The 576,716-nt window shown below is 39.6% G+C and overlaps 6 protein-coding genes, 5 non-coding genes and 3 pseudogenes across 21 annotated transcripts in view; 8 read left to right on the forward strand and 6 right to left on the reverse strand.

Moving 5' to 3' along the window:
• Positions 1 to 18,359: 18,359 nt before the first annotated feature.
• On the forward strand, positions 18,360 to 74,814 carry ABHD3 (abhydrolase domain containing 3, phospholipase). The gene is made up of 9 exons (XM_065932479.1): positions 18,360 to 18,643; positions 19,127 to 19,290; positions 20,464 to 20,646; positions 39,233 to 39,278; positions 64,475 to 64,587; positions 68,334 to 68,507; positions 70,978 to 71,026; positions 71,106 to 71,271; positions 73,950 to 74,814. The coding sequence occupies exons 1-9, from the start codon at positions 18,482 to 18,484 to the stop codon at positions 74,126 to 74,128; spliced, it is 1,236 nt and encodes a 411-aa protein (XP_065788551.1). The 5' UTR covers positions 18,360 to 18,481; the 3' UTR covers positions 74,129 to 74,814.
• LOC136167983 (U6 spliceosomal RNA) lies at positions 68,635 to 68,741 on the reverse strand. The gene has a single exon (XR_010663152.1). It is a non-coding gene; the product is annotated as a U6 spliceosomal RNA (small nuclear RNA).
• A 13,491-nt stretch (positions 74,815 to 88,305) lies between the features above and the next one.
• SNRPD1 (small nuclear ribonucleoprotein D1 polypeptide) lies at positions 88,306 to 99,415 on the reverse strand. Of its 2 annotated transcripts, none has more exons than XM_065932489.1 (5): positions 99,279 to 99,415; positions 92,596 to 92,672; positions 90,894 to 91,085; positions 88,648 to 88,752; positions 88,306 to 88,477 (listed from the first exon to the last, which is right to left on the reverse strand). In XM_065932489.1, the coding sequence occupies exons 2-4, from the start codon at positions 92,663 to 92,665 to the stop codon at positions 88,676 to 88,678; spliced, it is 339 nt and encodes a 112-aa protein (XP_065788561.1). In that variant the 5' UTR covers positions 92,666 to 92,672; positions 99,279 to 99,415; the 3' UTR covers positions 88,306 to 88,477; positions 88,648 to 88,675. The 2 variants fall into 2 exon arrangements, with proteins under 2 accessions (XP_065788561.1, XP_065788560.1); XM_065932488.1 differs by lacking the exon at positions 99,279 to 99,415 and adding an exon at positions 95,963 to 96,120.
• Positions 99,416 to 99,569: 154 nt separating this feature from the next.
• ESCO1 (establishment of sister chromatid cohesion N-acetyltransferase 1) lies at positions 99,570 to 140,769 on the forward strand. Of its 2 annotated transcripts, XM_065932486.1 has the most exons (12): positions 99,570 to 99,793; positions 107,321 to 107,422; positions 108,929 to 109,031; positions 109,468 to 111,565; positions 114,864 to 114,978; positions 116,477 to 116,537; positions 117,466 to 117,580; positions 123,758 to 123,889; positions 132,283 to 132,372; positions 134,189 to 134,332; positions 137,372 to 137,559; positions 138,794 to 140,769. In XM_065932486.1, exons 4-12 carry the CDS (start codon positions 110,033 to 110,035, stop codon positions 138,939 to 138,941), a joined length of 2,526 nt encoding a protein of 841 aa, XP_065788558.1. In that variant the 5' UTR covers positions 99,570 to 99,793; positions 107,321 to 107,422; positions 108,929 to 109,031; positions 109,468 to 110,032; the 3' UTR covers positions 138,942 to 140,769. The 2 variants fall into 2 exon arrangements, 1 of the variants encoding a protein (XP_065788558.1); XR_010662888.1 differs by lacking the exons at positions 134,189 to 134,332; positions 137,372 to 137,559; positions 138,794 to 140,769 and adding an exon at positions 131,606 to 131,727 and having other exon boundaries at positions 99,677 to 99,793; positions 132,283 to 132,367.
• Positions 140,770 to 143,614: 2,845 nt separating this feature from the next.
• On the reverse strand, positions 143,615 to 389,823 carry GREB1L (GREB1 like retinoic acid receptor coactivator). 8 transcript variants are annotated; one of them, XR_010662886.1, is made up of 35 exons: positions 389,727 to 389,823; positions 263,503 to 263,610; positions 253,090 to 253,249; positions 252,682 to 252,879; positions 241,087 to 241,263; positions 233,801 to 233,977; positions 231,828 to 231,950; positions 214,853 to 214,975; positions 211,345 to 211,461; positions 210,641 to 210,760; positions 209,482 to 209,619; positions 207,740 to 207,925; positions 203,056 to 203,382; positions 201,787 to 201,915; positions 201,105 to 201,239; positions 198,264 to 198,461; positions 181,491 to 181,671; positions 180,094 to 180,286; positions 176,289 to 176,422; positions 171,942 to 172,281; positions 167,787 to 167,902; positions 166,459 to 166,703; positions 163,130 to 163,701; positions 162,798 to 162,900; positions 160,133 to 160,288; positions 159,524 to 159,663; positions 157,117 to 157,278; positions 156,783 to 156,990; positions 152,189 to 152,354; positions 150,817 to 151,044; positions 149,749 to 149,890; positions 148,165 to 148,365; positions 147,729 to 147,867; positions 145,222 to 146,510; positions 143,615 to 145,189 (listed from the first exon to the last, which is right to left on the reverse strand). XR_010662886.1 is itself a non-coding variant. In XM_065932483.1 (34 exons), exons 3-34 carry the CDS (start codon positions 253,244 to 253,246, stop codon positions 146,347 to 146,349), a joined length of 5,892 nt encoding a protein of 1,963 aa, XP_065788555.1. In that variant the 5' UTR covers positions 253,247 to 253,249; positions 263,503 to 263,610; positions 389,727 to 389,823; the 3' UTR covers positions 143,615 to 146,346. The 8 variants fall into 8 exon arrangements, 6 of the variants coding, with proteins under 6 accessions (XP_065788555.1, XP_065788552.1, XP_065788554.1 ...); XM_065932483.1 differs by having other exon boundaries at positions 143,615 to 146,510; positions 156,783 to 156,987; XM_065932480.1 differs by having other exon boundaries at positions 143,615 to 146,510.
• LOC136168056 (U6 spliceosomal RNA) lies at positions 219,196 to 219,298 on the forward strand. The gene has a single exon (XR_010663217.1). It is a non-coding gene; the product is annotated as a U6 spliceosomal RNA (small nuclear RNA).
• On the forward strand, positions 225,065 to 225,237 carry LOC136168152 (U2 spliceosomal RNA; annotated as a pseudogene).
• Positions 344,181 to 344,748, forward strand: LOC136167644 (large ribosomal subunit protein uL22-like; annotated as a pseudogene).
• A 71,703-nt stretch (positions 389,824 to 461,526) lies between the features above and the next one.
• LOC136167393 (proteolipid protein 2 pseudogene) lies at positions 461,527 to 461,919 on the forward strand (annotated as a pseudogene).
• Positions 461,920 to 478,385: 16,466 nt separating this feature from the next.
• ROCK1 (Rho associated coiled-coil containing protein kinase 1) overlaps positions 478,386 to 576,716 on the forward strand; it is a 118,802-nt gene continuing 20,471 nt past the window's right edge. The window contains exons 1-21 of one of the 2 annotated variants that reach the window (XM_065932490.1): positions 478,386 to 478,614; positions 510,295 to 510,376; positions 531,115 to 531,215; positions 531,737 to 531,874; positions 534,863 to 535,038; positions 535,839 to 535,923; positions 537,212 to 537,356; positions 537,677 to 537,815; positions 541,015 to 541,106; positions 548,871 to 549,030; positions 551,138 to 551,198; positions 554,656 to 554,744; positions 557,107 to 557,155; positions 563,599 to 563,734; positions 565,152 to 565,243; positions 565,338 to 565,584; positions 569,460 to 569,566; positions 571,013 to 571,163; positions 573,141 to 573,301; positions 574,262 to 574,446; positions 575,990 to 576,059. In XM_065932490.1, the coding sequence (XP_065788562.1) occupies positions 478,522 to 478,614; positions 510,295 to 510,376; positions 531,115 to 531,215; positions 531,737 to 531,874; positions 534,863 to 535,038; positions 535,839 to 535,923; positions 537,212 to 537,356; positions 537,677 to 537,815; positions 541,015 to 541,106; positions 548,871 to 549,030; positions 551,138 to 551,198; positions 554,656 to 554,744; positions 557,107 to 557,155; positions 563,599 to 563,734; positions 565,152 to 565,243; positions 565,338 to 565,584; positions 569,460 to 569,566; positions 571,013 to 571,163; positions 573,141 to 573,301; positions 574,262 to 574,446; positions 575,990 to 576,059 (2,559 nt within the window). In that variant the 5' untranslated portion in view covers positions 478,386 to 478,521. Of the gene's footprint in view, positions 478,615 to 510,294; positions 510,377 to 531,114; positions 531,216 to 531,736; positions 531,875 to 534,862; positions 535,039 to 535,838; positions 535,924 to 537,211; positions 537,357 to 537,676; positions 537,816 to 541,014; positions 541,107 to 548,870; positions 549,031 to 551,137; positions 551,199 to 554,655; positions 554,745 to 557,106; positions 557,156 to 563,598; positions 563,735 to 565,151; positions 565,244 to 565,337; positions 565,585 to 569,459; positions 569,567 to 571,012; positions 571,164 to 573,140; positions 573,302 to 574,261; positions 574,447 to 575,989; positions 576,060 to 576,716 lie in introns of those variants that run through there. The other variant, XM_065932491.1, reaches the window with a different exon arrangement.
• Positions 492,905 to 492,976, reverse strand: TRNAE-UUC (transfer RNA glutamic acid (anticodon UUC)). Its single transcript has one exon. It is a non-coding gene; the product is annotated as a tRNA-Glu (tRNA).
• LOC136167645 (NADH dehydrogenase [ubiquinone] 1 alpha subcomplex subunit 1) lies at positions 508,194 to 508,552 on the reverse strand. Its single transcript, XM_065935147.1, has one exon. The coding sequence runs from the start codon at positions 508,541 to 508,543 to the stop codon at positions 508,331 to 508,333; it is 213 nt and encodes a 70-aa protein (XP_065791219.1). The 5' UTR covers positions 508,544 to 508,552; the 3' UTR covers positions 508,194 to 508,330.
• Positions 524,923 to 525,026, forward strand: LOC136168024 (U6 spliceosomal RNA). The gene has a single exon (XR_010663190.1). It is a non-coding gene; the product is annotated as a U6 spliceosomal RNA (small nuclear RNA).
• On the reverse strand, positions 551,376 to 551,448 carry TRNAG-ACC (transfer RNA glycine (anticodon ACC)). The gene has a single exon. It is a non-coding gene; the product is annotated as a tRNA-Gly (tRNA).

Consider the following 576,716-nt stretch of genomic DNA (forward strand, 5'->3'; position numbering starts at 1 on the left):
ACACAGGTGTAGAAATGGGAATCAAAACAGTTTTTCCGGGGTGGTTATTTAATAGTGTAAAAATGAATAAAGCCATGTTGACACCTTGGTTCCTGAGTCTATTGAGTATGGGAGCACCATATATTGGTCACATGTTCAAATCATATACCTCGGTTTGTGTTCTATGGTCAAGCATTTCATTTCAACTACAACTCAGGAGAAAGCAGAAGCTATTTCTCAAAAGGAAAAATATTTATCAACAGAAGAGGACTTAATTTTGAACTAAAACCTCAGAGTTTTGGGATTCTACCATTAACATTTGACAGAGGATCCATGTTGGATGACCGTCTGTGATGGACATGTGACAACACAGGCTTTGCTGGCTCATATGGCCCACGTGACAGAGAAGCTCGCCCTGCAGCGTTTTCTCTTGTTTTAGGAACTACTCAAGACTGGCTTATACAAAGCAATATAAATGTGATATATCTTGTCTAAAAGACAAAAAGGCTCAAGTGTTTCTCCCTCTTTTTTAGCAGCTAAAACTACAATTTGCCTTATATTTTAGACAGGATATTCTGATGTGCCCCAGTCTACTAGACTCCTGGCAACTTCAGTAAAGTGATAAGATGTAAATTTTCCTAGAGATTATCTGCTATCCACTGGTAAGCATGTGTCTTACTAAGGCATCTAGGGTTCTTATCACTTCTGGCCCTCCAAATCAAGTTAATGTAATGACATTTTTGGAGTGGACCAGCACGGTATTCTCTGTAAGGTGGTGAGACAATCAAGGTCTCTGTAAACTAGATTATGACAGAGAGCAGTAGACTTTACATAGCCCTGAAGAAAGACATGAAAGTGCTGCAGCTGCTCCTGCTGGATATGAGCAATGTGTTTGCAATGACGCTTGTCAAATGGTACCGAGAAAAAGAACTCTTTGTAAATCAGCAATAGATGGAGTTACACAGTGGTGTGCTCCACTAGAGACCACATCTAAAACAGTAGCTACAGATCAGTCACTACCTGGTTAATTTTATAATAATACACAAGAGGCACCTTCCTTTGCAGGCTAAAGAACAACTTCAATAGGGGTGACAGAAATCACTGTCTCCGCCTTTTTTAAGTCTGACGGTGGCACTAATCTCTGCATTTCCCCTAGGGATGTGATTTGCTTTGAGTTTATTGTTTTGACAAGGAAGGGCAGTTACAGGACTTCTGTTTGGACTTTCTTACTGTTATGTTGCACTCCATAGATCAGGCGGCCAATATGCATATTATTCCAGTCGCCAAGCCTGTCTGTTCCAACTATGTACTCAGGAACTAGGGAACGAACTATTGGTGGTTCGCTGACATATTTGTACAATGCACTCTACACAAGAGTGGATTAACCATGTGACATCCATAAACTACCGCTCTGATCAGTGGGTCCCGGTGTCCTCTTAGGTGCCCATGAGGATGGGCTTACTCATAGCCAGTATGTAGGAGTTCGTTAAAGAGAATTTTCCCTTTCCTAGTGCCCACTTGATTGGGAAAATGGCTGCTGGTTTTGGGAGGGGGAGTAGGGGAGAAAACAGTGGGGAGAATTATAAGATAAAATTTTGGCTGTTCCAGGGCTTTCTCAGGAAAATCCAACTTCCCCTTTATTCAAGAACCTGCAAAATGGCATATATATGCACACTGGATGCAAGGCTGTGGCTTTTCACTGTGATGACTCATATCTGTGACTAGCAGAGCTAAAGACTCTCTGATTGTCTAGATCTAGAAGTACTTAAGTGAGATGCCCAATCTATGCCCACAGAAGGGATTCTGGGCCCTCAGTGATGTGGTGTGATGAGTTAACCAACCCTTCCTTGCTTTTCTGCTTACAGGTTTCTTTTTCTATGAAGACATAAATATCTTTTTTGTTTAAGTTGCTTTTGGAACTTGAAGCTGAAAGCAACCCTAACTAATTCAAGCTCTTGACTCATAATTAGATATGATACTTTAAAATGTTATTCTCTAGTGACTTTCATTCTCTTCCTTCCTAAAATTATTTTTAAACAATCAAAACAATGTTATATTAGTTGGGATCTTTTCATCTCAAAAGACAGAAAATGCAACTCGAATTGGCTTAACCAAAAGAGGAAATCCCTTAGATCATATTACTGGGGGAAAAAAAACCCACAAAAGTTCTAGACTAATATGTGTTTTAACTTAGGAAGTCAAACTACACCTTCAGAATTCAGCTTTTTCTCCATCTCTCATTTTCTTTCTTCAGTTTTTCTCCAGCTCTCATTTTCTCTCTCTCCTTTTCTTGGCTTCCTCTGTAGTCAAAGTGGCCTCAAGCTCCTGTCTCCATTCATCCTTGCTGCTAGAAGTTCAGGCAGAAAAGAGGTTCCCCACGCCCTCCCAACAGTCTCAGCAAAAGTCTCCTTGTGGGACAATGACTCTATCCTTGAATCAAACACTGAGGTCATGATCCATCTGGGTGTCATGTCACTCGTAAGTTAGATGTGGTGTCAGCCCTACCCAAAGCAATAAAAGCAAGGACACCAGTGCCAAAGAAAAATGGAATAAATGCTCAAGAGAAAAAAGTGTTTTGGAAAATGAATACTAATGACTTTGTTGGAACGTATCATGCCAGTGCTTAAGCTGAAATTGTTTGAATTCTGAAACAGATTTAGAGGAAATCATCTGACATTTTAGATAGAACCAGCCTTTTGAATAGAAACAATGTGATAGTTTGAAATGAGCCCTGAACTCAAGGCACTGATTCAACCTTAACACTGAGGCTGCCTGCTCTGTGAGCTTCAGTGAATCACCTAACTTCTCTGATTCAGTTACTTCACATGTAAGACAAAGGGGTTAATCATCTTTGTACATAATAGTGCTTTTGATTCTTTCTTAAAAATACATCCCAACATGCTTAGGTTTGAGAAGCACCAAAGGTTAGTGTCTGAGGAGTCAGCTCAAGCATTTCTGTGACCAAACTTGTCGGAAATGCATACATATTAGGGACCATAATCCTTTCTTTAAATGCTTGATGTATTTATTTACCTTTTGCAGCGCTGTTTTCATTGCTGCATGCAGGCTTTCGGTAGTTGCGGTGAGTGGGCTCAGTACCACACTTGTGGTGCACAGGCTTATTTGTTCCACAATATGTGGGATCTTCCCGGATCAGGGATTGAACTCATGTCCCCTGCACCGGCAGGTGGGTTCTCAACCACTGGACCACCAGGGAAGTTCCAGGGAGCCAAAATCTTTGACCTGTGTGTCAGGCTGGGTTGAAGGCACTCTACTTGTGAGTCCCTACACTCACAAGTAGGGACAATATCAGCCCCCACACATCTGTTGCCAGCCAGAATCTGTCTTTGGGGGGGCATCCGACATGGTCCAGAAGTTAGGAATCTGCCTTGCGATGCATAGGACACAGGTTTGACCCCTGATCCTGGAAGATCCCACATGCCTTGGAGTAACTAAGTCTGTGAGCAACAGCAAAGACCCAGTGCGGCCAAAAATAATTTTAAAAAAAAGACACAAAGAGTCTGTCTTTGGGAGCTGAAGCACACTTGCATCATTCCCACGTCCCCTCCAATCCCAGCCAACAAATACCACTTCTTTTCCTTTGTGCTCCCAAATTAGGTTCCCCAACCGTGAGAACCTGAGTAAAGTAACAAGACTCTTGTGAAATCTTAAGATGTGTTTTGTTTTGTTTTTTTTCTCAGAAAGATGAGCGAGCAATCCTTACCTTCCTGTTGGCTTGGGAACATATAAATTCCAGCAATTCTTTGTGTTCCCATGAACCTTTGAGTCCTCTCAAGCATTCCATCACAGAAAAAGTTGCCAATGGACAGTGAGTCCAATTGTAATTCCAAGCGCTAAACTGTACAAACTTTGTCTTATCTGTTACTTCTCTACCTCCATGATCTGCTACACTTACACTATTTCACTGGAAATTCTAATAGGAAGATGAAAATTCTAGAGGTCGGTGATGGTGATGGTTGAATAACAATCCAAATGAAGTTAATGCCACTAACGTGTATAGTTAAAAATGGTTAGAAAGAAAAAAGAATGGTTAAAATGATAAATTTTATGCTATGTGTATTTTGACACAATAAAAAGAATTATAAATTAATAAACAGGAATTATAATATGATCCAGCAATTCCATGTGTGCGTGCTAAGTTACTTCAGTTGTGTCCGACTCTTTGCAACCCAATGGACTCTAGCCTGCCAGGCACCTCTGTCCATGGTATTCTCTAGGCAAGAATACTGGAGTGGGTTGCCATGCCTTTCTCCAGGGGATCTTCCTGACCCAGGGATCAAATCCACATCTCCCAACTCTCCTGCATTGGCAGGCAGGTTCTTTACCACTAATGCCAGCTGGGAAGTCGCCTAGCTATTCCACCTCTAGGTATATACCCAAAGAAATTGAAAGCCTTCACTCAAACAGATATTTGTATGACAATGTAATTTACAATATCCAAAAGGTGGAAACACTCCAGGTGTTCATCAACAGGTGAATGGACAAACAAGATGTGATATATACATACAATGGACTATTATTTAGCTGTAAAAACAAGTGATGTTCTGATGCTATAACATGGATGAACCTTGAAGGTATTATAATGAGTAAAGTATGCCAGACAGAAAAGGATAAATATTGCATGATCCCATTTATATGAGGCACCTATAATATTCAAGTTAATAGAGATAGCAAGTAGATTAGAAGTCACCAGAGAGGTTGGTGGAAAAGCATTGAGGAGTTACTGCTCAGTGGTTACAGAGTTTCTACTCGGGGCAATGAAAACATTTGGGAAATAGAAGCGGTGATGATTTCATAGCAAATGAAATGTGCTTGATTACATGAAAATTAATTACATGAAAATGTAATTAATGTCACTGAATTTTACACTTAAAAATGGTTAATGTGATGAGTTTGCTTTATGTATACTATATTGATAACAAAACAGCATATGTATTTACTATGTCAATTTATAATTTTTTCAAATTTATGATGTAATATACTAAAAACTATTGAGTTATACACTCTAAATTGGTGAATTGTATGGTATATGAACTATACTTCAATAAAACTGTTTTTGGCTCTCTAGGTAGCTCAGTGGTAAAAAATCTGCCTGTCAGTGCAGGAGACTTGAGTTCAGTCCCTGGGTTGGGAAGATCCCCAAGAGAAGGAAATGGCAACCCACTCCAGTATTCTTGCTTGGGAAGTCTCATGGACGGAGGAGCCTGGTGGGCTACAGTCCATGGGGTTGCTGTAGGAGATAGATGGGCTCCAGGTTAGACCAACTGGCTTCCTGTTTACATTTCATGGAGCATGAATAAGTGGGTTTCACAGTGGATACTTAACGACTGTTAAAATTTTCTGAGGCAAGAGATGGGTAGGGTAGAGTTAAGGCATTTTTGATCAGCCTCCTTTTTGCCCTCTGAAATGGAAGTAACAACAGAAACAGCATGAATAGCCAGCGTTTGTCTCTTGTAAACACCTTAAGGTAATAGTTGTGGCAATAGTCAAGCAAACAGTCATGGCAAAGTCAAAGAGGGGCAGAACTCTGAGTAAAGGACTAAGGGATCTCCACTCCCCCCTTTTTGGGACAAGGGAGACACTACACATCCTCAGATGTGTAGACTTTTTGGGTCAAAAGTCAAGGAAGAATGCCAGGCCTTAATTGTCTTGCTCCTCCCAGAAGCCTTCACTTCGAGATCCATTTTTTGCTGAAGGATGCAAGCACATCCAGGGGAGTGTCCCAGGGGAGGTGGGGTGGAAAAAGAAACCAGATAAGTGGCCTGAAGGAAGACAAAGACCTGGAAGATCTGCCCTGTATAAATGACTTAACCGCCTCTTCACTGCACTCCCCCTCACTGAGAGGGGACCCTTTTTTTCCATTTGTGCATCTCTGCCTTGCTTCAGCCTTAACTAAAACTGTTTCTCCACGTGGTCTCTCGTCTCTAATCATAAACTTTGTACCTGCATTTACAGTTTCTGCCTCTGTGATAAATGCAACCGTCAGGGAAAAATAGCTTCTAGCCTCTAACCCTTGCTTGTCTGGAGGCTAGGATCCCTGGTTCTTATTCAGGCCTCCCAGGTTCAGTTCCCAGTCAGGGAATTAAGATCTCACTTCATACCATGGCTCACTACTACCTCACTGAGATCAGGGTTACAAAGAGTCAGAGATGACTTGGCAACTAAACAACAACAACAAAGCTGTTTTTAAAAACAAGACAGAGGTTGGCTGAGTGGAGAAAACAAGTACAAACATAATCCAACTATAAGCTAAGGGATTCATTTTAGTATCAAAGATACAAATAAGTGGAAAATGAAAGGATGGAAAAATATATTCCATGTATATTAGTTCTCTGTGACAAATTACCATAACCTGGGTTGCTGAAAACATTGGAAATTGATTCTCTTGTAGTGCTGGAGCCCAGGAGTAAAGGCACCAGCCAGGTTAGTTCCTTCCAGGTGCTGATGGAGAATCCATCCCATGCCTCTCTCGTAGCTGCTGGTAGCTCCTAGTATCATTGGAATACCATGGCTTGTACAGAAATCACATCCATCTGTGCCTCCACATTGCCTTTTTCTCTATGTGTCTCTCACATTCCCTTCCCTTTCTCTTACAGGAACTTCTATCATTGGATTTAAGGCCCACCCTAAGATCAAAATGATCCTGTCTCAAGACCCTTAACCCAACTGCAGCAAAGACACTATTTCCAGCTAAGGTCATGAACACAAGTATCAGGACTGAGATAGATCTTTTTGTCATCACCGTTGAACCCACTACAACATATAAATAGTGACCAAAAGAGAGCATAATAGCTAGACGAATGACTGACAAAAGCAAAACTTTAGAGAATGTCCTGGCAGTCCAGTAGTTAGGACTCTTTACTGTCACTGCTGAAGGCCTGGGTTCAAGCCCTAGTTGGGGAACTAACATCCCACATGCTGCACAGTATAGCAAAATAAATAAAAACAAAAACTTTGAGTAAAAAAATATTTAAAAAACAAAGACATTTTATATTGCTGAGGAGGTCAGTCTTTCAAGAAGATATAACAATTATAAATACTGTTGTTGTTTAGTTGCTAAGTTGTGTCCGACTCTGTGACCCCATAGACTGTAGCCCGCCAGGCTCCTCTGTCCATGGGATTTCCCAGGCAAGAATATTGGAGTTGCCATTTCCTTCTCCAGGGAATCTTCCCTGGCCCAGGGATTAAACCCAAGTCTCTTGCATTGGCAGGCAGATTGTATACCACTGAGCCAGCAGGGAAGCCCTATAAACATATATTCATCTATACAAACTAAATATATCAACCTAAAATGTGGCAGAATTGAAGGGATAAACAGTTCTACAATAATCAAAGACTCCAATATGCTATGTCAGTAATGGATGGAACAACCTCACAGAAGATCAATAAGGATATATTCAACACTATAAGCCAAATGGACCTAACAGACATCTATAGAATACACTACCCAACAACAAGAGTGCATATTCTTCTCAACTAAACGTGAAAGATTCTCCCGGATAGGTCTACATTAAGCCACAAAACAATCTTGATAAATTTAAAAGATTGAAAATCATACACAGTATCCTATATGACCATGGAATGAATGGAATGAAACTAATAGCAGAAGGAAACTTGGAAATTTTGCAAATGTGTGGAAATGGATCACACTCTTAAACCTGTGAGTCAAAGAAGAAATCCAAAGAGTAGAAAATAAGATAAATGAAAATGTGTCAGAACTCATGGGGATACAGCACAAGCAGTGCTCAGAGACAAATTTATAGCTGAAAATGCTCACATTAAAAAAGAAGAAAGATCCCAAATCAGTGGCTTCCCTGGTGGCTCAGTCAGGAGAGAATCCACCTGCAATGCAGGAGACCACCGCAACACAGGAAACCTGGTTTGATCCCTTGGTCTGGAAGATCTGAAGAAGGAAATGGCAGCCCACTCCAGTATCCTTGCCTGGAAAATCACCTGGACAGAGACCGGTGGGCTAGAGTCCATGGGGTCACAAGAGCCTGACACTACTTAGCGACTAAACCATAACCACAACAATACCCCAATTAACTAAAAGAAAAGAGCAAGTTATACCCAAAGCTAGCAGAAGGAAGATAATTAAGATTAGAGCAGAGATAAGTGAAATAAAGAATAGAAAAACAAAAGAACCAATAAAATCAAAAGTTAATTCTTTGAAAAAAAAAAAGGAACAAACATTTAGCTAGACTAAGAAAAACAAAGAAGATGTAAATTAACTAAAATCAAATTGAAAGTGGGGACCTAACAGAGGCAAAAAGTATTATTGAAATATACTATGATCAACTATGGGCTTCCCTGGTGGCTCAACTGGTGAAGAATCCACCTGCAATTTGGGGAACCTGGGTTGGATGCTTGGGTTGGGAAGATCCCCTGGAGAAGGGAACGGCTACCCACTCCAGTATTCTGGCCTGGAGAATTCCATGGACTGTATAGTCCATGGGGTCTCAAAGAGTAGGATACGACTCAGTGACTTTCACTTTCATGACCAACTATATGCTAACAAATTAGATAACTAAACAAAATGGACAAACTTCTAGGAAAACACATACTACCAAAACTGACTCAAGAAGAGAAAAATTGGGGGGAGTTCCTGGTGTTCTAATAGAATTTAGCACTTTCACTGCCGTGGCTAGGGTTCACTCCCTGGTTGGGTAATTGAGATCCCACAAGCTGCCTGGAGCAGCCAAAAAAAAGGAAGAAGAAACAGAAAAATATGAACTGACTTATAAGAAGTAAAAATTGAATCAGAAATCAAAAACTTTCTCCCCAAAAGAGCCTAGGGCCGGAAGGCTTCACTGGTCAACTCTACCAAACATTCAAAGAATTAACACCAAACACCTCTCAAACTCCTACAAAAAATAAAAAAGGAAGAAGCATTTCCTAACTTACTCTGTGACCCCAGTTTTACCCTGATACTAAAACCAGCACAACAAAGGGCAAGTGAAAACCAATATCCCTTATGAATATGGATGAAAAAAATCTTCAACAAAATAGTAACAAGCCTAACCCGGCAGCGTGCTAAGAGGAGTACACATCATGAACAAGTGGAATTTGTCCCAGAAGACAAGAATACACTTGTTAAACCACCACAAGGGTAGTTTAATGTAAGAAAACTATAGCACATTACCAGAATGAAGGGGGGGGGGGAGGGGGAAGCACATGATCATCTCATTTAATGCTGCAAAAGCATTTGAAAATATCCAGCACCTTTTCATGATGAAAACCTTCAACAAACTAGGAGTAGAAGGGAATTTTCTCACCATGATAAACGTCACTTATGAAAAACTCACTGCTAACATTCTACTCAAAGGTCAAGGCTGTACTTTTATCTGAGGCTTTAAGTCCTCCTCCAAGTTCACAAGGTTATTCAGAGAATTCCTTTTCTTGCCTTTTTAGAACTCATGGAGACTTGATTCTTAAAGGCCAGCAGAGGGACTTTCCTGGTGGTCCAGTGGCTGAGAATCCATGCTCCCGGTACAGGGGTCTGGGTTCCTTCCCTGGTCTGGGAACTAGATCTCACATGCCTTGACTAAGAGTTTGCATGTCACAACTAAGACCTGAAATGGCCAAATAAATAAAAAAAAATTTTTTAAAGGCCAGCAGAGATTTCTGACCCTCTTTTAAAAGGCTCATCTGGTTTACTCTCGTTGTTCAGTCACTCAGTTGTGTAGGACTCTTTGCGACCCCGTGGACTGCAGCATGCCAGGCTTTCCTGTCCTTCACCATGTCCTAGAGCTTGCTCAAACTCATGTCCATCCAACCAGGATAATCTCCTCTTCAATTAACTCAAAGTCAACTGATTACAGACCTTGATTACATCTGCAAATTCACTTCACCTTTGCCATAGAATGCAACATAATCACAGAAATGACGTGCTATCATATTCACATGGGAAGGGAGTTATACAAGTCTGTGCACAGGCATACGTCATTTTATTGCACTTTGCTTTATTGAAACTTGCAGATTCTGAGTTCTTACACATTGAAGTTTTGTGGCAACCCTGCTTGTCAGGTGATGGTTAACTGTTTTCTTAGCAATAAAGTATTTTTCAGTTAAAGTATGTACATTATTTTCTTTAGACATAATGCTATCATTGCACAATTAATAGACGACAGTATGGTGTAAACATAGCTTTCATATGCACTAGGAAATCAAAAAGTTTGTATGACTTGCTTTATTGTGATATTTGTTTTACTGCAGTGATCTAGAACCAAATGCAGTATCTCCAAGGTAAACTTGAACATATGGGGAGGAATCTTGAGAAGAGGACATCCTAGAATTCTGGATACCATAGGTTATGATCTTTGATGAAGTAGGAAAAAAATCATTACCTTCACTTGTGTTTGGCTATCATCGTCCCCCTCCTAAGCCCTCAAAGACTATCAATCATACACATGTGAATGTGTATACAGGTAAGTTTGGAGATTTCAACTAAGAAGGTGAAAATATACTGTTCTCTTTTCCATTTTTCAAATTTGACTTAAATGAGTTGCCTTGCTTAAGGACTGATTTTAGCACATCGTTGCAGTGTTTCTCATGACCACTCCACACTTGCCTACTATGGGTACATTAACTTGTAAACAAGCTATTTGGGAATTAACAGGGCAGGGTGTTTTCACGGATGTCAAGGTGGCCAAAAATATTTCTCTTTCCAACCACATGTGACCAGAAAGCTGCATCTTTGCATGGAGGGTAATTATATTGATGTTCTATTAAGATGATTTTGATTTCAACCATTTCTCTTGGAGTCCATACGATAATTTCTCTTTCTTTCTCTTTCTATCTGTCTGTTAGTCATTCTATCTTACACAGAGTGTGTCTTTGGCCTCCCCCTGGGGAAGGAGGAAGAAGAAGCATCAACTTTCTGTTCCTCCAGTTGGGTTAGAGCCTGAAAATTAATCTACTCCATAGGAAGGTATTCTCAAATGACTCTAGTTACCTTGGAGGAAGCAGGCTAATTCATCTCCCTATTGTGGATACTACTTGGCTGCCATATTCTGAATCTAATAAACACAAATTAACCTTGAGGAAGCTTTAATCATCACAGTGATAAATCTAAACAGTACAGGCTGGGCTGTGGACCAGAGACTCATCTGCCTCCTTGACCACTTCCTAAGCTTTCAAAAAGTGCGACTTGCTTCTTGCCTAGACCTCCACAGGGGGTCCCACATGTCTGTTCCTCCTCTCCAACACTTTTTGCCTGTTACTTAGCCCTTCCTTATTTTAGCTCCTTTTCTCATCCTCAAGTCTCCTGCTTCAGTTCCTAGGGGACAGCGCATCTCCCAAAGAAATCGATCACTTGGAAGTCAGATTGTTAGTGCTTAGGTTGGACTTTGTTAGTTTTAGGGATTGTTAGTGCTAAAGTTAGGGCTGCAATCAGTGCGATAAAAATTAAAACTGAGGAATTTAGGGCCACAATGGTTTATTAATAAATAATTTGGCAACCATCTGCAATTTTTAATAACAATTGGTATACCAATTGATATATTTTTTTAATTGAATGTAACCTAAAATTTTGTGTTTCATTAAATGTGTGTCTCATGACTTGCAGTTCTCAAATTCTCTGTCAGTGTAAACCATTCTGTCCTCTGAGTTCTGTGGCTGAAATGCCATATAACTGAGGAGGTTAAGGATTTATGTTGTTTCCGATTATAGGTAGAATTTTTGCTTTAACCAAAAATTAAAGGGAAAAAAAAAAAACCCAAACCAGAGACATTGCTAAGAGGTTTGAAGTCACTCAGTCGTGTCCCACTCTCTGTGACCCCATAGACTAAATATATAGCCCACCGGGTTCCTCCGGCCATGGGATTCTCCAGGCAAGAATACTGGAATGGGGTTGCCATGTCCTCCTCCAGGAGATCTTCCCGACCCAGGGATCAAACCTCGGTTTCCGTATTGTGGGTAGACGCTTTACCCTCTGAGCCACCAGGGAAGCCCCGAGGTTTAAGTTCTCCTAAAACCATCAGGGAGTCCACATAAAAGAGTTATATTCTGAATTCACCTTTATCTTAATGTAAATACAGAGGGATAGACACAGAAACAACTGTATCTATCTATCTACCTACCTAGCTATAACCTACCTACCTACCTATCTATCTATAACCATAAACAAGGACCCAGATCTTGGTTTCTAAATACTGTTCCTTAATGAGTATAAGGAGCTTATTAAGTATAAGGAATTTGTATAAATTTGTGAAGATGCTTTCCTATTTAAAACTTGTCTTCATTTATGTCTTAGAATGTGTTAGCCTATCTTACTTTTAGCTTTATATCTTTTCCTGTGAGTTACTCCTTTACAATTAGCTTCAAATTTAAATATATGTATATATATATGTATGTATACATACGTACATACCTATGTACATAGTATAACTTTTTTAATGTTTATAAAAGAAAATGTTCAAGGCTTTCCTGGTGGCTCAGTAGTAAAGAATCTGCCTGCTAAGGCAGGAGACACAAGTTCAACCCCTGGTTGGTGAAGATACCACATGCCCCAGGTCAACTAAGCCAGTGGGCCAGAGCTACTGAGTCTGTGCTCTATAGCCCGGGAGCTCCAGCTACTAAAGCCTGCATGCCCTAGGGCTGGTGCTCTGCAACAAGAGAAGCCACAGCAATAAGAAGCCTGCCCACTTCAACTAGAGAGTAGCCCCCACTTGCCATAGCTAGAGAAAAGCCACCCAAGCAATGAAGACCCAGCACAGCCAAAAAAAACTTAAAAAAAAAAAACTTTTTAAAAAGTAAATATTCATTGTGACAATTTTTTTTTCATTGTGACAATTTTAAAAAGAGAAGTATAAAGAAAAAAAAATCTTTCAGTGGGTTTCTTAGTTTTGACTATTGATTGAAGTAGCTGAAATCTTTATTTTAAACATTTCTACAATAAATAATGAGCCACTGATATTTATTCATCTTTGAATGATTTTTTAAGACCATTTTATATTCTCTACTTGTGTTCTATTGCTACATAACAAATTACTACAAAATGAGCAGCTTAAAATAGTATGTTTATTTTCTAACAGTTTCCTTGGTCCAAGGGTCCAAGCACAACTTTGCTGAACCCTCTGCTGGGAGCTCTCACAAGGCTGCCATAAAGATGTTGGACAGCTGTGTTTTCATTTGGAGGCTGAACTGGAGGAGAATCTGCTTTCAAGCTTACTCAGGGTGTTGGTGGAACTCCTTACCCTGGAGGTGTAGCTGGTTGTCAACTAGAGGCTACCCATAAACCCTAGAGACCATCACTAGTTCCCTGTCATGTGGCTCTCTCTATGGGCAGTTTATAGGGCTTCCTCAAGGTCATCAGGAGAGCTTTTAGCTCCAGTATGCTAAGCTAGATGCTTCCCTGGTAGCTCAGCCGCTAAAGAATCCGCCTGCAATGCAGGAGACCCCGGTTGGATTCCTGGGTCAGGAAGATCCCTTGGAGAAGAGATAGGCCACCCACTCCAGTACTCTTGGGTTTCCCTGGTGGCTCAGGCAGGAAGGAATCCGCCTGCAATGTGGGAAACCTGGATTCAATCCCTGGGTTGGGAAGATCCCCTGAAGGACGGCATGGCAACCCACCCTAGTATCCTTGCCTGGAGAATCCCTATGGACAGAGGAGCCTGATGGGCTACAGTCCATGGGGTCACAAAGAGTTGGACATGACTGAGCGACTAAGCACAGCCCAGTATGCTAAACTCAGTTCAGTTCAGTCGCTCAGTCGTGTCCGACTCTTTACAACCCCATGGACTGCAGCCCACCAGGCCTCCCTGTCTATTACCAACTCCCGGAGTTTACTCAAACTCATGTCCATCGAGTCGGTGATGCCATCCAGCCATCTCATCCTCTGTCATCCCCTTCTCCTCCTGTCCCCAATCCCTCCCAGCATCAGGGTCTTTCCCAATGAGTCAACTCTTCTCATGAGGTGGCCAAAGTATTGGAGTTTCAGCTTCAGCATCAGTCCTTCCAATGAACACCCAGGACTGATCTCCTTTAGGATGGACTGGTTGGATCTCCTTGCAGTCCAAGGGACTCTCAAGAGTCTTCTCCAACACCACAGTTCAAAAGCATCAATTCTTCAGTGCTCAGCTTTCTTTATAGTCCAACTCTCACATCCATATGTGACTACTGGAAAAACCATAGCCTTGACTAGACGGAACTTTGTTGGCAAAGTAATGTCTTTACTTTTTAATATGCTATCTAGGTTGGTCATAACGTTCCTTCCAAGAAGTAAGCGTCTTTTAATTTCATGGCTGCAGTCACCATCTGCAGTGATTTTGGAACCCCCAAAATTAAAGTTTGCCACTGTTTCCACTGTTTCTCCATCTATTTGCCATGAAGTGACAGGACTGGATTTCATGATCTTTGTTTTCTGCATGTTGAGTTTTAAGCCAACTTTTTCATTCTCTTCTTTCACTTTCATCAAGAGGCTCTTTAGTTCTTCTTCACTTTCTGCCATAAGGGTGGTGTCATCTGCATGTCTGAGGTTATTGATATTTCTCCTGGCAATCTTGATTCCAGCTTGTGCTTCCTCCAGCCCAGCGTTTCTCATGATGTACTTTGCATATAAATTAAATAAGCAGGGTGACAATAAACAGCCTTGATGTACTCCTTTTCCTATTTGGAACCAGTCTGTTGTTCCAAGTCCAGTTCTAACTGTTGCTTCCTGACCTGCATACAGATTTCTCAAGAGGCAGGTCAGGTGGTCTGGTATTCCCATCTCTTTCAGAATTTTCCACAGTTTATTGTGATCCACACAGCCAAAGGCTTTGGCATAGTCAATAAAGCAGAAATAGATGTTTTTCTGGAAATCTCTTGCTTTTTTGATGATCCAGCGGATGTTGGCAATTTGATCTCTGGTTCCTCTGCCTTTTCTAAAACCAGCTTGAACATCTGGAAGTTTATGGTTCACGTATTGTTGAAGCCTGGCTTGGAGAATTTTGAGCATTACTTTGCTAGCATGTGAAATGAGTGCAATTGTGCAGTAGTTTGAGCATTCTTTGGCATTGCTTTTCTTAGGGAATGCTAAGCTAGAATCATATAATGTAATCACAGGAGTGGTGACATTGCATCACTTTTTTCCTATTCTATCAGATAGAAGTCAGTCACAGGTTGTATCTGTGCTCAAGGACAAAGGACTATACAAAGGCACGGGCACCAGGAGGAAGAGATCACTGGGATTGTGTTGGGGTCTGAGCTCTCATTTCCTCATCTAAATTGGAAAAGAAAGAAAGAAAGTGAAGTCTCTCAGTCGTGTCCGACTCTTTGCGACCCCATGGACTGTAGCCTACCAGGTTCCTCTGTCCATGGGATTTTCCAGGCAAGAATATTGGAGTGGGTTGCCATTTCCTTCTCCAGATCTAAATTGGAAGTTATAGGGAATTTCCTGGCAGTCCAGTGGTTAGGACTCCACATGTTCATTGCTGAGGGTCTGGGTTCAATCCACGGTCAGGGAACTAAGATACCACACACTGGGTGGTGGAGCCACAGAGAAAAAAAAAAGGAAGAAATGGTTCTTTTTTTGTAATTGGAGTATAGTTGCTTTACAATGTTGTGTTAGTCTCAGCAAAGTGCATCAGCTATCAATCAGTCAGTCAGTTCAGTCGCTCAGTCATGTCCAACTCTTTGCGATCCCATGAATCGCAGCACGCCAGGCCTCCCTGTCCATCACCAACTCCCGGAGTTTACTCAAACTCATGTCCATCGAGCCGGTGATGCCATCCAGCCATCTCATCCTCTGTCGTCCCCTTCTCCTCCTGCCCCCAATCCCTCCCAGTATCAGGGTCTTTTCCAATGAGTCAACTCTTCGCATGAGGTGGCCAAAGTATTGGAGTTTCAGCTTCAGCATCAGTCCTTCCAATGAACACCCAGGACTGATCTCCTTTAGGATGGACTTATTGGATCTCCTTGCAGTCCAAGGGACTCTCAAGAGTCTTCTCCAACACCATAGTTCTCTATACATATTCATATATCCCATCTTTTGGGGGTTTCCTTCCCATTTAAGTCACCTATACTACACAGTATAGGCACAGAGTTCCCTATACTACACAGTAGGTTTTCATTGTGTGTGTTAGTTGCCATCTCATCCAACCATTTCATCCTTTGTTGCCCCCTTCTCCTTTTGCCTTCAATCTTTCCCAGTATCAGGGTCTTTTCCGATGAGTGGGCTCTTCGATTCAGGTGGCCAAAGTATCGGAGTTTCAGTTTCAGCTTCAGCATCAGTCCTTCCAATGAATATTCAGGATTGATTTCCTTTAGGACTGAATGGTTTGATCTCCTTGCTGTCCAAGGGACTCTCAAAAGTCTTCGTGCTCGTATGTCTATCACCGTCTCCCAACTCATCCCCCTACCTCCCCTCCCCTCTTGGTGTACATACATTTGGTCTCTAGCTCTTTGTCTCTATTTCTGCTTGGAAGTAATGGCTCTTTTCTTAAAGAAGATTCTGAATGTGCTTCTTACAGGAAATGTTGCAGGGAGGAAGCCAATTCTGACTCCACGTTGGAACTTTCTTTGACTTGCTTTTCATTGCTTTTGTTTTATAACGATACAGAGTGGTTTGCCTCAGAGAATCCTGCCCCTCTGTCTGACTGTCAAACTGAAGTGCCTTTGTTCAGAACCCTGTTCACCAGTGGATGACAGGAAAGAAGAAATTAACACATCTCCCGCCTGAGGCTTGCCATTTAGGAGATATTTGCAAGATTAATGGCCTTTTTTACTTTACTTCCTCACCTCCCCTTATCTCTAATATGTAAAAGAACCTGGCATCCAGACTCCAATAAAATGGTTCTTTGGGGGCACTAGCCTGCCATCTTGTTGGTCGCCCGACACTCCAATTAAAGTCTCCTCCTTGCCTCAAGACCTCCTCCCTTGGATTCATTGGCCTATTGTGCGGGGAGCAGAGAGCGAGCCTGGACTTAGTGACAGAAAGAAACTTGGGCCTCTTCCATTTCAACCATTTTATTTTAGAGACAAGACATTGGAGGCTCTGAAAGAGTAAATGATCTAAGCTTGGTGGATGAGTTCAGAATTGCTTACTTGCAGGTAAGCACCTTTTCTGCACACTGGGATACCAATGAAGAATTTTATATTTTTCACTTTAAACTTAAGCAAAATGAAATATACATGTATCTATTGGTGGGGCAGGGTAGAAAGCAGGAACAGGCATTGCAAAGAATGCAGCAAGTAAATTGTCAAGTATGGCCTTTGAGTTTCTGGGTGTATTCAAGCACAAGAGTCAGTAACTGAAAGAGAATTACTTACATTCAGGTGGAGGCCAACACATACATTATTTCAGTTAGTCACCTTAATAACTCTATAAGGCAAAAATTACTGTTCTACAGACTGAAAAACGATAACAATTATTCTGAGTAATGGCAACCATCAAGTTGCAACGACCAAACCACAGCCAAACAACATAAACTGCTCATTCTTGCCCAATCCATTTCCCTATCACTTATTTATACCATTAATTTACAATTCTGTGAACTCTGTCATAGTCTACACAGCCCTTGCCCTTTTCCCTTTGCACTCTTGGTAGCTTCTGGTGGAAGGAGCTCATAACAACGGATTGTTAAATCTTCTAATCCCTTTAGATGCATGTGAGCAGCTCCTGGCTTTAGTCATGTTGCCATAAATAAGCCTAGCAGGGGCTACTTCATAAATGGTTTCTCCTCTGTACATTAGGTAACTCTCAATTTCCATGTGTCTATAAGTTGAAAACGTTAAAGAACCACAAATAAGCTTTTAAAAATGTTGAATCCCAGTTCCTACTCTTGATCTCATTTATTTTCAGGAACCACTTCTCATTTAAGGCATACTCAGCTACTTAAAGGATTCAGGGAGATTTAAAGTCACTACGAGTGCCCTCACCGTTGACTGTTTGTAGACTATTTTTTCTCTTCTGCTAGTTTTCAGGAGATAACAGCTTCCTCGGGGGATGTAGGATTTTTTTTTTCACTACGTAGGGCATTCTCCCAACATGCTTGAACTTCCCAAATCTTGTAACTCCAGGGTATCCTTCCCCGGCACCCTGAACCTGCTGGTTCATCATATACAGGGTTAACCAAGACCCTGCCGGAATCGGTCAAGGTCATCGGGGCGGGTGCCAGTCCGCGAGGACCTGAAGGCGCTCTTCCAGGCCCATGTCCAGCTTCGCTCTGCCGCCCCCACCCCTACTCTGGGGGTTCGCTCCGGCTGACGGCGACTTGGTCCTGAGACGCCTCCTCCGCCCTCGCGGTGGCCCTGCTTGGCACCGCGCCTCTGGAAGCTTCCTGAGTTGCAGGCGGTGGGGGCGGCCCGGGGGAAACCGGGGCGGAGCCGGCGGCGGCCGGGGGGCCGGGCTACGCCTCCGTGGGCTGATCGACCGCGCCCGGAAGCCGCGCTCAGCCCGGCTGCAGCCGCTCGGGCGGAAGGTCCGAGGCAGCCCCGCCCCCGCTGTCGCCGGCTAGCCGGCCTCTCGCCCCAAGACCCGCGCGCCCGCGGTTCCCGCGCCATGCAGCGCCTAGCCATGGACTTGCGGATGCTCTCCCGGGAGCTCTCGCACTACCTGGAGCATCAAGTCCGGGTGGGTTTCTTCGGTTCAGGCGTGGGCTTCTCCCTGATCCTGGGCTTCAGCGTCGCTTACGCCTGCTACTACCTGAGCAGCATTGCCAAGGTGAGCCGGGGGATGCCACGGGCGCCTTGGCGCAGGGCCGCGGGCAGCTTTGCCGGGAGTGACAACAGCAGGCGAAGCCGGAGGTGCCGCTGGCAAGTCAAGGGCGAGTGGCCGGGGCCGTCCGAGGGGGCCCTTTCCCCGGCATCTGCTGGATGCCCTCCGGGAGCGCGGGACCCTGCTGACCTCGGCGCAGGTGGCGCTGCCAGGTCACCTTTCGCTAACCCGGCGGAGCTGCCCCCGAGATGCTCTCTTAACATTTTTCAGGGTGACTCCCGGGCGTCAACTCTCGCCTTTCCCTAAAGGGATTTAATAAACCGCTCTTAGATTCGTTGTGTTTGAAGAACTTGCATCAGGCTTCCAAGAAGGATATTAATCAGACTGGTCTCGTGCGCTGGGGGACTAGTCTGCGCTTGTTACTGGTTTACGGTTGGCAGAAACTTTGCTCTATTCTGGGCCCTTCGCTGATACTGGCTCTCTCCACAGAAGCCCCAGTTAGTGACGGGGGGTGAGAGTTTCAGCCGCTTCCTTCAGGACCACTGTCCCGTGGTGACAGAAACCTACTACCCGACCGTCTGGTGCTGGGAGAGTCGAGGACAGACGCTGCTGAGACCTTTCATCACTTCCAAGCCCCTGGTGCAGTACAGGAAGTATGTAAATTTCCTTTTTTCAGTCATTTCTTCAAAGTCACAGTGTTTTGCATACTTTCAATATTTGGTTCATAGAACCTCTGGCTTAGGAAGTATATAGAAGAGCAAGGAGGGATGAAGGTGGAAGGTATGTGTGCCACACTCGCGCAACTGCAGGAAGATATTCACGTGTCACCTTTCATCACTGTGCGGGGGAGGTGCTCCGGTGTAAACGGCTTGTTTCTAAGATGAGAGGTGCTTGGGACTTACTCTTTTCCCAATCTGCCCTGCATCTGGCTCTGAGAACCTAGTTTCTTTGATGATGTACGTTGAGCTCGTCGTGGGGGTGAGATGGATGCCAGTTAATTTGGACTTTCTGTGATGGACCCCAGTAAAGTGCTTATCATATTGATAAGCAAATGGATTTCGATGCTAATGTCATTAGGGTGTTAAAAGATGTGGTCCAGAATATATTAGTAACCAGGAGATTTAAATGGTGCCTATTATTAATTTTCCTGAGTCATTTATTCCTTTCTGGAATTTCTTTTATTGCCTGGAACTTGCACTATTTATTTGGGAAAATTCTTCAAAGTTGTAGATACTGTGTGAGAAGTACTTTGAAACCTTTAAGAAGCCAATTTTGTAATATGCACTATGAGGAGACTGCATTATAGAGTGAAGACAACAAGAGCAGTGACCAGTTCAACAGTTTACTTATTCATCATTTCCCTGTTGAATTATTTGGGTGACCTCAATCAAATAGGGGCTAAATGCTGGGTATTTCAGAGTAATGAGGAAATGATTAAAATAAGTATGTGAAGTAGTTTGAAGTTCATTTTTGTATACTACCTTTTACTGATCTTGCTGAAAATACTTATTGTACTAATTTTGTGACATCCATGCAATGGAAGAAAGTGACGTGTGTGTTAGTGGATGCATAAAAAAGTTATTGTAAGATGACTAAATAATGTCAGGTATATATACAGAATTAAGAACTAACATTAAGACATGACTTGCGGGACTTCCATGGTTGTCCAGTGTTTAAGACTCTGCCCTTCCAATGCAGGGGTTCTGGGTTTGATCGATCCCTGGTCAGGGAACTAAGATCCCACATGCCACGTGGTGTGGCCAAAAAAAAAAAAACCCATGACTTGGAACACTAAAGGAGCATATCTTTTGTATTATTTCTTTCAGTGAACTTATTAAAACTGCAGATGGAGGACAAATTTCCCTGGACTGGTTTGATAATGATAACAGTAAGCGTTATATGGATGCCAGCACCCGACCTACTGTCTTATTGTTGCCTGGCCTCACTGGAACAAGCAAGGAATCGTATATCCTTCATATGATCCACCTCAGTGAAGAACTAGGATACAGGTACCCATGAATGATTTCTTTTATTTTTCACTTAATTCATTTTAAATGAGGCTTCACTGTGTCTACATGTTTGTTTCTGAAATACTTGTTATTTCTTCCATGGATTAAGTAATCCCCTAAATTATTATTTTTCCCTGCTTCTTCCTTTCCCTCTTTGTTCAGGAAAATGCATAATTGAATCATTTCACAGAAAATAGCACTTCGTCACTGAGTAACGGATTTTGGCCAAACAAATGAATGAAATTAGAATCACCTAGGAATTATAGGACCTAGGCCTGAGAAGCAGTAGGTCACAGTGAAGGGACTGCTAGGAGAACAGCGATTACAAACCCCTGAGAGGCCACACAGGGGCCCTCATGTCAGACTTCATATTTGAACCCTGGATCCACTAGTCTTCTCTCATCAGATCAGATCCAAGTGTACAGAATATTCAGAGTCAGCTTGTAGGTCATCCTTATCTTTCCAAAGGTGATCTGTGCCTTTTCTGTCCACCTGAGTTTGCAGGTGCACAAGACCAGGGCCCAGTTAACGATGGTGCAGCATTTTTAAGTAATTATTATTCAACTCAGTCACCAGATACTTTTTAATTTTTCTGAGCAACTTAGCAACTTTTAAGTTTCCGGTTGAGCTCTAAAATTTTAAAGCAGAGTCATGTGAAAGGTACTGCTGTTTTGAGCCTTAGTCTTTTTTTGCCAATGATACTTATGGTTGTGGAACACTGTGAGTTGCAGTTAAAGAAGAGTTGTTATCTTTTCTTAAGCTTAGAAGACTTGTTTGTGTAAAAAACTGATGTTGACTTTATATTAATAAAAACATTTTGATATAAAGAAGAAAATGCAAGAAAAAAAGAGAGAAGAAAATACCATAATAGCTGATTCAATTTTAATAAGTTGACTCTGACTTTTTTTTTATAGATAAAGTTGATTTTGTTCATGAGGTGACAGTCTCTTGGAAGTTTTAAGATGGTGTTCCAGAATTATGATTCCAATTAAATTTGCACTCAGAAATAGCAGGAATTTTATTATTATCCCATGTTTAAGCACCATCTAGTTAGTTCTGAGGCTTGATTCCAATTTTCTTGCTGAAACAGTCATGCTGAAAAAATACAGATCATAAAACCTTTTGTACATATTTAAATTTCTGATTCTATACTTTGCCTGAACTGTCACCCAAGATTTAGAAAGTGCTTTTAAAAATAGTGACTTTTAAAAAACGGTTTACATCAAAAAAATCTTAAAAAACTGGAATTAGAACTGCCATATGACCCAGCAATCCCACTTCTGGGCATACACACTGAGGAAACCAGATCTGAAAGAGACACGTGCACCCCAATGTTCATCGCAGCACTGTTTATAATAGCCAGGACATGGAAGCAACCTAGATGCCCATCAGCAGACGAATGGATAAGGAAGCTGTGGTACATAAACACCATGGAATATTACTCAGCCATAAAAAGAATTCATTTGAATCAGTTCTAATGAGATGGATGAAACTGGAGCCCATTATACAGAGTGAAGTAAGCCAGAAAGATAAAGACCAATACAGTATACTAACACATATATATGGAATTTAGAAAGATGGTAATGATAACCCTATATGCAAAGCAGAAAAAGAGACGCAGATGTACAGAACAGACTTTTGGACTCTGTGGGAGAAGGCGAGGGTGAGATATTTTGAGAGAACAGCATCGAAACATGTATATTATCTATAGTGAAACAGATCACCAGCCCAGGCTGGATGCATGAGACAAGTGCTCGGGCCTGGTGCACTGGGAAGACCCAGAGGAATCGAGTGGAGAGGGAGGTGGGAGGTGGGATTGGGATGGGAATACGTGTAAATCCATGGATGATTCATGTCAATGTATGACAAAAACCACTACAATATTGTAAAGTAATTAGCCTCCAACTAATAAAAATAAATGAAAAAAAATTAAAAAAAAAAAACAGTTTACATCAAAAAATCTTTGAAGAAAAAAAATGGGGAGGGGACTTCCCTGGCACTCTAGTGGTTAAGACTTTGCCTTCCAGTGCAGGGAGTGGGGTCTGATCCCTAGTTGTGATGCTAAGATTCGACATGCCTCTTGGTCAAAAAACCAAAACATAAAAAGAAGTAATATTGTAACAAATTCAATAAAGACATTTAAAAAATGGTCCACATCAAAAAAAAATCTTTAAAAAATAAAAACAATGTAATTGTAGGGAGATGGGGAGGAAGAGGGATGGACTGGGAGTTTGGGGTTAATAGATACAAACTATTACATTTAGACTGGATAAACAACAAGGTCCTACCATATAGCACAGGGAACTATATCTCGTCTCCTAAGGTAAACCATAGTGGAAAAGAATATGAGAATGTATACATGTATGTGTAACTGTACACATAAATAAACAAAACACAATGTAGTGAAAACTCAAAGACTGAATCTCATCAGCTGTAGAGTTGCCAGTAGGTGTGGCTTTTTCCATCACTTGTAAAAATTTCCAAATTTTATTACCATGGCTATCATTACACTGTGCTTCAAAGCTGTGAATGTGAAAAAGTGAAGTTGCTCAGTCGAGTCTGACTCTTTGCGACCCCATGGACTGTCCTACCAGGCTCCTCCGTCGATGGGATTTTCCAGGCAAGAGTACTGGAGTGGGCTGCCATTTCCTTCTCCAGGGGATCTTCCCAACCCAGGGATCAAACCCGGGTCTCCTGCGCTGCAGACAGATGCTTTAGGAAGGTTCTAGTTTCCCTAAGGGCTAAAATCTCTTCTACTGATTTAGTAATTTATTGAGAATGTACAATAAGGAAGGCTTTACACTGTGAGGGGAAACAAAGGGTTATGGCCAATTGCCCTTATGATAAGGAGCTTAGAGAGGGACAGGCTAGACCAGTTCACTGTTGGCTGCTTGAAGACACAGCTTATTTGGGTTTCAGGAACTCTAATGCTGAGTCACACTGGGTTAAAGGTAGCAGAATGTATGAGTAAACAATGACCAGTAAACTTTTCAATAGCCTTTGGGCCTAACCTAATTTGTTTTTAAGTGCAAGGAATCTCTGACACTAGGTTGAGAGGGCTAGCTTTTGTTGTATAACAAATTATCCCCAAACATAGTAGCTAAAAGCAGCAGCATTTCTGCTCACAATTCTGTGGGTCAACAGTTTGAGCTGAGCTCAGCTGGTTGGTTCTTCTGGCCTTGGCTGGAATGATTCATGCATTTGTGGTCTGCCGCCAGGGAAACTCTGGACTTGGGAGTCATCTGCAGCGATGACTCATGTCAGCTCCACATGATCTTTCACCCTCCATCAGGCTCACCAGTGTTCACTGGGTGGCAGAGGGTCCCAAGAGTCCAAAAGTCAGATCTCCCTGGCGGTCCAGTGGTTAAGAATCTGCATGCCAATGCAGGGGACATGGGTTTGAAGAAGATCCCACGTGCTGTGGGGCAACTAAGCCTGTGCACCACAGCTGCTGCGCCCTGCTCTAGAGCCTGTGCTCTGCATCAAGAGAAGCCACAGTAATGAAAAGCCTGCAAACCCACAATGAAGAGTAGCCCCCACTCGCCACAACTAGAGAAAACCCATGCACAGCAATGAAGACCCAGCACAGCCAAAATAAATAAATTAATTAATTTAAAAAAAAATTTTTTAAAAGAATCTAAAGTGACAACTTCAAGTCTTCTTCAGGCCCATTCCTGGTGGTGGCTCAGACAGTGAAGAATCTGCCTGCAGTGCAGGAGACCCAGGTTCAATCCCTGAATCAGAAAGATCCCCTGCAGAAGGGAATGGTAACCCACTGCAGTATTCTTCTCTGGAGAATTCTATAGACAGAGGAGCCTGGCGGGCTGTAGTTCATGGGGTGACAAAGAGTCAGACAGGACTGAGCAACCAACACTGCAGTTTAAGCACTCTCATAATATTGTTTCTGCCAGATTGTAGTCAAAACAAGTCATGTGGTCAGCCTAAGTCAGCAGGTAGGAATTTAGACTCCACCTCCTATTAAGTATGTTTGCAATCTATTGGAGACAGTGAGGTGGTTTCAGTGCCACTGACATTAAAAAAAAAAAGAAAAAAAAAGGATCCTGTTCTTTGGTACAAGTCTAGACTGAGTCCTTAGGCTGCAAAACAGATCTAAGTCACTGATGACTTAGATGAAGACTGGGATGAAGCAGATAAGAGAGCTTAGGGAAAGGTGTGTAACGTGGGGGAAAGTGCATGTGCTTTAAAGCCAGGTCTGGGTTCAAATGTTGGAACTGCCACTTGCTGAGGGACCTTGGGCAACTAATTTTTAGCTTCCCCAATATATCTTCTCACTTACTACAGAGCTGAAATGAACTAGAGTGTATCAGGTGGTTTCATGCCTTGAACAAAGCAGGTCTGTAGATATGTTTGTCTTCCTTCCTGAGCTTTTTATTCCCTGAGAACAGTACAACAGTTTTTTTAATAGTTTAAAGATCAAGTACAAGTAAACCTGCTTCTTGGGAAACATCTAGCTTCCTCACAGGAATGCTTGTACATTATGATAATGTTTCCCATACAGTAGAGTTGCATGAGCACCCCAATATCAGGAGGGTGCATGTGCCTTCAAGCCTCAGTTACTATCTTATGTAAAGTTCAAGTTCATTGGGAGGGTTGTGCATTCTGTCAGGTCACCGGGGAATCACTGATGCTTCACTGGTGAGATATGATTTAGAGGCAACCTAACTCCTTTCATGTGGACAACTGAAACCTAAAAATTTACTGTTACTCTTAAGTAGATGTCTTTTCCTGTACCTAAAAACTAACAAAGAGGCAGAGCCTTTCTGTTAAAGTTCACTAATTCAAAATTAATAATGAAAGGAAACTAAGCTGAGGGTCATTTAAGGTAATCGTGAGCAAGGGAGGGCAAAGGTAAATGAAGCTGAATGGGGTTGGCTTGCCTTCACTGGCAGAGTGCACCATGTACTCCCTGAATTAACTTGTCTCTGGGAGAAGAGAATTTGCTGAGTCAGACAACTCCAGTCATTCTTCCAAATTGTATCAATCAGAAAAGTTCATGTCCCAGAGAGCAAATAAGGTAAGAAGACCAGGAGGCCAAGAGTGTATTTAGAGAGAAGCCCTCTCAGAAACCAGAGTACTGAAGAAAAAATTATTCCCTGTAATAAGTTATACCCATATAATTGATAAAGTAGCTGGAAATCTCATTCATTTCTCCAAGATTTCTTTTTTAAAAAATTCTATTCAATAACACAGCCTAAGAGGTATTATTTTGCATACAAGGATAATATCCTGTTTTCTTAAATCTTTTTCCCATTCTCTGAAGAAGTTCCAACACTTCCCCAGTGACTCAGTGGTAAACAATCTGCCTGCCAATGCAGGAGACATAGGACACTCAGGTTCGATCCCTGGGTTGGGAAGAGCCCCAGGAGGAGAAAGGGCAACCTACTCCAGTATTCTTGCTGGGAAAATCCCATGGACAGAGGAGCCTGGTGAGCTATAGTCCACGGGGCCTCAAAGAGTCAGACACTATTGAAACAAACAGTATACTGTATACTACTTCAAGTAAGGTCAGAGAGAAAAATGGTAACTCTAAGAGCATCTTAATCATCTTCTGTTGAGACCGTTCATCTGTTTTATGCCACCCCCAACTAATATTTAAAAAGAGTGACCCATCCAGAATTGTGTAATAATAAGTTCATTGACATCTAGGTCAGTTATGAAGTATTTTGGCGCAATCAAGTACAGTATCAGAACCTCTGTTCCCAAAGAGCATAAGCACAGTCTAGTGGAACTGGCAGAGAAAATTCAGAAATAAGGAAGAAATTCATTAGAGAGGACCAGGATTGGCTCCAAGTGTCAGAATACTCAAAATACCAGTGACTTAAACAAGATACAGGTTTATTTCTCTCTCATGTGAAAATCTAAGAAGGTGAACTGAGATTCTGTAGCATCAGAAGAGCAAGTTTTGGAACTTTCCCAGTGGTCCAGTGGCTAAAACTCTTTGCTCCCAAGCAGGGGGCCCAGGTTCAATCCCTGGCCAGGGAACTAGATCCCATATGCTGCAACTAAGACCTGGCTCAGTCGAATAAATAAATACTTTATATAAATAAATAAATACTTTTTGAAAAAACGTCAGTTTCTTTTATCATGTTGCTTCATAACTTATGGCTGCTTCAGCTCCAGCTGTCACACCTACATTCCAACCCCAAGAAGAAGAAAAAAGGGAGACTAGAGAAGGCACCATCTTTTTTTTAAGGATGCTTTGCAACGCATGTGCTTGTCAGTTTTGTTTTCCTCACATGGGTCTGCTCTTTCTTAGCTGGAAAGGATGTTTGAGAGTAAAGTCTTTATTTGGGGCAGCTATGTACCCAGAGGAAACTGGGGGACTCTGTTACTGAGGAAGAAGGACAGGGTGGATATTGAGAGATCCCTGACAGCCTCCAGCACTGACTGATCAAGCGTTGCAAGTGCCAGGATTCTGTACTCCCAGGAAGCAAGCGAGACATTTCATAGAGGGAAGAAATAGGTCAGCATGGTTGGATGCAACTGAAAGGGCCAGGAGAATGAGGGTAGATAAAGCACAATTTGAGAAGATGTAATACGGCAGGAGGAAGGAAGCCCAGCTGCTGGGCAAAAAGGTCTCAGGAGACAAGAGCGAGTCACACATTTGTTTGTTTTTTTGGCTGAACGGCTTCCAGGAGCCTAGTTCCCTGACCAGGGATTGAACGTGGGTCCTCTGCAATGGAAGTGTGGAGTCCTAACCCGTGGACTGCCTGGAATTCCTGGGTCACACAGTTAAATTTTGACAGAGAAACGAGAGAAACAGCAGAAGAGGACAAAAGGATCAAGTGAGGAATTAGTCAAGATTGCAGACATATGTTTCAAAAAATTCGCTTCTTGCCACACTTAAAAAACACTCACAGGGACTTTCCTGGTATCTTAGTGGTAAAGAATCCTCCTGCCAATGCAGGAGACCCGAGTTCGATCCCTGACCCAGGAAGATCCCACATGCTGTGGAACAACTAAGCCCTTGCACTGCAGGTACTGAAGCTGGTGTGCCCTAGAGCCTGTGTTTGACAACAGGAGAAACCACAGCAATGAGAAGCCCCCACAGTGCAAATAGAGAGTAGCCCCAGCTCACTGCTTCCATGGTGGTGAAGAATCTGACTGAAATGCAGGCGACCTGAGTTCAAAAGCCTGGATCTGGAAGATCCCCTGGAGAAGGTAATGGCTACCCACTCCAATATTCTTGCCTGGAGAATGCCACGGATAGAGGAGAGTGGCGGACCACAGTCCATGGGGTTGCAAAGAGTCGGACACGACTGAGCACCTAACACCCCTAACACACACAAGCTGCTCACTGCAACTTGCGAAAAGTCTGCCCCCGCAGCAAGGAAGACCCAGCACAGTCAAAAAGAAAGAAATTTTTAAAAAAAAATTTTTTAAAGAACATTAAAAATACAGAAAGCACTGATTTTCTTCTGTGGTTTGACAGGACTGACATCTCCTGTCCTTCATGGTAGAGCCCACTATTGGGAGCAAGGATGTCAGTGTCCATCGTTTATCTTTCTGAGATATTTGAAGTGGACGATGATTTATTTTTTAAATTTTAAGATGTTTAATAGATGTATGAAGTGGACAAAGGAGTAAAGGTCAAGTGGATCAAATGCTTCAGCAAATGTCTTTTCAACATGAAGGTAATGCAGAAATACAATTTCAGTGTCAACCTTTGACCATTAATAACTCTTTTACCTATCGGAAAGAGGAAAATTAGAGATATTTGTTTCCTAGTTTAAAACTTGCCATTATTGTAACTCTTAGAGCTATAAATGTTTCAGGAAGAATAAATACACATCACATACAGAGAGCTCAGAATTTCTTGATAACACCACATAGTTGCTAATATAGATACATCAACCTAGTATTTATGTTATCTCCTTTTATCACTTTTTGAATTTTTTCTGTCTTTTTAATTTTCTCTATTAGCTACTGTAGATTGTTTTAGCCTAAGAGCTACTCCTTTATTCTCCTTTCCCTTAAAGTGGGAGATGATTTTAAAGAGGTTAAAATTTGACTAATTGTAAATGGTCCTTCTCTTTCCAGTTTGAAGTTTGGGCTTGCACATTTTTTTATGTAGAGGAAGTAGCACCAGTGGAGGTAGATGGTTAGCTTTTCCTGAAGCATTATGAGCACAGTGGAGGGCTCTCCAAAGACTCTTCTTGAGGGAGGAAGGAAGAGGAGAATGAACTATTGAAAATCAGGCACAAAAACTAAAGGATGAGCTTTGATTACTAGTCAAAGCTGTGGTTTTCCCAGTAGTCATGTACGAATGTGAGAATTGGACCGTAAAGAAGGCTGAATGCCAAAGAATTGATGCTTTTGAACTGTGATGCTGGCGAAGACTCTTGAGAGTCCCTTGGACTGCAAAGGAATCAAACCAGTGAATCTTAAAGGGAATCAACCCTGAATATTCATTGGAAGGAGTGCTGCTAAAGCTGAAGTTCTGGTACTTTGGTTTCCTGCTGCAGAGAACCAACTCATTGGAAAATACCCTGATACTGGGAAGGATTTCGGGCAGGAGAAGAGAGTGACAGAGGATGAGATGGTTGGATGGCATCACCAACTCAATGAACGTGAGTTTGCGCAAACTCATGGTTTTGAGCTTTTGAGTTTTGAGCAAACTCAAGGAGATGGTGAAAGACAGGGAAGCCTGGCATGCTGCAGTCCATGGGATCGTAAGAGTTGGACACAGCTTAGTGACTGAACAATAATCTAAAAGCAGTATCTTAGATAAGACATCATTTTAAATTAACATCAGAATGTTTTTTTTTTATCAGAAAGTATGTTTATGATCTATTGTTAAAATAATTTCATTTTTGAAGTTTTGAGAATGAGTCAGTTAACTTGATTTTTCATGAGACTGGCTAGATGAGATAATGCTAAATGTTAGAAAGCACTGAATGAGGTACTTAGCTTATTTAGTTGCATTTCTGGGAAAGGATATGGTGGATGCCAACAAGTAATCCTGTTCTCTAGGGAACTCGCTGTTAGATGTTCCACTATAAAATGATACCTTAATTAACAAACTTTCAAGGACAAAGCTCTTTTTATCAGAGCTGACATGCCCTCAAAGGGTACTCTGTGTTCAGAGCACCCATCTTTTTGGAAAAAGAGACTTTAATGTTACTAGGCTAGATAGCATGGGGCAGCATAGTGAGCTGGTTAAGTGGATCACCAAGTCAAATCTGCCTGCATTCAAATTCCAGCTTTGTCACATACTACCCATGTTTCCATGACGAATTATTTAGTTAATCTGTGCCTCAATTTTCTCATCTGTAAAGACCACCTATACTTCATAGGGTTATAAGGATTACGTGTAATGTGTATGAAGAACCTTGGCCCATGATGAACATTTGTTAAAGCATTAAGCTAGGAAAGTTAAAGGAGTGAATCAGGCCGTGGTCTGGCTTAGAAAAGGCCCTCGGACTTCCCTGGCGATCTAGTGGTTAAGATTCTGCGCTTCCAGTGCAAAGGGTATGGGTTCCATCCCTGGTCAGGGAATTGAGTTCCCACATGCCTCACATTCTTTTAGTCTGGCCAAGGAGCATCATTCTTTTAGTCTGTTCAGTTGGAAATGAGGTACTTACTGCCTTGGCCCTATTACCAGCCGCAAAACCATCCTAGGAGAGCCCAGAGACAGCAGTGTGCCTGGCCAGGCAGTGGGAGGAACAAGGAGAAGGAAGGTGAGATCTGGCTTAGGTGGAGCAGCCGTTGGAATCTACATCTTAGAACACAGACATGTCTATGACTCGGTTTGGGGAGATAAAGTTGCCAGCAGTGAGTTGTGACGTAGAGTAATTCCTGTTAGTTCATTATTATTATTTTTTTATTAAGTTATTATTATTAATGTAGAACTCTTTTGTTCTTAAAAATAGGATTTTCTGTAGGTTAGTTCAACTGGGTCTTAAGTTAACAGGAATACCAAAGAGACCCAGCTAGAATTCAAATGAGTAAGATAAAATATGAGAACATCAGAAAACAACTGAGTAAATGTTGGGGAAAAGGGGAGCACTAATGGGGAAAAAAGATTCCAATAAGACATTTTCAGAATTTGTTGAAAGAGAACTCTTGACGCTAATGGTATAATAAGGTTTTCAGCTTCCTCACATCAAAGATAACTGACGTTTTCCCCTTGCGGCCCTGGTTTTAAAATATTTAGCCTAATAAATTGCATTTAGCTAAATGTTAACTTGTTGGTCTTTTTTTGTTTTAAATTCACAAGGGCACTTAGAGCTTGTGATCAGCAAGAAATAATTAGAATTGCTATTTTTGTTTACTGTAATTAAATTAAGCTTTGTTGAGTGTCTGCCACATAATAGGTGCTATACACAAGTTATTTTATTTAATATGAACTCAATTGTAAGATATATATTACTAACCCCATTTTACCAACCAAAAACAGAACTATGGTGTTAGTAATTTCACCAAAATTAAACAGTGTGACAGGGTTAAGTTCCCACTGTGCAGCCTCACTGCAGAAAAATATATAAATTCAGTTCAGTTCAGTTCAGTCACTCAGTCGTGTCTGACTCTTTGTGACCCCATGGACTGCAACTCTCCAGGTTTCCTTGTCCATCACCAGCTGACTTCTGTTAGGCTCTTTGAAATCTTGGTCATTTTTGAAAACTCTCCTTTACTACATTTTCACATGGATGTCTCAGGCTCCCAACAATTAGCTCCTCAAGTCCCATGATTTTTGCTTATAGAGATAATGTAGACCTGTAATATCATAGGATTCAATTTTATCAGGAAACTGAAGACACGACAGGCAAATAAGTCATGTTTCCTACTCAGAGAATAGATTTTATAGGGAAAGAGTTGAAACAAGAGAGTGAGAGAATGAGGCTCATGATTTATGAATTAACTTTCATTGTTCTCCATTACCATGTGATAATCAGCAGCTGGGCATTAAAACGGTCAGTAATATAGTCTTGTTAATTATGTGTTTGATTTCTGATGCTTCATATTCTAGAAGAAAGTATATGAATTATATTTGTCTGTCTTGATGTCTTTCTGATCTTAGTGAGGCTGGAAATATTCAGGTATTATCATTTTTTAATAAGAATGTATTATGCTGTTGGATGTAATGTTATACAAATGTAAATTGGGTTAAGATAGTTGATTAGGTTATGCAAATGTGAATTAGGCTAAGATAGTTGTTAGTGTTATTCATATACTTTATATCTTTACTAGTTTTTTTATCTAGCTGATGTGAGGATCTTAAAATCAACTATGATTATGGATTTTCTATTTCCCCATTTAATTCTATCAATTTTTATGTCATGTATTTGGAACCTCTGTTATCAGTCACATGTACATTTATGATTATTAATCTTCCTATGAATGAACTCTTACATCATTATGATATGTTCTTCTTTGTCTCTGGATGTAACATCTATCTGGTATTACTGTATCCACTCTGTCCTACTTAGGCTTATCATTTATGTGAGATATCTCTTTTTATATGTTAACTTTCAAAGTATCTGTGTTTATTTGCAGGGCACTGCTTGTAGATAGCATATAGCTGGGTCTTAAAGGTTTTTATCCAGTCTGACAACATCTGTCTTTTAATTAGAGCTTTTAAGTCCAATCACATTTAATGTCTTTATCAATATGGTAGATATAGATTTTACTGTTTTACTGTTTTATGATTTTTTATTCCCTCCTTCCCCTGTCACTTTTCTCTCTCTTTTTGAGTCTATGAATTGTGTCTTTTTAAATCAAATTTGTAAAAATTTTGGCCATTATTTCTTTAGATATTTTTTCTCTCCTATTCTCTCCTCTCCTTCTGGATCCAAAATTACAGGTATGTTAGATCTTTTCATAATGTGCCCAAATCAATGAACTTTTATTCATTTTTTCCCAATCTCTTTTTTCCCTCTCTCATCTTGAGATTGGAACTGCAATTTGTAAATCCAGTGAATATTTTTTATTCCAGTATTGTGTTTTTTTAACCTAGTTTTTCCATTTTTGATAGGTTTTATTGTTCTGCTGATATTTCCTTTAAAAGAAAATTCATTACAAGCTAATTTTCATCTATGTCTTTGAGGATAGTTTAAATCCACACCTATTAATTCTAACACCTTGGACTGTCTCAACTTCAGTTACGTTGATTATCTTGTCTCTTGAGGTGGGCCACATTTTTCTGTTTCTTCAGAGTATAGTTATTGTGGATTTTGTTCTGAATAGCTTCAATGATCCATTGTAGAGACTCTGGATTCTGTTATGTATTTCTAAAGAGTTTTCTAATGACTGAGTTTTGTTTTTCAGACAGATAATTTGAGTAAATTCAAACTTAAAACTCTGTCCCATCTGCAGTAGACAGCAGCTGAAATCTCTGTATAGGTTTTCATCCTTAACTGGGCTGCCTGGGATCCATGTCACAGAAAACTCAGTCAGAGCTTTGCAGTCAGTGTTTTTATGCAGAATTTAGGCCCCTGTCTCTGTATCTTTCTCTTTTCTGAGATTTCCCCCCTCATCTTCTCTTATAGTTGCAGCAAATTCTGTTTTCTGATTTTCAAGCCCACGAGGCTGAACTTTTTTTTTTTTGAGACTGAACATTTTTATTTGACCTTTATCTATTACTGGATAATACCAGCTGGTGCCTCCCCTCAGGCAAAAAGCTGTGAAAAGGAGACTTACCCAATGCCATTTTTTTCCTTCCAAGTGTCAAGTCCCATTTAGTTTCTGCCTGCCTTGGTTGTTCTCCATTGCCTTTATAATTTATCAAGCATTTAATTATTATTCTATGGAAGGACTGACCTTGCAGGGTCTACCATGACATTTCTGGAAACAGAACTTCCTTGTCATCTTTCCTTAACCTGGCAGTCTGCACCCTAAGCCTATTTTGATCCTAACTTATTGTTTTTTAAATTTTCTTTAGTTTCTATCATTAGCCTAGTATATAGTCATGTTTCAGCTAACACGATCTATTTTCTCATCCCTTAGAAACGTTTATACAGTCCTGGTGTATATACATGGTGGCTCAGATGGTTAAGAATCTGCCTGTGATGCAGGAGGCTTGGTCTTCCCGATCCCTAGGTCAGGAAGATCCCCTGGAGAAGGGAATGGCAACCCACTCCAGTAATCTTGCCTGGACAATACCATGGACAGAGGAGCCTGGAGGGCTACAGTCCTTGGGCTCACGAAGAGTTGGACACGACTGAGCAACTAACCCTTTCACTTTTTCTTCTTGAGGCCAGGAACCTTATATCTTTATTTCTTTTTCTCCTACAAGCACTAACTGAATCTTTAATTCAGTAATTAGTCTGTTCAATAAATTTTTGAATGAACGAGTCATTCCAATATTAATATTCACGTAAAATGCCTAGAAGATGATCTAGCACACTGATAAATACTATCTGTTGTTATTACCTAAAATGAAAATGGTGAGCTCTGAATATTCTTCTCACTCCAGCCTTTGCTGGTTATTCTTTTCATTCATAGACTCAAAGAGTCGTGGAATCTTAGAACTGAAAAATAAAGTTATATGATAAAAATTCCTTTGTTCTTGTGAATCACTGGGCTTGAGCAGATTCAAGGCTATCTGACCCATTTCATTGTAATAGTGGTTCTCAACCAAGTGGTTCTCAGTAGCCCCCCTACAAAGAGGCACTTGATCCAAAATGCCCATGGTGCCTAACGTTGTGAAATCCTGCCTTGCGGGTAGCTCTCTGCCTTAGTTAACCTTCATTAAGAGCTTTCCTAGTTACTGTGGTCTGTTGTCATAGAAAATTCTCAATCCCAGATTTTATTTTTTAGTGTCTCCTCTTTATTTGTATTTTACCTATTTTAAGAAGAAAATTTAAATAGTTAAAATGCATAGAATTTCCCTCATATACACACCCTTTAAAATTACTTGGGGGGGAACTTCTCTGGTGGTCCAGTGGCTAAGACTTCATACTCCCAATGCAGGGGGCTCTGTTCGAACCCTGGTCAGGGAACTTGATCCCAGATGCCACATCTAAGAGTTTGAATGGATCCTGCATGTCACAACTAAGACCTGGTGCAGTCAAATAAATAAAACTTAAAAAATAAATAGATAAATAGTTTGGGAGAACTTGTGAAAATAATTTAGATAGAGTAGTTATAAAGTTAACAGGGGCCTATCAAATGTCTTAGGAAGAGTAGTTGTTTTTCAACCAGTCCTTTTCATTTTGCTAAAGTGTCCCCGAACGATGGTGAAGGCAGAAAAGGGCTTAAATGAGAGCAGCTAACTGATTGTCACCAATTGGATGGGAGAAGGGAGCCGTGTGGAAGCCTTCAGGCTTCCTGCCTCCAAAACTGCTCTGTCTTATCCTCCTGTATCTCTCCACCTCATTCCCAAGGCTAGAGGTAGATACAGTGATGAACGCATATCTTAATCCATAGAAGTACATACAGATGACTGAACAGGGTCAAGAACAAAGGCCTGTGGAGGGGTCAGTACACTTTCTCCTCTAGTGAGAGGTATTGGAGCTGTGAGCCACTGTTCAGAGTTGCCTAAAAGAAAGTGCAGACATCTCTGTCTGCAGTTTGGAAGAAAATCCCAGGTGCATAGGCTGCTCTTACCTGAGTGTGCAGATCATCACTTTCTTTCCCCTCACTAGCTCTGTCCCCTTCTCTCAGGGGACAGTCACATGATGATATCTTACCCTGGAATCCAATTTTTATCCTGAAGTCGTGTTTACATGCTGAAAGTGGTTCTTTTCTGAATGATGGAAAGCTTCAAGGTCATAATTAAATTTAGCCCCAATTCCTGTGTTATTTAGGTGCTTATGCAATAAATACAAGTGGCTGTCTTGCCATTCTTTTTTAGCAAAGACTAACTGACCATGCAGCATTTTAACTTTCCTGTGGGTTTTTGTAGTATATTTAAAATCTTTCTCTGAATAGTCAATAAAATATAATATTTCTAGCCTTTTCTCAAATCAGAGTTTTGTGATTTTAAAACATATGTCTTCTTTAAGTTCAGTTCAGTTGAGTTTAGTTCAGTCGCTCAGTCCTGTCTGACTCTTTGCAACCCCATGGACAGCAGCACTCTAGGCTTCCCTGTCCATTACCAACTCCCAGAGTTGACTCAAACTCATGTCCATTGAGTCAGTGATGCCATCCAACCTTCTCATCCTCTGTCGTCCCCTTCTCCTCCCACCTTTAATCTTTCCCAGCATCAGAGTCTTTTCAAATGAGTCAGTTCTACGTATCATATGGCCAAAGAATTGGAGTTTCAAATTCAGCATCAGCCCTTCCAATGAATATTCAGGACTAATTTCCTTTAGGATGAACTGGTTGGATCTCTTTGCTATCCAAAGGACTCTCAAGAGTCTTTTCCAACACCACATTCAAAAGCATCACTTCTTTAGCACTCAGCTTTCTTTATAGTCCAATTCTCATATCCATACATGACTACTGGAAAAACCATAGCTTTGATGGACCTTTGTTGGCAAAGTAATATTTCTGCTTTTTAATATGCTATCTAGGTTGGTCATAACTTTCCTTCCAAGGATCAAGCATCTCTTAATTTCATGGCTACAGTCACCATCTGCAATGATTTTGAAGTCCCCCAAAATAAAGTCTGTCACTGTTTCCATTGTTTCCCCATCTATTTGCCATGATGTGATGACACCAGATGCCATGATCTTTGTTTTCTGAATGTTGAGCTTTAAGCCAACTTTTTCACACTCCTCTTTCACTTTCATCAAGAGACTCTTTAGTTCTTCACTTTCTGCCATAAGGGTGGTGTCATCTGCATATTTGAGGTTATTGATATTTCTCCCAGCAATCTTGATTTGTACTTCATCCAGTCCAGCATTTCACACGGTGTACTCTGCGTATAAGTTAAATAAACAGGGTGACAGTATACAGCCTTGACCTACTTCTTTCCCTATTTGCAACCAGTCTCTTGTTGCATGTCCAGTTCTAACTGTTGCTTCCTGACCTGCATACAGATTATCAAGAGGCAGATCAGGTAGTCTGCTATTCCCATCTCTTTCAGAATTTTCCACAGTTTGTTGTGATCCAAACAATCAAAGGCTTTGGCAGAGTCAATAAAGCAGAAGTAGATGTTTTTCTGAAACTCTCTTGCTTTTTTGATGATCCAGTGGATGTTGGTAATTTGATTTCTGGTTCCTCTGCGTTTTCTAAATCCAGCTTCAACATCTGGAAGTTCATGGTTCACACACTGTTGAAGCCTGACTTCAAGAATTTTGAGCATTACTTTGCTAGCATGTGAGATGAGTGCAATTGTGTGATAGTTTGAGCATTCTTTGGCATTGCCTTTCTTCGGAATTGGAATGAAAACTGACCTTTTCTAGTCCTTTGGCCACTGGTAAGTTTTCCAAATTTGCTGGCATATTGAATGCAGCACTTTCACAGCATCATCTTTTAGGATTTGAAATAGCTCAGTTCCATCACCTCCACTAGCTCTGTTCATAGTGATGCTTCCTAAGGCCCACTTAACTTCGCATTCCAGGATGTCTGACTCTAGGTGAGTGATCACACCATCGTGATTATCTGGGTCGTGAAGATCTTTTTTGTATAGTTCTGTGTATTCTTGCCACCTCTTCTTAATAACTTCTGCTTGTGTTAGGTTCATACCATTTCTGTCCTTTATTGTGCCCATCTTTGCATGAAATGTTCCCTTGATAGCTCTAATTTTCTTGACGCGATCTCTAGTCTTTCCCATTCTATTGTTTTCCTCTATTTCTTTGCATTGATCACTGAGGAAAGCTTTCTTACCTCTACTTCTTATTCTTTGTAACAGTGCATTCAAATGGGTATATCTGTCCTTTTCTTCTTTGCCTTTTGCTTCTCTTCTTTCATAGTTGTTTGTAAGGCCTCCTCAGACAACCATTTTGTCTTTTTGCATTTCTTTTCCTTGGGGGTGGTCTTAATCACTGCTTCCTGTACAATGTCACGAACCTACGTCCATAGTTCTTCAGGCACTCTGTCTATCAGATCGAATCCCTTGAATCTATTGGTCACTTCCTCCGTATAGTCGTAAGGGATTTGATTTAGGTCATATCTGAATGATCTAGTGGTTTTCCCTACTTTCTTCAACTGAAGTCTGAATTTGGCAGTAAGGAGTTCATGATCTGAGCCACAGTCGGCTTCTGGTCCTGCTTTTGCTGACTGTATAGAGCTTCTCCATCTTTGGCTACAAAGAATATAATCAATCTGATTTCGGTATTGACCATCTGGTGATGTCCATGTGTAGAGTCTTCTCTTGTGTTGTTGGAGGAGGGTGTTTGCTATGACCAGTGGATTTTCTTGGCAAAACTGTTAGTAGGGCCTTTTCTTTCAGTAGGGCATAATAAAGCTGTCTATATGACCTTTCAGATGCGAGAAAGAATTCCTTTGCAAAAACATCCTGAAGTAAAATCTAAACCCCCTGAGTCCTTCCAAGTCATGAATATGTATTAGTGAATATTCAATTCATTGGTGCTAGAACCCATATGGTGATCAACAGTGCCTTGAAAGAAGGCAATTAGAGTACATACAAAATTGCTCTATATATTCTTAATTATAGGCTTTTTGTATTTATTTCTTCTGTGTTAAATACATCATGAAAACAAAGATAGTAAATGCTTTAAATACGCAAAAGGGATGTGAGGTTAAATTAGAACCTTAAATAATCTTGATTGATTAGTTAAGTCGATAGACAAAAAGAAAATGAATTTTAATTGACATAAATATAGATTCAGTAAGCCAAAGAGAACCCGTGCAGACACAAGTCAGGATTTTGTTTGAGGATGGCAAAAATACATATTTGGGGTTATGGTTGATGGAAAGTTTTGTCAGTGCAGAATGACTGTGTAAAGGTAGCGTGGTGCTGCAACTACCATTGCTGCTAATTAGCTAATGGTCTTTGTGTAGTTACTGTGAGCCAGTGGTACTCTGGAGCCCTTCACTTATGACCACTCACCCAGGACAGGCAAACAGGATTGTAGGACACAGAGCTATTCTTTCCTCCCCTAGGTCAGCCAAACACCAAGCAGCAGCATAGTGGGGACCCAGCCATCCAGCTCAGGTCCCATGTCCCTCGCAGTTCTACCTGCCGTGATGTTTTCACCGCAGGTAAAATTCCAGTCTCTCTATTTGCTGAGCTTTGAGGGGACAAGAGCTATTTCTCAGGATAGGAATAGATGCTCATTCCCTGGTGGGTCAGATGGTAAAGAATCTGCCTTCAATGCAGGAGACATGAGTTCACTCCCTGGGTCAGGAAGATCCCCTGCAGGAGGAATTGGCAACCCACTTCAGTATTCTTGCCTGGAGAATCCCATGGACAGAGGAGCCTGGCAGGGTACAGTCCATGTGGTCTACATAGGAAGAAGTCATAAAGATTCTGGTTTGGGTAGGAAAATTTAATACCATTTTGATATATAGTTTTCTAGTTTGAATCCATATGTTGACTTTAGAGAACTAGAAATGTATTTTAGTGCATTTAACGACGTTATCAAGCATCCTTGTTTCTTTGGAACAGATTTCTAAGAACCTTTTAGTGCTCTAATACAGGCCCAAGAAGAGGATTTTAATATTATATTGTTAAGATCATGCATAAAAATAACAAAATTATTTTCTTGGTTTTTAGATATGTGGTTTTTAACAACAGAGGAGTGGCGGGAGAGAATCTCTTGGTAAGTAAATGTAAGTTAATGACAGCAGCTTAATTTTTAAGGAAATCGTTTCCAGCTTTATAACAAAAAGATACTCTTTTTGATTTAAGATAACTTATTATATCAATAATACAAGTTCATTGTGGAAAAATACGGGTAAGGGGAGAGAAAGGAAACTTGTAAAACCCATAATTATACAACCAGGGGAATCCTCTTAGTCTGTGTTCATCCAGATCTTATATTTAAATTTTAAAATGTTACATATTTCTATTTTTAAAATAAGGCTTTATTTTGTAACTTAACTTTTATGCTTACTGTAGGTTAGCATCAGCAAATATTTATCAGCATCATTTTTAATGAAAAACATATTTTCTTTAAAAATTAACTAGTGCCAAAAAAATTAACGAATAGAGTAATACTTGATTTACTTAAGAAATTTATTGTTATTGTGAAACAGATTGACTGCATGTTATATGCTTATTTGCCTGCCAAAGTTTACATAGAGGAGATATTATTTTAAATCAGTTTCTTTTTCCCCTTTTCTAATCCCCAAGCTTTTGCTAGGATAGAATTTCTTGCTCCTCTTGGAAAATCATCACTATCTAGTGTTTTACCTGTGAGTTGGAATGAGAACTATTACACTCACTGAAATTTTCTTGAAGCTTTTCAACTGTTAGTCCCTCACCACTTCAACAGGTCAAAGGCAATTCTATCAGAATAGAAAGAACCATTTTTTTTTTAATCTTTGATAGAGAATGATATTAAGACTATAAATAATTAAGTCATGCTGGAAATAAAAATTTATGATCGTGTCACTATGTTGGTACATTATGAGAGTGTGGGGGGAGAAAAGAGCTCTTGCACTTTGCTTGATAAATCCTGGAGGGCATCAAGATCAACCTGATTGTGAAAGCTAAAGTTATAAAGTGTTTACGGTCTTACTCTAGTTCCTTGTGAAGGGGAAGATTCTGCTTTCCTTATTTGGTCCAGCCCTGTAGGCATCTCATAGGTAAGTTTGTAGGTACTCTAAAAGGAAAGATTTGAACCTGTCACTGGCTCTGGACCAAGCCAGACATTTCTGAGCAGCTCCTGTCTGCTGCGTGTCCTTCCAAATGCTTCCAGGACACAAAGCTGGGAAAGGCATGGCCTTAGGCTCTCAAGAAAATAACGCGCTGAAAAGTAAAGGCCGTTTGGTCCCATAAAATGAGAACAAAGGATCTGTTTGTTCAGCAAAGCTGTGTTGTATGCCTATTAAATCAGGTACCTGTACAAGTCCACAGTGAGGAGTACACACATTATTACACACAGCCCTAACACTTTCTTAGGAAACTTGAGTTGCAAGAGATATATAAAAACATATCCAGTACGGTGCTAATTGTGACCACAAAAAGGTGTATTAAGGCTACAGAGATTAGAGGGAAGGAGTAACTAAGTCCCAGGGAAGGAGGGAGAACACGACAGTGGTGGTGGGTTTGAGCTGCATCTTAAAGGTTATGGTGTTGAACCAGCAGAGGGGAGAGAGAAGCTTTCTCAGCATAAAGAACGAGATGTTAAAGAGAGCAGATAGCAAGTCCTTATTTGTGGAGGGGTAGCGATGGTGATCATTTTCTCTAATGTTTATTGAGTCCTTAGAATATATCAGTTATGTCTTTTCCTATTGATGTTCAGCAATAGAGACAAGCCTGTGATTTAGGTGAGCATAGCCACCATGATCCCCATTTTCCAGATGAAGAAAATGAGGCACAAGTAGGCTCAGCATGTTCCCTCACCAAGAAATTCAGAGCCCGGATTCAGACCAGGTAGGCTGACTGTGTGCTTACGTTCTTTACATTTGTTCTGTACTCCTTCTTATTGCTCAAGGAGTGCTAGGAATTCTCCCAGAAAGGGAGGGCGAGATTTTGAAGAGTCATGTGTAAAACCCCAAGGAACCTAGTGTTAAACAATTGACTCCTTCTAAAGTTTCTTTTATGGATGTATAATTGACATATAAAATAACTTAGTCATGTTTTAGAAAGAAAACCACAGCAGAAAAGTGACAGAGGGGAAGGAGGCTTGGAGGCTTGGCAATTACTAAAGATCTATCCAGAGTGTGAAGGGCTTCCCTGGTGGCTCAGTGGTAAAGAATCCGCCTGCCAGTGCAGGAGATGCAGGTTTGATCCTTGGGTCGGGAAGATCCCCTGGAGAAAGAAATGGTAACCCATTCCAGTATTCTTGTCTGGGAAATCTCATGAACAGAGGAGCCTGGTGGGCTGTAGTCCATAGGGTCGCAAAAGAGTTGGACACCAAACGAGAAATGTCAAGAACATAAGCACACAGTCAGCCTACCTGGTCTGAGCAACCAAACAGCAACAATCCAGAGTGTGAATGTAGAGGTAGGGGAAGAGAACAGAAATGAGTGGTTTTTCTGGGGCAGAAAGAAAAGTATTCATTGTATTGTGGGAAGTGGAGAGAAGGGAGTCAACGTCAGCATGTCTAGTTTTGCTGAATTGTAAAAGGCTAATATGGTGAAGGGTAATATTTGCTGAAATAGGAAATGTAGGAGAATTTACAAGGTTTTGGTGTTATCAAAATAACAAGTTCAGTTTTAGATGTTGGGGTGCTTTGATGTCATCCAGGTGGAAATTTCTCGTAAACACTCAGATGTACTAGACTGGTTATCAGAAGAGACATATAGGCTGGAGAAAGGCACCATGGATTATGGGTATACAGTGGAACCAGGAGGTCAGGAGTGGATGAGATTGCTTAGGAACCATTGGTCTAGCAAAGGATAGACTCTTAGAACACGACAAACAGGAAGGAAGAGAGAAAAAGATGAAGAGGAGGAAGCTTGGGAAGACTTCTGCTCTGAGCATTTACATTTAATTGGAAATTTACTTTGAAAGAGGGCAGCAACCCAGTAACGTTGAGCCATAAATTTGCATCTGCATGCTCAGTCATGTTCGACTCTGCCTGCCAGGTTCCTCTGTCCCTGGGATTTTCCTGGCAAGAATACTGGAGTGGGTTGCCATTTCCTCCAGGGGATCTGCCCAACCCAGGGATCAAACCTGAGTCTCCTGCATTGCAGACAGATTCTTTAGCTCTGAGCCACTGGGAAAGCCCCATAAACTTGCATAGATTTTTTTAAAAAAAATCTCCACAAGAATACTTCAGGAGATTTTACAAAGGGATACTAATTAGATAATTTTTTTTTAACTTTTAAAGAACTCACTGAGTTCTAAGCAGGAGAATAAGAGAAGCTTGGTCTCTGGTGTCTTTTACAGTGCTTTGGTTGAATTCTGATGAACTGATACCCCCAGCAAATATCTATATCCTAAAGGCTAACTCAATCTAACTTTAAAAAGAATAGGATATCAAATGACTTAAATCTAATGACTAAGATCATGGCATCTGGTCCCATCCCTTCATGGCAAATAGAAAGGGAAAAAGTGGAAGCAGTGACAGGCTTTATTTTTTGGGTTCCAAAATCACTGTGGATGGTGACTGCAACCATGAAATTAAAAGATGCTTCCTCCTTGGAAGAAAAGCTATAACAAGGCTAGACAGTGTATTAAAAAGCAGAGACATCACTTTGCCGATGAAGTTCATATAGTCAAAGCTATGGTTTTTCCAGTAGTCGTGTATGGATGTGAGAGTTGGACCATAAAGAAGGCTGAGCACTGAAGAATTGATGCTTTCGAACTGTGATGCTGAAGAAGACTCTTGAGAGTCCCTTGGACAGCAAGGAGATCAAACCAGTCAGTCCTAAAGGAAATCAACCCTGAATTGAAAAGATTGATGCTGAAACTGAAGCTCTAATACTTTGACCACCTGATGAGAAGAACCAACTTATTGGAAAATACCCTGATGCTGGGACAAATTGAGGGCAAGAGGAGAAGGGGGCAACAAAGGATGAGATGATTGGATGGCATCACTGGCTCACTGGACGTGAGTTTGAGCAAATTCTGAGAGATAGTGAAGGACAGGGAAGCCTGGCATGCTACAGTCCATGGGATCAAAAGGAGTAGGACATGACAGTGATTGAACAACAAAAAATGAAATATAATTTAATATATATTTGTACCCAAATGGATCACAAAAATGCACTGCCAATATTGATTGTTAGAGCTGGTTTTAATATTGAGAGCTCTTGAGAGCCTTTCTTCTTTCTGCCTTAGAGCTACAAACAATGACTGTTTCATACTAGAGGAATTCTATCAGTATTTATACTTCCCCTGTTCCAGAAAGGACTGAATATAGCCCAGACCCATAGTAAGTAAGACTTTAAGGGTAGTCATAATAAAGAACAAGAGATGAATCAGCAAAGATCAAACAGGGAGAGGAACTGACTAGAACTGAAATTAATCTAAGAGAGCTAGCGAAGGTGACATGGAATTTAGGGTAAGCCGTTCTCTTAGGGGTGGAAGAAAAGCAAGAGGAAAAGATTTGCTGAAATAAGTTGGTGATATAGAATTTATTTAGAATTTATAGGGGTGGTTATGGCCCCTGCAAAGCAGAATAAGAAAGTAGAAATCTTCCAGCACCATATTGTCCTTATTTCTAATTAGTTTTTGCAGGATTGAGAGAAAGCCAGAAGCCTTGCTTGTTGGGAAATGAGAAGCCTGCACTTTGCCCTCTCTGGGCCTCTGAGCTGTGGAAGACAGAGAATTCCAGTCTTAGTAGACTAATCCTCAGATATCCCTGCAGTCACCCTCAAGGTGGACGGTGCTTTTTCTTGGTTTTCTGCAGGTTGGTTTTCAAGGTCAGGAATCCAGGAAGCCAAGTTATACACGAACTTCCTCATCTCAGTGATTACTTTGGGATCTGTCAAGTTTCCTGCTTAGTTTAGGAATGATGATTTACAAAGAACTCAGTGAAACCTGATTTGTTTAAGGTTACATTCCCTCTCCTTTGATTTACAGGGTTATGCAGGTTTCTATGTCCCTATCCCTGCAGGCACCCTCAAGGTGGACGGTGCCTTTTCTTGGTTTTCTGCAGGTTGGTTTTCAAGGTCAGGAAGCCAAGTTATACACGAACTTCCTCATCTCAGTGATTACTTTGGGAACTGTCAAGTTTCCTGCTTAGTTTAGGAATGATGATTTACAAAGAACTCGGTGAAACCTGATTTGTTTAAGGTTACACTCCCTCTCCTTTGATTTACAGGGTTATGCAGGTTTCTATGTCCCTAAACCCAACCAGAAAACCCTCTCAGCCACTTTGGAACATATTCTGGCAGTTTCTCAAAAACTTAAAAATTGAGTTGCTGTATGATCCAGCAGTGCTGCTCCTAGGTACATATACAGGAAATGAAAATAGTTATTCATACAATAACTTGTACATGCATATTTATAGCAGCGTTATTCATAATAACCAGGCTTCCCAGGTGTCATTAGTAGAAAGAATCCGTCTGCCAACACAGGAGATGCAAGAGATGAGGGTTTGATCCATGAGTCGGGAAAATCTCCTGGAGGAGGAAATGGCAACCTACTCAGTATTCTTGCCTGGAGAATTCCATGGAGAGAGGCGCCTGGTGGGCGCATGGGATCGCAAAGAGTCGGACAAGACTAAGCACACACACACATTCATTATAACCAAAAGATGGAAGGAAACAGATGTCCATCAACAGACAAATGGATAAATAAAATGTGGTACAGCTAGGTCATGGATTACTATTCACCTTTAAAAAATGAATAAAGTGCTGATACCTGCCACAATATGAAAGAGACTTGAGAACCTTATGCTAAGTGAAAGAAGCCAATAAAAGATCACATACTATATGATTTCATTTCTACCAAATATTCCAAATAGACAAATCTGTAGAGATGGAAAGTAGATTAGTGGCTGCCTTGGGTTGAGGAAGGCGGAGTGACTGCTAATGATGGAGGGTTTCTTTGGGAAGTGATGAAAATGTTCTAAAATTGTGATGATAGTTGTACAATTCTAAATATACTTAAAAAAAAAAGCACACATCTTAAATGGGTGAATTGTATGGTAAGTGAACCATGACTCATAAAGTTCTGAAAAAGAAAAGCCTTAGGACTTTCCTGGTGGTCCCGCGGTTAAGACTCTTTTCCTATTGCAGGGAGCCTGGGTTCCATTCCCTGGTCAGGGAACTAGATCCTAAGTGCTGCAATTAAGACCTGACATGGCCAAATATAAATAAATATTTTTAAAAAAAGAAAGAAAGAAAGAAAAGCCTCCTTCAAGTATTTTCCAGTTCAAGTTAGAGCTGGTTCAGTGGGTTCGGGGGAGGGTCAACAGTGGAGCAGAAGCCAGAAAATACTTTGAAATACTTTGAGTGAAAGTTGTTCAGTCATGTCTGACTCTTTGCGACTTCATGGACTGCAACCCGCCAGGCTCCTCTGTCCATGGGGATTTTCAGGCAAGAATACTGGAGTGGGTTCCCATGCCCTCCTCCAGAGGATCTTCCCAACCCAGGTCTCCTGGGTTGCAGGTGGATTCTTTACCATCTGAGTCACCAGGGAAGCCCAGAAAATGCTTTAAAACCACGCTACTCCAAATGTGGTCTCTGGGCCAATTTCCAGTTTTCAAACTATCTGACACCATCGCTGACAGGATGAGAGAGTGTGAGCCAACTTCAGCTCCAAGCACACTGCTGAGGTGAGCTGATTGTTTTTTCTTTCTCATAAAACACTCTCCTGGTGAGAGAAGATTTACATTCTAACATCAGCCCCTTATCTCACCCTGGCCTGGCACTTTAAGTAGCTCTGCTTCAGGGATCCTCTAATCCAAAAAAAAAAAACAAAAAACACCAACAACCCTCATTTAATGGATGAGGACACCTCTGGAGAAGTGGGCTGACAGGCCTGAGGTTGTAAAGCTGATTAATGGTCTTAGGGCAGGAACTCCGACTGTCCAGTGTCTTTACATTTCAGCTCTGGCTTTTGGTCAAGTCAGGCTGAAAAGCTGGGGGTTGAGATAAAGGTTTTCAAAGAGAGGGATCTTGCCTCAATCTCCGATGCTTTGGGTGGTTAATTAAGGACTTAGATCTAGAGAAATCTGCTCTCATTCCCTGCTGAGCTTTTCCACCTTGGAAGTTAATGGGGTAGGGAGGGATTTAGGAAATTCACAAGGGATAAAGGACTTGCTGGTCTGAGGGAGCAGGAGCATACAGCGCAGGGCTGGCCAGGGCTCAGTTCAGACCTCAGAGTCTCACCTTCGGGCACCGCCTTTGCCATACCCAGCCATTGTGTGCCACCGAGTTTGCTCTTTCCTAAATGCTTCCCCAGATAGCCTCTCCAGCTACCTATCACAACAACCCCGGAAGGTCATCAGTCACGCGTGGATATGGCTGTGTTGAATCCTTTAGAATTTCCTTCTAGTACTGATAGGTGCAGTTCAGTAACATCTTGTAATATCTCAGTATTACCTATGTTATGAGGTGATATCACTCACTAATATCAACTCTTGGTGGGTGTGCAAAAGATTGTACACTTCTCTACATTTAAACAATTTTCAGTAAAATATCTAGAGGGAAGTTGTATAACAGGGAGCTCAACCTGCTGCTCTGTGACAATCTGTTCAGTCTTTTTTTGTTGTTTTTTTTTTAATATTAGTTGGAGGCTAATTACTTTACAATACTGTAGTGGTTTTTGCCATACATTGACATGAATCAGCCATGGATTTACATGTGTTCCCCATCCTGAACCCCCCACTCCCACCTCCCTCCCCATCCCATCCCTCTGGGTCTTCCCAGTGCACCAGCCCTGAGCACTTGTCTCATGCATCAAACCTGGACCGGTGATCTGTTTCACAGTTGATAATATACATGTTTCAGTGCTATTCTCTCAGATCATCCCACCCTCACCTTCTCCCACAGAGTCCAAAAGTCTGTTCTGTACATCTGTGTCTCTTTTTCTGTCTTGCATATAGGGTTATCGTTACCATCTTTCTAAATTCCATATGTATGCGTTAGTATACTGTATTGGTGTTTTTCTTTATGGCTTACTTCACTCTGTATAATGGGCTCCAGTTTCATCCACCTCATTAGAACGGATTCAAATGTGTTCTTTTTAATGGCTGAGTAATATTCCATGGTGTATATGTACCACAGCTTCCTTATCCATTCGTCTGCTGATGGGCATCTAGGTTGCTTCCATGCCCTGGCTATTATAAACAGTGCTGCGATGAACATTGGGGTGCACGTGTCTCTTTCAGATCTGGTTTCCTCGGTGTGTATGCCCAGGAGTGGGATTGCTGTTCTTCAGTCTCTTAAGTAGTGCCCTACTCTTTGTGACCCCATGGACTGCAGCATGCCATGGACTGCAGGACTGTGACAATCTAGAGGGGTGGGAAATCCTATGGACAGAGGAACCCGACGTGCTGCAGTCCATGGGGCTGCAAAGAGTCAGATACGACTTAGCTACTGAACAACAACTAAGAGGAGTGGGATGTGGGGGTGGGATGGGAGGAAGGTTCAAGAGGGAGGGGATATATGTATACTCATGGCCGATTCATATTGTTGTATGGCAGAAACCAACACAACACTGTAAAGCAATTATCATCCAATTAAAAATAAGTTTAAAAAAGAATTTTAGGAATGGTATATCTTTAAGGAGTAACAATGATAATTTTAGGAGTAACAATGATGTGATAACCCACTACCATTTATTGAAGGCTTCATCTGTGCCAAGTGTTCCTTTATGCCGTGAGTGTTAGTCAGTCGTGTCTGACTCTTTGTGACCCCACGGACTGTGGCCGGCCAGGGTCCCCTGTCCACGGGATTCTCCAGGCAAGAATACTGGAGTGGGTTGCCATTTCCTCCTTCAGGGGTTCTTTCTGATAGAACCCGGATCTCTTGTATTACAGGCGAATTCTTGGCCATCTGAGCTGCCAGGGGTTTTGCTGTGAGCAGTACTTCGTGCGCTGCAGGCGATCCCTGTAGAACTAGACGTTCCTCTTCCCCTAGGTAGGCTTTGTCATTCCTGTCACTGCCGCCTCCTCCTCTCTTGGCTCGGCTCTCACCCTGGTTCTTTATTCCCTTTAAGCAGTTGGTTCTCAGCCCTGGCTGCACAGCAGGATCCTCTGGAGACCTTTGAAAAACCTCTGATCCCTGAATGCCATCCTCCAAAGATTCTGATTCATTTGACCTGAGGTGGAGTCCCTGGGTCTGGTCTACGGCCATACCACCCTAAATGCGTCCAATCTCGTCTGATCTCGGAAGCTAAGCAGGCTTGGGCCTGGTTAGTACTTGGATGGGAGTCCTCGGGTCTGTTTTTGTCCTGATGCCCTCTTTCTTGTCTGTAGGCTGGGCTGAAAATCGTGGTGAGGTGGTGGGGAGTCCCAGGTTTCTTAGGATCCTGATCTGAGAAGTCCTGTCTGGGTGGCTGGCCTGCCTAAGCCACTAACAAACTGTGCTCATTTATCGGAGTCGCTTTGCAGCATGACTGCATAAGCTTGTGCGATAGCCATCCAGAATGTTAGCAGGAACACGGCATACAGGCTATCTTGACCTCAGAGGTGGCCAGGATATTTCCTGGGGCCCTTTGTTTTGTGGTTGGTTGTTTTAAATAATTAACGAATTCTCAGGCACATTTAGCTACCTGGTCATTTTGTATGTCTGTCCATGGAGGTGAAATGATTATTCATTACAGAGGTGGTTTTGCTTAGAGATGCACATACATTTGTTTTTTCTGATTCCTTATTTAACAAACTCAGCTTCCAGAAATAGGGTCAGTTTTCCTTAGAATGATTTGGGCAGCTCACTAAGTACTGGACTGGGAGTGGGTTGAGTGAAAACAAAGCAACACAACAACAAAAACGTGGAGAGCAGTTAAAAAGTGTCAACTCAAAAAGATGTACAACTTCAGAGTTGTGAGTTAAGTTTTATTTGGGGCAAAATGAGGACTGCAGCCTGGAAAGCTGCATCTCTGAGAGACCGCTCCAAAGCGGCTTAGTGGGGGAAAGTCAATATATAAGGTTTTGGTGAAGGGGGAGTTTAATACAATGAAGCACTCATTTTACAAAAGGTTTTTTGTTAGTCATGAGGATCTGATATCACCATGAAGGGATTTACTGCTTCTCTAGATATGAGGAGATGCAAGGATTGAGATCATAAAATCTGTTTCTAAAAACATCCAACTATCTAAAGTCCTGTCCCACCAGATTCCCTGGAGCCCAGAGAGCCTCACTCCACTCTGAACTCCCTCAGGGGTTGTTGAAGGTCAACAGCTTTAGCAACATGGGGTTCAGTCTCCATAGAGGCAGTTGGCAAATGCTTTTGTTGTTCAGTCGGTGGCAATGCTGTTGGTAAGTGCCAATTTGTAGTTGACAGAAGCATAGTTAGCCCTATTATAAATGGATTATCCCTTTGGGGGTAGCCTACATCCACGCAAGTTTTCACAGAGTTTATTTAAGCATCATCTTATCAAATATTTAAGTACAGACCTTTAAATACTAGTAAGAAGAAGACTGTAAAATGAAATATTTTAAGCTCTTGATGTTTATCAAGACATTAGAGTAAATGTGAAATGTAAGTGATTTTTAAAAAGATATTTGTGTACCTTTTCCAGTTTTATTTTTTTCTGGACAGAAAACTGAAATCTTTTTATGAGCTGGCCTGGTTCAGTGTAGGATAGGCAGCAGGCATTGAGAGAAAGGTCCTGGGTTATGGCTTTTTCTGCAGATTAGCAAATTAATCTGCTCCCAGAATAGCTAGGGAGAGTCAGGCTATCCGATTAACAGGGTGAATTTTAATTTTTTCTATACTCCCCACATTTTTAAAATGAAATTTGCATTTTATAAAACAAATGACTTCTAAATCAGGACAAGAAAATTCTCTTTCGGGATAAGGAGAAATCACTGTGTCTATTTTTTTGGAAGTTATGGGTAAATTAGATATCATTCATAGATAAATATAAAATATATGCTTTATTTTTTTCTGATCTATTATGTGTAAATAATTTAGGATTAATTTTACTACATTTTTCTCAACAAAGCTTTTTTTAAAAACTAACTTCTGACAGTCATGTACCCACTGCTTTATTTAAAATGGATAACTAACGAAATCCGATTGTATGGCATATGGAACTCTGCTCAGTGTTGTGTGCCGGCATGGATGGGAGGGGTTTGAAGGAGAATGGGTACTGTTTACATATGACTGAGTCCCTTCCCGGTTCACCTGAGACCATCACAACATTGTTAATCAGCTATATCCAATATGAAATGTTTTGGTGTTTAAAAGAGAAAAAGAAAATTAACTCTAATAGCCATTTAAGAAATTACTATTGTTTCTCTACTATTAAGTTTCAATACTATTCATATTGAACCATATGAATAAAATCTTGGTTTGTAATTATCATCAAATTATTCTAACTTGTAAAAATACTTATGTCCAATGTCTGCTTGAAGGTTATCTCTCCTTTAGATTTTTTTGTATTTTTTAAGAATACCTTTCTCATCCTCTTTTTACTACAAAAGGAGATCATCACTCAATTGAATCCTACCAGGTCATTCTTCCTTCCTTTAGTGATTAGATATGGCTTACTTTACCTCTGTTCTGGAAGCATGAAATAAGACAATGATTACTGCAATATGATAGTCGCTAGTGATAATATTAATAGTAGCCCCTAGCAACTGGGGCTTGCCTGGTGGCTCAGATGGTAAAGAGTCTGCCTGTAATGCAGGAGACCTGGGTTCAATCCCTGGGTTGGGAAGAAGAGGATTAACTAACATGTTTTATCTAAAAAGATGTTAATATCATTTATTAACACATATATGTGGAACCTAGAAAGATGGTACTGATGAACCTGTTTGCAGGGCAGTGAAGGAGACAGAGACGTAAAGAGCTGACTTGTAGACATAGCAGAGAAAGGAGAAGGTGAGGCAGATGGAGAGAGTAGCACTGAAACATATACATCATCATATGTAAAATAGATAGCCTGCATAAATTTGCTGCATGAAGCTTGGAGCTCAAATCTGATGCTCTGTGACAACCTAAGGGTTGGTATGGGGTGGGAGGTGGGAGGGAGGTTCAAAAGGGAGGGGACATGTGTATATTCATGTTGATGCATGGCAGAAACCAACACAATAATGTAAAGTAATCATCCTCCAGTTAAATTAATTTAAAAGATGCTATAGTTATATCTTCAAATCTGAAGAAAATTTCTGCCAGATCTACCAATTTGATGTATTACCCCCCCCATAAATGTCTTCATTGTGTGTCTGAGATGAATTCTTTCTTTAGTGGGACTGAAGTCCTATGAAGAAAGCATATGATGTGTCCTGTTGGAGCCCTGTCAAGTAGCGAGAGGTTGTGTGATACACAGTTTTGCATATCTGAAGTTACCACGTCATCTCACTTTCCATCCTGTGTGTTTCCATGTAATCTAACAAGTGTTTAATGACTGTCCGAGATGGAGAGGAGCAAGATACTAAGAGAGAGAGCCTCACATATATTGTAAGGGCTGGGAGCAGGCTGTTCGGGACAAGTCGGGATAGAATTGGGAAAGGCTGTGAGTTCCTAAGTCTGACCTTTAGTCTGGTGTTTATTGAATCAGTTCAAGGCATGATTTCAACAGGCAGAGCTGACTGTGCAGGCCATGTGGCAGAAGTTTACACAGGTGACAAGGGTATTGGGAGACTTAGTGGACAAGAGATGGGCAGGGTCCATGGACCAGAATCCATACAGATGGAGGAATAGTGACACAGGACTGGAAAGGTGACTGGGCATATTATGAAGGGCCTTAACAGGGAACTTTGTATTTAATTCAGTCAGCAATGGAAAGCTAATGGAGTGTTTTAATCAGAAACTCTGTCCTGATTAGAGCTGGAAATGTTATCTAGGAAGATTAATCTCGCAGTGAGTGGGATGTATGATTATGGATGGTTATTAGCAAAGGCTGGGAGTTAACCACATCAGAGGGTATCACCTCATGATCCAAGTGAAAGGTACAAAGGCCTGGGAGCTGAGAAGGCTGGTGCCACACCCCTCCCACGACTTTTTCCTCTTGACACGTACCATTCCCATCTAGCCTACCTGATGGCTTCCACTGCAGGCACTCACATCTCCAATGGGGGCGGTGGAGAGGGCCTCCTCTAGCCTCAGAAGGCTGCTGAATCTGTACTGAGGACAGACTGGATGCCAGGGGGTTAATCTCCAAGATGCCTTCCACCAATGGTGAAATTAACTGTGCGTGCTTAGTCGCTAAATTGTGTCCACCTCTTTGCGACCCCATGGACTGTAGCCTGCCAGGCTCCTCTGCCCATGAGATTTCCCAGGCAAGAATACTGGAATGGGTTGCCATTTCCTCCTCCATGAAACTAACTGGTGGATCAATAACCCTTGCCACTCGGTTGAGATAACTTTGAGCTTTGTTCAACAGTCTCCCAAAGTGCCCCAATGGGATTGAGTCCCAGTCATGCACAGCCACAAACTGCTGGCTGACATTCTTGATTGCTTCCTACCTTTCCTGACTCACTCACCACTCCCCTGCTCCCACTTGCTGCTATACTTTCAAATGAACCACTCATCTTTGTCCCAGGGGCCTTCTGAGAGAATCTAGCATACCAGGTCTTTACTCGAGTAGAAAGAAGGACTTGCCTGTGTGTCCTGCAAAGATTCTGGAGAGGAAGAAGCTATAGGACTTGGAAGTGTATGGACTGTGGGTTAAGGGAAATGAAGAAAGCAATGTCACCTACAGTTTTAACTAAGAAAATGCAGACGTCATTCATAGGAAAACAGGAAGTTAGGGGAAGCATTAGGGATTTTCATGAAGAGATAAAAGGGTTTGCTCTGGGGCATTTTGAGTTTGAAGTACAGACAGGACTTTACTTCTAGAACTTTGGAATTTGCATCTGGAGCTCAGGAAGAAGGAAGAGCCTGGAGATTCAGGTTTAGTTGCAGCCGAAGGCAACAGGAGAAGGGGCAGCAGAGGATGAGATGGTTAGATAGCTTCACCGACTCAATGCACATGAGTTTGAACAAACTCCAGGAGATAGTGAAAGACAGGGAAGCCTGGCATGCTGCAGTCCATGGGGTCGGAAAGAGCTGGACACTACTGAGTGACTGAACAGCAAGAGGTAGTTGATGAAGCTGTGAAGGTAAACAGGACCTCCAGGAACTGGGTGTAGACCAGAGAATGAGCAGATGCAGGCCTATGACAGAACTTCCAGAACTGAATTCTCCCTTTTGGGGTGGTAGGAAGAATGACAGGAACTGGCAGGAAATGGAAAGCCAGCAGCCAGAGGAGGAAGGGACACAGTCATCACGGGAGCCTAGGGAAGGGCTGGCACCAGGCAGATGATGCCAGAAAGGCTCTGGGTGTGCTGAGTTTCAAACTGCTGGGAGCTTTGATCTGTTAGGGGAGTGTAATTTCCTCGGTTTTGTCTCATCACAACAAAAATTTGAAGTGATGGACATTAAAACCATTGGCACATCACAGCTCTCAGATAGTGTTACAGCACAGTTTTATTTAGATAAAGGAAAATACATCCTTGAGGCGTGAGGGCATGCATACCCAAAAGATGCGCAGAGAGGAGAGAGAGAGAGAGAGAGAGAGAGAGAGCATGCATGCATGGGAGAGAGACCCCCGGCCCTTTGGCTCCTCTTTTTATATGTTTTTCCCTCCCCTTGGGCCTGCCCTATGTAACTGGACTAGCCTGGAGTGCTGTTTGTTCTACCTGAGGTCCTCACTCCAGTTCTTGGACCTTTCTTTGTTCTATTTTCACGGGCTTTTCCCTTCCTTGTCTTTTAGCCACCACCATTCTGAACTCCTTTTTTTCTATTCTAACTACCTAACATTCCCCCCTCAAGAGATGGGAGACCCAATTCTTTGGGAATAGGGGCATCGAGGTCTTTCTGGCTACTTCCTGCTGAACTGGGATGGCGAGGGGCATTGGACCTCCCCCTTTTTCTAGTCTCAGGCCTCGAAGTCCTTATAGTGGTGTCCATCTAAGGGTCAGTGATATTTTCTGTGGTCAGCAGTAGTTTTATATATCCTTGTTGAACTGGCACTGCATGTTGTAGCTTGTTGACCTGTGCAGAGACAAAATGGGTTAGACAATTGATAATACATGGAACAATCATAAGCAGCATCAATATGGCATAACAAGGACTAGTAGGGCATTAGTCAACTCCAAATTCCCATTGCCAGGATGGCTCAAGTCCCTTCTTATTCAGGGATCAGAAGATCTATCTCTTGTCTGTTTTGGAGTATAACCCCTGCCAAGCTGTTGGCTCTTTAGAGCTGTCCTGAGAAATCTTATCCCCAGAAACTAGATTTTGAGGGTGTTCGTTAGAATGGCACTCATTTGTAGTTCTGAATAGGTATCTGAGATTTCCCAGGGACTCACAGGTGTATTGAGTGTCCTCTTCTGTTTTCTTCCATGGCTTGACTCGTGAGTAGTGAATCCAGGAGTCATGTCCTGGTACTTTGACTGCTGTAGGGGTAGAAAGTATTACAAGGTAGGGACCCTTCCATGTGGGTTGGAGTTGAGCCTTTGGGGACCCATCTTTCCAGACTTTAATTAAGACTTGAGTCCCTGGAGCATATAGTGGTGACTCCTTAGAATTTTTTGGGTCCTGGTTCACACCCCACAAGTGTATATCCTGTTGGAATTGACCAATGGCCATGGAAGACTGGAGAGTCTGAACTTCAGGATCTAGGAAGAGGTCATTGACATAAACAAAAGGTCTCCCATATAGCATCTCATAAGGACTAAGACCAACCTGTTCCTTAGGGAGAGTACAGGTGTGGAGGAGAGCTATTGGTATGGAAGCTCCCTTCCATCCCAGGGAGGTTTTCTGGGTTATCTGTTTTATCGCTGATTTTATGAATTGGTTGGCTCTTTCTACTTTTCCTGAAGACTGAGGCCTCCAGGCACAATGGAGATAATAAGTAATGCTCAATGCTTTAGAGACCCCTTGGGTAACCTTAGAAGTAAATGATGTCCCATTGTCAGTTTGTAATGACCTGGGCAGACCAAATCTCAGAATGATTTCATGGAGCAAATTTTTTACCACCTTCCTCAGTCCTCTCAGTCTGGGTGGGAAAGCCTTCAATCCATCCTATGAATGTATCTATCATGACTAGTAGGTATTTATACCCTTGAGAAACTGGCATCTGTGTGAAATTTGTCTGCCAGTCCTCTCCTGGGTAGGTCCCACATCGTTGGATGGTCTGGGCCAGCTGTGGTCTTTGAGCTCCTTGGGTGTTGTTTAATTGGCAAGTGGGATAAGAGGAGACCACTTGCCTTATAGTCATATAGTTGGACTACCTTCAAGTCTAAGGATTTGATCACCATATTTGATTGGGGACCCTCGGGTGGTCAAGTGGCCTCTTTCTTTCCAAATAGCAGCATGTGCATGTAGCACCAGAAAGGGATACTTGGAGTCAGTATAAATGGCTATTCTTTTTCCTTTTCCCGGCTCTAAAGCTGAAGTCAGGGCTATGAGCTCAGCTAATTGCGTTGAAGTACCTGGTAGCAAAGGTTTAGCCTCTGTGGTCTCAAAATTGGAGACTACTGCATATCCGGCTCTTCTTTTTCCATCCAAGACAAAGCTGCTTCCATCAGTGTACCAGATTTCCTCAGGATTGGTCAGAGAATATTCTGACAATCCCTCTCAGGGTTTTGTCCATTGGTCCAAGGTTTCTAGGCAAGAGTGAAAAGGGAGAGAAGCCCTCGGGGGTAGGCAGGAGGGTGGCTGGGTTAAGAACCTCACAAGGGGATATAGTGAGGCCTGGATTTTCCATCAGCACTACTTGATATCTGAGGATTCTTTGATCAGACATCCATAAATGGCCTCTCCCATTTAGGAGTTGTTTCACTTGGCAGATGGTAAAAATAGTTTGCCCTCAAAAGAGAGTTTTAAAGCATCTTCTATCAGGACTGCAATAGCTGCAAGGATTCAAAGGCAGGGAGAGATTTCTTCCCAATAAGGGAGGAGGACAGTCAGGGACCACTAGAAACTGGTGGGAAAATATCTGTTCATCCCAGCAACAAAGTGCTCAGGTGAATCTTTTTGTAACTGTTTTTTCTGTAGCTCCCCAAATGGTACAGGTTTGGGAGGAGAAGGCTCCAGAGTAGGAGGTCAGGACAGAGTAGGTAGCCCCTATGTCAACCAAGAAACTCTCAGTCCTACTTGCCACATCCAGTTGCACCCTCTGCTCCAGCCCCGTGATGGTTATCTGTGACAGACGGGCTGGTTGGAGCAGGCCACGTCAGTCCTGTTGAACCATCCTGAGGGAAGGCTTGGCACTTGACCTTGAGGCTCTTGGGTCCCGAGGGCAGAGTGCTGCCCAATGTCCCAGTTGATAGCATTTATAGCACGCTGTTTTAAGAGACTTGTCATGGTTGGGACACTCTTTGGCCCAGTGCCCCGTCTGTCTACAGATTAGGCATTTGCCTCGTGCCTTGTCCTTCAAGGACTCGGGGTTTGCCATAGGGTTTCCCTGGAAGGCAGCCAGCATGTGGGCATGCCTTGCTCTTTCCTTTTCTCCCTCTCTTGGGCCTTAGCCTGCTTCTCCTGTTCTCTGTTATAAAAGGTATTGGTGGCTGTCTGGACCAGCTCATCTAAAGAGGCAGCAGAGTCCTGCTGCTGTAGCTGTTATAACTTTATTCTGATATCTGATGCACATTGGGACAGGAATTTGTCCTTTAAAATCACCTGTCCCTCGTAAGAGTCTAAGTCCAGATTGGTAAACTTTTGGAGGGCCTCTTTTAGCCTTTCCAGAAAGGCAGTGGGGTTCTTGTTGGGGTCGTGAGTTATTGCTGAGAATGGGCACAGTCCTACAAGTAATAGGCTTCCTTCTATTTCCATGGGTGGACTTCCTTACGGGTGAGTCTTTCTGAAGCTTATCCTACCCAGTACTGTTGCAACCTGAGAGCCAGGCGTCCCTGGGTCAGGGTGCAGATCCCCAGGCAAACTGAGGCATGACAGCCTCCTGGAGATTGAACCCCTGGGCAAGGTTGAGGCAGGTTGGCCTCCTGAGAATTGGGTCCCTGGGCAGGTTGAGGCATGAAGACCTCCAGGGACCCCTGAACTGGCAGATCCCCAAGCAGGTTGAGGCGTGACAACCTTTTGAGATCCAGATCCCTGGGCAGGTCAAGGCAGGTTGACCTCCTGGGACCCCCAGGCTGGAGTTGGGCATCCCCAAGGTCTCCAGTGTGACCAGTGCTGGATAAGATTAAAGGGTTGTAGTTTTAATTCATTGCCAGTTTGTTCACCACAGATGGGAATAGGTATCATGATGTAAAGCAATCCAAGCCTGTGCCCTGAGACTGGGAACCTGGTGAAGCAGTCATAAGCCTTATCCTCTTACTGCTCTAAGGGATTGTAAGTCACTGATTTCCTCCACCAACCCCCCCCCCCCCCCAGTCCTCCATAAGAGCAGGTTAGAGTGTCTCCAATGGTAAACATTTCATTGTCATAGACCCACTTTAGGTAATAACAGAAGTAATGACAAAGGAGTGGGTTATCTGGCCCTGTTTGGGGCATTAAAGTATTTTAATAATAGGCTGGGCGGAGCGATGTTGCCTACAAGGGGGCAGGGTCCTGGTTGTAGGAGTTAATAATTGGCTTAAGAACAAATTGGTAAGAGGAAACAGACCAGATGTTCCATAAAAGTGGAGTGGAGATTTGATCCGGAGGTATGTTTGTAACTTTAGGAGAAGGGTGGTAAGGGTTTGGGCCCAAACGGCTTGCAGGGCTAACTCCCAAAGTGGCAAACATCATCCTGGGAAGCCCAACTGCCTTTGAAGGGATGCCAACTGATGGACGTCTAGCAGGCATTGTGTGCCTGTCGCCTGCCCTAGCGGGTTCACTGAGAGATGGTGATATTACACATGTCATAGGAAACATGGAAGATGAAGAGCTGGAAGATGGGAGATGGAAGATGAATATCTAGAGGGATTGGATATTATACAGTATTTCCCTCCCAAGGGTCAGCTATCTTCTCCAGAAGATTGTAGAGGCAACATTGTGGGCCTGGACAGGGCTCTGGAAAAGAGTATGAAACAGCAGGGAAGGGGTCCGGGCACAACTTTTGAAAGAATGACATAGCACAAGGGCATAACATCAGTCAGTCAGTCAGTCAGTTGCTCAGTCATGTCCAACTCTTTGTGACCCCATGAATCGCAGCACGCTAGGCCTCCTTGTCCATCACAAACTCCTGGAGTTTACTCAAACTCATGCCCATCGAGTCGGTGATGCCATCCAGCCATCTCATCCTCTGTCGCCCCCTTCTCCTCCTGCCCCCAATCCCTCCCAGCATCAGGGTCTTTTCCAAAGAGTCAACTCTTCACATGAGGTGGCCAAAGTATTGGAGTTTCAGCTTCAACATCAGTCCTTCCAATGAACACCCAGGACTGATCTCTTTTAGGATGGACTGGTTGGATCTCCTTGCAGTCCAAGGGACTCTCAAGAGTCTTCTCCAACACCACAGTTCAAAAGCATCAATTCTTCGGCACTCAGCTTTCTTCACAGTCCAACTCTCACATCCATACATGACTACTGGAAAAACCATAGCCTTGACTAGACGAACCTTTGTTGGCAAAGTAATGTCTCTGCTTTTTAATATGCCATCTAGGTTGGTCATAACTTTCCTTCCAAGGAGTAAGCGTCTTTTAATTTCATGGCTGCAATCACCATCTGCAGTGATTCTGGAGCCCCCAAAAATAAAGTCTGACACTGTTTCCACTGTTCCCTATCTATTTCCCATGAAGTGATGGGACCGGATGCCATGATCTTAGTTTTCTGAATGTTGAGCTTTAAGCCAACTTTTTCACTCTCCTCTTTCACTTTCATCAAGAGGCTCTTTAGTTCCTCTTCACTTTCTGCCATAAGGGTGGTGTCATCTGCATATCTGAGGTTATTGATATTTCTCCCGGCAATCTTGATTCCAGCCTCTGCTTCTTCCAGCCCACCGTTTCTCGTAATGTACTCTGCATATAAATTAAATAAGCAGGGTTACAATATACAGCCTTGATGTACTCCTTTTCTTATTTGGAACCAGTCTGTTGTTCCATGCCCAGTTCTAACTGTTGCTTCCTGATCTGCATATAGGTTTCTCAAGAGGCAGGTCTGGTATTCCCATCTCTTTCAGAATTTTTCACAGTTTATTGTGATTCACACAGTGAAAGGCTTTGGTGTAGTCAGTAAAGTAGAAATAGATGTTTTTCTGGAACTCTTGCTTTTTCAATGATCCAGCGGATGTTGGCAATTTGATCTCTGGTTCCTCTGCCTTTTCTAAAACCAGCTTGAACGTCTGGAAGTTCACGGTTCACGTATTTCTGAAGCCTGGCTTGGAGAATTTTGAGCATTACTTTACTGGCTTGTGAGACGAGTGCAATTGTGCGGTAGTTTGAGCATTCTTTGGGATTTCCTTTCTTTGGGATTGGAATGAAAACTGACCTTTTCCAGTCCTGTGGCCACTGCTGAGTTTTCCAAATGTGCTGGCATATTGAGTGCAGCACTTTCACAGCATCATCTTTTAGAAATTGAAATAGCTCAACTGGAATTCTATCACCTCCACTAGTTTTGTTTGTAGTGAGGCTTTCTAAGGCCCACTTGACTTCACATTCCAGGATGTCTAGCTCTAGGTGAGTGATCACACCATCGTGATTTTCTGGGTCATGAAGATCACTTTTGTACAGTTCTTCTGTGTATTCTTGCCACCTCTTCTTAATATCTTCTGCTTCTGTTAGGTCCATATCATTTCTGTCCTTTAACGAACCCATCTTTGCATGAAATGTTCCCTTGGTATCTCTCATTTTCTTGAAGAGATCTCTAGTCTTTCCCATTCTGTTGTTTTCCTCTATTTCTTTGCATTGATCACTGAGGAAGGCTTTCTTATCTCTCCTGGCTATTCTTTGGAACTCTGCCTTCAAATGGGAATGTCTTTCCTTTTCTCCTTTGCTTTTCGCTTCTCTTCTTTTCACAGCTATTTGTAAGGCCTCCTCAGACAACCATTTTGCCTTTTTGCATTTCTTCCATGGGGATGGTCGTAATCCCTATCTCCTGTACAATGTCACAAACACGTCCATAGTTCATCAGATACTCTGTCTATCAGATCTAGTCCCTTAAATCTATTTCTCACTTCCACTGTATAGTCATAAGGGATTTGATTTAGGTCATACCTGAATGGTCTAGTGGTTTTCCCTACTTTCTTTAGTTTAAGTCTGAATTTGGCAATAAGGAGTTCATGATCTGAGCCACAGTCAGCTCCTGGTCTTGTTTTTGCTGACTGTATAGAGCTTCTCCATCTTTGGCTGCAAAGAATGTAATCAGTCTGATTTCGGTGTTGACCATCTGGTGATGTCCATGTGCATAACATAACATAAACAGATTAAAATCAGTTGGGTCCAAGATGACAAGTCAAATTCAAGTAAACCTTAATCCCCAATCTGTAAGCTAAATGACACACCCAGAGGTGGCAGGACAGCAGCTCCAAGGCACTGTCAAAAGACAGAAGAGTGGATGGTTCCCCAATGGTTGGAGTGATCCTCCCACTCATTAGCATATGAATTCACCCAGTTTGCAGATCCTCGCCAGACTGAATTCCATGGTGGAAGCACTTGCTGTCTGCAATGGCCCACACTCTTTAGAGTGTACTTCTCTGTGAATCCTAACAAATCCACCTCTTACCTATTGCTGTGTCTCTCACTGAATTTTTGCAATGAGACATCAGAGCCTGATTTTCAATAGGTCCTGAAGCCAGGCATCATGGGTTTCGGCCAGGTTCCAGTCCCAGGAGAGAGGAGCTGAGAAATGGGAGGAAAAAGCAGTGGAAAAAACATGCCAAGGAATCCCCTTCATAGCCTGCCAGAAAATCTGCTGAATACCTGACCTGTGCTCAGTTTTCATTGGCTTGATCCTTGGCACAAAGAAGATTAAGGACAGAAGAACCCCCAACAGCTTGGGTAACAGCTCCTGGGGCTCAGCAGAGAGTGGAGCCTTTGGGACATACTGAGAATTAGCCTCTCCAGAGTCCCTCAATTACGCCCACTGCCGCTCGCCTGCTTGCGGGGGGTTTCGAGGAAACAAGAAATGAGAGATTGTAAAGGAATTAAGATTTCCTTAGGCATATGTCCCTCCCGCCACAGGAACGAGGCCCTCCTACCTTAACTGGAGGTCTTCTGGAATCTGAGACTGAGCCATGTGAGCTTTCTGCTGAGTTCGTTTTTCGCTCTTCCGGTTTCCAGCACGCTGGGCTTCTTGTCACTTCCCCTGTGCTGCGTTTTCTTCGCGTTCTGCTTCTACTGTGGGAGCTTTTGCCAAGTTGGGCTCCTGCTTTGCTTGGCCTCCTCCTTGCGGGGCCGTGCCGAGGTTGTTTCAGCCAGGTTAAATCCGAGTCACGGCACCATAGATGTTAGGGGAATGTGTGATTTCCTCGGTTCTGTCTCGTCACAACAAAAATTTGAAGTGACGGACATTAAAGCCCTCGGCGCGTCACAGCTCTTGGACAGTGTTGCAGCTCAGTTTTATTTGGAAAATAAAGGAAAATACATCCTCGAGGTGTGAAGGCATGCCGACCCAAAATACGTGAAGAGAAGAGAGAGCGCACGTGCACAGGAGAGAGAGAGAGAGAGAGAGCGAGCATATGCTCATGGGAGAGAGATCCCTGGCCCTTTGTTTCTTCTTCTTATGTTTTTTCCTCCCCCTGGGCTTGCCCTATGTAAATTGGGCTAGCCAGCAGTTCTATTTGTTCTACCTGAGGTCCTCACTCCGGTCTTTCGACCTTCTTTTGTTTTATTTTCTCAGGCTTTTCCCTTCCTTGTCTTTTAGCCACCACCGTTCTGGACTCCTTTTTCCTATTCTAACTACCTAATATTTCCACACCAGCGTTATTGGTTTCCAACTCAGTGTAATCCATTGGGAGGAAAACATTAAGGGAAAAAGAAACTCCTATCTCTGAGGGTCCCAGAGATCAAATTTATTATTAAATATCTTATGGAATCCTAGTGCTTTATGAGAACTAGTTTACTTACTACAAACATAAACCCTGAGCTTTGCTACTTTGTGACTTTTGGCAAATTTCCCAAGCTTACCAAGCTTTGGTTTTCCCACTTGTAAATAAGGAAGCAGCTGCTATCCACAGGCATTCTTGGCACTAAGATCCTAATAATTTTCCCTAGGCCATTTTTATCATACCCTAGCTCCGTGTGTGCTTTCCTGGTGGCTCAGTGGTAAAGAATCCACCTGCAGTGCAGGAGATGTGGATTCGATCCCTGGGTCAGGGAGATCCTCTGAAGAGGGAAATGGCGACTTATTCTGGTATTCTTGCCTGGAGAATTCCATGGACAGAGGAGTTTGGTAGGCTACAGATCATGGGGTTGCAAAGAGTCAGGCATGACTTAGAGATTAAACCACCACCACCAACTCTGTGTGTATGTTCATGTATCTGTGTGTGCAAGTGTATATACACACTTATACACTTACTTCACTTGAAGCCTGCATAACAAGAATATGTGTTGGTAACTGTTTATATTAAATAATACAGAAATTTTAAAGCTATGCAGTGTGAATAAACACAAATACAGTGAAAATGCTAAAGAAGGATATTTTTTTCACCTGAATTCTTTTGACAAATTCTGCAGTTACTATGAATAAGCATGGTAGTAGACATTGGTCTGTTTAGATTTTACATTGAATTTGTGCCCCTCAAATGCATTTAATCACAAAGTATTTTTGGAAGTATCTCAGCTTCATCATGTGTTAGCTGTTCATGAGTTTATAGGAATTATTTAACCTCTCTAAACTCAATTTTCTATTAATAACTCAGTTTCCTAGATATAATAGGATCTTCCTTGGGGTTTTGTGGGCACAAATTTAATTATTCAATGAATGTTAGCCATTGTAAATACTGTCAGGTTAACATTTATCTTTTGGAGAGTTTTATATTTGCAGATCTCAAAAAGATGGTAGTAGGCAATAGGAGTGTTTTAACCTTGAGTTTAGTTGGAGGAATTAGTGAAAATTGCAGTTTTCTCAGGCTACACATTAGTGATTGAATGGTGGGTGACACATAACCTTCCAGTCATATTTTATTGGAATGTTACTATCCGGTTTGTACAGATAACTGGTTTCAGCATTTTTTATTAGGGCAGTTACCAGATTTATCTCTTTGTTGTTAAATTTCTAGTTATTTTATCTCATGCATACTTTATTCATACACACACTCACACATATATTGTACACACAGGATTGCCCTCTGCTCCCAGATCTCAAATAAAGAAAGCATCTGTGAAGCTTTTCTGCTGGAAACAGAGGCCTTATTGATGGGGTTCACATGAAAATCATTTGTTTTAATGCATTATGTATTGAGGCATAATCAGCTTTACATATTTTAACATTTTAAGTGTCTGTTTTCAGTGTAGCGCAGCTGGGGTTATATGGAAGTATTATCGAAAAAGAAAATATCTAATGCATGTTGCTTGATCTAGAGTGAAGGCATTGTTAAAAAAAAAATCACACTCCTTCACTGGTAGACAGCACTCAGGTTATACCCGAGCAGAAAGGAGTTCCGTTTTAGATTTTTTTGTGGATTATTGAAAACCTTGTTTTTGCTTGATTGTGTTTTTTGTTTGTTTGTTTGTTTTTTAATAATAATTACTTTGGGGCTTTCCTAGTGGCTCAGTGGTAAAGAGTATGCCTGCCAGTGCGGGAGACAAGGATTTGATCCATGGTGCAGGAAGATTCCACATGCCATGGAACAGCTAACTGCGCCCCCCCCACCGCTGTCGTATGCTGCAGCTACTGAAGCCTGCACACACCTAGAGCCTAGCCACAACTAGAAAAAAGTCTACGCTGCAATGAAGACCCAACACAGCCAAAAATAAAAATAAATAAATAAAATTATATATTAAAAAAAACAATTGCTTTAGCTTTGTCAGGCCTAAGTTGTTGGTTTCCTATAAAAAAGTGTCATTCTCCACTTTTTCTTCCTAAATTGACTCCATTCTTTAGTTAGAGACACATTTGAATAGAGTACTGCATATCTATCTAATTTAAGGTATTTATATTGGTCTTGTCCCATTTCCCTCCAGGCTTCCGTCTGTGATCAGAGTCTTTTGTTAGTGCCAATTCGGGTAGTACTGACTCTAAATGGCATACATTTGAACTGCAAGACAGAAATTGAAAATTATCCTGACTCATATAGTATGTGCAAACAAAGGTCATTTTCTCCTAGTTATGACTTTTTGCTCTTTTTTACATTTCTGTGTTATACAAATGATTCCCCTCCCAATTTTAATTTTTGTGTTTTACCTGTCGTTGCTTGCAGACACCAAGGACTTACTGTTGTTCAAACACTGAAGACTTGGAGACAGTCATTCACCACGTCCACAGTCTCTACCCTTCTGCTCCATTTCTGGCAGCAGGAGTATCAATGGGAGGGTAAGATTTTTCCTTTCTAAAATGTCCTCGAGGGAAGTGGTCCTAGTGCCTGCCTCTTTCAGATGACCATAAGCTACATGGACATTTAAAAGTAAATGTTTGTGTTTCTCATATTCCATCACATGTGGTTGGATGAAATGTTAGTCGCTCAGTCGAGTCTGACTCTCTGCGACCCCATGGACTGTATGTAGCCCACTAGACTCCTCTGTCCATGGTATTCTCCAGGCAACAATACTGGAGTGGGTTGCCATTCCCTTCTCTTGGGGGATCTTCCCAACCCAGAGATCAAACCTGGGTCACCCTCATTGCAGGTAGATTCTTTACCATCTGAGCCACCAAAGAAGCCTAGCCTCATTTGTGCTAATTTTGTGTGTGTGTGTTTGTGTTTTTTTTGTTGTTGTTGTTGTAGTAATAGTGAGCTTTAATAAAAACAAAATTTTTATTTTCTGGCATTTTGCTGTGCTTCAAGGACCTAAACCATTGTCCAAAATCAGCAAACACATGGAAACAGAAAATATTTTTTCTTAATTTTGTAGTCAATTTATCTGTCAATTTTTAAAAGGTCTTAGGAGCGTGCTTACTTGAAAATGAACAGCTTTACAAATGATAGGCACTGAAAGATTGGCTCTAACCATAGTTTTTTAGATTCTGATAAACATAAAACTAAGAAGGAAAGAATACGTTTCTTACATTAGCATGGAAGGTCGGACTTGACCTACTAAAAGGGAAGAAATCTGAATCAGTGCAGAAAATCCAAACAAAAATCTGTGAATTGTGCTTAAAGGAAAGTATTTCACTTTTTCCTTTGCCCCATAATGAGAATCTTAAAGGACAGGGTGGCAGCTGAACTTTCTTCCCTTAATCATATAAATTCTTGAATTTTTAAAAAGCCAGACTTTATGTAAACAGGCCCTGATTCTTTATTCAGAGGCTCCTGGGAAATGCCTATTCTTGTCGAGTTGAAGTCTCATTGCCTGAAGGCAGGCAGAACTTGACCATTAGCCTTTGCAGCTGGTTGAATATTAATGTCTTGTAAATTGTTGAAAGGGAAGTCCCCTTTCTAGTTGCCTAGCACTGTGACATGTTCCCAAGTGGGTTTACCACTCTGGGGTGTGGTTTACAGCTTGACACATTTTTTTTCCTTTTGGAGATGCAGCAGACAAAAGCATCTAAGACCCTTATGCCCAGACTGGGTAATCCCCACGCCTGTTATGCCTGGGGCCAAGCAGCGGTTTGAGCCAGAACTGTCTCACCAAGGAATCCACACTGCTCGAGACTTGGTCACATTCCAGTCTCCTAATGGGTTCCTAGACTAGCTTTAAAAATGTACAGAAATTTCCAAGTATATATAAGAATAGAAAGAGTATAATGATTCCTCATATATATTCATCACTGCAGCTTCAGTGACTGTCAACTCAAGGATAATTTACCCTCCATTCTCTCGACTCTGATTACATTAAGATAATTTTTAGACATCATTTATAGAGATTTCTGTGTCTCTGACAGGTACAGTCTCTTAAGAAACAATAACAACCCACCACAGTATATTATTATACCTGAACAAAGCTAACAGTAATTCCTAAATGTCATCGAATGTTCAATGTCAGTATTTCATTTCACTGACAATCTGTTGGCTGGTTTTTACAGTTTGAGGCATGAGCCAGATAAAGTCCACATATGGACAGATTATGTCTCTTAAATCTCTTAATCTGTGAGTTCTTTATTTTTTTTTCTATCTGCCTTTTTTTTTTCTTGGTGAAAAAATGGAGTCTTTTTCTTATCAAAGTGACACGACCTTTTTATGGGGTAATAACTTGACGTTATTTACTCCTGAGTAATAACCAAGAAATGTCCCACCTACTCGGTCACAGTTATTCCTGGTGTCTCCTGCTCCTGTGAGGTTCATTTCCAGCGCTTTCAATTTGCTCCTTATTCCGGCCTCACAGAAACCTCTGACTGCCAGCCAAAGAATTGGGCCACCACAACTAGACCCTGGAATGACCCCACTGCAGGAGAGAAGCATTATCCCTTAGCTAGCTTAGGAGCCATGTACTATAAAAAAGGGAATGTAGTCATTATGAACAGTTGTTCTCAAAAGAGAAATCTCCAGCCTGAGGTCTCTGCCCTGGATCAGGAAATCACTGAAGGAGATTCTGACATGATGGAAATGCTGAAGCTCTTGGTTTTTGGCATCTGTCCAGCCTGCAGGTCACTCAGCTATAGCTGGGATGAATTTCAAAACACAGCGTGGAGCCATTTGTGTCTTTCTGCTGTAACATTTCCAATAAACCTCATCCAACAACAGCAAAAATACCCCCGAAAAACAGCAAACCCTGAAATCTCCATTTTTGATCTAGTATCTTATCTCATTCACTCTGTAAGCCATCTGGGTTGGAAAAAAAGAATGAGAGAGAATTTTTACTCATTTCAGAACCTGGGCAACTGGAGAAATAAAGGATGGAAAACAGGAGAAACAGAATTTATACTATTATCCTTTCTCTTAGTTGTCAATGTCAAACTTGGATTTCTGGTGTCCTGTGTTAAATTCCATTCTTGTCCCTTTTACCAAAGTAAAACTAGAGTAGAATCAGGAAAAATGAGAACAAAATGAAAAGAGGAAAATATGTGAAAGGAGATAAGGACAAACAGCAGGAGGGAGTAGGAAAAGAAAACAAGTGACCTTAGGGGTTGATTGTGCTGCCACAATTCAGGCAGTCTAACTCTGGACAAGGAGCCCATGGGATTCTCCAGGCAAGAATTACTGGAGTGGGTTGCCAAGCCCTCCTTCAGGGGATCTTCCTGAACCAGGGATCAAACCTGCAGCTCTTATGTCTCCTGCATTGGCAGACCAGTTCTTTATCATTAGTACCCCCTGGGAAGCCCAGGGAGCAAGGATGCATAGACAATTGGAACCGGCACCCAGACCAATTACTCCAAATCTCCAGGTGAGACCCAGAAATCAGTTGTTAAAACTCCTTAGGTGATTTCAGTATGCCAACACATTTAAAAACCACTCCTTGTGATCTCTCCCCTGTGCCAAGCATTGGCAAACCACAACCCAGAGGCCAAATCTGACTGACTGTTTTTGTGCAAGAGCTGAGAATGGTTATTATATTTTTCAATGGTTGGAAAAGAAGAATTATTTCATGACATGTGAAAAGAATATGAAACTCAAATTTCCATGTCCATATATAATATTTTATTGAAACACAGCCATGTCCATTCCTTCACACATGTCCATGGCTGTTTTAAAATACAGTCACAGGGTTAAGTATTGATGGTTGTGACTGAGATTTTAGGGCCACCAGAACCCGTTTGCTTTGTTGCCCTTTATAGAAAAAGCTTGCCTGAAACACCCCTCCCATAATAAGTTAAATACTCAGCTAGGGTGTGGGGGGCCAGGGAATTGCAAATTTTTAATAAACCCCAATATAATTTTCCAAAAAGAAAACTACTCTTACGATGGGTTTTCCCGATGTTTTGCCTCAAAGAAAGATACACATTTAACTAACAACTGTATGCTTTGTCCCGTTCTCAAATTCCCAATCCATATTTATCCATTCTCAAGATAAATATGTGAACAGAAGGAAAGAAGGAAGATATTTTCATGGTTTTCCAAGATAAAGGGGTTAGACAACACTGGTTTCTATGTTTATTCTCTGTAGTTAAAAAGTCCACAATTAGAAATAGGACGTCTTGTGATATAGAACAAATTCACCACTGTGTTTTGTTTTTCCTCATTTTAGAATGCTGCTTTTAAATTATTTGGGCAAAATTGGACCAAAAACTCCTTTGAAGGCAGCTGCAACTTTTTCAGTTGGTTGGAATACCTTTGCTTGCACGGAGTCACTGGAGAAACCACTGAACTGGCTGCTTTTTAATTATTATTTGACAACTTGCCTCCAGTCTTTCGTGAATAAGTAAGTCATTTTATTTATTTTTATTTTTTTTTTCAGAAAATAAAGACTTTATGAACATGTATGGGTCTAAATTATCCCTTATAAATGTTTGTACTCATTCTGCAAGAAATCAGGTGGTTCACTTCTGAAAAATATGGAACACTTCACGAATTTGCGTGTCATCCTTGCGCAGGGGCCATGCTAATCTTCTCTGTATCATTCCAATTTTAGTATATGTGTTGCCGAAGCGAGCACTAAGTAAGTCATTTTAAACACCTAATGTCACCAAATTTTTTGGAGTACGTGCCACAGTAAAATGTTTTAAAGGACAACACTGCTAATGTGTATATATATTTGTTATATGCACTATTATGTTATATACTGTAACAAAATAATCCTTCTATTGTCAATATGTACAAAAATAAAAAGATTTTATGTATAAGCTAAAAATATAGATAAGAGCTCTGATGTTTTCTTTCTGTACCATGAGGTAGCTTGTACAACCTCTAGGCTCTGTGCCCCATTTTGAAGATCATCATTTCATCACTGTTCTAAGTTATTCTAAAAGAATAAAAACATTAGTATTGAATGTGTTGAATAACTATGGGCTATTTCCCTGGATTTTCTACTTGTCGCTAATCTTATTAGTACCTAATTCTCCCCTGGGTAGTAACTAATGTGTTAAGTGTTTTCAGAGCTGAATACTATGTTTTTTAAAGCTTGTGTTATGAACATAGTATGTTTTAGAGATTTAGGAGCATGCCCATAAAATATGGATATTCTCAGCCCCCACATTTCTTAACATTACCAAAATAGTATCTGTGAATTAAGTTTTTTCCGAAATTGTTTAGGTATCTTCTAACAGTTAAACAGTATGATAACAAAGAACATGGGATGTTTCTGTTTATTTTTTTATGACTATTACTATTCATTTTAAAGTGAATTGACAACTTTAAATAAAAAGTAAATTTGCACATAACTTAATTGAAAACCATTGTTATCCTGAAAGTTGACATGAGACGTCATCAACTTTTTGGGGAGTTCCCAGGCAGTCTAGTGGTTAGGATTCTGGGCTTTTACTGCTGTGGCCCAGGTTCAATCCCTCGTCAGGGAACTGATATCCTGCATGTCTAGTGGCACAGCCCAATTTTTTTTTTTAAATGAAAGAACAGCATACATACCTTAATTAAAAATTACTTTATTTAAAAAAAACTTAACCTATTCATTGTTTTTAATTAAAAAATTTTTTAAAGAACAACCTCTTTGTTACATCACGGATGTTGACTATAAAATATTGCTAGGAATACTACAGAATTATATTTTTATTCATGGTCACTGAAATGGAGGACAGTAGCAAGAAAAGTGAAGAGAAATATTTGGATTAAAATATGGGTTATACAAGAAAAATGACCAACATTTAAAAACAGGTACACAAAAATATAAATCCTAATTTTCAGTACACCAATTTAAAAGAGGACAATAAATCTTCAGTTGATTTACCCAACTGAAAGCTTCTGGCTTCAGTGGGGGCCTTTTTGGCCAAATTGGCTTCATGGCATCAGTGTGTAGGTACAGTTTGTTATGAAACAACACTTTTGTTTACTATTGCACAACTGGTCGCTTCTTCCATAATTAAGAAAAAAGTACCTTTAAAAAAATGTCTTCAGGTGCTTCAGATGCTGTATGGTATCACTTATGTACGGAATCTAAAAAATACAACAAACTAGTGAGTAAAACAAAAAAGAAGCAGACTCCCAGAGAGAGAACAAACCAGTGGAGAGAGGGGTGGAGGGAGGGGCAATACAGGGGTAGCAGACTTTTAAAAAGATGCAGGAGACACAGGAGACGCAGGTTCAATCCCTGGGCCCAGAAGATCCCCTGGAGGAGGAAATGGCAATCCACTCCAGTATTTTTTCCTCAAAAAATCTCATAGGCAGAGGAGCCTGCTGGCTACAGTCCAAAGGGTTACAAAGAGTTGGGACACAACTGAGTACACACAGTATTATATATAATGAAATCATATGTATGAAACTTTTCAAAATGGTAAGGCACTATAGAATTTAAAGACTCATTCAATAAAAGAAATAATCTTTAAACAGTCTTCAGAAAAAATACCAATATATTCCTGTTATGTCTGATTAAGTAAATATTAATATTTTGTTGTTGTTTATTGTTATTTAGTTGCTAAGCCATGTCTAATTCTTTGCAACCCTCTGGACTATAACCCACCAGACTCTGTCCATGGACTTCCCAGGCGAGAATACTGGAGTGGGTTGCTGTGCCCTCCTCCAGGGGATCTTCCTGACCCAGGGATCAGACCCATATCTCCTGCAATGGCAGGCAGATTCTTTACCACTGAGCCACCAGGGAAGGTCAATAAATATTTTATTGAGTAACAACTTTATGTTCTGTGCTAAGTTATTTATTATTAGGTGTGTTTAAGATGGGAATGACCTTAATTTTTTTATTTTTGAATTTTTTTTTTTTCCAGGCACCGGCATATGTTTGTAAAACAAATTGACATGGATCATGTCATGAAGGTAGGAGAGAAACTTTATGTAATACTTTTATTTCCTCTTTTGAGTCCAAGAACATATATAGTTGGTTTCTGTTTTTCAGGCTAAATCCATAAGAGAATTTGATAAGCGATTCACTTCTGTCATGTTTGGCTACCGGACAATTGATGACTATTACACCGATGCCAGTCCAAATCGTAGACTGAAGTCAGTAGGGATTCCAGTGTTGTGTCTGAATTCTGTGGATGATGTTTTTTCACCCAGTCATGGTAAATTAACATCTTTGTATACATTTTGACATGAATCAACTGTTTAAAAATAATGTTCTTTGTGGGAAGATACAGTAATAAGAAACAAAATGTCACTCATATACTGTTTTACACTGTGATAAACAAAAAAAAATAGCTTGATACTCATAATTTAGTATCTAAATGTTTCAGATCACAACATTTTCATATATTCTTCTCTAGTCTACTGTGAGAGCTTCAGAACAAATTATGGCTCTCAGTATTTTGCTTGTATTCATTCTTACAACCTTTCTTTCTTATCAAATACCTGGTCTTTGGACAGGCTATGTTTCAGTATCTTTACCTCAAGAGTACATTGACATTGTTTGCCTTTTCTTCCTGAGGTTCTTATACAGAAAGCTTTGGAACATTTCTTCCCTTTTAAACCTAGAAGAGAGCTTGAGACTTTATTAGTAAGATGTTCTTGGATAACTCAATGAATGTAGCACAATCAGACAATAAAGTCATATTCGAAGGGAAAGAGTCTGTTTTCCCCCTGGATACTGTATAGAAGAAAATTATGCCCAAGTTAACTTCCTCACTCTCTTAATTCAAGATATACAGAATTTTGTAACAAAGATATACGTGCCTGTGTTCATACATTAAAGCAATGCATGATGCCTAGCAATAATCACATCTATCTTAAGGATAAATAGATTTGACCTCTAATTTTTTTCTAATGAAATTTCACAAAGCTTTTTATAAAACTTTTTCTCCTTATTTCTCCCCTAAATACTTTAAAAACATTTTCCCCAATACTTTATTAAAATAAACTATTCTGAGTACAAACACAGCACACATGTATTGCCAAAATTTCATAAAATCCCCAGTTTTTTTAAAATGTCACTTTACCATCTCTCTAGGGGATATCATTGTGTGATTTATGATTAAATCACAAGTGGTTTTAGATGGCTGGAACTCTTGGTCTTTGACCAGAAATCAGAAAATTAAACTGTGACCTTTTTTTTTTGGCCATGTTGTGCAGCCTTATGGGAATTTAGGTCCCCAAACAGCAATTGAAACTGGGCGCGTGGCAGTAAGCACGTGGAGTCCTAACCACTGGACTACCAGGAAATTCCCTAAATTGTGAACTTTAATATATCAGTTGAATAACATGGAGATGGTTTAGTCTATTTTCATTGGATTAAAGAAGTCTAGTATTTCTCCATCTGTTTTTATATTTCACAGGTCCTTCTTCCACCAACAAAAATTTCCCAGCATTTAACTTGTTTTGACCTTCTTGGTTGAAGTTTAGACTCATTATTTCTTATTCTTTCCCAAGCCACACTGAAAATAGTGGACAATTGTCTGCATTCTGAGAACACAGACAGCCAACATCTTTCACATGACTCCCATGGCCCAGCCTTTTGTTCTTCTGACATGACTGTAACTATCAGTGTGTTAGAAATTCCTGAGTGTATCCAGAATGTGAAAGTGGGGCTCTTAATAATTCCATCAGAGACGAATGAAGCACTTTAAATCTAAGCCCTTAATGTAAGATGAAAAAGGAAAACCAAAAATAGCATCAAGTCATTTCATCTGTGCCTCCCCTTAAGTGCTCACATCTGATCCCAAGATAGATGTTCTGTTTTAGGTGTAGCTGGATGGATAAGGATCTGAGTTCAGGACCCATTTAGGACAAGGACTTGGCTTCCTAGGCCTTGATTTAGGGTCTCTAGGTTTATTCTTCAAAGAATATAGTGAAAGGTCGGTTTAGAGCATCACCTGAACAGGCAGTTGAGGTCCTGCGGCAGCCCTTTCTTGAACTGGTCTCAGTTGTCCTCCAGTAAAATTACCTTCTGTTCCACTGAACTTCCCTGGTGGCTCAGACGGTAAAATCATCTGCCTGCAATGCAGGAGACCCTGGGTCGGGAATATCCCCTGGAGAAGGAAATGGCAACCCACTCCAGTATTCTTGTCTGGAAAATCCCATGGACGGAGAAGCCTGGTAGGCTACAGTCCGTGGGGTCGCAAAGAGTCGGACATGACTGAGTGACTTGACTTTCACTTTCCATTGAAGGGTGTGGAGTAGGGAGAGCTTAACAATAAATAAAAATTCAGAGAAGAAAAAATATAATCACCAGTGTTTTACCACCCAAAGATAAACACTGTTACCACTGGGGAGTATTTTATGCCATTGTTTTTTTGCTATCTATATGTTTTTATAAATCGTATCTATAATTTTGGATTCTTAACAGAGCCACCAATTGGCCTCAGGAATCTAAATTCATGTAAAGTTAACCAAAGTCATACATAGTGAATTTGAACAAACATAAGATTTGTTTGTTTTTTTCCCTTGGTGTAACGCCTAAGTGGGAATCTTACAATGGAAGTATTCACAATTTCTTGAATTCTTTAATTTCTCAAAAGAAGACTAGGCCTGTACTTTTGTTATAACCAACCGATCGATTCTTCCAAAAATGATCCAGTACATGAACGTGAACATGAACTGTTAGAAGAACATGGGTGGTTGATATTAATGACTTACTTGATTAGTCATACTCATTATGAGTATTTATTTAATGGTATTTTGGTTTAAAATGATTAGAAATGATAAAGGTGCACACTTTTCCTAACAACAACTGTTAACATATATTTTTCTCTCTCCTTCCCTTCTCTTATCCACCCTCCCGCCCGACCACCCCCCATTTTTCATCAAGCTATTCCAATAGAAACTGCAAAGCAAAACCCTAATGTTGCTTTGGTCCTTACTTCTTATGGAGGCCACATTGGTTTTCTGGAGGGAATCTGGCCAAGGCAGTCCACCTACATGGACCGAGTCTTCAAGCAGTTTGTGCAGGCCATGATTGAACACGGACATGAACTCTCAAGCATGTAGTTCTTCAGATGCCGTTTGTCTGAACTACCGTATATAAGGGCAGCTCGGCTTAGTGCACAACTCTTGACTACTATATATAAAGCAAATAAGCCAGCAGGTGGTGAAGAGGTCCAGAATGACATGCAAAAACTACTTTTTTTGAGAAACAAACAACTTTGTCGCAAGAAATAAAATATAGATTTAGATGGTAACTTACGTAGATTTTATTTTTACTATGCCTTACCAAGTATGACCTTAAATAAAGTAGTACAAACATGGAATTGCACTTAACCAAAACTATGGTGTATGTAAAAAGATTTTAATTCCTCAGGGTTTTAATTTAGGCTAGTATTTTTTTAGATTACTTATTTTAGGTGATTTATCATACTTTAATAATTGTAATAGGACTTTGATTATTTGAATGTAAGTTATAAGTTGGCACATTCCTAAGGGTATTTATACCTAATGATGGTAACATGAAAACTTAAATAAGATAAAATACAATGTGCTAAATCTTTTATGTATCTTAACTTTGAAAGGCAAATACAAAAATGTTAGACTGACTTTACATGCTCTTTTACTCTGATAATATTAAATTAAGGCTGACTTATGTTTTATAATGATTGTAGTTCACATGATTATTTTTTAAATAGTATATATGCATACATATATATCATATGAAATAAATTCTACCATTTTAAATTGTTTATTTGTGAGTTTTTATCCAAAGAAAAGTAATCCCTAGAAAGTAATTTATGATCATTTCATAAGTGTGTTAGTAACAAATATTAAAACTGTTTCATTTCACTGATTCCAGAATATTGGGCTCCCATCATTAGTTCCAATTAGAAGTACTTTCAGCTACAGGAAACCCATCTGACACTGATTTGGGAATAATAATATTTAATTATCTTGCATCACAAGAAGTCTCCAGGTAAGCAAGGCAGGGCTGATACAGATGTTCATCAGTGTCATCAAAAAAACAGGCTCTTTCTGATGCCACATCCCTGGCAGTCAGGATAGCTAGTTATCTCCTAGACACAAGATATAAAATGAACTCTAAAATTCATATGTAGGCAAATGACTGCGATACACTCAAGCTACCAGACCTTAATGTTGGGCTTGCCAGGTGGCACTAGTGGTAACGAACCTGCCTGCCAATGCAGGAGACGTAAGAGACACAGATTCAATCCCTGGGTTGGGAAGTTCTCCTGGAGGAGGGCATGGCAAGCCACTCCATTCTTCTTGCCTGGAGAACCCTATGGACAGAGGCGCCTGGCAGGCAATAGTCCATGGGGTTGCAAAGAGTTGGACGTGACTGAAGCGACTTAGCATGCAGACACAAGATGGCAGCTCACACATCACATTTGTATTCTGAGAAGGAAAAGGCCAGACACATTAAATTACAAGAGAGGCCATGTTGAGGAATCTATCCTATAGAAAAGCCAGCACAGGTTTGTAAAGATACAGACTTGCTGCAGCTTTGGACATTCAGGATAACCTATTTCACAAGGGAATGGACAAATTAAGACATCCACATGGTCAGTATCGGTTCCGTCCCTCAGTCGTGTCCGACTCTTTGAGACCCCGTGAACAGCAGCACGCCAGGCCTCCCTATCCATCACCAACTCCCAGAGTCCTGGAAAACCTATGATGCCATCCAACCATTTCATCCTCTATCGTCCCCTTCTCCTCCTGCCCTCAATTCCTCCCAGCATCAGGGTCTTTTCCAATGAGTCAGCTCTTCGCAACAGGTGGCCAAAATATTGGAGCTTCGGCTTCAGCATCTGTCCTTCCAATGAATATTCAGGACTGATTTCCTTTAGGATCCACATGGCAGAGCCATCAAAAAATATGAGGTGGCCCTATATGTAATAATCTATAAAGATATTTCTGATAGGTTATTTGTGGCCAGTCCAATATAAACAAAAATAAAATATAGCTCTACATGCATGTGATAGTGTGTGTGTTTTTGTAATCATAAAGACATGAGCATTTTTAAGTGCTGGTGTGGAGGGTAACATTCTCCCCAGTTTCTCCACACTCTAATATGCTCTGAGAAAGAAAGGCTATAATTTATTTCTACACGCCAAGCACTTAGCATATTGCCTGGAACAGAGCAGGTCAACAATAGTTGAATAACAGAGGTTTGTATAAGAATGAAAATACTACCTTGTAAGCCAGATCTCTGATTTGAAAAGTTAATTTGAAGTATACCCTGGAATTTTTTCTAGCCGTCTCCTCAGTTTCAGTTGGTTGTTATCATCACTAAACATTTATTCAAAGCCTCACAGAGAATTGTTTTAGAAATGGGGATACACCAAAAGTCTACAAGCAATAAATGCTGGAGAGGGTGTGGAGAAAAGGGAACCCTCTTACACTGCTGGTAGGAATGCAAACTAATACAGCCATTATGGAAAACAGTGTGGAGATTTCTTAAAAAACTGGAAATAGAACTGCCATATGACCCAGCAATCCCACTTCTGGGCATACACACTGAGGAAACCAGATCTGAAAGAGACACGTGCACCCCAATGTTCATCGCAGCACTGTTTATAATAGCCAGGACATGGAAGCAACCTAGATGCCCATCAGCAGATGAATGGATGAGGAAGCTGTGGTACATATACACCATGGAATATTACTCAGCCGTTAAAAAGAATTCATTTGAATCAGTTCTAATGAGATGGATGAAACTGGAGCCCATTATACAGAGTGAAGTAAGCCAGAAAGATAAAGAACATTACAGTATACTAACACATATATACGGAATTTAGAAAGATGGTAACGATAACCCTATATGCAAAACAGAAAAAGAGACACAGAAGTACAGAACAGACTTTTGAACTCTGTGGGAGAAGGTGAGGGTGGGATGTTTCGAAAGAACAGCGTGTATATTATCTATGGTGAAACAGATCACCAGCCCAGGTGGGATGCATGAGACAAGTGCTCGGGCCTGGTGCACTGGGAGGACCCTGAGGAGTCGGGTGGAGAGGGAGGTGGGAGGGGGGATCGGGATGGGGAATACGTGTAACTATATGGCTGATTCACATCAATGTATGACAAAACCCACTGAAATGTTGTGAAGTAATTAGCCTCCAACTAAAAAAAAAAAAAAAAAAAAAGAAATGGGGATACAGAGGATACACTGACTTTCTTTTTCTTTCATTTTTGACAATGTCCTACACTACACATTTTATTACATATTGAACCCAGTGCTAACACATATATTTTGTTACAGATCCTCCCCAGCTGGTCCCCAAAAAGGCACCTTCTGCCTGGTGTCTTTTGAGTCAGTAGATCAAGACCAAGTGTGGTTCAGTTTGCTGCCAATGAAAAGTTTTAGTCTTTGATTAGAGAGCCAAAAGATGCAGGTCCTGGCCCTGACGGAAGGGTACATTTTACATACAGATCAGGTTGCAAAAAAAAGGGGGTTTTTGCCAACCTCATTCCAAATCAGAACATCTATTAAAGCAGTGCCTGTTTCCCCTGAAGACTTCAGTGCCAAAATGGCAATAAAAAATCTCACTGTTGCTCTGAACCTAAGAAAGTGCTGGTCATGAGGTAAGCACCCAGCTTCTTGGAACTTAATTTGGAGTCAGTGAGGCCAAGCTGCAAGGTCAGGTGATAAAGAATACTTAGGAAACATGCTATTTTAATTCCAGTTCCCACTTAAAAGACAGTCTTTCAGTCCTAACCTTTTCTATAAACAGGCCAACATATACAATAGAAGCTGGTGTTTCTTGTCCTAAAATATGTTATATAATCTTGTCCTAATGCTATATTGTTGATATCAATATTGATACCTAAAGAGGTAAAAATTATTGTATATTTGATTTTATTCTTTTAAATTTTATTTCTAAATATTAACATATTTAGAATATATAATATTTATATGTATTCTTTCTTGAATATATATTCAAGGCCTTGTGATAAAAAAGTTTTTGCATTTGTCATATGCATTATCAAGCTGTGAGTTATTCAACCGTGGTGTTTATCTCTATTCTAAAATTAAGAGAAGCTTCTTCCAGTTCTATCCTCCAACCACTTAAATGTGGGAACTACTTTGAAAAATGTAAATGGTAAGAATTTGACAAGACCAATTTACCTCACTGAGTATCTCTTTTAAATAAAGACAGTAATTTGGACCAAGTAAGAAAGACTTCACTGTCAGTTAAGACGATGACTCACTATTAACTTATTACAGGACAACTGTTTATTTGTGCCCTCTATAGAGGGTTGTCTTCCCTCGGAGTTCAGATGCTGGTACCCAAATTTTGCAAGCAGTACAATGATCATATCTACACCATCTGTACTTTCAGCTTATTGTTAATTATATTATTAAGCATTCAGTACCAGCCGCATATGAATAGACAGGCTGTCAGTATATTAACAGAGCAGAATGATCACAAAAGAGCATTACTCTCTTTTAAACTGTCAACTTACTAACTGGTCTCTGCAAGTTTTAAATATCTTATCTACTTTACTCTACCTATGGGCGGACAGCTTCAGATTTTTTTCCCCCTATTTTTCCAGCCTCAAAATGGAACATGCATAGTGCTTAATTCCTGGACTCTGATGGTGGTTTTTTTCCTTCTAATGCCATACAGAAGCGATGGCCTTTGAAGCCTCTAGGTTTTCTTACTAGAATTAAAGGGACTCTGAAAAATATGATGAACAATAAACTATCATATGCTTTCATGATATATATTCTAGAATATATGAATAGATATTATAGATAAGATATATAAATATCAACATACAAAGTAAAAATGCCTAATATTCTCTATATTTACCTAGAGCTCTTTACAATCATTAATCATCAGTTCAGTTCAGTTCAGTTTCTCAGTCGTGTCCGACTCATTGCGATCCCATGAATTGCAGCACGCCAGGCCTCCCTGTCCATCACAAACTCCCGGAGTTTACTCAAACTCATGCCCATTGAGTCGGTGATGCCATCCAGCCATCTCATCCTCTGTCGCCCCCTTCTCCTCCTGCCCCCAATCCCTCCCAGCATCAAGGTCTTTTCCAGTGAGTCAACTCTTCGCATGAGGTGGCCAAAGTATTGGAGTTTCAGCTTCAACATCAGTCCTTCCAATGAACACCCAGGACTGATTTCCTTTAGGATGGACTGGTTGGATTTCCTTGCAGTCCAAGGGACTTTCAAGAGTCTTCTCCAACACCACAGTTCAAAAGCATCAATTTATCGGTGCTCAGCTTTCTTCACAGTCCAACTCTCACATCCATACATGACCACTGAAAAAACTATAGCCTTGACTAGACGGACCTTTGTTGGCAAAGTAATGTCTCTGCTTTTCAATATGCCATCTAGGTTGGTCATAACTTTCCTTCCAAGAAGTAAGCATCTTTTAATTTCATGGCTGCAATCACCATCTGCAGTGATTCTGGAGACCAAAAAAATAAAGTCTGACCCTGCTTCTACTGTTTCCCCATCTATTTCCCATGAAGTGATGGGACCAGATGCCATGATCTTAGTTTTCTGAATGTTGAGTTTTAAGCCAACTTTTTCACTCTCCTCTTTCACTTTCATCAAGAAGCTTTTTAGTTCCTCTTCACTTTCTGTGATAAGGGTGGTGTCATCTGCATATCTGAGGTTATTGATATTTCTCCCGGCAATCTTGATTCCAGTTTGTGCTTCCTCCAGCCCAACGTTTCTCATGATGTACTCTGCATATAAGTTAAATAAGCAGGGTGACAATATACAGCCTTGACGTACTCCTTTTTCTATTTGGAACCTATTTGGAATCATTAACCATAGTTCCTACTATTTTTAAGATCATTTCTTGGGAAAGAAGTTTGGGCTTGAATTCAGAGCACTTGAGGTTGATTCTTGGCTCTGCTATTAATTTACTATTTGACCTGAAGGAAATCATTTGTGCTATCCAGACTTTGATTTCATCTAGAAAATGCAGATGGTTAAAAAACAATGTAGATGGAAATATCAATGTTACAGTTATTATGAGGATTAAATATTAATAACACGTGAAAATACTTTATGAACTGTGACAGTGCTATATATAAAGTACCATGTTGCTATGAAAAGGTGTTCACTATTATAAACCAAATCAAAACCAAATGACATTTTATTACTTATATAGCTTTCTCTATCTAAAACGCATTGGGTTTAGGGTAGGGGAAAAAGTACATGTCGATCTGTGTGGTGATGTTAACTTTGATCCCTTGGCTGAGGTGGTGTCAGTCGGGATTCACCAGAGAAGTTACTAATTTTTCCTTTGTAATTGACTCAGGAGAGGGGTAGGGAGGGGAGGAGGGCCTATTTAGAGACTATGCAAATGCCCTGTTGGTTTAAATTTCTTTCTCCTCATTGGTGGATCTTATCTTGCCTGTAGCAAGGAACTGTTGTGTTCTGATGGTCTTTTTCTATTTCTCACTTTCCTTCTGTGTTTATAACTGAAATTCTTATGAAAGAAAATGCCGTCACTTTTCTCCCCCACCGGCCCCATTTCTCTGTTTAGGTGTTCACATCAGTATAGATTCATGAGTATTTTTCTTTGGCTTGTAATTAAACACCAATACCATCCTTATTTTATTGTTCAAGTTGTTTCAGTTTGGGCATTCTGGATGGCTTCTATGTCCCTTCAATATGCCTTTTTTTTTTTTAAAGTGGGTTGGCACCACCATCTTTTATTTTCTCCACTCCAGTCCTGGAATCAATACAGTTTTTCAAGGAGTCCTGATTTCTTTTATTAAAGACTGGCATTTAAAAACCAAGATATTGGAACTTTCCTTAGCGGTTAAGACTTTGCCTTCCAGTGCAAGGGTTGTGGGTTTGATCCCTGGCCAGTGAGCTAAGATCCCACATGCCTCAAACTGCCCCACCGCCAAAAAAAAAAAAAAAACCCAAAACATAAAACAGAAACAATATTGTAACAAATTCAATAAAGACTTTTTAAATGGTCCACACCAAAAAAAGAAAAAGCTTAAATAAAAAATAAAAATCAAGATCTGGACATAGATATGCTCATTGCCACATTGCTTGTAAGCCCTTTTCAATGGAGGTAGGAAAAAATTATATGTAAATATAATGCATGCACATGTCTATATTTATCATCTATAAGTAAAGGAGTCCATCCATACTGACACCTCTGACTCCAATTCAGCAACAGAATGAATTACCATTTCTTATTTGTAATTTCTTTCTCTAAGTTAGAAACTTGGCTCTGATGGTCTACAATATATTTACTTATTTACTGAACAATATAAATAAAAGTAGATAAAGTCGTTTCAGAATTTCTAACCTACACTCCTGTGAGAAATTTTACTTAACTTCACTCAGTGTGGTTATGTGACTCACTTGTAATACACTTAGATTCATTTGTCATTATCTGTATTCCATCCTTCTTACCACATCCTAATGGATTTATAAAAATTTATGTAAAGTTTACTCTTTGTGTTGAACAAGTCCATGAGTTTGAACAAATGCACAGATTTGTATGTCCACTACCACAGTTCCCTATTCAAACTTACTATCGCCTGCCTAATTCCCCCATGATACTCATAGAAACCCACTCTCTCCATCCTCATAGACTCTGCCAACCATCAACCAGCTAATATCAATTAGCTGTGCTTTCTGAGGACCAAAGAAAGGAATTTATAGTGACTATTTTTTTTTTTTTTTGCCACGACACATGGCTTGTAGGATCTTAATTTCTTGACCAGGTTCAAGGCAGTGAAATGCCAAGTCCTAATCACTGGGCCTTCAGTGAATTACCTAAGATTTTCCCCTTTCAATCACTGAGTCATACTGTTTAAGAAGCTGTGAAAAACATAGCAAGGAAAAAGAATACCATCCATGAAAAATTGAGAAAAAATTAAACTTGAAGCAGGTGAACTTCAAACCCCCAGTTTATAGGAAGTCCAGTGGTCAAAGAAACATGTTAAGAGACCAAATGGGGTGCAATCAGTAAAATGAAAAAGTCAGGAAACTTTACAAATTGCATGGAAAAAACAAAAATGGGGTAAGAAAACGTATCAACTGCAAAAATATCATTTATAAAACTTAATTATTTTTTGCCACACCATGTAGCTTGTGGGACCTTAGAAACTTGACCAGAGTTTGAACCTGTGTCTTTGGCAGTCAAAGTGTGGAGTACAACCCTAACAATGATCCTGTGGTTATATTTTTAAAAACTGCCCTTACTTTTCAGGAATACACACTGAAACATTTATAGATGAAATAGCTCTACTTCAAAATAATCCAGTGGGTCATGGCAGGGGGTGAGGGTGGGGAGATGGGTGGCAGTATAGATGAAACAAGTTTGACCATAGCTGACAACCGTTGAAGATGGGTAGTGACTATATGGGGGCTCAGTGTACTAGTCTATTCTGCATATGTTTGAAAGGTTAAACAGAATGAAAGTGGAATATAATTCCACTACCAAACCACCTCAAAATCCTGCTGAAAGTAGTCAATACAGCAATACACTGCAAACTATTCATCAATTAGAACCTTCCCGGTTTTTACAGGTGCCTCATTCCTGAAAGCAATGGAGGATACACTGTGACAACCAACTTGCCCGGCTATAAATTCATAGGCTCTTTGTCACATATGTAGACTGGCCAAATTCCATTTTAAACTTCTAATATGTGTAGAATTGTTACCTTTACAATTCATCCTGTCCTCACCAAGTCAACTGAACAAAGCAGGAGTAACATTGTAGCACAGGGCTAAGTGGCCTCTTTCATTAGAAACTGTATCCCAACGGAATGGCATTTGCAACAGATAATACAAAAAGCAAGTTACTATAGTTTGTTCTAAAGGGGTATTTTTTCCTTGCAGAACAGTAAGTTCAGGGGAAGACAGTTGCTGGCACTGATTAAACACCTTAAGAACGTGAAGGTCTAGGTCTTTACTTCTCTTGGACTTTTCCTCATTGTATAAAATAGCTGCCTTAGCTGCAGTTATCCAGGGAAGGTGGTGGAAGGGATATAGAATAAAAGACTCAAGACAGATGATTCTGTTTTTTTATCTGAAAAGAATGGTTTTTCTAAAGTCCCTGTGAGAGATCTCTATTTACGTGTCATTAATCAAAACTAGGCCAAATGGATCCTGATAAGCCCAAATTGAGTGAGAAAATAGTTTTTAGAGCTCGACTCATTTCTATTCCCCTGAAAACTGGGCTCTTGTAAGAACAGAGCGTGAATATTGAGTTGGTGACTAACCATGTATGCTACCAAACCGATTTAACTTGAGGTCTTCAAAATTTCAGATTTTTTAAATTTCAAAGATGACCATACCCCATCTTTGGGTTTTGAATAAAACTGAGAAGATGGGTAGGTTCAGATTACCTACTTTATTAGTGGTTAAGAGAGATTAAAGAACATAACTTGGGTTGGAAGATAAAATTAATGCTTTTCTTCGCCCGAAGCACACTTAGAACAAGCTTATGGGAATAAAGAGCACTCTTACTCAGTTCATGGATCACAAATAGAAGAGGAAGTCATAGGGTGGAGGAACTCTTGGAAGATGCCTCTAAGGGATGTCAACAGAACAGTCTTCCTTGGGGAGGTAAACAAAATGGCCAGGTCTCTTCTACCCTCAATATCTGATGAAAGTGTTTGTTGCTCAGTCCTGTCTGACCTTTTATGACCCCATGGACTATAGCCCACCAGGCTCCTCTGTCTATGGGATTTCCCAGTCAAGAATACTGGAGTGGATTGCCATTTCCTTCTCCAGGGGATCTTCCCAACCCATTCCCCCCCAAAGCAGGAAGATCAAACTCCTGCAGTGATTACTACCTGAGCCACGGAGGAATCCCAATGGCCAATATTTTATGGACTCAAGCAGGAACATGGAGAGAGGAAGAGATACCCTACCCCTCCCTCTATGAGAGATAATCTTTAGGTTTTCACTTGCAGGGATACTCCCTGAGAGTTATTTTATGAGAACACTGAGTAAAGGCTGGCAGCCTATTATAAAAATATGATTAGGAAATTTAAGCACATTATTTCTTACTGAGAGATAAATCTGAAGTAAATCACAGTATAATATCCTGGTTTAAATAAACCTGCTTCTCATTGAAGCACAGAATGTTCTAAGCAGAGTATTTGGTTTTTCTAAGTTGGGTGCCAACATGAACATCAACACATGGACTGTATCAATGTTACCCAAAGAAGTATAAATATACACAGAAGATAACTCCAAAAGGGAAGACTACAGCTTAATGAATGCGAGAAACTGGATTAGAGGTGAAGCTGACTAGCAGTAAGGCGTAAATACAAAAGTGAGAAGATTAAGACAGATGTAAAGCCCTGTTCTCATGGGGTTGATTTTATGCTCAAATTGACTGGGTTATACGTGCATGGGTATTTGCCTGAACATCACTTCTGGGTGTGTCTGTGAAGATGTTTCGGATGACAGTAGCATTTGAGTTGGGGGACTAAGTAATAAGTAAGGCAGATTGCCCTGTCTAGTTCAGGTGGGCACCATCCAATCTGTCGAGGGTCTGAACAGAAGAAAAAGAAAGACAAGAGCTTGCTCTGTGAACTGGACTGATTGATATGAACTGATCTTCCGCCCTCAGACTGGAACTTCCAACCATCAGCTCCCTCAGTTCTCAGGACTTGGGACTGCCACCGCTGATTCTTAGGCTTCGGGCTTAGATGGGAACTTTCTTGGGTCTCCAGCTTGCAGAAGGCTGATCATTTCTGGTTTTCTCAGTCTTTATAATTGTGTGAGCCAATTCATTATAATACATCTCTTTGTATATGTAAATATCTTTGAGTGGTTCCGTTTCTTTAGGGAACATTAATACAGCTTCCCAAGAAAGAGGAGTGCTTTCCTTTCACCTATAAATGCATTAAGATTCATATAAGCCAAATCCCTCAGGTGATGTTTGCTATTTCCAGCAAGGAAAAACAAAAAGCAATTCTCATAAGCTTTATTTGCGTACAGTTAAGGGGAAAATACCCAATAAAAACAAATGTGGAAAAAACCAAACAAAACAAATGTGAGACCCCAGCTCAAATCTTAAAACTGCAGAATGAAATGCACATTCAGATTGTGCAAGCTGTAGATCAGTCTGTGATGCAGAGGCTCTTATTGGGCAAAAGCAGCAGCCAAGGGAACATTAACCTGCCCACGGGTCCAGACACAAAACCGAGGCCCCCGTCTTGGAACTTGTCACTTGCCTTTGAATATTTTATTCTGGCTTCTTTGTTGTTGTTTAGTCACCAAGTTGTGTCTGACTCTTTTGCGACCCCATGGACTGTACGGAGCCCGTCAGGCTCCTCTGTCCATGGAATTTCCCAGTCAAGAATGCTGAAGAAGGTTGCTATTTCCTTCTCTAGGGATTGAACCTGGGTCTCCTGCACTGCAGACAGATTCTATACTGAGCCACCAGGGAAGCCCTTTGTAAACTAAATCTCGTATTATATACTAATCTTACTCAAAATATAGGCAATACACAGAACTTTAAAACTTTTACTTAGGGGAAAGACTGATTCAGATAAATGGAACACTACCATGGTCCTGCACAGAAAATTTTTTAAAAATGCAAAATTTCTCTTCCTTCTCAAAAGTACACCTCTTATTTTGTGAATCCACAAGAATTTTCACATTAAATAGAGACCAATATTAGACATATTCTTTTAATTGGCATGTCTCTAGAAATGACTGTGGTTGAAGATAGAAAATTCTACCTCAACATGATAAGCAAAGTCCATTTTAGGTTTTTAGGAATGACAATTGTGTTATTAAATGTTATTCTGATATTATGGAAGACCATGTGAATTTTGACTACTAAACAGATTATTACATTTCAAAATACTAAACCATCCTTGCTTAACCAATCTAGTTGTAGTGAAACAAAACATGCTGTGAAATATAATTTCTCTATTAGCTCACTTACAGTTTTCTACCTAAACTCTAAACAAACCCCCAAATTTCACAAAATCTTAAGCTTTAAAAGATATCAAACTGGGAATTCCCCAGGTGTCCAGTGGTTAGTGCTCTGTGCTTTCACTGTTGACGGCTTGGGTTTGATCCCTGGTTGGGGAATTAAGAACTCACATGCCTGGTGAAGCCTGCCCTTGAAAACCAAAGGGAGTAGGACAATGAGGAAAGTTCTGAGGTCCAACTGGCCAACTTTGCTTGAACCCAATTACTTCAAACATCTGGAGATGAAACCATCTGTTGTCCCCTGGGGAGCCCAGCCAGTCAGAAACTGTAGTTACCCAACCAATGAGAGGCCTCTTCCTGCAAAAGACTCTGCTTATTATTGCTCCTCCCAAGGCCTCCCTGCCTCCTTCCCTCATGCCCTATAAAAAAACCAAGGCCCACCCACTTCCTGGTTCTCTGGATTTGCCTGTGGTCTGCCAGTTTGCACTGTCAAATTGCAATTCTTCTGGCTATTCTCAAAGTCACTTGTGCTGATAAAATAACTGGCTATTATTAAAGTTGACAAATTCAATCCAGTACCCACTCGGTTTAGCCTTACATTTAATCTGTGTTCCCAGACTGGTTTCACACTACAAACTTTGAAACATTAAAATTCACAAAATAAGACACAGTTAAGGGACTTCTCAGGCGGTCCAGTGGTTAGGACCCCACACGTCCCCGGCGGAGGGCACCGTTTTGACTCCCTGGTCGGGAAACTAAGACCCTGCGTGTCATGTGGCTCAGCCAAAAAAACTAACAAAAAGGCACAGTTAAAACATTTTTTTTGTTATTGGCATTTGAAAAGAGCTTCCACAGCTTTTAAAACAGACAAGATAATACAAAGTAATATCAGAGTATTCACAAGTTGCAATTGTATATATGCTTCCCTTTCGGCCTGTTAGTACCATGAGGTCTGGAGTCATCTTGTGTTTATTCACAACTTGTGCTTTACTGTTTGTCCCCTTCAACTCTCCCCACCTTGAGGAACACTGGGTCCCTTTGCCTTGTGCTTGCATTCAACTAACAGGAACAAAAACAGAGGATGGAAAAGAATGAGCACACATACACACATGCCACACACAAATGCTCTTGCTATCTCAATTTACCTAACCTCCCAGAAGGCCTAAACCTCCTTGTTTGGCAACAATCTTTGCAGAATCTCTCCTTCTTGTTAAATAAACAAACCCACATACATGATTAAATTAAATACAGAATCTAGTTCTCTCCAACCCTCAGTCAGGATTTCGTCTTAGTATGAAAACAGACAGCAGTAAACTAGCTTTATAAGAAACTCTGTACTGAGAGGTACGTTCTTTAGGGTTTCCCTGATGGCTCAGTGGTAAAGAACCTGCCTGCCAATGCAAAAGACATGGGTTTGATCCCTGTGTTGGAAAAATAGCCTAGAGAAGGAAATGGCAACCCAGTCCAGTATTCTTGTTGGGAAATCCCATGGAGAGAGAAGCCTGGTGGACTACAATCCACAGGGCTGGCACAGGAGTCACACAGCGACTAAAACATTTTTCTCTAAATCTAATCTATTAAAACAATTCAATAAATCCTTATTAATGACCGGAAAGAGTCCAGTTATGCTGGCAAATAAGTCAGTTGCCTTTTTTTCATTCTTAAAGAACTACTTGTAAAAGTATTTGGTATAGGAGCCAATGATAGGTACATTACACATTTACAAGTTTCAACACTGCTCATAACAGATATCTAGTGAACACTGTTTACACTTTCAACACAGAGAATGTAAAATAGAGACTTCCCTGATGGTCCAGTGGTTAAGACTCTGTGCTTCAAATGCAATGGACATGGGTTTGATCCCTGGTTGGGGAACTAGGATCCCACACATTGTCTGGCAACCCCCCCCCCAAAAAACCCCCATTAACAATGACGACAAATCAACGACTCCCGAATTAGAAGATGAGCATCACCTTTTACGATGGACCAAAACTCAGGAAAAGGAGAATCAATTTTAGACCTCATTCCACAGGACCTCAGTTTCTGAAGTATCAAAAAGGACTTATTTCACTTGTAGGAAGGTTCCACGGAATGGAATCAAGGTAAAACAATAAAACACGCCAGTGCATGTGAAATAAAAAGGTATATATTCTATATACATTCATAAAAGAAATATTTTAGTTCAAAAAATTAGAAGCCTGACCTGAGACTGAATGACTGTGGGACCACCTAGCAGTAACGCTTGGTCTTACTGTGCTGACATCAAATATATACACATGAACTTTAAAACCTTAATATCATACAGTCACCAGACAAATGTGTTACATCTGTGTTTATTAAAAACTGCTACAAACAAAGCCTGTACAAAAAACTTGAACATCCGCCCCTGTGAAACAGTAAGCTCCAGGAACATTATCGCTTAGGACTTCAAATTCCTCTGCCTTGGCCTCATAGTCTTCCTCTGTCATGGATTAGTCTTCCTTCCCCACCTGCCATAAACAAAACCAGGACAAAAAATTCCTGTAATTCTTATCATTCTGAAACAGTAATCGTGAAAGACATTATCACTTAGGACTCCCTCTTTCTCTGCCTTGGCCACGTCCTCTTCCTTGGCTGCCATAAATGAAACTTGTACCAAAAAATATACCGTAATACTTACTACTTTGAAATAGTAGTCTTGAGAGACATTATCGCCTAGGACCCCCTCTTCCTCTGCCTCGGCCTCGGCCACGTCCTCTTCCTCGGCCTCGGCCTCTTCCTGCAACTGAGGGAAGAGAAAAACAAGGTAAAGTAAATTCTCTTCTAAGCTGATGTGACCTGGCCACCACCAACAGCACCGACAGTAAAGAAAACTTTGACTCAGCTTCTCTCAAATGTAACCTCAGAGTCACCTCTTCCGATACTTTATCATACAGAACTGCTGGCCTAATACCTTAATATTTGTTTCATTTGACTTTATTTATTGAGAAATTCATCAAGGTTTAAAATATTTTTTTTTCTATCATGCTGCAAATTCACCACAAAATGAAACACAAATGATCTGAACTTCACATAAGATGAAAGAGATTTCGTACTAAAGGAACAGAACACAAACACTATGTGCCAGTTTTGTTCCTGAAGAGCATCCAAGTAAGTTAATTCATGTCAAGAAAGTTTAAGATACACTGCATCAAACGACAACCTCGTGATTTTTCCAAATCTTAAATCATCTGATCCAATCATAATCTAGTAGTTTAATTCAGTAACAATATCCCTGTTAACCTAGTCATCCTAGCTCTAAACTTCCTATTTTCAGGTATCTATGAGTATTTTTAAAACCCTGACATTTCTACTCATCATTCTGAGTCTTATCATTCAGAGCAATAGAGTCAATCTACCACGTCTCTTTAAGCAAGGCAGATTAACCACACTTATCTCCAATTTGCTTTGAGGTACTATTTATGATAGAAAAGGAAGAAAAATGGCAAATATCCATGGAGGGAGGGCACAGAAAAAACACAGTAGTTTAAAAATTTCAACAAATTCCTAAGTCAGAAAACAAACTGAGAACAACAAATGTTTAGTAAAGGAAGAATAATCTCAAAAAGACCTAGGACCTTGGAAGCCAGGGGTAAGATGAGGCAGGAGGCTGAAAACATAGGGGGAAAGGCGGACAACCCTTACGTGGAGCAGTAGGCTGGCTAGTCCTCTTCCCATCCTGCAAAGATAATGCTTATTTCCCTGACGGGTAGGTAGGAAAGAAAAGATAAAATTAACCTAAGACCTTGAAGCAAAAAGGGTTTGGATTTGAAAACAGTTGAAAAGTGGACGGCAGCAAAAGTCATAGCGCCAGAGAGAAGAGAGGGATCAAGTCAGTGTTTTTCGAGCTATGTGGTACAACCTGAACTTTTTTTTTTTAACTGAAAGAGAAGAGGACAGGAAACTTATGGGCATCTGCATGTATTAAACTGTTCTAACAAAGACTAAAACAGTTCTTTGTGAAACTTTGAATGAAGAGGTCATGATGCAAAAAGTGTATTTCTTAGTGTGTGTGGAAGGAAAAGTCTCAAATCACTGTGGTTAAGTTCAGTACCAGTCCCTTTCTCCTGTCCTGCTCCTATGATGCTGGTTGCCAGACACATCTCCCATCTGACGAGAATCTGTTTCTGAGGAAACCAGCTCCAGAAAAGATCTCCAGATCCTAAAATTTCGGGTCACCTTGGTGGAGAAGCAAATTTACTTTGAATCCACCAGCTAAGGAGTCCAGCCTCCCTTCCCAGAAATTCTTTTCAGGGTCCTTCTGAAACAATGGATGGCCAAAGTGCAAGATACTACATACAGTAAAGCCTTCAACATAAAGAGCATATTAAGAGATTAAATACGAAGAGAAACCAGAGAAAACAACACCAAGTTCAGAATAAAAGACAGAGAGAAAAGTAAGAGAAAAGACTCAGAAGAGTCAGTCAGAAAACTCAATTATTAAGAATTCCAAGAAGAAAGACCAGAATAAGCAAAAGAGAAGAAATTTATCAAAGGTACACAAGTAAATTTCTTAGCTCTAAAACACAAGAATATCCATACTGAAAGGGTCTGCCAAGTACCCAGAACACTGAAATGGACAAAAGGCTAAGTCATTAAGACATTTCAGAATAGCAGGAATAAAGGGTTCATCCCCAAATGTTCCAAAGTGTGCAGGGAATGGGGGACCGCGCCGTGCGCAAAGGACCAGCAGTTAAGAACAAGCAGCACTGGTCTTCTGCACAGCAATACCAGGAACCTAAGAAACACCAGGGGTACTCACCGCAAGTACAGGCAATGAAAAGAACCAACCAACCTGTGTTGTTTGCAGATATAAACATATTTTGAAAAGTGGATTAGGGTATAAATATACCATACACAAAAACGTTTATAATCCTTCAAACTTACCAGCTTCCCTTTTCTTAGACTTCACCTTCGGTTCCACATCCACGAGTAGGGTGTCCAGAGGTAAGCTGTCTGGCAGAATGAAATACCGGATGTTATTTCCTCGGATACTCAGTGTCTCCAGCTGTACCGGCTCTCTGTTCTTCAGGGTCATTTTCACTGCTTTAAGATGCGTATTCATACTGACATCTACACCTGGAGGGAAAAAAGAGGGCAATTATTAGCATAAAAAGCAAGGCAACCAATTTATCTATCAGGCCACAGTGGGTACCATATCAGATTTATGAGCTCTATGTTCCAGGAACGGTACGCTAAGGCATTTTAGTTTACTCTTCAATGCCCCTCTGGTGAATGGTATGATTATCCCTATTGGGAGAGCTGAAGTATATAGCCAGGATATAAAAAACACAACAGTGGTTGTCAGTGGGGGGAGAGAACTGGATTTTTTACTAGATTTTGCTCCCCCAATTTACTAAAATTTATTAAGTGCCTACTATCTGTGAGGCAAATCTTTCATTGTACTACTTTTGTCTTCCATCATTGTACCTTGAATTTGTAAAACCCAGGAAGAACACTAGGCCTCCTCCACAACATGCAGCACAAAGCCCAGAAGTGAAAGTGAAAGTCGCTCAGGCCCGTCAGACCCTGAAACTCCACGGACTATAGAGTTCATGGAATTCTCCAGCTCAGAGCACTGGAGTAGGCAGCCTTTCCCTTCTCCAGGGTGTATTCCCTACCCAGGGGTCAAATGCAGATTCTTTACCAGCTGAGCCGCAAGGGAAGCCCAAGAATCCTGGAGCGGGTAGCCTATCCCTTCTCCAGCAGATCTTCCCAACCCAGGAATCGAACCAGGGTCTCCTGCACTGCTAGCGGATACTTTATCAACTGAGCTAGAGCAGACTAAATCATTGTTTAAAATCACAGAATTTTAACAGCGAAATTATACTTACTTAGATACAATCAGTCTGTATCAAAACCTTATACTACATGGATCTCCTCTCACAGCAATTGGTGTTGCAAAGTTCTAGCAAACCCACAAAAATCACCAGTTATGTAAATATTTCAGAGAGCAGAATGGGGCCATCTGCTAAGATAGCATTTTCTTTCATCAATTCTTTTAAAAATCTGCCCTTTGGTAGGGGTGGGGGGTGTAACATCTATTGTTAGTGATGAATCATAGTGGCTTTAAATATAAAACTACATATCATACATCTTACATCACTAAAGCAAAGAGACATCTAAGAAAAATAGACAAAGAAAATACTCAAAACTGTTATGTTTAGGTAAAATTATGATTCCTTATCACCCCCTCCCCATTTCCCATATATGTTTTACCCAAGATAATCAGATATGGAAACCCTGTCCTCTATCTTCAAAGACTCTACCATTGAACAGGGGACACAAAATTCTAATAAAAGTAATATGTGTTTTAGAAGATGTAACACTCTAGGGGGCACATACAGGCAAAAGTGGAAAAGGCATAAATCAAGAAAACAGTGGTTACATGTAGAATAACCTGAATCCAGTCTGGTCTTAGCACAAGAGCTTAAGGCGAGACATATGTAAGAAGGTGCATGCAATACTCCAGACAAAAGGAATGAAATCTGTACTATGTAAAACGTTACTAACCAGATAAAGAATCCTGGCCTGCAGGTCAAAGAGACAGGGGGAAAAAAGTGTTATAAACTCAATCCAACCTCCATACCTGTGATTGTTCCATGGACCTGTGTTCCATTCTTTAATTCAATGGTTACAGTTTCGTGACTCAATTTCATCAAAAATCTATAAAGACATTAAGAATAAACAGTAAGTTTTTACTTTTACTACTCCAAAAACATGTTTATGAAATCAAAGTGAAATTTCTAGATGTAGAAAATGTGCTCTGGATGCTGTCTGCACCCATTCCCCTTAACAGTGTGCATTATAATTTCCCTAGTTGTTTAGAAAGCTGCCTCAATAACCTTTACTGAATAGCCATCCATTCTTCATTTCATCTATTCTGTTCTCTAACTTATCATGAAACATTGCCGAGGAAGTTGAAGAGTTCACAAATTCACAACCACATCTAGGAAAGTGAACAATAATCCTACAATATGCTCTAACATGCAACTCATATTCAAAATTTCTGGTCTATAGTATAGTATGTACTCTGTATACCCTACCACAGCATCAATCACAACTGCAGGATTCCCTATGTCCCCACACCTAGTCTATTTGAGTGGGAGGATCAGGAGCTTTATCTCTAATCCTGGATTGTAACAAGCACTAAGAGTTGGTCAAAATGTTTCCATGATTAAAGGTAAGTTAGCCTTAAAAATGCAACTTTTTAAGTGACAATCAAAAAAACGGAAACTACTTAATCTTCTATAAAAGCAAGTCTCAAACGGACTCTCATATAAAGAAAAACCCATGTGCTAAATCCCTTCCCTTTCCATATTTGCTGTCAAGGAAAAAAGTCTCTCTTAATGAACTGAATCCAAATACATTTTATCCAACCCAAGGATATTTCTTTGATAAATAATATGTGCCATTCTATATTACCTGGCACTCCCTGTGCTTAGTAATGAGTATTAAAAGTGAGCAAGACTAAGCCTCCAAGGAGTTCAAACTCTAGAGGAAGAAGGGACACATAAAATATTTTTTTAAAGTAACTACATAAATTTAAAGCACAATGGAGATACGTACAGGTTTTTATCATGAATATACTGTAGTATGAGTAAGAAGTAATCAGATCTTAGTGGACTTCTAGTAAGAAGTCTGAAAGGTTGGTAATATACGCAGCAAGAGAGATACAAGCAAAGATATAGTAAGAAACAGCACGATATACACAGAAACCACAGGTATTACTGCTGGAATATTAAGTCTAAGAAAATGAGTAGAGAAGAGTTTCCTTTCAGGGAATGCCCACGCTCTGTTAAAGAATTCTCCTACAAGAATAACTGAAGGGTTTTCATCAGTGGAGTGGAGCATCACATTAGATGACAAAGTAGGTGTCTTCTAGAGAGCAATATAGAGATTAAAGTTTACACAGCTGAGAAACAGAAACAACAAATCAACCAATGAAACAGAAGAGAGACCAGAAGTTCATTAGCCAGACAGGGGTGTGGATTTCACAGGTGTATACGTTTTTCAAAATTGGGAAATGCATGCTAAATTTCATTGTATGAGACATTTATCTTTCAAGAAGTGAGGTTAAAAAAAAGTGGGTGGGAAAAAAGGAAGTCTGAACAGCTTAGTGGTGTGACAGGCGTGGCAGGGGGGGTTTAAGGAGGGCAGGAGAAATAAACACTACCATTCAAGCCAGGAACCAAACAAATTAAAATTTTTTGATAAATCCTTCACTATCTGAATTCCTTCTGCTTACTGAAATTCAGATACTCAGATAATACTTAAATATTCAGGTAGAATGGGATCCTTCAGTATACCAATGAAATGGCATCCAAACACACACTATTAAATTTAAAAAAATCAAAGAGAACAGAATAGTGAAAGATACTTATTAGGTACTTAAATCTGCCAAAACCTGGCAATTTTGTCAGATAATTAGGATCATGAAGAGGAATAAGTCATGGATGACTCCCAGGTTTGTGACCAGGGTGACAGTAAAATAATAATAGTGTCACCAACTGAGATACTGAAAGAAGTCAACCAAATCTGCAAACCACTCAAGACAACCAACCATTTTTCCTGGGGCAAAATACATTCTTCAGGTATTAGAAATTTTGTTTCTATAGTCTAAGACATGGAATAGGATTCAGTACATCCATTAAAATTTATAGGAATATTCTGTCACAACACGGACTATCTTTAAATGAGACAAATTGATTTCAAAAAGTATTACATAAAACTTAACTGTAGATTCAGGTTGGCAGCTATTGACCACACACCAGTTATATCTCAATATAACTGGAAGGAAAACAATATACAAAAAGTAGACCTTAAAAGCTCTCTCTAAAATGCCACCCTGAATATAACAATGAGCATTTTATATGTTATTTCAAATGTACTAGAAACTATCTACTTGTCTGCCTTCACCACAAAACATAAAACTTCAACAAGGTAGGGACTCTGCCTTGAAAAAAAAAAATAAAAAGAAAATAATCCATTATGAACGTACAGTGTAACAGGTGGCCAAAAACTAGTCGACGCTGACAATCCTTGACTGGACAGACAGGAAACTAGTTAATTTAGTTCATAACTGCCTGCTAAGACATAAACTTAGTTATCAGAAACCTCTGTTTCTATGTTCCACCTCTCAGTCTCAAGCAAAACCACCAAACCCAATCTATTTGCAGGGAGTACAGAATGAACTACTTCAATCAACAAGCACGTCTTCAGTATGCAAAACTAACCGGCCAAATTTAAACACTGATACAAACCAGAAGAAATCTCCAGTATCTGTGTAATTAGTCAAAAAATACAGCAAAGAGATTCTGTCCCATGTTGGGAGATTCTTCCTAAATCAAAAGCTTATTCCACAGGGAAATAAATGCAGACTGTATAACGTAAAATCTAGGGAGTAACAAGAGGGGAAAAAACACACCGGGGGGGGGGGGGGGAACACATCAAGAAAACTTACGAAATCAAAACAGTCCATCCCTGACTTGAAACATTTCGGAATTGGGTTTTATTACTTCTTGATAAACCTCTGCAGCTTCTAAGTACTCTTTTGCCGGCTCTGCATGCTGAGACAAGGCAGAAAAGTAACCCAGACGAGAGCACAAGTTCGACGCCAATCAAAGTCTACCGACTTTCACCGAGAGTTAAGAGCTTGGGAGCCTGGCGCTGCATCTCTAAGGCCTCTATGACTCTAGGTGGGAACACCCGGTACGGCCTTTATTTCCACCTCTAGGAAGACAGGCAGGACCCCGCCACGAGGCAGTCTGAAGCCCAGGCCCGAGCGCCTGCAGCGGCGCGGGCCAGACCCGGCGGGAGCGGCGGGTGCCGGAGGCCGTTGGCAGGCCGCGCACGCACGCGGCTTTCGCGCCTCCTGCATCGGGAGCAGCCCGGCCTCCCGCTCCGGGCCCAAATGGGCCCCTCCCAGCCCCCACTCAGCTCGGTCACCTCCTCACCTCACGAGCTTCATCCTAGCGGCGCCGTCACCCTTTCGACCCGATAGTACACAAAATCCGACCACCGACAGCCGTGGTCGGGCGTATGAATGGCCGGAAACACTTACTCTCGGGGCTCCGACGTAGAGACCGCGCCGAGCGCAGGGACGCACGGCGGAAACGCCGCGGCCGCGCTTGGGCTACTCTCCCTTCCGGCTGCGGGAAGCGCCACTGCGGCCCCTGGCGGTTGGGGGTGTGCCTAGCAACTGCTGAGGGTGTTTAGGGCGGGTTTAGGAAGAGACTTTCTGTGTGAAGATTTGAGGAGATTACATCCCCTTAATCGGCAGGGCAGGGCTCCGTGTAGTATGCAGCACCAGATGTACTCGTTAATGAAAGTTAGTTCTGGGAGAAATCCAGAGGATTATGCTAATTCTGCTCCAACAGCAGGAACCTCAACATTGTGTGCCTGAAGAAAATCACACAATTTAACTGATTATTTTTACTTTAAATTATGGTCACAAACCTCAAAAGGTGCCCAGAGATCTAGAGATCGTGTTATGCTTCTCTAATGGATACTTTCTCCTTTAGTCCAGGTGATCTCCAAAACTAGGGCTTTAATTTGTATCGCCAACTTGGACTTTATCCCTGGTCATCAGAATTCTTGAATATTGTGAGGTATTGCTCATCAAACATCAATGTCGTTTGGAGGAAATATTAGAATGAAATTCTGATTCTGTCAGCATGGGGTCTGAAATCCTGCACTTCTAACAAGCCTTCAGTTGATGAAGATGCCCCTAGTCCATGGATCTCAATTTGAGTAGCAAGACTGTAATGGACTTATGCGTGCTACCTTCTCAACATCTATCCCCCTGTCTTCCCAACAGCTCCTAATAATCTCCTGGCGATCCAATGTGGACCAAATGGCCATCATTTTTATTTTCTAGCTTGAAATTTTTAAAGAATTTTTACTCTCTCATAGTATAAAACCATCAAGAGTCCTGAAATAAAGTCAGCAAGAATGGAGCAGCAAAGAAAAAGCTTTTATTTGCTGCTAGCTGGAGGGTCAGTCTGAAAATGAGACTCCTCTGTCTTCTTGGAGTTAGCTGAGGTTTTGTATATTACAAGTATTTAGATTAGCCATGGGAAAGAAAAGAATAAGGAAATGAGAATGCAACCAGCAGGGCAATCCAGCTGTTCCATTGTCAATTTTTAGAGGCAGATGTCTTAATGATAAGGGCTTCCCTGGTGGCTCAGTGGTAAAGAATTCATCTGCCAGTGCAGGAGGCTCTGGTTCTATCCCTGGGTCGGGAAGATACCCTGGAGAAGGAAATGGCAACCCACTCCAATATTCTTGCCTGGGAAACCCCATGAACAGAAGAGCTTGGCAGGCTACAGTCTTTTGGATGCAAGAGTCAGACATGACTTGGCAACTAAACATTCAGTTCAGTCAGTCAGTTCAGTCACTCAGTCATGTCCGACTCTTTGCGACCCCATGAATCCCAGCATGCCAGGCCTCCCTGTCCATCACCAACTCCCGGAGTTTACTCAAACTCATGTCCATCAAGTCGGTGATGTCATCCAGTCATCTCATCCTCTGTCGTCCCCTTCTCCTCCTGCCCCCAATCCCTCCCAGCATCAGGGTCTTTTCCGGTGAGTCAACTCTTCGCATGAGGTGGCCAAAGTATTGGAGTTTCAGCTTCAGCATCAGTCCTTCCAATGAACACCCAGGACTGATCTCCTTTAAAATGGACTGGTTGGATCTCCTTGCAGTCCAAGGGACTCTCAAGAGTCTTCTCCAACACCACGGTTCAAAAGCATCAATTAGCAGCATGCAAACCCCCACCAAATTCACTTATGCAAATCTTCACCAGCACTAACTGTCACGAGTCTTTTTATGGACAATGTGATAGGGGTAAAATTAGACTAGCAGGCTACAGTCCATGGGGTTGCAAAAGAGGTGGTCACAATTTAGCAACTAAATAACAATGAATTCCTTATGTATCAAAAATAAACACACATGATTGTATACGGTATAACCTTTGTAAAGATTCCCATGTTCCTGACTGTGGTCAATACAAATACAGTGAATAGAGAACTCAGAAGCAGAGGCTCTGGAAATTCCCTGATGGTTCAGTGGTTAAGGAGCTCCATGCTCCTAATGCAAGGCTCAGAGAACTAGACCTCCCAGGCAGCAGCAAAAAGATCTCACATGCTGCAACTAAGACCCAGTGTGGCCAAATAAATATCTTTTTTAAAAAACAAAGGCCTCTTTTGGGGGAATGGAAACATAAATATGGTTTATGTAGGTGTGTATGTCAGAATTTGAGTTATTACAAATAAAATGGTTTACACACAAAATTCCACCAATTGTCTTGACAATCTATAAAGGTGAAGGTAAATGTATTAATAAGTCAGATATTTTATCAGTAGTAGATAACCAGCTTTAATCAGGTTGGCAGTCTACTCCCTGGATTAGGGGCACAGACCCTCTGCTAAGTGGAAAATCCATGCCTAATTTACAGTTGCCCATAGATATCCTGGATCCTACAACCTCCCAACAATCAATTGATGATGACTGTTTAGTATTTACTACTGAAAAAAAAAAATCCCATATAAATGGGTGTGTTTAAACTTGTGTTGATCAAGGGACAAATGAATGTCTCAAGGATTAAGGATGTGGGGGTGAGGGGTGGCAGACAGGTTTTTGCCAATTATCACAAGATATGGTGATGTGGCCAATGGCCTCACCCACCAAGACCTCTCGTTTTGGTTTTTAAACCATAGCACCTCTCCAGACTAAACTGACAGGCAGCTCTATAAAGTTTTATGGAAGATGATGAAAAAAAATCAGGCTTCACCAACTTAAGAGGGTATTTTGGGATGAACTTGGCTTCAAAAGAGGAGGGCAGTAAGAAACATAGGGAGAATGCACTTATGATCACCTCTTTAGATTCTCAAAGGCAAGAGGACTCATTTACCCATGCTCACAGTCCTACAAATAAGCAAAGAGAAGCACAGAGGGCGTGTTCAAAAGCAGTGTAGAATCAAGAATCCTAGGATCCGGGATTCAATCTTTGGAGGCTTCTAAGAGCCAAAGCTTTATCTCAACACACGCCGTGACTAAATTTGGTGAAACTTCCAATTTCTTTTCGACTCTTGTGCTCTGATGCCCAAGGAGGAAAGTGTGCAAGGAGACGCTGAAGCCCTGCATTTTGGGGAGATGCTGGAGTGCAATGCCGGGAAGGAGGGAGAACGGATCAATCGCCTCCCCTTTTCTGTACATTGGCCCGTGTGGAAGATGAGAGGTATCTGAACTGGAAGTCGCCGAGAGCAGTACCTGCAACCAACAGAAGAACCGCTGGCGACGGATCTTCAAGACAAACCTCCACCGCTGGGGGCGTGGGTGGCTTTATTCCGAGACGACAGGGGGAAAAGAAGGGAAGCGGCCGCCGCTCCGTGACAAGGCGCCCACCCGTGGAGGCGCGCACGCGAGGCGTCCCACCGCGCCTGCGCTGCGACCGGACGCGGGCTCGCCTCTCCAGACGCCCCGCCGTCCCGGCCGGGGTGAAAAACGGCGTGACACGCAGCGAGCGTGGCGGCCATCTTCAGCCTCTGGGCACGTCAACGGAGCGGGTTCGGGCAGAAGAGCGGTGCGCAAGCGCGCCCGAGACGGTCCCAGGTAACTCCCATCTGACGGGCGAGGCGTCGCCGTCGTCGCCGGAAGTTTGGCGTTTCTGTGCCGCGGGAGAGGAGGCGGCAGCGGCAGCGGCAGAAGCAGCTGAGTGTCTGCCGATACCCGGATGTGAGACTGTCTGCTGGCTCGCGTCGGACCCTCGGCCGGGAGCGAGGAAGGTAGGCGAGCGTCCCGCCCGCCCCGCCGCCTCTGTCGTCCTCGTCTCCCTGCTGCCAGCCCCTCCAGAGAGCCGAACGCCTCTCCCCTTTCCCGTCCCACCCTCTGGTCGCGTCGCCTCGCACGCCTTTCCTCCTCCTCGGGTCCCGGCTCCGGGCGCCCCCGGGAGGGAGTGGGCGGTTCCGGTACGCGGTCGCCTGAGGCAGGCAACCAACCTGCGCTGCTCGGCTGCCCGGCCGCCGCATCACCTGCCGCGGCCCGCTGGGCGGTCGGAGGTATTGAGGGGCCGTGGCCAGGGTCTCGCCGGGGCTTCTGGAGCCCCGTGCCGGCGTGCAGCCATTGCGGCGGCCGGGGCGGTGTCGGCCCGCAGGTAGCCGGGCCTCGTTCCCGTCTTCTCCCCCGAAGCCGCTGCTCCAGCCCCGGCGGAGCTGCGGTCCTGCGGCTCGCTCTGCGGCCCGCCGCCCACCCGCTGACCCGGCGTGAACCCCGAGGCCTCTGCAGTCTGCGGCTGGGCTGTGGGGATCCCGGCTTCACGATCCTTAGCCTGGGAGGGGAGCGGTGGCCCGGGTCCAAGGTCAGAGAGGGTTTCTGGTTGGACCCGAGGATCTGGGCGCAGGCCGGGCTGCTCTGGAGTAGAAATTGGGTTTGTTGAGGGCCATCGCGAAGTTTGTAGAGATAGATGCGAGCAGAAGGGAGTTGAGTCCTCGATTTTGATCCCTGTTCATGAGATTATTTTACAACGAAGGTTTGTTTTCCTCGGGCAGCATGGGAGAGAGAGCAAGGCCAAAAACTGGAGAAGACTCCCTCTCCCACACCCTCAAGCTTCCCCTCCCCCATCCCCAAATGTTTTGTTATTGAAAACCCACCTCATACTGTAGGGCTTCTCTGGTGGCTCAGATGCTAAAGAATCTGCCTGCAGTGCAGGAGACCCAGGTTCGATACCCGGGTTGGGAAGATCCCCCGGAGAAGGGCATGGCAACCCACTCCAGTATTCTTGCCTGAAGAATCCCATGGACAGAGGAACCTGGCGGGGTAGAGCCCATGGGGTCGCAGGGTCGGACACGACTGAGTGAGGAACACACGCACTGTGTTTTCCAGGAGACGGGGCGGGGGAGGAGGAAGGAGTAAGCTTTGAGGTTTGACAAGTACTGTGAACCTTGTTTTCCGGTAGCCTTTGGATGACTGAAAAGGGATTCTTTCAGCAGAAAGTAATTGCAGCACAGAGTATTTAGATAGTGTTGTCAAACGCCGTTTCAGTAAATAGCCTTTGCAGAAACCAACAAAAGAATGCTACTTAGCAGAACAGTAGGGTGTGGGTGTGCTTTGCTTTCTTACCTTCTCAACATTTTTTTAAAAGCTGGGTAAAGCACGAGTTCAGTTTAAAACATTTTGAATGCTGTGAATTACGCTATATTCAGCGACTTCTGATCAGGTCTTTAGTATCTGCTGTACGCCCGGCACCAGCGGCAGTGGAACTGTTTTTAATTTGAAAAACAAAAAACCCATGGACAGAGGAGCCTGGCGGGCTGTGTCCATGGCGTTGCAAAGAGTTGGACACGACTGAGCGACTAACACCACTAAAAAATCTAACCGTGGAATTAGATCTGAGAGTAGGATGAAAAGTGCTTAATTTGGAAGCTGCAAATTCAGGCCTAGAGCATGTACGGAAGTGAGAAAGCTGTAACACAGATACTTCCCCTTTTTAGGCAGAATGCAGTATATGCCCCTAGGTCAGATGTGTGACTTTGAAAGTACCCGTCTTAGAAGAAAACTTGCCCTACTTTATGCACATCTGCCCATCTTACTATTTCTTGGGTAAAGAAAATTCGTTGATTAGTATTATGATTTTGTAGTGAAAAAGTAATTGTTTTAACATCAGCTCCAAGCAAGATTTTGTGTTAGCCCTTTAAATCAATATATTATGCTTCCAGAAGAACTGGGAAAAGGCCCTAATTAATGAATGTCATTAACCCCTTTTGCTGGGTGACCCTTTTTAGCTTGGTCATTCATTACAGCACAAAGCTGACTGTAATTATTCTAATAATGAAGGAGACTGGCATTGCACAATGGATTTTTTTAATAGTTAAATGTTTCTCATGAGTTTTGTTACCTGGTTTATATTACACTTTGAGTAATTTGAATAGCCTCAACCGAAGGTGATCAGAAGTTGAGACGTGGTTAGAAACTAACACCAGTGAGATTTTAAGTATACATCATGTGCTTAAGGACTCTTTTACACCCCTCTCCCCAAGCCCAGACTTTAATGTTTTTCTGTGCATCCTTTTTTCTTGGCACAGTAAAAGTTCTTTGGCTTGCTTCCCACCTAAGTTCTGTATATCAACTACTGTGGTTACTTTTGACAAATAACATCATTCTGTTGACCTGACCGCCCTGTCTTCTTTTTTGAGAAAGCTACATCTTATGCTTAGGTGCATTATAGTACACCCGAAGAAATCAAGATTTATGTCATCTGCTCTCTTCAGCTTACTCTAAAGATTTATGCTGTGTATGTGAAATTCACAAGAGATAAAGCTCAGTATATAAATTAAAATGGGGTTTAAGATGTTACTTTTTAAATTTTTATTTTATCGGCCACATCCTGACCAGGGATTGAACTCTGGTCCTGGCTTTGAAAAGGTGGAATCCTAACTTCTGGACTGCCAAGGAATTCTCTTAAGTGTTACTTTAATTATAATGGTCTCGAGCTTTTTGATCAGGATCCCTTTACATTCTTAAAATTATACAGAACTTCAAATAGCTTTTGTTGTGTCTGTTATATCTATTGGCAGTTACTATATTTGAAATTAAATACATTTAATATATATAGTCTATAATAAATAGCTAATAAATAATTACAGGTTAATACAAATAACTTTTTAGAAATTTATTATTTTATTCTCCCATACATGTTGTATATGAGAACCTTAAGCATAGTATCTTTTTTTTCAAACTTTAAACTTTTTGTTTTGTTTTGGGGTACAGCCAATTAACAGTGTTGTGGTAGTTTCAGGTTAACAGTTAAGGGACTCAGCCATACATATACAGGTATCATTCTCTCCCAAACTACCTCCCATAAATAACTTTTAAAATGCAAAACTACTATTCCCCATACCCTCCCCCCCAAAAAAAAATTAGGGAAAGAATGGCAACTGTTTTACATTTTTGTAAATCTCCTTATTGTTTGACCTAATAGAAGACAGCTGGATTCTCCTATCAGCTTCTGCATTCAGTCTTTATGTTGTTTTGTTTGAAGCGTATATTCAGCTGCACAGGGATGTGATGGGAGGAGTAATTGAATAACATTTTGAATTAATTGTGATGCTCTTCTTTGACTTTACAATAAAACTCAACAAGTGGTAATTTCTTAACAGTTAGTTGTGGTGTGGAGTCTGAAACTATACCTATATCCTTTTCATACACTGTTCCTTTAATTTCATCAGTCTGTTTGCAGTTTGAATTGATCTTTTACTGGTATATGATTGTAATCTCATGAGCCCTTGAAAGGGTCTCTGGAATCTGCAGAATCCCTGTACCACACTTTGAGAACTACTGCTTTAAGGTAAATAATTTAATAGTTTAGAATTAATGTAATTACTGAAGCTGAAAGGGATAATGGTAATATGGAAAGAGTTGACAAGTAGTTAAGTGAAATGAGGCATAATTAAGATAGACATTTTCTTTTTCATGCTTTCTTTTCATAAAAAATGTTACATCAGTATATTAATTATTACAGCTAATTATTATTATAACTAATGCTTAATAACTGCTTACAGTTCTAGGAACTTTCTAAGGACTTGGTATTAGGAAATGAAATGTTACTGTTGTCATTGTTGCTGTCATATTAATTTTTTTTTTTGGCTTTGTATTCTTGATGTGGGTAGATGGTAGTATAATAGATTGTGGAGAATGGCAATAGTGGAATGACTTGACTGACAGCTGAATTTAAGCTACCTTTAAGACATCAGGATGTATATGTTCAGTATGTTGTTGGATATCTGAGTAGCACTAGGGATGGAAATTGTGTTGGGCCTATTCATTTGTATGTTAGTGGTCTACAGGTGGTAATCAAAAGTATGAGTATAAATGAGATTAGTTAATATGTGTCTTTTGTGGTAAGAGACCAGACCTTGGGGAATACTAATTTGTAAGAGACTGGTGGAAGAAGAGAATTTAAAAAATTAAATTGTCCATGTCTGTCTGAAGAATTTTAACTAATGATGTGAGAATAACGTTGTTTTACTGAATATCTATTATAAATCTAGTGTAATAAAGGGATTTTTGTCTTTGAATGTTTGGAAAAATTTATTAGGGACAGTACGTTTCTGTTGCATTCTCTGTTAATGGCTTATTGTTGCTTCGGTTGTAACATTTTATGTTTTGGCTAGTGGTAATTCATTTAATTTTATGTTAAGGAAACATGCTTTTTTAATTTCTAAGTATTTATTGGGCATTTTAGAACATGAGAAACACTTGGATTACCCTAAATAGGGGATAATGAATGGATTGGCAGGATATACAGGGAAATAAGGAAGAAAAGAGTGTATTTGTAGAGCAGATCTTGTGGAAGGAGAAAACAGGAATCACCAACACTACGCCTTACAGAAATCAGAAGTTAGTTCAGGACTCAGAAGGTTGCTGAGAAAAGGTGCAGCTCTGGCATTTGACTTACTTACAAGGTAAGCCAAATGTTCATCCAGGGGTGATTTTTGCCTTCCAGGGGACATTCAGTATTGTCTGAGAATATGAATATATTTGATTGTAAGAACTGAGGGCAAAGTGCCACTGGTATCTAGTAGGTATAGACCAGGGATGCTGCTGCTAAAATATCCTCCATGCCCACACCCGCATACTCCCTGTCAAAGATTTTTATTTGCTCCAAAATATTAGTGGCAAGATTGGAAACCTTGCATCATAGTGACTGTATCGGCTGCTTTGGGGTCAGGAATCTGCTGGGGAGCATAGGGACAGGAGGTTCAGAATATAACTATTTATGAACTCCCTAAATGCCCCACCTTTGTTTTTTAAAGCAGGTACTTGCAGACATGGTGAATTTTCAGAGGAGGTTATGAACTTGACAAGCCACTAGTCTTAAACATAGAGTTTCCACATCGCCCAGCAGTTACATTCTTAGGTATATACCCAAGAAACTTGAAAACACATGTTCACATGATAACTCATTCAGAATTACTCATAGCATTGCTCATGATAGCCAAAAGGTAGAAACATCCCATTAAACAACTTATCTCCTGATGGATAGGTAAATAAAATGTGATATATTTATACAGTGAAATAGTATCTGCCCATAAAGAACAAGGTATTATAGATACATGCTGCAACCCTACTGAATGGAGAAGGAAATGGCAACCCACTCCAGTGTTCTTGCCTGGGAAATCCCGTGGACAGAGGAGCCTGATGGGCTACAGTCCATGGGGTCATAAAAGAGTCTGACAAGGCTTAGCAACTAAACAACTCTACTTGAACCCTGAAAACGTTAATGTTAAGTGAGAGAAGCCATCCACAAAAGGCCACGTGTATTGATGGTTTCATTTCTATAAAACAACCAGAATAGTGAAATCTATATCCATGGAAAGTGGATTTGTAACTGTCAGGGACTGGAATGGGGTTGGGGTGGTGAAAAGATTCTGGACTTAGTGACAATTATTGTACAACTTTGAACATACTAAAATCCACGAAATTGTATAATTAGGTGAATTTTGTAGTTCATCTCAAATTATATAACAGTTAAAAAATTTTTTTTAATTCCTGATCACACTGCTTATGGGATCTTAGTTCCCTGACCAGGGATTGAACCTGGGCCCTTGGCAGTGAGAGCTTGGAGTCTTAATTACTGGACTGGCAGAGAATTCCCAATTGTAAAATGATTTTTAAAATATCACTTTAAACTTAAAATATATTGGGTGATATCTAAATGTTTTAATGATTAAAATTTGAATATATTTTATTATAATGTACAATTCAGAAATCGGATGTTCTCTTAAATTCTCAGGTACTTTCTGACATGTGTCTTGTAAATTATCTGTCTATATAAGTGTTGTGGATTTTCTGAAGTGATCATTTTATGTTAAGTTTGATGATTGTTTTTTGGCCCCAATGTTGATTTTATTAGAATTCTATTAATAAACTAGCTTTGGCTTGTGGAGGGATCTTGCCAATTTGTTAACAGGTGAGAGAATGCACTTTTACAAGATTTTATTTAATAGAAAGGGATGTTATTAAGATATATAATGCTAGGTTAATAATGATTTAACATATAGGGCAAACTAAAGTGAACTAATCCTTAGCATACCTTGAACAGGTGAGTGACAAATACTGTAGATTTGTGTATCCATTAACCTCTTGGTTCTCTTAGGGCCCAACTCCCAGATGTTAAAATATTTAGAAATTGGGAGGAAAAGGTGTAACTCATAATTTTTAAAATTAAAATTTTTGTTGCTTAAGTAATAGAGGACATTAAATGAGTTTTTTCAAGTTATTGTACCTCAGAGGTTTGTGTCCGTGTGTGTGCGTGCAGAGTTGCTCAATCATGTCCAGCTCTTTGCCACCCCATGGACTGTAGCCTGCCAGGCTCCTCTGTCCATGGTATTTTTCAGGCAAGAATACTGGAGTGGGTTGCCATTTCCTCCTCGAGGGCATCCTGACCCAAGGATCAAACCTGTGTCTCTCTGCGTTTCTTGTATTGGCAGGCAGATTCTTTAGCACTGTGCCACCTGGGAAGATAAACCTCTGAGGCTTAATCTTGGGTAAATCTGGGGCCTCCCAGAAAATTTAACTATAATATGTATTAGTAAGTCATTATTGTATGAGAAACTCCCCCACAACTCAGGGGTTTAAAACGTGTAAGCAGTTGTTGATTACACATCTATAAGCTGCGGTGGGTTAGGTGATTCCCATTGAAGTGTCTTGAGTTCCTCTTTGCTGTGGGTGTGGGTGGGCGTGGTGCCTCATTAGGGGTTTGGCTCTGGTTTACTGTTTGTGTTTCTTCTGGAGCCTAAGCTGAAGAGGCAGCATCTACCTGCTGAAACTCTTCTCCTGGTAATGGCAGAGTTAGCAAGAGGGCAAGACCAATTGCACAAAGACATTTTAGATCTCTTGTATCTTTTCTGCTAACATCCCGTTGGCTAAGTCATCAGATGACAAAGCTGTAGGGGCAGGGAAGTATGCTCTGTCCACTCTGAGGCCACAGTAAGACATATGGTCAAGCTGAGCCTCTGATGGGAAGGAAAATAATATACTCCTTCCATGGAGGTGGGATTTGGGTTGGAAGGTAGTGATTATTTTAAGAGAAAAACCAGATTTATTATATGGTATAAGAAAACGAGATGTGATCATATTGAATTGCAAGATTTTTTTACATCAAGTGAAAAATTATCACTAAGCCATTGTTAGTCTAGCTTAGTCCAAGTTGTTCTAATAGTTAACAGACAGTTAATAGATGATACTGTTTTTGTATTCTCATGTTTTTTAATGGATTGTTTAACTTTAGCTATATAGAATTCTTTTTTTTTAAGATTAACAGCCAAACACATGGAAGTTATTAGAAGCATCATTCATTAGAAGCATCATCTATCAACTTGAAGAAAAAAATTATATGTAATTTTCATTTCAATAAGGTAAGTAGCTTATATTGTTATAATTTAGTGCCTTCAAAGATAATTGGTCAGTATGCCAAATACACTTAAATACATTCAAAGAAATGTAACTTTTTTGGACAAGATTATATGTTCACATAATAAAATGGAGTATATAGTGAAAAGTACGCTGTTTCTTCCCCACACTTCTTGCACTTGGTCCCACAGTTCTCTTTCCTAGAAGTCTTCACTGTTACTAGTTTCTTGGACTTCCTTCCAGCCTATTGTGTGCACAGGCAAGCAGACGTTTCTATACCTTTCCTTCTTCCCACTGTCTTCCTTTTTTCTTTTTCTGACAATGGGAAGTCTGCCCTGTTATGCACCTTGCTTTATTTGGGTTAACAGTGTTTCTCGGTTGTAGGTCCATATCAGTTACTTACAGTTCTATTTTTTGGGCAGACTTATTAAAGCATAATGTATGTATAATAAACGGCAGCCTTTTAAAGTGTACAGTTTGGTGGATTTTGGACAGATTTGTACATTCTTGGAACTACCATCAAAATCGTGATAGAGATCATTTCCGTTACCTCCAAAAGTCTTATCTCTCCCTCTACTCCTACCCCAGGCTGTGACTCATCTATTTTCTGTTGGTGTAGATAAGTTTGCCTTTTCTAGAATTTCATAAAAGTAAAATACTTTATGTACTCTTTGTGTCTAGCCCTTTTCATTCAACATCATGATTGTGAAGTTCATTCATGTGGTTCCAAGCAGTTTGTTCCTTTTGATTGCTGAGTGTTCTGTTGTATTGAACCACCATATTTATCCCCATTCACCCGGGTAATAATTGGGATGGCTGTGTGGGGATCTTTCCCCTTTTGTGAGTCCCATTTTCTCCCCATCTCGTGGTACTGCCCATTTCTGCTTCTTGAGGGATTCTCTGGTTTAAGTAGAGTTGCTTCTCACTTGACTTGCCTCAATTTCCAGTTTAGGATCAGGTTTCTTTGAGTTTGGAGGTTATTTGTCCTTCTTTGTAGCTTCTGTACTTTTAATTTTTATCATCTACACTTTTGTTCTTTATTCTTTGGATTTATGGTTTTGTCTTGCTTCATTTTAATCTATTGCTTTTTTTTTAAGTATTACATGAGAATAGACATAAATGTTGTGTATTTAAATCTGTCTTTTTAGCTGTGTGTCACTATTTTTCTATGAATATAATTATTTACATGCACTATTTTTCCTCAGAGTAGGATTTTGCTTTACTAGCTTAACCACTATATATATGTCTGTATTATGATTTTTTTTTGTATTACGAAGTTTTTCTAAAGTGTAAAATTGAAATAGAAAAGCTAACTTCATTGGATGCATGTGCCATAGTTTACTTCAGATTAGACATACTATACTTAAGTGTTATGTGTAAGTGGAGCTCTGAAAACTAATGTTAGGACAGGGTAAAATTATGGAGTATAGATTAATATATCAATTAATAGATGAGATGTAAATAATTCCATCTTTGTACTTTATAAACATTTTTCAATATTTTACTTTTAGGTGCTGTATAATGTGTTAAAAGGAAATTATAAGGAATGATTTTGTCAAATTCTTATGAGTTATGGTGGCTGAAAGATCAAATGTTTCTTGTGGGAAAGGAAATGTAAGTAACCTCAAGGAGTAGATTGATTTTCAGCTATTCTCTGTTTATTTAAGACAGGTTTTTGATTTATAAGACTATACTTAGGATACTTTTTTTCTGTTAACCTTAAGTATGCTGCCCCTTCAGCTTGGCCCCAGAAGAAACACAAACAGTAAAATGGAGCCAGACCCCTAATGAGGCACTGTGCTACCCACACCCACAGCAAAGCCGAACCCAAGTCACCTTAACATCAATCACCTAACCCACGGCAGCTTACAGATGTGTAATCAAGAACAATTGCTTATACAGTTTTAAAGTGTATTCTAAGTATTCACACTAAGTAATTAAAAGAGAGAAGTAACATTTTTTGTAAGTTGTGGTCATTTCTTTGTAGTGTTAGCATTGCCAAATTTCTTGGGTTGTACAAAATTTAATGTTTGTTTTTTTATTTTTCCAGAAATGGCAGCACAAAAGGAAGTCTGTATTAATAGAGTATTTTATTAAACGGAAGTGGTTAAATAAGAACTTTAAATCAACAGACTCTGCAAACAAGGAAAGAAACGTGTTAGCTGTAAGACATGTTTCTAATGAATCAAAGTCCAATAACTGTAGACTTCAGAAGAAAAAAATTTTCAAAAACTTTGTCAAAACAGACAGGTCAGTGATAAATAACTTCTCCAGTCATAGGGCTAGGCCTGAAAACGAATTTAATTGAAACATTAACAAAACAGATCAAACTTGAATTAAAATTTTTGTCATAAAAAGTTCTGAAAATATCAGCTTAGATTTAAGTATTCCTCAAATATCTATTGCCTTGTCCAAAGTAAAGCAAATATCATTCAGCCTTCATGCCATAAGGATGACAGAAATCTTAGCAGACTAGTACTTTTGTTGAAAATGTGTGTCAGTATCAGTTGATTTTTTTAGACCTGCTCAGTAATAATACTAGACATTCAGCATTTATTATTTACTAGGACACAAAAATTTTGAAAATACTCAGAAAAGGAGAACCTTACTCAGGAATGATGTCCATTCAGGAGAAATCAAAAGAAAATTCCTCCAGTGTTATTAAAAAGAATGAAGATAAGAATTTAGAAACACAAGTTCAAGGTTCTCAAAAGAATCTAGCAAAAAAATCAGATCCAAAGGAAGCTATAAAATCACTGGTTAAATCTTCCAATGAAAGTAAAGTAAATCAGCCTGAATTAGGAACATGCATGAGCACAAGGTCAGCATCCAGTGATCAAAAAGCTAGTAAATCTATTAATAAAACTATGGTGACCGTAAAGGGAAATTCACAACAAGAATCTACAAAACAGAAGAAAATATCTCAGAAAAAATCAGTCCACGAAACCCCTAAATCAAATGAACAGCTGAACCGGAGATCACAAAGACTACAACAGTTAACAGAGGTTTCAACAAGATCTCTGCGTAGTAGAGAAATTCAGAGTCAGACTCAAGCAGTTAAACAGAGTTTGCCACCAACAAAAAAAGAGCACTGTAGCAATACTCAGAGTAAATCTAATAAAGCTAAAACAAATCAGAAACATGTGAAAAGAAAAGTATTGGAAATAAAGTCTGATTCTAAAGAGGAAGAAAATTCTGTTACTAATGAAGTGATCAATTCCCCCAAAGGAAAAAAGCGCAAAGTGGAGCATCAGACGGCTTACACTTCTGGTTCGCAGTGCACAAAAGGGTCTGAAAAGTGTCTGCAGAATACCAGGAAAGAAGAAACAAAGTCTTCTTCTGAGATAAAAAGATCCAAAGTGGCTACTTCAGTGGTCTCTAAAAAGAAGGAGATGAAGAAGTCAGTTCCCACACAAGTGAATACTAGTGCAAAATCCCAAAAAAGTCCACAGCCATCAGTGCCTGAACAAACTGTAGACAATGGGCTGGAGCACGCAGGAACAAGCAAACGGGGGAGCATTCTCCAGCTCTGTGAAGAGATTGCTGGTGAAATTGAGTCAGATACTGTAGAGGTAAAAAAGGAGTCTTCACAAATAGAAAACATAAAGGAGGAGAAGCCTACAGAAATAAAACCGGAAGAGACAGAGACTGAAAGACAAACAGTTCATCAGAAGGAAGCGAATCAGGACGTTCAGTGTAATCGTTTCTTCCCCAGTAGAAAAACAAAGCCTGTGAGATGTATACTAAATGGAATAAACAACTCAACTAAAAAGAACTCCAACTGGACTAAAATTAAACTCTCAAAATTTAACTCTGTGCAGCAAAACAAATTAGACTCTCAATTTTCCCCTAAATTGGGCTTATTACGAACCAGTTTTTCACTACCCGCGTTAGAAACACATCAGCAAGTGACTCAAAGTACATTTTTAGGGTCAAAACCATATGGTGATAAAAATAAAGCTTGCCAGCAGGAAGAAATGAAAGAAGTTAATTCTGAAGATGTTAAACCTAATGATATTGCAGTTGAAATGAATAAAATCCCCAAAAAGACTCCTGAAAATTGTCATTTGGGTAATCAGATAAAACCACCTTCTGACCAACCATTGGATAAGCAGAAGAGAGATTCTTTTGAATCAACACCGGATAAGGTAATCTATTTTCATTATGTACCTGGAGGTGTCTGAGTATTTTCTGATAAGAATTAAGTGTTTATAACATACTTTAGCTTAAGAATTAAGTTGTGAAAGTTGGAAGAGTCATTTGGTAAGGAATTAGCGAGAGTTTCATTAACCCAGTCTTGTAGTGAGTGATAGAACTTACTGACTCCTTTAGATGGCTCATATTTACATGAATGCTTGTCGTTGTTTCCTTATTTTCACCCTTCATTTTTATTTTATGTGAAGCACAAACCTGTCCAACTCTAGCTTTTCATTTTCATTTAACACACTGGTTTGTTTCTTTTTTCTATTAATTATAACTGAAGAAATTTTAGTGAGTGACTAAAATGTGGAGCTTGAAATCGGGCTCAGTTCTGATCAAGTTGTTAAAATAACTTCATCTGGCACAAGTCAACTTTTCACCACCTGATAAAACTTGAATGTTTCTAGCAGAGATGCCTTTTGCTTTGACTTGTGCAGCCATTTTGAACAGTTAGCAAATAAAATGCCTGAGGGATATAAAAATAATTCAGTTCTCAGGCCAAGAATAAAATTGTAGTGGGCAAAAATTTTGTAAATGGGAAAGTAAATTGAAAAACAGAATCTAAATAGCTGGAAGAGGAGGGAGGAGCCAAGATGGCGGAGGAGTAGGACGGGGAGACCACTTTCTCTCCTAAAAATTCATCAAAAGAATAACTGAACGCAGAGCAAACTTCACAAAACAACTTCTGATCGCTAGCTGAGGTCATCAGGCCCCCAGAAAAGCAGCCCATTGTCTTTGAAAGGAGATAGGACAAAATATAAATAGCTGGAAGAAACTTGATTACCTAAGAAGTAGTTTTGAAACTTTATAAAAGCAGCTGAACCATTTCTTTCCAAATTAAGATGTAGTTAAAATATCAATATATAAAATCAATAGGCAGAACTTCAGCACTCTATAATACTGATTTTTAAAACTCCGCCAATTTTGTTTCAGTTATTTAATTTTATAGTGAGAAAACTGAGAGCAGTAGAAGAATGGGGGTTAGGCCATGTGTTTGGTGATACAAATAGATTTGAATTCAGGTGTCCCGATTTTCAGTCCTTAATTCTTTCTACAGTGACATACCCTGGGTATAAGAAGATCATTTGAGAAAAAAAATCATGAATAGAGGAAAAACAGTCACTTTAAAGTTTTACAAGTGATTTAAAGTTCTCTTTTGAGACATTTATGTCTAGAAGCAAATTTGAGTGAGTGAGGAGTCAGGGTTTGTGTCAGAAGCCCCCCAAATAGATTGTTGTTTATTCTCATTGATACATGGGTATTTTAATAGTTGTAAAAATATATATATACCACACTTTATTTATGGTTTCCTCTGTGAAAGTCCTTTTACGTTTCCAACTTTTTCACTGATACCAACAATGTGATTACTATCATAAGAGTCGTTAGATGTGGTGGTGAACGTATCATTTCAAGACATACTGAGTGCCTGCTGCATTCGAGACACCGTGCTAATAAGGCTATATAAGATGGTCTCTGTCCTGCCTTTAATGAACTTACATTGTACTAGTCACTTAGAGATTTCTCTTCTTCCGATAAATACTGTTTCGTGAAGCCATCATAATAGCTTTTGTTTAATGAACACTGCTTCTTTATTCGGCAAAGGAGAGCTTCATATAATTGTCACCACATTCTACAGCATGAGTTCTATTACTATCCACGTATTACAGGTGAGGAGAGTGAGGCTTAGAAATTTAAGTGAAGCTTAGAGATCTGTGTAACATGTAAGTGATGGAGCCAGGCTTTAAACTGAGATTGACTGGCTTCAGAATCTAGCTGGATTTATACTTGGGGAAGTAGAAGAGTGTAAAAAAGCAAACCTTACTCTATTTGAAAACTTTTTCTGTAGCTGTCTGTAATTTTTCTTCGTTTTATTACATGGTGTCAGTCTCAAAAGTGCTGAAAAATTATGATGGTTGGTAAGGCTAAGCATCTGTCTGATAGGCCTTCTGAATTCTTCAGGCCGAATTTAAAGTATTTGGATTTTATGAATTTTAAAGCTCAATTATTTTATGATTTTTTTTAAACTAGTATTTCTAGCTTCCTAATGGAGATTGATTACTAACGTCATTATTTTTATTGTTTTTAATTTTTCTGCCTTTTAATGACAAAAATGTTCATATTTCAAAAATGTAATGTTCAAGAATAATGTTATGTGTTCTTTGTAACAGTTACAATACAGATAGATACAAACACACACACAAAAGTTATCTGTTCACCACCACATTTCCATTCCTCTGAGATAGCTAATGTTTGAGTTTGCACTATTTTCCTTTGTTAGTTACTGAGTATCTACTTTGACAGAGTTTTGATTGAGGAGTTCTTAGAAATACAAGGATAAATATAATAAGTTTTTGCTCTTGAGTATTAGGAGATTAAAAAATATATATTTGAAACTATATACTTAAGTATATATATACAGAAATATACCTACATATATACATATGCATGTATACTTAAGAGTATATAGGAGATTAATTAAAAAAATAAATAATTCAAAATAGAAAGTGATAAGAGCATGAAAAATGGATGAGGTAATTGGGAAATTTGGGGAAGGGGAATGGGAAATTTGGGGAAAAAGAATGGAAAACTTGGAGATTTCATGGAAGGGGTTAATATTTAATGACTTGAGTTTATACAGGGGTAGGGTGTTGTAGATTAGCACTGTTCAGTAGAGATACAGTGTAGGCCACATAAGTTGTTCAAAAATTTCTGCTAGCCACATTTTAAAAAATTGGTAAAGTTAATATATTTTACTTGTCATGTAGAAATAATGGTTCAATGTGTCATGAGTTTTAAAAATTGAGGTGTTTTACTTTTTTTTTTTTTTTTGGTACTAATACCTCAAAATCTGGTAGGTGATTTACATCTGCAGTAAATCGCAGGTCAGTCATATCACATTTTAAGTGCCCAACAGTGAGCTGTGGCAGTGGCTATTGTAATGGACAGTGAGACGTAGGTAGATGAAACCCAGAAAAAGCATAGAGCCGGCAGATATGGAGTGTATCTGTGGGAGAGGTAAAGTTTTCAGTCTAGCATGAAGGGGAATAATATGAGTTGATGCTGAGATGGAGGGTAGCTTGTAGGGAGATCATAAAGAGACGTTTTTAAGGCATATCTTGTGTGAATTACTCCATATACGCTCTTAAATTTTCTTAGTATAGCGCTAAAATTCACTGAAAATATTGTAGTAAGACCCAAAAGTTGATACAAAAGTGAATATTAACATTTTGAATTATATGTGCTTAGAATTGCAGCCTATGTTTGGAATCTAAGCTTGAAAACAATCCAGTGGAAAATGCCACTACTGTCTCAACTCTGCTCAGTCAAGCAAAAATCGATACAGGAGAGAATAAATTTCCAGGTAATACTTTGAAAGTATTGTTTAGATTTCACAGTGGTCAGAGATTTTTTTTGTCAGTATAACAGAAGACTATATCCACTATCAAATAAACCTGTTAAATCCTTCTTTTAACCATTGCTTATGTTTTTCAAATGTTTGATGATAACTATTCTTTGAAGGGGGAGAATTGCGTCTGTTGATTGGGTTGTGTACAATACTTAAAGTGATTGTCTGACTCCCTACCAAAACTACTTTGCTTTTAAATCTTTTATTTTGTTTGTGAACTTACTTTCTGGAGAAGTGTTATTTAATGAATTGCTTAAATTAATGATTGCAGTTTATTTCTCAAGTATAAATGACTAGTTTACCAAGTTCTTATCTTTAACCCTTAATTACTCAGTTTTCCATCTTAGTAATTGTATCTTTGAATTAAATCAGTTCTTACATTCTGTTCACTTTTACCATAAAAAACTTTATTTTTGTAACCGAATGAATATTTTGAGGGTAATTCCCTGGCAGTCTAGTGGTTAGGACTCAGCGCTTTTTCTGCAGCGGCACGAGTTCCATCCCTCATTGGGGAATTAAGATCCCACAAGCTGAATGGCGAGGCCAAAAAAATTGGGTGATATGTTCTTTGAACTCTTGAATAGGGATTTGTTCACCTATATCAGATGAAGCACCAGGAGATACAGAAGAACAATTACTAAATATTGAGTTCATATAATTGATTCACTTAGGAATGCTTAGTTGCTAAACTGTGTTTGACTCCTGTGACCCCATGGACTGTAACCCACCAGGCTCCTTGTCCATGGAATTTCCCTGACCCACCAGGGGAAAGGAGTGGGGAAAGGGGAAGTATAATATGAATACCAGAAATGCATTTATTCGTTAGAAAATTGTTATTGCGTTATTTGATTAGTAATATGATTAAAGGACTTCCCTGGTGGCTCAGAGGTAAAGAATCTGCCTGCAGTGCAGGAGACTTGGATTTGATCCCTGGAGAAGGAAATAGCAACCCACTCCAGTAGTCTTGCCTGGGAAATCCTGTGACAAAGGGGCCTGGTGGGCAACAATCCATGGAGACAAAAGAGTCAGACACTATTTAGCACTTGAACCACCACCAATGTGATTAAAACTCCAGAGACTACAGGTTTTTTTAAGCTAATGTTTTCCTTTATTTCTGTTTAGAGACTGAGTAATTAATTATGAAAGCATTATTATGAATAATTATGAAAGCATTTAAACAATTTCCTTTATTGTTCAGTGCTAGTAATTATTGCTGAAACTAGAGACACACTGTTAATCTACCATTAGATCTCTCTGCAGCTCTGTAGAGCTTTTTTGCCTCTTCTCTGAAGAGAAATTCCTAGAAAGGTGACTCTAATTTTATCAAATGGTATTTATTAAATATAGACCATTTAGTGCACTGGGGTTGTTTTTCTTTATGATAATTTTTAACTGTTAGGTGGAAGGCTAGTACAAAGCTTAGTACATAACCCATCTTTTTATTAAATCACAGGTTCAATTCCCCAACAGCACAGTATATTCTGTAATCAGACATCTAAGACAAGTGATAACAGGTAAGGTATTAGTTTAATTCAAGTATAAATATGAGAACTTCAGGATTTTATACTTGTACGTTTTGAGTTTGGGGAATTTTTTCCCTTGAAAGGTTACATTAGTAATCATGAGTTTTTCACACAGATGTGATAGAAATTCTGTTTTTAGTGTACTTTTTTTTCCTGTGTCTACACATAGTGTTTTGCAGCTTTTAGTTTTTTCTCAATGTGTTATAGAAGATAGAAAAGATGTTTTCTACCTTCCTTCCTCATTCTTTTAAATTCTGTATTAGATTTCATTGTGCACATTTTCCATTGTTTATTAACAGTTCTCTATTGAAACCTTGATTGTTTCTAGTTTATTTCTATCAGAAAAAAAGTCCTGCAATAAACACTTACCTTTGTCCACTTAAGTACGCGGCTCTATCTAGGATAAATTCATAGTTATAGGATTTAACCTGCCTTGCCAAATTTTCCTTGCAAAGTGGTTGCGTCTTATACTCCCAGCAACAATATATGACGATGCTCCTTTTGCCCAAAAAGCCTCATGATGTTTATTGGCAACATGTAAAGGTATTTCAGTAGATTAAAAGCTTTTTTGTTCTGTCTTTACTTTCAAAATAAATTAGTATGACTATTTGCTTTACTGATTACTGAAAACAATATTTAGGACAAACTGTAGTGACTCAAATTGCTGAAACTATGAAACTTAAAACTTATTCATACTATAGTAGGTACTACATTTTTTTGTTCTTATGTTGCAAATGAGTTGTTTCTTTGGGTTTCCTTTTGGTTTTTAAAAGGTTATTTCCCTGCCCCCGCACCCCTTGGAATTTTATTTGTCATAGTGTTGTATAGAAAAGCCCAAGTATTTTTCTGCCTATGATTTGAAATGATATGGATCTATAACATTTAATAGTTGTCTGGTTGGTTGGTTGTTTTTTAAAAGGGAGATACCACCAAATCATTCTTGGCCCAAGTGTAATTCCCATTTGGAGATAACAATTCCAAAAGACTTGAAACTAAAAGAAGCAGAGAAAACTGATGAAAAACAGTTGATCATAGTAAGTATACAACTTGATCTTTTAGCTAAAATGTTGCTACACCATCTTATTTATACACATTGTCAAGGAATAAATTCATTTTTTTCCCCTACAGAGCCTTTTTGTCACTGTAATTCTTCATTATGGAAATATTCTTGGTATTATGACAGCCACTCTCTCAGTGATTCCATCCTGTAACAATAAAAATTCAAGTTTCCTTCTAGTTTTATTTACAACAGATTGATACTTTATTTCACATATTTTCTTAAATGTGTCATTTGATCACTGCCTTCTTTTAGTAGTTGGTTTAAATTTTAAAATAACATGGAGCTTAATATATACAGATGATTTTAAATATGTGTATTTTAGTATATGTTGTAATTGTAAAACTACATTTTACAGGAAGATAAACCAGTAGTTAATTTGAAATAGAAAATAAGTGCAATTTGGTGGCAAGGTAGAAAACAGAGGGAGATTGTTTGATGAAAAATTGAATTTGAATGAGTGAGCACAATATAAAAAAATGAAGAAACTCAAAATAATAGGAACATTTAATGTAGTTCAAGTTGACACAAGTAATCAGATTTTTTTGGTACTGGATAATTGGTTCTAGCTTTAATCAGTTCAGTTCAGTTCAGCCGCTCAGCCCTGTCAGACTCTTTGCGACCCCATGAATCGCAGTACGCAAGGCCTCCCTGTCCATCACAAACTCCCGGAGTTTACTCAAACTCAATGTCCATCGAGTCAATGATGCCACCCAGTCATCTCATCGTCTGTTGTCCCCTTCTGCTCCTGCCCCCAATCCCTCCCAGCATCAGGGTCTTTTCCAATGAGTCATCTCTTTGCATGAGGTGGCCAAAGTATTGGAGTTTCAGCTTCAGCATCAGTCCTTCCAAATGTTAGGTAGTTAGAATAGGGAAAAGGAGTCCAAAATGGCGGTGGCTAAAAGACCTGGAAGGGAAGAGCCCGCGAAAATAGAGCAAAGGAAGGTCCGAGGACCAGAGTGAGAACCTCGGGTAAAACAACACTCCTGGCTGGCCCAATTTACATAAGACAGGCCCAGGGACAGAGAAACTTATAAAAAGAGGAGCCAAAACCCTCTTCGATCACTCTCTATCCCGCGCGATGGGGTGATCTTCTCTTCGCGTCTTTGGATCGATGTGCCCTCATGCCTCGAAGATGGATTTTCCTGCTATTATCTAAATAAATAGAGCTTTAACACTGAGCTGTAACACTGATTTATTTAAGAGCTATAACACGGTCTGTCCTCCAAGAGCTGTGACCCGCTGAGGGAGCTTCAATGTCCGTCATTCCAAGTTTTTGTTGTGACGAGACAAAGAACCGAGGAGCATACACTCGCGTGACACATGAACACCCAGGAATGATCTCCTTTAGGATGGACTGGTTGGATCTCCTTGCAGTCCAAGGGACTCTCAAGAGTCTTCTCCAACACCACAGTTCAAAAGCATCAATTTTTCGGTGCTCAGCTTTCTTCACAGTCCAGCTCTCACATCCATACATGACTACTGGAAAAACCATAGCCTTGACTAGACGGACCTTTGTTGGCAAAGTAATGTCTCTGCTTTTTAATATGCTATCTAGGTTGGTCATAACTTTCCTTCCAAGGAGTAATCGTCTTTTAATTTCATGGCTGCAATCACCATCTGCAGTGATTTTGGAGCCCCCCCAAAATAAAGTCTGACACTGTTTCCACTGTTTCCCCATCTATTTCCCATGAAGTGATGGGACCAGATGCCATGACCTTAGTTTCCTGAATGTTGAGCTTTAAGCCAACTTTTTCACTCTCTTTCACTTTCGACAAGAGGGCTTTTTAGTTCCTCTTCACTTTCTGCCATAAGGGTGGTATCATCTGCATATCTGAGGTTATTGATATTTCTCCCGGCAATCTTAATTCCAGCTTGTGCTTCTTCCAGCCCAGCGTTTCTCGTAATGTACTCTGCATATAAATTAAATAAGCAGGGTGACAATATACAGCCTTGACGTACTCCTTTTCCTATTTGGAACCAGTCTGTTGTTCCATGTCCAGTTCTAACTGTTGCTTCCTGACCTGCATATAGGTTTCTCAAGAGGCAAGTCAGGTGGTCTGGTATTCCTATCTATTTCAGAATTATCCACAGTTTATTGTGATCCACAGTGAAAGGCTTTGGCGTAGTCAATAAAGCAGAAATAGATGTTTTTCTGGAACTCTCTTGCTTTTTTGATGATCCAGGGGATGTTGGCAGTTTGATCTCTGGTTCCTCTGCTTTTTCTAAAACCAGCTTGAACATCTGGAAGTTCACATATTGCTGAAGCCTGGCTTAGAGAATTTTGAGTATTACTTGAGTAGCCTGTGAAATGAGTGCAATTGTGTGGTAGTTTCAACATTCTTTAGCATTGCCTTTCTTTGGGATTGGAATGAAAACTGACCTTTTCCAGTCCTGTGGCCACTGCTGAGTTTTCCAAATGTGCTGGTGTATTGAGTGCAGCACTTTCACAGCAGCATCTTTCAGGATTTGAAATAACTCAACTGGAATTCCATCACCTCCACTAGCTTTGTTTGTAGTGATGCTTTCTAAGGCCCACTTGACTTCACATTCCAGAATGTCTGGCTCTAGGTGAGTGATCACACCATTGCGATTTTCTGGGTCATGAAGATCTTTTTTGTACAGTTCTTCTGTGTATTCTTGCCATCTCTTAATATCTTCTGCTTCTGTTAGATCCATATCATTTCTGTACTTTATCGAACCCATCTTTGCATGAAATGTTCCCTTGGTATCTCTCATTTTCTTGAAGAGATCTCTAGTCTTTCCCATTCTGTTGTTTTCCTCTATTTCTTTGCATTGATCACTGAGGAAGGCTTTCTTGTCTCTCCTTGCTATTCTTTGGCACTCTGCATTCAAATGGAAATATCTTTCCTTTTCTTCTTTGCTTTTCGCTTCTCTTCTTTTCACAGCTATTTGTAAGGCCTCCTCAGACAACCATTTTGCCTTTTTGCATTTCTTTTCCCTGGGGATGGTCTTGATCCCTGTCTCCTGTACAACGTCACATCCATAGTTCATCAGGCCCTCTGTCTATCAGATCTAGTCCCTGAAATCTATTTCTCATTTCCACTGTATAGTCATAAGGGATTTGATTTAGGTCATACCTGAATGGTCTAGTGGTCTTCCCTAGTTTCCTCAGTTTAAGTCTGATTTTGGCAATAAGGAGTTCATGATCTGAGCCACAGTCAGCTCCCGGTCTTGTTTTTGCTGACTGCAAAGAATATAATCAGTCTGATTTCGGTGTTGACCATCTGGTGATGTCCATGTGTAGAGTCTTCTCTTGTGTTGTGGGAAGAGGGTGTTTGCTATGACCAGTGTGTTCTCTTGGCAGAACTCTATTAGCCTTTGCCCTGCTTCATTCTGTACTCCCAAGGCCAAATTTGCCTGTTATTCCAGGTGTTTCTTGACTTCCTACTTTTGCATCCCAGTCCCCTATAATGAAAAGGACATTGTTTCTGGGTGTTAGTTCTAAAAGGTCTTGTAGGTCTTCATAGAACCATTCAACTTCAGCCTTTTCAGCATTACTGGTTGGCGCATAGGCTTGGATTACCGTGATATTGAATGGTTTGCCTTGGAAACAAACATCATTCTTTCATTTTTGAGACTGCATCCAAGTACTGCATTTCGGACTCTCTTGTTGGCCATGATGGCTCCTCCATTTCTTCTAAGGGATTCCTGCCCACAGTAGTAGATATAATGGTCATCTGAGTTAAAATTCACCCATTCCAGTCCATTTTAGTTCCCTGATTCCTAGCATGTTGACATTTACTCTTGCCATCTCTTGTTTGACCACTTCCAATTTGCCTTGATTCATGGATCTAACATTCCAGGTTCCTATGCAATATTGCTCTTTACAGCATCGGACCTTGCTTCTATCACCAGTCACATCCACAACTGGGTGTTGTTTTTGCTTTGGCTCCATCCCTTCATTCTTTCTGGAGTTATTTCTCTGCTGATCTCCAGTAGCATAGCTTTAATATTAGGAAATCATTTTGTAAGAATTGTCTAGAAATCTTTTTGAGAAAGATTAGTGAGGGAAAAAGTTGTTTCATCACATTTAATACTGTTTCTGTAGTCAAATCGGTATGATAATGAAACAAGATTAGACAAGTAGAATCTAAAGCTGCACCATCTAGTGTTGTAGCCACATATGACTTGAGCACCTGAAATGTCACTCACCAGAACTGAGGTATGCTCCAAGTGTAAACACACATGCTGTGTTTCAAAGATGAGTACAAGAAAGCATGTAAAGTATCTCACTAAGTTTTACAAATATTTAATGTATGTTGAAATTATAACATTTGGTATATGTCTTGTTAAATAAAATATATTATTAATTTTATTGGTTTGCTTCTGCACTCTTTAATGTGGCTAATAGTAAATTTAAAATTACCTTTGTGGATCACATTTCTGTTGGATAGTGCTTGTCAAGAGTTGATGGTAATGATGATGTTAATGATCACGATAGCAGCTAATATTTTTCAATGCATTGTTCCATTTCCTCCACTTATAGTAACTAAGTTAAGCCTTAGAAAAAAGTATGAGATAGGTACGACTATTATTTTCCATTTACCAGTGAGTAAAAGAAACCGAGGTAGACACTTAGTCATTACTAAGAAAACTGCCTGCTTGAAGAGGTTGTTTGTACATCTGTGTTTATTACTCACGATAGCCAAAAGGTGGAAGCAACTAGAGAGTCCACCAGTGGATGGATGGCTGAACACGGTGTGGTGTGTATGTAGATGGTGGAATATTATTCAGTCTTAAAAAGGAAGGGAATTTTGACACATACTATAATATGATTGAACCTTGAGGACATTATCTAAGTGAAATGTCAGTCACAAAATGACTAATACTACATGATTCTACTTATGAAAGGTGCCTAAAAGAATCAAATTCATAGAGATAGAAAGCAGAATGATGGTTTCCAGGAGCTGGGGAAGAAGGAGGATTGGGGAACTGTTTAGTGGATATAGAGTTTAAGGGGTTTTTGTTTTGTTTTGTTTTTTTCACTACTCACGGCATGCGGGATCTTAGTTCCCTGACCAGGGATCAAACCTGTGACCCTAGAGGTGGAGGTATGGAGTCTTAACCAGTGGACCACCAGGGAAGTCCCTAGAGTTTCAGTTTTGCAAAATAAAAGTAATTCTGTGGATTGGTTGCACGACAGTGTGAGTGTACTTAATACTACTGAAATGTACACTTAAAAATGGTTAACATGAAAAAAAAAATGGTTAACATGGTAAATACAATGTTTTCTATCTTAACCATAATTCAAGCAATTTTTTTTAACTCCCTGAATTTTCAGGTAATATTTTGTCAATAGTTTCAGTCTTTTAGAATGAGCTTCCCTTTAGTTTTATATGAAATCTTTCATTTACCATTTGATTTCATTTTGGTCTGTGGCCCTAGCTATAAGGCACTAGGATATAGTTATCTTAGAGTCTGTTTTTTTTTTTTTCCAGTAATTAGTTGAAATTTCCCAGTTTCAGAGCAGCAAGAATAAAGGAATTGTGCTTTTAAGATTAATGTTAAAGTTAGATCATATTGCTGTAATTTGTCTTTTTAAATGAGGATAAGTATAGAAAACCTTTTGTAACCAGTTACTATGCTACAGCGCAAGTATGAATTACTGGAGTATAGGTGATCTTTCATACTTACTTGATATAAAGAAAATAGAGAATGTTTAATTTTACCTTTGCTCAAGAGTTTCTGGTGACATCAAAATACTCTTTTTAATATAACTAGAATAAAACTATTAAAGAGAAAAGAAGACATTATAAAAAAAGTCTATGAAGCATTTCTTCTAAACTTCAGTGGTGTAATTATCACAGATACAAAATACATACTAGTTCTCATTTATAAGTATTTGCCATTTGAGGCTTTAGAACTAAGAGTGTAGTGTTAAAGATACTTTCTCAGTTCTTTTCAGTTGTTATTAAATGGTGTGGAGTGAATGATTACTAAAATGGCAAACAATTCTTAATAAAATTACACACAGATTTCGAAAGTTAGCATCTTCATTTCTGTCATCAACATGGAATGTTGTTTTAAACACTTCTCATTCTATGTTCACCTTATAACTTTAGAGACTGATATTCTCGAATTATTCTTTTGTGGGGGGAAAAAAACCCTTCTGTTTGTTTTTTATAAATAGGATGCAGGACAAAAAAGATTTGGAGCAGTTTCCTGTAATGTTTGTGGCATGCTTTACACAGCTTCAAATCCAGAGGATGAAACACAGCATCTGCTCTTCCACAATCAATTTATAAGTGCTGTAAAATACGTGGTAAGTAGAATTCATGACTTCTAAAATGCAGAATCAGATCATTAGAGATGAATTGTCAGATTCAAGTCATTGAAAAAATTTGGTCTTTAGAAAATAGCACCATATACACAGCCCCTGTAGTATATATACAGGCTTATTTTAAAACAAAACCAAACATAAAACCCAGCAAATTCGTTCTGGCTGGTGTATGATGTGGGATTTTTAAAATTTTAAATTTAACTTAATTTTCAAATTGTTATATTTTTAAAGTGTTATTGTACCTCTTCTAACAAGTGATGCTCTTCAACTTGAGTATTTTTTTAAATTTCCTTTGATTTTAATTGTTAACTATTGATAAGTCTTTTTAGTGTTCAGAATAGCTTGACACAGCTTTTTTGGTGGAATTGATGGTGGTATATATTATACCAAATAGATTGTGTGGGGATTTCCTTTACCTTCTCTTTGCTAACATAATAGTTTTTCTTATTAAAGTTAAAGAACAATTCCTGATGGTTAAAACCTCAGACTTTGTAGTATACTTAAAAAAAAAAAAATCCCACAAAGTAAATATGTTTTAGTATATATATTTTAATGTATGTGCAGTTGAGGCATAATGGGTATTATTTATATTTGTTTTTGGAAGTAGCAAAATTTTAAATAATTTTGAACCATTTCAGATATCTTGTGAAAATAGTAATTTAATGTAATTGCTGTTTACCCATATCTGAAATGGAATTTATTTTATACATGTTACCTTCTACTGTACACTCACATTAATAAGACCTCCAGGATATCTGAACTGAGATCACCAATTCATTTCATATAGGCACTAGATTTTAAAGATTTTTATTGGCTTCAGTTAAATTTGTATCCTTATCTTTGGTTGCAGAATTCATATTTGTGGTTTTATTTATTCAATTACTTCTTCCCAAGATAGGTGGGGTTTTCCTTTTTTAGTTTCCTGCTGTGGTAATCCTTTGTATTCCCTATTTCATCTGCTTTTCCCCCCACACACCCTTTTCCCACTTAACTAAATAAAATATAAGGTATGTGGATATAGAATATCTGTAGCTAGATATTTATTTGACATTTGAAATTTGTCCTTTTCCAGTTTGACTCTGTTAATATCCTTACAACTTGAAAAGAAAAATAGGCCTATCAAGTAGCTAAATTATGGAATACTTCTGGGGCAGAAATATTTATTTTACAGCCATCAATCTGGTAGAATTATATTCTGCTCAAGTTACATTGTTTGATTCTTGCAGCCAGTTTCCAAAAATTATAAAGAAATTTGGTTTAAAAGACTTAATTCTTTATTTTAAGAGAAGTTCTTAATTTCTGAGACCAACTGTAAGGAAATCAACCAGGAGATAATGTACTCTGCTCTTACACAACACCAAAGGAAATTATGGAACAAGGTGGAGGCATCACTTCTTAACAAATCCTGGCTCTTGCAAGTCCATAAAGCAGCAGAACAACTTAAGGAAGACTGATTCCTGCCCCAGACCTCTCCCCCAGCCCTCTTCTTGATGGGACAGAGCTACAGGTTATTTTATTTACTTTTGAAATAAACTCAAGAGAAGGAATTGAGTTTAGCAGTTGGCCATCCTTTGCTAACATCAAAGTTAACGTTCTTACTTTTTGTTTTTTCAAACATAGATATACATAGACTGTAAGGTAGAAACTACTCCAGAACTTTGTAGCATTCTTTTCTAGTGTGTGGAGAGGATAAAAAGCACACCCACATTAAAGATGCTCTGCTGTGATCACAGCTTTGGATTCTGGGTCATCACTTAGTGAATCTTCCATTGGGCACCGAGTGTTGTGCTTTTGCATTAAGTACTCGTAAGTGTTTGATGAAACACTAAATTTTTTAAATGCCAGTTTATCTGTCGTGTCTGTTTCTTGGAGAGAAGCACATAGAACTAAGAAGTCATTTTGTGCTGTGGCTTTTGTTTATATTTTTAATTCTAGATGGGCAGTGTTCAGGGATTGGGAATAAAGTTCTGTACTGCTTAATAGAGAATTAATTCTGTACTGCTTAAAATAGAATAAGTTAGAATAATTTTACTTTTTATTTTAATCAAACACTGCCTACAACATAAGCAGCTTTTCTTTTTTAATTTAAATTAATTATTTATTTTACTTTACAACATTGTATTGGTTTTGCCATACATTGGCTTGAATCCGCCATGGGTGTACATGTGTTCCTCATCACGAAACCCCCTCCCAACTCCCTCCCCATCCCATCCCTCTGGGTCATCCCAGAGCATTTTTTCTTCACAGTAGAAATTTTTTCTTATAATTATTTCATTATGATAATCTATGACAGGTAAAAATGTCTGAAGTCTTCTTTTCAGAAGATTAAAATAATACATAAGTTATGTAGTCATAGTAGAAATTGATGCCACAGAACCTACTTTTGGTTGACTAAAATACTTTATCCTTTACGTATTCTCTTTGACTTGGGGTAGGGGAGAAGAATGACGGTGCTCTCTTTGTATATTCTATCATTGTACTCCATCTGCCTCATTGACCCCATTTGAGGAAATGTATTTTACGTGGCCTACTCGAAACTATTTAGGAAGGAGCCTCTTAAAGCTTCCTAGGGATTCTGGATTCTGGTTTAGACCTAGCTTCCCTTCAGTTTCCCTTCATGAAGTGTTTTCCTAAAGGTGTGAGGAGAAAACAGGAAAAACTCCCCCAAGAGCATTCAGCCTTGTTGCCAAGCAAGGAACTATCCAGAATTCAGCTGTATTGTAAACTTTCAGTAATGCAGAAGAGGAATAATGTTTGGGTTCTTTGCAGAAAAACTCCTTACTTAATCCTTCTTTGCCTCTGTCTTTCCCTTACCCTCCTTTGAACTGATTATCTGACTGAATGTGTTGTGGAGGACCTTACATTCCGGGTACTGGATATGCCCTTGGCCTGCAAATTTAGGAACAAAGCCTGAAAGAAGTGAAAAGTTAACAATAAAAGATTTAAATGGCTATTAAAGCAATAAGTCAATATTAACTATTTAAACTATAAATTAACTTTTCAGTTTAGAAATGATAATTACTTTGGTAGAGCTGTGATCAGAAAATGGGTTGTTTTTCCTGTCTTGGTGCCCAGAGACACTTTGAAGAAAGGTTGGACCAATCCCTAGTTGGCTGTATAGCTGCATTATCCAGTTTGGTGACACCAGACCTCCGACCAGGAGAAATGCAGGTCCTCGTTCACACCAGCCAGTGCTCTCTCGTCACATGTTGCTAGGTGCTATGTGTCACTGTGGAGGTAGAATATTTGAATTGTCATAAGGAGTTCAGTTAGTGCTGCTACAAGTAGATTTATCAAAACAAATAGCTTTAGTAGAAGAGTAAGGGTTCTAGCCTCTGTTCAGTTCAAATACTGCAGAGAATGAGAGAAGTACCCTGGAGGAGATCCTGCCTTCATAGCACACCTACAAAATGAAAAGTCTTTAAAGCATCTTTAGAATTGAATCCAATTTTTATAAAGTAAAACTTAAATTCTTGTGTATATTCTTTTATTCCTGACTTACTCAATGAGTGAAAAAACCACTATGTCACAGGACTTTTGTTTTTCTGAATACCTTCTTTCAAACTATGAAAGATTAACTTAAACAGGTTTGCTTGCTTTTAGTGGTTAAGTCATTCAAAATGGGAAACCATGAATCTTGAAATACTCTAGTGATAATAAATATAGCTAACAGATATGAAGGTTAGCTTCAGAAAGTGTTGTGCTTAATTATGTTTTAATAGACCAACTATATCATTCATGTCTTGTTAGCTGAACATAAGTGAAAGTCACTCAGTCTTCTTTGTGACCCCATTGACTATAGAGTCACTTGGAATTCTCCAGGCCAGAATACTGTAGTGGGTAGCCTTTCCCTTCTCCAGGGGATCTTCCCAACCCAGGGATAGAACCCACGTCTCCCACATTGTAGGTGGATTCTTTACCACAAATTAACATATATAAGATTTAATTATTTTATTTTAATTTCAGCAGTTGTGTGTACAATTAAATTTAGTTCAGAAATAAATTGACTTCAGTCACTTTCAAACTAAAGTTGTCTCAGATAATCAGCTTCAGTGCTTATGATACTGTGATTTACGAGAAAGATATTTATTTAGTTCCTGACTCACACAGCTCCCAAAACCTTTGAAATTTCCTAAGAGATGGGATACAATGTGTTTTGTTATGTTAATGAGATGACCTTTGGAACTAGCCTAAGAATGGGAGCCAACTACTGAGGGTTGGAACTTTCAGTTCTCACATAGTGATCCTAAGTGGGAATAGGCACTGGAGATTGAATTCTGTTACCAGTTGCCAATGATTTAATCAGTCCCACCTCTAGTGAAACCTTCAAAAAGCCAGGACAGGGTTCAGAGAGCTTTTGGGTTGGTGAACACACAGAGATTTGGAAAGGTGGTATGCCTGGAGAGAGCATGGAAACACATCTTTAACAGTATTGTTGTTAATACAAAATTATTTTTGCAAAGTAACCAAATGTGAAATTAAAACCTTCTGCTTGGGGGTAGTTAAGGTATATTAATACTTTTATTATACCATTTTATTAAAGTAGAAAAAAACAGGAAATACAGATAAGCTGAAAGGAAAAAATTAAATCACATAAATAACCTCAATTTATAATTTGGCATACAGTCTTTCTGACTTAAAATATTCATAAGTACATGTTTGCTTTTAAAAATCATTTCAACAGAAATATTTTTAAGTATTTAAAGAATCTGTAATTTGTTTCTCTTATGCAGTTTTTCTGCAGTTTTTTATGCTGTGTGCCATGGGTACTGTCAAAAAGAGCATGTGACTGAATTTTGAATGAGCTGATTTTAATTTACTTTTGTTTCTAAAGATTTAAAATTTTTTAAAATTGGTATTTACAGTATGTTTATTTAAACAAATAACAACTGTTAGTCTTGCTGTTGAACTAAAATGTCTGTTTTTCAAATTGCTTTAGTAATTTAAATAAAATTTTAATTGAAATACAACTTGTAAAGAGAAGTACACAAATAATGAACAAGGGCACAGCTTAATGGTGTGTTTTTGCAAAGTGAACACCCACATGACAAACACCACTAGTATCTCAGAAGCCGCTTTGGGCCCACTGCAGTCAATGCTTGTCTCACCCTCAGGTCTAATCACTGCCAACTGGATTCATTTTACATTCATTTTTCACTTCTGAGTAAATGGTATTTGCGTAAGCCTTGGACCTTTGGCACAGTTTTGACAGTTGGGTGATTTGAATTTTCCAAAATAGAGTTCAATCCCCATTCCCCCCACTACCACCAAATAGCGAATCCCCATGTATTTTTCACTCAGCTTCAGTGTAGCAATAAAGAAGATTTTAAGTGTATAATCACACCTTTAAATTTTAATTCCTTAATATCAGCTATTTCCTCAGGGGTCAGAATCTCCCCAAATATCTCATAATTTTCTATACTGTTTGAATTAAGGTCCATATATTGCACTGGTTGATATGTCTCTTAAATCTCTTTTAATCTAAAGATTCTCCCTCTAGGTTTTTTTCCCTTGCCATATTTGTTGATAGTCTTTTTAAAAAGCTAGTTTTTGATTTTATTTCTCAGAGTATTCTTTCATGAATATTTCCATTCAACCTTTAATGGAAGTGATTAGTAGGAACTTTTACAGTTGGATATAATTTTAACACACAGATCTTAAATGTTTGATTGATGAATTTTGACAATTGTGTATACATCAATGTATCTACCACCCAGTGTATTTTGTTTTCAATTGTAATCTTGTTCAAATAGAAAAAGAGGAAAACCCCTTCCATTCTTGAGAAACTCTAAAGTCTAGAATAACTAGAACAGCAAGGGACAAAAAAAAAAGATCATTGATTGTTGTTAGCAGTGTAAAGCTTTCTGCTTTTTAGCAACCAGATAGGTGAATTAAGAATGGGATTTGGAAAATACTACTTGCTAGCGGGCTGTGTGTAACATCTTAGAGCTAAAGGTGAAAGGTGTAACGGCACTGCATTGAAATTTATATCTTTGGAGAAAGCTGTGGCTATTTGGTTATTCCTCTAAATCACATTTACCCTTCAGCAAACAGCATCTGCCTCAGTTTCAAGCAGCAGACTTCATCTCATCTAAATTCTCTAAAGATAGGAGGATCATGTGGTTATTGACTCCAGGAAAGAGTTAACTGCAATTGAGGTGTATAAATGTCTTTAGTATCTTATTTGACAGTTTTTAGCCACATTGGGTCTTTCATCTTTGCCTTGTCCAAGGTTTGAACTTATTTTTGCATGTAACTTTGGGGGCTTTCTTAATTGTGTTTTCTTAAAGTAGTACATTGACTGTAGTTTGACACCACTAGGAAGGTAGAGTGGAAGTTACTAAGAGTTCCTGAGTAGCCCTTCTGTAAGAGGAATCATCTTAAAGCATTTCTCTAAACTACTAAGTGAGGTGGGTGATGACAGCTATTTTATCCATAGCCTAGGTCAGGAAACAGAATGGATTGCAGTGATTTGCCCAAGATTATATTGCTAATAACTACCAAGAAATGGGATTTAAACCCTGAACTTTTAATCCAGAACTCTTGAAGTTTTCTTTTAAATATGCTGTCTTCATGGGTATTAGAAACTTAAGCAGTAATAATTCTGCCCTTTGCAGTTCCTCCTGCTTATACACTTACATGAAAAAGCTATCACATTTAAAACATTTTAAAAAATTGTATCAAATCCAATTGGGAAACATTTTCTGCCTGAACATGCAAGTCTCAACTTGTTTCAAGAGAAAATTATACACAAAAAAGTCAATAAAGCAAAATAATTTATATAGTGCCGAATATATAAAGCAAAATAATTTATCTAGTGCTGATGGTGCAGTATAATGTTGGCCAGTAGTTATTTTTAAAGACAACAGGAGAGTAACTTGTCAAATTATTTTTAGATAATTCAACTCAGGAAACTATGACTTTGTTATAAGTTGGAGTTAGTTCAATTCTAGCTCTTCATTGAAATTGTAGCTTAGTTTTTAAAATGAAAAGTCTCCATTTTCATTTTATGCAAAATAGGTTTATTTTAAAAGCTTTCCCCAAAATAACATTAATGTAAATTTGTTTTCTAGAGAGGATGATATCTCTCATGCCTTTTAAAAACATTTACCTATATTCAGGTCTGGATATGATTCAAATTTTGTTTCTGATTTGAAAAAAATGACTTCTGTGACTATTGTTTCTGCTCCTTTTTTCTTTTCAAATTTTGGGAACACATGACCATCCTAATTAATGATCATCTGAATTTGCTTTACTTTGGGGTGCTCTATTTTTTAAACAAATTCTGGTTTTAAATACTTCAAACAGTTGTTTATACCAAGTTTGTTACTAGACTTTTTGTCCACAACTAAGAAACCACCCTTTCCCAAAAGACCATTCTGGATCATTTAAGAAAATCAATCTCCTTTCAGACCTGCTGTAGTGTTTTTTAAAAATATAGTTGCCTTTTTCTTGGTTTCATTGAGCTTTAATACTCTGAAACAAATCTCAGAAAGATGCTGGTTTTCTTTAAGATAAATACATTGCTTCTTGAAAAACCTTTTTATTTAAAGTTGGTTGGGTAAGACAAATGGAACAACCAGTTAAGCTCATTCCTTCTGTACTTATTTTTAACCTCAAAGCTCCTAGTTTTAACCTCTGGTTCAGTCCCATCTTACTAGATTTAAGTGGCTTTTGTTTTGTTTTTTTTTCATGCAGGTTCTGCTCATTAATCACCACGAGTGTGGATCTGAAGAAGAGTTTATTACCTCTTTTTTTGAGTATGTTTAACTTCAGATACACACAACGTAGCCTCTCCTTCCCTATTAGATTCTTAGAAGGTAGTTATATTTTTATAGTATCCTTCTTGTGACTTTTGATAGTTGTGATCAATAAGAATAAAAACTATTCCTTACATATTGGGCTCCTGCATGCAAATCAGTTCATTTACAACCTCCTGGAGGTCTTTGGCATGCCAGACATAAAACCACGAGTGTTTGTTTGTGGAGGTAACCATGTTCCAGAGAGATTTAAGACTTTTAATTCTCTTATCAAGAAACTGGGAGAGTTTTACTTTAGGTTCTGGGAGTCACTGACTTTAAGGGGCTTGCTTTTGCTGTGTGATTTTCAAAATTAATTTAAAATGGAAAATGATAAATTAGACATGCTTTTGTGGTCTTAGATCACTGAATGAATAGTAGAGAGAAATTAGCTTACATTGTACCTGTGTGTGCTTAACAAATAGCTGATTTATCATGTCTTTTTAAACATTAACGAGCATATATACTTTTTCATGTTTGTAATTTTTAGACACATTGATGTATTTTTCTTATTGTACATGAATATGATGTATGAAATATGGTAAATAAATTTCTTTTTTTTTTATATGTATCTAGGGTTGGAAAAAAGAAAGAATTCTAGCTGAATATCCTGATGGCAGGATAATAATGGTTCTTCCTGAAGATCCAAAATATGCCCTGAAAAAGGTAAATTTCCAGTGAAATTTCACACAGAATGAATAATTTTGCAGCTGATTTTAAGAGTATAATGTATTACTGGCAGCACATTTAAACACCCCATTCTGAGAACAAGAAATAAGCACTTAGTCACAACCCGCCTGAAAAGTCAATGCTTTAACTTTGTAGTGCGTCATTTGTTGTTCATTTTCTAAGTTGTGTCTGACTCCTTGCGACCCTATGGACTGCAGCAAACTACACTTCCTGGTACTTCACTATCTCTTGGAGTTTGCTCAGACTCAGTCTCCATTGAGTGAGTGATGCCATTCAACCATTTCATCCTCCGTCCCTGTCTTCGCCTGCTCTCAATCCTTCCCAGTATCAGGGTCTTTTCCAATGAGTTGACCCTTCGTATCAGATGGCCAAGGTACTGGAGCTTCAGCATCAGTCCTTCCAATGAATATTCTGGGCTTATTTCCTTTAGGATTGACTGGTTTGATTTCCTTGCTGTCCAAGGGAGTCTTCAAGTTTCTTCACCACCAACACCACAGTTCGAAAGCATCAATTCTTTGGCGTTCTTTATGGCCCAATTCTCACACCCTCACATGACTACTGTCTAGCATATGTGAAATGAATTTTTAGTGGAATGATTACTGTCTCATATTATCAGTAATTTGAGTGATGATATAGAAGGCATAGTAAATGCCACATAAGTGATTTCAAGAATCAAAATTAAAATACAAATCTGAATCATAATTTATAAAATTGAAACTAATAGATGTGATTTTATTCTGAGAGTAAATTTCTAATATCCTTGTTCTTAGTAACTTACAGTTCAGTATGTTACTGGTTAGTAACCCATAATAGGTTAAAAATTAAAATCCAAAGAATTGTGAGTCATTTGCCTTTAGGAACTGAGTCAGGTGTTGTATCATGGGATATTTTTCTAGGATTAAGGGGACTTGGGTTTTCATCACTGAATAAGGAATGTGTTACATGGTATTCTGCAATTCAGAAGTGTGAATATTTAACCCCCTTAGGTGTCATTTACATTTTAAAGTTAGTGTCACAGATGAATGTTTATTGGACTGAATATTTGCAGACTTTTTTTTTTTAACTGTCAAAGGAACTGATGTTTGAGTGCCTATAAAAATCTTGACTTTGAATACCTACAAAAGTTTGAGCTTATCGTATGTGACCTTGACTAGGAGATAAAGTGGTAGAAGCACTTTGATGCTATGTTAGCATTATGGGTCAAATCCCAGAAAACCCAGCTCTTTGGTTCCCAGTGTCCGTATCTGACTTGGGAAAGTTATTTAACCTCTGAATTTTATTCCATATGCAAAGTGAGAAGCTATCAGCCTGTAAGAGGTGTTGGATTTAAATTAGATAGTATTCATAAAGTGCTTTGCATAATATCTGACCCTATAAACTTTTGATAAGGAGTAAACATTAACGCCTTTTCTCTGTGCTCACTTCCAGTCCACTGATGAGAGTACTAATTAAGGCTTGCGAAGAACAATGTGGCCTGCCTGGCTAAGGTTCCAGTGAAGTTGTCTCCAGTGCTTCATTCCCTGATGCTTACTTACACTCGGAAGCCTTAGTGTCCTTATTACCTATCAGAGGAGACTGCTGGGCTTGATATTACTCTCCATTCTTTCTTCCTTTTGTAGATTGGTCCACAGAGCTTGAAAAACATTTAGTGATCAGGATAGTCATTCAGAAGCACTCTTCAGAGGATGTTCTGCTTGGAATAATATGCTCAATTTATTGACCTGAAATAGCATATTTTTACATATATAAAATGCTTTTGTTTAAAAAATAATAATTTTTCTTTATTTGGCAGGTTGACGAGATTAGAGAGATGGTTGATAATGATTTAGGTTTCCAGCAGGCTCCACTCATGTGCTATTCCAGAACAAAAACACTTCTCTTTATTTCTAATGACAAAAAGGTAGTTGGTTGTCTAATTGCAGAACATATCCAGTGGGTAAGTGATTTTTAAAGAATGGTCATATGTAGTTTGGTGTTTAAAGAGTTACAGCAATAGCATCATCCTGGTAAATTTTTCAGCATTCTGTGTAAGGAAGAGTATGAATGCGAGAACTCCTGTGCATAATTTTTTTTTTTTACTACAGTGAAGTTGTCTTGCATGGGAATTCATTTAAGTCAGTAAATATAAGATAAAAATACTACAAATCAAAAGTACTATTAAATTTTGTTTAGGAAGTTTCCTTGTTGGTTACTAATGAAATGTCTGTCTTCAGCACTGAAGTAAATCAAGGGTTGCCAGATTATAGTCCAGAAGGCAAATTCTAGCCTGTTTTTTTACAACATTTTATTGTAACATTGCTATGTCCATTTGCTTAAATGTTGCAAGAGGCCAGCTCTGCTACACAGCCTGAAATACTTATTTCCTGGCCCTTCATGAAAAATTGCCCACCCCTGCATCAGGTTACCACTTCTTTGGGTGAACTCTAATGAGGACTTGGCTTGTATTTAAGAGCCAAATGTAAACAAATAATAGAATTATAGTAGAAGTGGTATGTTCATATTGTAAGATGGTCCCAAGTTAGACCAATTTAAGAAAACAGACGATTTTGAACTTCCTAATAATCATGCTCACCTTGAGTGAGGTAGACCTCCTGTGAATTCTGTCTTCTTTTCAGCTGAGTTCTTGCTCATGAATTCAGTGTGCATTGGATTTGACTTTTTGTTTAGTTGATGTCTTTTAGTATATTAATAGTTGCCTGCAAGTATATATGCTTCATCATAAAGTTTCCTAATAAGGTGCAAAGTTGAAACAAATATGTGTGATTAATGTCTGTATGTTAAGCTACATAAAAAATTCAATCTGAAAAAAAAATTCAACCTGAAATCGTGTAAGTTTATGAATTTTGCTATTTGTAATCATAGATTTGATTTAAATAAATAGCTGACAAGGTAGTTTGGAGATATAAATTTGATATAAAAGGACTAACTCATAGAAGCTTGCCATCCTGTAACTGAGTTAATTTTGCATAGTGCACATCTTGTGACTTCATTTTTTCATTGCCCCAGATTTATTCTTTATCATTTGTCCACTTTTATAGGTCTCTGAGTCTTGATTGTCCCACTTTTTTTTTTTTTTTTACAGATATTAATATATTTAAATTTTTTTTTAATTTTTTTTAATATTATTTTATTAGTTGGAGGCCAATCACTTTACAACATTTCAGTGGATTTTGTCATACATTGTTTGTCCCACTTTTAAGAGATATCAGCAGTGTTGTGCTTGATTTTTTTACCAATATGTCAAAGTGCTTTCTGTGTGTATCGAATAACTGTGTTATGTCTTTTTAGGATTGTCCTTAGCAACTCATCCCCCTTAATTCCAATCCAGCTAGCATGATTTATGACTCCTGAGGAGGGTTAATAGTAAGGTACCCACTTGAAGGAAATATCACTTTTTATGTGGGACATAACTTCAGACAGAATTGATCACTGAAACAAATGAAGTTAATTAGATGAGGGGAAAAAGATACTTGAAGTCAGATTTTCACAGAGTGACAAGGATATTTGCAAATTTTATATAGAGTATTCTTAAATTTGCTTGGCAAATGACTAAGCATTCAGAAAAAAATTGCAGACATCTATCTTGTTTTTTGACTGTTTCTTGCAGTGTTTTTTGTTTGTTTGTTTGATTGTTTATAGTGAATGTTCTTTGGTAAACTCGTGTGTTGCGGGGTTTTTTGGCCGTGCCGAGTGGCTTCTGGGATCGCAGTTCTTTGACCAGGGATTGAATCTGGGCCATGGGAGTGAAAGCACTGAGCCCTAACCACTAGACTACCAGGGACCTCTGCACCCTTGTGTTTTTTTTTAATTTCTATTCTACCTAGTTCCAAAAATGACTTGTTGCAGTGTTTAGATTAGAACATAGCCATGCGATACTTGCTTGTTTATTCTTTGTTAACTCTCAGTTGTGTTGTCTAATTGTTTTAACTTTTGTACCTCATTCTGTCGAAAGGCTGGTGGTGTCCCTTTTTTGGCCACTAGACTGGCAGAAGAGATATATGTTTTTCAAAGTACTTTTTTTTTTTTTTTTAAGAGATAGGAGTGTAGGGAAAGGACTTTCCTAAACTTTTGATTCCTCTGCCATCCTGAGTCCCAGTTCTGCACAGCTGGGAGCCCTATAATGATGATTGCTATCACAGAAACAGTTGTGACTGCTGAGTTCTCCACATATACTTTCGCTGGTCCTAGAACATGGGAGGAGAAGGCAATGGCACCCCACTCCAGTACTCTTGCTTGGAAAATCCCATGGACGGAGAAGCCTGGTAGGCTGCAGTCCATCAGGTCGCTACAAGTTGGACATGACAGAGCGACTTCACTTTCACTTTTCACTTTCACACATTGGAGAAGGAAATGACAACCCACTCCAGTGTTCTTGCCTGGAGAATCCCAGGGACGGGGGAGCCTGGTGCGCTGCCGTCTATGGGGTCGCACAGAGTTGGACACGACTGAAGCGACTTAGCAGCAGTAGCAGCATAACATGAGAGGTGGAGAAAATTAACATTCACTTCCTATTATGTGCCAGCCGTGATGGCCAGGTGCTTTGTATTTTCTTATTTAATCTCTCAGCAAGTCTCTGAAAGAGATGGCAGAGAGTTCCAGTTTATAGATAAGGAACCCAAAGCTAAATTAAGTAACTTCATCTCATGGTCACATAACTAATAAGTGAGTTAGAACAGAATATAGATCCAGGTTTGTTTATTGCCAGAAATGAGAGCAAAAGCCTAAGTGGTTCCTACAGTTTGTTAAGAAGCCAGATGGACGTAGTGATGACCTCATGAAAGGTCAGCATGAGACAATAGCTTAATAATCATCTCACTTTATAAACACCCTGTCCCGCCTGCCCCCCAAGAATGTCTCTATGTGTATAACGGACTCACTTTGCTGTATAGTAGAGCGTAGCACAACATTGTAAATCAGCTATGCTTCAATTTAAAAAAATCACCTATGAATTTCCCCTTAATTTTACTGCATATAGGGCTACAGAGTCATAGAAGAAAAACTTCCAGTTATCAGGTCAGAAGAAGAAAAGGTCAGATTTGAACGGCAAAAAGCCTGGTGCTGCTCAACATTGCCAGAGCCTGCAATCTGTGGGATCAGCCGCATATGGGTGTTCAGCATGATGCGTCGGAAGAAAATCGCTTCTCGCATGATTGAATGCCTAAGGTAACTTGGATGTAATCCTTCAAGTCATTATCAGTAGTTTAGCATTTAAGCAGAGTTTTATATAAAGATTGACATTTAGTTCATTGTAAATGTATAACCTTTATTTATATTAATTTAAAATTTGCTTAAGATTGTCAGTACATAAGAAGTATGGGAAATTTCTTGGGAGTTTAACTTTTAGGAAAAATTTGTCTTAATTTAAGAGTAGTATTTGTAAATAAGTCTCTCAGTAGTTTTTCTTGATTTTATTCCTCTTTTTTCTTTTTTTTAAAGTATGAAATTATGATAACACATTTATAGGAGGTTTGGAAAATACAAAACAAGGTTACATATATTGCTTGATTTTTAATCAAAGGGATAGAAAAGATTCTGAAAATTACATTTTTTTTTTTGCCTCTTGCATTTGCATATGAATTTTAGGACCAGCTTGTTAAGTTTTGCAGAAAAACTCACTATAGATCAATTTGAGGAATAATGCCATTTTAGCAATATTAAGTCATCTGATTCATAATCATGGGATGTCTTTCTGTTTACTAAAGTCTCCTTTAATTTCTTTCAACAATGCTCTATAGTTCTCATTTTTTAGGTCTTGCATGTCTTTGTTAGATTTAATCCTAAGTATTTACTTAGGTTACTGAGTATTTACTATGTATTTCAGTGTTGTTTTCTAAATTTCGTTTTGAATTGGTCATAGAAGTAAAATTAATTTTTTAATATTTTATAATTTGCAAATTTGCTGAACTCGTTTTTTTTTTTTAACTCATGTTATATTAGGCCTATTATTTTGTGAATTCCTTAGAATTTTTGTATATAAAAGATCATGTCATCTGTGAAAAGATAATTTTAACTTCTTCCTTTCCAACTTGGTTGCTTTTCATTTCTTTTGCTTGTCTAATTGTCCTTGATAATAGAAGAGGTATGAGCAGATGTGGCCTTACCCTGTTCCTGATCTCTGAGGAAGTTTTCAGTCTTTTTTTTTCTTTGTAACTATTAACTTTGATGTCTTTTGATGCTCTTTATCAGGGTTGAGGAAGTTCCTTCTATTCAGAGTATTTTTATCATGAAAAGGTGTTGGGTAAATGTTTTTATAACCATTGTTGCTTTTACAAAACAGTTATTTTTAAGTTTCTAGAATATACAACATTATTTGACAGGTTTTTCCACTTTTAATGATTAAAAATAAATTAATTTTCCTTTTTTTACCTTCCACACCCCCCCCCTTTTTTTTAAACAGGAGTAACTTTATATATGGCTCATACTTGAGTAAAGAGGAAATTGCTTTCTCAGACCCTACTCCTGATGGAAAACTGTTTGCAACACAGTACTGTGGCACTGGTCAGTTTCTGGTATATAATTTTATTAATGGACAAAATAGTACCTAAAATAAACTCATGCCTACAGTATCAGAAGACATCTACTGATGAGAATGGATTGGTTGTTGACTTAAACCAGGAACTAGGGCCATTTTTATTACAATGAACTCAGGACTGGCAACAACCATAAGGTTGTTCCATTTTCATAAAATTGGGGGGAAAAATGAAGTAATTGCTTATTGTTGTTTTGTTTTTTTAAAGAAGATATTTTATTATCTTTTACAGAAATTTATGATTGATGTATTTTATCTATAGTTATTTAGACATGTTTACATGCAGCAGATAATTGTTCATAGTGGACTGAAAACTAATGCAAGGACTATGGTCTCAGTGATAAGTATATTTTGAAGTTCTTAATTGTGGCAATATACCAGTGTAGCTTGGTACTGTATTTTTTTTATACTGATCTGCTGATACCAGTTATAGTTTTAAAGATTGTATTATCAGAGTGGAAACCAGTGTTTTTACATTATTATTCAAGAAGGGTGTGATGTTATATGTTTAGGAATCAAAACTAATTCTTAAAGGGTCTGATACCTACTTTAAAGGAATCATCACAAAAAAAGCAAAGCTCCATTAGCAAGAGAGAATTTTAAATACTGAGTTTTTTCTTCTATTTCTCTTTTTCTGCTTCTTGCTGCCAATCAAGAAGCAGAAGGTGGAAAAGAATTGAAGCTTTCCTTCTTGGAGAACTATGAATGACTCGAGTTAGAATGGTGCCCTTTATTTATTTTTTCATTCTGGTTTCACTTTTTAAAATAAATGTCAACTTGGCACACTTTGGCTATTAACAATCCCAAAGAGGTTTATAAAAACCTGTGGAATAGTTGCAAGCTAAATATGTATGACTTGGTATCTGCTTTGTTACTCCTCAGAAATACTACACTGGATATATGCCCTCATTATTGGACTTCATTTTGATACTTGTCTATCCTTCATAGTGCCCTCTACTTTTAAAGGGTTTATATGTTGAAAAACTGCTGTGGCCTTTTATGACTTGTATATAATGTAGAATAAAATAATAAAATACTTGATAGCCTTTTCTAAGTGATAAATGTGATAATGGTATGTTGTTATTGTGCTTTTTCAGGAAGTCTGTTAGGTTTGATACCTTGAAATAAGATTAAAACAGTGGCTTTTGAAAAGGTAGTTTTCACCAGTCTGCTGCAGAATCTGTATGTCAGTAACATCTCCAAAAGACAAGATCCTAACATGGGATTTTTCTGATCTTTTGAACAAATAAAGAGCCATCACCCAAATATGAAACACCACTATGATTTAATACAGGTGAATGTTATGAGCTGACATTAAAACCAGCTAAAAATTAAGACTTTTATAAATTAAGATTACAGGGGTGTGTGTGTGTGTGTGTGTACACACACATTATCACCCATAGATGTGTGCTTTTAAAATTAATTGAGTGGTTTAAGGCTCTGTACCTGTCAGTAGGGTGGAATGGTAAGGCAGTGTGACTATTTCTTCTCATTCATCATGATGATCCAGCTCTTGACACTGCTTTTCTTTTTGGTCTTGAGACTCTTCTAGTCATCCATGGTCTCAATGTTTGCCTGACAGGGAACCAGTGATTTTTTAAAAACAGGATGAAAACTTCAGGTGTAGCATAGATGTCCTAGTAACTGTTAAACTCATAATACAGGCCCAGTTCTCATATAAGCAATAGGATTCTTTGGGGAGCTATACTTGGTCGGTTTCAAAGGGACTTGGAAATAGACAGGCTGTATTTATTGGTTGGTTTAAATATTGCCATTACTAGGAAGATTGTTTCTTTTTGTGTTTATATTAAAGATACAGCCCCTCTAATAAATTTTACAATCTAGCTATTTCTCCAAGAATAGGATTATTAATAATATTTAACATTTGAGTGTTTGCCATGTGTCATACCTTGTGTTTGTGCTGTGCTTAAAATCTCTCAGTCGTGTCTGACTCTTTGCAACCCCATGGACTGTAGCCCACCAGGCTCCTCTGTCCATGGGATTCTCCAGGCAAGAATACTGGACTGGGTTTCCATGCCCTCCTCCAGGGGATCTTCCAGCCCCGGGATTGAACCCAAGTCTCCCACATTGCAGGCAGATTCTTTACCGTCTGAGCCACCAGGGAAGCCCAAGAATACTGGAGTGAGTAGCCTATCCCTTCTCCAGGGGATCTTCCCAACCCAGGGATCAAACCTGGGTCTCCTGCGCTGCAGGCAGATCCTGTACCAGCTGAGCTACCAGGGAAGCCCTAGTGATGCCTTATTTAATTATCATGACAGCCACATAGGTAGAGTTTGCAGATGAGGAAGACAGAATTTAGACGAGCTTATAGTAGCAGCTGCAGTGTTTGTGAAAGATATTGCAAATTGAACTAAAGCGATGATGTGTGGGTGAAGACTAGACAGATGAAATTTGAGAAGTTAAAATTGAAGAATTGATGGAGTTGATAACTGACTGGAGAAAGATCATGACAGGAGAATCTGGGTAATTTTGGTTTAGGTAATGGAGTAGGTGGATTTTTGTCTGAGAAGGGCATACTGGAGAAATTAGGTGGGAAGATTGGATGGGGAAGGATGAATTTGGTTCTGCTCACAGTTTGAAGGTGGTTGCTGAATCTCCAAGTGGAGATATCTATTTGGTGTATATAACTAAACATGTAAACCTACAGTTTAGGAAAAGTTTGAACTAAACCAATTTATTTAGTTATTTGAAGATTTAGAGGAGATCTCCACCCTGGGGTTTATAAAATTAGGGGGGAGAAGAGACTGTTGAAGAACTTGTGAAAATGTACATGGAAGGGAAGAACCAGAAGAAAGTGGTAGAAACCAAGACTCAAAAGAACCGTCGATATTGTCACACCACAGCTGAAGACTGAAGAGCGACAACAGAAACAGAATCATGGTCTCTGTGGAGTTGTGGAGGTACCAGTGGATACAGTGAGTAAACGCTAATGGTCACAAACATCAAAACAGATTGATTTTGTAATTGCTAATTATATAAAGGTGCCTATAAATGTTTTCTCAGCTACCCTTGAATAGTTGGTCTATTATAAGAGTGTCTAGTATATTGACATTATAGGAATCACCAGTGTAGACAGACACCCTGCGATCTTATGTGTTATGCTCATGTTTACATGGACATACAATGGTTTTATTTCATTTTGTCAGTGTTATAAAAATCAGCATTTTATCAGTTTATAATGTTCGAGTGAACTTGATATATCTACTAAAACCATAACTATCACAACAACAGTAAATACAGTAGACATACAGTGATATTTTAATTGTCACATACTTTGCATGGCTGCCCAGCTAGGGCATCTTGGTAGAAACACAGCCACATTCCTTCCTGACTGTAGTTCACTGGCAGTTAAGGTGGTTAAATTGATTTCTGGGGTAGTGACTGCAGACACACATATGCCTTCTACCTGTTGTTATGGCTCTTGGGCTTTCTAGCAGACCAAGGGAAGATTCTGTCTTCGAACAGCAAAGAATTGGTAAGAAAACCTAATTGTTGCTTTTTCTCTCTAACTATTCCTATTCCATTTGCTGTTATAATCACTGAAGTACAGTTGACACTTGAACAATGTGGGGGTTGGGGTGCTAACCCCACACGTAGTCCCGGATCAGGTATAACTTTACAGTCAGCCCTTTATATTAACGCTTTGTATCTGTAGATTCAGCCAACTATGAATTGTGTAGTACTGTAGCACTTTTTTTTTTAATTGTGTATAAGTACACCTGTGAAGTTCAAACCTGTATTGTTGAAGGGTCAATTGTAGACGCCTTCCTCAGCTTAATACTTGACAGCTAAAACATAAGGAATTTACAGTGTTTTCTTGGCCCCAGAGGTCCTTCCTGCATCTTTAGTGATGATTTTTTGTTTTTGTTTTTTCAGGGAAGCCAGGGTTTCATTGTTTTATCAATATTCTCTTAGACCCGGAGGGAGCTTATGAACCAGTTGCCATGACTGCAGACAGACCTGAGGAGTGTTTGTTCTCTGGATATTGTTCAGCTCTACATAGTTGAAGACAGAGGTACCGCAGTCAGTTTCACAGCTGTCAGTCTTTCCAAGGCAGCTCCATTGGAGTACGTAGTGGGACACTGGCAGTTTGCTACTTGCTCCTGAATCTGTCAGCATACTTAAAATAGTTACTGCCCCTCCTGAGGTAACAGCCAGGGACCTCTGACCCTAAAGAATGTTTTTACGGTTCTATATCAAAGACTGTTATTTTAGCACTGTCAATATAATAGAACTGAAAGGCATTTTTCCCCCCCTGGAATAATAAGTTAATTCTCCAAAGTTGGTGAAATTAGAATTTAGAAATAAAATGGAGAGTAACCATAGGTTATACTACATAATTCTACCGTCCCAAAGTCTGCTGGTTGGGACATGGAAATGAATATAGTTGCCATCTATAAAATAAAAGATTGGGGATGTACCATGGATATTTCTGACATTTCTTTAATCATTTCTAGATCTGTTATTCATAATTATGTGGCACTCTGCAAGTGGGCATGGTGTGTAGATACTTTATATGTGTGTATCTTCTTTGGATAAACTATAGATTTTCAGTCCACAAATACTTACTCAGCACTTTCTTGTACTGTTAAGCCAGAATAGTAGACTCTTAAAAGTCATCCAACCTATTACATGTGGACTTGTGGCCTTTCTTGGACATTGTCAAGAGCCAGCTCATTCCATTTTTGAACATACCAGAAAATGTAAAGAAAACACACTTTCTTTTTAGGGGGTGGGGGAGAATTTAATACATTCACCAAATTAAATGAAAGGACAAGAACGTACTGTCGACGCAACTTAAGACAATTTAGAATCATAAACAAAATGTGAGGTAGACTGACTAGTGAAATTAACCAAATTTTGGTTAAGAAACTTTACATTAATAAAGTAACACAGGTGCCTCCTTTTCTAAAAATCACAAGAAGCAATTGCATAAATTACAGCCCAAAAAATTGAATACAGCAATTCTCATTGTAAGTTTACATTCAGTATTAACCTGTGTGAACCCTCACATATCGCAGGGTTTAACAGGTCTATAGGTCAGTTATTCTGCAGGCCAAGTGAACACATTCACACCACGATATTCTAAGGGCTGGCGAGGCTCAAAGTGGAACACACCAGGGGTTGTATTAACCAAATCATGGTGTTCTGTGCTTGTGCAATTTTATCCTTAAAGGAGAATGACCTAACATTCTCTAAAGAATTATACTGACAAGGTGATTTTAAAAGATCCAAGCCTTAGTAAGACAGACACTGAAAAGAATAGGCAGGTCAGTTTAAAATCTCCATCATCAGGGTGATGATCTTTTGGCTTTATTCTGGCATTTCTCTTCCACAGAGTTAAACAGCATTTAAGAGATCATAATCATCTGATTTTTTCAGAGTATAATCCTAATAAATATGGAGTCTCCACAGCTCAAATAAGGACTTAAAAATTTTTTCCTTAGACTGAAGCCATAAAGCCAGAAGAAACCCTGAGAGGCCATCTGCCCCAGGAACAGCTGTTTTAGGATTATTTCAAGTATTTTATTTGCCCTATATAGTAAATATTGGAATATTGCACAAACAGTGGGTTTCTTGATATCATCTGCAGTAGGCCCATCAATAAAACAAGTGAAATACATTCATATCTAAATCGGCCTGCTTCGGAACGTACCTCTTTGCCAGAAGTTCTGTACTAAAATTAGCAAGTATTTTTAAAGCATATATAAGGCAGGTCCTCTTTAAAGATCAATTAAAAATGTAATTTTTAAAAGGAATTGTTCATTTTAAGATACATATAAAACAAAAATAGCTATTAAAACCAAGCGATCTGAAATCATTTTCAGATTAGTACATTCCATCTTTTCACTCTCTGTAAACTCTGTATCACAAACTAGTAAAGCTGGTCAGGTAACACTATTTGTTCTGAGTGAATGCAGACTTAGCAGGCCCCTCTCAGTAGTTTCAGGCCATAAACAAGACATCTATTCAAGTAAAAATGGCTGTGTAAAGTGGAGATAAAGTGAAAGTGATATATGGGCTAATAAGAAAAATGTCAAGCCATCAATGAGAACTGAAGTAATTTGGAAGAATTAACTTCCAATAAACTTAGTATGTTCTAGAACATTTTCTAGAAATCCGTTTTTGATTAAAATATGTGGTAAAAAAGTCTGTATAAATTTATGCCTCCTACTGTTGATACTGAACAAAGATCCCCTGCTGATTTTTGAGTCAAAAAGACTTAAATGGAATTCTTCTTTACTGCGCGCGCACGCACACACACACACGCACACACACACACACACACACACACACACACTCACACACACACGCTCACTCACCCACTCACTGGTAGAATTAAGTAAAACAGCCTCTCTCTCTCTCTATGGCTCTGTTTCCCATTTCAGCAGTTTCTGTGGTATTGTCAGTATAAGGCAGCTCATTCAGTGTATCTTTGAAAGGAAACTCTAACTAGTTCCACTCCACATAGAAGCTTAGCCTGCCTGACATTTAGCTTTGCTGGTGCCAACTGCTTAATTCCAACCCAATGGAGTGGGTGTGAGGTGACTGCTGAAACCTTCTTAATTGGCTCAACTTTTGAATTAGGTTTTCCTTGTACAAGATTAATCATTGTTCATATTCTCACAGGCATGATGTGCTTAAGAGACTGGAAACATTTTTAAAGAATGGATAAAGCAAAAGAACTTAAGCCAGGAGAAGCTGCATAAATACACACAACGCCTGCTCTGCATTTACTAATGTGTTTGTTCAGTTTAAATAGTAAACTTTCAACTCCTGTGGAAATTTTGCCAAAAGTTTCAATACATACAAGATTATAAATCATAAACTAACACTGCACAGAGAAAGACAAGGCTACTTTTTTTTTAAATACAAATATCTTCTACATTCTATCATTTCAGACCCCTGAGTAATACTGTACCAAAGTACAGATCTGAAGAGAAACTGAGGGCTCAGGCCTCAAACATTAATCTTCAGTTAATTCCACACCAATGGCGTGAGTCTTCACGTAACACATTCAGGCTAGCTAACGCCAAGAGTCAGTTTTCCCCCTGACAGAGCATAGTAGAAAAAAACAACGCAGCGTCCATGCGGTTTCTCCAAAGTATTTCCTCCTCAGGCTCCCGTGGGCAGACCACATCTTGAGTTAATTGCATAACTACCTAGGGTGAAGTTAACCTGAATTTTAAGGTCCTGAAACTGGAAGTGAAGGAAAGTGATGCCCCCCAGAGATCTGGGTCAGATTTGGGGGTGGGGGGTTTCTTTGGAGAACAGACAAATACATGTTGCACTTTGCTCCACAGTGATTGTACTTTAAAGGAAAAAATAAAATCCTCAATAATTATTTCTGCCCCACCCCATCTAGGCATCCCTCTGCTAGTTTTGGTCTCTTCAAAAGGTCATACGTGACGTCCGGTGAGAAAGTAGAGCGGCTTGTCATCGCTGCTGTTGGCGGTCTGGAACTCGTCCCGGAGGCGGAACTGCCACTCGTCCTCCAGCTCCAGGCGGACAATTGTCTGGCGCAAGGAGCTTCTGTCTTGGCAGACGACACACAGGGTAGCACCTTCACGGGAAAGCAGGGGTGTGTCTTAGACTGAGGGGTGAAAGGACTTACAGAGCTTTTCTTACCTCCCTCTGATTATATCCCCTAAGCGAACACTTTTGAGAACCAACGTATAAAAGTAACCCGTCAGGACTGTTCATTTGATTATTTACTTTGAATAAAGAAGCTATTACAAATGCCAAAGTTTGAAAAAGTGTAAAGTGAAAGTCCTCCCAACTGCACCCACCCCTTCTGCTGTGGTGTGTGTGTGGGTTGGTTGCTCAGTCGTGTCCAACTCTGCAACCCCATGGACTTTAGCCCACCAGGCTCCTCTGCCCATGGAATTCTCCAGGCAAGAATACTGGCGTGGAATGCAATTCGCTTCTCCAGGGGATCTTCCTGATCTAGGGATTGAACCCAGGTCTCCTGCATTGCAGGCGGATTCTTTACCGCTGAGCCACTGGGGAAGCCCTTCTGCTGTGGTAACCAGCATTAAAACCCACCTTATAAGGTTCTGTGGGTCCCACTAAGAGCAGGGGTTCTCAACCTCGGCACTGGGGGCCACATAACTATTGTGGGGGCTATTTTGTTCTTGTAGCATATTTAGCAGTGCCCCTAGCTTCTTCCCACTCTGTGCCAGCAACACCCCATCCTGTGACAACATGAAATGTCTCCAGATATTGCCAAATGCCCCAGGATGCTTCCTCCTGTTTCCCCACACACACACACATGCACACAGCTCCAGGTGTGTTTTATACACACACATATAAGTAAATAGTTTCTCCTGTTCCCATAAAAATGGCATGCTGTACACAACATACTGAACCTTTTTTCACCAACCTCAGGAGTCACCTTATCAAGATTATTTGTGATGCTTAATCTGCACTTTATTTTTAAGCAAACCTCTGTATGCTCCATACCTGTTGAAGCAACTTTGGCTTCTATTCCAGAATCGTAACTCACTAATTTTTGTTGAAATTAGATTTATATGAGAAGCATTTGCATTGCATCATTCCTAGGTAAAATTAATAGTGGTGACAACATCTTTAAACCTGGCTATATTTATCCGCATTTAGCCTAACTCCCTTGTTTGAAAAAGTCAGTGCCCCAGTTTCAAAGGAAGGTATTCAGTTTATTGGCAAAATGATTGTTAAAGTGCTCTTTTATAATTTTTCACCTCTGCATTTTGTCCAGTGGGAACTAATAGCACTCACAAGCAAGATACTGAATTCGATTTACCTTTGAGAAACTTAAATTTCTTGAGAAGATCAGCACCTACAAAAGAGTCACAGAGGTACAAGAGGAGTCCACCGAAGCACACCCCTTCACAGTTGACGTTGCTGGAGTGGGGTCTGGAGCTGATGTAGCATACAGCCACCTGCAACCATCAAGCACAGAGCACACACACTAGCATTTCAAAAGCAAGCAAAACCTCCGCATCGTCAGCTGAATGATCCGTGCCTTCTGTTCTAGCTGTCCATCTCGGGGTCAGGTAACGGAGACATGTCTTACTGGAACTTAAAGGGGCTGCTTATCTGAGCTTTGTACTGTGTGTGTCAAGTTTTAACCTACCTAAAGCTGCTCTTATTTCTCATAATAAAGGGCAGTTATGAGAGAAACTGCCAGATGCAGAACAAGCCCCTCTACCTGAGAGCCCTGGCCCCTCCCCCTTTACCTCTGGTCCAATGTTAAGGTAGCAGTCGATGGCCAGCACGGGGCTCCGAAAGTTACGGATAGCTTTGGGGAAGAGTTTGTAGGAGGCATGCTGCAGGAACTTCTCCAGGAGGAACTGGGCAGGGGCTGCCAGAAGGGTATGCTCACTGTCGGGAGCACAGACGTACTGTAGGGGCAGGATGGGCGCCACGCCCTCTGACACCTGGAATCAGAGCCAAGGGAGTGATGGGAAATGTTTCCGCTAGCATTGTGTGACCCCCGCGAGGAGAGCACGCCTGCATCCTAACACCCCGCAGGAAAGGCAGCGGCACCGTCATCCTTGGGTTCTGAGATTCCTCCTTTGGATTTAACATACTTTATACATGGCAAGGGCCTGAGCAAATGTTAAAGGAGGCTTCTTTGAAAGCTTGCACATTTAGCATGTACTTTGTAAGGACCAGAGAAGGCAATGGCACCCCACTCCAGTACTCTTGCCTGGAAAATCCCATGGGCAGAGGAGCCTGGTGGGCTGCAGTCCATGGGGTTGCAAAGTTGGACACGACTGAGCGACTTCACTTTCACTTTTCACTTTCATGCATTGGAGAAGGAAATGGCAGCCCACTACAGTGTTCTTGCCTGGAGAATCCCAGAGACGGTGGAGCTTGGTGGGCTGCTGTCTGTGGGGTCGCACAGAGTTTGACATGACTGAAGCGACTTAGCAGCAGCAGGAGCAGTTGTAAGGACCAACAGAAACCTTTTTACAGCACTACAGGATGTGGGTGGGTTAAATCCCATCCCGTCAGCACCAGAAAAAAAACCAAGGAGGTCTTTAAGCTCCACTGGATAGTCCACATGCTATAAATGATTGTGCATGCCCAGTTGTGTCCATCTTTTCCAACTCCATGGACTGTATCCTGCCAGGCTTCTCTGTCTATGGGATTTCCCAGGCAAGAATATTGGAGTGGGTTGCCATTTCCTTCTTCAAGGCATTTTCCCAACCAAGGGATCAAACCTGTGTTTTCCTGCATTGCAGGCAGATTCTTTACTGCTGTGCCACCTGGGAAGCCCTATACATGATTAGCTACCAGCAAGTCTTTTAAACGGAAAAGGGTAGGCCCATAGAATTAACCCTTAACAGGTTTTGATCTGCCTTACTTTAAAAATAAAACTGGCAAAGGACCATGCAAGCAAGCAATTTGATTTACATTTCTCTCACCTGTTAGGTAAAGAATGTAAAAAATGTTAACTTTGCCAGTTTATAGAACACATCTGAAACTAAAGCTTTGATGGAGTTAAACCTTAAATCTAAAGAAAGGTAGTTCTGTTGAATTTTCAAGACTTACATTTGGCTCTAGATGAGTCCTCAGTGAGGGAAACCAGGCTCCAGATTTGACATTAAGAGTGGCCTCCCTGTTCCAGAAAAACCACTACAATATCGTAAACTAATCAGCCTCCAACTAATAAAAATGGAAAAAAAAAAAAAGAGTGGCCTCCCTTGTGTTACCTCACTCTCCAGTCAAGTGGCACATACTTAATGCCAGTACCAGACAACAGATATTGAGAGACCATCTGATTTTCAGCAGGAGACTCAAGCTTGCCAACTTACCATGATCTTTGGTTTAATGATAAAGTCCCTCTGCCCGCCAACTTGCACATGTTTCTTCATGAGGCTGAAGTTGTTAAAGCGGCAGATGAGCAGTCCACTGCTGTTCGTTCTCAGGTTAAAGTCAACATCTTCACAGAAGTACCTAAATTAGAACCACAACGGTAGGTTCCCTTGACTGACTGTCACCTCTCAGCTGTGCTACTTACAGAGACAGCATCTGTGGCAGATGTTAGGTGGCCACCTCAAACAGAGCCGGCCTTTCCCCCACATGGAGCTGGCTCTGTAAACACTGGCTTATGTTGTAATACCCTGATGGGGGCACTGCAGTCATTAAGGAAGGACTTAAGGAAGGTGTGACTGGTCCCGGGCATGGCACAGCACCTTACTTAGGTACCCCTGAACTGAAACAGGACCACACACTCTGTATACTTTTCGTGGGACAGGAATGCAGAGCTGCTCCTGGTGTTAACATCCTGGCTGCAAACAGGATGAAACATCTGCCAAATTTAAAACAGAAGTGAAATTGCTACAGGATATTCTAAGAGCTGCAGCTTGGGGTTGACATAAAAGGGACTTGACAGTCTCTGACATTCTTCCTTGGCCATTTCAGATTTTCTGGGACATGTGCATAGTTCATTCAGGAGGCAAGGCCAAGGCTAACTGGCTTTTCCCTACAGGATCCAGATCTCAGGGTGTTGCTGACATCTCAGGAAGTGACTACCTCTTGAGTTCTGAGGGCGAGTGAAAGGTTAATCGTGAATAGGTTTATGGGTCCACACACTTGATTTCCATTGATGAAACAATTCGGTCCCTGTTTCAGTTCTTGTGGAATAAGAAGATGGCCGAAATATGTTTCCTAAGCATTTCACATTGCAGCACTCGTGACTGAGTCTGGTCAGTTTGAACAGTGATGAAGGGGCACTTGGGGGCTTGTGATCCCCCATTCTCTGTCCATATAAACAAAGTCTTGGTTTCTCAGAGACAGGAATAAACACGTTACAGAGGCTGGAGCTGGGCAGAAAGAGTCAGTAACCGGCAGGATGATGCGCGTCCAGGAGCCCACCTTACCTGTTGAAGTCATACTGCACGTTCTGAGTCAGGTCTATGTTGAGGAGGATGAAGTCGTGCACGTGGCACCTAGAGAACGGGACCTTGAGGCTCCGAGAAGTCAGCCTGCTGCTCCACTTCTGGATGCCCAGGATCGCGTAGTGCACGATTTTCGGTGTCGCCTCCATGTGCTGCAAGACACTCTTCAAGGACACATTCTTACTGGAAACTCCTGTTTCCAAGGGCTGGCTATGAAATGCAGAGTTCATTTACATAAGAGATCACTCAGTATCACTGAAGACATGGTCACTTGCGAAGAGCTGACACTACTGTACAGTATTAATATCTGTAAAGGACACAACTCGCTGGTTGACTTTCTCTTCGTCTGGAGTGGACAAGGATGTCAAGCCTGGTTTTCACAAATGCTACCTGTCACAGCTGATCTAGAGAAGCTGCCTTCCAGTGGTGTGTGTCTGACTGCTACCCCATGGACTGGAGCCTGCCAGGCTCCTCTGTCCTGTAATTTTCCAGGCGAGAATACTGGAGTGGGTTGCCATTTTCTCCTCCAGGGGCTCTTCACGACCCCGGGATCAAACCTGCACCTCCTGCACTGTCAGGCAGGCTCTTTACCATGGAACCACTGGGGCAACCCCTTGGGGTGCAGCTGACCCCTTAAAGGCAGAGAAGGAAACCTGGCCCATTTTCAAGGTGAGTAATGAACAGGGAGTTACCAAAGAGAGGTAGCTAGAGGTTAGAAGCACACAGGTACTCTTCCCAGTCCTGGTGATTATAGTATAATAAAGGAATATTTCTCAATGTCCCTGGCTTCAAATCCACCAGGGAAATGAGGGCACAAGACCACAACATCTGAGCTGAAAGGGCCTTGAGATCATGTGGCACAGTGTTTCACTGGGGCTTTGAACATCTGAGCTCATTTACTGCATAGGACGTCTCCAGCTTTAGCATTTCATGGTCCTCATGGATCTCCTCACCAGTGCCCCAGAAGGAGAACCATGGGTTTTGGCCCAGTCATAATTTTATAGGGAATGGAATTGTGACAGAGATGGAATAACTTTCCCTTTTCATCCAGACAGGAAGCAGAGCTGGGGCTAAAAACTGGTCCGATTTAGAAGCCAGTGGTCTTTCTGAATAAACCACAGTGTCTTTCAACAGACTCTTACAGCAGACCAAAGCTGCGGTAACACAGTCCAGGAATTGAATGGCATACCAAGTGTCTAGATTAAAAAATTCCTACGTCACCACAAACCGTGCTGCTGAGAGTAAGTGGTCTCGGGTGGTGGCTTTGCTCTGGGAAGCTGTGCCGTGATGGCCAAGGAGAGGACCTGCTCAGTGGCACGTGTCACACCCTAGAACTGCACAGAACCGCTCCTACCTGGTCTGCTCCTGAACGCTGTGAATGTTCCACAGGACACACGAGTCATCCATCACGACGATGAAAGGCCAGACACACTGGCGTTTAACTCCCAGCTCTTCCAGGCGGTTTCTCTCCAGCTCCAGGTTGTGATACGACAGCTCCTTAATGAGGAACCTGGCAGCACCTGGAAGACAACACCAAAAAGGCTCGGACGTTCCCCTCTCGGGCTTGGCGGAGGCCCCACAGACACGTCGCATTCTCTCCACACATATGTGTATTCGCCTGGTGACTGTACACATGGGGTTGACCAGACACCCAGGGCAGTGATTCCCACACATCAGTGCAGGCAAGAATCATCCAGGAAATTGTTTAAAATGCAGATTCCTGGAACCCACCACCAGAGGTTCACACTAGTGGTGTCTGATGAGGGGCCAGAGACCTTTTCACAGGTGATGATGAACTGCACTTGGAGGAGTGTTGCTAGAATCCAGTTTTCCTGCCAGGACAAAGGCTACCACATAGAGGAAATACCGCTTGTTCTTCAGAGCCAGGATAAGAGGCTGCCCCGGTCTCAGCAGCAGCCAGGGCTGCACTATGGGTATGTCACTTAGGCTAAAATGTCCCCTGTTGTAGGTCCATTTCGGAAATTGGCAGCAGTGTCTTTTAAGAAAACTCTGGAAACTGGTATCCTTTCCCTGCTTTGTAAGAGGCATGTGATATAAGTGAATAACTGAGAAGACTAGAGCCAAGCTCTTACGTTTGAATTCCAATTCTACTATTTTATAGCTGTGAGATGGTGAACAGGTAACTCCCCTGTGCCTAGACTTCCCCTCCTGTAAGAAGGCGATGATAATGTCTACTTCATAGGACTGTTGATGGTGCTCAGGACAGTGCTGCACATGGTGAGTGAGTACTCAGTGTTAGCAATTAAGATGATGACCATCAGGAATTAGCCAGGTTTTATGAGTGGGCCACCCTAAATTGAGGCTTCCCTAGTGGCTCAGATGGTAAAGTATTTTCCTGCAATGCCAGAGACCCAGGTTCAATTCCTGGGTCAGGAAGATCCCCTGGAGAAGGGAATGGAAACCCACTCCAGTATTTTTTTTTTTCCACTCCATTATTCTTGGAGAATCCTGTGGATGGAGTAGCCTGGTGGGCTACAGTCCATTGGGGTCACAAAGAGTCAGACACAACTGAGCAACTAACACAGCCCTAAAATAAAACAAAACATAGAAATAAGCTAAAAAAAAAAACCCAATTAAGTCTATGGAGGAACCAGGAAAACAGTTTGAGTAGATGGAGGGTAATGTTAGGGTTTAGGAAAATCTATTGGTACCTTTCAAGAGCATTGTGTGTAATACTTTGCATTATAAGGGCCATATATGAAAAAAAACCCCAGCTAACATACTCAGTGGTGAAAAACTGAAAGCTTTTCCTTTAAGATCAAGAATAATAAGACGAGGATGCTCAACTTTACCACTTTAACGTAGTATTGAAAATCAGAGCCAGAGAAATCACACACACACATAAAAGTCACCCGAGTTGGCAAGAAGTAAAATTACCTGTAGACATGACCTTATGTGTAGAAAACCTTAAATATTATACACATGTTAGAATAAATTCAGCAGAGTTGCAGACAAAAAACAACGCAAATTAGCTGTGTTTCTATGTAATAACAATAAACAATCTAAAAGGGGAATTAAGAAGTGCTTCATTTTCATCAAAAAAGAATACTTGGAATACATGTTCAACCAAGGAGGCTAAAGACCAATACACTAAAAAGTACAAAACACTGCTGAAAGTGTTTCCAAATAAGTGGAAAGACATGTTCATGGACTGGAAGGTGCAATAGTGTTAACACATCCCACAAAGCAATCCACAAATTTAATACAATCCCTATCAAAATATCAGAGTTTTGTTAAAAATAAAAAAATTCATTTTTAAATTCACATGGAACTTCAAAGGACTCTGAATCACCAAAACAATCTTTGAAAAAGAACAGCAAAGCTGGAGGTCTCACACTTGATTGATTACAAAAGTAAGAGTAATCAAAACAGTGTAGCAGTGGCAGAGAGATAGATATAGACCAATGGAACAAGAATACAGAGCTCAGACACACACTTGCATATATAATCAAATTATTTTTGACAGAGGTGCTGAGACCATTCAAATGCAAAACAATGAAGCTGGACTCTAACCTTATGCTGTATAAAGAGATCAAAATGGACCAAAGAGCTTTTATAAAACTCTTAGAAGAAAACATGGGGGAAAGCTTAATGATACTGGTTTTGGCAATAGTTTGTTGATTTGTTGGCTAGGACACTAAAAGCATAGGCAACAAGAGAAAAAATAAATTGGACTACATAAAAATTTAAAACTGTGCAAAGAACACATTCTCCTATAGAATAGGAGAAAATATTTACAAGCCTTATCTGATAAGGGGCGAAAATCTAGAATATACAAAAACTCCTACAAGTCAACAACAAAAACCTCACTAAAAAATAGATTCTCCAAAGAAGATACACAAATGGCCAGTTAGCAAATGAAAATATGATCAACATCACTAATCATTAGGAAAATGTAAATCACAAGATACCATCACATACCCATTAGGTTGGCTACCAACAACAGCAAAACTTCCCAGAAAATACAAGTGTTAGTGAAGATACGTTAAAACAAACCATTTTACATTGTTGGTAAGAATGTACACGCCATTATGAAGAACAGTATGTCAATTCCTAAAAAAAATTAAAAGTGGAATTACTACGTGATTAAGCAATTCTACTTTGGGGTATATACCCACAAGAACGGAAAGCAGGGTTTTGAGATTTGTGTTCATGTCCACAGCAGCATTACTCAATAGTCGGAAGGTGAGGAGCAGACCAACGGTCCATTAGTGGATGAATGATAATAAAAATGGGGAGTTAAGCTTTGATGTTACTGAGTCGGTTTTGCAAGATGGACAAGCGTTCTGGAGACTGGTTGCACAACAGTGTGAATGTACTGATGAATGCTGAACCGTACACTTAACAATGGCTAAATTTTGTGCTGTTTATAAATTTTTTTAAAATGCAGCTTCATTTGCATATATTGGTTTCTCTTCCCAGATGATTACAAAAACTGATACTAAACAAATTCACTCAAATCTGGGATAAGGAAATATTTTCTTCTAAAGGTCAGTTGGGCATGGAAAGGTGTGAGGGTCATGTAAATATAGAGAAAGATTTTAGTTAAGTTTGGGGATATGTGTTTTGGGGAAGGATTAAAGGACCAGAAATATGTGAAAGTCTTAAGTCATTTGATGTTAAGTGATGGGAAATAAAATTACATTAAAAATATAAACCTGTTTGGAAAATATTTTAATCGATATTAAGGCTAAAACTTAAACAAATGAAAAGGAATGAAATGGAAAACAAGAAAGGAAGAGTCTTAAGAAGGAAAGGGGAGAGAGACCTGGAGAGAGGTCCATGTGGATCCAGGGCACTACTCGGGTCTTTTCTGCCTTCACTCCAGCAGTGGGCTCTAAAGTTCTTGATCCTCCTCCCTCCTGAAGCTCTGCCTCGAAATTCCCACTGAAGCTGATGGGAAGTGAGTGAGATGCAGGGAGTGGGCAGACAGCAGAGCTGAAGGACACTGGATCCAGTTGGAGGTCTCCTGACTTCAGGGGCAAACAAAGGAGCTCTGAACCTCTCTCTCTAGTTCCTCCTCCCGCTCTGTCAGTACACTCAACAGCCAGGTGTCCCCTCAAGAAATCAGCCCACTGACCCTAAACCCCGAGGGGAAAAGCAGGAAAGACTTCCAGGAACTTTTAAGATGACTGCCATCGGCAATGATGACGCCTCCAGTCCCCAGCTGTACAGAACCCCTGAGAACTTGCTGTGTGCCTTTAAGATCAGCGGTGACCCCCAGAGATTCCCTCCAGACCTGGATCTGAACTACTAACTCCCCTCCTCTGACTGTCCTCCTCTCTGTGAGGTCCCTGCTGCCAGCTGGGAGCGAGCAACACCTGCAACCTGTGCTGCCCAGAGTCCCAAGCCCTCCCAGGGTGCTCAGTGTATCAGTGACTTCTTCGGATGCTAGTCTTCAGAAGTTAAAAAATTCTGCAAGACTGCAGATAAAGAGAAATGAAAACTCATTTAAAGAGGAGTCAAGGGCTTCCCTAGTGGCTCAGTGGTGAGTCTACCTGCCGACGCAGGAGACACGGGTTTGATCCCTGATCGGGGAAGATCCCACATGCTGAGGAGCAACTAAGCCATGTGCCGAAACTACTGAGCCTGTGCTCTAGAGGCTGGGAGCCCCAACTACTGAGCCCACGTGCCACAACCACTGAGGTCTACATGCCCTAGAGCCCATGCTCCGCAACAAGAGAGTAGCCACGGCTCACCACAACTAGAGAAAAGTCTGCACAAACCAAGAGCCAGCCCGGCCAAAAATAAATAATTTTTTTTAAAGAGTCAAAAGTTCTTAAAAAAAAAAAAAAAATAGAGTCAAAAGTTCTTTGGTCCACAGAACAAGACACTTCCCAGGGTCACGGGACCCTCTGGAAGCCTGAGGAATGGAGCTTGGTATTTCTCTTCCCAGCCCTTGCCCGGCGTCCCGCGCGCCCCCTTACCCACGCCTGCATTATTGAACATGCCAGGAAGCACCAGCATGATGTGGTTGGGCCAGTATTTGCGGTACAGCGGCATCTCATACTCTTTGACCACCAGCAGGTGCAAGTGGCTGATGCCCTCCATGGCGTGAAAGAGGTTCAGAAGTCCGTGCTCATGGCGACCGCTGGAGGGGGTGAAGATAGGGCTCTTGACCACATTCAAATTCTGCTGAAAGGGAAAAAAAAGAGGACCAAAGGCCAAAAAGAGAAATTAGAACCCTTAGATACTAGCCGCTTCTAAAACTGGCTGTAGGACCTGAGGCCGGCCGGCCTGCCTCCAGGTGCCGTCACCCACCTTGTCTGAGACCAGGGGCAGCCGCATGCTCTCCAGGTGCTTGCCCTGCTTGCTGAAGACAAAGTGACTCTCTTTGGATTTGGGGATGATGAAGTAGAGCTGCACCTCTTCTCCCAGCATGGAGGACGAGAACGTGAAGGCATGGAGGGTGGAATCGGACATCTGCATTTGCAGAGAACAATGTGAGGGCATGTAAGTTCACAGTTGGCAAGCTTCCAGGCTGCGCATCTCAAGATGGTTATTGATAGAGGCCAGCTATCCTGGACTTCTACCTCCCACCAGACCTGGCTGTGCAGGCAGAGTCAGAAAAGGCAAACGCTTCATCTTTTAGTGGCTGACACGAGATCCAAGCATCTCACCCCAAACAGCCTCTCTGAGGGTGGAGCAGTGACTGCTGCTGAAAACTACGCTTTCTCACCTTCTTAGAACCACTACTGGTCAGCCCTGCAGAGGTCCAGTATACCTCTGGGAGGTCTTGCTATGCAAACACTCCCAAAAGTGCCCAGTTACGGGGGAAAACGCTTCTCTGTGCATGTGTGTGTGCTTAAGTTGCTTCAGTCGTCTCCAGGTCTGCGACCCTTTGGACTGTAGCCCACCAAGCTCCTCAGCCCATAGGATTCTCCAGGCAAGAATACTGGAGTGGGTCACCATGCCCTCCTCCAGGGGATCTTTCTGACCTAGGGATCCTCTTCTGAGTGGGTCAGGTCAGATGATATTTTTCCTAAATAAACTATTAAAACTGACATCATTAAAACACCCCTGTGGGCTCATCTTTCCTGGCTACACTGGAAGCAGAAGATGTCTGAATGGTCACTTACCCTAGAACTCTGGCTTCCAGAAGAGACCTTTGACTCATCCAAACCACATACAAATCTAATCTCTTTTTTAAGTTGCTGGAAAGTTCGCACACTCTCATAACCCACCTCAGTGAATAATTATATAAAGGTCTTTACAATGCAGATGATATTTGACATAATGAAAAGAGAGTGTCACTAGTCAGCAGGCTCGAGAAGAATCCATGTAGCATTCCCAAGAGGTTCAACCTAAGCATTACATTTCATAGAAAAATAATATTGTAATACTCCCCTTAAGATCTCCTTCATTCTGCTTCACAAGTATCAGGCAGTACTGTAATCATACAGAAACTAAGTAGAAGGTTTTTAATATATTGTCTAAAAAATGAATTTTCTAATGATTTATAGATCAGGGGCTTGTATCATCTATATTCCATAAAGCATTGTCAGCTGATTTCAGACAGTCCACTGAAAGTTTTCAATGACACAGGAAAACATTTGGGGTATGAAAGGTAACTTCTATCAGAAGAACAGAAAGACCAGTACATCCTTCTGAGTCCCCTGGGGGAAAATGGAGAAGACCTGATCCTCAAGAGTAGAAGCAAGTCTAGAGAGGAAGTGGGGCGTCCACCCAGCACATCCTATAGAAAGGAAGAGTTGTTACAGATGTTCAGGGCCAAGCACTAAAGGTCAAGAAGATAAAGCGGGGAAGCAACATAGAGCCCAGCCCCCACACAGGCACTGGATACAACCATCACTGCCTGCCCTTCTCACTGTCTGTGCTTAAAGATGCTCTGGCCAACGAGCAGCTCAGTGGGACGGGGCATGTGCTCACCTTCGTGTTCCACCTCTCAGTGCTCTCCAAATAAAAAGGCGCACACTGACTCCTCTGTATGCCTAGTGGTCAAAGCCACCCCACGCTGGAGTAAGAGTGAGACTGGGTCTGTGCAAATCACAGCTCACAGGGCACACCCTACGGACTTGCAGATAATAACACCATCTTCATCAACAACCCGAAGGAGGGGAAGAGACCCTTTGGCCAAACATTACTGTAATATCCAGCTTTTTCAGAATCACAGACATACCAGTTACTTTCTAATCTAAACACATGGAACCATTTGATGAAGTGACTTCAGACACAAATTCCATTTATTTCTCTCCCCTGCCCAACTCCCCTGTCTATAATCCCAATAAACCCAAAGTCATTTTATCAACTGCTTCATGCATTCATGCAGTGGCTCCATCTCATAAATAGGCTATCCTTGGAAGTCCCCTGGTGACCCAGTGGTTAAGAATCCGCCTTGCCATGCAGGGGACGGGGGTTCGATTCCTGGTTGGGGAACTAAGATCCTACATCCCTCAGAGCAGCTATAGAGCCCATGGGCTGCAACTACTGAAGCCTGCGCTCTCTGGAGACCATGCACTGCAACTTCAGAATCTGTTCGCAGCAATGAAAAGATCCTGCATGTGGCAACTAAGACCAGACGCAACTAAATAAATATTTTTTAAAAAACCAAACAAGCCATCCTTTGTCTAGGGCTTGAAGCTGGGGCTTTCCCCCTCTCACACACACAACCCACGCCAGGTAACAGGCAGGAGCACAGGGGCGGCACCTGGGAGGCAGAGGTGAAGTCCATGTACTGGTGGCACTGCTCACAGTGGTGGAAGGTGTTGTAGGCCGCGTACTTGGTCAGCATCATGGACATAGTTTCTCGTTTCCGGGGCGCCTCAGCTTTGGGTTCCTTTATCGCTTCTGTGTAAAAAGAGACAAAACACCTTCCCATGCTGTGTGTGAAGACCCTATGCCTGGGCAAAAAGTCCCCCAGCCCCAGAAGGGCTTTTCCTAGGATTCTGCAGTTTATGCCCTGAGGGGCAGATCTGAAAATTACAAGGTGACCTTGCTGTTGTTTAGTTGCTAAGTCACGTACAACTTTTGCAAACCCATTGTCCATGGGATTCTCCAGGCAGGAGTACTAGAGTGGGTTGCCATGTCCTCCTCCAGGGGGATCTTGCTGACCCAGGGATCAAACCCAAGTCTTCTACATTGGCAGGTGAATTCTTTGCCACTGAGCCACCCGGGAAACCCAAAAGGTGACATTCATGTGAATAAAACGAGACATGCAGAGGAATATGATTTAAGCTGCTCTCAAGGAGTAAACTGCCCCAGGTTTCCTGCCCTCATTTAGGTCAACCCTCGACCTTCGGGCTCCACGTGCACTGACCTTGTTTGACCCCTGCCAGCTTCTCCGTATATACCAGGCTCATCGAACTGTACTTGGGGTCGTGCACGCTGACATCAAAGGGCATTTTACTGAAGCTCTCGATGTCAGGCCAGGGTTCGCCCTCTGACTGGCTCACTTCACTGCTTTCGCTGTGATCTAGGCCAAGAAGGAAAGTGCACAGAGCAGCCCGATCAGACTGACTAGCCACGCTCCCTCCCTCTCACCCAAGTGTCAGGGAAACATACAGCCCAGGTGGGTGGACAAAGACCTTTCTGAGAAATGAGCTCCCGAGTCCAGGGGAGAGGGGTGCAGACTGTCCTTCAGACCTGCTAGGAGAGATGCTGGCCCTCACTGGTCCCCATTAGCTTCTACACCCAGCCCCAAAACTCCCAAGTCTAAGAGATCTACTAGTCTCCCATGCCTGACCCCCAAGGGTCCTTAAAATCTTATTTAACTTTGGATGAACTGAATCCTATCACAAGAGTTTTAGTCATGGGGTTTTAAGATGCTGACAGCTGAAAGGATTTCAGGGGCTCATTGAGCAAGATTCACAGTATCTGTTGCTTATTAGAATATCCACTGGAGCTTGTAAAACCCCTGTGCTCAGGCCACATGGCCCAGAACCACCTTCCTTACTTAGGCACTTGTATTTAAAGCTCCTTCAGTGGTCCCGACATGCAGACCAGGTTAAGAGCCTGCGGCCTTCGGTTTGAGTCCAGGCCACGGCCCCTGCCAACCTTGTGACTTCACACCTGCCGGCACCTTCATTTCTTCGGGTTTCCTGATTTAAGAAGTCCAGATGGCATATTGAAAGTGCTAACACCATGGCAGGCACATGGTGTGTGTCCAATAGGTGATATTTGTTATTAATAATAAAAACCATAAGATCAGCTTAAGACAGTGTAAAGGGAGTATGTGTGTGTTAGTTGCTCAGCTGTGTTCGACTCTTTCCAACCCCATGGACTGTAGCCTGCCAGGCTCCTCTGTCCGTGGAATTCTCCAGGCAAGAATACTGGAGTGAGTTGCTATTCCCTTTGCCAGGGGATCTTCCCAACCCAGGGATCAAACCCATGTCTCATTATGTCTAGATTTTTTAAACCTCATTATGGCAGATTCTTCACCGTCTGAGCCACCGGGGAAGCCTTCAAAAGGAGAAACAGAAAAAACTCCCTCCTGACAAAAGCCTAAAAGCTAGAAGTACAGCTATTACCTTTTAAGCACAACACTGTTTATTTTTACATCCTGGAACATTTTAAAGTTTAAGTTTCATTTAAAAATATGCATTTTATTTAAAAGTTAGAACTTATTCTTGTTTAATAAAAACACATCCCCATGCCTCTGCTGTGCTCCACTGCATTCACCGGCACTAAAATGAGGGTGAAGGAATAAAGCCAAACTAATAGTGCTGCTTATCACAAAGGCCAGGTTTGACTCTCAGCTGTAGACCCTGTAGTGGAATCTGAGATGAAAATTAAAGGCATCGTTCTTCCGAGGAGCCTTGGAGGTGGGGGTCAATGGGATGATGGCCCCTCACTCCTGGTCAGCTTGGCTCTGCCTTTGCACTGTAGCCCCGTCTGCTCTGGGCAGCCCCCGGGGTCTTTCAGCCTCCTCTGTGGTGGCCTGGGGTCTGCGACAGCTCAGCCGGGAACACAGACAAGGAGGTGTGGATGGGAAGATGGGGCTGTGTGTGTTTATCTGGAATCATGCATGTAAACTGTGGAGGATGGAAGTTGAATCAAAAGTCATAGGAAGATGATTAAACATGGTTGATTTTACCTAGTCTGGCTCTAAACTAATCTATCCCTTGGGCTGGTCACAGGACAGGTCCAGCTGTTTAGGAAAAGCAAGTGAGTGGAGGTCTCCAAGGGCTAATGTGATGGATGATACAAGGCCTTTTTCTTCTCTGGCTTTATCTTTCAGGGGCTTGGGAAGAACGTCTATCCATGACTGCTCCTGCCACCCCCACCCCACCCCCCGCACCCGTTTCCATCAGCACGCAGTCCATCTGAGATGCGAAGCCACCCTCCCCTGGCCGCAGGGCTAATACTGGCTGACCCCTGCTCATGCCCACGCTCCCACCCTACTGGACAGGCTGCAGAGGGGAACCGCCTCCCTTACAAGTGATAGCAGGGTGGCAGGGCCAAGAAGGGAGGCAGAGGTGCAGGCTGGGGATGACCTGTCAAGCACCAGCCTCTCCATCCTTCTGCCAGTGCCAAGGGGCTGTTGAAGGCGCCAGGTTCTGTCCTGCTCATGGAAGTTTTCCTTTGGGTAGTAATCCACATACCTTCACTTGCAGCTAGCAGGTAAAACATAAGGTTACCCTGATGGAGTATAAAACGTGCTCTGGCCCCTTAAGCCGTAGAACACCGCAGTCTACGAATTTTAAACCTGAGCAGTGTCACCATCTGAGCAGCGGACCCACCTGAGGGCTTTATAAGATGCCTCTGTGCCCAGCGACTTGGGGGACACAGTGGAGATCGGGGTTCAGAGGAGGGGAAGTCACACCCTGACCTAAACGGGCCACTGCATCTTACAATTCTTTGCTAGCTCCTGGCCTCTAACTTCTCAATAACCCTGCACAGGAACGGGTGTAGACCTCCCTGGAGGCTGCGGACAACCCCGGGATGTGGCGGTAATAGGTCGCACCGCCACGCCCGGCGCTCACCGGTGTTGATCTCCGCCTCGTCGTACACGTCCACTTCCAGGAGCCGGATGAGCATGCGGAAGAGGAGCCTCAGGAACTGCAGGTAGGAGCCCGTCTTCCCCACCTGGGGCGGGGGTTGAGTGTAGGGGGGGAGGGGGAGGAAAAGAGAAGAGAAACGTCACACCTGGGCTCTCCAACGACTCCTTCCATCTCTGAGTGGGGCCTCGACGCCCCCCGACCTGAGACACCCCCACCCCCAGACCCCGTGCCCCCACGCCCTACCCCCGACCCCTCCAGCCCAGAACCCCTGCCCCCGCGCCCTACCTCCGACTCCCCCGACCCCCTGCCCCTACCTGGGGGGGCCCACTCAGCAGGAGCCGGCGCGGGTGGCAGGCCCGTGCGCCAGAGGCGGGGTCGGGCGGGTTGCCGTGGTCGGCGTGGTGCGGCCGCGCGGCCGTCCAGCGGCGGTAGTAGAGCGACTGCTCCTCGGGGCCGGCGTGCGCGGGCGGCGGCGGGCGCAGCGGGCTGGCCCAGGCCACGTCGGGGTGTGGCAGCAGGGCCGCGGCCGCCGGCAGCTTGCCGCCCCGCCGCGCGCCCAGAAGGCTGTAGGCCGCCTTGGACAGGATGACCACCGGGGGCAGCGCCGCCTGTGGGGGCCGGCCGCCCCGGCCCTGCGGCCCGGGCCACGGCAGCGCCCCGGGCCCCGATGACGACGGCGACGGCTTGGCGGTGGTGCTGCTGGCCAGCGGGGGCCCCAGCGAGTCGCACTCCTGCTTTAGGGGCTCCCCGGGCCCCGCCGGGCCGGCCGAGAGCCCCTCGTCCAGCCCCGCGCTGGGGGCCGGGTTCCGGAAGCTGGGCGTCGGGGGCGGCTTCTGGGACTTGTCGGCGGTGCTGGACGAGCTGACCCCGTTCTCCATGATGGAGCCTGAAAGAAGACCCACACGCCGCGCTGTCACCGCCGTCCCTGCCCCGAGGGAAGGCCCGGGGTCCATCCAGGCGGCGCTCGGGCTTCGGGCCGCCCCTCCGCCCCTGGCGCCCTGCCGCCCCCCTCGCGCCCCTTCTCCCCCGCCGTCCCCTGGCGCCCCCTCAACGCCCGCCCTGACTGCCGGGTGGGCTCGGAAATGGGTATTTATTCCCGGTTTCCTCCGGGCGGCCAGGAGAAACCTCGATCCAGGCCCGACCCTCCCCGCGTCTTCAGCCCGCAGATAACCCCGGGGCCCTGGAACGGACCACCCCGCCGCCTCCTGCTCCTCCTCTCTATCCTGCCCGCGTCTTTGTACATCGCGGGTTATTAAACTCTCCTCTCGTTACGTCGCTAAACCAACCATCCGAATCACTCCAGAACCCTGACCAACACACGCTCTACACCCAAGTCCTGTCCAGTGGCACTCGCTCCTTCTGGGGTCCCAGGCCCCACCCTCCAGGCTGTGGACAGGCTCCCCAGGGTGCAGCCGCTTCCATAGATGCCTGGACCAGACCGGCGTGGGAAGGCGGGGCGTAACCTCCTCTCTCCCTACCCGCCAGGGCTGAGATCTGCTCACCTGCAGCCAACTCATCGCAAATATCCCCCACCCCCACCCTCCCCTGGTGGCTCAGACGGTTAAGAATCCGCCTGCAATGCAGGAGATCTGGGTTCCATCCCTGGATTGAAAAGATCCCCTGGAGAAGGGCGTGGCAATACACTCCAGTATTCTTGCCTGGAGAATTCCATGGACAGAGGAGCCTGGAGGGCTACAGTCCATGGGGTCACAGAGTCAGACAGGACTGAGCGACCAAGTGGTTTGAACACAAATCAGAATCGCATCACAAGACCTTTTCTGCTCAGACTGGTGCCTCCCAGGCATGTGGGCAAATCCCAACCTTGGAAGCTCCTAGGTGAAGGACCAGTAACCAGAGGCTCATGACCCCATCACCGCTGCTCAGCTGACTTCTACTTGAGGGTTTCCTTCTGTCTTGAAAGCCCTTGAGTCCTCTGGCCTGCATGCCTTGGGCGATGAGCACCCCGAGGACCCTGAAAGTCAGCCAGAGGCTGGTGGGGTGGTGGGTAGGGTGGTGTGTGTAGGAGGGCAGCACCTGGGTCCTCCAAGATTGGGGAGGGGGAACTCCATACAGCAGGGTTCATGAGAGCAAGGCCAGAATCTGGAATCTGTGGGGCAGCTCTCCACGTGTAGGAAAGGGAGGGGGCTGATTGCCCAGGAAAGAAGAGGCCTCTCATCACCCCACCCCACCCTGCCTTCCTCCTCTTCCCTCACTGATGCTGGCTGGTGTGGAAAAGCTTCTAGGTGTGCTCTTCCCTTCCCTTCTGTTACCCTTTACCATCCTCCCAAACTCCCTCTTTTATTCTGAACTGGTCTGCCAGTCAGACCCAGGGAGCCTATCTTAGGGGATGGGGGGTACAGCCCCGACCCATGACTGAAGCATATCCTGGTAGGACAGTCCTTGTGCTCTTCCAGGCAGATACCTGCCTCTTCCATTCAGAAGGGAAGTGTGTGTGTGCGTGCGTGTGTGTTAGTGTCATGAGGTAAGAGAAGGGAAACATGGGGCAGAAGGAACGTGAATGGTGGGTCCCTCTGTTGTGGGGTTTTCATTTTTCATTTCTTCTCTATACTTCATTACATTCTCCAAGTTTTCTATATTAAACTCTATTATAACTTGCACAATCAGAAAAAAAAAAAATGGAAATAATGCTGTGTGTGCAGGGTAAGTTGCTTCAGTCCTGTCCAACTCTTTGCAACCCCATGGACCATAGCCCACCAGCCTCCTCTGTCCATGAGATTCTCCAGGCAAGAATACTGGAGTGGATTGTCATGCCCTCCTCTAGGGGATCGCCCCTACCCAGGGATCCAACTGACGTCTCTTATGTCTCCTGCATGGGCAGCGGGTTCTTTACCACTAGCGCCACCTGGGAAGCCCTGGAAATAATGCTGCATTTGCTTAATACTATTTAGCAGAAGAAAATTCATGCCAGGCACTGCCATCAGCCATACAGTAACATAATAAGAGGGCGGTTGGTAGGCTGTAGGCTGGGTCATCCCAATCAACCAGTGGTCTCAGAGTAGCCTTCAGTGTATAAACACTTGCCATTTAGGTACTTGGGGGAAAAGTCACTCATTCATTCAAACACACACTCAGTGCCAGGTACTAGGCCAATTAGCACAAACCCCTTCAGGGTCTGGAAGGAAAAGAAGGCCTTTGTGCAAATATCAGATGCGTAATATCGATGAGATGGTACAGAGACTAGGAGACGTGGTGTTAGTGAGGGTTAATGAAATTTACTTATTGTATTTAGCCTACTTGTCAGGAAGATCCCCTGGAGCAGGAAATGGCCACCCACTCTAGTATTCTTGCCTGGAGAATCCCTTGGACAGAGGAACATGGCAGGCTACAGTCCATAGGGTCGCAAAGAGTTGGACATGACTGAAGTGACTTAGCATGCAGCGTGCACGCATGCATTTAACCTCTTAGCAAGCTCTTCATTAAGTGCTTCCCAGGCAAATGTCTTGTGGCTGCTCAAGACTCACGTTTGTCAACTATGTCTCCCCAGGACTGAGGTCTGGAGGGGATGCCCAGGTCAGTCACCGCTGCTCTGAAAGCCGGATGGGAGTCAGCAGGTGCCTCTGCCTTCCCTACTTCTACCCCTTCCTCTCTCCTGCCCCAACCCCTGGAGAGAGAAAGCACTGACCTGAAGTTCCCGTGACGGCACTGCTGTTACTCTGGGGTCTCTCCAGGTCGATCAGCAGCTCCTCCGTGTCATTCTCGCTGGCCGCGGCTCGCTCCTGCTCCTTGCCGCTGAGGTCCAGGGCGGCAGTGGGCCCCCGGATCACCTCCTTGGACACATAGCAGCAGGCCAGCCCCATCTCCTGCTCCAAGGCCGTGCGGGTTAAGTAGCTCGAATCAATTAACCGGAGGTCACAGTATTTCAGAGACCTGAACAGAGTAATGGTGTCTTTGGTGAGGCACGCAGCGTTTACGAGTGGCTGACAGCGGTCAAAATGGTGAGCTTCAGTGCCAGGTAATCCTTGATGTAAACCTCAGCGCTGCCACCTCCTAGCTCTTAGGACCTTGGGATAGTCACATCACTTTCTCCACACATAGAATAGAGTAACAGTGCCCAGCTGACAGTTACTGCAAGGAATGAATGACGTGGCACAGGTAAGGTGTTTAGAGCAATACCCAATGGGCTTCCCTGGTGTCTCAGACGGTAAAGAACCTGCCTGCAATACAGGAGACCTGGGTTTGATCGCTGGATCGGAAAGATTCCCTGGAGAAGGGAATGGCTACCCACTTAAGTATTCTTGCCTGGAAAATCCCATGGACAGAGGAACCTGGTGGGCTACAGTCCATGGGATCACGGAGAGTCAGATATGACTGAGAAACGTTCACTTCACTTAACTCACAGCAAGCACTCAGTGAGTGCTGTGACTATTCTTGGGCTTCCCAGGTGGCTCAGTGGCAAAGAATCTGCCTGCCAATGCAGGAGACTCGGGTTTAATCCCTGGGTTGGAAAAATCCCCTGGAGAAGGAAATGGCAAACCACTCCTGTATTCTTGCCTGGAGAATCCAATGAACAGAGGAGCCTGGCGGGCTACAGTCCATCAGGGCCCCAAAGAGCTAGACACAACTGAGCAACTAAACAACAACAATGACTATTCTTGCTATCGCCTTCCAACCCACAGGCCTCAGATCCTTGAGGGAACAGCAGCCTAACAGAGACATTTCATCCAAAAAGCTCCTTATTTGGGGGCAATGCTTCTCCTCCCTGCCTCTCTGGCTGCCTAGCTTTCAGGCATAAACACTTCTCCTCCAGGGTTTCTCTCTCATTCCCCAAATTGCTAGGCAATCTCTGGAAAGTTGAAAGAATCCAAGAAGGCTAAATTTCTTATATCCCCGAGTAAAACAATTGCCTTCTCACTTGCCAAGTAAAAGAAGTGGGTGAGCATCAGCCAAGTTTTAACCGTCAGCTCAGCCAAGCAACCAATGGAAAATGAGAATTAGTGATTTGCATCATACCTGGGAAAGGTTTCTCCAAGAGGATCTTTGCCAGTTAATATCACAATACAAGGCAGACCTTCTAGATCCTGGTACGTTCGAGGGACCCACTCTTCCGCTTCATTTCCTCTCCAGGTCTGTAGAAGGGGACCCATACAATAAAATTAAAACCCCTCATTGAGTTTCCACCTTTTTTGTTTCTACAATCAGATTTTACACACATCTGTGCTTCCAAATGATTTCCAATAAGTGTGTTTGTGTGTGTACATATATTTTAATTGCTACTGAAAAGAATACACCAAGTACTCTAGAAGAATGTGGCCTTCCACTTTATCTCAATAAGGTAAAACAGGAGGTCTTAATGAATATATCATGTATTAGGCCATGCACATCAAAGAAATATACAATGTGAAATATCCCACCAATGGTGCAAACCTTACAGAAACCCTACTTAAACTACGTGACTCAGTGCTTTTAAGTACAACACTTTCTTTGTATAATGGAAAGACTCTTGGGACTGATTGATTGAAAAAGACCATTTTGGTTGTAAATGACTAATAAAATAATCACAGCAAAATTTATATATAATCATCTGTATACATTAACTGAAATATACATATACACATATGTGTATATCTTTAATAAATGGAACAATCTCAAATACAGGAATTTATCAAGAGGAAGTAAGTCTCAACTTGAAGGATGCTCGAAAGTGAAAAGAGCTTACAGATTTTTTTTCTATTTTAGAGCAGAAAGAAAATAAACCATCTCTTAAGTGGATAAGGTGATTTCTACTACTTTTTATGAAGTGTGTAGCATCTAATTGTGCTTTATATCAGCTTTCTAGCAGGAGTTTTAAGAAATGAACTGACAGTTCTGATAATGTTTTAGGGAACAAAGACTAAGAAGTGAGGTATTAAGAGATGCATTATAATGTTATTTTAAAATAGACAGGTATTTCCTTTGCTAAAACCAAAATGGGATAAAAAGAAATATATCAGGCAGGATATGATATGATATAATATAACAGAGTTTGGTTACTGGTTTGTTGATGTCTATAAAAGCCAGTCTTGGAAATAAATATACTCACAATTACTTCAAGTAAAATGCATAGAGTTTGTAAAACTGGAAGAGCCCCCAAACCTCAATCTTTTGTCATATATTTTTATGCCAAGGAGAACTCAGTGGATCTACATAACTATTTATAAGTTTTAGAGACTTTCTATGTCTTAGAAAATCAATCTGTCACAAACATTAAGACATTAGCAGAAAGTTTCTCCCCACCCCCAATTCAGTTTTCCATATATTTTCATGTTAAAGGGAACTAGAACATTACCTAAATCAAAGCAAATAATTCCGCAAATAAGAATCATTTTACTCAAAAACCTTCTCGTTGGACTTATGAGATCCGACTCCAGGGTCTCCCCAAATATATTTCATGGTTCTAGCCAGAATGAGGTTGAGTTATAATGATGGGAGAATAGATGTCGTGTTTTATAAGGAGAATTATTTTCAAAAAATGATTAAACAGATTCCACTTTTACTCTTGACCAATCAGAGTAAGGCAAACCCACTATATAAAGTTTTTCTGCCACATTGTTACTTCCGATGATGGATGGCTGCCATTCCTCTATGGGTCTATCATGTCCTCAGGGTGCTTTTCCTACAGAAGCAGTTAAGACAACACAAAAGACTGAGACAGCATTGACTTAGGGGCTCATCTGGGCTTCAAGGTCAAGGAAATCTAAGGAAAGCTTCACAGGCCTCCTGGACAGACTAACTTATTCAGATATCAACTTATATCCTTCCCAAGTACTTATTATCACTTAGAAGTTAACCATAATACCTAAAGGATAATTAGAGGTAAGCACAAAAATAAGGCCCCCTAATGGAAAAAGAGGCACTGGATATTACCCAAGGCTAGAGGCAAAAGGCACATTGGTGCTTTTCGTCAGTGGTAAATGAAGTTGGTATTAATAATTTAGAAATCAGTAGGTGAAATAGAGACCACCTGGCAAGTGTCAGTCTTACTAAGGATGCAAACATTTCAAAGTTTCACTCCCACACCAGTGGAAAATAGGGACTTCCATGGTGGTCCAGTGGTTAAGACTACCTTGCAATGCAGGGGGCCCGGGTTTGATCCCTGGCCAGGGAACTAGATTCCACATGCTGCCAACTAAAGATCCTGTGTGCTGAAACAAAGACCCGGTACAGACAAATAAATAAATAAAAATAAATATTTTTTTAAAAATAAAAAAGGTGGAATATAAAAAGGATGGATCGATGTGATTGAGGGATTTTGAACATATGGAAATCTCTCTCTCTCTTTTTTAAGCCACCCCCTACAGCATATGGGATCTTAGTTCCAAGAGGATCAAACATGCACCCCTGCATTACAGGGCAGAGTCTTAACCACTGGACCACCAGGGAAGTCTCTGGAAATCTCTTCCATGTAGCTGGTACTTGGCCACTTCTCATGTGAATTGAGGTGTAACTGCTTGAGAGGTAATTACTTGAGATCTCTTCATGGCACACCCACAGCAGCCCCTGGAAGCCCTGCAGGTGATTCTGATGTGCTTGCAGTCAGGTAGGAACCTCAATTATTGACTGGTTTTCAAACTATGGCCCACGGGGGCAAATTATTGAAGACTGCTGATTTACACTGACTTAGTAAGTGTCTGAACAAATGACCTAAGACGCTTTAAGCAGCTACACCCAGTCAATCCCAGTGGAGACCCAGAGAAGACCTTGCAGTCTCACAGCCTTTTAGAGCATCTCCCTGCAGCAGGTGTGTGAGACCTTGCAGAGCAGGGCTGATTACCTGCCGGTCCAGATTCCTCATCATTAGCATCAGTCAAATTGTCTCATAACTAACAAGTTATATTGTGAGAAGAGTTTCAGGATTCCCATTTCTTACTTATCCCAGGAATATTGCTATATTGTAGTCTATGTCTTTAATTCAAAACTGTGAACATTGTATCTATATACCCATATGTGAAATGTAAATGTTACAACGTCCACTAAATACAGGAGCTTCTACGTTTAGACAGATTTATTTGTTGCAGTTGTGTATCAAGCTAATACGAGACATTTTGTTTGCATTTTGGATTATTTGAGTTAGGTAGTAGAACACAATACAAAGGTTTACATTTGCAAAATGCTCTATGAATATGAAATAATAACCCTCAAATTACAGCCCTTAGAGACCATGCAGTCTAAGGCTCATTTTGCAGTTGGTAAACTGCAGCCCAGATGGAAATCCTCTAAGACTGTAGGCTTTCTTTTTATAGAATTCGTGTCAAACTAGGCTTTTCTTCATCCAGGTTAGCTCAGTATTTAGTTTCCGCAAGGTTCAGAAACCACGTTGATCTAACCCTGACATAGAGCGCCTTGCTCAGTACCACACCTATCTGCGTGCAGAATTTCATTAAATGCTGTCAAAGAGCTGGGGACACATTGGATTAGAAAAGTCCCCGGAAAAATCTGAGCGGGGCATGAGGTAGGGACTTAGGTTAGTTGATCAAAGAAGCCTCCCCCGCCCACCACACCTGACAGGAGGGGTTCAGAAAAAGCAATGCCTTCCCCGTGCAGAGCGGTGGGGGACTTAGCCATGCACAGGCTTGGAAGAGTCTCAGTCCAGCCCACGCTTGGGGCCAAAGCAAGTACAAAGAAACAGCAAACTGTTGGGGAATCCACATGCAAGAGGCTGGGCAATCGTCCTCTGTGAGCCCTGAAGAGAAAACAAGATACTTTACCGACTCTGAGTGGACAGAAAAGATTCAGTGAATGGATGATATTGAAAGGCGTGCCCCCACGGAGGTCCAAGAGAACAACTTACCTTTTTTTTGTTTTCTGAGAAAACAGATGGCCGTGGGCTAGATGAATCTTGAACAAGGTCAATAAACAGGGGGTGAAATTGGGTCATCGCATTTTTTTTTGCACCTGCAGTCGGAGAGCATGGAAGACCAACTGCATGCATGCACTAGCACCGGGGACCCAGACCGAATGTTAATAAACTAGGAAGGCGGACACGTCCCTTAGCTTAGCCTTTACGTTGTCACGAAGATCGCGTGACACTTGTGCGAAACTCTAGCAAACTGCAGGCCTCTGAGCCGCCTGCACGGGGTGGTGGGGGGTGGTCCTAGAAAACGGAGCGAAGGTCTGTCCATTGCTAACCTTTAGTCGCGCCACAAAGTGGGCTGCCACGCTGAGCTCAGAGGCGGGGTTCCCCAGGACCACCTCGAAGCGGTACTGGAGCCCCAGCTTGTCGCGCACCTCCTGCAGCCGCTCCTTGGCCAGCATCGCCAGCTGCACGGAGGGCACCCTGAGGATGAGCATGTGTCCGCGCCCGCTGCGGTTCTTCCCCGGGCAGCTGAGGAGGTCATCCATGATGTTGAGGGTCTCCGGCGTGCTGTGGTCGCGCAGGGACGCCACGGTGGTCAGGGCCATCAGCGCCTCCGAGTACTGCTGGATGAGGAGGTAGCAGCGGACCACCATGCTATGCAGCCTGGGGTACCTTCAACAGAACACAGGGGGCGCTAGCATGGGGGGCGGGGGGCCCTGGGGTCGCAAGGGCTGTGCAGTAGAAATGGAGACCAGCAGGGTGGGAAGGGGAGAGTGCTGGGTGGTGGGCTTGAGCTCAAGAATGACCTGGATTTGAGTCAGTTCTTACAAGGTGGATGAACCTAGAGCCTATTATACAGAGTGAAGTCAGAAAAAGAAAGACAAATATCGGATATTAACACACATATATGGAACCTAGAAAGATGGTACTGCTGAACCTATTCTCAGGGCAGCAGTGGAGATGCAGAGAACAGACTATGAACACGGGTCGGGGGGAGGAAAGAGAAGGTGGGACGACTGGAGAGAGTAGCATGGAAGCATATACACTACCGTTTGTAAAACAGCCAGAGGAAATTTGCTTTCTGACTCAGGGAACTCAAACTGAGGTTCTGTAACAACCCAGAGGGGTAGGACTGGGATGGGAGGTAGGAGGGGGATTCAAGAGGGAGGGGACATATGTGTACCTATGGCTGATTCATGTTGATGTATGGCAGAAACCAAAGCAATATTGTAAAGCAACTATCCTTCAATTAAAAACAAATAAGTTTGTCAAAAATGAATGAACTTGGAGACCTCCTGTAGAACACAGGGAACTCTGCTCAATGTTATGTGGCAGCCTGGATGGGAGGCGAGTTTGGGGGAGAATGGATACGTGCATATGTATGGCTGACTCCCTTCCTTGTTCACCTGAAACTATTGCAACATTGTTAATTGGCTATACCCCAATACAAAATTAAAAAAAGAAAAAGAAAAAAAAGAATGACCTTGGAGCCCACATAACTAGAAGGAAAAGCTAAGCGCACAACACCTGCTGGGATAGGTACTTCAAGTTCAAGAGGCTTAGGGACAGTCTAAGGATCCTAGCTTCTCCCAGAGTGGTCTCTGAACCAGCAGCATCACCACCTGGGAGCTTGTTAGATATGCCAAACCCTCCTACCCAATGTGTACGGAATCCCAAACAGCCTGGACAAGGTCCCCAGGTGATTTGTACCAATTGTATCTTGAGAAGCACTGGTCTGCTCAGACTGTCCACAGAGTTGTAAAGGATCATCCCTAGATTCTAAGCTCTTGCTGCTGGCCTGGGGTTAGAATGCTTGGTAGTTTATTTCTCTGATACTTAAAACTATAGTTGGGAAACCGATACATTAATGTAATGTCTGTGAAGTAGAAGTTGTAAAAACAGTAATTATTATGGCTAATTTGAGGTCAGCTCCCCTGTAGCAATAACAATTGTTATTGCTCAGCCACTAAGTCGTGTCAGACTCTTTCCGACCCCGGGGACTGCAGCACATCAGGCTTTCCTGTCCTTCACCATCTCCTGGAGTTTGCTCAAGCTCATGTCCACTGAGTCAGGGCAATAACAGTATCTTCTCATAAAAATGGAGGAAGCTTGGAGCCGGCTGGAGAAATAGCATCCCCTAGTGGTGTGGTTTCCCATCCACCTGGGTGAAAGGAGCCTGCGGAAATAGCAGGGGTGCCCTTGACTCACCCCAACATTCCCCGCTCTCCACCTCGGCTGTTTTTTGTTTTGTTTTGTTTTTTGTTTTTATAATTACCGAGCAGGCAGAAAATAAACCTCTCATTTACAAGCTATTCCTCATAAGACCCGGCCAGAAGACATAAGGAATACACATGGGTAAAGAGGACCCACTTGCAGACATGAAGAGGTGCTGGTCAAGAAAGCAGGCCTGTGGAAAGCAAGGCCTGGACCAGAGCTTGGCTGGGCCTCCCGTGGAGACTGGAGAAGGATGGCGGGGCTATGAACTTTCTTCCTGGATGCCGACTTCCAGGCAGCCGCCCAGCAGCTGGGGAGACCAGAGGGGAATTTCACCTTTGCTCCACTTTATAATTCTATTTAAAGTGAAACAGTCATCCCAACCTCGCACAGGAAAGCCCAGGGTCAAATACCAGTTCGGGTCAGCAAATGACTACTGTGGTTTTGAAGTACCTAGAGCTGGAAAAGACTATGAATTGATTCCCTGGGTTCAGATTCACCTTCTCATGGAAAGATGCTGATTTAAGGGCTGGGAGAAATTCAGCTACTTGCCTAAGATTATCCAATCAGTCAGAGACAAGAGTGTGGATTTTATTCAGTTCTTTGACAATGTCTTCTCAAGTGGTAAAGATTTAGTAGACTGGGGGAAGGTAAAGAAATCCTTTAGTTCCATCGGTCCTCCTGAACCAATCCATTCAAGTGTTCAATAAATCACAGCTATTATGAGCCTGGGGGACCTGGGCTGGAGGAAGTGAGCACAGATGATCCAAGTTTAAGGCTTACTGTTTGTTTTTTTTGCTTTTTTTTTTGCTGGGGCATGTAAGAAAACCATAGTTAGATCAAAGGTAACTTTGACGTGAAAAGTGAAAGTGTTAGTTCTTCAGTTGTGTCTGACTCTTTGTGACCCCATGGACTGTAGCCCACCAGGTTCCTCTGTCCATGGAATTCTCCAAGCAGGAATACTGGAGTGGGTTGCCAATCCCCTTTCCAGGGGATTTTCCCAACCCAGGAAATGAACTCAGGTCGCCCGCATTGCAGGCAGATTCTTTACCATCTGACATGCAGGCATTTAAATTTTAAACTGAAAGAGCTATGAACTCAGAAGTGAATAGTTTTCCCAATTTTTTTTGCTTGTATTCAATTGTAATCATAGTTTTTGTAAGGATTACAAAAGTTGTATAGGAGCTGATGGGACTGTCCATTAAAAGACGAGTTATAAAACTCCAAGATGTTATTGGAAGAAAAGATAGGTTCCAAGCTGGCGGATAGAACAGGGGGAGGCTGGGGAACACTTAGAGGGGAGGTTTTACCCTCATGGGGTGGTTTTAGAAATCTCAGATCACAGGTGCCATGAAGGGATTGACATCACAGTGTCTGTTAAGTCTTCTCAAACCCAACAGCTGCAAAAGCACAAAATCCCACTGTAAGCCTGTTCCTTTTCTTGACACCGCCCAATAACTTGCTGGGTTGGACGTTTCTCCCCGATCATCTTTATTTCTCTTTCTTAGCAGCCATATAGGGCAGCTTTTAAATAGATGGTTTGTGATCGATGAGAGACAGTGTTAAGAACTAGAGCTACTAAAAATGAGAACGTGTCTCATCACAAAGAGCCCGACTGCCCCATCACTGGATGATCAGACAGAATATTGTAGTGGAGGACAGGGAGGAACTTCTATTAGGTTAAATTATTTTCTTTTGTTTTTTGGCCATGCCCGGCTTGAGGGATCTCAGTTCCCCAACCACAGACTGAATCGCGGTCCTAACCACTGGACTGCTGTGAAATTCCCTATTAGGTTAAATTCTTATGCCTCTTTTTTTGAGTCTATAGTTCAAGATCAGAGACGGGGGGAAAAATGAACAAACAAAACAGAAAATCCCTTTGCTGTTCCAGCATTTGACCTGAAATCGAGGAAGAAAAATTAGACAGAGTCATAATCCTTTACCCCAAAGTCAGGGACTGGAGGAGGGCCACTTGGAACTGAGCTCAAACGATCTGATTATTTTTTAGTGTTCTCCAGTTTACACTTCAAGTCTCTCAAAGTAAAGTTTCATTTCTTTACTGAGGGTGCTGGCCTGTGGTAGACAGAGGAGAAAAGTGTGGAGTGCACGGTGGGGAGGGGGAGGCCATACCCCAGAGGAATGGCTTCTAATAAGCCAATCCCTCTCTGCCCGCATCATCTCTGGGTACAGCTGTGAATGAACCTGCCTGGGAGATGATTCAGAGCACGGAAGGTGGTTCTCCTTCCCGCTTGGGGTCACCGGATTCCTTTGCTGGTCCTGGATGATGATAGAAAACCCAGCTGAGTGAAAGGTCATCTCAGGAAAGGCTATTTTTATTCTGCTCTTGAGTGTCATTTGCATAGCCTGGGCTCCACCAAAACTCCCTGTGACTCTGACCAAAAAGACGTTTGGCATGTTCAGACAAACAAGAACAGCTAAAGACGAGGTTGAAGGTCCTTATTTACCTCTCCAAGAGTGTGTTCACCATTTTTTCAAATGTCTCGTCACATCTCAGAAGGGGGCTCGTGATTCCCCATTGCAGAGATTTACTGTAGTCATTCAGGCCGAAGTACAGCTTCTCCTCGCAGCTCATGTCCTCCTGGTTCAAAACACAGAGCAAAACCCAGTGAGGGTAGGACACAAGGTGTCTTATTTTCAGGGTTAGGGGAGAAGGGACCTGTAACAGGTTATTGCCTGAAAATTAGAAAAAACTGTGAATAAGGAAGTGGGACTATATCAAACTAAAAAGATTCTGCACAGCAAAGGAAACAAAATGAAAAGGCAACCTACTGAATAGGAGAAAATACTTGCAAATCATTTACCTGATGAGGGGTTAATACCCAAAATCTATAAAGAGCTCATATAACTCAACAGCAATCTCCCCAATCCAATTAAAAAGTGAGAAGATCTGAAAAAAATGCTTTCATTTTTTAAATTTCATTTTAAACTTCTCTTTCTTTTTTCTTAGCAAAATGATAGGGGCAGCTTGTTAAATAGATGGCTTAGAATCATCTGGAGCTAGAAGGGATTGAAGAACTAGAGCTCCTGGGCTCCTCCAGTATCACAAATCATAAGTGACATGATTTACTGAATTCTTGTATCTTTGGGGAAAATGTTCCTCTGCTTAAAAAAATCTCCGCTCCCAGAGTCCTGCCCTCTCAGTGACCCTGAGCTCACCACCCGTCTTTGCTCTGCCATCTCTGCTTTTCCTCCAGCCCAACCCTCCGCTCTGTAGACGCTGTTCCCTGGAAGATCACCAAGGACTCCTGAGGCCAAACCTCAGTCCTTGGCCTTGCTGCCTGCTCAGCCATTCTCTTCATTATTTTCTTCCATGATTTCATCTACACCAGCTGCTCTGGTCAGTGATCAGCGTTCCTGAAAAAATATTCCAAATCCTCATCCTAAAGTCCCAGTTCCTACTCCCACTCTGTGTTTGCCATGGTGCACTTGCCTGGCCTCAACTCAGTTCGAATCTGTCTTGTCTGCCTTCCACACGCAGGTCTACTGCACTTCTGTCTTCTCTTTTCCCACTAAAGGCATCACCTTAAAAATATCTCTGCCTTTTCCCTCTTCCTCAAAAAACAAATCCTAGAAAAGTTACCATTTCTTCCATCCTTTTTATTGCCAGCACCTCTATTTTGATTGAGGTACTTGTTCATTTGAACCTGAATTATCAGAAAAGCCAGATGAATCACCCCCACCTTTCTAATCACTTTGACTTGACCTCTTATAGTTAATAAATTGCCTTAAAATGCAGCCTCTTAGTATCCACTAAAGCTGAACTCTGCACTCAGCAATTTCACTCCCAGATACATACCCAACAAAAATGTATACAGATATCTACTAAAAGGCATGAGCTAGCATGCTCAAAGCAGCATCTGAAATCAGTGAATAGGATGAATAAATCAACTGTGGTGAGTCACCCAGCGTAACCTATATACAACCAAAAGCAGAGTGTTTCACGACTCATGTAAAATATAAAAAAATCTCACAAACAATTTTGAGCAAAAGAAGTTATTATAACAGAGCGCCTACTGCATGTGTGCATGACCTCAGTCGTGTCCAACTCTTCGTGACCCCATGGACTGCATGCAGCCCACTAGGCTTCTCTGCCTATGGGATTCTCCAGGTAAGAATACTGGAGTGGGTGCCATTTCTTCTTCCAGGGGATCTTCCCAACCTAGGGATCAATCCTGAATCTCTTTCGTCTCCTGCATTGGCAGGCAGGTTCTTTACCACTAGTGCCACCTGGAAAGCCCATGCCTATTGCACCATTCCATTTATATAACATTCAAAATGAGGCAAACCAAGCCAGAATAGTGCCTCCCTCTGGCGACGGAGTGCCTGGCCTCTGGAGTGAAGCTCATGTTCTAGTTTTTCATCTAAGGGCTGTTTCCATGGGTATGTTCAGTTCGTGACAATTCATAGAGCTGTATATTAACATTGAATAATTGTGAATTATGAATAATTGTGAACCTAAAAAATATAAGAATTATGCATATTCTGGGAGTTCCCTGGCGGTCTAGTGGTTAGGAATCAGCACTTTCACTGCCATGGCCCGGGTTCAATACTTGATTGGGGAACTAAGATCCTGCAAACTGCATGCACAGCCAAAAAAGAAAAAAGAGTAGGTTCTGCTATTTCTAATAATACTGTGCCCTTGCTAAAAAATTGTTCACAGTCATGTAACAAGTGTAAGCTTTCCCAGCCTGGTCTCAAGGATTCCACATGTATGTTTTCAGGTTTCATTCAATCCCACTAAGTTTTCTCTGAACAATGCCTGATGCTTCCTCCTCTATGGCCCTGCCCTGCTGTCTGCAGTCATCAGCGTCTGCTCCCGTCCCTCCTCTCCTCCAGAGCCCACCCCATGCGCTCTGTCCTCCACGTCCATTCCTGATGCTCTCCAGTGGGTGGGACTTTCCCTCCTTCAACCCACAGAGCACTTTGGTTTTTTGCAATTGTCTTATTCTACTTTGTTTTTATTTTCTTTTTTTTTATGTTTGTCATTTTGTTTTTACAAATAAAAATTGTATTTATTTAAGGTGTATATATTGGAGAAGGAAATGGGAACCCACTGCAGTATTGTCTGGAGAATCCCATGGACAGAGGAGCCTAGTGGGCTACAGTCCATGGCGTCATAAAAGAGTCGGACACGACTGAGTGACTAACACACAGGGTGTATAACTTGATCTTTTCTTTTTTAAAACTACTGAAATATAATTGACATGAACATTACCTTAGTTTCAGGTGTACAACATAATAATCTGCTATTTGCATGTGTTGTGAAATTATCACCACAAGAAGTTTAGTTAACATCCACCCATCACCACACATGGTTTTAATTCTTTTTTTCTTGTGGTGAGAACTTTTAAGATCTACTCTCCGAGCAACTTTCAAATGTACTGAACAGTGTTATGAACTACTGTCACCTTGCTGTACATTATTTCCCCAGAACTTTTTCATTTTATAACTGGATATTGGTACCTTTTGACCACCTTCACCCATTTTGTCCACCCTCCAGCCCCCACCAATTGGCAACCACCAATCTGTTTTCTCTATGTCTCTCTCTCTCTCTCTCTTTTTTTTGATGTGGACCTTTTTTAAAGTCTTTATTGAACTTGTTACAGTATTGCTTCTGTTTTATGTTTTGGTTTTTTAGCCACAAGGCATGTGGGATCTTCACATGCCCTGCATTGGAAGGCAGTCTTAACAACTGAACCACCAGGGAAATCTCAGAATGAATTATTCAAAAGCACAGAACTAATCCAGGATATTGATGGCTATGTCAGATCACATTACATTTTAGGGGGACAAACTACACAGGTGGATAATTTTGTATCTGCATGGTAACCTAAAGTAGAAACCACCGAATCAAATTTATAGAGAACACTATTCACTGGCTTTTGTTGTTGTTATTGTTTAGTTACCAAGTCATGTCTGACTCTTTACGACCTCATGGACTATAGCCCACCAGGCTCCTCTGTGCACGGGATTCTCCAGGCAACAATACTGGAGTGGGTTGCCATTCCCTTCTCCAGGGGATTTTTCCAACCCAGGGATTAAAACTGAGTCTCCTGCATTGGCAGGTGGATTCTTTACCACTGAGTCACCTGGGAAGCCCATTCATTAGCTTCTAGTGAATACTGATTGTAAGCATATGGAACTTTTAGAAGCTCAAGCACACGTTAGACTTTTGGTCATATTTTAGACGCTGCTCTGCTCCCGAGGGAACTGAGAACATGCCTGTCAGAAGGTGGGGAGGAGACTCACTGTGCTGTCCAGCTGTATCCAGTGCACCTCGTTGCTGGTGCTGATTCGGGACTGTTGGGTCTGCAGAGTGTATGGACAGGAGGCGACCTGGAGCACCAGGAGGTTGAAAGCTTCCAGAACCTCTCTGCCGTTAATGACCCTGTCAGCCAATCCATGGCTGGGCTCACCATGTGACAAAGAGCCCGACATGACGCTGTAGAGACATTGAAAGCCACATTAACACCTCCTCATCTAAGTGACTAGATGCACAATCAGAGAGCAAAACAGAGGCCATGTCTTAGCTCTTATTTTTTTAAGTTCTTATTAACTGAGAGCAGCAGTGGAAACAACCAGCATTTGATGTGGAAGAGCAAAAATAACCCTCTTACCCCTTTCAGACAGCTTAGAACACAAGCAGTAACTGAACAGGATGTGGGCAAAATTTCTTTTCTTTACCTTTCCTACCCCCTTCTCACCCCTCTTTCCTTCTTTGCAAATCTAACAAGTTACGCAAGATCTTACACCTGCATAGGGCTCTAGACGAGATTATGGAATACCAAGCACATTCTAGCTTCTGAACAAGTGCTTTTGTGATTCTGACATCTCCATCACAGATCAAAAAACAAAATCCAGATGCCTAACCGCAGTGTGTCCTAAGGAAATAAAGTCTGTGAGCGCTTGAGGATGCTAAAATTTCCCTCTCCCGACCTGGTTCGGACAAACCATGATATGTAATATGTGACAGCTATTTTCCCTTAAAAAAAAAACTTTTTACTTTTTTGAATCCATAGCAACAAAGATACCCCCTACCAGATAAGTACCGTGATTTGATCTGACTCCATCACACCACACCTGCTACTCTTTCATTTAAAAAGCCCATAAAGAGAATGTTCTTTTGTTTAAACTGGCAAATTGTGGAAGATTCTGAAAATGCTCTCAGATCATTGAAGTGGCATCTCTACTGCTGTTAAAGGGAAGAGGAAAGAGAGAAAGGTAAGGAGGAGGAGAAATAGCAGGGAAGGGAGGAAAAGAGGACCCAGAAAAGGAGGGAAGGAGAAGAACCAAGGAGGAAGGTGGTGACAGGAAAGCACGTGGACCTTCTGGGAGGTCGCTCCCCACCTCCTCCTTGCTGTCACGCTTTCCCGGGAGCAGCCAAGTCCCAAGATGCTCTTAAGATGGAATTTTAACAGGAACTTGAAATTTTGAATTTGAAAATCCACCCACGGTATAGTTAACATCAACATTAAAGCAGTAAGCAACATTGGGAGAGCAGGCGAAGGGCGGGAATGAGTCACCCGTGAGACGAGGCCGAACGGTGCGGTCTCCGGGCTTTCAAATTACCACCTTGGCAATCACTTATTACATAACCATTACTGTTGGAGGAGAAATATTGTATTTGCTCACTCTGAAGCAATCACCTCGTTAGTTCCACATGGGAGTTGTCATGAACTAGCACAAACAGCGTGTACGGGTTCTGTTTCACCCTTCTCATAAAAACTTCAAACTTGGTTTGTATCTCATTGTCTAGACGAACAACATATTTCTCTGCTCTCTGATAGGCTGTCCCATTTTCCTCCAGACCCAAGTCTACAAGGACACCTGCCAAGAAGAAAACAGAGATTATCTTTTTTACGTACATATCTATGAGATAAACTTTAAGTTTAGTGTCAATGGATTTACTGAGTACTAACCTAAAATAGGAAAAGGAGTATGTCAAGGCTGTATATTGTCACCCTGCTTATTTAACTTATATGCAGAGTACATCATGAGAAACGCTGGGCTGGAAGAAGCACATGCTGGAATCAAGATTGCCAGGAGAAATATCAATAACCTCAGGTATACCACCCTTATCGCAGAAAGTGAAGAGGAACTAAAAAGCCTCTTGATGAAAGTGAAAGAGGAGAGTGAAAAAGTTGGCTTAAAGCTCAACATTCAGAAAACTAAGATCATGGCATCTGGTCCTATCACTTCATGGGAAATAGATGGGGAAACAGTGGAAACAGTGTCAAACTTTATTTTTGGGGGCTCCAAAATCACTGCAGATGGTGACTGCAACCATGAAATTAAAAGACGCTTACTCCTTGGAAGGAAAGTTATGACCAACCTAGATAGTATATTAAAAAGCAGAGACATTACTTTGCCAACAAAGGTCCGTCTGGTCAAGGCTATGGTTTTTCCAGTGGTCATGTATGGATGTGAGAGCTGGACTGTGAAGAAAGTTGAGCGCCGAAAAATTGATGCTTTTGAACTGTGGTGTTGGAGAAGACTCTTGAGAGTCCCTTGGACTGCAAGGAGATCCAACCAGTCCACCCTAAAGGAGATCAGTCCTGGGTGTTCATTGGAAGGACTGATGCTGAAGCTGAAACTTCAGTAATTTGGCCACCTCATGCAAAGAGTTGACTCATTGGAAAAGACCCTGATGCTGGGAGGGATTGGGGGCAGGAGGAGAAGGGGACGACAGAGGATGAGATGGCTGGATGGCATCGCCGACTCAATGGGCATGAGTTTGAGTAAACTCCGGGAGTTGGTGATGGACAGGGAGGCCTGGCGTGCTACGATTCATGGGGTCACAAGGAGTTGGACACGACTGAGCAACTGAACTGAACTGAACTGAACTGAACTGAACCATATATAGAGAGATTTACAGAGTAGATAGCTTTCCTTTTCCATATTGCCCACCACCATTTTGAGGAGGAAATATCAGCTTTCCTTTTGTTTAGAATATCACAGTTGACCTCCCATACCAAATACAAATGACACCAGGGACCAATCCAATACATTAAGTAGATGCTTGAATAATGAGACCTCTGTCCAATCAAATTCTATTTATATGTGAAGTGCTCTGTTAAAGGCTACTAAAGGCCACTGGGGGAAAAAATCAAGCTTTGGGCTACAGCTCTTGGAAAAATTAATATAACAGTGCAAGTTTTCCTTACCCCAAATTTAACAACATAACACATACAAGAGAAAAGGAAAAGAAAATGTAATGTCCAAAGATACCACAGGCAGATCATGAGATTCTTTAAGGTGATATTTTACTCATTCTTTTTTTTTTGATAGTGGAGTGCAGTTTATTACACCGGCGGGCCCAAGGCAGTCTCCTCTTAGCCAAGGACCCCAACCAGCATTTGTGAAAATCTTTTATACCCCATGTGTACGTGTCCAAACCCACCAGCCCAAATCCCTTGAGGTTTACAAAGGAAGGGTAAATACATTTTTATACAGTGAAAATGTTGCACAGTATACAAAGTATGGGAAAACCTCAATGAATGTGGGATTATGTACCAGATCAAAAGAATGAACTGAATTACTCCAGAAAACTATATTCTCAAAATGTTAGAAACTGTACAACTTTAATACTGTATCATTATCTCTGTCTATAGTAAAATTATTTCTATATACAAACATCTAAAATAGGTCTAGGCGCATGAAGCTGTTGTAATTAAAACACCAAATCCTCCTTTAAAATGAATAGACAAAGTGGTAATTATGAGAGGTGAAGGACGTGTTTACTAACGTTACCATGGTGAACATTTCACAATATATACATGCATTAAAACATCACATTGTATACCTTAAACTTACACAATATGTTCATTACGGCTCAGTACAGCTGGGAAAAACACTGCCCCAAACAAGAGTGCAGAGCACTCCATTGCCCACCCCACCTCTGACAGGAGGATCTTGTGACTCAAGCCTATGACCCTCTGAGGAGGAACCAGAAGACTGATTTGGGGTTAGATATGTCACATTTGCGGGTTAGATATGATCTTCCAAGGATATTCATTTAACATTCAATATCAGCCACATCCATCAGTCCCAACTAAGTGGAAAAAAATTTTAAATTAAGAAAGATAAACAAGTGAAATGAAGAGACATTAACAAATTATGTTGACTTAGTTTCATCAATTTTTTTCATATAAAACCAGCTCAGTTAAAAACTACACATACTTAGCATCTAGATGCCATTGATACTAAGAGCTCTAAATGGTATACAGGAAAGTAAGAAAAATGTTTTACAATATAAAACACTCACTATACTGGAAAAGAACAGAAAGGTAATTTTGCTTTCAAACTTTTTTCATTAGTCAAAGATCTTGAAACTTTTTTCTAACTTTTTTCTTTACTCAGAGATTGTTTTCAGTTTCCACCCAAATGTAGTCAAACTGTTGTGAATATTTCCAAAAGTCATCAATCAGATATTTAATTTGGCAGGTAGCCCGATTTCTTGGAAAGTGAACTGCTTATAAAGTGTATCTAACATTCAGTAGAGGTTTATTCAACATCTATTATGTATCAGGTACTATGTCAAGTACTGTACTAGGCTTGGGCATACACAGGAGGGCAGGACAAAGATCTTAATCTCATGGATCTTATGATGGAGAAGACGGATATTTTGGACAAGTGTCATGATGAGAGACAAAGTTCTTTGAAGGGAGAAGCTGAGCAGAGGCACAGAGAAAGGACCTACTTAATCTCTGGGGGCTTCTGTTTCCTTTTTGTAAAAACGGGGAGAGTAGAGCCAGTCGAAAATTAGCCTGTATTTCCTAAGTTTATCCTTAGGAAACAAGCAGTGCAAGTTAAAAATCTCTAAATATGAAAATGTGATAAATAATTCACACAAAAAATATATTTTTGTGGATAACTGAGTTGATCACATTTTAAAACAAATGAAATGAAGACCAATTGTGTATGGACTTTTTCACATCAGGTCCATACACGCCCTTAACGGAAAGGTAAAGTTGCACGAATCTCCGAGGTCGTTCTCTTAGATATAATATGGTGTGTTAGTCTACGGTAGCCAGCGGGCTCTGCAGGGGTGTGTCTGGGTGGAAGGAGGCACATCAGATGTACTTGATTGTTTTAGCTCTAACTGGACATTTTTAGTAGATCATCCTTACCTTTAAATTTTGTTTTAGACTTGCTTTTAGTTTTAAGTTTTGTTTCTTTCCTGGTTATGAAAGTGATAGATACTTATCTTGGGAAAACTGGAAAGTGTAGAGATATATTAAAAAAGAAGAAAAAAATCATCCATGATTCTTTAACTCAAAATAAGAACTGCAAACATTTTTGTGCATTCCTTCCTGTTTTTTTTTTAATGGATATTCTTCTATCTAGCTCATGTTTTGTAATTGTATATCCTGACCTTTTTCACCTATAACTGCAAAGTGAGAAATAAAACCATTCACAACCAGTCTAATGATATAGTATTTATCCTTTCATAGAACCTGGTGGTCTTACACCGTATATATTAAAATGTAAACAATATAATTTAATATTCTAGTTTAATTCCTTTCTCCCTTCATAGCTTCTCCTTAGTAAATGTAAAGAAAAAATGGGTATGGTCTCTTCCTTCAGAGGGTCTCTTTCACGAAGTATTAATGGCACCATTACAAGCATTTTATTTCAACTCAATAAAAATTTCTTGTGCATCTACTATATTTAGAAATAAATGGAACAATCAATTACTTCAAAAACAAAAGAGAAAGAAACAAGACTCATTCTTTACTAATAATATATCTTGGTAGAAAACACAAAATCATCCACAGATAAATCAATTAATATGAATTTAGTTAAGTTGATGGATTCAATATCAATTTATAAAAATTAGTTGGATTTCTATATACCAAAACAAACAGGAAATGTGTTTAAAAAAAAACCATTTTCAATGATGTAAAAAAAACACTGTCTAGGAATAAATCTTATAAAAGATATATAAGAACTTTGTGGAGAAAATGAAACTATTAATGACATTAAATAAAACTTAAATAGAACTATATCATAAAATATAGTTAAAATTATTTTTTAAATGTATATGGCAGAGCAAAGAACCAAGGGTAGTCAAGACAGCTCTGAAGCAGGAAAGGTGAGAGAGATTTATCTACCCAGAGACCAAGAATTATCAGCTGTATTAACAAGACAGTGGTTTTGGCATGGGGCAAACCCTGAAAACAAACCCCCATGCATGTAAAAGCCTGATTTATGATAAAGCTTGCAATGTACATCAGTGGTAAAGAATGGGCTCTTTAATAACCAGCATTGAAGAAAAAAGAATATTGGCTCTTACCTTACCTGATATAAAAAGAAAAGAAATTCAGGTGGATTAAATGTGAAAGACAAAACTCTAAAACTTTTATGAGACAATGAAGAATAACTGTGTGACCTCATAGAGGATTTCTTAAACACAAAAGGCCAAAGGATAGATAAACTTAAAATTCATTTAAACTTATTCATCAAAGATGTTATAAACAAAAATACAAGCCTTCCAAATCTGTAACTAGTATTACTAAAAAGGATTAGTATTTAGAAAACAGAAATTGCTCCTATAAATCCAAGAAGGGCAAAAGAACTTGAGAAGAAATCCAAATGGCCAAAAAACATCTGAAAAGATGTTCAATGTCATTAATAAAAAGGGAAATACAAATAAAAAGCATATAAAATGGAAGCTTATCAAATTAATACAATTTTTTTTAAAAAACAAGATAATTGTAAGGAAGAAGTAGATGAAAGACAGACTTATGTATGTTAGCATTTCTGCAAAACAAATTCAAGAAGGATAAACCAGAAAGTAAAGAGATTGGTTACCAGCAGGAGAGTGGGTGGGAAAGTGGTGTAAAGAAGTGAGAATGAGAAGCTGTGGTACATATACACCATGGAATATTACTCAGCCGTTAAAAAGAATTCATTTGAATCAGTTCTAATGAGATGGATGAAACTGGAGCCCATTATACAGAGTGAAGTAAGTCAGAAAGATAAAGAACATTACAGTATACTAACACATATATACGGAATTTAGATAGATGGTGGCGATAACCCTATATGCAAAACAGAAAAAGAGACACAGAAATACAGAACAGACTTTTGAACTCTGGGGGAGAACGTGAGGGTGGGATGTTTTGAAAGAACAGCATGTATATTATCTATGGTGAAACGGACCACCAGCCCAGGTGGGATACATGAGTCAGGTGCTCGGGCCTGGTGCACTGGGAGGACCCTGAGGAGTCGGGTGGGGAGGGAGGTGGGAGGGGGGATCGGGATGGGGAATACATGTAACTATATGGCTGATTCATGTCAATGTATGACAAAACCCACTGAAATGTTGTAAAGTGATTGGCCTCCAACTAATAAAATAATATTTAAAAAAAAAAAAGAAGTGAGAATGAGAACCGGTGAGTATGAGGAGGGAAAGGACGCGTCTCTGAATGTACCACCTTGTATAGCTTTGGCTCTTAGAACCACAGAACAAAGTTCATCAAGAATGGAGTGGGGGATGGGAGAAGGGAGTCAGAAAGGAGGAGAGGCAGGCAACATGGAATCCAAATGGCAACAAATGAAACCGATCATCACCATCCTGAAAAGGTGAGCATGAAAAGAGCAAGCCTAAGTAAAACAAATCAGTGTGGGTTGGCAATTGCATAACTTCTAGAAAAAAAAATCAAAGAAGTGAATATGTACATTGTAGATAACAAGAACTAGGTTCCCCTGTCAGAGAAAGAAGTCACAAATAAAGACACAAGAAGGACTAAAAGGAACCTTGCTTCACTCTGTCTGACAGACCCCAGGTCCATCCACACCTCTACAAATGAGCCAATTTTGTGCCTCTTTATGACTGTGTAATATTCCATTGTATATGGGAGGGAGATCCAAGAGGGAGAGGATATATATATATATATCTGATTCACTTCTTTGTACAGCTGAAACTAACACAACATTGTAAAGCAATTATACTCCAGTAAAAATATAAAAAGCATCTTGCAGTGTTCATATGGAATTGGCACGATCAGTATATAGATAGAGAAATAAAGAGGTATCTGAGTCTATACATAGGGCTTCCAGGTGGCACTAGTGGTAAAGAATCTGCCTGCCAATGCAGAAGACCCAAGAGGTAAGGGTTTGCTCTCTGGGTGGGGAAGATCCTTTGGAGAAGGAAATGGCACCCCACTCCAGTATTCTAGCCTAGAAAATTTCACAGACACAGAAGCCTGGGGGCTATATATATGCCTAGGTTAATATACACACATATATATTTTCTGCCTCTGTGTGCTGAGCAATTTCACACCAGTAACAATAAATACAGTTTCAGTTTCTCTTCATTTTACTTGTAATCCTCTCTGTTTTTGCTTACAGCACTCTTAGTGGGTGTGAAGCAGTATTCTTTGTGGTTTTGATGTTCATTTCTCCAACTGCCTAACGGTGTTGAGCATCTTTCCATGTGCTCATTGGTCATGTGGTTATCTTCTTTGGATATCTGCCCATTCAGATCCTTTACCCAAATCTTAATTAGGCTATTTGTCTTTTCATTACTGAGTTATAATAGGTCTTTAAAGAGTATAAGTCCCTATCACAAATATGATTTGCAAATAATTTCTCCCATTTTGTGGGTTCTCTTTTCATTTTCTTGATGGTATCCTTTGAAGCACAAATACGGTTAAATTTTTTTTTTAATTATGTACTTATTTAGGCTGTACCAGGTCTTAGTTGCAGTACTTGGAATTTTCTGTCTTGGTTGCTGCATATGGGATCTTTTCTTTTGTTGTAGTTGTTGCACCCTGTGGGATCTTTAGTTGCAACATGAGAACTTAATTGTGGCATGAAGGATCTAGTTCCCTGACCAGGGATCGAACCCAGGCCGCTGCACTGGGAATGCAGAATCTTAGCCACCGGACCACCAGAGAGGTCCCCAAATGTTTTTAATTTTGATGGTGAAAGTGACAGTTGCTCAGTCATGTCCGACTGTTTGCAAGTCCATGGACTATACAGTCCATGGAATTCTCCAGGCCAGAATACTGGAGTGGGTAGCCATTCTGTTCTCCAAGGGATCTTCGCAACCCAGGGATCTAACCATGTCCAGTCTATCTGTTTGTTGTTGTTGGTTGTGGCGGTGGTGATGGTACTCTTGGAATCTTATCTGAGAAATCACTGTTTGATCCAAAGTGATGAAGATTTACACCCACGTGTTCTTCTAAGAATTTTATTGTTTTAGGTCTTATATTTAGGTCTTTGATCTGTTTTATTGCTTTTTGTTTGTGAGGTAAAGGTCCAACTTCATTCTTTTGCATATGGATATCCAGTTGCCCCAGCACTATTTGTCAAAAAGATCACTTTCCCCATTGAATGGTCTTGGCCACCTGGTAAAGATTCAGTTGACCATAAATAGGAAGATTTCTTTTTGAGCTCTCTCCACTCTACCCATTGACTTATATGTCTATCTTTATGCCAGTACCACAATGTCTAAACACTATAGCTTTGGATTAAGTTTTAACATGCGGCAGTCAGTCTTCCAACTTTGTTCTTCTTTTTAAATATTGTTTTGGGTATTCTGGGTCCTTTGAATTTCCACATGAAATTTAGAATCAGCTGGTTAATTTATGCAAAAAAGTCAGCTGGCATTTTGATAGGGAATGCATTGAGGAGGGAAGAGCTAAGATGGCACAGGAATAGGACGGGGAGACCACTTTCTCCCCCACAAATTCAGGGAATTCACTGAATCTGTAGGTCAATTTGGGGAATAACGTCATTCTTAAAAATATTAATGAGACTTCCCTGGTGACATCGTGGACAGGAATCATTGGCCAGTGTGGGAGATACGGGTTCAATACCTGGTGGTCTGGAAATTCCATTCCACATGCCGCAGAGCATCTAAAACCCATGTGCCACAACTACTAAGCCAGCGGGCCTAGAGCCTGTGCTGTGAAACAAGAGAAGCCACTGCAATGAGAAGCCCATGTACCACGCGAAGATGAGCCCTTGCTCACCGTAACTAGAGAAAGCCCTCATGGCAACAAAGACCCCGTGCAACCAAAAATAAACAAACAAGTAAGAAAATATTAACGTCTTCCAATTCACGAACATGCAATGTCTTCCCACTTATTTAGGTCTTTTAAAATTTCTTTCAACAACATTTTCTAGTTTTCAGAGTATAAGTTTCATACCTCTTTCATCAAATATACTCCTAAGTGTTTTATTCTTTTTGATGCTATAATAAATGGAATTCTTTTTAAATGTCAGTTTTGGATTTCTTGTGATGTTTCTGTGGCTTTTTTTATAGTATTTTAAAATTTAAAAAAAACTTAAAAAAGAAGCACAACCATATAAAATATTTGCAACTGAGACACACTGCTGGTGGGAATGTAAAATATAACCAACCACCTTGGGAAAAAATGTAGCATTATTTTAGTAAGGTTGATAAGTGTACACAATCTATGCCCCAACAATTCTACTCCAAGAAACTGTTGTACTTGTGTACCAGCACTGCTTGAAATAAAAATAGAAACAACTTAAATGTCCATCAGTAGTAGAAATGAATTTTTTTAAAGGTGTATTATATTCATATAATGGAATACTAAAAAGCAGTAAAATTAGTAAATTACAGCTACACACAACAACAGGATTAATCTCAGGAACATATGTTGAGTATAAAAAGGAAATTACAGACAAATGCACTTAGGGAAAGATTTAAATTATACAAAATTAAACAATATACTATTTAGGAGTTTTGTACAGTGTATAGTACAAAACTATAAATGAAACAAGGGAATAATAAAGACAAAACTCAGCATAATGGTTACATTTCAAAGAAGATGAATGTTAGCATGGAGAAGGGAACAAGAGTAACACATTTTGATGGGAACATGGTGTGTTCCCTATATTGTGATTTTTAGTATCTCTTACAAAATTTATAAATTTGATATGTTCAATATTTAAAACTTCTTAAAAGGGGGAAATAAATATATACCTCTGTTTTAGAAATTTTTAAAAGACATTAATAGCCATACAAAATCTATTTGATGGCTATATGATCAAAGTACGGTAACTATTTCCCCATCACTTTCTACTTTGACTACTATAGAAAAGTTGAAAGACTAGTGCAAGAAATACCTATATACCCTTCAATGAGTTCCACCAATTGTTAATATTTTGCTATATTTGCTTTTTCTCTTCATTTTTATCTATTGTTGTTATTCTTGCTGAAAAATTTGGATGTTAAGTAATCTGTAATATTCAACCCTATATACCTCAATGTGTACTTCTGAAGAGCAATGGCATTCTCCTACATAACTGAAATAACATTATCATGTCCAAAGAACTGAACTAACATTGATATAATACTCTCTAGTACACACAGCTTAGATTTGTATTTTTTTTAATGAATTTTAATTATAGTATAGTCATGGTATCCAGTCCCATCACTTCATGGCAAATAGATGGGGAAATAGTGGCAGACTTTATTTTTGGGGGCTCCAAAATCACTGCAGATGGTGACTGCAGCCATGAAATTAAAAGATGCTTACTCCTTGGAAGGAAAGTTATGACCAACCTAGACAGCATATTAAAAAGCAGAGACATTACTTTGCCAACAAAGGTCTGTCTAGTCATGCCATGGTTTTTCCAGTAGTCATGTATGGATGTGAGAGGTGGACTACAAAGAAAGCTGAGTGCCAAAGAATTGATGCTTTTGAACTATGGTGTTGGAGAAGACTCTTGAGAGTCCCTGGGACTGCAAGGAGATCCAACCAGTCCATCCTAAAGGAGATCATTCCGAATATTCACTGGAAGGACTGATGTTGAAGCTGAAACTTCAATACTTTGGCCACCTGCTGGGAAGGGCTGACTCATTTGAAAAGACCCTGATGCTGGGAGAGATTGAAGGCGGGAGGAGAAGGGGATGACAGAGGATGCGATGGTTGGATGGCATCACTGACTCAATGGAGATGAGTTTGGGTAAACTCTGGGAGTTGGTGACGGACAAGGAGGCCTGGTGTGCTGCAGTCCATGGGGTCACAAAGAGTCGGACACGACTGATCAATTGAACTGAACTGAACTGATTTACAATGTTGTGCTAGTGTAGGCATACAGCAGAGTGAATCAGTTACACATACACATATATCCACTCTTTTTAAGATTCTATTTCCATATAGGTCATCATAGAGTATTGAATAGAGTTCCCTGTGCTATATAATAGGTTCGTATAAGTTATCTATTTTGGATATAGTAGTGTATATGAGTTTCATTAATTGTCCCAGAGCTGTGTTTTTTTTTTTTTTTTTATTTTTAGGTCTACAATCCAATCAAGAATTAAGCATTGTACTTGGTTGTCCAGTCTATTTATTCTGTATAATTAAAAGAGCTCCCTGTTTTGTTTTGTTTTTTTTCTTTGCTCTTTTAAAAAACGCAGGTTAGGTGTTTTGTAGAATGTCACACACTCTGTATTTTCCTGAGAGTGTTCTTAGATGATTAGATTCAGTTAAACACGTTTGGCAATTATACTTCATGGGTGATGTCATGTACTTCCCTTTGTTCATAATGTCAATCTGTCCCATAACGGGAGATGCAAAGTTTGATTGCATGGACTCCATGCAATCCTATGGACTGTAGCTCACCAGGCTCCTCTGTCCGTGGGATTCTCCAGGCAAGAATACTGGAATGGGTTGTCACGCCCTCCTCCAGGGGATCTTCCTGACCCAGGGATCGAACCCACATCTCTTATGTCTCCTGCATTGGCAGGCGTGTTCTTTACCACTAGCGCCACCTGGATAGCCAGAACTGGAGGTTTAGATAGGGTTAACAGAGGCTTATTCTGTCTCTGAGATAGTGGGGCAGTTTAAAACTGATGGGGATGAGCTCCAGGAGGGAAGGAAATGGAAGGTAGCAATGAGAGAAAAGAATCAATAGTGAGGGGAAGGCAGCATCCAGAGCCAGGTGGGAGCATCAGACTTCAACAGAGGAGGGCAGCTCTTCACTGATCGGGAAGGGAGGGGAGAGACGGGTGTGTATGCAGTTAGGTTGCCAGATTTAGATGGAAATTTTTAATCTAAAGTGGTGAGGGAGGGGAGAAGCAAGCAGCATGGCCATTTGCTAAGAGAAGGAGGAGGTCAGGGGTGTGAATGAAACGGAGTCTGCGACAGCCAGTCACTGCGGAGGGCAGGAGCAAGAGCCAGCTAAGGAACCAGAAAGAATTTATGAGACATCAATCAGACAGGTTGATTTCTAGCCCCACACGGTATGTTGCAGAGGCAGCTGTGGTCTGATGTTGGAGACCTTGGAATTTACAGTTCCAGGGTCCGTAGGGCCTGGGATGTGACTAGGAGCAGGTGACCAAGCAGGTGTAAAGGTGAAGGTGGTTTGGATGAGAGCGTAAGAAGAGAAACTAGGAGCTGATGAGGCAGACTGTGAGCCAGGCGCCAGCATCGGCTATACACTAGAGGCGGGCGCTGGGCGGCTACTGCTCAGTTGGAAACTGAGTGCACAGATGCTGACTTTGGGTACTTGTTCAGTTATACTTGTATGAAGGAGTCTTGGTATTTCTCCACTTCATCTCAGGACAGAGTGGTTTCCTTCTATTTTTTCCCTGGATCTCACTCCCTGCTGCCTTTGTCACTGCCTTTTTTTCTGGCTTATGTTTCAGGTAATGACAAGGAGATTTAAGGTCGATGATATCAAAAAAGTACCTTTTAGAAAGTGAAAATGCCTTCTCTCTCTCTCTACCCCTCTCCTAATCTCTACCACTATCTTAAAGCTTCCTTAAATTCTTTTGGTTGGAATGACCTTTCTACATATCAGCAGATGACACTGTCTCTCTGGTTGTTTTCTGATCAGGCATGTACTGAGCTGTCAAATTCATGTCATTCCCCTGCACATGATGAAATTTCCTTGACTGCAGGCTGCCAGACCTGATCTCGGTTGCTGGGGGCTCCCACCAATAACATTCTAAAAGCAGGGAAGAACACTTCCCTGTTGGCGCAGTGGTTAGGCTCCAGCTGCTAAGGCAGGGGACACAGGTTCCATCCCTAGCCTGAGAAGACTCCACAGGCCAAGGAGCAACAAAGCCCATGTGCCGCAACCACTGAAGCCCTTGCTCTGCAACAAGAGAGTAGCCCCCCACTCTTTGCAACTAGAGAAAGCCTGAGTTCAAAGCAGCAAAGACCCAGTACAGCCAAAATAAATGAATAAGTAAATATGCCAAGGACTATTTAAAAAAAAAAAAAGCAGGGAGAAGGAAAGTATGGACAGTCACCAACCCTTCTTGTTTTCATCCTATCCACGTTGAGTTGAAAGTGGCTTACAGTTTGATAACCTAATTCTAATTGACAGAATTTGGAACTTTTTGAATTAGGAGAATCACACTACAGTAACAGCCTATTTAAAAAATGACACTAAAACAGAAGTACCTCCTATAGTCTAGAAATCCCTTAGGCTGCTTCTCCATGGATTGCTGCAGCACTTACAAGTCCTTTTAGGGCAAACATAATCCCCCTGAGGAGGACATGGCAACCCATTCCAGAATTCTTGCCTGGAGGGTTCCCATGGACAGAGGAGCCTGGTGGGCTACAGCCCACAGGGTCACAAAGAGTTGGACATGACTGAAGCAGCTTAGCACAGCACACACAAAAACGATTAACCCATTCCATCTTTTTTTCACCTTCCAATTCTTTTCTTAATGTTTTCTTTCCCTCCCTGCCTCCCTTCCTTAATTAGAAAGTGACCTGAGGTATCCCTGGGTCACCTCAGTGCTGAGTCGGCAGCAGCGTGACGGTTTCTATTTCCACCTTTTTCTTTCAGCCACACAAGGGCTGCCAAGGAAGTGGCCTTTCTGCAAGTCCTGGCTGCTTCTCCCTGTCCAGTGCTTTTCCTGGCAGGTGGGCCCCAGAAACACTTCCTTTAGGGAAAGGCAAATGGAACCAGAGAGCGAAGCACTTGGACACTGGCGCTCCCTCTGCCCATCTCGCCCCTTCCTCCCCCCAGCACCACCCGGCCCTTCAAACAGTAGCTGGGCCCCTCCTGGTGCCAGGCCCAGGAGAGGCAGAAAGGGGGCAACAGTCACACAGAGATGAGAAAACAGTCCTTGTCCCCAAAGCACTGCCCCCAGACCTTACACAAAGGATGCTCTCCTTGATTCACAGGGCAAAATATGAGGAAACTGAATCAGATGACTTCTTGAGAATCCTTTCTATTTTCATAGCAGTGACTTTCAAGAATTGTTCTAGTGGAGAATCTCTGCTCTGGACAATCTCTTTACACCCTAACATGCTTCAGGTCCTTTGCATTCTATCAACTGTTATGTATTCCAAGAATATGAAGGTATTCAAATAAAAAAGTGAATAAATTGTGGTGTCGTTATGATACAGAATATCATATACATTCAGTAAAAATGATGCTTACAGGGGACTTTCCCAGTGGTCCAATGGTTAAGAATCCACCATGCAATGCGGGGGATGCAGGTTTGATCACTGATCAGGAAACTAGGATCCCAGGAGCCCTCACACTATCTTCAGGTAAAAGTCTGTGCTCTGCCAGGAAAGATCCCCAGTGCTGCAACTAAGACCTAATGCAGCCAAAATAAATAAATATTTTATTTTATTTATTTATTTTTTTAATTTTATTTTATTAGTTGGAGGCTAATTACTTCACAACATTTCAGTGGGTTTTGTCATACTAAATAAATATTTTAAAAAACAAAAAACAAAATAAGAATGATACTTACAAAAGCTTAATGATATGGAAAAATGGGCCAACTATAATACCTGACACAGGCAGAGAAGACAGCCTAGAACATTAGGTATTAAGTCATTGAAAGTGATTATCCTTGAGTGGCAGGATAATAAGTATTTAAAACTTCCTACTTTTATTTTTCAAAGTTAAATAACTTTTTTCTATAATAAAAATGAATACTATTACTTAAAAGTATCTAGAAGTGATTGTTTCTGCAGCAAATATTTGCAGTATACATGCCAAGGCCAGATGTGAATACTTTTAAAAATATGCTTTGCCTTGAATTTTCTGAATCTGTCTATAGCACTGATTTTCTTTAATTCTAAGCTACTGTAACTAGTCAAATTCCAGTACCTTTCAGAGGAATGATAGTCTCAAAATACTCACTTTGGAAGAATCCAAGGGCATTGAGAAGGGGAAAGGAAGGGTCAATGAAATTTCTCTAGCTGTCAAATGTGCAAGGTTTTATTTAAGGTCTTACGCTGATAAGCTCAGTTGGTAAAGAATCCGCCTGCAAGGCAGGAGACCCTGGTTCGATTCCTGGGTCAGGAAGATCCGCTAGAGAAGGGACAGGCTACCAACTAAGTATTCTAGGGCTTCCCTTATGGCTCAGCTGGTAAAGAATCCTCCTGCAATGCAGGAGACCTGGGTTTGATCCCTGGGTTGGGAAGATCCCTGAAGAAGGGAAAGGCTACCCACTTCAGTAATCTGGCCTGGAGAACTCCATGGACTGTATAGTCCATGGGATCTTAAAGAGTCGGACATGACTGAGCGACTTTCACTCACTGATTAAGAAAGGTGAAAGCACAGGTCATCAAGAGGTTATTTAAGGAAAAGGCTCGAGGTGGCCGAGTCTGACCGCTGGCCAGACATGACTTCACCTCCTGAAACAGGTGGTCAGATACCCTGGCCGGCGTATGACTGAGCTATTGGATAACAAACTCGGCAAGGCCACAAATGCCACTTGGCACAAGGAAAACACCTATAAGAGAAGGTGCTCCCTCCACGGTAAGAAAGTAACCAAACAAGAAGTAACCAAAATCTGGTTAATGCTTGGTGCAATGAAAGCCCCTCTGCTTCCCTCAGTGGAAGTGGGCAGAGAGAAAAATGCAGAATGGCCAGTAGTGGAGGATGCCTAGAACTCACTCCTGCTTCTGGAAGAGCCAAGAGAGAAGGCATCTGATCATCTCTGGCTAATTCACTTACAAGTCAGTATTTCCAACTGACTGTGGTTTAACTTGTCAATCAAAATTTTAGAGCCTAAAGCGAAGATTGCACTATTAATCGGCTGCTTGGGTCTCCAGAAGGCATGGACAGACCTCCCATGTCTCAGGCACAGCCACTAAGAGATGTTAAAGAGGGAAAAGGCTATGGTTAGCTGGCTCATCTAGCCCATGGAACTAGCAATGAGAGAATTCATGGAGAGCCGTGCTCATCAAAGGGTGCTCCTCTGACAAGCCGTCTGGTCTCCCCTGGGAGCTTGCTGGAAGCCAACCCAGTCCTGCTGAAGGGAATGTGCTTTTCTTTTTAATGATTTTTTTTTTAATGAGGACCATTTTTTAAAGTCTTCATTGAATTTGTTACAATATTGCTTCTGTTTTATGTGTTGGGTTTTTGGCCACAAGGCATGTAGGATCTTAGCTCCCGTCAAACCAGGGATAGAACCCACACCCCTTGCATTGGAGGGTAAACTCCTAATCACTGGACCACCAGGGAAGTCCCAGGATTGTGTGTTTTATTAATAACAAGGCCCCCAGGTGCTCTGCATGTAAAGTTTAAGGTGTAGTAAATGACAGGTGCAGAACATCTATAAACAGTATTTCAAGCTCTTCTGAATTTTCCTGCTTCCCACCTGTTTTCAAATATATAGAAAATAAATTTTTTTTATACTGTTGCAAAAAGATTTATCCTCCACTTAAAAATCTCTGTGAGTGTGTTTGTGTGTGTTTGCCCTCAGCTAAGGTACTCAGAAGCAACTTGACATTTATAATTTCCTTTTCAAACCTAGTTAACAAAAGCAGGCATTTTCCAGCAATCTCAATTTTCTAAATTCCTTATTGCTTCTTGTAATTCTAACCAAATGTGATGTTTGAGAGGGATGTTATTTACCACGGACTACTAAAATATTTGCTCCTTTTTACATTTTCTGGAAATTTTTTTTTTTTCCTTCTCAGCTTATTCTCTTAGGAGATGACTCTCTCCTAAGGTCATCAGGAGAAATTCTAACTCTGAATTTTTAAAATGAGGTTTCTCATTGCTGACACAGGGCGGGGTGGTGTTCTGGTTTCTAGGTTGAAAACATGCTGGTAGTGTGCTAAATGTATAATAAAAGTCCTCAGCGATAGAAAGAGTTCAGGTAGCTCAGACCCCACCACCCCAAGCAGGGTTATCTCTGCCCTGAGGGAATTTCTCTTCATAAATGAATGTCCAGCTTCCAGGCCACTGATGATATCACAGCTTTAACAGAATCGGGCAAACATGCATATCAATTTACCCTTGACCTAGGAGAGACAAATTCAGAGTACTTTGAGGACATACTTACACATGAATTTCAAGTAATATTTAAAGTACTCCTGTGACATTTATTACTGTAAACAAAAAGATGGAAGTGCCCTAAAAATGTTTGGATTAAGCCAAAGGAAAAAGCAGAGTGAATCTAAGACTGGATCTAGGTAGGGCCCTCCTTGAAAGCTCCATCTTACCTGATTGTCGAATCCGTTGAAGAGTTTGCTGCACCAGGACTTCTGACCTTGGGACAACGATGATGAAGTCCACTTTGCTGAAGTGGCCAAGGTCCAGGCTCTGGCTGCCGCTGTCCGCAATAGCACACACCTGGGACAAGAGTTTTCTGGCAACTGTGAGCTGCGGCTGATAAATCTGGAAGGTTTCATTCCCTAAATCTAAAAGTGTGAAAAAGTCATAAAAACATGATTAATTCACTTCTGTGATGGCCTCTATGAATCCATACAGGGACAAGTAATACACACAGTGTAAAGTGATGCTCTGTCACCAAGAAGCTTCACTTCCCTGCCCTCTCACTCTATTGACTTTTAACAGATTGCCCACTTTCCCTGACAACTCAGCTGAAAGGATGTGCTCAAAGTGAATGTGTCAATTTCACAAATGTATTATTGTAAAATCGATCATCTCACAAAGTACAAGCTCAGCACCCCTCTCTTGCCCAGAAACAAGGCCGACAGACCACATCCTCTCAGCTGGAGCCAGGACTCATCTCTGGAAAGGGGACAAGCTTCCTGGTTTCTTTAGGACTGTCAGCACAGGTCAGGTGTCTGAGCCCAGACCCAGAACAGAGGCAATGCCATAACCATAATCTTGCTGAGTTCCTTTGAGATTTTCTGGATGGCACTGCAGTAAACACTGTCTCTCCAGTAAGTCAGTTGCAACATGGTTTGAAATTCTCCTCCCCATGACACTAACTTCACCTTTCTTTCCACTTAACTCCACTTTGCCAGTGTGTGTGACCTGGCAGGTCTGGGTGCCCGTGGTCAACTCTGGTGCTGACGCCTGTACTATCTGAAGAGACCTGATTCATGACACATCCAGCTGGCTGCTCAACAGGTGACATACTAGAAAAACATTGCCCAGATACTTTAAACATGCCAGTAACTTTTTATTACAAGTTACGACCAAGTGATCAATCTCTTATACGTGCGTGCGTTCACACACACACGAGAAATAGGGTTAGTCGGCTAAACACCTGAGCAGGAAACATTAAGTGCTTCTTGAAAGGACTGCTTTTTATTAGGAACACATGTGGAAGTCTGAGCGGCACACACAAGGGCCCAATTAACCTGTGCTAATAAATATTTTTTAAAACCAAGCTGCAATACAGCCCAGGCAAAGACAGTGGTCACGTGACCACCAGCCACCATGGAACCCTGACAGTGAGTGGGTCTCCCTACTGGCTGAGACAACCCACTAGAAAAACCCCAAACCGCAACTTTTAAGAACAGCCCACGTAGTTTTTGACCCACAAAGATAATCAATCAAAATAAAACTATCAAGATAAAACTATCTTTGGATAGTTAGGCTGTTATATTTTTCATTTCACAGGTTAGACAGCTGGGGACTAAAAGACGAGGCATAACTTTGTAGAATTGAACTTAGCAAATTCTGAAGTTGGAGGAAAGCTAAAAATATGTTTAAGCAGTGTTTCTTTTTTCATCATTAAAATCTCTTATTTATTTATTCTGTATTTTAGGCAATGTTTCTTAAACGGGGAATCAAGGGTGTGAACGTGGGAATCTGTAAGTATTCTGAGAATTTTAAAATTCTAATTTGGTTCACATAATACATTTTAGATTATGTGGATGATTACTTTACCACCATATAATGTCCAGGAGTCAAAAATCTTTATTGCCTTCAAATTCATTTTTATGCCTGGGGTGATGCCAAGCCACGCTCCTTTTCCTATTGTGGTCATCCTAATGCCTGAAGGATGCATTCCCACCAAGTATTAATAGAAGCCAAAAAGCTGTCAGCAGCTGCTCATATGGATCTGTTTCATATCCATCCTTCTGTTCTTTGTTCTGTCCTTTTTGACACTGTCCCTATCAAATAGGGACTTAGGGAAGGAATCTGAACCTAACGGAATCCAACCTAGAGATCCAACTCCTCACCCTGGTCCCACCGTCCCCCTTGGCATCCTGCAAGTCCGCTGTAGGACACACGATGTGCCAGTGTTTCTGCTCCAGCTTCCAGGAAGGCCTCACTAACCCTGAGATTGTGTGCTTGCTAAGTCGCTTCAGTCGTGTCCGACTCTTTGTGACTCTATGGACCGTAGCCCGCCAGGCTCCTTTGTCCTTGGATTCTCCAGGGAAGAATACTGGAGTGGGTTGCCATGTCTTCCTCCAGGGAATCTTCCCAACCCAGGGATCAAACCTGCACTTCTTATGTCTCCTGCATTGGCAGGCAAGTTCTTTACCACTAGCACCAGCAGGGAAGCCCTGAGATGATGTGTGTTTTACATATTGGAAGGTAAGTGCAGGCAGTGGAGAGCCAGAGGCCCAGGCCAGACTTTTGTCCAGATTCTTTCAGGCAGTTCTCTAAAGCCCTATGTGAGCACCAAGAGCTGGTGGGCCCAGCTGTGGAGCTAAGGAAGGTACACCAAGGACCCCAGAATCTTGTGAGGGAGAAAAAAAGAGAGAGCAGTACTGTTTAAAATAAAATCTTTGGCCTAATTCTAGGTGACATTTACTAAGAACAAAGGCATCAGACCCAGGCCACAGGGTAAGGGAGAAGGAAATGACAACCCACTCCACTATTCTTGCCTGGGGAACCAATGGACAGAGGAGCCTGGTGGGCTGCAGTCCAGGGGTCACAAAGAGTCGGACATGACTGAGCATGCATGCACACACAGGGTGAGGCGTTTTTAACTTGAGCCAGACGCCTCAAGGAGATAATGAGGAAAGGCCTGTCACAGTCCGTGACTGAAAGACAAGCCCTCAGAACCCTCAGAATGAGTCAGCTTCTATGTCCGTCCTGAGGGGGGGTTCCCTCCTTTTGGCCTGCGGTGACATTACCCAGGTTCTGCGTGGGGATCATAGCAGCGGCCTCCTGAGGCGACACGTATTCGTTCAGGTCTCCGTTGAAAGGGGTCACCACACTATCTCCTCGTCTCTGTTGCATTTTGTCTAGCAGCTTGTCTAGGTCATCACCTGTTGCAAAACGGAGCGGAGATGAGAAAGTCACCAGGAAGGATGTGTTTGTATCAGACGTTGGGCAGCTAGGCTGGGTTTCTGTAGAGATCTGCCGGCCATCCTGCTTCTCACATCAGAATTCACACTCAGCCACCCCCGTACCAGGATCCCCGGAGCCACAGCTACCCTTGTTTGTATCATGCTTTCAGGGTGCAGGCTCTCACATACTATTGCTAATTCTCTCTCGGCCCCTGTCACACCCAGAGCAGGCAGGATGGGATCACCGCGTCTCCATTTGACATATTAGAAAACTGAGGTCCGGGGAGGCCCGGTGTTGCCCGAGGTCACACGACAAAACACTGGCTGAACTGGGGCCTCCCATCCTAGGGCCCGCACCCCTCTGCTGTGTCAGGAACAAAATGCTTAGCAGAAACCATTCCACATGAGGGAACATAAGTCGTTGAGCTTAAGTTCCACTCTCAGCTCTTGGACAGACTAAGATTTAGAACCAGAAAATCACACAGCTGGGGACCCAGCAGCGTTGCTGAATTCGACAGCCACTCACCTAACGATGTGGTTTTGAAATGCGATGCCAGGAAACTGACCTTTCCCGTGATGAGTTCATAACTAATTTCTTTCAAAAACTCACTTGTGGTGAGCATGCTCTCTGCCAGAGCCCTGGACTGGTGCTGACCTGCAGAACAGAGGGAGAGACGACGTGCCAGTGGACAAATGCTCACTGGGACGTGATTTATAATAAAACAGCCAGAACTGAAAATGCAACCAGAGTCTGTGCCTAGAGGGACGTGGATAAGGAAAGTCTGGTGCATCCAAAGGTAATGCTGGTGATTACCCAGCATTTGAAAGGATGATTCCAAAACTTTATTTGAAATGAAGTTTCAAATACAAAGCTAGGTGATTAAGGGAAAAAAAATAACATCCCTTATGTGCATAGCAACCCACTCCAGTATTCTTGCCTGGAGAATCCCATGAAGAGAGGAGCCTGGCACACAGGCACGCATGTTTGTAACTGGGAAAACATGCCATGGATGTGTTTAAAGATGAAGGGAGGGATGTGAAAACGCTTTAAAACATTGTCTGCATGGCTATTATGAATATCAGCCTTAAAAAAATGTAAGCTTATGTTGTCTTTTTAACAAATGAAAATTAGAAAAAATGAATGTGTTACACTTTCTGATGAAGCTTGTTGAAAGATACATACGTCACAGAGAGACAGGCAGGTGGGTTTCGTCAAAGCAAGGAGGCTTGGCCCCTTTGTTAGGAAGATGTGAGAGCCATTCACAGAGAGGGGAAAAGCAAAATTTAGTCCAAATGGCAACTCAGGATGGCATCTGATAGAAAATCAGCACCAGAATCAAAAACGCATTTTGTAATGTACCAACTTTCTGAAGCTTTTCTTTACGGTCAGTGTTACAGCATTAAATACCCTCTCCGGCAAAGAGGTGAATCTATGAGTTAAATTCCTGGCAGACAATGATGAACTGGCTTAGGCCACCTGTGGCAGTGGCTTTATCACATGCTAGAGTGGTAACATTTCCAACACCTTTTAAGGACAGAAGTGACATGAGACAAGGGTATCTGTTACCAGGATGTGCTTTGAAATAATGCTCCCACCACCAGCTGACAGGGATGCTAGCCAAACTACAGGCTACAAAAAGTCTGATCTGAGGAGCAAAGGAAAAGTTAACATTAGGAGGAAGAACCCAAGCTGAGGCCCTTGATCAGAGATTAATGGCATGGATTCCTGAAACACTCAGTAACTAGTTTTCAGATGTACAGATGATTGAATGAATAGATTTTAAAAATTACTCACCTAATACGACCACGCAAAACTCATTTCCTCTGATTTTCGAAGCACAAATGGTTACCACATAATCCGGTAGTTTTTGATAGTGCCTCATTTCACTGAGCGTCCTCAAAGTCTCTGAAATGCCCTCTGCCAGAGAGTTCTGGGTCACAATCACATGAACCAGGTCTTGAGACACGCTGGCAATTAATCTAGCCAGCCAGGGGAGTTGTCCTGCTGACACTGGAGTGCACTGAGCACCCATCTGCAGGGCTCGCTCTCTCAGAGTAAATTCCTGCATAGCTTTCAGCATAATTTGTTCAAATTCTTCCCTGAGAGGTATCTGATCAGGACCTAAATTGAAGAGAATTACAGCTAGAATTTTTTTTTTTTTAATCACAGCTAGAAAAGAGAGACATGCACACACACACACAAATACACCAGTATGCTGTGTATTCTGGCTGGCAAGTAAGCTCTTTTTCCTGTAGTGGCCTTAAGTATAGTACATCTACTAATCATTTTTGTGAAACTACCTTCTCTTCTCTGTCTGCCTCATTATATATTTTTACAATGCAGACTTCCGTTCCTGTTATCTTAAAAAAAAAAAAAAGATGTGCTCAGAGAGTATCAGTTCCACTGTATGCCTTGGGAGATGGTCACTGAGGGTGGTAATTTTTAAAATAATATCAGAAATATTATTATATAATGTTGTTGTTGTTGTTGAGTTGCTATGTTGCATTCGACTCTTTGCAACCCCATAGATTGCAGGACACTGAAGGTAGTGTTTTTGTTAACATATTAAACTTGGCATTATGGAAATAGTTAATAACTAATGAAGCAAGAAGCTAACCCACTAGGGTGTATAATCAGCTTCAGGCTTCACGCAGTTCTCATTTTATTCATAAATACTTTAGAAAAGCATTTTCATGTATAGCTTCTGTACCAAATTTTGAGAATACTGTCCACAAGGAAAATTAAGTTATTTTTCACTCCCAGTTTATATTTAGGCAGTTTCACACTTTCCCCAGATAGAGAATGCTCTCATCAGTGAGTTACGTCCTAGAGTTCTGGGGTAAAGATGGCCTTTGGCCCTCCTCTCTGACTGTGGTTATGGATAAGCTTTCACAGTTGATCCATCCACCCTGGAATTAGGGGTATTTTGTTTCTCTTTAGAAACTCAACCAGGCTTTAGGACAAAATAAGCAAGTCAATGTCTGGCATCCAAGTGACACAAATGAATTATTACACTTAAGTTGAAACTGTAGGACTGTGTTCACTGCTGCTACGCAAAAACCCCTTCTTTGGCTGTGCAGAACGGAGCTTTGAAACTCAGGCTTCTAAAACGAATCTAGAACCCCTCAGTGTCTGTAATCTGAGATCGAGCAATTGCCTTGGAATCCAGAGTCAAAAGCCCCTTGCAGAAGAAAACAGGGACAAGGGACCTGACTTCTGTATGGGAAGGAGGCACCTGAATGAATCAGAAATCTCTCCTTCCTTTAACAGGGATTTAAGTGGCTTCCCTGACCCTGCCCGTCATCTCTGGGGAAGTAAGAAAGTTGAAAGTTTAGTAATGTTTAGGACAAGCAAAATTAAATAAAATGTTATAGGTTTTTTCTTTTTAAATATGCTTTTAAAAATAAACAATTTTGGATAACCACAAGTACACCTGTTGTCTAGCACAGGGAACTCTGCTCAATGTCATACGACAGCCTGGATGGGAGGCGAGTTTGGACGCATGTATTATGTATGGCCGAGTTCCTTTGCTGTCCATCATGTGATTATGTTGTGAAACTGTCACAGCATTGTTAGTTGGCTATACCCCAATACAAAATAAAAGCTAACAAAAAACAATTTTAATTTGGGAAAAAAACCCAGTTTTTTCCAGGATTGGCTGGAGCCAGAGGGAAGTAAAAGAGTGATGTCCTCACAGATTTTTCCCTTCTGTATATAGAAAGAGGGTGAAGAACTGGAAGTGCTTACACTGGCTTTGTGTTTCTGCGTCTTCCCCAATTCTTTAGGGGAGACCTTTCTTATCACCTGGGAACCACCAAAGTTTCTGGTCTTCATTTAACTTTACTGAACTAGCACCATGGTTCGTGGCCATTAAGCACACACTTAGTAGTGAGCTCAAAGTGCATACAACTGTATTGAGTGTATGAGGAGAAGGGAAGGTGGTCGTCTGTTTAAAGATTTCTCCCATCAGAACAAACCACAGCTCAAAAAGCATGTGGCTCTGCCTGCCTCCAGGTGCCTCCTGTTTCTCATAGGCCATCTGAGGAGGCTGGTGAACAGGTATGTCGTAGGACCCACTCCAAACCACAATGGAGTTAACATGTTCTATCAGGCAGCATCATTAATCCCAAACACAAAGGCATTCTGGGAAAATAAAATCTCAAACACATTCATGGCATTCTTGGTTGCCTTAAAATTCACTTCTATAGAGTTTTGATGGAATTACTGCTGATGGAACTGAGAAATGGAGGAAAAAGTATTCAAGTTTAAATGAAGTAAGAGACTTTTTTTTAGAGTAAATTGCCTTGTTTCCAATCACCTCCCATCATTTCTTCATCCTCAGCCTTTATGGCTAAATTGCAGGAGCCTTTTTTCCACTTGATTATGGTCATTTTTTCCCCCTTCAAGTACTGATCTCCAGTTACTCAGCCCAGACAACAGGGCTAAAGACTTTTCAGTTAGAGCTGCCATAATAGGACAGAACAAGGTTCCAACCAACTCAGGGTCCTCCAAGACTCTGGATTTGCTGATTTCATCATCTACTTCAAAAGACTTTCAAATTGTGAAATAACTGAGACTTATTTTTTAAAAAGTGACTGTAGTAGAAGGATCCATTCCTTCTGAAAAATCTTGCTTTTCTTCTTCTCTGTTAACTTCAGGTAACTGAGCCATCTGAGTATTAGCCCTGTCCTCTTAGGAGTCTGGATTTATTTTTTTGGATGTCTATGTATAATCCATACAGTATGTAAAAATATTCTTGCTGCCTTCTTTGAACTTCTGAAGGCCAAAAAAAAAAAAAAAAAAAAAAAATTAAGGACTCCAGAAGAGTTAGTTGAGAAGTGACATCTCAATGTTTAAAATCTACATTAAGAAAAAGAAACAGCTATTTATTTAGGACATTGAGAAACATAAATAATTGGTGGCAAGTAAAACTCTGGAGAGAATTGATCCTGAAGGGCAAAGAAGAGTTTTGTCTAATAAAGAGTGTTCTATTTTTAAAGAAAAGAGCTTTTAGTAATTTAAGGGAAGATGTTTTTTTTTTTGACCATGTAGTTCATTTAATTAACTTGGACTTTGACTACTTAAATTGTTACTGAGATTGAAAAAAATGCTATACTGATATGTTTGGTTTACCATAATAGCATTAATTCATGTGGCCTTGTCTTAATGATCCTGGAAGCATCTTGAAGCTGCTTTTTCATCCTGAAATATGGTTGAAAGTCAGTATGTATCAATTAAAATTATGACGTCAAATGTCAGACCCAGGGGATTTTTTATAATTTTGCTACCTGCTAATAAAAATGATCAGCAAGTCCCAGATTTATCATGAAAGTGGCTCATGAAATACCTGATGCCTTACCAAATTTCAAAAGCCCATGTCAGGGCAGATCCTATGTCAAGGCTCTTGGGGTACTAAGAGGTATAGCCAAGACTACAAGCTGATGCTCCAAAGGCTGAAGGTGAAGTTTGTGTGTGAGTGTGTGTGTATGTGTGTGTGAGTGTGTTACATTGTTTAGCATTGTTTAACATGTTTAACATTGTGTAACATTGTTTAACATGTCTTTTTATCATTTAACACCCAAAGTACTTCAAAACATTAAAAAAAATTCACAAGAGTACAGATAACATTTTTAATCTGTAATTTTACACCTCAAACATTTTCCCTAAGTAAATCAGTGGTTTGAAGTCATGGAAAGAGTGTATAATTAGGCTGCATATTAGATGGGCCACTGCAGTTTGCAAAATAAAGGACATTGCAATGTAAATGCTGTGGAGCCACTGCGGTATTGTCAGGGCGCATGCATACACCCACTATGGGGCTCAGGAGGAGATACCAAACAGAGGAAGTGAAGGGTTCATGACCTACGTATCCCTTTACCCTAAAGCCCAGAAGACCTTCCAGGGAGTCCCAAGATACTACCTCAAGGAAGGGAAGCGGTCTGGGACCACATCAAAGGGGGAAGAAAAAAAAGAAATGGGTGTAGGGACAGTGGATGAACAAGATAAAAAGGTGAAAAATCAGAAAATAACTGTCTAAGGAAATGGCTACATTTGCATTCCAGATGGGCGCTGCACTTTCAGAAAGGTGACTTGGCCTGAGTCCCCAAGGGAGGTACCTGTGCCATGGACTGTCTGCCATCAGCTGCTTTGGAGACCTTAGATCAACATGGGACTGGACACTAGGTGGAGCAATTTATCTCTTCTAGAACCCGAAGCAGTAAAGCGAGAAGCAAGGAAGGCTAGGTCTGAGAAATGAGGAGAAAAAAAGTAGGGAAGAGAAGGAAATGAATAGGAAAGAAATGGAGGAAAGGACGAGGAAAAGTCATAGTGAGTGGGGTTGAAGAAAAAGAATGTTAGAAGCGAAAAAGGAGAAGGAAGAAGTGGATAAATGCGAGAAAGTAGGTAAGAAAGGAAAAAAACTATGTTACAAAACAGAATAAAAATCATCACCATCAAACGATTATTGAAAATAGCTTACCCAGCCGTACGAGATACTGTATTGTCAGAAGAATCATGTTTTCCACGCTCAGGAGATGGCTGCCAGTCAACCCTAATTGTTCCAAATCCTTGTTTTCCAACTGTGGAATTTTGTAGCAGTTCACCAGCAGAGGACTGACAACAATGTCACCAACATTTCCATAGAAATAGGGTAAAGTGCCATAGCCTGCCCCAACAGAAGCAGGTCAATAAAGTTTAACATTTCCTCCTGAGGTCCAACCAGGTATATTTGTTCAACTAGGATCAATGATGCCTACCAAAGTTCCCTACCCTCTGAATGGCTACCAAACAAATTACTCAAATATATCAATCCTAGAGAATTCACTCAAATGCTCTAAATTCTACCCTTTTATTAAATTAGATGAACAGGAAACAAAATACTCAAATTATATTATATAGGGACATGCTAATTAATATCTCTGCCATACAGGATTGATGAAAGTTTGCAAAAACATCTCTGTATCCTTTGTAAACCTGCGGGAATAAAATATTTTCAGATAAAATTCCTGATCAGATAAGAAGTCCAGAGAACAGACAGACTACCATAACATGCTTACTTCACTTCTTGAGGTTTTCTTTTAAAAAGTTTAAGCTAAACTCATAGATCAACAGCAATATTCTGCCAGTCACAAGTATTAATACTTGGAGGGTCTTACTCTTTGCTGTCTTAGCTATTTTTGTTATATTCTCTTCCTGAATGTCAATAAAAGTCTCAAATCATCTTAGAAGTAGATAGGACAAAATGTGTTGAAAACACACACTGTGTTGATGGTATGGTGGAGAGAATATTCCCTCCATGAGTCTTTCGAAAAGGCAGATGCCAAAGGGTCCTAGTTTTACTTATCCTTCCAAGGCTTAGCTGCACCGTGCATGTAACTCGAATGCGCAGTAAGCACTTCCTAACTAGATGGAATGTGAACAACTGGATTTCCCCCAGTGCCTGTAGGTCCAGGGGCCAGCCTGATAAAGAACAGGGCTCAAAGCAAAACCATCCATGTCAGTAGGCTCAAGCCAACTGCAAGAAACAGATAACACCTCACATAGACATACCATAAAGGCCCACTGGGCTTAAACACCCTATCTGTTTAGTCCCAGGGGTAAAGTCAGCAGTCTTCTTCTGGCCTCGGCTAGCCACCACCCCCCCCCCGCCGGCCCCGCCCCGGGCAACGAGGGGACTCTTGATGTGGGTATGAAAGGCACCTCCACTTATCGAGAGCTTAGAAAGGCTCTCACTCCTACAACTCCCATGGCTGAGCTCTGCGGCTCTGGGGCCTCTGGGGCCTCCTGAGAGGGGCCTCTTTGCCAGCTCAGCTTGCTCCTTTTTCTGCAGCCTGGCTCCCTTTGCCTGAAATGAGCCCTCCTCAGCTTTGTCCGTTCTCACCCACCCTTCACTTCCCCAGCTGAAAGGTGACCTCTGAGAAGTCTGCTCAGACCCCTCCAAGCAGAGTTAAGCTCCCTCTCCTCTGAGCTCTTGGGAGTTCTTGGCTGTGAACTCTAGACTCCTCCCACTAAACAGTGCTCTTTGTGGGCAGAAAGACTGCCTTCTTCCTAACTTTTAGTCCCTTGTTTAGTATAGCTTGAAAGAGCTGATCAATAAAAGCTGAAACATTTAATAGAGGCATCAATGAACACAGTCATGAATACATGAATAAAGACACATCGAAATGAAGGCGTGCTTCCAGATTCCAGGGGACACAGGCAACTTGGAATTCCTTTCCTTACCTATCAGGATAACTGGTCTAACTCCTGAGTTACTCAGCAGATTTTCAGGAACAATTACAGTTTCCCCTGCAGGAATGGGTCGAGGTTGTAAAATTCCAGTTAATGGGGTCTGTGGAACTGGGGTAGATAAAAGGGACTCTGGAAAAAAAAGTTGTTTGACAAGAAGGATTAGATAGGAAGCCTAAATGAAATACAGATGAAATCAACACAGTGTGACTACCTTTAATATGCATGTTTTATAGGCCTAATGGCTGTTTTATTAAAAATATTCATGCTTACTGTATAAATAAGAAGTGAGAGGAATAAACAAATATATCAACCAATATCAGATCATCTGGAGATAGCTACTGTTTAACATTTTGGCAGTTTTTCCTTTTAGTTGTTTTCCCATATATAGTATTTTGGATTCTATTTCGTATTTTATCTCTTCCTGCCCTAGATTATCAAGGCATATCTAGTCATTACAGAAAATGTGAAAAGTATAGAAAAATGAGAATAGGGATAAATTCATCATTAGTCAGTATACCTACAGGCAATCACAGTACCATGTTGGCATAATTCTTTTTATATGTATCATTTCTACATAGTCTTTAGAATTACTTTTTAAACAAACAAATTTTTAAATAACCCTATGTCCTAGAATTGGTATGTTTACATTTGTCTGTGATTTATACAGCAAGGTAGATGGGCATTTGAACATTTAACGGGAGGCATCAAATGGCCACAGTTGGGTATTATAAGGGAGAATCAGTTGGATTTCAGGATTCTAGTCACAGACTGAACCATTCAATTCAGAAATAGTCAGTATAGGTCATGTGAGGAACAGATCACAGGAGAAGACATCTAACACCACTGCTGGCAGTGCAAGTTCAGTCATGCTCTGTGACGGCGGACTGGTAGCATCACGCCCTCTGTAAAGAATGGTTTATGGATACTATGGGATATAACAAAGCCAGATGGTCACTCAAGGTCTTTCATGATGGCACATGTGCTTGTTTGGATGGCAGATATCATGGGAACAAATTATCAGCTGCTAGAATGCTGGACGCAATAGTTGGTAAAGGAAATTTATCTTCCAGGGTTCATGGAAAGAACAAGATTAGGAGATACCTCTGCTAATTTAAGGAAACTTAAAACCCATCTTCTGTTGAAATCTTACCAGTTCTTGAAAGAGGGCGAACTGTAGGAATAGGTACAACTAAACCAGGTTGGGGGATGGGTGACCCAGGATACCATCCTCGGTGTCGCTTCTTTGGTGGCCCAGAAATGAACATGGTAGCTGAACACAAAGAGAAAGATGAGGCTTGTCCTTAGTGATGGAAGAAAGAAAAGAAGTCAAAGTAACACAGGACCTTCACTGATTATACTCAGAAAGTCGAAGTCACTTTTCTAGAGGTAAAGATAAAATTAGAAAAAGTCACACACTTACAACACCATCTAACAACTGCAGGCTGTTTTATGATGTATCGTTTTAGCCAAATTATTTCATCTGATTCTATCAACAACTCCATGAAGTCGTAGGATAACTACACTGTTATACCCATTTCAGTGAGTGAAAGGCTCACATTTACCCGGGGTCACATAGCAGAGATGAACTTTGAACCCTGTAATTTGGTCATCAAAGCCCATGACTTTTAAAGATACACCTTATATATTTGCTTCAATGTTATTTCCTAGGTAGAATTACCAAGACACGCAACTGTAATTGTTCATACTAATCATAAACTTTCAAAATATTGCATGAGAAGCTAAGGAAAACCTGGGAGCGCCCTGCCAGAGAGTTCATCATCATTCCAAACTCTTTGGAGCACTTCTTCCATAACTGGGTTGCATTATGTCAAAACTCTAAGATGGGTATTGTACCTTGGTCTCCAGAGGCAAAGCTAGGTCTTGGTGACAACGAGTAATTCCCTGGGCGGGCGGGCGTGGAGCTGGACGCACTGCTCTTTCCTCCATGGCTACTGTTTCCATTAGCAGCATCTGTGGTAGAAAAGAGGAGCCACTCAGAACAGAGTCTGGGCAGGACACTGCTTCTGTGACGCTGCAACCGTACAACAAGCCACACAGCCTAGGATTCAAAGATTTCCCACTGACAGGACAGCTCAGCTGCGCAGAGCCAACTACAACCATCAGAGTAATACCTTCAGTAACGGGAAATATCACCCCAAATAACTTTCCAGAACCCTAAACGATCTTTTTAGTTTATTTTTTTGGCTTTGGGGCATGCGGGATCTTAGTTCCCCAACCAGGGATGGAACCCATGTCCCCTTGCAGTAGAAGCGCCGAGTCTTAACCACTGAACTGCCAGAGAAGTCCCCCCAAGAGATCTCTTAGAATCATTTTCAGTGACGTCTTTGGAGACGGTGGGTGGAAAGAAAACTTTTAAAAAGACTTTTATCATGGAAATTTTCAAACATATATAGAGAAAATAGTATATGAACTAGGTACCCACCACCCAGCTTCAACATTTATCAAGGTATGCCCAAGCCTGTTTTATTTATGCTCCCTCTCTCTCCCCCCTACCCCACATATGTACATATGGGCTCTGGATTATTCTGAAGCAAACTCATTTATCATATCAGTTCATCTATAAATACTTTTGTATGTGTTTCTAAAAGGACTCTTAAAAAAACACAACTCTGATATTGCTTTATACTTAAAATTCACAACAATCAATAATTTCTTAATATTAAATATCCCATCAGTATTCAAATTTCCCCCAGTGATCTCAGAAATGGCTTTTTACACTTCTTATTCAAACTGGGGTTCTAAAAATATCCACACATTGAGTTTAGTTGTTCTGTCCCTTAAACCTCTTTTAATCTATAAGAGTCTCCTTTTTCTTTTCTTTTTTTTGCTTTTCCTTCAAGACTTTTTCACATTAATTTTTATTAGAGTATAATTGCTCTAAAATGTTACATATGCTAGTTCCTACTGTTCAGGCGATAAACATGTATACATACATCCTCTCTGTTTTGGATTGCCTTCCCATTTGGGTCTACACAGAGCACTGAGAAGAGTTCCCTATGCTATACAGTGGGTTTTCATTAGTCATCTATTTTGTACATAGTATCAATAGTGCATATATGTCAGTCCCAACCTCGCAATTCCGCCCACTCCCTTTTTTTTCCTTTCTTGCAATTAGTTTGCTGAAAACATAGCAGAATTCCTCATTTTCTGTATTTTGCTGACTGGATATCCATGGTGTAATTTGATGTCTCCTCTAATTCCTAAATGAATCATCAGATATAGATGCTTGCTCAGATTCACTTGATTTTTCTTTTTTTTCTGCCAAGAATACCTCCTAAATCTTGTATACTTCGGTTAAGAGAGGCACATAACAGCCGGTTTGTTCACTTCTTGTGACTCTAAGATTCATCAATGGGTTTAAGAGTTGTTAGCCTAATCCTCAAGTTATAAGTTGTATATCAGCCTTTCATGTGATAGTTTTAGCAACCATGATGATTACCACCAAGATCCATAATTTCATTAATATTTCCTTTAGCTGTAAAAACTTGGATTCAATTTTGTTCCAGTCTATAATCTAACCAGAAGACAGATTCTGTAAGAATTGTTGGACCAAAGTAAGAATAAAAGTGGTCTGGATAAATTATGATGCCTTATTGTTGGAAAGTTGCCAACAATAATGGGTTCTCTTTCTCCTCATTTTTCTTCTACCTCTCTGACCATTTCTTTTTGTTAAACACTGCCATTTTCTAGGCTTCTACCTTTAGTTCACAGCTTGCCTTACTCTACATTTCTCCTTGATTGATATCATTTACCGTGGCATGCTGGTGGGTCAGCTTTATACCATTAGTCCTGCTTTCTCTCTATGACAAATTAAATTACTGTTGAGTGGTTCCATTTGGATGCCTCATCGTTATTCCAAACTCAATATGTCCTAAATTGAACTCGTCATCTCCTGGGGAGCTGCTTACCCCTCTTGTATTCCCAATGTCAAGTAATATAACCAACCATTAGCTGAGAAAGATGGACGTCAACCGAGACCCCCTTCTTCCACTTCACGCTCCCATTAATCAGTTGAATCTGCTCATTTCACATCCTGAGTTGTTCTCCAATCTATCTCCTCCTCCGCTACCTATTTTCATCCTGGTCAAAGACCTCAGCATTTCTCACCCAGACTACTGAAAGACCTGCAACTTGTATTTTCATCTCTTTTTGTGGCCCAAATGATCTAGCTAAGTTGAAAGAAGACTATGTCACTCCCCTGTGCCATAAGTTACAGAGCAAAATCCATGCTTCTGAGTCTGAGCTCCTATGACCTTTCCCTTGTCTGAAAGTGAAGTTGCTCAGTCACGTCCAACTCTTTGTGACCCCGTGGACTGTAGCCTGCCAGGCTCCTCCATCCATGGGATTTTCCATGCAAGAATACTGGAGTGAGTTGCCATTTCCTTCTTCAGGGGATCTTCCCAACCCAGGGATCGAACCTGGGTCTCCCACATTGCAGGCAGACTCTACCGTCTGAGCCACAAGGGAAACGTCCCTTGTCTGCATCGTGCTTACTTTCTGCTACTCCCTGAGTTTTATATTGTATGTTTTTAACAAGTCCCACCTGCCAGAAGTTCCTGCACTGTCATGTCATACTGCTTCTCTCCTTTTCCTTTCAAGCTTTGCTCCTGCTTTCCCCTGAATATGATCTGTCTTTCCCCTACTCCTCGATGCAGTGAACATCTCCTCATAGCTCAAGACTGCACTCCTCTAAGAACTCATTCTTAATTTCTCCCTAAAAGGCTGGGCTAAACACCCGTCCTCTAGGAGGTGCTCCCCTTAGAATATTATGTATTTACTGTAACCCTATGGACTGTAGCCCGCCAGGCTCCTCTGGCCATGGGATTCTCCAAGCAAGAATACTGGAGTAGGTTGCCAGGCTCTTCTTCAGGGGATCTTCCCAACCAGGGATCGAATCCATGTCTCATTATGTCTCCTGCATTACAGGTGGGTTCTTTACCACAAGCACCACCCGGGAAGCCCTGTATTTACTGCAGTATACTGAAAACATCTCACAGGTCAATCTCCTCTGCAAGGTTACAAGCACATTAGAGGCCAGGGATTGAGCATTATTTATCTTAGTATTCCCAGTTCCTCATCATAGCAGTACCCAAGAAATGTATATTGAACGGAATCAATCTGTTTTGTCTCCCCTGTGTGCCAAATGTCCACTGACTCTTTCGGATCTAACAGAGAAAATGCAAAGCTTTGCATAATGCATTATTGTAGATAGCCCCATTTTTGCCTGCAGCTGGCAAAGAAGGAGCTTCTCTTTTCTTCTACCAAACTGCTAATTAAACTTCTCACATGTCTTTTGTAGACTATGCATTCACCAAAGAAATATAAGTGAGGAAAACATCACCTGCAGCAAAAGTCTTCCCTACAACCTGCAAAGACAAAGCCAGTGGCTTCACAACATTCCGGGTCAGGTCCTGAGCTCCACTTAAATTGATTGCAGAATTAGCTGGACTGAGAACCGGTGAATCTTTAAAATGAAAGAGGTTGTTCAAATTAGAAACTAGTTATATACGCAGGAAGGAAGTTAATTCAACACGAGTGAGTTGAGAGAGAGTAGACTAGAATTACAGTTTCCCCCTTGATCTATTTTAAGAAAGCTCATTTCACTGTACATCAGTTTTATTTTCTTTTTATGTATTTAACAAACAGTCACTAACAGGTACAGTGTGCTGGGTGATAGTCTAAGCACTTTAAATATATCAATTCACCTAATACCTATATGAACTCAATGCGGCTGTTACTATTACTTTAGATAGTGGTAGCCATTTAATTTGGCCAACATCACATGACGTGGCATTGAAGATATGATCACGTGCCATACTAAAACTGTCTCTACAGTTTTTCTCAAAGTCATACTTTTATGAGATATATTTATCTCTATCCAGATAAGTTTTTCATTTAAAAAGTATTATGCAAGCTAAGTCATTGTAATGTTGGAAAAACAACTTGCCTTTGAAGAAAAGTTGTGTTAATATTTGGAAATAAACTAGAATTTCTATCTATGTAATATCAGGGACATCCAAAAATAATCCCTATTTGGATTCACAAAATAATTCAGCACAGAAAAATCAAATGCCATTTCAGAGGCAGGTTATGTGAGAGATAAAGACTCCAGCCAACTAGAGTTTTCTGAAATGAATATAACAGACCCCAAGTCCCTATCTCTATGGGCTTCCCCAGTAGCTCAACGTATAAAGGGAAAAAAAAGTGAAAGTGTTATTCGCTCAGTCATGTATTCACTCAGTCATGTCCAACTCTTTGTGACCCTATGCACTGAAGCCTTTCCAAGCTCCTCTGTCCATGGAAGTGGGTTGCCATTCCCTTCTGGAGTGGGTTGCCATTCCCTTCTCCAAGAGATCTTCCTGACCCAGAGATCAAACCCAAGTCTTTTGCTTGGCAGGCAGATTCTTTACCATCTGAGTCATGAGGGACCTGCAGTGCAGTAGACACAAGAGACACAGGTTTGATCCCTGGGTCGGGAAGATCTCCTGAAGGAGGAAATGTCAACTCACTCTGGTATTCTTGCCTGGAAAATCCCATGGACAGAGGAGCCTGGTGGACTATAGCCTATAGGGTTTCAAAGAACTGGACACAATTGAGCAACTAAGTGGGAGTGTGAAGTCCCTGACTACACCAACAGAACCGTGTAATCAGGTAACACAGGAATGTGTCAAAGGAACTACTAAAACTCTGAGAGTTTAAAAAACAACGTGTTCTGAAGAGCAGGATTCTGATGATGCTATATTAGAAATTTTCTAAAAAATTAATGCTCATACCACAATGTGATTCCCGATACATCTAACCAGTGCTGCTCATAAGAACTCAAAAGACCAAAATGGTCCCCTACTGGTTCAGGAGAGTTCATATTCCTCTCTGCAGGTCTAACTTACTCTGGAGAGTGATTTTAATGTCTACAGGAAGAATAGAAGCCAGCAGCTGCACACACAACATTATAGAGTCTCAGGAAACTAAAGACAGCCCAAGTTTTTCAGGTATTAACAGAGAACCATTCAGGACAGGAGTCCCAGGTAACTATCCATGTCACTACACAGGTTGGTCATCATGTTCCAGGCCACAGATATACTGTTTGGTGCAAGACGGGTTGCTTACTATAGCAGTGTATACTTATTTCTAACAGTCCAGGTAAGCATACAGGTGAAATCTGGTTAATAAATTTTAAGTGGTGGTAATTTTTTCAAGTCAGTGAATTCAGATAAGCACAGACCAACAGGTACAAAATGAATGTACAGAAATATGCACAAAAATAAAGAAACTGACTAATAAAAGCTCTTCCTTACACCATATACAGAAATTAACCAGAAATGGATTATAGATCTAAATGTAAGATAAGAGCTAAAACTATAACACTCTTAGAAGAAAACACAGGAGTAAATATTCATGGTCTTGGCTTAGGGAGTCATTTTTAGATGTGACACCAAAAGTACAAGCAACAAAAGAAAAAATAGATGAATTGGACTTCACCAAGATACAATAATGTCGCACTTCAAGAGACACCATGGAGAGACCATTGAGAGACATCACTAGAGAACGAAGAGACAACTCAGGGGAAATATTTGCAACTCATATATATGGTAAAGGACTTGTATCTAGAATGTATAAAGAACTCTTAAAATTCAGTAATAGAGAGACAAATAATTAAAAAATGGGCAAGTTGTTTGGAATAGACATTTCTCCAAAAGAAGATACACAGGTAGCCAATTAGCACATTGAAAAAAACTCAATATGATTAGTCCTTGGAGAAACACAAGTCAAAACCATACTACAAACATACATTTGGATGGCTAAAACAAAGTAAAACACAACACAGCAAAACTATATTAAGTATTGACAAGGATATGGAGAAACTGGAACCTTCACACATTGCTGGTAGGAATGCAATATGGTGCAGCCACTTTGGAAAACAGTTCCTCAGGGACTTCCCTGGAGGTCCAGTGGCTAAGCCTCCATGCTCCCAAGGGCAGGGGATGTGTGTTCGATCCGTGGTTAGGGAGTTAGATCCCATGTGCTGCAACTAAGAATTCACACACTGCAACTAAAGATCCTGTATGCCACAACTAAGACACAATGCAGACAAATAAATAAAAATACATAAATTAAAAAAAAGAAAATAGTTGCTCAAATGGGTATACACAGAGCTATGACCCAGCAACTCCACTCCTAGGTATAAAATGAGAGCGAAGTAAAAACATATGCCCGTGCAAAACTCTGTACACAAATGTTCATAGTAGCATTATTTACAACAGCCCCAAGGTAGAAACAACCTAAACATCCATCAACTCATAAATGGATAAACAAAATGTGGTATATCCAAAAAATGGGATGTTATTCAGCAGCAAAAAGGAATGAAATACTGATATACGCTACAATGTGGATGCATCTTGAAAACATGATGTCAAGTGAAAGAGGCCAGTCACAAAAGGCCACGTGTTGTAGGCATAGAGTCAGAAAGTACAGCTAGGCATTAGACAAGGTCAGAGTGAACATGAATCCTTTTATGTTATTCCCTACTCTCTACCATTTTGCCCATGCTTGTATTCTTGAACTTATCAGGTATTGGCATATTCAGTGTTTAACAGTGGTTTTGATCAACTGGGAGCAGCCCCAATGTCCAAAATGCAACAGCCTTTGTGATCTTGCTCAGAGGTGAAGCTGAGCTGTAGGCTGCTGTGCAGAAACTGGTGCTTAGACATTGAGTAAACAGCTGATCACCTGGCCCGATTGTCACCAAGACCGATTATCTTTACCAGTGAACTTGTGAACATGGGAGCATTTGAAAACTTGGAAAATTCCTTGAACAAGTCACAGCTCTGCTCTCTATGTTGTAGGATTTTGTAATTTCCTGTTTCTCCCTTCAGGTCATGAGCTCCTTGACGGCATTCCCAGCTTCTGGCACAAGGTCTACCACATCATGGCTAAAGAAATAGAGTGGGAAAAAAAGCCACAACAACTTCCTTATCCTCTTCATGCAATAGTTCAATCTGTTAGCCCAAGATCACTGGGGGGAAAATTTTTTTTTTAAAAGGGAGTCATTTAAGTAGCAAGTAGAAAGACTGGATTCTGATTTTGTCAACTACTCTTTTTTTTTTTTTTTTCCAAATATTAACCTTTTCTGAGATTCTGTTTTGTGATTGGCAAAATGATCCTAAAACCTGCCTAACTGTAGCAATTAACATGTTTAGCAAGTGCCTAGAACACAGCAGACATTCAACAAATACTTGTCTTGCTCAATCGTATTAAGGGGCTTCCAGATGCTTGAGACTTTAAATCTTTACAAGCCCTCTTTTCACCCTTGGTACCTGTATTAAACAGACCGTACAGACTTCCCTGGTGGTCCAGTGGCTAAGACTCTGAAGTCCCAATGCAGGGGGCCCAGGTTTGATCCTTGATCAGGGAACTAGATCCCAAATGTCACTGCAACTAAGACTTGGTGCAGCCAAGTTTAAATAATGCTTAAATAAATATTTAAACATAGACTACATAATATGCTTCTTTCCTGAGTACAGTACTCTGAACCTATTTTCACATTCACACTAGCAATTAGAGTAATAATCTTCTAATAAGACACAATATTTCCACTAATGCACGCTGAGGCTGCATCACTTATTTACGTCAGTCATATTTTACTTCTGACTTAACGGGATGAGCATTTAATTAAAACACAATCCTTTGCTCATGTCAGCAGCACATATACTAAAGCTGGAATGATACAGAGTAGATTAGAATGGCCCCTCTCAAGGATGACACACACATTTGCGAAGCATTCCATTTTGGGGCTTTTTAATATCGTCAGTATCTACTTAGCTTCTTGAACATATGAGATATGTTTAATAACTGTTTTGATGTCCTTTTCTGCTAATTCTGACACCTCTGTCAGTTCTGGGTTGGTTTTGATTGATTAATGAATCTCCTCAATATTAATCATGTTTCTCTGCTTCTTTCAATGGGCTTCCCAGGCAGCTCAGAGGTAAAGAATTTCACCTGCCAATGCAGGAGGTTCTGGTTTCATCCCTAGGTTGGGAAGATTCTCCGGAGGAGAAAATGGCAGCCCACTGCAGTATTCTTGCCTGAAGAATCCCATGGACAGAGGAGCCTGGCAGGTTACAGTCCATAGGGTCACAAAGGGTTGGACACGTCTGCGTCTGCACACACTCATGGGGATTTTATAAGTTCAACGTGTACAGCAAATATTTGACTTACATACATCATGAAATGATTATCACAAGAAGTTTAATGAACAGTCATCATCTCATATAGATACAAAACAAAAGAAAAAGAAAAAATTTTTCCTTGTGATGAGAACTCTTAGGATTTACTGTCTTGACAACTTTCATATACATTATACAGCACTGTTAATTATGTTTATCATATTGTACATTATATCCCTAGTACTTATTTATCTTATAATTGGAAGTTTGTCTATAAATATTCTTGAGCTTTATTCTGAAATACAGTTAAATTGCATGTGTGCATGCTAAGTCACTTCAGTCATGTCCAACTCTGCAACACTATGGACTGTAGCCCACCAGACTCCTTTTGTCCACGGGATTCTCCAGGCAAGAATACTAGAGTGATTGGGTTAGATACATATTCCTACTTTGTTCCTTTGTTCCCCATCTATAAAAACAGGCAAATGACCTACACTTGTCATCAGCTCTCCATGACTATCAGGAAGGCAGCCCACTGTTCTTGGCGTGACCCCCACTCTAATAAATTCTACTTTTCTTATTTTTTTTAATTAAAAAAACTAAAGAATACCAGAGTGGGTTGCCATGCCCTCCTCCAGAGAGTTAAATTGCTTGGAAACAATTTGATCCTTTTGGATTTTGTTTTTCGATATTTTCAGGCTGTTCTGAAGTAGTGCTCAGTCTAGGGTTAAGTATTCCTCATGACCGAGACAAGACTTTCCCAAGTACTCCATCCAGTGCCTGATAAATTCTGAGGTATTCCCACCTAGCTGGTGGGAACAGCCCTCGTCCCTGGCCCTGTGTGAATGTTCCCTCCCACTCTTCTGGATGGAACTTTTTACCTGCCGTGGTGGTGTTGTTCAGTCACGTCTGAACTTACACAATATCCATGAGTATGTGCAGTCATGTACACTCACTACATGCTAACCACTCAACTGAGGATTTTCTAAAGTAATCCTAACAACACTGTGGAGTGGCTGTAGTTCACACTTTTGTTCTGCAGATGAAGAACTAGACTTAGAAAGATTAAGTGTTCTCAGGGTCTGCCACACAGCAACAGATACACATGGAACTTAAACCCTAATGGGCGAATTCCAAAGGGTACATTTGTAGCACCAAAATATTTAAATAAATAATGAGTGGGGATAAAAGAAGAATTTGCTTTAAAATTTTTAACCCACTTCTCAAAGAACTGGATAGATCTCCTACTGCCGTCGTTCAGTCACCCAGTCATGCCCGACTCTTAGCAACCTCACGGATTGCAGCACACCGGGCTTTCCTGTTCTTCACCACCTCCCATAGTTTGTTCAAACTCATGTCCATTGAGTCAGTGATGCTATGCAACCATCTCATCTTCTGTCATCCCCTTCTCCTCCTGCCTTCAATCTTTCCAAGCATCAGGGTCTTTTCCAATGAGTCAGCTCTTTGCATCAGGGAGCCAAAGTATTGGAGCTTCAGCTTGAGCGTCAGTCTGTCCAATGAATATTCAGGACTAATTTCCTTTAGGATGGACTGGTTCGATCTCCTTGCAGTCCAAGGGATTCTCAAGAGTCTTCTCCAGCGCCACTGTTCAAAAGCATCAATTCTTCGCTTTATGGTCCAACTCTTACATTCACACATGACTACTGGAGAAACCATAGCTTTGACTATACAGCCTTAAGTAGTTTCCAAATATGCATGCATCAACTGACCCTACACTGAACATTTCAGGGAAGTTTTTGCACAATGCTGGGGATCTCTCTGTGCGGCTCTCTACCTTCTGGTACTTGGCCCAATGAACTTTACCTGCTTTGGTCTTCTTTTACTCTCAGATCCTTCCACTCAATTTAGGGGACCTACTGGGCTCCACCACAGTTCCCCCCTCTGGATCATGGACTGGAAACTGGCAGGTAAGCTGGGGCAATGCTAAGACTCACATTATTTGCTTCCTATTGCTCAGGAATCAATGTCATTTGTTGCCTGAAGGACAGTGTCCTAACAACTATTTTTCATGTAGTTTTGTCTCTTTTTTCCTGGTTGTTTCAGGTGGTATGATAAACTTAGCTCCTTTTTATGCATTTTGGCCAGAAGTGGATATAGAATTGATCTTTATGGATTTTTTGGGGGGAGGGGGGAATGCTTTTTTTAATTGGAGTATAATCGCTTTACAACGTGTAGATTCTGCAGTATGACAAAGTGAATTAGCTATAATATACACATATCCCCTCCTTCTTGAGCCTCCCTCCCTCCTCCCACCCCATCCCTCCAGATCATCACAGAGCACCAAGCTGTGGCCCTGTGCTATATGGCAGGTTTCCACTAGCTATCTATTTTACATGCGGTAGAGTATATATGTCAATGCTACTCTCTCAATTCATCCCAGCCTCTCCTTCCCTGTCTGTGTCCACAAGTCTGTTCTCTACATCTGCATCTCTATTCCTGACCTGAAAATAGGCTCATCAATACCATTTTCCTAGATACCATATATATGCATCAGTATATGATACTTGTTTTTCTCTTTCTGACTTACTTCACTGTGCATGGTAGACCCTAGGTTCATCCACATCACTACAAATTACCCAATTTTGTTTCTTTTCTTCATGGATTTTTCAACCTTCCTCCTCCCCTTTTATCTTCCCATTCCTCTTGCCTTTTACTCTGTTCTTAAAATCTGAGGTAATTTATGAACATTATACAGAATTCGAGGTAATATCATCTCTGTATAACTCAGCAATTGCCTAATAAAATTGTCAATAGTGAGCAGAGAAAGTTCAAATTTTGGTTTTGTTACCTTCTACCTAACTGTAACTTAGATGCCTCTGTGTTAGGTACTGGTCCTTATTCCTACACAGAATGCTGAAGAAAGATCAGTGAAAACCAGATCTTTCTACTGACCTGTATATTCGACTTCATCCTGAGAATTTTTAGTGCTTAATTATGAAAAATATAACATAAAGGAAAACTCAGAAATAGAAACAAACATGTTAAAATACCACTTCTTGAAATACCATACGACATCCCTTATATGTGGAATCTAAAAGGAAATGATACAAATGAACTTACAAAACAGAAAGAGACTCACAAACTTAGAAAATGAACTTATGGTTACCAGCGAGAAGGGACAGTTAGGGAGTTTGGGAAGGTCATAGACACACTGCTATATTTAAAATGGATAACCGACAAGGACCTATTGTATAGCACATGGAACTCTATTCAATGTTATGTGTCAGCCTGGATGGGAGCAGGGTTTGGGGGAGTATGGATACATGTATATGTGTGGCTGAGTCCTTTCACTGTGCATCTGAAACTATCATAACATTTTTTGTCAATTAATTGGCTATACCCCAGTATTTTTTCCATGATACAACAAAAATTCCTATAGAGTTTAATACTATTTTTAATAATTTTATTTATTTATTTATTTTTGGCTGTGCTGGGTCTTCGTGACTGCAGGGGCTACTCTCTAGTTGTGGTGAGCGGGCTTCTCATTGCCGTGGCTTCTCTTGTTGCAGAGCGTGGGCTCCAGGGCGCACAGGCTTCAGTAGTTGCTGCACGTGGGCTCAGAAGGTAGGGCTCCAGGCTCAAGAGCACAATCTCAACAGTTGTAGTGCCTGGGATTAGTTGCTCCGTGGCATGTGGGATCTTCCTGGACCAGAGATCAAAATCATGTCTCATACATTGCCAGGCGGATTTTTTAACACAGCCACCATGGAAGCCCTATTATTATTTTTTTTAACTTAATAGGGTTATTTCCAATGTGGTTGGACAGCGTCCTAATTTTTTTTTTTTGACATCTTTGTCCTGTGAATATGCTACGATTTCTTAGTTTCTATATTAAAAGGGTGCTTCTTTTCTGTTCATCTAAAGAATAACTGCAGTGAATATCTTGAGTGTCCTTTTAGGTTATTTTCTTGGCTAAGGCCTCTGAAGTGAGATTACTAAAGTAGAGGATATAAATATTTTTAATGGTCTTGTTATATATTGCCAAATTGCTTTCTTAAAAGGTCATATTGAGGCTTCCCTGGTGGCTCAGTCGTAAAGAATCCGCCCGCCAATGGAGGAGACACAGGTTTGATCCCTGGGTCGGGAAGACCCCATTTGCCTCAGAGCTAAGCCCATGCGACACAACTATGGAGCCTGTGCTCCAGAGCCTGGGAGCTGCAGCTGCTGAAAGCCGGTGAGCCCCAGAGCCGGTGCTACGAAACAAGAGAAGCGCGACAGTCATCCCCATTCTCTGAACCAAGAGAAAAGCCCTCTCAGCAACGAAGATGGAGCATAGTCCCCAAAAAACTATGCATAAAAAAAGAAGTCATATCTCTGTCTACCTCCATCAGCCTGTCTGAGACTGTCAGTCTTATTATATGCTTGCCAGCACTGTACATTATCACTTAAGATGGGATACTGTGGCTAATATAACTGATGAATGACTTTTCATTGTCATGACTCGCAGTTTCTTTATTTCTACAAACTGCACCACTCCTCCTTATACTTGCTAAAGAGTTGCCTTTTCTCTTTTGTGAGCAGGAGTCTCAAAAGCACTATGGCCCTGTCTCAGAGGAGTTTGATTGTTGATTTTCTTCCCTCTCCCTCCCATTCACTATTTGGATGTTTATGAGAAGCATTCCCTCTTCAGATATTTATTGAGCCACTTCAGCAGGCCAGACATGATGCCAGGCTCTGGGGATAGACTAGGAAAAGAAGGCAAAGATACAGTCCCTGCCCATGGAATCTACAATGTAAAGGAAACGCCTACGTGTTCCCGGGATCTCTCTGGGAGTGGGCAGATCCACCAACCCAAGGGTGCCACCACATGTGGAAAAAGGACACTGTGTTCTGGTAAAGGGATAATTTGAATATTCATGAGGAACCAAGCTTAGAAAAACCTGCTAGAGGATCTTTGCTTAGTCTGACCTTAAGGAAGTTTAGTGGCTAACGGACAAATCATAAGAGGAAAGGTACGCTTAAATAATATAGCACTTTTGGTATCTACATTTAAGATATCTACAATATCTCCTTAAAGCTTGACAGTTCTGCCTGTTGCATTTAGATTCTTCAGAGACCTGGAATTGATTTTTGTGGATAGAGGACAATAGGGGTCCAGTATCATTTTTTTTCCACATGGGATATCCAACTTCTGAGCATCATTTGTTGAAGGGAAAGGTTCTGCTGATCTGCAAGTCACTCTGTTAAGTAGGAAACATCCACATGTCCTAGGAATCTGTTTGGGGACTTTCTAATCTGTTTTGCTGCTCTCTGTCTATCCCTGCACCAACTCCATGCTGTCTTTATTAGGAAAGCTTCATGAGGCTGGTATATGATAGGGCCAGTCCTTTCATTTGTTATTGTTCTGCCTTCTTTAATACAGAAACATAATCACTTTTCAGCCTTTTGGCTAAGATTAAGTGTAGTATCTGTCCTTATCAGTTTAATACACAAGCATAAGGCAGTAAGGGGTTTACATTACGTTGAGCCATCAGTTGCTCATCTAGAGGAAAACTCCGTTTCATGGACTGTACATCCATCTCCAATAACAGGGCTAACCTCTCCACTAGGCAGAGAAGGCACAGTGCCTCAGGTACATTAACACTTTTAGGCGTTCATGGAAATGTTTTAATTTCTTTTAAAATTAGAAGAAAAAGATGAACTTTTGGTCAAAGAAAGTGTCTTAACATTTAATGTTAATATATTCATCTTTGGGGCTTCCCAGGTGGCGCTAGTGGTAAAGAACCCACCTGCCAAAGCAGGAGACATAAGAGATGCAATTCAATCCCTTGGTCGGGAAGATTCCCCTGGAGGACGACAAGGCAACCCACTCCAGACTTCCCGCCTGAAGAATTCCATGGACAGAGGAGCCTGGCAGGCTACAGTCCACAGGGTCACAAAGAGTCGGATATAACTGAAGTGACTTGACACACATATGGCAGGCATGCATATTCATCTTTATATTAATACCAATGCAGCCATAAAACAGAACTTCAAATACTTTAGGCAAATGTATCCAGGGCCTAAGACAGTCACAGAGTCATATCAGGTCCTACCTAATAGCATTTTCTTAAAAATGACATTATCAGTCCCAGGGGCAGAGCTTAGGTGGCCCATCTCTATCCCACCTTACAAGCAAATTTTTCCTTCTAATGGTAGATAAGCATACCATTTTCAGTTGGAAAAAGAGTACACATGAGCAAATTAACAATCCCACAAATGCTAATTTAAAATTTAAATAAAAATGGAATTCAAAAATATTTATTTATGGGCATTTGCCAGGTACTAGGGTGTAGAGGGATAAATAAAATGAGCCTACAGTTTCTAGCATATAAAAAATATAGACGAGGACTTCTCTGGTGGTCCAGGGGTAAAGATCCACCTTCCAATGCAGAGGACGTGGGTTCTTTCTCTGGTCCAGGAAGACTCCACATGCCACAGAACAACTAAGCCCACAGGCCTAGAGCCCGTGCTCCACAACAAGAGAAGCCATCGCAATGAGAAGCCCACACACCACAACTAGAGAAAGCCCTCTTACAGTAACGAAGACTCAGCATAAGCCAAAAATAAATAAATAAAAATTATTTTTAAAAGAATATAGATGGTTAATAAATCACAATTGGGAGGATGGCACACAGTTCAGTTCAGTTCAGTTGTTCAGTCGTGTCCAACTCCGCGACCCCATGGACTGCAGCACACCAGGCTTCCCTGTCCATCACCAACTCCCGGAGCCTACTCAAACTCATGTCCATCACATCAGTGATGCCACCCAACCATCTCATCCTCTGTCATCCCCTTCTCCTCCCACCTTCAGTCTTTCCCAGTATCAGGGTCTTTTCCAATGAATCGATTCTTTGCAACAGGTGGCCAAAATAATGGAGTTTCAGCTTCAGAATCAGTTCTTCCAGCAAATATTCAGGACTGATCTCCTTTAGGATGGACTGGTTGGAACTCCTTGCAGTCCAAGGTACTCTTGAGAGTCTTCTCCAACACCACAGTTCAAAAGCATCAATTCTTCGGCACTCAGCTTTCTTTATAGTCCAACTCTCACATCCATACATGATTGCTAGAAAAACCATAGCTTTGACAAGACAGACCTTTGTTGGTAATGTCTCTGCTTTTTAATATGCTGCCTAGGTTGCTCATAGTTTTTCTTTCAAGGAACAAGCATCTTTTAACTTCATGGCTGCAGTCACCATCTGCAGTGGTTTTGGAGCCCCCCAAAATAAAGTCTGTCACTGTTTCCATTGTTTCCCTATCTATTTGCCATGAAGTGATGGGACTGGATGTCATGATCTTCTTTTTCTGAATGTTGAGTTTTAAGCCAACTTTTTCACTCTCCTCTTTCACTTTCATTAAGAGACTCTTTAGTTCACTTTCTGCCATAAGGTTGGTGTCATCTGCATATCTGAGGTTATTAATATTTCTCCCGGAAATCTTGATTCTAGCTTGTGCTTCATCCAGCCCAGCATTTCACATGATGTACTCTGCATATAAGTTAAATAAGCAGGGTGACAATATACAGCCTTGACGTACTCCTTTCCCGATTTGGAACCAGTCTGTAGTTTCATGTCCAGTTCTAACTGTTGCTTCTTCAGATTTCTCAGGAGGCAGGTCAGGTGGTTTGGTATTCCCATCTCTTGAAGAATTATCCACAGGTTGTTGTGATCCACACAGTCAAAGGCTTTGGCGTAGTCAATAAAGCAAAAGTAGATGTTTTTCTGGAATTCTCTTGCTTTTTCAAGGATCCAGCAGGTGTTGGCAATTTGATCTCTGGTTCCTCTGCCTTTTCTAAATCCAGCTTGAACATCTGGAAGTTCACGGTTCATGTAATGTGGAAGCCTGGCTTGGAGAATTTGGGCATTACTTTGCTAGCATGTGAGATGAATGCAATTGTGCAGTAGTTTGAACATTCTTTGGCATTGCCTTTCTTTGATATTGGAATGAAAACTGCCCTTTTCCAGTTCTGTGGCCACTGCTGTGTTTTCCAGATTTGCTGACATTGAGTGCAGCACTTTCACAGCATCATCTTTCAGGATTTGAAATAGCTCAACTGGAATTCCATCGCCTCCACTAGCTTTGTTCGTAGTGATGCTTCTTAAGGCCTACTTGACTTCGCATACTAGGATGTCTGGCTCTAGGTGAGTGATCACACCATCGTGGTTATTGTGGTTTTGACACACAAGTAGAAGTATAATAGCAAGGCTGAGTTAGTCCTTAGTTGCAAAATAAGTATTATTTTTAGTTTTACAAATGAGAAAATCCAGACACAACAACTGAGTGGCATCTCCCAAGCCTCAGCCAATAAACATCAGGGACAGTATTTGAACATCAGGACTCGGACTCCAAGCCCTGTGCAGTTTACTGTTTGGTCAGAAACAGTGCTCATTCTGTAGAAGACACTCAGTAAATTAGACTGGATTCAACCGAGGGAGAAATGTTGCCACTCCAAATGACTTCACCTTTGTCTTAGAGCAGCTTTTTAATCTCCCCTCCCTAGCTTTTCTGAGGTATATTTTAACTATCATAAAGCTTACTCAATTCAGGTGGACAGTTCAGTGATTTCTAGTAACTTGACCAAGAGGTGCCACCATCGCCATAAACCAGTTTTAGAACATTTCCATCCCCCACAGGAAACCTCATGCCCACTTTCAGTTAATTTTCATTCCCTCCTTGCCCCAGGCAACCACTAATTTATTTCTGATCTCTAGTAATTTGCCTCTTCTGAACATTTCATATAAACGAAACCATATAATACATGGTCTCTTTTGACTAGTTTCTTTCACTTAGCACAGTGTTTTTGAAGTTCATTCATGATATATGATAGCAGGTATCAGTAGCTTGCTCTTCATTATTGCTGAATGATATTTTATTTTATAGATGCACAATTTTGTCTATTCATTCATGAGTTGATTGACATTTAAGTTGTTTCCAGTTTTCGACTGGATGAATAATGCTGCCATATGAACATTTGTGTGCAAGTTTTTGCAAGAACACGTCTTTATTTCTCCTGGGTAGATGGGGGCAATATTAATATTAATATCTCATTACAGTTTTGATTTGTATTTCCCTAATGACTAATGATATTGAGCATTTTTTCATGTGATTATTAGCTATTTGTTTATGTTCTCTGAAGAAATGTCTGTTCCAAATCTTTTCCCCATGCTTTGATTGGATTGTCATCTTGTTACTGAGTTGGAAGAGTTCTTCATAAATTCTGGATACAAATCCTTTATTAAATATGTGTTTTGCAAGTATCTTTTTCTAGTCTATCACTTGTCTTTTCATTTCCTTAATATTGTCTTTTGAATTTTAAGGAGGTCCATTTTATCACTTTGCCCAGAAATAAATCCTTTTATTTATAATAAACTGATTATTGACAAGTGAAATTCACTGACAAAAAGACATCTGTTCAACTGGTGATGCTGGAGCAATTGGATATCCACATGTGAACGGGTGAACTTAGACGCTCAACTCACATGACACGCAAAAATTAACTCAAAATGACTAATGCAAGAGATAAAACAATAAAACTTTTAGGAAAAAAAATATTGAAAATTTTGCGTTAGGCAAAGATTTTTTTTCATCTATTCTTATCTCCCCCCTCTTTATTTCTGGCTGCACCACACAGCTTCCAGGATCTTATTCTTGAATTCCTGTCCTTAATAAACACAAAACACATATGTGTGTGTGTGTGTGTGTGTGCGCAGCAAGTGTGTACAATGTAGGTAGTAATTATGTAGCCACCTTCAGTCAAAACCATAAAATATTTTACCAGAATTGTTGGCTAAAATTTGAATTATCAATGACACAAATATGTTGAAAGAAAATACGCAAAAGATAAAGCAGCAAGTCAGCCAGAACAGAATGTCCAGAGCTTGGCAGCTGGAATGAAAGACAAAGCTGTGTAAATAGTAAATTAATCCCATCTTCAAATAGTTTCCTTATTTGTGTGCTTTAGCAAACGCTTTGCTAAAATGTGTGCTTACATTTCAGGCTAAGAAATGCTGATTACAGGCAGTCATTGATTGCAGATTAAGAAGGCAATCTCCTAGGAGGGTAAATCTCTATCAGCTAAGGAGATGTTGTATACTCTTAATGTTTGAAATGATAATATAGTCTGGTATAAAATTCTTACAGTCTATTACTTTCAAAATACATCAAAAAATTATTGTTGAAGACTCCATAAATATTATGTGTCAAGAAGAAAATTTTAGACACAAAGTTTCACACTTAAAGGCACCATTTTCTATTAAATTCTCTGGATTACACCTAAAATTAATAGCTAATTTCATGGTCAAATTACCATTCTCCCCTCAACAAGGGATACATAAGTATATTGACAGACCACTTGATCATTTGTGTTCACTGTAAGTCAGTTGTGACAACTGAAGGAGACTTTGCTAAATAAAGACTCTTGAATTCCTCTATTTGGAGCAATTTTCATTTTCAAAATATATTTCTGCATAATTAAAGTGCTAATTAACATTTCACTATTTATTATTAACATTTCAGTATCTTCTCATTATTTTCAGGTATGACTAGTTATTTATATATATTCACCTCTCCCTTATGAAAGGTAACATGTTTTATTGCTTTTATTCCTTATTTGAGTGATTTTTAAACCATTGGAGTCAACGATCAAGCACTGGAAACCTGCCTTATAGCATCTGACAAGGGTCTGGGAATATAATAAACACACGGTAAGTTTCTGTTGGAATGAAGTAAGTATTCACTACTAATGCTGTAGTTTTAAAATTGCATTTCATTAGACCCAAGTTCTAATAGCAGAAAATATACTGCAGAATCAAATTACTAAAATTGTAGGAGGAGACATCATTGCAATGAAAGCTAGTATTTTAGTGCCAAGAGCCAAATGCCAACTTTTTTCTTACTTGAATACCTAGTGACATGATGTTCTCTCATTTATTAATTTAAAATATTCTCTTCTCTCTTAAATGATAGCCTTTATACAAATCTCCTGGATAGTATAAAGGTTAGACTTAAAATCCAGGATGAAATGGTTTTTGCTGAGTCCAGACACATAGCAAGAAATGCCCCCAAATAAAGTCATCTTCATCATCACTGCAGTTGTTACTAATATATTCTAATAATCACTTCCATCTTGAAAATAAGTGGAAACCATTTACCAGCTCATCAAAATTTCACATACATTTGGAAAAGAAATGCCAAGTAGCGCAGTGAAGACAGCCTTTTTTCCAACTTATTGTGGTTGAGTGAACCCTGGCAGAACACATATGCTATGAGGTCTGTGGGTAAAATAACACTTACCAAAATACAAGTGAACTGAAAAAAAAATTCACTCATACTTTTGAAATACTTTTTTTCTTGCCTAAGATACAACCTAGGCTGGTTCTGAAAAATTTTCTCAAATACTACCTGCAGAGATCTCTTCAGTTACAGCCCTCCAGCCCTTCGGCCACCTAGAAACATTAAGTCCCCCTGGAGTGTTATCCTGACCTGAGTGCAGGCCTCCACACTAGAGGAATTCTCAGAAGTTTTAGACTAGTGGCTTATCTGATCAGTTATCAGATGAGCCATTCTGTTGACCCTGCTCTGATACTGGAACATGGCTTCAGGTACTAAGATTTTATCTGGTTATTTGTAACCAAGTTGCAATCTTGCACTACCTGAAACTAGATCCTAGATTCTTCCATTGTGATCTTCAGTCCTGCTTTGGGATTTTAGTTTGTATCCAGGTTGGTTTGTAATACTCAATATAATGTTGAGCAAGCCTAGTTAGAGCCCTACCCTAGCACCCAAGTCTTCATGAGAATGCCCTCAATAAATGCCACTGCATAGCTATGACACAAACTTCTCTCATGGCTGTATTTCTACTCATTACCTCCTGTCAGACTCCTCTAGACACAGGTCCTAAGCTTGAGCTAAATTCTCTACCAACTGTCAGTTCCTGTCTCCATGCCTTGCCTGGCATTGGCAGTGCTGTTTGGGATGTGGGGTCCTGGTCACCCACAGACTGACCCATCTCAATGCTGAGTTCTAACAATAACTCAAGTAATACCTCTATTTTAAAAAAAAAAAATCTCTGTTCAAGTCAGCAAAAAGTAAGTTTAAAATGCCTCAATAAATATACATCTGCTGCTTGAAACTGCAAAAGAAAATAACCTGTACCTGTCTGAATGAATCCTGATTTGTATCCATTTGTTGTGCCGTTTTCTGGGGTCACAGTTGATGACACTGCAGAGTTTGGTTTAATGGAGTGGCAAGTGGTAGAGGATTGTCGGCTTCTACATTCTAGAAGGGAGTAAGAATCATAGAGAACAATATTCTGTTAAAACAAGTGATGGAGCCACAATCCACAAAATCTCTAAAATAAACTCCTACTCCTCAAGGGGAAGCCACTTTCTTTAAGAGACCCCTCTTCCCCAATCCTGATTCCAACAGAACGTCCAAGCTGGTGAACATAATTTGTCTTCCTAGGGCCATGTTTGGAAAACAAAAAGATGATTTTGTTCCTTAGAACAGTTTGACTTTTGTTATGCACAGACTAGTTCCCAGGAGAAAAATTACTCATAACCAATATAGTCGTGCTAGTTTTATGGGTAAGACTGAGGTTAAAATATCAATAATTTATAAAAACTCAGTAAGCTTTCAAGCACCAGTCAATCTCCTGTCCAGGACTGATTTCAGTGCAGAATAGTAACCTAGATGTGGTAGGCTCCCTACAACCTTAATTTACGTTCAGAAACAGAAGCAAAGAAAAATGTATAAGCAGAGGAGAAAAATCAGAAATTCTCAAATTCTTACTATTCTCAGTTCTTATTAAAAGAAATTGGCAGATACTATTCAAAGTAATTACTGATCATGCAACTAAGCTTCATTTTAAATGAGCCAATATTAATTGGGCTTTGGTGTAGTATTTTAATAATACCTTGTACTGATTCAGGTAGATAGCAGATATTGTGGCAACCTGTGTGGCTGTAACTTCCAACCAATTTATACTATATGTTGTACCATATTAGTATTTAAAGATAGCAGGTGAAAAAGAAATATAAATAGTTGTAAATGACAAAGTTAATTATAGTGAGTCCTTTAAAGAGCTTCCAAGTTTATTGGAGACATGCAAAAGGTAGATGCAGTTTTCTTCAATCTTCTACGCTATGACCTTCCTCGAAGAGCTACTATATTTTGGCCAAAAAGGATATCTCCATGTTAGGTATATTGTATGCAAATATGTATTTGACATTATATACATAAATACAATTCCAAAATAGCAATGGCTATAAATGTGAGGTTCAAAAAAAAAAAAAAAATGTGAGGTTCCAGAAGTCACCCAGGATCATTGTGTCACAAACTATTTCAAAAACGTTCCTTACTAGAAAGATGAATTGTCACTGAACACTAAATAAGAACTTAAAGATACTTTATGCAACCATAAAATAGTCATCACTCGGTGTCAACACAAAGTGTCGTCACTTTGCCAACAAAGGTCCATATGGTCAAAGTTATGGTTTTTCCAGTGGTCATGTATGGATGTGAGGGTTGGACTATAAAGAAAGCTGAGTCCAAAGAACTGATGCTGTTGAACTGTGGTGCTGGAGAAGACTCTTGAGAGTCTCTTGGACAGTAAGGAGATCAAGCTCATCAATTCTAAAAGAAATCAGCCCTGAATATTCATTGCAAGGACTGATGCTGAAGCTGAAGCTCCAATACTTTGGCCACCTGATGCAAAGAGTTGACTCACTGGAAAAAACCCCGATGCTGGGAAAGATTGAAGGCAAAAGGAAAAGGGGGTGCCAGAAGATGAGATGGTTAGATAGCATCACTGACTCAATAGACATGAATTTGAGCAAACTCTGGGAGATAGTGGAGGACAGGAAAGTCTGCCGTGCTGCAGAGTCGGGTTGCAAACATCTTAGGGAACTAAGATCCCACAGGCTACGTGAAGTGGCCAAAAAAAAAAAAAAAGCCAAAAACGAAGCAAGTCAAACAACTTGCCAGGGGCTTTATATTTTGGCATAGTCTTCTGAACTTGGGGTATTTATCTACTCCACACCTGGATTCTGAACCCTATATGGGTCACAGGTCACGTGTCAATATCCTAACACTCACATTCCATTCCCACCCCCGGAAATTGATGCTACCTTTCCAGCAGATAAGAGGTCCCTTCGACAGTACACCCTGGGAGCTCCTGACTAGGTAGTACTTTAAGTGCTTCTGCTTCTTTGGCTGGGTGGTGAGCTTTAAGTTTATGTGGTTGGAAAATTCCGTGAAATACCGAAATCCTCTTTCTCCACAGCCGATACAGTTTCCAGAAAACCCTGAAATGAAGAAAAATAGTTACTGGTGGCTTTGCATGTTGTTATAATATTTAAATTTTATATACCAAAAGGACAGAAATACTCTTTGGCCTGTTAACTTCCTAATTTCAAGGAAATAATTCAAAGGAAAAAAAAATAGGTGCAAAAAATTTAGCAATTATAACAGTGAAAGACTCCTGAGGAGTTGGAGAAGACTCTTGAGAGTCCCTTGGACTGCAAGACGATCCAACCAGTCCATCCTAAAGAAGATCAGTCCTGAATGTTCATTGGTAGGACTGATGTTGAAGCTGAAACTCCAATACTTTGGCCACCTGATGGGAAAAGCTGATTCTTTTGAAAAGACCCTGATGCTGGGAAAGATTGAGGGCAGGAGGAAAGGGGGATGACAGAGGATGAGATGGTTGGGTGGCATCATCGACTCAATGGACGTGGGTCTGGGTGGACTCCGGGAGTTGGTGATGGACAGGGAGGCGTGGCGTGCTGCAGTTCATGGGGTCGCAAAGAGTCAGACACAACTGAGTGACTGAACTGACTGAACAGTGAAAGACGAAATAATTTTAAAATGCTCTAAAGGGATAATGATTAAGGGAATAGAATGGATAATATCATATATAGAATTTATATAGCTGACACAAAAATATGAAAAATATTGGACCTAGAGATACCTATTATTTCCTCCTTACAAATTCCCTTCTTTTTTAAAAATTTTATTTGTTTTTGGCTGCACGGGGTCTTTGCTGCTGCACAGGCTTTTCTCCAGTTGCGGCGAGCAGGGGGCTACTCTCTAGTTGTGATGCGCACGCTCCTCATTGCAGTGGTTTCTCTTGTGGAGCACGGGCTCTGGGCGCACAGGCTTCAGTAGTCGCGGGTCCTGGGCTCTAGAGCACAGGCGTAGCCGCTCCCCAGCATGTGGGGTCCTCCCGGCTCAGGGATGGAACCCACGTCTCCTGCATGAGCAGGTGGATTCTTTACCACTGAGCCACCAGGGAAGCCCCATATTTCCTTCTTAACCTACTGGCCTTGGTTCTCCATCCTACCCACCATGTGGACTTGACTCCACGGCTACAGTCGATTAGACTGTGGACCATTATCTGACCGCATCTTGGACAGTCAGTCTCTCTCCTGGGGCTTTGAAATAAATACAAAAAGAAATCAGTCAGATGATACTGGACCCTGGATATATAAAGTTTCATAAAATTTGAACCCAAGTCAGGGCTATGCCAGCTAAGGTGTGGGAGAGAGCAAACTGGAATCGTGAAGAGGAAGCTGATATCCAAATAGGAGAGTACGAACAGAGATGTAAAAACTCAGGGCATTGTTTATGTCCTAGTTTCTATGAGATCCAGTTGTACTTTTTGGCACAAGTTTCCAGAGATTCCCATTTCCTCTCTATTCAACCTTTCTTTATTCGAACTAGCTCATTATCCCTTTAGACTTAACATCCAAACAACTCTCACTCAGGTTAATCAAACAGAACAAGACTTTCAATATTGTTCCTGGAACAGAGGACATGGAAAGAAGAAGAAATGGAGAAAGCTGGGAGGATGAGAAACCATGCTTTGCTTGATTGGAAATCAATGTTTCAACCTCCTCACTACATAGAAGAAAAGTGGACAGTTAGAGAGTGAGTTCTTCTGCTTGTGGGTTGTGAGCACATCACATAGGTTTGGTCATATTGTCAAAGAAGGGCGTTCCAAACTGGGTAAACAAAATGTTTCTCTATATAAATAAATAACTGGAAATAAATTCACTGATGGAATAATACACTCTTTAAATCCCCAAATGAACCTGTTTTATAATTAACAAAGGTATATAAGAAGAGAAGAGAAAGACCACAGGATTCAAGACAGACTATTTTATAATGTCCCAATCTCAGAACACTGACAATCAATTCAGAACATTTAGAAATGGGCAGTCCAATTTATTATTATTTATTCAACAATTATTTGAGCACCTACCTATATGCCAGGCATTGTGCTAAACACTGGAAAACCAGTGGTGAATAAAAGACAATCACAACTTCTGGTCAGTTACATGAAATTAGTAATTCTATATAATTAGTTAAATATCATTACTTATAGAAATAAAAATATTAATATAATTTCACAAATTATTAAAAACATATTCAGAGATGGATTACACTAGAGAGCATTTAGCTATTTGTCTAATACCTTGGAGCTGTAGACCAAAAAATTAAAGATGTCAATGACTGCCACATTCACCAAATTCCTAAAGTCAACCATCCATCTAACCTTTCATTCATCCACGTATCCATATATCAATCCACTAATCCATGCACGTATCTACCTGGCCATCCATCCTTCCAACAAATATCTGTACTCTACTATGTGCTGGCACGATTTTGGGTATCAGGTTTTTAGCACTGAAGAAGGAAGACAAAACCATGGCCTCCGTGGACCTTACTTTCTGATTTGATCATTATGCCTTGATGGAAAATTGACTGACCTATGAGGCAGATGCAACAAACTCAAAACACAATAAATATAAGAATCTTCAGCTGAAATAAAAACAGTGTCAAATATGAGGCTTATCTCAAAGGTCCAAGCCAAGTGGTTCATAAAAGATTAAAGTGAGAATTAGAATTAAAAAATTATTGGGGCTAGAGTTTACCTCTTTTCCTCCACCTGTTTCCTGAGGTGAAAAGCAAAAGAGAGTAAGAAGGAAGAAAAGCAAGGAATCTGGATAATCTTCAAAGAGAAACTTCATACTAATGATGAGAATTAACAATATAAAAGAGTAAGACTGCTACAGTCCATTTTTAAAATTCTGTGTGGTTTCTGTATTAACTTGATTCAAGAGAGAATCAAAGTTCATGCTGTCACTATCACAAAAAAATTATATCTCTTACAGCTAAATTACCTTTCTAGTTTTTCTAGCAATCAGATCTTTCAATTGCATGGGAGATGTGGGGCATATGCACCGCCAAGTGGATCAATTTATTTTAAAATCAATTCCCCCATAGTCTTTGGAATCTGCATAATCTATATAAAAATTTAGACAAATTGCTATTGGAGTCCACAAGGATTCTAGAATATTTTAAGTTTTAAAAAATTTCCCACAAAGTCTTTTAAAAATTTTTATTTATTTTTATAATTTTTTTTGGCTGTGCCACATGGCTTGTGGGTACTAATTCCCTGACCAGGGATTGAACCTGGGCCCTCAGCAGTGGGCGTGTAGAGCCCTAACCACTGGACTGCCAGGGAATTCCCCCCACTATATTTTAATGCTACTAAAGTCATTCATCTTAAGTAAGAAATGTTAGATGAATATTAACTTTTCCACAATAGAGTAATGAACATATAAAAATCTCATTGGGCCTGTCTAAAAGAAAACTTTTACCATTTTGTGGCACTACACTTTTACTTGGAGTAGTGGTTAATAAAAAATTATTAAACAAAGTCCCATGTCTATAAGGGTATTTAATAAATATGACAGAATGGCAGAATAATTACCGTTTAAAGAGCAAGTATGTGCCACACACTGTGCTATTGGGTACCTTATAAACATCACCCCTTTGATCATTATAATCCTGCAAGGTAGGCATTACTGGTTTCTTTATAAGCCAATAAATGAGGAATCTGAGACTTCAAAAATATAAGTAGCTTGCTCAAGTTCTTAAAGTGCTAAGTAGCAAATCTGGGATTTAAACCCAGTGGTTAATTCCAAAGTCTTTAGTTTCATATTCCTGATCACAAAGGATTATAAAATCTATTATTCTGATGGTCTTTTCTGTGTCCTTTCCATGACATTCTGAGAGGATTCCTCTAGTCATGAAGGAAAGGCATTGAGCAAAAAGGCATTATAAGAGATTTTTCTGTTTGTAATCAGAACCACATATGCATTGCTCCACTTGATAAAACTTTGATGCTTTTAAAGTGCTGAAAAAGTTTCCAACAACAAAAAGGTGTTCTTCCAGAACCAACTAGGTTCTTAGCTCTGTGATGGAAAAGACTGTGTCTTATCATTCTTGTGCCCACATATCATAGCCTAATGTGATTTTTTGGAACAAATACTGTTGAATGAATGAATGAACAAAAGAATACCTGGATCTTCTTTGCTAATTTAGTCCAGTGTACAAACTTTACCATTAGGTGTCTATATTAAATCTGCTCAATACCACTAAAAGAAGAAAATGGATATTTTAAAAAATTAAAGCCCATGAAAATGAAAATTATCACTTCTTTTTCTATGAATCAAGAGTGGGCTTTGAACTGGAGTTTAAGGAAACTTCACAAAGCATGTGCAGGATCACTTTCTGACTCAAGATATTGACCTATGTACTTCTAGACTTCGCACAGCAAAGGAAACCATACACAAAATGAAAACACAACCTATGGAATGGGAGAAAATATTTGCAAGTGATATCACCACAAATGGGTTAGTATGACAAAATACACAAACAGCTCATACAACTCAGAATCGAAAAAACAAACCACTCAATCAAAAAGTGGGCAGAAAACCCAAATAGACATTTTTGCATACAGACATACAGATGGCTAATAGGCACACGAAGAGATGCTCAACACTGATGATTATTAGAGAAATGCAAATCAAGACAACAATGATATCATTTCACACTTGTTAGAATGGCTATCATCAGAAAGTCTACAAACAACCAATACTGGAAAGCATGTGAAGAGAAGCAAACCTTTGTACTCTTTTGGTGGAAATGTAAATTGGAGCAGTCATTATGGAAAAGAATAATAGGGGTTCCTTAAAAAACTAAAACTAGAACTGCTATATAATCCAGTAACTCCAGTGCTGGGTATAAAGCCAAAGAAAATGAAAACACTAAATTGAAAAGATACATGCACCTCAAAGTTCATAGCAATGCTGTTTACAATAGTTGACATATGGAAGCAACATAAGTATCCATCAACAAATGGATAAAGAATATGTGGTATGTATATATATGTATATATAATACATCATATATATATCCTGTGGATATAAATATATATGTGATATATATATAATATACAAACAAGTTCCATTCCAAGAGTGTGTTCATAAGTCCAACTTATTCATAAGCCCAACAGGGTTAGCCTAGGTACCCAACTAACACAGTTGGCTATATGGTACTATACCATAATAGGTTTATAATACTTTTCACACAAATAATACATGAAAGACAAACAGAAAAAATAAATAAAGCATTTTTAATCCTACAGTACAGTATCTTTTAAAAGTGCAATAGTACTGTATTGATACTGTACTATTGCACTGTGTTATGTATAATACTGTATGTATTGCTGGCATACAGGGCCTGGCATCCAGTGAACAGGCAAGAAGAGTTACTGACTAGAGGAGGGAGAAGAGGTGGGAGATGGTGGAGCTGGAGGACTGTCAGCAATAGGAGATGGAGGGCAAGCGGCAATTTCACTCACACCTTACATGTTTGGACATGCAGATACACATTCACGTCTCTGAAAGCCTGCAACTTGAAGGTTCGTACGTAGTGGCCTTAATATATACATATACATACACACATGTATACACACAGACACATGCACACACAATGGAAGATTACTCAGTCATAAAAAAGAATGAAATTCTGCCATCTGTAACAACATCGATGACCTCAGAGGGTATTATGCTTAGTGAAATGGGTCAGATAGAAAGAAGAAAACTGTATGACGTCACTTACTATGAATCCAAAAATAATACAAATGAATGGTATAGCAAAACAAACAGACTCACAGGTATAGAAAACTAGTGCTTATCAGTGGGTAAAGGGAAGGAGGGGGCACGATGGGTGTAAGGGATTAACAGATACAAACTGCTAATATAAAATAGGTAAGCAACATGGATATATATTTCAGCACAAGGAATTATACCCATTATCCTGTAATAATTTTCAATGGAGTACAGTCTGTAAAAATACTGAATCACTTGAATCAACAATAATTCAAGCCATTCATTTAAAACTAATATAATAATGAAAATGAACTATAATTCAACTTTAAAAATAATAATTAAAAAGTAAATCCATTCTTGCCATTTTCCATGATGTAGGGAAGCTATGTTGTGAAAAATGGGCCAAATTTAAAGTAACACTAGAAAGTAAAAAAAATCTGAGATAAAAGTTACACATTTTACATCATAGATATATTCCTATATATCTTGGTTGAACTAATGCTAAATATAAAATGAGAACCACATCAATAAAGTATAATTAGAAATAATGGATGGTATAGAATAGCTATCAGTAACTTACAAAGTGGATAATCCACAGTTGAATAATTGAGAGTTGATTTTATATCAGGTCCAGACGAATGACTCTATAGAGAGTGAATCCTATTTTATTTCACAAAATAATTATTTTTGATAAATTGCATGGCATTATTTAATGCCTGGTTTTAAAAATCTCTTCATTAAGATGAATATTTTGAGAGTAAGCAAAAAAGTGAAAGCTAACTTGTGAGAAGTTACTAGATGACAGCCTATTAAAATACAGAGATGTTACTTTGTCTACAAAGGTCCATACAGTCAAAGCTGTGGTTTTTCCAGTAGTCAAGTACGGATGTGAAAGTTGGACCATAAAGAGGGCTGATCGCTGAAGAATTGATGCTTTTGAACTGTGGTGCTGGAAAAGACTCTTGAGAGTCTCTTGGACAGCAAGGAGATTCAACCAGTCAATCCGAATGGAAATCAGCGCTGAATATTCATTGGAAAGACTGATGCTCAAGCTGAAGCTCCAATACTTTGGCCATCTGATGCAAAGAGCCAACTCATTAGAAAAGACCCTGATGCTGGGAAAGATTCAAGGCAGGAGGAGAAGAGGATGAGATGTTTGGATGAGAGAGGATGAGATGGTTGGATGGCATCACTGACTCAGTGGACAAGAGTTTGAGCAAACTCCAGGAGGTGGTGAAGGACAGGGAAGCTTAGCATGCTGTAAGCCATGAGGTTGCAGAGTTGGACACGACTGAGCGACTGAACAACAACTAATGAAAAAATGTTTCTTACTTAAACTAAACTATATAATCCCCAGCTAATTCTGTGATTTTTAAAAATTCTGTGATAAAATAAACTCGTATTTTAATTCCTTTATCTCAGAAGGAACTTTGCAGGTATGAAATACTCACCTAAAAGTGCATTTTTCCCATGATCATCTGGTAGGAATCGCTTGTCTACAGCACACACGAGGATGTGTTCAGGCAGGTTGGGAGACTTGGCCCCCACCAGGAGGAATCCTGCTGGGATGTCAATCTGTTCCATACACAGAGATACCAAACGCAAATCCTTTCCTGCTTGACAAAAACCTAGAAACCAGTAAAAAAAAAAAAAGAAAAAGAAAAAGAAAAAGGACACAGTGGAATGTTTAGAGAGGTTATAACTCTGCATCACCCATCTGGAGACTAGATTTGCCTGTGGGAATCACTATTAAGGACTAAATTTAAAGTTCATAGACTACCTCTCTGATACACATCTACCACATGTGCTCCTCTGAGCAGAGCTAAAAAGATGCTCATGCTCAGTCGCTTCCGTGTCCAAATCTTTTCAACCCCATGGTCTGTGGCCCACCAGGTTCCTCTGTCCATGGGATTTCCCAGGAAAGATTACTGGAGTGGGTTGCCATTCCCTGCTCCAGGGGATCTTCCCCATCCACGGATTGAACCCATGTCTCCTGCATTGCAGGCAGATTCTTTACCCACTGAGCCATTAGGTAAGCCCAGAAAGGTACTAAAAGGAGATATTTCCAACTGTTTTAGCCAACACTGATGACTTCATATTTTCTGATCCACAAGGAAATGATAGATACACAGGAAACTGACAAACATACATAATTTTATGTGCACATAATACAGTATTCTCAGTTTCAATGCAAATTCACTTCTCTAAATCAGATTGATCATAGAACACTGATGTTTTCTGTTTCACAGAGGAAGAGACTGAAGCTCAGAGTTTAGTGAATCATAAATGAATGGGTTAGAACCAGAACTCAGAACTGTTTAGATTATTTTCACTAGATGAGACATCATAAGAAATGACAAACCCTTACATAACAACTTTGTATCCATAAATGATTACCTTAATTCATTAGCTCATCATTTATTAAAAACAATCTGTGGATTTCCCTGGTGGTCCAGTGGTTAGGAATCTGCCTGCCAATGCAGGGGACGTGGTTTCAATCCCTGGTCTGGGAAGGTTCCACAAGCCACAGAGCAACTAGGCCTGTGTACCACAACTACTGAGCCCATGAGCTACAACTACTGAAGCGCATGCAACTAGAGTCTGTTCTCCACAACAAGAGACACCACCACGATGAGAAGCCTGCCCAATATAGGGAAGAGCAGCCCGCTCTCACCGCACCTAGAGAAAGCCTGCACACAGCAACATAGACCCAGCACAGACAAAAATAAAGAAATAAAATTAAAATAAAATGATTTGCAACAAGTGCTGTCCTTGGCCTGGGGATAGAGCTGAACAGAATGTGTCATCGTCTAAGAACTCACTTGTAGTCAACTGCAAGGATGTATAAGGAATTGGCAGTTACAAAACAATGTAACAGAGGACAGCTATGCTTTGCTACAAAGCTCCAATCTCCACGTCTTCTGGGAAATGATCCTCCCAACACTCTAGTTATGGGATTCCCCTGGACAGCTGTGGTATTCCAGACTGAGCTGGAGCTGGCACCTGGTCCAGGCTGGGCCCCTGGAACATCCCATCTTTCTGGCCATAGTTGGGCACCTGACAGAAGACTGGACAATGGAGGATGGATGGCTAATTCTCACACACAGCCCTGGGGAGAGCGCCATCATCGCCCAAAATATAGTGGGCCGGAACCATGCTAGGCTCTCCCAGAATCAGTGCATGTTATGATATTAGCCAAATGCCAACAGAAATTGAATGCCATCAGTGAGTATATGAGAAATAAATGAAAACAACAACCAAATATGGTATGAAGCTATGGTGCACAGGAATCTATTGTATGGTTTGGATCATTAGACCTCAAAAGCAGATATGATAAAATTAGAAAAAAGTCAGGAAATCAAAGGCTAAAATGATAAAAACAATGGGGTTCAACCATTTCAAGCTTGTAGATCCTCTTTTAAAACTAAAAACTCAAATGTAACTTCCAGTGTTCACAATATGAGAAAAATAATATCAAATGTTATTGTGAATTCTTTAACAATTTGAATGAATTTGTGTTTTATTATACACAATATCATTTGTATTTATTTGAATAAGGTGGCTCAGATGGTAAAGCATCTGCCTGCAATGCGGGAGACCCGGGTTCGATCCCTAGGTTGGGAAGATCCCCTGGAGAAGGAAATGGCAACCCACTCCAGTACTCTTGCCTGGATTGAGGAGGCAATTCCATGGTGGGCTACAGTCCATGGGGTCGCAAAGAGTCGGACACGACTGAGCAACTTCACTTTCACTTTTATATATGGGGTCATATTATTTATTCAGTTTACAAATAAATTTTGGAGCCTATAGATGCATAGAACCCTTTAAAGAATCTGCTGTCTCCACCTCCATTAAGGGATAAAACTCTCAGGTTTGAAAGTTGGGAGCTGATGATACGATATGAAAGGCAGTTAAAATTTATGGAGCACTTAACATAAGCCAGGTGGAGTGCGAAGCACTGCAAAGACGTTATTATTTAATCCTCTCAACAATTCTAGCTAGGTATGACTATATCCCTTTCATACATGGAGAAACTGAGTCTCAGAAAGGTGAGAGTGTTTGTCCAAGCTTACATAATGAGTCCCATAATGTCCAGTGATGTGAGACATGGAGTTTGTTATGTGAGATCAGGGCTTCCCAGGTGGTGCTAGTGGTAAAGAGCCTGCCTACCAGTGCGGGAGACACAGAAGACGTGCGTTCGATCCCTGGGTTGGTAAGATCCCCTGGAGGAGGAATGAGTCCCATAATGTCCCATGATGTGAGACATGGAAAGTTTGCTACATAAAAACAGGCATAAAATGTATTAGTCAACTTGGGGGGGAAAAAGCACTAAGAATAGTTCTACTCCAGAGCCAAAACACACAAACGTCTTTACCAAATTCTAAAATCCTAACCTTAAGAGGCTAAAAAAAAAGAGACTTCCTGGAGGTCAGGTTAAGTTAGAACACTGCGCTTCCGTTGCTGAAGACACTGGTTCAGTCCCTGGTGGGGGATCTAGGAACCCACATGCTGTGCAGCCAAAAAAAAAGTCCTAAAAGGAGCAGTAATTTTTTTAATCAAAGAAATTATTAATTCGTGTATAGACAGCAAATCTATCCCTAGTAGGTAGCACTATTACTGCAACTTTCTCCAAAGGGCAAAACATAAACACCTTCCCAAAGGATGTAGATAATTCAGTGATGAGAGGTTTACGATTACTGATTGATGGAAACAGGTTGCTTGAGGAGATTTCTCTATCACTAAGAAGTAGTACTACAAACTTTCTGAACTTTCAGTCACTCCATATTAGAAAGAATACAGAAGTCAGTACCAATCTGTACCAGTTTGCAAATTATTAAAAAGCAGAGACATCACTTTGCTGACAAAGGTCCATATACTCAAAGCTAAGGTTTTCCAGTAGTCATGTACGGATGTGAGAATTGGACTATAAAGAAGGCTGAGTGCCAGAGAACTGATGCTTTCAAACTGGTGCTGGAGAAGACTTTTGAGAGTCACTTGGACAGCAAGGAGATCAAACCAGTCAATCCTAAAGGAAATCAATCCTGAATATTTCTTGGAAGAACTGATGCTAAAGCTAAAGCTCCAATAACTTTGTCCACCTGATGCAAAGAGCCAACTCATTGGAAAAGACCCTGATGCTGGGAAAGGTTGAAGGAAAAAGGAGAAAGGGGTAGCAGAGGATGAGATAATTGATTAGATAGCATCAAACTCCAGGAGAGAGTGGAGGACAGGGAAGCCTGGAGTGTTGCAGTCAGAGTCGGACATGCCTTAGTGACTGAACAACAAGACTTTTAGAACATCAGAGCTATCTGGAATCTCAAGGTCATCTGATACAGGATTTTCCAAAGGGGAGTTATCAAAGTCCTGGAGATTCATAAAGGTTCTCCATGATATTGGAGAACTATGCTGCTGCTGCTGCTAAGTTGCTTCAGTTGTGTCCGACTCTGTGCGACCCCATAGAGGGCAGCCCACCAGGCTCCTCTGTCTCTGGGGTTCTCCAGGCAAGAACACTGGAGTGGGTTGCCATTTCCTTCCCCAACTGTAGAACTATACATGAAACTAAAATAGATAACATCACCAACTTCTAAAAACTAATAATTATTCTAACATCCTACCTTTAAAGCAAATGTTCTAAGGACATTCTATGCTATACATGTAGGGATAGTGGAAATCAGCTGAGTGAACTCAGCACTCACTTGATTGAAGCCCATATCAATGTGTGGCTTTGATTATCACACATTTTAAGATTGATTTTTATTATCAGTCACATATATTGATATGTTGCTTAACTTATACCCATAATAGGCTAGTGGTTAATAATGGGAAGCTTAGGGAACATAGATTGTGTTTGATGGACACAGTCATTTTACAAACGCGCCTAAGGTGCTCTTTGCTAGATATGAAAGTTAGAGTCAACCTCACCCTCACTGATCAAATTATAAAATTATATAAAATGCACCACTATGCTTCTAGGGCAGCAAAAAAAAAAAAGCAATGTTAAGGTAAAATTTTAGCGATTATAATCCAATTTGGGGCTTCCCGCTGGTTCAGTGGTAAAGAATCCCTCTGCCAACGCAGGAGATGAGGGTTTAACCCCTTGGTTGAGAAGATCCCCTGGAGAAGAAAATGGCAATCCACTTCAGGATTCTTGCCTGGGAAATCCCATGGACAGAGGAGCCTGGCAGGCTACAGTCCCTGGGGTTGCAAATAGTCTGACAAGACTTGGTAACTAAACAACAACAACAATCCAATGTGGCTTTTTGTGTAAGAGACAAAAGCCTACTTCTTTCAGCAGCATATTATTTGCAGACAAATTCTGCAAAGAGCAGTCTGAAACTTTTTCATCACATGGAGCAAAAATTATAAAAATAAATTAGTACATCCTGGTAGCTTAACTGGTAAAGAATCTGCCTGCAATGCAGGAGACCCTGGTTCAATTCCTGGGTCAGGAAGATCCGCTGGAGAAGGGATTGACAGCCCACTCTAGTATTCTTGGGCTTCCCTGGTGGCTCAGATGGTAAAGAACCTGCCCACAATGTGGGAGACCTGGGTTCAATCCCTGAGTTGGGAAGATCCCCTGGAGAAGGGAATGGCTACCCACGCCAGTATTCTGGCCTGGAGAATCCAATGGACAGAGAAGCCTGGCAGGCGACAGTCTATGGGGTCCCAAAGAATTGGACATGACTGAGTTAATTTCACTTTTAATCCTAAAATGTAAAAATTCCAAAGTTTAGGTAACAAAAGTGGATCTTGTCTTTTTATGATGCTGGGAAACATATACATACACTTGGCTTCCCTCCTCTGCCACTCCCCCTACCTGTCAAAAAACGCTTTAACATTTTATTTTTGAATTGGTCAACAAAATATGCTTTTCCTCACACAATCAATTTAAAGTAAATTAAACAGTAATTGCTATGTGCTCAGTCATGTCCAACTATTTATAAACCCATGGGCTATATAGCCCACCAGGTTCCTCTGTCCATAGACTTTTCCAGGCACGTTAACTGGAGCACGTTACCATTTTCTCCTCCAGGGGGACTGTCCCAACCCAGGGGTCGAACACACATCTCCTGTGTTTTGTGCACTGCAGGCAGATTCTTTACCTGCTAAGCCATCAGGAAAGCCCCAAACAGCAACTAACAGATAAAATGTAGACTATTTTATCTCATGTATGAATAATATCAAAGAGTAATTAGTATATTGATCTAAAATAAGTATTTGCTACTTAAAATTGATTCGTTATCACATGTGATAAAGAATTAGTACATACAGTGAAAGAATTAGTTTTTAAATTCCTAAGGGGTCCAAAAATTATATACTACTATAAGAGGAATTTGTGAGTCAAAGATTGCGTAACACTAATCTATCCCTATCCCTTTAATTTCTAGATGAGAAAACTGGGACCCATTAATGTAAAGAAAACAGTCCAAGGTCAAATACCCAGAAACCCAACAAGTTGGGACCCAGGTCTCTTGGCTCCAGGTTAGAGAGTTAACATCACTCTGACCACAGAATAAAGGTTATTCTGACCACAAGACTGTCCCTGGTCTGACGTAGGACCTGGTCTCCTATGACTTCTCTGTTGCCTATCTTTGCTAAGTTTCATCACCTAGCTTTCTAGGCTGAATCCTTGGAGCACTTGTCAGAGCAGCCCCTGTCAGCCATGGGCTCTGTCAGCATCCACCTATCTCACACCTACTGCAAGTGAATGTGTTCATTGCTCAGTCGTATCCAACTCTTTGGGACACCACGGACTGCTGCCCACTAGGCTCTTCTGTCCACGGGATTCTCCAGGCAAGAATACTGGAGTGGGTAGCCATTCCCCTTTCCAGGGAATCTTCCCCACTCAGGGATCAATCCAGGGGTCTCCCGCATTGCAGGCAGTCTCTTTGCTGTCTGAGCTACCAGGGAAGCCTTGGTAAACCCTCAAAATTCAGTTTTGCAAGCCAAAGGTGTCCCTTCCTAATGAGCTTTCTCAAAGCAATATATTGCAGCCAAAGGGAGATTAAGGGGGGAAAGTACAATTTTAGTTTGGGGCTAAACAGGAATAGAGTAGAGAAGACACAGTTCGTGTGCAAAATATCCGAAGAAATCAGGACTTGCTCTGGAAGAAAGATGATTTCAATGTGATGTCTGTGGTATAAGGAAAACTACACAGTCCACTCAAAGTAAGAAGCACTAATAGCTTTCAGCACTTTAGCCTTTGAAGGTTTTCCCATTTATGACATGAGGACACCTAGAGGTGAAAAGTTATAATTATTAAACAATGACTGAATTCTAAGAGAAAAATTTTTCTCATAGAAGGAGGAAGCAAACCTCTTCCTCTTAAATTTTTTTTTTTTTCCAAAAAGTGCCGTGGGTTTCCTTGTTGGTCCAGTGGTTAGGAATCTACTTGGCATTTCAGGGGACACCAGTTCGATCCCTGGTCAGGGAAGATCCCACATGCTAAGGGGGAACTAAGCCTGTGAGCCACAACTCCTGAGCCCTCAGCCCCTAGAGTCCGTGATCCACAAAAAGAGAAGTCACAGCGATGAGAAGGCCATGCACCACAACTACAGAGCAGCCCCTGCTCACCACGATAAAGTCCACATGAAGCAACAAGGACTCAGCATGACAAAAATTTAAAAATAATAAATAAAAATTTAAAATAAAGAGCTGCTTGTTATAGTGAAAAGACAAAATTTCCTATTTTGTGTTAAAAAAAAAAAAGACTCATAATCATGGCAGCATATAAAAGGGGCACAAGAACCAACTGAAATTGCTACCAAGGGCTAAAACTGGAAAAAGTTAAACAAGAAAATAAAATAATATTGGATTATGACCCCCAAATAAAATAAATATTCATGAATGAATATAAACAAATGACTGTGTAAATTAATAAACGAGGGAAAAGGGACAAACTTCCATGCAGTAGAATTCCAACAATTGTTGTAGCTACTCTGCCCTCAAGGATGTGGAGTGTAACTCCCCATTCCTTAAAAAGTGTAGGCTGAGTGTAGGGACTTTCTGCAGCAGTATGGGGGGAGGGTGCAGCAGGGATGGGATACTTATGGGGAATGGAGATAACACTATCTCAGCCAGGTGATCAAAGTCAACATCACCACCCATAAATCATCTGAAAGTATGTACCCTTGATACAGTAAGATGAAAATGACACTTTATCTCTGTGATCTTTCTCCACCAAACCCGTATATAACCCCAGTCTCATCAGGAGAAAAACATCAAATTCCAATAGAAGGTCTAGAATACACCTGATCTATAATCTCTGAAACTATCAGGACCTTCAAAAACAAAGGAAGTCTGAGGAACTGTCACACCCAAGAGGAGCCTAAGGAGGCACAACAGCTACATCTAATGTATTAATAGTACCCCAGACTGGTTCTGTTGATCAAGCTAGACAGAATATTAAAAAGCAGAGACAAAAAAAGAAAAACAAAAACAAAAAAAAGCAGAGACATTACTTTGCCAACAAAGGTCCATCTAGTCAAGGCTATGGTTTTTCCAGTAGTCATGTATGGATGTGAGAGTTGGACTATAAAGAAAGCTGAGTGCCAAAGAATTGATTGTTTTGAACTGTGGTGTCGGAGAAGACTCTTGAGAGTCCCTGGGACTGCAAGGAGATCCAACCAGTCCATCCTACATGAAATCAGTCTTGAACATTCACTGGAAGGACTGATGCTGAAGCTGAAACTCCAATACTTTGGCCAGCTGATGTGGAGAACTGACTTATCTGAAAGACCCTGTTGCTTGGAAAGATTGAAGGTGGGAGGAGAAGGGGACGACAGAGGATGAGATGGTTGGATGGCATCACTGACTCAATGGACATGGGTTTGAGTAAGCTCTGGGAGTTGGTGATGGACAGGGAGCCTGGTGTGCTGCAGTCCATGGGGTCGCAAAGAGTGGGACATGACTGAGTGACTGAACTGAACTGAACTGAACTGAACTGAAGACCGGTTCTGGATATTCCCTGGCTGAAACGGTAAAGCGTCTGCCTGTAATACAGGAGACCAGGGTTCAATCCCTGGGTTAGGAAGATCCCCTGGAGAAAGAAATGACTCCCCACTCCAGTATTTTTGCCTGAAGAATCCCATGGATGGAGGAACCTTGCAGGCTACGGTCCAGGGGGTTGCAAAGAGTCAGACATGACTGAGTGACCACTTTCAGATGGGTTCTGGAATAGAAAGAGGACATCAGGTAGAAACTAAAGAACCCAAATAAACGATGGACTTTAGTCAGCACTAAAATTACTAATAATGTAACATGTTCACAATAGGGCAAACTGTGGGGATATACAGAAACTCTGTACTGTTTTCTCAATTTTTCTGTAAATCTAAAACTGTCCTTAAAAAAAAATAAAGTCTAATAAGGAACAGATCTGTGGTTGCCAAGGAGTGGAGGAGTAACAATGGGAGTTGGGGTTAGCAGGTGCAAACTGGCATATAAAGAATGGATAAACAACATCCTACTGTAAAGCACAGGGAACTATATTCAATATCCTGTGATACATCATAATGGGAAAGAATACAAAAAAGAATGTGTATATATGTATAACTCAATCACTTTGCTCTACAGCAGAAAGTAACACAATATTGTAAATGAACTATACTTAAATTCTTTTTAAGTTCATTTTTTAAATGTCCAATTTTGTCTTTTTGCCTTTCAGTTAATCACCAACACAAGACTAGAGATCATTTAATTAAGAGGAAATAGGTGAGGAAAAGAAGGCAAGGGTGAGTCCAGGGAAAGAGTCAGGAAGAAACAAATCAATCCAAAGCCAGAAAAGGTTGCGAAATCAAAGAAAAGTTCCTGAGTTTACTTCATAGTTATTTTGAGAAGACGCTCACAAGAGTCTGGACTGTTTCCTACAAATCTTCACTCTTGGGATTCAGATCAGCTAATTATATACAAAGTATATCATCAGGGACCCCCAATTAAGAAAAATATATATTATGCAAAGAGCAATATTTAATTTAACTTTTTTTAAAAAAGATTGAAAATAAGCTCTGTGCATCTGTAAAGAAGTAGCTAAAGAATCTATGAAATGTGATTCTATTTCAAGACTTATAGGATCCAAATATCTGGTGTAGCAGATAGCTCTATTCCTTCACTGTTTGAAATAAGTCAGAATGTTAATATAATAAATATTGTTGTTTTGTTCAACTCTTTGTGACCCCATGAACTGCAGCACGCCAGGCTTCCCTGTCCTTTGACATCTCCTGGAGTTTGCTCAAATTCATGTCCATTGAGTCGGTGATGCCATCCAACCATCTCATCCTCAATAAATCTTAATTAAAACGTCAAATAAAATGGAGAAACCTTAATACGCCCCTCTAGGGTAATTTTAAATTTCTTCTGGACTAATTCTGAAAGAAAGATAGGATTTTTCTTTTAGAAACCACTAGATGATCTGGGGGAAAGTACCCTAAGGATGGTTGCAAGTCTGATTACTGTACACAAGGAAAGAAAGATAGGGAATGGGGCACAAATATAACAATTTCTTGGACACACTTGCCCCTAAATAGTTTCATTTTTTGAAAGTAATACTGACATGCTGTCTTAAAACCAAGACTCTTGTAGCAAATGATTTTAATTTTAAAGGAGTCCTAGTACAGAGCACTTCTTTGTAAACCTCATCAGCATTTTCCTTAAGAAAACAGCCAAGGTTTTCACTTCACAGAACCAGGATTTGCATTCTCCAATTATCTCCAACTTGAAGGTTACAGAGTAATCTAAGTGGGGGAGGGGAAAGTTTACTGAAACAGCTGTAAATACAAACTCAAGTAATCAAAGCTGTATTTGGAGGCTTAAAATTTGGTGGCCCTTTACCCCTTTAGACAATCAACTGCTTCCCAGTGGGGTAGAAACCTACCAATAATTTACATAAGAAATTAGCAACCAAAATTTACATCTGAATGGCAAACCCCAGAAGCCCATCAGGTGTTAAGTATCTGCTTATCTAAATTGCCTCTAAAAATAGCTTTACCTTCCTGAGAGTCTTAGGTAAATAGAAGATTTCCCAAGAAGAGAAGCTGGTCTGCTGACCCAAGCCCAGGTACTATATTGCCCTATTCCACTGTCAATTTCATTACGAAAATGTCAGGGCTGTTCTGCCTTTGAGTGAGAGGACTCTTAGAACTGCCTTAGAATGAACCACGCTGAAAGAGCTGTGGACAAACTAAAGACTATCAAGAGCTTGTGCTCAGCCATGTCCGAACTCTACAGCCCCATGGACTGTAGCCCACCAGGTCCTCTGTCCAGGGAATTTTCCAGGCAAGAATACTGGAGTCAGTTACCATTTCCTTCTCCAGGGGATCTTCCCCACCCAGGGGTCAAAACCACGTCTCCTGCATCTCCTGCACTGGCAGGTGGATTCTTTACCACAATCAGATTATGAACTAATTAGAATGGGATAGCCAGGAAGCAGGACCATATACCATTAATGGGGGAAGAGAGTATAATTTGTTATGTGACCAAAACAATGAAATACTGAAAATGTTTAAGTAGGATTTTCTTTTTTAAAAGTGTGGTTAAAAGCCTTTGTAGAAGAGGAGGCTGACAAGATAAATAAAATGGGGTGATAAAAACATGTTCATTTTAATCTTCTATTGATAACAATATACTGGATAAATGTTCAAAATACATGAAAAAGGTAAATATTAAAACACATGATATCTCTGTTGTTGTTTTGAGAGTGGAACAGAAAGAAGTAGAAAGAGAGATCACTTTGGAGCAGCATTCTTGCAGGAAGTCCGTGAGGCACTGAGAAAGTCCTGAGCTAGGCCTAGGCTTGTCTTTGCCACATACCATCTCAGAGGAGTCATTCAGTGGCTGTGTCTCTCAGTCTCTTGACCTATAAGATGGGGTGATAATGCTTGTCTTTCTTAATAGACACCTGCTATGAAGTCACAGGCAATAATGTGAGTGAAAGCATGATTACTCCTCATTCCTTTCTATAATTACTGGTTTCCAGCCTTAAGCACCCAATCAATGATTAGAAGCTAGCCAGACAATATTAAAGGAGCTGAAAAATCAAAAAGGAAACCCACCGTCTGTAGTGCAAGACCCTTCAGGGGCAGGTTTCTGTGAATAGGGAATTGGTGGGCTATTTGAATCTGACATGTCTTCATCATCTTCATCATCTTCCATTTCATTTACTGTGAGGTTGTTAGAAAAATCCAGGCTTCCATTTTGGGTGTATCGGTGTACTAAGTCTTTATCCAGATCCTCCACCTTGGGTTTTACGTCTGGGAAAGCAAATAAATCATAGCTAATTTAATAAAAAGATGCATATGGGGAGATAACCAAAAGAAAAATTCATAGTTCTGAAAAGATATCTGAGGATGGGGAGAGAGGCATTGGCTAACATTTAACCCACATATTTCAGAGATCCCCAGATCTAGAATTCCCACTTCTTTTAAAAGGCATGCAGAAATGTGTGGGATTGAGAAACTTACCTGCAGAGGAGAAAGGATGCTGGTCAGGATCCAGGTACAGCTGGGAAAAAATTGGTCGTGGTACCACACTACTACATCTCAGAGAGGCTTCAATGGAGTTGTGGAGAGCTTCTTCAAATCGAGCAGATTTCAGTTGCCCAGCATATGAATTCCCCATGGTCTATACCACCCCCACAAAGAAAAAGAAAAAGGAGAAAGTTGACATTAGTAGAGGGTTATATGTCTGCAAGTACACATAGAGCTGATATAAACTATACCCACATATCCTGTTACAATAGAAACTATATGAACTATACATTTCTTGAGATAATTTATCAATTTATCTATTCTATCACTTTTGCTTCTTGTCTTCAGAGTCCAAAGGAGCTTTCAAAAAGTCCCTTTAAGGGATCTTGTATCTAAGGATCAAACCATAATAAGTGCTTTAAGCAAAGTTTCTCCAACTAGTAAATCAAGATTAACCTGTCAATCGTGAAGCCCAGCACAGTGACAAGGGCTTCTCCCTTAAACTGGTGAGTGGTGGGCTACCATAACCCAAAGGAACATTATCAGTGGTTTCAGAGGAAATATCAAATTACTTCTCTCTCTACTAAGATTTTATTACCCTAAGAGGATTCTTCTCTGGAAAAGGAGAAAAAAAAAAATGAAGGCTTTGTGATAATATATTTAATCGGTGAATTTCTAAAAGCAAGATTTGAACCTTTAAAAATTCAAAGAACTCATTCATGTATTATTAGTATTTATTTGAAAAACAATGCTGTTTCTTTTGCTTAGTTTGAATCACAGTCTTATTTGGGGCCTCAGGAAAGCACAGAGTAAGAAGTTTTGATGCAATCGCCTTTACTTCTCATCGATAGCTACAAAAATTTCCATATATTGAAATAATAACTAAATTTATTGGGTGCTAGCTATGCTAATGATTGGTCAAGGTCCCCAAGACCCTTTCTGGGTTCCATGAAGTCAAAAGTCTTTTCAAACTATTATTAGGATATTATTTGCCTTTTTCATTTATTTTCCATGTATAATGGGTTTATTGTTAATTTTTTAAATTAATAAGTATTTTGAAATTTTCTTAGTTTTAATTTGTAATAAGTATAACATATGTAAAAAAACCTCAATTGTTTTTAAGAGTATAAAGAGGTAATGAGATGAAAAGTCTGAGAATTGTTGGGCTAGAGAGTATACCAGGCACTTCCTAAAAATTATTTTATTTATTCCTCAGTATTCTGAAGGAAATGGCAACCCATTCCAGTACTCTTGCCTGGAAAATTCCATGGATGGAGGAGCCTGGTAGGCTACAGTCCATGGGGTCGCAAAGAGTCAGACACAACTGAGCGACTTCACTTTCTTTCTTTCTATAGTTCCTTTTGGAGAAGGAAATGACAACCCACTCCAGTGTTCTTGACTGGAGAATCCCATGAATGGAGGGGCCTGGTGGGCTACAGTCTATGGGGTTGCCAAGAGTCAGACATGACTAAGCAACTAACACACACACACATTTTGAAGTAGGAATTCCCAGGTGATGCTTGTGGTAAAGAATCCATCTGCCAATGTAGGAGATGCAAAATATGTGGGTTTGATCCCTGGGTTGGAAAGATTCACTAGAGGAGGAAATGGAAATGCACTCCAGTATTCTTGCCTGGGAAATCCCATGGACAGAGGAGCCTGGTTAGGGTTACAGTCCATGGGGTCACAAAGAGCTGGACATGACTGAGTGACTAAGCACACACATATATATCAAAAAATTATATTGTATACCTAAAACTAATGCAATGTTATATATCAACTATATCTCAATAAAACTGGAAAAAATAAATTACTGGTTTTTTCTTATAAGTACATGTGCCAAAGTATACATATAATACTCAATTACAAGTTGTTAGTTGGAGAAAATCAACAAAGCCTCTCAAGTGAAATTTTCCTAAAATACCAAGGTTTCTTTTTTTAAGGTTTCAGGAGTAGTATTATGATATTCTTAAAGAATTTAGTTTACAAATTTTACAATTAAAACATGAAATTTTGATTTTATGTTTTCTATCTTCTGAAACAATTTGAAGATAGGATTCAAACAGGAAGTACTAAATATATGAAACAGGTAGGTAATGAAAAACCAAGGTTTTGTTCAAACTTGTAAAACCCTACCAGAACAAGTATAAACATTCAATTTTTCTACAGCAATCTATTTTTCAACAGAACCACACACAGTCAAAACAGAGTGGAGGTTGAAAGAGAAACACACCATGTCACTAGTCCAAGCGCCTATAGAGAAACACACCATGTCACTAGTACATGTGTCTAAAGAGAAACACACCATGTCACTAGTCCACGCGTCTAAAGAGAAACACACCATGTCACTAGTCCACGCGTCTAAAGAGAAACATACCATGTCACTAGTCCACGCGTCTAAACAGAAACACACCATGTCACTAGCCCACGCGTCTAAAGAGAAACACATCATGTCACTAGTCCACGCGTCTAAACAGAAACACACCATGTCACTAGTACATGCGTCTGAGTCAAAATCCAATGGCCATTTGACCTTTCTTCCTCACTGAAGGGAGAAAAATATGAGGAACTAGCATGGTTACTCAAGGGATTTCTTACTGCGGAAAACAATAGAATAACTTCAAAGGTGGACCTTTAGTCTTTCTCAAGAGCACCAAATGCCTGAAAATCTTGCCTCTTCTTAATCTATTACCTGCTCAACAAGTTATCTTCCTTTCATCATTGAAAACCTACATTCTCCAAGGGACCTTTTTAGTTGAATAAAGAAGTACTCAAATATACATGGAAGATTACATAATCTTAATCCCTTCAATTTATACATAGTTTAAGGAGTAATATGATAGATATGGCAAATAAATATTGTGCTGGTTAAACTATTAAATCAATATAAACAGGGGTGATCCAGTTTCACCATCATAGAAGATACACAGAATATAAGAGCATAGCCCTGGGGAATGCTCAGATGAAGACAACAGTAAATTCCCATGGAACAGCCTTGGGAGAGCAAAAAGAAGGCGCTGACTATTCCAGGTGAAAACATAACCAGGCAGTTTTAAAAATGATAATAAGGTGAAGAATGACAAAACTGACCCCAAACTTCTTCGGTGCTGAGTGTCAAGTTCTTCATTGACAGTTCAGTGCTACCCAAAGAAGGGCAGAGGTCAAAACAAGAGAATTTTTAGTGCAATGTAGTCTTAATATCTTGGAGAAGAAAATGGCAACCCACTCCAGTATTCTTGTCTGGAAAATTCCATGGACAGAGAAGCCTGGTGGGCTAGAGTTCACGGGGTTGTAAAGACTCAGACACGGCTGAGCAAATGAGTACTCTTAATATAATATGCTGTACATAATATTTAGGATCACTGATATCATTGACCTTATCCACCTAGACTACTGAGTCTCTTCCTCCGAATCTCAAAGAAGCCCCAGGCATAACATCCCACTGAAAGTGAAGAAGTTGTAGTCACTTCAGTCGTGTCTGACTCTTTGTAACCCCATGGACTGTAGCCCACCAGGCTGCTCTGTCCATGGAATTCTCCAGGCAAGAATACTGGAGTGGGTAGCCATTACCTTCTCTAGGGGATCTTTCCAACCCAGGAATCCAACCTGGGTCTCCCACATTGCAGGCAGATTCTTTACTGTCTGAGACATCAGGGAAGTCCGACATCCCATTGAAAGTCAGTGTAAATAAATCTAACTTCAGGTCAGAAAATGGAGAAATACTTTTTCAAATCAGTTGTTAAATGAAATACAACAAGAACAGACTGTGACTTCCATACAAAGACACGTATTTTATGTCTCTGGCTGTCACTGTCTGGGAGACTGCACTATATTGCTTTCCCGTGTTTCCTTTTATTGTTGTGAAATTACACGGGGAAAACTATATTAACTGTCTTGGCATAGCACCACAGACCTCTGAGATGCAAATAGGCACTCTTGGGGTAATCTCTAAAAAAGGTATGGTACCCTATAAAGCTCTTTCAGCACCATAATTAATTGCTGCAAATGCAAGTGGGATCAAGTGCAAACCACCAGGACGGTGTGGTTTGGTGTCTTTCTACTCTTCCTTCACCCCTTCTCTACAGAAGGACAGAGGCTTCCCAGGTCCGAAATCGGTAAAGAATCTCCCTGCTGAGCCAGAGACACAGGTTCAATCCCTGGGTTGGGAAGATCCCCTGGAGAAGGAAATGGCAAGCCACGCCAGTGTTCTTGCCTGGGAAATCCCATGGACAGAGGAGCCTGGTGGGCTACAGTCCATGGGGTCGCAGAGCTGGACATGACTGAAGTAACTAGCATGCATGCACATCATTATTGTATCACGGGGAATGGTCACAGTGTGGTCATGGTGGTGATGGTAGTAGCAGTAATTGTCATCACTCTCACTGTCAAGAAATCTGAAAGGAAACATTCTTTGTCAAACCACGATAACAACAGTAACAAAGGGGAACTTAGTAACCACCAGGAAAATACAATTACCACCTCCATTTTTAGGAGAACCAAGGTCTAGAGAAGTTCGGGAACTTGCCCAAGGTCATACTATGAGGAAATGACCAAGACAGGAGTGGAATCTAATCAGTTTGTCTACGGTAGCAGATGTCTTAGGCTACCTAATCACGTATGCCATTCTGTAGTTAAAACACCTACAATAATGACCCAATTGGGAAAAATTCATATTATGTAAACACCTACTAAATTGTGAAGCCAAGCCAAAATAAATAAATAAAAATCAAGGAAAAAGAGCTTTGTTTGCTGATTTTTCCTTGTCTACCCATGTGCTCAGATGCTCATTCATGTCAGACTCTTTGCAACCTTGTAGACCACAGTCCACCAGGCTCCTCTGCCCAAGAAATCCTTCCGGCAACAATACTGGAGTTGTGTGCGATTTCCTCCTCCAGGGAATCTTCCGAACCCAAGGATCGAACCTGAGTCTCTAACGGCTTCTGCATTGGCGGGTAGATTTTTTAAAAAATAGTGCGTCTACATATTCGGGGCTGCAAAACAAGGCTGAAATGCGAGTTTTAACACTGGGTACCGGACAAACAGCCACAAAGACAAGCAACGATTTACAAAATTGAAATAAAATAAAAACATCACCTCTCCTCTCAATGAAAAAACCCAGACCTCACTGTAATGTTTGATGAAAGATACATATGAACAGTGAGTAAAGTACTTCACAAAGAATAACAGAATTGCCCTCGGTGTCTTTAGGGGTTTGGTTCTAGGACTCTGGTGGAGACTAGTATCCACAGAAGCCTGAGCCCCTTCTGAACCAATAATCAAGTTTAGCATCACTTTTTTTAGTATCAAAAGTGAGGCAATGAGACACTGTGGGCCTCCCCATGGGAAACAGCATGAAGCATACACAAACCACCTAGGACTTATTCCTGCCAAAGCGGGTAAGGAATGTAGGCAAACTCTAGAGCTAACTTCCATTTATGGGATGAAGGACTAAGTTAAATGAAACCACATGGAAACAAGCAGATTCAGAAAGAGGGACAAGGAGACAAGGTCCGGTTTCTGAAAGGAGCCAAGGTTATCTAGTTTGTAAGTGATGGAACTAGAATTCAAATTTAGGCTCAAAAGTCTGTTTTTTTCCCCTGCTAAACCAGGCTATTTGAAGTAGAAAAAAAATGTGAGTGAAAATGATACATTCTGTTCTATAGATGTTGTCACCTACTTTCCAAAGTTTAACAATCATCCACCCAGCCAGACAGCATTTATAAAAATCCTACCATTGAAGTAGTTAAGCACACGGGGTCTGGAGTCACATGGCCTTCATTCAAATCCTGTACCCACTACCCTGTATGATACTGGGCAAGTTAACTTAATCTCTCATCTGTAAAATGGGGCAATACAATCAGTATCATAGGTTTCTGTGAGGATACATAAGATTTTATGTTTTTAGAATAGTGCCTGGCACAAAATAAATATGCAGAAAATTTTAGAAGTACTATGTAGTGTTTTTTTTTTGTAAGCTTGGTGCTACATTGAGGATACTAAGAAAAGTTGAGATGTATCTCCTTGTATATTTTGGAGGCAGTGTTCTAGCAATAAATGACTACCAATGTAAAAGTTCCAAAAACTGGTCTTTGGTGATATATACAATTCACTTACCAAACTTTACAATCATATATACACATCATTACTGCCTCTTACAGCTATCAGATTCTTTGGCTTCGTATAAAAAATTCTTATTTAAGACATTCCTATTTAATGCCTTGTTTACTGCCTCTTGTTTAAGGCATTACTGTTTAATGCCTGTTAACATACCCTTGCTCTGTTAAATATATTTGCTGATGAGAGAGATACTATGTGATTATTGGACCAAGAAATCAAACATGGTTCTTGCAAGTTCTCAAAGAGTCTGTAACTCAAAATTAAAAACAAGCATATAGTTACAGTTTTCTTATGCTCTTTTCTCATTTTATGTATTCTTTTAAACTGTTATTTGTTGCTCTAGTATCTGTCTTTCCCATTAAACTGCAACCACTTGGGGCAAAACATTGTGTTTACAACTGGAGTTGAATTTAAACAAAAAAGAATACGTTGAGTTTTTTTGTGTCTTACTCAATTATACAGTAAACAGGTTTGAAGAGATATTATGTCTTGTCAAGCACATTCCAAAAAAGGCACAAAATTTATGATGCATTCAAAACAAAAGTGTTCTATTTCATTTTTAGTCATTCTCCTTGCTGAAAATCTTTAGAAGATGCAAACAAAAGACAAAATTTTGAGCCTCCTTTAATAGTTCTGTACATTTAAACCTGGGTGACTCTCCTTGGGTACTTTCTGAAGCCAAAAGCATTTTAAGTACGGAAATAAAAACCTAGCCCTAGTTACTTTATTTTCTAAGATTAACTGTTTTTAACTAATATACTTAGGGATATGTAATATGTCCTGAATTGCCATAGAAATGCTCATTGTTATATATGAACTAATTTCATAATGATTATATAAAAGCTGTCATAATTAAAAGATAAGGACAATGCTATCTTTTCCCTTCTGACAGGGAGTTACATGTTACTACTGGAAATTTTTACTTTCTTCCTCGGAATACCAGAAATTCTTCTGTAAAATAAACACATCTCGTCAAGACCCTCTGGAACTAGTATAATTACCAGAGGCAATTGCTGTGTCAGATCAAAGAAACAAAACAATAATAGGCAACGTGTGACCTCTACCATGTCGCCAGAGACCAATTTTTCAACAGGCAGAAGAGTCAATAATCCAGAACAGAAAACATTAAATAACCAGAAATGCTTCCAAAGTGTGGCTTAGCACATCCATCAAGGCTGCCACATTCAGAGGGTTCAGAGAGTCTCTGTGGTTTCTGAGAACAAACTTCTGGGGATTTATCACAACAGTCATTAAAATCTGCATAAAGCACCAGAGGCAAAAACCAATTTCCCAAATGCAGAGTAGAATTTCAAGAGATATTACAATAATTTTCCAAATGTCATAGGGTGCTTTAACCAGTAGAGTGAGAAGAACACAGATGATTCAATAATTTCCTTATAACATTCACCTAATTTTTTTAATTTACTTGTCCCCATTCTGTCTGGAAAGCAGGCAGAGAACATTAACCCGATAAATATAATTAGTAAGAACACATTAAAGACTTCTGCAGGGTTTTTGTTTTGTTTTGGTAATACTGGGTCACTAAATCCAAAAACAGGGCTTTGGTCTCCTTTGTAATGTATGTAGTTGACTGATAAGAATCATAAGGGTACAAAGAGGGGTAAAGAAATTCCCATTCATGTAATGACAGAGAGAAATACATTTAAAATGCACTTTTAAAAAGCACCACGAATAAAACCGTGCCTTAGTAAAGCAAAATCTGATTGATTTTCTTAGCTGTGACTGCAATGTCTTCTTTCAAAATCAGATGTGAATTAGGGACTGAGCACACATATCTGAATTGTTTAACTTGCAAACACTCATTCTGCTGGTGACTTAGAGACTAGTAAAAGAAGGGCTTAGCATAAAGGAAAAAGCACTGGAAATGCACGTTCAGTTCTTGTATGGATGCGTTAGTCTTGCTCCCTTCATCTTTCCACTCTGTCATTTGCCCTATCTTTCCATCTTCTTATCTTATTAACATTGTTAATTCTATTTGTCAGTTTTGCCACAATTTCAGTGCTACTTAAACAGCTGAGGGTTTTCTCCAGGCAATTATCAGTCACTACACTTAGGTTTCTAAATTAGTTGTTGAAAGGCACTTTAACCTTGAGAAAATAGACACAGAGCACGCTGCCTCATTAAGCCTTACATTTATATGCATGTGGCTTTAAAACAAAAACTTACTTTAAAGCATTAAAAAATCATACACACAAGTAACTCAAACTTCTTGTAAAGTTATCAATGAGCAAGAAAATGCTTAACAAAGTCTATCCTGTACTACCCATCACTTTATCTTTTCCCCTTTACAATACAGATGGCAATACACACACTCTATGTCTATGCACATGTATAGAATATATAAACTGGGACATCAAAATATTGCCAAATTCCTCTTTTACTACCTGTCTGCCAGGTGGCAATACCTTTGGAAAGTCTTCACAATCATGTAAGTGGTATCTTGAGGTCATGGCAAGAAAGTTCTTCCCACATACAGATTTCCACACTGCCCCCCCTTTCTCCTTTTCCTTCCAAAGAGAAAATTCTATATTTCTATTTGCTTTTCTTCTCTCTTCCTGACTCTGACATTGGTTTTCTCCTTACTACTACAAAATGTACCAGAAGCAGTCAGGGAGAAACTCCATGCTTAAGGTTATTCGTTGGCTGATACCCATTTCTATGAAATACAACTAAATAAAAAAAAAATTCTGTAATCCAAAAATAAATGATACTTCATGAACCGTTTATTCCTTTTATGTTAAAATAAACTCAAAGAACTTTCCAGAGTTAAGTTCTGGTGTTTTTAAAGGTTTATACTATTCTGCTTTGGGGTCAGTCAAAAGCTTGTTAGAATGATTTTAAAATTAATGTAAACTAGTTGCTTACCCACCTCTTCCCACCCCCAACTCCTGCCACTTTCTGCTCCAAGGAAAGGAAAAGGTGATATTTCAACAGTGTAAAATTCTTCACTGAGAGACAAACATTAAAATGATAAACATTTTGGAAAGCAAAGTACACTTCAAACCCTAACTGTTCTTTCAGACCTATATTGACTCTTATAGTCGTTGCCAACATTTGGTAAGGATTATCCTTCCATTAGGCAAAAGCAAGCATTCCTTAGATAAATCAGGAGTTTTTGCCATGAGACTCATAAAACCTTTTCACAACACAAGATTTTCAAGAGAATCCTTGAAGGTTTTAGGAGGCTGCTCCTTTTACTCAGTAACAAAATACACCCCATGGTGTCTCACTGACCCCACTCAGCTGTCCTTTGACCTCTTCAATTGTTGAAGCCTAACTCCAGGGCCCACAGAATTTGCCTCCCATATCAAAAAGGCGAATGAGGCTTCCTCCTAGCACCTGGTGTAACAAAACCCAACAGGCTCTCCCTCTCTCGGTCCCCTGCGCTGCCTCTCGGGCCACTTTCCAGATGTTCCAGGCCCAAATGTTAAGCCAATGCTAGGTTTCAGGATCTGCGTGGTCACCACGAAGGAACACAGGAACCGAGCTGAAGTGGCAATGACCCTCTTGTTCCTTTTGGCCTCAAAAGGATACGACGGGTCATAAAAGAGGAAAAGATCTTTGGCCTCTCTTGGAAATGCCAGGCTATTTAAGCACATTGTAACTTCCAAAAGGAGGGAGCCAGTCTTGGTCATTCCCTGGCAGTCAAGAGTTACCCAAGCAATGTCCCTAAACTTAATTCTAAGAGGATTTTTTTATTTTCTTTGTCATAGAAGGGGAAAAGGACAGGATCACCTTTCTCCCCCTCCTTGCATTAAAAGGCTTCCAAAATTAGAAACAGTAAACTTTTGTAAAACTTTTAAAACATACATTTCAGGGTATATGAGTAAAAAATGTAAATACATGCAGTCACTAGATGCTGTTTGGTCTTCCCTGCGGAGGCCAATAATCTGATGTCTCCCTTGTTAGACAAGTTGAAAGATAAAACCACAATCAACAAAGAACCAAGAGCTGAATTCTTATTGTCTTAATTTAGGTATGCAGGAAATATAACACAGAGGCTGTTGTAAGAAAAAAGAAAAACCTTAAAGCTTAGAAAGTGTTTTGTTTTGGGGTTTTTGGTTTTTTGTTTTTTTTTTTTTGGTGGCAAGGATGGGGGAGGGCAGGGGAAAGCAAAGAGGAGAGAAAACAGGAGAGGAACTCATAGAAATATCTGCTTCATCAGTTTAAGTACCAAAGACAGGAGCTTTATTTAGATTCTAAAATGTTCCCCCCAAAAATCTGACCATGAAAGATTTGGATGGGGGGCATATTATAATTGTACAATACCTTGGTTTATTTATTAACATTTTTGAACCATGTTCATGATTTAGTTGGGCTGTCAACACTTCAGGGAGCCTGTTTCCTAGATTTTACTTGATTAAAGCTTTTTTGTACCTGTAAAAACAAAAAATAACATATACATAAAGACATGAACTAATTTCCAAACGCATCATATTCCACAATACTTAAATATTTACCATTCTACAAATATTGCAACTAGAAAATTTATCAGTCTTACATAATTCCATATAGGTTATAAAGGGCAAATACAATATTCCTCTTTCCCCAAATGATCACTCTTTATATACCTGGAAATAATTTCTTCTTAAGATTTCCCCCTACTAAATGTAATTGGAATAAATCTGTTAAGTCTGCATTTTGGACAGGTGTTACCATAATGCTTAAAGCTCACAGATTATTTTTATTTTTAAGAAAGAAACTGGTGAAAGATAACTTCCTTACTCAAGAGAGTTTGATTTTATAATTTCTGGTGCTAGACCAAAATTTATCATCTTAAAGAAGTATCAAAAATTTAAGACATAACCAATATTGATTAAAATTATTTTTCTACTTTTTGAAATGAACGGTTTAATAATTTCCAACAAAGAAAGCCTGCAAGAATAAAAGCAACTACTGTTTCCTATCCTTTTGATTAGTGTATTCTTAGAAGAAATTAAACTAAATAATTATAATTGCATAAAACTAGTTGAAAATTACAGTGAACATATTCTGCTAAGTAGAGTATAGTCAATATACAAGAAAATATAGTCAGAAGTAGAAAATGAAATAAGAACTATCTTTCACTGATTTTTATACATAACTTAGAAGGGTTTCTATTTTATTATTATGTCTAAAGAGAAAATAAAAGAGGATTTTTTAAGAATATACTAGTTCCAATGCATATTTATGGCACTAAAATATGTAAAGTAATATCAATGTATATTTTCTTTAAAAAAAGCTTTCACTTTGTTTTCCTTTTAGGCCAACTTGAAAGAGAGAAAAGAACCGCTTTAGATTTTGAAATAAAAATAACTTACCTCCCTTACAGTCAGAAGAATGTCTTCAGGCAAAAGCACAATTAAAAATGCAAGACCTGGATTCTCAATCTCCTGTATTTCACACCCACCCACCCACCCACCCACAAGTAGACATCTTTTTGTGAGTCAAGAGTCTTGCTCCCTCCATCCAAACCTAAGATTACCCCATATGGTCAGCAAGGTCAAACTGCATTACTGCCAATGAAACTATATGACTCCACAAGGACCTTAATGATTAAAAAAAAAAAAAGTCAGTAATCCAATTCCAGTTGCTTCAGAGTCTAAAATTGCTAATTTTTGGCCACGTGCTGCACACTTCACCTGCTAGTAATGACATTTTTGTATTTTCTTCTAATTACACTCAAAGCTAAGACCTTTGGCCCCAGGCCACAGACCCCTATTCAGGCTGCGCACATTCTCTTAAACGACCTGATCCTTTGTTGTCACTCTTACTCTTTCATCTATTATTTACACCCAGAGAGAAGGAAGATACTCCACCATTTGTATAGCTTAAAGCTTCTAATCATCTTAATTTCTTTGCCTTTCAACCTATGGTTTTTTTAATAGATGAATGCCAAAAAGTTTGACAAAATCATTTTTTTTAACCACATACTTTTCCCTCCTTCCCTTTTCTTACTCCTTGCCAACCTCCTTCCTCACCCTCCTCTACCACAGAAGGTACTCTTGATCAGCCGGCATTCACAGATTTTGACTTTCACCAACAAAACGAATTTCTAAATATAATACAAAATCTCCATCTTGCTCTCACAGATTGATAACAATTATATTTTTTCTCCTCAAACAACTGATTAAAGTGGAAGTTTACTTAAAATAACTTGCTATCTGCCCCGGACTCCCTAAGGCATGAGCATAGGATTTTCAGAATTCCCCTACAAAAATGTCAAAGAAGCTTCATTGAACAGTTAGGATGTTAGTTATGTAGTTGAAACTTTTCAAACATTTTATTATCTGCAGATGCTCAAATGCTTACAAGAAAGAAAAAAAAAAGAGGAAGGAAAGCATAAAAAAAAATACATATAAAGAAAATTTTACCAATAAAAGAATTTGTAAATTATTACCACATCCGAACAGCAAAGTCCTTACATAAAACATTCTATATCATTGTAACTTCCCAACATTTCCCCCACACTTAAAAAAAAAGAATATCCAAACACATTTTGAAAATCCAAAGCACAGAACTGTTTACCATGTCGCAGATGTCCCCTTCAGATCACGGCAGCCACCCCAAGACTCTGATTTCCAAGATGTTTATAAAAGGACACATGATCCATCTTTGCTCTCTCTTCCTCTATTGCTCAGCTTACTCTTGATTTCTAGCAGTATTTCCTTGTTGTCTGTTCTCTCTGCAGACCCTGAAACCCCTTGTCTTTTCTTATTTTCACCATTTGCCTCAACCAGCAGTTCACTGGAGACCCATCCATCTTGTAATGCCTAAAGTGACAGATGCTCCCAGGAATGACCACACTGCTGAGTGAACAAAAGATAACATCACCTCTAGGAACTCCAGAGAGAAATACAACTGCAACCTTAAGACAGGGTCTGACTTGACAGACACTGGACCATAAACCTCTTCTAAGCGAGAAAGAAAACAATTGCCACACACACAAAAAAATCTGACACAATCAAAGGCAGAAAAGAGTGATTATTTGTGGATTGCCTTTTCACTCTGCAGCTCACTTTTCCCCCCTCAACGCTTTTATATTGGGGCAATTCACTTGCCAAGAGGCAAGAGAAGTTCTTGCCGTGCGCGGGGGGCAGGGGGGGAACCTTTCTCAGTATCTTTCATTCAACAATATTCAAAGTGAAATTCATTCACATGTGTGTTTCAGTAAATCTAAGGCTTATGATACAGCATCCTTATGCCTGACCCACCTTGTCTGCACAAAGCAATGTCTAGATTCTGAAATGCTGGCTCAGTGTTACTGCTGTGAAAGGATACACATACTTTGCAAATTAAAAACACATTAGAAATTAAAAAGCAGTGTGACACAATGTCAACAATATGTGTAGCTCATAAAAGAAAGCTCACCATTCATTCATCAGACAACCTCCAACTCGGGTTAAAGAGACTATTAACAAGAGGATTCTGGGAAAGACTACAGCTCTCTTTTTTAACAAAGAAAAGGTCATATTAACATCTCCCAGCAACAAACGAATGATATGGATGCTGTAGATGCAGGGGACTCTGCTTGATACCATCTGGGGGGGGTGGGCAGGTTGCTTTTCATTTTTAAAAGCATCTTATTTAAAATCTTCATGCAAAAAAAAAAATCTTCATGCAGCAAAAGGCAAATTGAAACTCTAACATTTAAATTTAATTTGACTCTAACATTTAGATAAATACAATGAAGGGAAATTTTAGAACAGAAAAACAAAAACTGACTTAGAGAGCAATTAAGAACATTGTGATCAATGTCAATTATGAAGATTAACAACCCCTTTTTATAATAAATATCAAGCAACACAGAACTCTGCTGCAGCTAAATGCATTATCATTTTCAAGCAGGGTAAATGATAGAAATACCTTTGTTAAACCTAAAATAAAGAGCCAAATGCTCAAGAAAAGTCTGTCAGCCTTATTTCTAAGAAGAAATGTCAGCATTTACAAATTTTTTTTTTTTAATTGCACAAAAAACTTTTAAGTTACACTTCTTTTTCTTTGGAGAAACTAATAACTCATCCCTATTTTACTAGAAAATATAAATTTTAAAAGATATTTTATTTTATCTCTTTCATGTAGAATATTTGTGGGGCAAAAGAAAACTTTTTAAGTTGATAAATCAACATATCTTTTTCTTTAACATTATCTTATGTCTCCCTTATTTCCTCAAACACTTCAGAGTATCTGTACAAACAACACAAATATTTCACAATGTCAGAATTTTCTGATCCTTATTTTAATACTGGAAAAACATATGTATATAAAATAATTAAATGAATGCACACAATTAGGTAGATCAATGGGAAAAAGATTAAGTAATTATAGACTGTTTATCAATATGAAAGGACTTGCTCTAATATGGACTTGATCTTTAACTAGACAGCTTTGTTTAACACACACTGACCCTAAGTTGTCCCCCTAGAACTCCTGATCCAAAAAGCCACCTCATTCAACACTCTCAAATTTTGGCATTAATATCAAGAGAGAGATGTGACCTTGAAATGACAGTTCCATGGCAGAAAGAAAAAAAAGAAGACCCAATTAAAAGACCTACTTTAAGACACAATAGGATCAATACTGCACGCAAGAAAAGTACACCCCCGTGGAAAGTTCTTATTGCCTGATTGATCAAAAACAAAACAAAACTTTTCCTTTTTTCAGGGCCTCTTCCAGATCACAGTCAGTGCCAGAAATCCACACAGGAAAAAAATCCATCAAAATGAAACCCTAAAAGGGTTTACCCTTCACCATCCCATTTGCACTTCAAAACCCTGTAAGGCCTTCAGTTAAACCCCAGGGCTGAACCATTTCAATAATAAGAGAGGTGGCCAGCAGTGATTTATCTCCCATTTGGCCTCTGGACAGAGCTGTAATGTCTAGGAAGCTTCCCTTCCCTGACTCGAACCCTCCCCCCTAAGTCTCAACCTTCATTTGTGCAGCTTTGGATATTCAGTACCTTGTAAACAACTCACATGCCCTTTCCAATCAGATGGCAAGAACAGTTTGTAACTCAGGGTTTTCTTGGCAATGCTTTCACAAAACGGAATGCTGCTGTGATAGTCAGACCATTGAAAATACCAGGTTAAATTTCAGGTTCTCTTTGCTGTAATAAGTTGAAGAAGAAAGAAACTTCAACTTAAGCCTTTTTCTTCTCACACATGTTGATTGTTGTCAGAACTTCTTAAACTTTTCCCAATTTATACCCCGATATCCATTACATCTTGGGCTACATCAGCCAACTTCCTGTAGTGATGTTCATGTAAATTTAAATCCTTGCATTGTAAAATGTCTTAGCAAATCCAAAAATGTGGAGATTTCACAGGTCACAGACTCCTGGGTCAGAAAGACCTTAAGAACAGATAGCAGACCACTATGACTCAACTGATTTATTCTACACTTGTTATCAAATTTGTACTATAACTGACATCACACACACAATTTTCCTCTAGTAAAATAAATACCAAACAATGTCAAGTTATTTAAGTTGAAATAAAGGTACCAGAAGTTATCACATGGGAAACAGTGAAGCCACTCCTTAAACATGGAGAACATTTAGTCACTGGGCATGAATTTCCTATTTCAAAATTATGTTCATGTGCTTGCTAATATACAGAGAAGATGAAAAATATATACACTCTTTTCCCTACCTATTCATTGTTTTCTATTTTCATTTCAGTGACAGGGCTTTGTTCTTGTAATTGATTCTGATAAACTCCATCTGAATGCCACATTTAAAAACTTGCCTTAAATGATTCCACTATAGTAATTCTGATTTTATAAGATGAAAACTTTCAAGTTATTCATTAACTTTATAAATTTAGAGACTCTATAGGCAAATATAAATGTGTTTCACTTAAACCTAATATCAGTTAAGAGAAGTTTAAAAGAATAAAATTAATTATATGGCCCTGATAGTTAAAAATACAAGAAATGCAAATTTTTGTTGATTCAAAGAAAAGTTATTACACTTTTGGAGCTATTTATCAATAAAAATATCTAACTATCCTTATACCACATTAGCAAATAGTTTTCATTTTCAGAGTTCCAAATACTACAAATTCTAAAAGCAAAAAATAAACCAACTCTTACAGCAAATGACTTTATTGCATGCTACCAGGTCAATGAATCTCAGATTTGTGTATGAGATAACATAAAAATTCAAACTGCATATATAAATCAAGAAGAACAGATAACTGAAAAAACCAAAGGGAAATGATTTTTTACATCACTGAAACAAACTCTGTCACTAATAACAATACTCAGAAAAATAAATTTTCTTAACCTACCACACAACATTAAAAAAAAAAAAGCTGTCCTCAGAGAGTCAGCAAGAGTAATTGATCCACCACAGAGGAAATATTCAATCTTCATTAAATATTTATTCAGTGCAATAGGTTGTTAGGTCTATTTAGAACTCAAAGAAGAAATAGTTCCTGTCTGGTAGGAATCAGGTCTTGAGAGAATTGAATGGAGATGAACTGAAGTTCCTCAAGTCATGACACTGTATTTCAAAACAATAATGCTAAAAATTGGAGGTGTGCTATGAAATGATTGCTGCTACTTTGAAATCTGATACAAAGAAACTGACATTTCAGGGAGTAGTAATTTTAACAAGGTACTAGTAACGCAGGACAATACAATTTGGATGTTCAAGATCTGTGGTTCCCAACCTTTTTGCCATAGCCAAGTTGCCAATCTTTTCTGGGTCTCTTTCCTTATCCATAAAATGAGAGGTAAAAGTAATACATTTCTAGATTGAAGACACTATGGTTACAATGGGGGAAGGGAAAAGATTCCATTCACAACTGGAACAACATGAAGAACGCACAGGACTCGTCTTAATGACAAATCTGTGATAACATCATTTTTTCAATTGCCAAAGATGAGTTGGATGATATAAGTGAAAATTTACACACAGACAAATATGCTGCGTTTCTTACAGAGAAGTCTAATTGTAAAAATACTTGTTTCTCAAACAAAATAATAACACAATTCCAGTCAAAAGAACAGTAAAATTTGGGGGGAACATAGCAAAAAAATTCATAAATTCATAAGGAAGATTATCAGAGAAAAGATGGGGAAAACATCTTTTTGAAAAATGTTACAAGGGGAGGTGAGTCAAAATAAATGTTAAATTATAGTACGAAGAAAGAGCTTTTTGTTCATTGTCACTAAATCTAGCGAACGTTTTTTTTTGGTTCTCGTCTTACATGTCCTCTGAGCCTATTTCTTGAAATTTCCTTTCCGTCTGCTGGGTTTCATCTCACAGCTCTCTGGTTTTCCTCCTTCCCTATGCTTCTCCTTAGTTCCCTTTGCACTCCCATAATACTCCGCCCAGCAATGAAATGTGGTGGTTCTGCAGGATCTAGTATGTGGGAGCCATCCTCCAACAGGCCCCATGATTCCCACCTCCTGTGTAATCTACTCCCACATCGAATCAGGGCTGACTTACATAACCAGTAAAATATGGAACAAGTGACAATGTGTGATTTCCACAGTCATAAAAGATATTGCAGTTTCTTATACGTAAAACAGAAAACTAATAAGAATCTACTGTACAGCACAGAGAATTCTATTCTATACTCTGTAATGGCTTATATGAGAAAACAATACTAAAAAAAAGAGTGGATATACACAGATCTATAACTGATTCACTTCACCATACACCTGAAACTAATACAACATAGTAAATCAATTATATGCCAATAAAAATTAAAAAAAAAAAAAAACCTGGGAAATACTCCAAATCAAGTAACCATTTGAATTCTGGAATTGTTGATTCCCTCTACCATGTTTCACGTGGAGTTTACAAAAAAAAAAAACCAAATTGTAGTTTCTTCCCTGACCTCTTGGATCACTTGCTCTAAGAGAGGGCAACCACTGTGTTATACAGACACCCAAGCCGTCTGTAGAGAGGCCCTCATGGGTAGGAGCTGAGGCTTCCTGCCAATAGACAGGACCAACGTCCCTAGCTGCTCTCCTTGCCTCCTCTCTGACACTCTCCAACCACTACTCTGCATCAAGTGAAATACAATCATCCACTCTTTGCTAAAGACCTTCGAAGTTTTATACTGTTGAGGATAAAAATCAATATTGTAAACATCCCTTCCTACCTCTCCAGTCTTATTTTGCAATGTTCTCTTCCTAAACGCTGGGCTCCAGAAACGCTGACCAATCTTACACATTTCTGTTCCCTCTGCTGTGAAACCACTCATCCTTTCACTCCTGCCTACTGAAATTCCCTCATCCTTCCAGATCCTCTCTGAAGCTCTGCTTCCCTAATTCCCTCAGCCCTTTGTTGAAAGCTCTCAAAGAACCCTTTTTCATCTCCTTCTCAACATTTCATTCACTTTTGAGCTATGTAATCTGTATGATCAATTGTTTTAATGCTTGTCTTTCTTCCTAAATTTCAAACTACATTGAAAGTAGGGACAATGTTTTTTCGGTTTTGCCTGTTATTGAAATCACAACACCTATTGTGGTGTCCCCTGGCACTCAAAAATCCTGTCTGAATAATTTAATAATTTAAAATATAGGACTGGCACAAGAATGAGAAGCTCATTGGTGACAGTCCAAAATTTTCTATTATCTGTAAGCATTATTGTATGATAATTGAGGCATTATAAAACAATAAATTGTTTTATATATTTACACATGGACATCACCAGATGGTCAATACCAAAATCAGATTGATTATATTCTTTGCAGCCAAAGATGGAAAAGCTCTATAGAGTCAGCAAAAACAAGACCGGGAGCTGACTGTGGCTCAAATCATGAACTCCTTATTGCCAAATTCAGATTTAAATTGAAGAAAGTAGGGAAAACCACTAGACCATTCAGGTATGACCTAAATCAAATCCCTTACAATTATACAGGGGAAGTGGCAAATAGATTCAAGGGATTAGATCTGATAGAGTAACTGAAGAATTATAGACAGAGGTTCGTGACATTGTACAGGAGGCAGGAATCAAGGCCATCCTCAAGAAAAAGAAATGCAAAAAAGCAAAATGCTTGTCTGAGGAGGTCTTACAAATAGCTGAGAAAAGAAGAGAATCGAAAGGCAAAGGAGAAAAGGAAAGATATACCCATTTGAATGCAGAGTTCCAAAGAATGGCAAGGAGAGATAAGAAAGCCTTCTTCAGTGATCAGTGCAAAGAAATAGAGGAAAACAACAGAATGGGAAAGACTAGAGATTTCTTCAAGAAAATTAGAGATACCAAGGGAACATTTCATGCAAAGATGGGCACAATAAACATGGACAGAAATGGTATGGACCTAACAGAAGCAGAAGATATTAAGAAGAGGTGACAAGAATACACAGAAGAACTGTACAAAAAAGATGTTCACAACCCAGATAATCACGATGGTATGATCACTTCCCTAGAGTCAGACATCCCGAAGTGCGAAGTGAAGTGGGCCACTACAAACAAGCTAGTCGAGATAATAGAATTCCAGTTGAGTTATTTCAAATCCTAAAAGATGATGCTGTGAAATTGCTGCATTCAATATGCCAGCAAATTTGGAAAATGCAGCAGTGGCCACAGGACTGGAAAAGGTCAGTTTTCACTCCAATTCCAAAGAATGGCAATGCCAAAGAATGCTCAAACTACCGCACAATTGCACCCATCTCACATGCTAGCAAAGTGATGCTCAAAATTCTCCAAGCCAGGCTTCTACAGTACGTGAACTGTGAACTTCCAGATGTTCAAGCTGGATTTAGAAAAGGCAGAGGAACCAGAGATCAAACTGACAACATCCATTGGATCATTGAAAAAACGAGAGAGTTCCAGAAACATCTACTTCTGATTTATTAACTATGCCAAAGCCTTTGACTGTGTGGATCACAAAAAACTGTGGAAAATTCTTCAAGAGATCGGAATACCAGACCACGTGACCTACCTCCTGAGAAATCTGTATGCAGGTCAAGAAGTAACAGTTAGAACTGGACATGGAACAACAGACTGGTTCCAAATCAGGTGAGGAGTACATCAAGGCTGTATATTTTCACCCTGCTTATTTAACTTCCATGCAGAGTACAACCTATGAAATGCCAGGCTGGATGAAGCACAAGCTGGAATCAAGATTGCCAGGAGAAATATCAATAACCTCAGATATGCAGATGACACCACCCTTATGGCAGAATGCAAAGAAGAACTAAAGAGCCTCTTGATGAAAGTGAAAGAAGAGAGTGAAAATGTCAGCTTAAAACTCAACTTTCAGAAAACAAAGATCATGGCATCTGGTGTCATCACTTCATGGCAAATAGATGGGGAAACAGTGGAAATAATGACAGATTTTATTTTTTGGGCTCCAAAATCACTGCAGATGGTGACTACAGCCATGAAATTAAAAGACGCTTACTCCTTGGAAGAAAAGCTATGACCAACCTAGACAGCATATTAAAAAGCAGAGACATTACTTTGCAAACAAAGGTCCATCTAGTCAAAGCCATGGTTTTTCCAGTAGTCATGTATGGATGTGAGAGTTGGACTATAAAGAAAGCTGAGTACCGAAAAACTGATGCTTTTGAACTGTGGTGTTGGAGAAGACTCTTGAAAGTCCCTTGGACTGCAAGGAGTTCCAACCAGTTATCCTAAAGGAAATCAGTCCTGGATGTTCATTGGAAGGACCGATGCTGAAGCTGAAACTCCAATACTTTGGCCACCTGATGTGAAGAGCTGACTCACTGGAAAAGACCCTCATGCTGAGAGGGATTGGGGGCAGGAGGAGAAGGGGACGACAGAGGATGGGATGGTTGGATGGCATCACCGACTCAATGGACATGAGTTTGACAGAACTCCAGGAGTTGGTTGTGGACAGGGAGGCCTGGCGTGCTGTAGTCCATGGGATCGCAAAGAGTCAGACACGACTGAGCAACTGAACTGAACTGAACTGAAAATAATAAAGGGAAGAAGCAATTGTTCATTTAATTATACTGAAGTAAGGATCAACAATACAAATAGTGACATCTAACAAACAATTTAGACACTAAAAATAAAAGCCAGAGAGACAAAAGATTAAATTTAAATATCTACACCTAAATGGATTTATATGCCCACCCACAATAGACCATATAAAAACTGAGGAAACAGAATTAAATATTTTTTACACTGATATTTATTGTGTACCAAGATTTGTTATGGTGTCATAGTGAGAATTTAGCTTTCTTAGCCTGGAAATCACAAAGGATAAGACTGACAGATTTGACTAGTAAACATATAGAACTTCCATACATTAATATTTAACAGCTAAAACAAAAAGAAAAACTTTTCCAGCTAATGAAAAGAGGTAGAGTCTACTATATACATAGAGGAACTAAAAGAGGTAAACTAAAGATAGTGAAGGACAGCGAAGCCTGGTGTGCTGCAGTTCATGGGATCGCAGAGAGTCAGACACAACTTAGAGATCGAACAACAACAGTGAACATGATAAAGTAAAACATTAATACCTCCACTCCTGAGCACAATTTATATTCCATCCATAGGGAACTGCAGCCTGCCAAGTTCCTCTGTTCATGGGGATTCTCCAGGCAAGAATACTAGAGTGGGTTGCCATGCCTCCCTTCAGGGGATCTTCCCAACCTAGGGATCGAATCCAGGTTTCCTGCATTGCAGGCAGATTTTTTTTACCACCTGGGCCACCAGGGAGGCCCAAGAATACTTGAGTGGGTCGCCATTTCCTTCTCCAGGGGACCTTCCTGACCCAGGGATCAAACCCCGGTCTCCTGCATTCCAGGCGGATACTTTACCACTGAACCACTGGGGAAGAAAAGAGTAACTAGAAGGAGATGCTTGCAGGATGAGATTCTTCCCTCATCCTGAAAAGGATGAGGCGATGGTACAGAAGAGAGGAGATGGCCAGGAGACTCAAGTACTAGAGGCTGTAGAGAACGGAGAGAGGAAAAGGATGGAGGCAGCCCATACGTGGCAGAACCGCAAAGCAGGAGCCGGTGTCCTTGCTCACAGCAGTGCTGCTTTATCAGCCTTAGGCAATTACCTCCCAACTCTTTTTACGCGGGAAAGAAATAAACTACTAACTTGCTGTTTAGAGTCTTCCTGTCAATGTAATCCTAACTGATATAGGAGAGGAGAGTGTTGAAAAAATAAGCAAGCATCCCTCAAAAGCATGAAGCAGCGTAGTATATACAGAGGACAAGGGGGCTTCTCTGGTGGGTCAGTGGTAAAGAATCTGCCTGCTTATGCAGGAGACAGAGGAGATGTGGATTCGATCCCTGGGTTGGGAAGATCCCCTGAAGAAAGAAATGGCTACCCACTCCAGTATTCTTGCCTGGGAAATTCCATGGACAGAGGAGCCTGATGGGCTACAGTCCATGGGGTCACAAAGGGACTGTGTGACTGAGCACACATACACACACACAACCCAGTCTTAGAAGATTTAATAACTTGCTCAAGGGCACATGACCGGTTGAAAAGTGGTCACATCAGGAATCAGACATAGATTCATCTTACTTCAGCATCATGTTTTTAATCACTTTACTAGGTTCTCTCTCATGCAATGGCATGACATGTATGAAATAGTATGACAGGCAGCACAATGGTTTGGATTCTTGCAACCTCTTAACTAGATGCTCTTTCAGCATTTGGGAATGTTCGAGCCCAAAGCAGTTTTTTAAAAATGGAAATTGGGTAGGATGGTGGTGTCTTCTCTGATTAAGGGTACTTGGGAAGAAGATGAGGCTTTGAATGGAAGATGATGCTTTCAAGTCTTAGATATACTGGTTTTGAGATGGCTGTGAAATATCCAAATGGAGATATCTAGCAGTAATTTGATAAGATGCTTCTGAAGTTTAGGGGGAAGCAGGTTGGAGATAAAGCTCTTGGCATCAGTTGTTCTTAGAGGTCAGCTAAAGTCAAGGCAATTACTGGGACTTTTCAGGGACTCCCAAAAGTGAGAAGAGCAGCCTGTGGAGAAAAGGGCAGTGGGTACAGACTTGAAGAGAAAGGAGTATATTGAAATAATTACATAAGAAGATGGAGACCGACCCAATCAAGGACAGTCAAAGATATCACTAAGTTGTACTTAGGGTTAGGGACAATGAATTTATAGTGATATCAATCTGAGTGGTGGGAGGGTTTTCTACTGTAGTAATTACTAACTCAATAGTAGGAAAACTTGCTAAAATTTCATTATTTTTCCGGTTCCTTTCTTTTCTCCCAATGTGAATTGCCTGAATTGACCTGAGCACTTGACCTATTATTTAAATCCATCTTCGATTCAGACTCTGAAATCGTCAAAAAGTCTGTTGAGACTCTGAAAATCTTTTTTAAAAATCATTTTTATTCCCAGCAACTTGCATGGCAATATCTGTATTGTTTTATCTTCTGGTTAGGCTGTCTGTAAGGGCAGGAACTGTCTCACAGTTGTTGTTATTCAGTCACTAAGTCCTGTCTAACTGTTTGCAACCCCATGGACTGCAGCACACCAGGCTTCCCTGTCCATCACCACCTCCCAGAGCTTGCTCAAATTCATGTCCATTGAGAGAGTGATATCATCCAACCATCTCATCTCTGTCATCCCCTTCTCCTCCTGCCTTCAATCTTTCCCAGCATCAGGGTCTTTTCTAATGAGTCAGCTCTTCACATAAGGTGGCCAAAGCATCAGAGCTTCAGCATCAGTCCTTCCAATGAATATTCAGAATTGATTTCCTTTAGAATTGACTGGTTTGATGTCCTTGCTCTCCAAGGGACTCTCAAGAGTCTTCTCCAAGTTGGTGATACTGTCTAGCCATCTCATTCTCTGCTGCCCCGTTCTTCTTTTGCATTCAATGTTTCTCAGCATCAGGGTCTTTTCCAGTGAGTTGACTCTTTCAATCAGGAGGCCAAATGATTAGCACTTCAGCTTCAGCATCAGTCCTTCCAAAGAATATTCAGAGTTGATTTCCTTTAGGATTGACTGGTTTGGTCTCCTTGCTGTCCAAGAGACTCTTAAGCATCTTCACCAGCATCACAATTCTAAAGCACCAATTCTTCAGCGCTCAGCCTTCTTTATGGTCCACCTCTCCCATCTGTACATGACTACTGGAAAAACCATAGCTTTGACTAGATGAACCTCTGTAAGCAAAGTGATGTCTCTGTTTTTTAATATGTTATCTAGGTTTGTCATAGCTTTCCTTCCAAGGAGCAAGCATCTTTTAATTTCATGGCTGCAGTCACCATCCACAGTGATTTTAGAATCCAGGAAAATAAAATCTGCCACTACTTACACTTTTTCCCTTTCTATTTGCCATGAAATGATGGGACAAGATGCCATGATCCTAGTTTTTTGAATGTTGAATTTCAAGCAAATTTTTTCACTCTCCTCTTTCACCCTCAATTAAAGACTCTTTAGTTCGTCTTTGCTTTCTGCCATTAGAGTATTATCATCTGCATATCTGAGGTTGTTGATATTTCTCCCAGCAATCTTGATTCCAGCTTGTGCTTCATCCAGCCCAGTATTTCACATGCAGACGTTAAATAGACAGTGTAATAATATACAGCCTTGCTGTACTCCTTTTCCAATTTTGAACCAGTCTGTTGTTCCATGTCTGGTTCTAATTGCTGCTTCTTGACCTGTATACAGGGTTTCTCAGGAGACAGGGAAGGTGATCTGGTGTTTCCATCTCTTTAAGAATTTTCCACAGTTTGTGATCCACACAGTCAAAGGTTTTTGCATAGTCAATGAAGCAGATGTTTTTCTGGTATTCCCGTGCTTTCTCCATGATCCAATGAATGTTGGCAAATTGATCTTTGGTAATTCTGCCTTTTCTAAACCCAGCTTGTACATCTGGAAGTTCTTGGTACACATACTGCTCTAGCCTAGCCTAAAGGCTTTTGAGCATAACCTTGCTAGCATGTGAAATGGACACAATTGTATAGCAGTTTGAACATTCTTGGGCATTGCCCTTCTTTGAGACTGGAATGAAACTGACCTTTTCCAGTCCGCTGGCCACTGCTGAGTTTTCCAAATTTGCTGGCATATTGAGTGCAGCACTTCAACAGCATCACCCTTTAGGATTTTAAATAGCTCAGCTGGAATCCCATCACCTCCACTAGCTTTGTTTTTAGTAATGTCTGCTAAGGCCCGCTTGGCTTCACACTCCAGGATATCTGGTACTAGGTGTGTGACCCCACCATCGTGTGTCCTCATGCACTGTATGTTTTTATTAAATATTTGTGAGACTGGATTGACTTTAACTTGTAAAACTCAGTGTAGAAACTAACCAACTATCTAAAATTATCAAGCAGTGATTTTTAAGATTGCAGACTTGGAATAAACAGTCTCCTCTCAACCTTTTATTCTATTTTTCATCAAGAGGTGATTAGGACACCTTCACCCTAGTATGTGCGATGTTGTCTTTGGACTTTGGGTGGGCCCTGCTGGCCACTCTTTAGGTTCTGTGACCATGGATGAGTCACCAAGCATTTCTCTGTCTCCTGAATCCTTGAGTGAAACTCAAGTGATTGGACCTGATGATTGCTGGTGTCCTTTCTCATTCTAAAATCCAGAGATCCCATAACCCCCTGGAAGACCTTTAAACCACACCCGAGAACCACTGCTTTATAAACAGCAATTAAAACATGACCTCCAGGGCGTCTGTGGTGGTCCAGTGGTTAAGAATCCACCTGCCAATGCAGCAGACAGGGGTTTGATCCAAGGTCCAGGAGAATCCCAAATGCCACAGCAGAGTTCACATGCCGCAATACTGGAACCTGTGAATAGAGCCTGTGCTCTGCAACAAGAGAAGCCACAGCAATGAGAAACCCACACACAGCAGTGAGAAGCACTGGCTGCAGCAGCTACAAAGTCTGTGCGCAGCAACAAAGACCCAGCACAGCCAAAATAATAATAATAATAATAATAATTTTTTTTTAAATGGGCTCCATGTTTCAGTATTGGAAAATGGGTGAATGAAACCCTCTCCCTATAAAACCGGGTTATAATCTACAAAGCACATTACTCTTAAAATTAAGACCCTGATGCATGCGGGCATGCTAAGCCACTTCAGTCATGTCTGACTCTCTGCAATCCTTTAGACTGTAGTCCGCCAGGCTCTTCTGTCCTTGGGATTCTCCAGGCAAGAATACTGGATTGCACTGCCATACCCTCTTCCAGGGGATCTTCCCGACCCAGGGATCGAACCTGCATCTCTTACATCTCCTGTATTGGCAGGCAGGTTCTTTACCACTAGCACCACCTGGGAAGCTCAAAGACACTGATGCTTTATATTTAATTATTGCTTTGATCGCTGTTAAAAAACATTTTTATCAGATGCAAATTTGTTTTTCAATGTAGGTTTACCCCAAAACCAAATGAAAGGGCACTTCAGTAGTGAAAAAGAGAAGACAGCTAGAAGAACATGAGACACCACCTTGGATCTCATGTCTGCTTTGGTAACACTTTCATTTTTTTAAATTTTTCAGATGAGAAATGAAAGGGTGTAAGTGACTCAAGATTGCAGAAGTAGCAAAGGGCAAGGCTGGTACTAAAATGCAAGGCTCCCTGACATATACTTTAAAAAAAAAAAAAAAATGAATTGGTCAAAATTCCTGAAAGACAAAAACAGATGAAGGTGAAATGCCAGCTGGTTGAGTTTAAACAGAGGTTCCACTTTGTTCTTTGCAGGTTTGAGAATAAACAATTCTAGTGATTAACATGAAGTGTTGCCAGATGAAACATTCTTACTCCTAAACAAAAATATTTGTAATTTTGCACCACAGTTGGTAGATCAATTGTAAAAATTCAAGTAAATGGAAAACAAGGAGAATTAGCAAACCCAGAATACAATTTTCCTTCACTCTTTCAGAAGACAGATTGAAAAAAAAAACAAAAAAATAAAAGCCTTTACCTCCCTTCATTAGCAGGCAGGGTGGTGAGTCCCGTTGTAAATCCCACATATAAAGGCTCGGGGCTACCTGCAGAGCCTAGGAGTACCAATCACATTAGTGAAGACACCAGATGACCAAAGGAAGCCATGAGGGTCTGGGAAAGAGAATAAACAAAAGGCAGCATTCCAAATGAATGCCATTGCTAGAGCCTGCATTGTAAAATGCCTGGGTTTAAGAACCCTAAAGCAGATTAGTTTAAGGCAACAAAAGATTCAAGTAAGCTACAAATAACTCATTTTGACACATTAAGGAATTGTCTTCATTAGATCATCAGGTACTTAAGTGCAATTATTAAAAAAATAATTCCACCTAAATTGTGTTTCAGGCACTGAGGCCTAGAAGAACAGGGTTCAAAAAAATGGTTCATGACCAAAATTCATGAACCAGACACACGGGCCTTTTCCCTTTGAGTCTTCCTGACATTTGAAAGGCCTATAATGACATTAAAATTTGTTGTACACATCATTTCGATTTTATCACTCTATTTAAAGGTGCTACTCTAAAAAAAAATAAAATAAAAAAGGTGCTACTCTAAGTACCAACCAGAAAAGCTCAAATCTCTCCAACTGTATAGTGACTTTTCTTCCACAGTTACCTCATTTACAAAGAAAATAAGCAACACTTTGGGGGTATGAATGGCCAACAAGAAAAGAAGAGAAAAGTTAGGCCCTGGTGTAACTTTCTGAACATTTTCTATAGCTTTACATGCTTGTTTCACTTTTGTTGCAAAGTTTAAACTCAGATACAATTTAGATACTTAAATTTGAAAATGTGGAAGGGAGGCTTACTTCCATGTGGGGAAGGCTGAGATTTGTTGCTATTTGTTTCTTACTGGGGAGGGGGACAACTGAGAAATTATGCTAAATAAATTTAATGATCTCCAATACTGTTTGCAATTTTGCTCACTAAAGAATCCATTTTGTTAAGACTAATAATACTGATGTAAAATAGAAACAATTACTTATCTAAAGTCCTGTAAAAAGACATGGTCTCATGTGTGTAAGAGTAGATAAAATGGCCTTCCACTCAACATCTTCAGGTGTTCAAACCATCAGTCAGTCTGAAACTGTACAAATGTATTTAGAGACTCCCTTTCTCACTACCAAATGAGCAGATGGGCAAATGTGGTTCTGATCACTTAAATAGTCTTAAAATCCTAAGGCCAAAATTGAGATGTAATTATGATAACCTTTCCCCCTAAATTTTACTTTTCAAAAATTAATTTCTTATCATTGGTTTAATTCTAATAACACCCCTCACCAAGAACAAAAACAGTCCAGCTCATACTTTACCTTGAAAAGGTGTACCCATCGTTTTATCAGGGACTAATAGGGTCATGAGCAAGGCTACACAAATACAGAAGGAAATACTTTACAGCTAATGGGCTGACGTTACCTGAGGCAGCGGTCCCCAACGTTTTTGGCACTAGGGACCAGTTTTGTGGGAGACAATTTTTCCATGGACAGGGGGATGGTATGGGGATGATTCAAGCATATACATTCATTGTGCACTTTATTTCTATTATTATTACATTAGCTCCACCTCAGATCTCCAGGCATTAGATCCGGGAGGCTGGGGGCCATTGACCTGAGGCTTTTAGGTGAGGTGAAAACTGTTGATTTCATTTGTGTTCAAGTGAAAAAACACTGGAAAAGTCAATGAGTCTAAATTCCAAAAAGCTTTTTGACTTCCCCACTCTTCTAGGTTTAAACACTGTATCATCATATAATAAAATTATAACAAGATTTAAAATTCTTATAATATGTATACAAGTAAATAATCAGAGTAAATATGTATATTAGTAAATAATCAATCACTCGTGTTTCAGAGAGAAAAGATGTATATATAGAGAGGGACTTGTGGCAGAGCCACGTTCCAAGCTGTTTGCGGATGGTGACCGCTAACTACAAGCTTTTAACTGAAGAAACCCTCACCACTGCTGTGGCCTCTCTGGCCTTCTCAGTTTTGTCACATAGACAGGGGCAGAAAGAAGCCCGGTCACGTCTGTGATGGTGTATTTTCTCGGACAGCTCCCTATTTGCTGGAGAGGCTCCTTCATTTTCTCATCTACTCCTTTCTTCTCTCCTTGACAGTCAAGAGGCAGGACCAAGAGTGGCCTGACCCATGCTGCTTCTAAAGAAATAAAGATAGGCAGTGCGATGAGCGAGAAATCTGACTCAAATCATGCTCTTCTACTCTACAACTGTGTGGCCTGAGGCTAGTTATCTGCAAAACAGGAAAAGTATCTTCTACTTTACAGGGTTAAACAGAGAAGATAATAAATGTGAAGCACTTGGTATTTATTAGGCATACAATAAATGTTAATACACTTCCTATATAAATCTGTAACCACAGGAAGAATAATGCTTCAGAGTTCTTTCATGCATGTATATTATCTTAGTTAATCCTTGTATGATTGCCACACTCGTAAAGAGCCAAGTACTCAAATGCACGACCTCTGACTCCAGAGCTACCGTATTTTTTTCTATTGTGTTGCTACATAAGGTGCTGTGCTGACGGAGGCCACATTCCATTCCTTTATGTCAGCCCCTGTGATGGGTTAAGGAGTTTGGTAGAAATCTTAGAAGCAAGCAAAGGAAATTAAAAAATCACAATCAAAGCCAGCCAACTCAGGGTAATTCCAGAAGGATATGCTGCCCTATCAATAAAGTATCTTTTATTGGTAAAAAGGCAATGAAAACAAAAGTAAGACCCAATTAAAATGTCCTAGATTCTAGATCTTGATAAGAACATGATTATTTTAGGTTGGCCAAAGACAACTCATGAAATAGACCTACAAAATCTTGCCTCAGCCTCAGGTGGACAGAGGTTTCCTACTTGTCATTAGATGTAACCAACAACTAAATCAACCCCACATTTCTAAACAACACCTCAGAACTGTACAGGGAACTTGGACACACTTTATTTCATTTACTCCTCAAGGTAGCATTCTAAGGCACACGTTGCATTCATTGCATGAGGATACAGACTCCAGAACCTCCCTGATGATCCAGAGGTTAAGAATCTATGTGGCAATGCAAGGGACACAGGTTCAATCCCTGGTCCGGGAAGATTCCACGTGCTGTGGGGCAACTAAGCCCATGCTTCACGACCACTGAGCCCACACTCTAGAGGCCACAAGGCATAACCCCTGAGGACCAAGAGCCTCAAAGTCCGAGCTCCACAGCCAGAGAAGCCACCACAATAAGCCTATGCACCACACTAGAGTAGCCCCTGCTCACCACAACCAGAGAAAGCCAACTCGCACAAGGAAGAATGTTTTTGGCCAGTGCAGCCAAAAATAGAATGAGTTAAAAAATTTTTTTTAAAGAAAACATTTTAAAAAAGAGTACAGATTCCAAACGATTGAGCAATTTGTTTGAGAAAATCTGCAGTGCTGAGATTCAAGCCTACATTCTTTAAACCCCATATGACGTGCTCTTCAAGCTAAGATACACTATGTTCTCTACAGCAACGGAAGAGAATATGTGAAATGGCCCAAAATGATAACAAAATTGTTAATTAAAATTCAAGAGAGAACTAACAAATTTTAACTGGTTAAACGTGAGTTTACTTACACAAATTGTGAAAATCCCTATTTAGAGAATTGTGAGGTTAGGATGACATCCATAAAGAATTGCTTTAGATTTTAAAAGAATTTAAAAAGCTATTCCTGGTTTACTTCAGAAGTCAGACTGAAAGAAAATGGGCATCTTTCACACTAGACCATTTACATTTGGTGTAATGGATTCTACACCATTTACATTTGACTCTACTAGTTGTACTTTTTTAATCATCAAATTTTCTAATAAGCTAAATTTAAAACAACCCAGAATGACAAACTGTCATCCAGAAATATGACCTTCTCTCTCCCTTATAACTTTCATTCTATTACCTACCTTGAGAAAACCTATATTGAGAGGTTATATATATGAACTCTCTAATGGACCTGAGGAATATAGACCAATGGCCTAGTTGGAAGGCACAGTGCTCTTTATTTTTGATATAATGTAAAGAAACAAAGAAGAATCCTAGGAAGACACAGTATAGAGAAAAGTGATCACAGCTAATGAGGAAGGAAACCAACAGCCAAGTGAGGTAGAAATGAATCAGTCCTGCTGACCTGGGCACCCAGAGAGGCTGGTCAGATGGTGATGGTGGTGGTGGGGGAAAGTGCTGAATGAGAAATCAGGAGTCGCAGTGAGGAAGAATAAAACAGATGTGCCCATTTGTTTTAGCAACTGCTGCAGCAAAGGCTAGATTTAACCTGAATGTCACAAAATAGAAAACCTTGTTGAAGTGACAACTGATTTTTCCTGGTGATACCAATGTGGCCACCAAGATGCCCTTTAAGCTCAGAACTCTTTAGATCAGTGTTTTTCACAAAGTCTAGTTCAAGGACTACAACAGAAGTACCCGAAGAACACATTTACTGTGTGCATTCCTTATCTTCTCCCTCTGAGATTTACAAGTCATGATTCTAGGGATGGAATGAGGAATATGAATCCTGAATACCCCAGAGAATGTTGCCAGATTTAGCAAATAGGCAACCCTAAGCCCAGGAAATCAATCCTGAATACTCTTTGGAAGGACTGATGCTGAAGCTGAAACTCCAATACTTTGGCCACCTGATAGGAAGAGTCAACTCATTGGAAAAGACCCTGATGCTGGGAAAGATTGAGGTAAAAAAGAGAAGGGGGTGGCAGAGAATGAGATGGTTAGATGGCATCACCAACTCAATGGACATGAGTTTGAGAAAACTCCAGAAGATAGTGAAGGACAGGGAAGCCTAGAGTGCTACAACCCATGGGGTCACAAAGAGTTGGACACGACTTAGCAACTGAATAACAACAACAGCTCCATGTTATTGTATAATATTAGAGTTTGAAAGCCACTTATTTGGATTAAAAAAGATCAAAACTATGTACGATTGTTAAATGGTATGCTTACTTGTACCGGTTAGCCAAAAACATTAAAAACACAAATTTAAAACCTTGCTGCCTGGTCTGAGGATTGGATATCAGACTGCTCTGTGATTCAGTCTCCTCCTTTGGAAAATGGAAACACACCAATGATGGTGCCTACTAAACCCCGTACCATTCTGTGGTTATGCTCAGAGGAGGAACCTGAGGACAGAAGAGAGTTAGAAAAGGCCATTTCGTCAGGACAACACAAAACTCATCCCAGGGGTGAGCATCAGGTCTGCCCCCCACCCCCGCATTTTCTTGGATGCCTGTGGCATCTGACCTTTACTCTTTCCTCTCAGGCTGGCCTCAGCAAGGAATAAAAGCATTAAAAATAAAAAATTTTAAACATTGTTTATCCACTAGGTTTTTAAATATAAAAACCTAAAAAAAAGTAATCAACTGGAACCCTGAAAACAAAATAAGCCCACAACATCCTGGGAAATACTGTTCTCATTAAGTGTGAGTGAAGTCACTCAGTCATGTCTGAGTCTTTGTGCCCCACGGACTGTAGCCCACCAGGCTCCTCTGTCCACGGGATTTCCCAGGCAAGAATACTAGAGTGGGTTGCCATTTCCTCTTCCAGGAGATCTTCCTGACTCAGGGATCTAAGCCCGGTCTTCCACATTGCAGGTACACTCTTTACCATCTGAGCGACCAGGGAAGCTATAAAATGTCACCAAAATCATTGGGATGAAACATTATGCTTAGGATCCAAAGGAGAAAACCCAACTCCCCTAGGTTTTGTATTCTACCTTTCCTTCCAACATGGCTTCGAACCAAACTTTAAGTAATGATGACTGGACTCTGCATTAGATGAAGGCTATATTTCTAAAGAACACTGTGGGATGTCCAACTACGAAACAAAAGGCATCAAGTCTGTAGCATTCTGAGGTAAAGGAAGCTGCAAGTGTTACCCCTGTCTCATGGAAAAGTTAGAAAAACTGCAAATATTAATGTCATGTGCACACACGTTCAGTTGTGTCTGACTCTTTGTGACCCCATGGACTGTAGCCCACCAGGTTCCTCTGTTCATGGAATTTTTCAGGCAAGAATGCTGGAGTGGGTTGCCATTTCCTATTCCAAATATTATTAATACCAATTATCAAATATTAAAGTCTTTAATTAGAGAAAGAATGCCAGAAAGAAGGAGAGTTCTCAGAAAGTGTTCCAGGAGCATAGAAGGGCAGAGGTGGGAGTAGAAAGGCATCTTGGGGGGCTGGGGGAGGTCTGCAACGATAAATCTTGGACTTCCCTTGTGGTCCAGTGGTTGAGAGTCTGCCTGCCAATGTGGGGGACATGGGTTTGATCCCTAGTCCAGGAAGATTCCACATGCTTCAGAGCAACAAAACCCACATGCCACAGCTACTGGGCCGATGCTCTCGAGCCTGTGCTCTCCAAGAGAAGCCACTGCAATGAGAAACCCGTGCACCGCAACTAAAGAGAAGCCCTCGCTTGCCTCAGCTACAGAGAGCCCACACAGAGCAATGAAGACCCAGTGCAACCCAAAACAAATACACAAAAATAAAATCTTGAAGCCCTGCAGTCTCCTGATGGTTGGTAAACGCCAGTGCGCCTCAGAAATCTTCCACTGCTGCCTGTGACATGTAGGTGCATGCCATAAGGGAAACAGATTGAAAAACGAGTCACATCAAGTTAAGCTCATGCACACAAATAAGTATAATCCGACTCAACGTAAGGGATACCCAGCAGAATTTGTTCACTTACTCAAGATTTCTAGCCGTAACACCATCGCAAGGTCCTGTCACTTTACTACCAACAGGTATGTGGGAGACTGGGTTGAACATCGTCTGATGTCATTCCCAGCGCTGAGGGCTTTATTGTGTTTGTTTCTATATAGTGATGCTCTTGGACAGTGAGAGCACCCAGGGTCTTCCCTTATGAGAGCGACAAAGTCATTTTACAGAAGACAGACACCTGATTCACATGACCAGGGAGCATGTGAACTTTGAACACTTTGAACAAAAGAGGAAGCTTTGTGCCAGATGTGAAGAAGTGAAGTTTATTTTCCCATTTAGCTTGTTTATTTAAGTAAGAAGGAAGGAGACAGTGGCTGCTTCCCATTCCAAACCTCTCAGGGAATGACATTCTTTTTTTAATTTTTTTAAGAATTTTTTTTTTCTGGGGGGTGCTGTGGACCATTTTTAGAGTCTTTACTGAATTTGTTACAATATTGCTTCTGTTTCAGGCTTTTGCTTTTTGGCCGCAAGAAATGTGGGTCTTAGCTCCCTGACTAGGGTTCGAATGTGCACCCTGCATTGGAAGGCAAAGTCTTAACCACTGGACCACCAGGGAATTCCCCCCCTCCCTTTTTTTTAAATAAATGAACAAAGTTGGCTATTGCAGCGTCCAGAGGAGGAAAGGAGACAAGTCACTCATGCTTATATTTCATCTATAGTGAGTTTAAACTTTGAAACCTGCCAGTCAACAGAGGAGACCAAGAGGGGAGGTCAGAGCAGCCTTGTTCATCTAGCATTCTCTGTTTACATGGAAAATTACTTCCTAGGGAAATTATTTTAGGAAATGCAAAGTGCAAGATAGAGACTTTATTCAAGATCTCACAAGATTAATTTAAACATCTAACAGCTGAGAAACTCTCAAGTCTTAGTCTATTTTCCCTTTTAATCATCGTGTACAAGAAGCACAGTGATAGAGCTTTTACATTTAAAACAAACTATCCAGAGAAAAACATCTTTCGTCCTTGATTCATCTATCTTTTCACAGTATTTTCGTCAGGCACGTCATGTTTCTAAACTAAAGATCTTGTTGGTACATATGCAAAGACACACGTTTTTTCACAAATTGTTGAAACATTCCTCCTAATGCTGAAGGTATTATATGCTACTAATACATGATACAAAATACACCACACAATAATCATTAGTATTTTGATCATGTATTCCCAGGTGGCGCAGTGGTAAAGAATCCACCTGCCAAAGCAGGAGACGCAGGTTTGATCCCTGGGTTGGAAAGGTCCCCTGGAGAAGGAACTGGCAACCCACTCCAGTATTCTTGCCTGGAAAATTCCATGAACAGAGAAGCCTGGCGGGCTACACTCCACGGGGTCATAAAGAGTCAGACATGACTGAGCACACACACACACACACACACACACACACACACACATTATCAAAAAAGGCCAGGCTACAAAATATTAAATGACTTTCCACTATTAACTATTTATGTATTCATTTTTTAAAAACGTTTACCTCCTCTCCATTCCCCATAGCATCCTCTCACCCCACTTTTTGTAGGAAAAGAAAGAACATCATCACAAAGATTAATGGAGCATCAGTAAAGTATTTTAGGTACAAATGACCCACTTTTATGTACTGCCAGAAAAACTCAGCAAGGGTTTAAGCAGAAAAAAACCTGAAGTTCTTTTCCATTGAATTCATGTAGCTGGTGGTGATGAATTGATTGTTCTCTTTTAATGGCAGGGTCAGAAAGACAGAGAGGAAACATAGCTGGCTATATTTTTTATTAATTAGTAAACTGTTTTTTCCTTCAAATGTTCTATGTCATTGAGATGAATTATCTCCAGTTTTAATTAAAGCCCTTTCAAAGGATAACTCATCTTTCTAGAAGAGAGGGCAAGAGGGGCATAACAGAATGATTTTTCATTCAGGAAGACAAAACATAAAATGTTCTCTCTTTATAAAGGAAAGAGGAAAGGTATTGTATCTACCCCCCTCCTCCAGATTTTTATTCCTTGGAATTGTTTCTTAAACATACATGTTCAAGAAAATTATCACTCTAGCTTCAAAACTCAAACTGAAAGTAGACTGGTAACAAATCAAATATTAGATCCTGCCTGAAAGTCGAGAATCTCAAATTGCGAACTTATATCTATTTATCTAAGTATCACTATCAAGTGTAAATTAAAAGTCACTTACTCAGTCTTGGCTATGAATTCTCACAAAGATCTGAATCTGGTCCTGTTATAATACAATTACTAGTTACTCCCCTGGTGACTCAGTGGTAAAGAACCTGCCTGCCAATGCAGGAGGTGCAGGTTCAATCCCTGGGTAGGGAAGATCCCCCGGAGAAGGAAATGGCAACTCACTCCAGTATTCTTGCCCGGGAAATTGGACAGAAGAGCCTGACGGGCTACAGTCCATGGGGTTGCAAAACAGTCAGACATGACTTAGAGGCTAAACACCACAACAAACAACAAAACTTACAATTACTAACATCAGCTAATAATGTTCAATTTAAAGATATTTTTCCCCATGCAATCTAGTAGCCGATTTTTATTTAAAACCTTGGTGCAGCCACCATTTGATACGATTAGTAAGTAAACATTTATATTTGCATGTGTATGCCTGTGTCTCTGTGTGTGTGTGTGTGTGTGTGTGTGTGTGCGTCTACACAGTAAAGCCTCCTTGTAGACATCAGACTTCTGGGAGTCCTCAACCACCCAGCCTACAACCAATCAAGTGCCCAGAAACAAGAGAAAAATAAAACTTTACAGCAATGTAATGAAAGGAATGTAACTGGCTTGTATTATAGGCAGAGTTTACCCTCAGGTATAAAGCAAAATAGCAGTTTACCAGCCATGTGACACACGGACTCCAAGGAGAAGTGGTAATTTATCTGAAGGGAAGAGACTCCGTATCTATGAAAAATAGACAGTAAAAATAAAAATACGGCTGCTCAGGCCATTTAGTGCAGAGGCAAACAACTCTACGAAACACTTCAATAGTCACTGAGAAAATCACTGCATTTCAGGGTAGCACAACGATGGGACTTTATAATTAGGACCCTGAGTAAGTGAATGCCCATTATTTAAGAGTATTTTAAAAGGTAGTATTAAGTGATATATTTCAGGAAGTTCTTTCACTGAAACTTTTTTTTTTTTTACTTTCAAGGCTTCAGTTATCTGGAAAATAAAGTTATCTGAAACAACTTTTGTATTGTTTTACTTCATGCAGTGTATTTTGTCTCTAACTTTCAAAGGTTTCTCTGAATACTGATTTGTCATGCTCAGAGAAGTTTCAAGGAAAGGAGATATCTTAAACAGTATCATTATTTACTTGCAGATTAAATTACACAATAGAGTTGATTTTTTAAGGATACCTTTTCAGATTATTTGCCCTATTAAAAACTATGTTTATTAATCTGTTGTACAAGTTTTACACTATATCACAGGGTCTCTTTCTCCACATTACTATAAAGAGGTGCCATTCTTAGCTTGTAATAAGTTATCCCTCATACTATTGTTATGTTATTTTAAAATCTGATGCACAAATGGGTATTAAGTCCTCCGAAGGGATCTGCATAAGGAATGGGAGGAAGAGTGGCTTGAAACAAAAACTCCTGATTCATTAATTACTTGTTGAGCATCACAATATCGTGGATGTAATCCAACGGTTCTGGAATATGCTTAGAAGACAACAGAATAAGAAGATTTTGGAGTAGCTGAAATCTTTAACTCTCTTCCTTTGAAAATCCTCTGTCACAAGTCAGAAGGATAATGTCTCTTTTCACCCAATGAGAAAGCTGTTCTCACACGAGCATAATTAATCTTCTGACACGACGACAAAGAAATTCCTTAAAAGGATTTCTCTGATTTCCTCTCAAGACAGAAGATTGTCTTTATCCATCATCTGTTCTTCCTGATCCCTTCTTTTTGAATATCCACATCAGCAGAATTGTCCATCAGAAAGGACAGCAGGAGGGAAGTCTCTGCATGATGGATAGGGCTCAATGCTCTGCAGGCCTATTTAAGTGTGAGCATCTATTGTTGCAAACTTACTTTACAGCAGTTAAACAAATATAATAGTCACCAATTCAACCATTGTGCAGCTTAGACTTGACTAAAACTAGTAAGTGAAGTTGGCTAATGACAAGGCACTGAGTTTGAAGCCAGATAAAATTTTGCAGTTAGCCTAATGTCTACTCAGAAAAAAAGAAAAGTCTCCAAGTTATGCAATGACATGCATAGATTAGAAAGTGTTACACACTATTCTGTAGGTAGATGGCCATTCCCATCAAAAAATAAGAAAACTCAGGGACTTCCCTAGTGGTCCAGTGGCTGAGATTCTGCTCCCAATGCAGGGGGCACAGGTTCCATCCCTGGTCAGGGAACTAGATCCTACATGCCACAGTTAAGACTTGGCACAGCCAAATAAATTAATTAATTTGAAAAATACATATAAAACACCCAAGAAAACTCTTGATACTTGTTATCCTAACTGTCACTTGGTACTTCTTACCTGCATCATGGTTATCTGGAAAGAACTCCCCCAAACTACATGTGCTGTTATCCAAAAACTCAGGTGTGGCAAAGAAAAAAGGACTACAAACATGCCTCTAAGAATTTTTTTCAGGCTCATCCTAGGAAAGTTGTTTCAAGAAGAGATGCAGGTATGTCTGTGTGTTCTTATTCCCATCTGTGAAAGAAAACCAAAGGCCTTTTGAGGCTCCTTGTGAGCACCCGTTATAATACTTCCTTGGGAGAACTAACGAACCATTGTTGTCCGGAGCACCACGGGTCAGTTCCAAGGAGAGGAGCGAAGCATTCTGGGCAAAGAAGACCCCACCAAGGACAACGCAGGCCTGGCTCCACTTAGAAAGCAACCTGCACGAAATGGAAACACGTCTAGAAATCTCGCTAAGTTGCAAGAGGACACCCGATATCAACAGCAGAGGTTACAGCATGCTCAGTGTTCTTTATCGATGCTGCCAAGAAAGGCCACTTAAGCCCAGACACCAGGACACACTGACACCGTATGTTCTGTTTGCACCACGATGACCTTGACTACTCAGTTCTGGGTGCACCCTGTGAAAATATTTGCTTACCCTTCCAATTCCCAAACAGTGAGGCCAGTCCACAGGCCGGGGCCTGGCTCACTGGTGGTCTCCTGGCACTGTTAGAAGGACACGCTCTGACCCACCGTGGGGCTTCTTTTCCAGCTGAGCTGCCTCCTCCAGTATTGGAGAGCAACTGACAGCTGATTCAAAGCCAGGACCCACGTGTTCTGCAAAGAGTGGCTTGATTTCAGTTTTTCTTAAATTATAGGTTATATTCAGGACCAGTTATCCTTTTGAAGATCTAAGAAAAATGACTTCTATCCAGGATAAAGACTGAGGAAAAACTTTACGGATAAAGACTCTAAGAAATCTGAATAGAGAATATGGCCCAGAGTCTGAATGTAGAGAAGCTGGAAGCCAAAAGAAGTAGAGCAAGTCACCCCGAGAGAAGGCCAGATGGGGAAGGCAGGCAAGCAGCCCAGAGGGGACTCTGAAATGACCTCTCACCAGCCGAGGACCTACATATCTCTCAAGGGCCCACATCACCAACAGCTAGCTCCACTTTGTTGGTTAACAGTTCTTTGATGAACAACTTGTCTTTGCAACAAGATTGTGTGTTGGAGTGGGGGGGTGGGAGGCAGGGAAGGTAGCCAAGAATCAGTCCCCATCATTTTCATTTGCTAATTATATCATACAGCATTTTCTCAAGATCAACAGACACTAACTCATTTGAATGGAAGTTAAATACCAGGTCATTAGTTCTGCTCAAGGCCAGGTATGCAGGACCCAGGAATGGGACAGGTAAATCCTTCCATATATGAGGGGTGAAAAATCAATGAAGTCTTTGAGCTGAAGTTCAAGTTCAAGACAGAGAAAACAAACCAGTGGTTACCAAAGGGTAGAGGGAAGGCGCAGGGCCAATTAGGGGTATAGGATTGAGAGACACAAACTACTATGCATAAAATAAATAAGCAACAAGGATATACTGCACAGCACAGGGAATTATAGCCATTATCTTGTAATAACTTCTAATGGAGTACAATACACATAAACACTGAATCACTATGCTGTTCACTTGAAACTAACATTATAAATTAACTATTACTGTTTCTTAGTTGCTAAGTCATGTCCAACTCTTTGTGACCCCATGGACTGTAGCCCCTCCAGGCTCCTCTGTCCATGGGAGGAATACTGGAGCAGGCAAGAATACTGGAGTGGGTTGCCTTTCCTTCTCCAAAGGATTTTCCCAATCCAGGGATCGAGCCCAAGTCTTCCACTTGGCAGGTAGATTCTCTACCACTGAGCCACTCTGGAAGTCCTTAAATTACTAAGAACTATACTCCAATTTTAAAAAGTCCAAGTGCAATAGGAATATCCTTTTCTCTATAATGAACCTTGGAGCCAAATCCTTGACGAGAAGAACCTACCAATGTAGATGGGAGATCTCTGCGCCTTCCTCTTAATTTTGCCATGAACCTAAAACCGCTCTAAAAAAAGTAAAGTTTTTTTTTAAAAAAAAGCCAAAAACAAAAGAAAACCCACCAGTGTTCACAGAACTAAGGGGAAGTCAAACATTTCATTCTTTTGCCTTTCAGACATATCTTTGTTAAGACAAGGATCAGTTATAGACTAATTATGTTAGAACTGCTTTTAGGGGAAGAGGTGCATTGACTGGATCTGAGCTCCCCCACTTCCAAGGGTGTACACGATTCAGTCCCTCTTAGCCTCAATTACCTCATCTGTGAAGTAGGAATAATAACGATGTCTATACCTTTCAGGGTGTTGTTGTGAGGATTAAATGTAAATCCTGATACTTGGCAAACACTCTACACAAAATGATGGATGATTTGATGTTCTCTATTGCGCTTTTTCTCCCCTCATCCACACAACTCTCTAAGTAGGCAGAGCCAGCTCTATTTCTGGAATTTTTCACACACACACACACACATACACACACACGATATAGTGGCCTTTAGTGCCGAGGAAGGAGCAGACCCAATAGATGGAGCTAGATGAACACTTTGGAGCTATTGAGAGAAAGGAATGAGGAAATCAGGCAGAAAAAAGCAGAGAAGAACAGGGCAGGCCAGGGTGACATGGAGCTGGCAGCAGACAATTTCTCAGGACTCTGTCTGAACCACTGAAGGCCAGTATGTGCCTCATTCTGCCTCATCAGCTCAGCATCACCACCTGGTTTCCTGGTTCTCCTGGCCCTGTTGTCAGACTGGGGTCTCCCTGGGATACATGAAGCACATTCTGTGCTTGCTTTTATTTCCACTCAATTCAACAAATACTTATTTTGTTCTCATAGTTGCCAAGCATTGTGAGAGATGCCAAGGATAATCTGTGAATAAAACTGTACCATCGAGAAGTTCACAGCTCAGAGAGATTGATGATCACAGACAAAGAGAACCTGTCCCGTGTCCAATAAGCCTGGAGGGAGGGAGGGAGGGAAGGAGGGAGGGGGAAGCACTGGGTGAGGGCTTCTCAGATGAACAGCAGTTCACATGACAGAGAAGGGGGTTTTCAAGTCAAGAAACTGTGGGTGGAAGAAGTAGGTGTCACTTTTGTGTATCTGAGTCATAGAGCTTATGAAGGCAAAATGCTGAGAGGTTAGGCTAGAGTGGAGCTAGGTTAAAAAGGCAATTAGGCTTTTAAAGAAAAAAATTTTTACAGATACAGGGCATCCTTAAAGATGGTTGGCAAAAGAGTGACATGATCAAATTCATTTTTCCGAAAAGATAATTCATGGAACCAGATGGAAGGCACTGGATCAGGAATAGGAAGAGGAACAATAAAAAAAATGGAGCGTTTGGGAAGGACAAGATTAGAACGGTCTGGCGGAGGACCATGAAGGGCTGACAAGGAGAGTGGAGATGAGACGTCATTTACCTGAGACTGAGGTAGGATGCTGAGTGGATGGGATTCAGTGCCTCATTGGACACAGAACGTGAGAAGGGGAGGAGAAACCTCAGGTAGCTGGGAAGTTTCTGGTTTGAGCACGTGAGTACACGTCATGCCATTAGAGGTGGTAAGAAAGTCACCCTGTCTCTGTGCATGTGAACTTGCAGAACACCATGCCTGAAGGCCTTCTGCTTTTCTTATTTAACATCATGCTGCAGATTCATTTATTAATTAATTTTGGTTTTTGTGTTTTTATGGGTTCAGTGTGGATTCAGGTTTTCTCAGTTAATCTTTAATTGAATGTATTTGACATAACTGCATAAATGTAAGGTATATGATATGTTAATTTGATACATTTATGGACTGTCATATGATTGCCTAAAGGCTTTTTGCCTAAAGGTTTATGCCACTAACACCTGGACTCCCCAGGAGAAAAATTTAAGAATAGATTGAAACTTCAGGAAACTAACATTTTCCAATTTGTCTTTAATAAGGTATTCCTCTACTTCTTCATCCTTTCCAAGGAAATCCAATTACACCCACTAAAATAAATTCTAATTTCAACGGTTGCCCCAGAAATTCAACTTTCATGGTTTATTTCATAAACTGAATGGCTTGATGGATTTTGTGGCTAGACCAGTCTTTAAGGATGAAACAGCTAGGTGAAAAAAGAGCCAAATGGGAAATGAGAAGACATTTGGAGAAAGAGGAAAACAGAACGACAGGCTGGTTGATACCTTCATTTTACTGCTGGGAAGTTTTTAAAGGGGGAGAACTTGCTAAATGATCAGTTTCAAACATTAGAGGTCCAAGTCAAAGAAAACATGGATACTTTTTAGAAGGTATCAGCAGGCTTAGTCTCACATCATTGTTTTATGGGCATCTACATCAGATTAATAGATGATTTGTATTCACAATTCACTAACATGTTACAAATGTAAATAAAATGAATGATATTTTAATGAAAAGAAATTTGGTTTACTCTCTACCCTAGAGAACTGATGCTTCTGAACTGTGTTGCTAGTGAAGGTTCTTGAGAGTCGCTTGGACTGCAAGGAGATCAAACCAGTCTGTCCTAAAGGAAGTCAACCCAGAATATTCATTGGAAAGACTGATGCTGAAGCTGAAGCTCCAATACTTTGGCCAGCTGATGCAAAGAATTGACTCATTGGAAGAGACCCTGATGCTGGGAAAGACTGAAAGCAAAAAAGAGGCGGGTGGCAGAGGATGAAGATGGTTAGATAGCATCACTGACTCAATGGACATAAATATGAGCAAACTCTGGGAGATAATGGAGGACAGAGGAGCCTGGCATGCTGCAGTCCATGGAGTCGCAAAGAGTTGGACACGACTCAGCAACTGAACAACAAACAACAACAAAGCATTATTACCCAGCATTCATTTTGATAAAAAGAATATAAAATTATTACTGAGAGTGGGGAAGGATTGTAGACCGGATGACTGGACCTCCAGCACTCAGCTATCTTGGACCATGAGGTGTCTTTAGGAATGGAAGGTATATCCAGTAGAGCAAAAGATGGAAAAAGCCTGGGACCATCTCAGGCCCAGATTGTTTCCCCTGGGAGTTCCTAACCATAACAGAGAGATGAATTCTATTTTATTTAAGCCACTATTTCTCAGCTCACTGTAAAACAATTCCAACAGAAACAGTTCCTCTTAACATTTTTCCTACATAGTCTTAGGGTTTGTTTTTTGTTTATTTAGTTTTGTATATGTCTGTGCAATTTCTCTCAGAAAAAGTAGGTATTATATTGTATACATTGAGCTTTTTTTGAATCAATTTATGATGTTATGCTAAAAATAACCTATGACATAATCTTTGAAGATTACCATAGAATTCTTCTATATGAATGTTTCATTATTTATATAATGAATTCTCTGTTTGAGGAGATTTAGTAAGTAGTTTTACTTATCAACAGTCTCACTCAATTTATTGTAATTTATTGAGGATCAAAATTTATATGGCTATATCTTCACAGCAAGCAAGCACAATAAATACTTGCTGTCATATAAGGTTGAGCTGTGTGGCCATTATTTCACTCAATTCAGTTTTTAAGTTGGATTCAAGCATAGAAGAATGGTACAGAGAGAAATCCAGTAGATATTGAGCTATTTGTCCACCAAAGATGGAGAACAGCAGAGACTGCTGCCAATCTGAATAAATTTATGATAATATTTTATCAAAAAGCCTCAGAACTAGAAGGTTCACCCCCACAAAACACCGTCTTTATAAGCTCAGTAGCAACTTCTCTAGCCTAACTGGGCAGCAATCTGTAAGATTTAGATAGAATTTCTCTACTAATTAAGTGACATCAGGAAACGCAAAAACTATAAAATTATGTCTAAACTTTAGACAAAAATTATGTCTAAATTCCCTTATGTCTAAAGATCGGCAAAACACACCGTTACCAATATTTTTATTTAAAATCATTCTCAAATCCCACTGAGTGTCCTGAGAGTGATAAAAAGTCAGTCTGTGTACTGAGTCATCAGAATCTACAAACCTACCATGATGCGGTGACAAGTGCGGATGAGAACCACAACCCTGGAAGCCCCGGGGAGTCCTCATATGCACCAGCTAGCTTCTGTCTGGTATGGCCTCCTTCTAGAGCAAGAAAGGGACTAATTCCCCTTGGACATATTTTCTAAAGTAAGTGTTGAAACAACAAAAGGTCTTCTGCTTGATTTTATACAAAAATCTCCAGTTACCTAAAATTTCTAGTTACTTGTCATTTTAGCATATGAATAGTTGCTGCTATTGTTCCATCACTAAGTCGTGTCTGACTCTTTGCGACCTCATGGACTGTAGCACTCCAGGCTCCCCTGTCCTTCACAGTCTCCCGGAAGTGCCTCAAATTCGTGTCTACTGAGTTGGTGATGCTCTCCAACCATCTCATTCTCTGCCACCGCCTTGTCCTTTTGCCTTCAATCTCTCCCAGTATCAGGGTTGTTTTCCAGTGAGTCGGCTCTTCGCATCAGGTGGCCAAAGTATTAGAGCTTCAGCTTTAGCATCAGTCCTTCCAATGAATATTCAGGGTTGACTTCCTTTCGGATTGATTTTTTTTTTTTTAATTTTTTTTTTATTAGTTGGAGGTTAATTACTTCACAACATTTCAGTGGGTTTTGTCATACATTGACATGAATCAGCCATCGAGTTACACGTATTCCCCATCCCGATCCCCCCTCCCACCTCCCTCTCCACCCGACTCCTCTGGGTCCTCCCAGTGCTCCAGGCCCGAGCAGATTGATTGGTTTGATCTCCTTGAAGTCCAAGAGACTGTCAAGAATCTTTTCTAGTTGTCTAGATTTGTCATAGCATTTCTTCTATGGATAAAGTATCTTCTAATTTCATGGCTGCAGTCACCTTCCACAGTGATTTTAGAGCCCAAGAAAATAAAATCTGTCACTGCTTCCACTTTTTCCCCTTCTATTTGCTATGAAGCTATGGGACTGGATGCAATGATTTTATAGGAATAATATCTTTCTTATTTAATCAAGATTTAACTTTTCCCTAGGACATTGTAGAAATAGTAATGGATCTGCACTCAACCTCTCACAAACCAAGTTCTCTAATGCAGCTTTTTGTTCTTGCCCAGAATGGCTAGGATAATACAGTGCCATTTCCATTAGGTTTAGTAAACATGAACTGAACATCTGTGTGCTGAGTGTAGAGTCATTTCATTAAATAGCATTTGTAAGAAGCATGAAGTATGTACACATCCAAATTTTCCAACAATTTAAATATAGTAACAAATTCTCTCTCTAGGGGTCACTGACCCAAAATTATCAACTACTGGAAACATAGTCCAGGGTCTACAGTCAGCAAACAAGTATACAAACAGATACAACAGATAATACAAAAGTTCACATTCTAAAAGCATTTCCACTTCACTCAAGGGGAGCCACTCAGGCACTCACTCAAATTCATTTCCTCTCATTTTAGACCATTGGAGGAAATTTGCTTATATGATTCCTAACATTTTATAGATTAAAAAGGAATAAGATGCCAGGGACAAGAATAATGACAGTAAAACAAAACAAGAGATAATCCTAAATCTGACACTGACAGTGAAGACACAAGAAATAATTTCAAAAGAAGATGAGGAGAACTTAAAATATATAATAACCTGGAGACATTTAGTTTAGGAGTACATGTTTCTAGTCTGTCGCTTGGCCCAAAACTAAGATGTTGAAAATAATCAAAATAATCAATAAAGTTACACTTATTAAGCAATAAATAATCTATAATAACCTTTTGAAAGAGGACTATAAATTTGTTATTTCTTAAAATTTAAGAATCTCATAAAATAAATTATAAAGGTCCTTTACAACTAAAAAACTCTATACATTCATTATTCTCTGGAAAAATCAGGAAGTACTTTCCAATAATGTGGACTATATACATTTAAAAATTTAATACCATGTGTTTTTGTTTTTTTCCTTTTCTCGCTAATCTGAATAGTATCTTTTCTTCTGGTATGTCAGCCAGTTATTTGCTTGCATATTCATAAAACATTACTTATTTCCACTTCTAAGTTATATGGAAGCCCACAATGATGAGAAATCAAACTGATAATAGTGACCATCTTTATTTTGAATGCTTCTAATATTTCCCCATTAAGAATGAGGCTGGTTTGGGGTTGGACACATGATATCTCATGCAAAGGAATAGTGTATAATGCATTGGATATATCCATCTCTTGTTATTATTTTAGGAGTTTTCAACCAAGGGCATCTGTTGAATTTACAAAGAACTTTTTCAACATCTGTGGAGAAAATAATATACTATTTCTTTGAGGTAGAAAAATTTTTGAACAACTCTAGAATTCCTAGAATAAGCACCACTTGGTAACATTATATCATTCTTTTAGAATGCTTTTGAATTACCTGTAGTTATCCATTTTATACTATCTTTTGGGGGTTTTAATACCACTGTCATGATAGCATCATAAAAATAATGAAAAATAAAATAAGTAAAAAAGCTTTTCTTCTTTCAGATAGTTTAATGTAACTAAAGAAAGTCACTGTGTGTGCATGCCTACTCAGACATTCTGTTGTGTCCCACTCTGCGACCCCATGGACTGTAGCCTACCAGGCTCCTCTGCCTATGGGATTTTCCAGACAAGAGTACTGGAGTGGTTTGCCATTTCCTTCTCCAGAGGATCTTCCTGACCCAGGGGTTGAACCCAGGTCTCCCACATTGTAGGCAGATGCTTCACCATCTGAGCCACCAGGGAAGTCCTACAGTATAAGATTATAAGGCCTTCAGGCATAATTCCCTCACATTATTGGTGCAGTGGTAAATACTCCACCCGCCAATGCAGGAAAGGCAAGAGATATGGGTTCCATCTGTGGGTTGGAAAGATCCTCTGGAGTAGGAAATGGCAACCCACTCCAGTATTCTTGCTTGGGAAGTTCCATAAACAGAGGAGCCTGGAAGGCTACAGTCCATGGGGTCAAAAAAGAGCTGGACAGGACTAAGTACATACAGACACACACAAAATCCTTCCTGAGAAGACTTCAATGTAGACAGCAGAGTTAATAACAATAAAATCTCTTTTCATTGCAATGACTGGAATCCCTGACTGTCAGGTTAACTGAAAGAAGCAGTTAAATAGGGTGTGTAGGATTGGACTTGGCCAATTTGGTTAACCTAGGAAATATGTTGTGCTTTCCTGGTGGCTCAGATGGTAAAGAATCCTCCTGCAGTGCAGGAGACCCAGGTTCAATTCTTGGGTCAGGAAGATCCCCTGGAGAAGGGAATGGCAACTCACTTCAGTATTCTTGCCCTGGACAGAGGAGTCTGGCGGGCTACAGTCCATGGGGGTCACAAAGAGTCGGACATGACTGAAACACTTAACGCTTTCACTCTTCAGGAAACATGTTTCCCCAAATCCTCTTCTCCGAATGGTTCTGGATTAGGGTTGGTGGATGTGGAAGATGTTGGTGTGAGATTCTGGAGTGGAAGTGAGGAAACAGCCATTACCGGTGGAAGGTCGCTGCAGTCAGAAATCATGACTGATGGGTGCCAAAGAGGGTCCTCACTCGTTCTCGCTCTCCTCTCTTCCACATCCCGCTTTTTGTTCTCACTCATTCTCCTCTCCTCTCTTCCACATCCCACTTTTTGTCCTCACTCGTTCTCTCTCTCCTCTCTTCCACATCCCGCTTTTTGTCCTCACTCCTGGCTGACAGCAGCTCCAGGCCCACCAACGCTGGCTGCTGCTCCTCCGAGGCAGCGACACTGAGGCTACAGCTCCCCACAGACCTCTCCCTGAGGCAAGCTCCCACCTCAGAAGCCGACCTAGCCTGGCACACGCTCCTGCTCGTCCACCCACATCAGTATTTCAGATGACTAGTCAGAGACTCCGTGAGCCTCTGCTCCCCCGTTCAGACTCTCTTTCCCAGCTCCTTCCACATTTGTTCAATTTCTAATTGCTAAAATAAACTCCTTGCTCCATCACATTTTGGAGTAGTTCTATTTCCCTGATTGAACCCTGACTGATAAAATGGGGATACACACACACATACTCACAAATCCATTTATACATTTAACTTGAAACATACAAATATCAATTCTTTTGATAATCTTTAAATGAAGGGTGGGGGGTTTTATTTTGGCTAAGAGTTAACTGTTTGCAGATTGCTTTAAATAAGTCAAAGTTTAGTCAGTCAGTCACGTCAGACTCTTTGAGACCCCATGGACTGTAGCCCACCAGGATCCTCTGTCCATGGGATTCTCCAGGCAAGAATACTAGAGTGGGTTGCCATTCCCTTCACATCCTTAATTCTGTACCTATCATTTTCAGTTTGTATATGTTTAGAGAAAAATATGAAATAATGAGTCCAGAATACTTCTAGATTTTTAGGGCCCCTCCATCAATATCTTTTACAGTACTATTTCAACAGGATTTGTTTTTGGAAATTCACCTTTACCAAGTCTGTCCAAACTGTTAACCTACTTTGCACAGAAACAATAACTATCTTTGTTTTTTTAATCTATATGTTATTGGTTATTTAACATTTAACTAAAACATGCATTTATAGTAACACCTGGCAAAGACATGTTTGGGATCAAACAAATAATCCCCATAAGGAGAAATGCATGGGCTACCAGATAACAGCCATGATGGTTCAGCTATTGTATGCTATCTGTGGGCATCTGGTGAGTGTGTTTTACCTATGGAATGAAGAACCCTGGTTACTCCTGTGAGGTGAAAACTGTTTTTCCTATCATCTGAATGTGACACATCCCACAAACTATTTTTGGAATAAATCTCTGTCATGTTTACTTATCATTTACTACCTCATTACTATCATTTACTACCTATGAAGGCAGAAGCCAGAATATGCCCTTTTGGTCTGAGTGTCTGAGTTTCATCCTCATTAGAACTACATTATTCTGAGTTTTTTAAACTTTAGGGATTAGAAGGTAAGACCGATTAGGACTGAGTTTTGACCCATGCATGTGGCCTTGTTAAGATCACACTAAGTTCTCTGGAAGAATTTGACCAGATTCTTTAAAGAGGCACATAATTAAAAGAATGTAGAAAGGATAAGATATGACTTTTAAGGTCATTCTGCTGTCTATATTTGGAGGGAAAAAAGTGAAAAACTGTATAACACACTCTAAGGATCACGAAGTTTTTCATCTGAATTTAAGGACTGTTACTGGTTTTTGGTCCTTTTTTTTTTTTTTTTTTTTGCTGTGCCAGGCAGTTCATGGGATTTTAGTTCCCTAACCCAGGATTGAACACAGGCCCTCAGCAGCAAAGGTGTAGAGTCCCAAGCACTGGACTGCCAAGAAAATTCCATACTTGTAGTCTTAACTTCCTTCTTCTGCTGCGACCTGATCAAATCGATCGGATCAAACAGATAAATCTAAAGGTTCTCTAGACATTGTTGAACACTTAATACATACCAAGTTCTGAAACGGCTATTTTCGCAGGTACGCATCTCACTTAACCTTTACACTAACCTGGAGGACATGATTTATTCCTATTTTCTATATGACGAAGGAGATCAGCAGGGTTGGGGACTTAACCAAGGTTACTCAGATATTAGCATCAAGCTGAAACTGACTCCAGGTCCGTTCAATGGCTTTTTGCTTCAGAGTAGAAAGAATATGACTAAGAGATCACATATCTTAGTCCCACAAATAACAACTGCAAAACTTACATTTGTTTTCCAACTACAAAATTACTATGTAATGAATTTGCAATTATTAAAAATAAGGTTAGATAAAATGTTAGATAATATTAAAAAAATGTTAGATAACTTGGGATAGGGGAATTTTTTTAAGTGTTATTAGGAAAGACAAGGCCTATCTCAATAAACAGTCTAGTTGCCAAGAAATGGTAATAACAAGATAAATTTCAAAACAATTTAAAAAAATTGTTTTTGACCCTGCCATGTAGCTGTTCCCCAGCCAGGGATCGAACCTGCAATCGTTGCATTGGAAGCGTGGAGACTTGACCACTAGACCACCAGGGAATTCCGAAGATAAATTTTTTTATTTAAGTGATATAAGTATAACTTTGTATTTCTATTCTCTTTTTTCAGCAACTGAATTTCTAGAGACATTGCCTCTTATCTTTCACAAGAGCCCAGTAGCAAGAAGTGTTTGTTACTGCCAGTTAACATGGGAAGAAGCAAACTCAGAAAGTCTCAAGAACATATAAGTATGTGGCCAGGGCAGGAGTAACCATGTCTGAGCCTGGTGTTTGGTCCACTAATGTTGGCTACGTCTCTTCAGTCACCATCAAAATCAGCCATCATCATTTGGCAGAGACAAAAAGATCTGGGAGACAAATTTCAACTATAATCTTGAGTATGCTAAACATAATATTACACCTTTTCTGATTTTCTGTAATTTGAGCCAGACCTCTCTCTTCCATCAACTTAGGCAATGACTGGAACAAAAGGCAACTGTTCATGTCCTAGTTTTGCTGAAAAACACAAATGCTAAAGGTGGCAGATTTGCTTTTTGCTTGTCACAAATCCATGTTTCCCTGATCTACTACAATAAGCAGGCTATAGCTAGGAACTTACTCTGCAGTAAAAATTAATAGCTACATTCTCCACGAAGCCTCTAAGTGAATTTTGAAGAGATGGTTGTGGATAGATTTCTATCCAGTTAACAAATATATCCACAATCATGGATATGCCAGTAATAGACTCTGGGGAGTTCTAGGTTTAAATCTTCTGGTTTAAGTGATATTAACACCTATGCATAAACATCATTTATTTGGGTGAAACACCCACAAGACCCAGAAAAAATGAATTACCAATGATTCCCACCACCTCCAAACATGTTCATCTTAGCTTCACTCTTTGTACTTAGATTTTTTTTGGAGACAGTTCTCCAGCTGAGCATTCTATGCTTTATATGTTCTCCTTCCCATTGATTGGCAAACATCCCAAGAGAAATCCATCTCAGTTCTGCTCCTAGCTCACAGGTCACAGAAAGAGGGAGAGTTAGTATAGATACAAAAGTAATGCTGATGGCTCGCTGCACACCAAGTCCTCTTTATAAGTTATTACTTTGACTCCTCACAAACATCTTGTGATTTAGCTATTATTATCACCATTTTGGGCTTCCTAGGTGGTGCAGTAGTAAAGAGTCCGCCTGCCAATGCAGGAGGCACGGGTTCAATCCCTGGGTTGGGAAGATACCCCTGGAGAAGGAAATGGCAACCCACTTCAGTATTTTTGCTTGGGAAATCCCAAGGACAGAGGCGCCTGGTGGGCTACAGTCCATGGGGTCACAAAGAATCAGACATGACTGAGCACATGTGTACTGGCAACTATACCCCAATTAAAAAAAGATAATTAAACTACCAGTAAAAAAAAAAAGGAAAAAAAGAAATTAGTAGAGAGTATAAGCACCTTTACTGTAGTAACTTGGAGTTTGAACTGCAATAATTAAGCCACCTTGGTGAAAAATCCCTGATAGCAGACATGGGAAGAGCAGGCAAACAGGCAAAACAAACAGCCCCTGTGTACCGAGTAATTCCTCCTGCAGAAATTCCTTTGATGTTTCTGCCTTTGCCAGTCAGGGAAGAGAACTGCCCACTTTCTGACATCAGGATGAGCAAGACATTGGTAAACTGTTATTTTACTTAAAAAATTAAAATTCCTATTTATGAGAAAAAGCTCATACATGTATAGTGAGGAAAGAGAGAAAGAAAAGAAGCCAGCACGTTTGTTTTACTCACCATAAAGACGGGGGCAATCACAGAGCACTCTAACTTAGGGAAAAGACAAAACCCTGAGCCAAGTATTTCAGAGGATTCTAAGGAATGCGATTTGGATCCAAGTTTGAGGGAAGTATTTTGTGAGTTTTAATGGGCAGAAAAAAGGAAGAAATTATTTTACAACCCAGATACTGTCTCCCTTTCTGTTGGCACAATTAATTTGTCGTAAAATTGCATTAGACCAAACTCGAAGCAAGTTTCTTGAATACTCTGTCGTGCTGGACCATCACTGGTGCTATCCTACATCACTGGGATAAAAGGCAGAAGAGTAAGTGTCTGTGGATCTGCTCTCCCTTGCCTCTTATTAGCTGGTCAGCCTTGTGTAAGCATCTTCTCAGAGCTCCCATCCTCTGTGAAATGTTGATAAGGTGGTGGTTTAGTTGCTAAGTCATGTCCGACTCTTGCGACCCCATGGACTGTACAGCCCGCCAGGCTCCTCTGTCCATTGGATTTCCCAGGCAAGAATACTGGAGTGGGTTGCCATTTCCTCCTCCAGGAATCTTTTGTGACCCAGGGATCGAATCCGAGTCTCCTGCATTGCAGGCGGATTCTTTACCACTGAGTCACAACGGAAGTTGGGTCTTCTTGCAGAAGAGGTAAGGTGACATGAGTCAGCTATTGCCATGTATTTGGTTCTGAATAAAATATGCTTCTGTTGTTGTCATCACAATTTACAACATATAATAAAGCCCCCAAAACAGACTTCCCAGAGTTGGTGGAGTAGACGTTTGTCTTCACTGTTTGCCTCAGCAATTACCTGCCTGGCTCTTCTTTTTTTTTTTCTCAGTCACTAAAATTCTACTAACAGAGATGTCTTCCTTTGGCTATTGAAATCTTCTCTCCCATTGAAAGTGGTCAGCAAAAATGCATATGCTTCCGCATACTTGACATCCTGACATGTTATCGGCTGAGCCCTCTCTGGGGATTAGGTGATATCTAGCTGAGCATAATGTCTTTAGGATAAAGTTCTCTTGTTAAGCAACATATGTGCCTGGAGAACGGAAAGAAATATTTAGCTGGCAGGTGCGTAGGTGCCACTTGGGACATAATTTATCCTTTTGTCAAAGATTTATCTCCAATGGCTTGTTCGTGGAAATAGGCTCATTTGCCAAAAGGAATACCCATCTGGAAAAGGACAGATCAGTCCTCCTGGTTCACAGCAATTCAGAACCATCAGAATGACTTGTTCTGACCTACTTAGAATAAACAATGCTCTATGCAACTATTAACTATTCACATTGCCTGACTTCTTATAACTGTGTTATAAAAACACAGTTCTCAGAATATGTCCAAAGTATTGGCCAAGGTCTCTGTTTTGCTGATTTTGCTCTTGTGAGAGAAGTCAAAGACAACTAATATTTGCATTACTAATTGGCTTCTGAAAAGTGTCTTGATTATTACATTCTTCTTTCAAGTGTTTCAAGTGTCCTTCCACCTAGTCTGTGGTGACCAAGAAAATCAATTACTGTCCTTCCATCCCTCACCAAGTGTTAGGCCAGTTTGTCTTGTTTTCCTCACCTTCTACCACTCCCTCTATGCTCCTTGTAAATGTTACTTCCATATTCACAACTTTATGGATTTTGCTTTCTTAACATTTGCCCCTCTTTGAGAGTCCTCAAACCCAAAGGAATTATGTCCACCTTAACCCTCTACAACAAGGTGTCACTAACAAGCTGTGTGCTGTGCAAGACAACACTTGGGGTGCAGAAAGAAAAAAACTTAACTTTTATTGATATTTAAAATTTTTATTTTGTGTGTGTGTGTATATATATATATTTTTTAACAGAGACTCCTGAGGGCATCTGAGATCCTTTCAGGGCATCTGTAAGGTGAAAACTGTTTTCATAATAACACTACAATGGAATGTATCGTTTACAGTCACTGACTCATGAGTGTACAGTGGAGATTTCCAGTGGCTACATGACACCGATATTGCAACAGATTGAGTGAGGAAGCAGATATGAGAACTCAGTTGTTGCTATTAAGCCAGATATGAAAAGGACTTGTAAAAATGTAAAACAATGATGTTCTTGTCACTAGATTTTGCCCTGTTTTAGACGAGTGGCTTTTCATTAAAAGGTTATTCATATTAACATGTAATAAATGATTATTGTTTGATGTAAGTGAAATAGTTTTAAATCCTGGTTTTGAATATCAATATGGTGAATATCAGTAGATATACAATGATGTATTGGTGCTGGCTCCTACTACCTTGCAGAAGAGCAATTCATTGCTTAAAATAGTTCATGGTGAGAGATTCCACCACAGAAATCGGCATTTGCCATAAACTAAGGCTTTTGTTTTGAAAGACTGCTTTACCAGCACACCACTGGCTATGTCATTTAAAAATTCTTTGAGATCCTCAATGATTTTTAAGAGTGTGAAGACTTCCTAGGCTTCCCCAGTGGTTCTGCCGTAAAAGAATCCACATGTAATGCAGGAGATACAGGGGACACGGTTTCAGTCCCTGGGTCGGGAAGATCCCCTGGAGGAGGAAATGGCAACCCACTCCAGTATTCTTGCCTGGAGAATCCCATGGACGGAGGAAGCTGGCGGGCTACAGTCTGCGGTGTTGCAGAGTCGGACACGACTGCCTGACTGAGCATGCACGCACACAGGGTTCCTAAGGCCAGGATGTTGGAGCCTCTGCTCCGCAGTATTCAACAGTGTTAACAGCTACATCCTTGAAATTCTTTTCATGCCCCACCTCCCTTTTCACACCGGACACATCATACAAAGCTCTCTGCTCATCTCATCCTTATTCTTCACTCCTCCCGCTTCCCCTCAAATCCTTCAGAGCACCAGTCAGTCTCCTAATTCAGTCTCTGGAACATCCCTCTGCTAAAATATATTGCTTCTCAGAGTGCCACAAAATCACTTAGGGTGCTTACTAAAAATGAATATTTTAGAACAATTATATTGACCCAAACCTACATCTCTGGAGGGAGGTAGTCATCAACTTCTTCATATCCAGGGTGATTCTTAGCATGACCTGAAGTTTGAGAAACCTCTCATCCTCTCTCCTTTGGGAATCTCTCATTTCTAGATCCTAAACACTTTTGTTTTCTAGCCTCAGCCACTCTCTTGAGCTCCAGACATACATCCTTATATGCTCTTGTTACATCTCCATAGATTGTCTTGCCACCACTTCAAGTTCAACATCCCAAGCAAATCTGCCACTCATCCTGCTGTCTTCCCTCAGTCAATGACACAACAGTTATCTCCATGACTCAGATTTGGACTACTGAAATGATGCTACCTTTTACTTCTCCACTGCTCCTGTGTCTATCCAGGTCCCCAGGCATCTACATCCTATCTTTGAATCATCACTTGCTTCTCTCCTGTCCATTTCCAGCCTGGTCTTGCCTTTCTTAACTCTGCCCTTGATGATTAAATCACCTTTCTCTTTTGTCAAGAAGTTCAAATTCTCAGTGATTTGAGAGCCATCTTTTAGTGCCCCTAGGACTTCTAATGCCACCTGCTGCCAGGTAAATAATGTATGACATTCTTGGAAAGTTCTTTTTGGAGTTTGTTGTGTAGTCACTCATCATTCACTCCATCACTGGGTACAACTGCATGGTTTTCTGCACAGAAAAACTAACCTGAAGATGGACAGAAGCAAGGCTCTGGTATGGGAGTGAGTCTGGGATCCCACGGCAAGGCAGGCAGAGCGGAGACACTGAGGGGCCGTCCCAAAGAGTTATAACACCGATACTACACACGCACTTGTGGAAAGGACAAACTGGAGTTACCAAGAGAAGGCTGAGTAAAAATGGGAGGAAAAATTACATGGAAGGCCAGTGAGAAGGGGAAAAGGTTGACAGAAAAAGAGCAGACAAGGTGTCTTAGGTACTCCCGGCTTATCCCTTGATCCATTCTCTTTTCATCACCCTGCTCCATGCTGGGAGGCACACAGCCGCAGAGGTTACCTGTGCTCTGCCTTCTGATTAGGATTAGCCTTAGGGAGATCTGGAGAGAAGGAGAGTATAAGGAAGGGGGAAAGTGAAGTCAGAGTATTTCCCTCCAGCCAGATCACCTGTGGCTGCCTGAGTCCTCTGCTAAAGGTTGCGGCTCCCCCCAGGCAGCCTTGTCCACGGTCCCCAAGGGCTGGGTCCCAGTAGGTGCCCTTCCTAGCACTTTCTGTCTTGTCCACAAGAAACCAGCCCTGCATTCAGTCTCATGGCTTCTATGAAGGCATCCACCCCCTTAGAGATTCCTCTAAATTTCCCCTAAGGTACCAACCTTTTCTGCCCATCACTTTTGTAAGCCAGAGTTTGGACAGGGGACCCCAGATTTGCACTGTCTGCTGTGGTAGTCTCTAGCTACAATGTGGCTATTAAAATAAAAAATTCAGTTTCATAGTTTCATTAACCACGTGTCAAATGCTCAATAGCCACATATAGTAATAACAACTATATAGAATATTTCCATCATCACAGAACGTTCTGTTGGACAGATTAGAATCTAGACTAGGGTTTCTCAAACTTAGAAATACTGACATTTGGAGCCAGAGCAGTCTATGTTGAGGGGTTCGGAGGGGCTGTCCTTTGTATTGTAGGACATTCAGCAGCATCCTTATCCTCCACCCACCAACATTCTTCCAGCTCTGACTACCAAAAATGTCTCCAGATGCTCCCAGACTCAGGTTTAGATGAAACCATTCCACTATAGATTGTGTTTTGCTTACCCACAGAGAAGGGCAAGATAAGTTAAAGGAAAAAGAGAAAGTTAAGATACTTGGAGCAGGAGATGGAGTAAGGAAAGGAGGCAAGAGGGGGGAAGGTTTCCACAAAACCCTGTGCGGTTTACTATCACTTTTTCGTAACAGGTCCCAGTCCTTCAGTAAAGTGCACTGAATTTTCTTTGAGTGCTCCCCTGGCAGTTGGAACACTCAAACAGGGTTGTCATAAGGTACAACACCCCCACCGCACACCCTGAAAATATCAGGGAGAGTTTTGGCTGAAGTGTCGATTGACAATATCTCCCGTTGGGAGCATGAAGGGCAGGGCGGCCAAACATTATCACGTAACAAAGTTACAGACAACCAGGAGGCCTCACTAACTGGACAGGGTCACCCACACACATCCCTCCTCCTCGACACAGGAAGGGAGTGTTGTGTCCTCCTTGACCTGCCCAATCCTGTGTTAGGATCTTCAGGGTTAGCAGGCATTGTGAGCAGAAAAGTTCTTATGGCCTGGGATTCTGGTGGCTACAACTCCACTGTGCAAATCAGGTTTCCCCGAAAAGGGAGCCACCAGTCCTAAGGGACGCTGTAGAGTGAAGACACTTTTTAAAGACAATGGCCCACATTTAACCAGAGGCCCCTTCTTCTGAAATACACCTACTGGTTTTACCCAGTGCTGACACAAAGAAAAGAAGAGTTGTGTTCAACCTGAAATCTTCCATCTGCCCAGAAGGGTTTCCCTGAGACTCTAAAAGATCTCCATCCAGCAAGATGAAGGCACAAAAGAGGTCCTGTTGTGGGCTCAGGATATGGTCACGCTTGAGAATCACAGAGGTCACTGGATGGAACTAGGAGGTGGGAACTAAGAGCAGAGCAGGCCAGGGCCAGACATCAGGCACAGCCAGAGAGGCTGGCGATTTCCTGCTTTCTTATCAAGCTCCCAAGGCAGGGGCCACGGACGACACGACTCATAAGGTCTACAGCACCTGGAGCTGGTGTGACTCAGACAGTAAAGAATCTGCCTGCAAGGCGGGAGACACAGGTTCAATCCCTGGGTCAGAAAGATCCCCTGCAGAAGGAAATGGCTACCCACTCCAGTATTCTTGCCTGGAAAAATCCCAAGAAGAGAGGAGTCTGGCAGGCTACGGTCCATGGGGTCGCAAAGAATTGGATATGACTGAGCGATTAATGCTTTCACAGCACGTGGGCTGGAGGGACGCAGAAAGCAGGGTGACACCTACCCTCTCAGTTCAGGGCCACAAAGAGCAGTGACAGAGGGTCAGAAACTGGCCATTAGAGAGGTTTATAGAACTAGGGGAATCACTCAACCAAACAACGTAAGTCACAGGCTGAAAGGCTTCTGCAGGCTCCAGTCAGGCACCGTGTGGTACTAACACTCTAACAATGAATAAATCAAAGCTCATGCCCTCCACGTGCTCACAATCAGCCCCGACGGACGGACACCGTGGTGGTGTTGGTGGTAGCGGTGGTGGCTGGTGATGATATACTGAACCTATTGTTTAATCCTGGCAAATGTGTGAGGCTGGGAAATGGAGGAACTGCCCAGTCCAAGACTGTGAATTTTAATTATCTGAACGCTAGAATGTTCTATAAATACACAGTTCAAGACATAAAATGGCAGGGATTAAATAGTGCTCACCTTTGAATCCACCTCAGATCCATACACCATGTCTGGTTTACAGAAGCTAGTCAATAAACATTGACTGAATACTGAATGAGGTAAAGGAGAGGCTTGTCGATCTCACATGATAGATTTCCCCAGAAAGCAGTGACTTTTTCTTTTATTTTGTACCCGCTCCATAGGCTGCTCAGGTGATATCTGAGTAGTAGGTACTTAATCAAGAATAGTTGGGCCTTCCCTGGTGGCCCAGAGGCTAGGTCTCTGTCCTCCCAAAGCAAAAGGACCCAGGATCAATCCCTGGTCAGGGAAATAGATACCACATGCTGCAACTAAGACCCAGCGCAGCCAAATAAACGAATAAGTAAAAGTAAGTATTAAGTATTTTTGAAAAAGGAAATATAAGAGGATACCATGAACACCTATATAATAACACATTGGACAACCTAGAAAAATGGACAAATTCTTAGAGTCATACAACCTTCCAAAACTGAATCATGAAGAAATAGAAAATGTGATTAGGCTAATCACTAGTAGAAAGATTGAAACAATCATCCAAAACCTCCCAAAATACCACGCCCAGGACCAGACAGCTTCCTAGGTGAATTCTCCCCCAAATTAAAAAAATAGCTGATAGTATCCAAAAAAAGATAACCCTTGCATCAGAGAGGATCCCAACAGGAAACAGATGGCACATTTAAGTTAGGATGGTTTGCAGAGACTTATTTGAAAGGGACTATTTGCAAATTTCTGGGCACAGGGTTGGGAATAATGTTGAAATTCAGGACTGTAGCAGTAGCATTGTTAACAACCCTGGAGGGAAGGGAAGAGAGGAAGGATTGATTGCAGGAACCTGAAAGGAGAAAGTCTGAGAGTGAAGAACCATGACCTTAGGTCGAGGGCCACAGGCAGCGCAAGGCAGCCCTGCAAGCAGGGAGCCTGGAGAATAATTAGCCTGACCTCGCTCTCGCGCCCTGGCTCTCCTACGGGGACTCCGCCGTTGTTGGAAGGCAAGGGCCACAGGAGTCCTTGGAGAGTCCTCACAGGCAGCCTCCCCGGTACAGAGAGGGAGGGAAGAGAGGGAGACCGCAGGATGGAAGCGGCAAAAGGAAGATTCCCTTAACAACAGGTGATGGCTGTCCCTGAACTGGCGGTGTCTGGAAATGATTGAGATGCCATAATCAATCTTTCCATGATGTGATGAGAAAGAATTAACTTAAAATTCTTACTCTGTAGTCATGGTCAATAACTGAATGTTAAGACTACCACTCTAACTGAAAATCAGGATTTCATCTAGGCTAAAAGTCAAGTCCCAATTAAAGGAAATGTTAAGTTCAAATAAAAGTATGAACCTCAATTCTGTAAGACCTGCAGGTCAGTCACAAATACACCAATTCCAGATCCTTGGCTAGAGGTGAAGGGGTGGTGATTCCTGTCAGGAAAACTAGTTACAAGAAAATATGTTGCTGCATATAACTAAAGCTTCTATTGTTAGGGAATATAGCACAACTTCGTATTGGGCAGTTGTCAGTGGAAGAGGGGGAAGGCAAGATGACCAAAACTCCTAAGGAAAAAGTTGCTACTGTGCAGTAGAACACAGATAGTTGAGGACTGGGAAATTCATGAGGAAAGTCAGTGAGAAAAGCTCTTTACCTTGAAGGCTGCTACTCTTCCTAAGAAAGTGGAAAGAAAAATATCCATCAAATGACAGAAAATAACAAAATGCAATATTGGAAAGAAGAGGCTAAGAAGAATTCTTATGTGGTCTTAGCAATCAATAAAAGAAACCAAACCAAAACATCTTCATCATCTTTTAACTTTGGTGAGCCTGTGGCCTCCAGCCTATTGACATATACCAGCAAACTACAGGCAGGGAAAGAAAAAGACTCTTTAGCTTTCTCCTCTTTTCTGCCTTAATCATAGGCATACATCCAACTCGTTATACTTGATTTGCAAAGATTTACAATCACAAAATAAATACATTAAGTGCTCATTATTTCCATATTCATTAGTTCCTGAAAAATCATAATACATTCAGAATCTTGACGGTTAAATTAATTGGTGCTTATCACACTCAGTCTGGAATTTGATGTTTTCCTTCTAAAGAGAGAAATATGCATGGCTACGACCTGTTCAGTGCAAGCTGTTCTCATCATAATGAGCACTTATCACAATTTCAGACTCTTACCTACAAGGAGTACACCTTGTACTGTTCTTCAAGCATATAAAACTCACAGCCAGTTGCAAATACAAGATATGCACAACTGATAAATGATGACTAGTTTATATGCACAGATACAGCAAGAGAATACGCCAGATGACTGCAATTGCCAATCTCATTAGCTTTGCCACAAATTAATAGAATAACCAGAAGAGAAAGATCTATCCCCTTGCTTTGGGGCCACTCATGAAGATTTGGCAGCAGTATTATCACTAAAGTATAATCTATAAGTATGTTTATGGATTCAATAGTTTATATTCTTAATGGGCCTAAATATTCTTATTCACTAATTCAACCGCAAGTATTAATTGAGCACCTACTGCACATATGAAACAGTGCTGGTAGTATTAGGGATACATCAACAAACAAGGCCAGGCAAGGTTCCTGCCCACACTGAGCTTATTTCAAAGGTAGATGGCAAATTACAATCAATAGGTAAATAAGTAAATAAGGATTTTAGACAGTGACCTTTCATCCAAGAGTAAAATCAAATATGTGATGGGATGAAGAGAAACAGGGAAGGGAGGATTTAGGTCTCTTTGAGGAACTGACAGGTAAGGAGTTTATGTGTGAGTCACTTAGTCATGTCTGACTCTTCACAACCCCATGGACTAGAGCCCACCAGGCTCCTCTGTCCATGGAATTCTCCAGGGAAGAATACTGGAGTGGGTAGCCATTTCCTTCTCCAGGGGATCTTTTTGACCCAGGGACTGAACCCATGTCTCCTGCATTGGCAGGCAGGTTCTTTACCACTAGGTCACCTGGGAAGCCCTGAGCAGTTTATTAGGTAAGTCTCGAACAAGAGTAAGTCAGCACGTGGAGCCACAGAGGAACAGCATTCCAGACAAAGAAGAGCTAAGGTATAAGCCCTGAGGAGGGAATGAGCTGAGAATGCTTGAGTAAGAAGGTCAGTAAGTGAGAGGGAAATGATAGGAGATAAGGTGGCCTGGGTAGCCAGATACCAGACCTCAAAGCTCCTTGGAGGGCAAGAAATGTGGATTTTGTTCCAGGAGTTAATGGGAGGTTGCCATAGGGTTTGGGGACAGAGAGGGTATGATCTCTGTTAAAAGGATAATTCTGGCTCTGAATGGAGAACACATTCTAGGAGGGAGAAGATCATTGCAGTCATTCAAGTGAGAAAAGATGGTGGCTGGAACTATGGTAGGAAAAGGGACAGATTGGGAACCTATTCTGGAGACAAAACCTAGTGGCAGGTTGAATGGGGATATGCTCTGGGAAGGGCTTCCCAGTGGTAAAACGGTAAAGAACCCACCTGTCAATGCAGGAGATATAAGAGACGTGAGTTCAATCCCTGGGTCAGGAAGATCCCCTGAAGTAGGAACTAGCAACCCACTCCAGTATTCTTGCCTGGAGAATCCCATGAACAGAGAAGCCTGGTGGGCTACAGTCCTTGGGGTCACAAAGAGTCGGACACAACTGAAGTGACTTAGTACGTATGCTCAGGAAAAGAAAAACATTAAAAAAAAACTCAGGTTTTGACTTAAGCAACCAGGTATTGTCATTAACTGAAAGGGGGAAGAAAAGCAGGTATGAGGTAGATGGAGTGGTTATGTAGTGGAATCAAGAATTGCATTTTATACCTATTATATTTCAGAAACCTATTAGATATCCAACCGGAGGTAAAAAGCAGATAGTGGTATGTATGAACCTGGAATTCTGGGGAAAGATCAGACATACTTTTTTTCATCTAAATGAAACATATTTTTAGAAAAGTAAATGCAAGAGCAGTGGGGACTGTGTCCTGAAATTTACTCTCACATTCTGAAGTGTTGAAAAAACACAGGGTGGTGTGAAGTAGTAACTCCAAAACCCCAAAGAGAAATATCACTTTTTTTTTTGTTTGCTTGATGTTCCTACCAACTCAGCTCAAGTATTCCTCCACCAAAAAAACACAGGACTGCCAACTGCTTGTAGCAGAGAATGATCACAATCAGGAAAACTATAGTATGGGCTAAGTTAATAAAGATTTGAAATACTGTATGGATTTGGAAGCAGGTGTGTTGATTCAAGCCTGCTGTAGCTCAAGCCTGAACACAAGCGTCCCTCACCAATGATATATAGGCAGAAGCAGCCTTGGGAAGGACCTGTCAGTGCTGCTGCATCAAAAGAGCAGATTCTATGAGGGGCAACTGACTAAAAGGTGTTAATAATGCCTTTTACAGGGGTAGGGGGAGTTAGGTCAACAGAATTTCATAGAGACATAAACACCTTCTGACTGGTTGTTCCTCAATATAGTCTCAGCTTTGATTTGATTGGCTTTCTTACTCAACTACACATTCATCCATTCATCTTACTCAATCATGATTCACCCTGGATTCAGAGAGGGAGAAAAGGGAGGCAAAAAGCATTTCAGCTCTTATAAATGGAACTCTTGAAGTCCCAGGAAGAGTGTGTGTGTGTGTGTGTGTGTGTGTGTGTGCGTGCGTGCTCAGTCATGTCTGATTCTTTGCGACCCAGTAAGTTTCACATTATAAATTATATAATAAAACAGGCTCATATAAAAAGCCAACGTGTTGAATTTAATAGACATGCAAATATCAAGAATTTTTACTTGGGCTGATTTCTTTACAGTAGTAAGGTCTAACCCCACAAAACCCCTTTGTAAGACCAATAGGGCAGGAAGTGGCAAAGTCATAACCGGTGACCTTAGATCTTTTTGAAGTGCAAAGAAGCAGAGTAACAGCCTACAGGGGAAAACTAACATCACACCTTTGAATCAGTAAGTGAAGAAAGACGATCATTAACAGCTAACATATCCTTTAGGGATACTTTCAAAACCAATTAGAAAATCTCTGAAAAATATTATATTTATGGTTAAGAGTTTAGCCCTTCTAAGAAGTTTTTTCCCCAGATACATTTCAGAATTAAAAAAAAAAATCTACCAGTAATTTTCCATTTGGGAACTTCTTTTTCTACTTTTAATGTAAATCTGAGATTATTTGGCGGTTTCTATGCAAGTCCAATAAACGACAGTAACTGCACATGGGGGTAAGAATGCGATGTATATACACTGAGTTTTATCTTAAAAGTGCCCACGTGAAGACCTAGCCTTTAAGAACTTGTTGCATTCAAAACACTTGGAGACATAGGTTGAAAGTGATCATTAAAATCCTCTGAATATGGAACCCACTTCCTTCCAACAAGTATATTGCTGCAATTCAAGCCTGAGACATCCTTCGGGCAGTGAGGTATGTTTCTTCAAATCTTCCAACAAATCCTACCCCACTCCTGGGGGGGAAGAAAAAAACAAAACTTGTGCATCTTATATCTTAGTCTGTTTTTCTTTAGTTTCCACATATTTATATCCACCTAAAGAGGACAGGAGGGAAAAGAGAAGAAAAAGAAGAAAGAAGAAAGCAAAAGGCCATCAATATTTACTTTAATATGGCAGAGTTAAGAAATGGTAGGTACTATCAAAAAGCATCTGGTCTACCAAGGCATCCATGCTCTTAGCTACTCTTCTCAAAGTTCCTCCTCTTCTATCTCCCATCCTCTGTTCTCTACCTTTTAGCAAAGCCCTCCCACCCTAGTCTCTATGCCACCAATGGCCACACCATACAGAAGCAGGGCAAAAAGTAAATGATGGATATGTTTCAACAGTCATAACAAATCAGTATAGCATGATAGAGTTAGCCAGTTTAAAAATTTGGTAATTGGTTTGAGCCAAGCTGAGTAAGTATTCAAAATTAGTGATTCTTCTAATCACAACCAGTAATAAAAGGTTGATAGGATTTACGTAAGACATGTAATCAAATTATGTCCTATAGCTATTTCTAGTCTTTCAATAGGAAAAATGACTCTGTTACTCTTGTGTGTTCAGTTGCTCAGTCCTGTCTGACTCTTTGTGACCCCATGGACCATAGCCCACCAGGCTTCTCTGTCCTTGGGATTCTCCAGGCAAGAATACTGGAGTGGGTTGCCATTTCCTTCTCCAGGCAATCTTCCTAGCAAACCCATATCTCCTGCATTGTAGGCAGATTTTTTACCACTGCACCACCTGGAAGGCCCCTAAAATGATCACAGGAGACCTGATTAATATTTCAGCTCCACTACTTCTAGGCTTTTTCAAAAAATTTCACCAATGTTTGGGATTTGAGAGCATGAAAAGAATTCAGGCACCTCAAATGCTTTTAATTCATTGGCCTAAAGCTCTCAACAACAAAATTCTCCAGGAACAAGGTGTACATGGATGTTGTTCAGTGGCTAACAAGTTATTGCTGTTTAAGGTAGGACTACAAACTGCCATTCACTCGCTCAGTCATGTTCAACTCAACGCTATGACCTGCAGCATGCCAGGCTTTCCTGTTCTTCACTGTTTCCCAGCTCAAATGGACATGCTCAAATTCATGTCCATTGAGTCGGTGATGCTACCCAACCATCTCATCCTGTCACCCCCTTCTCCTCTTGCCTTAAAACTTTCCCAGCATCAGGGACTTTTCCAATGAGTCAGCTCTTCACATCAGATGGCCAAAGTATTGGAGCTTCAGCTTCAGCACCAGTCCTTCCAATGCATATTCAGGGTTGATTTCCTTTAGAATTGACTGGTTTGATCTCTTTGCAGTCCAACGAGCTTTCAAGAGTCTTTTCCAGCACCACAATGTGAAGGCATCAATTCTTGGGGTGCTGTCCATCTTGGGTGGCCCTGCATGGCATGGCTCATAGCTTCATTGAGCTATGCAAGCCCCTTCGCCACGACAAGGCTGTGATCCATGAAGGGGTGTGTACATGGATGCTATTTGCTAAAAGGAGGAACTGAGCTTCCAGAGAGGGGGGCAGTCTGCTACGAACCAAGACATTCTGTGACAAAAGACCCGCCTCTGGGAGGGAGTTTCTGCACAGACTTCACCCCTAGGACACCAGTGGCCAAGGATGTGCTTCCTCCTGTTAAGTGCTACAAAGCGAACAAAATGTCTTGTCATCCTCACTCCAACAATACACACAGATAAGGGAGGTCCAAATTCCTTTAAGAACCAATGAAATAAATGGCAAATTATCTCAATTACACTAAATGATTCTACAACAATCTGCAAGAACGCTGACATTTTCCTTTGTGAATAGCCTTTGCTATCTAGCAAACACCCTCCAAATACCAGCCACATGGACGGCATCACAAGTATGGAATTAAACACAGACTCTACATTCCAAACACTAGAGGACACAGGAAAGAGTCAAACTTCCTTTGGGCATATGTTAGATGTGGCTGTATCTTGGGTAACCCTTACAGTGCCAGAAAGGCCTCCCTGAAATTAAGCTGGAGAATAATCCTCTGAGAGAGAGTCTAACTCTAGGATAGTGTGACTTTATTCAAATAGACGGCCTTTTTCCTCCCCAATCAGGAATGGTGTATATTCTGGAGGGTAGGAAATGGTGGGTATTTCAAGATAATATTTCAAGGAAAGATGATAAGAAAGGCAAGGAAATAGCATAATAATAGCAAGAATATAGCAGTGAAAAAGTTTTCCAAACTAATTTTGTGTAAAGCCTGGCCTGTAGGGGGACATATGAGTGAAAAGATATTCCATTCTTCCTGCTTATTTTGGCTGATTTTATAGAACAAAACAATGTAACTACATCCAAGCATCTGCAGAGATAAAATCTAGGGACTTTTCAAAACCCAAGCATGTTTGGAGAGGGGGAGGGGAAGGTGAAGGGGGAACAGAAGTTAGAGGAGGACAGAACGGTGACAAAACTGGCTTTTGAACAAAAGCAAATAGGAGCATAAAACATTTATAGTGTTTTCATTCATACTATTTCTTCCTAAGTCAATGAACACTTTGGCTTATGATGGATTGACGCCACAGTGAAACTCTTGACAACTTCAAAATCAACTTCATGTTTGGGTTCCATTCTTTCAGGTGATGAATAGTGGGAAATCAGTGAAGGAATGCCACTTGAAGTCAGTCATTTATCATTAACCAAAATGGCTAAGTGCCCCATAAACTGCAATGATCCATTTCCTATTAGCATCACACAACAGAAGGCGGCCTCATCTGCATTAACAAGTCTTACCACCTCTGCAGGCAGAGAGGCTAATGTTAGGAAATAGGTTATTTTTGTTCTGTTATAAATGCTCATTATTATACCATAAAAAATTCTTTAAGGATATAAACTACTGATTGATACATTAAGGAATTCTTTGAAAAGATCTTCCCCTGCTTAGGTTTTTATTATTATTATTATTATATTTTAAAAAATTTAAACCTGGTAAAGTACTTTTACTGTTTTCACTCAGCCTCCACCTGGATTTCTCTACATAATACAAGCTTCTTTTACCATAATGTCAAACATCATGACAGACTACAATTAAAATAATTTCCTGCTTGCCACAACATTTAGGTGACACTGACACATTTTCAATGTCCTAAGTTTGGCAAATACTAGGTTTCCTAATTCCAAGAAAAGGCATGGCCATAGCACATCATGACTAAACTAAGACCATTCAAGTGTTAAGTTCGATACTTTTCCCATACACACAGTCTAACAGTTTAAACGTGTTAGCGGCTCACATCCACATGACTAGTGACACTCTTGCCTACAAACATGGTCAGGAGTTACCTTCCTCCAACAAATGGCATCACTTCTAAACAGAAAGAAAAAAGAAAAAGAAACCCAAATGTCAAGGTGAAAAAAGTAACAAAGGAGAATGGGTACCAATTAAAAAGAAGAGGAAAACAGGACTGTTTACTAAGACAGTACACATCTCTACTTTTTAAAAACTTCCTCTTTTGAAATGAAGGACTGAAAGCACACAAAAAAAGATTTTATCTGATAGTACAATTTTGAGTTAATTTTTAACTGCAGAATGTAATTTAAAATACATAAGGTATTTTTACTGTCTTTGAAGATTCTTCGGCCTCCCCTCCACCCCATCATTCTATTCTTCAGAAGAAACATCAACAAACTTGGAAAACAAAAAAGGATATAGCTAACTACTTTTTATCATTAATACTCAATTATGAGCACCCTGAGAACAGTTATTTCAAAAAGCGACAAATTCCCAAGAGGACAAAGAGGAAATAGACAAGGTTCATGTCCTCAAGATGCTTATAATCTACTGAGGAATATAGGATATGTGTGTTAGTCACTCAGGCATGTCTGACTCTTCATGACCCCATGAACTATATAGCCCACCAGGCTCCTCTGTGCATGGAATTCTCCAAGCAAGAATACTGGAGTGGGTTGTCATTTCCTTCTCCAGGAATATAGGACACCTTCATAAATAAGAAAAATGTTTTAAAAGCCCTGCAGCAACAAGGGTGGGCCTAGAGATTGTCATACTGAGTGAAGTAAGTCAAACAGAGAAAGACAAATACAAATGATATCACTTATGTGTGGAATCTTAAAAATGGTACAGATGAAAAAAAAATGGTACAGATGAACTTATTTACAAAGCAGAAATAGAGTTGTAAATATTAAAAAAAATCTTATGGTTATCATGGGTGAATGTGGGGGATAATCTGGGAGACTAAGATTGACATAGACATACTTCTATATATAAAATAAATAACTAATAGGAACCTACAGTGTAGAACAGGAAACTCCACTCAGTACTCTATAATAACCTATATAGGAAAAGAATCTAAAAGAGTGGATATATTGTACACGTATAACTGATTCACTTTGCTCTTCAGCAGAAACTAACACAATATTGTAAATCACCTGCACTCCAATAAAAAAATTCTTTAAAACCTTGAGTTAATTATTACAAAATCAGCATATACAATAATACTTTTAAAATATCAGAACTAAAAAAAAATACTTGATGACTCATTAAAAAGGATTTTTGGAAATAGAGAAAGAAAGAAGAATAGGGGTGACTATGAGCTGGGGTGACTCAGGAAGAATTCACGGAAGAGGACTGCTTAAGCTTGGTGTCAAAGAGTAAGCCAGTTAGTGGACTGATAAGTTCAATATTTTTTTCCAAACAAAATAATCTCTGAAAATATACAGGCTCCCCTAAAAGTGTTGTCCCAACTAGAATACATCATTCTGAGTCTCCACAACAGCCTGCCTTTCATACTTGGACTTTTAACCTCTCCATTTCCTGAAATTCTCTCTCACTGCCCATTCACCAAATGATGACCATCATTGTTATCCTTTCTCCTTTGAAATCACTAACAACCCTCAAGTCAGAAGATCCCACCCACCAAGAACTAGAGGATCCTGCAGAATTAGGGTTGCCTGTTTATGACCTTATTTATGTCAAGTAGATTTTAATCATCAGAAACTTTCCTGACTCTCTGAGAGGATGCCCTACAAAGATAAACTAAAATAAAACAAAAAGTTACAAGGGGTCTCCAAAAAGATGTCTCTTACAATTTCTTCCAAGCTCTGCCCTGGAGATTTGGGGACAGGTATTTACATGTTATACAGATTCCTAAAGCATGATCAAGCTCTTAACTCATGGCCTTTTTCACCTTTCATGGGAATTACTGGAACACGTGGACCATGTCTTCCCCAATCCTAGAACACCCCCGGCTCAGAGCATTCCATATGCTTCTGCCAGGAAAATCTTTCTAGACTACGAAACACTACACAGAACCCCTTTGGATAAAAAACCTCCAGGGGATCACCACTACTGATGGAGTGCAGTCCAGTTCTTTAGCTGGTGCTGCCCTGCCTTTTTCCCCCTCAAGGCACCCAGAGAGAATGCAAGAATATTTATAGAGCACATAGATAACCAGAGATGTCTTGCAACAAGAAATACAAGCGTCCCCAGCGGCTTGAGGGCAAAGTAGTATCACTGCCCACCTGTAATTCATTCCTAGCCCAGCACAAGAAAATCTGGTTAGGTGATCTGCCCTCTTCAACCATATCTCTCATTTCTCCTCTACAGCAGGGAATCTCAAACTGTACTGTGCATACAGGCCACCAGAGATCTTGTGAACATGAAAATTCTGATTCGCTAAGTCCGAGACGAGACTTGAAGTTCAGCATTTCTAACAAGCTTCCAGGTGGAGACGGCTCTGCTGGTCCGAGGACTGCACTTTGAGTGAAGGAGATGTTGGCAGTGGTTCTCAACTCAGGCTGTCCACAAAAATCACCTGTGAAGCTTAAAAAAGTCAGCTGCCTAGGTTACAACTCAGACCAACCAGAATCTTTAGGAGAGCTATTTTTAAAGCTCCCTAGGTAACTTTATTATTATTTATTTCTTTATTGGCTGCATCACACAGCATGTGGGACCTCAGTTCCCCAGTCAGGGATGGAACCCGTGTCCCCTGCATTGGAAGCGCTGAGTCTTAATCACTGGACCACCAGGGAAGCCCCTCCCCAGATGATGTCAGCGTGCAGCCAAAGTTGCATTTTCTTCTTGAGCCAGACCATTCTCTCATTATTCCCCGCTCCCTGTATCTCTGCCGCTTCTCTGCTCAGCTAAGTCCTACCCTTCTCATAGGGCCTGATGTTAATCCTCCTCTGGGAAGCGTCTCCAGCCATGGATAACATCAGCCGCACCCCCCCAGACCCTCTAGACTGCCTGTCTCGTCCTTGTCCCTGAATCAGAAGTGGAGCGTGTGTTGCTCCAAACAGGTGCTGCTGATTACCCGTCTTCACACACTCAGGCCTGGCAGGAGCAAATGTTAGATGCACCTTGGTATGACTCTGAGATGCACTTTTGGGGAAATTCAGCAAATAACAGCAAGGGAGTTCTTTCACGTCTGAGTTGAAAAACACACGTACTGTCTCAATCAGGAAGGAATATTTTCAGGCCTTGACCGTGCTTGCCAGTTAACCTCAGTTAGGCTCCTCTCGGTTAAGGATAGCAGAGCTTCTATCCAGTCACTAAGATCTGCTCTCAAAAAAGGGCGAAAAGGAAGAAAGAAGCTGGAGCCCAGGGTCATGACCTTTAGGGTAAGATGTGGAGAGGCTCAAATAACAAGCCATTCCCCCCACAGGGAAGCAAGAATTCTCTGGGAATGATGGTCATGGGAGCCCATTCAAATTTGGGAATGAATGCACTGGCTCCTCCAGTTTAACTGACTAATTCCCTAACTACTCCAATTTAGGATATAAAAGGCTCCTAGTGCCATAAATATACAGAAAAAGCAAGGAGTTGTCAATTCAGGTATTCTCAAAACCTGAGTTCATGAAACGCTTAGTTAATGGAATAGACGATCTCGTAATATCAGTCTATTTGCCAGAAAAACATTTTCAATGTGAAACTGGAAAATTTTTAAAACAAAAGGAGTAGACCTCGAGTATTGGGAACATGTCACAAAAGACAGACCAAGGGAAATCCATCATAATTCGAAACTGAGAAGAATTTGAAATGAGAGATGGAGGGTCACTGATGAAGATATTGATCTCTGAAGTAACAGGCCTGGCTTCAAATCCTGACTCTGTCCACTTTGTGTCTGCAGGCAAATTCCTTTACCTTTGTAGGCCTCAGTTTTCTCTCCATGAAATGGGGATCCTAAGGGAAACTCATGCGTCTGTTTTACATGATAAAGGGGGACATTTCTCCAACAATGCATACCACATATATAAGTATATATACCATGCATATAAGTATGGTATGCATTGTTTTATTTTAAATACTTTTTACTTTATTTTAAATACCGTACATATTCAAAATGTAAAGTTTGTTTTTAATCTGTTCAGTTAGGCCTTTACCACAAGAGCTATGTCACGGAGTATAGTATTGCAGTGATCTACACTTAGATCTTACCAAGCCACACTTACCAAGCCACCTGGACCTACATACACACATGTTTTTAATGCTTCAGTGCTTCTGCACTCTGCATTTTACCTGTAACGAACCCTCCCGACTTCCTGCCCTTTGCCTCTGCCAAAATAATTAAAATAATTACTCCTATTATTATTATTTTGTTTCAAAGTCTCACTCCCATGCAATCTCCTCTCCTCTGGGTTCGTTCCCTGTCACCTCTCCACTGGAGGCTGTCTCCCATGCTCCTTGTTTGTTGTTTAGTCGCTAAGTCATGTCGTGCTCTTTGCAACCCCATGAACTGCAGCACGCCAGGCTTCCCTGTCCTTCATTATCTCCTGGAAATGTTTGCTCAAACTCTTATCCATTGAGTTGGTGATGCCATCCAACCATCTCATCCTCTGTCGCCCCCTTGTCTTCCTGCCCTTAATCTTTCCCAGCATCAGGCTCTTTTCTAAGTCCTATGCTCCTAGAACATACCATAGGAACCTATATTGGAATACATATCATACTCTGAGTTGTGAGCACCTGTGATTCTTTCTCTCATTTGTGAATTTACAGAGCCATGCTGTCCAAAGTGGTCACCACTAGCCTCATGTGCCACTATTAATATTTGAATTAATTAAACATAAATTAAAACTCTCAGTTCCTCGGTCTCATGAGCCACATATCAAGTGTTTGAGAGACACATGCAGCTATGAATACCATATTGGGCCATCATCACAGAATATTCTCTTGAACAGCAATATTCAGGAGCTTCTCTGCTGGCTCAGTGGTAAAGAATCTGCCTGCAATGTGGGACACCCGGGTTCACTCCCTGGGTTGGGAAGATCCCCTGGAGGAGGAAATAGCAACCCACTCTAATATTCTTGTCTAGAGAATTTCATGGACAGAGGAGCCTGACGGGCTACAGTCCATGGGGCCACAAAGTGTCAGATACAACTGAGCGACTAAACAACAACAAATTCATCCTCTTGTGCAGGGATTATGTCTTGTTTATTCCTAGTGCCTCGTACTTACTATAATGAGTCTGTAAATGCAAGACAATATCAACGAACACAGGCATGTCTATAAATACTCTTTCGGCTGAAAGAGAAAGGATTAGTTATTCATTCATGTTTGAGCCTATAAGAGAAAATATAAATAGCATCACCACAAGGCAGGCAATGAACAAAGGATGTTTAATCATGCTTCCCAGGTGACGCTAGTGGTAAAGAACCTGCCTGCCAATGCAGGAGACATAGGAGATGTGGGTTTGATCCCTCGTTGGGAAGATCCCCTGGAGAAGGAAATGGCAACCCACTCTGGTATTCTTGCCTGGAGAATTTCATGGACAGAGGAGCCTGGTAGGCTACAGTCCATTGGGTCACAAAGAATCGGACACAACTGAGCGACTTTCAGCACAGGAATCATATGAATGAAGTTGGGTAAGAAGTCAAATTCCTTGCCTTCTGTTATAAGTCATAGTTATTCAACCAGACAACTATTAAAATTTTATTTTAAGGGAAATCAATACAATGGCTGAGTGGTCAGTCCTGTTTGGTGGTTTGGTTGCATCTTGCTTGCCTCATCTGGCCAAGTCCATATGCTCCTTAATCTCAGCCCCGGTGTTTATCCCTCTCACGCGAAAGCCTGTAAAGCACCTCTGAGATGTCTCCAACAGACTCAGACCAGGTCAACAGAAAGCATTTCCCCGCAGGGCAGAGCAGGCAGCAAGACCACTCCTCCAAATCCTGCTTGCTTCCCAATGATCTCCCCAGCCTTTCTCTGTCCCTCGACCACCCTGAACAAAGATGCTGAGATACCAGTTACTAAACTGCCCTGCTTCAGGCCACGATGCCACCCAGTCCCGTGTTGGTCATCTCTTCCCCTGTCCCTCCAAAAAGCATTCAACCAAGTCCAAATCTGACAAAAAGATCTGTGTTTTGCTTGCTGAATGCCCCAAAGTACCCCCACTGTGCTCGCTCCTTGCTGTCTCAAGTTAAATTTAACTGTGATTACAGTAGCTTTCCCGCAGTCTTACCCTGTGACCAAATTTCAGGACCCAGCCTATCATGGCATTCATTGTGCGCCACCTAATTCTCCAAGAAGAAAGTAACAGAATATTTTTTGCTCACTGATTTGCTGATCAAGAGCCATGTTTCTGGTCTTCCTTGGTGGCTCAGTGGTAAAGAATCTGCCTGTAAGGCAAGGAGACCCCGGTTCAATCCCTGGGTCAGGAAGATCCCCTGGAGAAGGAAATAGAAACCCACTCCAGTATTCTTGCCTGGGAAATCCTATGGACAGAGGAGCCTGGTGGGCTACAGTCCATGGGGTCACAAAGAACTGGACACAACTGAGCGACAGAGCACGCATGCGTGCAAGGAAGCCCGACAGGACATATTCAAGCTCTATGCAATGTGAGATCCACTTTCAACTGGAATTACAAATAGGAAGTGACATTTCCCTCAGAGATAGCTTAAAACACCCCATCTACTGCCATGCCACGCACAGCACATTCATCTCACAGAGAAAATAAACAGGCGCCGCATCAAGAGACTGCTGAAAAGAAAAGGCACAGAACGGCATCACTGTAAATGGATAATGTGAATAATCAGCAAAAGCAAAGACTGTTCACAGAAAGAACAGCCTTGTATAGAAACCAAGCATGCGGACGTGGTATTTGCGCCTGCCCTGGAACAAGTACATCAGTAAAACACAAGGACCTTTCTCCTCTTCTGTGACTTGGAATTAAGGTTCTCAAGCAAGGGGGCAGACCTCACCCCCACACACAAGCTGGAGGACAGAGAGAGTTCAACCCAGATCACGGCAAGCCATGGTGCCTGGCTATCAGCAGCTTCCTAGACAGGAGGAAACAGAAAACCCATCCACACACTTAGAGTTCACACCATAGACTATTCAGAGTAAACTATATAGACCAGTGATTCTTACTTCACAAGGGTGGCTTCTGTTGGCTCTCAAAAACCTTTCAGGCTTTCAGTGTCACCGCATAGAGACACCTGCACACACGGGGTGTGGCGGTGGTTTCAGGGCTCCCAGAAATTCCACGATCCACACTCTCACGCCCCTAAGTAGTCTCCACCGCATGCATTCTCATTAAGGTTTGAGGCCCCAGGGAAATGCATGAATTTAGCCCTACAAGGAAAGCCCAGGGCGCTAGTGATTTCTCCCACTTCACAGTTCACTCCAAGGTTGGCTGATTCATAAGTTCAGCATGTTGTTTAACACAAAGCCATCATGTTCATAGTATCTTCGGGAAACATGGTCCATCTCGGCTTCTCTCCATTAGTAGTATAAAGGAATAAAAAAATAAAAATACAAGCTTTCTCTGACCCTGCACGCATTCACCCAACACACACTGCATGCCAGGTAGTACCCCAGGCCCTCAGGAACACGAAAGAGAAAAGGCACTTACTCCGTAATGGTGAAATCAACACATGCTCAGCAGGGAAATGCCCCGGGTGTCCCTTACACCGGCTGACGGTGAGTCAGAGAAGGCTTCACCACAGAGGTAACACGGAGCTGAATGAAGTCAGGCTTTCCTCAGGCAAATGCGTCCGTGAGATCGGGGGCAGGGGAGAGCATTCCAGGCCAGCCGAGGGGACAGGGCATGCAAAGTCACTGAGATGTGAGAACGCCTGGGTTTCAGGAACAAAGGGGCAAGCTCTCAGTGCAGCTCGGGCACAGCCTGGGCAGGTGGGAGAGGAGATGAAACAGCCAGATTACAACGTGTAATCACCTGGCTGAAGAATATGACAGCATGTTGGCCTAGGAATCATATTTAGTTAATGATACCAGTGGAATGATAAAGAAAACTCCGTCAGAGAATGACCTGCTTGCCTGGAAAAACATTAAGCAAGCAGTAGGACACGTATTGCTCGCTATGAAGTTAGGAAGTTTGGGATGGACATGTACACATTGCTGTATTTAAAATGGATAACCAACAAGGACCTATGGTAGAGCATAGGGAACTCTGCTCAATGTTACGTGGCAACCCAGACAGGAGGGGAGCCTGGAGGAGAACTGATATATGTACATGTATCTCTTGAGTTTCACTTCCATTTTACACTTTCATGCATTGGAGAAGGAAATGGCAGCCCACTCCAGTGTTCTTGCCTGGAGAATCCCAGGGATGGGGGAGCCTGGTGGTCTGCCGTCTATGAGGTCACAGAGAGTCGGACACGATTGAAGTGACTTAGCAGTAGCAGTAGCATGTCTTGAGTCCCTTCGCTGCTCACCTGAAACTATCATAACATTGTTAATTGGCTATACCACAGTACAAAATAAAAAGCTTTCTTAAAAACAGAAAAAACTATTTTAAAAATAAATGAATTGTATCAATCAAAAAAACAGAAGTCTCTTTACTTAAATGACAGCTACTAACACCACTTATACAGGTCTGCTAAGCTTTACACACTTTGAGCCTACAATAAAGGTTTGCCATAAACTTGAGATGTTTTGTTTCAAATGAGCTGAGCTTGGGGAGCTTGAGGGGGAAATAATATCTAAATGATGATTTAGAAAGAGAAATGCAGCCACCTGCCCAGTAGTTATGGATTAGATAAGTATTTATATAAGATGTAACTTTTTTTAAGTAATAAAATTCATATTAGAGTACTGTGATATCAAGATAAAACAAACTTAGTGGTTTTAACACCAAAAGATGAATCATCCATTTCATACAAAATAAGAGCAACTTATCTGAAATATACCCATTTGAATGCTGAGTTGCAAAGACGAGCGAGGAGAGATAAGAAAGCCTTCCTCAGCGATCAATGCAAAGAAATAGAGGGAAACAACAGAATGGGAAAGACTAGAGATCTCTTCAAGAAAATTAGAGATACCAAGGGAACATTTCATGCAAGGATGGGCATAATAAAGGACAGAAACAATATGGGCACAACAGAAGCAGAAAAGATTAAGAAGAGGTGGCAAGAATACACATAACTATACAAAAAAGATCTTCATGACCCAGATAACCATGATGTGATCATCCACCTAGAGCCAGACAACCTGAAATTTGAAGTCAAGTGGACCTCAGGAAGCATCACTAGGAACAAAGCTACTGGAGGTCATGGAATTCCAGTTGAGCTATTTCAAATCCTAAAAGATGATGCTGTGAAAGTGCTGCACTCAATATGTCAGCATATTTGGAAAACTCAGCAGTGACCACAGGACTGGAAAAGGTCAGTTTTCATTGCAATCCCAAAGAATGGCAGTGCCAAAGAATGTTCAAACATCCACATAATTGCACTCATCTCACACACTAGCAAAGTAATGCTCAAAATTCTCCAAGCCAGGCTTTCACAGTATGTGAACTGTGAACTTCCAGATGTTCAAGCTGGATTTAGAAAAGGCAGAGGAACCAGAGATCAAACTGCCAACATCTGCTGGATCATTGAAAAAGTGAGAGTTCCAGAAAAATGTCTACTTCTGCTTTATTGACTATACCAAAGCCTTTGACTGTATAGATCACAACAAACTGGAAAATTCTTCAAGAGATAGGAATACCAGACCACGTGACCTGCCTCCTGAGAAATCTGTATGCAGGTCAAGAAGTAACAGTTAGAAATGGATACGGGACAACACACTGGTTCCAAATTGGGAAAGAAATACGTCAAGGCTGTATACTGTCACCCTGCTTATTTAACTTATATGCAGAGTACATCATGAGAAATGCCAGGTTGGATGAAGCACAAGCTGGAATCAAGACTGCCGGAAGAAAAATCAATAACCTCAGATATGCAGATGACACCACCCTTATGGCAGAAAGTGAAGAACTAAAGAGCCTCTTGATGAAAGTGAAAGAGGACAGTGAAAAAGTTGGTTTAAAACTTCAACATTCAGAAAACTAAGATCATGACATCCTGTCCATCACTTCAAGGCAAATAGATGGGGAAACAATGGAAACAGTGACAGACTTTATTTTGCGGGGCTCCAAAATCACTGCAGATGGTGATTGCAGCCATGAAATTAAAAGACGCTTGCTTCTTGGAAGAAAAGCTATGACCAGTTAGATAGTATGTTAAAAAGCAGAGACATTACTTTGCCAACAAAGGTCTGTCTAGTCAAAGCTATGGCTTTTTCCAGAAGTCATGCATGGATGTGAGAGTTAAGACTATAAAGAAAGGTGAGTGCTGAAGAACTGATACTTTTAAACTGTTGTGTTGGAGAAGACTCTTGAAAGTCCCGTGGAAAGCAGGAGATCAAACCACTCAATCCTAAAGGAAATCAGTCCTGAATATTCATTGGAAGAACTGATATTGCAGCTGAAACTCCAATACTTTGGCCACTTGATGAGAAGAACTGACTCATTGGGAAAGACCCTGATGCTGCTGGGAAAGATTCAAGGCAGGAGGAGAAGGGAACAACAGAGGATGAGATGGTTGGATGGCAAGATCGACTTGATGGACATGAGTCTGAGCAAGCTCCGGGAGTTGGTGAAGGTCAGGGAAGCCTGGTGTGTTGCAGTCCACGGGGTCACAAAGAGTTGAACACGACTGAGCGACTGAACTGAAATGGCTGACTGATCTGAAAAATAAAGGCTGAAAACTTAGTTTATCCTTGGAATATGGTATGACTACTAGATTTCATGGAAGCCTCCTGACTCTCGTTTTTGGCTATATCTGGAAGGTAATTAAAAGGGTCCATTTGGCAGTTGAATGAAGAAGGAGGATAGGAAACTGGGTATTCATGCTATTATATTTTTTAACAGAAACACTCCAAGACCAAAGCTCACTTTTGTTGTTGTTGTTGTCTAGCCACTAAAGCATGCCTGATTCTTTGCGACCTTCTGGACTATAGCCATCCTGGCTTCTCTCTCCATGGGATTTCCCAGGCAAGAATACTGGAGTGGGGTGCCATTTCCTTCTCCTGGGGATCTTTCAAACCGAGAGATTGAACCTGCGTCTCCTGTTTGGCAGGTGGATTCTTTACCACTGAACCACCAGAGAAGCCGAAAGCCCACTTTACCTTCTCCATTTCCCAAAAGCCAAGTAGCAACACAGCATGTGTCACAGCCACAAAGACAGGGCAGGCGGTCACTAGAAGCTGTTACAACTTGTCTTTCTCAGTCGTTATAGCCAGTCAGCTGTTGGCTATGAATAAGTAGTTTGGATGCAGCCCTTTTTGCATTTGTCCCAAACACTCTGCATCTTCAGCGGGGAAACCTTCTTTTTGCTGTCATAATTCTGAAAGCAATTACTAGCAACCCAGAATGGAACCTGTTGCTATGGTAATGGCATACCACCAGCAAATATCACCCATGGTCAAATACATATATATACACCATCTAATGAAAAATATGTATACCATCTAATGAATCCACCTGCAGTGCAGGAGACCCCAGTTCGATTCCTGGGTCGGGAAGATCTGTTGAAGAAGGGATAGGCTACCAGCTCCAGTATTTCTGGGCTTTGCTTGTGGCTCAGCTGGTAAAGAATCCACCTGCAATGTGGGAGACCTGGGTTTAATCCCTGGGTTGGGAAAATCCCCTGGAGAAGGGAAAGGCTACCCACTCCAGTATTCTGGCCTGGAGAATTTCATGGTCTGTATAGTCCATGGGGTTGCAAAGAGTCAGACATGACTGATCAACTTTTACTTTGTAGTTTAATTACCTAGATAAAGCAGGAAAAAAAAAAACAGGTTATCACAGTGACTGTATTTTTCTCATTCAGGTAAACAGACTGTTCCCCATCCTACACAAAATCAAGGGCAAGACTGAATGCAAAGTAAACTGGAATCAACCAGCACAAAATTATTAATTACTTAAGCCAGTGTCAGCAAAATGGTAGTTTACATTCCATACAAACAGGTGTGTATATTAAGGATAAGACTAAAAAGCATATTTTACTGAAGCTCCCCTCTGGTGAATCTTCACCATTGTATACTCCAGGGAACCAGAAAGAAAGAGAGATGACGGTTAGCATTTCCTTTCAGTAAGTCAGAGTCCCCTCCATGCATTGGGCAGCTCCATCTGTAATTCGCAATCTTCATCTTCCTATCCTTAGGCCTCAGAGGGTGAGGAAGAAAGAGAAAGAAAGGTGATGACCTTACAAAATTTATGCCACTTGTTTCAATCCCTCAGTCAAGAAGTCACCATAAACTAAGTCTGTACAGAACAACAGGGTGACCAATATGCTCAGTGACAAGAGGAGTCATTATCTAAAATCAGAGCAATCCGCTTAAATTGGGGGGCGTCCCCATATTTCTTGCTAGCCATGGGCTTGGAAATGCAAGGAAGAAGACTGGAAAGAAAGGTTCCAACATCCAGTGCCCGCAGAAAGAAGAAAGCGTAACAGGAAATGTGGGAGAGCGTGCCTTCTGTTTCAAAAGTATGTTTCTCTTCTCCTCTGTCTCAGACTTGCTCTTCTCTGCTACCACATGGCCCCTCAACCTCCTCATTACACCAGTCTTAGGACACACACAGTGTACGGGTATGTAGGTGTGTTTTAATGAAAGGGCCTGGTTACCATGACTATCATTGCTGTCAAAGTAACTTTCCTCATTTCAAAGTGGGAATAGTAATATCTACCTCACATGGGTTGCTATGAGGAATAATTTAAAGGAAATGACTTTATAAGCTGGAAAGCATTGCCTCAAATGTTATTTCCAAGTATAACAGTGCCTTACAGCAGACATCTATCATTTCCTTATTGGCAATGTATTTTATCAACCTCCCAAAGTATATATTATGAAGTTAAATAAAACATTTCTGTATCTCCTTGCTATCTTTCACTATTAAAAAAAAGAGCTACATGAGGGACTTCCATGGTGGTCCAGTGGTTAAGAATCTACCTTCCAATGGAAGGGATGTGGTTTCAATTCCTGGTCAGGGAACTAAGATCTCACATGCCTCACAGCTAAAAAACCAGAACATAAACAACAGAAGCAATATTGTAACAGAGTCAATAAAGACTTTAAAAATGGTCCACATCAAAAAAACTTTTCTTTAAAGGCGGGTAGAATGTCACCCAGAGAATGCCAGAAAAATAGAAGAAAGCTGTTTTCCTTAAATATAACTTTCCACATTTCTTTGGAATTTGAAAAGTATAGGTTATATAAAAGGAGTATTTTTAGCTCAGCTCTCAAAAATCTCCTAGATGTATGCTCAGAGACAAACTATGAAAACAACAATATTTAATTATTATGAAATGTAGCCTTTTCATTTTTATTTACTATTGATAAGGAAGAAACAACCCTGTTGGCATTCTTCAAAGCTGAGCTCACCGCCATTCATTAATATGCAGTGCAAACTGGTCAGCTCAGAGGAGTGGTACTTGGCCCATAATCAGCAACCTGGTTGCAGCCCTGCAGGGGTACAAACACGTTCACTGCAGAAATGAGGGACTGGAAAACTTTGCTCCACAGACAGACACACACCTATTTTCCCCAACTGGGATAAAATGTTTCTCTGGATAGACTTCTTATTTATCTGGGGGGAAAAAAATCCTCATAGCCTGTTTCATATGTGTGTGTGTTTTAGTTGATCAGTCATATCTACTCTTTGCGATCCCATGGACTGTGGCCCGCCAGGTTCCCCTGTCCATGGGATTCTCCAGGCAAGAATACTGGAGTGGGTAGCCAGTCCCTTCTGCAGGGGATCTTCTCTACCTGTGCATCGAACCCAGGTCTCCTGAATTGCAGGCAGATTCTTTACCATCTGAATTTTCAGCTCACACAACCCAAAATGTCTTATGCACAACAAATAAACAAAAAACAACAACAAAGGCAATACTATTACACTAACTTAAAATAATTTTTTAATTTATTATATGCAGGTAGGTTTAAATTGATTTTGATATTCTTTTTCTCTTACCACAGCAAGCCTGCTAAAATCTTAGCAGGAGGACTTTTCCTCCTCTTCATTAGATTAGCACCTCTGCTCAAATGAAAAGATGGTAAATTTAACTCTCATGCTTGGTTTAGAAATATATTCAAAGGTAGTGTTTCTCTTGTTAAAGGTAGGAGTAAGTCCAAAGATATTTGGCTGCCACAGGAAACAAATGTATTGGGTCTGTTTTTTAAATTAAAATTTATTTTTAGTAACATGAAAAAAAAATAGATAACTTCAAAGAAGCACAGGTGACAGGGTTGAATCTGAATGTTTGATAATAAACAATCACAAATTTTCAAGTCATGTATTAGGGAATATGTATTTCAAATAGCAATGAACACTGTACTCCATTTTTAAAAAATATTTATTTTATTATCTGGCTGCTCGAGATCTTAGTTGCAGCATGTGGGATCTCGTTCCCTGACCAGGGATTGCACCCAGGCCCTCTGTATTGGGAGTACAGAGTCTTAGCCACTGGACCACCAGGGAAGTCCCTGTATTCCATTTTAATTAAAGAAAACTCCCTCTCCTCCCCCAGGAGTTACTTTTACTGAGTACCAATAGTGCAGTGGAGTGTCCTGCTCTTTAGAACAACGTGTGCAAGTTCTTGTTCTAAGTTCTGCTGTGGGGAAAAAAATAGGATCCATGACTAACTACACACTCTATTCTATTTCCTAAGCAAACAAATAAAAAACTCAAACTCCTAAAAGTTTCAGAGAATTAATCTTTTAGAGGGTAAACTCATTTAGAAAGCCATGGCACTAACCAACTTAACATCATTTCAGTTCAGTCGCTCAGGCGTGTCTGACTCTTTGCGACCCCCATGGACTGCAGCACCCCAGAGTTCCCTTCCCTCTCTGTCTCCCAGAGTTTGCTCAGACTCATGTCCATGGAGTCAGTGATGCCATCCAACCGTCTCATCCTCTGTGGTCCCCTTCTCCTCCTGCCTTCAATCTTTCCCAGCATCAGGGTCTTTCCAATGAATCAGTTCTCCAAATCAGGTGGCCAAAGTATTGGAGCTTCAGTTTCAGCATCAATCCTTCCAATGAATATTCAGGACTGATTTCCTTTAGGATTGACTGGTTTGATCTCTTCAACATAGCTTACATTATACTTAACATAGCCTAGATTTAAATTCTTTATCCTATGCAATGGAGAGACTACAGAACTACACGACTAGAATTAGATTTATAGGGTTTCCCTGATGGCTCAGTGGTAAAGAATCCTCCTGCCAATGCAGGAGACACAGGTTCGGTCCCTGGTCCAGGAAGATCCCACATGCCACGGAGCAACTAAGCCCTTGCACCACAACTACCGAGCCTGTGCTCTAGAGCGTGGGAGCCGCAAATACTGAAGCCCACGTGCCCTACAGCCTGGGCTCGGCAATGAGAGAAGCCACTGCAATGAGAAGCCCACGCACTGCAACTAGAGAGTAGCAACCTCCACTCACTGCAACTGGAGAAGGCCTTTGCAGCAGCAAACAACCAGCACAGTCATAAATAAATAAATTAAATAAATAAATATTTTTAAAAGCATTAGATTTATAGAATGCCACCTAAAAATTGGAATTGAGAATCTCTGGCCTAGTGTTATCACCCACCCTAGGTTCAATCTACTTCACAGAGTTATTTTGCTTCAGCCATGACTATAACCCTCAGAACTGTCTTTCGCTAAACCACTTCATCTCTCCTGTGTGTGTGCTCAGTCACTCAGTTGTGTTGGACTCTTTGCGACCCCATGGATTGTAGCCCGCCAGGCTCCTCTGTCCATGGAATTTTCCAGGGAAGAATATTGGAGTGGATTGCCAGTTCCTACTCCAGTTCATCTCTCCTATTCAAGGCCAATCACTAAAAATTTATACAAAAGACAGTTGAAGGACTAAAAAGAGTGGCTAATGTGCTATCTGGTATCCAAGGACACTGATAATCCTCAAGTCCATGGCTGAAAATGCTAAGCAAGATTTGCCAAAACCTCTCTATAAAGACAGTCATTTAAGAACCTAAGAAATCTAGGTTCTGGGTTACACACTCCAACCACCTGACAATCATGCCATTCATCTGACGTGACCTTGGGGCAAGTTACTCAATCTTTTTTTAGAGCCTGTTTCCTCATCTGAAAAATGAGGTTAATAGTGCTACTGCACAGGATTCTTGTAAAGATGAAACGAGATAGCCTAGGTAAAGAGCTTAGTACTATATTTAGTACATAATGGTACTTGGTAAATAATTCTGCTACTGTTCTGTCTTCACTTCTGCAGCCTCAGGTTTGAGTAGGTATTTATTGTTTGTCTTTTACTTAAACTCTCATGGCTCAGGTCTTGAAAGTCTCACTGTGTTTCATTTTACCACTAAAATCAATCTTAAATATGAAAGCTATTTCCAAAGATGCCATTTCAATTATATCACAAACTCCCCCTTCCTTCTCAAATCTTTTCATTCTACAGAAGAAGAAGAAGAAACTCAAAACATCAGGATCTTTTCTTACCCCTGAGCTTTCATTATAGTCAAACAGCTCTCCTAATGGACTTCATGGACAGATGATCCAAGCCCCTGCGTGGGCAATCATGACAGCCCACCCTCTAATCCAGTGCTACTCAAAGTGTGGGCCAGCAATTTGACTAAGTAATTTTAGTCTGTTGGATCTAATTTTTTAAATGGAGGTTATATTTTGTATGTCTTTTTTTTTGTATGTCTTTTTAACTTTCATTTTTCTCATTATTTATGCTTGTCACATTTTACAAAATTATTAGTCAACATGAATTGAAAAGAAAGAAACTGGTGCTTCACCACACACAGTTTGAGAAGCACTGTTTTAATGCACTGTCCTGTTCGATTAAATGCTATCTTCCTAGGTTCCTAGAGCAAACCTAGTCTCCTTTTCCCAATATGGAGGGTTCCAGGTAACCTGACCCCTGGAGATAATACTAAGCTCTAAAGAATCCACTCTATCTGAGCGACTCATTGGAAAAGACCCTGACCCTGGGAAAGACCGAGGGCAGGAGGGGAAGGGAGCCACAGAGGACGAGATGGTTGGATGGCATCACCGATTCAATGGACACGAGTTTGAGCAAACTCCAGGAGATAGTGAAGGACAGGGAAGCCGACGTGCTGTAGTCCATGGGGTCTCAAAGAGCTGGACACAGCTTAGCGGCTGAACAACTACCTCAGGAGCAAACACAGTCATCTATTATATACCCGTGTAGTTGTTTTGCACAGGAATCTAGCTAGATACAACTTACTATGGCAAGGAATTTAACATAGGATTAATCCATCCGGGATCCCTTCAAGACATTCACTGAGTTTTTTTCACTCTCTGAATGAGATGATTCAGTTAGAAAAATATTTAAATAAGTGCTCCTACTGCATGAACGCTGAGGACAACATTGTGAGGAAGGTCTAGCTGGTCTGCTTTTTTATCAGTAGTGTACAGTCATCAACGTCATCTCCTTATCTGTAAGAGGACTTCTACCAGTGCCTTCTACATGAATCATAAACCCCAGTCACCATATACAAAGCCAGTACAGGAAGCTTCTGTTGAAATTTTTTGATGATCAAGTACACAAAAATGGCCACCTGTTTAAGCGGATGTCTAAGTTCCTTCTATATTGAGTCAGAAATTTAATTTAATAAACATGTTCAAAGAATTACACAAGGAGGTGATGGTATACCAAGATTAACAATACACAGAGTCCAGACTCAAGGAGCTTACAACCTAGTTGAGGGATAACATAAGTATGCAAATAACTGGCATACAAAGTGACACCTAGTAGGTACTGTGTGAGATTTATAAAACTCTGTTTATATAGAAGCTCAAACAAGATCACCTCACATCTTTTAAAATGGAGGTTATATTTTGTATGTCTTTTTAAATTTCATTTTTCTCATTACATATACTTGTCATATTTTACAAAATTATTAGCCTACTTGAACTGAAAAGAAAGAAACTGGTGCTTCACCACACACAATTTGAGAAGCTGGGAGGGTTTAGATAGGTTTTATGGAATATGGTCCACTTGAGAGAAACTTAAGAGGATGGATAAGGCATCAACAGCTCATAGGATAAGGCGGAGACTGAAGAAATGAGCATGAGATTAGTTTTACATACACACACACACACATACACACAAACTCCTTTGCTTACTGCCCATAAACACCCTTCTCAAAGTCTATGGAAATTATATGAAAAACTAGTCTGTCATTTGTAAAAACTGTAAACTGTTAAGGAAATCCATTCTCTCATCACTGGATTATACTGTATTTTATGGTTGTTAACTCAAAAAAGTGAACATAATAAATCACATTTCCAAAGTCAGGAAAAGGACAGTGGCTCCAGAGGTGTTCAGTTTCCATTTATACTATTAGCAAGGTTTTTTAGCTATAACATATTAACAGGGATGTCTTTAAGTTAATCAGAGGTGCAGAAGCCCAGAAGAGAACTTGTATCACCTAGGAATTCTCAAGACACTTGAGGAGAGGGCTGAACTGAGGAACAGACCAAGTTGGTATTAAAGGGAGCAGACTCTTCCGGCAGACTGGAGAGCATGTGGACATGGAGATCACAATCAAGTAAACACACACAATCTCTACCTGACACTTCATCTCAGCAGACCCCCAGGGTCTCCTTATCTGCCAGCTCCTGCCTGGCTCTAAGTCATGAGCATCTCAGTTACCAAGACCAGGAAATGGAATTTCTTAAGGATTAAAAAGATATGTTCTAAGAGTTGTTTCTTTACTCTCCATTTCCCTGGAGCCTAGAAATGATTCTTCTTTTTCATTAAAATTTTCTTAGTGAAAAATATCCTTTTTGCTACATATCATAAATATTCCTCTTATATTCTGTTTTAACCTATCAAACATTTGCAAATGAAGCTGGAAGAACATGGGCTTTGGAGAATCAGATAGATGCAGGTTTTCCTGGAGTACAGATCACACCTGAGACAATAGTAGGAGATGAAGCCATGGATGAAGGATTAGAGAATCAATCTAGATGCAAAAATGCCTGGAGTATAGTTGGTTCTATTATGGATTACTTATACTCGATTATTTATCGAGTGCTTGTTGGGCACATCACATGGATTCTCTCATTTAATCTTCACAACATCTTTAGACAAAAATACACTTACTAAACCCACTTTACATGAGAGGAAACAGAAAAACACACTTAATTGCTAACATTTATATGAATGCTAACATCGTGAATGTTTACACGAACTTTTCTCCTTTTCTCTCAGGACTAAGGGCAATGATAACTTCATTGACTGGGAGAAGAATAAGAAAGGCAGATTCCCAAGATGCCATTTCGGTGCCCAAAGCAAACACACAAAACAAGATCTTGAGACCTACAAATTCAGTGTAATCTCTATCAAAATTCCAGCTGCTGTTTTTTTTTTTTTTTTTTTTATGGGGGGGCACAAATTAACATGCTGATCCTAAAATTCACATAGAAATTCAAGGAATCAAACTTTGCCAAAATAATTTTCCAAAAGAGCAAAGTTGGAAGACTTACACTTCCAATTTCAAAATTGCAGTAAGCCAAAAGCTATAGTCATCAAGACTGTGCTGTTGGCATAAAAATAGACATACAGGTCAATGGAATACAGTTGAGGATTCAGGGGGAAAAAATCTTATCTTTATGGTCAGTTGATTTTTAAAAATATTTATTTGGTTGCACCAGGTCTTAGTTTCAGTACCTGAGATCTAGTTCCCTAACCAGAGATGGAACCAGATCCCCTGCATTGGGAGAGCAGATCTTAGCCACTGACCCACCAGAGAAGCCCTCCATGGTCAACTGATTTTTGATAAGGGTGCCTAGATAATTCAATCGGGAGAGAAGAATCTTTTCAACAAATGGTGCTAAGACAGCTACATACCAACATACAAAGAATAAAGCTTGACTTTATACTATACATAAAAATTAACTCAAAATGGATCACAGACCTAAAATGTGGGAGCTGAAACTACAGAACTCTCACAGAAAAACAAGGTGTAAATCTCTGAGACTTGGATTAGGCAACAGTTTCTTAGTCATGACACCAAAAGCACAATGACAAAACAGGAAACAGACGAACTAGACATCATCAAATTAAAAACTCGTAGGCTTCAAAGGATACTACTAACAAAATGAATGCTACAGCATGAGTGAAACTTGAAAGCATAAAATGAAAATATGAAATACCTAAAATAGGCAAATCTATAGTGATAGGAAGTAGATTAATGATAGGAAGTAGATTAGTAGATTAGTGACTAGGACGGAGGGATTTGGGAGGAAATAGGGTAATTGCTAATGGGCATGGGTTTCCTTTTGGGGGTTGATAAAAATTTCTAAAATTGATTGTGGTGATGGCTGCACAACTCTGGATATGCTAAAAACCCACTGGATTGTACACTTTGAATGAGTGAATTCTATGACATGGGAATTATATCTCAATAAAGTTGTTAAAAATAATAGGCCCTTGAATCAAATAGAAGGTGAAAGGCTGATGGGCCCACACACAAAGGGGAAGAACTGGAGTGCTCCCTGCCCCTCATACTGAGTGTTCCTGGCCACTCAGGGTCTGAAAGGGGAGACAGAGAGAGAGAGAGAAGTAGCTGTCAATGAGGGAGCTAATTTTACAACTTGGACAATCTTTTAAAATTACCCTTTAGAGTATTGGTGGGTCTTCCCCAGTGGCTCAGCGGTAAAGAATCCACCTGCCAATGCAGGAGATGCAAGACTCGGATTCAGTCCCTGGGTCAGGAAGATCCCCTGGAGAAGGGAATGGCAACCCACTCCAGCATTCTTGCCTGGAGAATCCCCATGGACAGAGGAGCCTGGCGGGCTACCATCCATGGGATCACAAAGAGTTGGACACGACTTAGCAACTAAACAATGACTACAAAGTGGTGGTGAGAAGGTTTCAGGTGTCATGCCCTGGTTATAGGATAGAGGGCAATGAAGTGAAAGTTGCAGACAGGACAGGTGGTTTCTCAGGAGCCAACTTGACCTTGGGCTTCCTGAACCCCTCCCATCTAACTCATTCACTGAGCACAGCATCCTAGACAGTGAAAGCAGGTGGCTGCTTTCTATCTCCATAGACATAATTTATAGTTTCCACACAAACTAAAAATAAAAATGAATCACATGTTTATGTATCATCCAGAAAAGTCAGAATGAACGTGTACCAAAATTTTATAAGTGGCCCATTTATAGATAATTAATTTATAGGTGATTTATAATATAATTATAAATTATAATTTATAGGTAATTAAACTTTAAAAATATTTTTTCTGAAGTTTTAAACCAATTAATATCTATTGCCTATAGAGGAGGGTGTTAGATTTCCTTTCCTCTTTAAAAAAGATATATAAGGACTTCCCTGGTGGTGCAGTGGATAAGAATCCGCCTGCCCATGTAGGGGACACAGGTTCAGTCCCTGGTCCAGGAAGATTCCACATGTTGCAGGGCAACTAAGCTCATGTGCCACAACTACTGAGTCCTCTCACCGAGAACCTGTGCTCCACAACAAAAGAAGCCACATCAGTGAGAAGCCCACGCATTGCAAGGAAGAGTAGCCCCTGCTCACTGCAACTAGAGAAAGCCCGTGTATAGCAATGAAGACCCAGCGGCATCCAAAAATAAATAATTCAAAAACAATCAGTAAAAAGGATATATGAGAATTTCACATAAATGACAGATTATACTTCCATTTCTATCAAAGCTAAAAGCACAGCAGAGGGTCTTTAAAGATATGAAATCATAAGGACCAAAGAGAACAGAAGCAAAAGAAACGCAACAAAAGATTTCAACTGGAAAGCAAATGGATCAGCAAATGACCACACAGAACTGAGAAAGCTGAATCCCATGTTAAGTTTTAGAAACAACCAGTTTACACAGTAAACCACATACCTCCCCCAAAGGCACTGCAAGGTTGGGTTCCAGGTATGAGGATAAAGGTGAGGCCAGAAACAGGAGGATTAACTGAAATTCTCTTTTAAGAATCAGATAAGTCACAGAGCCCTTCCCCAAGTCCAAGCAGGTAACTGTATCTCCTGCATCTGTAGAAAGCTGGACAGCCACAGTTGTCCCAGGGGGAGTGGGGCGGGGGTAGGGGTGGGGTGAGGGGAAAGCGTACCAGTCTGCAAACAGGGGGATCAGATGAGCATTTTATATACTGAGTCCACCCACTGCCAAACGGCTTTTCCAGCTCAGCTGCCGAACAAATGGTAACCCGTTTTCCACCATCAAGAGAGAAGGTCGGAAGATTTTTCTCTGGAGAATCTAACCAGCCCAAGAGGAAAGTCTTAACATACCAATACTGAGCACTCCTTAGTGAAATGGCCCACAGGTGGCAGGCCTCACCATGAGATCAGAGCTGCTTATCAGGTTTATGGGGCATTGCTCTTAAGCAAGACCAGACAACCAGGATCACCAGACAGCTGAGGAATATCTCAGACTCAAAAGATAGGGACCGAAACAAACAAACAAATGAAAAGCAATCTGGAGAAAAAAAGAGTCTCTAGAGGGAGAAAAAGGTGTTTAAACATATGTTTCATTAATATATTCTGAGACAGAAGAGAACACATGTCTAAATCAATAACAGGCAAATATAAAAATATATTTTACCCCATGAGTTGAAAACTTATGTCCATACAAAAAAATCTGCATATACATGTTTTTGACAGCTTTATTCATAATTGCCAAAACTGGAAACAACCTAGATGTTCTTCAAAGGGTGAACAGATAAACTGTGGTATAGCCTTACAGTGGACTATCATTCACTGATAAAAAAAGAAACAAGTCATTAAGCTACCACAAGACACAGAGGAAATACAAATGCATATTGTTAAGTGAAATAAGACAGTTTAAAATGACTACATATTTATATGATTCCAACTATATTAACATTCAGGAAAAGACAAAACTACAGAGACAGTGTAAAGATCAGAGGTTGCCAGGGGCTTATGGGGAGGAAGAATGACTAGGTTGAGCACAGGAAATTTGGGGGGCAATGAAACTCTTCTGTATGATACAGTCATGATAGACACATGACATTAAACTTTTGTTAAAACCCATAAAGATGTACTATACTAAGAGTGAATCCTAATGTAAACTATGAACTTTAGCTCATAATAAAGTATCAGTGTTCATTCATGAATAAATTTCATTCATCAAACAAACATACTACACTAATGCAAGATATAAAGAATAGGGGAAACTATGGGGGAGGCAGAACTGCAGTGGTTATCCAGGAGCCCTCTGTACTTCCTGCTCCATTTTTATGTAAACCTAAAATTGCTCTAGAAAACAAAGGTTACAGTTGTGTGTGGGTTTTTTTTGTTTTGTTTTGTTTTTTGCTTCCCTGCACAGTATATGGGATTCTAGTTCCCCAACCGGGGATCAAACCTGTGCCCCCTGCAATGGAAGCACAGGGTCTTTCCAGTGGACCACCAGAGAAGTCCCTAGAAAACAAAGTTTATAAACTAAAATAAGACAAAACAACCAATGAAGATGAAGTACTCTTTAAAACACCTGCTAAATTAGGAATGAAACTGCTACTCTTACACTTCAAGGGGAACTATTATTGGAAGACTCCTCTGGGAAGTCATTATGAAAGTATAACTTTCTTTTTTTTTTTTTTTTTGAAAGTATAACTTTCAACTGAGCAATTTTACTCTTGGAAATCTACCATAAGAAAAAAGCACAAAGTATAATGGGGAAAAATCCACAGTACCAAGTAAAAAAAATGGATCTCATCTAAATTACCCAATAGGCAAATAGTTAAGTAAATTATGGTATATCATCAGATGATATCAGGTGAAAGGGAAAGTGTTACTCAGTCATGTCCGACTCTTTGTGAGCCCACCAGGCTCCTCTGTCCATGGGATTCTCCAGGCAAAAATACTGGAGTGGGTTGCCATTTCCTCCTCCAGGGGATCTTCCCGACCCAGGTAGTGATTTTATTTTATAAAAATTACCATCATAACTATTTAGGAACATCACAGAAAATTTTTCATGAGAGAAATACTAATTTTAAAAGCAAGATACAAAATTATATATGCAATTATAATTATTAAAAAATTTCTGGCTTTTCCGGTAAGCGGCCTGAGCTGACCTCTAAAAATGGTGTGCTATTCACTCGACCCAGAAAAACCCCACAAAATCATGCAAATCAAGAGGTTCAAATCTTCGTGTTCACTTTAAGAACACTCGTGAAACTGCCCAGGCCATAAAGGGTATGCATATCCGAAAAGCCACCAAGTATCTGAAAGAGGTCACTTTAAAGAAGCAGTGTGTGCCATTCCGTCATTACAATGGTGGAGTTGGTAGGTGTGCACAGGCCAAACAGTGGGGCTGGACGCAGGGTCGGTGGTCCAAAAAGAGTGCTGAATTTTTACTACACATGCTCAAAAATGCAGAGAGTAATGCTGAACTTAAGGGCTTAGATGAAGATTCTCTGGTCATTGAGCACATTCAAGTGAACAAAGCCCCCAAGATGCGGCACAGGACTTACAGAGCTCATGGTCGGATCAACCCCTACATGAGCTCTCCCTGCCACATTGAGATGATCCTTACTGAAAAAGAACAGATTGTTCCTAAACCAGAGGAGGAGGTTGCACAGAAGAAAAAGATATCCCAGAAGAAACTGAAGAAACAAAAACTTATGGCCTGGGAATAAATGCCGCAGAAAATAAATGCAAATAAAAGTAAAAAAAAAAAATGTCTGTAAAATGCTGTGTGAAGTTGATGGGATTATAGATTCCCTTTTTCCCCTATTTTTCAAACTTTCTAAAATGTCATATTTGATTTAAACAAGGAAAGGGTTTGAAGTGATAAGGCAATTTGCATTGTGGGAATTACTTTAATGTAATATTGGATTTAGTAATGTCCCTTGAACTGCAAGGAGATCCAACCAGTCATCCTAAAGGAGATCAGTCCTGGGTGTTCATTGGAAGAACTGATGCTGAAGCTGAAACTCCAATACTTTGGCCACCTCATGCGAAGAGTTGACTCATTGGAAAAGACCCTGATGCTGGGAGGGGTTGGGGGCAGGAGGAGAAGGGGACGACAGAGGATGAGATGGCTGGATGGCATCACCGACTCGATGGACATGAGTTTGGGTAAACTCTGGGAGTTGGTGATGGACGGGGAGGCCTGGTGTGCTGCAATTCATGGGGTCACAAGGAGTCAGACACAACTGAGTGACTGAACTGAACTGAACTGAACTGAATGTCTCAGTGATACTTTCTTACCCTATGAAAGACTTAAACCTTAAAGGCTTACTTTTACAGTAAGTTTTTGTCAGAAGAATTCGAGAAATATAGAGTTAGTTGTAGATAATTGACTTTATAGGACATGTGTTCAGTTGTACAGGAACTATTACTGTTACAAAGTGACTATTGGGATATTCTAATGTTCATTAATTTCAAATTTCCAAAAGTCTTGAATTAACTTAAAAAAAAATCATTAGTCTTAGTACTAAGACAAGTTGAATTTACAATATATAACTGATCAGTTTCTGGTCCGAGGGTGACATACATATCTTTTTTATATGACTTCTGACTGCCACTCTATTCATTCAAATCTAGGCTCTGAAGATCATAATTCCTCTACGTTATAACACAATGTGACTGGTGTTTTCTCCCTTGCCTATTTTTGTAGTTGGTGTTACAAATTGCTCAAGGCTTAGTAATCTGACTTAAACATTCTCAGAACACTTGATACTAGAACATTTTAACTTAGAACATCTCACACTGTGTTCTCAGTGCTGCCAAGAACCAAGAATTCAGGTACTAGCTGAAACTGTGCTAAGTGCTAAATGTAAAATCTTCAGTGGTTACTGCTAAACTTCACGTTTTGAGGAGAAAGCTGCCGTAAGCTCTGCAAACTACACTCTACAAGCCTAAAAGGCATCAGTACTAAATAAAAAGTCATCTGTCATAGCCACTTAATGAGTTTCAACAGGCCTCATGAGTTTTTATTGTTTTAGCAACAGACCCTAGAAAAGGAGAATGTTTTCTGCACTTCATTATCCAGCCAATTTCCCATCCTCAGTTCATTTCAGTGGACAACCTATTGACTGATTAGTCGTGATTTCTGTCAGGAACACTTGAATCCCAAATAGGTTCCATCCTTTCTTGTTTTCCCTCATCTTCCTTACTTCCACTGTCTCACACGTTTATTGAGCAAACTCAGTGTACTGAATGCAGAGTTACAGAGATAAAATAGGTTGTCCTTGCTCTTGAGAGGCCCAAAATAGAATTAGGCAGAGACCAGTCAAGGAGCATAATGGCCCAGAGGTTCATTCAGTGTGACAAGGGATAGGCTGGTACCATGTGGAACGGCATGATGGGGGTAAAAGGGAGCTGAGTTTTGTGGGATTCTGTTTGGGATGATCTTAGGACATCCAGGCATGTAGAACTCCTTATAGGCACTCCTAGTAGGCACTCCTAGTAGGCACTCTGAGGCATCTGAGAAAAAAGGTCCAGAGTAGGGGTAGAAATTTTGTGAGTCAGTGGTATAGAGGTAATGAGATCATCGAGGAGGGATGAGTGGTCCAAGGACAGAATTCTACATAAGGTGGGGGATGAGTCAGTCAGTCAGTCAGTAGGTTCAGCTCCTCAGTCGTGTCCGACTCTTGATGAGTAGCAGCAAGCAACGCTCTTGAGGGAAAGGAAAGAAGAAACCCGAGGAGAGCAGTACCTACAAACAAAGTGAAGCCAGCTGTAAGGAGGAGGTCAACTGTATCATAAACTCAGATGCGTCCAATAAGACGGGGATGGGAACGGGACACTTTGCATGGAGACTTGGCCAGAGCACCCTCATGAGCTTCATGGGAGGTAAATCATATGACACTATGAGGAAGTGGTGACAAGCCAGGAGCACGTGCTCAAAAACTTAGCTGTGAAGGGAAAGAGAGATGTGTGGCCACAGTGGTGAGGCGTGTAGAGTCCAAAGAATCACCATCATCTCTTCTTTCTTTATTTTTCTCTCCTTCCATCCCCCCCCCCTTTGGCTTTATCTCATCTTCCTTTCTCTCCCTCTCTCTTTATTCTTTCCTTCTTTCATTTTTTAATAGGAAGACCAGAGATGAAATAGGTTTAAGCTACAGGCAAGGAAAACAGTTTAGAGGCAAATGTTGAAAATAGAGCAGGAATGGACTTTCCTTGTGATCCAGGGATTGGGAATCTTCATGGTAATGCACCCAGATTCGATCCCTGGTCCGGGAGGATTCCACTTGTCAGGGGCAGCCGAGCCTGTGTACCACAACTACTGATTCTGAGCCCTAGAGCCGAGGTTCTGCAACAAGAGAAGCCGCTGCAATGAGAGGCCCGTACACAGCAGAGAGTAGCCATCAATTGCCACAACTAGAAAAAAAAAGCCCATGCACAGCAACAAAGACCCAGCGCAGCCAAAAATAAATAATAAATTAAAATGTGGAAAAAGAAAGCAGGAAGAAGGTATCACAAATGAATTCCTCATCTCAGGAATCAGAAGAGGTTGGGATCCGGTATTCACTGCACAAAGCCTTCTTTTTTTCCTTTGTGATGTAGAAGCAAGTTCATTTTCAGATAACTAAGAAGAGAACAGGAATGGTAAAGTGAGAGAAGAAAGTTTAGGGAGGGCAGCTGTGAGATGTACTTGGAGAGGAGCCAACTTGGGATCATGTAGGAATTCAGAAGAGAGTTCCTAGCAGAGGAAAGAGATCATGAATGTAGTTATATCACCAATAGTTCTAGATGTGTGAATTTTTCCAGCAAAAGCCCACAACCTGGATGCAAGAGGAGAGGAAAGTAGATGGTTGGAGGGTCAGGTATGTCTAAAACCCAGAGACTGTGTCTTGAAAGCACTGAAGATGCTAGGGTGTGTTTCCCATGGAAGAGATAGGGCTGCAAAAGAAGGTAAGGTTAAGAAAGACAGGTCAACAGGAGGACTGACTCAGCAGGAATAAGTATATAAAAGAGGACAGATGCCTACAGGCATTCAACCCAAGATGAGTTCAGTATCAAACAGGATGGAGGTGAGGGAGAGACCTCAAGAGCCTAATCAGACCACCTAAAGCCATTCCAAATGGAAGAGACTCTCTCTTGTCTTTCAAGACCACCAGAAGGGGTGGTCCACATCAGAGGTCAGGGAATCTTTTCTGTAAAGGACTAGATAGTAGAGTGCAGCCTTTGATGCACAATCATTCATCTCTGCCACCGTAGCTTAAAGCAGCCACGGACAATGTGCACATGAATGAGCATGGCTAGACTCCAACGAAACTTCATTTTCAAAAACAGATGGTGAAAATGGATTAAAGATCTAAATGTAAGACCACAAACTATAAAACTTCTAGAGGAGAACATAGGCAAAACCCTCTCTGACATAAATCACAGTAGGATCCTCTATGACCCACCTCCCAGAATATTGGAAATAAAAGGAAAAATAAACAAATGGGACCTAAGGAAACTTAAAAGCTTTTGCACAACAAAGGAAACTACAGAAAGAAGAATGGAACTGGAGGAATCAACCTGCCTGACTCCAGACTCTACTACAAAGCCACAGTCATCAAGACAGTATGGTACTGGCACAAAGACAGAAATATAGATCAATGGAACAGAATAGAAAGCCCAGAGATAAATCCACGAACCTATGGACACCTCATCTTTGACAAAGGAGGCAAGGATATACAATGGAAAAAAGACAATCTCTTTAACAAGTGGTGCTGGGAAAACTGGTCAACCACTTGTAAAAGAATGAAACTAGAACACTTTCTAACACCATACACAAAAATAAACTCAAAATGGATTAAAGATCTAAATGTAAGACCAGAAACTATAAAACTCCTAGAGGAGAACATAGGCAAAACACTCTCTGACATAAATCACAGCAAGATCTTCTATGACCCACCTCCCAGAATATTGGAAATAAAAGCAAAAATAAACAAATGGGACCTAATGAAAATTAAAAGCTTTTGCACAACAAAGGAAACTATAAGTAAGGTGAAAAGACAGCCCTCAGATTGGGAGAAAATAATAACAAATGAGGAAACAGACAAAGGATTAATCTCAAAAATATACAAGCAACTCCTGAAGCTCAATTCCAGAAAAATAAACGACCCAATCAAAAAATGGGCCAAAGAACTAAACAGACATTTCTCCAAAGAAGACATACAGATGGCTAACAAACACATGAAAAGATGCTCAACATCACTCATCATCAGAGAAATGCAAATCAAAACCACAATGAGGTACCATTACACGCCAGTCAGGATGGCTGCTATCCAAAAGTCTACAAGCAATAAATGCTGGAGAGGGTGTGGAGAAAAGGGAACCCTCTTACACTGTTGGTGGGAATGCAAACTAGTACAGCCACTATGGAAAACAGTGTGGAGATTTCTTAAAAAACTGGAAATAGAACTGCCATATGACCCAGCAATACCACTTCTAGGCATACACACTGAGGAATCCAGATCTGAAAGAGACACGTGCACCCCAATGTTCATCGCAGCACTGTTTATAATAGCCAGGACATGGAAGCAACCCAGATGCCCATCAACAGATGAATGGATAAGGAAGCTGTGGTACATATACACCATGGAATATTACTCAGCCGTTAAAAAGAATTCATTTGAATCAGTTCTAATGAGATGGATGAAACTGGAGCCCATTATACAGAGTGAAGTAAGCCAGAAAGATAAAGAACATTTCAGTATACTAACACATATATACGGAATTTAGATAGATGGTGGCGATAACCCTATATGCAAAACAGAAAAAGAGACACAGAAGTACAGAACAGACTTTTGAACTCTGGGGGAGAACGTGAGGGTGGGATGTTTTGAAAGAACAGCATGTATGCTATCTATGGTGAAACGGACCACCAGCCCAGGTGGGATACATGAGTCAGGTGCTCGGGCCTGGTGCACTGGGAGGACCCTGAGGAGTCGGGTGGGGAGGGAGGTGGGAGGGGGGATCGGGATGGGGAATACGTGTAACTATATGGCTGATTCATGTCAATGTATGACAAAACCCACTGAAATGTTGTAAAGTGATTGGCCTCCAACTAATAAAATAATATTAAAAATAAAAAAAAAAAAAAAAGGAAACTACAAGCAAGGTGAAAAGACAGCCTTCAGAATGGGAGAAAATAATAGCAAATGAAGAAACAGACAAAGGATTAATCTCAAAAAATATACAAGCAACTCCTGAAGCTCAATTCCAGAAAAATAAATGACCCAATCAAAAAATGGGCCAAAGATCTAAACAGACATTTCTCCAAAGAAGACATACAGATGGCTGACAAACACATGAAAAGATGCTCAACACCACTCATAATCAGAGAAATGCAGATCAAAACCACAATGAGGTACCATTACACGCCAGTCAGGATGGCTGCTATCCAAAAGTCTACAAGCAATAAATGCTGGAGAGGGTGTGGAGAAAAGGGAACCCTCTTACACTGTTGGTGGGAATGCAAACTAGTACAGCCACTATGGAGAACAGTGTGGAGATTTCTTAAAAAACTGGAAATAGAACCGCCATATGACCCAGCAATCCCACTCCTTGGCATACACACCGAGGAAACCAGATCTGAAAGAGACACATGCACCCCAATGTTCATCGCAGCACTGTTGATAATAGCCAGGACATGGAAGCAACCTAGATGGCCATCAGCAGATGAATGGATAAGGAAGCTGTGGTACATATACACCATGGAATATTACTCAGCTATTAAAAAGAATTCATTTGAATCAGTTCTAATGAGATGGATGAAACTGGAGCCCATCATATAGAGTGAAGTAAGCCAGAAAGATAAAGACCAATACAGTATACTAACGCATATATATGGAATTTAGAAAGATGGTAACAATAACCCTATATGCAAAACAGAAAAAGAGACACAGAAGTACAGAACAGACTTTGGGACTCTGTGGGAGAAGGTGAGGGTGGGATGTTCAGAGACAACAGCATTGAAACAAGTATACTATCAAGGGTGAAACAGATCACCAGCCCAGGTTGGATGTAGGAGACGGGTGCTCAGGGCTGGTGCACTGGGAAGACCCAGAGGGATGGGATAGAGAGGGAGGTGGGAGGGGGGATCGGGATGGGGAACACATGTAAATCCATGGCTGATTCATGTCAATGTATGGCAAAAACCACTACAATATTGTAAAGTAATTAGCTTCCAATGAATAAAAATAAATGGAAAACAAAAACAAAAACAGATGGTGAACTGCATTCAGTCCAGGACCAGTTTGTTAACCCCTGCCCTAGACTATTTTCTTTGGGGGGATTTGTTCCTTTTTATTGATTGTAAGAATGCTTTATACACAGAGTATTAACACTTTGTCTATTTATACACACTATCTTATTTATATTTTTCATTTGGGATATTTGGGGGAAATGTAAAAGTTTAAAAAATACATGTTCACGTAGTCAAATCTATCAATCGTTTCCCTTGTTTGTGACTTTATAATCAGGATTAGAAGGGTCTTCCCTATACCAATATTACATTTTTTCCCCTATAACTTTTACATGTAGTATGTGTGTGTGACAGATTAGAACAGAGACCCTGGAGCCAGGATGCCTTGGTTTATAGTGCCTGTGATGGTGGTGGTGGTTTCGTCCCCAAGTCGTGTCTGACTCTTTGCGACTCCCTGGACTACAGCCCGTCAGGCTTCTCTGTCCATGGGATTTTCCAGGCAAGAATACTGGAGTGGGTTGCCATTTCCTCCTCCAGCGCATCTTCCCAACCCAGGGATCGAACTCACGTCTCCCACACTGCAGGTGGATTCTTTACCACTGAGTCATAGTGCCTGGAGTCCCATCGTTATCTTTCTAAGCATCCATTGCTCTAACTGTAAAACTGCAGGGGAGACTCACTCCTAATTTATAGGGCTGTTTCAAAGACTGAATGAGTAAAATCTGTGCAATGTAATAAAAAGTGCTTCAATCGGGGCGTGAAACATAGTACAAGCTAAATGTTAGCTATTGTTATTTTGGAATCTTTAATTCATATGAAATTTCTGATTTAAAAAGTGAATCTGAAGTCAAATTCTATTTTTCCCTCCACTTATCTAACTCCACCTCCTACCACATTTTCTCAATCTGACTTCCAAAATGCAACCAATATTTTCACAGTTTTTCTTTCAACTCTTGTTACAGGGTGGTATTTTTTTTTAGTTTACAAATAAAAATTGTACTTCACTGAATGTATATCCTTGGTGTTCATATTTTAGTCCTTGGCTAAAAGGTCAAGCTAAAGAGTTTATTATATGTTGTCATTTAAACAGCTAAGTTCTGAGACTTCCCTGGTGGTCCAATTGTTAAGACTTTGCACTTCCAATGCAAGGGGTGCAAGTTTGATCCCTGGTAGCAGAGCTAAGATCCTGGTGGTGCCTGCCAAAGCAGGAGCTACGGGAGATTCAGGTTTGATCCCTGGGCTGGGAAGATCCCTTGGAGAAGGGAATGGCAGCCCACTCAAGTATTCTTGCCTGGAGAATTCCATGGACAGAGGAGCCTGGCAGACTATAGTCCATGAGGTCAGAAAGAGTTGGACACGGATGAGCAACTGAGCTTGCTTTCACCAATCAAAAACCCCAAAAAACAGCTAAGTTCTTTTTTCTCTTTTATTGAGTCACATGAGCTAATGTATTAAAGCAAGGGTCCAGTGAGGTCCATGAGGTCTGGGCATGTCTAACTCTGGGCCTGTCCCCCTCCAACCTAATAACCCTGGTCTTTTTCAGGTCCTCCCAGCTATCAGCCTCCAAGAACCTTCACATATTCTCAAGTGCACTTTCCCAATTCTCCTCTAGCTTTGTCTCACTTTTTCTTTTCATCTCAACACAGACAGTACCTCCTGAGGAACATTCTTAAATCTCCAATATAAATTATGTGTTCCCCATTACTCTTTGCCTTTCTGGTGTTCATCCCAATTATAAATCATACAGTTAATTAATTATAGTCTAGTATGTTTATCAATGTCTTCTGTTTGAGTAAGAACTGACTGAATATTGGTTGAGTTAATGAATAGAAAATTTAAATAGAAAGTATTACAAATATTACTAATGAAATAAAAACATCACCAACTTGCTTTCCACAGATGTGAAATTTAAGGTCACTCAAATGGAAATATGTTTAATCTATTTATGAAAAAATGTTAAGATCTTTTTTTGGGTCATGCACGTGGCATGTGGGGTCTTCCCTGAACCCATGCACCCTGCATTGGGAGCTCGGAGTCTTAACCATTGGACTATTAGGGAAGTCCAAAATTTTAAGATCTTTACCTCAGAAGCATTTGTATGAGCATAAACCATCATTTGAATGAACTGCTGGCAAATAATTAGCATGTAGTAATAGCATCTAGCTGTATACACATATATAAATAGAAAGAAAATATAGATATATATATATAAAGAAAAAACTTATCTTTATAAATATTCTATAAATCAACATTTTCATGAATTCAAAACTAGCCTTTTCTCCCTTTAGTCTGCTTTGAAGTTTTACTATTGTCAATACATCATTCACGCATTTATCTATTACTGGTCTGTTCCTCTGGGAATTTACAGCCAAGTGAGACACATGCTAACTGGTTATCATGGCCAAGGAGCAGCACACACAGAACTAAAAACAGCAGGCTGCCTGCTGTCTTGAGAAGTCAAGAAGGCTTTTTGGAAATGATGTGCTTAGGACTTTGTGTGTTAGTCGCTCAGTCATGTCCGACTCTGCAACCCTATGGACTATGGCCCGCCAGGCTCCTCTGTCCTTAGAATTCTCCAGGCAAGAATACTGGAGTGGGTAGCCATTCCCTTCTCCAGGGGGTCTTCCCAACCCAGGGATTGAACCCAGGTCTCCCTCATTGCAGGCGGATTCTTTACCATCTGAGCCAGCTGAGACTTTAATTCTCCATATTTTAACTATCTATAAAGAGGAACGTTTGGTGAAAAGATCTTGAAAAAAAATCAAAAGATAGTAAATCTCATTTATCTATAACTTCTTGTGAAACAAAAACTTTGACATTTGTAAAGAATGCCTTTATTCATTTTGTCAGCTGTCTTCCATGACAACTAGATTTGAGTTGACTGCAGTGTAGCAGAAGCTGACTAGAGGCTCAGCAAACCCACCTCTCTCCCTGGAGACGTGGGAGAACATTTCCTAGTTCTCATAGTAGAAGGTGCCTGACACGGTGGCCAAGACAGTTAAGGGGTGTGTGTCTTCCCTGTGCTCCTCTTCCTTCTAGAGCAATCTTGGCGGCTGGAATCAGAAGATGGCAGTTGAACAAGACGAAAGGAGACCGGATCCCTGAGCAAATGTGAAGACCTCACCACGATGGACTGAAGTGTCAGCAAGTAATTAATGAAGCTGCTGAAAAGTTGAGGATATTTGTTAAAGCAGTCAGCTCATTTGGATGAATCACGACACTATGAGGGTAGCACGCAGTCACTCAGACTGTAAAGACGATGATGACAGATACTCTTAGTCCCTTTTCTAACACCCACCTCCCTTCTTTGCTAATAGGACTCTGATTCTGTTCAGTATGCTAATAAATACAGCTCCAGCCAAAGGATTTTGACTGCTCTAATGTGTTAAGTCACTTGAGTCGGGTCCAACTCCTTTGCGACTTCACAGACTGTAGCCCGCCAGCCTCCTCTGTCCATAGGATTCTCTAGGCAACAATACTGGAATGGGTTGCCATTTCTTCCTCCAGGGGAGCTTCCTGGCCCAGGGATTGAACCCGTGCCTCTTATATCACCTGCACTGGCAGTGGGTTCTTTACCACTAGCACCACCTGGTCTAAGCGCATCTTGAAAACCCTGTTCCCCACCTTTAGCCTTCCCAGCAGTGAGGCATGGCCATGCAGCCAAGCTGACCTCAGGTGAGTGGGTTGCAGGGGTTTCTGGGGAAGGTTTTCCCCTCCTGATAAAAGTGGGCCTACATGGATGACATCACTCTCATCCCTTCTTCCTTCTCCTTCACTCACAAAGTGACCTACATTCTGAACTACGATAATAAAATGCATTCTGAACTAACAGAGCATGTTTGCCAATGCCATAAATCTGTGGGCTGATATGGGATAATCATGGAAAGAAGAGTGTGTACTCCATCTAAAGGCATTCAAAGATAATTTTTTATTTAAACACTGACATGACAAAATGAAAGCCTCAATGGACCATGGCCACTCAGATCATGAAATCTGAAACATAAAGGGCTATTAATTTAACACTAACTCTTAATATTTTTGTCATCATTTACTGCTTCCCAGATGGCTCAGTGGTAAAGAATTTGCCTGCCCGCACAGGAGATATGGGTTTGATCCCTGGATCAGGAAGATCCACTGGAGTAGGGGCAACCCACTCCAGTATTCTTGCCTGGAGAATCCCATAGTCAGAGGAACCTGGTGGGTACAGTCCATGGGATCACAAAGAGTTGGACATGACTTAGTGACTAAACAACAACAAAAACTGAATATATTAGTAGCCTATCCCTCACACTTTGTTCATGTGCTTCTTTAAATCAGTATAATGCACTGGCTAAAAGCTTGGGTTTTGCAGTCAGACTACCCAGATTCAGATCCTGGCTCTGGTATTTACCATGTGAACTTGAAAGTGTTAGTCACTATTTCGTATCTGACTCTTTGCGACCCCATGGACTGTGTAGCCTGCCAGGCTCCTCTGTCCATGGGATTTCCCAGGCAAGAATACTGGAGTGGGTTGCCATGCCCTCCTCCAGGGGATCTTCCTAACCCAGGGATTGAACTCCGGTCACCTTCATCACAAGTAGATTCTTTACTGCCTGAGTCACAGAGAAGCCCTATGTGAACTTAAATGCTACTAAGCTTTGTCCATTTTTTTCATTATTAAAATGGAGATAATTATAACATGCTTCTGAGGATGGTGATGAGGATTAAATGACACAGTTATTATCAGGTTCTGAGAAGAGTACTCAGCACATATGCTTAATAAATAAAAGCTTTCATCTTTACTCCAGGTTTCATCTACACAGCTTCAAGCAGTGAAATAATCCATTTTCTGAGAGGGGAGATCTCTGCTTCTTCTGAGTGCAAGTGTGCTTTATGTTCAGGGCCTCCTGGTGAGTGAACTAAAGAATAATTAAGATTGTGTGACAGCCTTTGGACTGCCTGGGTTTTAGCAGGGTTAAAATAACATCACAGCTAAGTTGTTTTAAGTCGAGGATTAGAGCCAATGACTAAGAGTCAAGGGCGGGCTGAGAGAGGACAGCGGTGGCTGCGCCCTCTCATCCCTGTGAACTCTTCGGCCCTGGACGTGTGGACTCTGAGCCTCACACCGACAAGATGATAAAGAGACAAGAGCAAGTAATGGCCACAGATGATAATCCTCCCAGCGGCAGCGAGTCGGGCTCCACTCCCACCCCTCCATTCACCTCCCCCATGCTTCTCAGAAACGGATTATCCACCATTACAAGGACACAGCCCACCTCCACATCTCGGCAAGTGCTACTCCCTTCCCTAAAAAATCCATCAGCAGGCAAGAGAGACTCCAGGTCATGAAGATGATTGCAGTACAGAGACACTCAAAAAATTTTTTAAACTTGTATGCCGTTGGACTGCAAGGAGATCAAACCAGTGGATCCCAAAAGAAATCAATCCTGAATATTCACTGGAAGAACTGATGCTGAAGCTGAAGCTCCAATACTTTGGCCACCTGATGGGAAGAGCCAACTCAATAGAAAAGATTCTGATGATGGGAAAGATTGTGGACAGTAGGAGAAGGGGATGACAGAGGATAAGGTGGCTAGATAGCATCACCAACTCAATGGATGTGAGTTTGAGCAAGCTCCGGGAGATGAAGGACAGGAAAGCCAGGTGTGCTGTGCAGTCCATGGGGTTGCAAAGAGTTGGACACTGAGCGACTGAACAACAACAATATATGCTCTTACTGTTGTCACTGGAATCAGAACAGGTTGACTGATAAAAAACATTTAATGTGTGATAATAGCCCAGGTTTCTTGGCAGACGAAAGATCCTGAACAAAATTCACATATAAACATGGCTTTCCTTCTGAAACTGGAGGAGGAAATGGCAACCCACTCCAGTATCCTTGCCTGGAGAAATCCATGGACAGAGGAGCCTGGTGGGCTACAGTCCATGGGGTCGCAGACAGCCAGACACTACTGAGCGACTAACACACACACTTCCTTCTGAATAAAGGCAAGTGGAGTTTTATCTTTGTGTGCATTCATATTCAGTATATTTATTGTCACTATACACAGTGAATGTACCCAACAGGAAAAACAAACAAACAAAAACACCCCATCAGCCTGTCAAAACCCTATTCACTTCTGAGTCTAGCATTAAGTCCTCCTCTTTCAAGATAGCATCTCTAGTTCCCCTCTCAAATAGTCTCTCTGACTTCTCTCTGACTTTTCTGAATTCTTGCTGAACATTCAAATACTTTTTAATACCTACTATGAACTTGGAATTATTCCATGTGCTGAGGGGACAGGTCTTCTGAGTCTCTTGCTTAGCAGCTGAATTCCTTACCACTGAGCCGCCTGGGAAGCCCCATGACATTGCTACTAGTAGACAATTTGGGGCTTCCCAAGTGGCTTAGTGTTCAAGAATCTGCCTGCCGATGCAGGAGATGCAGGAGACTCAGGTTCGATCCTGGTTGGGAAGATCCCCTAGAGGAGAAAACAGCAACCCACTCCAGTATGCTTGCTTGGGAAATCCCATGGACAGAGGAGCCTGGTGGGCTACAGTCCTTGGGGTCATGAAGAGTTGGACACGACTGAGGGGACAGCACACACACAGTAAACAAGTCCTTCCCAGATAAACTGAGTCTGGTACAAGTTTATCTCACCTTCTCAGGCGGGCAGATGTGGCATTCAGGAGCAGTTCTGGGTCTAAGGAGAGATTAAGGGATGTTGCCATCCACAGTTCTAATTTCTTTCAAGAGCTTTATTTAGTCCCACTATTTCTTGTTTTTTCTTATCATTTATAATTTTTTTTCTTTTTTTTTTTTCATTTATTTTTATTAGTTGGAGGCTAATTACTTTACAATGTTGTAGTGGTTTTTGCCATACATTGACATGAATCAGCCATGGATTTACATGTGTTCCCCATCCCGATCTCCCGTCCCTAGTCCCACTGTTTCAAACACGTGCTTTTATCTGAATCTCCCTCATCATGTCAACTTTAATCTAAAATCAAGTTTATCACCTCACCTCCCAAAACACTGACTTCTGTCTTCCCTATTTCTGTTAATGGCACCATTTTTCTCCTAGGCAATGGGGCTTGAAGACATGGAGTCATCAGTTGCTCATTCCTTTCCCTTTGCTCCAAAATTTAATCAGCAATCACAAATCTCATTTTATTTTTTTAATTCTCTTTCCTTTTTAACACCAACACTAATATTGAAGTCGGTTTTACCCTGAGCCCACATTTACGCTATAGGACAGACTCACTTCTCTAACACAGCACATGCGTCACACTGCCGTTCAGAAACTCTCAGTAGGCTCGTCACTCCCTAAACACAGACTGCCCTTCAGAGCCTTGAATTCGCCTGCTCCGTGACACGGTCTCTATTCCCTGCCAACTTCTTATGACCCCCATGCCTTACCCAGGGTCCCCGTAGTCACTTTCATTGCTCCTCGGCGCCCGCCTACTCTGCTTACCTCCTCCCTGTCAATCCAAACTCAGCTCTTCAAGGCTTAAGTACGGTTCCACCTCCATCAACCAACCAAGCCTCTCCAGCCTTCACTTAACTCATAGTGCTGGCTGTCATCTACCTGGATCATTCAATAACTATTTGTATATACAGCTCTGTGATATCATTAACTGTGTCTTATGGAATTTTTCACACTTACACCAATGGTGTATATATTAGCTATGGCTAAAGACCCTGATGCTGGGAGGGATTGAGGGCAGGAGGAGAAGGGGACGACAGAGGATGAGATGGTTGGATGGCATCACCGACTCGATGGACTTGAGTTTGAGTAAACTCCGGGAGTTGGTGATGGACAGGGAGGCCTGGCGTGCTGCGATTCATGGGGTCGCAAAGAGTTGGACACGACTGAGCGACTGAACTGAACTGTCTTTTCTTATACTAAATAAAATGTATACTATTATTACATTATCCTTACACAAGTATGAGTATGCTTATACATCTTATTTTTAATTGAAATGTAATTGAACTACAACATTATTTTTATTCCAAGTGAACAACATAGGAGGTTGATACCCCTATACATTACAAATTGATCACCTTAAGTCTACTTACCATACAAAATTATTACAATATTATTGTTATATTTCCCACACTGTACATTTCATCTCTGTCCTTCTTTTATTTTGTAATTGATAGTTTGTACCTCTTAATCTCCCTCACCTATTTTACTCATTTCCTCCTCTCTGGCAACCACCTATTTGTTCTCTGTATCTGAGTCAGTTTCTGTCTTATTACATTTGCTCATTTGTTTCACTGTTTAGGTTACACATGTAAGTGAAATCATACAGTATTTGTTTTTCTCTGATTTATTTCACCTAGCAGAATACCCTTTAGGTCCATTCATGTTGTCAGAGATGGCAAGACTTCATTCTTTTTATGGCTGTGTAATATTCCATTGGGAAAACAAAGAGGAAATATAGAGGTACCACAACTTCTTCATCTGTCCATCTATTGGTGGATGCTTAGGTTGCTTCCATATCTTGGCTGTCGTAAAGAATGTTGCAGTGAACACAGGGGGTGCCTATATATTTTTTCAAATTAGAGTTTTGGTCTTCTTCAGAAGACTACCCATAAGTGGAACTGCTAGATCATATGGCAGTTCTATTGTTAATTTTTGATGACCCTCCATACTGTTTTCCATAGTGGCTGCACCAATTTACATTCCACCAACAGTACACAAAGGTTTCCTTTTCTCTGCATCCTTCCCAACACTTGCTATTTGTTGTCTTTTTGATAATAGCATTCCTGACTGGTGTGAGGTGATGATCTGATTGTGGCTGTGGTTAGTGATATTGACCATGTTTTTTGGTGTCTGTTGGTCATCTATATGTCTTCTTTAGAAAAATGTCTGTTATGCTTCTTTTTTAATCCATAATACTCAGCACCTAGCCATCACTTAAATATATCCTAGAACTTGAGAAAGGAAGCCCTGGAGGTCATCTATTGCCAACGCCTACGCAGGATAAGAATCTCTTCGACACTCCTCAGAGCCGATCCTCCAGCCTTTCTTGAACGCTGGAGTAACACTTCTTAGTTACATCATAAGACAGTCTGTTCCATTGCTGAAGAGCACCAATCAACAGAAAGGTTTTCATCAAACTCTGAAATACAGCTGAGTGAAAGCACAACATACTCAACAGTATATTCAGCATGCTTCCCTATGTGCACTTAGATGCCCAGAATATCTCAGGATGGATATTCAAGGAGCTGGGGTTATCATTGGACAGAGAATTTGGGTGGCTGGGAGACAGAAGAAGACCTAATTTTCACTATTAGATTCTTTGGTATAATTAAAAATTAACAAGTAAAATATGATTTAAGTTCTTTCTTGTTGTATATTTATATCTTCCTCTGTGAAACTTTCATCCTGATCCTATCTCTGATCTCTGGAGCTGTCCACCATAACTCAGCTATGCTGATGGATGGATCAACATTTTAATGAACTGTTGCTAAGAATCATGTAAATAGGTACATTCAACTGAGGTTTACTAAAGGCTTCAAAAGTAAAATATTCACTTATATGAGTTTAAAACTGGCTCCAGCAGGCTTTGTAAAAATTTATTTTATTGAAGTATAATTGATTTACAGTTCAGTTCAGTCGCTCAGTTGTGTCCGAGTCTTTGCGACCCCATAGACCACAGCACGCCAGCCCTCCCTGTCCATCACAAACTCCTGGAGTCTACCCAAACTCATGTCCATTAAGTCAGTGATGTCATCCAACCATCTCATCCTCTGTCACCCCCTTTTCCTCCTGCCCTCAATCTTTCTCAGAATCAGGGTCTTTTCAAATGAGTCAGCTCTTCGCATCAAGAGGCCAAAGTATTGGAGTTTCAGCTTCAACATCAGTCCTTCCAATGAACACTCAAGACTGATCTCCTTTAGCATGGACTGGTTGGATCTCCGTGCAGTCCAAGGGACTCTTAAGAGTGTTCTCCAACACCACAGTTCAAAAGCGTCAATTTTTCGGTGCTCAGCTTTCTTTACAGTCCAACTCTCACATCCATACATGACCACTGGAAAAACCGTAGCCTTGACTATACAGACTTTTGTTGGCAAAATAATGTCTCTGCTTTTTAATATGCTGTCGAGGTTGGTCATAACTTTCCTTCCAAGGAGTAAGCGTCTTTTAATTTCATGGCTGCAGTCACCATCTGCCATGATTTTGGAGCCCAAAAAATAAAGTCAGCCACTGTTTCCACTGTTTCCCCAACTATTTGCCATGAAGTTGATTTACAACATTGTGCCAATTTCTTTTGTACAACAAAGTGATTCAGTTATACATATATATTTTTTATATTCTTTTCCACTATAGTTTATTATAGGGTATTGAATATAATACCCCATTCAACATGCTTTAACATGCTTGTGTTATTAGTCGCTCAGTTGTGTCCCACTCTTTGCAACCCCATGGACTGTAGCCCGCCAGGGTCCTCTGTCCACGGAATTCTCCAGGCAAGAATACTGGAGAGGGTAGCCATTCCCTCCTCGAAGGGATCTTCTCTACCCAGGGATCAAACCCAGGTCTCCTGCAGTGCAGGCAGATCCTTCACCATCTGAGCCACCAGGGACTTATTTTTTGCAGAATTTCCACATTGGTTGTCTTAATTGTCTTAAATTTTTTACATGGCCTTCTATTGTCACCCATATTAGCATAAGAAACTTGTTGCCTAGGGCATTATGATGTTATCTTATATATTATGTAAGCAACTTTGTGATGTTCTCAACACCTGCAGCGCCCTCTTATTACCTGAAGGCCTAAAACATGGTTAGTAGCTCAAAGGCTAAATTAACAGCTTTCAGATTTATGCATAATCCCCAAATTTCAAAGTAGTCTTGAGAAGAAAGACCACGTCTAAATATTATGAAAAATTTACAGAATGAATAAAGATATTCTTTCAGCATTATGAATAAGCATTTATCTCAGAAATCAAACAACCTATGTTCCAATCCTGGCTTTTTAAGTAAATCTGGGCCCTCTATTTCATCTCCATCACTATCACAGGTGTGGGTATTAGACTATTTTTAAGAGCCTTTCTCTATGGAGCTTTCTGTTTATGAGATCTTCGCTGCAGAAGGTACTCAGAAATTACAATACAGAGTTTGGATTTCTAGCTATTCACCTAACGAAAGCACCTCTGGGGGTATAGCAAGGCTTCCTTAAAGGGGGAATCACTACTGACTCAAGGCATTCCCCTTGTCAATTAGCAGCAGCAAACTTGGAGAGATCCTTCACAAGTTTGTATTTTCAGACGTAACCAATTTCCCCATTTGAATTATAAGATATTGACATCCATGATGGCTGTCATCCTGAAACTCAGGTCATGAGGTTGCAGAGGTATAGTACAGACAGATAGCAAAGATGTCAACTAACAGCAGCTACAGTGTGGACTATAATTAGTAAGTGGCTATGAAAATCTCATTAATAAAATTCAGCTCAATTAAATAAGCACTTGTTGAGTGTCTACTAGGCCCAAGGCAATGTGACCCTGCTCCCGTCCTTTGCCACCCAGTACAAAGAGAAGAAATACAAAAGGCCTCTGTGAGTGAAAGGGCTTCTTGAGATGACACTGTTCATCAAGCACATGCTTCCCTCTATCAATTCTATCACGATGACTAGATTCTAATCTGGCATCTAGAAAGTTCTAGTTCTCATAATCTCAGAACCCACAGAGTCATGAGGCAAAGGAAACACACACACACCTGAAATCCAGACTAGTGATGTGATCCTTTTACAATGCACTCCCCTATCTGTACTTGGGACACCTGCAGATCTCACATTGCCCTCCCACTGCATCTCAGTTTGGATGGAGAGCCATAATTTCCACATTCCAAGTTTCACCTGTTGGTAACCTCTCCCAGGAGGTGGGGGGAGAGAAGGGAAAGGGGCGAGATCATGTTCACTTTCTCAGACACAGTAGAACACAGCAGTGTTCTGGCATATATATATATACATATATATATATATATATATATATATATATATGCTTATCTTAAATCTCTTTGGTCATTTCTACTATTCCCAGAGGGTAGAAAGCAGTAGTAGAAGCAAAAAAAAAAAAGAAAATTTTCTGCAAATACCTTCCCTTATCACCCTTCATAATTGAAAGAGGTCATAAGGCAATGAAGCATGTGCTTCTTGAAGTTATTCCTTGTATCAATAGGTATTTACAGGTTCCTCCATCCATGCTGGGATCTGAAGAATCCAAAAGCAGTGAAGACACTGTTCCTACCCTCTGGAACCTTATGATTGAATGGGGAGGTGAGGTTTACCCAAATAACTGATTGAGAAGAGCTAAGTGCCAAATCATCTGATACTGACAGTAAAAAAAGGAATTAGCCGCACAGACACTATAGGAAGCCTAGGGAGGATCCGACACGGCTTCTCCCCATAAGCAGAAATCTCCCATCACCCTTGTCAGGGCCACTGAGCTTCTGACTTAAGGGTGGAACTCACATTTCACAAAAGCAGTCCATTTAATTTTTCAAAGCCTCTTACTGCTAAAACATTTTGTCCTACATTGAACCAAAACTCTCACCTATTTTTTTTTATTCTACACAGTAATGATTTTTCAAAACTTTAGCTTAAGTGCCTTTAAAAGAAATAGTAGGCTAATAAGCCCAATAAATAAGGCAGTTAAACGTGGAACTCTTCTGTTGGGAGCTGCAGGGGGCCCTCAGCATGTCCCCTAGGCCCCCATCTCCTCCAGGCAGGGTCCCCTCAGCCCAAGGCAAACCACCGCTTTAAAGGTAATTAGAGGAAATATAACTTGAGCCGTGTTTGCCAGACCTTGAAGACAGCTATCTTGTCTCTAAATTTTCTTGAATTAAACTTGCTCCCCTTTCAAACTGTCTATTCCTTTTATATTATTTTCCCCCATAACTCCCTCATCCTGCTCACTCTTCTAAAATGCAGAAACCATATCTGAACACGGTTCATTACTGACTATGATCAGCTAAGGGTAGGGTCTCTCTCACACTCTGGACAGCAACAGAAGCAGACGAAGGCTTAGTGGATGAAGGAGGACCTGATCTGGATCCTGAGAAATGTGGGATTTAGATAGATGAAGAGAAAAGAAGATAAAATTCCAAGCTGGGTGACCAGCATGAACAAAGACACAGAAATTAAAGTGAGGGCCTCTAGACACACTTTGAACACTTCTCTTCCAGACCCTTTCAGTTCTTCATTTGGCCAGTTGCCCACACTCTTGTATTTCTCGGAAGAAAATTAAGCCAGATCTTACCTCCATGAATTTAGGTTTCTATTGGGTTGATACCTGCGCACCATGATCTAATCCATATTAAAACTAGATCATTTCAATATTATATTTAGTGCCACAGGGAAAGAGTACTTGATGAACATATTTAATAAACCTATAAAAACAAACAGTCATCTTTTCAATGAGTCAATATCTGGATAAGAAGATCCATACAGGCTATAACACTACTGGGGAACATTCCTGGGGATTCTCAAATCTAAAGCAAAACTAAAGAGCATCTTGCCCCTAAGACATTATCTTGTTTATCACTTATCACACCATAGGTAATATGTGCCCCAAATGGTCTCTTGCCTATGAAAAAAACAACAGCTTTTTCATATATAGGAGTGCTAATCCCCAAGGCAAGACATCCCATGAAAACAAATATTAAAAGATCAATTCGTGGGGCAAATATTTAATATGTTCATCAGTCTACCTTCTCATGTTACTTAATTTTCAGCACATCAGTGTTTCATATAATCTGATTTATTATTCAGGTAGTAAGATCTTAAAGAAAGGATTTCACTATATAAATCTTTTTCCCTTAAAAATGTATTTGTTAGTGATTATATGAATACTTGCTATTTTACGTTACAGAAATGAAACTTTCACATATACACAGCACTTACAAGACTGAGGAAATTATCTTGTCCTAAATTTTAATGTGTGTTATGAATCTAAGAGTTTTAAGGCATTGAGAAAAAAACCGATGTTACTAGCATTCACGGATATTGATTCCAACGTTTTATTTCCATTATTTTTCTCTTCCCTTCATCTCGAAAGAAGATAATCTGAATTGCTCTAATCTGAAAAACAACAATAAGTGTAGCAAATAACTTGACAATGAAGATAGAAAGCCTCTAAAAATCTGTTACCTTAGTAACAGCAAGAATGTGGAAGAATAAGAATACACTGTCAGGACATCATTTCAGATTCCACAGAGTTGAGGCCTAAATACAGTCAGCTTTCATTAGCTTTTTGTTTTTCCCAGCAGGTCCTTGGACTTTGAAACAAAACCTGAATGACAGCTATGAGCAATTCCAGCCTGGCTCCTGATTAGCTATGCCAAACAAAACAACTCTCAGCAGTGTAAACTTCCAGGCATCCGCAGTGTGGAGAGGAGGAGTCCTCAGTGAGATCTGAAGGAGAGTCAGAGGTTGGGAGGTAAAGGGTGAACGGGATGGGGGAGGGGGAGAAAAGGATAAGACCTTCCCCTCTACCTCGAACTAGTTCCATGAACTAGCTTCTGATTAAAATGAAGTAGTAACTAATCTTGGCAGTATTCTCATTGAAGCTTTATAATCCCCCCATTCTACAATTTAACCCATCAGTTCGTTAAATCTGAATATTGCCTTCCAATTAACACCCATAATATTCTCATATTCCAAACTACCCATGCTTTTAAACCAAACAAGCAATTCTGAGGCCCTATTGGCATCAAATAGAGCAAGCAGTCGATTAAAGAGATTCTAAAGAGACCGGAGCAAAACATAAGAATAGACAGTGCCCCATATGGATGCAAACTAAGATTGTGTGCCATTTGTTGTTATTCACTTTCGCTGCAAGCGGACCTAAAATTAATTACAGCAAATGACAGTGCGCTGTGCTGTGTGGTCCCAGCTGCTCCATAATTACATCCCAGCGGAACTAACTATTAAAAAGCTTTTTTCTTACCATTGATTCTACCTAAAGAACATTCCTTTATCTACACAAAAGCATTACAGATTAGATCTCAAAGAAGATCAGATTTCCTTTTGGTCAGATGCTTGATTTTTAAAGTTGTAAGTGGTTTCAGAAAAAGTTGTCTGGAGAAAATTCTGTATTGGATTGCTAGATGGCAATTCAGCTGTAAAGAGAGGAGTCAAACTAAAAGGTTGACTCCACTCTGCCAGCAAGCCTCTTAACACTTCAGAAGTTAATACACTTCAGAGTATTTTTATATTTCTTGGTCACATAGCAAAATGGTAGCCACTGACATTTCCTCTTGTCTTCTGGAAAAGTGACATTTAACCACACTCTGATCACTACTGTTTCTGAGATAACCTACAATAGCTGATGGCTGATTTACTTATAATGCTGGGCAACAAAGGACCCTGCTTGTAATCTGTAACCACCTTTTTTTTTTTTTTTAACAGTCTTGTGATGATTTTGTAGCATGTAAAGTAAGGAAAATAGCTCTAACACCCTAAGATGTAATTTGCAGATACATGGTAACAGATGCCTCAGAAAGCTTAACCGTTACATAACCACATCATAAAAGCCCAGCCTGGATTTAGAACATTAAATTTAAATCATCAAAGGTTCAAGTGGAAAATTCAAGTTCAGACACAGAGAAGAGAGAATATATAAAGATTCATCAAAAATCACAATCAGGGAGAGAGATTAATTTTGAAAACTAAGAACCAGGGAAATTTCCATCTTTGATATAGGTAGTATCAAAAAACCAGAAAGCTACACTCCCAATTATTTTATTTGACTTGTCTGCAATCCCACCAATTTATTAAACTTATAGAAAAGAAACTTAAGAATATTTTTATAATAAATGAAGACAGTTAAAGCTGTCAAAACAACAGAAATCCCCTCAATATAAGTCTATGCTTGAAATCCCAAACCAAACCTGCTGATTCAGCACAAAGTCATCAAACAGAGTTCTTATCAGTAAAAGGAACAATCCATTGTCTGGCTCAAACAAAGGGCAATGCACAGGAAATCAGCCAAATCTGGGCCAGATGGTCACTGATTCAAGTTTCATTCTCCCCATCCCCCACTCTGCCGGGCACTACAGAAATACATTCAGACGGCATTTTTGGTTACCAGGTAACATCCCAGGGTGTAAGGTATAAACCTCTTATAATGACTATACCACCCCCCACCTCAATACCATCTAATTTACCAAAAGAGAAGGTCCTTATAAAAAGTTAAAAGAGGAAGTTACTGTGTAGCAATTGTTGAAAGGAAAATACCTCTGAAAACCCTATGTGCCTATATCTTAGGCATGGCATGGAGGTTTACTACGTGGGATAATTTAAAATATTCACACTGATTTATGCTCATCTACTTTTTTTTCTTAAACCATGACACAAAATAGAAATGAACCCAGAGAAAACTGATTTATTACACTCATTTTCCCCGGGTTGACCACTGGGCTATCACCTTGTAGAGTCTTGTGGTTTGTAACCCAGGAACACTTTTTACCAAGGACAAACTACCAACAAAAGGAATCACTGATTCTGATTATAAATCAATATATCTGACCTCATATCACAGAATCTGTAAGTTAGGATACTGCTGTGAATACACATTTCACACCCCTTCTAGGGTTTAAATTCTGAAGATCAACTATTAATTAAAGGAAAACATGCAGAATTATGTCTTAAAATTTGCAAGTACTCTATAGAAACCTACATATTAAAAATGGCATAAATAAAAATTCAAGCACTCTCAATTAAAATACTCAAAAAACACTACATTTCCTAATTGTATAAAAAAAAGATATTTAAATTAAACAAAGGTCTTTCCTTTGAAGAGAAACCCATGACTGTAGTGATTTCTTGGAAAGTAGTTACATTTATGTGACCGACTAAGTAAATTTTATCAACCAACGAATAGCAATTCCTTTAGTAAACTCTATCATCCTTTGACAGCGTTACTTTGGAAATGTCAATGAGTGGTATGCTACAGTGCCACTCTTTCAAAATTTACATATAGAAAGGTTAGGGTAGATCAAAGAGTTTTTTGTCTATTTGTTTGTTTTTTTCTTTTTACACAAGATAATCACAGGCTGGTAATGCCTTCGAAAAATGACTTCAAAATGTGCAATCAACAGCAACTCACACAAATGGCCTGTTTTATTGTAGGGAAGTAGAAAAAGTCAGCACAAATAACCTCCATTAAGAGAGCATTCATGGTAGCTGACACAATGCCAAAAAATAGGTATAAAATGAAGCCAAATAACAGAACTTTAAATCTTGACCTTCTGTCTTAAAGTGAATAATAATAACTAGAAACTTTTTCAAAAACTTGTCCTCAGAAATTGTTCCTGAAAGTTGAGTTAAAATTACAGTATCAGACTAAGTTTTCAGCAGATGTTAAAAATGTAGTCTAAATATATGCATGTTAAGCATGTGTATGATTACATATGTCTGTGCTTCCGTTAACTTCAATAGTTTTTTTAACATCTCAGATTTATTTGAAGTGTATTTCTACAACTTGTACTACAAAATAACACTCAACATCATACTGAAAACTGTTGAATTATTGCTGCATGTGCTTTTAAAACATATAAATTAATTTTCCTTCAATAGGATCATAAATTAGAAAAACTGCTAATGAGAAAAATTAATAATCCATTAAGAAACTTTAAAATAAGCTAGTTGAGTATTGTCTATTTAACAAATTTTATTTTCTTTAGCATAAAATGGGAATTTATTTCACTATTCATGAAAAAAGAAATAAATGGCTATTCAAATTAAAATCCTCTACCTTCTGAGCTCATCTTTAGAGTCTCTAAGATAAATTTACATTTAAATGAAACACACACAAAGACAGCTGGACTATCTATCATAACTATCCCACACACACTGAGTGTTTTCAGAGATTTAAATCTCTAGTTCTCAGCAGAGAGAAAATTGTGACTTACAACTATTTTCAATCAGCTTTATTTCTACATCATTGCAATAGGATTTATATGCTAATGCTTTAACTTAATACAAGAGTTACGGGGAAAGTATCTCTCAACAATTCAAAACAGAATTCTACCAACAAAAGTCGACTCTGAACAGACTTCTCATGCACAGAAGTTTCTGGAAAGCTGGCTTCTAAATAAGATAAAAACAAAAACTGTATCAACAACAATAAATACAATGTGTCAGAATTCAGCAGACTAATAGGCCCTAATATAAAGGAGTAACAGAGTTTAAAGCCAAAATATTAATATATAAATAATAAGTTGTAGCTGTTCTTTAAGTCCTTTCTTTTTTTTCTTTCCTTAATGTATATCTTCTTTATCTTGTGACCCATAAATCAGGTATAAAATTTAACTCCATTCAATTAAAAAAAATTATGTTGTCTTTTTTAAAAAGACAAGATATTTATGATAAATATGGCACTGATTAGTCTTATTACTTTTTTTTATTACTGTACCTAATAAGAAACATGGGCTTCCCTGGTGGTTTAGTGGTAAAGAATCTGTCTGCAAATGAAGGAGACATGGGTTTGATCCCTGGGTTGGGAAGATCCTCTGGCAAAAGAAATGGTAACCCACTCCAGTATTCTTGCCTGGAAAATCCCATGGACGGAGCCGCCTGACAGGCTATAGTCCATGCAATTGTAAACAGTCAGACACAATTTGGCAACTAAATAACAACAATAAGAAACATATATCAAGGGCCAAATTTGAGTGTGCATAACTTTCACTGATGAAAAATTGGCAAGAAATCAAATTTCTAGAGTGAAATTTATAAGAAGATATATTTTTTAAAAAATGCTCTTTGATCTGATACTTTAAATGCTTATCATTTTTCAATATAATCTATATGCATTATAGTAAAATAGTAGTTTATTACACAAATGAGTGTGTGTTTTAAACATCGACTGAAGGTCAAAAGAAGCTTTCACTCATTTTCTCTCTAAATGATAATTTCTTATATCTTATATTTACTACATAAAGAATCTCTAAAAAGGAACTTATTTACTAAACTTAATATTTGTTCTACCAAAAAAATAGAATATGAATTGAATGCTTAATGTCCATGAAGTTTTACTAACAAACTTAAGGCTCATACCAGGATTTCTTTAACATCACTAGCACTGTTTCGAATTTTACATTCAATACTTCATGAACAAAGTTTAAAATGTCTTCTACTTTAAAAAATGGACACTAAACTTTCACTAGAGATCAGTTCAACTGAATTATTATAATTTTGGTATTTGGCAACAGAATAAATAACATGCTTCCGTATTATGTTATATAAATCTTTTACTGTATGAGTAATGATTTGAGAAACATGATTTAAATAAAATTAGATCTGAATCTACAAAACCACAAGCCACAAAACTGTCTTAACTAAATTGTAGGCTTCCCCAAGGTGAGGAATAATTCTTTATTTTCCTCTCTTTCTCTCTCTAAGGCACCATTCTAATTATAGGTACTTGGTGAAGACTTATTAGCTTGACTTTTATTGTTAATTTCCTGCCCAATGGAGATTTCTGTTAACCCTACTGGATATTAACTTCTTGCTCAGTAGGAAAACTGAAGAGAAAAATTATTTTTAAGGAAATGACAAATATATTTGATGTAGTAATTAATTTTTATCCAAACGAAAACTGAGAAGCAGTGTGATATTACAATTGCTGCTGCCAGTTATTACTTCAAAGCCTTAAAAAAATAAGTACCAGTCAAACACAAACTTTACGGTGGAATTATGGTGTCTGTTTGCAATACGTGAACTTTAGCTTCCCAAAGGTAAACAGCTATCTCGTAATCTCCCATGTAAAAGTATCTAAAGTGCGTGCATGCTGTCGCTTCAGTCGTATCTGACTCTGTGACCCTATGGACTGTAGCCCGCCAGGCTCCTCTGTCCATGGGATTCTCCAGGCAAGAACACTGGAGTGGGATGCCATGCCCTCCTCCAGGGGATCTTCCCAACCCAGAGATGGAACCCATGTCTCTTTATGTCTCCTGAACTGGCAGGCAGGTTCTTTACCACTAGCGCCACCTGGGAAGTCCTGGTATCTAAGTAAGTCCATGCTATTTTGATTTTGAAAGCCTTATCAGTTTAAAATCAAATAAGCAAAATGAATTGTAATATTTAAATGGTAGGAAAGATTGGTCCCATTTTTCAAAACACTTTTTTCAGGCTTCCAATTCCATGGTTCTCTTCCACTATGCAGTCTTATCCTGCAAACAAATGGCTTCAATTATTTCTTATTAACTAGGATATTTATTGTCAAATTTAAAGTTCATGTTACCTAAATTACATAAGTAAATTTGTAAATAAGTAAATATGATGATAAACTGAACAGGCATGAAGGATGCATGTTCATCCTTCATGCATTAGAGATGCATACAGAGACATCATTATTTTGTAAAACTCAAAAAGAAGAGAAAATCAAGGGCATCTCCTTTTATTTCTGCCATAGTATTGTTTCAGTTTTATTTCTCCTTATTAGCATCCTTTATGCAGAAGATAATGCTACTGATCTAGCTTCTGTAGTGCCTGGGCCTCATCGTGGTATTTCCAGTAGAAGTGATAAGCTTATGCTGTTCCATCTACCCTCCCCCTTCCAGCTCCCTTGAAGTCAGTGACTTAGATCTGAAAGAAGCTTGACCCAGGTGAAGAACAGAGTCCACAGCCATAGAAGAAAGCTCACAAGTCCCTACAGAGGTCACGCATTTATTCATTGACAAATATTTATTGAGGAACAACTAAGTACTTGTTCTAGGTGCAGAGATAGAGTAGTGAGCAAAAGAGACAAAGCGCTTCCATTCACAGAGATTTCAAGCTTGGTGAGTAAATCCAAGACCTGACCTCCATTATGCTCCTCAGCAACCAAGATACAGCCTTGGTACAGTCTGTTTCTCAAAAATTAGGTACTGAATGGTCCCTTGATGGCCTGAAAGAGTTAATATGCCCTTGAGCACCTATGTATGCCATCTTCAGCAAGAGCAGCAATGTTTTCCATAAGCTACACCTCCTGATATCCAGATCTTACTTTCTAGTTGAGTCACAAGACAGGCACCCAAGAATGTGACAGAGAAGAAAGAAAAAAGATTCTGAATTAGCCAGCCCTAGATTTGAGTTCCGACTTTTCTACTTACTACCTACAGGAGCTTACAAAATTTACTTCAACCTTTCAGAGCCTTAGATATAGAAAGAAGGCCAATGATGCATACTTTACAAGGCTGTTGTGAAGATTAGAAATAATATGTGTGCAATGCCTGATGAAGTGTACATTAACTTTTATTAATTTATTGGGTTAAATTATTAATTCCTGCTATAAATTAAATTATTAAATAGTAGGCAAGGACTAGTCAGAAAAGTATATATGGATTATAAAGACTTCTATGGTTGTTTTTTATTAAAGGTTATGTTTTGTGCCTATGCGTGTTATTTTTGTGCTCAGTCACATCTGACTCTTTGAGACTCCATGGACTGTAGCCCACCAGGCTCCTCTGTCCCTGGGATTCTCCAGGCAAGATTACTGAAGTGGGTTGCCATGCCCTCCTCCAGGGGATCTTCTCTGACCCAGAGATTGAACCTGCATCTCCTGCATTGGCAGGTGGGTTCTTTACCCACCAAGCCACCTGGGGAGCCCTATGCATACTCTCTTGAGATATACATATACTTTCTCTCTGATATTCCAGATACATAACTATGGGATGCATTTCACTGTCCTGCCACATTTCCTGTTCTGGAGGCAGAGCTGAGATAAGGCATATCACTGACTCAGGACTCTTTATGACGTCGAAAAACCTCAAACACTTAGAATACCTGAAATACCATAACTCAGACACTACACTTCCAGACTCCAATGAGCTTTAGCTTTAGACTGTGCTTTTAATATCTGCCAATATCCAACAGCTTCTGTACATCTTTTGACCAAAATACTATGAAAATATCTCCCCTAATATTAGATTGCTCCATTTATATGAACAAAGGGCAGAAAGGTGATTTTAACATCGTCTAACTTTTCTAGAAAAGGAAAAACTTGGTAATATAGTTGCAAGGCAAAATGTTTAATACTAATTGCTAATCTGGCATTAGTAGTAAAGAACCCACCTGCCAATGAAGGAGACGAAGGTTCCATCCCTGGAAGATCCCCGGGAGGAAGGCATGGCATCCCACTCCAGTATTCTTGCCTGGAGAATCCCAAGGACAGAGGAGCCTGGTAGGCTACAGTCCATAGAGTCACAGAGTCAGATACGACTGAAACAACTTAGCATGCATGCACTTAAGATACCTTTACATGAGAGATTACGAGATAGCTGTTTATCCTTGGGAAGCTAAAGTTCATGTATTGCAAACAGACACCATAATTCCACTGTAAAGTTTGTGTTTGACTGGTACTTATTTTTTTAAGGTTTTGAAATAATAACTGGCAGCAGCAATTGTAATATCACACTGCTGCTCAGTTTTCGCTTGGCTTCCCTTGGTGGCGCTATGGTAAAGAATCTGCCTGCCAAGCAGGAGATGTGGGTTCGATCCCTGAGTCAGGAAGATCCCCTGGAGAAGGAAATGGCAACCCACTTCGGTATTCTTGCCTGGAGAATCCCATGGACAGAGGAGCCTAGCGGGTTACAGTCCAGACAAGAGCTGGACATGACTGAAGCAACTTAGCACACACACACACACACACACACATGATGAAGTCTGAGGCATGTCATTCAGAAAGTCTGATGAGGAAAAAGAACTGAGATTTCCTGAGGGACGCTTTTGTACTAGGCATCCTGCTTGGTGCATTGATCCATTATCTCAGAAAGGTGACTGCTTTGGAATCCAACAAACAAATAAATCCAATAAATAAATTAACTGTCTGAACATCAAAAATATATCAGGAGTCTCCAGTGGAAAACAGTTATTTGTTCAATAAAGATTTCATTTCTTGAAAAATAAATTAGATTAATTTTGCATTATAAAGTGGCTTCGCTGATAGCTCAGTTGGTAAAGAATATCCCTGCAATGCAGGAGACCTGGTTCATTTCCTGGGCTGGGAAAATCCTCTGGAGAAGGGAGAGGCTACCCACTCCAGTTTTCTTGGGCTTTCCTTGTGGCTCAGCTGGTAAAGAATCCACCTGCAATGCAGGAGATGTGGGTTCAATCCCCAGTTTGGGAAGATCCCCTGGAGAGGGGAAAGGCTACCCACTCCAGTATTCTGGCATGGAGAATTCCATGGACTGTATAAGACATGACATCTCAGAGAGCTGGACACGACTGAGCGACTTTCACTTTCACTTTGTATTATAAGGTAATGAGGCGACCAGAGAATGCTGTTGTTTGTTTTCATGTCTACCCATAGAATGATACAATCTGTGAAATTATGCACAAAAGAATGTAAGAGAAGCATTCCTTACATTTAGTCTTTTTTTTTTTTTTTTGGTTTTTTTTTTTACATTTAGTCTTTATATTAAATGAGATGCTGCTGTTCATGACTCCCATTGCTAGTAATATGACTATCGCTAATATTAATTATTAGTCTAACTTGATCCTTCACTGGGCTGCAACTTGCAAAGATATGTCTAATATCTCTAATATACCAAGACCTTAACTTCATCCTCCAATAGTTTTCATGTGATTATTAAATCACTAAAATAGAGGAGAATAGTTACTGGATTCTCTAGATAGGAAGTAAACCCTGATTCATGTGGGGAGTTCAGTTGCAACAAGAAGTTTCTCTATCAGCTATCGCTCCAGAGGTTTGATTAGTTTATGCTCCATAGGAGAACCAATGAATCACAACATGTTTAAAATGATCATTTAAAAAAAAAATGCTGCAAACCCAAACTTTTATAGGTAACATCATCATATAATATTTGTTAGAAATCTAAGCAGAAAGTTTTCAGGTTTATTTCTAACAAATGAAATTGAGGAAAAATACTGTGGAAATATTTTCACCATCATCTATCTTCTTTCCCCAATACCACAGTTTTATGACATTTCAAAGAATTGCCAACTAAATACAGACTGTATATGTCAATTCTGTAGAATGTAATTAATCAGTCAATACTTTGTACTTACTATGTACCCAACACTGTATTAGACATTTTGGAAAATGCCATAGTGTGTCTTCTCAAAGGGCTTACATTCTAACATTCAGAAAAAAAATCTTTCTGAAATAGAGATAATAAATATCTATAATGAAAATCTAAAACTTTGATACATAAACTACAAGTGTGTAAAAGTTTAGAGAAGCAGAAAATTAATAAAAACTCCAATATTTAGGATACTTCCATAAAGGAAATAAACTAAAGTAGACCTCATAGTGATCTAGTTTCTTCAACTTTTGGAGGCATAAAATTGGTCTGGGGCTAAACACTTAAGAGTTCCGTATCTACATTTAAACAGCAACTTCTAGTATCCAATAAATAGTTAATATCCAAAATATACAACAAACTCATACAACTCAAATTTTTTAAAAAACAACCTGATTAAAAAATGGGCAGAGGATCTGAATAGAAGTTTTTCCACAGAAGACCTACAGATAGCCAACAGGCACATGAAAGATGCTCAACATCACTAATTTTCAGGGAAATGCAAACAAAAACCACAATGAGATATTCCTCACACTGTTAGAATAGCTACCATCAAAAAAGACCATAAAAAACAAGTGTGGGTGAGGATGTAGAGAAAAGAGAACCTTTGCGTAATGCTGGTGGGAATATAAATTGGTGAAGCCACTATGTAAAACAGTACAGAGATTGCTCAAAAAACTAAAAATAGAACTACCATACAGTCCAGCAATTCTACTTCTGGGTATTTTTGTGAAGAAAACAAAAGCACTATTTCAAAAAGATTCATGCACGTCTGTGTTCACTGCAGTAGTATTTGCATCATCCAAGGTAAGAAGCAACCTAAGTGTCCATCAATGGAAGAATGGATAAAGAAGACATGGGAGATATACATAGATATAAATACAATGGAATATTACTCGGGCATTAAAAAAAACACGAAAATTTGCCTTTTGCGAACATAGATGGACAAAGAGAGAACTATGCTAACCGAAATAAGTCAAACAGAGAAAGACAAATACTGTGTGATTTCACTTATATTTGAAATGTAAAAAACAAAACAAATGAACAAACAGAAACAGTCATCCACACAGAGAACAAACAGGAGGTTGCCAGAGGAGGTGGGAGAAGAGAGAAATAAGTGAGGGAGATAAAGAGGTACAAACCTTCAACTGCAAAATAAATGAACCACAGATATGAAATGTACAGTGTGGGAAATAAAGCTGATAATTATGTCCTTTCTTTGTATAGTGATTGATGATAACAAAACACTGAGGTGATCATTTTGAAATGTATAGAAATATCAAATCACTATGTTTTATTACAGGAACTAACATAGTTTTGGTCAATTATACTTCAAAAACAAAACAACAAACAAACTCATAGGAAAAGAAACAAATTTATGGTTACCAGGGGTAGGGAGTGAGAGGATCAGGAATTGAATGAAGGCAGTCAAAAGGCACAAACTTGTAGTTATAAGATAAATAAGTACTAAGGACACGATATACAACATGATAAATATAATTAACACTTCTGTATGGTACAAAAGTTGTTAAGACAATAAACCCTAAGAATTCTGTATTGTGAAGTAATTAGCCTCCAACTAATAAAAAATTAAAAAATAAATAAATAAATAATAAAATAAAATAAAAAATAAAAAAAATAAAAATACAAACAGAAAAAAAAAAAAAAGAATTCTGACCACAAGGGAAATAATTTTTTTTCTTTAATTTTGTATCTGTATGAGATGACGGCTGTTCACTAAACTTTTTAGGTAATCATTTCATGAGGTCAAATCAGTCAAATAAGTTCAATCACTATGATGAACACCTTAAACTATACAGTGCTGTATGCTCAGTAAAGCTGGGGAAAAATTACACATCTTTAGTTGATTCTGCTATAAGTGGCCTATAGTTTGGCAAACACTGTTCAAATATGATTTGCAAGAATCTTTAGTGTTGTCCGAACAGAACTTTCTAAAGTGGTGGAAACAGTCTGTAACTGTGGTGTTCAGAACAATAGACACTAGCCACATGTGGCCATTAAGTTCTTGAAATGCAATTAGTATGCCTGAAGAAATGAATTTTTAATTTAACTTTAATTAATTTTAATTTAAATAGCCACAGCCAGCACTAGGGAATAGGAAGAGATTTCTAAGAGAAATGTGAGTCAAGCCACAGGTAGGAATGCGTATGAGAGAGGCAGGAAAGACAACTGATTGGCTTGTTTAAAACAGAGGTTTTATATTTGATTATCATGAGGTCAGATTATAAATAGCCTTGAATGGAACTGAGGAAATTGGATTTCATGACACATACTGCTAGTTGTATAACTGAACCATTTCCTGATCTTTTTCCATATTAAAAGGTGTGGGTTATTCATGCTTACCTCAGAGAGGAGACTTTTCCCCAAGATCTGGAGTGAATCTTCGTTATTCTACACCAGTCATGGTATTTCTGTTTTCCTCATCAGTGACTAGCTGACACATGTCATTCAGTTGCTAAGTTGTGTCCGGTGCTTTGCGACCCCATGGACTGCAGCATGCCAGGCTTCCCTGTCCTTCACTATCTCCCAGAGTTTGCTCAAACTCATGTCCATTGAATCGGTGACGCCATCCAACCATCTCATCCTCCATCGCCTCCTTCTCCTCTTGCCCTCAATCTTTCCCAGCATCAGGGTCTTTTGAGAATGGGATTCAGTGAGAATCCCATGAACAGTATGAAAAGCTTACCCATGAGTATGTGATAAATTCTAACCAATGGGATTTGGGACATCTATGTATGTGGGTAAACTCTTTAGAAAGTTATTTAGCTTGAAGAAATAGAACCTTTTCCTGACTCCAGTCAGAACCTTGCGAGGCTTGAATGAGCCGCTGACACCTGAGTGCAATGAAAGGATAAGATGGAAAACAAACACCAAACAAGTAGGTATGGCAGAAAATGATGGAAACAACCTGAGTCCCTGACAATATCATCAAGCACCAAGAAGTGCTCCCCCCCACCCTCTCCCCATATATTTTGGAGATATAAGGAATTAATTAGTTTAACATCTTTAGTTTTTCGTTGTCTTCCATGCGTTAGAACGGAATACTAATATTTAGGGGAAATGCTAAGAAAGGCATCTGATCCAGGTTGAAGCTGATATGAAACAAAGTTCAAGGCTTAGAAATGACAGGCATGAAAAACAGGGCAGAAGAGAGGACCAGAGTCAAGCAGACCAGCATGAAAGCCCTGAGAGTCAAAGTTGCCAAAAGGTTTTGGAAATATTAGTGAAATATTATCATTTGTGAAATCATTCATGCATACAGGCAAGTACTTCAGGCAAAGTTGGAAAAGCAGTTCATTTTGTAAGGGTAGTAGGATTGTAAGTGATATGTGTCTTTGCTGATTTTTTATACTGTTCTCATATGTTATTATTTCTATTTAAAATCTCCATGACAATTTAATTTGCTTAAATGCTGTATATTCAATACTTTTTGGAAAATGTAAACATTCTTGAAATGTGACTTCTCTATATTAGCTGCAGCTAAAGGCATGAGAAGACTCTAGAGGAACAGGACAGCAAACCAGAAAGGCTGAAGGAGTAGCCAGGTGACCTTGGGAAGTCAAGTAAAACCCTGTTTTCCTCTTAGGATTGATCTCTGGCTCCAAAATTCACAATTTCTGTTTTCAAATTGAAGAAAACTTTTTGGAAAAAAAGAAAGTCCTACAATTGATCTCAAAGGCCAGTTTTCTGAGCTCTATTCTCATCTCTTGTGCTATGTTGTTGTTGCTGTTTGTTGCTAAGCTGTGTCTGACTCTTTGTGACTCCATGGACTTAGGCCCACCTGGCTCCTCTGTGCATGGGATTTCCCAAGCAAGAATACTGGAGGGGGCTGCCATTTCCTTTTCCAGGGCCTTGTGCTATGAGTTAAGTCTAGAAGGGAATAAAAGTCAATCTCTCCTCAAATTCTCTGAGCAAATGAGAAACCTTGGAAAATAATTATGCTTTATAACTTTAGTATAACTTTTGAGAAAAAAGTTTCTGCATAGATTTTCAGTGAATAAAGAAACTGATTTTGGAATTTATAATGTGAATTAAAGATCTATATTAATATCAGGTAAGTATCAAGTGCAGCTTACTATTATTTTTAACTTGCATTTCCAATAACTGGTAAAGTTAAGCATTTTTCATTTTTTGACCATTTGGAATTGTGCTTCTGTGAATGACCTAATCACAGCATTTTTAAACTGTTTTAAAATTATGCTTTAGAAAATAGTTTTATTATCATTTTCCGAAGACTTTCTTATATATCAGATGGTAATTTTTTGTCTGCATATGCAATGATTTTTTTTCAATCTAACAGATAATCACAATGGTGGGATCACTGACCTAGAGTCGGACATCCTGGAATGTGAAGTCAAGTGGGCCTTAGAAAGCATCACTACGAACAAAGCTAGTGGATATGATGGAATTCCAGTTGAGCTATTTCAAATCCTGAAAGATGATGCTGTGAAAGTGCTGCACTCAATATGCCAGCAAATTTGGAAAACTCAGCAGTGGCTAAAGGACTGGAAAAGGTCAGTTTTCATTCCAATCCCTAAGAAAGGCAATCCCAAAGAACGCTCGAACTACCGCACAATTGCACTCATCTCACATGCTAGTAAAATAATGCTCAAAATTCTCCAAGCCAGGCTTCAGCAATATGTGAACCGTGAACTTCCAGATGTTCAAGCTGGTTTTAGAAAAGGCAGAGGAATCAGAGATCAAATTGCCAATGTCCGATGGATCACTGGAAAAGCAAGAGAGTTCCAGGAAAACATCTACTTCTGCTTTATTGGCTACGCCAAAGCCTTCGACTGTGTGGATCACAATAAACTGTGGAAAATTCTGAAAGAGATGGGAATACCAGACCACCTGACCTGCCTCTTGAGAAATCTGTATGCAGGTCAGGAAGCAACAGTTAGAACTGGACATGGAACAACAGACTGGTTTCAAATAGGAAAAGGAGTACGTCAAGGCTGTATATTGTCACCCTGCTTATTTAACTTATATGCAGAGTACATCATGAGAAACGCTGGGCTGGAAGAAGCACAAGCTGGAATCAACAATGCTGGGAGAAATATCAATAACCTCAGATATGCAGATGATACCACCCTTATGGCAGAGAGTGAAGAGGAACTAAAAAGCCTCTTGAAAGTGAAAGAGGAGAGCGAAAAAGTGGGCTTAAAGCTTAACATTCAGAAAACTAAGATCATGGCATCTGGTCCAATCACCTCATGTGAAATAGATGGGGAGACAGTGGAAACAGAGTCAGACTTCATTTTTGGGGGCTCCAAAATCACTGCAGATGGTGACTGCAGCCATGAAATTAAAAGACGCTTACTCCTTGGAAGGAAAGTTATGACCAACCTAGATAGCATATTAAAAAGCAGAGACATTACTTTGCCAACAAAGATCTGTCTAGTCAAGGCTACAGTATAGCAAAATAAAGAACAGACTGGCCACACTGTGGAAGTGAAAAGGAGGTTTAAAGAGGTAATTTAGACTCCCTGAACCCAGATGACTCAGCGGTCAAGAATCTGCCTGCCAAATTCAGGAGACACAGGTTTGATCCCTGAGTCAGGAAGATCCCTTGGAGAAGGCAATGATAACCCACTCCAGTACTCTTGCCTGGGAAATCCCAGAGACAGAGGAGACTGGCGGCCTATAGTCCATGGGGTGGCTCAGACGCAAATAAGCGACTCTGCACACGCAACAACGAATTTCTTTACCATCTGAGCCACCAGGGAAGCCCCATCAACGAATTTCTTAAATGATGTGACTAGTTTTTTAAAAAACATATGACCCTATTATGTAAAATTATTTGTGCTGGTGAATATATATAAATATGCATAGAAATGTGTAAGAGAATGGTGACCAAAACATTAATGGTGTTTAAAATAGTTAGATTTCAAGAAGAAGGGAAGAGGAACAAGAAAAGAAACAAGAGGCAGAGAGAAAGAGAATGCAAAAGAAGAAAAAAAGAAAATATGATTTTAAACAATCAAATAAACTGAAATTCACCCTTTCCAAAAAAAAAAAAAAAACAGATTGAATGAGGAGGAGGACAGAACCCTCAAATGAAAAGGTTCTGCACCCTCTGATATGGGTAACAATTATGACAAAAATCTTACCATCCAGGAATACGCCAACAGAGGTATACACATGAATTTACTATAAGTAGTATCAATTTAGTCAGTTTTAAAATGCAGGAAGTAAATGAGACACTGTATCAACTACATTTTCTCATTATGACCTGCACAGGCAGTGAGGAGAATTTTAGACACACCTCCTTTCTAGAAGCTAAACCTGCACAATGATAAGTGTGAGGAGTGGTTCTCAGACTTGTGTGTCCATAAAAACCACCTGAGAAGATCGTTAAAACACACATTCCAGGTTCACAGCCCAGAAGCTCTTATTTTTTCTGCAGGGACGAGTAATCCGCATTTAACAAGCACCCCAGGCGAATAAGGCAGGTGTCGACAGATCACACTGAAAAACAGTGAATTTAAGAAGGATGTCTGATCTCATTACAAACTGATTAACCAAAGAGTTCAAGGAGTGGGGTACACTAGAGAGAACAAAGAATTCTGAAGCCAGAAGATCTCCATGGCTGCTCTGATCTGATCCCCCTCACTCCCTCACTTGCCTCTGCTCTTCTGGCCATGGCCTCCCAGTTACCCCTCCGAGGATTTGAGCCCTGCCAAGAATGCTCTGCCTCCAAATTTCCAAGAGTTCCGTCCCTCCCAGCCTTCAGGTCCTCACTTAGATGTCACTTCTCAGTCACACCCTGGAGAGAATCTCAACTCCCATCTCACTTTCTAAGTCCTCTTTCTGCTTCAGTTTTCCTCCCCAGAGCTTCTCACTACCTAAGAGACAACAAATTTTACTCGCTTATTTCTTTTGCTTATTGTTTGATTCCCATCAGGACAGGGATGTTTGTTAGTCTTCTTCACTGCCGCCCCTGAAGCACCTCAAACAGGGCCTGGATCGAGTTCAAGGAGATCGCACTTGGCCAAGATAAAACAAATAAAGCTCGAGAGATCAGTGATAGGAGGCAGATACCAGCAGGAAGTAGAGGGCTTGTTATTACACAGATCCCCGGGCCCTTTGAGAGATTATGATTCAGGATGTTCGGAATGGAGTCTGAACCTCTGAATTTCTAACAGGAATCCCAGTGATACTGATGCAGCCTGCAGAATCGTCAAGTGTCTCTGCTCTTTTGTGAAAGTCAACCAAGTCTAATATGAGAAGAGCTACAGGCTAGAAAGGCCGAACTTTGTCATAACTACAATCATTTGCTGGAGGAGAAATTTGTTCCCCTAATGTCTACGTGGGCTTCCCTGGTGGCTCAGATGGTAAAGAATCTGCCTGCAATGCAGGAGACTCAGGTTCGATCCTTGGGTTGGGAAGATCCCCTGGAGAGGAAATGGCAACCCACTCCAGTATTCTTGCCTGGAGAATTCCATGGACAGAGGAGCTTGGCAGGCTATATAGTCCACGGGGTTGCAAAGAGTTGGATACAAGTGAGCGACTAACACTTGACTTCATTTCTGTGTACCTAAGTTATCTACCCAAATAAATGAAATGATTCTGCAACAGAGATGTTGTCACATAACAATATATCATGGATATTTGTGTGTGTGTGTGCCCAGTTGTTCAGTTATGTCTGATTCTTTACGACCCCATGGTCTGTAGCCTGCCAGGCTCCTCTGTCCATGAAATTTTCCAGGCAAGAATACTGGAGTGGGTTGCCATTTCCTACTCCAGGGCATCTTCCCAACCCAGGGATCGAATCCACGTCTCCTACACTAGCACGTGGATTCTTTGCCACTGAGCCACCTGGGAAGCTCATGGATGTTTAATACAACCCAGTTTTTAGTAAGATATGATGTTCAGTTTGTTTCTAATTTTTTACTTCTGTAAATAATGTTTAAGATGACGTTTTTACTACATGCATTTGTCTAATTCTTTCTAACAAATTCCTAGAAGGGAAGTTTCTGACTCAGAGGTTCGACCAGTGCTCTGCATAAGAACTTTCTCCAATAAAGAAAAAGTTCCACATCATCACAATCCAATATTGTAGCCACCCACCACATGCAACTAAAGAGCACTTGAAATGTGACTAGTGCAAATGAGAAACCAAATCTTTAGTTTTATATAATGTTAATTAATTTAAATTTAAATAGCCACACATAGTGATGGACTACCACATTGAACAGTATAGGTACAAACATTTAAAATCTTGACACATGATGCCAAATTGCTCTCCAGAAAAGTTGTAATTGTCATTTTACAGTGCATAACAGTAACCATTTCTTTATCCCATCGCCAATGCTAGATATAATTGATCGACTAAATCTTTATAAACTGAAAGTTGAAATATGTCTATATGGTTTTCATGTGCATTTCTTTATTAATAATGTTGAACAAAGTGCTTTCTTCTGTCATCCTAATAATCCAAATGCAAATATTTTCACCCATTTTGGGGGGCTTGTTTTCTTGTTTGTTGAGTTTTTTTTTTTTTTTTTGCCATACTGGCCAGCATGCAGGATCTTAAGTTCCCTGACGAGGAATTGAACCTGTGCCCCCTGCAGTGGACGTAGGGAGTCCTAACCACTGAACCACCAGGGAAATCCCCACCCATGTCAATTAATTGAGAAGTTGGAAATTATCTGGCTTCCAGATTTGTTTTCCTGGATCCATATGCTTTCTTTAAAAGGTATTGTGTGTGTTAGTTGCTCTGTCATGTCCAACTCTGTGTGACCCCTGGACTGTGTCTCTCCAGGCTCCTCTTGCCTGGGATTCTGCAGGCAAGAACACTGACGTGGACTGCCATTCCCTTCTCCAGGGCATCTTCCCGACTAAGGGACCAAACCCGGCTCTCTCACACTGCCGGCAGCTTCTTTACCGTCTGAATTTACTGCCATCATTTAAATTCATACAAAACTATGAATTTCCAGTTTCACTTGAAAAAAATCAAACGATCTGGTTAACAGTGACATACAGGGCAAACATCAGCGCAGCCTTAGAAATCACGCCACCTTCAGTCTTTCTTGCCCACCAGAACTCGGCATACCCTATTATTTTACAGGTGTCCTGCTTCACTCAGGCAAACTACCTGCTCCAAGGCACCTGAGTTTACCATTCCTGCTCTGAATCACATTCTGAGAGGTTAAAAGGTGAATGATAATAGCTAACTTTCATTTCATGCTCAGAACGCAGAAGTGATATTGTATTTCTGGATTATCTTACAACTAACATTTAACAAGGAGAATACTATTCTGGGGATTAATTGACGTTTACTACTCCCAACAGGAGTGGGTCAGTATCAGAAATGTTATTAAAATGCAGCAACAGGCCCCACCCCCACGATCTGGGTTGGACCCCAAGCATCTTCATTTAACCCGATGCTCCCAGCACAGCTCCACACTGGTACACGGCTTCCTCAAAGACACGGACCCTCCTGGATGTGGAGTGATAATGTGTAATTATGACAACACAGTGTGAACTCATACACCCTTTTCTTCTAAAGCATGCCCACATTTATTAGTTCATTCTACCTTCACAACAATTCTACACAGAAGGTGGATAATTAGAGCAGTCCTTTAATTGTTCATCCCATTTTACAGAAGGAAAGAAAGACACGAGAATTAAGAATCTCCTCTAAACACACAAGAAGTTCAAAGGGCCAAAGCAAGCAGGTTCCCTAACTCCTAACCTTGGTAGTATAGGCAAACACAGCAATCCAGCACACAACCCGAGCTTGTTTTCTGTTTTTACCATAAAAATAGCACCATGCCCAGGAACAGAGAAGACCATAGGAGATACGGTTCACAGCAACAAACATTTATCCAGTACCGATTAAGCGTTAATCTATGTTAATCACGCTTACAGTTTCTACTATAGGGACTGTTGAAGACACTCATAAAGCACAGAGATAAACTGAAAATAAAATCTGACACCACAACCTTGAAAAGAGTGAATTCCCTATGTCAGAGGACAAAAGCAAAGGCACTGAAAGGGTGGCTGGTGGGGATAAACAGAGTGAGGCTGCAGAGAGGCGGCCCTGTGGGGACTTCACATCTGGACTTGGAGGAGCTGCTATCACCAGCCAGTCAAGAATGGGAGGCAAGGAAGAGCACACAATAGAAAGCCCTCCTGGAGCCCAGGAGCACAAAGAGCTGCTGTTATCCACGTTGGGTGTGTGTTTGCCAGAAATATCAGGGCCGCTGGAACTCCAGAACTAACAAGGGCATGCTTTAGTGGAGTCTAAATTACCTTGACTGTATAAAAACTCAAGTCAGAGGATATAACTTCATCACCCACTGGTAGCCAAAATATAACATGATTAGAGATCAGGAAACTTTCTCTGATCTTTTCGCCCCCCCCCATTTTAGGAAGCATTCCTAGCCAAAATCCACCAATTTGGACCACAGTAATGCTAATTAATAAAAACCAGTCCTTGGAGGGAAAAAAGAGAGGATTGCATTTTCACTTAAATGGGATTGATAGAGAACACAATCCATTCATTTTAACAGCCATATTTTTAAGAATAATGGATAAAATTCACCATCAATTGAGAATACAAGAAAACTACAACTAATCTGAAAGAAATCATTGGAAGATTTGGTTCACTCATTAGCGTTGTAACTGACTTGTCCTATTGGTCTGTCTTGTTCAGAATGGCTGAGGTGATGAAATTTCCACCTCTCCAAGTAGAAAACTGTAGCAATACAGTTGAAAAAAAAATTACCTCTCACCTCACAGAAAATCAAAGAAATGCAAATCAAAACAAACGGATACAATTTTACACTGATCAAATTAGTCACAATAACATAAATGTTTAAAATAAGTACACACAAATAAATTTATGTAATCCTTCTGGAAAGTAATTTGGAGATTACAAAAAATCAGGAAATTTCCTAATTAAAAAAAAGCTAACATTTACATGTGTAAATGCTTTTTACATGTATTACTGCTTTTTTATCTTAACCTTATTAAGAGCTATTTCTACACCTACTTTACAGATTAGGAAGCTCTGAGAAAATAAGTTACTTGCCCAATATTGCCCATAAGGGATGGAGCTATGTTTTGGACACAGAACCTTTAATTTTAGACCCCAACTATTTAGAGCTACACTGTATTACCTCTCTAGGGAAACAATTCCAAGTTTGCTTGTTTGTTTTAAAGAAGAAGGTCACATTCATAAGGGTAGCCATTACATTTTTTAAAAAACTGAAAAATCATGAAACAGAGAAAGAGCTAAGTAAATTATGATACAATAAACTAATTGTAAACAGTAGAAAGTAAATTATAGAAAAATGTCTATAAAAATCAGAGTAAACGTGCAATATGATAAAACATTTGTAAAAATACATATTCACATGCTAAGGATGGGAAGGAAGCTGGACAAAACCAAAAACAATTCCATTTTAGAAGAATTTCATTTCTTTTGCTTTCGTTAGTTTTGTCAATAAAGATTACTCTCAGCACCCTTACAAATCTAACCTTCTAGTTCATATTCTTACCACCCCAATCGAACAACTCCTAAAACTTCACTGTAATGTACTTATATTACAGATATTCAAACTAAATATATCATATTCTTTGTTGTTGACTGAATCTTCAAAGTATGAGATCTCTTTCTTTAACAAGAATGATTTCTGTAACCACCACTTACAGTGTACTTTTGAAACCCTTAACTGAGATGATATGTAGTGACTAAACTCACCTAACTCTTTTACTGTCATAACTTTGAAATCACTCCTCGGTTCCCTGCATCCGTCTAGGAATTTGCAGTTGCAGGTGTCTTAGAGATTAGAAAAGTTTCCTACTAAGAACATGATCTCTAAGTGAATATTTATAAAGTCACTAAAATAGCTTGGCTATAAGGATTATTCATATTCTAAATACTTTTGAGAATCGCTAATTAAATTAGGTAAAGTTCCTTTGAAATAGGTCAATGAACTTTATTTCCACTTTACAAAAAAAAGTAAGAGTCTGGTAGGAGTAATTTCCCTAAAAATGGCACCATGAACTGTGAAGAAAATTCACTCTCCTTAGCCATACAAGGTAATATACAGAGGCCCATTCAGGGTTCGACCTTTTTCAGTAGCATAAACAGACATTTTGTGGGAAAATAAAGTAGCTGTTCTCCAGATATCAATCTCATAAAAGCAGGAATGTTGTTTAAACATCTCTACTTCTTCTTTATGAATCTACCATTTAGGATTTTTTTTTTTTTTTTTTTTTTTTTTGGCCACTCCACTAATACTCACAGATCCAACTGGTTTATCCTTACCCAGTCTTAGGACACTTACAGAACTACCATTTTACCAAAAATCACAGAATTTTGGAGTTAGAATGAGGCTAAGAAGCCACATGGTTCAATTCCTTTATTTAACTGGGGGAGGAAACAAAAGCATTTCTTAGAAAGTTAGTTCATTTAGGTAGTTTATGGCAAATCCAAGCCTGAAACTAAGAGATATGACCAAATGTCTTAACCTTGGCCTTCATACTACTGAAATTTTTATACTATCTCGTGTCAGCGGGAGTATTCATATATCCTTTCAGTGTCTTCAGACATGTGCTGTGCTGGATAGAACAGCTATAGTTCTCATTCTCTACTTCATAAAGAGCTCCGAAATGGAAGAAAAATCAAAGATTATAAATAACAAAGCTTATAAAAACCAAGAGAAACTGGTGATGGAGATAACCATTTAATAGTTCTGCTTTGCACTGAATGCTTGTTCTACGATTTTTGGCATTCTAACTGATAAGTGCCTTAGGCCAAATGAAAGGGTCTAACATCATAAGTGAATATCAAATTAAGATTCATCACCACTGAGATGCAGTTCAGCCTTATATATCCAGTTCCTTTCATCCTCTATTTCCACAATGTAATTCCATTCTAACAGAAGGTTTATAGAAAGATACACAATGGAGAAGAGTGGTTGCATCTGGGTGGAGGGAGGACTACGGCATTAGGGGTATGGGTCTCTGAGACAGAGGGCATATTTTACACTGGTGTTTAAAATTTTCATCCTATGCATATAAGTTTCCAATATTCATTAATTAAATCTTTCCCTTGAAACACATGCCTACATGCACGCAAATTCTAATACTATTTTAATAAAACAATTATTTAAAATTTTCTCTATCTGAAGTTTTCAGTATCGCGATTTGTAAAACTACATAGAAATATTCCGAAAGGGAAAAACAAACAAACACAGTTCCAAAACTCAAAAGAGAATTCCAGGATTTAAAGTACCCCTCCTCCCCAAAAAAAAGATGTAGAGAGGAAGGGAAGGTTTCTACAAGGGGCATTTCATTAAAAAAAAAAAAAAAAACAACCTTTTGCGGATAAACTCTTACCCATCTTTAAATAACTAGATTTTTAAAAAGTGAGATTTCAGTGGGATTTCCCACCTCCCGGGCGAGGTGGAGGGAGGACAAATTAAAACGTGGTTTCTGTCTTCTCCACCGGGGCCGCGGTGGTGGATAAGGACCTTGCATCAGTCACGCAACCGGAGGAAAGGAACCGATCGAGGAGGTGTTTCTCCGGGTTCCCTCCGCCCCCGCGGGCGAACCCGGCTCCGGACCCGACGTGGGCTCGGGCGGACTGATCCACCCCATGAACTGCATCGGAACCGAGCGTTCCTTTTTCCCCCGGAGCCCGGAAGACGGACTGAGGAAATTAATGAACTTTAACAAATCGCCTCCGCATCCCTCGCCTCCCTCTCCATCCCCGGCCCTGCACACACCGCTCCGCGCCGTCCGCTCGAGTCAGGTCAGCTGTCAACACAACCCTTTGTGTCTTCGTCAGCACAAGAGGGGTCCCCAGCCCCTCACAGAGAAATTTGAACGATGGCCGGAGGACACGCGCGCGCGCGCCCGTGACCGAGTGACATTTCGTGCCGAGCCGCCCGGGCACCCCGGGCAAACGCCCGGCCATCGCCGGACGCTCCCAACTTTCCCCCCGGGGCTCGGCTCTCTCCATCCTCGCGCGTCACCTCCGTGCCTCCCTACCTGCCGCCCCCCACCCGGCGCCCGGGAGAACCCCCTCGGCGGCCCGCGGGCTCCAGGAGACGCTCCCGAGGGGCGCTCCCCGCCTCCCGCAGCCCCTCGGCTCGGGCTCCCTCTCTCCCGCCACAAAGGCGGCGGTGACAGGCCTCTGGCCTTGGGGCGCGGACCGCACGGGCTGGGTCTCCTCGTGAGGCTGGGGGTTGGCACGGGCGCCTGGCCTCGCGGCACAAACGCAGAGGCACTCACGCCCCGCGCTTCGCCCGGCTAGCCCTCCGGAAAAAGTCAGCCGCGCGCCGGCCCGCGCAGGCAGAGTGTGCACAGCCCGCCAAAGGGCAGCGCCGGCGGGGCAGCGGCGCGCGCTAGCGCCCGGCGGGCCACCTCTCATCACCCCCGCCCCCGCGCCCCGCCGCCTCCCCGCGCCCCGAGTCCCCGCAGCCGCTCACCTGGCCCTGGCAGCGCGCGAGGACCGGGGGTGGCCCTCGCCTGGGTCGGGGCTCGTCTCCCCACCCCCAGCCGGGTGGCGGCGCCGCGCTCCGCTCGCTCGGCCGCGCTCCTCCGAGGAGCTAGCGCCGCCGCTGGCTGGCGTCTGTGTGTGCCGAGCAAGCCGGCCGCGCGCCCAGGTCCCCGGGGCGGAGCGAGGCGGTGGCCGCCGCGGCCGGAGGCGGATTCCTCAGGTGCGGGCCCCTCCCGCTTCCCCCGGACCGCGGCGGCGGGGACCCCCGGCCCCCCCCTTCGCCCCGCCTCTCGGCCGACCGCCCTTCCAGACGCCCCTCTCCCTGACCCTGACGGAGTGCAGTGGGGAGTGGGCGCGCGGCCCCCCGCCCCGGGTGAATCCCCTCGCCCCGGGGGCTCGCGCCTCCATTCCCAAACTCGTACGGCTCCCGGGGGGGGACGTGTGCGGCCACTGCGGGGACGTGTATGTCCACTGCGGGGAGCGAGGGGTCTTCTCGGGAGGAGGACTGTCCCCCACAAACGCCCCCGGAGCGGCTGACGGGCTCAGCCGAGAAGAAAAATTATTTTCTCGCCGATTCCACCTTCATTCACAGAGTGCTTTCGCCTCGCTGCGGGATTGCTTTCTCTGTCCGCTGGACGGCGGCGAAAGGGCCCTAAGAGTGAGCTCGAAGTGGGCGATCGGGGGTCGAAACCCTTCGGCCTTTTGCTTGAAGTGGGGCTGGGGGGTGGGGCGGGGACGGGACGCGCACAAAACCCAAGTGACACCCCCCCTCCGCCCGGAGCTCCGGCCGGATCTTCCTGGACACCTCCCAAACAAGCATGCTGCCTCCGGCCTGCTCGCCCCGGGCCGCCAGGGCTGCTCCGACCGACCGCGGGGCCTCGACGGGGCGGCGGGGGCAGAGCTTCTGCAGAGATGCTTGGGCCCCGTGGTGACAGATGTGGCTCCATTCTTCACAGCTGGTGGGTTTTGTGATTAGAGCTGGAGCTCATTTATTTTTAAAACGATCACTGTGGCCAGAGATGGGCGGCGATCAGACGCCTTTCCTGGATGGCCCACACTGGAAGAAGCCGCTCCAGGCTGGATGTGATGGGAGAGTCTAGCTAAAAGCTGATCTGTTTGCGGTGCCTTTGGGGCCAGCATAGCCCGGGGTAGGTCAGCCGATAGGTGGCTGTGGGGAACGGACCGCGGTGCCAGGCCCCGGGCGGGCTGGTTATCAGTCTCGAGAAGGTATCGTTGTCAGTCACAGTTTAAAGACAGCTTCAATTAAAGCAGATCTCATACGATCTCTAAGTCGTCTTGCCTTTTTTTTTTTTTTTTTTTAAGAACCGAAATGCATTTCCCCCTCCCTCTCCCCATTTCTCTTTTGGTCTATACAGAGGCAACTGACTGGAAGTCTGAAATCACCAGACAATAACTCAAGGGATAGTTCAGTTGTGGCTTGCAAAAAGTAAGCGATTTGTTTGTGATTTGGATTTGTCTTCTCTTCCTCCTCTGCTGGGAACACAAGCCCAAGTACCATTTTTTTTAAAACGTTTTGTTCCATGTGGGAATAAGGAGTAGATATGTTTTTTGCCTTGCTTTACAATTGAATCCTCATTGTCCAGTCTTTTAAAACACATAAGAACACTTTTCTTTGCCATGAGGGTAGGAGCCATGTCTCTCTCCGTCACGGTCTGTAATGCCACTGTCCTAGATCTTGCACACAATACAGGCTTAGTGAGTGAGATCAATGCGGTTTTTAAATAACTACAATACAGAAAGGTGCCGCTGATTAGCAGCATTAAAGCTCAAGGTATCAAACAGGAATCAAATGTCAGTCCACAAACTCAACTTGAGAACTGGCCATATATGTGGGAAAGATAGTGAGTAGAAACTTAAAATTTCAAGTTCACCTCCGTGCATAAAAACTAAGGCTCATGAGAGGTTAAAGCAAGTAACCATCTTTTGAAAAACCCAGTCTGTCACAGGGTTGGTAGAGTTGAGGAGGGAAACACCTTCCATTTTAAAGATAAGGAAACCGGGAACAATGAGCAGCCTTTATGTAAAACCACAGTGCAGTTTTCTCTTAGTTTAGTTCAAGGACCATTTGTTGAGCATCACACACACTAAACTCTGAAGATGTGAAGGTAAATTTGGCACAGTTGCTCAAGAACCTTAGACCAATATTACAGAACTCTGGTATTCATTCTCCATTCTTTCAACAAATATTTATTGAGCACCTACTGTGAGCCAGATGGCGAAGTGAGAGCTGGTAATTCATCAGTAAACAAAACAAGTCCCTAACAAGGTTAAAAAGTTAGTGATGGTAATCTATCTATATTCTGGAAGTTTGGAAACGTTTCAGTGTCCCTTTCATTAAATAACACTCCCTTGCTTTGAATTTATTTGTGTATATGTCTTGTCTCCTTTTTGACGTTTATGTATTCCTCCTCATGTCCAGTAGACTTCTGTGATTATAAAATATGACAGAATCGGGACTTGGCTGGTGGTCCATTGGCTAAGACTCTAAACTCCCAATATAGGGGGCCTGGGGTTCTATCCCTGGTGGGGAAACTAGATCCCACATGCCACACTGAAGAGTTTGCATGCCACAACTAAAAATTCCACACACTGCAGTGAAAGATTCCGCATGTTGCAACTAAGACCCAGCACAATCAAGTAAATAAATAGATTTAAACAAAAAATTGTTAATAAAAATATGACAGAGTTAAGGGTGAACCCTTTGGAGTTAAGATGACCCCTTTGGACCCATGGTTTTGAATCCTGGCTCCAAGGCTTACCTATTATGTAACTTTGACAGTGTTCCCATTTGTAGAATAGCATCATGATAGTACGCACCTGAGGGAGTAGCCGTGCAGATTAAGACAATGCACAGTGTTGAGCTAACTATAAAATGTTAACTACTATCATCTGTGAATCCCTCCTCTTCTCTGTAACAATGATTCCCAAATGCTTCTGCAGAGATTCACCGCATTAGAACCAAGTTCAGTGAAACACATGACTCATAGCAGTCAGGATCCATAGAAATGACGGAATCCTTCTTAGTGATGATTGGGAAGGTCCTCCATCTGAACGATGGGGGACATTCCATGATCACATCCTGGTTCTGCTCTCAAGAATGAATACCCTTTTGCATTAATTTCTGTGGCCCTTGGCTCACAGTCTCTTCCTTGTTCATTATCCTTTATGCCTACATCTGAAGTGGTCCTTGGGAAGTAAGCTCTCCTTGAAGACCTCAGTTTTCACAACCCATTTCCTGTTGGTACAAGTTTGGGGTCCTGAGAGCTTATTTACAGTTAGTTTTTTACAACTGGATTTGTGATTTGGCCACACAATTCCCTGATACACTTAGTAGGCTGTTGGTTGATTTTAGTCACTAAATTGTGTCCAACTCTTTTGTGACTCCATGGACTGAAGCCCACCAGGCTCCTCTGTTTGTGGGATTTCCCAGGCAAGAATACTGGAGTGGGTTGCCATTTCCTACACCAGGGGATCTTCCCAGACCAGGGATCGAACCCATGTCTCCTGCATTCGTAGGTGGATTCTTAACACTGAGCCACCAGGGAAGCCCACACTTAGTAGACGTCATATTTATTTGCTTCCATTGAGTTCTATGTGCCAACAGTTCCATGTAAAGTTCTTTTCTGGACATAGTTTCAAATAATTGATTTCTTTGCTTCCTCACCCTGATCTTTTCTCTCTAGGTTCAGGTTTAAGACTTGGTGGCTCAGCATCTTGTGTACCATCATAACCAGTATCTTCCATGAGGACAGGGGATGCTACTTGACTACTCAGTGCCAGGTCACTGGCTTCACTATCTAATCCCAACCTCCATCATCCTAAGAGGGTCAGACCACTATAGGGAATTGAACAGTGGTCGCTCTAATTCCAGATGGGATGTCAGTTACTGATGCTGAATGATCTAGATCTCCACTTTTAAATATGAACAAAATCCTTACTCTCTCATATTTTATGATCACAGATGTATACTGGACATGATGAGGTATACATAAACCTCAAAAAGGAAACAAGACATACACACAAATCCGCTAGTCATGAAAAGAGGATCCACTATTGGAAAGAAGAGGACCAGATTGGAGCAACTCTCACTCACTAAAATGGAATTAATGCAGGAAATAGGAGAAAACTTCTTTTAAAAAAATCCTGTTCAGGTTCTTAACTGAAATTTAAAGAGTGACAAGGGCAAGTAATTGTGAAAATGGAGCACCTAAGAGCCAGAATATCCTCAGAATTTTTTTTTTTTTAAAAAGGTGAATGTTTAAGTTGAAAAGCTTATGAAAGAAGTTAATAAGGAAAATAGATGCTACTGAAAACTGAATTAGTGAATTATAAGACCATATCAAAAAGTCCTTCCAGAGTGCATACCAAAAAGATAAAGAAACAGAAATTGTGAAAGAAAAGATTTTTCTAATATTAAAAATATATCCAAGAGATCTAATATTTGTATGTTGAAAGTTTTAGAAGCAAAATAAAAATGGAATAGATATTGTATTTTACAATACTTACTTTGTAGTATTTGAATACTACAAGATATGTAGACTATAAAACATCATTCAAAGAAATTAAGGCTTAAATAAAGGGAAACACAGTGTTGTTGGAGTTTAAGAGTTAATATTGTTACGGTAGCAATACTCCCCAAATTGATCTACAGATTCAGCACAATTCCTGTCAAATTCCAAAATTGCTCCTTTCTTTTTTGAAGGAATTGAAAAGTTGATCCTATAATTTATGAATTATATGGAAACGCAAGGGATTCAGCCGAAACAATCTTTCATCATTTTTTTTATTGTGGACAAAAGCACATAATATAAAACAGACTATTTAACCATATTTAACTGTATGGTTCAGTGGCAGCAAGAACACAAAATTACCTTTTAAAAAAAAACCTTTTTATTTTGTATTGGGGCATAGCCGATTAACAAACAATAGTTTCCGGTGAACAGCAAAGGGACTCAGCCATACATGTGTACATTTATCCATTCTCCCCCAAACTCCCCTCCCATCCAGGCTGCCACATAGCATTGAGCAGAGTTCCATGTGCTATACAGGAGGTCCTTGTTGGCTATCCATTTTAAATATAGCAGTGTGTACATTTCCACCCCAAACTCCCTAACTATCCCCTCCCCCATTCTTTCCCCCAGGAACCATAAGCTCGGTCTCTAAGTCTATAAGTCGAAGTCTGCTTCTGCAAAACCATCTTTTTTAAAAATTAAAAATTCAGACTACAGTTTCCAATTTCAAATCTTATGACAAAGCTATAGTAATCTAGATAGTATGGTGGTGGCATAAGGACTTACATATGGATCAAAAGGATAGAATTAAGAGTCTACAAATAAGCCCATGCATCTATGGTCAATTGATTTTCAACAGGTTGTCAATACAATGAGAAAAGAATAGTCTTTTCAACAAACAGTGCTGGGACAACTGAATATCCACAAGCAAAAGAGTGAATTTGGACATCTGCCTTACAGCAGCTACAAAAATTAACTTAAAAGGGATCTTAGATCTAAATGTAAGAGCTGAAACAACAAAATTCTTTTCATAGAGTTCTTTGACATTGGGTTAGATAATGGTTTCTTAATATGACACCAAAAGCACAGGCAACAAAGGACAAACTAGATACATTGATTCATAAAATCAAAAACTATGTGCATCAAGGGACAGCATCAAGAAAGTGAGAAGACAACCCACAGTATGAGAGAAAATATTTTCAAATCACATATCTGATATGGACTTGTTATCTAGACTATATGAAGAACTCTTTCAACTCAACAATAAAAAGACAAATAATCCAATGAAAGATAGACAAAGGGTTTGAATAGACATTTCTCCAGAGAAGGTATAAATGGCCAATAATCATGCAAAAAGATATGCAACAACAACAACAAAAAAAGATGTGCAACATAATTAGCTATTGGGGAAATAGAAATCAAAACCACAATGATATATCATGTTATATCCACTAAGATGGCTACATTTTTTTTTTTAAGTAACAAGATATATAGAATGGAATGTTATTCAGCAAGAAAAGGAAGAAAATTCTGACACATATAACAGTGTGGATGAACCTTAAGATGTTATGCTAATGGCAATAAACCAATCACAAAAGGACAAATACTGTATGCACAAATATAAATTCACTTATATGAGATACCTAGAATAGTCAAATTCCTAGAGACAGAAAGTAGAATGAATGGTAGTTGGGTTGGGGATGAGGACCCTGAAGCAGGCACGAGATCATGGTGGGTTGTTGTTTAATGGATACAGTTAGGTTTAGGGTTAAGGTTAAAGTTTCAGTCTGGGAAGATGAAAAAATCTTGGGATGGATGGTGGTGATGAATGTACAACCATGTGTATATCCTTAATCCCACTAAAATGTACACTTAAAATGTTTGAAATGGTGACACTGTTATGCATAGCTAACCATAATAATAAAAAAGAGATTTAGAACATTTTTTTAATCTGTAATAACAGATGTTGGTTAAGCTATAAAGACAAATGGAGCCCTTATACATTGCTGGTAGGAATGTAAAATGATGTAGCTCTGTGGAAAACAGTTTGGCAGTTTCTCAAAATAGTTATGATATGATCCAATAATTCCATTCAGAGACATATACCTCAGAGAATTTAAAACATATATTTGCACAGAAACTTGTACATGAATGTTCACAGCAGCATTATCCGTAGCAGCCAAAAGGTGGATACAGTGCAAATGTCCATCAAACCAATGCATGGATAACCAATGTGTCCTATCCATGCCATGGAACACTATTCAGCAGTTTTTTTTAAATGAAATATTGATACATGCTCCAAAATGTATCATTGAAAACATGCTAAATGAAATAAGCCAGGCATTAAAGGTCATATATTGTATGATTCCACTGATGTGAAATATCTAAAATAGCTAAGTCCATAGTGATATAGGAGGTAGACTGGGCTTCTCAGGTGGCTCAGCAGTAAAGAATCCACCATTAAAGAATTCACCTGATGTAGGAGATGTGGGATCGACATTGGTACATAAGTACATTCTTAGCATTAATAACAATGAACTAAGTGAGCTAGATTTCCTTAGTGAAAGACAAAAATCTTTGAAAAAAGAAAATTTAACTATATTCTCTTTATACATTATACCCAAAATAAAACAACATAGAAATATTGAAAATAAATGGACGGCCTGTTAAGGTAACAAGCACATGTAGAGAGGGGAAAAAAGTAGTAATATAAAATCAAAGTGAAATTCATGATTGAAAAGTAAGTATCAAGCAGGACAATAAAACCAATTTACTTGGAAGAATAGCAGACATTTATTATACACTCACGACATGCCAAGCACTCAACTGAGGATTTCCTAAAGTAATCCTTACAACACTATGGAGTGACTGTAGCTCACACTTCCATTCTGCAGATGAGGAAGTAGGCTTAGAAAGATTAAGTGTTCTCAGCATGTGCCACACAGCAATAGATGGACATGGAACTCAAACCCTAATGTGCTAATTCCAAAGTGTACACTTGTAGCACCAAGATATTTAAATAAATAACTAGTGGGGCTAAAAGAAGAATTTGTTTAAAATTTTTAACCCACTTCTCAGCGAACTGGATAGATCTCATAGACCAAAAATAAATAGAAGAGACATTTGAGGGACTTCCCTGGCAGTCCATTGGTTAAAATTCTGTGCTTCCAACTGCAGGGGACATGATCACTGATGAGGGAACTAAGATCCCTCATGCCCATGCAGTGAGGATTTGGGTAATGTAAGAAAACACATACCTGGGCTTCCCCAGTGGCTCTATGGTAACGAATCGCCTGTAATGCAGGAGCTGCAGGAGATGAAGTTTCGATCCCTGGGTCGTGAAGATACCCTGGAGGAGGGCTATGGGATCCCACTCCAGTATTCTTGCCTGGAGAATCCCATCGACAGAGGGGCCTGGCAGGTTACAGTCCATGGGGTTGCAAAAAGTTGGATACAACTGAGCAACTAATATGAACATGACCATCACAAGCATAGAGTCATAATAAGGGCTATTGAAAACTTCAAGGGATTTCTTCCTTTCCTTTTCTGTTTCTTTCACCAATACAATTTTGGGGGGGGGAGGTATAATTTACATACCACATTACATTAGTTTTAAGTGTACAACATAATGATGCCATACTTTTATATGTTGTGAAATGATCACCACAATAAGTCTAGTTAACATCTGTAGGGAATTTCCTGGTTAGGACTCCATGGTTATGACGCTGCTAAGGGCATGGGTTCAGTCCCTGGTCAGGGAACTAAGATCCCACATGCCACGTGGTTCAGCCAAAAAAAAAAAAATATTGTCATTATACATATTGACAGAATTTTTTTCTTGTTAAGAGAACTTTTAAGTTGTACTCTCTTACCAACTTTCAAATATGCAATACAGTGTTATTAACTATAGTCATCATGCTGTACATTATAGGCACATTGCTTATTTATTTTTTAACTGGAAATTTGTATCTTTTACTGATTTTATCCATTTTTAAATGGATCCATTTTTTACCCATTTTATCCACTGCCCCCCTCACCTCCCTTCCATGGAAACCATCAACCCGTTCTCTATATTCACAAGCTTGTTCTTTTGTGGGGTTTTTTTTTTTTTTGGTCTTTTTTGTTTTGTTTTTGTTGTTGCTTTGTTCTCAGATTACACATATAAATGAGAGAGCATTCATATTTTGTTTTTTTCTGGCATATTCCACTTAGCATAACACCCTCAAGGTCCATCCTTCTTGTTGCAAATGGCAAGATTTCCTTCTTTGGGCTGATAATATTCCATTTTATATAGATATAGATCACATTTTCTTTATCCATTCATCTGTCAATGGACATATATTATTTCCATATATATTTCCATATCTTGGCTCTTGCAAATAATGCTGCAATGAATGTGAAGGTATATATATTTTTTGAAGTTAGTGTTTTCATCTTGTTCAGATAAATACCCAGAAGGGGAATTGTTGGATATATGGTAGTTCTATTTTTAGTTTTTTGCAGAACCTACATATTATTTTCAATACTGGTTGTATCAATTTATATTCCCACCATGAGTGCACAATGGTTCCCTTTTCTCCACATCCACGCCAGCTTTTGTTATCTCTTGTCTTTTTGACAACAGCCATTTTGACAGGTGTGAGGTAGTGTCTCATTGTGGTTTTGATTTTCATTCCCCTGATTAGCGATGTTGAACATTTTTTTCATGTATCTGTTGGCAGTCTGTATGTGTTCTTTGAGAAAAAGTTTACTCAGATCTTCTGCCCATTTTAAAATCAGAGTATTCATTTTTTTATATTAAATTGTATGAGCTTTCTTCATAGCCTGTGTATTAGGAATTTCTTAACTTTGTCATTTCTCTATATTTATTAGATTCTTTAGTAATTAACAGTAAACTCCATAAAACCTAAGCACCAGGTTGTTGGCCTTTGGGCATCTGAGGACGAAGGAATTTATGGAAATTCCAAGACTCCACAGTCAGTATTGTTAAAGAAAATGACAAAAGAATGCAGGGACAACAACAACATAAAAATGGAAAGACAAGAAGGTTACCCTTGGGGCCTCCTCCCCTCCCCCACACAAGAAGAGGAGAAGATAGGGAGCTGCCTGGGCCTAACTAACAGCCTAGAAGTTTCTCTGGTTTCCCAACACCTGTAACTCCTCTTGTTCAGACAACTGCAGCCATCTTTTTGCCAGTCTCTGATATCTCCTGTCTTTGTTCCTGCGGTTTCTTCAGCTGATGTGCTCATTTACCCCATCTTGGAGTAGCAGAGCCGGGACCACAGCGGGGGGGACTAAGGCCCCTGGGGTGCAATGTGTAAGGAAGCGCCACTTTCGGGTGCCAACCCTGCCTCTCCACCATCCTGGGAAATCTTTCTTAATTCTGCACCCTGGGTGTACACAACACAACACGGCTATTCAGTCCTCGTGCATGTATGCTAAGTCGACTGAGTTGTGTCTACCTCTTTGCAACTCTATGGACAATAGCCTGCCAGGTTCTCTGTTCATGGGATTCTTTAGGCAAGAAAACTGGAATGGGTTGCTGTGCCCTCCTCCAAGGGATCTTCCTGAACCAGGGATCGAACCCGTGTCTCTTGGGTCTCTTGCCTCTCCTGTGTTGGTAGGTAGGTTCCTTAGCACTAACGCCATAAATGGCCTTACCTGAGACCAGCTCTCCAACTTGACTTCCTATTGCTTCCCTCTTTCTCTCTCCATTCCAGTCATGTGTATTACCCTCCCTGGTGTCTCCCCAGGCCATTCCTGCCTCCTGTCTTTCCCATTTGAGCTCCCTAGAAATCTGTTCACTCAGAGAGTAGCATATTTTACTTCTTAATCTTTTTCAGTTCTCTGTTTAAACAGCACATTCTCAGAAGCTATCTAAATTAGCACCCTCATCACTATTGTACATTGTTTATCCCTTCATATTGCTTTGTTTTTCTTCAAGGTACTTATTACAATCTATATTCTATTACTTATTTATTTTTACATTATATGTCTTCTCCACTAGAATGTGTGCTAATGACGGAAAGGATTTTTGTCTGTGTTTTTCTAGGTGCTTTATCTTCAGCACCTAGAACTGTGATTGGCTTAGGGCGAAAGCAAAATATTCATTGGATAGACTGATGAATTCTGCTCAGTTTTATAGCTCATCTTCATGATCGTCTTACCCATTACAAGCCTTTATGGTAACTGTCAAGATTTCTGCTTGTATTTCCAAGGCATCTATCATAATGCTCTGCATTTCATACAAACTCCATAAATGTTAAATTGAATTAAATCTACTTCTCTGTAACTTCTTCTCCGTTAACTCTTATCCACCACACATAATTCTATAAGATTAAGCTACCTAAAATCTGGATCTGGTCTTGTTTCTGTACTATTATTGTAAAACCTCCAAGGAATTTTTTTCTGAATTTTTCATGAAACTATTGTTTTGGGAAATCTTCTATTATGAAATACAGATAGAGTTCATACATGTAACTTAACCCTCACAATTACCCATAAGACAAATAATACTCTTGTCACTTGATATATGAGGAAACAGAGCCTCAGAGAAGTTTAGTACTTTTTCCAGGGGCAGTTATCTAACAATTGTCTGATCTATTTGATTCCAAGAATGCAGCTGTCACACTACATTTTGCTGTAATTTCTTTGGTATTCAAAGCCTTCCACAATATGATCCTTATCTGTCTTTTCAGTCTTGTTCTTCTTCTTTAGCCAGAAACTAATATTAAACCATAGAAGTGTAACCTTCCTATGAGGTCTCATGTAAGCTAGTGGAAAATGGCAACTGAGCAACCCATCAATAATAGGGACATAATTTAAAAGAAAATATTATTTAACTCCAAGGACTGTTTATGAAATTAATATCTATAAGTTTAATTAGAAATACATCAAAAATAAGATGGACTGATAGATGGATAAGGCAATATTAATAGATATGTGACAAAACATATATAGTAAAATGTTAACTATATTTATGAATATAAGCGATGAGAATATGGTTCTTCATAGTAAAATGTTTTTGACTTGTGCTTCAAAATTTTTATAATAAAATCTTGTGAAAATGTGTTAAACATTAAGGAAAAACTTTATAATGACATAGTATATTTTAAAACATGAGAAAATTATATATAAAAAGAAACTGTCCCTCCCCCCAAGAAAACTAATTTACTAAATTATTACTAATAAATTTTAATTTTTCCCTTGTGTACTTTTTAGCATTTTACAAATGTTTAATGAACATGTTATAACATTCAAATTTAAAAAATAAAGCATTTTAAAAAGTAAAATGCATAGTAAATTGCACTTTACAGTCCTACAATAAAATTAGCAGGATTCATGAGAAAGAATAGGAATCAACAGATAGAAGCAGGCAGATCAAATGGAGAATTGGCCCTAAGACTGCCTCTCTGCTGTGATAAATATTACCTGACTTACTTATAGGGCTTCCAGGTGACGCAGTGGTAAAGAATCCACCTACCAGTGCAGGAGACACAAGAAACTTGAGTTTGATCTCTGGGTTGGAAAGATCCCCTGGAGGAGAAATGGCAATGCGCTCCAGTGTTCTTGCCTGGGAAATCCCGTGGTCAAAGGAGCCTGGGGGGTTACAGTCCATGGGGTCACAAAGAGTCAGACACGACTGAGCAACTGAGCACGCTTGCACCAATTATTTACAGGATCACTCCCCTCCCTTTTCCAAAAGGTATCTGCCATGAAAATGCACTTATTTTCTTGTTTTCCTTGATGATCAAAAGGCCATTTCTACTGGAACTCTTTCACACCCGTCTAGATCCTACTGCTTAGAGTTAAACCATATCCACAAAGGCCTGGACAGCAACCCTTCACTAGAACCCACTCTCTGTGTTAATGGAGGCTTCTCAGTCATGTGGGGGTGAAGACTGGGCTAATGCATCTTGGAGATTTTTGTAAGAATGTTCCTGGAATTCTGACTCCCTACTGTTAACGTAAATAAATTCTCTACATCAGCATGCCAGAATGGAGTTGGGCTTTAGAGCTAAGGTCAAGGGTAGGGTCAGTCAGCAGGGGTCTGACAAAACCTCAGAGGCTGTGACATCTCAGTGTAGGGTGAGTTTTTTTCCTGACATAAAAGTGTTTGCAGATTCTTGAAACCAACAAACAAATGTGACTCACTTTTTTTGGGGGGGAGGGGTCTCTGAAAAAAAAAAGAAACGCTCTTGCAGTTATCAGATGACAAACTAAATTAAATAAAGCTCTTTAGGCTTCATTTAATTAAAAGATAACTTTTCTTAGACAGCTATTATTTTAATCAGGTAATTTTCCACCATATATCAAACAATCCATTTAATGGGCAGATTTAAGCACAAAAAAGTTGTCTTTAAGGCAGGATCTTTGGAGAAAACACTAGAGAATCAAGAAATTATAAAATTAATATCAAAAAAATTATCGGGCTTCAATTATGTATTTGGCACAATTTCAATGTTCTAGTACCATATAGATTTACCCACAACTACAATTTGGTTTGGATTACCTGAGGATGAAAATGAACATGTTCTTCAAGTTTGCAATATATAAAAGTCACATGATTGGCTAATTAACCCTAGCAAAATAATTGTTTCATATAGATCTACAAATACATTCAATTTACAAATGAGGACTCATAGCATTTTTTAAGCCAGAAAAGGCATTCTTATTTCAAATTAAGTTTTCAGAACACAGTCCTATGTGACATTTCATGAAAAAACAATATCATTTTAGAAAGAATAGAATATTTGCTGAAGTTGAAGCTCTAATCTTTTGGTCAACTGATGCAAAGAACTAACTCATTGGAAAAGACCCTGATGCTGGGAAACTTTGAAGACAAAAAGAGAAGAGAGTGGCAGAAGATGAGATGGTTGGATAGCATCACTGACTCAATGGACATGAATATGAGCAAACTCCAGCAGATACTGAGGGACAGGGAAGCCTGGCATGCTACAGTTCATGGGGTCGAAAGGAGTCAGACACGAATAAGCAGCTAAACAACAATAACAAATAGAGGATAAAACATGAACAAGATTCAGTCTGTCAAACTGTTCATTGTCAAGTTGGGGCAAGAAAGATATTCAGCTCTTGTGTAGAAGACTGAATGTGATATGTGCTCTAAGAGGTTAGAACAGAAAACTGTGGGAACCCTGAGAAAAGAGAAGATACGGGCTTTAGAGAGAAACAATTTTTTATAAAGACTTTAGTGTCAGATCTGGAAGGAACTAGGAGAATTTTAGCAGGTAGAGAGATTAGTGTGGTGGGTAGTCCAGGTAAAGGAATTGTGTGAGTTAAAAGCAGACAGGCAGAAAAACTATGTCCTTGTCCAGGAAGAAAAGCATAATCTGATCTGATGCCGTATGCAGTGCAAGCAAGGAGTGCTGAGAAATAAGGTTGGGCAAAGAAGTTGAGGACATAGCTTTGGATGACCTCGAAAACTCCATTAAAGCTTTTGGAAGACAATGGGAAATAGTGAACTTTTTGGAGCTGGGTACTGGTGTGACCTGACCTGCACTTTAGGAAGATTATCTGGCAGCCATACATGAGTTGAATTGGAAAGAGAGAAAAGGAAGGCAAAGAAATAAGGAGGAATTGAATTCAATATCCAGAACAGAGATGTGAGGGCCTGAATGTGAACAGGGTTGATGGAAATTGAAAGGTAGGGATAGATAAGAGACATTTCAGAGATAATAATAGTTAAACTGGCTTTTGTATTATTTGTTTTGGGGGGACTTCCCAGGTGGCTCAGTGGAAAAGAATCCACCTGCCAATGCAGGAGATGTAGATTTGATCCTTGGGTTGGGAAGATCCCCTGGAGAAGGAAATGGCAACCCATTTCGATATTTTTGCCTGGGAAATCCCATGGACAGAGGAACCTGGCTGGCAACAGTTCATGAAGTCACAAAAGAGTTAGACACTACTTAGCAACTATTATTTGCTTTTACTTTTCTTCTGTTGGAAATTCTTGATGGGAACTGTGGCTTTAATTGGCTGATATGGGGAAACCAGGTGCCAAGTAAATCATGTTGGTTTGTAGCTTATGTATTTTTAAAAAGCCAGACTAGTTAATAAACCTTGGAACATCCTGATCTTGGTACAAACATTTGATGTGCTCTTATTTTCTAACATTATAGTTATTTCAGTTAGCTTTTTTAATGTGAAGCTACTATGTGGTTGGGGGCTTCCCTGCTGGCTCAGTGATAAAGAATCAGCCTGCCAATGCAGAAGATGTGGGTTTGATCCCCTGGGTCGGGAAGATCCCCTAGAGAAGGAAATGGCAACCCACTCTGGTATTGTTGCCTGGGAAATCCCATGCACAGAGAAGCCTTGTGGGGTACAGTCCATGGGGTAGAAAAAGAGTTGGACACAACTTAGCGAATAAACAACAACAACTATATTGTTAAGGACTTTTAAAAAGAACTTAAGTATGGTTTATGTTTCATCATCTAATCATTCTCATGAGCCAAAATTATTTTAAATAAATTAAAAGACAAGCCCACAATTAACATCACACTCAGTAGTGTGATGTTAAAAAATCAGGAATAAGACCAGGGTACCCACTCCTACCACTTTTATTCAACATAATATTGGAATTTGTAGCCAGAGAAATTAGGCAAGGAAAAGAAAGAAAAGGCATCCTCATTGAAAAGAAAGAAGTATCACTATTTGCAAATGACTTAATATTAGGGAAGTCAATATTACATATAAAAAACCCTAAAGACTCCATCAAAAAACTATTAGGACTAGTGAACAAATTCATTGAAGTTGTAGGATACCAAGTGTGTTAGTCGCTCAGTCGTGTCTGACTCCCTGCAACCCCATGGACTACAGTCCAACAGGCTGCTCTGTCCATGGGATTGTCCAGGCAAGAATATCCGAGCGGGCTGCTGTTTCCTTCTGCAGGGGATCTTCCTGACCCAGAGAATCTTCCTGATATTCTATTCTTTCTAAAATGAGTTGTAAAATACCAAATCAATATGCAAAAATCTGTTGCATTTCTAGACACTAATGATGAACTATCAGTAAGAGAAATCAAGAAAACAATCCCATTTACAGTTGCATCAAAATGAATAAAATACCTAGGAGCAAATTTAACCAAGGCAGTGAAAGTCCTCCTAATAATAATAAAGCAGATCTATTATGCCAATTATGTTATGGCAATAATTATGTTATTATTATGTTTGGGGCTTCCCAGTTGCTCAGTAGTAAAGAATCTGCATGCCAATGCAAGAGACACAGGAGACAAAGGTTAGATCCTTCAGTTGGAAAAATCCCCTGGAGGTGAAATGACAACCCACTCCAGTAGTCACTCTTGCCTGGAAAATCCCATGGATAGAGGAGACTGGCAGGCTACAATCCAGGGGTTGCAATGCAAAACAACTATATTTAACCACTACAGTGGCTGCATATCTAGTCACACTGACTTCAGTGTCCCCCATGTTCCCAATCTACCCAATCATTCATAGCATTGTCAGATAAATGTTCCTGTGTAATATTTAATCACCACTCAGATTTATATAGTGGTTCTTTAATGCCTACCCTCTAAAAACTACAGATTTTCTGCTCAATATTCAAGGCCAACAACACCTGGTCCTGTTCACCTCTGCAGCTTTGCTATAAGTGACCTCTGACCCTAAACCTCCATTTCACTTTGCCTGATCTTCTTATCCTCCACTCTCTACTTGCACCGTTTGCAGTTTAGGGTTTTGCCTTCAGGCTCTTCTTACAGAGAATTCCCTCCCTTGATCTTTTCTTCCTTATTCAAATTCCTACCTGTCTTTTAAGGCAAGCTCAGTTTCTACCTCTCCATTACCTCCTCTCCCAGGGACTTCAAAGGAAGTTGATCTCTGCATTTGCTAAAGTGATATAGCATTTAAAGTCTGCACCATCTGATTTGACATTTAAATATCTGCTTATTTGCATATGTGCTGGCTACCTCTCCTTTCCAAGCAGATTGTCATTTCCTGGAGAACGAGTTAACTCTATTATGTACTTCTGATTCACTCCATCTTTACTCTCTGCGTTTTGTGTGTGTGTGTGTGTTAGTCACTCAGTCAGATCCAACTCTCTGCAACCCTACGGACTGTAGGTTACCAGGCTTCTCTGTCTATGGCTTTCTTCCTGGCAAGAATACTGGAGTGGGTTGCCATCCAGGGGGTCTTCCTGATCCAGGGATCAAATCCCAGTCTCCTAGATTACAGGCAGATTCTTCACAATCTGAGCCACCAGGGAAGCCCTTCTCTCTGCGTTAGTCAGAAATGTTTTGGCTGAAAGCAATAGAATCTCTATTCAAATTCTTAAACAAAAAGATTTTTTTTCCCTCAACCTAGATAAAGAAGCTATGGATACAGCAAGATTTGGAAGCACGTTTAATCTCAGGTGCTTAGGTACAACATCATCACAAGTTAGTCTCCATCTCTTGGCCCTGCCTTCCTCTGAGAGAATGAATGTGGCCAGCAACAATAAAAGGTACATCTGACCAGCCTGGTAAACTGGGCAGAAAGAATGCATATTTTTCTCCATTGTTTTAGAAACTACCCAAGGCTGACTCCCATTGGCCTGGAGAGGGTCATATACTCACTCCTGAACCAGTCACAGCAACTCTAATTAGGCGTAGGTCATGTGATCAAGTCTTGAACAGAAAAGAGGCAGAGACAGGGTCGCTCCTTGCTGGCAGACCACGCCCATTGAGAAAGGTACAGGGATGCTATTCCAAAGGAAAATCCGGACATGGTTACCCACAGAAGTGTTCATGATTCTGGGCAGGCAAAAATAGCCCATGTCTGCATGAGTGTCCCACCTGCTTTGTCCTTTAGACCCTTATAAAAGAGCTTTCAAATGTGGTCAACTTTCTGAGCTGTTAAATTGTATTTATTTTTGATGTACTATGGTAAAGATCTGGATGGGCAAAATGTGATGTCTAAGAGAGTGGAGGGTCATCTTTTTATTCTTATGTAAACACTGGAAGTCATGACAAGCATAACCTGTGGTGAAATAGCATCACCAAAAGAATTCTCCTTAAGCTTTGCTTCAGGCAGATTGGAAAGGGCTGATTTTGGGGTCCAAAATCACTGCAGATGGTGACTGCAGCCATGCAATTAAAAGACACTACACTGCAGATGGTGACTGCAGCCATGCAACTAAAAGACATTTACTTACTCCTTGGATGGAAAGCTATGCCAAACCTAGACAGCATATTCTGTCTAGTCAGTTTTCCAGTAGTCATGCACAGATGTGAGAGTTGGACTATAAAAAAGGCTGAGCACTGAAGAATTGATGTTTTTGAATTGTGGTGATGGAGAAGACTCCTGAGAGTCCCTTGGACTACAAGGAGATCAAAACCAGTCAATCCTAAAGGAAATCAACCCCAAATATTCATTGGAAGGACTGATGCTAAAGCTCTTTGGCCATCTGATGTGAAAGCTGGCTCATTAGAAAAGATCCTGATGTTGGGAAAGATTGAAGGCAAAAGGAGAAGGGGGTGGCAGAGACTGAGATGGTTGGATGGCGTCACTGACTCAGTGGACATGAACCTGAGCAATCTCTGGGAGATAGTGAAGGACAGGGGAACCTGGTGTGCTGCAGTCCACAGGATCACAAAGAGCTGGACATGACTTAGCAACTGAACTATAAACGTAATGACTTAGTTATAATAAGTAACAATTATTTAGCTTTAATGTTTACTCACCATTACAGAAGCAAACACTCTTTTATTTCTATTCTCTCCAGATGCTGCTTGCATCCTTGTCCCCACTCCCTCCTCAGGAAATTAGACACAAGCTGAACATTAACTTTGGTGGTTGTCACCATGGGAAAAGTTAGGACATCAATGATGGGGGTGAACTTGGTAGTCTTGAATGGTAAAATGGATGGGGTTGTACAAGTCAGTCATTAAACGGGTAAGATGACAGTTGGTTGAGAACTGCCTTATTAACTGGAGAAAATCTAGAATCAAAAGTTCAGCTTGAGTGAGTCCGTCACCTCAAAAGAAAAATACAGGAAAAAATGCATCGAGTAGTATTTCACTAGAAGCTGGAAGCTAGAAGCCAGATGATATGATGGGTGGTGACCACAGGGCAACACAACACACTAGCCACATGTTAATTAAGTGAATAAGCAACTGAACGTATTTATTAAAGCCAATCAACAATTATGGGTAATCTGGCCTGGAACAGGAATAGAAATGAACGTGATAGCCCCCTCAGAGTAATGAAAAATCCCAGGTTTTACAGTTCTGTTGAAGAGCTACATGACAGAAAAAACATCTGTTCTAAAAAACATCTGTGCTAATTTTAGAGTATAAAATAGAAAGAAGAGAAAATTTGGAACCTTGAAACCAGATTCAAATTCAAGTTTCTACCACTTAATAGGCATAACCTTGGCAAAGTTTTGCATTCTTTCCAAGCCTCGGTCTCCCTTTTTCTAAAATAGGGAATGGTAGTGACAGTATATACCTCATAAATTGTTCTAAGGATTAAATGAGAAAGTGCATGTGAGATATTTAGCACAATACCTAGAATATAATATGTACTAATTAATTATCAGTCATTATTACTATTATTTTCATTTCTAAGGTGAGTTCTTTGAAGAAAAGGATGAACCATCAAAATAACTTTGTTTTGTGGAAGCAGGATTAGAAACAAACTGAGTGGATTCAAAGGGTTCAAGCTCTTGACAGTACATTTCCAAGTATAAAGTCAGATGTTTCTGACTAGACTTTGCAGCAAAGAGATTGCGGTGTCTTGTTCACATTCATATCATGTATGTCTGTACCCAGCATACACTTGTGGAATGAATGGAAGAATGACTCTCAGACACACTGGTGAGGACATATGTCCCCTCAGAAACCATGAAGTGATTCTATATGTGTCAGAATTTAATAGGCAACTCATAGTTCAACACATAGTTTCTAGACAGGGGCTTCCCTGATGTCTCAGCAGTAAAAACAAATCCGCCTGCAATGCAGGAGACATGAGTTTGGGTAGGGAAGATCCCCTGAGAAGGAAATGGCAATCCGCTCCAGTATTCTTGCCTGAAAAATACCATTGACAGAGGAGCCTGGCATGCTATAGCCCAAAGGGTTGCACAGAGTAGGACATGACTGAGCACATACACAATTTCTAGAAGCGGAGAGATCTTGATAACAGTACCCACTTCCCGAAAGGATTGTTGTGTGTGGATGAAATGTCCTAACATAAAGAATCCTAGAAATTGTCATTGTGTTAGCCTCAGTTTTTATGCTGCTGTTGCTTCCAGAATATTGGAACTTTGTGCAACGATAAGGCAGAATGGGCTATGAGGCTGGGGTCAGATTTAAAGTATGATTCATCTTCAAATTCAAAGTAAATGAGTGTATACTCGGAAGTCTCCACTAATTAAAGCTACTTTGAAGTACCTGGGCTGCTTTACCTTATTGGTGCCTTTGTTGTTGTTTAGCAATTCCGCAGTGTACCTTCTCTCCAGGTTCAGAGCTCCTACTGGCTGCCATCTGGGGACATGACTTAAATGTGCATTGACACTGTTTTCAAAGAAAACAACAAACTTTAACCAATCTATTGTAACATCAATAAAGATCATAGACATTGGGAAAGCAGTATACAAAAACATTTTTAAAAAGTAAATTAGCTTTTAACACACAGCTAAATGCTGTCTAAATAAAGTTTAGCCATGGTTAGTGATTGAAACAGCTATAAAGTTCAATAGGTCCCAATGACATAGCTATCACATGATTTTTTGCTAATGATATGCAGGAAAAATGACATCCTCTTTTAAATGCAAAGCCTATTCTGTAACTACTAAACAAATGTGGGCTTAAATGTATTGGGAAATAAAAGGATAAAAGAGAATATAGGTAAAGAAGACTAATATGATGAAAGGAAAATATATTACAAATAAAGAAACATGAAATTGGAAGAAATATGGTTGACTAAAGGAAAGAATAAAGAAACATTGAATGGGTTTTTGCTGAACCTGACTTTTGGGTGAGAAATGATGAGATGAAGGGTTTGAGGAAAGGCAGGGAGGTTCCTCTAACCTTCCATATCAAAGAGAAACCGAGATTTTAAGCCCAGAGCCTGGAATTCTCTTGGGACTCTATACAGACCAGCATCTGCCACCGTAATTACAAAGGGTGTCATCTGACCAACCTCAGGTTGCAAAGTTAGGCTAGTGGTGTGAAACAAAACAAAATTTTACTTTCTTAACATCCTTTAAACAGGTGTTACTTCCCTTAATAGCACTGCCATGCTTGGTTTGAAGGAAGGAAAACCTACATCCTCATTCAGTAGCTCATTCCAACTATTATTTTAAGCCTATGCATTTTCCCCTCTAAAATCCTGACTTCTTAAAGGGTTATAGGTTTACATAGTTTTTTTTTTTCCTTCTTACTTAGATGATTAGCAGAGTATTTTTCATTTGTTTCATTAGAAACACCCAATAGTTATTAAAAGTTCTATAGAGCTTGCCTTTAGAATGCATAATTTATATAATTATAAATTTAAGCTGTCTTATAATCAGGACAAAATTAATTTCCCTTTCATTTGTGTGGTATCTAGTTTCCAGGAAGCTAGTTGTTGCTGTTTTTGGTTATGACTGAATCTCACAGCTGATATTGTGAGGAAGAAAAAATATATTTAGTGATCAAATCAAAATTTAACTTTAACATTTTCCCTGGGGGTAAAATAAGGGATGAAAAATTAAGTTATACATGTCTTTAATTCTGGTGACAGTTTAAATGAATTATATGTCACTCTTCAGTGAAACTTGCATCTCATATCCAACGTTTATTAAATAAATAAAGCAAACCTTCTAGAGAATAACAGGAATTAAGAGTAACATTCGGCAAATAAAGTAATGAATTAACCATTGCTAGTTACATTTATGTTTATTCTTTTTTTAAGATGTTAGCTACAGTCATAAATTGACTCGTATAGCACATCAGTGTAACACCTCTTTGGGACTTCCCATATGGTCCACTGACTTCACTTGTGATCATCTGACCTTTCAGACCTTTCAAACCTTTTGTCTATAGCATATCTATCCAACGTAAACTTTCATAGTTTTCCCTAGCAGTCTAGGCAGAGGACTAACAGTCCTTGAGGTTTGTTAGGCTCTTCGACATCTACAGGATTCTTCCCTACTTTACAATAAAAATTGAGTTCTTTATCAGATTTCGGCTTTTATATCAACTCTCGTGAATACAGAATGTAGCTAACGGGGAAAGACTTTTTTTAGTACTACAAAGGGTATCTAATCTCTCTGGTTGATTTTGTATGTCTGTTTCTCTTTGTATTTTAAAAGACAATCTGGTAAGTGATTTCTAAAATTGTTCACTCAACTCAGTTGAATCCTCCGCGTTTCATTACATTTTAGACTAACCCATTGAAAATGACGGAAAATGTCATTGATTCAGAATCTCCCAAATACTTGAAGGTTGTTAAGTTATTCGTGGCATTATCTACTTGAGGATATTTTGGGGGGAGAGGCATAAAAGGAAGTACAGGGTGGCTAAAAGCAAACAAACGTACTTTGGATTCAGAAAAAACTGGGTTTGAGTCCCTGTCATGACTTGAAGTGGTTATTTAACATCACTGACCTCCATCTCCTCACCTGAAAGAAGAGTAAAACCTAGCTCATAGGGCTGATGTGCAGACTAAATAAGTTAAATGAGAAAGCACAGAAAACGTCCAACTTAGCAAATGACATATAGAACATATTCCATAAATGGTAACCAATATCATTATTTTTTAATATTTATTTTTATGCATTTATTTGGCTGTGCCAGGTCTTAAGCTTCGGCACATGGGATCTTTGGCAATCTTCAATCTTTGTTTGCCAAACAAGGTATGTGGGATCTAGTTTCCGTGACCAGGAATTCAAACCAGGCCTTGTGAACTGGGAGCGTGGAGTCTTAGCCACTGGACTGCCAGAGAAGTCCCAGTAACCAATATTATTAAAAACATATTAAGAGCTTCCCTGATGGCTCAGTGGTAAAGAATGAGCCTACCATTGCAGGGGACACGGGTTCGATCTCTGATCCAGGAGGATCCCACGTGCCGTGGGAATGCTAAGCCTGGGCCCTAAAGCCCATGCTGCACAAGAAGAGGAGCCCCTGCAATGAGAATCACATGACCTGTAACTAGAGGGTAGTCCCTGCTTGCTACAACTAGAGAAGAGCCCGAGCAGCACCAAAGACCCAGAACAGCCAAAAAGAAATAAATAAAAATTATTTTTTAAAAATACTGAAAAAAAAATTTAAAAAAAATACTGAGAAGGAAGAAGTGTCTAAGTGTCTGTTTATAATGTGTTTACCATCAAATGGACAGTTTTTCCCCATTTCTTTTATCCAGTCTTGGGGGAAAAAAAAACATTTGGAGTAAGAATAAAGCTTTCTATGCCTATAAATATATAGTTTTACATAAACATTAGAAAAAATTAATTTTCATTTGGGAACAAAACAGTCTGTGCATTAAAAGTGGTGCCTAAATCTTATTTTCAGGTAGCTCTATGTGTTTAACATCCCTTCTCTGTGCTAAACAGAGAATGAATGAAGATATTGGATCAAAGTACATGGCGCAATATAACCAGGATCAGGAGACCCTGAGCGACAAAGGAACATTGAAGAGCACGGGAACATGCCATTCCAATACCCTAAAATATGATTCTTAGTTTCCCTCTTACGTCAGGCAACAAAACACAAATGTTGTCTAGTTTCAACTCAAGGCTGATCTCCTAAATGAAGCTAATAATAAATGATAGGAAAATTTAATAGATTAGCCAACCCTATGTTGTACCCAGTAAGGATTATGGGAAAAATAACCTCTCTTTGAGGAAAGAAGGAAAATGTCACTCTAACTCAATCACTGAAAATCACCTTGGAACCAGAGGCTTGTCAAATAGATATTCGCCGACAAAATGAATTGCAAAGAGGCTGAACTGCTTGATTAAAATAAGAAGATGAAATTTTCAATTATTTGCAGAAGTTGCATTCACAGTATAATAAAACACATTATTATTGTTTTAAATATTTTAATGTGTTAAAAAATATTTTTAAATATTTTATTTTAAAATAAAAATATTATTATTATTAAATACTTTCTTGTTTTTCTTTCCTTTTTCTTTTTTGGCTTGCAGGATCTAAGTTCTCCAACCAAGGATTGAACCCAGGACCTTGGCAGTGAAAGCATATTGTTCTAACCACTGGACCACCAGGGAATTTCCCCCAAAACATTATTGTCACAAGAGAAATGCTTTCAAGACTCGGTTTGGGAATTCTCTGGCAGTATGGTACTGGCACAAAAACAGAACTATAGATTAATGGGACAGGATAGAAAGTTCAGAACCTGTGGTTACCTAATCTATGAAAAGGAAGCAAAAATATACAATGGGAAAGACAGTCTCTTCAGTGTTGGGAAAACTGGGCAGTTATATGTGAAAAAATGCAATTAGACCATTTTCTCACACCTAAATACAAAATGGATTAAAGACCTAAATGTAAGTCTGGAAACAATAAAACTCCTAGAAGAAAACATAGATAGTCCACTCTTTGACATAAGTCTTAGTAATAGTTTTTTGGATGTGTCCCCTCAGACAAGAAAAACAAATGCAAAAATAAACAAATGGGGCCTAATTACACTTAAAAGCTTTTGCTGGATGAAGAAAACCATTAACAAAATGAGAAGACACAATTTTACAACGCAGTATCAGTGGCTGTTCATTTGTTCAAACAAAAGATATGAGTGACATCTAGTGCTCACTGAGAGTATCTGCAACTTTTACCACTATTTTCATGCATTCACCCCACCTGCAAGATATTGAATGCAACATAAATATGAATGAGAGGTAGCAAATGAAAAAGGTCACTGTGATAATCAGTTCAGTTCAGTCACTCAGTCGTGTCTGACTCTTTGTGACCCCGTGGACTGCAGCATGCCAGACTTCCCTGTCCTTCACCAACTCCCGAAGCTTGTTCAAACTCATATCCATCGAGTTGGTGATGCCATCCAACCCTCTCATCCTCTGTCGTCCCCTTCTCCTCCCACCTTCAATCTTTCCCAGCATCAGGATCTTTTCCAATGAGTCAGTTCTTCGCATCAGGTGACCAAAGTATTGCAGTTTCAGCATCAGTTCTTCCAATGAATATTCAGGACTTATTTCCTTTAGGATGGACTGGTTTGATCCCCTTGCAGTCCAAGGGACTCTCAAGAGCCTTCACTAACACCACAGTTCAAAAGCATCAATTCTTTGGTGCTCAGCTTTCTTTATAGTCCAACTCTGACATCCATACATGATTACTGGAAAAAGCCATAGCTTTGACTAGACAGACATTTGTCAGCAAAGTGATGCCTCTTTTCAATATGCTGTCTAGGTTGGTCATAGCTTTTCTTCCAAGGAGCAAGCATCTTTTTTTTTTTTAAATTTTTTAATTTTTCAGTGGGTTTTGTCATACATTGACACGAATCAGCCATAGAGTTACATGTATTCCCCATCCCAATCCCCCCTCCCACCTCCCTCTCCACCCAATTCCTCTGGGTCTTCCCAGTCCACCAGGCCCGAGCACTTGACTCATGCATCCAACCTGGGCTGGTGATCTATTTCACCATAGCTAATATACATGCTGTTCTTTCTAAACATCCCACCCTCACCTTCTCCCACAGAGTTCAAAAGTCTGTTCTGTACTTCTGTGTCTCTTTTTCTGTTTTGCACATAGGGTTATCGTTACCATCTTTCTAAATTCCATATATATGTGTTAGTATACTGTAATGTTCTTTATCTTTCTGGCTCACTTCACTCTGTATAATGGGCTCCAGTTTCATCCATCTCATTAGAACTGATTCAAATGAATTCTTTTTAATGGCTGAGTAATATTCCATAGTGTATATGTACCATAGCTTCCTTATCCATTCATCTGCTGATGGGCATCTAGGTTGCTTCCATGTCCTGGCTATTATAAACAGTGCTGCGATGAACATTGGGGTGCACGTGTCTCTTTCAGATCTGGATTCCTCAGTGTGTATGCCCAGAAGTGGTATTGCTGGGTCATATGGCAGTTCTATTTCCAGTTTTTTAAGAAATCTCCACACTGTTTTCCATAGTGACTGTACTAGTCTGCATTCCCACCAACAGTGTAAGAGGGTTCCCTTTTCTCCACACCCTCTCCAGCATTTATTGCTTGTAGACTTTTGGATAGCAGCCATCCTGACTGGCGTGTAATGGTGCCTCATTGTGGTTTTGATTTGCATTTCTCTGATAATGAGTGATGTTGAGCATCTTTTCATGTGTTTGTTAGCCATCTGTATGTCTTCTTTGGAGAAATGTCTGTTTAGTTCTTTGGCCCATTTTTTGATTGGGTCATTTATTTTTCTGGAAATGAGCTTCAGGAGTTGCTTGTATATTTTTGAGATTAATCCTTTGTCTGTTTCCTCATTTGCTATTATTTTCTCCCAACCTGAGGGCTGTCTTTTCACCTTACTTATAGTTTCCTTTGTTGTGCAAAAGCTTTTAATTTTCATTAGGTCCCATTTGTTTTTTTTTGCTTTTATTTCCAATATTCTGGGAGGTGGGTCATAGAAGATCTTGCTGTGCTTTATGTCGGAGAGTGTTTTGCCTATGTTCTCCTCTAGGAGTTTTATAGTTTCTGGTCTTACATTTAGATCTTTAATCCATTTTGAGTTTATTTTTGTGTATGGTGTTAGAAAGTGTTCTAGTTTCATTCTTTTACAAGTGGTTGACCAGTTTTCCCAGCACCACTTGTTAAAGAGGTTGTCTTTTTTCCATTGTATATCCTTGCCTCCTTTGTCAAAGATAAGGTGTACATAGGTTCGTGGATTTATCTCTGGGCTTTCTATTCTGTTCCCTTGATCTATATTTCTGTCTTTGTGCCAGTACCATACTGTCTTGATGACTGTGGCTTTGTAGTAGAGTCTGAAGTCAGGCAGGTTGATTCCTCCAGTTCCATTCTTCTTTCTCAAGATTACTTTGGCTATTCGAGGTTTTTTGTATTTCCATACAAATTGTGAAATTATTTGTTCTAGTTCTGTTTAAAATATCGTTGGTAGCTTGATAGGGATTGCATTGAATCTATAGATTGCTTTGGGTAGAATAGCCATTTTGACAATATTGATTCTTCCAATCCATAAACACGGTATGTTTCTCCATCTGTTTGTGTCCTCTTTGATTTCTTTCATCAGTGTTTTATAGTTTTCTATGTATAGGTCTTTCGTTTCTTTAGGTAGATATACTCCTAAGTATTTTATTCTTTTTGTTGCAATGGTGAATGATATTGTTTCCTTAATTTCTCTTTCTGTTTTTTCATTGTTAGTATATAGGAATGCAAGGGATTTCTGTGTGTTAATTTTATATCCTGCAACTTTACTATATTCATTGATTAGCTCTAGTAATTTTCTGGAAGAGTCTTTAGGGTTTTCTATGTAGAGGATCATGTCATCTGCAAACAGCGAGAGTTTCACTTCTTCTTTTCCTATCTGGATTCCTTTTACTTCTTTTTCTGCTCTGATTGCTGTGGCCAAAACTCCCAACACTATGTTGAATAGTAGTGGTGAGAGTGGGCATCCTTGTCTTGTTCCTGATTTCAGAGGAAATGCTTTCAAGTTTTCACCATTGAGGGTGATGAGGAGCAAGCATCTTTTAATTTCACGGCTACAGTCACCATCTGCATTGATTTTGGAACCCCCCAAAATAAAGTCTATCACTGTTTCCATTGTTTCCCCATTTATTTGCCATGAAGTGATGACACCAAGTGCCATGATCTTAGTTTTCTGAATGTTGAGTTTTAAACCAACTTTTTCACTGTCCTCTTTCACTTTCTTCTAGAGGCCCTTTAGTTCTTCTTTGCTTTCTGCCATAAGGGTGGTGTTCTCTGTGTATCTGAGGTTATAGGTATTTCTCCTGGCAATCTTGATTCCAGCTTGGGCTTCATCCAACCTGGCATTTTGCATGATATACTGTGCATGTAAGTTAAATAAGCAGGGTGACAATATACAACCTTGATGCACTCCTTTCCCAATTTGGAACCAGTGTGTTGTTCCAGGTCCAGTTCTAATTGTTGCTTCTTGACCTGCATACAGATTTCTCAGGAGGCAGATCAGGAGGTCTGGTATTCTCATCTCTTTAGGAATTATCCACAGCTTGTTGTGATCCACACAGTCAAAGGCTTTGGCAGAGTCAATAGAGCAGAAATAGATGTTTTTCTGGAACTCTCTTGCTTTTTCGATGGCCCAGCAGATGTTGGCAATTTGATCTCTGGTTCCTCTGCCTTTTCTAAATCCAGCTTGAACATCTGAAAGTTCATTGTTCACATACTGTGAAAGTCTGGCTTGGAGAACTTTGAGCATTATTTTGCTAGTGTGTGAGATGAGTGCAACTGTGAGGTTGTTTGAACATTCTTTGGCATTGCCTTTCTTTGGGTTTGGAATGAAAACTGACATTTTCCAGTCCTGTGGCCACTGCTGAGTTTTCCAAATTTGCTGACATATTGAGTGCAGCACTTTCACAGCATCATCTTTTAGGATTTGAAATAGCTCAACTGGAATTTCATGACCTCCAGTAGCTTTGTTCGTAGTGATGCTTCCTAAGGCCCACTTGACTTTGCATTCCAGGATGCCTGGCCTTAGGTGAGTGATCACACCGTTGTGGTTATCTGGGTCATGAAGGTCTTTTTTGTATAGTTATTCTGTGTATTCTTGCCACCTCTTCTTAATATTTTCTACTTCTGTTAGGTCTATACCATTTCTGTCCTTTATTGAGCCCATCTTTGCATGAAATATTCCCTTGGTATCTCTAATTTTCTTGAAGAGATCTCTAGTCTTTACCATTCTATTGTTTTCCTCTTTCTTTGCACGATCACTGAGGAAGGCTTTCTTATCTCTCCTTGTTCTTTTTTGGAATTCTGCATTCAAATGGGTACATCTTTCCTATCTCCTTTGCCTTTCGAGTCTCTTCTTTTCTCAGCTATTTGTAAAGCCTCCTCAGACAACCATTTTGCCTTTTTGCATCACTTTTTCTTGAGGATGATCTTGATCACTGCCTCCTGTACTATGTCACAACCTCCGCCCATAGTTCTTCAGGCACTCTGTCTATCAGATCTAGTCCCTTGAATCTATTTGACACGACCACTGTATAATCGTAAGGGATTTGATTTAGGTCTTACCTAAATGGTTTAGTTTTCTTCAATTTAAGTCTGAATTTTGCAAAAGGAGTTCATGATCTGAGCCACAGTCAGCTCCTGGTCTTGTTTTTGCTGACTGTATATAGAGCTTCTTCATCTTAGGCTGCAAAAAATATAAGCAATCTGATTTCGGTGTTGACCATCTAGATGATGTCAATGTGTAGAGTCTTCTCTTGTGTTGTTGGAAGAGGGTGTTTGCTATGACCAGTGTGCTCTCTTAGCAAAACTCTACTAGCCTTTGCCCTGCTTCACTCTGTACTCCAAGGCCAAATTTGCCTGTTACTCCAGGTATCTCTTAATTTCCTACTTTTGCATTCCAGTCCCCTATAACAAAAAGGACATCTTTTTGGGGTGTTAGTTCTAGCAGGTCTTGTAGGTCTTCATAGAACCATTCAACTGGTTTGATCTCCTTGCTGTCCAAGGGACTCTGAAGAGTGTTCTCCAACACCACAGTCCAAAAGCATCAATTTTTCAGCGCTCAGCCTTCTTTATGGTCCAACTCTCACATCCATACATGACTACTGGAAAAACCACAGTTTTGACTAGACAGACCTTTGTTGGCAGAGTAATGTCCTTGGTGCCAGAGCTAAACACACATCTGTCCTGGAGTCAGGAAGCTGATGGGGCTGCAGGGGAAGATGGGGCATTTTCAGATTCGGCTCTACCTGCAAGCCAACCATGTGTGGTAGCACAAGTGCCTGCCCAGACTGCTGAGCACAGACACACAACAGTGGCCGCCCCTTCACCTCTGCCTTTCAAATACCACAAGAAGATGCCCCCTGTGGCCTCTCCTAACTGGAAACCTCTGGGGAGTGAATTCTGGGACATATAACCCAGCCCCCGCCCTACTGGTGCATCACCAACCCACAACCCTCCTTCCTCAGCCTTGAGTTGCTCAGAAGGAGAGATCATGTCTAGCTCAGTACATTTATTCAGCAAATTTGTATTGGGCATCTACTGTGTGCCCTGTGCCAAATGCTAGGCACACAGAGCTGACTTGGACCTTAGCCTGATCTGAGGACCAACCAGAGGGAGCATCGCTCTGGTTTCAGGGCTGGATTCCCTGCCTTGATCTCATTCTGCTCCTTGGAGAGGGTGTGTGTCCCTGGATCAGGCACTTCTACACTCTCCATGCAGGGACTCTGTGAGGATTAAGTGAAGTCTGAGTTTGAGCTCTCTTGGAACTGCGTCTGCATATGGACATTGCTCTGACCTGTTAGACACTCTGATTTCTTCAGCATCAGATTGACCTCAGATCCCAGCAGCTTGAAGGTGACTATCAAGGAGCTGGGTTTTGTTTTTTCTTTTATTGTTGTTGTTTAGTTGCTCAGTTGTGTCTGACTCTTTTGCGATCCCATGGGCTATAGCCCACAAGGCTCCTCTGTCCAAAGAATTTCCCAGGCAAGAATACTGGAGTGGGTTGCCATTTCCTTCTCCAGGGGACCTTCCTGACCTGAGAATCAAACCTGTGTCTCCTGCATTGACAGGCAGATTCTTTACCACTGAGCCACCAGGTAAGTCCCCAACACTTCCTTTCTTCTTTTACCAATTTTTTTTAAACAAACTTTCTGTGCATGTGTATATGTGATAAATTATACATAATATAAAATTTGCCATCTTTGGGTATACAGTTCAGTGGCATTTAAGTACACTTACATTGTTGTGCATGCATTACCACCATCCATCTCCAGAACTATTTTCATCTTGTAAAACTGAGACTCTGTCCCCATGAAACAATTCCTTGCTCCTCCAGCCCCTGGCAGCTACTTTCTGTCCCTATGAATTTGGTGACTCCAGGTCCCTCATGCAGGTGGCATCATGCACTATTTTGTGTGTGGGTGTGATTGATTTATTTTGCTTGGTATGCTGTCCCCCAGTTTCATCCATAGTGCAGCATACTCAGAATTTCCTTCTTATTTTAGGGCTGAATTGTGTTACATTCAATGTATATATCACGCTGTGCTTATCCATTCACCCCCTGATGGACACTTGGGTAGCTTCCCCCTTTAGGCTGTTGTGAATAATGCTGCTGTGAACTTGAGTTACAAATACATATGTATGTGTATATATATATGCGTGTGTGTGTATATATATATATATATGTATGTATATATAATCACATGCTGGAAAATAGCAGTTCTGGAAAGGAAAGGTTACAAGGCCGACAAAAGTAATAGATGTTTACTTTTAACGTTTTTAATTTTCTTGTTCACTAAGAAAAATGAGTAGACCAAACCAAATCTCTACACATTTTGAAACTGGTTTGCACTTTTAATATCCTAAAAGAGAGACTCATGGTACTTGTAATTTCTTTTAACATTTTAGATTTTAAAGTGACAAAAATAGTTCAGAAAGTTCCCTTATATCCTTCACCCAGCTTCTACTAATGTTAACTTAGAAAGCTCAGCAAGACCAATGGTTTCCTTGAGACCAAGTCAACCAGCAGAGGCGTCCCTGGAACCACTCTCAGTGTTTGACTGGAGCAGTCCACAGCAAGTGTGGCCTCAGTACAAACACGTGATGGATTTCAGAGAACTCAAGCCCTCAGTCAGTTGTGCTCCTGAGAGCTGGTAGCCTGAGAGGCAATTCTCATGACCACCATAGTCAGTGAACTTGAAGAAAGAATATTAGAAATAAGACATTCTGAAAAGAGAAGGGAAATAAGATTGCAAATAATGAACAGAGCCTCTTCAGTCTGTAGGACATTTGAAGTGGTTTAACACAAGTATAATTTGAGTCCCAGAATGAAAAAAAGAAATCAAATGAGACCCAAAAAGTGCTGGAAAAAAAAATAGCTGAAATTTTCTCAAATTTGGTGGAAATAATTTACTTACATATCAGAAGTGAAAGTGTTAGTAGCTCAGTCATGTCCAACTCTTTGTAACCCCACGGACTATAGTAGCCTGCCAGACTGCTCTGTCCATAGAATTCTCCAGGCAAGAATACTAGAGAGGGTTACCATTCCCCTCTCCAGGGGATCTTCCTGATCCAGGGCTCTAACCCCAGTCTCCTACATTGCAGGCAGATTCTTTACCCTCTGAGAAGAGGGTCAACAATTTCCAAACGAGATAAATACAAGAAAATCACCACTAGGCACTTCATAGTTCAACTACCAAAAATAAAAATAAAGAAATTACATTAAAGCAGTAAAAGGAAAATATTACACATTTGTTATGGTATATGAGAGCATTCCATCAAGGGAAATAATATTTCACGAGAAACAGTAGACAGAGACAATGGAAATGTTATTTTTAGAGTGTTTCTAGCACACCCACCAATATGGTCACAAGCTAAGCCACAAAGCAAGTCTCATGAAATTTCAGAAATATTGAAATTTTACAGAGTAATTTCCGTGACCACAGTGGAATTAACAAATAGAAGGGAAGAAGTAAAATCACCTTTATTCACATATGGTATGATTATTTATATGAAATAACAAAATTAAAAAAAAATTTTTTTTAAAGAAATAACAAAATAAATGTGCAAAAAAGCTGGTAGGTCTAAAACCTGAATTTAAGGTCATAGTATGTAAGGTCAATATACAAAAATCAATTATATTTGTTTACTGTCAAATAATTTGAAAATTAATGTTTAAATACTAAATATAGTAGCATCGAAAATATAAACTATGTAAGAACAGACTTACAAAAATTCTGTAAGACTTCTACACTGAAAAATACAAAACACTAATATGAGATATTAAAGAAAAACTAAGTAAATGGAAAATTGTATCATGATCGTAGATTCTAAGACATAATATTAAGACAAACAATCTTACAAAAGTGATCTGTAAATTCTACATAATTCCAAACAAAATCCTAATAGATTTTTTCCAGAAATTGACAAACTGACGCTAAAAATTGTATGGAAATGTAAAAGACGCAGAATAGAACAAGGCTGGGAGACAAACACTATCTTACCATAAGACTCTGTGTAAAGATATAGAAATTAAGATGACATATAAGGATGTAATGACTGATAAATAGATAAAGGGAACTGAAATTGAAAGTTGAGAAATAGACCCCAGTGACTTGATTTGTGACCTAGGAACCAAGGTAATTTGATGTGAAAAGTAAAGTCTTTTTTAAAATGGTGCTGCCTTAGCCTCGCCAAACTCTAATCTCTGTCTCTTCAATTCAGTAAAACCTCCACAATATGCTTGGATTTCTGCTGCCTGCAAACTGCCTCAGGTAATCAGGACAACCATATGACTCCCCTTATTGTTTCCTTTGTCTCAGGGATAACAGTCCTAGGCATCCAGTTGCCTGATGTTGTCCAATCAATTTTCTAGTTTTCCGTTTTCTGAAATGGAGAACTGAAAAATTTTCCAGTTTTCTATTCATGGGGGAAGGTAAGTCTAGACCTTGTTACACCATTATGGCTGAGACAGAGCTGGTGTGCACTTTTAAAAGCGCTCTCTGCCTGCTCTGTGAAGAATGGGTTGTCATGGAGCAAAAATGGAAGAAGTGGAAGCAAAGAGTCTATTCAGGAAGTACTGCGGGTGTGCAAGTGAAAGGCGAAGGTGCTCAGTCCCCAGAGCAGCAGAGGCAGGGACTGGTTGACTGCTGAAGGTGCTTTGGAGTTAGACCTGGCAGTAGCTGCTGATGAATTGGATTTGAGGCAGAAAGGGACAGATGTTGACACTAATAGACATCTGGGGCCTGAAAAACGACCTGCATGCCATTTACTGAGAAGAGAAGGCAGACTATGAGAAGATTCCGGTTTGTTTGGGAGAATGAAGGTGGGACAGTGACCGAAGAAGGACTCTGAAACCTCCATTCTTTGGCTAGAAGCATAAAAGAGAAAGTTTATATTCTCCCTATAAGACTGAATCTTCTGATGTGTTTTGCTTATATTTTTCTTGTATATTATAGTTAAGTCTCTTTTCTAGGCCTTGGACTCTTTGAAGACAGCGTGACTGTCTTATTCATTCTGCTATCACATACGATGTTCAAAATGGTCTAATAAATGTGTTAGAGAGAGAGATAAAGTAGGGGATCCAATCAGCTTGGTGTCAGAGGTGAGGAGCTGGATGTTCTGGGTTGGAGGAGAGAGAATTCCACATCTCTGCAGAAGATCTGAAATCCTCTGCTCTTCTTTTTTGGAAACCAACTGAGCCGAGTAAGGATAAAGAATGTGTCTTAAATCATAAGTACTGCATATGATTTACATAACCTTAGATGGAGATAATCTAGAGAAGATGCCTTGTGATTTTGATATCATTTGTCTCCATGAAGAATAAAATTCCTTCTTTGAACTGAAAAACACAAGGGCGAAGTGGGGAATGGGCTCAAGTATGTGTCTAATAATACACCAACATATCTAAGTACACTGCTTAAAACCTAGTCTTTCTCGGTTACAGTTTATAACATAACCTCCACAGAACTATTCACGGTCATAGATGGTTTTATTTTTATAATCTTTAATCACAGCGTTAAAAATGCCAAATCGATGCTGCATTCTGTGAGCATGGATGGAAGAAGTTAACCCTAAATGGCAGTGAAAGACGTTTTTGAAATTTTCACTATTCAGGTTAAAGTATTGTCTTGAAAAATAGCCACTAAAAGTTTTTAATTCCTTATGGTGTTAGTTAGCACAGTAAATACTTTTTCATATAGGGAGACTCTATGTAGTGGTTAAAAGCTGTTACACTATAGACCCTCTTTGACTTTGTAGTCTTGTGATCTTGAGCAAGGGTGACTTAACCTCTCTTTCTCAATTTACTCATCTATGAAAGGGGACTAATAGTATCCCTCACATCAGGTTCTTGTAAAGATTAAATTAACAATAAATGTAAAGTTCGTCTGAAATAGTTTGTAGTACCTTTTGTTAGCTAAGAAAGAACAAAGAATAATGAAATAAGACCCTGGAGAGGTAAGTTTTGATATGACATATGAGGTCAGAAAAGATGTAAGGTGAGACTTCCCTGGCAGTCCAGCGGTTGGGACTCCACACTTTCACTGCACGGGGGACAGGTTCGATCCCTGGATGGGGAACTAAGATCCCATATGCTATCTGGTATGGCCAAAAAAAGAAAAAGTTGAAGGTATACAGAGATACCATTGAAAGAAAGAAAAGGTCTTGGCTGAGAATGTTAGTGAACAGGTACCATCATGGGGATTCTGAAAGGCACTGGGGACACACTGGAAGGAGAGCTAGGACTTATCACCAATAGAAGACTGGAGCTGGCACCAAGAAAGCCACATGACTCCTTGGCCATCTTATTTCAGACAAATCTAAGTAAATATTTACCCAGTCTTATTATGGGAAAAAGACTACTTAATTTTGGAAACAATGAGAGAAATCAAACACACAAGGTTAATTATGTTTGCTTTTTAAAAAAACCCTCAACTTCTGTACTTCAAAAATAGGATGAAAGGGAACTGCATAAACAGAAGTTATGATCCCACAGACGGTCTTCCAGGTAAAGTTAGGGGATTATACACAGGCACCTGCTTTTGCTCCTTCTCACAACCCACTAAGATGACAGCAAGGTGATTGTCATGAAGGCATAAGCCCACAAGGATAAAGAGAAAAGAGAGAGAGGCGATAGAAGTAAGATTTTGAAGGGAGGAAACAGATGGGGTAGTAAATGACCTAGAAAACCTCCCCAAAACAGGATCTGAAGTCAGCAGTGGGAAAGCTGATGCCCGCCCCAGTTTACACAACAGAGTGTCCAAGGGGCTTGGGCCGGGGCAGTGTGGGGAAGCAGGAAGGGAAGTGGGGAGAGGCTGAAGACAGGACCATCGCTTTGAGAGTCTGTTAAGTAACAGGACACCAGGTCTCCCCCCCACTCTACAGCTGGGCCACTGATGAGACCCAGTGAAACCAGGGAGGTTAAAACAGAGGACATCAGGCATGACTGAAAGCAGGGCATATGGTACTGAACAGAGATTAAGGAAACCTCTATATCTGCATCCTCAGACACGTTGGCTTCATCTCCCAGTCGGCAAACCACACCCATCCCGGAGAAAGGAGATCAGAAGTTCCCTTTTAGGAGTTTGACCAGCCTGATAAAACAGTGTACTCGGCTCCCCAGGTGGCGCTAGTGGTAAAGAACCTGCCTTCCAATGCAGGAGATACGAGACAGGGGTGGGGTGAGGGCGGGTTTCAATCCCTGGGCTAGGAAGATCCCCTGGAGGAGGGCATGGCAACCCACTTCAGTATTCTTACCTGGAAAAATTGCACAGACAGAGGTGCCTGGTGGGCTATAGTCCATGGGGTTGCAAAGAGTCAGACATGACAGAGCACTGAGCACTCAATAAAACAGATCTAAACAGACTGACAAGGAAGGTTCCTAACTCTGTGATCAGGCCAGATCGCCCTATTGTGGAGGTCACATTCAACACATACTCCCTTCCCCTTCCCCTGTCAGAGCCTGCAAGCAGCTTTTTAATTCCCTACTCCTGAAGATATGAAAACAGCCGAGATTTACCAGACATCTGAGGGAAGTCCCCAGTGTGAAAGATAGAAGTCAAAGAAATAAACAGAAAAAAAGCAACTTGGAGGATACAAAACTTGCAAGAGAAATAAGCACTCTTTTAAAGAAATGATGCCATTAATATCCTGAGAGAGATAAGAAAAGGTATTGCTGCATAAAAGTAGAACAGGATACTGTTCTAAAACAAGGGACAGGTCTCCCAAAGGAAAAATTCTTGAAACTAAAAGTTTATAGAAAAAATTAACACAATAAAAATATTGAGAGAAGAAAATTAAGGAAATCTTCCAGAAAACAAGGTAAAAGACAAACAGATGAAAAATAGGAAAAGCAAATAGAAATATTAGAGGCCCAATGAGAAGGTCTAAAAGCCTAATAATAGGAGTTCCATAAATACAGAACAAAGGAAATATATATGAAAGTATTCAGAGAAAAGATTCAATACAGTTTCTCAGAACTCAACCATGTGAATCTGCAGGTTAAAAGAGTTCATTGAGAGCACAGTGCAATGGACAAAATAGGTCTGATCCAAGGGTCACGTAATGAGTCATTTTGTTGTGTCAACTTGGAGCAGATACCCAAACAGGATATTCTGTCAAACATTGTGAGGGTATTTTGGATGAGATTAACATTTAATCAGTGGATTTGAAGTAAAGCAGATTGCCTTCCATAATTGGGGTGGGCCTCATCCAATCAGTTGAAGGCCTCAGTAAATTGAGGCACTGCCTGGCCCACCTGGCAGACTTCTTCAACAGTCATGAGGATTCTCCTTAGGCTTTTACTTTCTTCATGGTCTCAGTTCAGTGGCTCAGTCATGTCCAACTCTTTGCAACCGCATGGACTGCAGCACACCAGGCTTCCCTGTCCTTCACCAACTCCAGAGCTTGCTCAAACTCATGTCCATCGGGTCAGTGATGCCATGCAACCATCTCATCCTCTGTCATCCCCTTCTCTTCCCACCCTCAATCTTTCCCAGCATCAGGGTCTTTTCCAATGAGTCAGCTGTTTCCATCAGGTGGGCAAAGTATTGGAGCTTCAGCTTCAGCATCAGTTCTTCCAATGAATATTCAGGACTGATTTCCTTTAGGATTGACTGGTTTGATCTCCTTGCTGTCCAAGACTCTCAAGAGTCTTCTCCATGGTCTGACTCCTGGGATATTTTTGCTCCACCCTTGAGTCCATCAAACTTGAATGAGTCCATTCAATTGTGAAGAGAATTCAACTCCTTTCCCACAGGACTCTTCAGACCCATTCAAATGTTGAAATATCTCTGGGCACATGTGTGAGAGTCCTCAAACATCCCACTGAGGGCAAGCACAAGGGAGTTCCCTGGTAGTCCAGTGGCTGGGACTTGGCACTTTCACTGCTATGGGCCTGGATTCAATCCCTCGTCTGGGTAAGATCCTGCAAGCAGAGCAGCCAAAAAAAAAGAGGGCAAACAAAAGATCCTTGAGGAAGGTGTTTCCTAACATCTCAGGCTAGCCTTTCTCAATTTCAACTCCCTTCGGCCAAGATAACTTATTATAAAATACAATTATTACATGACATTTTATACTCCTGGTTTCCTAAGCTTTGAAACCATTTTATTTTCACATAATTATATTCTAAGATAAATGATTTTTTACCAATTAAGATGCTAGTGCTTGTACCAAAAGGAAAAAAAAAAAAGTATGTTCTTTAAAGAGAATCATCAAAATGAAACTGAAGTCCAAAAGCATTAAAATTATCATGATTTTCCGTGAAAAAAGGTTATTATAATTTTTTTAAATGGACCCATTTTGACTGTTTCAAAATACACACAGACCTTTGGTTTTTATTACACCAAGAAAGACCTACCCCATTACAGGTGGCCTGAGCTGGTGACATATTGATATAATCCTGCTCATGTTCTTTGTACGTGTGTTAAACAATCAAGGTGAAAATCCTGCTAGTATCAAAGATAGCCAAGTGAAAAGAGGCAATTATAAGCAGCTGGAACCAGGAAAAAAAAAAATTGTAATACTCGCCATCATTTTGCATTCAAGCTTGTTTTTCTGCAAGTACTTTTCCTGCACATGGGTTGCACGGCCACTAGATGGCAGTGCAGTGGCATTTTGATGGTCTTTAAACTGCGTGTCTATCACAACCAGGAAATGGGCTTGAAGACTCCCCTCAGCCTGGCTGAAGCTTAGAACTGAGACTCACATTGGCTTCATTCACCCACCCATCTGTCCATCCATCCATCCACCCATCTATCCAACCATCCATTCATCCTACAAATATTCACTGCCTTTAAAAAGAACTCTTGATGGAACTTCCCTGGCAGTCCAGTGGTTAAGACTCTGTGCCTCCACTTCAGGGAGCATGGGTTCACCCCTGGTCCAGGAACTAAGATCCCACAAGCCGCAGCCAAATATATATAAATCTCTTGATACAGACAGAGTTAAGTTTAAAACAATATCACCAGAACCATATTTTAAAATAACCGAATAACTGGTTGATTAATTGATTGATTGACAGATTGAAGGAGCCCAGATGGAAAAGGAACAGATTGATGTACAGAGTTCCTGCACAATTGGTACAGAGGAATAAATAAAAATGTAAGCACTGGATGTTTTAAAGCACAAGGGGTCAAGCATTAGATCTGACTCAAGGAGGGAGCCTTGAGAGCCATTTCTTGCACTCAGAAACTCCAAATAACTCAAGGTCAAAGCTTTGGAACCAGAGGAAGTGAATCATGATCAGAGTTAGGATAAGGTGATGTTGATGAGATTTGGCCACTGTTATTTGTGAACCCAGGCAATTTTATAAAGGTGCCACCCTGTTAATTGCTGACAAATAACTTGGTAGTTATTTGTACCAAACTTGGCAGTTTGGTACCAAGTTGACCGATTTTTAAACGTTACTATTTTCCTTGCACAGGCTTCCCCCGTGTTTCAGAGGTAAAGAATAGACCTGCAATGCAGGAGACACAGGTTCAGTCTTTGGATTGGGAAGATCCCCTGGAGAAGGAAATGGCAACCCATTCCAGGGTTCCTGCCGGGAAAATTCCATGAACAGAGGAGCCTGGTGGACTTGCAGGACTTGTGATTGCAAAAAGGACATGACTGAACAATTGAACACACACATATTTTTCTTGCACACTATCAAAGAGATTCCTTTGCTTACATATTTGCCACTTGTGTACTTCATTCCGGCCCTATTTTTACTAGCCTAAACCTCACCTACATCTGGCAGGAGATTTCTCTTCTCTGCTAAGTCTTACTTTGTGTAACTACTCCAAAACTAATGTGAGAATTAGGTGAGTCTCCCAATTCAACTTTCATAGTTCAAACTGCCTTTTTCAAACACACCAAACAGGGAAGCATTTGGCATCTTCTAGTGATCCAAATTGTGATTTTATTTTGTATTTATTTTGTTCTTTGATATAGAGAGAATAGTATAAATTAGAGAATAGCTTTGCCTGGTAGCTGAGACGGTAAAGCGTCTGCCTACAATGCGGGAGACCCAGGTTCGATCCCTGGGTCAGGAAGATCCTCTGGAGAAGGAAATGGCAACCCACTTCAGTACTCTTGACTGGAAAATCCCATGGATGGAGGAACATGGTAGGCTACAGTCCATGTGTCGCAAAGAGTCGGACACAACTGAGTAACTTCACTTTCACTTTGGCCTTCTAAAACAATGGGCTTTAAACTTTTTAAAAGCTGAACTTCAATCAGAAATACAGTTTTATTACACAGCTGTGCCAATCCCTGGCCTTTTCCTTCTTAAATCCGTTTCCTGTTCTTCCTCTGCTGTGTCTCAGGGATGCTAATCCCAGCAGGTTATGTTTCTGAGGCTCCCAGATTATGTGTGTACTTCTGGCTGGGTCCGATTCATGGGCAGCCCTGCTATGATACTGGAGGGTGGGAAGAATGGAAAAGCAAAGAAGATTCTCCCCATCTTCTCCTGCCTGTAGTGCATCTTTGACAGATGTTCCAGTTCCAGCCAAATCAGCCTCCTGTGACTTCAGCTTCTTCTGGATAATCCCAGCTCCAGGATCTATCAACACTGCCCCCTGCTTGGATCCCTGAGTGTTATGGTTTCTGTAACTGCTGATCTCTGAGTTGCCTCACCTTCTTCTGTTTTGCTTCTCAATTTTTTTCATCACTCGTGTAACCTGTTTCTTGTATTAAATTCCCTCTATTTTGACAATGGTTTATACACACACACACACATATATATATATAATTTTATTAATTTAGCTATTTTGGGCTGTGCTGGGTCATGATTGCTCCGCAGGCTTTTCTCTAGTTGCAGAGAGATAGGGGCTACTCTCCAGTTGTGGTGCGAGGGCTTCTAATTGCAGTGGCTTCTCTCATTGCAGAGCATGGGCCCTAGAGCACGTGGGCTTCAGTAGTTGTGGCTCCCAGACTCTAGGACATTGTGGGGCATGGGCTTAGTTGCTCTGCAGCATGTGGGATCTTCCCAGACCAGGGATCGAACCTGGATCTCCTGCATGGGCAGGCGATTCCTCACCAGGAAAGCCCCTGACAATGGTTTCTGTTTTTCTGATACGTTAATTTCCTGAAGCAAATGTTTTGTTAACAGTTTTCCTTTTTTTGACACCTTGTACATTGGTTCTGATATTTCCTATTCTATCTCACTTTTATAAATACCAGCCACAGCCTCAAAACCGAGTCCACAATTCACTGATGGGTTACATCTCACCAGAGGAGATTTGAAAGTTGCATTTGAGACTGTATTTATTCATTTATTATTTAAAGGTTGGTTTACTGAATTATAATTTGTGCACAGTAAATTCACCTTTTTAGGTGCACAAAATAAGAATTTTTGACAAATATTTACAGAATATTTGCATCTCCCCTCAAAGTTCCCTGCTCTCTTTTGCAGTTAACACATCCCTCCATCCCTAATCCCTGCTAACCACTGATGGGTTTTGGTGGGTTCTTCTTTTTGAGGGTGGTTTATTGTTTTATCTTTTGCAGAAAATCATATAAATAGAATTATACAATATGGGATCTTCTGAATCTAGTTTCTTTCACTTAGTATAATGCTTTTTACACACAGAATTCACATGTGTTCTTTATCTATATTGCTGAATGATAGTCTATTATCATGTTAAACCTTAGAGACTTTTTTGAGGTCCAAAATGTATATTTTACATTTGCTATTTGTTTTGTAAGCTATCAGTCTGAAACCGTACAAAACCTTTCGGAGGTCGCAACTGCTTGGCCCAGTGATTGAAGCCACGGAGGTGGGAGCTTGTCACAGAACAACCTCGACAATGCCCACGTTCAAAGGCAAGAGAGCAAACAGCCTGGACTCTGGCGCTTTACTCTCTGGAGTTGAATTCTGCATCCAACTTTTGCTTCCTCTTGATCTGGAGCAAATTGCTTAACATCCTTTAAGTTACAGTTTCCTCATCTGTAAAATCAGATGATAAGAATGGTACATGTTTCCCTGAATTATTGGTTATCCCTGGTCACTCAAATGGTAAAGAATCCACCTGCAATGTGGGAGACCTGGGTTTGATCCCTGGGTTGGGAAGATCCTCTGGAGGAGGGCAAGGCAATCCACTCCAGTATTCTTGCCTGGAGAATCCCTGTGGACAGAAGAGCCTAGAGGGCTACAGTCCTTGGGGTCCCAAAGACTTGAACACGTCTGACCAACCAGGCACACATTGTGAGGATAAAATGAAATAAATGTATAAAAACATTTGGCACATTGATTGGCCACAGTAAATACTCAGTAAATTAGCATATGTGCTATGAAAGCTGGTATGATTGTAGTCAGTCTAAAAAGCCAGGAGGAATAACTTTCTCCAAGATTAAACCAGTCCCTTTAAGCCTCTATTGCTCACTTCTGAGTGTCTGGGAGCAGTGTCACTACCAACCAAGGAGGAGAAGATGCCTGATTCAGTTCATGAGGTCAGGAAGACATGTCTGTGAAACCCAAATGTGGGGACTTCTCCTTTACCTGGCACCTCACATCATTAAGTTAGATGATCAGTTCAGTTTAGTTCAGTCGCTCAGTCATGTCTGACTCTTTGCGACCCCATGGACTACAGCACACCAGGCCTCCCTGTCCATCACCAACTCCCGGGGTTTATTTAAACTCATGTCCACTGGAAAGCTGGTGATGCCATTTAACCATCTCATCCTCTGTCACTGCTTCTCCTCCCACCTTCAATCTTTCCCAGCATCAGTGTCTTTTCAAATGAGTCAGTTCTTTGCATCAGGTGGCCAGAGAATTGGAACTTCAGCTTCAGCATCAGTCCTTCCAATGAATATTCAGGACTGATTTCATTTAGGAAGGACTGGTTGGATCTCCTTGCTGTCTAAGGGACTCTCAAGAGTCTTCTCCAACACCACAGTTCAAAAGCATCACTTCTTCGGTGCTCAGCTTTCTTCACAGTCCAACTCTCATATCTATACATGACTACTGGAAAAACCATTGCCTTGACTAGATGGACCTTTGTTGGCAAAGTAATGTCTCTGCCTTTTAATATGCTCTCTAGGTTGGTCATAAGTTTTCTTCTAAGGAGCAAGCATATCTTTTTTTTTTTTTTTTAAGCATATCTTAATTTCATGGCTACAGTCACCATCTGCAGTGATTTTGGAGCCCCCCAAAATTAAGTCTGTCACTGTTTCCGTTGTTTTCCCATCTATTTGCCATGAGATGACACTAGATGCCATGATCTTAGTTTTCTGAATGTTGAGTTTTAAGCCAACTTTTTCACTTTTCTCTTTCACTTTCATCAAGAGGCTCTTTAGTTCTTCACTTTCTGCTGTAAGTGTGGTATCATCTGCATATCTGAGGTTATTGATATTTCTCCCAGCAATCTTGATTCCAGCTTGTGCTTCATCCACTCCAGCATTTCTCATGATGTACTCTGCATATAAGTTAAATAAACAGGGTGACAGTATATAGCCTTGACGTACTCCTTTCCCAATTTGGAACCAGTCTGCTTTTCCATGTCCAGTTCTAACTGTTGCTTCCTGGCCTGCATACAGATTTCTCAGCAGGCAGGTCAGGTGGTCTGGTATTCCCATCTCTTTAAGAATTTTCCACAGTTTATTGTGATTGACACAGTCAAAGGCTTTGGCATAGTCATTAAGGCAGAAGTAGATGTTTTTCTGGAACTCTCGCTTTTTTGATGATCCAACAGATATTAGTAATTTGATCTCTGATTCCTCTGTCTTTTCTAAATCCAGCTTGAACATCTGGAAGTTCACAGTTCACGTACTGTTGAAGCCTGGCTTGGAGAATTTTGGGCATTACTTCACTAGCATGTGAGATGAGTGCAATTGTGCAGTAGTTTGAGCATTCTTTGGCATTGCCTTTCTTTGGGTTTGGAATGAAAACTGACCTTTTCCAGTCCTGTGGCCACTGCTGAGTTTTCCAAATGTGCTAGCATGCTGAGTGCAGTGCTTTCACAGCATCATCTTTTGGGATTTGAAATACTGGACTTAAATCAACAGATCTTTATGATCTTTTCAATTCATATGACTTTGAATCTCCAGTGCATGTCTTGAAAAGATGCAGGCAGCACGGTGCAATGGGTTTAAAGCTGAATGTGCTTGAATTTAAAGCCAAACACTTTGGTACCAGCTTGCACTTTGCCACTTTTTACTGATGTGACCTTGAGAAAGTTACTTAGCATTTCTGTGCCCCGCCTTCTTCATCTGTAAATGAATATATGACTATTTCCCATAAGTGTTCCTGAATCAATTGTCACTTGCTACGCTTTCAAATTGAACATTTCATTATTATCTTATATAGAAAATGCATTTTATTTTTCAAATGTGGCCATTTAGATTAGAATTATATGAACTCTCTGTGATATGATGACTGCATTGATTATTTCTGTGAAAGTATTTGTTATTGCTTCTGTAATAAAGACTGTGTTTAGAAAAAACTGTTCCACCTGACCCCTGAATGCTCGTCCTTAATACTCACCAGGCATGCACATTCTAACAGCCTTTGTGTTGGAATAATGGACCAGCAAATTCTATTTTCTGCTGGGGATTCGATCATATCCTACAAACAAAGACAGATTGTTTTGAATTAGTGTCTGTTGGCAAGGATGTTCCATTGTTAAATTACTTTATGTGTGAGTTTTGATCAACTTGAACCTATTTACCTTACAAATTACATTTCTCTATAGAATAAAATTTTTCTTTATGAATTAGATAAACTAGCTTATTAATGTATTTCTAGTGTACTAAACTCGAACAGTGCCTAACCCAATAAGGTTGTAACTTCTGTGTCAAGAAAGAACAAGCCATATATTCACATGCAGTTACTGGATATTGCCTTTACTATTTTTCATTTCCACCTGTCAAATAAGTAGTTCATGCAATGCTGGTATTTCAAAATGTTCTGTTGAACCCTTGTACATAACTACCACCCACATAGGTGAGAATGCAACCACTGAGTCAAGAAAGACAATGGAAAGGAAAGAAAAGGAGATAATGGTGGTTGTGATATCACATACAGAGTGCAGCTAACCTCAAGGAAATTTATAGACAGAAGTAATTTTAAGTCCAGTGGGCTGGAATGTAGGATTCTTGAACTTCTCCAGTTATATACCTTTTTTCAGGTTTAAAAAGCAGATCTTTTAATAAAATTTGAGCTGGACTTCATTATGAGTCAAAGCATAGTAAGTAAATTAACTGTTCCTTTTGAGTTTCGAAAGCAGTCTTCCACCATGTATCACTGGTAGCAGCCCCTAAATTATAGATCCTAAGTTTGATCCTTGACTGGTATTTAGCATCATGATTTCTAAAACTCTGTTTAAATATTGTTTTAATGTGACGTAGTCAGTCACTTCTACTGTCATGAAATTCACAGACCGAATATCTCAAGTTAAGAAATGTTTGTGGAGATGACTGCTAATTATAGTGACTCTTCATTTATTTTGAATTCATCTCTGTTGCCCTTTGATCTTCCTTAACATTCCAAACCTCAGCCTCCTTCTAAATGTTATTTTTTTTTTAGTCTTTACTTTTTCCTCCATACTTTTTAAGTTTCTCCTAAATTACAAATTCTCAAACTGAAGGAATTAAAATAGGATTCCTGGTAATATACTCTAATGTTATCTTAATACTTTTATTACATACTCGAGGCTCTGTGAAAAATATGTTTCCTTTCCTTCTAACACAAGCTCATATGCTTTGATTACTAATGCCTCAGCCACTCCTCCCTGGTGATAACATAGCTCAGATCATCTTTCTAGTGTGTTGAGGAGGCTGTCATGTGGAATGGAATCAAAGCCTCAAAGAGAAAATTATATTGACTTGCTCTCCCAAACAAGACCCAGAAGGAAATTAAACTGCTTTCATGTGGCTTGTATTCAGAAGCGCTTTGGCATAATACATTATGTTGTCAATATATTTCCCTCTTTTCCATGTGAATACAAATAAAAATCTTCCTGGGAAGACAGACAAGTTTTGAAACAAAAAAAAAGAACAGACTTCTAACTTTTAAACAGTGCATTTACCTTGCAGAATTTTTGTAAGGTCAGAAATAATTTGGCTAAATCTTATTGAGGATGTGTAGACAAGCAGTCCCCAAAACTTAACACAAAAGCTTTTCATTTAACATAAATGCTTTTCATCTTTTGGATGATGACCTGAGAAATACAGCACCATGCTGAGAAAGATGTCTCATGCTGAGGTTTTAAAAATGTTGTGTTGTGGAAAAGTGGTATAGAAATTTTGGAACACCATTGGAAGGGCTGAAGTTGAAGCTCCAATACTTTGGCCACCCGATGCAAAGAGCCGACTCATTGGAAAAGACCCCGATGCTGGGAAAGATTGAGGACAGGAGGATAAGGGAATGACAGAGGATAAGGTGGTTGGATGGCATCACTGACTCTATGGACATGAGTTTGAGCAAGCTCCAGGAGATGGTGAAGGACAGGGAAGTCTGGCGTGCTGCAGTCCATTGGGTTGCAAAGAGTCAGACACCACTTAATAATTGAACAACAACTACAAGGCATTTAAAAAAAAATAGTGTAAAAATTAGGCCTGGGGAGGAGGAAGGAGAGCAAAATCCCAGCCCCGATATCAGAACCGCTAAGATAGGGTAAATAAATTTTGAAAAAGCAAAAAATAATAAAATAAATGTAAGGCATTATCACTAATGTAAGATTTCAAAATTATTACTAACGTGAATGGGGCTTCCCAGGTGGTGCTAGTGGTAAAGAGCCCTCCTGCCAATGCAGGAGAGGTTAGAGATGCAGGTTCAATCCCTGGATCGGGAAGATTTCCCCTGGAGGAGGGCGTGGCACCCCCCTCCAGTATTCTTGCCTGGAGAATCCCATGGACGGAGGAGCCTGGTGGGCTGCAGTCCATGGGGTCTTGAAGAGTCGGACACGACTGAGCGCCTTCACTTTCATGTTTCACTTTCATGCATTGGAGAAGGAAATGGCAACCCACTCCAGTGTTCTTGCCTGGAGAATCCCAGGGATGGGGGAGCCTGGTGGGCTGCCGTCTATGGGGTCGCACAGAGTCGGACACGATTGAAGCGACTTAGAAGGAGCAGCAGCAGCAGCAAGCAACTTAGCACGCACGCACTAACGCAAATAGTAGAAGAGCGAGGAGTTGGGGGCACGGCTGCATCAGAAGCAGTGTGGGCGCTCGCCGGCAAGAGGTTTCATCTGTCCTACAGGAGAGAATGCTGGTCCTCACAAAAAGACAGCTCCAGGCAGATTTGTGAAGGAGACCGTGTCTACTTGACATCAAGAATCTCCACCTCCCTCCTACTTTTTCATCCCAACAGTCTCTTCCTTTCTGTTCCCAGGAACATATCAGATATTTCCCCAGCGAAATACAAATGCCTACCATGGCTTCATCTGTTTCTTTCCAGAGGTAATTACAGAGATCAAAGCCTAAAGCAAAAGCAGTGTAGTTGAATCACAGGTCACAAGGGCTGGGCAGGTGATGTAAATAAGCAAAGCATGTAGCAGCTAAGGAAAGCAGGAAGGGGTGACCCAGACGGGGAAGATCACTGGCCTCTGGCAAAGATGGCCTCCAGCTCCCACACTCTTTTGTCAAATGGGTTTGTGGGTTCCAGCCTTCCCAAATCTTCTGACATTTCATTTACAGTTCAGATTTTTGTGGAAACCCCCAGTTTAAAAAATTTCAGACTTCTACTGTTTGAGGGCTAAACTTAACACACCTGACAGCTGCCTTTCTCTGTGGTCCACCTGTTTGTATATTTGGACTGCAGGAAGATGTTCAAACCTTTGAAAAGCTATATGGAAAGAGATTGGAGTGCCCCACGCCTATTGAAATACCAGCTTTATCTCCCACAGTAAGTGAGAGCAAAGTTAGTTAACATCACTGAGCTTAACTCCTTATTTGTAAATTGGGGACAAATCATTCCTGCCTCACAAAAATTATATCACATGTAAAAAGCAGGCATCAGAGTCTAGCACACAGTAATTGTTTCATATGTGGTCACTGCTACCTCCACTGCTTACGTTTAGTATAGTGGGATTGTAGGCATCCACCAACCCATGGGGAAGGTACTCAAAAGGGCTGCATTCCCTAGAACCACTCAGATACACCATGAAAGAGGGTCTCCTATCTGTATATAAAATGATTCCTGGCTGTCAGGTTTGATGTGGATATAGTCTGATCATGGATGTGCCAAAAAGTCCATGGTTGTAGGTTATTGGATCATTAACATGAGACATCAAAATATACAGCTTATATTTGAACAAAGAGGCGACGTTGCTACATACGTTGAAATCAATAAAGAGCAATTTTATTTTAAACAGGTTCTAGCTTTTATTTTTTAAGAAACTGATAGCTTTAGATTTTTTCTCAAAAAATCTATAGTGTAATATCTAGAGAGATAGCTTTGATATCTATAGTATGCAAAATTTGTAGCAAAACTTCATTTATGTAATAATTCTATGGAGTGAGAGAGATGACAAAAAGATGGCATAAAGGCAAGCTTATGTGAAAGTGAATTATAATATATTTGTAATCTCATAATTTTAAGTCCCAGTCCATAGTGTAAAGTCCTTGTAAATAAATAGGAATAAGTCCTAATAAGGAAAATATAATTCAAACTAACTTTATTAAAGTAGACTAGAATAGTCCCAGTTATCTCATTTCTTTCCCTTTAATTTCAGTGTGGATTCTGCCAAAACTAGAAGAACTTTACCATGGATTCTTCCCTTTAAAAACACAGGGGAGAAATAGACCCAGAAATGCACAGGATAGAATAAGGCAAAGAATCTGATATCAGCCATATCTATTCTGTCGGACGGTAAGGAATTGGTAATAAATGTGCTGAGTTTGGAATCTGAGAACACCAATACAGAGATGTTAGGAGCAAGATTCCTGGTACATGTGGATCCAATAGGTAGCATTGGTGGTGGTGGTAGTGGTCTGGTTTAGTCGCTGAGTCATGTCTGATTCTTTGTGATCCCATGGACTGTAGCCTGCCAGGCTCCTGTTTCTATGGGAGTTCCCAGGCAAGAATTCTGGAGTAGGTTGTCATTTCCTCCTCCAGGGATCTTCCTGACCCAGGTCTCCTGCATTACAGGCAGCCTTCTATATTGCAGGTAGATTCTTTACTGATTGAGCCACTGGGGAAGCCATAGGTAACATTACTAAGGATTAATCCTTATGGGTCAATTTCCATGAAATAGGTCTTCAAATTTGCTTTTATCAACCTTCTTTCAATTGTTCTCTCCAACTTTATTAAGTGATAACATTCTCAAAGTTCTGATAATTCTTTTGATAAGACCAGTTTGGTTATCCTTGGATGAGACAAGGAAGAGGGAGAGAAAAAGTGATGTACCAGCAGTTGTTCTAAGTTAAAACAGAAGAGAAAGATGACTGTCAAACAATTTATGACTATGATAATCAAGATTGCTGATTGGTATTCTACATAAATTTTAAATGATGTCAGCATACGAGATTCATCTGTTTACTGCTTTAGGACCAGCTTTGTTTTGGTGGTAACACTATTTTCACCCTTTTCAGAGGAATTTGCTTTCAATCATGCCTTATTTTTATATTTAGTTTACATAGAACAGTCATATTTTCTTGGTTTTATTTTTTCCCTAAGAATTTCAGTTCAGAGCAATACTATATTTGAAGTGGTTTCTGTGAATTTCTTTATGTTTGTTTTGATATCTGATTGGGATAAGGTGTGTCCTTCTGTAGACTTTCTGGTTTCTGGAAATAATTTATTTCTTTTTCATGCCATAAATCAGATGGTTAAATAGGTCCCCTTACATTTTCTTTTAGAGTGAAAATATCTTATGGTAAAAGGGAAGGAAGTCTGAGTGAATATGATAGTAAGTTTTAGAAAACCATCATCCTCTTTTCTCCTCCCCTTTTGCACAGTTAAATAAATTCTGATGCAATGAAAAACACCAATCAGTCATTTTCTCTTAATTTGTCTGCCTCTTCAGACCCTGCTGCCCCATGGCCTCTAATAATAGAACACTGTAAAAAAATGTATTCAAGGGCAAATAATAATAATAGATTTTATATTTCTAGTATTTGTGATGGTAGAATATGAAATACAGTAAAGCTGGGCTGCCAAGGAAAACCTAATGTAGAGATCTAGGAAGCAAGAAATATGCCATAAAGCTCTTAACCAATTTTTTTTTTTAACATTTTTTATGTTTGGGAACCCTGATGACCACTGGTGAAATTACAAAAGTGTGTAAAGTGCAGTCCTTACCTTTGATGAACTTACATACCAAAATCATCAGTCAGTTCATTTGCTCAGTTATGTCTGACTCTGCGACCCCATGGACCACAGCACGCCATGCCTCCCTGTCCATCACCAGCTCCCAGAGTTTACCCAAACTCATGTCCTTTGAGTCGGTGAAGCCATCCAACCATATCATCTTCTGTTGTCTCCTTCTCCTCCTGCCTTCAATCTTTCCCAGCATCAGGGTCTTTTCAAATGAGTCAGCTGTTCGCATCAGGTGGCCAAAGTATTGGAGTTTCAGCTTCAACATCAGTCCTTCCAATGAACACCCAGGACTGATCTCCTTTAGGATGGACTAGTTGGATCTCCTTGCAGTCCAAGGGACTCTCAAGAGTCTTCTCCAACACCACAGTTCAAAAGCATCAAATTTTTGGCGCTCAGCTTTATAGTACAACTCTCACATCCATATATGACTACTGGAAAAGCCATAGCCTTGACTAGACAGATATTTGTTGACAAAGTAATGTCTCTGCTTTTTATTTTATTATTTTTTTTGTCTCTGCTTTTTAATATGCTGTCTAGGTTGGTCATAACTTTCCTTCCAAGGAGTAAGCATCTTTTAATTTCATAGCTGCAGTCACCATCTGCAGTGATTTTGGAGCCCCCCAAAATAAAGTCTGACACTGTTTCCACTGTTTCCCCATCTATTTGCAATGAAGTGATGGGACCGGATGCCATGATCTTAGTTTTCTGAATGTTGAGTTTTTTTTTTTTTTTTTTTTTTTTTTTTTTTTTTAATATTATTTTATTAGTTGGAGGCCAATCACTTTACAACATTTCAGTGGGTTTTGTCATACATTGACATGAATCAGCCATATAGTTACATGTATTCCCCATCCCGATCCCCCCTCCCACCTCCCTCCCCACCCGACTCCTCAGGGTCCTCCCAGTGCACCAGGCCCGAGCACCTGACTCATGTATCCCACCTGGGCTGGTGGTCCGTTTCACCATAGATAATATACATGCTGTTCTTTCAAAACATCCCACCCTCACGTTCTCCCCCAGAGTTCAAAAGTCTGTTCTGTATTTCTGTGTCTCTTTTTCTGTTTTGCATATAGGGTTATCGCCACCATCTATCTAAATTCCGTATATATGTGTTAGTATACTGTATTGGTCTTTATCTTTCTGGCTTACTTCACTCTGTATAATGGGCTCCAGTTTGATCCATCTCATTAGAACTGATTCAAATGAATTCTTTTTAACGGCTGAGTAATATTCCATGGTGTATATGTACCACAGCTTCCTTATCCATTCATCTGCTGATGGGCATCTAGGTTGCTTCCATGTCCTGGCTATTATAAACAGTGCTGCGATGAACATTGGGGTGCACGTGTCTCTTTCAGATCTGGATTCCTCAGTGTGTATGCCCAGAAGTGGTATTGCTGGGTCATATGGCAGTTCTATTTCCAGTTTTTTAAGAAATCTCCACACTGTTTTCCATAGTGGCTGTACTAGTTTGCATTCCCACCAACAGTGTAAGAGGGTTCCCTTTTCTCCACACCCTCTCCAGCATTTATTGCTTGTAGACTTTTGGATAGCAGCCATCCTGACTGGCGTGTAATGGTACCTCATTGTGGTTTTGATTTGCATTTCTCTGATGATGAGTGATGTTGAGCATCTTTTCATGTGTTTGTTAGCCATCTGTATGTCTTCTTTGGAGAAATGTCTGTTTAGTTCTTTGGCCCATTTTTTGATTGGGTCGTTTATTTTTCTGGAATTGAGCTTCAGGAGTTGCTTGTATATTTTTGAGATTAATCCTTTGTCTGTTTCCTCATTTGTTATTATTTTCTCCCAATCTGAGGGCTGTCTTTTCACCTTACTTATAGTTTCCTTTGTTGTGCAAAAGCTTTTAATTTTCATTAAGTCCCATTTGTTTATTTTTGCTTTTATTTCCAATATTCTGGGAGGTGGGTCATAGAAGATCTTGCTGTGATTTATGTCGGAGAGTGTTTTGCCTATGTTCTCCTCTAGGAGTTTTATAGTTTCTGGTCTTACATTTAGATCTTTAATCCATTTTGAGTTTATTTTTGTGTATGGTGTTAGGAAGTGTTCTAGTTTCATTCTTTTACAAGTGGTTAACCAGTTTTCCCAGCACCACTTGTTAAAGAGATTGTCTTTTTTCCATTGTATATCCTTGCCTCCTTTGTCAAAGATAAGCTGTCCATAGGTTCGTGGATTTATCTCTGGGCTTTCTATTCTGTTCCATTGATCTATATTTCTGTCTTTGTGCCAGTACCATACTGTCTTGATGACTGTGGTTTTGTAGTAGAGTCTGAAGTCAGGCAGGTTGATTCCTCCAGTTCCATTCTTGAATGTTGAGTTTTAAGCCAACTTTTTCACTCTTCTCTTTCATTTTCATCAAGAGGCTCTTTAGTTCTTCTTCACTTTCTGCCATAAGGGTGGTGGTGTCTGCATATCTGAGGTTAATTGATATTTCTCTCGGTAATCTTGATTCCAGCTTGTGCTTCATCCAGCTCAGCGTTTCTCATGATGTACTCTGTATATAAGTTAAATAAGCAGGGTGACAATATACAGCCTTGACGTCCTCCTTTTCCTATTGGGAACCAGTCTGTTGTTCCATGTCCAGTTCTAACTGTTGCTTCCTGACCTGCATACAGAATTCTCAGGAGGCAGGTCAGGTGGTCTGGTATTCCCATCTCTTTCAGAATTTTCCACAGTTTGTTGTGATCCACACAGTCAAAGGCTTTGGCATAGTCAATAACGCAGAAATAGATGTTTCTATTTCTATTGCTAATCCAAAATCATAGCAATACTGAAATCATAGCATAAATTATAAGATATTTGAAAATGACCTCAGGGTTATAGGGGTGTCTACAGTGTGTGTGTGTGGTCTTTTGGTTGTTTGGTTGTCTTTTGGTTGTTTGTTAATACTTTTATTGAGATGTGATGTATATGGGATAAAACATGCCCACTCAACATGCACATTTCGATGATACTTAGTAAATTAACACAGTTGTGTGGTCATCACCACAATCCAGTTTTTGAAAGTTAGCATCACTCCAAAAAATGTCATTGTGTGACCATTTGCAATAAATCTCGCTCTCCCACCCCCTGCCTCAGATGCTCATTGATCTGCTTTGTCAGAACAGCCTCAAGTCTAGGGCTAAAGCTGACCTCACTACTGAAGACAGTCACCTTCTGGGGACTTGACCCGGCACTGGTGGGAACGTGAACCGCTCTTAGCCATGGGCCAATAATCCTTTAGGGAAATTTCCTCCTACCCCTTTCCTGTGGCTCTTTCCTCAGTCTCATTCGTTCTCTTATCTTCGGACTTAAATTCAAGAGGGCCTATCCAAATCTCTGACAGCAATGGCCTCTCTCTGTATAGCTCTCTCCTCTGAAGCTTTGCCCCACTAGTTTCAGTTGCTCTGTCTCCCAGTTCTCAGTTCTGGCTCTTCAACCCAAGGACCTACTGGGCTTGATGCGTCCTCCTCCTCCCTGCGTTAAGGCCTGTTGCTAGGGTGGGGTTCATTACTGGGCTTTCAGTTCATTTGTTCTCTTATCCCAGGGACTGCTGTCCTGTGCTGCCTGTTGTCCAGTGTCTGGAGACACGTGGTTTTATATATTTTAAACAGTTTCCTGACTCTTTAAAGTGGGAGGGTTAATCTAGTCTCTATTATTCTATTATGAGTAGAAGAACAAGTTTTAGGTTTTTTTTGTCTGTTTTATTTTTAATTAATTATTTATTTTTGGTTGCACTGGATCTTCGCTGCTGTGAGTGGGCTTCTTGTTGTGGTGACTTCTCTTGCACGGGCTTAGTTGACCCATGGCATGTGGTATCTTCCCAGACCAGGATAGAACCCAAGTCCCCTGTGTTAGCAAGTGGATTCTTAACCATTGGACCACCAGGGAAGTCCACAAGTTCTAGTTTCAAGGGTTTTAAAAATGACTCCCATATGCCCTCTACCTATGGCCAGTTCCATATAATAGAATTAATTCTCAATAAGTTAGCAGTGGATTAATCCAGTTTTGAGATCAAACATAGTAAATATACATAGACATATATACATACTCAATAGATGTGTGTGTTTATACTTAAAAAGCATAAAAATAAGGATGAATCTGTGAAAATCTCTTTATATTGTTAGGAACTACAACGCTTGCCACATTGTCAACTTAGCAGCAATCTATCCTTTCCCAGTTCACGTATAGATAAATGTTATCCTGCATTTCATATGGAATGGGGGTCAGACGATGACTTTGTTTTTAGATTTAAAAAAAAATGAATTTCTTTTGCAACCTCTTGCATGAGACTGCAGGTTTGCTTAGTGGAGAAGAGAATGTTAGTGATAGAAGAGTGGAAGCACTCAGCACCACAGCCAGTACCCTGCGTGATGTACTTAATAGTATGTTCTCATCCAGACAACTGTGTTTGGATCCTTGCAATAATTTTTAAAATATTTATTTATTTGACTGTGCTGGGTCTTAGTTGTAGCATTCAGGATTTTTAGTCGTGACATATGGGATCTATTAATAGTTCCTTGACCAGGGATCAAACCCAACCCCTGCATTGGGAGGGTGGAGTCTTAGGCACTAGACCACCAGGGAAGTTCCTCTTGCCATATTTTTGAATGATATTTACAGACTGATAAATGTATTCTTTTCTCAGGATATTATGGTTCTCAGTGACAGAAATCCCCACCCAAACTAGTTAAACAAACAAAATCTTGCATGGCTAGCTAAACTTAAGGTTTAGTTTCAGATGTGGCTGGATGTGTGTGCACATGCCAAGTCGCTTCAGTCATGTCTGACTCTTTGCAGCCCTATGGAGTGTAGCCCACCAGGCTTCTCTGTCCATGGGATTCTCCAGGTAAGAATACAGGAGTGGCTGGATATAGGACTCCAAAAAATGTTACTAGCTTTCCAATTTTCTCTCTCCAACTCGGACTCTGTTTGCTTTATCCTGACTTCATTCTCAGAAGATTCTTCCATCCTAGTTACAAGATGGTTGCCTGGGGCTGCCTATTTCCACTTCATATTTCCACAAATGCCAAGGAAAGGTCCCAAGATCCACCCTGGATCAGCCGAGGTCGCATGTCCACACTGACCACTTTGGCAAAGGAAACGTAATGCTTCGACTGGTGTAAGCCAAGGTCATATACTTTCCTTGAGACTCTAAGATGGGGAGGAAGGTGGGAGGGGGGTTCAGGACGGGAACACATGTACACCCATGGTGGATTCAAGTCAATGTATGGCAAAACCAATACAATGTTGTAAAGTAAAATTAATTAATTAATTAATTAATTTTTAAAAAAGACTCTAAGAGGGTAGAGCTGTTCTCAGATCATGTGACCTGAGGCTGGAAATCAGACTGTGGTTAGAAGTTGGGTGAATGATTGCTGGTGAGGCAAGTAACAAATGTGCTCTCTGCACACAAGATGTAATCATAGCCAAATATGTTTACACTAACTCCACTTTAAACTGTTTTTTTTTTTTCTTTTTTTTTTAATTGTAGTGGTTTTTGTCATACATTCACATGAATCAGCCATGGATTTACATGTGTTCCCCATCCCGATCCCCCCCTCCAGCCTCCCTCCCCATCCCATCCCTCTGGGTCATCCCAGTGCACCAGCCCTGAGCACTTGTCTCATGCATCCAACCTGGGCTGGTGATCTGTTTCACACTTGATAATATACTTGTTTCAGTGTTATTCTCTCAGAACATCCCACCCTCGCCTTCTCCCACAGAGTTCAAAAGTCTGTTCTGTACATCTGTGCCTCTTTTTCTGTTTTGCATGTAGGGTTATTGTTACCATCCTTTTAAATTCCATATATATGCATTAGTATACTGTATTGGTCTTTATCTTTATGGCTTACTTCACTCTGTATGATGGGCTCCAGTTTCATCCATCTCATTAGAACTGATTCAAATGAATTCTTTTTAATGGCTGAGTAATATTTCATTGTATATAGGTACCAAAACATCTAGTTCTATTACCCTAAATAGCTGAAGGCTGATTATACTTACATACATTGTGCAAGAGGAGAATAGACAAGGAGAATATATAATCAGACAATGGAAATCTTGAAAGACCTCATAAAAGGGGGAAGACTTTAATATCAAGGGATGGAAGGTGATGGACATTCCAGGAGAACAGCACAAGGAAAACAGGCAGGAAAATAGACAACAATAAGTAGGTCAATGAAAGTAAGTGTTGGGATCCAGGGTGAGATTATAGAATCTAAGGGACGGTCTTGCTGGTTCTTATGCCCCAGGCTACAGATTTGAGTGACTCTGAATGTGCTTACATCAAGGCTGTATATTGTCACTCTGCTAACTTAACTTATATGCAGAGTACATCATGAGAAACGCTGGGCTGGAAGAAGCACAAGCTGGAATCAAGATTGCTGGGAGAAATGTCAATAACCTCAGATATGCAGATGACACCACCCTTATGGCAGAAAGTGAAGAGGAACTAAAAAACCTCTTGATGAAAGTGAAGGAGGAGAGTGAAAGAGTTGACTTAAAACTCAACATTCAGAAAACTAAGATCATGGCATCTGGTCCCATCACTTCATGGGAAATAGATGGGGAAACAGTGGAAACAGTGTCAGACTTTATTTTGGGGGGCTCCAAAATCACTACAGATGGTGATTGCAGCCATGAAATTAAAAGATGCTTACTTCTCAAAAGGAAAGTTATGACCAACCTAGACAGCATATTTAAAAGCAGAGACATTACTTTGCCAACAAACGTCTGTCTAGTCAAGGCTATGGTTTTTCCAGTAGTCATGTATGGATGAGAGAGTTGGATGGTGAAGAGGGCGGAGCGCCGAAGAATTGATGCTTTTGAACTGTGGTGTTGGAGAAGACTCTTGAGAGTCCCTTGGACTGCAAGGAGATCCAACCAGTCCATCCTAGGGGAAATCAGTCCTGAGTGTTCATTGGAAGGACTGATGTTGAAGCTGAAACTCCAATACTTTGGCCACCTCATGTGAAGAGTTGACTCATTGGAAAAGACCCTAATGCTAGGAGGGATTGGAGGCAGGAGGAGAAGGGGACGACAGAGGATGAGATGGCTGGATGGCATCACCAACTCGATGGACGTGGGTTTGGATAGGTTCTGGGAATTGGTGATGGATAGGGAGGCCTGGTGTGCTGCAATTCTTGGGGTCGCAAAGAGTCAGACACGACTGAGTAACTGAACTGAACTGAAGTGAATGTACTTAAGGCCTAGGTTAGCAAATTTTGTCTGTAAAGATCCAGATAGCAAATGTTTCAGCAGGTCAAGGGCAAAATCATAGATATAAGGCATGAACTTACACAATAAGAGAGAAATCAGATTTGCATAATGAAGTTCAAATTATAATAAAAATTATTATTATTTTTTGTATATAGGCCTGCCATATGAAATTCTTTGTGGGGCGATCACATTTTACTGCATTGAGGTTCAAAGTGAGCATGCCCTATGAACAAATGCATGAATGCATGCGTGGTCAGTTGTGTCTGACTCTTTGGAACCTTATGGACTGTAGCCCACCAGGCTCCTCTGTTCATGAGGATCCTCCAGGCAAGAATACTGAAGTGAGTTGCCACACACTCATCCAGGGGATCTTCCCGACCCAGAGATCTAACTCAAGTCTCTTATGTCTCCTGCATTTATAGCTAATGCCACCTGGGAAGACTGAATGCATGAATACACGTGTAAAAACCATTCTTAGTTCACAAACCATACAAAAACAGGCAGCTGGATGTATCCCATGGGCCATAGCTTGTTATGTCTGCTCTAGGGACTCAGTTCATGCTTTTGAGAAGGGGAGGTTATCTGATCATAATGTCGTTACATCAGCATGAGACACACTGGAGGCAGTAGCAAAGAGGCAAGAGATAGTGAGGACCTAAATTAGACTGTCTTGGGTTTGGGTGGTCTTATTCAAGTAGCTGACATGAGAGTTAACAACTTGGGGTCAAGTCAAAATCAAATGGAACACCATTAACCACTCAGATCATAAACACTTAACATAAGGAATGTTGGCTCCCTTTTCTATAACCTCCTTGACCTGTGCAGAACCTCTTATTCATATTGGGAAAGGAGTCCAGATGCCTTCAGGCAAGTCTTGCCCCTGCTAGAAGCAGATGTAAGAAAAGCTAAGAGCCTCCAGAAATAAAACACTGACAAGATGACTGACTGAGAAAGAAGAAGGCCAACTCTTTGAGTTCTGTTATCAGGGCTGCAGAGATCCTTTGAAAGAAGAATCACTTCTCTCCTAAATAATTTTGGCACTACAGGGAGTCATCATGTCTTTGGAGCCCAATCTGTTTGGTTATATAATCTTCTTTTTTTTTTTCATTTATTTTTATTAGTTGGAGGCTAATTTCTTTACAATATTGTAGTGGTTTTGCCATACATTGACATGAATCAGCCATGGGTTTACATGTGTTCCCATATAATCTTCTTAATTGGGTCAAACTCTCAGTTATCTAATACAAATCCTAATACTCAACAGTTTTTAAGGCCACATTAGATAGACACTGTATCAAGTAAAACTGTTTTCCAAAAAATGGAAATTACGTGCTATGTTTCATCTTGAACTGGAACCTTATTTACCTAGAGTCCAAGGTGAATATGCACGCGTGTTTCAAGAAGCAGTTCTGGGCCATAGAAGTCTGTTTATAGGGAGGACCAAGAATCCTGCTAGGATAGTCAGTGTTGTGGGAGAGGGGCGGTTCTCAGAAGGTGGTGTCTGTCAATTCAGTTCTCTAATTCGGTTCCTATAGACTTATCTCCAATTTTAGAGTACTGGGGAGACAACAAAGGAGGGAGTAAAAACTGCACTGAGAACTATTTACAATAGCCAAGACATGGAAGCAACCTAAATATCCATCGATAGAGGAAAGGATAAAGATGTGCTACATATATACATTGGAATATTACTCAGCCATTAAAAATAATGTCACTTGCAATCACATGGATGGCCCTAGAGAGGGTCATACTGAGTGAAGTAAGTCAGACAGAGAAGGAGAAATACCATACATATGACGTCCCTTATATGTGGAATCTAAAAAGAAATGATACAAATGAATTTACTTAAAAAACAGAAAGAGACTCACATAAAACAAACTTATGGTTGCTGGGGGGAAGGAATAGTTAGGGACTTTGGGAAGGTCATGTACACACTGCTATATTTAAAATGGATGACAACAAAGACCTATTGTATAGCACATGGAACTCTGCTCAATGTTATGTGGCAGCCTGGATGGGAGGGGGTTTGGGGGAGAATGGATACATGTATATGTGTGGCTGAACCCCTTCCCTATTCACCTGAAACTACCACAACACTGTCAATTGGCTAACCCCAATACAAAATGTTTCTGTTGTTTAGAAAAACAAAGCTAAACAAAACTGCACTAAGAGATTAAGAACCCTTGGAATTCAACATTTCATCAGTAACAGGAGACTGATTCTTGGCACAAATCTCAGTATCCTTGATTCAGGTATTTACCATCTTTGGGTGGATGTTGGCAGCAGGGCACCTGCATGTCCCTGAAAGTGAAGGGGCTCCCTAAATTTTGTTGCTTAGTACCTGGTCCCAGCCCTGGTTAGCAGTCATAGACAGCAAGATGGCAATTTTGGTGACAATAAGATGCTAGTAGGTGGGTGGGGGGTGGAGTGGTGAGCTGCATAGGAGGCCATTGTGTGCAGTCTGCAAAAAATCCATGAAGAGAGAGTCACTCCATGAGCACATAGGGGGCAAATATCAGGGTGGCCTCAGAATATGATTGCTGCCTTACATCCTTGGAGGTATTAACATATGCAGACTTCAGTGTTAATGGAGAGATGTGAATTCCTCTTCCACACATTAAAATGTATTTGTTGCATTTCATTCCTCCTGGAAAACTACAGAGAAGTTCCAGCGATGCAACTGTGTTATTTCCCACTAAGTGTTTGCTTTATAATGAAGGAAAACAGGCATATTTCTTAAGGAACAGGTGTAGTGCTAGTGGATAGGAGAATAGCAAACAGTAGGGGCCCGCTGCCTTGGCAACAGTCTGGTGTCCTAGCAACAAGCATATTCATTTGCCTGGCCTGCCCTGTGGAGTTCTGTCAACAGAGGTAAAGAGCTCACCCACTAAACTTAAGTGGCAGGCTTTCTGTTCCAGGGTGAAGCTAGGCCAGTAAGTGTAAACTTGGAAGTGGAGGAGAAAATGAATCATTCTGCCAAGAAGCCAGTGGTTTGGAAACTAAGAGGTCAGCAATGTAGGAGTTAAATTGATTCACATTTACTCTTTATCTAGATGTGTTGGACATACACTTCTTTCTTTATTTGTTCGCTCTCCTAAAGGAAAGATAAAAAATATGGTGGTGGTGGCTAAATTAGTCATGACTGTGGCTCTGCCCCCCAGGCTTTCTTTGGGTTTAGAAGTGTGTTATTTTCCCCAAACTTCATTTGACCTGTGCCTCTCTGTTTGAAGCCACAAACACTAGGAGAAAGAGGACAGGACAGTGGCAGTAATTTAAATGTGGGAGCTTCCCTTTTCCCACATAGTTTCATGGTCATCGTTAAATTCTGTGAGAATGATTGAGAAGATTTTTGATCTGGAAAATGTCCAAAATATTTCATGAGACCCATAGGAAATTTCAAATGATTGGAACTAGCTATGGGATAGGATAAAGGGCAAATTTTCTGAAGTTGAGACCAGGGCAGAAACTATATATATACATATATATATATATATACACACACACACACACACACACACACATTTTATGTATAATTTCAAAGAATGCATCAAAAGGAATTAAATACTTAAAACTTATATTCCTTTAGAATGGTTTAACTCTTTTATTAGTGGGTGTCATAGTCTAGTAGGTTATATACACACATACACAAAGTGTTTAAAAGTCTTTCATAACTAAATCAACCAGAAGCCAAAAAGAAAAAATATCATTAATAATGAATCTTAGGGAATTCCCTGGTGGTCCAGTGATTGGAACTCTGTGCTTTCACTGCCAAGGGCCCAGGTTCAGTCCTTGGTCAAGGAACTAAAAACCCACAAGCCACACAGTACAGCAAGAAAAAAAGTTTTAAAAAAAAGAATTTTAGCTGTTAGTTTCTAAAAGAAATTCAGTCTTTCATTTTGACTCAGAATGATATCATAAAGTTCTAGTGAATTCATATTTTAAAAAAATAGCAAAGAGAGTAATGAAACAAATTATAAAGTTAGTTTAAAAATTCAAGTGGATGTCTGAAAAATGTCTTTGGTAACTGTGGAGATCATTGTTCATAACAAAGAACATGCTGAGTAACTATGCTGGGATCATTATGACAACTTAGGCTTTTAAAATGAATTCTTACACATTTGAAATGAATTCCTTACATCCTGGTGACAGACCAACCAATTTAAAGACTGAAACTGCAAACAGATGGTTTTATATTTCAGATGTTTACCTGTAATTGATTAGTAAAGTAAAGCACATAGAGATGAGACTATTTTTTGGAGTATGATGTCAAGGAAAAAAAAATGATACTGAGTGAAGATATAAGGCAAGTTTCGGCAGAGCATTAGGAGAACCTGGAAATAATCACAGGTAAAGCCAATCATATAAGGCAGAGTCTTGAAGAAGTTAGGGAAAGAAAATCTTTGTTAAATGTGAACCAAGAGGAAGTTACTTATATGTATGTTAATGGTTTAAATAAACACCCAAATATATTTTACTTTAAGCAATTCCTTTAATTAAACGTAAACAGCAAACTCAATCATGTCAGCTTCTATTTTAGTAACATGTTTAAAGGAGGTTACAAATCTCCTAGTAACAGAGCTAGCCACAGTTTTTCTTAGGAAAAAAATTTATTTCTCTAGAAGTTTGTTCTAAAAGACAATGTATTTATAGAAAATGAAATTTAACACCAAAGAGGTACTATTTTGCAAAGTATGTGACTGTTGGCTTGAGGTATGCTCATCAAAATGCATTTAGTTTTCCAAAGGACAATTCTATACAAGGTTTGACCAAAGGTTTAATAAAAGTTTCACAGTCCTGTTAAAGATTTCCTAAGAGTCCCCATCTCACTTGCTTCCATTTTACTTCTGCTTCTCTGTGGTCACTATGAATGCGCAAGAAGCAATTTTGCAAGCATTTATATGGCTGTGAGCCATGTATGAGTCAATTAGATTGCCTATTTTTTAAATCTCTCTAACAGTTTATAAAACAGACTAACCCCTTCTCTCACACTGCATCAGGCCTGGATTCTGCCCTTTTGAGGAAGAATACATTACACCAAAAAAAAAAAAAAAAAACCCACGGTGAGATCAGGGCAGAACGTCAGTATCAAACTCTTTCCTTTTAAAAGTGATCTACAAATTCTTGAGATCTCTTTGAAACACATGTGCAATGCTCAGAAAACAGCGATTCTTTTTTTTTTTAAACAGCGATTCTTTGGTAACAGGGCCCCACAGATTCCCAGGCCCTAATCACCCCCCTCCAACACCTTATTCTTCTAGATTTGTTTGTTTTAGATGGACTAAACCATGTTGCTTATCAAAATTGCAAATAACTTCCCATGAGAAACCCACTTTCCATGAATACAGGTCTCTAGAGATAGACGTTTCAGGGATGTGAAACACAATCTGTTCAATATTACTCTAGGCCGGTATTAAATATAATGAACCAATAAAAAGAGTGGCATGGATAAAACAAAAACTATTCATGTTATTTGTATTTCAACAGGAGGTTGAAAAAATGTTTTAAGTGCCTTCGAGAGCAGCAGACTTGCCTTCCTTCCTCTTTTCTTCCTTCCTTCTGCCCTTCATTCCTGGGTGCAGATGCAGCCAATATCGGCATGAGTTTGTATTCTCTGACCCCAGGGTAGATGCTGAGGCTACTAGTGGTGCTCCTGCTGCTGCTACTGCTAAGTTGCTTCAGTCGTGTCCGACTCTGTGCGACCCCATAGACGGCAGCCCACCAGGCTTCCCCATCCCTGGGATTCTTCAGGCAAGAACACTGGAGTGGGTTGCCATTTCCTTCTCCAATGCATGAAAGTGAAAAGTGAAAGTGAGGTCGCTCAGTCGTGTCCGACTCTTCGCGACCCCATGGACTGCAGCCTACCAGGCTCCTACTAGTGATGAGACGTGGACTAATAGTGTGCTGAAAAAAATTTAACCTGGAATTTCTGCTTCATGGACCTACTTGACAGGCCTTGGTGAGATAACTGGATGCTATTTTATCCTACATATACATTCTGTATTTGGCAATACAGCACTTGATGTGGGCCATTCATCAGTTACATTGAAACAGGAATGGACCTCTGCTTGTTCATCATTTAGAGCCCAAGAATTGAGAGGAGCATGGTGTACAATACATAGAAACACCATGTGCTCAGTCCTGTCTGCCTCTGTTGTGATACCATGGACTGTAGCCTGCCATTTTCCTTTTGTCTATGGGATTTCCAGGCAAGAAAACTGGAATGAGTTGCCATTTTCTTCTCCCGGGGATCTTCCTGACCCACAGATCAAACCCATGTCTTTTGTATTGCAGGCAGATTCTTTACTGCTGAGCCCTTGGGGAAGCCCATGGCATACAATAGGCACTCAACTCACTGGAAAAGACCCTGATGCTGGGAAAGATTGGAGGCAGGAGGAGAAGGGGATGACAGAGGATAAGATGGTTGGATGGCATCACTGACTCGATGGACAGAAGTTTGAGCAAGCTCTAGGAGTTGGTGATGCACAAGGAAGCCTGGCATGCTGCAGTCCATGGAGTTGCAAAGAGTTGGACAGGACTGAACGACTGAACTGAAAGTGGCTTTGATTTGCTCTTTCTGAAGATTTCCAAATGCAAATAGAGAAAGAAAACAGTCATGCTAAAGCTATTTGTCCTTATCCAAACACACCATGTTCTCTACATCTCCTTATATTTTGACCCATTGCTTACTCAGTGTAGAATGTTTTTGAACAGCCTTTTACTTACAGATTACTCCAACCTTCAGATGGAGAGATAACCCTTCTGTGATGCTTTGACTGACTCCTCTGTTTTGTGATGTTTCTTCCTACACACATAGCTTCTTATACTCACAGTTCTCTTATGGCATTGGGATTGTTTATTGACCTAATAGGATGTCCTCTCCCTAAGCTGTGAATTCCTTAATAGTAAGGAATATACCTTTTCATCATGGTAGTCCCAATTCTAGCATGGGTCTGTTTTGTTGGGATACATGCTATGTCCATTGAATAAAAACTGTTTCCTTTCACATCCCAACAGGAAAGTCAGACACCTGATCAAGCAATTTGGTTATAGTATAATGCATTTTATAGTAGAAATATGATACAGTGAGAGAACAAAGGAGGGGATGGTCACTTTTTCCTAGAGTTTGGGATTAGAATGCATAGAGAAGATAACATTTGGCCTGTCCTTGGAACATGACAAGGAGTTCACCAATGGATGACCTAGAAGAGAGAACACAATGAGCAAAGTCAAGAAGATTTAAAAGTGCACAGTATCAGGGCCTTCCAAGGTGGTCCAATGGTTAAGAGCCCCCTCTTCCAATTCAGAGGACGTGGATTTGATTCTTGGTCGGAGAACTAAGATCCCTCATGCACCAAGGCCACTAAGCTCTTGCACGCAACTACTGAGCCCACAGGCCACAGTGAATGATCTCACCGGCCACAGCAAAGATCCTGCATGCTGCAACTAAGACCAGACGCAACCAAATAAATATTTTAAAAAAATAAAAGTATTGTGCATGGGGCTGGAAGTTTGCTTCCAGACAAGGTGGAATTTCAAGAAGCAGATTTATCTTCTCATCTGAACCAACTGTAAAACCAGATAAAATATATGAAATGATGTTTTCAAGATCTTATACAGAGGTAACAAAGGACAGTGACAGATACCAAATAGGAAATGAGGAAGATGAGCCCTGTTATTGTCCCAACTTACCTGGAGTTTTCAGGCTATGGTTTTGGGAGAAGGAAGCCAGGCAGGGCTCACTGGCCTGCCCAAGTCAGGGAGATGAAGCTGGGCATCTCAGGAAGCTTCATTTCCTAGAACCTGAAGAGATTCCTTTTGGAATCTTCAGCTGAATGCTGATTAAGATATTCATGTGAAGAAATTACCTGACACTGGAGAAAGAACCACCAAAAGAATGAAAAGGAATAATCCCTGGAGTTAATCCATGGATGAAATGGCTTTGGTTCCATTTCCATCAGCTGGAATGGAAAATCTCATCATTCACAGAGATTGAACAGATAGGGTTTGCACGAGTAGTAGGACAAAATTAGGACTAGACTCAAAGTTGTTCTAGTTCCCACTAATGAAGCTGGAAAGCTGGAACTGTGTATTGGATTTTTTATTACTGTGTAACCCAGACACACAAATGTAGCAGTTTAAAGCAACACTGAATTTATCTCACAGTGGTTGTAGGTCAGGAGTCCAGGTACAGGCTAGCTGGTTCCTCTACTCAGAGCTCATCAGGCTGAAACGAAGTGAGCCTATTAGCTGGACTGATTCTCATCTGAGTCTTGGAGTCCTCTTCCAAGGACTGTTGGAAGAGTTGTTGGCAGAATTTACCTTCTTGCAACTATAAGACAGAGATCCCTGTTTTATTTGGATTAAAGGGATACAAATAGAAACATGGTTTCTATGCTTTATTTAAACTGATAAATTGTCAACACCAGCAAACTGTGATAAGTTCTACATATGTAAAATGTCATACTTAAAAACGTATGCAAGGTGATTTATGCAAACGAACCATAGATACATAACAATGAAATTGTAAAATGGTTCAAATAACCCACTGGAAAACAGGAAAAAGAACACAGAGAAGCAAAAAAGAGAGAATGAACATAAAACAAAAACTGGCACATTCAACTCCTAAAATAATAATTACATTAAATGTTACTGGTCTAAAGTACCAGTAAAGACTTACTATAAAGCTAAAATAATCAAGACAGTTTAGTATTGGTGGAAGAATAAAAAAACAGATCAATGGAACAGAAGAAAGAGCCCAGAAAAACACTCACATAGTCAACTGATCTTTGACAAAAAACCAAAGGCAATGAGATGGAGCAATGACTGTCTTTTAAACAAATGGTACTGGGACAACTGGACATCTACATGCAAAAAAATTAATTTGGACAGAGACCTTATATCTTTCATAAAAGTTAACTCAAAATGGATCACAGATATAAAGTATAAAATGCAAACTGTAAAATTCCTAGAAGTTAACATAGGAGAAAACCCATAATCTTGAATATGTAAAAACTTTTTAGATATTATGATGACAGCAAAGGCATGATGCATGAAATGAATAACTGATAAGTTGGATTTGTTAAAATTAAGAACTTCTACCCTGAGAAACACAATGTCAACAGAATGAGCAGACATGTCACAGAATGGAAGAAAATATTTGCAAATATTTTTCAAAATATCTGATAAAAGACTGCTGTCCAAAATATACAAAGAACACAAAGCTCAACAATTAGAAAATGAACAACCTGACTTTTAAAAAATTGGCAAAAGACCTCAATGGACAACTCACTAAAGAAGATACAGATAGCAAATAAGCATATGAAAAGACGCTCAATATCTTAGGTCATTAAAAAGTTAAATTAAAACAATAATGAGATACCATTACCTACCTCCTAGAATAACCATGTTTTTTTTTGTTTGTTTGTTTTTAGAATAACCATATGTTTTTGAAAACCCTTAAAAATTATATAATAATTTGGTCTCTTATACTAGAGAAAAAAATTTTCCTAGCTTCTTCTTTTAATACAGTGAAAATGGTACAGAGTCATTACTTGTATATTAAGACAGACACGCACTCAGAAATACATAGAAACACATGCAAATTAACAGACTACAAAGTCAGAGACTTTGTTCAAAATTTGTTTCTGTTACATACTAGCTTCCTGATATATATAAGTTAATTCATGTTCTGAGGCTGAATGACTTTATCTATACAATGGAGATATGTCAGAGGGTTATGATAATTTAAAAAAGATAAATAAAATTCTATAGAGGTACAAAGCACTTAGTAAGGACTTAATAAACATTTATAAATAAATATTCATTAAAATTATAAATTTTAATTATTATTAGTAAATTCACCCAACACTTTCTCTGACATTATATTTCATATAATGTATGAAATTTAAAATTAATAAATCTTACTATCTTAGTGAAATAGCTGTGTCTGTTTCTTAATCATGAAAAAATACAAAAGGCATTTTTCATTAATTGTTTAATCTTTTAGGATGCTTCAATTTGAAAATCTAGTCATTAGATTTTAATAGTGAGAAACTAAATAATGAAATGAACAATCCACTTATTAATTATTGTGTTTTTATATTTCACAAATGCTAGTTCTTAGTCATTATGAACGCATTTTCCCTTTCCCAACTGCCTATTTAATGAAAAATACACAAAACTCCAGTTTATTTAGAGTGCAAGCAATTGAGATAATCAAATAATTGAAAATTTTCTATACTTCGTATTTTGAAACAAAATCCCAATCAAAATTAATCCCAAATAGGCAAGCTGATTTGGAGAACTTTTTATTTTATTTATTATTATTTTTGGCTACACTACTCACCTTGTGGGATCTCTGTTCCATGCCCAGGGATTGAACCCTGACCCTCAGCAGTGAGAGTGCAAAGTCCTAACCACTGGACCACCAGGGAATTCCATTGGAGAAATGAAAAAAAAAAAATTTCCAGGTAGCTTCTATGAACAGTCTGGTTCCTATTAATACATGATGTTAAAAAGGATGAAGTTGAAGTTCACTAAACATCTTTGAATTATTGGTATGATCTGTGGTAATCAAATTCATTTAAAATAAAATTTATTATGTATTAATTACTTTTGTCAGTCTCACACATTTCGAAAAGCACAAACACTGTGTGCAGAGAGTGTAAAAATATCTTTTGTGTAGGCTAAAAGAGCTAGATTACACAATAAAAATACATTCCAACTGACCTTATCTGAAATAGAAAATATGTATATACATCTTGAGCTGTAATGAAGATTGGATATGAATTCTGAGAACTTGAAGACTTGTATTTAGGGGCAAAGTATTTTAGAAATAGCTGAGGAAAGATTTTCAGCTTTTCAAATTTAGTCTTTAAAAGATAAGATGTATCATGTATATTTGTGGGAATATTTTGTATCCTTAAAATACCTTTAAATGAACATGGCTTCACTGAAGATAATGTGGACAGACTGAATCATCTTGTTGAAAATAGAAAGCGGGGGAATTAGTATAAAGGCTAAAGGACTTCTAAAAATAGTTTGCTTGTAATATAAGTCAAATCATGATGCCTTAAACTTACAGTGATATATGTCAAGTATATCTCAATAAAACTGAAAGAATAAAAATTGCTAAAATGCCAGCTGCTTTTCTCCATAAAGTAAAATAGGAATTTGAAAGTATCAACTTTTCCAATTAAATTAAATTCTTTATGTGATAAATCTTATAGGTACATATAAAAGGCAATATTAATAACTGGCATTTGCTTAGAATTCTACAGCTTATTATTTCTTATTGGTTATCTTTTTGTTTTTCACAAGAACTGAGGCAGGCATTATCAAAATCTTCATATTCCAGATGAAAAATCTGAGACGCAGGAAACATACTTTTCATTTTCATCATTCAACTTTTCTACCAAATCACAACAAAGATAGTTTTCCCTTTCTTTAGACAATAAGGACTGTTTTCTGGTTTTGTAGTGTTCATTTTGTTTTTTTTAAAGTCCCATGACAGGGAAATGACAGTCATAAATAGTAAAGAGAGGTTGCTATTTTCTCCACCATTGAAACAGCAGCTAATGCTGCCTTCTTAGGACTAAAAACAACCTAACAAAACTCTGTACTATTCTAAGACCCAGAAATAGAGATCAAGTCGATCTTGGCTCCCTCTGGAATTTAGGTTGGCATTTAGGGAGTGGGAGTGTGTACTCTGGCATTAGGGATCACTCTGATGCTCAGTCCCCCTGGTGTTTACGAGAACATTAGTTTTGGAGAACACAGGGCCAGGAAACGGGCTAGAGGTCCTAAAATGTAAGGAAAAAGCACAAGCAAGTTTTCATATAGGACTTCAAATTTCATTCAGTCTACTGTTTCTACTACCATCACAGGATCCTTTCTAAAATTTTACTCTTTTGCTAATGTGAGATTATCTTGTTTTTGGAGGACATATGTTTCAGTCACTACATAGCTCTCAACTTATTCCATAAGCCAAATAGTTCTGTTTTTAGAAACATATAAACTACTGTAGTTACCAGAAAAATTAGATTTAGACATGTGAAAAAGTGAAAGCAGTGACAGATTTTATTTTCTTGGGCTCCAAAATTACTGTGGACGGTGACTGCAGCCATGAAATTAAAAGACACTTGTTCTTTGGAAGGAAAGCTATGACCAACCTTGTTGTTCAGTCGCTCAGTTGTACCCAACTCTTTGCGACCCCATAGACTGTAGCATGCCAGGCTTCCATGTCCTTATCATCTCCCAGAGCTTGCTCAAACTCATGTCTGTTGAGTCAGTGATGCCATCCAACCATCTCATCCTCTGTTGTCCCCTTTTCCTCCTGCCTTCAATCTTACCCAGCATCAGGGTCTTTTCCAATGAGTTGGTTCTTCTCATCAGGTGGGTAAAGTATTGAAGCTTCAGCCTCAGCATCAGTCCCTCCAATGAATATTCAGGATTGACTTACTTTAAAATTGACTGGTTGGATCTCCTTGCAATCCAAGGGACTCGCAAGAGTCTTTTCCAACACCACAGTTCAAAAGCATCAATTTGTCGGTGCTCAGCTGAAATAAAGATACTGTGTTACTGGACTCTGTACAGTACAGTACACAAAAGCACAACCACTTGTAGAGGTTACACACATGTGACAATATATACCAGACACATGAACCAACTTATGCAACTGGACATGCAAATGTATATTTGCATCTTCGAATGTTCGCAACTTCAAGGTTCGAATGTAGGGGGCTTAATATGATGTGTATATGATGTGTCATTTTTCCGTAGCTGCTTTTAACACTTTTTTTATATTTCAATTCAGTTCAGTTCAGTCACTCAGTTGTGTCTGACTCTTTGCGACCCCATGAACTGCAGCATGCCAGGTCTCCCTGTCCATCGCCAGCTCCCAGAGCTTGCTCAAACTCATGTCCCTTGAGTCAGTGATGCCATCCAACCATCTCCTCCTCTGCGTCCCCTTCTCCTCCTGCCTTCAATCTTTCCCAGCATCAGGGTTTTTTCCAATGAGTCAGCTCCTCGCATCAGGTGACCAAATTATTGGACTTTCAACTTCAACATCAGTCTTTCCAATGAACACTCAGGACTGATCTCCTTTAGGATGGACTGGTTGGATCTCCTTGCAGTCCAAGGGACTCTCAAGAGTCTTCTCCAACACCACAGTTCAAAAGCATCAATTCTTTGACACTCAGCTTTCTTTATAGTCCAACTCTCACATCCATACATGACTACTGGAAAAACCATAGCCTTGACTAGACAGACCTTTGTTGGCAAAGTACTGTCTCTGCTTTTTAATATGCTGTTTAGGTTGGTCGTAACTTTTCTTCCAAGGAGCAAGTGTCTTTTAATTCACGGCTGCAGTTACCATCTGCAGTGATTTTGGAGCTCCCCCCCCCCCCCCAAATAAAGTCTGCCACTGTTTCCCCATATATTTGCCATGAAGTGATGGGACTAGATGCCATGATCATTTTCTGAATGTTGAGTTTTAAGCCAACTTTTTCACTCTTCTCTTTAACTTTCATCAAGAGGCCTTTTAGTTCTTCTTCGCTTTCTGCCACAAGTGTGGTGTCATCTGCATATCTGAGGTTATTGATATTTCTCTCAGCAATCTTGATTCCAGCTTGTTCTTCATCCAGCCCAGTGTTTCTCATGACATTTAGTTAACAATAGTTTGATTATAATGTGTCTGGGTTGTCGTTTTCTTTGAGTTTATTCTGTTTTATGTCCTATGAAATTCTTGAATCTGAAAGTTAATGTCTCTCACCAATTTGGAGTTTTCAGCCATTGTTTCCTGAAATATATTTTTCTGAACCAATTTCTTTATAGGACTCTATTACAAATGTTAGACTTGTGATATAGTCCCTCCTCATATTCAGTTTTTCTAAGCTTCTCTTCGTTCTTCAGATTGGAGAATTTCTGTTAATCTGTCTTCAAGTTCATTGACTTGTCATCTTCTTTCTGTTTTTCAGTTCATTAGTAATTTTAAATATCAGAGAATGTATGTTTTAATATAATTTTGTCCTTTTTTGTAATTTACTTTCTTTGCTAAGACCTCCTAGCATTCCATTAATTTTATCTCATATGTGTTTACCTTTACCTCGTGAAGTCTCAGTGGTAAGAAATCTGCCTGTCAATGTAGGAGACAGCAAGAGATGCAGGTTCAATCCCTGGATCAGGAAGATCCCCTGGTAGAGAAAATGGCAACCGACTTCAGTATTCTTGCCTGGAAAATTCCACGGACAGGGGAGCCTGGTGGGCTACAATCCATGGAATCACAGAGTAGAACCTGACTAAGCACACACATGCATGAAATTTATTATAGTATCTGCTTTAAAGTCTCCTTCATTATTTCAACATATGTGTCTTCTTGGGGTTGGCATCTGGTGATTGTCTTTTCTCTTGAAAATTAGTCATGCTTTCCTGGTCCTTTGCTTACCAAGTAATTTTGGATTATATTCTGGATTCTTTGACTATTGAATTGTGTGGATATGAATCCTGTTAAAATTCTCTAAAGGATGTTATTCATTATTATTATCTCTATTACTATTTTAGCAGGTGACTGAACCAGTTAGCTTCGGCCTACAAGTTTTGAAAATCACTCTCTAGACGGCTGGCAAGACAGCTGGGTGTGCACCAGCCTTGAACCTGCAAGCAGACTCTCCCTGCCCCCAGGGACTCCAGCCGTGCCATGGCAGATTTTCAGCGCAACAGCTGCACTAACTTCTTGTGCACCCAAAAGGGAATGCTTCTGTTTGTTGAGATTATATTGTGCCTTGTGATTCTGACCCTCTACGGTGCCTCAACATCAGGCTATATCTCTCTGTCGCTGATTGAACTGATCCTAGCGATCATCTTCTTTATAATCTACACATGTGACCTGCACACCAGGATACAATTCATTCACTGGCCTTGGACTGATTTCTTCCGATCTCTCATAGCGGCCATCATCTACCTGATCACCTCCATTATTGTACTTGTTGAGAGAGGATATCGCTCCAGAATCGTTGCCGGGATACTGGGCCTAATCGCCGCGGCCCTTTTTGGCTATGATGCCTCTATTACTTGCCCAATGCGACAATAAAGACACACAGCAACACCTACTGACCCCGCTGTTACCCAGTGTTCATGAGCTGCCTTCATTTCTCCCTGTAATCTGCAAATAAATTAACTACTTTCCCACCCCACAACACTCTCAGCCAACCCCGAGCCCTTCCAGTATTGAGGTGCAAGTGCCACTATTTAGAGAATTTATCTTCCCAGCCTGCCCACCAGCCCTCCTGGGTGTGTCTTGGTCCCCTTTCCTCATACAGTATCCAAAAGGAGATGCCAATTCTGTCTGGTCTATACCTCAAGCACAACATGGGGCTTCCCTGGTGGCTCAGTGGTAAAGAATCTGCCTGCCTATTCAGGAGACACAGGTTCAATCCCTGGATGGGGAAGACCCCCTGGAGGAGGAAATGACAACCCACTCCAGTATTCTTGCCTGGAGAATCCCATGGACAGAGGAGACTGGTGGGGTGCAGGCAACAGGGTTGCAAAGAGTCTGAGATAACTGAGCCACAGGGAGGGAGAAGAGTGCCTCAGGTTTCATATTCCAGGCCCCAGGCTGTGGCTCACTCCAAATAACTTCCTCAATACGTGTGTGGGGAGGGGTGGTGGTGGGGGCTGGGGAATGTGGTTCTATGTAGGAATAAACAAATAACAGATAGTTAGAATAACAACCAAAAATGCACTTTCTGTGGGCAGTGGTTCTGATCTCAGTTCAGTTTCCTGACCTTGCTGATGCTCCTTCAACCACATCTATCTCTAAGAGGTTAGTCCGAGATCTGGTTGGTGGTTTAAATCTTAATTCAAGCCCCAAAGCTTTTGCTGCTTTATGCCTGTCCCATGCATATGCAGCTTCCCTGGTGGCTCAGATGATAAAGAACCTGCCTGCCACATAGAGAACAGACTTCTGAACATGGGGGATGGTTAGGAAGGAGAGTGTGGAATGAATGGAGAGAGTAGAATGGAAACATATACACTAGCATTTGTAAAATAGCTGGTGAGAATTTGCCCTACGACTCAGGGAGCTCAAGCCAGGGCTCTGGAACAGCCCAGAGGGTTGGGGTGTTGTGGGAGGTGGGAGGAAAGCTCAGAAGGGAGGGGACACGTGTATACCTATGGCTGATCCACGTTCATGTATGGCAGAAATGAACACAATATTATAATTATCCTTCAATTAAAAATAAATTAAAAATTAAAAAAGAATCTGCCTGCAATGTCAGAGACCCGGGTTTGATCCCTGGTTTGGGAAGATCCCCTGGAGAAGGGAATGGCTACCCACTCCAGTATTCTTGCCTGGAGAATCCCCTTGGACAGAGGAGCCTGATGGGCTACAGTCCATGGGGCCGCAGAGGGTCGGACATGACTGCCTATGTGTGCATATACAGCACAAGGGTAAGCCAGAGTCTTGTCTAGTTTCTGATACAATTTGGAGACATCCTCTTCTCCAGCTCACTTCTCTTCAGGATTTCTCCTACACTCTCTGCCCCAGAGAGGCCTCCTTCCCAGTCCTTTTGTGCAAAAAGGCAAGAGTTTTAGAGTAACTATCAATACTGCTGAACAGTTCTGCACTTAGGGCAAAGTCACAGGAGAAGAGAGTGGAAAAGATGGAAAACTCATTTTCAAATGCATTGCTCCTTCAAGTTTTGACTCCACTCTGCAATCCGCCTGATTTCATTTACTTTTAAGAGTCCTTGGCTAATTATTTTTGTGTGTTTTGTCCAGAGTTTTCATGGTAATCAGCAGGAGAGACGAGCCATAGTCAATACAGTTTTAACATGGTCAGAACTGGAAGTCACATCCTGATATTAGAAGAAAACAAATTTTAAGGATGTTTGTAAAGATGTGTAAAATGAACATAAGGAAGAGTAGGGTCTTGGTGATCACACGGTCCAATGGAGTTCCCTCAGTAGCTGGAGTAGGAAGGGGATTAGAGTACTAAGTATAGACAACACCAATCAAGTGAATTCTTGAAAATAAAACACCACGTCAGAGTTCAAGCATTCCAGTTATGGAAAGACCTCTTGATGCCCTTTCTCATATTCTTCTTTAGTGGGTAGTTTGTACAAACATCCTGTAGTGATGTCGTGTGTGTGTTAGTTGCTCAGTCATGTCCAACTTTTTGGGACCCCAGGGACTGTAGCTGTGACCGTCCAGCTGCTAGGCCCATAGAATTCTCCAGGCAAAATTACTAGAGTGGAGTAGCCATTCCCTTCTCCAGGAGATCTTCCTGACCCAAGGATTGAACCCAGATCCCCTGCATTCAGGCAACTTCTTTTCTGTCTGAGTCACTAGGGAGGCCCCTAGTGATGTTTAGGGTAGTGATTTAGAAATTATGCTGCTCAGAGCTTTAGGCATTCCATGGAGCCCTTTCTCAGCCAAAGCAGTGGGGAGAGGGTAGGTGTCCTGGTACTACTATTGGCTTCAATTATAGCAGCCTACTATTATCTGTTGTTCTTATTGGATCGTGTTGTAAGATGTCATAACAACTGAGATTTGCACTGGTTGAAAACAAAATAGAGAGCCACTTGCCTACAGTTGAGAGCCTGTCTTGATCATGATCAGTCCAGCAGTAGCATCTGTATGGTGCTTTCCAGTTCTTCTCTGATGCTTGTAAAACAGCTGAGATTTCTAGGTAAGAAGTGCATGCCAAGTCACTTCAGTGGTGTCCAACTCTTTGTGACCCTGTGGACCATAGCTCACCAGGCCCCTCTGTCCATGGGGTTTTCCAGGCAAGAATGCAGGAGTGGGTTGCCATGCCCTCCACCAGGGAATCTTCCCAACCCAGAGATCAGGTAGGTACTTTACCACTAGTGCCACTGGGATGCCTAAATATTCATGTAATCATATGAAATGATGAAAATGCATAATCACTCCTGAAATAAAGAATAAAAGTCAATCATGAATGAGATTGCTGGAAGTATTTCTAGTATTAAATTTTCATTAGTGTCAAACTAAGAAACAGAATTGATACCTGAGGCATACCACAATTTTTTTTTTTTTTTTTGGGGGGGGGGCCACCATGAGGCTTGCAGGATCTTAGTTCCCTGATCAGAGACTGAACCTTCATCCTCGGTAGTGAAAGAGTGAAGTCCTAACCACTGGACTGCCAGGGAATTCTCCATAACAACATGTTTTGAATCTGGAAAGCACAGTTGTGAATCCCCTTGTTTCCCTTCACTCACTGCCCACCGTTTGGGAACACAGTGGTTCACTAATGAGAAATCTAGACACCCACGGCCTTAACTGTGTGGAAACAGGTCGGAATGGTCAGAGTGTCCTTCCTGTCATTCACGGCCCCTCTTATTCAATTCAGTTTCTACAATCCCCAGAACACACTAAGGCTTAGGATGAAGAGGCTTGAGACCTTGGGATAGGTAGTCTTCTCCAAGATAAAGAATTTCAGGTGCAGTAATACCTTAATCTTTTAGAGTGCTGTGTGTCAGTTGTCTCATAAAACTGGGAAGAAAAATTAGGGGAAAATGTAATTGACAAGTTATGGGAGAAAAAAGAATTTCAGGTAGAGAAACAGTGAAAGTTGAGGGCAGGGGTAAATTTGTCCTTAAGGAAGAATAAATATAGTTAAATTCTCGAGGTTAAACATCCTCTTTCTAACAGAGAATCAGGAAGTAATTCCACTTCATTTCGAAAGAACTACACAAAAGAAATGCTTGCTAAGCAGAAAAAAGAAAAAACTAGAATGAGTCCTATGGATATCAAATCACAGAATATTACAGAAGAGAGGGACTTCCTTGGTCATCCAGTGACTAAGAGTCTGCACTGCCAACTTGGGGGGCCCAGGTTTTAGAAATCACATCCCATCTTCCCAAACTGAAGATGGGTGGTGATGGTTCTACTGCAATGTGAGTACAGTTAATACCACTTTTCTGAACACTTACACATGATGAAAGTGGTAAATTTTAGGTTATATGTATTTACTTCAATTAAAAAATGTTCCCCTAATCTATCTAAAAAGTCAAGAAAGTACATAGTATATGATTTCATTTCTATGAAGTTCTAAGACTCGTAGAACTAATCTATGGTGATAAGAATCACAATATAGATTAATTTATATTAATGAGCTATTTATGGTGAGCTAATTATGGGAAGGGGGATGAGGGACTTTGGGAATGTTGAAAGTGTTTTAAGTAATTGATCTGGTGGTGTTCACACAGGTGTGTACATGTTTTAAATTCCACTGAGCTGTACCCTTAAGATTTGTGCATTTTACTAGATCTAAGTTATACCTTTTTTTTCAAACCGATGTCTATGAAATACAAATAGGGTATTAAAAAGAGAGAGCAGGCTAAATTGAAATGAAAACATATTGAGGGCAAAAGGAAAAAGAAAGTCTTTAAGGAAAATAAATTTTTTAAATGCAGTAACTCAAATAAAATCCATTCTGAAGGTCATATGTAGCAGACATCTCAGTGCAGCAAATCAAATCAATGTCTCAGAAGACAAACTTCAGAAGCTTTCTCAGAATGTAGAATAAAAGAAGAGAAAGAGATAGGAAGACAAAGATGAGACCCTAAGTACTGATAATAGACATTCCAAAAGATGAGATAAATGAAGCATATGCAATAAATTAATAAGAAAATTTCAGTGAGGTGAAGAAACTTAGTCTTTTAAAAAGTTCCCTCTTCCAGAAAAAAAATTATGATAAGAGATCCACCCCTGGGATTATCCCAGTGAAGTTTTTGAATTTCAGAAATATGCAAAGAATCCTGCAAGAGTTAAGCAAGAAAATGTTGACTATAAAGTAACAAAACACAGATTGGTCTTTTTCTTTTCCTCAGTAGCATTAGGTCTAAAGATGATAGTGGAGTAAATCTGAAGAATTTTTAGGGCAAAGATTTATGAACCCAAAAAATTGTGTCTAGCCATGTTGTGAAGACAACAGACACTCTTAAAGATGTGCTAAACCTCACTTAAGTATTCTTCATTTTTTTAATTATTTAAAGTTTTAAATGAGTTAGGGGTTTGAAATGGACAGTGTGGAGAATACAGTCAGTAACTATGGAATATCTTTGTATAGTGTCATATTGCAACTAGATTTATCACGGTGATTGAATGAATAGAAATATTGAATCATTATGTTCTGTAATGGAGATTAACATAATGTTTGTAGATCAATTATATTAAAAAACCAACCAACCAACACAGAAAAAGAGATCAAATGGTGGTTACCAAAAATAAGGCAGGTGATGGGAGAAAGAAGTGGATGAAATCAGTCAAAATGTACAAATTTCCAGTTATAAGGTAAATACTAGGGATACAATGTACAATACAATAAATAGAATTAACACTTCTGTGTGTTATAATATGACAGTTGTTAAGAGATTTTAGGTGAGATTCAGACAAGGTTTTAACTATGCTGAGAACATTATTGCAATTCTCTTTGTAATCTAATTACTTCCAGGAGAAAGTTTCAATTTTGCATGTTTCTTCAATACTTGCTAATATCCTTTTTTCTTTTAATAAGTAGGAGCTAGCATTAGGCTTGGAGCCTTAAGCAAGTAACAGTAAGTAAACAGAATATAACACTGTTTTGTGCTTTTTAAAAAATTTTATGGTTACCTCCGGTTTATGGAAAGTGATTCTGTTTTTCCATCTTCTTGTTGTTTTTTTGCTTTTCTTTTTCCAACTTCTATAATGATGGAAAGTTTTCCACTTAATTTAAGTTAATTTACTTTAAAATTTACATTTAAAACGTGACACACTTTAAGAAAAATGATAAGTAAATAAAAGCACAGTATAGAAGATATGAAATTGGTATTTGACTGATATCCAGTGAGTGGAAAGATATTGTCCTAAAATGATGAAGAGTATGTATTTTAATCGAAAGTTAACATCAGGCTTATAGATGAATTATTTCTCTGGAAAACTGGTGAAGGACAGGACTGCCTGTCATTTGCCCCTCTTGCTCTGGTCAAGACATGGAGACCTGAAATAGATATAAGATATGATTACTGGTGAGAAAGAAACCCAATCATCATCATTTAGAAATCTATATTTTATCAAATCTATGGCTTGCCACTTTCCACATTTTAACCTCTCCAAAACTGAGATATATCTCAGAATTAGTGATTTGTCACAGTTTGTTATGTCCCCTCTTTGGAGGACATTGAAAGATTTTATAGACCCAATAGTAGTTCAGCAAAATGGCTTGGTAAAAGGCCACTACATATATCAAATTCAACACTGCTCCTTTATACCAATAATCATGAAATAATCAGAACATAGGTCCTATTCAAGACAGCAACCAACATTTTAGAATCCCAGAAATAATCCCAATGAGAAATATGTGTTGCCTAGGTGATAAAATCTATAAAATTTTGTCAAGAAACATTTTTACAATTTTTGAATAAATAGAGTTTACTGATTTTTGAACTGGAAGATGGAATATCATAAAGTATTCCTTCCAAATTAAGTCATAAAATATTTTCAGTTAAAATAGTAATGGAATGCAATACAGAGTGAGGAGGTACATGAAGAAATATTCTTAAAATCATATGGAAGAATAACTGGTTAAAATAGTTTGGGAAAATATTTTAAAAGAAAAGTAACAAAGAAGGAATAACTTTTCTGGGTTATTAAAATAATCACATTAACTACTATTATATTATTATGCTTGTAGAATTAATATATCTGCAATGAATTACAATAATTCAAGAATAAATATAGATATTATAATTAATGTATGACAATGAGAGTAACCTAATCAATAAGGAAAGTTAACTTAATAAACAATGTTGATAGAACTGTTCAGCAATTTGAAAAGATACAAATAGATTCTCAACTTATTCAGTATATTAAAATGAATTTCAGTTGGAATTTTAAAACTATGTAGAAAGCAAGCTATAGCAAGGAAGGGGAAAGGAGACAAAAAAGAATAGATATATATATATATATATATATCAAACTTTTGGAAGGTGGGAGGAGTTTCTAGGCATAAAACTAGTAAAACAAATTCCTTTTAAAAAGTCATTGACAGAATTTTTGAAAGTATGTATTTTAATTGACTAAAATACCTTCAAAATGTTTAAAGAAATAAAAAATTGGTAAAAATTTTCAATTTTAAGACAAAACTTAGTATCCTTAAGACATACATATATATGCATACCTACATATATACAGATACATACATACATTCATATTTATACTCATATAAATCAGTAAGAAAAATCCCAAGGCCCTCATATAAATCAGTAAGAAAAATCCCAAGGCCCAACTGATGAATAGGCACAAATCATAAATTAATTCATAGAAAAAGAAAAACAACTAATTAACAACAAATGGCAAAATATTCAACCTTGTAGTAATCAAAGATATGCAAATTAATACAACAATGAGCTAAGATGTTAATAATGACACATTCAGCGCCAGCGAGGAGATATTAAAAGGGTCATAAATGTCTGTAGCCAGGGACTTCCCTAGTGATTGAGCGGCTAAGGCTCTGTTAGAAATGCAGGGGGCCCAGGGAACTAGATTACACATGCCACGACTAAAGATCTTGCATACAGTAACAGAGTTGCTGCAGCTAAGACCTGTGCAGCCAAATAAATAAACAGTAAATATTTTGTTTATTTTTTGGTAAATATTAAAAAATAAATAAATAAATAAAATATAAGTAGCCGGAGTATAAACTTGCATCACTATTTGAAAAACAATTTGGCAAAATACATCAAAAGTGTTTAAAATACTTGGCCCACTTCTGAGAATCATTTTGAAGGAAATAAGTTTCAATTAAGGAAAAATTTTATAATATAAAATTAAAAAAAATTTTTTTTAAGGGAAAATAATCCAAAAAAAGAAGGGAAAGAAAATAACTTTATGCACCAAAAAACTTAATGAAAACCTATGCACAAAAAATCTTTACAGTAGCACTATTTATCAGTTCAGTTCAGTCGCTCAGTCGTAGCACTATTTATAGTAATGGTTAAATAAGCTATAATAAATTTCTGGACTGGAATATTATGCAGGTACTAAAACATATTTAAGGTAAATATGCTTATACAAGTCATTATGTAAACTGAAAAATAACCAGTATATAAGAACTGTACATACAGCATATAAAACAAACAAACCTCTGCAGGGAACTAAATAATTACAAAAAAACTGCAAAATTATCAATAGTGATTATAGTTAAGCGGTGGGAATATGGGTGAATTTTGTTCTTTTACTTTTCCATATTTCCCAAAATCTTAAAAATAATCATGTACTATTTTTATAAGAAAAAAAAAAAACCATGAGTATTGCTTTTAAAGGCCTAGCATATGCCCTAGGGAACGCATGAAGCAGTAACGGCAAGAACACATAAACAAGAGCATATGTATTAATTCAACTAGCAGTGCACTAACACTGCCTGCAAATAAAAAGCAAAGTTTATAAACGGTCATGGTTATTAGGAAAGAATATGCAGGCAGCACAGATCTTTACTACCCCATGGACTGTAGCCCTGCCAGGCTCCTTCTCAGTCAACGGACTTTTCCAGGCAAGAATATTAGAGTGGGTTGCCATTTCCTTCTACAGGGGATCTTCCTGCCCCAGGGATCAAACCAGAGTCTCTTGTGCCTCCTGCATTGCAGGTAGATTCTTTACTGCTGAGCCATTGGGGAAGCCCCAAGAAAGAATCAGTTCAGTTCAGTCGCTCAGTCGTGTCTGACTCTTTGCGACCCCATGAATCGCAGCACGCTAGGCTTCCCTGTCCATCACCAATTCCCGGAGTTTACTCAAACTCATGCCCATCGAGGGTGATGGCATCCAGCCATCTCATCCTCTGTCGTTCCCCTTCTCCTCCTGCCCCCAATCCCTCCCAGCATCAGGGTCTTTTCCAGTGAGTCAACTCTTCCCATGAGGTGGCCAAAGTATTGGAGTTTCAGCTTCAACATCAGTCCTTCCAATGAATACCCAGGACTGATTTCCTTTAGGATAGACTGGTTGGATCTCCTTGCAGTCCAAGGGACTCTCAAGAGTCTTCTCCAATACCATAGTTCAAAAGCATCAATTTTTTGGTGCTCAGCTTTCCTCACAGAGCAACTCTCACATCCATACCTGACCACTGGAAAAACCATAGCCTTGACTAGACGGACCTTTGTTGGCAAAGTAATGTCTCTGCTTTTTAATATGCTATCTAGGTTGGTCATAACTTTCCTTCCAAGGAGTAAGCGTCTTTTAATTTCATGGCTGCAGTCACCATCTGCAGTAATTTTGGAGCCAAAATATATGAAGTCTGACACTGTTTCCACTGTCTCTCCATCTATTTCCCATGAAGTGATGGGACCAGATGCCATGACCCTAGTTTTCTGAGTGTTGAGCTTTAAGCCAATTTTTTCACTCTCTTCTTTCACTTTCATCAAGAGGTTTTTTAGTTCCTCTTCACTTTCTGCCATAAGGGTGGTGTCATCTGCATATCTGAGGTTATTGATATTTCTCCCAGCAATCTTGGTTCCAGCTTGTGCTTCTTCCAGCCCAGCGTTTCTCATGATGTACTCTGCATGGAAGTTAAATAAGCAGGGTGACAATATACAGCCTTGACGTACTCCTTTTTCTATTTGGAACCAATCTGTTGTTCCATGTCCAGTTCTAACTGTTGCTTCCTGACCTGCATACAGGTTTCTCAAGAGGCAGGTCAGGTGGTCTGGTATTCCCATCTCTGTCAGAATTTTCCACAGTTTACTGTGATCCACACAGTCAAAGGTTTTGGCGTAGTCAATAAAGCAGAAATAGATGTTTTTCTGGAACTCTCTTTCTTTTTCGATGATCCAGTGGATTTTGGCAATTTGATCTCTGATTCCTCTGCCTTTTCTAAAACCAGCTTGAACATCTGGAAGTTCACGGTTCATGTATTGCTGAAGCCTGGCTTGGAGAATTTTGAGCATTACTTTACTAGTGTGTAAAGTAATGAGTGTAATTGTGCGGTAGTTTGAGTATTCTTTGGTAGAGTATATAGTGTAATATTTACATGTTGATGGGTAAACATGAGGAATCAGTGGCTCTCTTCAAGTTACAGGGATTTTAGAGATGTTACGTTTCAACTGGGCTTTGAATGAAAGGGAGGGGGAAAATGGTGAAATCTCAGAAACAGACAGTTTTCTGTTTCTACATGTTTGGCATGGAAGTCTTTTAAAAAAATTAATTGGAGGATAATTGCTTTACAACGTTGTGTTTGTTTCTGCTATACAGCAACATGTACAAGTCATAATTATAAATATATAAATATATCCCCACCCTCTTGAGCCTCCCTTCCTCCTCCCATCCCACCCCTCTAGGTCATCACAGACTGCCAGGCTTGGCATGGAAGTCTTAAAGTTGAGACAGAGATGAGTGATAAAAGTTGTTATGAAAAAAAAAAAAAAAAAAGGGAAGTAGATGTTGAGTGAAGAGCCTGTCACTGCCAAAAAAGGCAATTCACCAATTACGGGCCCTTAAGAGGAAGAATATAAGTACCTAAAAAGCAGTGGGCCAGGAAGTTCATAACTGGGACTCAATGGAGGGCTACTGGGTGGGACTAGGGAAATGTGGACAGGAGGCTCTTGGAAAAAATGAAAGAGTTTGTGACCAACCATGCGTATCTGTTATTATCTCCTTGATCTGGCCTTTCCTCTCTCACTAGGGTCATGTATACACCATCTCAGGGGTTCCATAAACACAAACTATTGTGGAACCCACCTTTGGAATGAACTTGCAACATCAGACATTTACATGCTGCAGCTTGTGAGTGTGGTAACAGAAGGGTACCCAAGATGGCAATAACATAGAGCAGGGAAGTAGCTGTTTTACAGAAATCTGTTTCCTTCTATTTCTCCATTCTGTTTCCAGGGTCAGTGCAAGTATTTTTGCAGTTGAATGGAATAGCAACTTCTAAGAAATAAAAAACAGATGTTAGAGAAAAGCATTCCAGGGTGAGTCAGGAGAAGCCCTTAAGGGCGCCCTGCGCTCATGGCTGGCTCTACACGTTGCCTTGCAGAAATCTTGATAGATGCCGAATCCTCAACTTGCCTAGGCAGCACTTAGGCTGCCTAGGATGTAACCATGTTACTACTACTGTTCACTTAAAGGATGTAAACATGTACATCTACTGCTGTATACCTAGTAGATATAAACATGTCAAACTACACTGACTCCCAAGCTTGAATGTTCTGTAGAAAGAAAAGAAAACCTTGCCTAATCTCAAGAGCACTCCTGAGTAAAGTAACATATTCTTCCTGATTCACGTCACAGATCTAGAAAAACGTGTACATATAAACTACTTTGTGGGAAAATATTAATCATATAAAACCAACTTCCTAAAACAGAACTGAACATAAATTTTCACAACTTTGAGTTTACTAAAGTTGTTCAGAATCAATTGAAGCTCTTCTAGACTAAAAAAAGAAAAAAATAATGCCCTTTTGGAAAGTTACATGAAACATAATAAGTATCATACTTTCTTGGAAATGTAGCTATAGTTTCTGCAGAAACTTAGCCACATAACATTCTTAACACATTTGTGGTATGCAATTTTGAAATTACATGCAATTTATGGCACTGAATTACAATTGATAAGTAATTTACAGTATGTACCTGAATTTTTGGTATGTTTTTAAGACAGACTAGACATTGCACTAAATTGAGAAAATATTAAAATACAGGTGAAAATGTGTTTATATGGGAATATGATAGCTTTATAATTTTTAAAAAAATCTGGAAGCATTCTTTAATGTGATTAAAAAGCTTTTACATTTCTTTTGTACAAAGGTTTTATTGAAGTAAAGACAATAAACATCAGTTAATTTGTCATTCCTTTGTGTGCATGTGTGTGTGTGTGTGTGCTCACTCGCTCAGTCGTGTCCGACCCTCTGCAACCCCGTGGACTGTAGCCCACTGGGCTTCTCTGTCCACAGGATTTTCCCAGCAAGTACACTGGAGTGGGTTGCCATTTTCTCCTCAAGGGATCTTCCTGACCCAGGGATTGAACCCACATCTCCTGCATCTTCTGCACTGCAGGCAGATTCCCCACCGGGAAAACCCTGTCATTCCTTTATAACACTTTATTGTGGACCACTTCCTTGTGTCATGGTTAAGATAAGAAAAAGTATAAAAGGTACTCTCCATATATGTCTATATGCACATTTAACTATGAATTTTTTTTTGCTTGAAATCCAACTGTTGGGTCATCTCATGCTGAGAACTATCCCAAAACTTAGTGGCTCAAATTAGCAAGCATTTTCTTATGTATTCACGATTCTGATGTGTGGGCAGTGTGTGGGGGGATTAGCTTGTCTCTGTTCCCTGTGGCATCATCAGGGGCGTTACAAATGGCTAGGGACTGCTGGCATGGCTTGATGTGGGTCAGAAGTCTGGAGTCTCTGTTCTCTACGGATTCCTCAGTCATCTTCCATCTGATGTCTTCTTGTGGTTAGTTAGCTCGGGTTTCTTCACGCCATGGTGATCTCAGTTTAGTTGGACTTCCCAGAGCACCAAACCGTTAGTTGCCAGGCAAACTCACATAGTTTAGGCTTGATATCGGCACACTGCCATTTTTGCTGCACTTTGCTGGTTAAAGCAGGTCACAAGGGCCCAGCCCAGATTCAGTGTGGGAGGGGCCTCCAGGAGGGGGTGAATACTGGGAGACAGGGTTCAATGGCGACCCTCCTTGGAGGTTAATTACTACATCACTGTTTGTGAAAGAAATTTTGTAAACATTAAAAGGAATCTATTTCCTACCAAATAACCAAAAGCAAAGGAATGTTGAGCTTAATTGTCTTTCACTATACACAAGTCTACACCCAAATCTTTCTGCTTTTTCCATGATCTCTCCCAGCTATGCCTCACTCAAATCCTTTTAGCACCGCAGTCTCTTCATTAGGTCCGAGCAAGAGTCTCATCTAAATTAAACATTTCCAGATGTTTGAATTCCAAAAACCAGAAAAATTAAAATATAACTAACTTGATATATTTGCTTAAGCTGCCAACTTTGCAATTTTTCAATTTCCAAGTGAAAACATGAAAAAAACTGTACCATTTCCAGCTACTCTTTCTTCTTAAAGGAAAGTACATTTAGGTTTTTTTTTTTTTTTTTAAAGTAGTCAAGAGAATTTCAGATTGAAAGACAATCTTAAAGTAGAACTGCTTACTTTATGAACACACCACCAAGGATGGCCACTGGTTCCTGGACCGAGTACTCAGAAACCTCTAGGCAAGTCACTGTTAACTGAACATTGTCACGATCCTTTTTATTCACACCGTGCTCTTTTCATTTCACATTTTCCCCTAGGGACTGAAACCATATTGGGTGGGTGCTAAGTCACTTCAGTCTTGTCTGACTCTTTGCGACCCCATGGACTGCAGCCTGCCAGGCTCCTCTGTCTGTGGGATTCTTCAGGCAAGGATACTGGAGTGGGTTGCCATTTCCTTCTCCAGAGCATCCTCCCAACCCAGGGATTGAACCTGGTTTCTCTTATGTCCCCTGCATTGACAAGTGGGTTCTTTACCGCTAGTGCCACCTGGGAAGCCACCACTTTGCAAGTTTTATAATTGCCTTTTTATATGGAATCATTTATCTGTGTGATGTAAACAATACAACTGGGAGATAATTCTAGGGCCTCCTTGATGGCTCAGCTGGTAAAGAATCAGCCTGTAATGTAGGAAATCCGGGTTTGAGCCCTGGGTTGGGAAGATATCATGGAGAAGAGCATGGCAACCCACTCCAGTAATCTTGCATGGAGAATCCCATGGAAGAGGAGCCTGGTGGGCTACAGTCCAGAGGATTGCAAAGAGTTAGACATGACTGAAGCAACTTAACACACACACACAAACATATTGCCTAACAGATGGTAAGCACTCAGTATGTGTAATCAGTATTATATTCTTAATCTATTTGTACATGCTATCAATAGTTTGTAATTGCATTTAGGATTTTAATATATACTTTAAGGGTGATCTCAAATGTCCACAATGCTTTGAAGAAACTAATGACAATAGAATTTTAAAGTTAGAAAGGAAATTTAATGTCATATAAGTCTATCCTATTACAGGTGAGGACTTCTCTGTTGAAAAACAAAAACACTGATACAGAGTCATTCTCTTATGGTAAAAGACAACTAGTGTAGGGTTACAATAATCAGATAGCTCTGTCGATCAATAAAATATATAGGCCCCACCTATATTTCTAGTAGTTTAGCCAGATGGACTTTCAGTCCCACTTACATTTATCAGGACCACTCAAGCATTGTCTCAGCTACCAGCATTTTTTCATGTGCCCAAGTGGAAAGCAGCATAATGCTCACAGTTCTGAGAAACAACAAAATTCCTAAGACTACCTAAAAATGGTAATAAAAAAGAACAAGCAGGGTTTAGGAAATTTATTTTAGGGCAGCTGCCAGATTTATTTTAAGCTCTATGCTTAAAAATAAATTTAATTCACATGACTGGCTTAAAATACTGGAGCCAAGAAAAGTCACTGCAAAAGCATTTCATGAAATACCTGAAATTTGTCTAATTGTCTTTTTGTGAGGACTGACTTTTATCTTCACTGATACTGTGGATTTTATAGTTCAATATTTCTTGCATCTAACACAATGCAAACAGAATGCCATGTTTCAAACAATAGTACATTTTCCTAAGCTCTGACTCACAGCAGAAAGTTGGTGTGCTGTTCAGATGCTGTACGGTGCTTTTCATATAGAAAGACAATTGGTTCGTCTGTAGCCTTTTCCAGTGGAGGATAAAACATCCACATTTTCGATTTTTAGCAATCCTTTTTTTTTGACCTATGAGTCAAACTGAAGATTGATTAGAAATGAATTAAAGTGGATTTCCTGCTGAAAGTACCTTATCAGTAGGTTAGGTAAGGCGTCTCACATCTCTCACAACAGTCAATGAAGCAATTGAATTAGGAGGAAAGGCCCATTATTTTCATGTTCTACTTCAGTCTAGTAAAATCACAATTTTAAGTTTCACTGAATGTTTTTAAATCGAAACGGCAGGATTACACATCAAGAAGATAACCAGAGTGGGAGGCTTAAAGGTGTAAGGGAACTAGTATGAATAATTTACAAAATATTGGTTTTTTTCCCTATGAGATTCTTTTCTTTTCTTTTTTTTTTAAACTAAACTGAGCTTGACTTCTACTGACTGTATCTTCCGGAGTCCATAGTTTAAAGCTCCCCTGACACACACCCTGAGTTTAGAGGGTTATGTACTACATTGCTTCGTAGCTTTCCCATGGAAGCAAAGACGAGTTAAAACGACGTGGGGTTCCCGCAGGGCTGATGCTAAGGCACTACTGAAGACCAGCCTCCGCTGGTGCTAAAATGTTGGTTCCTGTCGGCGAAGAGGCACCGTGCCTTTAAAAACAGAAAAAAAAAAAAACGTATCTCCCAAATAACAATAACAAGCATCCTTTCTTGCCACAACTCTCCCGACCGCTGCAGCCCGGAGGAAGCAGAGCTGGGGCAACGGCCAGGACGCGACCGAAGGCGGCGAGAGCTCCTCCCCGTGCGGATCCCACACCGCTTCCCGAGCCCTGCGTGGCTGCTCAGAGCCTGCCGGGCAGAGGGCGGTGCCACCCGCCGCACCCAGTCCACCCGTCCCGGCTGCCAGCCTCCCCGCCCGCCCGCGAAGCCCCGGGTGCGCCCCGCCTTCCGCCCCGCCCGACCCAGCCCGGCCCGGGCGGAGGCGCCCAGCGCGCGCGCGCGTGCGCGCGCGGCCCCGGCCCGGTTCCCCTTCCGAACGTCCGCGCCCCGCATGCGCAGTGCGCGCCGGCGGTCTCCGTTTGTTTGAACAGGAAGGCGGACATATTAGTCCCTCACGGCCCCCCTCGCCCCACCCCCCTCCACCCGAGCATTCGCCGCGCGACTCGCCCTTTCCCCAGCCGGGGCCGCAGCGCCTCTCAGAAGCTTCCCCCAGCCGCAGCCGGCGGGACCCGACTCTCGTCTATCCTCGCCGCCCGCTCGCCAGCCCGTCCTTCCCCGAACCTCCACAGGGCACCGACCTCGCCCTGCCCCACCGGACACCGCGGCAGCAGCCCCAGCAGCGCCGGGACAAAATGGGAGAGTGAGGCTGTCCCGTGGGGGACCAGCTCCTGGCCGAGGCGGATCGGGGCGTCGGGCCGGGCCGAGTGGAGCCGGGGATGCGGGGCTAGACCGCCTTAGCGCCTCAGAGTGGAGCGGGCCCGGCCCGGGGCCCGAGCGGCGGCGGCGGCAGCTGGCACAGCTCCGCGCCCGCCCTTCGCATTCGCCTTTCCTCTTCTCCCTCCCCTGCTGCCCGGAGGAGTCTCCACCCTGCTTCTCTCTCCCTCTCCCCTCTCCTGCCCGTCTCGGCACCGGGAACCCTCCATGGCGAAGGCGGCCGGGGCCCGCTAGGCTGCAGCCCTCCGCCGGAGCGACGGCGCAGTCGGCCGTCGTGAGGAGCTGCCGGGTGGGATGCGACTTTTTGCGTCCGAGCGGCTGTGGGTCGCCGTCGCCCCCGGCCCGGGGTCCGGAGCGCGGAGATCCCCTCAGTGAGGGGTAGGAGGGGGCACCGGGCGCACCTGGTGACCCTCGGGTTCCGGCTCCCCCGCCCCGCGGCCGCGAACCCACCGCCGGAGGAAGTTGGTTGAAATCGCTTTCCGCTGCTGGTGCTGGTACGAGGGTATTGTCACAGCAGCAGCAACATGTCGACTGGGGACAGTTTTGAGACTCGGTTTGAAAAAATCGACAACCTGCTGCGGGATCCCAAATCGGAAGTGAATTCAGATTGCCTGCTGGTGAGTAGCCCTGTTCTCTGGTGCTTGTCTGAGTCTATATTTATTTCCTTCCTCTTGCTCTCAGTCTGGTTATCTGTGATAGGAGGTTTCAGGTGTACATCATCTTGGAAAACACCAGAACCTGGCGTTTTCCCTGAGGAATCTTGGAGTCCCTCTAAAATCTTCTGCCCTGGCCCGGTGTATCATTGGACTGGCTCTGAATTCCCTGAACTTTTAGTTCTGACTCAGTTCATCATCACACAAAAGATATTTATAAAACTCTGTTGCAGGCATCATATAAAAAGTTACCACGTCAAAGTTACTACTACGTACGTAGCTTGTTGAACCGCGAGCTTAGTTATGAACTTTCCGATCGGTTTGACAGGTTGGAAAAGACTGCTTTCCATTTCCATCTGCTTAGCTCCTTAAGGGTTTAATTTTTAGACTTGTGACAGTGGAGAATCGATTTTGAGGAAGTGATTTTTGAGCCAAAGTGTCATAGGTGATTTGAGTCAGAGGAACTTTTTGCTGGACTGTTAAGTGTAAAAACCCAAGCTAACTAATGATAGATCATCACAATATTAACGTCTTTTACAGCACTGTTGATTACAAAAGTACTGCACAGATATTTTGTCATAACTGCCTTTTTTGGTGTTGTGCTTAACATGATAGATTTTGTAGCATTCTAAGAAAGTTTTTATGATATGAAAGGCCAAAACACTATTTAAAAAAATTCTTCAGTGTTTGATAGCATGCACAGTTATCTATAGATAATTGGAGTTCTTAAGTTTTGTCAATTTCCCCTAATACTGATAGTTGCAGTCTGTTCGTAAGCAAGTTTTTCCTTTATCAAACAACTAGCAGTTATATAATTATTCTGTTTTGGTCCAAACATAACCACTTTATCTTTAAAGTTGCAAGGAATATGTACGTGGGTAGTAATTTACAACCTTCTCAGGGAATTAATGTTGTATGTACACACTATTTGGGATTAAAGTTAGGTGAACTAGATGATGCCATTCAGATAAATAATAACCGTTTTGACATCTTGAATCAGGAAAATGTAAGTTAATGTATGAAATTAATATACGTTTCAACTACTCAAAATAGCTGTGTATATACATTTTTAAAAATGTATGGGCCTACAAGAGAGTTTCTCTCCAAAGCTTTCTGAATGACTCTAAGCATCCTTGACTGACATAAGAGTTGTGGGTTCTATGTTTGAAATATCTCACCCACATTATGGATGCTCTTCATATTGAGAAACAAAAAGGAGGGTTGATGCTTAATACAATGGAAAACATTTTATTGAATAAGAGAAGAAATTAGAATGTATCTTTCTAGGAAGGATCTCTAGAATTTTTAAGAAGTCTCATTTTTCTTAATACTTACCCAGTTTTTGTATATCTTTGATTTTGCCTTGTTTTTTGATCTCATTCCATGGAACAGTGTTACAGGGAATGTTTAGTAGGGGTTGTTTTGTTTGTTTTAGTGGTCTCTAGCCTCTTGTCATAGTTTCATTTGGTGGGAACTTCATAAGTTTATTGAAATGTGGAGGATACTGGGAAATGGAACTCATGAACCCTGTCTTTGAAAATCTTAATCTCATAGATATACACACACACAAAAGCAAAACACAGATTGAGAAAATATTTAGTAAGTTTCAAATGACTGGTATAGGTAATATATGCTCTTGGATATTGAAAGGAAGAATATGATACAGTATGTTGGATGCTGGATGGATAGGTTTTGGGTAGAAGGTACTCAAAGTGGGAGTGGAAGATAACATGAATTGAGTGGTGGAAACATGACTGGCTGGCACCTGTTTAGGGGAAGAGAAGATAAAGCTAGAAGGATAGATTGGGGTTAGAGCATGGAGGATTTGATTGTTAGGCTAAGGCGTTTAGATGTTTTTCAGAATGTTGTGGCAATTAAGTATTTGTAAATAAGATTACACCAGGATGAATGAAGAAGGTGAATGTGGTAGTTGTGTGCAGGATGGGTTGTATGGAGAGAGACTAGAAATGGGGTGAGATTGGACATTTAAAAAAAATTACTGTAATAGCTTAGAAATGATTGAAGCTCCAAGTTGGGTCATTTGGATGGGGAAGGAAAATTGATGGGATTTGACTGGCAGAGTTGGGGAGAAAGGACAACTGAAAAATTAGATGACTGTAAGCCTGGGTTATAGGGAAACTGATGAAAACATGGGTGAAACAAGTTAGGTTTGGAAATCACTCGGGAACAATTGGCAACAGATGAGTTTTAGGTTTGTTGTGTTTGAGGGGATAGTGGGACACGATATACGGACTGTTGGAGATGTGAAACTGAGCTCATAGTTAAAGATAACATTTGGAAATTATCTGATAGAGGTGCAAGTTGAAACTGATGTAATGATTAAAGTGTGAAACAACAAAGAGGAAGAGTCAAGAAAGTGGGCAGGCAGGCAGGGCCTCTCAGAGTTAGGACCCTCAAGTATCTTAGAGCCCACGACCTTAAAGAACCATAGTCAACAGACTTATTCCCCCACCCTCATCTTTCTGTTTAGTTCCATGATTATTTATTGTTAGCAGTTAAAATTTTCTTATATTAATCTGAACTTGGTAAAGATTGAATTTTTCTTTGGAGGCAAAATCCTTTCTCCAGATTCGTAGCTTCTAGCATAAATTTTCTATTTTATGTTTCTTATCAAGCATTCATTCTTTCACTCATTCAACCATTTAGAATGACCAAACAGGCGGCCTCATCTTTTTCAATGAGTCTGTTTTTATTCTTTCCTTTTCGGACTTTGGACATCTGCATCAGATGTAGTAACCTTTTAAAATTGATTGACTATCTATTTTTTGGCTTTTGTTGCTTTCTTTAGCTGGTACTTATAGAGTAGTATGTATTATGTATACACATTATGTGTTATGTGCCATGTGAAACACTGAAGTTCTGATATATTTTTGATAATCTCAGGGAAAAAAGTTGTCAAATTTTGTTTCCTTGACTAGATCCCTTCTTCAGAAATGAAAGTTCCCACACCTTTTGCTTTTAGAAGAATTTGCTGGGGTCTTTTAAACCACCTCACTTATCATAAAAACAGCTTTTTTTGTTGAGTGTTAGTGGTTATATGATAATGTAACTGGGAGAAGCCCTGATGAATGATTTCTTCAACCTTATCTTGAATACATAGTTTAAGAACTAGATAAGCACATTTTTCATGTTGCAAATGCTAGTAGAGTCTGCAGATGCTAAGGTAATATGGTACCCATTACCTTGTTTTTCAGATCATCCAGATTGCTCGGTAATTTGGTTTTCTGTCAGTCAGATTCTTTTCAGTGTCCTAATGCTTCTCTTACTGTCCATGTAATAGTTTATGATTATCCAAGAGCTGTTTTCCTTTTCCAAACTTTTTTTTAAGCTTTAAAATTATTTTATCTAAGACTTGTTAGCAATTTCTCAAGTTGTTGCATACCTCTGAAAACAGTAAGGGATAGACTTTAATTAATGTTAATTTTTCCAGAGGGGAAAAATGTCTATAATTTGTAAATTAAAAAGGAAAAACAAAGCCTGGTGAGTGGGAAGGTTAGGTAATATTTGTCTTGAAGTTTGACATATATTTCTTGAAAATATAGCTATCAGACTGCAGCTTTTTTTTTTTTAAGTTATTGACCTTTTCCCTCCTAGTTTTATTTAGTCAGTGGAGGTGTAGCAATGAGTTGGTGGCATGAAGGGAAGGGAACCAATGATAGTTGAACAGTGCATACATACAAGTTCCAACACTGCTGTTCGCTTTGTATGTGTTACTACCATCTTTCATTAGTCAGTTTTTCAGAATGTTGAAGGCAGATGTTTCAAGTTTTTGGTTTTGAGTTTTTTCTCTTTAAAGTCTCTCTTTCTGGGCTTTCTTGACCTACTGATTTCCTATCTTTTCATTGCTGACTTCTTTTTCTCTCATCATCAATCTTGAGTGCCATAATACTTACCTTTCTCTTCTCCTTTCTTGAAGAATTCATCCATTCCTATATCTTTGACTGGTTTCATCTCGTTACTCATGATATCCTGGTCTTCATTTTTCAGTTTTTTTGCTGTTTTTGAATCCTTTATACCTGACTGCCTATTTGGCATCTCTATGTGGATGTCATATTATTACTCAAATTACTAATATTCCAAAAATAAGCTTTGTCCCATGTAACTTACCTGTTAACACTGCTAGTATGCCTGTCACTCAATTGGAACTTTTGTTGTGTACTTTAACTTTGACAGTCCTAGGTCACATGTTGGATTATTTCAAAAGAGTGTGGCTAGCATTCCAGATTCTAGATTATTGCTGTATAATCCCTCTATGTGTTCTGCCAGTTGAATTGATCACATTTGGGTTTGTATTACTGTTGGAATGAAAAGACTTTGAGGTCATTGACTTTTTCAGCCTTAAAGCTATATGCTTGCCAGTGTTCATAATTTATGAGTTAATGAGTGTTACCAGTATCTGTTGCATATCCAGTTAGTTTTGGTCAGAATGATTTGATAGTATGTTGCAAGATTAAAAAAAAAAATTCTTTCATTCAGCAAATCTTTGTGTAGGTTCTAAACCTGGATTCAGATGTAGGCTCTGTCATAGTACTTACCAGATGATTGTTGGTAAATTATTTTAACCTCTCAGAGCTTATTTCATCTTCAGGAAAGTGGGGGGATAATAGTACTAGATTTTCAGAAGGATTAAATAATATAGACAAACTGATTATCACAACATGTGGCATTTAGTTAGCATTTGTTAATTGGTGACTATTATTTTTGTCATATTTACAGTATTCCTGTTACATGCTAGTTACTGTGCTTAGGCTGGAAGTTGATATTTATTGTGTTCTCTAAGGGCAGAGTAATTTATCTGGCACTTCAAACCGTGCTCATAAATTCACAATCCAGCTCTACTTTATTTGAAGTGTCCAAGCCAATTGTTACTGAAAATGGAGACATTTAGATGAGATTCAGTATGGCGAGAAGGGGCTTTTGAAGAATGTTTATTCATTTCGTCATGATTTATAACATCCCTACTTTGTACCAAGGGTTTAGATTGATTAAAAAAAAAAGACAGGTGGGAGCTGGTCTGTAGAGATGTAGTTTTCTTACTCTTTTCCTGCATATCTTACACTTTCACTATTCTATTAAACAGGCTTTTGCACTACAAGAACCCTGTGGGTGTATAGAGAGGTGGCTCAGAGTAACAGCTGAGACATGAATTGGGCCATTCATTAGTTTTTTGAGTCAGAAATGTTTTTAATCCAGAAGAAGGAACCACATATACTATTTTATAATGAACAAAAGAGTGAATATCCAGTTTTCAAGTAGATTTTGTATAACTCTACAGTTTTATTTCACAATTATAAGTTTTGATGTTGTTGTTTATGTAGTAAAAACTAGAGATTCTTTATGACATGTGACAGAAAGGCCTGCATATCAGAGAAGACTACATACAGAGTTCTGTTGCTGAAGATGGTCTGGTAGCTCCCCTTTCCCATTACCATCCCTACTAAAAGAGAGACACATCCATATAGTTTAAGCCCAGAACATAGCTGATGAATACCCCACACATGTGTGTATAAGAAGGTAAATAGATACTACTATTTCACAATGGAAACATTTTTCAAAGATATCCTGTTAGCATAATATAGTGAGAAGTACACTGGATTGGAAATTCAGAGCGTTGGCCTGTCCTTGTTTTGCTGTTAATTCGCTGTGTGACTAAGGAGATCTTTTTTTCTTACCTGGGCTTCAATTTCCCCAGTGAAGAGTTGGGCTGGGTAGTTGCTAATATCCACTGCGTCTCTAAAATTTTATATGTGCTTATTATAATTCCTTAAAAACTTAAAAAGTTGTGTTATTGGTTTATTATTAAAAAGAAAATTTAAAAGTTAAGTGATTTGGGGGTAGAAGTATAAGAATAGGGACCATCTTTGGTAAGTGCTATTTTTACAGCTAGTTCTACATAGCCTCAGAAGATCACCCTAAAATAATTTTTTTTATATTTGGCAGTTATTCTTTTTTGCATTTGTGACTTGTGTCATTATTTTAGGGGATTGTGCTGTTTGAACAGAGAAAGCAGTAATTATGCTTTTTGAAACAGAGAATGCAATAATTGAGTTACTCATTTGTATTTCCATTAAAATGTGTACATGTGCTAGTTTACTTCTCTTAACTCTTGGTGCCTACTCCCCCCCCCATTTGGGATTGTGATATGTAAGAGTACACATTTTCATTATAGTTTCTAAACAATTAGTAGTAGGTTGGATGTTTAAATTAACGTCCCAAGTTTGATGTCTTAGGCGAGAGGTTTGTCTTATACTTGTTTTTTAAAGTGTAGGCTAACCCCCTCTTTTTTCCTATGCTTATTTATTATTATTTAATTTTATTTTATTGTTATTCCCAGACTCTTACTTATAGTCTTTACCATACTTCCTATACTGACTTTTGGCAAGAAATTGAGACTTTATCTCAGGTTGTTCCCTGGAACTAATTTTGAAATAGTGAACTGCAGTTAACTCTTCTTTTTTCTCTTTGCTGTTATTCATTCATTAATGAGTAATGAATTCATTTATTCAGCAAATGTTTATTTGATGTGTACTGTGTGCGAGGTGTTCTGTTAGGCACTGGGGACACCATGGTGAGTAAAAACAGAGGGCCCTGCCTTCATAGAGCTTACAGTCCCAGGAAAAGGTTAAGTTATGAGCAGATAAGAGTGGGGTAAGCCTTGAAGGGGGTTAAGAGATACGATCAGGCCTTTTCTTTAAGGTGGGATATGCTTAAAGATTTGTGGTGAAGTAGTCCGAATATATAATTTTCAGATATGAGCCTGTAGAGTTTGTACCAGATTCCCTTCAGGACTTGTTAAAAATGGAACCTGGGCCCGAGCCCAGACAAACAAAATCAGAATTCTTTGGGGTGAGTCCTAGGATTCTGCATGGGACATGGACTCTTAGACAGGCTCTAGTTTGGAAACTATGGTTGTAGGGAAGGAACATGAATTTTTGTTTCGTTTGGTTAATTTTATAAATGAAAATTTTCAAACATTCACCGAAGTGGGGAAAATAGCATAGTGAACCCCCACTACCCAGATTCTGCAATTTCAAAATTTTGTCATACTTGCTTCATCAAACACCCTTGTTTCTTGCCAAAATATTTTAAAGCAAATCCCAGACATTGTCATTTCACCCTTACATACTTCAATAAACATCTCTCAAATTTTTTTTCTTACATTAACACAGTGGCCGTTATCGAGTCTTAACAAAATGAAAAATACCTTGGTACCATTAATTTCTAGTTTATATTCAGATTTCTCTTGTCTAAAACGATGTCTGTTTTGCAGTTGTTTTGTTAGAATCTAGATCTGGACAGATTCTATGTGTTACAGTTGTTTCCTGGGTCTTTTACTAATAAATCTCTTTTTCATGTAGAGTAGTCCCCTGCACCCCATCTCCTCTATCCAGCACCTACATTGTCTTGTTGAAAAAACTAGGTCATTGATGCCATACAGTATTTCACATTCTGGATTTTTTTGTTTGTTTTCTTGTCATGCCGTTTAACTTGCTCCTATAGCGTCCATGTTTCCTGTAAGTTGATAGACTAAAAGCTTGATTTAATTATTTCACCTTTTAGTCAGTAGTGTTTCATAGATTGTGTTTTCTTTTGCATCACATCAAGAGGCACACAGTATCTGGCTGACCCACCCTTTAGAATGTTAAGGTTGATCAGTGTGTTCAGGTGGTGACAGCCTGTAATAACTTGCTTTGTAAAATCCATTAGTATCCTTTCAGCTAATGGTTCCATCCATTTATAGTTTTTAGCCGAAGCAGTTATTCATTAGGGAAAGCAAAATAATGGTTTTCTAATTATATCATTCCTTTCACATTTATTAACTGTAATTCTTCTGTTAAGAGAATATAAGCATTTAAGAACTTGTACTCATCATGTGTAGGGCTGTTTGCTTATCATGAACAGAGTTCATAAAGTGCAGGACAAATGCCTCAGCCTTTCTCTTTATTTATTTGTTTTTTAATTTTTATTGGTGTATAGTTGATTTATAGTGTTGTGTTAGTTCCACGTGTACAGCAAAGTATGAATCAGATGCACATATATCAACTTTTTTTTTTTTTTAAGATTCTTATAGTCTTTCTCTTTATTTGCCACTTTTCAGAGTAAGTATTTTAGAGGTTTAGTGTGCTAGACATGGCACAAATTGGGTATTTAAGGGAAATTAAAGAAAGGGCCTATTTATAAACATACAGACAATATTTAAGGAAATCAGTAGGAATACTGGAGTACCCTGGGACAAGGAGCACTGGAGAGAGACCTGCTACCACCTCTAGGCCTGAAGGGACAAAGGAAGAGAGCAGATGGGAAGGGCAGCCTTACGGAGAGGGCTTTTTGGCTAGGGCTCTTATGGTTTTATGTAGAGAAAGAACTAGGGAAATATATCCTCTCCCACCCTATAGTCTCCTATTGTGGGCTCCCTTTACCTGAAAAGCTGGTATACAAAAGAACCCATTGCTCCAGGCAATAAAAAAGTAAAGTGTTAGTCGCTCAGTCCTGTCCATCTCTTTGCTACCCCATGGACTGTAGCCCGCCAGGCTCCTCTGTCCAAGGGATTCTTCAGGCAGGAATACTGGAGTGGATTGTCATTCCCTTCTCCAGGGAATCTTCCTGACCCAGGAATTGAACTCGGGTCTCCTGCATTGCAGGCAGATTCTTTACCATTTGAGCTACCAGGGAAGCCCCTGTCCATACACGTCAGCAAATAAGATAGACCCAACGCTTATTTATTTCTCTCTTTTAAAAAAATTTTTTTATTTTTGGCATCATTGTGTAAACCATTAAAAATGTATTTATATACATGATGTATTTCAGTTTTTGTCGTCTTTGCTGTGCTCAGTTTGTCTTGTCTTTGACTAGTGGAAGCCCCTTTACGTTGACTCCTGTGTTGTTTGTCTATGATCCTTATAATCTCTGAGGAACTTCCTTGTTTCTTTGTGTAATAAGATGCTCAGGCTTCTCTTGTACCTTTCTTGCCCCAGACTTGGAAGTCAGCTGTTAGTGGGGAATGATATTCTGACACTGCAGCCTGGATGCTAGTAGTACTCATTGCTGAATGGTTGGTGGGTGATAGTGGGGCAGGCTCTGAAATCCTGAATTTTACTCTGGTTGACACTATAAATTGTAAATTGAAAAACTGTATGGCCTTGGACAGCTAATACTTACTCTCTGACCCTTGTTTTTCGTTAGGAGTATAATACAAAATTAACTAATTGAAACCATTTCCAAATTGTTGTTAGATACAGGTTGCTTTAAATTCCCAACCTTATTAAGAAATTGTTTTAGATTTGTCTTCTATCCTTTTGTTAATTTTTAAAAATTGTTTTAGTTCAACAGTAGGACAAAGAAAATGTTTCTCTGATTTTATTCATCCACTCTAAAAGTATTTACTTATCTCACCCTAATTGTATTTCCGCTGCTTATTTCTAGTAATACCTAGTCATGGAGTCAGTGTTGTCTAGTGGTTGAGATCATGTGCTTTGGAGTCAGATTGTGTGATTTTTGAATCCCAACTAGATCAGCCACTTAGTAGCCTTGTGAGTTTCGGCAGAAGTCTTAACTTCCTTAAAACTCAAATGCAATCTGCCCTCTTAGCGCAGTAGGCAGTGCGTCAGTCTCATAATCTAATCAAATGCATACATCATCCTCAAATAAGATTACTCATAGACTCTTTACAGGGCTGTTAGGAATATTAAATGGGATAATGCTCGTGCATGTAACATGTTTTGCTTAGTTCCAGCATTTAGTAAATGTTAGCTATCATTATCATCATTGTCATCATTATGTCTTCATAATTTGTCTGGGAGAAAAGGACTTTGGTGTTGATTGACCAAGTGCATTATTATCTACTGCCCCACTCCACAGACCATATTTTTACTTTTGTTGAGTGATCTTGGGCAAGTTATCTCACTTCTTTGAACTTGAATATATTTAATCTGCAGAATGAGAATCATGATAATATTTCTTCATAGGTTTAATCAAGAGGATTAAGTGAAATAATTTATTTCCAAGTTCTGTAAGTCCATCCAGGTGTTGATAATAGTTACTCCTTTCTTTGCTATTATAGTTTTATATTACAAATTTGATGAAGGTTCCACTGTTAGAAACACTAGTACTTGGAAACTTGGGAGAAGAGTAGGAGATTCTTTATTTCAAATGTTTCTCAAATCTGCTCTTTGCTTTCTGTTACTGCTGCCCTACTTAAATCCAAATTTTCAGCCAATATTCTTGGGTTTCGTGGAACATCCTCGAAATTTGTCAGTATAGTCCATACCTATGCCTTTCTTTTTCTTTAGTGCCTTTGGTCGTATGATCTTAGCTTATGTATTTACTTAGTTTTAATTCAGTTTTCCTAGGCAAAAAAAAAATTTTCTAGAGTCATGGGACCTGGTCTCATTTAAAGTAAAAGGTCAATTGAACTTCAGTAAGAATTGAAGCTTGGGCCTCAAATGCAGGCAAGCATTTTTTCTCTTCTTGCTTTGTGTTGTTGTTCTCTCTGACGGTGAACTAGTGTTAGTCACTTGTGGAGGGTGTTTGCCCAGAGCACTGGCTTTATATTTAACCACCTCAACTACTGACTGTAAATCTTGGGGTCTTAAACCCAGCACTCTGGAGCAAAAGATTCATCGATTCAACTTGGGTCAGGTGCTCACCCCTGTTTTAAGGATCACACGAGGACCATGTGATTGGGGAGGCAGTTCGCAGGAAAAAAACAGTGGGGGAAAGCAGACTCTCACATAGTCTTCTCCCTTTTTCTTTTTTTTGATCTTGGATTAATTGAACTCTCTTCAACAGCCATTTCCTCAGTCTGTGAAATAGAGTTAAATGATGATTTATTTCAGAGGGTGGTTGTAAACTTTAAATGTGGTCATCTGTGAAGCAGGGGTTTGAAACCTCACGCACAGTTGGGAGAATAAATGGGTGCCCCTCGGTCCCTTTTGCCCCGTGTCCTGTGCTCCTCTGGTCTGGCCCCAAAGCATTTTTGCCTGTAGGAGTTAATCCTGCCATTCTAGGTTGTTAGCGGTCTTTTGGCATTACCCGACTCAACCCAGTCCCCCATAGCTTTTCTCATCTTTTTTAGAAGAGCATGGAGAAGTTATGTAAATATTTAATATAATTAAATTAACTATTATAATTACAATCTAAATAAAAATAAGAGGCTTATTTTTATAATTGTGTCATTCAGGCTCTGTCCCTGTGCCTGCCTGCCTTATGATAGGGGCCAAGTACCCATTTAATTTAGTGATTGAAGGCTAAAAGGGCCTATGGAGATTCCGCTCCTTTTACTAGGAATCTTTATTGTAACAGATTGAAAACTCAACCCCAATTAACTTTAAACAACAACAGATGTTTCTTGCCTCTGAATAGTTGATAAATAGATTCTAGCTTCAGAAATGTCTTTTTTGGGCCCAGGCCATGTGACTGGGAGCTAGTTTTCTGAAGCAGCTTTTTTAGTATTGTCTCCTTTCTCAGATGCATAACTCCTTGTGGTTGTAAGGTGCCTGCCACTAGGCTCCATGACTGCTTGTTCAGGTCCAGTGGGAAGAAAAAGTCTTTTCTTCTGACCTTTCAGAGTTTCTAACTGATTCGGTGGACTGGATCCTGTGCCTGTATCTTCATCAGTCACAGTGGTCTAAAGAGTGGTATGATGATAGGCATAGGTTTCCACCATATTCTGTAGTTTCAGAACTGGGAGAGAGTCACCTTATCCCAAGATAAGTGTTGCATGAAGGCAGGATGGAAATTTCAGTTTCCAAGATAAAGGGAGATGATGACCTGCTAGGCAGTCCCAAAGAGCAGTAACTCCTCATCAAGAGAAACCCAAGTTATGTTAATTTATTCTCCTTTATCATTTTTGGAAATACTTTTTTAAAAAACTAAATTGTTATCTGATGTTAGAGTTAAAATAAGTATTGTCAGCTAGTTGCCAAAGACCGCCAGCTTAAGTCCACAGCTGGGATAGCATTTGGTTCTTTAACGAAAGGATACGTGAATGCTGCTTTGCTTCAATGATAAGACTTTGGGTAACTTAGTGAAAGATTTCCAAATGCCTGTTCATCACATCAAAGCCAAATATGGATTCTGACAGTCCTCACCACGGCCTTACCATATGAGAATTGGAGTTGGAAGATGTAGTATGCTTAAGAGGGTCTGGGTGACAGCATAGCCAGGTTTGGGAGGACTGACTCAGTTGCCCAGTAGCTAGACATCACGCCTCCTGCATATGCTTGATTTGGTCTCTCTGAAGAGATTAGAGGTTTACTGTTCCTATGAGATTAATATTTTTTCCTAAGTGAAAACATTTAAATTGCTTAAATAACTCTTGACCTTCTGAGCTATTGTATATTGAGATACTGATGCTCAAAATGTGAACTCCCATGAGAGCAGGTACCCGATTGTCCAACTCACTGATGGGCCACTAGTTCTGAGAGCAGTGCTGCCTGGCATATTTTTAAGTTTTCAATAACTATTTATTTGTTGTTGAATTATTGGAAAATATTTTTTGTTTGTTTCTGTGATGAAAGCCAGGAATGGCTGACTTGAGGTTAAGAGATAGGTATAATTGGTAATTTATTTAAATCTAAGTTGTATCTATTCTAGGGGATAATATATTTTAAAACTGCAAGTGGTATGTTTAAAGGAATAGGTGGGGTCCCCCACACCCCATTATCTTTTACTTTTAGATGAGAGACCAAAAGCCAGTGATACTTATTTTTTATAACTTTGCACATTCATTATTTTATTTAATCTTTACAACAATCCCATGGGCTGGCTGCTGCAGATATTAATCTTTATAAATTAAATTAAACCTTAGAAAAGGTAAATGAATTTCCCAACATAAGCATATCATCAGTAAGTGGCAGGCTTTCTGATCCTTACTCTGTAGCATGGTGGAAAGAGCATCAAAGTTGGAGATAACACACCATCAAGAGAAGTGCTTCCACAGCACTTTGGAGAGTGCTTTGAACACAGACGGTACGAAGTGAAAAACATTTAAATTGAAACGTTATGGGGGTTGGTAAACAACGGAGTAGGGAAGGTGAGATATGTAGTAGTAGGGAAAAGATCTTGCTAAGTGTTTATTGACAGTGTTGGAGGGGAAGGTAAGTTCTGTAGTATTTTACCTCAGAAGCAGTCGTCTAGAACTTGATTGGATAAGGGATAGAAGTCACTTCTTTGATCAAACTGCAGTGTATTTATTGCAAGGTATAGATAACTTTCTGCTAAAGCATGTCTTTGTTGGATTTGACGTGTCTGGAAAGTGTTAGTAGGCAATCCAAGCTATGAAGCATGGCGATCTGAATTAGAAGAAAATTATTATGATGGTGAAGATTAATGGCACCATCATGCATGATACTTTGACAGTAGACAGTAGTAACATTTTACTAAATTGGCATGAAATAAGATATAGGATGACTTTGGGAAAATGTTAAAAAAAATTAATATCCGTGTATTTGGTGAAGGGATAACTGTCATGTAACAGAACTGAACATTTATCAGGGGCTGGGGTAGAGGATTGACTGCAGAGAGGTACGAGGGAACACCAGGTGGTGGAAGTGTTCTGTGTCTTGATTGAAGTGGTGGTGGTGGTTATACAGCTGTTGGTTTGTCAAAATTCAGTGAACTCAAGCCTAAAAGGGGTGGATGAATTTTGCTGTGTGTAAATTATTCCTCGGTAAACTTGGGCTTTTTAAAAAAGAAAAAAATGCTTATTTGGTGAAAGGGTTAGTCGTCCTGTGACAGAACTAACGTTTGTTTGCTACTGTCAGTAATATGGTCTTGGACTATACAGGATGTGTCTGTGTATGGCTTCAGTTATGTGTATGTATGTGTCACTTGGGGAGGACCTGTGCTGACTAAATTTTGAAGTATGATTGAAAAACAACTGATGCTATTTGTGGCCAGTGATAAAATTAAGGCTTTTAGGTGAAAATTAGGATTTTGGAAAACTTATGTTTGCTACTGTGAGCGTGACAACTTTCCAGTACCTAAAAACTTTTGTCATGTAGTTGGTGGTGACATTAATAAATGTGATTTTTCAATATAGTGTGATGAAATGTATCAACATTTGGAAGAGCTCGTAATCTAGTGGGCCAATATTTTCTGAATTACCAATTATAAAATCATCCATTAGTACAGGATCTAAATAGTATAAGAAATTCATTGCTGCAGTTTCAGATTCCATCTTGTAACTGCCTTTCCTATTTTTTTTTTTTTTTGGCCACATGCGGGATCCTAGTTCCCCAGCCAGGGATCAAACCCAGGCCCTGGCAGTGAAAGTGCAGAGTCCTAACCACTGGACCACCAGGGAAGTCCCTAATGGATTTGTTTTTAAAAATTCTTTCTGATGATCTTTTAGTCAGTGTGCTAAAACTATTAACATTTAAAGTAGTATTAATGCGTTTGGTTTCTTTCCCATTTTCTTACTTATTTTGTACATTTTCCCTTTGTTTTTGTTTCATTTGCCTCTTTCTTGCCTTCTTTTGGATTATATATACATTTTTTAGTATCCATTTTAGTTTATTGTTTTTGATTATATATTTTTTGTGTGTGGTTTTTTTTAGTGGCTGCTTGCTATTCTAGGGATTTCAATATACATGCCTATCTTTTCACAATATGCTACCACTTCTTAAGGAATGTAGAAACCTTACCACTATAAATGCCCCTTCACCCTCCCGTTTGTGTGGTAGTCATCTTATGTATTTCAGCTATGTGCTTAGTCGCTCAGTCGTTTCTGACTCTGCAGCCCCATGGACTGTAGCCCGCAAGGCTCCTCTGTCCATGCGATTTCCCAGGCAGAAATGCTGGAGGGAGTTGCCATTTCCTTCCCCAGGTTTCAGCTGTACCCATTTGTCTTCATTGGTCAGATGTATTTTAAATAACTCAGCAGGAGAAGAATAGGTACTTATCATATTGGTTGCTCTTCTTTCTTGCCTCACATTCCAAGTTTCCTTCTACTGTCATTTTCCTTCTGTCTCAAGAACTTCATGAACTTTTTCTTTTTTTTTTTTTTTTAAGTTCTTTACAGCAGGTCAGTTTGCTATGATTTTTCATAGTTTTCCTTCCTCTCAGGCTTTTAAAAATTATATTGTTATTCCTGAAGGATATTTTCAGTGGCTATAGAATGTGGGTTGACAGTTCCTTCCTTTTGATACTTTAAAAATTGTGTTCCACTTCTTTCAGAGGTTTCACATAGTTTCTGGTGAGAAATTTGCAGTTGTCCAATTCACTCTTCCCCTGTAATTAATGTCATTTTTCTTTGGTTGTCCTCCAGGTATTTTCTTTGTTTTTGGTTTTCAGCAGTTTGATTATGATGTAGGTTCCTTTGGGATTATCCTGTTGAGTTTCACTGAGCTGCTGGAATCAGTAGTAAATATGGGAAGTTTTCAGCCTTTGTTTCTTCAAATATTTTTACTGCACCAAACTCTTTCTCCTTTCCTTTTGGGACTCTTTAAGAGCACAAATGTTCCCTTCTGCTGTTTTCCCACAGGTCCCTGGGGCTCTGTTCATTTAAAACCTTTTATTTTTTTCCCCTATGTTGACTAGATAATTTCTACTGATTTATCTTCAAGTACAGGCATACCTCATTTTATTGTGCTTTATTTTATTGCACTTCACAGATACCGCATTTTTTACAAATCTGGGGCAACACTGTGTTCTACAAGTCTAGTGGTGTCATTTTTTTCCAACAGCATTTGCTCACTTTGTGTCTTTAAGTCACATTTTGGTAGTTCTTGCAATATTTTGAACTTTATTTGTTATGGGGATCTGTGATTAGTAATACTTGATGTTAGTACCATGACTATTGAAGTCTCAAGTGGTACTTTTTTTTTTAATCAGTAAGGTATTTTAAAATTAAGATTTGTACATTGTTTTTCAGACATAATGTTATAGCACCCTTAATAAACAACAGTATAGTGTAAACATAAGTTTTATGTGCACTGGGAAGCCAGAAAACTTGTGTGGCTCACTTTATTGCAGTATTTGCTTTATTGTGGTTGTCTGGAATCAAACCCACACTATCTCCAGGGTTTTCCTGCATAGTGAATCTTTTCTCTGTTATCTCCATGCTGCTGTTGAGCTTACTGAGAGTGTGTTTTTCTTTTTGGTCATTGTATTTTTCCCTTCTGAATTTTCCATTTAGTTCTTTTTCTTATTGCTTGCATTGTCTAACCATTAATTTTAAGTGCTTGCCCTTATTTTGGGGAGTGTTTTAATAATAGCTGTTTTTAAAAGTCTTTGTTAGATAATTCCAACCTTTGTGTCATTTTGCTGTTCGTGTCCTGCCATTCATCTTTCTTCTAACTTTACAGGATGTTACAAATTAGTGCAGAGAGGTCCAGTGCTCCCTTCATCCAGTTTTCCTCAGTGGTTTTATTATGTGTAACCTTGGTACAGTATCAAAACCAGAAAATTGTAGTTGGTTCAATGTGTGTGTATAGTTCTGGGCCTTTTTTTCATGTTGAGATTCCTGTAACCACTGCTGCAATCAAGATACAGAACTAATCCATCACGGCAAAGATTTCCCAGTGTTACTCCTGTATAGATGTATCACCCCAACCTTCACATCCCTAACCCCTGGAAACCACTAATTTGTTCTCCATCTCCATAATTTTTTCATTTGAAGAATGTTATTAGAACAAAACCATACAGTAAACATCATTTGAGATTTTTTTTTCTTTTTTTACTCCTCATAGTGCCCCTGAGATCCATTCCCGATGTTGGAGGAACCAGTAGTTGACTCCTTTTTAGAGCAGGGTATTATTATTCCATAGTGGGCTTCCCAGGTCGTTCGGCAACCCACTCCAGTACTCTTGCCTGGGAAACCCCGTGGACATAGGAGTCTAGTGGGCTATAATACATGGGGTTCAGAGTCGGCCATGACTGAGCACTGAGCACGATCTTGTGCCTCTCAAAGGGACGTTATTCCCTAGTGTGGATGTACTGTAGTCTGTTTAGCCATTTACCTGTTGAAGATAATTTTTGTTGTTTCCATTGCTGTGAGCATTTGTGTGCAGATTTTTGCATGTACAGTGTTTTCATTTCTCTGGGATGAACTTCCGTGAGTGCAAATGCTTGGTCATATGATTTGTTGTTGTTCAGTTGCTACGTCATGTCCATGTTTGTGACCCTGTGGACTGTAGTACCACCAGGCCTCTCTGCCCTCCACTGTTTCCTGAGTTTGCTCAAATTCTTGTCCATTGAGTTGGTGATGCTATCTAACCATCTCATTTCTGCCGCCTCCTTCTGCTTTTGCCTTCAATCTTTTCCAGCATCAGGTCTTTTCCAGTGAGTTGACTCTTGGTATCAAGTGGCCAAAGTTCTGCAGCTTCAGCTTCAGCCTCAGTCTTTGCAGTGAACATTCAGGGCTGTTTTCCGTTAGCACTGACTGATTTGATCTTGCAGCCCACGGGGCTCAAGGGTCTTCCCCAGCACCACAGTTGTGGTTGTTGTGCTGCTAAGTTGTGTCCGACTCTCTGCAACCCTGTGGACTGTGGCTTGCCAGGCCCCTTTGTCCTTGGGATTTCCTGGCAGTGCAGGAGTGGGTAGCCATTGCCTTCTCCAGGGGGTCTTCTCGACCTAGGGATCGAACCACCACCACAATTAGAAAGCATCAGTTCTTCAGTGCTCAGCCTTCTCTATGGTCCAACTCTCACATCTGTGCACACCTCCTGGAAAAATCATAGCTTTGGCTATATGGGCTTTTGTCAGTCATATGATACTGGTTACAAAACTATTTTTCAGAGTGAACTCTCCCATTTTATATACCACCCTGCAGTGTATGAGAGATTCTGTTTCTCTGCATTCTTGTCAGCATTGAAATTGTAACTGTTTTTCATGTTGGTTGTTGTAATGAGTATATAGTGACTAATGATACTTAATATCTCTTCATGCACTCTTGGACATCAGTACATCCTCTTTGGTGAAATGTCTGTCTATATCTTTTGCACATTTTCTAATCAGATTGTTTTTTATTGTTGAATTTTGACAGTGATTCAGGTATTCTAGTATGTTGGTTTGCAAAAAAATTTTCCTCAGTATTTGGCTTATCTTTTTATCCTAAGTTATTTTTTACAAAGTTCAATTTATCAAAATTTTTAAAAATACTTTTTGTGTCATGTTTTAGAAACTTTCACTCAGTTTTGTAGTTCTCAAAAAATTTAGCAGTTGTTTTTCTAAACACTTTAACATTTAAATCAGTGATCCAGTATGAGTTAATTTTTGTGTGAGGTAAGAACTCTAGATTGAGATTCATTTTTAAGATAGATATTCAGTTTTCCAATACCATTTATTCGATTCAGTTCCTTCATTGAATTGCTTTTGTACCTTGTCAAAAAATCACTTGGCTATACTTGTGTGGGTCTATTTCTTGGTTCTCTGTTCTGCTCCATTCATCTATACAGTTGGCTCTCTTTATCCATAAGTTCCACATCCACAAATTCAATTTACTGCAGATTGAAAACATTAGAGAAATCCAGAAATATTCAAAGAGCAAAACTTGTATTTGCCTATAGTCAGCAGTTATTTACATAGCATTTACAGTGTATTTGCACCTATTTATGTAGCATTTGCATTGTATTAAGTATTAAAAGTTCTCTAGAGCTGGTTTGATCTAGGATGTATGGATGGTATATGCAAATGCTGTGCGTTTTTGGGTTTTTTGGTCGCGCTGCACAACTTGCTGGATATTAGTTCCCTCATCAGGGATCTAACCCAGCTCTGGCAATGAAAGCACTGAGTCCTAATCATTGGACTGCCAGGGAATTCCACTGTGCTATTTTATTTAAGGGACTTCAGCATCTGTGGATTTAGGTATTTGCTGGGGTTGTAGAACCAGTCTCCTGGAGACACCAACAGGGGACCATATGTCTGTCCTTCCATGCATAGCGCACTGTCTTGACTGTTGTAGCTATGTGAGTCTTAAACTTGGGCAGAGTTATTCCTCTAGATTATTCTTTCTCAAATTTTTTTAGCTTTTCTAGTTCCTTTGCTTTTCCATATAAATTTTAGAAAAATTTTGCCTATATCTACATTATGTACGAAAACTATTGCTGGTATTTGATAGGAATTATGTTAAACCTTAATGTCAATTTTGGGAGAATTAGCGTCTTTATCATGTTGAGTCTTCCAGTCCATGAACACTATATGTCTCTCAATTTATTTAGATCCTTCTAAAATTTCTTTCATCAATATTTTGTGGTTTTCAGCATAAATTCTTTGCATATTTTGTTAGATTTATTCCTCATTATTCCTTTACCTGAGTAGATATAAATGGCATTGTATTTTACATTTTGGTTTCTCCATGTTTATTGCTAATATATAGAAATACAGTTGTTTTTGTGTGTTAACCTTATGTCTTATGACCTTGTGGAACTCACTTATTAGTTCTTGGTGTTTTTGCTTGTTTTTCTTCTGTAGTTTCCTTGTGATTTTCTGCATAAATGATGATATTAGTAAATATAAATGATTAACTTTCTTCTTTTCTGATCTGTATGTCTTTTATTTCCCCTACTTCATTGAGCTGGCTGTAAGCTTCAGTGCTGTGTTGAATTAGAGTGGTGAGAGAGGACATCCTTGCTTTTGTTCTTGATTTTTGAGGGATATCATCACTTTTTTTAACCATTAAGTTTGATGTTAGTTTCAGGGTTTTTTGTTAAATATTCTTTATAAGTTGAGAAATCGTTCACCTCAATTCCTAGTTTCCTGAGAGTTTTTCTCATAAATGGGAGTTGGATTTAATCAAATACTTTTTCTGCATCTGTTGATATCATGATTTTTTTTCTTTAGCTTGTTCATATAGTGAATTATATATGAAGAGTACTTTTAAGATTTGCTCTCTTAGCAACTTTCAGATACTCATACGGTATTGTTAACTGTAGTGACCGTGCTGTGTTACATCCCAAGGACTTATCATATTATGCTGAAAGTCCAAGCTCTTATTTTACAACTAAGCCCTGTTTCCATTCTAGTCCAGTATCACTTCTTTGAGCAGCTGATGATGGTTGTTGCATGTGTGTGTGTGTGTGTGTGTTGGAATGTGAACGGGGCTAGCTATCACTGTGACCGAAGAAGGAAGCCTCTTCAGGCTTGAGTCATTTCTTAACTCAGGGGTCTTCATATAATGAGGTGACAGTCACTCTGCTTTCTCAACTGCTCACACAAGCTGGGGAGGCTTCAAAGGAAAGAATCCTTTCCAGTCATAAGTCTGAGAGCTTTGGTAGACATGTGCCTCCACAACCTTTCTTTGACTCACAGAGTTTTGAAAAAGCCCCTTTAGACCAAACACCTGCATCACGGTGGTCTGGTACGTGGGTAGACGCCTCTGATTTTATCCTTGGCAACTTATGATGTAATCTTATGTTCCAGAATTAGAATTTAAAAATGAAAGTTCATCATATTCTTCCAACCAAATGGTGGAAACAGGCTTCTTTATCTATAATGCTTTTATGTGTATTTCTTTGTATAGCTTTTTTTTTCTTTTTTTGGTTGCTGTAGGTATTAGACATGTATAATTTACAACATTGGATTGGTGTTGACATTTTACTGGTTTGAGGAAAGGGTAGAAATTTTATGTTCCTTTACCCTCCTAGTATATAATATATTCATCTTAAATATCTATATAAAATGAGAAACAATTAGGTAATATTAAAATTTTTTGCTTCAACTTTCAAGAGGATGAAAATATATTGTATTTATCCCTATTTTTACTTTTTCATTTGTTCTTTCTGTTATCTGAAGATTCATTCTTTTATCATTTTTTTATTTGAAAAATTTCCTTTATTATTGTACACCAGCTATACTTCAATTAAAATTTTAAATTATTTTTTAAAAATAAATATATAAAAAAGAATTTTCTTAAACTGTCATTTTAGGATAGATCTGCTGGTCACAAATCTCTCAGTTTTTTGTCATTTGAGAATATCCTGGTTTTTTTTCTGGATATGGAATTCTACTTGGACAGGTTTTTTGTTGGTTTGGATTTCTTTGGCTATGTTCTATTAATTTTTTCAGTTTAGAGGCTTAGGTCTTTTGCTGAATACAGGGAATTTTTAGCTTTTATTTATTTCACTCCTTTTCAGTCCCATTATCTTTCTTTTCTCCTTCTGGCCCTCTAGTGACATTAAATCTTATGATTACATAGGTCTCTGAGTCTCTGTTCATTCCCCCCACCCCCAACCACCTTTGATCAAGGTCTGGCTTTGTGAAAATCTGTATAGGAACGTTAAGAAGATAGCAATGAACTGTGTATTTTTTTAAAAAATTATTTTATTTTTTAATTCAACAACAAATGTAATCATTCTGAAAAACTATTCCACATTTTAACTACATGTGTTGATTAGGGTGACATGAAGCACACAGGCAAGTGACTCATTTTGCTGCCTTTAAAAGGAAACACTGCTTTGCATCCCTTTCCTCTTTATTAAATAGTCAAGATCACACATTGGTGCTTATTAAAATAACCAGTAGATTTGGCTCTTTGAAATGTGCCAACCCAGTGACAACGAGGACTCTGAAAAATGAAGATTCCACAAGCCATTTCTGTGACTCATCAAAAGGCTTCAGACTGGGAAGGAAAAGTGCATTTCATTTTTTATTAGTCAATATAGTTGGCTGAAAATCAGTTTGTTTTTCTCACTTTCATTTACAAATGAAGGTCTAGGTTTATTGGAAAATATTTTTATGCTACTGCTAACTGAACATATGACGTGTTTTATTTTTCCCCAAAGAAACGAATCAGACACTTGAAGGAAAAATTTGAAAAGTAAACTCTCTTCCCCCAAAATAAAGTGAAACCATCTGAAAGTTTTCAGTTAGTCATGCCCACACAAAATCTAGCTTGTGTTCACCCATACCTGTAAACTGTAAAATGATGGGGAGGAAAATCCTCTGTGAAATTACCCATGAGTATATTTTTATGACTTATTATGATGTATCAGTTTCTTACAGTACAGCAGCCCTACATGGTCACATTTCACATGTGATAGTTACTGTTGTTATACTTATTTTACAGATGAGGACATTGAGGCTGTGAAGGCTTAGGTAACTTGCTAAAGATCACATGACTATCAAGTGTTCTCGATTGGAATATGACTCTATGTGCTTATGATGTGATACTGTTTACATAGAAATATTTTTCGTTTTTAGAAGGTTGATGTCTCAACTTTGTATCTTAATTCTGCCCTCCCTCAGATTTTTTTGGAACCTCACTTAATCATTTTTATTCTTTAAAAGTATGTCTCCTCTACCTAAAAATATGTCATCAAATTTAAATTTAAATCATGCAAGCTTCTAATTTTTCTCATTTCTTTTGGCCATTATTTCATTTGTTCCTTTTCCACTAGCCTTTCTATCCATTATAAGCTGGTTTATGCCCCTTCCATTCTGAGAAGCATTCTGTTTAAGGTCGATAGTAACCTTTAAAAGAAAAGCTTCCCCAAGAGTCTCACCCTAGCTTCTCTGGGCCTAGGTGGTCTATTGTACACCTCTACTGTAACCTCTTGCCTCAGGTGTCTGTGGGGTTTGTAGTTTTCTGGTAGCTTTTATGAGCTCTGCCCGCACTGCTTTGTCTGCCTGTATTCTTAGTTACACAGAACTGAAAGGTCCTTGTCTCGGTCCTTCAGACATCCCTCAGATAGGTTAAAACAGGCATACACAGCAGTTCACAAATATGGTCTCGCTCTGCTCCCTCCAGTTCAAGGTGGGGAAGTGGGAACCAACCTGTTACCTGCTCAAGACCAAGACCTTCCCCACTTTGGGAGAGAGTGGGGTAACAGTGAGTAAACATGTCACAAATTTTCCTGCCATTTGAACTTGGCTTTTACTCCATGGGATGTTTGCTTTTTTTTGCTGTAAACCTGTTTTCCTGAACTCCTACAAATTTGGTTTATGGAGCTGCTGGTGGGTCGCCCCCCCCCCCCCCCCCGCCCCGCCCCGCCCCGCTGTAGGGGAATGAGAGTTTGTAGTTTCCTAGTCCACCACTTTGCTGATGTACAGTAGTGACTTTAAAAAAAAGTTGTAGCAAAATATGTAGAATATGTAACTTACCATTTTAATTATTTCTAAATGTACAGTTCAGTGGCATTACGTTCTGCAACTATCATCAGTGACATTTTAATTACAATTTATTTGGCTTCTTTTGCATTTTTCATTTTAGTTGATCTCTCTGTTGCATTTTGCTCTGCTCTTAAGTTCCTTCTGCAGTTTTTTCAGCTTTCATGACACTGTTATATCTTCCTTCTCCATCTCTCATTGCTCATTGGTCATGTTTGCTCTGCTTGTCTTTCAGATGTTAATGTTTCCCTGGAGGCTATTATTCACTTTTTTTCCATTTTCCCCTTGGTTTACACTTCCTGGGTAATTGCATCTGTTATCATGATTTAAATATATTCTTGTGACTTCCAAATCTGTATCACAGCCCAGTCTCTCCGTTGAACTCAAACTCATATTTTGAACTGTCATCTAGTTATCCATAAAATGGTAGTATTCTACAGGGACATCAAGTTCAGTATATCTAAAATCTTTATCTTTCCTCTCCAAAATGTATTCTCTGCCTTGGTTAATGAAGTCACTCTCTACTCACCTAAACTAGAAGATACTCATTCTTAATCCTTCCTGTCCCTCTTTCAGTCATTCTTCAGATTCTTTTGCTTCTAATGCTCCATTCCTGTTGCCCCCATTTAGTGCAGACTTGGATCTTTTTGTGCTTTATTATTACCACAGTATGCTCCTGACCGCTCCCTTTCCCACCTGTTTCTTCCTCTTCTAATCCGTTGTCTTTATCATTGTCAGACTTCAGTAAAATAAAAACTAGTCTTGTCACTGTTCCTCTCCCTACAATTCCTATGGTTCCAATAACAGAAATACCAAAATTCTTAGCATGGTATGTTATACCTTTAATACACATTCTGTAACCCATCCTCACAGCATTGTTTCCCGCACCACCTCTTCCTCATATCTATGGAGCCAGAGCATCCTATTCTCATTCTTTAAATTTTTCTTGCCTTTGTTCTCTTTAGATTGCCTTACCCCACCTCCATCTTGCTCTTTTCAAATTCTCTTCTTTAAAGATCAACAAGCTCAAACAAATGGAGCCTAATTAAACTTATAAGCTTTGGACAGCAAAGGAAACGGTAAACAAAATGAAAGACAGCCTATGGTCTGGGAGGAAGTATTTGCAAATGATGCTGCCAGTAGTGGATTAATTTACAAAATATGCAAATAGCTCATACAGCTTAATGTCAAAAATACAAACAACTGAATCAAAAAAAAAATAGAAAACCTAAGAGGCATTTCTCCCAAGAAGACCTATAGAGGGCCAACAGGTTCATGAAAAGATGCTCAACATTGCTAATTAGTAGAGAAATGCAAGTTAAAACTACAATAAGGTATTTCCTTACAATGGTCAGTGGCCATCATTAAAAAGTCTACAGATAACAAATGTTGAAAAGGGTGTGGAGAATAAGGAACCCTCCTTACACTGTTGATGGGAATGTAAATTGGTGTAACCACTATGGAAAACAGTATAGAGGTTCCTTAAAAAGCTAAAAATAAAGAGTTAGCGTTTGATCCTGCAATCCCACTCCTGGGCACATAACCTGGAGAAAACTAATTCGAAAAGATACATGTACCTCAGTGTTCATAGCAGTGCTGTGTACAAAAGTCAAGACATGGAACCATTAAATGTCCATCAACAGATAAATGGATAAAGATTGTGTGTGTGTGTGTGTGCGTGTGTGTGTGTGTGTACATACATACAGTGGAATATAGGCTCAGACATAACAAATGATTAAATAATGCCATTTGCAGCAACGTCGATTTACCTGGAGATTATCATATTGAGTGAAGTCAGACAGTGAAGGACAAATGTGATATAACTTATATGTGAAATCTTAGAAAATAATACAAGTCAACTTATTTACAAAACAGACTCATAGACATAGAAAACAGGCTTTTGGTTATAAAAGGAGATGGGGGGATTAATTAGGAGTTTGAGATGAACTGATACACTCTACTGTTTATAAAATGGATAAACAACAAGGACAGGGAACTGTATTCAGTGTCTCGTGATAACCTGTAATGGAAAAGAGTCTGAAAAAGGATGGATACACATGTAACTCAGCCACTGTGCTGTACACATGAAGGTAATGCAGCACTGTGAATGGACTGTAATTCAATTTAAAGAATGGCTAAGGAGAAATAACTGTCAGCTGATACTTCATGTCCTTTATGAAGCTCCAGTTAAGCAGTCTTTTTTCTGTTTGTGTACTTTGTAATACTCAGGATCCCATATTATTTACTTTTTCTACCTACTAACCAGTGAGCTCCCAGAGACAAAGTATTTTACTGTTTTTATCATCAGCATTATTACTACTACTACTCTTTCTGTTTTCTCAAGGCAGACTTATAAATAATTATAACAAGTACAGTAATTCCTGTGCATAGGAAGTGTTTTATTTTTTAACATTTTTCTCAGAGTGCAGGGGAAGGCAGCACAAACATTTGAGGCAGTCTGCATATAAGAAAGGAGAAGGCAGTGGCACCCCACTCCAGTCCTCTTGCCTGGAAAACCCCATGGATGGAGGAGCCTGGTGGGCTGCAGTCCATGGGGTCGCCAAGAGTTGGACACAACTGAACAACTTCACTTTCACTTTTCACTTTCATGCATTGGAGAAGGAAATGGCAACCCACTCCAGTGTTCTTGCCTGGAGAATCCCAGGGACGGGGGAGCCCGACGGGCTGCCATCTATGAGGTCTCACAGAGTCGGACACGACTGAAGTGACTTAGCAGCAGCAGCATATAAGAAATATTCATGCTCCAACTGGGGAAAAGAGCAGGTAAAAAGGCGGTGGGGTAGACTGAGCAATGGGAGGTGACTCTAGCACAGTATGACTCAAGCTTCGATACATGCATGTAGAGAAAGATGAGGCTGCAAAGGTATAGTTTGAGATTGATTGGGAAAAGCCACAGTATGTTTAATTAACTAAGTATTTGGAATACTAAATTTTTTGTTGTATAATTATCCTAGGACGCACTGCCATGTATATGGTAATGTCACGTTGCTTAAACATATTTTAGTTTAATATCAGAAGTTGTTAAAATTTCCTGCTGAAATTCTTTTTCCATTTTCGTATCACTGATTAATTTTGAGAAATTTCTTATCTGTTTACCTAACAAAGAGATTAACATGAACCCAAAGTATTTTCTTTAAGTGATACACCGCCTGTCATCAAATATTTGACAGTAGTTAAAAAAAATGTTTTTGATTTTCAAAAGTCCTTGTTTTACTGCCTTAGTTTTAATTTTTTTTTTTTTGCGTGGGGGGGTAGTTTCTCAAAAACTTACTTAGAATAGTAACGATTTTGATTTTGAAATTTTACTTAAATATGAAGTTTTTTATACATAGTATATTTTTCTTTCCTAGCGCCTTTATATTCTTGTACTTTATAACAAGTGTATTATTACTAATGGACCTAATCTTAAACGATCTTTTACACTGGAATCTTACTTTTGTAATTCAGAACTACCCAGAGACTGAAGTTTGCGACGGTGTTCAGTTGAGTAATTTCTTCCTGCTTCTCCTTTACTTAAGCTCTGTTGTGAGATAACACTACTGGTGCTTTCCCCGCTTCTCACACTGGCTCTTTCTAAGACATATGAAATGTCCATTCTTTTGAGTTTCTTATAAAATGTTATACTTGTCGTTAATTATGGATGCCTTTGTGTGTTTATGTGAAACTATTCAATACTTCTCTAATGTGACTAGCCTCTTTCCAAATACACTGCCATAACTGGTCTGCTATCATTGTTCAAATATACATAGCAAAGGATTTAATTTTTGTAATTCTTTGACATTGACTCCTCTCCATAATAATTGATTATTATGGGAGGATAATAATTAATGTTAATTTCTGTTAAGGTTCTGAATTCTGGTACTAGAATATGGACTTTAGGAAGTGGCAAGTCTTATTCTCCATTATTTTACAGAGCTTCAGAGTATTGAATAAGAGTCAAGATTCTTTGTCCTGCTCTAAGGTTGTATTACCTTGTGTAGCTTCTCTACTCCATTAAAGTGGAAGCTTGCATCCCTGTCCCCAATCTCAGTGTTTTGACTCCCCTTATAGCCTCTGTTGGTATATACCTTAGATTATGCTAGAAGGATACCATCTTGCCCCTTCTATTTCTCTGATAAAAAATATAATTTTGGCTTATGAATGATACTGAAAAACTGTATACCGTCTCCTGCAATTGTAAAATCAAAGTATATGGTGATAGGGCCAGATACCTAGTCCTGGTGACTGTGCACAAGTTAGTGGAGGTCACTAGTTTTCCATTAACAGATGCTTGTGAGAATTCTATTGTTAAGAATAGTCAGATGCATTGTTTTTTTTTTTTTAAAAAAACAACTTGTAATTATATATGGGATTTCTACACTCAGAAGGGATTTAGTATCATAACCTGAGATTTACTCTTGAGTAAATGACCACATGACCAAAATACCTATTTTCTCTTAATGTCATTTCTGTCAGTATGAGACTAACTTGTAGAGCTTTCAGATGTCAACTAGAGAAGTAGAGTGAAAAGTGGAACTGTTTAAGGGTTGAATACTTCACTCATTTAACTCTCACAGAGCCTTTCTGAGTTATAGTGAGTTATTTCCATTTTATAAAAGAGAAAACTGAGGCTCAGTTATACAAACAACGATTACCAAAGAGTGACACTTTTTGTCAGCCCCCCCCATCTTGCCCCTGGTCTCACTGTTTGAATGGATGATTCTCTCACCTTTTCGGTGCAACAAGTCCTATATCTCCTACATTGGCATTTAATGAACTAGATGTATTTCAGGGTGCTCTAGGTCACAACAGGGGCTTCCCTGATAGCTCGGTTGGTAAAGAATCCGCCTGCAATGCAGGAGACCCCTCTTCGATTCCTGGGTCGGGAAGATCCGCTGGAGAAGGGATAGGCTACCCCATCCAGTATTTTTGGGCTTCCCTTGTGGCTCAGCTGGAAAAGAATCTGTCTGCAGTGCAGGAGACCTGGGTTCGATCGATCCCCTGGAGAAGGGAAAGGCTACCCACTCCAGTATTCTGACCTAGAGAATTCCTTGGACAATTCATGGGGTCATAAAGGGTCGGACACGACTGAGTGACTTTTACTTCATTTAGGTTACAAGAAGTAGAAGATCCGATGTAAATTGAATTAAACCATAAGGAAAATGTATTATCTTGAGATAGGATGGGAAGGATAGTTTCCAGGGTAGATTAATTCAGTGGTTCAAAAGCGTCATTGTAGACTCGAGTTCCTTCCATCTTTCGTCTCTCTCGTCCTCATTGTGTTTGGCTTTGTCTCCTGCCAACTTCCCTTGAGGCCCCAAGGTGGCTGCTGTTGTTTAAGTGTCATGTAGAGATAAGACAGTTTCTCATAAAAGGAGAGACTATCTCTGACATGTATCTCTTTCAGGAGAGAAGAAACTTTTCCCCAGAAACCTTTTTGTAGGTTTTCCCCTCACATTTGATGTGCCAGATTATTACCATGTTCCTGTACTTAAGCTGAACACGGGCAAGAGTAATAGGCCTCCATGTTTAGCTTAAATTAGAAGTGACCTCCTTGAGTTGGGGAAGATCTCTCCCTTCATGGAAGCTCATAGTTGCATGGAGAAAGGTGGGTTGCCCGAACAAAATCAAAATTGAATTAGGAAGGTAGAAGGAGGAAATAGTTGTTGGGGTAGGAGAGTCAACAATATCTGAGATGCGGTGAGTAAATCGTCATGCTCAGTTCTGGGGCTCAGTTTAGTTGTTGCATCAGAAATCGAGCTGTGGAGATTAAAGTGAAAAATAACTCTAATACAAGGAAAACTGTTTGATTTCATAGGTAGTTTGGGGAAGGTCATGCAGAAGAGGATATGGTGGCGTACTAGAAAAGATGTAGTACTTTGACCCAGGACCCTAGGTTTGAGTCCTAACCAGTGTACTTTCTAGTTTTAATTAGAAGAATGACTTGTGATTTTCTATTAATTTTTGAACAGTGCATCTTGGACTTAAATATACATGTTTGTCCTCAATTCCTAATTTCATTTTAGAGATACAGGGTTTTTAAATCATGTTTTTATCATGGTCATGTTATTTCTTTAACTATTAGACTAAGAGTTCATATTTTGATTGTAACACAACTTACTAACTAGCTCTGTGGTGTTGGACAAATCAGTTAATGTTTCTGATTGTTATTTGCCTTGACTATGGAATGTAGTGGTTAATTGACCAAGGGATTTTTTGAGGTTCTTTCCTAACATTTAGTAATTTAAAAAAATTATTTGGAGTAAGATTGTAGACAGTTTACAGTATATTTATTGGAAAGGATGTGTTGTGAGTAAAGTTTAATGCACATTTCCCTCACTTTCTAATGTTTTATTGGATATTAGAAAACAACTTGTCATAAATTTAGATATTCTGAACCTTTTAAAACTGAAAAGTGTCTTTGGAAGTAGGAGCTCTTAAAATAGTACTTATTATAAGATGTAATAATATGTTGATTTTTTTTTTTTTTGATTTTTTATTTTTATTATACACTACAAAATACAATGCATGCTACACAATATGCCGCATAATCTACTAGCAGGGATAGAAGAGCATGACTGAGTTGTTCTTCATCAATCAGGAAAACGTTTCCTTAATCAATGTTCTCCAAACCCTTTGACACATAGTAACGGTTTACTCCAGAGACACGCCTATCTCTTTCCATCATATACCACTGATATGAATAGTGGGCAATCCTTTTTTCCTTGCCCCCGTTACTGAACCTGTGGATGCGCGCGGTGGCCATTCCCGGGATGAACAAGCACACGCCCATAACAGCGATCCCGGGGAGAACCTCGAACCACATCGCGACGCCGTTCCCAATATGTTGATTTTTAATGCATTATGCCTACTTGTATTTCCTAGAAATGTTTATCAAAATTCAACCTAAAATTGTGGGCCTAGTATTATTTGCATTACTCTATAATCTGTGCATTTTTTTTGGAGTGACATGGTCTGCTGAAACTTACTATCTAATAAGGAAAGTGTTATTTCTTGAGTAATATAATGCATTTGCTCTGGAGTGAAAAAATCATTGATTTAATGTACATTTTATGCCCACTGGAAGATGCTGTGGGAGAAAATGAGATGTTAACTGTGGTTTCTGCTTTAAAGAGTTTAAAATCTAGTCAAAGGGGCATATATACATTTAATATACTTTGTCCCAGAAAATAGTGAATTAATATATTTATTGATTGGTTTTCAATACACCAAGTAAAGATTCTTATCTCTTTATTGTAAAAATCATTAACAGAAATATTCAAATGCTTTATGAGACTAAGAAATGTGTCTCAAGGATAGATGAACTTGCTCTGGTGGGGAGACTTTTTCTTCAGATCTGTACAAACCTCTGAATTCTGAAAAGCCAGCAGTAGGGTTAGTTGGTCTCTTTAAGCAGTCCACAACATTGTTGGTATTACTACTAGTCATCTTCTCCATGGTCAGTTTCCAACCTAAGCAGTGATATATTTTAAAACCTATTGAAATATGACTAGACTTTTCAGTTTCCTAGAGAAATATTTTAAGTGTTCTAAAATAGCTGGAGTTATTCATACCTTTGATTTAACACAATGTATATCTCCCCTAGCTTTAATTTCTATTTCAGACTTTTATGAACATGACTGTTCATGGTCTCCAGAAGGTGTGTTTTCCTTTGCTGCTTTTTATTTTTGGGCTCTTTTGTAGCAAGCTTTCCCCAGTTAAGTAAAATGAAGATGACTTGGGATTGTCTGAATGTTTTCCCTTTGGCACATGATAAGATTTAATCTGAATAGATGCATTCATACTTGAACACTGATTGGTACACCTCCGCATTGTCCTGCTCTTTCTTAGATAATACTTAAATGTCCCTTAAAAGTAAAAGTAAAAGTCCATGTTTGTCCCTTACTAGTGGTTGTTCTAGAAAGTGTTTGAAAGAAAGAGAACCCAATATATTTATATGCACACCATAAAAATGGATCTAAATGCAGAATTTGTTTTGTACTAAACTTCACATTTTAGAAACTAATACTTGGTACTACCTTATAAAATATTTGTGGTCCAAAATGTAGGTCATTTGTTTTTTATGAATGTCTATGAAATAAATAAATGCAGTAGTTAAAGGGAAGTGAAAAGTAAAATTTCGTGCCCTTATATGGTGAAAAGGGCATGAGTTGAGGTCACTTGTAGCCAGTTTGTGGTGATTTTGCTGCTCCTCTGCCTGGTAGAGTTAGAAAGTGAAAACTATTCAGTGTCCAACCTTTTTGGCATGAGGGACTGGTTTTGTGGAAGACAACTGCTTACTTCTACTGTGCCGTCGGGTTCCTAGCAGGCCATGGACTGGTACTGGCCTGGGACTTGGGGACCTCTGCTCTGTATGAAATAAAAATGAGTTTTCTCTTCTTCTAGTACTCATGTAACCTTGTGGAAGGTGTTAAATGAATGCAGGATGTGTGAGAGAAAGGCAGATTAAGCAGATTAAATGTTAAAGCATAAATTTTACTCTTTATACTCATGAAAGAGGAATGTGTTCAAAGTGTGATCCAAAAACTAACTTTGTTTGTTTGTTTATTTGTTTAGGATGGATTGGATGCTTTGGTATATGATTTGGATTTTCCTGCCTTAAGAAAAAACAAAAATATTGACAACTTTTTAAGCAGATGTAAGTAATTTTTTGTGGAGGTTAATGCTAGACTATATATAATGAAATATTGACTTAGATAATTCAGGCCCCCTTTTTTTCTTTCTGTTTACTCTGACTATTTCATCAATAATATCTACATCAGATGAGAAGGAAATAGGAAAGAAACTTTGTCAAGTTTGAGTGCTCATCAGGAAAATCTAAAATATCTTGCAGAGAAGGGAATAAAAAGTAAATGGTTAAAATAAATACGTTAAACATACATGCACATTGAATTTCAATAATGTTTTATTTATTCTCTATTTTTCTTTTATAAATGAATTAGCTGTTATATTTTAATACCTTCAGGTTAAGAATTGATTACATATGAAAAGCGCTCCTACCTGTAAGATATGAATTTTCTTCATGAAACCTGGCATATACTTGTTTTACAGATGTTCTTTTATAAAAACATGTTTTTAAGATTTTGATATTAGATATTTTGTTTAAAATTTGATTAGAAAACATAATAAAATAGTTTGAAATTTTTCATCTTAAATAATTGATAATAAGAATTTTGGTCATAAAATCTTCCCCACTCCATTTTTTAAAATCTATTCCTAAACCATACATATTGATAACATTTAGTTTGAGTTTGTTTTAGTGTTATCTGCCAATTTTGGTTATGTATGTTTTGTTAGAAAAGTTTTATTCTTCTAAATAGTCAGATCTTTTTAACTTCAGATTTACTTTCTTTTATCATTTCTGCACTTTGAAATCCTGCCTCAGAATTTTACTTATCAATATTTTGGGTTTCTGTTTCTCTCTTATTTATAAAAATATTTTTTCAGCCTTAATTCTGTTTTTGGAATATAGTGCCAGATTCTGAATAGCAAACTTTTAAACAAGTTTTCTTAATTTCTCACATCTTACTGATATTGCAGAAAAATTTTAGTGCTGTTTAATTTACTTCACCTCCTTACTTAACAGTACAGAAGAACTGAAAAGATGGAGAAGCTTGACCAGTTCTTTGATGGGAGGCAAAAGGATAAATGCTTGTTAGTACAGAGAGTAGGGGGGTGGTGGGAGAGTATAATTTGGTCACAAGAATTGGAACACATTTTAAAAAGTCTATTACTGGTTTTACTGTGCAACATTGCTGCTTTCATAATATTAAGTTTGCCTTTATATTATATTTTATAAATAGGAACATCAGTAGCCATAGTAGAGATTAATAAGTAAAATGGAGGTAAAAAGCTAAACTATTTAAACTGATTAACCTGTGTAGTTTAGTCTAGTTTTTAGATTGAAGAAAAATACACAGACTAATATTAAAAGTTTTAGTGATTCATATCTAGCATTAGGTAATAATTTTGACTGAGTAGGATTTATACCAGGATTGCAAAGTTCGTTTAAGGTTCAAAAATCAATTTGTATAATTTATCATATTAACATATTAAAAAGAAAATCCATAATATCATCTTAGTAGATATAGGAAAAGCACTTGAAAAAATTCAGTATTCATTCTTGGTTTGCAGATATCTCTCTGCAAACTTGGAATTGGAGGAAAATTTCTTATCCTGATAAGAGAGGCCACGAAAAACCTATAGTCCAGATTGTATTTAATTGTGTATTACTACATGCTTTCCTCCAAGAACTGGGAAAAGCAACTCTGTCTTCTTTCATTACTTCTTTCACTGTTGTCCTGGAAGTTTTAGACAGTGAAATAAGATAAGAGGAAAAATCATAGAGATAAAAAGGAAGAATTAAAATTTATTCAGACAGCATTTTTTTTTTTTGGTACAGAAAATCCTCAAGATTCTACAGGAAGACCTATAAGAACTTATCATTGAGATTGTAAGCTAGAAGATTGATATACAAAAAAACAGTTTATTTCGATATTTTAGCAATAAGCAATCTTAAATAAACGTAACAAATATAGCACCACTTACAGTAGAAGCAGAAGCATGAAAAATTTAGGGATAAATTTGACAAAGTGTGTATAAGACCTGTATACTGAAAATGGTTTCATATACTGAGACAAATGCAAGAAAACCTTAAAAAAGATAGTGTTGATGGATTGGATAATTCAGTATTAAAATGTCAGGAATTCCCCAGCCAGAGTCCATATGGTCTCAGAACCTAAGCAGGCTTTTTTGTATAAAGTAACCATTAATTCTAACCTTCATATGTCAATATTGGGTCTGGAATAGCCAAAACAATTTTGGAAACTAAGAACAAAGTTGGAGGATTAGCAGTTTTGAATTTTAAGATCAGGACAGTGTAATGAAATTAAAGAGTAAGCATATAGATAAATGGAACAGAAATAGATCCATACATATACAGTCAATTGATTTTCAACATACTTGACAAGGGATTTCAGTTCCCAAACCTTACTTTACAATATATGCAAAAATCAACTTAAAATGGATCATAGACCTAAATGTAAGAGCTAAAACTAGTAACCCTTCTAGAATAAAACATAGAAACTATATAGGATTTTAGTTAGGGAAGAATTTCTTAGATGGGACACAAATAGGACAAACCATTTTTTTTTTTTTAAGATAGATACTGTCAAAATTCAAAATTTTTTCTCTTCAGAATTATATTGCTAAGAACATAAACAGGTAAATCACTGACTGGGAGAATATAGTTGCAAAGACAAGTGAAAGGGGAAAATAATCTTTTTAACAAATGGTGCTCATAAAACTGGATATCCATATGTGAGAGAATGAAGTTGGACTTCTATTTCACACCCCATATAAAATTAATTCAGAATGTAAAACTGTTAAACTCTTAGGAAAAAGCATAGGCATAAATTTTTATGACCTTGGATTAGACCATTGTTTCTTAGATATATACCTAAAGTACAGCGGCAGAAAAAAAATCAATAAATTGGGCATCATCAAAATTTAAAACTTTTGTGCTTCAAAACTACACTGTCAAGAGATGAAAAGACAACTTACAGAATAGGAGAAAATATTAACAAATCACATACAGTTAAGTACCCTACATATGGACCTTCAAATTGCGAACTTTCAAAGATGCGAACCTGTGTTCACATGTCCAGTCGTATAGGTTAGTTCACATACCTGGCATTCATTGTCACATGCATGCATCCTCTCAAGTGGTTGTGCGTTTGTGTACTTCACTGCACAGAACTCTGTAAGTCCAGTACAGTATCTTTATTTCAGGCTCAGCATGTCTGTAAGCAAGTGTAAAAGCAGCAGTAATGTAACTGGTACTGCTGTATTTTTTAAGGTACGGTACTGTAAGATTTAAAATGTTTTCTTTATTTTTTACGTATTATTTGTATGAGAAGTATTGTAAACCTCTTACAGTACAGTACTATGTAGTGGATTGTTTTATTTGGGTACCTTGGGTTTACTTTGCTAGACTGATAAACCAGTCAGACTTAAGAACATACTCTTGGAATGGAACTCATTTGTATGTAAGGGTCTTAGTGTACTTGATAAAGGATTGATATCTAAAGTCTTACAACTCAATAATAAAAAGAGAGCCCAATTTAAAAATGGGCAAAGGATTTGGATGGATGTTTCTCCCCCTAAAATAAAAGCACACGTATGAAAAGTTGCTCAACGTGATTAGTCATGAGGAGGTTGCAAATTATGACCACAGTGAAATATCAGTACACACCTATTAGAATAACTAAAATTTTAAAACTGACAATATCAAGTATATGTGAAAATGGAGAAGAGCGGAACTCTGACACATTCCTGGTTGGTTTGTAAAATGGTGAGCCACTTTGAAAAACAGTTTGACCTTTTTCTTTTTTATTTATTTTTCTTTTTTCTTTTTTTATTTTATTTTATTATTTTTTTTAATTAGTTGGAGGCTAATTACTTCACAACATTTCAGTGGGTTTTGTCATACATTGACATGAATCAGCCATAGAGTTACATGTATTCCCCATCCTGATCCCCCCTCCCACCTCCCTCTCCACCCGATTCCTCTGGGTCTTCCCAGCCCACCAGGCCTGAGCACTTGTCTCATGCATCCCACCTGGGCTGGTGATCTGTTTCACCATAGATAATATACATGCTGTTCTTTCGTGACCTTTTTCTTATAAAGTTATACATGCATTTATCACATAACCCAGGGATCCCACTGCTGGGTATTTACATAAGAGAAATATAATATGTATGTATACACACAAAGACTTATGAGAATGTTTAAGGAGCCTTTGTCTATAATTGCTGTAAATTGGAAGCAACACAAATGTACATCAGCTGGTAAATAGATAAATAAATTGTGGTATACCATGTAATGGAGGATTCAAAAGTAAGAAAGAGTGAATTACTGATAAGTGCAATAACACTGATAAATCTCAAAAGCGCTGTGGTAAGTGAAAAAAACCAGGAACCCTGCCCCCAAAAAGCCAGGCACAAAAGGGTACATAGTGTGTGACTCCCATTTGCATGACATTGTGACATTCACCTTCAACTCCTGAAGTTGTATTTATGTAATATTTCACAGAGAATAATAGGTTTTCATAGGATAGTATTCTTCATGTTGCTGAAATTAATTTATATGGATTTTTATAGTTTTCATTATTGAATACATCAGAATTATTTCTCTGAATGTAAATGTTTTGTTTTGAGTTACTTTTTGCTGACAGGTATCTCATGTAGTGATCTAAGAATATACCTGGAATATGGAATAAGATCTTTTTCTTTAGTAATTAAGCTCAAGTCTCAGGAAAGTATAGCAACTTTAAGGTATAGCAGTATGAAATATTTTAAACTTCAGTCCTGATTATATTAGAGGCTGTATTTTCATCTTTTTGTGTTGAAGACTGTATGGGGACTGAAAGGGAAAAGATAACCTGTGACCATTTGACTGAATATGTAGATTTGTTTCTCTGGACTCTAAACTATAGTATCTCAATAATGAGGACTATAAAGAAAATATCAGCTTCACATAACTGATAAAGATTTTAAGGTGAACTTTTAAAGTAGGGGTTAGAAAGATAATCCAGATTAAATCAAACTATCTTGGTGACAGTCACATTTTTTTTTTTTTTTTAGTTAGTCACATTTTTGAAGAAACATATTTTGGGGGAGGTATGCAATGGAAGGAGGAGGAGGGGCAGATTTGAAAACAGTAATTTTTGGCTGTCTGTGTTTGTAAACCATTATGAATTTAACAGATTTTGGGGTATAAGATTCATAATTATATGAATCTTTTAGAAAACATACTTATTAAACACATCTTATCAGTCTACAAGAATGTAATGGAGATGGTTGTATGTATGAAAAAAAATCCATGAACCTGAAAGTAAAAATATGATAGAGAATTTGTTTGGATAAAAAAAATAAACCCAGCAAGGGAAGTTTACAGCTATACAAGCTTATCTCAGGAAACAAGAAAAATCTCAAATAAACAACCTCACTTTATGCCTAAAGCAACTAGAGAAAAAAGAACAAACAAAACCTAAACTTAGTAGAATTAAAGAAACAAAGATCAGAGCAAAAATAAATAGAAACTGAAAAACAATAGAAAAGATCTGTGACACTAAAAGCTGACTCTTTGAAAAGATAACCAAAACTGATAAACCTTTAGCTAGACTCATTAAGAAAAAAAGGGAGAGGGCCCAAATCAATCAGAAATGAAAAAGGAGAATTTAAAACCAACACCACAGAAGTAGGAAGAATCTTAAGAGATTACTGTGGGCTTTCCTGATAGCTCAGTTGGTAAAGAATCCACCTGCAGTGTAGGAGACCCCAGTTTAATTCCTGGGTTGGGAAGACCCCCTGGAGAAGGGATAGGCTACCCACTCCAGTATCCTTGGACTTCCCTTGTGGCTCAGCTGGTAAAGAATCTGCCTGTCATGCAGGAGACCTGGGTTCGATCCCTAAGTTGGGAAGATCCCCTGGAGAAGGGAAAGGCTAACTCTCCAGTACTTTGTCCTAGAGAATTCTATGTACTGTATAGTCCATGGGGTCTCAAAGAGTTGGACACAATTGAGTGACTTTCACTTTCACTTTTCATGAGCAACTGTATACCAGTAAAATGGACAACCCAGAAGAAATGGACAAATTCTTAGAAAGGCACAATCTTCCAAGACTGAACCAGGAAGAAATAGAAAATACAAATAGACCAGTTACCAGCACTGAAATTTAATCAGTAATTTAAAAACTCCCAACAAACAAAAGTCCAGGACAAGGTGGCTTCCCAGGTGAATTCTGCAAAACATTTGTAGACCAATTAATACCTATCCTTCTAAAACTATTCCAAAATTTTACAGAGGAAGGAATACTTCCAAACCCACTCTGTGAGGCCACGATCACCCTGATACCAAAACCAGAGAAAGATATCACAGAAAAAGAAAATCATAGCCACTATCACTGGTGAATGTAGATGCAAAAATACTCAGCGAAATACTAGCACACCAATTCTAGCAATGAAGTAAAAAGATGTTATACCGTGATCAAGTGGGACTCATTCCAGGAATGCAAAGATACTGCAATATCTGGAAATCAATCAGTGTGATACACGACAATAACAAATTGAAGAGTAAAAAGCATCTGATCATCTCAATAGATATAGAGAAAACTTTTGATAAAATTCAATATCCACTTATAATAAGAGCTCTTCAAAGTGGGCATAGAAGGAACATACCTCAACATAATAAAGGCCATGTATGACCAGACCTTAACATCATACTTAATGGTGTAAATCTGAATGCATTTCTTCTGAGATGAGTAACGAGACAAGGCTGCTCACTCTTGGCCGTTTCTGTTCAACATAGTTTTGGAACTCGTAGCCACAGCAGTCAGAGAAGAAAAGTGTTAAAAGAAATCCAAATTGGAAAAAAGTAAAGCTGTCACTGTTTGCAAATGACATGGTGCTATGCATAGAAAATCCTGAAGATGCTACCAGAAAACTACTAGAATTCATCAATGAATTAAGTTGCTGAATACAAAATTAATATACAGAAATCTATTTTATTTCTATACACTAAAAGTGAAATATCAGAAAGAAAAATTAAGGAAACACTCCCATTTACCATAGCATCAAAAAGAATAAAATACTTAGGAATAAACCTGCAAGCAAAGGACCTGTACTCTGAAAACTCTAAGGTACTGATGAAAGTAGTTGAAGACGACACAAGCAGAATGGAAAAATATATTGTGTTCTTGTATTGGAAGAATCAGCATCGTTAAAATGACCATCCTACCCAAGGCAATTTATGGATCAGTATTTTTCAGAGACCTAGTACAAAATATTTTAAACTTGTGTGGAAGCACAAAAGACCCTGAATAGCCAAAGCAAGCTTGAGAAAGAATAGAGTGGAGGAACCAAGCTCCTTGACTCCAGACTATACCACAGAGTTACACGAGTCAGAGCAGTGTGGACGCGTATGAAACAGACAGGGATCAGTGGGACAATGTGGGAAGCCCAGAAACAGACCTGTGCAATTATGGTAAATTAGTCGGCGACAAAGGAGGCAAGAAGATACAATGGACAAAAGACAGTCTCTGCAGTAAGTGGTGCTGGGAAAACGGGACCGCAGAACATTCTCTAATACCATATAAAAAAATTAACTGAAAATGGATTAAAGACCTAAATGTAAGACCAGATAATATAAAACTCTTAGAGGAAAACATAGGCAGAACATTCTTTGACATAAATCACAGCAATAACTTATTTTTTGGATTTTTTGCTTCCTAGATTAATGGAAATTTAAAAAATGAATAAAATGGGGCCTAATTAAACGTAAAAGCTTTTGCATGGCAAAGGAAACCTTAAAACAAAAGGACAGCCTATGGACTGGGGAAAAATATTTGCAAACACTGCTAAGGACAAGGGATTAATTTCCGAAAATATCAAGAAACAACCCAATCAAAAAATGGACAGAGACCTAAATAGACATTTCTCCAAAGGAGACATACAGAGGGCCAAAAAGCACATGGAAAGGTGCTCAACCTCACTGATTATTAGAGAAATGCAAATCAAAACTACAGTGAGGTATCCCCTTTCAAAAGGTTCTGTTATTAAATCACTGCACTAAAGGGTAAATTACATGTATCATTGTAAAAAGATTGTATCTCAAGTGTTTATTTTTCCAAGTAATTATGTTTAGTAACCTACTGTACAGTATTTTAATGGAGTTTCTCTTTTCTGTAGTGGCTACTTAAATTTCTTCCCAAAACAACATTTCATGGATTATACACTTAATTAGATACTTATATATATGTAAACAGGCAGTGATGATCATCACAAAGTTTGTTCCTCTTTCCCCCCATCTTAAAGTCTTAATATTTCATTACTCAGGCTTGCTTCAAAGTTTAAAATACTTATTTTTTAAACTTGTTAAAATCATGATACTTTTCTGCTTATTAAATGATATATGCAGGGAAAATGAAATTGTCTCTACAGCTTGAACCGATGTAAAGACGAAAAAGTACTAGATGAAATTTTAAATATTATGTGTATAATCTCCTAGTAGAGAATGAATTTTTAATGTTTTTTTGAAGCAAGATAACAGGGCTAGAAACTGTAAAGCAAACATTGACAGATTTTGTCATTTCAAAACTTTATATATATAAAGAAAACTGGAAAAAATGACAACATATGTAAAACAATTATATTCCTAGTGTTTGAAGAGATCCTTCCAGTCCATAGGAAAAACAGAAACTATAAAAGTGGACAAAGTACCTGAAAATGTAGTATAAAGGAAAAAAAATAAAAATGACCAATGAGCAGTTAATAGATGAACAAACACATTAATATGTCAAGAAATGTAGGTTAAAATAAGAACGCCCTTAATCCCCAGCAATCTGAGTAAGAAAGATAATAATATCTAGGATTGGTGAGGTATATTGGAGAGAAGTTAGACAGGATATTTTAAAACTAATACTCTTAATGAGCATAACCTAATACTTAAATGTATCTGGCAAAATCAGGTCTGCAAATACTTTGGAATATCGATAGATTATGTTGTCATTTGGGCAAAAAGTTAGAACAGCCCAAATAAAAATCAGTAGGACATTTCTGTCAGCTATCCATAGCTTGTTCAGTGAAAAAGCACAGTGTAGAGTGTCTTTTTATGCCAGTGAGTATGGACAACACATATTTTTAAATGAATACACATAGTCTGATGAATAAATGTGCCATGGTTTTAAAAACTGTTTCTGTAATAAGTGGTTTTCAGTTTCCTCCCAGTTTTTCACTATTTAAGGCCGTAATTAACATTTTTGTACATACAACTTGGTACACTTGCTCTTCCTTTCTTTGGAGTAAATTCCAGGAATTTCTGAGTCAAAAGTTGCATCCAGCTTGCATTTCGATATATGTATTGCCAAAATGCAGTTTTATACCAGAAAGTGGTATAAAAGTCAGAATTTTTTTAGTGGAGCCATAAAATTGAATGTAGTATGCAGTCTAACTTAGGGTATTACACGATCTTGTTTGAAGTTATTACAAGTAAAATATTACTAAATCAGATTTTCATACACAAATGTTAAATATTCTCTTTAGTTTTAAAATAAATTATTTATCTTGGAATAAACTCATGGAAATGTTGCAAAAATAGTACAGAGTATCCTGAAGCTGCCTTTCATCCAGCTTTCTGTAATGTTAGCATCTTATGTAGCCATGGTACATTGACAAAACTAAGAAATTAAAGTTGGCATATTACTATTAACTGCATACTTAGATGTCAGTTTTTGCGCTCATCTCCTATTTTTTTTTTTTTTTGGTTCCAGAATCCAGTCTAGCATATAGCATTGTATTTAGTTGCCATTTTTCCATAGTCTCCAGTCTGTCAGAGTTCTCAAGCTTTCCTTGTTTATTTTTATGACCTTGACAGTTTTGAAGATTATTGACAAAGTATCTTGCAGAACTTTCCTCAGTTTAGTTTTGTCCAGTGTTTTCTCATAATTCCACAGGGGTTATGGGTTTTGAGGATGGGTACCACAGAGATGACATGTGCTTCTCATCACATTATATTTGATATATGTGATATCATCCTGATTTATTAGTGATAATATTCACCTTTATCACTTGTTTTAAGATAGTGTCTGCCAGGCTTCTCCCTTGGAAAGTTACATTTTTCCTTTTCGTACTTGATTCTTTGGAATCTGATCTCCAGTCCAGTCGATGCTTAGTGTGGAGGAGTGTCAATAAGCTACATCTCCAGACCCAGAAGACTACATACTATCTTACAGAGCAAATGTTTTTGATTTTGACAAGCTCTAATTTATCATTTATTTCTCCTATGGATTGTGCTTTTGATATTGCTTGTAAAAATCATTGCCAAACCCAAGATTGATTTTTTTAAAAACTACTTTATTGATATATAATTTACGTACTGAAGATTGATCCATTTAAAGTGTACAGTTCATTGGTTTTTGTCTGCATTTATAATGTTCAGTCATTACTTCAGTTACATTTTGAACATTTTATCATCTCATAAAGAAACCCCATACCCATACCCATACCCTTTAGCAGTCACTTCCCATTTCTCTCCAAGTTCCCCAACCCTGGGGAATGACTGTATAGATTTGCCAGTATGGATATTTCCTATAGCTGGAATCATACAGTATGTGATCATACAGTATGACTAAATTTTTAGACTTAGCATGATCTCTTCAGGGTTCATCTATGTTGTAGCATGTATTTCATTCTTTCAGATTGCCAAATAATATCCCATTTATAGATAATGCCACATTTTATCTATCCATGCATCAGTCAATGAACATTTGGATTGTTTCCTGCTTTTGGGATATTGTGAATAAATGCTGCTGTGAATGTACACAAGTTTTTATGTGGGCATACATTTTCATTTCTCTTGGGTAGATGCCTGAATATAGAATTCTCAAGTCATATAAATTCTGTTTAACATTTTGAGAAACCCGATTGATTTTTTAATATTATAAAAAATATTAATTGATTTTTTAAATATACTTTTATTATTTTGGAGTAAATGTATGTGCCTGAACATATACGTTGTTCCTGAACAGATAAGAGCAGTGAGTGAGTGTGGCCATTTGTAAATAATATCATCATATGTTTCAGTAAGTATCACTGAGCACATGGATACATCAAGGACATATTCATGAATGAAGTGTGGTCTCTACCCTTCAGGAAATGATAACATACAATCTAACAGAAGAAATACAAACAACCCCAGGCCATGTTGACAGATGAAACAATAGAGAAATAGCGGTGTCCCAGAGGAGGAAGGCAGGGTGCAATGGTAAAGAATCTGCCTGCCAGTGCAGGAGATACAGGAGACACGGATTCAATCCCTGGGTCAGGAAGATTCCCCTGGAGTAGGATATGTTAGCCTGGCGAGTTCCATGGACAGAGGAGCCTGGCGGGCCACACACAATCCATGGTGTTGCAAAGAGTTGGGGATGGACACGTACACTCGCACACAGAGAGACACACACACACACACACGTCGAGTTTCAAAGAGTTGGGGAGGGGGGCACACATGGCGTGTGCGCAGTAGGCAGCCTATCAGATTGAGGGGATCAGGAATGGCTGAGGAGGAGATGGATAAAGAATTAGATCTTGGTAGCGACTTGCTCAAAACACACACACACACACACACACACACACACACACACACACAGCGACTTGCTCAAAACACACACCCACACCCACACCCACACACCAGACACCCCCCCCCCCCCCCCAGATTGAGGGGATCAGGAATGGCTGAGGAGGAGATGGATAAAGAACTAGATCTTGGTAGCGACTTGCTCAACACACACACACACACCAGACACCCCCCCCCCCCACACACACACACCAGACACCACACCCCCCCCCACACACACCAGACACCCCCGCCCACCCCCCCACCCCCAGATTGAGGGGATCAGGAATGGTTGAGGAGGAGATGGATAAAGAATTAGGTCTTCCTTGGTAGTGACTTGCTCAAATAAAGTGGGGCTAGTCATTTTAGGTGGGTGATCAACATCTGCAAAGGACTGGAGATGTGAAGCAGCATCTGTGTGGGAAATTGCAAGTAACTGGGCATTGACAGAGCATTGTTGAGAGTATCTAGAAATAAAAGATTGGAGAATGAGATCTAACAGCCATCTTACTGTGTTGAGGAGTTTGGGGTTTGGTTTTGATTTTTGTTGATCTGTTTCTCAAACTAGATTACTCTTATGTGTGTTTACATCTGTGTGCACACTGGCAAAAGATGGCCCGTCTTCCTGGAGCTTGAATCCTATTTGGGCATAGAATAATTTATTATTATTATAAACTGTTGTATTGAAACAAAATCAGGATTTAGGGAATTGAATCGTACATTGTAGATTTTCTAGATATGTTTTAGATCATTTTAGAGCTTATTAGGACTGCTGTGACTACTCTAGAAGTTTGCAAAGTGTACTGGATTTCTTTATGCAACATGTGGCAGTTTACTGGACAAATAGTGCATTGTACACAGCCTTTATTGCCATACTTTATTCTGACATTTTCTTAAAACATTTTTTAAATAATTAGGGATGTCTTACAATCTATAGTGATACATAAAATATGATGCACTTTATAATCGAGGACCCTAAACTAGGCAAAATATATCTTTTTCTCATTAGAAAGCAACAGAATCATAGAAAACTTGAAGTAAATAGAAAATGTGAAGAATAAAATAATCTCTAATCCCACCATACTTGGAAACTACTGCAGTTATTATTTTGGTATATTCCCTTCTGGCTTTTTTCTGTCTCTGTATATATACCAGTATATATTTATGTTTCTAGAAAATTGCGTTCATATACCACATGCAGTTTAATCTCTGCTTAACATCATATGTTGAACAACATTCTACGTAATTATTTTTCAGTAACACAATTTAAATGTTTTATAATACTCTATTGTACGTATATGTATTCCTATAAGTAAAATTTATTGTGTATAACGTATGATTTTTAAAAAAAATACTCTAAAGAAAAACCATCTGTTTGCTTTCTAGAAAGTTTGAGAGTCTGTATGTGATTGAAATATTTAATTTTTCATAACTCTGAAACTATAAATTTTCAATCTTTCTGTGCTCTCTATTGATGACTTGTGTTTATTTAGAGATGATTAGCTAATTCGTGGCCTGTCAGAATTTACAGTGTTTTCTTGTGACTCAGTTTGCCCATTTCATCCTTGCTACCCGTGCTTCTCTGAATTTATGCTGCTGCTGCTAAGTCACTTCAGTCATGTCCGACTCTGTGCGACTCCATAGACGGCAGCCAAGCAGGCCCCCCTGTCTCTGGGATTCTCTAGGCAAGAATACTGGAGTGGGTTGCCATTTCCTTCTCCAATACATGCATGCACACTAAATTGCTTCAGTCGTGTCCGACTCTGTGCGACCCTATGGACAGCAGCCCACCAGGCTTCTCCATCCGCAGGATTCTCTAGGCAAGAATACTGGAGTGGGTTGCCATTTCCTTCTCCACTCTGAATTCATACTTCTCTGAATTTTAGCTTTCTGCCAGCGTCACCTGGCTCAACACAGTTGACAATCACAAATTGTTAAAAGGATCTGGTGGTCACACATTCCTGCTTATTGGTCTTAGAAGTAATAAGGGCTTAGCAGTTTTATAATTTTGCTAGTATTAAATTTCATAAGAAACAGATTAATGTTTACTTTGGGGAAAATGGGCTTGGAAGTTCTAAGAATTCTGCAGTTTTAGGTACAGTTACTGGGATAGGGTTCACTCAAAGGTGTTATTTGAGAAAAGAATTGAAGTAGTTGAGAGGGTTAGCCATGTGGATGTTTAAGGATAGAAAATGGCATACAGAGGAACAGCCAGTGAAAGGCCATAAGAAGTGTCCCTGACATGTTTGGACAGCAGCAAGGAAGCCACTGCAGCTGGAGAGGGTTAACAAGGGAGAGAATAGTAGGAATGAGAATAGCAGTCAGAGAATGAAGGAAATGGGGAGCGTAGGTCATGTAGAGTCTTGTAGGCCATCGTAAGATTTTTAACTTTTGCTCTGGGTAAGATGGCAAGACATTAGAGGGTTCTGAGCAGAGGAGTGACATGATCTGACTTGTGTTGTAACAGTACTGCCCCGTGTTAAGAACAGACTATTGAGAGACAGGGTTAGACACCAGAAATCAGTTAAGAAATGATTACAGTTTAGAAGCGATCGTAGTAGTCCAAAGAAGACATAATGGTGCTTGGGCCAGCATGGTAGCAGTGTAGAGGGTGAGAAGTTAGGTTCCAGATGCATTTCAAAAGCAGAGTCAGCCAGATAGGATGTGGAGTAAAAGATAAAACAGGAGTCAAGAATGCCCCTAGGTTTTTGCCCCAAGCAAAACTGACCCATCACCTGACATGTTGAAATCCTAGATAGAGGTTTGAAGTGAGAACACCTCTTGAGTCAGATACATTAAATTTGAGATGTCTGTTAACTAGGTGGATATATTGTATAAGCAATTGAATATTTAAATCATAAGTTTCAGAGAGAGGTCTGAACTGAAGAAAAAAAAATTGGGAGTTGTTGACGTGTCAGTGCTTTTTAAAAGTCTACCAAATAAATGAGTGTAAACACAGAAGAATGCATCATGAAAGACTGAGCCTTGAGAAGATTTAGTGTTAAGAAATCTGGGAGTGCTCACTTCGGCAGCACATGTACTAAAATTGGAACGATACAGAGATTAGCGTGGCCCCTGTGCAAGGATGACACACAAATTCGTGAAGCGTTCCATATTTTTAAAGAGACACAGATGTACAGAACAGACTTTTGGACTCTGTGGGAGAAGGCGAGGGTGGGATGTTTCGAGAGAACAGCATCGAAACATGTATGTTATCTAGGGTGAAACAGATCAGCAGCCCAGGTTGGATGCATGAGACAAGTGCTCGGGGCTGGTGCACTGGGAAGACCCAGAGGGATGGGATGGGGAGGGAGGTGGGAGGGGGGATCGGGATGGGGAATACATGTAAATCCATGGCTGATTCATGTCAATGTATGACAAAAACCACTACAATATTGTAAAGTAATTAGCCTCCAACTAATAAAAATAAACGAAAAAAATTTAAAAAAAAAAAGGAAGAAGAAATCTGGGAGAAGAGGAGGAACTAGTAAAAGCAGCTGAGAAGAAATCATTTGATGTTGGAAAAAGATTATCCTTGGTACTGTTGTAGGAATGTAGTACCCTGGAAGTCGAGTAAGTATAGCAGGGGTCATCAGACTGTCAGAAGTTACTGATATATCAAGATGAAGACTGGGAATTTAGCAACATGGTGGTCACCTGTGACTTGCAGTTTTATTCTGGCTTTTTTGTTGTTTTTAATTTTGACCTCACCGCGCAGCTTGTGGGATCTCAGTTCTCCAACTAGGGATTGAACGCAGGCCCTGGCAGTGTAAGCATTGAATCCTAGCTGCTTAGACCACCAGGGAACTCCCTGACCAGCAATTTTGATAGAAAGGTAATGGCCAAAGACTACCCCAAAAGGATTTTAGCTGAAGAATTTAGACAGAGTACAGACAGCTTTTGAGGAATTTTACCATAGTGGGGTTGAGTAATGGGGCAGTAGCTAGCGAGAGAAATGGTGTCAAGAGGTTTGTTTGTTTAAGACGGGAGTGAAAATGGCATGATATGATCCAGTTAGGAAGGGGAAAGCTAGTGACACAGCAGAAAGGGGAGAATTGCTGGATCAGTGTCCTTGAGCTGGTGAGGATGACATCACTGGTAGAGGGATTGGTGTGAGAGAGCAGTTTTCTCAAATAGTAAAAGTGAAGAAACCAAATATACGAGGGCACATGCTGGTAGTTGAATATGAATATATAATATAAACATATCTATTTAATGGTAAGTCTATGACAGTTTTCTTTTCATCGTTTCAGGGTGGTAGCCAACACAGTCATTAACTGTGAACAAGAATCAGTGGGAGGTTTGAAAAGAGAAAAGAAAATGTGAATTATGGTCTCTAGTAGAGTGGAAGAGTGAATATACTAAAGAAATGTATGATTGCCAAGCAGAATTAAGGGCATGCTTTATGTTTGCGATTATGGATTTAAAGTGGGATCTGTCAGTATGATTTTATGTATTTATCCAGACGTATTCAACTACATGGGTGCTGACATTGAGTTAGCTATAGAGTTAGATTTAGCTGAAATTATGGTTTTGCCAAACTATAATGAGGCAGAAAAGAGCCAAGGCATTAAAGGTGTATGCAAGTGAGTAATTATAATACTTGTGTAATTTAAGCTGGGTAGATAAGAAAGAGAACCTTTCAGTATAGTGAGGTACAGTAAAACCAGATAGGGTTAGTGGGTTGGGAGATCTTGGTGAGCTGGGGATTGTCGGGGTTGAGTTGTTGGAGGGAGTGAGCAGGAAAGTTAAGCGAGTGCTTAGAGAGTGTAGGATTTGAAATGAAGGGAGGACTGTAATTACTGATATTGATAAAATCTAGTATGTGGAAATGAGTGGCTGAGATAAAGTGGAGGACAAGTTCCTTGGAAGAGAGAAGTTAAAGGTATTGAGAGGCCAGGTTATTAGAAGTATCATCTATGGGTGTATTAAAATCCTGAAGAATTAGGAGAATACTGGAGAGAAGGTTAGTAAACCAGAAACCAGAATTATCTAGCAGTGAGATGTGATGAGCTGGGGGTGAGTAGATTACAGTGACAGTAAGAGGTAGTGGGAGATATAAACCTTGTAAACAAGAAAAGCAAAACTGGGTGAGTGTGTAGGGATGGCAGTGGGGTTCCCCTGTCCCGCTTCCAGGGCCCCTGGAGGGTGAGCACGTGGAGGGTAAAGGGCACCACTGTAGAGCTGGTGGGAAAGTGGAGTCAGGGGAGCTGGGTTTCCATCGGAGCCGGGGTTGGCAAGCTACAGCCCACAGGCCAAATCTGGCCTACCATCTGTTTTTGGATGTCTTATGAGCTATGAATGGTTTTTATTTTTTTATATTTTATTTTATTTTTTGGGGGTTTTTTTTTTGTTGTTGTTTTTATATTTTTAAAAATAATTTATAGAAAGTCAAAAGATTAGTAATATTTCACGATACATGTAAATTATGTGGATTTCAGTGTCCATAAGTAAAGTTTTATTGGGACGTAGCTTTGCTCATTCTTTTCTGTATTGTCTGAGATTGATTACTTTTCTGCCACAGGACAAGTTGGGAAGTTGAGTAGTGACAGAAACCACACGCGACCTCCTTACTGCTTCACACCGTTGCTCAGCACACTAGGTCACAGTGCTGCAGTTGTAACTCACGTGTGTCACCATACCACAGCATTTTATTTTCTCCCCATTGTCAGTGCATGCCCATCATGTCAGAACAGAAAAGGAGAAGAAAAGTGAGCTTGACTGTTGTTAGTTTGCACCCCAGTGAAGTGTGGATTATTTCTTCAAGTTAGAGGGGGAAGCGTTGTGTCACACAGTGACGCTGTGGCCGTGCTGAGAGGGTGCAGGGGGCACTGACGGGAGCAGAGCGAGCACTCGCCATCGCGTTCCCAACTCACAGGAAAGGAACAGCAAGGAAAGCCTGGGACATTTAAAAGGGAATATCCCATCACAGCAGAATTTTCTTTACAAAATAAAGGAAGAAAATGATGTTACGACCTTATGTAAGTTTACAAGTGGCTTATTTGTTAGCCACACAGAGCTGTTTGCTGATCGATCCTGAGTGTTTGCAGCAGCAGAGCAAATGTGTGTAGAGAGAGTAACTTCCTTAAGACCATTAGCTTCTTGGCAAGAACAGTAGTTGCTCAAAGCACCAAGACTGTTGGGAGCAGCAGCAATAGACAGTGTAAAAGCAAGATAATTTTGAGTGATTTTCCTTGACTCTTACTTATTTGAACGATCAGTGCTGAGTTTGAAGTGACTAAAGAATTAACCTCTGTGTATAGTCTGCCTGGAACAAGTACAGGCAAGATAGTTGAGGAAACACTAAGTACGACTTGAAGTGGGGTCTGCTGAGACGCGTGACCAGGATGGTAGTTAAAGTTGTGTGTGGTGCAGGAAATGGCTTAGTTGAACTAACAGATCTTGTGAAAACACAAGATGTTTAAAATTTAAAGCCTGCAGTTTGTATTATACGTCAGCAAGTACTTTTTGGAAAGTATTTGGATCTATCATATGTTACCGAACCACGGTATCAGTGGTAAACCCTATTCAGTCTTGTGGACTTACACATTAACAATTCTGTACGTTTTTGACAGTAATTGAAGCTGAATATTTCCATTTATCTTTGCATACAGCAAGTCAGTGTCTTAGCAGTGGTAACATTTCATTGTGATTGTTTATGGATTTGTGTACCCCCCAAATCTGTCGAATTTCTCGCCCCTCGGTATAACTGTATTTGTAGATAGGGTCAAACAAGAGGCAGTTCAGGTTGAATGAGATCATAAAGGTGGGACTCTGATAAAATGGGATTGGTGACAGGGTTAGTGTCCTCACCTGCACAGCACACAAGATGTCCTGTGAGCTCACAGAGATGCTGGCTGGCTGCCAGCAAACCAGAAAGAGAAATCTCACCAGAAACCAAACTCCCTGGCCCCTGATCTTGGCCTTTGAGTCTCTAGAACCAGGAGAAAATTAATGTCTGTTTAAGCCACCCAGTCTGTGGTAGTTTGCGTGGTAGGAAGAACTGACCTAAATGAAGATTTTTCTTGATGAAGAGAACCACTCCCAACTGTCATTGAATTACCATTGAACACTGACTTTGGACATCAGTTTTTGCTTTAACCTAAAATTACAAGGCAAAACAGCACTTCTTTGCAAAACTGAAATGTAATGAAGTCATTTTGACAACTAATATTGTCTGAATCACAAGTCATGTTGAGCAGCTTTGTAAGTTGTGCTGTCAGAAATTAAAAGAAGCAGTGAAATCTCTACTTCCACATAAATTTGCAGCAGACATATTTTCGGGGCCCAAAACTACAGACTTAATATCCTGTTTATGGCTCTAAGCCTCGTATAACCAGAGCCAGGGATCTTTCTCAACTCCATAGGCTATCATATAACTCATTACCTGGTTCATAACTTCATTATTTCTCATCTAAAGTATCACAGTACTCTTAAAATTCTATCTGCAACCCCCCCCCCCCCCCCAAGCCTTGCCTTTATTGAATTTATCTTTTACATAGTTGCTGGAGTAGCTGAAATGTAAATTTGACTATATTGTTTCTATACCTTCTTTCTTTTCATGGCTTCCCGCACAGAATGGTGGTTTTCAGGTGGTGGTTCTAGTTCCCAGCAGACCCCACAGGTCTCTTCAGGACTGCGGTAGAGAGGTGTACAAAATAATTCCTCTGCTACCACCCACCACCACGATCCTCTTGAAGCAGAACGCTTTTATCTGTTTCCACATTGTACTGCTTTTAAACTTTAATGTGAAAAAATATTTTTTGTTGATGAAATTGTAATTTTACAGCTGTTGGCCTATAGGTAGAGTTCAAGCTCCTTATTAACTAGATTGGGACTCTCCAGCCTCTCTTTCAAGTCCTTCCCACAGACTTGATGCCTCAGCAATGCAAACAATTCTGCTCTGCCTTTGCTGATATTTGCCCATCTGCCTGTTAGTCTCTCTTTTCTTTTTTCCCAACTAGCTAACTGCTACTCTTTTTTTTTTTTTTTTTATTCTTAAGACTTGTTTCAGGTCCTGTCACCTCCAGAAAGCCTTTTCTTGCCATCTCCCTCTCAGCCAGGCTTAGTTAGGTGTCATCCTTGGTATTCCACAAACTCTGTGCTTGTGCTTTATTTCCCTTTTTTGCATTTTTTGGTATTATTATTTGTTTCTGTTTCATTTGAAATGCATAAAAGCAGAGACTATGTTTTTAAAATTACATTTCTGTATCTACAGTGATTACTATAGAGACTGCATGGTTAACACAAATGTTTCTGCAGTAAATTGATTATTGTTTATATCTTGCTGATACATTTGCAATAGATATTTGATCTAAAATTAAATGTACTTATATTATTCCTGTGTGAAAGTTTACTCTCTGTTGCATGTGTTTTAAGTCCATATGCAAACACGAGTTTAAATTGTGCATTTCAAAAGAAAGACAAGATATTATATGCAGCTTTTATTAGTAACTAGAATTTAAGTTTAACAGCTGCCCTGTATTTTGTACAACTCTGAAATGTGAAGCTTTTCCATGTAATCTCATGCCAATGTTGACCCATGTGGATTAAAATAGCCCTATTTTAATCTATGACCAAATTAGGAATTAGAATATCTACCCAGTGGGGATTTTAAATTATTGTAGTTGTAGTGTGACAGGTTTATATAAATAATTGCAGATTCCCACTGTGTGTTTTAAGTTAAAGTCTCCATTCAAATAGAGAAATGTAATAAGTATGTGATTCTTTGGCATGTTTATTTTACCTTTGATATTTTAAATTATATCTTTTTAAAAGGATTATCAAAACTGACTTGATAAAAAGATTTGTTTAATTAATCTAAAATATCTACCTGTGGCCATTTGGTTCAAAGTTGATATATACTTAAAAATACCAGGAACTAATTAACTAATTATCTTCAGTATATGTGTAGTATAATGTTTGTTTTTTTAAAAAAAATTCTGGTCAGATTTTAATAAAATTATTTAACAGCTAGAGTGAAGTCATTCCAGAATTTGTTTTTTTTTTCTTTTTCATAATTTGTTGAAAACAATTCTCAGCACATTGAGCATTTTTCTCTTTTACAACTTCATATTTTACCTGTATCAAATAATTTTTAATGCATATCTTTGTTTTTGTTGTTTCTCAAGAACTTGAATGTTAAATAAGCAGTTTTAGTTATACTGCTTCAGTGATTTAAAATTATATACTTTCTCTTTTCATACAGATAAAGACACAATAAATAAAATTAGAGATTTACGAATGAAAGCTGAAGATTATGAAGTAGTGAAGGTGATTGGTAGAGGTGCATTTGGAGAAGTTCAATTGGTAGGTTGTTTTAATGAGATTAAAAAATCTTTTTAAAATTAAAAAATCCACTTGTTTGTTTAACATATGATGTTTTGGAAAAGTATTGATTTTATAAAAGTCTTGCTTTAAATTGCTCTAGACTTTCTTGCCTACCAATAGGAAAGCCTAGAGTCTCATTCAGCAGTAGTGTGAAATATTTTCCCCAAGCATTCAGGGGTAGAGAAGAGGTTTAAAGCATCAAAAGAGAAGTCTTTACTCCTGATACTACTCCATCTAAAATGCTGTGGCATAGTAAGTTTTTAAACAGGAAGTAGCATCCATAGCAGAGTGGAGAAGGGGATGGATGCCATAATATAGGGAATAAAGTTTTTTTTTCTAACATTACTTATGGTATTTAAAGCCTTAACGTGATCTTACTGGGGTAATTCAGAAGAGACGTTAAAACAGCAAGACAGTAATGTTAGATTATTTAGTAAATTGGTTGTGGAGACACTGATCTTTAAATGTTAATGAAAGGTTCATTATTTTCCATTTCAAAGGTAAGGCATAAATCCACCAGGAAGGTATACGCTATGAAGCTCCTCAGCAAATTTGAAATGATTAAGAGATCTGATTCTGCTTTTTTCTGGGAAGAAAGGGACATCATGGCTTTTGCTAACAGTCCTTGGGTTGTTCAGGTATGCTTTTGGTGTTGTTTCATTGTTGTTGTACGGGTTTGTAACTTAACATATCTGAGAGGCTGACTTTGTTTTTTAGTGAACAGTAAGAGAGAATTTATTGGCAGTTATAAAAGTATCTAATATGTCATCATTTTTAAAATCATAAAATTTAATGTTATTGAACCATCTCTAGGAAGGAAGTAAATATTTGTCTCTCATTTTATGGAATGGAAGAACATGGGAGAAAGGAAGGAAAAAAAGTTAATCTAGGCCTCCAAATAATATTGTATTGGCTTCAGGTTTTTCAGTGGAAAGAAAAATATATCAGAAAGTCAGTAATTTTAAGTCCTGGTCTTGACTGCCACAGGCCTACCTGAAGTTGTGGCCAGGTTATTTCCAACTTTGAGCCTCAGTTTCATTGCTCAAAAATGTGAAAGTTGACTTAGATTGGTTATTTTCAACTGAATAGGTACCTCATTTGGAGTCATGGGAGCAAGCAGTTTTTTGGGTAGGTTATCATTCTGGGTTTTCTCTTGGTGCTTCAATTAGAGCAGCTGCTTGTTTTATGTGTCTTATATATTGGGATTCTTACTGAGATTTCATGTGAGGGGGAAAAGATTTTCTGGTTTAAAAAATGGAGTAAAACTACTAAGCTAGATAATTTCTGAAATCCTAGCATGAATTCTGTAGCTTCTTTATTTATACTATGTAATGAAAACTGTCCTAAATAAGCATAATAGTAATTGGTATAAAAAATATGAAATATGTTTAAGATTTGCATAATAAGGCTTTTTATACTTGAAATGTCCTTGTTTGTATCGGCTATATAGAGCAGGGTCTGTCAGCCTCGGTATTGTTGACATTTTCAGCCATGTAAGGGCTTCCCTATTAGCTCAGTTGGTAAAGAATCTGCCTGCAATGCAGGAGACCCAGGTTCGAGCCCTGGGTCAGGAAGATCCCCTAGAGAAGGGAATGGCAACCCACTCCAGTACTCTTGCCTGGAGAATTCCATGGACAGAGGACTTGGCAGGCTACAGTCCACGGGATCCCAAAGAGTTGGACACGACTGTGCGGCTAACTTTCCTTTTCCTTTCAGACATGTGATGTTTTGCTGCTGGGGGCTGTCCTGTGCCTTATATAGGGTTTGTAACAGCATCCCTGACTTCTGCCCAGGTCCTCCCAGTAGCAGCCCTCCCCACCCCACACACCAGCTATTAGCAACTAAAATTGTGTTCAGACATTGTGGTGTGTTGGGGAGAGTGGGTGGGTGGGGGCCTTGCGACACCAACAGTTTCCCTTTCTGGTTGAGAACCACTGATATGGGGAATGTTCAATGTGTAAAAAGTTTAAAACATCACATAAATGTTTAAGGTTAAATTTACAACTTGTGAATTTGAAGCTTTATTTTTCTTGATATATTGTCTGTAAACAGGGAAACTGCCACCAAATCAGCAATGTTTTTTTAATTATGGTGTCTGGGTGATTCACTGTACATGTTAACCTGGGATAGTCATGAGACACCACTTAGTTTCTTATCCTTCCCTCTAAATATATATTTTATAATTAAAGTTACTAAGTGAAAGTGAAAATCACTCAGTCATGTCTGACTCTTTGCAACCCCATGTACTGTAGCCTGCCAGGCTCCTCTGTCCAAAGAACTCTCCAGGTCAGAATACTGGAGTGGGTAGCCATTCCCTTCTCCAGGGGATCTTCTCGACCCAGGAATCAAACCAGGGTCTCCTGCATTTCAGGCAAATTATTTACCAGCTGAGCTACCAGGGAAGCCCATAAGTTACTAAATCCATAACTAAAATAACTAAAGTTACTAAATCCATAGCTAAAATCGTTAAATGCCGTTGAAAAAAATGAAATACAAAAAGAATTTAAAGATATAACTGCCTAGATAAATTAGTTATAATTTATAATTTTTCTCTAGGGCTTATTTCATTTATTTTAGTTCTGTTCTAATCTTACCATGTTTACTTAAAATGTCCTTTTGTATTCTCCCTGGTGGTCCAGCGGTTTGGACTTGGGGTTTTCAATGCCCTGGGCCCCAGTTCGATGCATAATCAGGGTACTAAGATCCCGCAAGCCGCATGTCATGGCCAAAAAAGAAAAAAAGAATGTTCTTTTGTAAATTTGCTTTCCTTTTAACTTCAACCCTGGGCGTATAATATATTTATGCCTGATATTATTGCCAATTTCATATTGATGGACCTTCCCCTTCCTGCTTTGACTCTGTTGCCCTCTTCCTGCTTCTCTGTTGGCTGTTCCTCCTACTGACTGCAGTTGTTTACTGAGCACCTGTTGTAGAAAGTGCTTTCAGTATTCGCTAATCTCTTTTTAACAACCTGGTAAGACAGTTAATCCCCATTAGCTACATCCTCAATTTATAGATTAAATTTGTGCTTTTGTTCATTGAACATTGATTAAGTACTTGCCAACTGCCAGGCATCTAGATGCAGACTGGGCAGCATGTATAAAAAAGTCAAATATGGTATAGTCCCAGTACAGTTCCATATAGTCTCCCAAAAAGGATAGAATCACAGATAATTTGAGAGGTTATGTAATTGCCTAGTCACACAGCTAGTCAGAGACAATTAAAACTAAAGCCTAATTATTAGACTCCTGGAAAATTGTGATATCAATATAAATTTAACATTAAACCCCACTATGCACAATTTAAATTAGAACTACAATATATCTTTGCTTAGAAGAATTGTATATCCTTTATTGAAACTGTTATAATTTTTTAAAATTCTCAGTATAAGTAATTTAATTAGTATAGGGAATGTAGAGAAAAAAGTCTCCGACTCCTCAGAAATAACCAGCTAATAATTCCTTGACATATGCAAAGTTCGTTGTGCTATTCACGTTTGTATTTATTTCCTTTTTAAAAACAGTGCTTACAACTACTGCATTTGATTATTTTATTTTTGACAATTCTTAAATGAAACAGTTTTGCTTAATCTTAATGAATTTCTTTGTTCTTCTGTATTTGTGTAGCTATTTTATGCATTCCAAGATGATCGTTATCTCTACATGGTAATGGAATACATGCCTGGTGGAGATCTTGTAAATTTAATGAGCAACTATGATGTGCCTGAAAAATGGGCCCGATTCTATACTGCAGAAGTAGTTCTTGCATTGGATGCAATCCATTCCATGGGTTTTATCCATAGGTAAAGATAAAAATGTTTAAAATTTCTCATTTGTCAAAGAGAGAAGCTAAAAATAAGTACTTTATTTGGTTAACACATCCCACTCTGAGTCCACCTATTCTTCCATATGACATAAGTGGTATTTCAGGATTTAAAACTTTGAAATTTGTAGTTCTAACATTTCAGTTTAGTGTTGATATAAATACACTCTTTTAATATTTCTTAATTTGATAATAAGGCTTTTATATAGTGTCCTGAAAAGTAAAATGTATAAGCTATTTTTTTAAGGTATCTTCCAGGGTATTAAATGCTTTTAATTTTTATATTCAAATTAATTTGCTTTTGATTAGTGAATAGATCGTATTTATTTGTTAGAAGGGTAGTTTAATTTGTTCTACAAACACCAGTTGAATTCTCCGTGCAATTGCTGTGCTCAGTGCCAGGGATACAAAAATGCAAGTGACTTAAGACCCTCTTCTAGGGTTATTTATGTATTTATCTATCTTGTGTGTTTCAGTTACTTTTTATGTTTGAATGTTACATTTTTTATAGTTATTCTCTCTCACATGACTTGATTTTCCTCTTGGAAGAATCAAACTGCTTCAAAAGGAATATTATATGTCTTCTTCTGAGACATAACCTATGAGAGAGTCTCCTTGATGAAGTTCAGTTTATAGATGTGGAGAGACAGCACATATAGTTTAAAGGTGGTCTTACCTAAACTGAGTGAGGATATCTTACCTAAAATCATTGCCTCATATAATTTTTATCAATTTATGACCTGTTTCAGAGATACTCTATTTTTTTTTTTCCCTCTTCAGAGATGTGAAGCCTGATAACATGCTGCTGGATAAATCTGGACATTTGAAGTTAGCAGATTTTGGTACTTGTATGAAGATGAATAAGGTTAAATAATTAGATTTTAATTTAGTTTTGCTAATTCAAGATCGATGCTTTTTACAAAGTGTTTTAAGAATTTAAGAATTACTAACCGTATCTGGCCATGTACAGAATTGATGTGCCCTGTCTTATTTGTTGGACTAAAATGCCATGGTGTTGCTGTTGTGTTTGTAACTTGTAGGTACTTTATTTTTTCCCCTATTTAGGGGAAGTGTGGATTGCCAGATTTACTGAATCTTTTAAAATAACTCTGTAATGTCCACTATTTTAACTAGAAATGGGCTTAGTTTAAATGGCACTAAGTACTAATGCCAGTGTTAAAATGCGACGTTCATAAAAACTGGATTTCAGTAATACATGTATTTTTTAGTGTCTTACTTAGCCTTCTATTAAACATGAAAAGATCTTACTACTTATTTTGGGAGTCGGTCATAAAAGATATCCATGCTCACTGTTTATATAATAAATAACATGTACATGGCTGAAGTAGCAAGTATGCTGCTTTATTTTCAGTTGAAACAGTTTATATTCTTTGAAACTTATCATAGAAGAATAACCGGAAAGTTGTATTTATTTCCAAAGGAAATTTACTGGTTAGGAGGAAAGCCCTATGTGAGAACTTTTGTGTAAATATTTATAATTCTCTTGCATTAATACCAGCTACAGTAAATAACAGGTATATATAGTTTTGTTTTTATTTGGAGATAGGTTTAAAATGTATAGTAAACGGAGATCAGTGGACTTAACACTATTATGCCCTTTTTCCATGCATGTGCCTTCCTGTTTTATATGTGTACAGTCGCTTCTTAATGTTTTTTTCTCTATTTCAAGTATAGTTAAATTGAATGACTATTTTAGTAAAAAACAATTAAATCACCTTTTATGTATTAATGTTATCGAGTGATTCGTTGTCAGTTTCTCAACATATTTGCCTTATTTACTTGTTCTCTGCAGTTGAGATCATCTTATTGTTTCAACTGGGGGAATAATAAATGGTGTAGTAATAAAAGAATAATAAGTGGGAAATAATAAATTAATAAATGCACTATGTCTTTCTAGTGAATGTTATTACAAAGTAAAAGTATCTATAAACACGTACACACATGAATATATTATGTACATAATATGTATATAGGATTAAGTTATATATTACTTTTTGACAAGTTTGCATTAGGTTTTAATATGATCTTTTTATAAAGACTTAGAGTTCTACAGGTTATATTAAGAAAAAACTTGTGTTGAATAATTGACACTTTACATTTATATCCTAATTGAAAATTTAACCTCTATTTAGGAAGGCATGGTACGATGTGATACAGCAGTTGGAACACCTGATTATATTTCCCCTGAAGTATTAAAATCTCAAGGTGGCGATGGTTATTATGGACGAGAATGTGATTGGTGGTCAGTTGGGGTATTTTTATATGAAATGCTTGTAGGTGAGTAAAGGAGAATTTTATGTACCTCTAACAGTTGTTCATCTCCGTACTTAGACTTGGCTTCTTCTGATAAAATACTACATTAAGTAAGCAATGTTGATTTTGTTAGTAGAAAACAGATTGATCCAAGCTCTGATCCAAACACACATACTTTGTGTGTTTTGACAAACTTGATGTGTTACTTCTTTTTATGTATTTGGTATATGTTTTTAGTTTATGCATAGTTAATTATCATTAAGCAGTAACATTGACTTTTCCTTTGAAGCTTATTTCTCTAAATATATCTTAATTTGCTTTTGTTTTCCCTGTCAATTTGTCAGGTGATACACCGTTTTATGCAGATTCTCTGGTTGGAACTTACAGTAAAATTATGAACCATAAAAATTCTCTTACCTTCCCTGATGATAATGACATATCAAAAGAAGCAAAAAATCTTATTTGTGCCTTCCTTACTGACAGGTAAATAATTTTAACATGGAACACTATTCAAGGAAACTTTCATTTTGCTGCTCAGTTTTTAAGGTCTATTTCTGAGCTCCTTTATTTGCACTATTGAAATTAAAAATGTTTGAAGAATGTTACCATTCTTCAAATCATTCATGACAGTGAAACCTGATATAATTTTATGATTTTTCTGGATCTCAATTACCTTACCTAAGAAATTGAGATAGTAAAAGATTCTTTTCTGATGACTAGATCAGATTGTAATTTTTTTCATTGTTAAAATTTAAGTATAAAGATGATAGTATATTTTATTGGATCTGGTTTTGTTGTTGTTCTTTTGGCCATGCTGCATGGGCTTGCGGACTCTTAGTTCCCCAACCAGGGATTGAACCCAGGCAGTGAAAGGGAATTCCCTGAGGGTTTTAGTTTTTTTTAAGAGACATGTTAAAATTTCTATGATTAGAGTGCATCTTAAGATCAATGGCATGTACTAATTTAATTGAGGGCATTTTTTTCCCCTAGTGATAGAAAAATGATGATGCGTCTTCCAGTTGATGCCATTTAATACTGTATTGTGTAGTTGAAATTTGTTGAGAGGCTAGAACTTAAATGTTCTTGCCCCCGGCCGAAACAGGAAAAGTAAATATGTGTAGTGATTGATGTGATAAATAGCTTGTTGGGAGAATCCTTTCACTGTGTATATGTATGAATATAAAATTGTCACATTGTAAGCTAAATATCTTAAAATTTTATTGGCCAGTTCTACCTCAGTAAAGCTGGGAAAAAGATTTAATTATATCTGGCATATACTTTTTGAAATTAAAGAGATAGTGCAGAGCTATAAAAAAAAAGTATTAGTATTTCTTACCTCCTTCCTTCATTGACATGGTTTTCAAGGTTCAGCAAGCATTTTTTATAAATGTAAATGCATGTAAGGGTCTTAGAGACAGGAATGGCCTATTTTATATGTGTGTATATATATATATATATATTCTTGTCATTTACTTCTAAAATTTAAATATGAACCAGATGACTTACTAAGATTACATTTAGAGTTTAAGGTTGTTTGTGGTTAATTTAAGTACTAGAGGGGCTTTGTACCTTTAAATGTGTTTCAATTTCAGATTCACTTTAATTAGTTAATTTATTCTCCTTCAGCATGTCCTTTAGAACCTGAAACATGATAGTTTTTGAAATTTCTTTATTTTAATATAAGCACTATATAAATGTAGTCTAATATAAAAATCATACTGGGGTATAGAATTGAACAAGGTGCACTGCCTCTTCTCCACTATGTCCTAGCCCTTTGTGGGAAGCAGACAAGCAGGTGAGATACTTACTGTACAGAGATAAGTACTCTCAAGTATCATGTGCCACAGAACCATGGAGAGGTTCCCTAATCCAGTCTGAGAGAGTCAGTGAAAGTCATTAAAAGTGTCTTATTATATCTAAAGCAATTTCTCTTAACTCATGAAAAAGTTTGGGATTTTCGTTGTTTACAAGTGCTCTACTAAAGCACACGGTGCTGAGTTCCTCATTCCAACTCAACCAAAGGCACATTTTAAAATGCTTTTTTTCTGTGCCTACCGAAGAGGCCAAGGATCAGTAGCTTGTCCCATTTAGTTCAGTTCAGTCACTCAGTTGTGTCCGACTCTTTGTGACCCCATGAACTGCAGCACACCAGGCCTCCCTGTCCATCACCAACTCCCGGAGTCCACCCAAATTCATGTCCATTGAGTCGGTGATGCCATCCAACCATCTCATCCTCTGTCGTCCTCTTCTCCACCTGCCCTCAATCTTTCCCAGCATCAGGGTCTTTTCAAATGAGTCAGGTCTTTGCATCTGGTGGCCAGAGTATTGGAGTTTCAGCTTCAACATCAGTCTTACCAATGAACACCCAGGACTGATCTCCTTTAGAATGAACTGGTTGGATCTCCTTGCTGTTCAAGGGACTCTCAAGAGTCTTCTCCAGCACCACAGTTCAAAAGCATCAACTCTTCAGCACTCAGCTTTTTTTGTTGTCCAACTCTCACACCCATACATGACCACTGGAAAAACCATAGCCTTGACTAGACAGATATTTGTTGGCAAAGTACTGTCTCTGCTTTTTAATATGCTGTCTAGGTTGGTCATAGCTTTCTTTCCAAGGAGTAAGCATCTTTTAATTTCATGGCTGCAATCACCATCTGCAGTGATTATGGAGCCCAGAAAAATAAAGTCAGCCACTGTTTCCACTGTTTCTCTATCTATTTGCCATGAAGTGATGGGACTGGATGCCATGATCTTAGTTTTCTGAATGTTGAGTTTTATGTCAACTTTTTCACTCTCCTGTTTCACTTTCATCAAGAGGCCCTTTAGTTCTTCTTCACTTTCTGCCATAAGGGTGGTGTCATCTGCATATCTGAGGTTGTTGATATTTCTCCTGGCAGTCTTGATTCCAGCTTGTGCTTCCTCCAACCCAGCATTTCCCATGATGTACTCTGCATAAATTAAATAAGCAGGGTAACAATATACAGCCTTGATGTACTCCTTTTCCTATTTGGAGCCAGTCTGTTGTTCCATGTCCAGTTCTAACTGTGGCTTCCTGACCTGCATACAGGTTTCTCAAGAGGCAGGTCAGGTGGTCTGGTATTCCTGTCTCTTTCAGAATTTTCTACAATTTGTTGTGATCCACACAGTCAAAGGCTTTGGCATAGTCTATAAAGTTCTCAATTTTGTAGGAGGGTCAAGAATTAGTTGTCATTGGTGTTTGGTCAGAAATATTTACTAGAGGATAAAATAGAAATTTTAAATTTAAAATATCTTTTGGAGTTTTTGTAAACTGCTGGTGTGACGTAAAGTTGTTAGTTACAAAAATTATATTTACCACTATTAAAAAACCTATCAAGAAAATTCGTTAGGCTAATGAAGCAAGGAAAGTGATTCATCTGGTTATTTGTTGTCAGTAGAGAAACCATGGGTGATCAATAAATCTGTGGGGTTTTTTGGTGTGTGTGTGTTTTTCTTTGGAAAAAATTCTTTAATATTCTCAGTCTTCAACTTATTTTTTATGTATGCCCAAAATTATCCTGATAGTCAACATAATTTCAGGGTGACATAGAATTGTATTTATCATCTTGCACAAACTTAGCATTATGCCCATAAATAAATATGACAGATAATAGTAATAAAATCTTAAATGATTAATGATTTTTCTCCTTTTCTCTCTATTCAGAGAGGTGAGATTAGGGCGAAATGGTGTAGAAGAAATCAAACGACATCTCTTCTTCAAAAATGATCAGTGGGCTTGGGAAACACTTCGAGACAGTAAGTTGTTTCCTCTTGCATGTTACAATGAATATTTGAAAGTAGTTGTGGTAAATAGTCTATCGGAACTGTCTTCCTAAAATAAGTGTATATCTGATGAAAATCCAAAGCACACAAAATCTGATGAAAATCCAAAGCTTATGTAAGTGTTGTCCTACCTGGTTAGAGAGAGACTGTTTGATAATATTGCGGAAAATACACTGCTCCTTCTCTGGTGTTTCATTCAGTATGCCAAGATGAAATGTTATGTACATGTAATGGAGTTGGGCTCAGCAATCATAATGTGATACTTGATCTTTATTGAATTGCTTTGTTTAGACTTCAGTATCTCATTGTAGAGGAAGTCAGTAATTAAGAGGTAATATTTCTCATGGGGAAAAAAAAAAGTTTATTGTCTTGTTTTTGCTAAAACCTAAAGCACAAGGAGGTTCTATCGGAATTTAAGTTGTGTCAGCAGGTAAGAAATTACTGTATGCTTGGTTCTGTCAGGCTTGCAGCTTGGCAAAAAAAAGAATAAAAATTTGTAGTATGCAAGAAGTTAATTTTCAGTCCATATAGACTATATCCCTGTTTTAATAACAGTTGAGATTATGACAGTTCACAGAAAACCTTGTTTAATGTAACTGACTCGAAATCATAATGGCACCAAAGGTTTCCATGATCTTTGTGGATTTGGGAGACCAAGAATTCACCTTTCCCTTGCTGACGTCTCAGGAATTATTACCTTTTTCACTTAGCAGAGAAAGGATAGTGTATTTCAGCCCTTAACTTCCTGCTGCAGCATCAGGAATGGACAGTAATTAGGCAATGAACTCAGCTGTTTTAGAAACAGCTGCAAATTAGGTATTCCTCTTAAGATCTGCTTATCTAGATTGCAAGAGATGATTCTTTTTAATTTTGAAGAGATAGATCATGTAGGTTTGCCAATACTAGTGAAATAGCCTTGTTACCATATATCATATTGCCTTCAGGTACAGTACATATATTGTACTAAGCTATAAAACTGACTACGGAGGGAAAAGGGGAAATAAAGTTTTCTGGAAATTAAGAAATGACACTGCTGCAGATACTGACATTGCTGTCTGGAGAAGCTGCAGGAGCAGCCTCACCTTGAGAGACTCTATTATTAACAGTTATACACTGGGAAATACAGAACTTCCTCCTCCTCATAAGTAAATGTGACATGATTATTGTTTTTCTGTTGCAAGAGAAGCTTGCAAGACAGAGATGAGTAGAGTGAGATGATAAGTGGCTGCTTTGAAGAATTCTGTTTTTTATTCAAATATGCCCTCAGTAAAGTTTCAGAAGGCTGGAAACATACGTTTACAATTGTAAAGCAGAGAAAATTTAAAAGAGAACTGCAGAAACTACCAAGTAATATCTTTTCTGTTGCTTCTTTTTCAAACTGAAGCTATGCATAAATAACTCCAGAGAAACCATACAATAATTCACTCTAAAAAGTAGGGAAGACATAATTCCTTTTGTGTGTTGAAAGTTGGTATTAATTAGGAGAGGAGGCAGTCTAGTCAGCAAGCATTGACCACCTGCTATATCCTGAGCAGAGCTCTATTGCAGACACTAGGAAAACAGCTCATAGTCTAGTGGAATTGAGGCATCCACAGCAGTGGCATTTTTGATATTATACTTCCTTAATATAACTGTTTATGGAAAAAGCATATAAGATGAATTGTGTCATTGATTTAAATCAAATGAACTGCATGTTTAAAGAATTTCTATAAATAGGTAGTATTATCAGTAGTATTATTATCATTTCTGTATCTTTTCCAGATTAATATTTTTACCTATGGTTTTGCTACAGTCTACTTAGATTTAATGTACTTGAGCATTTTTGAGAGCGTTCCCTAATCCTAATAACTCCTATTTTGTGCTTACTGTAAAAAAAGAAACAAAAATTAAAGTCTATAGAAGTTACTGTTCTCTTCTTCCCTTTCTCTCTTCCTACCCCTTCTTTACTTCCCACCCCTAAAATACCAAGAATACTTCTGTTCTGAACTGACCTCTCTGACCTGCCAAGATTTTTAAAATTATATAACAGTTATAGTTCTTTTTAATTTTCTTTTGCCTCTCTAATTTTCTTTGGCAAGATTTCTTGCTGTTTTGCAAATAATAGTTCTTTTGGTAGTTTTACCACTTACATGTCTGCAAGTTATAATGGCAATCTTCACCATCTGTTCCTTGGTCGTGTGGGAGCAGGGTACAAATACAAAACAGCTTGATTTTTGGCAGAATTTCCACAAGCTTCCTGATCTTACTCACTCTTAATTTAGAGGCAGTAAGTATTAAGACTGTAAAATTTTTCCCACTCATTTGGGATAGAATTGAAGAAATGACAGATTAAAGACAAGAAGAAATTAGAAGACCTAAATAGCTTTCTGCAGGTCACATTGCTAGCAAATGAGAGTGTCAGGACTCAAGTCTCAGTCTGTTTGACTTCATCATCTTTGATCTTGTGAAATAGCATGTACCATTTAATGATTTCTACTGTTCAGTATTATATAGATTAGAAATGCAGGGGATTGGCATTTTGTTGGTGGTTAAATTTTAAGAAAAACAAAAAATAATAACATTTATTACATATAATAACACATTATTAATAATGCTGTCTTATATATAACATGTGGTTACTTGAAAAACTTTGCCATTCATGATCTCATTTCAGATAAGATATTGCCATTACTTAATCCACCTTTTAGTTGATGGAAGACACTTATGGTTAACTGTGGTAACTGTCAAAACATGTGATGAGTTTTCGGTTTAGTTAAAAGCAAACACAATTAACTGTATGTACATATGTGCTACTTTAGGTTCTGTTTTTCCATCAGGTCTGGTGTCCTCTCTTAGGATTTTATATTTTCATGAAAAAGATAATCAATGTAGGCTTCGTGGATAAAAAATTCAGGAGCTAGTAAGTTTTAGGGTCTTAGAAGTTTAGACTGCCTCAGCATTACATTGGGTTCTTTTTATTTATTTATTTTTTATATTGGGTTCTTTTTAAAAAAATAAACTTTAAGAAAGATTGTCTCTTTTTTATTGTCATAAAGGATAAATATCTTAAAATTTACCATTGTAATCATTTTTAAGTACACAGTTCAGTAGCATTAAGCTCCTTCAGATTGGTGTGTAACCACATCACCGTCCATTTTCAGAATTTTTCTATCACCCCAAACTAAGTCTCTGTAACACATTAAACCTTAAATCTTCATTCTCCCCTTATCACAACCCCCAGTGGCCACTGTTCTGCTTTATGAATTTGACTGTTCTTGCTGCTTCAAACAAGTGAATTCATACATCCTGTGTCTTTTTGAGGTTGACATTTCACTAGCTTGTCTTCAGGATTCATCCATATTATAGCCTGCATCAGAATTTCATTCCATTTTAAGGCTGAATAGTATTCCATTGTGTGTTTATACCACTTTTTTAAAAAGTCCGTTCTTCTCTTGACTGATACTTCAGAATGCTTGTCCTTTAGCTGTGGTGAGTAATGTTTTTCTGGTCACTGGTATACAAGTATCTGTCAGAGTCACTGCTTTCCATTCTTCTGAGTTACTGTCATAGTCATTGCTTTCTATTCTTTTGAGTTAATTTTTGTATATAGTGTAAGATAAGAATCCAACTTCATTCTTTTGCATATGGATATCCAGTTTTCCCAGCACCATTTGTTGAAATGACTGTCCTTTTTTCCTTACATAGTGTTGGTACCTTTATCAAAAAGTGTTTGACCATATAATGTGAGGGTTTAATCTCTGAACTCTCTATTATACTCCACTGATCTATATACTTGTCTTTATGCCAGTAGTACACAGTTTGGATTGTGGTAGCTTTGTAGTAGCTCTTGAAATCACAAAGTCTGAATCTTCCAACTTTGTTCTTCTTTTTCAAGATTGTTTTGATTACGGGCATACCTAGCTTTATTGCGCTTCACAGATAGCTGCAGTTTTTTTACAAATTAAAGATCTGTGACAACACTGTGTGGTCAGATGATGGTTAGCATTTTTTAGCAGTTGAATATTTTTTCGTTAAGGCCTTAATTTTAAATTAGGTTTTTAATTTTAACAGTTTTGAAAACATAATGCTGTTGCACACATAGCAGACTACATTATAGTGTTAACATCTATACACACTGAGGAGTCAAAAAAAGTTATTTAACTCACTTTATTGCACTGTTTGCTTTATTGCTCTGGTCTGAAACAGAACTCACAATATTTGTAAGGTATGCCTGTATTTGGGATCCATTTAGATTCCATATGAACTTTAGAATGGGTTTTTCCATTCCTGAAAAAAAAGACAGTGCAATTTTTAGAGCAGTTACTGAATGTGTTTCTAGTTAGGCTGCCTTTTCTTTTCTTTTCTTTTCTTTTCTTGCCTGTTTGCTCTGACTAGATCTTTCATCATGTTGTTGAATAGCAGTAGTGAAATTGAGCATCCTTCCTTGTCTTTTTCCTGATCACTGGAGGAAAGCTTTCAATCTTTCCCTGTTGCATATGATGTGGACTGTGGGTTTTTCAATAGTGCCCTTTATTATATTGAGGAAGTTCCCTTCTATGCCTTGTTAACTGAATATTTTTATCATGAAAGTGTGTTGGATTTTGTAAAATGCCATTTCTGTGTTATTTGAAATAATCATGTGGGTTTTTTTCTTCATGCTATTAATGTGATGTATTACACTGATTAACTTTCATGTGGTGAGCCACCCTGGAATATATCCCACTTGATCATAGTTTATAACCCTCTTAATATGCTGCTACATTCAATTTGCTAGTACTTTGTTAAAGATTTTTGCATCGGGGGATATTGATTTGTGTTTTTTTCTTGTGGTGTCTTGGTTGGCTTTGGTGTCAGAGTAATTCTGGCTTCATGGGATAAATTAGGAAATGTTTTATCCTCTTCTGTCTTTGGAAAATTGTGAGGATTGGCATTAATTCTTCTTTATGTATTTGATGGAATTCAATTGTGAAACCATCTTGTCTTGGGCTTTTTGTTGAGACATTTTTTGTTATTGATTAAATCTCTTACCATAGGTCTTTTCAGTTTTTCTTTTGCAAGTAAGTTTTGATAGTTTGTGTTTCTGGAATTTGTCATTTCTTCTCGGTTATCTAACATATTGGTGTACAATTGTTCATAGTTTTTAAATTTTACCCCTTTTATTTGTAGAAGTTTGATAATCATGTCCTCACTTTAATTTCTGATTTTAGTTATTCATGTGTCTTCTCCTTTTTTCTTATTGAAGTAAAAGATTTGCCAATTTGACTGATCTTTTTAAAGAACCAATTTTTGTTAATTTTCATGATTCATTTTCTGTTACATGTTTGATTTACTTCCATTTTGATCTGTATTTTTTCTTTCCTTCCTCTAGCTTTCGGCTTGATTTGCCGTTTTTCTAGTTTCTTAGAGTGTCAGTCTGGGTTGTTGATTTGAGATCCTTTTTTTTTTAATATAACATAGGCATTTACAAATAAAGTGCTTCCCTAAGTATTTATGGGTTTCACTGAATCCCATAAATTTTGGTATGTTGTTTTCATTTTCATTCATCTCAAAGCATTTTCTTTCTTTCTTTCTTTTTAATTTCTTCACCTCATGGTTTAAGAGAAACTGTTTAATTTCCACATATTTGTGAATCTTCTAATTTTCCTTCTATTATTGACTTCTTGTTTCATTCCATTGTGGTTGGAGAAAATGCTTTGTATAATTTCAGCCTCTTTAAATGTGTTATATCTTGAACTAACATATAGTCTGTCCTGGAGAAGTCCCATGTGTATTTGAGAAAAATGTGTATTCTGCTGTTGGTGTTGGGTTATGTTCACTATCAAGAGTGGGTTAATGAAGACACTCTTAGAACTGTTTCTTTTATGTCCTTTATATGTGTATATGTGTATCTTTGGAACTGTTGTTGTATGCACATATGTTTATCATTGTTGTATCTTCTTCATAAATTGACCCTTTTATCAATATACAGTATTTTCACCTCACACTGGTCAGAATGGCCATCATCAAAAAAAGTCTACAGATAACAAATGCTGGAAAGGATGTAGTCACTACCCACCAGATGTCAGCAACATCCCTCCCCCAGTTTTGACAACAAAAATTATGCACCCAGACATTTCTGACATTCAGACATTGCTGAATATCTCTGAGGGGCCAAAATTGTCCCTAATTGAGGACTTCAGACATTGCTGGGTATCCCTGAGGGCCCAGACTTGTCCCTGATTGAGAACTACTGTTGTAAGGTTAAATTTGTGCTAAGAGGATGTACTACATAAGGAAAGGCAATCCTTTTTTCCCCTCTTTCCACAAATTAGGCAGTTAATGTCAGGAAGCTAGAATCATTTAGTTGGGCAGTTCTCTTGGCCATTAAGGAAAGAAAATGGTGGAAAAGCTCTTTTCCTGTTTACTGTTAGAACTTCAGCTTCTTTTGATTAAATGTGTTGTTTCATTCCCAGATTTATCTGATAGGTCACTGTATCTGAGATGCACGACAGTAGTTAGTTCTTGCCTGGAATACCCAGATGATTGAATAGAGCAATAATTCAAATTATGTGTGAAACTAAGATTGTAATGTCAGTTACTTCTGTTTGCCCTTCTTCATCTTTTTCTGTTAGGGAACATGAAATGACTGTATGTAAAATAATTATTGAATGTTTTGATGATAATATTTCAGTGATGTTTTATTGTACTCCTGTATCTTTAAACTAGAAAATGTTTTTCCAAAAATTTATTTTTAGATGTACTTTCTGTGGCGTATTTAAGCTCTAAAAGAAGACAGTGGTAGTACTTGTTTCATATGTTATTTTCATTGTCATGAAGATTTGCATTGTCACATACAGTTTTATTTTAAGTGTATGTGGGTCTTGCTTCCCTCAAGTTTAGAACTCCTGAAGAAGAGTCTTTGTTGAGGTTTTGTATCCCTGTTCTCTTTTCCCAACAGCCATTTTATAAGACTTACCTGAGTTATCCCCTAATCACTTAATTCAAGGAAGGTAACTATTAGTAGTCTGAAAATATAATTCAAAATAGTTTGCTCCTATTCAGTATATCATAATAGCAACCAATAATGAAAATAATCTGGGAAAAAAAACAAAAATACACACACACACACACGTAAGTGAATCACTTAGCTTTTTACCTGAAACACAATATTGTAAATCAACATTAATTGGAGAAAAAAAAAAACAAAAAACAACTTTGCTCTTATAGAGCTATTGAGCCGGTGGGCAGGGGAATACTGATTATCTAGATTCTAGATAAGTAAAAATATTTCAGTAACAAATGATTAACTATACCCAAGACTGCTAAGAGAGGTAACGGATTTCTAGTTTGCTGTAAAGCAGATTAATAAGTGAAATACTGCGTATGAAGCTAACCAACTTTTAAGTGCAATTTGTTTTGCCCTATAGTTTCTGAACAGTCTTTTCTGTAGTCCTAATTTCTTTTGCACATCTTATACTGCAGTGTATTTTAAAACAAACCTTAATAATACTTGACTTGTCATACTGAAATTAAACTTGAGGTATATATGATAATTATCATAATTATTTTTGAAAATAATTGATTTACAGAATTATATAATCAGTGATCAGTAGCTGCTGATTAATAATCCTGGTAAAACTTACTGTAATAGAATTCAGCCCATTTAGAATTTGTGGTTCACAAGTTATATATATGTAGGAAGTCATTAGTAGTTAGTGCAAAATCTTTGTTTCACTTGATATTAAATTTGGAAAGAACTAATTTTGTTTCTGTTTTTAGCTGTAGCACCAGTTGTACCTGATTTAAGTAGTGACATAGATACAAGTAACTTTGATGACTTGGAAGAAGATAAAGGAGATGAAGAAACATTCCCTATACCTAAAGCTTTTGTTGGCAATCAACTACCTTTTGTAGGATTTACATATTATAGCAATCGTAGGTAAGTATGCTACACATTGGTTTTGGGGGTAGGCACTGATTTTGTTGTAGTAATAATATTTTCTTAGGGATATCTAAAATTCACCTTAGAACATTTAAAGTAGATTTAATGGTGTATAAAAAGATATATTAATACGTCACATTCACCAATTGATTATATTTCCAGGATTTCATATTTAGTATCTTTCAAACTCATCCATGCTCAGGATACTGTTTTTCAGAAATTCTTTGCTGAATAACTTAATGTTTCTTCACATTACAGCTATTAATAGGTCAAGAGATTCTGTTACTGTTGATATTTTGCTTAATCCTGTTATCCAAAGAGTTCTGGTTTTATAATGCATTTTTAAACAGTATGTAGTCTTCTAGCATTATCATCGCTATATTGATGTTACAAAAGGCCTATAGTTTTCAATTCTTCAAAAATTAAGTGATTCCTCCCTAAAACTTCTCAGTGAACTCATCATATTTTACATTATAAGGCCTTGTGACCTTAGGCAAATAGCTTTGATCTTTTATACCTTCATTTCCTCAAAAATAGGGATGGTGGGGGTAATATTTGTGTCTCAGGGTTGTTGTAGGGGTTAAATAAATCAAAACACAGTAAAACACTTAGAGCAATGCTCTCCATGGCATAAGCGCTCAGTGTTAGTTATTATTATCATTAGTATGAGCTAATGTTAGTTTTAGCCTTTTCAGTGAACTTCAGATATAAGTTAAACATTTCACGTTATTTTTATATGCTGGGCATTCATTCAACAGACACATTTGACAGTCTACTCTTCGTCAGATATAAGGATTAATAAGATACAGAGTCTTCTCTTGAGATGTTTATATCCTAGTGAGGAAATGGACAAGTTGTACACTGTAGGTTGGCGAATACTACACAATAGAAATCTAAATAAAATGCTACACCAGCATATAAAAGTGAACTGAACTATATGGCAACATCAACTGGGTATGTCAAATCTGCTTGATCAATTTATTTTAGAATATGTACTTCTAGTCAAATTATGCTCCATTAAAATGGTAGTAGACATTTGAATTTCTTGGAGTAATGATTAAATTTGAGGTTATTATAGCTCACTTTCTTCTAAAGTGAAACATCTTGTCATTTTAGTCAAAACTTTTAATAGGTTAATTCAGGTCAAGTTTAGAAAACAGGAATTCAGTTTAGTCCTGCTTTATGAAATTTCTCCAGTAATCCAATTATAAGACAATAATTTTGTTCTTTCGATACTAGAATACTTTCTCTGTATCATCAGACAAGTAGGTGATACTTGAGTTTTGACCCCTAGAAAAAGACAGTATTTTAATCTCTTTTCCCTCCCTAATTCTCTATGACTGTAATATTGGAACTATTTTTTATTGAAATGCACAGAGACCTTGTAAAGCGGTATGTTTGTTCCAGCATTCTTTCTTTTTTTCTATTTTAAAAATTTTATATTTTTATCAGTTTTTCTCTGTCTTGAGTGTTGTAAAACACCCAAGATGTTTATGTAAACAACCCCCTAAGTGTTTTTATATTTTCTGTAGTAGAGTTCAGCAGTTAATTACTTTTTCTACACAAAAGTGGTTACTTTTTCTACACAAAGGTAATCTTAAATAATCATTATATACACACATGCACTATTTGTACTACATTATCATACACTAGATTATGTTCTGTGATTTTTCCTTGTAGTCATGTCTCATGAAAGTGAAAGTGAAGTTGCTCAGTCACGTCCAACTCTTTGTGACCCCATGGACTGTATGTAGCCCACCAGGCTCCTTTGTCCATGGGATTCTCCAGGCAAGAATACTGGAGTGGGTTGCCATTTCCTTTTCCAGGGGATCTTCTTGATCCAGGGTTTCAACCCAGGTCTCCCTCATTGCAGGCAGACTCTTTACTGACTGAGCCACCAGGGAAGACCACTTCAGACCTAACTGTGGGTTTTATTTAATATATGTGTTATTTCTGTGTTATGTTTGTAAAAATAAAGAATTAAGAACATGCACTCAACTTTTAAAAGCAGATCAAGTTCAAAAAATAGGCATATAATATTTGTTACTGGTTGCTACTTGATATTAAAATTTTTTTTTTCTTTTAAAAACTTTTTTCTTCCCAGATACTTATCTTCAGCAAATCCTAACGATAACAGAACTAGCTCTAATGTGGATAAAAGCTTGGTAGGTATTTTCTTATTGTTATTTTTTTAAAAGCTGTTTTGTGGATAATGTATTTTGTATGCATGATACTAATATATATATTGCTTCCAAATGTGTAGTTAGTGAGCTTGATTTTTTTTTTTTTTTAATTTGGCTATGCGAAGTCTTAGTTGTAACATGTAAACTCTTGAGATCTAGTTCTCTGACCAGGAATTGAACCTGGGCCCTCTGCATTGGTAGCTCAGAATCTTAACCACTAGACCACCAGGGAAGTCCCAAGCCTAAATTTTTATAGCATCTTTTTTACCTACTGTCTCTTCTCCTGCTTGATTTTTTGCCTGAATATCAAATGGGATATTATATGTGGAAGCAGTTAATAAACTACACGTTGCTACACAGGTAGACAGAGGTGGTCTTTTTAATCTTTGGAATTAGAAATTTATGATAATTCATTGCTCAGGTAGGATCATGACAGGGAAACATGATACATTCAGAAGGTTTAAATGAGAGTTTTCTGTGTGTGTGATAAAATTTATGTAACACAAAATTGACCATTTTATTAACACCATTTTTAAGTGACATTAAGCACCCTCACATTGTTGATGCGCGGTCATCACCACTGTCGTCTCAAGAACTTTTTCTTCATCCCGGACTAAAACTTTGTACCCATTAAAGTCTGCATTCCACTCTCCCTCCAGCCCCTGATAACTGCTGTTTTTACTTTCGGTCTCTATGAAATTGACTATTCTAGTGAAATAATACAATATTTGACCTTTTGTGGTTGGCTTATTTTACTTAATGTCCTCAAGGCTCAAGGATGTTGTAGATATATCAGAATATCATTCCTTTTTAAGGCTTAATATATTGTTACATCTATATACCACATTTTGTTTGTTCATGAAGTGAAGAGAGTTTAATGAAGGGACTGTAAATGGTGTTATGAGCAGGATTACAGGGAGCAGTAAATAAGGGTGTAAAGCAGCCATTTATTGACAGCAGTGGGAAGCCATTGCCCCTAGTCTGAAGGACGGGGAGAGACAAATCTTGTTCCCACAGCTCGGAGAGAATGTGTAGAATCATGAAAGAGGAGCATAGAACATAGAACACTGCCAAAGCCGCAATAAGGCAAGAGGAGAGTGAGGAGAATGGATATTTCATTTCTCCCAACTGATCTCCAGCTGGTGGCACCTGTAGGCTGAAACCAACTTTAAAATCATGGGACAGAAGAGCCCACGTAATGAAGTCTGTAAATTTCATGACAAGGCAGAGGATGGATCTTCGAGGCTGAAAGGGAGAGGTGACCAATGGAGAGTAACTAGTAGAGTGAGCATCTTCTCATTTGACCCTGAAAAGTGAATTACTATAGGAAGTAAATATTAGAGACATGAGTTCTTTTCATTGTGAGAGTAGTTCATAAGAGACTGGATTTAAAATTTTTTTACTTGCTTATGTTTGAGAAGGTCCTTTTGGGTTAACTGGAAATTTTCTTAAATATACCAAAAATAAACCTGGCCATCCTTAGACTAGTCTTTGAACTCTGTGTGCTGCAGCCTGTATTGTTAATTGAGACGAGGAATAGGCCACGTTCATTGTTAAAAACTGATAAAATTCTTCTCTTTCTCCTTTATATGTTTGCTGTTACATTTGAGAGAGCATGTGGTGGGAAGGGGAAGTAAGAAAAAGGGGAATGAACTATGTGGGGGTACCTGTTAGCTATTATGCGTTTTTTTCTTTTAAATTCTCATCCCAACAAAGTTATTTGCCAAGTTATGTGGCTAACTAGGGCTCAGAAATCTTCAAAATTAAAGCACATTTGATCCGGAGAAGGTGAAAATGAGCTGTTACAACTCCCCTCTCACTGTATTACTTATTTGTAAGTATAGTGGTACATTAGGACTTAAAAAAAATAATTCAGTGGCATCGTGTTTTCTTTGGGCTAATCTTGTTCGGTGGTGATTGCCATAAGTTTCTGTCAGTGACTCTTATCTTTTACTCTGTTTAAGATCAGAGGGGAAGAAGAAAACGTTTGTGTGCCTACTATTTCTGTTAACCTAGAACTAAATATAAAAGTCAACCAATTTAATTTTCAACTCTTCCCTGAAATCCTTCTAGCAGAGATGCTAGTGAACAGCTTTGCAGTTGCCAAATATGATGAATATTTTTCATTTCATATCTTATTTTTCTCTTTTGTTGCATTTGACACTGAGCAATCCTTCCTCCTTAGAACTCTAAGAACTCTCATACTCTCATTATTTCTTGCCTTTTCTCCTGCCTCTGGATTTTATTTTCAGTCCTCTTTTCAGTCTCTCCTTCTACTTCCCCCTCCCCTTAATTATTAAATGTTTCTCAAAGTACTTCTGACCTTGGCTCTCTGCCCATTTTCTGTAATTAATCTCATGTGTGACCAACTTGTTTCTCTGAGCTCTATACCTGAATCCTTTCTTTCTCTCTGAATAGACTTCTCTTCCTGCACAGCTTTCAGACACCTCAACCTAGGCCAAAGCCAAACTCAGCCTTTCTCTTTTCATCCTCTCCCCAGCAATTCTTTTTGTCACACATCTTTTGTAATGCTATTCTGTTCTTATTTCTAATTGGTTGCTGGATCATAAATTCTGCCTTCTGATTGATGCAGTAATTCATTTCCTCTTCATTTCTATAGCTTCTTCCTTACATTAGAACTGTATACTCTTTTTTGCCCGGACTGTCTGTTAATTGGTTTTTCTTTGTCTAGAATTTCTCTGCTATCTAATGTATTCACCTTCTTTTTTACTTAAGTGATATTTCTAAAATGCCAACACTGTCATTTTACCTTTTAAAGTGTTTACAGGTTAAAGTGCCCAACTCCTTTTCGGCATACAAGGAAATAGTCCCACTCACCTTTTCAGCTGTTACGTGACTCAGTCTCTCTGTTATGTTCTGTCCTCTGGTTGTGATTTCTCCCCATTATCCAATCGTATTTTCTTTGTCTCTCTACTTTCAGACTCATTCATTTTTGCCAGGATGCATTTATTCTTTCACTTCCTCTGCTTGGTAAATACTTCTCTTCTTACAAGTCTCATCATAAACATTCCATATTCCTGGCAGATGAGGTCTGTCCTTTTTTCCTGTGCAGTATACCTTATGTGTAATTTTATTTGTATCTACCACATCATAATATTTTGTATATATGTCTTTGAGTTATTGCAGGTTCTTTTCCCCCTCCTATTCCCTGTGTCACACTATTTAACTATTAGCTTTACGAAAACTGGGACCAAATCTTTTGAATTTTTATATTACTAGTGCCAACCACAGTGCCCGACATGTTAACATTAGAAGGAAATGCTTGTTGAGTTAATAAAAATTTCAGACAGAAGGGAAAAAGGTAAGATTGGATCAGATAATTTCCTTGTGAACAGCTATAAAATGGTAATATAAACTTACTATTTTAAAATTCTCTATGAATATTCTTATTAAAGTGAGTTTTTGTTTTTAATTAAAGCAGGAAAATTTGCAGAAAACAATTTACAAGCTGGAAGAGCAGTTACATAATGAAATGCAATTAAAAGATGAAATGGAGCAGAAGTGCAGGTGAGAATATGCTTTACCTTTTTCCCATTAAAAGTTGCATAGCAAATGGCTATTTGCACTCTAAATCCCTAAAAGTGGGTGGAAGTAAGGCAGGGTTGTAAAGATTGCCACTGATATACATTCAGTGCAGACTATTCACTTACTACCTAATGTACTCATTTTCTCTCCCATTTAATTAGCTGACAGGGAAATTAGTTTATATTGAATAAGATACTTTCCAAAATGTAAATGTTGTTGAAGATTAAAATTCACTAATTGTAAAAAAATTCACTAAATTTTTGATGCAAACACTCTTAATTTCCACTTTGCTTCTCTAGAACAGTATTTTTTCAGAACTTTTTTGTCCTGTGAGTCTAAATTTAATAAGAGCCAATATATTTATGAAAATATAAAGTGATCAAGAGAATTTAAAATAGTCTACCATAATGCTGAGTTACTTATTACAGACTTTAACATTTTATAGTTACTGTTAGTGGGTAGTATTGAATAAATAAAAAGTAGGTACTATGGAGATGAAGTATTCAAAAAATGGAATTGGTAAGACTAGCAATTTTGTGACTAGGGGAGAAGAAACTAGTAAATTGCTCGCTGCCTATAGATTAAATGGTGAAGCATTTAATATAGGCTTTTTTTTTTTTTTTTTAAGAAAAACACTTTAGTATAATCCTGAGCACAGGATTTGTAAGGAATTTCTGGGTGTAAAACATAGAAATAAGGAGAAAGAAATGGATAAATATTATTACATAAATGTTGAACAGTTTGTATAATTAAAGCTAGAAGGCAGATGACAAATTAGTGATAGTGATGGTGGTAGGGATCAATTTAATGAAGAAATTAAGAGTGGCCAAAGTGGCCAATAATTATACGAAAATGAGTGTATGTGTGGTGGGGAGGGAGGTGGTGACCTCAAATAGACTTGGGTAGGTGGTAGGTTAAGAGAATCTAAATCTTAGAATACTGTTTTTGAAAAGATTAAAAGTTGGAATTTATCCTAAGGGTGATTGAAAGGCATTCAGTTCAGTTCAGTTGCTCAGTTGTGTTGCAGTGACCCCATGGAGTGCAGTACACCAGGCTTCTCTGTCCATCACCAATGCCCAGAGCTTGCTCAAACTCATGTCTATTGAGTCAGTGATGCAATCCAGCCATCTCATCCTCTGTTGTCCCCTTCTCCTCCTGCCTTCAATCTTTCCCAGCATCAGGGTCTTTTCCAGTCAGTCAGTTCTTCACATCAGGTGGCCAAAGTATTGGAATTTCAGCTTTACATCAGTCCTTCCAATGAATATTCAGGACTGATTTCATTTAGGATTGACTGGTTTGATCTCTCTAAAGCATTAAAAGTTATTAAAGGAAAACAAAAGATCAAATTTGCTTCTTAAGAAACTCTCTGGTTAATAAGGCAGCACTTGATATTTATTCACTAAGTGAGAATGAGGGAGGAAGATGAGTCAGGGAGAATTCCCAGGTGGTGTCCTTGTTTGGGGATAGCAGAGGAACAGCAGGTTGGTACTGTGGCAGGGGTGTGGGGCAGAGGGAATAAGTTTAGCTTTGGACATGCTGAATGAAGTATTTGGTGAGACATCCAAGTGAAGCATTGCATATACAGATTTGAAGCTCAGAAATATGTTTAGAGCCCAAAATATGAATTGTGATGGAGATGATGCACTTTCAGTTTATCTCAAATTTTTGCCCAAGTTGCCAGGTTTGCTTTATATATGCCACCTTTCCCTTCTTTACTTAATCTTGCATTAAAGTTTAAATGGTTGATCTTTGTTTAGTAGCAAATGTTGCCTGAGGTATTCAGGACTCCTTAACCTAGAATCCTTGAACCTCTCCTAAAGCATCCATGCATGGAATTTAAGGTCCTTAAACCTGGGGGAGAATAGTGAATCTTTTCTGTAACCTTTAACTGAAATTCAGCATCTTTAATTATGAACATAGTAATCTACAGGTATTAGCAGTAGCTGTGAATTTTTTTATTACCAGTAAAAATCACAAATATTTTCCTAGAATGCAAATATTATCTCTAAATTCCATTTATGCTTATTAATACTATAAAATTACTGCTGCTAGATTGTGCCATTTAATATATTAATAAAACATGTATATTAGTGAATCATACTGTTTTAAAAAGTTCATGACTGTATTTCACAATTTCTTTTAATCCTATGTATTTTATGCTTTAAAAATACTTTTGTGAAAAAATGTTATATGCTTCACCAGACTGACTTCAGAAGAGTCCACAGCATATGCACAAAAAAGGTTAAGAAATCTTAGCTAAATGGAAAAGTAAGGAATGTGGTTTTTCACCCTAGGCAGTAAAAAGTAAATGTATTTCTAATCCATATTGCTTTTACTTTTACAGAACGTCGAACATAAAACTAGACAAGATAATGAAAGAATTGGACGAAGAGGTAATTTTTATTTTCTAATCAGAGGTTGTCCTTTTTGAGAGTTTTTCCCTCTTTCAGATTGTTTTGTTTTCTGAGAATGTTACATCTGAACTTGATAGGTTGCAGTATAGAACAGGACCAAAGAATCATGATGAAAGCCTCACTTTGGAGCTACAAGTTCAAGTGAAATTAGATTATGCTTTAGTTTCTTCTGTGTGGTTTTATTCTAGAACCATGCTCAAATTTTAGTACATGAATTTCAGTTTACTGGTTCTTAATAGTTGAAAAGAGAGAAAGGAGCAGGAGATGAGAAGTTGAATCTAGAACTGTAGCAGAAAGAGACAAATAGGAAAGAAGGAAGAATACAGCTTCAAAAGGACTTATATTAACATAATTTCATATGATCAAATGGGAATTATATGAATGTTGGAATCTTTTTTTCATCATCACTTAGCAAGAACTTGTTACTATCAGGGAAACACTGCCTGAACATTTTGTGATTAGGATGTTCTTTTGCAAGTATGTAACACATTTTTATTCTTTCTGGTTACCTTGTAAATATCTTTCCAGAGTCCTTTCTCTCGTTGTTTACATCCTTTGTCCTTTTTAGATTTAACCTTTCTGATGATTTTTGTGCTGTCTTAATTTTCTCCTAAAGAACAGCGTGTGTCAGTGATGGTGGGTTTTTTGTCCCCCCCCCCCCATATTCATAGCCTCAAATATACATAGTCTGGACAGATTTATGTAATATTTTACCAAGTTGCCATTGGGCAATGTGGACTTGGCCTGGCACTGTAGTATTTACACTGAGTATTTAAGAAATCCTTTTTGCATATACTCTACTTTTTGTTTCATTTCTAGAACACAGATAAAACACAAATATGCTAGGTTTAAGTTACTCGGCTTTCTAAATTCAAGGTAAAGAGGGAAATATTAGTTATAAAATTAAAATCATCCTGCTTCTGAAAAGATGGAGTGAAAGTCCTTTCCCCTATTTCTCCTGCTAAATACAGCTTTAAAACCTGGGGCATTAAGCAAAAAAAATTAAAAAGATTGTGAAAGGTGGAGGTAAGACAGACCAGCTAGAATACTTGAACCTCCAGAAATGATACAGTAATAAGTACTCTGGGTTTTTTGGGCTTTTGTTTGTTTGCTTGCAGTGTGTATTCCATGCTGGGTACTGGATAAGCCAGCAATCTGGGAACACCAACAGCACAGGTGAAAAAGACCACTCTTTAAGTAGGACCAGGAAGGCAGCAGGCTAGCAAATCAGAAAACTTACAGTCACTGCTGTGCTCACCAGACACAACGTAGAAAATGTAACCCCATCCCCATCAGCAGAAACAGAGTTCGGAGCTCAAACTTCCAGCCCCATGACCAGGAAGGTCCATTGGAGGGACTTGCATCTCTGCTGGGCAGTGAGTGATGAGCCTTCCTGCCCCCCACCCCCGCCATAGATAGTGTCATTGGAGACCATGTGGGGAATCATCTTCCATTCTGGCAGTTAGCAAGGCCCTCTTCCTGCTGCCTGTTGTATTGGTATCAGAAGAGGCCTTGTAGAGAGTTCACACCTAGGACACTGAAAAAATGAGCGCCTGTCCCCCCATTGCAGTGTCTGTGGGGATTGTGTAGGCAGCAGTGACCAGGTACCCTCCCGCCTTCATGGTGTCATCCGAGGAAGCCTAGTGGGGTGCCAGAACTCCCCTTTCCTCCAGTGGTGAAGAGGATCCACTCCCTCCCCCAACCTGTGCGTCATTAAAGACCAAGTGGAAAAACCTAGATTTCTACCTCTATTTGAGAGAAATGAGGCAGCACTTCTGTCACCCCACCAGAACACTGACAGGAGAGGCCTGCTAAAACAGAAAACCTTTAAAAATCCCCCATATTGTAAGATAATACCCAGAATGTCCAGATTTCATTAGAAAATCACTCATAATAGCCAGAACTAGGAATTTCTCAACTGGAATGAGAAAAGACAATAAACAGATGCCAACAGTGAGATAACACAGATGTTTAAATTACCTGACTCAGATTTGAAAGAACCATCCTGTTTCAGTGAGCAGCTACAAATATACCTGAAATAGATGAAAAATATAAATTAGAAAGTCTTTACAAAGACATAAAAGATATAAAGTAGAACCAACCAAAAGTTGAAAATACCTGAAATAAAAATCTCAGTGGATGGGCTCAGCAGCACAGTGAAGAATACAAGGAAAAGAGTCTGGGAACTTGAAGATGGATAGAAATTACCTACTCTGAATAACAGAAAAAGTGACAGAGCCTCAGTGACCACTGGGGCTATAGCAGAAAGGTTCTTAGATTGTGTTTTTGGAATTGCTGTAAAAGAGGAGCAAAGAGGGCAGGAAACAATGAAGGCTGAAAATTGCACAAGTGTGGAGAAAGATGTGAACCTGTAAACAAAAGATACAAGCCTACAAGAAACTGAGTGAACCACAAAAAGGATAAACCCAAAGATATCCACACCAAGACATACAATAGATTTATGAAAACTAACATCAAAGAAGAAATCTTAAATACAGCAAGTGACACTTCTCTAAAGGGGAAGAACCGTGCAGATGACAGATTTCTTATCAGAAACCATGGAGAGCAGAGGAAATGTACTGCTTTTTTTGAGGGCTGTTAAAAAGCTGTTGACAGAGAATTCTGTGTCCAGTGAAAACATCCTAGATGAGAACCACAATGTTCTCAGATGAAGGAAAACCAAGAGAAATTGTCACCAGCACACCTTCCCTAAAATAATTGCTAAAGAAAATTCTCTAAATAGAAAGGAAGTGATTAAGAAATAGTGAAATACCAGGAGAGAAGAAACAACAGAGAGTAAAACTATGGGTAAACACACTGCGCACTCTTTCTCCTCTTCGGTGTTTTATATTACATCTGACAGTTGAAGTGGAAATTATGGTGTTGTCCAATGTGGTTCTCCATATGTGTAGAAGAAATTTTTAGACAATTATAAATAGGTATCAGCAGAGGTACCATGTTACACTTTAATCAAACTGGTCATAATCCAATACCAGTAATATAATGTAATACCTAGAGCAGCCACTGATAAGAATTATAGAGAGAGACACTTAAAAACACTAGAAAAAGCAAGTGGAATTCTAAAAAAATGCTCAAGTAACCTACAGAAAGACAAGGAAGAAGAAAACAGAGCATAGTAGAAACAAAATGGGAGCCTTTAACTCTAATATATCAGTAATTATATTAAATGTAAATTAAATTCAGCAGCAGTTAAAGCAGATTGTCAGAGTAAATTTTTTAAAATCACCTACCCATATGCTGTCTACCAGAAACTGTTCAAATATAACAATATAGACAACTTTAAGAAGATGAAAAAATACATCATCTAAGCATTAGCAAAAAGAAGGCAGCGGTGGCAGTATTGAAATCAGGTAAAGTAGACTTCAGGGCAAATAAAATTATTACTGGCAGAGGGACATTGCAGAATGACAAAAATGTCAATCCTCTGAGGAGATATAGCATTCCTAAATTTGTATTCACCAAACAGAAGAGCTACAAAATAGGCGAAGCAAAAGCTGATAAAACTGAAAGGAGAATAGATGAATCTGTGATTACTGTTGAAGACTTTTTAAATACCACTCTCTAGACAGAGAATCAGCAAATGTATAGGACTCAGCCACACTATCAGCCAATGGGACCTATTCAACATTTGTAGAACCTTCTGCCTAACAATAGCAAAGGACACATTCTTTTCAAGCACTCAAGGAATATGTACCAAGATAGACCACGTACCAAGCAAACTTCTACAGATTTCAAAGAATTAAAGTCATAAACAGCCTGTTCTCTGACCAAAATGTTACCAAGCTAGAGTGAATAACAGAAAAGTATCAGACAGCTCTACAAACACATGGAAACTAAACAACACAGTTCTAAATAATGCATAGGTAAGAGAGTCTCAAAGGAAATGAAAAAGTATATTACAATGTTATATCTCATAAAGTTATGGGTCTTCCTCCTTTTAAAAATATTTCAACAATGAAAATGAAGATAAACATCAAAATTTGTGGGGTGCAGGTAACATAGTGCTCTAAGGGAAATGTGTGCATTGAAACATTTACATTAGAAAAGATGACCGTGTAGCTAAGGGAACTATTGTCAATATCTTGTAAGAACCTATAATGGAAAGTGACTTCAAAAATAATATATATGTGTGTGTATAACTGAATCATCTTGCTGTGCACCTGAAACATGGTAAGTCAACCATACTTCAATAAAATACTAAGAAAAAAGAAGAAAAGATAAACTGTCTCAAATCAGTCATCTAAGCTTCTACCTCAGGAGCCTAGAAAAAGAAGAGCAAAATAAACTGAAAACAAAGAGAAGGAGGGAAAAATAAGGAGCAGAAATAAGTGGAATTGGAAACAGGAAAATAAAGTCAATGATAAGGAAAAACCCAGCTGCTTGGAAAGATAAAAAATTTGACAAACCTCTAGCAAGATTGTGAAAGGAAAGATAAGACACAAATGATCTGTATCAGGAATAAGGCAGGGCATATTCCTACAGACTCTTACAGATATATTAAAAAAATTCTTAAGGAAATAATACAGGTCTAACCACTGAAGTGTAAGGTATAGGTGAAATGGACCAATTCCTCCAAAAATACAGGCTACCACAACTCACACAATGTGAAATACATTATGTGACTATCCCTATTTAACTATTAAAGTGAATTCATAGTTTAAAAGCTCCTCCAGAGGTAATCTTCAGGACCAGATGGTTTCACTAGAGGAAGCTACCAAGTGTTTTAAGAAGACTTAACACTGATTCTATACTGTCTTCTAGAAAATATAAACGAAAGAAACATTCCCCAGTGGATTTTGTGAGGCTAGAATGACCAAGATAACAAAATCAAGCAAAGACAGTACTGCAAAGAAACTGTGGATCAGTTACCCTCAATTATGGCCAACTCATTTTTGACGAAGGTGCAGAAGCAATTCGGTGGAGAAAGGATAGTCTTTTTCGCAAGTGGTACTGGGGCAGTGAGGTATTCATAGGCCAAGATATGGACCTCAACTGAAGTCTTACATCTTAGGCAAATATTAACTTAAAACAGACATAGATTTAAATAGGAACATAAAAAATATAAAACTTCTAGGGAAAAAATATAGGGGAAAATCCTTGGGACTTACAGCTTGGTGAAGAGTTATAATTACACCACAAACGTGATCCATATAAGGAAGACAGTTCGATAAGTTGGACTTTGTCAAAACTAACAGTGCTTGCTCTGTGAAAGACTGATAAGAGGGTGGCATGATAAGCTGTAGACTGGGAAAATGAACCATTGTTATACACAACAACTTGGATGGATCGCAAAGATACATGTTGAGTGTAAAAAGTTAATCTCAAAAGATCCATCCTGTGTGATCCATTAAGATAACATTTTAAAAATGTCAAAATTATGCAGATGGAAGACCTCTTGTTACTGGTTGCTAGGGCTGTCGGTGGTGGGAGAAGTGAGGGGTGCATGTGGCTCTAAGTAGTGACTGGAAGGAGATCACTGTGCTGATGAAGCAGTCCTGTATCTTGGTTGTAGTGGTAGTTCTGTGAATCTGCACATGAGATAAAATGACGTCAAACTACACATGCTGTATATCAGTATCAATTTCCTGATTTGGTTATTGTACCGTTGGTAAATGTATTCTTAGGGAAAACTGAGTGGAAGGGTACGTATACTTACTGTCTGTGGAACTTCTGAAACGTATAATCATTTCAAATTTTCAAAATGAAAAGATAAAAGTTAAAATGATAAAATCTTATAATTGAAAGGATTTTGGATGGTCTCTGTCAAATTTTACTGTATCTCTCTGGCAGCATCTTACTTAAAAGATGGATTTCACTTACAGATGGGAAAGCCCAGAAAAACACACACTGTAAAAGGTTTGTCCAGTGTGGAGTCTTAAAGATAAAAATATAGCATTAAATGCAAGATACGCTGATAGTGGTAACACAGAAGCAGAAGATAAGTTTTAAGTTGTAGAATTTGGAGTATTTTTTTTTTCTTTAACTCTCCTTTCCCCTTAGTTTCATTTTCAAAAGTATCTTTTTCATTACTTTCTAATATACATTAAGTAGGTACATGCATACATAGAGCATCTTAGGAAAGATAAATTGTTACCGAAACAGGAAGAAAAATTAAGGGAGACCTCATATAGGGACTGGTGAACTTAAACCACAACCACTAACCTTTGGTATCATTTGAGTTTTGTACCAATTTATATATCTAGTTAAAATAAAATTACTGCTTTCTTCTGAGACAAGATAATTATACTGTTAAAAGGGTATTGTTGTTAGGAAATACTATGTGATTTTGAAGCCAAAATATCTATCTTAATTAATTGTGTACTTTTAAAAAAAGAACTGAGTATTCTCTTGAAGAAATGAGGAGTATTAATTGCAGTGGTTAACTTTTCTCATAATTTCAGGGGAATCAAAGAAGAAATCTAGAATCTACAGTATCTCAGATTGAGAAGGAGAAAATGTTGCTACAGCACAGAATTAATGAATACCAAAGAAAAGCAGAACAGGAAAATGAGAAGAGGAGGAATGTAGAAAATGAAGGTAAATTGTTGCTTTTTCTTTGAAAAACACTGAAATTTCTAACACTGTCTTGAGGTCTTTGTCTTCAGGTTGTCTTAAATTTAGTGCCTATGATATATTTTTGAAGACTCAGTCCTAAGACCCTTCATGAGCTAATACCCATGGCCCAAGATAAATTTATAACATATTTAAAATCAGTAGTAATGTTGTAACTAGGGTAGTGATTTTTACCCTTGTGTATGTATTAGAATATCTTGGGAAACTTTAAAGAATACTAATGCCTAAACTCCAGAAGTTCTAATTTAATTCCCTCGACATGTAGACTGGGCATTGGTATATTTAATAAGCTGTCTCAGCACTTCTAACAAGTAGCCATATTTGAAAACTACCAAACTAGAATTTTATGTGTCTTGATATTAGTAATACAGATTTAAAATAGCTTTCTACATCCTTTGATCCAGTTATTTCACTTCTAGTAATTTATGTCACATACACTTGTGCACATGCATACTGATACATAAAGTTATCAATTTTAGAGTTGTTTAAAATTGCAAAAATTATGAGCAGTGTAAATGTATTCTGTGATATAATAAACTTTAGTGTATATGGTAGAGTACTATGCATTTTAGAAGAATAAAGCATTTCTTTATAAACTTAGAATCTCTAAAATGTATCTTAAAAAAATACTAATTGTTTAAAAGAAAATGGCGTATCTATATATGCTTAAGTGCATATATATGTATGTATATATTTGTGTATATATAATGCTTGTGAAAACACACATTTGTGTTCTCATATATTCGGGTATGGATACACAGACTATCTGAGGAAAGATGTGCAAGAAGTTAGTAATAGTAGTTGCTGAGGAGGAGAGCCAGAGGGGCTGGAAAACAATGTGCTGGGAGAAAGACTCATGTCTGTACTATATACCATTTGGTACCTTTTAAATTTTGAATCATATTGAAAGTAATTGAAGTAAGCAAACATTTGTACTTTAAAAAATAGAGAACATTAAAAGTAGCTTTGTATCAGGACCCCCCTGGTAGTCCAGTGATTAAGACTCTGTGCTTCCAAGGCCAGGGTGGGTTCAATCCCTGGTTGGGGAACTGAGATTCCGCATGCCATGCAGCATGGCCCCCCAAAAAAGAATACAGTAAAAAAGAAATAATAGCTATGTCATTTCACTAATAGATTAACCTTTATTAAAAGGATAGAAGAATTTGAAATATTATAGCAGTGGACACAAATCTGTTTTTGCATTGTGTATTATAAAACAGTACTCTACTTTTTAATGAATTTAAAATTTAAGTAATTCCAAGATGAAATTTAGATCTAATATAATGGGCTTTTATGGCCTAAGACAAAGTTTCCTGTTTTTTAAAAAGGGTTTTGTGTATTTCCTCAATGAAAACTTACATGTTATTCCTTCATTTTCTAGTTTCTACATTAAAGGATCAGTTGGAAGACTTAAAGAAAGTCAGCCAGAATTCACAGCTTGCTAATGAGAAGCTGGCACAATTACAAAAGCAGGTAAGTTTTTGGAATAAGATTTTTTAATTAAAATAAATTTGTGTTTTGGTTAAAAAAAAAAAAAAACTATTTTCTTGCTCTCTTTTTTAATTAGCTAGAAGAAGCCAATGACTTACTTAGGACAGAATCAGACACGGCGGTTAGATTAAGGAAGAGTCACACAGAGATGAGCAAATCCATCACTCAGCTAGAGTCCCTAAACAGAGAACTGCAGGAGAGAAATAGAATTTTAGAGAATTCCAAGTCACAAATGGACAAAGATTATTACCAACTGCAGGCTGTATTAGAAGCTGAACGAAGAGACAGAGGTCATGATTCTGAGAAGATTGGAGACCTACAAGGTAATATTTCTTCTTATTGTGGTAAAACAGACATTAACACTTACTGTTTTAACTATTTTTAATTGTATAATTCAATGGCATAAAGTACATTCATGTGTTGTGTAACCATCACTACTGTCCATCTCCAGAACTTTTTTATCTTCTCAAACTAAAAAGTTTTTAGTTTGTACTAAAACTTCTCAAACTTTTTAGTTGTACTCAGTAACCGCCCATTTCCCACTCCCCCGCAGCCCCTGGTAACCACCCTTCTACTTTATGTCTCAGTGAATTTGACTACCTCATAGAAGTGGTACCTCAGTATTTGTCCTTTTGTGTCTTAGTAATTTTTAAGTGTAAGGTAAAATATTTTTGATCATATTGTCCTGTATAGTATACCTGTAACTGATATGATATTGTATATCTAGTATACTTCAATAAAAAAAGAAAATGACCTTGGTAATACTGGAAATGGTTAGCATTCTTTCTCTTTCAGGAGAATTCATATCAAATTGTAATTTCTTCCCTCTCTCAGGTCCCCTTGTGATGGAGGTAATGTGGTTATTTCCAATCTTACAGCCAGTTTACTGAAACCTTAATTTTTAAAAGTGTCCAATTCACAGAAGTCTTACTCAAAGTGGAACTAATCCAGGTAGAGAAGATTATCACTATTAAAACCTGGGATTCTTCATGCGTTATTGGTAGAAATAGAAAGTAAACAGTAGAAAGAGAATCCCTCTGCAAATAAAAAATTCAGTACTTGGAAAGGTTAGAACTAGAGATATCAGCAGTCTTTCTGAGTCTAAAAGGAAAAAGATGGAATATAACTAACAGCGAGTAAAGAAATACTTTCGTCACAGTAATAAAATCGGTTTGTTTTCAACAGGATGCCTGGCTTTAACCGTTTCTTACTTTTTTTTTTTTCTATTTTCTGTTTCTGTAAGCGATAGCGTCCATACTACCTAATCAAAACAGACACGCTTGGAAGTTGCCAGATCTTTCAGGGAAAAGTAGGCGGTGGGGTGGTGTTTTTTAACCTAAGTCACAGGATGGGAACATAGTTTGGAGTCTCCTGGGACTTGACGATTAGCTCTAATTCTGTGGCCAGAGGTCAGGGTCAATTTTGGGACTTTAGAAACAGAAATTAGGGTCTTCCATTGGTTCTCAGCTGAGGAGTGTTGCACAATCTTATTTCTCAGGGACTAGGCTTAAAATAGATATGAATACAACCAAGAAAGTATCCTCATTATATGTATTAGAAAAGCCTCATATGCCACGTCCTTGAATTGCCTGCCGCTCTAGGCCTTCTTATATACAGCTTATTAGCTGTGTGCATGTCACTTCATCTGCCTTCTTTATCTGTAAACCAAGAAGATTGGGTAACTCCTATAAATTCTTGCAATTCTAAAATTCTTTGAGTCAGTGATTTTCCAGATACTACTGAGCTTTGAAGTGCTTGCTTTTAAGGAAGAGACCATCATTATGCGTTTATCAACAGTGGTTTTAACTGACTGTTTAGATATTGGTGAAGTTAAGGAAGATCATAGCATGACTTATCGTTAATGTGTATCATTTTTCAGTGCTTCCTTGAAGGTTTATTTTTTGATTTACATGTGAATCAAAGCTCATACACATTAAAAAATGTGCAGAATTTACATAAGCCTCAACATGCATATAAAAAGTACATTGTGGTAAAACACACACACATGCACATATAACATTTTTACACTAACTTTTTATGGTTCTTAAGACATTTTGGATCCCTCAGTATAGATCTTGCAGTTTGAGAGCCTGGTCTTGTGGTAAAGTGATGGTTATTTGCTAGTTGAATGCTCTCCATGTACACTGATGAGTGTCTTCATGTGTGTGGGAAATGACTTCCAAACATAATTGGACATTATATTCTTCAGGCTTTGTGGGCCACATATGATCTCTGTTACATGTTTTTCTTTTTTTGCTATTTACAACCCTTTAAAAATGAAAAAAAAAAATGCTTAGCTTCATGTCATATATCATAGTGTAATGTACTTTTGTTTTTAACTGATACACAGGCATTTGGAAACCGTATAACCATTTTTCTTGGTATGTTTTTGGATTTGAATTTTGGAAATAGTAGATCAGTTTTCTAATCTAACCAATTTTTAAGATTCCATTTATTCTTCATCTCTTTGGCCAAATTTTGAAACATGTTTGAAAAATAATCACTATGACTAGTTTTTTTTTCATTGCCCTGTTGTATTTCTAACTGCTTTTGTTTATTTTTTTTATTGAGGTGAAATTCATATAACCTAAAGTTAACCATTTGAGAGTGTGCAATTCAGTGGCATTCAGTACATTCACAGTCTAGTTCCGAAACATTTTCATTAACCCAGAGGAAAGCTTTGTGCCCATTCAGCTGTCCTTCCCTGTATGACCCTAGCAACCACTCATCTGTCCTATATTTCCGAATTTACCTGGTCTGGATATTTCATATAAATGACATCATATAATTTGTGACCTTTAGTTCAGGCTTCTTTCACTTAGCTTATTTTTAAGATTGGTTGATGTTGTACCATATATCAATACTTCATTCATTTGTGGCTGGGTAATATCCTGTTGTATGTGTATATATATTCCATAATTCATTTAGCTCTTCATCTGTTGATGGGCACTTGAGTTTTTTCACCTGTTGACTGTTATGAATAGCACTGTTGTGAAATTCAGGTGCAAGTATTTATTGGAATACTTGCTTTCAAATCTTTTGGATACCTAGGAGTAGAATTGATGGGTCACGTGGTAATGCTCGGTTTAATTTTGAGGCACTTTCAGACTATTTTCCATAATAGCCACATCTCATTTTATTTCCACCAGCATTGTTTATCATTTTAAGTTTCCACCATCATTGTCTCATTGTGGTTTTAACTTTAATTTTCCTAGTGAGTAATGAAGTTGAGCAATCTTTTCATGTACTTATTGGCTATTTGTATATTCTTTTTGGAAAGATGTCTGTGCATGTCATTTGTGCATTTATTTTTTTGTCTTTTTGTTGTTGACTTTTAACAGGTACTAGACCTTATCAGGTATATGATTTGCTCATGTTTACACCTCTTTTGTAGTTTGTCTTTTCATTTTTCTTAATAATGTCCTTTGATTTACAAAAGTTAATTTTGATAAAGTTCAGTTTAAAATATGTTGCTTATGCTTTTGGTGTCGTATCTCATAATACATTGCCAAATTCAGGATCATGAAGATTTACTCCTGTGTTTTCTGTTAGTTGTATTGTTTTAGCATTTATATTTAGGTCTTTGACTAACTTGAGGGCTTCCCAAATGGTGCTAATAGTAAAGAACCTACCAGCCAATGCAGAAGACGTAAGAGGACAAGGGTTCGATTACTGAGTCAGGAAGATCCCCCAGAGAAGGGAATGGTAGCACATTCCAGTATTCTTGCCTGGAGAATCCCATGGGCAGAAAATCCTGGCGGACTCCAGTCCATGGGGTCGCAAAGAGTCAGACACAACTGCAGCAACTTAGCATGCGTGCATCTGGTTGTCCCATTACTGTTTGTTGGAGAGCCTGTTTTCCTTCGCTGGTTGGTTATAGGCATCCTTGTTAAAGGCAGCTGGCTGTGGGTGTACACTTTCCTTTCTAGAGTCTCCGTTTTATTCTCTTGGTTCTCTTACGCCAGTAACATACTGTTTTGGTCACTGGAACTTTATAGCAAGTTTTGAAATTGCAAGTTTGAGTTCTTCAGTTTCATTGTTCTTTTTCAGTACTGTTGTAGCTATTCCAAACTGCAAGTAATAAATAAATTTACCACTTGGAGATTTAAAGCTTTTTTTTTTAATCTTAATGATCATGCTGGGGAAAAAGGATTTCTCTCTCAGTGACTGTGATTTGAACTTTTTTCTCACTTGACAGCTCGAATTACATCTTTACAAGAGGAGGTGAAGCATCTCAAACATAATCTAGAAAGAGTAGAAGGAGAAAGAAAAGAGGCTCAAGACATGCTTAATCATTCAGAAAAGGTAAATGATTTAATGTAGACCAATTATGAGATAGTTTTACTGATTACCAGATATTGTAAGGTGATTTTCTAAGAGACCATTCATTCCTAATCTTTATATGTTTACATTTCTAAAAATTTTTATGGTTGGTTGGTGTGTGATGTATGTGGACCTTATTTTGAGCTTTTTAGGGTGTTATTTGGAGAAGGCAGTGGCACTCCACTCCAGTACTCTTGCCTGGAAAATCCCATGGACAAAGGAGTCTGGTAGGCTGCAGTCCATGGGGTCGCTAAGAGTCAGACGCAACTGAGCGGCTTCGCTTTCACTTTTCACTTTCATTCACTGGAGAAGGAAATGGCAACTCACTCCAGTATTCTTGCCTGGAGAATCCCAGGGACGGAGGAGCCTGGTGGGCTGCCGTCTATGGGGTCGCACAGAGTCGGACATGACTGAAGTGACTTAGCAGCAGCAGCAGGGTGTTATTTATTTGTTTTTATCCTTGAAGGGTATTAGATATCTGATCATCACAAATTGCATTGGTTTGGAGATATCTCTCCATGTAGAATTTTTCCCCATTTTTTGTACATGGGAAAGATGAAAATATTGAACCTTACCAATTATGAAGAAGGAGAACAAAGGATTAGTATATAGCATTGTGTGTGCTTTTTCCATTTTGTTGGTAAGTGTTAGCAATATAGTAAAGAGTGTACATAAAGTATGGACCTTTGCCTGTAGAATTTTCTTTTCAAAAATGCCATTGGTTATCCTCTGTCCTTACCTTGCTAAGAAAAGGATTAAATAGATAATATGCAGATTTAGCATACCTCCCTGAAATGTTGTAGGTTTACTAGATCCTCAGGTAAATGATCAGAAAATCCACCACTTACCTTGTCCTTTGGACATATTTTGTGGCATTCAGAATAGCTTTTTGATGTCTAAGACTGGTATTAATTTGGAAACAGGATGAAAGAAGAAGAGTAGAAGCCCCCAAACAGGAATGGAATATATGTTAACTCAGAGCAAGATAAATCTAGGTGTAAATGCAAATGTAAATAGAGATTAGTTTTTTAAGTGGTAGCATAAAATTTTAAATGAACTGAAGAACTGTCCTGTTCATTTCTGATCCTCTCAGTGAACCCTCCTGAATATAATAGAAATCTGCCTTGCCATCAGCCATGGCTAATGATTCACATGGGAAAGGAGGGTGGAGGGCACAGAGAGGTGATATTTTGTTTTTAATTATATGTGCTTATTGTGATTTTAAAGTAAGATATTATAGATAGTGTGAAGTGCACAAGAAGTATAAACATAAAATTATGTTCTGAGTAAAAGTATTTAAGTACATATAGTATAATATTTCAAGCCAATATGATTCATATATTATCTCTTAGGAGATAAAATTAATGTAAGATTTAATGATTTGTGTTTTGCACAGCATAGTACTTGACTCTCATTCTCATTTTACAGGAGAAGAATAACTTAGAAATAGATTTAAACTACAAGCTTAAATCATTACAGCAGCGGTTAGAACAAGAGGTAAATGAACATAAGGTAACCAAAGCTCGTTTAACTGACAAACATCAATCTATTGAAGAGGCAAAGTCTGTTGCAATGTGTGGTAAGTGTCAGTTTTAATATTTTCTGCATGCTTAGTTTTTAAATAATGACAACAAAGGTTTTTGATTTTGATCAAATTTCATTGTGTAGTAGTTTAAACTCTTAGACATTATAAATGATGATCTGGGAAAGGGGGGCCTTCCTTTTTTTCATTTTTGATGCATTCCTTTTTTTTAAAATAAGTTTCACCTGCTAATTCCCTTACTCCACATGCTCTGCTCCCTATACTACCCTCCTCTCCCTGTAAAAGTCAGTGTATTTTCATTTCTCCCAGTTTTTCAGCCCTTTTCCTTTGTTTTCTTTGAAATCCATTCTGGAGCTCATTGTCTGTTGATTCACCTTTCTTGCTTTGTATCTTCAACTCTGTTATTTCTTTGTATTTCCACTGAATTATGCCTCTAAATGCAACCCTCAATCAGACCAGCCAGTGGCTTCTCATTGCTTCAGCTAGTTCTTTAGATGGGTGTTATCTCAGTGCATTGTCTGAAGCCTCAAGTGAGCTGTTGTTTTATATATGTCACTCATCAGTTCCTTCTCCTAAATTTTTCTTTCTCTCCTCTAGCTTCCTATGCCATGTCTTTATCACTTTGCTTTTAGGTGAACATTCTCCTATTTCAAAAAGAAACTGTGAAGTCATAGACTTGAACTCCTCAGAATCTAATTCTCTGACTTGGTCAAGCTGTCCTGCTCCTTTACCATCTTCATTATCATCTCTCTCACCTTAGCAGAGTGTGATCCTTTTCCTTTCCTTGCTAATATGCTCCACCTATACACAGATCCAGTCTCTTATCTCAACTTAATTACTTTTTCTTTCCTTTATTCTCAACCTTTTCCCTCCACTGAATCCCTTCTTGTTGTTAACATGTACATATCTTTCTCATCTGTTTAAAAAAAAAGGACAAACCTTTGGAGCAACCTGTGGTCCTTCCTAATTGCCACTATTTTATTCCGTCCCTTTATAGCCAGATTTCTAAAAAGATGTCTTCCTTTTCTTCACCTTCTACTCACTTCTTAACCTGTTGTAAGCTGAAGTGTCACCTGTCACCTTAAATTCAGTTTATTCAAGAGATAAACTTGTGATCTTATCTGTCAAATGGTCTCTTCCCGCTATTCTTACTGTATTGGTTGATGATTATCTTGTTTTTATGAGCCCACGCTTGTAATCAGACAAATCTCCTTTGCCTCTTAGCTTCTCTTATGACTGTTTCAAAAAATTAGATGGGGAAAATGCACTGAAGTGCCTGTACACAGAAAACTTTCAGTAAATGGGAAATATTATCATGACTGTGGAGGATAGTGATATTCATCATCCAAGCTGGAAATCTGGGAGTTATTTAGAAAAACGCCATTCTGGTGGTTTCTATTTTGTCACCTAGACAGGACAGCCTGAAAGCGAGATAACAGACTTAATAAATTTGAATCCTGATGGTACAACTCAAGAGTTTCAGGACCCTAGTAAATTAACCTCTAGAACCTTAGTTCTTGATGTTGATCAAGAAAGGAACCTCACTAGAGACTGATATCTTCTGATAATAAGTAAAATAAGTATTATACTGTCATGGGATCTTTTTTATATGCGTTGCAAAAATTAAGTTTATATCACAGCCTTAAGCCTCTTGAAGCTTTTGTGGAACAGTGCTAGGTATACATTAATAACCACAACTTTATTTATTCATTTATTTTTTCACTTTTGTCTAACTACCTCCATTTTTCTCCTTATACACTCTACTTTTTTTCAAGCTGTACTTTCATATCATTGAGCAAGTGTTGGATTTGGAAGATTTGTTACATTTTTATGATTCTCTTCCTTTAAAGATCCCATTATACAAGTAATTCATAATGTTAGAACTTCAGTAATGAATCTTTAACAGGATGTTAACAGTAGGGGTTTTTGACACCTAGGTGTCTTATATAGCCCGTGAAAGTCTTAAAGTAGTCTTTTTCGTTAAATGTTTATTTGCAACTTTTTCTTTCACAGAGATGGAAAAAAAACTGAAGGAGGAGAGAGAAGCTCGAGAGAAGGCTGAAAATAGGGTTGTTCAGATTGAGAAGCAGTGTTCTATGCTAGATGTTGATCTGAAACAATCTCAGCAGAAGCTGGAGCATTTGATTGAAAATAAAGACAGGATGGAGGATGAAGTAAGAAAAATAATTCTCACTTTCATTCATCTTATAAAGGAGAACATCATTGTTATGACTAAAAAGTCAGTATAATTTAAACATGGTGGAGATTTAAATAAAATTACCTACATATATCTGTGTTCACTGCTATAAGGTACAGAATAAGATAGTTCTGGGCTTGACCTCCGTGGAACTTGGAACCCAAAGGGAAAGACAGATACTAACATTGCCATGACAAGCATGACATACTTAAGAAGGACGTACCAAGTTAGGAGTATCAAGGCTAATCATGTTCAGGAGGTTAATGGAGACCTCACCAACGGTTTGACATTTAAGAGCTGAAGAAGGAATAAATGAAGAGGGAAAGACAGAGAATAGCCTCTGCAAGCACTGTGCAGTGATGGAGAGTATATCACACTGGAAGGTCTGAGCAGTATGATTGGATTCAGAGAATGGCCAGGGACAGCGCCAGAAAAGTAAACAGCAGATCATGAGGGAAATTGTAACCACTGTAAGAATTTGGAGCATTTTAGTCCTTATGCCCAGTAAGTAGTTGATAAATATTTATCGAATTGAGTTAAATATATGTTCAATTTTGGGGGTAAACTTTGCAGGGCTATAGATTAGAGCACAAACATTTATGAATGAACTAATAGATTTAAGTACCATTTAGGAATGTCCCTCCAAAAGTAACTTTTATACTCACCTTCTCCAGAATTTCCATACAGGTACCATACAAAGAAACCAGATTTTTTTTTCCCTCCAAGATTTCATGTCTGAAATTTGGGAGTTAATTTGATTTAACTCTATAAATTCTGCAGTAATAAATGCATAAAACAGTGGAGACTCTTTAGAATACAGTTATTTTCTGTTTGTATAAGGAAATAGTGTACTTGAGGTTTGATTAATATTCCTTCAAATAATGTCTAATAAGTTATTAAACAAATTTACAATCCCAATTATTTTTCTCTTTCATAGGTTAAGAATCTAACCCTGCAGCTGGAGCAGGAATCAAATAAGCGACTGTTGTTACAAAATGAATTGAAGACTCAAGCATTTGAGGCAGACAATTTAAAAGGTTTAGAAAAGCAGATGAAACAGGAAATAAATACTTTATTGGAAGCAAAGAGATTATTAGAATTTGAATTAGCTCAGCTTACAAAGTAAGTCTCGGAAATAACATTCTTGATTTCTTTTTTGTGTGTGTTCAGCATTTTCTTATGTGTTTGATATTTTATATGTGTATAGATTATGTACTTAGAGTTTGTGAAATGAAGATTTAGGAAAAAATGTTTAGAAAAAAGAATTTGTTTGCAAAGAAGGTTTGCAAGGGAGTTCAGGCTTTGGAAGGGCAGACTTACTTTAAAAAATACAGTTATTACAGGGGGAAAAAAGATATTGTCAGGACTACTGACTTTACAATAAGTCTGTTTATGGTAGAAAAACAGTTCTTTTGTATAATTTCCATATCCACAAAAATCATCTGTCATCACACTAGAATTACAAAAATCAGGAGTATTTTATTATGGATTAGTACCTTACAGAAAATATTCAAGTTTTCTTTACTTTAGAGACTGGAATTAGAAATGATGACCCCATGTGTGTTTGTTTTCTTTGGTTCATCTCAGAATGCAGAGTGTCCTTTTTCTCTGTTCTTGAGATGTGATGTGTCTGCTTACTTGAAATAGAGACACACCAGGGTGTCACGGTGACTCTCAGAATTTGTGTAAGGACGTGATTCAGAGATTTAATGTCAAAGATGAGGATGCCTTAAGCCAAGTCATGGGATTTTATTTCCTCTAAATTTATGTTATAATATCTTCATTTGCCAGCTTCATGTACAACACTGTAACTCTTGTGTAGAATTGTCTCTCTTAATTTTGTTGACTTTATGTTGGTGAAATTCTTTTTCCCCTTTAGAGCCACTGTTTTCACCAAGTAAGGTGTTTTATAATTTTCTTCTCCCACAGTAACTTGCACTCAACATTTAGCTAATAATTTCTGTCAACCATGTGCTGAAAGTAAAAAGCTCTTACCTTCTAATATGAAAACCCAGCAGCTGCAGATGGAATTGTTCACCGTTCAATAGCTGTGTGTTGGGTTGCATTGTGTATCTGACTTTTTAGTCCTTGCCTCTCTGTGAGCGGTGTTTACATATATGTATTCTATATATGTACATCTCACTTTATCTGTGTTACTCCTCCTCTGTCAGCTGTTGTTATTGCCTCCCTTCTTATTCCATATCTGAGTATTCATTTCCACCCCACCCTTGTGCTTGCTTAACCATAAAATGTAGTACTAAATTTTTCTTATCATTTATTTAATATGTTCATGTTTTTAATAGTCTACTTATTGCATAAGACATTTTAAATGTATCCCTAAGAAAGCTGTTCTCTACAAAAATTTACCAAAAAAATATCATTTTACTTTTGCATTTGGATTCATCCACAGTTAATATTCTCCTGAAAGTGAACTTCAGCAGAAAATGGTTTTCTCTACTTTTCATAGTATCATTTTACAAGGAGCAAAATGGCACCAGACAGTGTGTCCTAACCAAATATAGCTAGTTAAGTAATACTGAATAACAAAGTATGAATTTTTTTAAAACAGATTATTTTAGTAAACATTTTTGTTTTAGCAACTTTAAGAAGCAAAAGTCTAGTAAGAGTAGGGGCATTTGTTTACCTCTTTCTCTTTCGACTGAAGGCAGTACAGAGGGAATGAAGGGCAGATGCGGGAGCTGCAGGATCAGCTGGAAGCGGAGCAGTATTTCTCGGTGAGAATCACTTTTAACATGTAGACTGTTTCCATAGCTGACTTAACAAGGGGTTTAGATGTTTAATGTGAGCTGTGATTCTATTTCAAATGACTATAAAGTAGTTTTCTCCCGTTGTATATCCCCTTCTCCACATTTCATTTCTGAATCTGTGTTGGTAGTCTAAGTTATAAAGAAATGACTGTTTTTGTGCAAATATTTCCAGAATTGCTTTCAAACTGGAGCTACTTAGAAGAGTCGGTTAAGAGTTCTGTCTGCCTGGTACCAAGCTCTGGTGGGTTAGAGTGCCCAGGATTATCACGTGTGATTCATGTGTGCACATCACAGTGGCCTTCGTACAAACATGTATAGCTCTCACCGCATGCAGTTGTAGGTATAAATAATGTTCAAGAGCTTTTTCCTATTTTGGCTCTGAGTGCACTTTATGAATCTGTTATGCTTTTTCTCCATAAAATTCATTTTCTTTTTTTACTACAGGCCAGCTTATTTTCATTACTACTGTCAATCAGCATTTATAACTATTGCTTTGAGGCCTTATTGAAAACTCTGAATTTTTTGTTGCCAAGCTTGTGCCCTAACATTTCAGTTTGATATTTATCTAGCTGCTCGATTTCTGTTTCACTGGCAAGCCACACTTAACTATGGGCTTTAAGCAGT

The sequence above is a fragment of the Muntiacus reevesi genome, chromosome 4 (genome assembly GCF_963930625.1).
Source record: "Muntiacus reevesi chromosome 4, mMunRee1.1, whole genome shotgun sequence".
Lineage (NCBI taxonomy): Eukaryota > Metazoa > Chordata > Mammalia > Artiodactyla > Cervidae > Muntiacus > Muntiacus reevesi.

Excerpts from the sequence above, each read along its gene's own strand:
- SNRPD1 (XM_065932488.1), bottom strand. Across the intron at positions 91,086-92,595 it reads GGTCCATGGAACAATCACAG|GTGTAGATGTCAGTATGAAT; the intron begins GTATGGAGGTTG and ends TTTTCCCTCCAG. Across the intron at positions 88,753-90,893 it reads GTCTAAGAAAAGGGAAGCTG|TTGCAGGAAGAGGCCGAGGC; the intron begins GTAAGTTTGAAG and ends CTCTTCCCTCAG.
- ESCO1 (XM_065932486.1), top strand. The coding sequence starts at position 110,033 with ATGATGTCCATTCAGGAGAAATCAAAAGAAAATTCCTCCAGTGTTATT. Across the intron at positions 111,566-114,863 it reads TTGAATCAACACCGGATAAG|AATTGCAGCCTATGTTTGGA; the intron begins GTAATCTATTTT and ends ATATGTGCTTAG. Across the intron at positions 123,890-132,282 it reads TAAGTGCTGTAAAATACGTG|GGTTGGAAAAAAGAAAGAAT; the intron begins GTAAGTAGAATT and ends ATATGTATCTAG.
- GREB1L (XM_065932480.1), bottom strand. The coding sequence starts at position 253,246 with ATGGGGAATTCATATGCTGGGCAACTGAAATCTGCTCGATTTGAAGAA. Across the intron at positions 203,383-207,739 it reads ACAGTATCTCGTACGGCTGG|GTCCTGATCAGATACCTCTC; the intron begins GTAAGCTATTTT and ends TCTTCAATTTAG. Across the intron at positions 176,423-180,093 it reads GGATACAGCTGGACAGCACA|GAGGACATGAGCTGCGAGGA; the intron begins GTGAGTCTCCTC and ends GTTTTGAACCAG.
- ABHD3 (XM_065932479.1), top strand. The coding sequence starts at position 18,482 with ATGCAGCGCCTAGCCATGGACTTGCGGATGCTCTCCCGGGAGCTCTCG. Across the intron at positions 18,644-19,126 it reads ACCTGAGCAGCATTGCCAAG|AAGCCCCAGTTAGTGACGGG; the intron begins GTGAGCCGGGGG and ends CTCTCTCCACAG. Across the intron at positions 39,279-64,474 it reads TGGCGGGAGAGAATCTCTTG|ACACCAAGGACTTACTGTTG; the intron begins GTAAGTAAATGT and ends CGTTGCTTGCAG.
- LOC136167645 (XM_065935147.1), bottom strand. The coding sequence starts at position 508,543 with ATGTGGTTCGAGGTTCTCCCCGGGATCGCTGTTATGGGCGTGTGCTTG.